The following is a 549,030-nucleotide window of genomic DNA, read 5'->3' on the forward strand; positions in this document are numbered from 1 at the left end:
CTCCGTTTGGAGGCGACGTGGAAACGGCACGCAAATCATCATCATAACATATACTCGCCGCCACTGAGAGCCGAAAGTCTCACCGCCTCGTGTATCAGAGAAGTGCAAGAAAGGATTACAGAAAGAGAGGAGGGGAAAAAGAGGGGGCCGAACAGAAATAGAGAAAAAGGGGAGGCGAGAAGAGCGCTTTCCGACCGCGCTCGGTATCCACATGAACGCCTTCGGAGGTAACCTGATGATCGAATGATAAAAAGTGTAGAGCATAATAAAAATGAGAGAGAACAGGTAAAACAAGAGACGGGGACAAGAAAATGAAGCGGTGGGTGTGCGTTCGTGTGAGCGCCGCCACCACGCTGCGTACAAGCGAACCTGTCTGCATACCTACTCGCGACGCCACTTCTCGGCACCCGCGCCATACAGGAGGGACGCACAGGACCAAACAAAACACTATCAGTAGCATTCTCTAAAGGCTCCGGATAGCTATGCACGCTTCTTGGCGCACGACAGAGACGGAGAACGGTCGTCATGCAAGCGCGATACGTCCCACCGCCGGAGAGGGCGGGGGTTATGGCAATGCAGACGCCCGGGCCCAGCGACACCGTCCTCGCTACGGCTTATCGCCCGATAGGCCTGAGGTCTGACGGCGCCGTACACAAAAATGGACGGCACCACAAAACCGGAGAAACACATCGGTGCGTGGGCGCAAAAGCGGAGTGAGCGACAACAACAGACCCTGTGGGCGTCAAACAGCTCAGCGCACCGCGCGTGTGGGGACAGGGGCGACGATTCGGCAGGAGCTCGTGCAGAGCAGGAAGGTGCTCCAACAGAGGAAGAGCACATCCACACACAGCACGGCACACAACACGTGCACCTCACCGCCCTCGCCTTCTCAGACACCACCGCTGCGCAGCATCGTGCGCACGCAACGCTCGCTGCGGGGCCCTCGTGAATACACGCACACAGCCGAGAAGCAAGGCGGCGGCCAAGTGCAACACAGCAAGCAGGCACGCGACATCCGCTACAAACGCGCTGCCATGGCGTAGCGCTAGGGGAGGCGCGCACCGCAGCCGCAAACTAACGCACGCAACTACACCAGCTGGTCAACACCCATACACCGGTGATGAACAAGCGCCCCTCACTGCGGGCGGCGCATCACCGGTCACCTTCTCCCCACGCGTATCCGGCACAGTCGAATGGAGATGGCGCCCAAGGTTCTCCGGCATTCGCACAACCACAACATCGTCGGACATGGTCGCACTACCACTCCTAGAGCTCCGCTCCTCTGACACGCGCCGCCACGGCTGACAGTCGAAGGGCACAACCGCGTCATCTGAGCCCCCCGCTGTGTCCATATCCCCGATTTCCCCTCGGCTTGACGGCCCCCTCGAGAGAGGCGACCTCCTCAACGCCGATCTCCGCAGCACGCTAGACTCACGCATCGCAGACCGCTCTACAACGCGGGGCAACGCGGTCATCAACGACTGCTGCGGCGTCACGTCCTCTGAAACACGGCCGCTCGCACCAGCGAGTGGGTTCGATGCTTCGCCAGGGCCCAGCTGCGGCACATCGGCAGCTGCCAATACACCGTCACTCTCCACCTGCTGACGCGCCTGCGACACAGCCGCGATCCGAGTCGCCAGCCGGTTCACCAGCCCCCGGCAGTAGTCCTCCTCACTCACATGTCGACTACGCGGCGGCGCACCAACGCTCCACTTCGTCAGCAGCGGCTGCAGCTCACGCACGCGCTGCGCTACGGGGTACGGCGCAAAGCAGCTCGACAGCACGAACGCAACGCCAGCTGCGGCGCCGGTCATCGTCCCAGCTGACGACAGCAGAGCCCCAGCTGCGCTCGACCCCGTCTCCGTCGCCGTCTCGTCCGGCAGGATCGCCTCGATCTCCGTGCGCAGCGCAGCGTGCCGGCGCCCGGGCACAGCGTCCAGCTGAATCATCTCCACAGCGAACGGCACTCCGCGCAGCCCCTGCGGGCCCATCGCAGTGTGCGCTATACTCGCGCGCTCGCCATCCGACAGCGCCCACCACGTCGACTCCGTCGCCACAACCTGCCCGCCATTCGCAACAGCCTCCGTGCGCGCAGCCATGTTCGACGTGTCCCCGTAGTAGTCGTACCCCTTCGTCACCTCGTCGTACCGGATGTCGCACAGACCGGTGTGGATCCCCATGCGCACCCGAAGCCCACGCCACAGCGCAGCGTACTCCTCATCGCCCAGCTGCGCAGTCGGCGGCACGTAGTCGTCCACAGTCTCTACCCTCGCAAGCTCGAAATCGCGGTACGCACCGTCGATGGACACAGTCCCCCAGTCGTACCTCAGCAGCTTCGCCTGGATCTCGCACGCAAGGAGCACAGCCACGTGCGCGTCCTTGCACGCAATCATGAACGAGTCGCCGATCGTCTTCACCTCGTAGCACTTGCACTCCCTGATCACCTGCCGGATCACAGCGTGGTGCGCAGCAATCGCGTCAGCCATCAGCTGCGGCAGCGCCGCCCACAGCGCAGTGCTGCTTTCGATGTCCGTGAAGACAAGTGTCACGGGCTCGTCGCTGTCCTTCGGTGCAGCGTCGTTGTCGCGGCTGTCTGTGCAGCAGTACACCATCAGCACACACGCAGCACCCAGCGCTACTGCAAACAGTGTGGCACCGGCAATAATACCGTTACGCTCTGCGGGTGTGAGCAAACCAGACTTCGTGCGCGGCCTGTACTCCATAGACGGCGTTATCGGAGGAGACACCTGCGGTGCCGTCAGGTCCAGCATCCGCTGCATCGACAGGATCGCGATGTCCGACGCACCGTAGTTCTGGTACACGCAAATATTACCGCTCGTCGTCACCGTACATTCCCATTGGAAATTGCCCAGGGGCACACTGTACACGTTGATGATTCCACTTCTGTAGGCGCTGTCCAATAATGTGCTACCGTTGACAACCCCACTCGTCGTTAACCTGAGAACGTTGATCAGCCCCAGGCACAACATCTCGCGAAGCATGGAGGGCGTGTGGGTTGTCGAATCCGGGGACATTTCGTGGAACATTCGTAGGAGCGGGCTGGCGGCGTGTGCCGCATCCGACGTGTCGCTCCACAGAGGCAAGTTGCTGAAGGTGATCAGGCGTGCCTGCACAGAGACAGGCATCTCGGCAAAGGCGTCCACAAGCCCTTCGTAGTTTAGGCCAAGGTCGCAGAACGACAGCACCACGATCGCCGATGGGTGAGAAGAGAGAAACCGGGCTAGGACCGGAACGTCGTCGTCCACGAGCCCAAGAACCAGGTTGATCCTCGAAGCTTCAAGTGACGTCCCCAGAGACGTCCCCGAACGGACGCTCGCCGTAGAGGGGTCGGGGAGATCAAACGTGGCGGCAGTCTTCTTCGCCAGCTCTGTTATTTTCGCAACCTCCTCGCCGCTGTACCCGTGAAGCACGAGGTGCACATCTGCGCTGATCGACGTCAGGGCCGTCACGGCCGCCATACTCGTGTACAGTATGTACATCTCCTGCTCCAGCGTTGGCGTGAGAAACAGGTAGTTCCGCTTCGGAACCAACAAGTTTGGACGCCGGAACACAGGGGAGACGACCAGCGCGCCGTGCACATCGACATTTCGTAGCAACGGACCGGTGATCACATCCACTAAGTAGTTTGGCAGCTCCCGGTCAAGAGCAGCCTGTACAGTGTCTTGCGTCACCCCCAGCGTCGCAGGGCTACAGCTTGAAAAGCCAAAGATGGTGGATTTAATTGCATTTGGGATCATCACATAGATCTCAGCAGCAACCCTCTGCAGCCTCGGGATGTCAGTGAAGCTCAGTGTCAGTAAGCTCACCGGCCGCAACACGTCAATCGTCTCCATGTAACATACACCACGAGCAGTAAACATACCTGAACCTGGCCTCCTTGACCACCACGCGTTCTTCACATAATGGAGAATCGCGCCGCTTCCACCTTGGTTACAAAAGCATGCGGCACCGAGAAACTGGGCAAAGGACGTACACGGGCCCCCGTAGTCGCCAAGCACGAAATCCTTGCCGATCACATACCGCGCTTGGTCAAAGAGCCCAGTCCTGTACGTCGTTCGATTGGTGATCCACGTCGACTGATCCAATGTCTGCATGATCAGCTTACCAGGCAGCCAACCCGCAACCATCACCTGCGCAGTGCTCGGGTGTTCGTTCAAGAACGTGCTAACAGACGCATTGACTGACAAATTCAGGTACTCCCCGGTCCCGTGCTTCTGGACAGCCCTCGCCTCGTCCGCCCACAAACTCGCGTTCACACGTCCGGTCTTCGCCATGTACTCCTCCATTTCAGCACGAAACGCCTTCATATGTTCTGTGCTAATGTGAGAGACGGGCAGCGAAGTTGCACTCGCCATGATCTGCCCATTCACAGGACGCAGCTTACCGGCCATCGCAAGGTTGTAGTACACCTGGAACACAAGCTGCTGCAGCACAAACGATGAGATGATGTACGCAGACGACGTGCGCGGGTCCGTCAGCACGGCCTGCAGGAATGCAGCGACCTGCTGCCCAGGCACACTCCACACAATGATCACCTGCGGGCGCGTGTCGGCCATCGCATCAAAGGCTGTCTTGTTCACACCAGAGTTGTTCGCCGAGTACAAAGATGAGTACACAGCCGGTGGGTTGAGCGAAAACGAATGGAGGAGCTCCCTCACCGCCTTGTACTCCGAGTCGCCTGAGTACGCCCCAGTCAGGTACATGAACGCAGTGCGGCGAGCGCGGAGAACGTACAGAACGTGCTTCACTGTCACAGCCAACTCCATACGCGGGTCAGCGCGCGTGAAGTACACTTGCTCGTTCCACTTCCGCACAGCAGCAGACCCGGTGAACGGGGCCAGGAACATCACCCCGCTGCTCTTGATGATAGGATCACTCAGCAAGGCAACAAGGGCTATGTCAGAGTACGGCCCGATCACGCCAAGCAGCGTCGGGTACTTCTCGAGTGCCTTCTTCACCACCGCTACACTGTCTGACCGGTCCACGCTCGGATCGGGCTCGATGATCTTAATGGGACGACCACCAGCCGCAGTGTAATTGGCGTGGTACAGCGCACAGTCGATGCCCAGCCACAGCGCATGTGCATGGTTCGCCATGTAGTCCATCGGAGAGTACATGGCGTTCAGCAGGTACACACTGTCATTCGCAGAACCGCCGTCGGGGCAGTCGGCAGCAAGAGCGGGCGACACACCGCCGAAAGCCGTGCTAACCACAACCGTGAGCAGGATGAAGACCACAAGCCGCAAACCGCAGCGCCACGCACTCGCGCCCAGTGCCCCGACGACGCATCCCCGGCCACGCCAAGCGGCGGTAATCATCATCCAGCACGCCATCAGCGCAAGGGGAAGCGGGAAGGGGCGAGTGGCGCCGGCGCCAGTGGGCAACGTAACCAGCTCGGTCCGCAACACAGAATAGAGACCAGAAGAGGGTGGAGGAGACGGTGAGAGAGAGACGGGGCGCAGACGTGCGCAGAACGGCGGGAAGCAAGGACGCGACAGACAGACAAGAACCGCCAAAGCAGGAAGAAAAAGTTAAAACGCGGTGGAGATAATGCACAACAGCAAGCAGCGGCAACAGCGTGTCCAGTGCTCGGGAAAGCAAACAGAGCACCGCGCGCACACGCACCGGCACACGGAGCAAGAGGCCCTGTGGAAAGGGAAGGGGTATAAAAGGAAACAAAGCGCGTTCAAGAGTGGAAAGCAACGGACAAATATGAGGATGGAGGAGAGATGACGAGGAAAGAAGATAAAAGGGGGGCAGAGGACGACGGATACACTAATGGCGCCGCTCCTCTTTTTTCCTCGTTTTGTTATTGCCAAACTCTTTTGAGCGGAGGGGGGAGCGGGGGTGTGGGGGAGTGGGGAAGGGAGCGGGGCACGAGATGACAAAACAACGAGTTGCAAAGGTGGTTATAAGCTGCAGTACAGCCGGAGACACACACACACAAAACACACACGACCCACGGATAGTGGAAGCCCTCAAAACAGATGTGTGCCGTGCACAAACAGACGTGGTGAAGCCCGCGGGGGCGCGATTGTGGGACGTGAGGTCAGCTGACGCGCGTGGGCCGCAACCCGTACAGTCGCCGCTGGCAGTCACCCAAGAGCTGAAACGTAACCCAAGCGGAGAGAGGAGGCGGTCGTGTCGACACGGTCTGGCAGCGGTGCCGCACAGTATGCCGTACGGTGTGTCTGTGCGCGTGCGGGTGACCTCCAGCGAGCTTCTCCTGGTCCCCTCACCTGTGGGTACTCGAGCCCGCGGCTTCACTGCTAGCACGCACAACCACACAGGCGTGTGAGGACAAACGGCAAGGAAACAAACGATTAAAAAAAGAAAAAATGCGCGTTGTATACGAGGCGCTGTCGAGGACTCCGAGTGCGTGCGCCCACGGCACAGGGAAGCAAAAACGTGGAGAGCCCCAAAAAGAAATTGACTGAGGAAGACGGATACAGATGTCCAGTGAGGCGGCACGCAAAGCCCAGTTGTTCACACCCCTTTTCTTCACACACTGCGGTGTGGATCACGCTCTTGACAGTGGCACTGGGGGCTGCTGGTGCTGCTTCGAGTCGGCTGGCCCAGCCTATCGCCCACAGCCCCACGTCACTTCGCTATGGACCTCGGCCTCTGCTGTCCACAAAAACAATACACGCGATATGGCAAGCAGTGGAGAGAGCCGCGTCGTGGCTCTGGACGTGCGGATGCGTCGGGCGCGGGGGGGAGAGGGAGGAGGAGGGGGGGGGGAAGGACGAAGAGGGCGTAGAGAGCGTAGAGGGCAACGGAATGGTGACCAGCTCAGCAGAAAGGCGTATATTTGACAATGCCGGGTTGATCACGGATACGGAAAAGGGGGTACGAGCCGGGAAACAAACGTGGAGCCGCGTAGGTGGGTGTGCCTTTTTGTTCAGCAGTGACTGTTGTGCAGAGCGGTGTGGGGGAGTATGAGAGAGTCAGGGACGAGCGGAGGGAGGGTGGGAGGGAGACAGAGGGGCACCCACCAAACGGTGTGTGTTGGCGTGCGCTCCAAAACAGACGCACACACCAGGAAGGAGCAGCGGAGGAGGAGAAGAGAGAGCGTGTTCACGCGCGGCGCCTCGATGCATAGAATTGGCACGGGGCGACGGGCGGGAGGAAGGAGAGGGGGGTGTGAGAGGGGAGAGGGAAGGCACACCACAGCAGTGCCGCGTTCGCCGACCACCCCCATAAGTGCAAGCACACACGAACAAGAAGTGCACGCTGGAGTGGAGTCATCGCGCCAGGCAATGGGAGTGAAGAGCCCGCGAGATACCCCCACAACACAGGGGATGCTCGCAGCGTCAGACAGAGGAACGCGTCTTCAGCAGAGTAGCGGAGAACCAGTGCCGCAGGGAGACCAGGGGACAGCAGGTCGCCGCGGCGTGCTTGTCGGTGGGTAGGCCGCTCGCCACAGAAACCCAGTGCGACGCGCGTCGAAAATACAAGTCAGACACACACACCACGCCAGCGCGTGCAAGAGCGCCCTCCCCTCTCTCCCCACGCCGGCAACTCGTCTCCGCCCTTGCATTGAACTCCCACATCGGACACGGGCTGCAACCCCTGCCGTTATTACAAACACACACACACACACACACACAACCCGGACAACCACAGAGAGCCAAGTGGCTACGCATCCAACCGACAGTGGCGCAGCCCCACCCACTATTTGCCTCGTTGAGGCCCCCCTCCCTCCCGAGGACAGCACAGGTGGATAAGGGAGAAAGCAGGGCCCTATGCCAGACATTCTTACCTGTTCGCGGAAAAGCCCGCAGGCGCCAGCAGCAGCAGAGTTAAACAGGACAAGGGGCGTGGATTGGGTGTGTGTGGGTGTGTGGGTGTGTGTGTAGAGGGGAAGGGAAAAGGGCAGCAACGAGGCCGTAGTGGAATTGTGGCGACAAAGCGTTGAGCTCACCCAAATAAAACAGTACATCATGGTGACACATGAGAAAAAAGTCAAACAATCGAAGCCAGAAAAACAAAATGATTTGGGAAGACGCAGAAGCCCCACGGCGTGACCGGTGAAGAGAAACAAGACAGGATGACGGCCGTGCGCACAGACACACGGGCACACACGCACACGGGCACTGGTCTTGGATCAAAAGAGAGCAAAAGACGCGGATGCATCGTGGATGAAAATATATACACCGTTTCCTCTTCCTCTTGTGTTGGCTTGTTGTTTTTTAACGTTTGAAGTTCCTGCACATCACAGACACACCAGAGATAAAAAAGGTCAACTGGAAAATAGAAAAGAAAGCACAACGGACAATGTCGAGATGAACAAAGAAGGGGAAAAGACACGAGAGAGAGGCGCGCAGCGAGAACGCAGGCGCTCAACAGACATGCGAGGGTGGGGGAGATGCAGCGGGTGCAGTGCTGGTGGCGGGTGAGTGCAAACTAAGGCACTGAGCGGCACTACACTGTCCGACACGGCAAACAAAACCCCCCTGCGGCACACGGACCGAGACAGAGGAGGAAGCGAAGGCATCGAAACAGTCATGAGTCCCGCAACGGCGGCAAACGGAGAAAAACGGAAGAAGTGTAAATGGCGCTACGGTTCACCGCCTCACTCATGCGGTCGCACGCAGTCGCACATGTACACGTCCATACATGCGCTCCGTGTCATCAGGTGCCAGTCCCAGCCATTACGGCAAAAGACAAACATACACGACGCGCACACAGTGCACCAGAACGGGAAGGGGGGAAGAGAACAAAAAAGAGCGCGAATGCGGCAACAATACACTCCCAGATACGCTTGCGCACACGTGTGTGTGTGTGTGTGTGTGTGTTTGTATAAAAGCTGCACTGCATCGCAACACCAACACACGCACACACACGGAAAACAGCAGACTCAGGCACGGGGACGCCAGACAGCCACACAGCGTACAACAAACACAGAGACGCGAACTTGAAAACAAAAGAAACCGCAAGACACCCGCACAGAGATGCCCAGACGAGAACAGGTCTGTGGTGAGCAGCAGAGCCACATCAGTCCGCCATCACACAGCCCCTCACAAGGCACGGGGAAGAAACCGCCACAGGAGCAAACAGCAGAAAGGTCGAGGCCTTCCCACGTGGATCCGCTCACCTCAGCTGATCGCGCGTCGACAACACTGTTGCAGGACCAAAACAGGGGCTGGCAGAGATGACGTGTGCTTCGTCGATCAAAAGGGGGAGAGGAGCTGTGACACTGGAGACGCATCACCCCGCAGCACAGATAAAGAACAAGTCGGAATCACCCTCCCCGGTCGCGGCACAGGCCGAGATGCTGCAGCACGCACACACTCGCACGCCTTCGCACCTACCCCCTCCCCTCCACCATCAGACGCCTGCCCGGCGCAGCTTGTCCAGGTACGCACCGGAAGGACGGGGGACGGGTGCCCTCGCGGCACGACGCAGGCTGCTTGGCGCACGACAGAGACGGAGAACGATCGTCATGCAAGCGCGATACGCCCCACCGCCGGAGAGGGCGGGGGTTATGGCAATGCAGACGCCCGGGCCCAGCGACACCGTCCTCGCTACGGCCCAGCGCCCGATAGGCCTGAGGTCTGACGGCGCTGTACACAAAAATGAACGGCACCACAAAACCGGAGAAACACATCGGTGTGTGGGCGCAAAAGCGGAGTGAGCGACAACAACAGACCCTGTGGGCGTCAAACACCTCAGCGCACCGCGCGTGTGGGGACAGGGGCGACGATTCGGCAGGAGCTGGTGCAGAGCAGGAAGGTGCTCCAACAGAGGAAGAGCACATCCACACACAGCACGGCACACAACACGTGCACCTCACCGCCCTTGCCTTCTCAAACACCACCGCTGCGCAGCATCGTGCGCACGCAACGCTCGCTGCGGGGCCCTCGTGGATACGCGCACACAGCCGAGATGCAAAGCGACGGCCAAGTGCCACACAGCAAGCAGGCACGCGACATCCGCTACAAACGCGCTGCCATGGCGTAGCGCTAGGGGAGGCGCGCACCGCAGCCGCAAACTAACGCACGCAGCTACACCAGCTGGTCACCACTCATACACCGGTGGAGGACAAGCGCCCCTCACTGCGGGCGGCGCATCACCACCCACCTTCTCCCCACGCGCATCCGGCACTTTGGAAGTGTGAAGGTAGCGGAGGTTCTCCGGCATTCGCACAACCACAACATCGTCAGACATGGTCGCACTACCACTCCTAGAGCTCCGCTCCTCTGACACGCGCCGCCACGGCTGACAGTCGAAGGGCACAACCGCGTCATCTGAGCACCCCGCTGTGTCCATATCCCCGCTTTCCCCTCGGCTTGACGGCGCCCTCAAGAGAGGGGGCCTCCTCAACGCCGATCTCCGCAGCACGTTAGACTCACGCATCGCAGACCGCTCTACAACGCGGGGCAACGCGGTCATCAACGACTGCTGCGGCGTCACGTCCTCTGAAACACGGCCGCTCGCACCAGCGAGTGGGTTCGATGCTCCGCCAGGGCCCAGCTGCGGCACATCGGCAGGTGCCAATACACCGTCACTCTCCACCTGCTGACGCGCCTGCGACACAGTCGCAATCCGAGTCGCCAGCCGGTTCACCAGCCCCCGGCAGTAGTCCTCCTCACTCACATGTCGACTACGCGGCGGCGCACCAACGCTCCACTTCGTCAGCAGCGGCTGCAGCTCACGCACGCGCTGCGCTACGGGGTACGGCGCAAAGCAGCTCGACAGCACGAACGCAACGCCAGCTGCGGCGCCGGTCATCGTATCCACGGACGACAGCAGCACCCCAGCTGCACTCGACCCCGTCTCCGTCGCCGTCTCGTCCGGCAGGATCGCCTCAATCTCCGTGCGCAGCGCAGCGTGCCGGCGCCCGGGCACAGCGTCCAGCTGAATCATCTCCACAGCGAACGGCACTCCGCGCAGCCCCTGCGGGCCCATCGCAGTGTGCGCTATACTCGCGCGCTCGCCATCCGACAGCGCCCACCACGTCGACTCCGTCGCCACAACCTGCCCGCCATTCGCAACAGCCTCCGTGCGCGCAGCCATGTTCGACGTGTCCCCGTAGTAGTCGTACCCCTTCGTCACCTCGTCGTACCGGATGTCGCACAGGCCGGTGTGGATCCCCATGCGCACCCGAAGCCCACGCCACAGCGCAGCGTACTCCTCATCGCACAGCTGCGCAGTCGGCGGCACGTAGTCGTCCACAGTCTTCGCCCTCGCAAGCTCGAAATCGCGGTACGCACCGTCGATGGACACAGTCCCCCAGTCGTACCTCAGCAGCTTCGCCTGGATCTCACACGCAAGGAGCACAGCCACGTGCGCGTCCTTGCACGCAATCATGAACGAGTCGCCGATCGTCTTCACCTCGTAGCACTTGCACTCCCTGATCACCTCCCGGATCACGCCGTGGTGCACAGCAATCGCGTCAGCCATCAGCTGCGGCAGCGCCGCCCACAGCGCAGTGCTGCTCTCGATGTCCGTGAAGACAAGTGTCACGGGCGCCCTGTGGTCCTTCGGTGCGGCGTCGTTGTCGCGGCTGTCTGTGCAGCAGTACACTATCAGCGCGCACAGGGCAATCAGCGCTGCCACACCGATAAAACTGCCAATAAGAGCGGCGTTGCGCTGCACAGGTGTCAGTGATGCCGACTTCGTGCGCGGTGCGTACATCATCGTGGGCGTCATCGGGGCCGTCACCGGCGGCACCCTCGGGTCCAGCATCCGCTGCACGGAAAGCATCTCAATGCTCTGTGCGCCGTAGTTGCGGTACACACACACATTCGAAGTCGCCGTTGCTTCGCACCCCCAATCGAAGGAGCCGAACGTCATGCCAAACGTCGACACACCACGGCTTCGGTAAACCGTGCTCACCAATTCGGTACTCGCCGCCATCTCTGCAAGGTGAAACACATGCATCACGAACAAATCCGTTACGACAGCCTTCAGCATTAACGGCGTGTGATGCTTGGGTGTTTCCGTAACTCTATGAAAAATCTCAAGCGCAGGAGATACAGCTGCTGCCGCAGGAGACGTGTCGCTCCAGAGCGGCAAGTTCGTGAACGAGATTACACGCGCCTGCACAGACGCCGGCTGTGACGACAGGGCATCGCACAGCGTGGTGTACTGAAGCATCAGGTCGTCGAAGACCACCACGACAATCGCGGACCCGTCAGCAGCAAGGAATCCAACAATGTCATCCACATCCGCAGCTGTCACGGCAAGCACAAAGTTGATGCTTCCGCGAACCAAGGCGCTCCGGACAGCCCCGCTGGAGGACAACACCGTCACGGACGGATCGTCGTAGTCGAACGTTGCGGCAGACCTCAGCAGCACATCCGTGATGCTCGCCGCCTCATCGCTGCAATAGCCGTGCAAAATCACATGCACGCGCGAGCCGATCGATGTCACGCTGCTCACAGTCGCAAGGTTCGCGTACAGCACAAACATCTGCTGCTCCAGCGTTGGCATCAGGTACACGTGGTTTTTCATCGGCTTCACCAAGTGCGGGTGGTGAAAAACAGGGGAAGGAACGAGATGGCTCTCGGGATCAAAGCCTTCGAAGAATACACCCGTCACGATGTCCACGGTGTAGTTTAGCAGGCGATTATGAGCATCCGCTTGCACTGTATCCTTGGTGACATTGAGGGGGAACACGTTCAACGGGCGCGCTGCGTAGTCCAAGTACTTCACCAATGCTGCACGGACAGCGATCGTGTCGAAACTCGCATTTGCGAGCAACGGATAATCCACATGAATAAGCGTCAGGTCGTTCAGTGGCCGCTTCAACTGCTCCTTGACGGAGTAGCAGTTGCTTTGTGGGTACGATGCGAAGGAACTCCTGATGATCGACCACGCGGCGCTATCCAAAGTCATAACCGAGGTGGCGTGACCCCCCTGGTTGCACGAGCACACAGCACCAAGAAGATCAGCCCTGCGATCGCAGGGAGCCCCGTAGTCGCCAAGCACGAAGTCCTCCCCGATAATGTAACGCTTCTGCTGGAACAACGCCGTGCGGTAACTTTCTACGCCCCTGATCCAGCTCTTATGTCTCAGAGTGTCCACGATCAGCGACCCAGAGAGCCAGCCGGCCAGCATCAGCTGCGCTGCGTTGGGGTGCTCATGGAAGAAATTGTTTGCATCTGCGGCAGGGCCCGAGGACTGGTCGTGCTTCCGCGTGCCGCACATCCTCACAGCCCTCGCCTCGTCCTCCCACAAACTCGCGTTCACGCGTCCGGTCTTCGCCATGTACTCCTGCATCTGCACCCTGAACATCGGAATGTGCGTCGTGTTAGGCTCCGTCAGCGGAGCTGATGTCGAACTCACCATGATCTTCCTGTTCTCAGGACACAGCTTACCGGCCATCGGAAGGTTGTAGTACACCTGGAACACAAGCTGCTGCAGTACAGACGATGAGATGATGTCCGCAGACGACGTGCGCGGGTCCGTCAGCACGGCCTGCAGGAATGCAGCGACCTGCTGCCCAGGCGCACCCCACACAATGATCACCTGCGGGTGCGTGTCCGCCATCGCATCGAAGGCCGTCTTGTTCACACCAGAGCCCGTCCTCGAGAACGGCGCAGCGTAAACAACCGGTGGGTCGAGCGACACCTGCTTCATGAGCTCCACGATGATCTTGTACTCCGAGTCGCCAAAGTTCGATCCCATCAGGTACATGAACGCAGTGCGGCGAGCACCTATGCTGTTCGAAACGTGCTTCACGACCGATAGGAGTTCCGCATGCGGCTCAGCACGCGTGAAGTACACTTGCTCGTTCCACTGCCGCACAGCAGCAGACCCGGTGAACGGGGCCAGGAACATCACCCCGCTGCTCTTGATGGAGTCATCATTCAGCACAGCTCCAAGGTGTGGGTCAGAGTACGGCCCGATCACGCCAAGCAGCGTCGGGTACTCATCGAGTGCCTTCTTCACCACCGCTACAATGTCTGACCGGTTCACACTCGGATCGGGCTCGATGATCTCAATGGGACGACCGCCAGCCGCAGTGTAATTGGCGTGGTACAGCGCACAGTCGATGCCCAGCCACAGCGCATGTGCATGGTTCTCCAGGAAGGCCGTCGGGAAGTACATGGCGTTCAGCAGGTACACAGGCTCGTCCGCCACGTCGCTGCCACCCGCAGCCCGCACCGTGGGCGCCATGGACACAACAAGCACCAGCGCGGCGGCAGTCAGCACAGTGGCGGCCAGCACCAGAAAGCACCGGCGCGAGCGCCTCGCGTCTGCGCACATCGCACAGTGCGCAGTGCACGAGCAGCCACGGTAGTAACGGGCAAAGGAAAGGCAGCAGGTGCGGTCTGGCAGCCCGTTAGAGTGACGGAGACCAAATGGCGGGACTCGGTGGTAGGGTAGGGTAGGGAGGTCGGAAGGGGAGGGGGGAGGGGGACGGAACTAATTACAAAGGACTCGAAACGGTATTCGGTTATCATGTAGTCTCTTCTACTCTCTTCTGTCTTCGTTTGCTATTTTACACATTAATGCCTCTTCGGCACCGTTAGGGTGTGCGTGCGTGTGTGTGTGTGTGTAGCGCTCCGTGCGCAAGTTATTTTAACAGGCAATTGTCGAAAAAAAAATTTTGCTCACGTATACACCTGAGAGAAGAAAAGGATGATCGAGTGTGCTTGTGTAGAGCTACGGAAATGTGATTGGGGGCTCCAGAAATCGCAGACGTACGGTTACGCATATACACAACCGCTCCGCATGTGGGGACATACAGTCACCGAGTGACACTCGCCGTCATCATCTCGTAGCAACAGACAGGTGCTCACTTGAAAGGACATAAATACTGCTTTCCTCCTCGTCCAGGAAGACGAGAGACGTGGGGCCACGTCACTCATCCTGGTCGTCAACAGTGATGAGGCGTCTCACTGCCACAACAAAAGAAAAGCACGCCCCCCACTGGGACGGGTGCACAAAAGCATCAAGGTACTCCCCCCCTGTTCTGAGGACGGTATCGCGGCGAGTGTTCTCTACTGAGAGACGACCAATACACTCGCCCGCAACAAGATCAACTGCAGCAGTACCACCGTCACTCATACTCGTCGACGCACCCTTCACCATAGGCGTGATGCTTCGCCTCTCATAGGTTATAGATGCGACTTCGAACTCCATCTCGGCTTCCTCTTTATCCAACACGGCATCCTCACCCAATTGGCTCAACGCGGGGGTGAACCCACCAAGACTCAAACCCTCGCGCGTTTCAGCATCGACCCAAACGGCGCCACTCAGTCGGCTGAACCCGAGGCACGAGCAGGAGCTCGGACCCTGCTGCAACGTGAGCCAGGATGGCGCGTCGCTCTGCACCAACCGTAACCCAAAGGCGCCTGGCGGTGTGGATCCGGCCAAGCTCGAGGAGGTTGCGAAACGCGCGCTCACCTCTGCCGGGCCACCGCAGCGCACGGTGAAGGCGGTGAGCCCACAGTCCTCCACGAGACAGGAAAGCAGCTTTGACATGAAGAAGGGCAGCACCACACAACACGACTGTGGCGACGCTGCCATCGGGGGCGATGTGGATTCTGCCACCAGGGAAGATGGCGGTGGTGGCGGAATAAGGCGCCAGACGTAGCGGTAAGCGATGACTGTCTGGCGTGTGACGCACCTCGCCGCTGTCGGAGGAAAACAAGATGCGGTGTCTGTGGCTGCGGCTGGCTCTGATAGAGAGTCGTACAACGAGTGATCTTCCTGAGCAAACACAGGTGTCTCTGCGACGATACGGCCCACTTGGTTGCAGCGCATAGCACCTTGGAACGGCATCGACGAGATGAGCGAGATATGGAAGCCAGAAAAAACTGTCCGAGATTGCTTCACCGTAGTCATGAACTCACGTGTCGCTGCTGTAACGTGGTCGAGGGCCTCCGCAGCGTGGCCAGCCGTACCCGCGAGTCCACCAGTGATGCCCTCCTGTTTGGCCCAGGAGGGCAAAAATAGAGGTAGGTGGACTAGTGCATCCCATGCCACCCAGACTGGATTGATATCCCCCGGATTTAGCGGAAGCGGCTCCTCCATGAGCGCTGCACCGCTGAGCCAATCGAGCTTCACCCCGGAATCGGCGCAAGCTGCCGTCAAGTGTTTCTGGGTCACCCGAGAAGAAGCAATGAGACAGACAAGCAGTCGCCCCTGCTCCACGCAGAGCAGAGCACTGAGGTCCTTCCATGACGGATGGCCCAGAAGGCGCAGATGAAACGTGTGGTGCGTGACAACACCATCGCCCCTTGTGGCAGGGGTGGAGTCCGATACAACTTCTGCGGCGGCAACGCACGTTTGCCGCAGCACGCTGAAGCGTCGATACACGTCGTGAAGCGCCTGCACGTATGCTCCGCACGTAAGCTGACCATTCAAAGACGAAGTCCAAGAAGTCCCTTGATTCACAGGCGGTGGTGCCATTACGCTATCTGAGAGGGTTGCGCAGGTACCGAGGTAGTAGATGGCGCCGAAGCGCTCGGTGGCACTGTGCAGACGACGCTGAACTTCTGCCATCCCAGCCAGCAACGTGACAGGATTGCGCAGATGAGCCCCGGTAGAGGAGACGGCTCGCGTGGGCGCACTGTCCGCCACTGAGACATCGATTTGCACTTCACAGCGGCTAAGAATACCGTAGTACGGAACGGATGGGAACGCACATCGATCGGATTTACCTGAGACGCGGCGCGTCTGCTGTGGAGCCCCCAGCACTTCTGGGAAGTCTGCCGCACTCTCCGGGGCTGCGCTGACGCCGACTGCAGACGCCTGCAATGGTCTAGTGCTGCCATCGCCCAAAACGGGGACTGGAACAGGGAGTCGCAACACCGATACATCGATGGTGTCGTCGGTGAGGCCCCTGCCCTGCCGAAACCCGACGGTTTTATTCTGGAAAATATTCATGGCCGCGGGTCCTTCCTCATGCGCGTATCAGCGCGACCTTGTTGCGTGGTGTTGTATGTGTATGTGTATGTGTGACTGGTTGCGTCTCTCTCTCTCTATGTATATATATGTATATGTATATGTATATGTGTGTCTATGCATGTACCCTGCAAGAGCACAGAGATAGTCGCGGGGTCTTCCTCGTGCGCGTGGGTATTTTGAGAGCAAGGAACTCGAGAAGGGGGAGGGGAAGGCTCGCATTCCGTGGAGAGGAAGGTTGGAGGGAAACGATGCGGCCAGCAGAACAGAGGGTGAGGTAGGGTAGACTGCCTTGGACACCCCTCCATCGGATATGAAAGTTTGGTCATGCGAACGGCTGTATCATCGCCTGCATGCAATGGACCTCTACTTCAAGTCCTTCGGAGCAGCGTCAAAGATCGAGCGCCACCAGTAGGCTGCACCTCACACCTTAAAGCCTCTGAAGCGGTGCATGGAGGGGGAGAGACATCACATGCTGTAAGACCCAAATAAACACACGCGTTGGGTGAAGAGGGAGGGTGCCAAGATAGTAGTATTAGTAGTGGGAAATAAGGAGGTACCGAGGACGGGGGGGGCGGGGGGGAATGACGAAGGGCTCCCATCTTTGACAGATATGCACGGGGCGGATGTCTGTCGGTGTATATATGTATATATACGTGTGTGTGTGTGTGTGTGTGTGTGTGCGTGTGTGCGTGAGATTCGGAGTATTATCGTCTTCATTTTTGCGTGGTTCATGCCAAAGAAACTGCAAAAATCAAAGAAGAAAAAAGGGAGGGAGGGAGGGGAGTGCGTAACCGACGTCAAAGAAAACACGACACCGACACGGCACCGACACACAAATGGGGGAGAAGCAACTTTGACAATCCGCTGTGGAGACGTAACGTTCAGCCTTTATACACTAAGAAAAGGGGAGAAGGGAGGGGAAAGCGTCATCCTGGCAGACCTCTCATTCTCTTTCTTGCACAATCCACTCCGGTCGCCTGGGACCAGATTCACGTCGTGCTTGTGACAGCAGAGAGCTGCTCTCGCAACTCTCGAATGCGCGCATCAATGCGTACAATCACCGTGTCTGTTTCCCGCAACGCCCCACTGCTCCCCTCCACCAACGACAACCGCTCCGACTCCAGGCGATGCAGCTCATGGCTGGTGCGCTCCACGAAGTCGTGAATAATAGCCAAACCGTTTGCCGGCTGAAGGAACGGAGTACTTGAAGGTCCGACAGCCGAGGGTGGGGTAGAGGATGGCGAAGCGGCAGCCCTATCACTAGAAACCCCCTCACTACCCGCCCGGCCTCCCCGAGGTGATTGGCGCTGGGAAACTGAAGTCGGTAGAGGCAATGGCAAGGCGTCCTCTACGCGGCGGCGCAGCTGCTCACGGCGACGTGCCAGCGCCACCGTCAGTCTTTTGTTCTGCTCCTCTAGCTCCTGGCAGCGCTGCTGAACTGCAGCCATGTCTGACGCATGCCGCTGTGCTTGCCTGTCAAGCTGCAACTGGTGTTCAGCCTCCCACTGCACACGCAACTGCACCATCTGGAGAGATGAGGCTGCAGCACCACCGGAAGCTGCAGTGATGCCTCCGCCCTCGGAGTTTGGGGAGATTAGCTGCTGCGTGCGGTACCGACTGAAGGCCTCGTAAAGAGACAAGTACTCCTGCTGAGCCTGCCGCTGTCGTTCGTCTGCATGTCGCGCCTGCGCCTCCGCCGCCTTCACCCTTTCCTCCAGCAGCCGCGCACGGTGGGCAATGGTATCGTTGGCCAGCCGCACCTGCGCTCGGACCTCATCCTCGACACGATGCTGAGCGTCGAGAAGCTGCTGCCGCATGCGCCGCAGGTCCTTCTCCATGTCAGCGACACGCCGCTCGTGCTCGGCCAGACGCGTCTCTTCTGCTTGCAGGACCTCCTCGCGACGTGCGAGCTCCGTGGTGCGTTGTTGCAGCGTCAACCGCGCCTCCCTCTCCCGTCGCTTCACGAGCTGATTGAGGTCTGCGAACGCAACGCCTCTTCGCTTCTCAAGCTCTTTGCGGAAGCGATCTGCCTGCACAGCCTTCCACAATTCCAAGTCCCACGCCGCTCGGTACTCGGCGGTGTCGCGAATGTCATGAGGCGCCGCTGCGACCGGTGTCGACGACTCTGCACAAAAGAGGGGGTGAGAACTCTCCGGGGAGGAAATGCGGGCGGCGGTGAGGCGGGAAGACTGGACTCCTGATGCCGCCGCCGCACCACCTCCTCCTCTTTCAAGTGAAGTCACTGTCGGCGATGCGACGCCTCTTGCTGCGGTTCGGGTAGGTTCTCGAGGTTGAGAGAGGGTGTGTGACGAGGAGGCAGGCCCGGAAACGTTGGCTACACGGTGCACGGCATGAAGCAAGGCACCTCGTTGCTGGGCATCAGCTCCGCCGCGTCCATCGTCGCTGTCACAGTTGCTGCCACCACCACAGCCCACCATCGCCGAGGAGGCCCGGCGGCTGTCGTTGGCATCACTTTTGGTGCTGCCACTCATCCCCCGCTCACGTCTAATGGCATGCCACGTAAAACGCTCTCTCTTCGGTTCGTAATGACGCTCTCGGTATACTGAGAACGGCTCTATGAAAAATGAATGGAAGTGAAAAGAAGCTCCGGGAGGCGAGGGGAGATGGCAGCAGAGTGGGCAGTGTTGGGAGGCAACGCAAGAGGCTGTAAGAGGTGTAACACAACGATAGGATATTAAAAGGGATGGGAAAACGGAGACGACGTACACACAAACGATATATATATATATATATATGTGTGTGTATATATATCAGGGAGAGAGGAGGGGAATAAGGAAGAAATATATGGGCACGAAACACTTTTGGATGTACAGCAAAAATGGTAGAACAGGTCTATGACGGCGAAAAAAAAAAAAGAAAACGTGTATATATAAATATATTCAAATATATGGGATACCCCTACTCCTATTCCCTGTCTTTTTCCCCCTCTCTCTCGCTCTCTTTCCGCCTTTTGTTTTTTTTTTCGAATCTGCAAAACGCACGCTTTTCGCAGCGTTGGGGGTAGAGACTTCGAGCGCCAAAAACGGAACGAAACGGTGCACATATATACAAATATATACATTATATATATGATTTTTTTTTTAGGGGGCAATAGGTGGAGATGGTGGTGGTGGAAGAAAAAGAAAGCGGAAGGAGAGAGCAGAGGGGGGGGGGGGAGGGGGGGGGGGCGATGTTGGCGAGGTAAGATGAGAAGAAGAGCAGCGCTCACGGCGCGCCAAGACAAAAGGCAAGGCAAGTGAGCCCCGAAAGCTCACCACAAGTGCGTCGTTGAAGAGTCCAAAATGACACGTCCCCAAAAAAAGGGAGTGCGGGAACCGTTATCTGCGGAGGACTTGTGAAGGTTTCTCACGGAGCTTTATACACACACACACACACACAAACACACAGAAAACAAAAAGGAAAAAAGCGGCTTTGTTTAGAAAAATCCGAGACGTGCCGAGAAATGTAGAGGAGTATGCGAAAAAAAAAAAAACAGAGCCGTTGCGCCGCCCCGCACTCATTTCTAGTGACTCGAACGTTATACAGTCAGCATCCCTTTCGTGCACACCCTCTGTGGATACGTGTGTGTCTGTGTCTGCGTGTGTGTGCCTATAATGCGCGCCCGCGTGTGTACACCTCGAGGACGAGGCGCTACAGCCGCAGGTCTTCAAATATTTCAACAGAATGTAAAAGCGAAGTTCCCTTTCCACACCCGCTTTGTGGTCGTCTGTACGGAAGCCCCAGAACTCTTGCCAGAAAGAAAGATTAGCAACGGCTGCGAGGCGTTTGAGATATGAGGTGAAGGTGTGCGAGGCGAAGGGAGGATAGCGTGTATTACGCTGGGAGGGGAGAGGAGGAAAGGAGGAAAAAAAAAAGAAGGGGAGAGAGATCTGCCCGGGACTCCCGGGCTGCGGATCCCTCTCCCCTTCTTTTTTCTTCTCCAGTGGCTTTATTTCCCCTTTCACGCTGTGTTACCTATTTAGTGTCATGTTCGCCTTTTTTTTTGGGGGGAGACGATGGCAGAGCCCTCCAACTCGAGTCGCGCCACACACACACACACACACCGCAGAAAGGCAGGCAGGCACCTCCGTTCATGCAACTCAGATCCAGTCAACGCAGGAGGGGGAGGGGGGAAGGGGGAGGGAGAGGGAGAGGGTCCTGTAAACAGCGAAACTCGTAAAAGACAGAAAGTGGAAAGGGGGGGATAAACGCAATATGTGAAATGTTTACTGTTGAAGGTCAGTGCGAGGCCTCCCGCTGCAAGTACGCGTCCAGAGCCGACAACATGGGAGTGCCAGCGTACATGCGGCGCAGGGTCTCGGCCGCGAACGTGCGCAGATCCTGCGTCTGCGTCAGCTCCGCCTCCTCCTCGATCTTCTTCAGGCCGGAGTGATGCTGTCGGAGCATCTCATTTGCTGCCTGCCACAAGCCATATGCCGCTCGCGAGTTGTTGTGCTGTGAGTTGAAGAGAAGCGACTGGGCGTACTCCACAACGCAGCGTGGTAGGTCGCGCTTGATGTAGTACAACTCACCAAGGCGCACGTGGGCAAAATAAGATTCGGTGTCGAACAGAAGGCACTCCTCCGCATAAAAGATGGCCTTCTCAATGCTGCCGAGGAGATAGTGGAGATTGCTCAGCTCTCGATACGTCAACAGGGCATCACCGCGATGCACCTCAAAATACGAGTGTTGCTTGCCATCCTCGTCGGTATACACAAGGTCTTCCTCGAGCACACGGATAGCCTCCTCGTAGTTGCCTTCGCTCTTGTACATGGCGCTCAGCCGCTTCACACAAAAATCGTTTGTCGGCATATCCTTCAGCACCTGCTCGTACAGCTTTTTCGCGTCTTGGATCTTTCCTTGAGCCTCGAGGCAGAGACCGCGCAAGTGGCTCACTCGGACGGACTTCTTGCCAAAGCGACTCTCTAGCAGGTTCAAATACATGGTAGCCTTCTCGATACGACCGCACTCGAGGGAGGCGATCAGTACCTGCTCGTACACGTCGTACAGCTCACTCGACGACAGCCCGCTCGAGCCGCCCGCCAACAAATCTGTGGCGAGGAACAGCATCTTGTTCGCATTTCGGGCCCCGCTGGCGCGATACGTTTGCAAAAGTTTTATCTTCTGCTCCCTTGACAACTGCTTGAGGTCGACAGGAGTCAACGACTGCAGGGACAAGAAAGACTCTGGAAAAGACATACTACTCAGAGGACAAAGAACAAGGGCTTCCTAAACGCTTTGCAGATACCTCAACAAACAGCTTGGTGAGCAGGTCAACAATAAAAGCTCGAAAACAAAACTCGACTTTGTGTTATGACTGAGACTTCCTCACACCGTCAGCGTGTACGTGCGTGTGTATATATGAATATATATATATATATATATATATGTGTGTGCGTGTGCGTGTGTGTGTGTGTGTGTGTGTGTGTGTGTGCATTTGTGCATGGCAGGAACGAGAGGGGGGGACAGCGGGCGAGGGGTAGAGATGGAAAGGTGAACAGGAACGGGGAACAGGGGGAGGAGTTGCACCGCGGGAAGTAGCGACCCCGTGTACTCGTCTCTGTCCAACCGGTGTCCGCGGGCGTGTGCGCCATACTGCAGGCCAGACCCAGGCCGTACACACAGTCGTACCAGGCACCCTCTACAAGTGCACACACGCGCGCAAATTGTGCCGTTGTCTGAGTGCTGCCGACACCGCGGGGCTACCGGTCCCCTCCCCTCTGCCCCCTGCCGGCCTGCCGTCACACCGGGTAGGGGCACATCGAGAGGGTCGCATGGGCGCCACTGAGTTAGGCGTCGCCGACGGCCGAAATGACGGCAGACAGAGGGGAAGGCACGACGTCGCTGGACCCCAACTCGCAGAGCACATGGGAAACGACAGGTGATACGGACGGGGGTGGCGCCCATATCGCCTCCGCGAGACCACAACGGAGACACTCGACCGACCCCCGCATCATTCCATCGCACCACTGCGTCCAGACAACTCCGTTTGGAGGCGACGTGGAAAAGGCACGCAAATCATCATCATAACATATACTCGCCGCCACTGAGAGCCGAAAGTCTCACCGCCTCGTGTATCAGAGAAGTGCAAGAAAGGATTACAGAAAGAGAGGAGGGAAAAAAGAGGGGGCCGAACAGAAATAGAGAAAAAGGGGAGGCGAGAAGAGCGCTTTCCGTCCGCACTCGGTATACACATGAACGCCTTCGGAGGTAACCTGATGATCGAATGATAAAAAGTGTAGAGCATAATAAAAATGAGAGAGAACAGGTAAAACAAGGGACGGGGACAAGAAAATGAAGCGGCGGGTGTGCGTTCGTGTGAGCGCCGCCACCACGCTGCGGACAAGCGAACCTGTCTGCATACCTACTCGCGACGCCACTTCTCGGCACCCGCGCCATACAGGAGGGACGCACAGGACCAAACAAAACACTATCAGTAGCATTCTCTAAAGGCTCCGGATAGCTATGCAAGCTGCGCACCTCATGACGATGTGCGATACCACTGCAATACCAACAAGCTGTGGCGGCTTCCCAGAAGACACGCTCGCTGTATGAACCTATCAAGCTTATTCGCAAGTCGGCACCACATCGCCCCTACATTATTCGCTCTTCACCACCAAGAGTCTCTGGCTTCCTTTTTTTCCCGTGTGCGCTCAATCTGCACGCTCCCCTGCATGGAAAATTTGAAGTATCCGCTATGTTTCGTTTTGCCTGAGGGGGGGAGGAACACGTGCCAGGGAGTCGCGCATACTAGCACGCTTTTTTCTCCCATACCGCCGATAAACTGAAACGTGGGTTAGCCGTAGATCCAAGAGGGCGTTTTGAGAGGCCCCTCCCTCCCTCCCCTCTCTCCCCCCCTGTTCTCCCAGCGGCACCCCGGTTGCTGCGATGGAAGGAGTGCCTGTTCTCGACACGGTGGTTTAATTATACCGATTTTTGGTGTTTTCTTATACCCCCAAGTGCTGCATTGCAGCGCGCCTCCTTTTTTTCTGAAACCGATATTTCCTTCAGATCGTCAGGCCCGAATAGTTCGGCGTGGATGCACCACTAGGCGTTGTGACTGAACTGCTTTTTACACTCGGCCTTCATCCACTCCCGCCCCCCCCCACACACTCTTTCTTCCGAAGGTGCTCGCCGCTGGACAGGTCAACAGGTGGCTCGAAGACTCCTCGCAGATCCTCTTCAGATGCTTATGGGCCACTGGTAGGCGCGGCGCAGAGCAGGCGTGATGGTGGAGATGCAAGCGGCTGCTGCCCAAAAATGTTTGACTCTCTGCCAAGACACGAGAGCAGTGTGGGGCAGGGGAGACTCGACACAGCGATCTCCTTGCTCTCTACTGCTCTGCAAGACATCTTGTGGTGAACTACTGTGGCCTCGGCATTGTGCGTACGGGGATGCCAAACGAGAATGGACCGCTCCCTATAGTGTTTGTCGCACCCAAGCACACTGAAGTGGCTTCTCATTCCCGTGCACTGGGGCGTTCGCCGCCGCACGCCGATGAGCTACCCTACTGAGCACCCACAGGGCCGGCCGCGCTTGATGTACTTCATTGCACTACGGGCATACCACTCTTTCTGAGGTCCGCCTTTCCAGGTCTTTTGCATCTGCCTGGGAGGGGGGGGGGTTGAACGTAGTCCCAAGTCATGATCCTGGTGTGGGCGGATCATGTGGGATATGATTCCTCTCGTTAGGCCGACGTAGTTGGACAGAGAGCCTGGAAAATCGACCGGCTGCACTAGTGGTGATGATGGTGAAGAAGGGGCGGCGCGCCCACGGTGAGGCTAAATGTGGGAAAGAGAGTTCGAATTTCTTTCGTGGCATGGTTCCCCGCCCCGCCCCCTTTTTTTTCGCTCCGTCTCGCATGGGTTTCGTGATCCTGGAAGTAAGGTCTGCTGGCGTGGGTTTTTAAAGGTGCCGCCCGGTTTGAGCGGCCTTTGGGTGACGCGATGGGGTGCGGCGGGCGGCGGCGCCGCGCCCCCTTTAGCATGCATGTGCCATTGGCGGGGGCTGGGTGCTCCTGCTTTTGTCATGCGCTGCCATCCAGCAGATCCTCTCCATTGGCCCCGCGTTGGATTCGCAGTGCCGTGTGCCACTTTGTGGCTGCGCCGAGCGTGGCTTTTCCCCTCGCTAGGGCCAGGTGGGTGGCTCTTAGGGTTTCCCTTGGCGGGCCACGTTCCGGGGAGGCCGCCGCCCGTAGCTATCCGAATCTCATCCTCGATGCTTTCATGAGAGCGAGGACCGGGGTGCCCACTCCCTTATTCGGGTGGGGCGTGGGGTCTGGCGCTGTTTGCGTCGAGGTTTTCACTATCGGCGCGCCGCCTGCTTGGGGGTCTGGGGGGTCTCGGTATCCTGCCCCAAGTGGGGTGTATTGGGTCTTGGGCCCAGGGAGCACCATGAAGAATTCCTTTGGCCATTTGGATATCCAGCGAAGACCCCACTGGAGGGTTAGCAGGGTGAGTGGTCGATTGGGGCGCTCGCGTATGTGATGGGCGGGTTATCTGCGACGAAGCCGTGGTGTGGGTTCGGAGTGGCACCAGGTCCCCCACTTAGCGCATCCATGGCGATGGTGAACGGTAGGGGTCCCGGCATGGACTTCTGTGGGGCCCCATGCGCCATGGCTGGCCGACCCCGGGGGTGTGTTGTTCACTCGGGCTCGGGCTGTGCGTCTCGTTCGGAATGCGCCGATCCATCCCCGCACATACGAGTGCAAACCGGGTCTTTCCAGGGCGATTATATTTTCCCCACCCTCAACGGGGCCAAGGGCTCTGGTGTTTTCGGTGGGGGGGGGGGGGGGGGGGCGTCTGCCGTCTTCGGGCCCGTCGTGGGTCGTTTTGGGGAAGGCCCTCCGTTTGAACCGGCGCGTCTTTTGTGGGTCTGCGAGGGCGGGGTCCAGCTTTCTGGGGCTGCGGCTTGGTTTCGATTGCGCCGCGAAGCCGTCTCGCCACCATTCCCTCGGGCGGCTTGCGGGGTGTACTGGTAAGCGTGGCTGGTCTGAAGGAACTGGGGTTCTCCAAAGGCTCACTTGGCTTTGGCTGGGGAATGGTGTCCACTTTCTTCCCTTGCTTTGGTGCTGCCCCTCTCTTTTGGCGGAGGCCGAGGGGTTTTGGCAGCTGTTCCAAGGCCTTCCTGCTAAGATTCTTTCGGGGGCTCACGGCATATGTTGTCCTCATCTGGGGCTCCGCCGCCGGACGGTTCCTTCGGGGCTTTTTCTAGCTGCGCGGCCCAAAGTGGTGTTGGCCTCCTCTTCGGTTTTGGGGGGGAAGTGCCATGGGGGGGCGCCAATGGGGCTTTGGCGGGCTTGCTCTTTTGCAGATTTGGCGGGGGCCGTCGCGTGTTGGTGTTTTGTGGGCGGGTGGCCGTCTACTGCCGCTGGCGGGTGTCGGTGTAGAGGGCGCGGTGCATACACACACCGATTCGAGCACTTCACAGCTCGGGCCATCCCGTGGCGGCGAGCTTACTGTCTCATTTCCTGCCATCGTTCGGCGGTGTGCGTGTGTGCGTGTGTGTGTGTGTGTGGTATGTGTGCTTTTCTTTCTTTCCCAGATCAGGCATCTCCCTCCTCCGTTTGTTTGGGCATTCTCCAATTTCTTTGTCCAGTTGGGTTTGTTCCTGGGGCCATGCTGGCGGGGCTTCTGTGTCACCTTTTGGGGCGCCCCATCCCGTGGTGATCCCAATTTGGCGGGGGATCCTGACATTCCCTGCATGCGACCCTTTGTGTTTACTGCCGGGTGCGGTGCTCATCAGTCCGTTCCGTGTCTTTCGGTGCTGGGGGCCAATGTGCTTGCTTTCAAAAAAAAAAAAAACAGTTTCCTGCGCGGTTTGGTCGGTGCGATGGCGTCCATTTTTGGCTCCCATCTGTGCCTGCTGAAGGGTGATCGCGTGGTGCTCCACTATCCAGGCTTAGCAGGGCCCTTCAGGCCCCCTAAACCACAGCCCCTGTGCAGTGGTGATGTGCGGTGTCGATCTGTGATCGGATCCCGGATCGCGCCTTTTTAGGGCCCGAAGTATTTGCGGCGCCCATGCCCCACCCCGCGCGTAATTGTATTGGTCTTTTTCTCGATGCATCAGCCGCTCGCTGCGGGTCCCATGCGGGGTGATGGGAGTTAACACCCGCCCCTCTAGCCAACGGGGTGTCGAAGTAGGCGTCGTCGAGTCGCTCTGCGGCCACGCCCGTTATTTTATCCTTCCTAGGAGAGTGGGCGGTAGTGATGGCCAAGTTGTTCCCGTCGCCCAGTGCCAGCGTAGCTGTGATGACTTTCTTTACTCCCCAGAGTTCCTTTGATAACTCAGATGCCTTTCTGGACAAGAGGTGAAACGGCGCTGCCGTGAGGCGATCCGGCCTTTCCAGAGTGTTGGTGCCCGTCTATCGTGAAAGGCTCGCTTTCCTTAGAAATGGAAGCTCCGCCAGTATGCAAAGCGTGGTCTTCTTCTTATCGAAGCATCTTGGCCAGGGTCAGGCGCCACGGCTGGGAGAGGTCCACTCACCCCCCCCGGCAGTGTCACTGCATCCCTTTCGAAATCGGATTCGGGTTCCGCTCGGCATCCCCCCCCCACCCTACCCCACCCCCGCTGCTAGTGACCAAGACAAGCTGGCATGTCCTCGGGCGGGGGCATGTCTGCACGTACACGGGGGGGGGGTCTCTCTTGTATGCCCTCACCCCAGTTTGTCGGTGGTGGTCATACAAAACCCCGATCTGGTTCCCGAATGCGCGATGCCCGTGCCCAGCCCTTGCGGGCCACGAGTAACTCGTGGCGCTTGCCTCCCCTCCCCGCCTCCCCGCCTCCTCGCCCCCCCTCCCCCCAACAACAACAACAGCGTACTGAACCCTGGCAGCACGTTCACGTGACTGGCATCGACAAGGCCCTTTTTCCTTGACATTGCCAGTTTTGTGACGCCACACATCAGTCAGCGACTCACCGACATCAGCAGACAACCGCAGGGCGAAAAACAGTGACACAAACTTCTCGCACTGTACTCCCACACCTTCCGTCGCAAAGACCACCCGCGCAGCACCAAGAGCCCTACAGAAACCAGCCCAGGCGCTCAAGAGGGCGTTCAGGTTCAGTTGAAGCAGCCCTCCCCCCCCCCGGACGTCCGAATCACACGCTTTGGTGACTCATTCGCTGCCGCGTCTGCGACACAGTCGCAATCCGAGTCGCCAGCCGGCTCACCAGCCCCCGGCAGTAGTCCTCCTCACTCACATGTCGACTACGCGGCGGCGCACCAACGCTCCACTTCGTCAGCAGCGGCTGCAGCTCACGCACGCGCTGCGCTACGGGGTACGGCGCAAAGCAGCTCGACAGCACGAACGCAACGCCAGCTGCTGTGCCGGTCTTCGTATCCACGGACGACAGCAGCGCCCCAGCTGCGCTCGAGCCCGTCTCCGACGCCGTCTCGTCCGGCAGGATCGCCTCAATCTCCGTGCGCAGCGCAGCGTGCCGGCGCCCGGGCACAGCGTCCAGCTGAAACATCTCCACAGCGAACGGCACTCCGCGCAGCCCCTGCGGGCCCATCGCAGTGTGCGCTATACTCGCGCGCTCGCCATCCGACAGCGCCCACCACGTCGACTCCGTCGCCACAACCTGCCCGCCATTCGCAACAGCCTCCGTGCGCGCAGCCATGTTCGGCGTGTCGCCGTAGTAGTCGTACCCCTTCGTCACCTCGTCGTACCGGATGTCGCACAGGCCGGTGTGGATCCCCATGCGCACCCGAAGCCCACGCCACAGCGCAGCGTACTCCTCATCGCACAGCTGCGCAGTCGGCGGCACGTAGTCGTCCACAGTCTTCGCCCTCGCAAGCTCGAAATCGCGGTACGCACCGTCGATGGACACAGTCCCCCAGTCGTACCTCAGCAGCTTCGCCTGGATCTCACACGCAAGGAGCACAGCCACGTGCGCGTCCTTGCACGCAATCATGAACGAGTCGCCGATCGTCTTCACCTCGTAGCACTTGCACTCCCTGATCACCTCCCGGATCACGCCGTGGTGCACAGCAATCGCGTCAGCCATCAGCTGCGGCAGCGCCGCCCACAGCGCAGTGCTGCTCTCGATGTCCGTGAAGACAAGTGTCACGGGCGCCCTGTGGTCCTTCGGTGCGGCGTCGTTGTCGCGGCTGTCTGTGCAGCAGTACACTATCAGCGCGCACAGGGCAATCAGCGCTGCCACACCGATAAAACTGCCAATAAGAGCGGCGTTGCGCTGCACAGGTGTCAGTGATGCCGACTTCGTGCGCGGTGCGTACATCATCGTGGGCGTCATCGGGGCCGTCACCGGCGGCACCCTCGGGTCCAGCATCCGCTGCACGGAAAGCATCTCAATGCTCTGTGCGCCGTAGTTGCGGTACACACACACATTCGAAGTCGCCGTTGCTTCGCACCCCCAATCGAAGGAGCCGAACGTCATGCCAAACGTCGACACACCACGGCTTCGGTAAACCGTGCTCACCAATTCGGTACTCGCCGCCATCTCTGCAAGGTGAAACACATGCATCACGAACAAATCCGTTACGACAGCCTTCAGCATTAACGGCGTGTGATGCTTGGGTGTTTCCGTAACTCTATGAAAAATCTCAAGCGCAGGAGACGCAGCTGCTGCCGCAGGAGACGTGTCGCTCCAGAGCGGCAAGTTTGTGAACGAGATTACACGCGCCTGCACAGACGCCGGCTGTGACGACAGGGCATCGCACAGCGTGGTGTACTGAAGCATCAGGTCGTCGAAGACCACCACGACAATCGCGGACCCGTCAGCAGCAAGGAATCCAACAATGTCATCCACATCCGCAGCTGTCACGGCAAGCACAAAGTTGATGCTTCCGCGAACCAAGGCGCTCCGGACAGCCCCGCTGGAGGACAACACCGTCACGGACGGATCGTCGTAGTCGAACGTTGCGGCAGACCTCAGCAGCACATCCGTGATGCTCGCCGCCTCATCGCTGCAATAGCCGTGCAAAATCACATGCACGCGCGAGCCGATCGATGTCACGCTGCTCACAGTCGCAAGGTTCGCGTACAGCACAAACATCTGCTGCTCCAGCGTTGGCATCAGGTACACGTGGTTTTTCATCGGCTTCACCAAGTGCGGGTGGTGAAAAACAGGGGAAGGAACGAGATGGCTCTCAGTATCAAAGCCTTCGAAGAATACACCCGTCACGATGTCCACAGTGTAGTTTAGCAGGCGATTATGAGCATCCGCTTGCACTGTATCCTTGGTGACATTGAGGGGGAACACGTTCAACGGGCGCGCTGCGTAGTCCAAGTACTTTACCAATGCTGCACGGACAGCGATCGTGTCGAAACTCGCATTTGCGAGCAACGGATAATCCACATGAATAAGCGTCAGGTCGTTCAGTGGCCGCTTCAACTGCTCCTTGACGGAGTAGCAGTTGCTTTGTGGGTACGATGCGAAGGAACTCCTGATGGTCGACCACGCGGCGCTATCCAAAGTCATAACCGAAGTGGCGTGACCCCCCTGGTTGCACGAGCACACAGCACCAAGAAGATCAGCCCTGCGATCGCAGGGAGCCCCGTAGTCGCCAAGCACGAAGTCCTCCCCGATAATGTAACGCTTCTGCTCAAATAACTGTTTTTGGTACGCACGCCTGTCAGTGATCTGGGTGTCCTCAACCAACGTTTGCACGATCAGCGACCCAGAGAGCCAGCCGGCCAGCATCAGCTGCGCTGCGTTGGGGTGCTCATGGAAGAAATTGTTTGCATCTGCGGCAGGGCCCGAGGACTGGTCGTGCTTCCGCTTGCCGTACGTCCTCACAGCCCTCGCCTCGTCCTCCCACAAACTCGCGTTCACGCGTCCGGTCTTCGCCATGTACTCCTGCATCTGCACCCTGAACATCGGAATGTGCGTCGTGTTAGGCTCCGTCAGCGGAGCTGATGTCGAACTCACCATGATCTTCCTGTTCTCAGGACACAGCTTACCGGCCATCGGAAGGTTGTAGTACACCTGGAACACAAGCTGCTGCAGTACAGACGATGAGATGATGTCCGCACACGACGTGCGCGGGTCCGTCAGCACGGCCTGCAGGAATGCAGCGACCTGCTGCCCAGGCGCACCCCACACAATGATCACCTGCGGGCGCGTGTCGGCCATCGCATCGAAGGCTGTCTTGTTCACACCAGAGCCCGTCCTCGAGAACGGCGCAACGTAAACAACCGGTGGGTCGAGCGACACCTGCTTCATGAGCTCCACGATGATCTTGTACTCCGAGTCGCCAAAGTTCGATCCCATCAGGTACATGAACGCAGTGCGGCGAGCACCTATGCTGTTCGAAACGTGCTTCACGACCGATAGGAGCTCCGCATGCGGCTCAGCACGCGTGAAGTACACTTGCTCGTTCCACTGCCGCACAGCAGCAGACCCGGTGAACGGGGCCAGGAACATCACCCCGCTGCTCTTGATGGAGTCATCATTCAGCACAGCTCCAAGGTGTGGGTCAGAGTACGGCCCGATCACGCCAAGCAGCGTCGGGTACTCATCGAGTGCCTTCTTCACCACCGCTACAATGTCTGACCGGTTCACACTCGGATCGGGCTCGATGATCTCAATGGGACGACCGCCAGCCGCAGTGTAGTTGGCGTGGTACAGCGCACAGTCGATGCCCAGCCACAGCGCCTTTGCATGGTTCTCCAGGAAGGCCGTCGGGAAGTACATGGCGTTCAGCAGGTACACAGGCTCCTCCGCCACGTCGCTGCCACCCGCAGCCCGCACCGTGGGCGCCATGGACACAACAAGCACCAGCGCGGCGGCAGTCAGCACAGTGGCGGCCAGCACCAGAAAGCACCGGCGCGAGCGCCTCGCGTCTGCGCACATCGCACAGTGCGCAGTGCACGAGCAGCCACGGTAGTAACGGGCAAAGGAAAGGCAGCAGGTGCGGTCTGGCAGCCCGTTAGAGTGACGGAGACCAAATGGCGGGACTCGGTGGTAGGGTAGGGTAGGGTAGGGTAGGGAGGTCGGAAGGGGAGGGGGAGGCGGAGGGGGAGGGGGAGGGGGAGGGGGAGGGGGACGGAACTAATTACAAAGGACTCGAAACGGTATTCGGTTATCGTGTAGTCTCTTCTACTCTCTTCTATCTTCGTTTGCTATTTTACATATTAATGCCTCTTCGGCACCGTTAGGGTGTGCGTGCGTGTGTGTGTGTGCGTGCGTATTTGGTTGGTACTTGTTAATCCGCATGATCATCATCACATACACACATAAATAGACAGAGAGAGGGGCATGTGGGAAGGGGAAAGGGGGAAGGGAAGGGGAGGGGGGACAAAGAGAAGCAAGTGGAAAAAGGGTGGCGGACGGGAACACGAGCTCAGTGATTGTATGTGTGTGGGGTACTTGGCCTTCCTTCAGTGGTGGATACAATGAGAAGACGTAAAAAAAAAACACGCATCCGAACGCGCACACACACAAATGCCTGCACACACATCCGTAATACTTGCTCAGTACGTCTCACCACCGAAGAATGACACGAGAGCACAGACGTGGATGCACTGTTGCCCGCGTGTGTAAGTGCCTTCAGGTTTGTGTGTCTATATACATATATATATATATATGTATATGCATTAGCCCATCACACGCCGCAGTTCGGGGAAGTCAAACTCAGGAAAGGGGGGGGGGCTATTCGAATACAGAAAACAATAAAAGAGTAAAAAAGGGAGGGGGCGCACATTACGAAAATACTAAACAGAGAAGCACAGGAGAGTTTGAGCTGCCTCGAGGGTTTTGGGGGGAGAAAGAGTTCGTCCATCCGCCATGTCTGACTCCCTCACCTCTTCACACACACACACACACACACGCGCGCGCAAAACAAAAAGAAGCGGGAGTGTTTGTGTGTAGAAAAAAAAAAGCTTAGGGGGAAAAAAAGAGCAGAGCTTGGCCGCGCCGCGTCTGTACATGTCTGACTGTCAATGCACGTGAGCGGCCAAACGATAAGTGAGCTCATCATGAAACGCCTAAGCTCAATCAAGACGAATGCCCATCCCCCCATCCCCCCCCACCCCAACCCAGCCCAACCCACCCCCATCCCCGGCTACAAAAACATGACCCAAACTATTTTCCTTTTCGAATCCACACATCAAACACGAGTTCATCACTCCCACTCGCTAATCACAGACAACTCATATGTTTCCGAGACCCTGACACATCGCTTCACCATGCGTTGACGATCGGCCCGCCACTCGCGATACTCCTGATGTCGACGCTGCTGACGACGACGCAAAGCGACATCCTCAGAGTCTTCTTGACCGGATGTGGCTCTCGACCTTACTGTACCACTTCCCTCCTGGGGCGTGCTCCCAGAGACAGAGTTCATGGTCGGGCGACGCACAAGAAGGCCGCCCTGCTGAAACACGGGCCGGGCGCTAACACCAGGACCAGCACTTGTGGCAACCTCCTCCTCCTCCTCCTCCCCAGCCTTTAGCGCGGCGTCCACCTCCTGCAGAAATACCCTCTGTTGCTCTGCCCGAACGGCTTCGTTCTCGGCAGCCTTGCGGCGCATTCGCCTCTCCTTCTCCTGTCGACGTTTGGCCAACTCCGCTTCCCACTCCGCCGCCTTCATCTTGAGATGCGCAGCTGCCTCGCGTTCGACTTTGTGTTGCGTCTGTTGATCTGCTTTGCTCGATGACGCGGTGGTAGTCCCCTGAAGACGTGTGGCACTCCACCCACTAGCATGGCGCTGCCCTGCCATCGCGTCTGAGTCGTCGTTGTCAAATGCCGGGAGCGGCGAGGAGCCGTTCAGGATCTGGCGCACATACGCCGGCCCCTCCACCGGCTCCTCCGCCGCCCGCAATGGGTAGTACCGATGGTCCAACTGGAGGTACCGCCGGTTGGAGATGCCGCTGCTCGCTGCGGAGGCGTGGAGAGCATCCCGCCACTCTGAGACCTTTTGTCTTAAAGCGCTCAATCGTGTCGAGCTCATGGTGTGCTGCACCGCACCGACAAACCCACTACTGGCCAAGAACCGCAAGATGGCGTCGCTGTCTCTAGGAAAAAGTGGCAGTGCGTCCTTTCCAGACACGGGATTTTGTGCCATCTGCGCGTCGTCCATGTATGCCGCTCTGAAGATGTCATTCCGATTGATGGTGTGAATGCCAATCAATGGATCGCGGCTGCGCAGGCCCTTCCCCTCTGACGCGCCGGCGTCAGACTGGCCGTCACCGGCGGTGTCACTGAGAACATCATTGTCCACAGCGTCACGGTTACGGAAGCGCGACTGCAAGGGGACTAGGATAAGAATGGATGGCACCTGCGACACATGCAAAGCGTCCGCCAACGCCGGCAGCTGCTCGCCGTCCAGCCAAAACACCTCATATCGCCTGGCAGGAGTCCAAGCGCGCTCGAGGCGAGTACGCACCTTCGACCCTTTTTCAAACTCTGTAGTGTTGTACCGAACCGTCGTGTACCGAAGCCGCTGTGATAAAGCTGCGGCAACGTCCAGGTGATGATGGAACCACATATCGTCACTCTCTCGTAGAACAAACACAACTTTTATGGCGCCCTGCAGTGCCGTCAGCTCGTGCAGGAGGTGCGCGGCTGACTCAATTTTGCGAAGCGGGTTCGTGTTGTTGAAAGCATTCATCGCTTCGCGCCACGCCTGCAGCTGAGAGACCCCCGCCTCATCGGAGGCGGCGAAAGCGGTGCGCCACGCTGCCGACGCAGCTGTCACCTCTGTCAACTCCGAAACCGTGCGGATGGGCTGCGGTGAAGATGCGTCCGAGATACGAGTCGGGATACCAGCGAATGCCACGCCGTCCACGTACGCCGAAAGAGCACTGGCCCAAGATGTCATCGCCAATGTATTCTCGGTGTGTAGACCCCACGCCGCAGCCACCTCGGTCGACTCTGTCACCAGCGTGAGGACCGCGTTACCAGCCTGTGTGGCGACGGAAGACAGAGCTGCGAGCACCTCCTCGGAGCCGTGTCGAGTGAGTCGAACGTACGCCATCGACACCAATCCTGGCAGAAGCGAGCGGGACGCATTCATCTGGACCGCGTCGCGCACCAACCTCAGCGTGTCGTGCACCTCGACATGTCGAAAGACGAACTGGAGACTCGGTATGAGGTGAAAGGTGACAGGGTCGATATAGCGCGCCGGCAGCTCACTCAGCGCCCACGAGCGCAGCTCAGAGTAGCTGGCGCTCGTCAGCGGCTTTGTTGAGTAGTGCACTGGTACCTGAAAAGGGTTCGCGGAGATGATGGCACCGGGCGCCACTTGCACCTTCGCAACTCTGCCAGGGAATAACACCAGTGCTGGCAAGCGGTCGACGCCTCTCAGCAGTAGCTCCATAAGGCGACGCTCTCTGGCACCTATCGGTATCTCGTACTCATGCACCCGCAGCACCGACAACGGCACGTCTGTCTTTATCTGTCTCACCTTTGCGCGCAGTGCGTCAAGAGTGAGAGAATTGGGAATGCTCTTATCTGAAAAAAGGATTAGGACCGGATGTGTAGGAAGCGGCAATGCTGATGAAGCACTCCTGCTTCCCTCCGCCTTCCCTTCAGCTCCGCAACAGCCACTGGCCAAAACGTCCAGCAGTGCTGAAGCCGTTGGAAGAGAAAAAGAGCACTCGGTACAAGCATCCGGGGCAGAGTGAAGCCCATCTTCGGCATCGACAGCGTGTCCAGGTATCGTAATCAAACTAAGAAAAAACATACTTGTAAGAAAAACAAGGAAGGCATGTTGCCGCGCCGGTCGAAGCTGCGACGGTACGCGCAGCTCCGGCGCTAGGCTTAACGTGGTCATGACACACAAAAGGAAGGCGTGGTAGGCTAATTCTCTACGGCGAGGCGGTGGCGTAAAGAGAGAGAGAGAGAGAGGGGTGGTGTAGATCGAAACGCTGCACCAGACGGCGCTACAACCGGTGTGTATGTGTGTATGTGCGTGTGTATGAATGTCTGTGTATGTGTGTGTGTGTATTTCGTGGCTTGTGACCAAGTGGGGGCGATAATCAATAGAGGGACGACTTTTCCTGTAAAGGGGCGTCACGTGGAGGAGGCGGGGGGGGGGGGGGGGTGAACGTGTTCAAGTGCATTGGAGTGCGAAAAGAAAAAAAGATATCGGAGATAAGTTGGGAAGTATAGGAAAGGCAAAGGAAAAGGAAAAGAACAGCGACTGGTGTGAAAGAAGAAGGAAATGCCACAACAGCAACGACCATCGGATGCAAAAAAAAAAAAAACGGAGGGGCGGGGGTACGCCTCCCAGGTAGATCAAATGAAATAGTACGAAGTAGCCCAATGAGCAGGTCGCGAGTGGCACTGCAATAAAGCGCGGCTGCCCTCTCACCCCGGACCCCCTCCCCCCCCCCCCCCTTTGGTGGATGGAGGGGGGGGGGGGTAAATGCCACCAATATAATAGCGACAACTTCACCACCTCTTTTTTTTTTGCCCCTTTCGGTGTGTGCCGTTTCTTCCATGTCGACTTGAGTAGGCGTGCGTGCGCGCACTCTCAACGTTGATCACACTCCCCCTCCTCTCCGTAAAACGTGTTATCACACACACACACACACACACACACCGTGAGACAAGCGTACACAAGATGAGGCACCGTAGAAGCACAGCGTAACATGGCTGAGCTGTCATATAAATATGAAATATATATGAAATATATATAAAATATATACGACATGACCGCATGTACGAAAAAAAAAAAAACACGCATCTGTTCGGGCCCTCCCCTCCCCTCTCACCAAAAAAACACAAAAAAAACTGGAAAATAGCAGAAAACAGCTGAAAAAGGGAAAAAAACAAATGAACACAAACGGCTCAGTGAATCGGTTCAGAAAGATGGGGAGGAGGGGGAGGAGGGGGGCGCACACACACCTACACATATATATTTGTACATGGGCGTGACAGAATAGCATACAGGATGGAGCAGGGAGGGGGGGACACGGAAGGGGGGAAGGAGAGAAAAGGGGGAAACCGAGTTTCAGACCTCCAGGCGTACGTTGGGGAAGGGGCATCTACCTCCTTTGAAACAGGCGCGACAATTCTGTAGTGTTCGAGAGTACGCGTGCGAGCAGAAGCTAGACCTTAGACTTGCTGCGAAGCATTCGAATCGCATGTAGGGGTGTTCGCCTCCCCCCCCCCTCCCATACCCCGCCCAGTGCTATTCTCTCCCCTCCCCCTTTTCTGCTGCTGGTGTGCTTGCGGCGCAACTTCATGTCTCCTCGACAGAGGCCCCATACACGTGATACACACCCACAGCCGCATCACACTCCCTCGATGACCATCACTACCAGTAGCACCAGCGCCATCTCTCGACCTCGTCAGCCCTGAACAACAGCACCAACAACAAAAAAAAAAACAGCAACCCAAAGGAGAAAAGAACAAAAATGTCAAAAATGACCAAGTGAAAAACAACAACAAAACAAATGTGACTGTGTTGACAAAAAAAAAAGAGGGAAGATCAAGAAAAATATTTAAAACGGAGGAGGAGAATGGAAAGCACGCAGCGACGCTGTGAGAGCCTTTACTATGCAAAAACACGACAACGCGCTCGGCAACGACGCGTCGGTGGCGTCGACGTGCACAATGTTCACGTAGCTTTGCACATCCTCTGCCTCTCCCTCGGTTGTCCATCCCCCCCACCCACCCACCCTCTCCCCTCCCCTACACACACACACACACACACACACACAGACACCCTCACAATTGCCTGCATGTAGTCGACACAGTTATCGACCACCCGAGAGGGGGAAGTCGCCGCTGACGTGAAGACTCATTATGTACACCCACGCATCCTTCCTTCCTCGTGAACGAGCTAAAACACGTCGAGGAACAGAGTGGAAGAGAGGGTAATGGGGGCGGGGGGGCATCGATATCAGTAAAAGAAAAGTTATCCAGCGCAGGGATCCCCGCACTTCATCAGCGCATACATCTCAGTGCCCGTGTTTGCGGCCTCCTGGTGTGTGTGGGTGTGGGTGTGTGTCTGCGGCAGGAACACAGCTAAAGCGAAGACGACATTTTTTTGCGCTTCTCGGCACCGAGCAAGACGATGTTTCTACACACCTCAAACGCTTTTACAAATGAGGGAATCGGCAGGAACTCAAATCGGGAGTGAAAATTGAGAGCACCAGTGAAAAAGTTCGGGGTGAGGAGGCCCTGTGCCGAGAGTGCCGCGCCGTCCGTGCCCCCGCGCATCGGGATAATGTTGGGCTTCACGCTCGCCTTCTCCATCGCTTCGAGTAGGAGATCAATGGCGGTGCGGTCGTCCTTCAGCGAGTTCGCAATGTTGGAGTACACGTCCTCAATCTCAATCTCCACCTTGCCAGTGGGGTACTTAGCCTGAACCTCCTTGGCCACATTTAGCAGTCGGGCCTTTCGGGCCTCGTACCTTGAGAGATCATGCTCGCGCACCATCGCCTCGAGCCTCGCCCGGGTGGGGTTCGCCTCGATCTTCGAAAACCACCAGTATCCCTCGCGCAGCTCCGTGCATTCCGGCGTCTCCTCACGGCTAAACTGAGAAATGAAGTCCGTGGCCATCAGCAGCGGGTTCACCATCACCCCTTTAGCCGACATCGGGTGCGCCGATACACCGGTGAACGTGATCGTGGCCTGAGCAGCGTTGAAGCACTCGTAAACTACCTCGCCAAGCTCACAGCAGTCAAGCGTGTACGCAAAGTCAACGTTGAAGCGTGTCTTCACGTCGAGGTGCTTCGCACCGACCAGACCAATCTCCTCATCCGGCACAAAGCAAATAACAATGTCGCCATGCCTCTCCTTGCTGGAATCGAGATGCGCAACCATCTCCATAACCGACGCAATGGCAGCCTTGTCATCTGCGCCAAGCACGCTGGTGCCGTCACTGAAGAGTATGTCCTGACCAACGTACTTGTTCAGTTCTGGGTGCTCCTTCAACCTCATCCAAATATTCTTCTCCGTGTTGAGGCAGACATCCCCACCGGTGTAGCAGATCTTCTGCGCCTTTACCTCCGGACACAGGCCGCTGTCAAAAGTATCCAGATGGCAAATAAAGCCGATGCGCGGGGCGCCCGGGACGTTACCTGGCTTCACCGCCGTCACCGTCGCATACCTGTCGCAGAGAATGTTCTGCAGACCCATCGCCTCCAACTCCTTGGCGAGCAGCTCCGCCAGTATCTGCTGCCCAGGGGTAGACGGGATGCACTTGCCGATGTTTCGCGGGTCGCTCTGGGTAGTAATGACGGAATAGCGACGGAAGCGCTCCTCCAGGCGATGCTCGATCGACTTGCAGGACATTGTTAGGGAAGCAAGCGTGACCGCAGTGAGTGTAGATCGAGGGAGAAGAGGAGGTAGACAAGTGGTAATCGCAAAACGTCGTAGAGGAACAGCAAGGCAAGGAGCAGAAGTAAGCTGAGCTGCGAAAAGAAACGATGATCAATCACCCCCCTGACGCGTGGCGAAGAGAAGGGGTATTATTGATTTTTTTTTGTGGAGGGGAGGAGGGGGGGGTGACGGGTTGCTGAAAGCGATTGAATGATTGAGGTCAGCAAACTAAATGCGGTGGATGGTGAGGTGGATGACTTGGTGGGGGCTCGAAAGAGGGGGGAAGGGGGAAGGGAAAAGGGGGAGGGGGACCACACACACTCCCATGCAGTTGGGCGAGCAGGGGTGGTTTGGCAAGCAGTAGGCAAAAGAAAAAAAAAAAGATGATAGAGATGCAAGTTGCTTCTTACTGTCTTTTTTTTTGCTGCTTCTGCTGCTGTTGTTAGTTGATATGCGTTTTGGGAGGGAGGAGGGAGGAGGGGGGCGAGGGGCGAGAAGTTCTCCAAAGATGAGCGCATCGCAATGTCCGGGAACTGTGCGTGCGAGAACGTGAAAAAAAAAGGGGGGGGCGAAGGCTGTGGTAACAACTGAAGCAAAGATATCGAAATGAAGCAATGGCTCGTGTTACACATCATCTCCCTCCATCTTCACACCTCCCCCCCCCCCCTCCCTCCTCCTCCTCTTACAGGCGTAATCACTGCCGATATCCCCCCACCCCTTTTTTTCCCATCACGCATCGACGGTGTCAACAACGCTTGACTTTAGCTGTGGCCGGAAAAGGGGGTGGGAGGGAACACCCGAACACACACACACACACAGGAGACTTCTCTCGAACGGCCCCCAGTGTTGCACTTTAAGACTCTCTCGATCGCTTATTTTCTTCGTGCATTCGTCCAATAAAGATGGGGGCGGGGTGGAGGGGTGGAGGGGGATGTCGCCCAACGATGTAGACAAGCGACCACCAAGAGAGATTCCTTCTTCTTTTTTTTTCCTGTGCATACAATCATAAAGGGGGAGACGTCGATAGGGCCATTGAAACAGTGTACCGTGGAAGGATATGCAACACATGAAGCAAAAAACACATCAACGCGAACACACACCCACACACACACACACACACGAGGGGGGGGGCATGATGATGATGCTCAAGGGGTGTACGCTCAAAAAAAAAAAAAAAACAGGGGAGAGAAAGAGGGGGGGGGGAGAGAAAGGCCCATGAAAAAGAAAAGCGGGAACGCGACTGACTTTTTCCCCGCGTTGGCCCTCTAAACCCCCCACGTCATCCACTACTTCACTTGCCTCTAGTTTACATGAATACATACATGCATAGAATAGTAACCACACAGTAAACACACACGTACATGTGTGTATGTACATATATATATATATATATATATACACCACAGCTCAACGACATCTATACACACACACACACACACACACAGAGCGAGACAGACAGACAGACATGTGAAGGGGGAGGGAAAAAATTCAAACGAAAGGTAATCAACACAGAACTAGCAAACCTCCACGCGCTCATTGCACATGTGCACATGAGACATACAACTTTAGAGGACTAAGGCATATTAGAGACTCCCCTCCCACTCACCCACCCACTCACAAGAAAAAAAAAAACGGGCGTCTACGTATGCAAGCCAGGCGCACAAACAGAGAATGCACTGTGTCCGCATCAATATTCAATGATTTTGCGTACCTGCTCAATGGCCGATGTAGTGGTTCCGCGAAGCCCCTTCAGATACTGCACCACATGCGGTGGCTGTGTGGCCGCGTCGTGTAGCGTCTGCGTACCGGAGTCCTTCGGCGGGTCTGCCTGCGTCGATGCCTCGCGGCGGTAGTGTAACGTGGCCGTTTGTGTGGAGTGCGTACGCATGTGCATGAGATTAGCGAGCTTAAGCGCGTGTCGACGGAGGTCCCACTCATTCCAGAAGTAGCGGTGATTAAAGTAGGAGTCGATCTGTCCTGTTTGTGTGCCGCAGCTCCGCGTTTTCTCCTGCGCGTCTTGAGAATTCTTTATGTCGCTCTTCAGGCGCTCCACGACACGCGCCCCTTCCAAGTAAAGCTCTCGCGGGAGTTCACCGACACTCCCCATCACGATATTCAGGCACGGGTCGGCGGGGTGAAAGACGTGCAAGCAGCCCTCCACATACCGCCATGGATCAGCCGCAAAGACGCGCATGGCAGCCGCATTGGCAAACACGAAGTAGAGTGGGCGTGACATAGTAGCACGACTGGCAGTGCCGCTCACTTCCACGCATCCGAGCGACACCTTCGACGACGAGAGCGATGAAGACTGCGAAGGCATCCTGCCAGGGATCAGGAGCCCATTCGTTGGACGCCCCGAAAGAAGTTGGACAGGGCAGTAGCCTCGCATTGCGCAAAGCGATTCGGGGTAAACCCTCGCCAAGATAGGGTCAACAGTGTGCAAGGGTAGGTTGGCGCAGTAGCGCACGTGAACACCAGCGGGGAGTCGCTGTCGCGTTGTATCAGACTCAAGCAAGGCAGCAATCTCGATCGCAAGGGCGCTGGCGGACGTGACCGGAGATGCCGGCGCCGCCTCCTCGAGTGCAAGGGCTTCCTCCGCGGCGATGGTGGGTAGCGTCGACTCGTACCCATCAGCAGACTCTTTTGCGGCCCGCAGGAGTGCGGCCCAAAGCTGGAGCTCACCGGCGCAGCGCATGCCCACCTCATACGCGTCCGCCATTTCCATGAACTTGGGGAATACTTGACTCTTGGGAGCGGCCTCTCGAGGCGCGGAAGGAGTGGCGACCGGTAGAGATGCAGAGGGATTGTCGGGGATGGACGCTGCCGCCGATGCAGCCGACTTGTTCGCTGGCATCAACAACTGCCGCAGCTGCGATAGAAGCGTCGTATATGGCTGCATCACACGGCTGTTCATGCACTCACGCAGCTGCTGAAGACCGCAATTCACATGACGGAACACATGTTGAACTAGAAGAAGGTGGTGATACTCTTCCTTGAGCCGCTGCTGGGCTGCAGCATCGAGTGGACAGGTTGGAGATAAGAGCAGCGCGCGCGTCAGTCGCAGGCGTGGCTCCAGTTCAGCGAGGGCCGCCTCCGTCTTCTTTTCGAGCTCTGCCAGAGGAGCGTCGGCGGTTTCAGGCAGCGACATCAAATCCGCACCCGCCATGCGGCCCGTCTCCTTCTGGTAGAGTCGCAGCCCCCAAGTGATGCGGCGGAGTTGCCGCAGCTGGCTGGTCTGCTCCACGCGGTCCTGACGCAAGAAAGCGGTCACTTGCGCACGAGGCAGCGCTGCTCTGACGGCAGAGAGAGTCTCGCTGTGGGCAGTGTCGTTGCTGCTGCTGCCCGCTGTCGCTGTGAGGGACCCCATAGAGCTGAAAGTGCTGTAGTGATGTACAACGCAAACTGCGATGGACCCCCAGACTTGCTCGGCGCTCACCACCCCAGGCTCCATGGCAAACAGTGACCCCTCCAGTTGCACTCGAATAGCCTCCTTCTTCACATCTGCTTTGTGTTGCTGCTCTTCGTTGGAGGTGCGCAGCGCGTCGCAGCGGACGTTCAAGGACAGCGTGGAGAGGCTAGAAAGGCTGCAGTGATTCAAGAGATAGTTGAGCATATCGTCGGTGAGGGCCTCAATGCGAGTAACACTCAACCCCACATCGCCGGCGTCGTCGAATCGGTCGCGCTCATTCAGCAACCAGAGACGCGTCAGTTGCGCAGTAAGCTCGACTGTGATGGCGGAACCCATGGGGCGGTCCCCTGCCTGCTTATGATAGCGGGAGACGATCTCTTGCGCCACCAGAGGGATGACGTCCATCGCGCCGACAGGGATGCAGCCTGCAGGAAGAGAATATGCTAAACGTTATAAAGTGGCCAAGGCAACGTATTGTATGTCGAGGAAGGGGGGGAGGGGAAGTTGAAAGGGGTAAAAAGTGAATAGAACATATTCGTGAGAAGAAACTGCTGAACAACAAATATGGAGAGGAGGAGGAGAAGGCACATGTACCGGGCTGCTTGAGAGCTCTGGTAGACTGGCCCGTCCAGGTAAGCGCCTGGGCTTTAACCATGTCGAAGCCCGTGTCCGCCGATAATGTCTTTTCTGCACGTTCTTTTTTTTTTCCTTCGGAAACTCGGAAAAAATAAATGCCCCACACACACACACCCTCCCCCCCCCCCAGTAACACTGAGGGAGATATCATGGCACATTGCCGCCGTCCAATCAACCCCCTTCCCCTCTCTACACACACAGAGAGAGAGAGAGAGAGAGTGTGTGTGTGTGTGGTTTACATAAATCCACATATAACTGCTCGAAAGCATGCAAATGTAATATTGGATACCAATCAACTAGGACTAAAGCCTGCCTTCATGTGCACGCTCCGTCACCGCCACTTTATTTTTGAAGTGTCTCTATCAAACCCCCTTTCCTCCCTTCCTCTCTCCGTCACACATACACACGTAGTACAAGCAGGGGGGAGGGGGGGGGAAGGGAGAATGAAGGCCGTACCACCCTCTCGCAAAGAAATATATGCAAATGAAAAGTGGAATAAAACGAAGAAGAAGACATCGTCATCAAATTGAAGTTACAACATCGGCAGAAAAGGCAAGAAAAAACAAAAAAGCAACACTAAAAAAAAAGAGCCAGCAAGGGGAGGAGGACGTGCGTGAGTGTGTGTGTGTGGTGGGGGAGGGGAGGGGGAGGTTGTACCGGGTGTGTATATCCGCTTCCCCTCCCCCCACCCACTCACCCCACCCACACTCCCAACCAGGAGAAGCGAGATGGGATACTTCGCATCACAGGTCAAGTCCAGTTCTGGAAAAGATAGACCCACCACCACTACCACAGTCAAGCATAGTGATGGTGGGCAGTAGGCGGGGCTTCGGTAGCGCTAAAAGCCGCGGACTACATGTTGAGCAGACCCGTCTCGTTCGACATCGTGCGGTTCAACAAAGCAAAACCGGAGCCTAGATGCGAAACCGACTCACAGCTACTCTGACTCTTATGGAAGCCATCAGCCCTCATGTAGTTGATGGTTCCCCCGCCCAGACGATCTGCAACACTACCATCGTCAGCACTCTCTGTACCTCCGATGGAGATCGGTCGCCGTAATCGTCGCCGCATAGTATCGAGTGTCCGTTGCTTCCAGTTCCCTGACGGATTTCTCGGCAAATGCGACGCAGCGCGATCAGTCCTAGTGATAGCGCTGTTCTCGGCAGCCGAACCTGCTTCATACCATGACTCCAATCTCCTCAGCAGATCCTCGCGCAGACATGCAAGCTGGCCCTCGAGGTGGCGGCATTCATTCTTCAGGGATATGTCGTTCTGCTTGCTACTATCCATAGTGTTCCACGCTAGACGGATTCGTAAACTGTCTAGTGCTTCCTCCACGCGCCGTATGCGTTGCACCTGCTGGATCCCTTCGTCTGTCGTGGTCGTGTAGAGATGATACACCGAGGATTCATGTCCACTCTCCAGCGGCACGAAAGCTGCGGACGGTGGTGGCGTGTCCAAGTGTGGTGGTGGCGGCATATGAGTCGCAGAATGAACCACCTTCGTGGAAGTAGGGCCGCCTGCTCGCAAGTCGGTCTGCGCCTGATCCCGCTGCGTCGACGACTGTTCTGTCGTAAAGACTTGACGCAATGATTTTTTTGTGTCCTTCGCCACCGGCAAAGAGTGAGACCGCGATTCCGGCGCACTGTGGTGAGAGAGCGGTGACATCTCATCGCGTGCGGAGGAAAAAACGACACCCTTGCCTGCGGTCTCGACACCCCTACTCAGCCGCTGCGCTTCAGTAGCAAGGTCGGGTGGGGCGTTGGTGGCGGTGCTAGTGGTGCTGGAGACAGCGTTAAGCCACGTCTGTGGAAAGTCGGACTTTCTCGGGGTTGAAGAGCACAAGGCTCGGGGTTTAAGCACATCTCGAGATGACCCCGCAGCCGACGGCGCGGTGCCGTACCCCTTTCCCGTGTTACTGACACCAGGCACCAGAATACTCGGACTTGGCTCGCGTAGCAGTGTGGTGTGTGAAGGGTTCAACTTAAGCAACTGCGTTGTCGCCGCTAACGGCACAGCGTACGCTGAAGGGCACTGCCCGCCCTCTGGAGCAGGGGTGTCCGTCGCTGAGCTCCCATTGAGCTTTGTCAAGCTTAGACTGCGCCTTCGGGTCCCTCCGCCGCTGGCAGCCCGATATGCTGCCGTAGATCGTCCTGAAAAACGCTCTAGGGCGGTGCTGTGTGAGTGGTTTCCCTCCGTAGCTGCTAACACAGCCGCTGTAGCGGCCTCTGCCGATTGCAGGTCAGCGAGTGCGGCAGCAAGCTGAATATCCCGCTCTACCACACATTGGCGCAGGAGTTCAAAACAGGTGTTCATCTCCAGAACGGTGCTGACGGGAAGCGTCGCGATGCGTCCGGCGACGAAGTCCATGACGCGCCCAGCCAATACGGCTGCAACTGGTGCAGCCGATGACGATGCAGCACAAAGCAGTCGAGAATGGCAGTCACCAACTGCCTCACCCGGTGTTTTCGATGGCGAGCAAGCCTGGTCACATGAACCCTCAGTGGGAGTGCTTAGCAACAGCTGCTGTGTGGCCTTGGGCGAGGCATCGCCACCTCGCCTTTTCACGCCTTTCCCGTTTGCGGACGTCGCCCTATCGCCCGATCCAATAGCGGCTGTACTCGCTGACGCAGTACTTGCCGCGAGCGCGCTCAACTCCATCTGGAGTCTTAGCCCCATCTGAAGCGCCGAGACCTGCTGCCGCAGCTTACTTACTTGGGTCAGGGGGTCTTCTGTGACCCGAGACACCGGCTGCTCCGGGACACAAAGGAATCGCCGCGCCAGCTGCAGCGTGGAAAGCGTTTCCTTTTTGTACGCCTCCTCCGAGCGGACGTGTGCGATGACGAGAGTGCGACAGCCACCGCCGAGGTGACCCTTCAGCAACATCGTCAGTCTGCTTTGCTTGTATAGTGACGACTTCTGTGACGCGGCACCGGCCGTCATCGACGAGAGTCTCGTGAGGACCTCCTGGAGCGCCGCAAGCGAGCGCCGGATCGCCGCACTCTCGGCGCGGCCATCTTGTGGTAAGCTGTCTGTGTCTGCAGACCGCTTTGAGGGGAAAACCGACGATGGCCGCGCCGGCGGCGGCGGCCGTGGAACATAGGGGGGCGACGTCAGCGACTCAACCGCTGCCAAGTCGACAAGGTGCAGCTGGGCTCTGAGCAGGGCATGGTGATCTGCGCTGCCCGCAAGGCCCTCTTCAGAGGTAACATCTACTACGACAATGGCGTGGCCAGGAACCGTACGCGAAGCTGCTGATGACTGCGTACGGCGACCTCTGCTTATCAACGCGAGGGCATCCTCAGCGCTCCGGCAGATCACCTTTGAAACGTTGCTCAGCATCACCTTCCCTCGTATATCCATGGTAATGGTGGGCGTCGCAGACGACGACGACGACGACGACGAAGCCAGTGGTGGTGGCGGCAGCGTTAGCCGTGTCGACGAGAACGTCCTGTTTGGGGGTGCGCCAGATGCGTCCTCGGCAAGCAGATCCACGAGCTTCTCTCCGTGGAGCGCCAAGAAAGAGAGCTGAACAGTGTGTCGCCTTCGACTGCCACCCTGTGGCTCCTCTCCTTCCTCCTGCTCCAGTGCTCTACTCCCGCACGGGGATGATTTTTTTAACATTGGGAATGCCGCCGTGACCACAGGTGAATGCGAACCGGAAGTGGAGGGCTCGGACTGACCCGCCAATTCTGCAAATAACGAGGCGAGGGTGCGCTGGCACAACCCATTCACGGCCGCGTCACCAAACATGGTCGTGCTTTTGCCCGTGCCTGCTGCGCCGCAACACACAATTGTGACACTCGTCCCCTTCAGCAGAGAGTCCACCACGCAGGAGCGGGCAGTGCCTTCGAGAAAATCATTCGTGGCGCTCGTGCAAATATCACCGACAACGCCGTCCAGTGTGAAAGTGGACGACTCAGCAACGAGCTCTCTACGCGGTGTGGACGTTAGCGGCGTCGCGCCTGCCTTCGGCGGCAGCACCTCCTCCATTTCCCCGCACTGCAGTGTAGAGGAGCCGCCATCTATTGTAATCCAGAGAGGTGTGTCGTGGGAGGCGGGCGGTCGCACACGTCCGTAGACGTGAATTCGCTCCGCCGCGGAAGACAGCATCCGCGCTGGGGCTTCGGAGAATGTGAAAGGTCTTTTTTTTTTGGGGGGGGGAGCGCCTTGCAAGGGGATACACCCACAAATTTTTTTTATTTCGAGTGAGTGAGTGAGTGGTGCGTAGAAAATAAACGTGTAAAGGGAACGGAGAAAAATAATCGTTTTTTTGTTGTTTGTGTGTGTGTACGTTTGTTTGTTTCTAATTGGGGGAGGGGAGAGAAGAGGAGCGGTCTTTTCCTTCTTTTTTTTTAAATAATGATGATGATGATGATGCTCCAGTGATGTTCTTGTGCCGGTGGGCTATATTGGAGAGAGAGAGGGGGAAGGGGGATGGAGGGGGGGAAGAGACTGCTGAGACGGTGTGTGCGATATCCCAGGGGTGTGCTTACTCCTCACTTGAAAGACGCAAGCAAGCAAAGAAAGCGAGCAATCCAAGACAGAAAATGAGTACGTGAAAAACAGTGAATTGATGAGGGACGAGAGACGAGGTGGTGGTGGTGGTGGTGGTTTGGAGGAGGAGGAGGGGCGGGGAAGAACCTGCTGAACTGTCAGACCCAAAACCATCACGATAAACATAAGCGTGAGCGCCCAAACACAACGAGGGACAAAGGAGGGGGACACGCTAAGTTGCTTGCGACGCCGGTGACGCACACCAAAGACACGCGCACAAAGAAATGTATTCGAAGAGGTGCATAGATGTATGTGTGCACATATATGCATCTAAATATAAATATATATATACACACATATATTGATGGCAAGTCGCAAAGAAAGAAGCAAAGGCAGCACGCACAGCTAGGCATAACGAGAGATGGGGAAAATGGAAATAATAATAAAGCGAGAATGCCTCGCGATAAACATACCCACACTCCACCCCACCCCACACACACGTGCGCCCAGGCGCTCCCCCCCCCCCCCGCGCCAAATTTTCACAATTTTTTATTTTCCTTTGTGGAGTGCTACACTTCATTAGACGGGGGGGGGGGCACTAATATATAATGTATAATATATATAATAGACACACTCAAAGACATACACTTGTACAGAAAAAAAAAGAGAGCGCGTGCGTGCCAACGAGAGGAACATGGGCATACATGGAAGGGGTTCCTGATGTTGTATGTGTATATGAATATATATATATATCACACTCTAAACACGCAAGGCGCGGTCACACACCCTACAATGGGGGAAAAACGCGATGTAAAGCCCATCGAATGCCGAACAGTTGCCAAGTCCAGGAAAAGGAAGCGAAAAAGAAAAAAAAAAGAGAGACATCGAGAAAAAAAGGGGAAAAGGGGGGAGTGGAGGTGTGGAGGTGGCAGGAGGGAGGAGCATGACAGACAACCTGAGAAGATGGAAACAACAAAGAAGTGCGTGAGAGACATCTGAAACTCCTTTGACAATACCTACAAAGTTACACAGAGAGAGAGATGTAAGTCTAGCGATCTATTTGATCCTCCACCACTTCCATCACCCACACACATGGGTGAGTGCAAAATAAAAAGCAGAAATGCAGAGCGAGTGCCACACCTACAGGAGAACGAGCCTCAACAAAAAATCATCACTGATAAAAAAATAGTAATAGAGCGCGCTCATGTTTGTTGTACACACACACCCAAAAAAAAAATGGAGGGGGAAGAGTGGAGTGGAGTGGCCATACGCCCAAGTACTTCAGTAGACGTCTGGCGAACGAGGCAAAAATGAAGTAGGAATAGTGGTGGTAGTGGTGTGCAACAACAAAAAAAAAAATAAGCCCAAACTTTGAAAGATGAGGTTGTAGGGAGGGGTGAGGGATAAGGGGTAAAAGAGAAAAAGAAACAGGAGCAGGAGCAGGAGCAGGGAACGACAGTTCAATGGACGCCCACCCATCATCATCACCACACACGCCCATACAGCCCATGCAACCCCCACACCACACCACCCCCACCCCCCACCCACGCACACAAAAAAAGATGCACTCGCAACGGCGACACAGCACGCCACGCAGACTTCTCCTCGATCGCCTTCCCTCTCCCTCCCACCCTTTGAATTAAAGTGAACGTTTACAGCAAGCTAAGCATGTAGATGTTTCCAAAGCTGTCGCCACACGCCACCTTCTCGTAGCTGCCCACAGTGAGACAATATACAGAAGCTTTACAAAAAAAGCTTGTCACCTCCCGCCCAGTCCTGATGTCGAGAAGGTAAACAAAGTGGTTGTTACAGGCTACTACGATCAGCTGCGTGAAGGAGCCGGGGGCAGCACTGGACAATGTCCAGCTTAGCCTGGGTACGCGGTGGTGCAATCGCGTGTAACCAGCGACATCAAGCGGTGAGACAGACAACGTGCAGCTCCCGTCCTCGGCAGACCACACCCGCAAGACCGACTCGTCGTTGCTAATAATGTACTGTCCATCAGAAGTGTAACTACAAGACAAGACGATACCAACATGGCCGATGAGCTGAAGCCTCGTCTTCGCCGTCGTCGTCGACCACACACGCAGTGACTTGTCCGCAGACGCACTACATAGATCGTTGCCGTTTGGGCTGAATGCCATGGCTATGATGATGCCCTTGTGCCCTGCGTAACGCAGCCACTCCCGTCCTCGCTTTGTGTCCCAGAGACGGCAAACACGATCTTGGCAGCCGCTCATTATATATTTGCTATCTGGGCTAAAGCAACAACAGATCACCACTTTGGGGTGCGCAAAAGTTAAGAGGCGCTTCGCCGTCATGACATCCCACAGGATCATCGTCTTGTCCTTGCTGGCCGTGGCGAGGTATTTGCCATCCGATGAGAAGATCGCATTGATGACCGCGTCCTGATGACCTGTGAAGATGCCCACTTCGCTGTTGAGTTGGAGGTTCTTTAGTGTGACGGAGGCATCCTCGTTGCTGCAGCTGACAAGGTCCGTCTCGGATGGGGAGAGGGCGAGGCACTTGATCCGAGTCGCGTGACCCAAGTATGGACTTGTGTGGAAGCCGCGCAGTGGCCGGTTCGCTTTGGGTTGTGCTAAGCGGCACTGTTCGAGGAAGTGCGCGACGGTGTTGGGCCTCTCGGCTACGGTACTCGTCACCGTGATGCACCTCAAGTTTTCGTTGGGTGACCCTACGGGAGAAGCCTCACGATGCGGTGTTGACGCACTCCCAGCGGTGGTCCCACTCATCGGTATGATGTCCATCTCATCCACGCACACATCAAAATCATTGAAGGAGAAAAACCTGTGGCCAACCCCATTCATTCTCTTACCGTACCCGCTGCACTCACTCGTCTCATTGTCTCTGCCCAACTCCGTGTTGGCAGATCGGGGCTTACGACCAGCCAGGTGCCAGTGCTTGATGCGCGCTTCGTTCTTTGATATGACGATGTCATCGTATATAAAGAGATCCGTTTCCATCTGCACAGAAGCCTGCAGCTGCTGAGCCTTTGAATTCTCATCTTTACAAAATGTGCGACTCATAAAACCGCAGGGGCCTTCGCTGGAGCAGGCGCAGCTTATAGAACTGCTGTGATGAGAGGTGTGCATCGGTGTGCTCACAATGCTGAGGGCAGCGGAGATGTCAGAGAGAGACTCCTGTGTGGGATACAGATCTGCCGAACGAGTGAAGGACATCGAAGACTGATGTAGAGCCTGCGGCAGCTGCGGGAGCAGCATGACATTAAGATCTGCCGATGCTGACGCCATAGATCCTGACCCCAAGCGCCTCCTCGTCGGAGACACCAAGGAACCGGATGCGGGGCTCCTGATCAGCGGTGGGAGAAAAAGCGGTGGCGCACTCCCAATACCAAACGCTGCACTGCTGGGAGTCGTCGACCGCGTTGGCAGCATCGAGTTAGATATGCCAGCCTCATTCAAGTCAGGCGTCCCTTTCTGTATCTGCGAAGAAGTCCCGCATGAAGGCAGCCCCAGTGTGTGCTCCACCTTTGGGAGGCCATTCTCCTTACTTATACCCAACCAGTCAGACCTGCCCGTGCCGACCACACCCTCTGAGCAGTTACCATCGGCGGCTGCAACCTTCGCTGTCAGCGACGAAGCCGGTTGACTGCCGCCGCGGTCGCCGCTTTCGATTGCAACCTCTGGCCGTTCCAAGGCGCAGTTGTTGGAGTTCGTCTTTCGCGGGGCGATAGTGGATGACGACGATGCGGGCCCAGTCACGAAGGAGCGGCTCAAGACGCACCCCATCCACAGGGACTCAACGACGGCGTGTTGCAGGACAAGGGCAAAGCAAAGTGGCGAGGGAATAATGGCGATGTCCCACTTGGAAAAAAAAAAGGGGGTGGGGGCGCAGGGGTAATGAAGGAAGGGGAAGGGGAAGGGGAGCGGAGCGGCGTGCGACTGAGACTTTATGGTGAGTACACCTGCCTGCGTGATAGTATGAAGGGTAAGGGCACTCCACACCCAAAATCAAGTACAGGATTGAGACTGAGAGGAAGGGGGCAAGGGAAGCGGGGGGGAGGGGGGGGGGGTATCCGCGATCGCGGTGATAGTGCACGGGATGCAGGGAGTAGGCAGCCTCCCAAAAAGGAAACGGAAAGAGTTCGATTTGAGATAATTCACGGCTATTAGGGGATAAGAATGAGAGTGTGGGAGTGGGTGAGGAGACAATGGATGTGGAGGAGGGGGGGGAGGGCGCCGATGGGTAGGCTGTGGAAGAACCAGGCGCTTGGCGTCCACGCTCCTTGATTTTTTGGAAAAGAAGGGTATGAAGAAAACAAAGCATCACAAGAGCGAAGAAAAACAAAACACGTAGAGGAGGATATTTGTGGGTGGTGGTGTTAGCAGAACCACGTTAACAAACGTACCCATACATATGCATACATACACACGAGCAGAAAAAAAAAAACGGCCCACCCAGCACCCCCCCCACACACACACACAGGCAATTTTTTTTTTTTTTTTGGGGGGGGGGGGGGGGGGGAGAAGAAGGAGAGCACAGTTCGGAGAGTCTGGCTGTGATGGCATTCTTCACGGGGCATCCGCCCCTCTCCTCTTCCTCCTCCCTTTTCTGGTTTTTTTTTTTCTGGCGCACTCCAAAGAGAGGCATCATTCAGAATAGGTGTCTCTGGAATTGTGGTGGTGGTGGTGGTACGGGAGGGGGGGCGGGGGGTACGATGGATCTAGCAATAAGCTCTCTTGATCCCTCCTTACTGGCGTTCATCCTAGCCTTCTCCCTTCTTCCCTCCCTCGCCGGATTGCGTAGCTACCAATGCAGCGGCAGCAGCAGCACCTTCACGTCCTACAGTCCAGAAGATAGACATGCACACCTGTGTACGATCCAAATCTAGTTGCACAGGATGTGAAGCACAACGAGTGTGGAAGCGGCACACCCCCACCAGTTGATGGAAGAGAGATTAGAGTGTGAACAGCCTTTCGCATCACTCAAAAGACGCGAGTGGGGCCACTAGCTTAACAGTAGCCGCTGCCACCGCCACCGCTGCGTCTGCTCCTCGAGTGCGTAGCATTCCTTCGACCTCCAATGGAACCACCCCTTACAGAAAAGGGCAGACACCCAGAGGCCATATTCATTTGTAAACCACTCAGAAAGCGGGCCCGCAACGTTGTCCGCTGTGGCTGACGGTTCCTGCGCAGCATCTCATGGTGACTGAGCATATCTTGCCTGAGGCTGTCGTAGGGACCGCCTGTCAATGCGTTCATGTGCATGGTGGGTGATCGCTCCGTCGCCGGTGTTGGAAACACTGACCGCCTCGTCAAGTTCAGGGTGGGGTCAGCCTCACCGCTGGTACTGCTTCTTAGTCCTGATCCAAAAGTTGCCGGCTCCGCGTAGCCTCCTGCCTCCCACGCAGTTCGGGGTGGCAGGAGGGCGTCTGGGTTGTGCATGTAGCTCAGTCGGTGGGCCCTGCCGCGTGTTACAGTGAACCCTTCTTCGCTCACGCTGCTGGTGCCCTGTGGGGTGTCGGCAGACAACTCCTCAACGCAGGCAAAAGCGTGGTGCAGCCCACTCACGACTACTCGAACATCAAAGGCTTGGAGATCGGGAACGAGCCTGTAGTGCGGGTGATGGTGGCCTTCCGTGGACGGCAGTGAAAAGGGCATAGTGTCACCCGCCACCCTGAGGGAACTAGGGCTCGGCGCGGGGGGCAGAGTACCTGCACTCATCGCCCTCGCAGAGATCCCCAGGTGACTAGATGCAACAGTGCCACGTGTCGCGCTGCCCACAGCAGTGGCAGTCGTTGTAGTAATAGTCGACCCGCTCGCACTGGCCGTGCGGGCTGACTCGCCGAAGCAGTAGGCCTGTGCGTGAGAGAAGCACATGCCATCGCCTACATCGACACGGCAGCACGGTTTCTGGCACCACGGCTGAGGGCCCTCCATTACCACGACGGTATGCTGCCGGCCGCAGGCAACGCTGCGCGCCACACCGCCGGCCACGAACTCGAGGCCCACCACCCGGTACGGCGCTGTGAAGGCATCAGGGCTACCGGCGGTGGTGCCGCACTGCCCGCTCGCATTGTCACCCCAGCAGAAGACGCAACCGGTGGTGGTGAGGGCGACGGTATGGAAAGAGCCGCATGCCACGTCTACAACGCGGTGGCCTTCGAGCGCGCCGCGCACCAACGTCGGCACGTAGGCAGGCGCCTTGGAACCTTGCCCTAGTCTACCCTGATACCCCACACCCCACGTAAAGAGTTCTCCGTGCTCGCTGATCGCGCCACTGTGCCACTGTCCAGCACGGACGCACACAATTCGCTCCGACACAACCAAGGCCCCCCCGCTAGAACCCACCGGACGCCTGCCCTTGACAGTCACAAGCTGCGGTGTCAGCACAACAGTGCGACGCTCATTGCTGAGGGACTCACCGAGCACATCGTGATAGCGAAGCTCCACCTCCTCTGGCGTGCCAAGGCCAACGCAGTCCACCAACCCCCAGCTGTACAAGGAGCCATCCTCGCTCAGCGCCAGTGCAAAGAAGCTTCCGCAGCTCAGCTGAACGATTTTTCTGCCCTCCAGAGTTTCCACCAGGACGGGGGACTCCACCTTCTTCGTGGGCAAGTCGAAGTAGCTGCGTCCTCGGCCGCTTTGACCATGGTTATTGTTGCCCCAAAAGTATACGTGATGACCCTCCACAATCGCCATTGCAAACGCGTACCCGGCCGCCACATGCACTGCGGGCAGCCGCTCAAACAGCGGTATCCGACGGGGAATAAGCATATCCACCGACACGTCGATGCCATCCGGACCGGCACCGTTGCCGCCGCCCTCGCCCCCGCCCCCGCTCCCACCGCGCACAGCATAGCCGCTTCCGCCTAGGCCCAGCTGCCCCCACTCCCCATTTCCAAAAGTATATACGCTGCCTGTGTCACTTAATACACAGGTGTAGTTCGCCCCCAATACTATGTCTTGCACCCGGACACCAAACGGCGCTACTTGCGCCATTGTTGGAGTGGGCTCGTCTCGCATGGAGTGTGTCCCCAGCTCCCCATTGCTGCCTGAACCCCAGCTGAACAACATCACGTGCCGAGGCACCGGTGGAGCACGCAGGAGCCGCACTAGCCCCATTACGTTTAGGTACTCCGCCATCGCCAGCACTCCGTCTACATCCAGGTAGGGCGGGATCATAGCGGCCCCATGCCGCAGGTAGTTCAAAACAGGTAGAAAGTAGTCGGCGTCTAGATCAAGCAATATAGCGTTGACACCGTCCGTGTCGAGGGGGATCGCAGAGACGATTTGCTGTGGGTTGACGGCCTCACCGTCTCCTTCCTCACCAAGGCCACTACCCAATGGGAGAGTGACTGGCGATTGTGTGTGGGCTGCCGCATAGGTGGGCCGCAACTCCCGCCTCACGAAGAGCGGAGTTGGCTGCTGTGACAGAGACTGTGGCAGTGATGGCGATGTCGACGTCGAAAGGTTGGGAGCGGTGGTAGAGTGGTGCACTGGGCGGTTGGTGGTACACGGGTCAGAGAATGGAGAAAAGCAGTCACCGTCGCGCTGCACACTATTGTCGACGTGGCGCGGCGTAGGTCTCGGTGCAACCTCAGCCGCCTGTGACACCTCTACGACCCGCCCTTTCACGGTTGGCAGTGTCTGCGCGTCGACGCCGCCGCTTTCGAATGCGTTGTTGCGCACGCCGCTAGCATCTCGGCTGTCAGCGAGGTCAGCAGTGTGACTTAGATTGTCACGCCCTCGTAGGTCACCCCAAATGCCGCCTATGGGTGCCTCATCCGCGGGGTGCGACATGCCGCTGACAGCTCCACAGCGTCCCGAAGTCTCTTGGTGGGTGAAACTCCCCCCACTAAGATGCGCACCACTCCTCTTCCCTACAACTGTGCCGCCACGGTCTGAAGGAGGTGAAAGGTACGCACACAGTGACGCCAAGACACTGTCTGGATCCGCCATGAGTGTGCCAACGGTTGTAGTGATGAGGCGGCCACCAACGTTCAGCACCACCCACTCTGAAGAAGACGCTGTAGTCGCGACGCAAACCGATTCTGCTGTACGCACCGGCTGAAAGAAAAAAGGGCGGGAGTGTAAAACACACGGCGGTGATCGGACCTCCTCTGCCTCCGTGTGTGACCGGCAAGGAGGAAAAGGACTCGATCGCTGAGATGCGGCGGTTACGGTGGCAGCGGCAGCGACGTTCCCGTCTGCGCGAGACAATCGAGAAGTCGGTTCCGGTCGAAGGTGATGGCTTGCAGTTGGGGTAGTGGCCGCGTTGTCGCGAACTTGAGCCGATGGACGTGTTGATGCCGCCTCTTGCTGCCGTTGGGTAGGCGAGGGCGAAAAACCGATCAAAGTGCTGGACTGCCTTGAGCAGTTAGCCACCAACTGCTGAGGTGGCGAGGAGGCCGTAACCGAAAACCTGCCGAGTTCTCCGTTCGACACGGTTGGGTGCACGGCGGACGTACTCCCCGGCGAAGGGGCTCCTCCGGTCAAGGCGGGGTAACTCGACATCACGACACCCGTTGTCAGAGTCGGAGCTGAAGCGGCAGCCGGCAACAACGTGGCTGGGCTGTGTATGCTGTGATAATCGGCGCTGTCCGCACGTGGGGTACCGCTCTGACCACCGGTGCTCGTGTTGTTACTTCGATTGACGTTCGTGCCGCCAGCCGAATCGAGACGACTAATGGTGCGTGCGTCTTCGGATGCCATAACAACACGCGACACACACACACACACACACACACGCCAGTTGCGTTCGATTTCCCCCTCTTTGCAAAACGGCTTTTGGCACCCACAGTTCAAAATCGAGCAACACAGGGGGACGCGAACACACACAGAGTAGAAATTTTTGAATGCGTGCGTACGTGCTTGGGGGAGGGAGGGAGGGAGGGAGGGAGGAAAGGGGGGGGGAGGGATGTCCAGCGGGTGAGAATCGAGCAGACAACAATGAAGAAGCGGGGAGTGATGGGAAAACGCGAGTGGGGGGAGGGGTGGGGTTGGAGGGTTTGAGGAGCCCCTTTTCTTAACCCCCCCCGAAGCGTGTGTGTGCACGTGGATGAGAGAGCACGACGAGTAGGAAGAGGAACAAGTGAATATGCACGTGCAATATTGTTGTGTACCTCAAGAGGGTAGTGAAGCGAGGGTGTCCCTCAATGTCAGAAACGAGCGCGACGTGGGAGGGGAGGGGACACACACTCCAAGACGGTTATTGTGTGCGTGAGCGCGTTCGTGCAAAAAAAAAAATGATGTGCTGTGCTGCAGTGAATCTCGTCCTTTGGAGGGGGAGGAGGTGTATGGGTTACTGTACTGCGCATATCCTTCAAAACTGTCAGCGAAGCGGACTTTTTTTTTTATCCTTTCCCTTGTTGTCAGGGCCCCCCTTTTTTTGTGGGTAGGGGGGAAGAGGGCCTCTCAACCGTATATATATATATATATATATGTGTGTTTATATGAGGGAGGGAGAAAGAAAAAAGTATTGGATCACGCACACACACACACACACATTTGAAAGAACTCCCAGCGAGATGATGAGCGAAAATTTCTTTAAAAAAGAAACGAAGCTGTTGTGCTTGTGGGGTGTATAAATGAAAGCGGCGACGAACACAAACGCGAGAGATGCAGCACACGGGAGGGGGAGAGAGAGAAGAAACGAATTTAGAAGTGTGAAGACTAAACAGCCACGCATGGAACGGCATTGGTGGATCTGATCATGTGCACTAGAGCCTATGCAACAACGTGAGGCCGCCATCCGTTGTTGGCGTAAGGAGAGGGCGAGGGTGATGGAGAGGCAATAGGTGTGTGTGTGTGTGTGTGGGGGGGGGGGGGGTAGATCAGTTACAAGTGCAGCAACTGAGTTGACGAGGCTTCCATTCGGGACCGCACAGTTAAAAAGAGGAAGGAGGTAAAAAAAAAAAAAGAGAGAAGGGAGCGTTTGTGGCATCACCCCTCACACACACACGCACGCACACATCGCGTATCGGTGCGGGTCTATATGTCTATACCTGTGTGTATGGGGGTGTGTGTGCGTGTGTGGGTGTGTGTGCGTATATATATGTATGGGAGTGGGGGGGGGGGGGGGGGGGGGGAGGGGGTTGATATGCGTGTTTAGCCCAACACATCGCTCTCGTCAAGTAGCAGCATAAAAAAAAAGCCCCACAAACACAGCAACTAATAGAAAAAAAAAAACATTATACGTGCGTCAATATATAAACATATATATATATACATATATATAGGCATATTTTTGATACTCGAATTGGTCGTTGTTATCAGCAAAGAAGACAAAAAAAAAGCAAGCAAAGGATTTGAGAACCGAAAAGACGTGCCCTCACACACACACACGCACACATCGCGTATCGGTGCGGGTCTATATGTCTATACCTGTGTGTGTGTGCGTGTGTGTATGGGGGTGAGGGAGGAGGGGGGGGAAGCAGGCGAACGTATTGCAGATAAACGCCGGAGTGTGGGTAGAGCTGTTGAAGAAGAGGAAGAGAAGGGGGGGGGAGGACGGAAGAGAGGGGAAAAGGGGAACAGAGCGACGCGTGTGTACGCCAACACGCACAACAATCACAAAAAAAAAGTCCTAGTTTTAGCGGTAGGGGGTGAAAGTGCTGCGGAGATGGTATGAACAACAAAAAAAAGGGCGTTCTTCTTGTAGCGAGGGAACAAACTCGTGAGAGGGGGGGGGGGCCACTAATATGAATATATGAAAGCGGGGCCGAGTGAGTAAAGACACCGCGGTGTTCAAGATTTTCGCATCCCGGGGCGAGGGGGGAGAGGTGAGGCGGTGGGATCGGGAAACGTGCTGAGAAAAAAGATTTGCTTTCATTTGCTTTTTTTTTGAGAGGGGGAGAGGGGGGAATGGAGCTTTATTGGGCACCTCTTGGGTGCGGCCACGTGATGATCCCCCCCCCCACACACCCATCCCCCAGCTCCACCCCCCATTCACACACACACACACACACACCTACTTCTCACGACCTCTGTTGCCCCTCCTTTCCCCCTCTTTCCCCCTCTTTCCCCCTCTGTGTGTGTGTGTGGGTGGACTCTACTGGTCTTTTTCATACTTGGCCAATTTTGCCTTAGCCTCCTCCAGTTGCTGCTGCAGTGCCTGGTAAGTGGGGCGGGTCACCTCACCCTGCATGAAGCCTTTTTCGATCATCCAGTTGACGTCTGCAAGCTTTGACATGTAGTTGCGGATGCCGTCCGCCAAAATCACAACGCAGCGCTGATCTGGACGAAGATCTTTGGCCGCCTCCAGCACGCCTGCCATTGCGGAGCCGCTGCTACCGCCGACCAGGAGACCCTCTTCACGGTGCAGCTCGCGAGCGAGTTTGAAGCTTTCCTGATCCCGAGTCTTCACCCAGCGGTCCACGTACTTGCGCTCGCATACGTCTGGTACGAACTCGTTGCCGATGCCCTCCACATAGTAGATGGTCGACTTTACCGGGTGCTCGGGATCTGCTAGATTACTGCCGACCGCGTCCACGCCGACGACAATGACGTTGGGGTTGAGCTCCTTCAGTCTCTTGGCCACGCCAGTAATCGTGCCTCCAGTTCCGGCGCAGATAACGACCATATCGACATTGCCGCCGCACTGGTCATAGATCTCTTGACCAGTGTACTCGTAGTGTGCAGCGGGGTTGCTGGGGTTCGTGTACTGGTCCAAAAACACGTAGCCTTTTTCATCGCGCAGGCGGCGAGCGACGCCAAAGAGACTTTCAGGGTGGTCGTGCGGCAGCGCCGTCTCCGTGCGGATGACCTCAGCGCCAAGGGCATTCAGGGTCGTCTCCTTCTCATGTGACATTTTCTTTGGCATCGTAATCACTATGCGGTATCCGCAGATCGCCGCTGCCATAGCGAGGCCAATGCCGGTGTTGCCACTTGTGGCCTCCACAATCACAGAACCCGGTTTGAGCCTCCCGCTCTTCTCAGCATCGAGCACCATCTGCTTGCCAATACGGTCCTTCACGCTGCCACCGGGGTTAAAAAACTCGCACTTGGCCACGACATCGCATTGAATACCGTATTTCTGCGGAAGACGGTTCAACCGGATGCAGGGGGTGTTGCCCACCGCTTCAAGGGCGTTGGCGAGGATGCGGTCTTTGTTGTTCATGGTACTCATATTATGGATTCGCGTAGGGCGGGTGGGGGATGGAGCAATGGGGGACAGACAAGAGTTAAAAAAAGAAAAAGAAAACGTTTTGCGCTCTTCTTTTGGTTCTTCCAGGAACCGAAAACTCACGAGCGGAAAAATGAAAAGGAAGAGGAGAGAGAGAACGAGAAGTATAAGGCGGCAGCTGTTGGAGTTGTGAGGCAAAGCGAGTGAGCAACGGGGCCGGGGGGATTGGGGGAGAGGGAAGGAGGGAAGGAGGTAAACAAGGGGGAGAAGAGAGAAACGAGCAGTAGGAAAGAGACGCAGTGAAAAGAGGTGACGCATAGAAATGGGTGTAGGCATGCCTGACTGTGCGGAGATGCTGAGATGGGAAGTAGCGGCGTAGGCCCACCTGACCTGTTGGTCAGCTCATATGGTCAGTGCATGTGGGTGTGGGAGGGGACCAGCTGGGGCAGAGAAAGTAGGGATGAGAGACGCGACAGCATTTAGCTGCCAATAGTGAGCGTGCTGTGCGCTTTCAAAAGAAGAACCGGTGGTGAGAAGCTCCAGGGGGTAGAAAGGAGGGTGTACAACCGAACACACACACACACACACACACACACAGAGATAAAAAAGGAGCATCAACAACGTCTTCCGTGTGATCAGAAGTTTCTGTGTGTGTGTATGTGTATGGGGGTGAGGGAGGAGGGGGGAGGAGGAGGGGTAAGAATGAAAGATCAACCACACGCACTCACAGACACACAAAAGAACAAACAGGGGTAAATAAAAAAAAAACATTTAGCGTTTCGCCTTTTTCTCGCATATATCGGCGACGCTGGACGAGTGAAGACAAAAACAGGGGCACGAGAAAACAGTGATGTAGCTCATATTCACAGCAAATGTGATGGCTTATGCCATCTCCACCGCAGGCCTTCACGAGGCACATCGACCAACAGGCGGCGTGCGTCCATGGGACAGGCGCAAAACAAAAAAAAAACAGCGACAAACTCAGGACGGGGCAATGGTTATGGGGGGAGCAAGGGACAGTCATGCAGATAAACGCAGGAGTGTGGGGTAGAGCTGTTGAAGAAGAGGAAGAGAGGGGGGGAGGAGGACGGAAGAGAGGGGAAAAGGGGAAACAGAGCGACGCGTGTATACGCCAACACGCACAACCATCACAAAAAAAAAGTCCTAGTTTTAGCGGTAGGGGGTGAAAGTGCTGCGGAGATGGTATGAACAACAAAAAAAAGGGCGTTCTTCTTGTAGCGAGGGAACAAACTCGTGAGAGGGGGGGGGGGCCACTAATATGAATATATGAAAGCGGGGCCGAGTGAGTAAAGACACCGCGGTGTTCAAGATTTTCGCATTCCGGGGCGAGGGGGAAGAGGTGAGGCGGTGGGATCTGGAAACGTGCTGAGAAAAAAGATTTGCTTTCATTTGCTTTTTTTTGAGGGGGGGAGAGGGGGGAATGGAGCTTTATTGGGCACCTCTTGGGTGCGGCCACGTGATGATCCCCCCCACACACACCCATCCCCCAGCTCCACCCCCCCCCCATTCACACACACACACACACCTACTTCTCACGACCTCTGTTGCCCCTCCTTTCCCCCTCTGTGTGTGTGTGGGTGGACTCTACTGGTCTTTTTCATACTTGGCCAATTTTGCCTTAGCCTCCTCCAGTTGCTGCTGCAGTGCCTGGTAAGTGGGGCGGGTCACCTCACCCTGCATGAAGCCTTTTTCGATCATCCAGTTGACGTCTGCAAACTTTGACATGTAGTTGCGGATGCCGTCCGCCAAAATCACAACGCAGCGCTGATCTGGACGAAGATCTTTGGCCGCCTCCAGCACGCCTGCCATTGCGGAGCCGCTGCTACCGCCGACCAGGAGACCCTCTTCACGGTGCAGCTCGCGAGCGAGTTTGAAGCTTTCCTGATCCCGAGTCTTCACCCAGCGGTCCACGTACTTGCGGTCGCATACGTCTGGTACGAAGTCGTAGCCGATTCCCTCCACATGGTACATGGTCGGCTCTACCGGGTGCTCGGGATCTGCTAGAATACTGCCGACCGGGTCCACGCCGACGACAATGACGTTGGGGTTGAGCTCCTTCAATCTCTTGGCCACGCCAGTAATCGTGCCTCCAGTTCCGGCGCAGATAACGACCATATCGACATTGCCGCCGCACTGGTCATAGATCTCTTGACCAGTGTACTCATAGTGTGCAGCGGGGTTGCTGGGGTTCGTGTACTGGTCCAACATCACGTAGCCTTTTTCATCGCGCAGGCGGCGAGCGACGCCAAGGAGACTTTCAGGGTGGTCGTGCGGCAGCGCCGTCTCCGTGCGGATGACCTCAGCGCCAAGGGCATTCAGGGTCGTCTCCTTCTCATGTGACATTTTCTTTGGCATCGTAATCACTATGCGGTATCCGCAGATCGCCGCTGCCATAGAGAGGCCAATGCCGGTGTTGCCACTTGTGGCCTCCACAATCACAGAACCCGGTTTGAGCCTCCCGCTCTTCTCAGCATCGAGCACCATCTGCTTGCCAATACGGTCCTTCACGCTGCCACCGGGGTTAAAAAACTCGCACTTGGCCACGACATCGCATTGAATACCGTATTTCTGCGGAAGACGGTTCAACCGGATGCAGGGGGTGTTGCCCACCGCTTCAAGGGCGTTGGCGAGGATGCGGTCTTTGTTGTTCATGGTACTCATATTATGGATTCGCGTAGGGCGGGTGGGGGATGGAGCAATGGGGGACAGACAAGAGTTAAAAAAAGAAAAAGAAAACGTTTTGCGCTCTTCTTTTGGTTCTTCCAGGAACCGAAAACTCACGAGCGGAAAAATGAAAAGGAAGAGGAGAGAGAGAACGAGAAGTATAAGGCGGCAGCTGTTGGAGTTGTGAGGCAAAGCGAGTGAGCAACGGGGCCGGGGGGATTGGGGGAGAGGGAAGGAGGGAAGGAGGTAAACAAGGGGGAGAAGAGAGAAACGAGCAGTAGGAAAGAGACGCAGTGAAAAGAGGTGACGCATAGAAATGGGTGTAGGCATGCCTGACTGTGCGGAGATGCTGAGATGGGAAGTAGCGGCGTAGGCCCACCTGACCTGTTGGTCAGCTCATATGGTCAGTGCATGTGGGTGTGGGAGGGGACCAGCTGGGGCAGAGAAAGTAGGGATGAGAGACGCGACAGCATTTAGCTGCCAATAGTGAGCGTGCTGTGCGCTTTCAAAAGAAGAACCGGTGGTGAGAAGCTCCAGGGGGTAGAAAGGAGGGTGTACAACCGAACACACACACACACGCACACACTCTCGCCGAGGGAAGGAGAAACAAGTCCAGATGGTGGTATCAGTCTCCCTCAAAAGATAGTTGTTGTTTTTTTTTTCCGAGGGGGAGGAAACAAAAAAAAAATTACATATACAAATTTGTTTTTTTCAAAAATGCGGTGAAAGTAAAAAAAAAGGTGTTGGTGTGTATAGGGTGTGTGTGTGTGTGTGTATTCAAGCTACGAGCCCATCGTCGGTCGTGGAGGGACGGAGAGACGGAAGGACACCTCTCCAGAGGTCAGAGGGTCAAAAATATATACAAAATTGAAGGAGGGACGGAGGGGATGGTCGTGGGGATAAAAAAAGGGGGCGTAGACACACTCACACACACACATAGGGCTGTGTGGGGGTAACATTTGTCTTGCTCTTCTCGCTGGTACTCGCGCTGTTCTGATGCTTCAACCCCCCCCCTCCCTCCTCCCTCCTCCTCCTTCCTCGCTCCTCCTCCTCCTCCCTTCCATTACAACGCCTTTATTCAAGTATGTTCAATGTGTTTAATCTCACCTCTTCTCGGCTAGTCCTCCGCCACCACACAATCAAACGATTCCACCAAAGAAAAAAAAGAGTAATAATGAAGTCAGGGGAATGATCGGTGTGTATGTCTGTGTGTATGTCTGTGTGTAGGAAAGAGGGGGAGGTGAATTCGTTGTTACAACTCTATACATCTGAACTCCTTCAATCCCACGCGCACAGGGGGTGTCTTGCCTGAGAGTGTGTGTGTATAACGCATAATTCCTTCACAAAGCTGAAAAAGAGAGAGAGAGACAAAGAGAAGTACATCGTTCCTATTTTTTGGACCTTTCCTATGTTTATATATTTGTGTGTGTGTGTGTGTGTGTGTGTGTGTGTATATATGGGAGGGGGAGGCCAAAGACCCTATAAATTCAACGCGACAACACACACACACACACCGGCTGGCCGATGCTCTAACTCGGCTTTTGTTTCTGCTGCTGCTGCTGCTGTTGTTGGTATTTGATATTGAAGTCCACAGCACGAGTGAGCAGTTCCTTGTAGCCCTGAACCTTCTCCTCCTGCGCAGCGATCTCGTTTTGCTGCTCGTCCAGGAGGGCGCGATAGCGGGCCTTGCTGTCCAAATGCTGAGTCCCGGCAGTGCTGTGACACAACTGCTGCACCGCAGCCTGACGTGCCCCCTGCTCATCTGGAAGAGTGAACTTCACTACTTGAATTCCAGCAGTGTTGGACGCCGTGGAGGCGCTGATGCTGTGCCCTAGCGGCGATCGTCGCGCTGGGGTTTCGGTGCCAGGCCCGAGGCGAGCTGCGGCAACTCTCTCCGCCGGCTCGGCAGCCGCGACGCTCGTCGATGACTCCTTCGGTGTGGCGGGCGCATTCGACTGTGAAGATGTTGAGAAGGGCAGCCCCTGTGCGGACGTGATGGCTTGAATGAGTTGCTTGTGATTCTCTATGCCGCGGCGACTTTCTTCCTGTAGCTGCTGCTGCTCCTGTAACATCGCACGCAGAGAAGGCCGAGAAGACGCGGTTAGTGTGGAAGAGGTCGACGGGCCAGGTGAAAGACGCAGAGACGATACTGAGGAGGGAGCATTGGCAGCGCGTGCTTGTGGATTGCCCATCGGAATCGTGCCCGCTGTCACAGGACGCTGCGGTGGGTCGAGCATCTCCGTCGAGCGCGAAAGACCCGACTGACTCTGCAGCTGTGCTGCGATACGCGCGTTGTCCCTGCTCTGCTCCGTCCACAGCTTCGGCAGGGCCTCTCCGATGATACCCTTGCCACTGGCACTCTCCAAAGGATGGGACTTCGGCGTGGCTGCACGGAGCTTGGTCGACACGAGAATGCTGCGCGTTCGGCTCGCCTCTTCTTTCGCCGCCGACCCAACGAGTGGCTCGTGCACCGGCGACGGTGGCGCGCGGTCATCCGCGAGTAGGGAAACGCTACTGAGGCGCGAGTGACGGCTATGAGCAATGCTGTTGTTGCTGCTGCTGTCGCTGCTGAGCTGATTGGCGTCCGTCACCGCACCTCCATTCGCGGCCGTCCCTGCGGTGGTTGCAGATGTGGCCCCCGATGATGGCGCTCCGGCCAGCGGTGTCCGCGGCGTTGCCACGGCGCCTCCCTGATCAAGCAGGCGGCTTCCATCCCTGTTGAGGATGCTGAAGACAGGTGTCTTGCCAGGCACCGCAGACTTCTTGGCCGATACGAGCGAAGGCAGGGAGCTGCTATCCAGCAGAACAGAGCCGCGGATGCCGATGCCGCTGCTGTCAACGGAAGTGTTCGGCGCCGGAGAAGTCAGGCGCACGACCCCCCGACGCTGAGGCTGTTGCGGCTCCGGCAAAGAAGGAGGTAATGAGGCGGACGAGAAAGTGTTTGCCACTGAGCCACTAAGACCCGCAGTGTCAGCGCTGATGGTACGTGCAGAAGGTTTCTTGGGTAGCATCGAAGTACCACCTCGGCCCGGTGAAGACATAGTAGTAGTAGTAGTAGCCACGGGCGCCTTGCGCGGCGCTGCGAGAGGTGATATGCCGCTTGAAGACAGCGTGGACGGTTGAGCCGCCTGCTTTGCCTCGCGCTGCCGCCTATAGTCGAGAATAGCGCTACGGCCCAAAAATGATTGCAGTATTTCCTTCCGCTTAGCTTGAGCCTCCGCCATCGCGACTTCGTGCGCAACACGTTCTGACATGCGTCGAACTTCTGTCGCTGCATCGCCCATTAAAGCTTCGGCGGCATCAACCGGCGTGGCAGTGTTGTCTGGGCGACCAGAAGATGCCTGACGCAGCTGGGTAGACGGCTGTGTGGGGGTCGCATTTGGCCGCTCCCTCGGCGCTATCGCCGTCGACGCCACTTGCTGCACGCTCTCACCGCCGGCAGCTGCGTCGGTCGCTGGACGCGCTGTCGAGTCGAGCACATCCACGGTGCTGTCCAGCAGTGCAGGAGAATTTGGCGGTTTGGTGAAGTCCAAGGGCATGTCTCGCTGGTAGAGAGACTGGGGGTTCTGAGAGACTGGAGAGCGATTTCGCGTTGAAGGAGACCGAGCTCGCGGCGGAGGTAACTGATGTTCAGGTGAACGGAGCGGGGCTGCAGCAGGAGTGGCCTGTATTTCCCTCAAGAGCGCAGTGCGTGTAGATTGTTCTCCAGTATTCGAAGCAGAAGAATCGAGTTTTTCAGTTATCGGAGACACTTTATCCGTATCGCAAGCCTCACGCACAGCGCCAAAGCGGGACGCAACGGCAGCGGTCGCAGCCGCAGCCGCATCCGCTGGCGGTAACTCGAGAATAAACCGAGCATCCGAAACGTTGTGCTCCGCCAGCACACGCTGGATGGCCGCCATGAGCTCAGAGACGTCACCTGTCTGCTTGGCTGCAGCAATCGCCGCAGCTCCCGCTCTGCCGGACAGCTGGGTCTCTGGTAAAGACGGCATCAGTTCGTAATTATTCTTTTTTTCTCCTTCCGTTTCCTTGCACTATCGTTTGGTGCTGCAGCGTGTACGTGTGTGTATGTGTGTGTGTGTGTGTAAATCTGTGGTGATTGAGAGGGTGGGTGTGGCAGCACGTATTCCCCTGGAAGAGGGAGACAGAGAGGGAGACAGAGGAGGAGAGAAGAAAAAAAAAGTATCGGGCGCTCAAACTCAACCGCTCAATCGTACATGCTATAACACACGCATTACACACAAACGAGGAGGGGAGGGAGGGGGGGAGGGGGAGGGGGAGGGGCACAGTGACCGTCTTAAGAGGAGCAATGAAAAAACGCTTGCATAAGCGGGCGATCCCTCCTATCACCCAATAGTTTGACGCGCGTAAAATTGAGTTTACTATTCTCAATGCTGCCCCACCAACCACGCCCCCTTTTTTTTCTTCTCTTTCGATTCACATGAAGGGTTTGACAGTTGTCGCAGCCCAACAGAAGGGAGGGCCAACAGCACACAGACACACACGCGCATGCATATAATATATATGTATATATATGTGTATATATTATTAACACAGACAAAACAAAAATGTCCGTGAAGATAATACGACTAAAAAAAAATTGAAAAATGAACGTCGAAACTTACTTCTTGGGTGGAGGGGCGTCTGCTTTCTTCTACTCCCCTCCCTGCTTGGCGTCGAAGTCACGGCAGTACGGACCCGGTGGATGCTTGAAGAGCAGCGACGTGCGACCACCGGCCGGCTCGGCGCACGTGCGATCTGGGCGCTGCGGGCCAATTTTGAAGGGCTTTCCGCCACGGAGGTTCTCCACAAGTGCCTTAATGCTGTCCCACGTCAAGTCCTCCACGTAGTCGTAGGAGAATCTCGGTGGTTTGCTGTAGTCACTCACTACCAACATCGGCGCGTTCACGCACGCGCCCAGGCACTCCATCTCCCCAATGGTGATGAGACCGTCACTGGTCGTACCGTGCATGCGCACGTTCAGGTAGTGCATAGTGCGCTCCATCAGCTCGTCGACGCCGCAGAGCATACATGGGGTGGTGCGGCAGAACTGGATGTGGTACTTGCCCACAGGGTGTCGGTTGAACATGGAGTAAAATGTGACCGTCTCGAAGACGTGCATCGGGGGGACTTCACATATCTTTGCTATCTTGTACATGGCCGTCACAGGAATGTAGCCACCCTGCTGCTGCTGCTGGGCAAGATGCAACAGCGGGATGGTGGCTGACATTCGCTTCCCGCGTGGGAACTTGGGCAGTATTTCGTTGTGAATCTTCTCGTAGCTGGCCGTGGTGAAATCCCATGGAATGCGGGTGTTGTCATAGTCCGTGTTATGATGACGCACCTCACCGTGGATAGCACGAGTGTTCGTGAGGTACGCCGTGTTGCCAAACGGGTAGCCTGCCATCGGCACCACAGCGGTCGCGGGGGCAGAGGCAGCCGCGCCGCAGCGCATCACCGTCAATGATCGTTGACTGAGGCGCAGCATTTGAAGGAGAAAAGCAGTACTGAGAGGGCGCAACGCTAAACACTGAGGGGAAAACAAAAATTTTCAAGGGGGGGAAGAGGAATAAGAAGAATGGGCGGCAGCGAGATGTCTAAGGTCCGACACGCGAGCACTTATACGAACTAAACCAAAGACGACTAGAGGGGACTCGAGGCCGAAAGCAGGGGGAGGGGGAGGGGGAGGGGAGGGGGAGGGGAGGGGAGGGGAGGGGGAGGAGAGGGGTGAGAGAAACTAAACTACTAAAAGACTAGCGAAGAGGGGCGGGGAGGGACACAGTCGACACAAGACAAAACACAAGACAGAGATTGTACTAGGCACTAGAAGATCCGGTGATTGAGATGGACGCCAGTGTAAAAGCGAAGGAAGCAGGGGAGAGAGGGGGGGGGGAGAGGAGACTCTAAAATAATACGAAGACTAGGAAAAGACAAGCTGTGTGTGGGGGGGAGAGAGCTCTAAAAACAAAGCGAAACTGGCCACACTGACTACAAAATAAAAAAGGACGGCACAGCAGCGGTGTGGCCCGGGGGAGGGGGAGGGGGAAAAAGAAATTTTGTGAGGTTGTTGTTTCCCGCTAGAGAGCGTGCGTTACAGTGTCGAAGAAAAATTAGTTGCTATCCGAGATGAAATATTTTGTTTATCCGTCAGTTGTGTCGGGGAAAAAAGGGGGGGCGAGTCGAATGTTGTTGTTGTCGGTGTCGAGTGCTGCTGTATCTGCACATATATATATATATATGTGTTTATATATATTGTCTGTTGGTTGGTTTCGTTTTGTGTGCGTGAACACACCCCCTTCTCTCTCTCACACACACACACACACACACAGACAGACAGAGAAAGAGAGAGACAGCGGGAAGGGGGAGGAGTTGATGTTTGATGTAGCGAGAAGAGAGATGTACGGTAAGCATTCAAGAGAGAATAGGAGAAAGAGAAAGAGCGCACATATCTATATATACATATATATATCTTGACACACACACACACACAGACAGACAGAGATACGCGAGGCGTTTTGTGCGCGCGTATATCACCACCACCACCATCTCACGGTGGGTGGGGGTGATGAAAGGGGGAGGGGAAGGGGAGGGAGGGAGGGGGAGTGGAGGGGAGGGAGGGGAGGGGGAAGGGGGAAGGGGGGGGGAGTGAAGATTCCGTGCAGAAAGGGCACCCCACCCCCCTCCACAGAAGAAAGAAGTCACACACGAAAATCGCTGCGAGATGTGCGAAAGACTCCAGAGGGATATAAAAGGGGGTCCTTCAAAGCCCACACCTCCCTCCTCTCCAACAGTTTGCCCGAGAAAACCATTCGTGATGGCACCGCCCCCCAACTTGCGAGGATGAAGGAAGGGAATAGTGGCGGCTCCACATAAAGTCGCCCTCCCCTCTCTACCCCCTGCGTCTCTTTTGTTGTCATGTGTACGTGTGCAAGACTCCATCATCGATGTACAACGACACAAAGCCCTCGTCTTCGCTGGGTGTACACGTACTGTTTTGTTTTTTTGCCGTCGTTGTTTGTTGTTGATTGCTTCGTTTTACCGTATACTGCATTCTGCGATTCTGGCCCCTGCACACACGCACACACACACACACACCTCAAGTCACTCTCCCGCACATGCGCCTTGATACACAAAAGAAAGACGTGCAAGACGCGCAACGTACCCCCTCCCTTGCCAAGGCCAACGGGTTTGTCTACTACTCTTTTTCTTACACATATACAGCCGCCTCTCGCACGGACTGCATGAAAGATAGCGCTTGTGTGTATGTGTGCGTGTTCATCTGTGTGCTCCAACTCCAAAAGTGGAACAAGAAGGTTTACTCAGCGGCGTGTGTGCTAAAGAAACGGAGTGTGGAGAATGAAGCGTCTATAATTTGTTGTTTGGGAGGGGAGGGGAGGAGGGGGGGAAGGGGGAGGGGGGAGGAGGAATGGGGACGCAAGCTAAACTACTTGGCCGGATGATTACCAGTCAATGTACTACTAAGCGTGTTGGTCCAAGTCTGGGCATGGGACCCACACTTGAGGGTCAGATGCAGCAACAACACATCCACCACAAAATCACAGCCACCCACCCACCCCGTACACAGCTCTAACATATGTGAACGCAGAAAAAGAAAAAAATGAAAAATATATAATAATAATGGGGAAGGGGGGCGGATACGCACACAAACAACCGCAAGACGAAATCAAGATGATAAACAACGGAAGATGGAACGGGGCTGGGAGGACGTAGGCAGCAACAGACTTGAGGGGGGGGGGAGATGAAGGCGTTTGCCTACGTCTGTGTGGACCTAGGCGTAACATCGCGCTTTTTGTGGGGGTGGGTGTGTCTGGACCGAACAAAGAGAGAAACTGCGAATATTCAAAAAAAAAGAGAGAGAGGTGGATTCTCCTCCACCCCTCCCCTCCCCCCTATTCCCCCGGATGCGGCCCAAGACACAAAAAATGATATAATCCCTTCGACACCCCCACATACACACACACACACACACTTACCGTATCACCAACCCCGCCCACACCAAAAGTATGTATATACATATAAGGTTGCTGCATCGGCCCGTATTGTTGTCTCGGGCCCTACCCCCTCCCCCGTTGCCATCACTCAAAACCGATCTCTCTCCCCCCTCCCTTCCTGCGTCCCCCTCCACACTGTGCATACACGCACAGTCATGCATCACAGAGAAAAATAACAACACAAAAACTGATCGACACAAAAAAAAAGAGAAAACGAAGCATCATCTATGTTCAACTGTTGTGGGGTAACTCTAAAGAGGCCGCACCAAACATCGTTGAGAGGTGGGCAACAGCGATGGAGACAGCGAGGGCGGGGTGTCAACGAGAGGAACTACACGAAAAATCGAAAAGAACGCGGTGCGCCAGAAAAAAAAGAGGGAATACGATAACCCCCACCCCACTACTCCCCCTCCCACTCCTCACGGCCTTTGCACGCGCGCCGTGGTGTCACCACACACACACACACACACACACAGTTCCAACAATCACACCATCTCGACAAGCATTACAGAAGGGAAGCAGCTACTTGCGGAACAATGGTGCGGTTGCACACCATCATCAGCCAATGTTCCTGTGCATTCCTTTTAGCTCGACCTACTTCTACATCCCCGCCTCTTCCCACCTCTCGCTCGCTCTCTCCTCGTCCTCCTCCCCCTCCCCCACTTCTCTCACTCGTATGACCACTCCTCTCATACAAAGCTGTCATTCGACTCACTGCCACGATGACAACACCACACGAGGGGGGGGGGGAGGGGCAAGAGGAGGAGCTAATATATAAATATATATATATAAATATATATACATATATTCGGTGCGATCTTGTCCATCTGTCTCTCTCTCTCATCTCCTCCACCACCACCATACACGCCAACACCATAGACACAGGAATGCATGCATGCCTACACCTGTGTATAGAAATAGAAGCGCACGGGCACATCCACCACTCCCTTCTATTTTCTTTATATCGTTGCTCGGGGAAGGGGAGAGACCAGCGGTTCCGCGTGGCAGCCGAGGGGGGGTGAGGGGGGTGAGGGGGACTTACGCGGTACGCTTGGCGCTTTTCTTCTTGGACTTCTTCTCCAGTGCTTTGTTCAGATTCGGCACTACACCGCCACGCGAGATGGTTGCCCTCACTACCTGATTCAGCTCCTCATCACCGCGGATGGCAAGCAAGAGGTGGCGTGGTTTGATGCGCTCCGTCTTTTGTACCTTCGCCGCGGCACCGGAGAGCTCGATCACCTCCGTCGTGAGGTATTCTAGCAGAGCGGCGCAGTATATAGCAGCAGAGGCACCGCAGCGCTGCTTTCGGAAGAGACCCTCCTTCAGGCGGGAGTGAATGCGACCGACAGGGAAGTTCAACTCTGCGCGCGCGGCACGCGACATGCGATCGCGACGACCAGCCTTTCCGCCAGTCTTGCCACCGCGCTTGCCCTTTCCCTTGCCCTTTCCTTTGCCCTTGCCGCCGAGCTTTCCACCCGAGACGATGCTGGTCTGATCGGCCGTCGCAGAGCCGGGCCCCATCATTGGCGGCTGCGGCGGCACGCCAGAAGATTCTTCGCCGGTGTAGGACATCGTATAGGTGGTCTTGGGATGTATATCGCTCCTAAAAGAGACGATATAGACTGGGGGGAGGAGTAAAAGAAGACAACGATATATCAGCTAAGCTGTAGTGTCTTCGTAGAAGCCGTGCGCGAGTTCAAGGGAAACCAGCAGCACACAGACTCAGCAAAAATGCAGAAGATGAAGGGAGAGAGGGAAGAGAAGGAAGGAAAAGAGGGGTGGCAGTAAAAAGGGGGTCTGTGCGTGGGCAGATGTATGTACAGCCCTGCTGGTAGGGGTGGTGCTGTTACGACGTAGTAGTGGGAATTACTGTGGATGCTTTATCTATAGTCGCACGTATGGAGATGAGGTTGTGTATGTGTGTGTGTGTGTGTGCGTGTGTGTGTGTGTGTGTGTGTGTGTGTGCGTGCGTGTGTGTGAGAAGGAATGAAAAAGGAAAAAAAGAAGGTGGACAGAGGGCCACGAATGAGTTGCACGACAAAACAAAGCGGGGGGAATGCAAAGGGAATCGCATAGACAGAAAGAGAGAGGCGAAGAGTGAAGAATGCAAACATGAGTCCACAATGTGCAAGCCAGTGAGTCTCCTGCCACTGTTAACCGTCCCCCGCCCCCATCCCACCACCTACATAAGAAAGGTGGGACTGTGCGCCCGCGTACGCTTCCGCTGACTTGTGAAGTCATGGCGGAGCGCGGCAGACTTTTACATGGGGTGTGTGTGCGTGGATATTCTATATGTGTGTGTGTGTGTGTGCGTAGCTCAACGCTCCTGTTATTCTTGGTGCTTCTCCTCTTCCTCTCCACACCGTTTGGCAATGCATAAGAGGAGAGAACTGAAAGCCCACTTCACATCCACTGTGTAGCAGCGGGGGACTTGGAGCGTGATTGTGGGACTAAAAAAGAAATAAAAGAGAAAGAGAGCGGCACACGCGCATCTGTACCGACAAACAGGTGCAGGAAAAACTCAACATCACCGGTGTAATCTCCTCTTGCATCTTCCCTCTCACTTACGCCGACGGCGAGCTTCGTGTCGCTCGTGGCAGACCCCGCACCAAACCTCTACTGGGAGCCCCAGGCTCCTGGGTGCACCACCAGTGTTGCGATCTCGGACACACGGGTCTGCACTAGCGGCCAGCACATTGCGCTCATCCTCCAAGCCGAATACGAGACAAGCCGAGGCACCAGCGAGGAGGGCGCACGGGTAGTGATACCGCTGGCCGCAACGACCCTCGCCACGCTCTGTTCCCTCACAGGTGCGCAGTCCGGCTCCAAGGGAGAACTGAAGGAAAGTAGAATCTACCAGTGACGCATCGCTTTCACACAGGGCACAATGCCGGGCTACGAGTGGCCCCTCAGTGCCGCCACCCCCTGAAAAAGTCCTGGGAGGTTGTCCCGGCTCATCTTCTGCATTCACCTCCCGCTTCTGGATGTCCCACAAGGTGGCGGCCAGCAGCTGCCAACGAGCCACACGGCCTAATGTGTGCGCTGCGACAACCTCCAGAGGATTCTGTAGGGGCACTGTCATGTGCAGGGACACAGTTGTTCCAGGAACAAGGTTGACCCCTGGAGCAGCAGTGGCACCAGAGAGGTTCTCCAGAGATGTATCGGTGAACACGTCTACAAGACCGGCCCACGCCAGGCAGTTGTGGTGGGCCACACCCGTACAGAGGTGTCCTGTCACCCCATTACGACCAAAGTGCGCCTCCTGAACCGAGTCGAGCTCCATTGTCGTGTACTCACCCTCTCCCGTCAACACGTGTGCGTGAGTGCCTTTAGAGTCACTGACCTGAATCTCGCAGCGAACACCCCACAACGGCCCTAGCAACAGCGAGAGGCTCTCCTCAGTCTGCAGCGCCAACTCCGTTGGATCGCAGTGCGCAGTCGGGGATCGCAGGAGTTGCTGCAGACGCTGTCGAACTGCCGTGCGCTGCACTACGTCGAGACCGCAGAGAGCGCAACAGCCGCTTCGATGCCAGGTTGGCGAGGCGGTGTCGGTGAAGGCGCGAGGCTGCGATGCGGCAGCTGTCAAGGGTGCCTCCGTGTTTGCTCCGCTGGCGTCGTCCGTGATACCGCCGCCCTGTTGTGCCAGAAGCAGTGCCAAGGGGGGGATGAGAGAACAGTGTATCACCCCATTGCCGCGTCCCCACAAGCCCCACGCAGTCGTCTTTTTCGAATCGGAAGTATCCTTAGCAACAACTGCCAGTGAAGATGCTCGATCACTGCGATCTGTTCCTCGTGACGCAGTGATGCTGCGCGTTGCCTCTACTACAGTAGGTAGTGGAGACGGTGACGAGCGGCGCAAGCGTGGAGTCGCGTCGAGCTCATCTGCAAGAGGTGCGAGGTGACTGCGTAAAAGCTGAAGGGTGGAGGGGAACGGCGCTGGGGAAGGTTGCCACGTCGGTGGTGGTGGCGGTGGTGTGTGTGTGTGCGGTTGATATTTCTGAGACCCAGATGGGCTGCTGTCCTCAGCACAACCGGTGCTGGCTGACGGAAAAGGTGTGGCGACCAGAGCAGTGGTCGAGTGGTGCGGTGCCTCGTCCCAGATAACATCACCCCCCTCCCGCACCACCAATGATGGCGGTGAAGGTGAATCACTGTGGAGCCGCTGCGTCTCACCGGCTGCGTCGCACAGAATCTCAGGGCAACACATTTTCTGAGATCTTTTTGTCACGCTGCACACAGACGCAGTGCCAACACTCGAGCTGCTGTTGGATGACTGACACCCGTTGAGTGTAAAGGGACGCTGTATCGGCCGCGGTGACGGTGACAACCGTCGCAGACCTCGTAAAGGAGGCCGCTCTTGGGTTTCCTCTAGAGCATCCTCTAAGGCGGCACCGCACTGCCGCTTCAGAGAGGAGATTCGCTCACTGTCGAGGAGCGGCAGTGCCGTCTTCTCCATGTATGTTCCCAGCTCACTCCTGCCGATACGCAGTCCCACCTCACGCGTTAGTATGCAAAACAGCGACAGCTGAGGCAAACGTACACTGTGGCGCATGTTCGGCACCGCTTGATTGCACAGCGGGCATCGCGGGCGTGCAGCAGTACAGCGTACAGCGCAGGCTCGACAGAAGATGTGCCCACACGAGAAGCACACTGGTTCCTTGAAAACGTCAAGGCAAATAGGGCACGCAGAGTTGGTATGCGTGATCTGCAGTAGCGGTATGGCGTCCGCCACGGTATCCAACGGCTCCATGCACAAGCCCACCTAGAAAAATGAACAGATGCAGCGCGATACAATGTTAAGGAAGAGGAAGAGGGCGGCCGCGCAAAAAAAAAAGGGAAGTGTACGAATCGATGCGTCGTCGAATCTATGATTATTCTATTCAGCGGATCCTCCTGATCGTCAGAGGGGGGATGAGAGAGGGGGATATGGAAGAGACAGCGAAGGTGCGCCAATGCAAAGATAGGGGAGGAGGATGCAGAGGGTCACGTGCGGAGGGGGGGAAGGGGGGGGGGAGACGTGACACGCCCCTCCTGTGGTTCCCTACTGTTTGGTGCTGCCTCCCTCCCTCCCTCCCTCTCTCTTTCTTCGCAGTAAAACAACCCCCCTTTTTTTATGTGCCTTTATGATTTCTGTGGTACCCGAAACACCGCACAGCACACACAACTGCAGAATCAACAGAGAATGTGAGTAGACTCCAACGGCACTCGAATACACTCAAGCGAAATGTGCGCGTGCAGGTGCCTGGGTGTGTGTGTGGGGGGAGGAGAGGAGAGGGGAGGAGGTAAGAGAATGAAGAGCAGTCGCACATCAGTACAAAACAGAGAAGCGACTCTCCCTCTGGTGGATTACGGCGAGAGAGGGGGGGGAGGGGGGAGGAGAAGCTGACACATGCGCTCGTATGAGCGCCATGAGCTTTTTGAACCCTTGTATTTAACGTTTTTCTGGTGATCTCTTTTTTTTCCGTACCCTTCCCCCCTTCCTCCCTGCCCCTCTTGCCCCGACGTATGCGCTGGGTCCACAGCCCAAGCGAGTGGCATACCACACACACACACACACACCACAGGGACGTCTCCTTCAAAATTAATTCATCATGACAAGAGAGAGACGCTCGCACATTTTCCAGCTGGGGTGTTTATTTTTGTTGTTTACTTGACTCTCGGGAACCTCTAGAAGGTGTGGACCCCTCCCCTCCCCTCCCCGCCCCCCCAATTCTCCCCCTCACACAAACACAAAAACACATAGCAGCGTGTATTGTGGAAGGGGAGGGGGGGGAGGCCAGAATTTCTTTGCAAACCCTGACACGACAACGTGTCTGTTACTCGCCTCTAATCACGAACATATATATATATATATGTGTGTGTGTGTGTAAACAAACAAACGTGACACTACATAGCGACGCCACTGGGAGCTCAGAGAGTGGAACAGCACACACACACACACATATATATATATATATATATATATACATATATATTTATAACAGCCCAAGTCTGTACTCAGCTAATTCTCGGGGGAGTTGAACCTGGTGCCCGTAAAGCCCGTCTGTGTATCTCGTGTGCGTGTGTGTGTGTGTGTGTGTGTGTGTGTGTAGTGTAATGCTGTCCTTTTATCCCCATCCCTCGCCCTCCCCCTCCCCTTTCAGCTCATAAAGGCTCTCTGTTATCGAGAGAAGAGTACGCATCTTCTCGTGTGCATTCATTTATTTGCCGCCACTGCCACCACCACCACCACCACCTCCCGCTGTCTTCTTGGCCTCGAGGCGCTTGCGGCGCGCGGCCCGGTTACGCATCTTCTCTCGCTTCAAGTGAGCCTTGATCGCGGCAGCCGTCGCTACAAAACTGCTCCTGAGCCGCCCAGACGTGGAGTTTGGCGAGGCTGAAGAAGCAGTCGCTGTACCGGTGTCAGCTTCTGCTTCAATGAAGCGCATGAGGAAAATATTGTTGCTGCGAAGGTACGTGGCACCGATGTAGTGAGGTCGTGGCATCAGCTCATTCGCGCTCTGTACCACGTCTCCCTCCTCTGATGTGGGGTCTTGGAGACTGCTAGCGATCAGTCGTGTCTCTCGCTGCTGCTTCTCACGCAGTAGCGCTCTCTCCACATCGAAGCTGCGGGCTCGTCGCACAAGCGCTTCATGGAGCATAACATTGTAGTGGTCATCAATGTGCACCAGCTTCCCTGTGTAGACGTACCCCTGGCTCGTCTCTACTTCCACCTCCATGCTGCGAGACGGATCGCAGTTGAGGCTGCTCGTCAGTAACGTGGAGCCGTTCCCATTCTCATCGCGAGTCCCGTCACCCGCTTCATCCAAGAGCCTGAGTGCTCGCATGAGTGCCGCGGCTGGCGCCGGCGCGTACTTCATTCCTTTCTTCAAGTCAGGTTTCGCGCTTGCGCCAGCCGTGGCCGCTTCAGAACCCAGGGCATTCCCGTCCGTCGAAGGCCGGTCTGCAGTGCCTCTCGAGGACGTCTTCGACTTACCAGAGACGGCAGCTCCAGCCGCCTTCGATCGTTGGTGTCGTTGTGCAGACGGCATTGTGGATAAATGACAGCAGCGGTCACTACTAAGCTCGGGGGGGGGGAAGGGAGGGGGGGGGCAATAAACCGAAGGACGAGGCCCTGTATTTGTGTGTGTGTGTGTGTGTCGTCTTCGTATGGAGAGCGAGGAGCGGAGTGATGGACACGCTCGTCCGCCACGTCGTCAGGGCCGTGGGAAGACAAACAAAAAAAGGGGGAGGAAAATCAGGGGACAGCGGGGGAAAGGAGGACATGAATACCAGTGATACATTTCGGTGTATGGTGTAAGAAAAAAAAAACTCCAAGGGCGAGGCGCAGGGACGCAGAGGAAGCGGGGGGGAGGAGGAGGAGGAGGAGGAGGAGGAGGAGGGGGTGCCTCGCACGCGCGTACCGATTTGGCATAGAATTGAGATATGGATGATGCCAAATGGGCTCTGGGACAGGGTACACACGTCAACGGGCCGGGGCGGGGGGGGGGGGGGGGCCAGCGAGCGGGGGCACGCACGCACGCACGCCGAAAGCGCCGCATCAAGCAGCATCTGCAAAACAGGCACTTCAAAGTGCCAACGCACGGAGACGAGAGAAGAGATGAGGGTGAGAGGGAGCTGCGATGCACACGAAAGCGCTCGTGAGTCGTTTAAAAAGTCGAAACGGCGACGCAGGCCGGATCCGCTTCATGATGCACGACATACGCACATACACACGGCCATCTACAGGAGATGGGATCAAAGGAGTGATCGATGTTCCTCAGGAACACTACCGCTGCGACGTCCAAAGGGACACACCGACAACAAATAACGCGCAGGAGCTCACATCACGTTCACGTAAACGTTCGTCTCCAGATCCAGGTAACACTTTAACACACAGTCGTACATGTACCGCTTCTCCGCCTCACCAAGTTCTTCGGGGAGCTGCGAATCGTCGTCAGGGTGAGCTTTATGGTGGGGAACAAAAACGTGTTGCGGCGGTCCACGAGTCAAAGCAGCAGCAGCAGCAGCAGTGGAGTGGAGTGTCTGCTGCTGCTGCTGCTGCTGCTGCTGCTCTTGATGTTGGACTAGCGGTGATAACAACGCCGCTGCCGCAGTACAGGAAATGGGCACTGCCACGTCAGCAGTGATCTGAGGCATGTGCACAACGGACGGATGCGGCATAGGGGGGCGTGAGGTGAGAGGCGTACTTGTTATGCCGAGTCGAGGCGGCGGCGCACTGCCAGTGCCGGAGGAGGAGTCCGATAAAGGGCCACCGTGTCGATCACCGCCCCCGCGAGGGGGGGTGACCGCAGAGGGGTAACGACCACGAGCTGCTGACAGTGTGAGTACGGAGGAAGACGGCAGCCACATACGAAAACTGCTGACAGTACTCAGGCTGCGGCCGCTCTGAGGCGGCGGAGGAACCAGCCCTCCTACGCAGACTGGTGCCGCCACCTCGGTGAAGGTCTGCGGGCCCCTCTGCTGTGAGGGTGCGCCTAGCCACCCAGCTAGAGCTGGAGTAAAGGGGGTCTGCATGCCCAAGGGGGTGGCGCCAGCGTTCTGCTTGGGGGGCAACGTCGTCATACGACGCGCATCACCGCGTTCTGCATCGGAAACACCCTCCTGCTTCGACAGCGGGGTGCCTGTAAGTCGCACTTCATCCTGGAATGTGTGCTGCGTATTCGCGTGGCGAAGGGATGGAAAAGGCCCAGGCACGGGAACGGGACGGCGCCACACAACCGCCCTCGTTGCTGCACCAGAAGACGATCCCAACGGCGGCTCAGCAACCGCCACTGCCTCTGGAGCCGCGGTCCGTAATTCGAACGAAGGCCGCTGCGGTAGGTCTCCATTGAACCCGCCTGCACTTGTCTCGTGGGTCGAGGAAGCACCACCACCACGCGACAACGCCTCGCCTGCAGTCCCGCTTTTATTTGACAGCTTTAGTATCGAAGGTGTCTGTGGGGTCAAGGGAGCCGAGTGGAACGTCCAGGAGGTAGCAGCGCTTGCCGGTGACGACATAGCGGCTGAACGAGCGTCACCGGCATGGGGCGAAGCCGCAGCCGACGAGGACAACGAAGGGGCCGCCTGGTGCTCATGTGGCCTCTCCGCCAGCGGGCCACGTTGAAGAGTGGCAGTAGCTGGTCGCGGCGATGGCACTTGCAAGTGCAGCGGCATCTCTACAGAGCTCCACAGCTTGAGAATGGCGTTCGTGTTGTCTGGGAAGGCTGAGGCGTTTGTCGTACAGTTGGCAGGAAAAACACGCGGAACGCTGTCTTTCGTGGCTGCTCCCATCGCAGTCGCTGTGGACTTTTGCGATGTGTTCGGTACAGCCGAGGTGGAAGCCGCCGCGCCGCACGACCTGCCACCCAGGACCGCATTCATGAGATCAGCGGGATTCGCTGCGGCAGGTGCAGAGGGCAGTGACGAGGAGAACCGATTTGGAGTAACGTCAGTGAGTCGTGGCGGTAGGGCCACAACCGGCAGCCCTGTCGCCCCCGATACGCTGGCGACAGATCGAATGCCTTGCGCCCTAGGGGGCGGCGTTACCTGACGCGACGGTGGGTTCCTAACCTGTGGCTGGGCCGCGATAGAAGCAAAGGTAGAAGCAGAGGCGGCCGCCTCCTCCTTGGCCCCTGCCAGCACCGTATGAATGCGACGCACCCGCTCGTTCATCTCTTCCATCAACTCCACAGCCGAAGAGTAGGACACAACAGATAGGACTGAGGCCTCTGGTGTTGTAACAGTAGTAGGTGTGGTTATGCTGGTTGTAGCGGAAAGGGAGAGGTCCGTTCTTTGGTGTGCACAAAAACCTTCATCACCCACGTCCTCTATAGCGACATCCTCTTCCACATGCTGCTGCGGCTGCTTCGGCGGCTCTTTCTTCACCACTACTACCTCGGCCATGGGCCCTGCATCCAGAGTGTGGTTCACAATTTTCGTAGTGATCAGCGGTTGCGGCTGCGTCACTCGCAGAGGGGGTTTGCCTGTCATGAGCTGATTCGCTGGATAGCGCGGCGGCGTGGCAGGGGCAAGCTGCTCGGCGTCCGACACCTCGCGAACAACGAACATCTCTGCATCGTCAGAGGCTGAGAGAGACGAACCGCTGACAGGAGACCGAGGATAAGCGGCGGATGGAGGGGGAGGAGGCGATAGCGGCGGGTCGACTGGAGTTGATACGTGCGCTGCAGCTTTCGCACCGGTGTGCTGGGGTGCCGGCTGAGGCTGGACGCGGTGCTGCTGATCGTGCATTCGTAAAAGCTCCAAAGCTGTGTAGTGCTGCCCCCTGGACGGCTCTATCTGGCCTTCGAACGCACGCGCTGCACCAGCCTCTGCCTCACGGTGGCGCCGGTGTGTATTTTCCAGGACGGGGCGCTGTTGCTGATGAGGGTGGTTGGGCTGCCAATACTGCGGCCGGTGAGACGGGAGTGCCGCAGACAATGACGAGGTGAGAGGCTTGGGGGCGGCCTCTGAAACTGCCTGGGTTGGCCGAAGGGCCGCGGAGTCCGGAGTCGCAGATCTTGCCCTCCTCTCACTCGTGTCTCTGTAGACGTCATTAGCAGAGCTGTCCGCCTTCCACCGCGCCTGCGTCGCCTCGGTGCCGTCGTTCCTGCCTCCCGCATGCACCTCGTCCTCTAGTGGCGGTGCCTCAGCGGGATTGGGTAGAGCAGGAGATTCGCTCAGGATGTACTCGTCACCGGTTCGCACAAACACACAGAGGGTCTCCCCCGCCTCGGCAGGAAGACGCAGAGCCTCCGGTGAGACCCAGCAGCTGCCGCTGTTGGTGCTGCACTGCTGCAACGTTGTTGAGCCCGGCACATAACTGGATCGCTCTCCGTGGAAGTCTCTAGCCCTCTCCTGCTCACTGTCCATCGGCATCCCCGTGACCGCCACCAGGCCCGGTACCCCATCCGCCGTGACGAGATGATCGATGGCAGGGGAAGGAAATGGGAGCCCATGGCCGGCGATGATGCGGCGCACGTAAACCCCTCCAGTGCTGGTGGCACTGCCACTTGAGCCGATACGCAGCTCCTGTAATCGACAATGCGCCCCGCGTGCGACCACAGCGCCGGCTTCGCGGCACGACTGCAAAAGTGCTTCGAGGTCCAAGAAGAGCTGCACCCACTGCGCTGTGCGCACACAGTGCAGTGATATTTTGGTGTGATGGGCGTGTCGCTGTACACCGTGACCGGTGTTGGTGAAGCGAAGTCGGTAACCTCCACTTCTGCCACTGCCGCCTCTGTCGGTGGTCCTGCTCCTCCCTCCAAAAGTCTCAGAGACAGTGCCGGTGCGGAGGAGGAGCTCTAGGTGAAAGCTGCCGGGTGGCGGGATGGGCGACACCGGTAGCTCTGGCCGTGATGTACCGGCCTGATGCCGAGCAGCCGTTGGCAGGGTCGGAGCGGCCACGCAAAACTGCACCGCAACAACAGTGTGTACGGGAGTAGCCGCGAACAGTGCAGGTGCAGGCGCCGCTCCTGTCGCCGATGCGGGTGTCACGGCGAGAGACGGAAGTCGCATGCAGGAAGAAAAGTCGACCTCTGTCCCCGGCGTGATGTGCAGCAACCGTGATCGAGTGTCGCGGTCGTAGACGCAGCGAATCCCGTTGGGAGGTTGGGGGGACGCACGAACAGCCGTAGACGCTGTTGCGCTTCTTGTAGCGCGATGCCCAGCTGCTGTACCGAGCACTACCGCTACAGGTGGAGATAAAGAAGCAGAGCCGTCCGCAGAGAGCCTCTTGAGAGACCCACCGCAAGTCTGCAGAGGTCCGCGGCGGGGCACCACCGCTGCAGAGCTTCCGGGATGCGCTAGTGTGACAGTCGTCAGACCATCCAACGGGCGGGGGCCTTGCGGGCTGTACAAGATGAGGCATGGCACGGGGCGGTGCGGCGGTGGAGCGATAGCAGTGGCTACAGGTGAAGTTGCGCGCGGACTCAATGGGGTGCGAGAGGCAATTGGGGGTTGTTTGGATACCATAGAAGTTGGCCCAAGACGCAATACAGCGGGCGGTATAGCAGAGCTGTCCAGCGCTGCATCGCGTACGCCGTTGAGCGATCGCGCCGCTGCCTTCCGATGTGCATCATCACGCTCTCCTCCTTGCCCGGAAACCCCTCGCCCATTTTGAGTGGAAGGTGTTCGTGCGTGCCCTTGCTCTGACTGGTGCAAGCCCTGACGATGTGCACCTGCAGCAATAGCGGCCTTCTGCGTCACCTGAGGCGGCGCAAGCAACGGGGGTGTATGGTGACTAAAGAAGTAGGCGTTCATCGTCTTTTCTCGTCCACCGTCCCCCCCCTCCCACCCCGGCCCCTCCTCCCCGCTGATGAAAGTGGAAATGAGGGTTGAGAGGCGACACTAAAAGAAAGAGAGAAGAAAAAAGGCGCGGAGAGCGGCAGCAAGGGGGAGGAGATGATAAGCGACGTGCATAACCGCGGCGAATGAATGAACGGCTGATGTGCACTACAGGGGGGGGGAGGGGCGCTCAAAACGATCCTCGAGGTCTACTCTAAGAAGGCGTGAATACACCCCCCAAAAAAAAAAAATAAAGTGAAAAGAGAGAGAGGGGGACACGCGTGCGCACAAAACGCCTCGCGTATCTGTTTGGGTGTGTGTGTGTGTGTGTGTGTGTGTGTGTGTGTGTGTACCTCATAGACACGGGAAAGGGGGGTTGTAACGAAGGGGTGGATGAGGCGGTGTTTGCAGAGCAATGACTGTCATACATGTGCGCCCTCGAACATCGAAAAGGAAGGAAGCGTCCGCATTCGGGGGGAGGGGGAGGAGGATCTGCACTCGCGGACGCCGCGTCGTCACATTGGCGGCGATTCGCTCGAGATGCACCTCTGCGTTCAGCATCGCTCTTCCGAGGGTTGGAGCGGGAAGTAGGGAGCGCCGACTCAGGCAACGCGACATGTACTCAACAAACGGATGGACTTTAGTAAAAAGAGGAAGTGGGATAGCAGCGGGGGGGAAGAGGGGAGAAGGGGGAAGGGGGAAGGGGGAGGGGGGGAGGGGAAACCTTCAAAAATACTGAGGATAGCACCTCACGAGCTCCTGTGCCAGATACGCAGATGAGCGGCGCCGCCGGCGCTGCTGGTGGTGGAAAGACAGGCAAAAATGGGACTCCTCATAGCCGTCGATACTACGCTCGTCGCGATACGTTGGCGGTGGCGGATCTGTCGTGTCATTATCACTGGAAACGGCACCAGCAGTCACCGACCCCCTGTTGAGTGTGGGCCACGCCTGCAAATCATCTGTCGGTATCGTCTTCTCACTCGCAAACGGCATCACTGATGAGCGACCGTCGTCGTGTGTGGCCCATAACATCGTGGCCGCGGCGGCGTGCAGAGGCGCCTGAGACGGCCGTGTTAACGCACACGGCTGTGCGTGGGCTGTGTACCCTCCCACGGTGCCTAAAGGGACACTGGAAAGCGGTATCTGCACGGAGGATGTCGTGGAGAGAGGGGGTGGCCTGGGACCACAGGAAGAGATGATGATGCAACCGCCAGCATCGAGTTCAGACTTATCACCGTCAGCGGCACCCGTTGCTATGGAAGCTACGTTCTCCTCGTACGGTATCAGGTGAAGCTCCATAACCTCCTCCACCAGGATGTCGAACCCGCAGAGGTTCAGCTCTGTTCCCACGACCCAATCTGCCCCACGGTGAGCGCGGTGCATACACGTGAAAACTTCGTTGGGCGCCTGCCCTGCTGATCTGCAGCGCAGCACACATTTGTTGTTGTCCCTGTCATAGAGATAAGAGACGTCGTAGGCGACGGAAAGCGCACCCTCGCGCTTAGCTCGCTGCTTGCGAGAGCCGCTGCAGCAATTAAAGATCACGTGAAACCGAGAGGCACCAGCGATCACGGGTGATGTAGCATGGCTGTTGCCTGCTGATAGACCCCATTTCGGCATTGGGGGGGGGGGTTCTCTGTGTATACACAGATGTCTGCGGCGTCACAAGAAGATGTCCCTTTAGCCTTACCACCGTCGAGTCCCAGGAAGCGAAGAAAAGAATACGTAATGTCTGTGTAATGTGCGTGCGTGTGCGTGACTGGATGTGTGTCTGGGAGAAAGATGGCAATAGAGGGGGATACATGTGTAGGGATTCTCAGCTCTCAAGAAATGACAATCCTAAACGAGCGGCGCGGTTTTCAGCGTTCAAAGTGGCAAGATTATACAATGCGTATGACTCGCAGGGCCTCTCCCCCCTCCCCTCAAATGGCAGCTCTCCATAGAGGATGCCCCATCCGTCGACCTCGGGCCACACGAGCTGTATTCGTCCAGTGGGTTTTGGAGACGTGGCGACAGGTGCGGGTGTGTGTGTGTGTGTGTGTGTGTGTCGAAGGACGTGGGTATGCATTTGTCTGCCTTCCTCCTTCCCCATTTTTACGATCTCACTTTTTCTTCTTTTCTTCTACCGCGCGCGGTTCGACTCCGCGCTTGCGCGCACACAAGTCACAACTGATTTGGGCACAAAGGTGGGCACAACTGCGCTCCACATTCATGAAAAGGCACCCACTGGAGTTCGGGGACGCCGATCGTAGCACAACTCATCCACTCGCTTTCATGACGACTACCGCCTCTCAGGGAGAGGAGGGGGAGAGGAGGATGGCTCTGTCGCCACCACGTCACGAAGAGCATCGCAGACGTGCTGATAAAGCTGCCAGGCGGCCCTGTCACTCGTGTGGCCGACCGCACGCGCTGCCACCCAAGGATATGCGGTAAACCTTCTCGTGCTCGCCTGTGACTCGAGACCATCGCATTCCTTCTGTAGTATCCGCAGGTTGCTGTATGTAGAGAAACCAGCATGCGAAGAAGATCGCGAGTCTGGGCACCGGCACTCTGCTTCAAGCTCCACTAGAGCCTCAGCCACCCATGCCGCCTGGTTCGCCAAGGACGAGGACGCGGCCGCACCGCTATTTACTCGGCGAATGCGCACCTGCGCGCGGCGTCCCAGCCACCACTTCAGCAACGCCTCAACCCGTTCCGCAGGTGACCATCGATAACTTTCTTGAATGCGCGCCACGTCACAGGAGCGGGCACACAAAAGTCCCTGCAGCTCCTCGCGCACGGCAAGCGGCAGCGCACACTGTTGGGTTGTGGCGCTCAGCCACCGCGTGATCTCCTGTAGGAGGCGCAAAGAGTGGTCACTGGGCAGTAGTGCTGCGGTGGTGATCGTGTCGGCTTGTGTGCGTTGTGCCCCTGTGCCCAGCGAGGACCAAGAGCGAGTAAGGAAAAAGGCTGCCGTATGCTCGAAAAGGATGCCTTCCGCAGCGTCACTGCCCCCGCTGCCGAGGGGACGGAGACGGGCAGAGGCAACAGGTGCTTCAAATGGAGTGATCCTGTCAAATGCGGCGAACTTCTGGTCGTTGAATCTCAAGGCAACGTTGCCAGCGCCCGTAGCGGCTCCCACACGCCAGCTCTGCATGCGAACCTGCACCTTTGACAACAACACCCGACGGCGACGCTTTCTTTCACCGCCCACTCCATGCGATGATGAGGCGAAGAAATCGGCTCGAGTGTCCTCTGCACCGACAAGGTGGACCATTACATCGCTCTCGAGGTAAGCACTCAGTGCCCCAGCATACGCGTGCCACACACTCTTGCCATAGTGTGTCGTCTCACGCCACGATGCGTACGAGCCATAGTGACGGCTGCCAGTAGGACCGTCGACAAAACCGGGAGCCGAGGGCCACGCAGCAGCCCATGCCGGCTGAGCCGGTGCTGTACTCATTGTGACCTTTGCTTCGTCCTTTGTCACCCCTTGCGCATCACTACGTACCGCACGGAGAACAGCGGCGACGGCAACTGTGTAAGCCTCTCCTGCAGATGCAGCAGTGGCAGTACTACCAGGGACGACGCAAACCTTGGAGCCGTCTGTCCGTACAGCGGTCACCTGGCACTTTGACTGACGTCGCGACTGCATCGACGCAGCTCCGGTTGCCCCCGCCGATGTGCTCTTCAAGGAGGAGTGAGAGAACTCCGAGCAGTCAAAGTTCAGCTTGTATACGACAGGAGCAACTCGATGCCGGGTGCCGTTCTGGCCCAGCCCACTGCTGCGCACGAGCCGGTTCAGATGCTCTGGACGTTGCAACAACTTCGACGCGTCACGGTACGCCTCCAGGTGTGCCAGCACCACGGGAAACTGGAGGCGCAGTGCCTGCCAAGCGGCCGAGCGCCATGCCTCTCGTTTCGTACGACCCACCCCGTGCCCCAAAACAAACGGGGCCGCAGTCGGAGCGGAGCAAGTTGGTGGGACGGCCAACACCGATAAAGATGCCGCGTTCCCGAAGAGGCTCTCAAGATACAAGGTACACGCCACAAAAGGTGGTTCGGTGAGGCAACTGCCACACTGCCCCCGCGTCGCTGCCCCGAGGGCAGACGCATCTACCTTGACAGGTTTTGATGTGTAGAAGATCGTCGACGGCTGTGCAGACGTCATAGCTGTCACCCCATCATCTTGCGCCGCATTCACATACCCTTCACCCCCGCCAGCGCCAGAGGCGGCGCTCGTGAGTGGATCAGGCAGGGGTAGAAGATTGTAGCTACACCTGTACTTGCCCGCAGCACCTTGCAGCAACTCACCGAGGAGTTTGGGAGCAGCGTAAAAGCGCGCGTCGTACGGAGGGTAGCCGGAACCTGGGCCTCCGAACATTGGCGCCGCGGCAGCGCACCACGCAAGAACGTCGCTCAATGGTGGGAGGATCGATGATAGCGGCGCACAGCGGGCTTCAGAATAGATGTATTCGAGTGCACGGCGACACAGCAACGCCAAGGCAGGAATGACACCGGAAGCCACGAGAGTCGTCGTCAAGATAACATTAGCAGAGCGACCCAGCGAGGGGGACTCTGTCAGGAGCTCCTCACACGACCACTCAGCCTCGGACACCTCCCTAACACTCCGCAATGCGTCTACGCGGCATCGTAGGACAACGACCTCCACAGTCGCCGTCTGCCTTTTAGCTGTCGCAGCAGCAGCAGCAGCAGCTACCAAAGAAGCCCCCACACACAGTTGCATCTCCATCACACCTGCGCGAGGTGGAACCGCCTCTTCGCCTAAAGCTTTGCAGTTCCACGTGACATCCTGCATGCCGAGCCACCACTCTCGATCTGATTCACTGCCTCCCTCTCTCGCTGACAGATCAGCAGCCTGAGCGCAGTCCGTCCAAAAGCGTGCAGACAGGGGCCGGTAAGCATACGGCCCCCCTTGATGGCCACAGTCGTTGTCCTCCGAAGCCGCACCTGTACGCGTGGTGGCGAGTTTCGCAACAACAGCCAGCACCGTCCACAACGCGCACGCTTCTGACGCGCAACTCCCGATGCACGCGCGCACCAGTTCAGCCACGATCGAGCGGTGATGCCGCCCATGACCTGAACATGTGCTGGTCATTGCCATGTCGTCAGCTCGCGTGCGGTCGGCGACTTCACATTGCAGCTGCAAGAAGCGTTCCAAGTGGTCACGGGCACGCTGCCACTGCTGCTGCTGCGACACAGACCGAAATGCCCTCTGGGCCGCTGCAGAGGATGACGCGAACATGTCTTGACCCATACAGTTCTGCTCCTCTGCGAGCAGACTCACTCGCCTCACAGCATCCACAGAGCTCGCGGCGTGTGTTTCTGCAAACAGCACGCGTTGCCCCAGTATGTCGTAAAAGAGCATTGCACGCGTCATCGAAGAACCAATCTCGTGGCGAGTCGACCCGTCAGGGATTGCGGTGACCTCGGACATCGACCGCTCCGCAGCGTTGAGTGAGGCGGTGCTGATTGTGAAGCAGCGAACCTGCGGCGACGCCTCAAACCACGAATATAGTAGGTAGTCCAGCCCGCCCTGTGAAAGGGAAGCCTTTACAGGAACCAGGGGATAACACCCCTCTGCGGCAGGGGTGGCACGGCCAAAGACCTGATCATACAAAGAGCAGACAGCAGCAATCAAAAGCAGAAGGGGGCCACGAGGGTAGCCAGTATCGGCGCACGAGAGCCGTGTACGAGGTGATACCCTGGCACCACATCGGATTGTATATCGGTGGTGCAGAGTCGGCTCACTCGCGGCACAAGCTGCGAAGCAGCCGCGAGGAGTCTCCCAGCGCACGTGCACCCTTGTCAGAACGTCCACGTCCCCGTACAGGCCCTGAGAAAGTGCCTGTGCACGGCGTGCTGGATCATGTAATGCCGTTTGTTCAAACATGATCTTCGGATAGCTTTTCAACGGAAGATGAAGGTCGGCACGCATCAACCCGATCATTGCGACCACGTCGGGGTAGTGCCAGTGGTTTTGTGCCGATAAATCGAGGGTGGTATCCGACTTCACGTCCCACGGGTCATGAGGAAAGAAAAAGTCTCGCTCCGGAAGTGCGGGGGCACAAAAGATAGAAAAGAATGGCACACAATGCCATTCAAATGCCGATACACCTGGCGATCTGCAGGGCGCTGAGGATATGGATGCCTCTTGAAGGAAAGCGTCGGTGCACGTGGATATAGAATCTCGGTACAGTGATGCCTTGATAGACGCCAAAAGCAGCAGAGTAGCCCCTGCTATGCACTGGCAGGGCCACAGCAACTCCTTGACTGCCGGCTGGCTTCTACAGAAGTGGCGATCGACGAAAGGGCGCTGGATATGAGCCGCTGTTACTGAAAAGGGCAAACGAATTTCATCGAATGTCACGGGACCCGATGCTACTAGTGAAACAGCTGAACTGGGAGCTGCAAAGAGGCCCAGCTCTGCAGTACCTCCCAGTGGGACGCAGGTTGGCTTAGTTTGGTGCCCTTTAGGTGTGCATCCAACGGATATCGCAGTGACGCTAACACTGTCAGAGAATGCGACACACCTAAAGCGCAAGAGCTGGTGTTCAGTCTGCGCAGCAGACAATGAGCTGCTCACCACATTTCCCGAGCGCAGAGCTGAATTGAGGACACCAACATCCATTTCGCTTGTGCAGCAACCGCCGTATGCCAACTCATTCAGCAGCAGCGCGCCCTCTCGACCGGCATCACGCCACTCAGCCACTGCGTGGGCTTGCAAGACATCAAGGGACTTGAAAAGAGCCACTTTTATTGCGTCACGTACGCTCGGTGCCCAGTCCCCTATTACGCCAACATCGTACTGGCGCGAGTGTTGCCAGTGCTGGAAAGGCTTCCCTCGAGGGTCTGAAGCACGGCCCCTCAAGGAGATATTATCAGCTGCATCTTCACATTTTTGAGTACCCAAGGCAGCGTCAGCATCGTCGACTGATGGCAAGTCCACGGCTACTGTGGCACGAAACTGTGGCTGAGTTTCCCGTGGTAGTGATTTGTGCCGCGGTGCGGATGTAGCTCGCGGAGACTGCGCACGCGTTACTCGGATAAGTGCATAAGCATTCAAGGTTGTCAAAAGTCTCAGAAATGAAATGAAGAGGTCAGAGTCGAGAACCCGCATGATTCTTGCCCACTCTGTAGAAGAGGAGGCTACAGCCAATGCTTCGACGATTGCGCCAAGCTCTGCCTCCTGTTGAGATGCAGCGCTCGACTCGCCAACGTTCAAGCTGCATCGATGATGAAGGGGTACGCGAACAGACGTCTGGAACAGAGAGTCACGTCCCATGCCTTTGCCGGTGAACAGATACTTGCGATTCTGAGGGAGCGGATCGACATGAAGGCCCGAGAAAGAAACAGTCACCCGCCGCGACGAGCTCTGCACTTCGATATTACTCAGCAACCGCGCGTACAAATGGCAGTTCTCGGAAGCTATGCGCTTCAGTTCACGGTACGCATTTACCTTGGAGGCAAAAGACATTGATCCATTGTCGCAAAAGGGATGCAATAGAGATCTTGAAGGGGGAAAAGGGGAGGATCAAATCGCTAACAGTCATCCCCAGTAGAGAACCAAGTAAGACACCGTTTTGCTCTCGGCATTGATCACTCGAGCACGGGGCGTAGAAAAGCTGCTCTGGAAGAGCACGAGCAGCACACTGACGCGTAGGGGACACGCGAAGAGTCCGCTGCGGTGTAGATTGAAGTTGCTGGTAGTATGAGTACGCAGGGACAAGTCTGAATTAGAAGTTGAGAACGTTTTCAATCGAAAGGGCTCTAGAAGGAAAAGGGGTTGCACAACACAAAATGCTGCAAGCCCTGCCGAGCACGTTTCGTGTGTTCCGTAGCCGATAGCGGCGCAGAAAGGTGAAAAAGGGACGAGAGAGGAGGTGGCCTTCGTTCAATGTAGAGCACTTTCAACGCGTAGCAACTAGCAAAAAGGCATGTTTGCTTTTGATTTCAATGGAATCCTGTTGAATGTAGTGGCCTTTGAAGTGAAAATTCAGCAAAGGGTGAGGCATTACCCTTATGGCGACATATACGAGTGCCTATGCACACATACCAGCTCTCAAGCTGTGATGGAGGTGGCTACATGCCATTCCCCCATCATGGAAAGCTTGACACTCGATTCTTTCCGCTACAGCATCACAAGCAACGGTCAATAGGAAAAAGAAAACAGCGTCCACCCGAATGGTGAAAAGAAAGAGTCGTCCTCGTGCACTCGGTTAAAGAATATGAGCTGCAAAAATAGGTGATAGAAGCAAAGAAAGTAGGCGAGGAAAAAAAACTTGCAAAGCGTTTCAAACATAAGAAGGCAAGGCGCACTTCTTGCAGGTGATCTTTACAATGCCGAAGTCAAGAAAGATTTCGTCCGTTCCGGGGGCATAAGTGATTTCCATAGTCAAATGGTTTTCGGTGAGGACTGAGCCGATGCAGTCATTGGGATCCGTGGCACCAACCACCACCGCGTGATGAGTTTTTGGATCGTACAGAAATTTCTCATTATTGCACTCGAGGTTCATGCCCAGACCCTTCACGTTGAAATCGAACAATTCGGCACCGGACTTTACGGTCACGTTACCCACAACAAGGCCGCTCGCGTAGTTGCCGCAGTATGTGCCTTCTGGCATCCTTTCTGTCACCGACATCGCAAGCGCGAATGTAGCTGCGAAGACAGCAACAGCCGCCACGACGCTGAGGGCATACTTCCCGTTGGGGGACATCTTCAGTGGAACGCTTCGCTGTAGACTCGGATTCGTGTATGATTGGGTACAAGGGAAGAGAAACCTATAAAAGCGAAATGGAGCTGAGTTGGGATTTCCGGAGAATTCAAAGCGAAATCTTGCAGAGAAAGAGGAGTGAGGAGTCGGAGGAGCAGACACGAGTAAAGGATACGAAGAGGATAGTGCAGGAAAGACTCGACAGACCTCCTGCCAGGTGTGGCACTGAAAAGCTCTACGCACTCTGACTAGGGCTAGATTGCCCTGAGAACAGCCACACCCTTTGCTCCTATCGTCATGGACTTGTGCCTCGGTGCCAGTGATGGAACAAAGGGGAAAGTGCAGAAAAAACGCCACCGCCATGCAGTTCGAGAAGTGCAAACACGTGGAGAACCAGGATACCCTGCAGACGATATCTTGCTTCGCTCCAGATATACGCAGATAGATGGTCGCGAGGTTAGCGGTGTAAAACCGACACGAACAAGCAAAGGAAAGTGGGATGAGGGAGAATGGAACCCCCTGAAAAACAACGGCAAGAAGACCATTCCTGCCCAAACATGGCGACACCGCGATCAGTTCGCATCCGTCGCAAAAACGGGCATCCACCACACGGCCTGCGCGTCAATGATAGACGCAGCTTTCTAGGGGCACGCTGCGTCACAGCAACAAAAAGATGCGCGTCAAATTGCATGGAAACGACTGAATCTACCCTCGAAAAGTGCACCGCAGAAGACGACAGGAGACACCAACGGCCATGTTTAAGTTTAACAAAAGCGAGAGGGAGAGCGGGAGACTATGCACCTGCGATTGGTTCAGCGACCCCAGCTTTGCCGCAGGTATGCGCTCGTCGCTGAAGATATCTTCAGCCGCCAACAACATTTTTCTGGTCGCATCCAGCTTCTTTACAGCTACATAACCAGCAACAGTGGTGTCTGTACCACGGTGGCGTCCTGCAACGGATACTCTTTCCTCGCGCGCTAGGGTCGTTCTTGGCCTTAGCTCTGACTCTCTGCCAGACGCAACCTCACAAGTCAGACGTGGGGTTCTAGAAACGTTAATTTCCTCGACGTCCAGTATATGGAGAAGGGTTTGCCAGGGTTGAAACCTTGCTGACAGAAGAGCGTCAAGGCGTGCAAAGGTGGTTGGGAACCTCGGCAGCAGAGAAGCTACTGGGAAACATTGCCGAAGAGCCAGATATACGTGCAAGGGGACACAAAGAAGTGCAAACATGAATGAGCGGCTGGGGGTGGAGAAAGTAGCCCTGGCGCGAACTCCCTGCCTCCTGAAGGTGAGAAGCGGAAGGGTAAGAAGCTGCGCTTTTGACGTGGGGGAGCATGGCGGAGTTTCTCCGCAGAGTCGCTTAACCGAGAGTGCCCCAATGAGGCGTGACCTCTTTTCGTGGCTTTCCGGTGTCACGCGGCGGTGTTTTTGGCGATATGCCGCTCGGCTTTCTTAGTGCGCTTGCGGGCTCAGCTCGTTATTTTTGGCGGCCGCGCTTTTCGCCAAGAGGGGGGTCGCCTCGGGCGCGCCCATGGCCGGCGGGGCCAGCCCGGCTGCCCCGGTCGCCGTTTTTTTTTGCGTGTGGGGGCTGGGCCGCGCTCGGGGGCTGGGGAGGGCGTTGGGGTTGGGGTAGGTGGGGGGTTGGGCCAGGTGTTGGGGTGGTGCTGGGCGTGAGGGTTGGGCCAGGTGGGGCGGGGGCGCCGCGGCACATGCTGCGGCGCGTGGACTAGACCCTGCGGGGCCCCGAGGCGCGCGGTGGTTGGCTTTTGGGAAAACACATGTTAGGGGGAGGGGAGGGGGGTCGTCGTGGCCATAGCGGCGCCGCCCCCTTTAGTGAAGAGATTAAAGCACACACAAGTGGCGAGGATGGTGGCGACGTGCGACTCACATCAACCCTCTGGCTCTATGCCGCCGTCCAGCTCCGCTACGTGTGTGTAACTGTTGCTCTTGTGCTTCGGGGTGAAGCGGAACTTCTCCTCGACAGGTCCAAGCAGCAGCTCACTTATGCGGATCCAGTCGGCCACACTGTCGCTGGCCATCAGCGTCTCCAGCTCGTCGCGACCTTTGTAGAAAGGTGGACGCTCGTTGATGCGCTGGGGCAGCCGCTCCAGTAACCCAGTCGGCACATAGCGGTGAAGAAACGATAGCCACTCACACAGGAAGCGCCGCGTTGTCATGACACCGCGCTCGTCCGCCCCCCAGTGAGCCATACCGCATCGGCAGAACTCCTTCAGCATGTCCAGTCGCTCCGAGCTGCTGATGTCTTTGACCTGGCCGCTCTTGATCTCTTCAAACAACCACGGCTTTATGAGGGCCCCGCGGCCGATCATGTGCGAAGTAATGTGTGGCCGCCGCTCCCGGTGCTCTAGCACGTCCTCCAGAGACATAATATCACCATTGCCAATCACAGGCAGTGGGGTGAGGTGCGCGCACTGTTCCACGTAGTCCCAGTTAGCCAGCTTGGTGTACCGCTGCTTGCTTGAGCGGCCGTGCACCGTCACCGCTGCGGCGCCCCAGGTGGAGTACTGATGAATTTGCTGGTGCAGCGTGGGCATCTCCTCGTTAAGGCCGGTGCGACACTTGATCGTCACAGGTCGGCCCTGGTGAACCGCCAGGCTCTCCACGACACTGCGCAGCCGCCCCGTCCGCGTCCAAAGCCCACACCCGCAGCCAGACTTCACAATCTTCTCCACCGGACAGCCGCAATTGATGTCAAGGAAGTCGTACGAAAAGCCGGATGCCTCCAACGCCTGTGCAAACGTCGCTGCTTCCTGTGGGCGAGAAACAGCCAGTTGGATGCCGAAGATGTCTTCGCTTTCATGCCGACGCAGCAGCGACCACTCAGTCTTCTGGAGCCGATTCAAGTTGAAGACTACCGCCATCTCGCTCAGCGTGACGTCCGCGCCGAACGACTTGCAGATGCGGCGAAAGGGCAGATTGCCAACCGTGGTCAGTGGCGCCAGTACAAGCTTGTCACAGAATATGCCACGCGAGCTTGCCTGGCGCCCAATCACCTCGCGCAGCCTCTCCTCCGTCTGAGTGGGGCGAGCTATCGGCTCCTCACTGCTCAACTTTGTAGTCGCGTCAGGTGGCGGTGCTTCTGTTGTCGGTACGGCCTCGCTTGATGGACTGCGGCCACGTTTCTGCCCAGCCGCAACAAAGTCATTTTTCACGGCGGCAGTCGTCGTTGCCGTCAACTCTGCTGCCTCGACCGTTGTAGCATCCACAGGGGAGAAAGCGCCGTCCTTGTCAACAGAGTTCTGCTGCTGCTTGAGCTGCTGTTTGGTTTCACGGACGGCTTTCTTGATCTTTTGTAGCGTTGCTCCAATGAAAAAATTCCGTTCTCCCTCCCATGTGGGGCGCTGCGTGCCCTGAACAAACTCTGAGTGCTCGCGAGCGGCACCCTTGTTCATGCCCCGTGTGCGACCCTCCGCGTCGAGACTGACACGCGCCTGGGCCGGACGCAAGTACTCAGCCTTCACAGGGCAGACACCCTTCTCTGTCGTGATAAGCGGGCGAGCGGCAGGTACCGAGACGGGCATCACCCCCTGTGCCAGTTGCTCTGGCAATGATGTTTCGACATCTGAAGTGGCGGCAGGCCCAGGCGCCCCCGGAGTGGCCGTAGCGATGGTCTCTGGCTGCATCGACTCGCTCATAGCTCGTTTCGCACTCAACGATGTCGTGGTTGCAGTGGACCGGCCAACGATGTGAGTGTGTATGTGTGTGTGTGTGTGTGTGTGTGTATCTGGGCGCGCACGGGCGGGTGACTTGTGTGCACGGCATCGTTAGGTCGGCGCGTGTGTGTTGGTGCGAAGTGGGCCGAAAGCAAAAGTGTGGTAAACGCAGACGACATTGTGGCAAGGCAAATGACGGGGGATGAGAGAAACAGAGAGACATCCTATACTAGATTGAAGATATCCGTACCCCCCCCCATGAAATCCAACGGGGAGTGGAGGAGGAGGAGAAGCCGAATCCGATTCCACTACGCGACCTGCTCCACGGAACAAGGAAGTACGCTTGTGTGTGTGTGTGTGTGTGTGTGAGAGGAGGGAGGGAGGGAGGAAAGGCGGGGGGGGCGGGGTGAACTACTGCGGTGGCAAAAAACAAACAAAATGATGTCGCTTGCTTCACTCCTCACAAATGCACCACTGCCGCTACGCAGGGGAGGTGGGGGGATTACCTAGCTGCGTCACATCCATGCCCATGTCCACCGGACCAAACTTTGCCGGCAGGAGGTCTGCCAGCCGCACCGCCTTCGCTTGCTGCGCGTCGAACGCCACGAGTATCACCGTGAACTCCTCGAAGTTCTGCGACAGGTCAGCGACCTCGGCCAGTAGCTGTCGGCACAGACCGCAGGGCGTGCAAAGAGTCTCAGCTGGAGGCGGGTGCGCCAGGGCGGCGGTGCTGTAGCTGCGGCCGTACACGGCCACAGCGTTGGCGCGCCGACGACCCTCCACATTGGCTCGCACAATGGCGCAGCGCTCCGCACAGCATGCCTGCAGCGTACAGTTCTCGTAGTTGCACCCGATCGTGACGTTGCCGTCATCGTGGAGAAGGGCGGCGCCAACAGAGAAGTTCGAGTATGGGGCGTAGGAGTTCTTATGCGCTGTGACAGCCGCCGCTGCGGCCAGCTGCATCTCCGCCGGCAGCCCTGCCACGGCCATCAGTTGATTGAACACCACCGGAGAGGACCACTTGATGGGAGGCATTTGCGTATTCACCTCGTTTTCTCCTTTTCGTACGTGAGTGTGTGAAACTGTGTTGATGTGTATTGCGTATAACACGCAGTTATGCACTCGCTTGTAGGTGTGGGGGCGTGTTGGTGAGCGGGGAGGGGGTGGGGGAGGGTAAGGGGGTCTGTGTCTGTCTGCTTTGTCTTTCCTCTCTGTTTATGGATGTCGGCCGGCGGGGGGGGGGGGGGGGAAGGGAGGGGGAGGGGACCGATCAAGGGAGTTACACCAAGAGGGGGAGGGGCGGGGGTCGAAATGAAGTGCCGTGGGTGCGATACGTGTGCGTGCACATATATATGAGAATGAGAGAGAGAGCTCTGTGGTGACTGGCATGAACTACATCTGTATATGCGTATACATGTCTCTCTCTCCGTGTGTGTGTGTGTGTGTGTGTGCTTTGCTGTTGTTCTTTGCTCGTTTGCCCTTGTATCGTGGGATCAGCTGACACCTCGAGACACAAACACACACAGACACACGCCAGTGCAAAGATGCCAAAGGACGCCGGGAGACGCAGCTGCTCCCCCGTGCTCGCCTGCAATGCCCTGCCTCGACCTTTTCGCTCCGCGACCCCCCTCCCCCTCCCCGTCCACACCGGCTCCCCCCATCTTTCTTGCAAGTCTTTCCTCTTGCTCTCTCTCTCCCTTAGCGTGCCCCACAACCAGCCGACGGGGAACGCGTCGGGGGCAACGAGATCGACTCCACCATCGCCGGCTGCATCGCGGGGTCGACACCCATGCTCTCCAGCATCGCCCAATAGGCGTGTATGAACGCAGTGACAAAGGCCACAAAGGTGTACTGCGAGACTACGAACAAGGGTATCACCTTCAGGCCACGCGCCCAGCTGCCACCGTGGAGACGGCTTTGGTGGTTGCTGCTGTTTCCATGCAGGCCATCGCGCTGCAGCGCGACGTGCCTCTGCAGCTGCCGGCGCGCTGCCGCTCGCCTATACTCTTCCACGGCCAGCGCGCTCGTGAGCACCGCCACAGCCTGGTCCGTTGGAAGCTCCAGCGCAGCCTGCACCTCGTCCGCGGACGCTTCGTTGAGCAGCCGGCAGAAGGACCAGAAGGGCATGCAGTACGACTCCTCTACTGCAAAATCCAAATAGACCTCCTCCACCGCCCCGATGGTGCACCACCTACTGGCCTCCAGCTCTGCGTAGAACGCCTCTGAATCCATCAGCAGTACATTCATCTGGTGTGCCGATAAAGACGCTGCAGGGATGCCGCTGCCCCGCGCAGTAGCGAAGGCCCCAGTTCCCGCAGAGGCTGCCGATGCAACTGGTGAGGAGCTGACCTTCCTCTTGAGGTTACTGAGGCCGCTTCCGCTCAGGTACTCTTCACCAGAGGCATCCACCCCACTCACACGTGCGCCGGCGCCGACAGACAAGTCTTCGGGCGTGATAGCCGCGGTCGAGTGGGCGACGTTGGGCTGTCCGCCGGGGGACACTGACCACGTGCTGGGTGCCACCACGGATTGACACAGCCGCCTCGGTTGATGCGGCGACAGGGTCTCCTGTGGGGGAAGCGTCGCCACCCGGGGTTCCTCTAGGTCCGCAGGGGAGGGAGGGCCCACTGCTCGTGTTTGGAGGGGCGTTCTAGCATCCGCTGCCAGCGAGGATGTCGACGCGGATGGAGGCGTGCCTTTGGAGGCCCCAACACCACCACCACTACTTGGATTCATCGGCACGCGAAGGGGCGTCGAACTGCGTGAGGGAAACGGCGGCGGCAGGGGCGCGTTTGCACACGTCTCCAGCGCGGCGGAGGGGGCAGCGCTCTCGGGGTGGTGTGGCCGTGCCGTCAGCCCTGCCATGGGACCCGCTTTGACGGAAAGCGCAGTCGTCTCTTCAGCCGGTGATGCCAGGCCCGCTACGCCCCGCTCCGGTGCGGTGTCCTCTGCGTGTGACGACTCTGCCACCACCCCAGCGTCCCTATTGGGGGTGGCATAAAGCATTGATGGGTTATGATATTGAATGCTGCCCTGTGACACAGAGACAACTGCATCGTCGCCGTCACCCGAAGCGTCGGCGCTGGCGGCCCCGGTGGAAAGAAACGTAGTCGACAGCCGCAGCCGCAGCGATTGATGGGCAGAGTAGGGGGAATGTCGCAGCCGGGCAGCGTTGCTGAGCCTCACGTCGGCAGTGGCCGCCATGCTGCGCACGCGACACTCGAACAGCCGCCGCTCGTCCCGACGGTCCCGCTCCTGGTGCTGCACAAGTCGTAGCATCCACTCCGCAAAGTGCACCGCCGCGGCGTGGCGAACACTGTCCGTCACAGGCTTCGTTACAACCGACCGAGGCGACGCAAACATCGGGGAGCTCTGTGTCGGCGAAACAGCGCCCTCACTGGACTCCGTGGCCGCGATACCCTTCGTACCCGGAAGCGGTGCTGGCCCACCCGCCGGCGCCTTCAGAAAGGCCCCACGGAAGTGCAATAACATGAAGGAGGACATGCCCGCGCTGTCGTGCTGTTGATGCCTCCGATGTGCTGACCAAGTGCTACCGCTCCAGCCGACAGCACTGGACGATGAAATACGCTGTCGATATGCGCTCCCGCTACTGCCGGCATCGGTGCCGTGGCCGGGCCGTGGCTGCGCTGTGGCTGCCGCCTTCCCACTCTCAATGCGCTCGCCGACGTGGAGGCAGCGGCGCCAGCAGTGCAGCGACGCGCATGTTTGCAGCACCTCCGCGAGCTGGTCCGGCAAGACATCCCGACCTACCGTCTTGATACCCCAATCCATGAAAAAACTAATGTCGGTGGCGTTGATGCGGCCATCGTGGTCGTTGTCCAGCATGTACAGGAGCGACACGCGGTGGAGACTCACCCACAGCGTATCTGGAAGGTAGCGCAGCGCGTCACGCAGCTCGTCGAGGGTGTAGTACTCGGGCGTCAGTGAGACCAACGGACCGAGAAAATCCGGCGGTGGCGGAAGGGGTGCGTCCGCTGAGCGATTCGCGAGAAGAGGAGAGGATCCGCGCTGCGGTGTGCCCCGCGGTGTCGGTGCAGCGGCGGCGGCAGTGGTGGTGCCATTTGCGCAAGACGCGGGTGTCGCTCGAGAATAGCCACACGCACACAAAATCTCGTCTTCATCCGCCTGCTCCTCCTCCTTCAGTCTCAGCAACGCCCGCTGCACGGAAGACTCCGCGTAGGAGGCGGCTTGGCCCATCCCTCAAAGGGGGCGCTGCGAATACAGTGGTTGAATGCTCTCAGGAACTGCCGCACGCCTTCTCGCCTCTCTCCTTCTCCCTCCCTACGCACTGAAGTGCAAAAAAAAAAGAAAAACAAAAATGTTTGGTGTACTGCGCTGCTCAACAGCAAAAAAAAAAACAGAAAATATAGAGTATATAATTTTACCCCCCAGTGTGAAAGATGAAAAGGTAAAGAAGGAGGAAAGGATGATGACGACGACGGTGGTGGTGTTCCAATTGCTGTAGGCCTCCCCCCTCCTCTCCCTTCCCCTACACGAGATCCGCCTATCGGGCCCCTCCGTTCGCTTGCTTTCGGTGGAGTAGCCTTGAAGCATGCGTCGGTGCCGCAGTGACAGCGAAGAAGAGAATCCCCCCCCCTCCTCTCCCCCTCTTATACTCAACCAACACGCTCCAAGCTGCCTCCTTTGATGCACACAAGGGGGGGGGGAAAGAGAGGACGAGATAAAACCAGTGTGGGTGTGTGTGGAGAGGGGCGGGGGAGGAGGCACACAAATGCCCTACCGTTGGCGCTGCGTGGCCACGCCGACTTCCACCACAGCCCCCCATGAGTGGCGAAGAGGGGGGGACAGGGGGACAGGGGAGGGAGGGGGGTGGAATGGAAGCATTCGCTTTGTGTGTGGGCGAGTGAGCTCGAAGAAGGCGCGCACCACGTGTGCCAACACAGCAGCCATATCCACATCAAACGGGGAAACGTATAGTCCAGCAGCGATCACAGCTTAGCCACTCTTCTCCCTGCTGGAGGCGGTAGAGGATAGGCTGGCATGGCATGCGCACAGGTGGCGTGGGTGGATCGAGAGGACAGCCCCATGCAGAAAAAAAAAGGGCGGAGCAGTGCGTTGCAGAGACATAAACAGATAACGAAACAAGCAGAAGTCCGAGAATCCCTGAGAGAAGTGTAGAAGAAAACCGGGCGGGGTGGGTGGGCCGCAGGTAGCACGCACACAGACACAGAAATATATATATATACATATACATATATACCTGTGCATGTGTTTGTTTTGATTTTTACTTCCCACCCCTCTCTCCATTTCTAACTCCACTTGCGCCTGAGGATCGCCAAAAAAAGTGTAATGATGAGACACACCACAATGGCGATCGAAAATACAATGATCAGCCGGTCACGAGCCATGCGGCGCATGAAACCCTTCAGTTCTCTGCTCGCGAGTCCGAGCTCCGAGTGAATCTCGTCTAGCTCGGCGTTGGTCCGCCTGATCTGCTCCGTCTGTGCTTGCAGCATGGTGGCTGCCCCGTTGCCGAGAGACTCAGTCTCGTTCAGCAGCTTCTCGGTATGCACCAAAGAATGCAGGGTGCTGTGTTGTATCTCGTTGATGCGTGTCGCTGCCTGACGAGCCTCCGCCCGGTTCGCGATCACAGGGCCGCTCCCTCTTTCCGCGGCATCGCAGTCGCCCTCGCTCGGTGCCCAGCGCACCCCAGCACCGCCCTGGACCGCTCTGAAGTTCGCACCCGAATCACGGGCGCTGCGATGAATTTGAAACGACGACGACGACGACGACGACGGGCCGGCGGCGGCGTGAGTGGTGCCCTGTGCGAAGCGCGTTTTGCCTTGTTGCACACGCGCTTGCAACGACGCGATCGTGCTTGCATGCTCGCGGGCGCGTGTTTCGTACAGCTCACGCTCCTCGCCATCCAACAGGCGGACCTCCACCTGAAGTTGCTGCAAGTGTCGGTGGAGTCGTCGCAGAACATCTTTCGATTTATGCACCGCCGCCGCATGTGCAGCGAAGGCGTTGACGTGACCACCTTCCCCACTGCTAATGCCGGTGACGGCTCCGCCAATGACAGCGCCTGTCTCCTGAAGTGGGGCGTTCGCGTCGAATGTGATTGCCTCCAGCTGCCGTTCTAGGTCGAGCAGCTCGTCATGATACAGAGCAGCGTCGGTCATGGCCCACACTGCAGTGGTGCGCTCTGAAATAGGGTCTATCGTTTGTGTGTGTGTGTGTGTGTGTGTGTGTGTGTGTATATAGAGAGATAAATAGAAACAAGCCGTGGTATTCGTTACTGGATCTCCACCGCCACGAGTCCAATTCGGTGATATGGCGGTCAGTGGTTGGAGGCAGGGCCGTGCGCGTGACGCAAAACACGAAACGAAACATAAGAAAAAAAAGGAGGGTACAGTGTTGGTGTTACTCAAACACGTTCAGGCAGCCCTTGCACAGACGGGTGGGGTGGGGATACGGTCTCCGAGAGACGGGACGGTGGGCGATGATCGCAGGCAGCGACGCCGCCCATGATGGTGGTGTTTTTTTCCGCCAGCGAGTACTTCACATCTCTTCAACCCCTTCGCTGCCGCCTCTCTGCTTCATCGCTGTTTGATCGCCTCTAAGGAGACCTGCGCGCGCTTCGCCGTCGTTGTACTAATGCCCCCAGTCACCACGGCTGTCGGTTTCTCTCTCTCCTTTTCTCCCTTGCAGGGGGGGGGGGGGCGGCGAGGGTAACACGCCAGGCCTTGATCCGGCACATGTGCATCGGCTGCAGACGGCACCGTGACAAGAACAAGAGCCGCTCAGCAACGAAAACATCGCATGACCAACGCCCAGGACTTCGGCGACCCTGACAAAAAGAAAAGCAGCGAGAATGATGGAGAATGGCTTGGAGACTGAGGTGGGCTCGCTGCGGCAAATGATGAAAAGCGGGCAGACGTAACGTGCCTATCGAGGCAATAAACTTAAGCGTCCACTAACCCATACGCGCACGTGTGCATGTGTATGTGTATGTGTGTGTGTGTGTGCACCAAGACACGCACGGTGGCTGAGGAGAGCGTAAAATTTGTCGTCGTAGCTGTATCTGCAGCGTCGCTGCCGCTACATGTGAGAGCGTTGGAAAGATGCTCCGCTGGAGAGTGTTCGCCGCTGCAGCCGTCGTCGTCGTGGGGTGCCGTCTTCCACGAAACTCTATTCGCTTCGAGTGCATCAGTATCTGTAGTGACGTGAGGATCGAGTGCACCGGCTGCATCAAGGCGTGGCTCGCCACCTGATAAAGTAAAATCGCATTGCGCAGCCGCGTCGTCGTCATGGTCATGTCAGTTGGACAGATTGAGATGCGCGGGTCGGTCGTTGCGATTGCCTTGATGAGCTCCAGTGTGTCATCAAGCAACTCCTTCCACGCTCCAGATGTGGTGTGATGCATCAGGGCACCAGCGTCCGAGCCTGTGGTGCCGCTGGCAGAGCAGTTGACCGAGTCGCATAGCATCGCGCCGCGCTCCACGTCCAGCGTTGGGTGACGGAAGCGGCACTCGCAGAGGGACTGCAATATATGCCGTGCTAGAAATGAAGAAGCCGATCCCTCCTCCACGAATACCAAGTGCGGGGGTCGATGTGTACGGGTTTGTCGTCGGTTTCCTTTGACAACAGTGACGTTCGACCTTCTTTGCACCTTCTTTTTTGATTCGGCAACCCCACAAAGCACAATGCCGGTGGCTGCACGGCCCCATCCCTGTCGCCGGTGCCGGCTGACCTCACCCGGTTGCATGCCGACTTCTGTCCTATCGCCTCCTGTTTGATGAGCTGCAGGGGGGATGGCAGCTACTTCCCGATGATGTTGATCGGTGGAGTGCGCTTGATTATATCAACGATGTGCGACGACTGGAAAAAAAACGAAAAGCCCCGAACGTGCACGCCCTCAACAAAGCTGCGCGAGTCACCGCCACAGCAGCACAAAGAGCAGATCGAATGTTTTGACGACCACCCAACACCTGCCCGCTCTCGATGCGGCCACACATCTGCGCCACCGACCCGTCACATATTTCCTCTTCCGTGCACAGTCCGTTCCGGAGGTGTGGTGAGACAGACACAACGGAGTCGATCAGTTTCGTGGATCGCCAGCGCGTCGCGTCCGACTTCGTTGCCGCCCCGAGAACGCCTCTTGGTGAACTGGAAGCGACGTACCCTCGAGTGTTATGCCCTTTCGCCGCCACAACAGCCCTGCTGGTGCCCCCTCCCCTTCTCCCTCTCTACTGTGAAAGGGGGGCTGGCAGATTTGGAGCGGGGCAGGGGCAGTGACTGCGCACTCAAGCGAACCGCTGGCGGTTTCCGAGGCGCTCGCGTCAAGCCCACAGCTGAGGACGTCATTCTCGCGACCCTCGCAAAGGTTGGTCAGGCCACCATGCCTGCCAGCACGCGTTTCTGTATTACTGCTGGCTGTTCACCCACAACCAACGGTGTTGCTGCTGTCATCTGCACTCGCCGCTGGTGCGACGGCAGCCTCCTCTAGGTGCCGCATCACAGCGCTCTTCTGCGCCTTTTCCGACGACGACGCGCATGCGTTTGACCCACAAGTGTTTATGTGGGGGGGGGGAGGGAGGGAGGGGCGCTGCAGAGCAGCAAGCGAATGTTTATGCTGTTGCTGTTTGTGTAGAGCATACAACGTAAGCACACACACCCACATGCACACATACACGCGTGGCTGTGCCTGAAACAGGAGACATGGTGATCGAGTTGAGGAGTTGGGGGGGGGGGTGCGAAGGGGCGGTGATGAGCGCTCACTGCACAAGTCACGGGAAGCGAGTGGTGATACGCCCTGTGCGAATGAGACATATGTTTAGTCGTGGATGTGTTCCCCGTGGTACATGATGACAGGGAAAAGAGAGAGAGAGACGCAATCACACGCGACACAACAAAGCAGCAGCGGCAACCGCTATATATATATATATATGTATACGTATGTTTATGAAAAGTCGAGGTGTGCGGGGGAGGGGAGGCCCTCTGATCCTGCTGCTGCTCGACACAAGTCATTACGATGATGTCGCGATTTAAAGATACTCAAAACTCCAGGTAGCACCAGCAGCGACGATGGGACCCCCCCCCCACGCGAGACAGACATTGAAGAACTGAGGGTAGCAGTTTGGATACATGCGCATCCTCATTCCCTTGTGTGTAGCCCTCAAAGAAAAAAAAAACAGGGAATGATAAGAAGACAACGCAACGAGGGGAATGCAATCAAATTGTTTGCATCGGTGCACCTTCGCTGTTGTTTATCTTCTCCCGAAGTTATCCTGGCTCACCATACACATCCCGCGTTTTTTTTTTTTCAACACTGCTACATATGCATTGCTTCTTACGGCGCCCCCTCGGCATTATGCCGGATCTCCAGGGAACGCTCGGACCGCCCACCCCCGTGCACACCCACAGAGAGAGAGGCCGCTCTCACTGCTGCCGCCACCTCCCCTCTCTCCCACGTAGATGAATAAAATTCACAAGAAGTCTGCAAATCCTCAAACTTCTTGCATCAAGCAGACGCAAAGGCCGGGTGAAACCCAGAAGGAGTCGACAACTGTAAACAGAGAAGCCGAAGAACAACACCTGCGAGACAACACATGCCAACAAAAGCACACACACACACACCTCATCCTTCCAATGTGTGCATGTGTGCATGTGTGTGTGTGTGTGTGTGCCAGCCTCTCAGTTCAGTGCGATAGACATGTTCGCACTCCAACCATCCCCATACATTTAAGCACGCTCGGTGGAAGCTCGCAGGCGCCACAGAAACAGACAACTGTTAAGCCAGGGCGGCGGGAGCAGCCGCCGTCGCCGCCTCCTCCTTTTCCGCGTCCGTAGTCGGCACTCTGTTGACGACGACACCCGGCCTCAAGCCGTAGAACGCCTCACAGGACGCAATATTCGTGGCGTTGTGGAACACGCCGTCCTCTGTCAATAAAGTCCCCACAGCGACGGCGCATCCGCCGCCCCACTCTAGTGCTCTTCGGCTGCGCCCCTGGGCCACCTCGTCAGCTGGAACCCGTATCGTGAGCCGGTACACGTTAAAACGCATGGTTGCGTCGGTGTCGGTGAGTGGAGGCATGTACGCGCTGTTTCGGCAGACGGGGCAGCCGTTGTTCTCGTTGACCTCGCCATCCACGACAGCTGGTTTGGAGTAGTAATGCGAACCGATGCATTCGACGTGAAACCAATGGCCACAGAGAGTGCGCAGCACAGGCAGCGGACTGCGCAGCAGCTGAAGGCAAATCGGGCACGTGTCGTCCTCACCCATCAGATAATTATGCGCTGCGTCAGCTGCAAGTCCCTGGCCACTGGCCGACGCCGCTGTGTCGCCGCACGCGTCCGTCTCCAACCACCGTTTGCCGATGTTGGTGACGGAGCAGTGCTGCTTCCAGTCGTGTGGCGGCGCAGGCAAGCTCGCGTGCATGCTGGCCGTCAGCTCCGTGTCCTCACCAAGCGTCGGGCACACAGTTCTCAGCTTGGACAGCTGATTCACAGGGAGGACCCAGCCGATCGGCATCACGGCGTATGGTGAGACACCCATCACAACCTCCACTGTCATGTCACCCTCGATCTCAGCGCAGGCGAACGCACGCACGGAGTGCACCTTCACGTTAGAGAACCGGCCAAACGAAAACGGCGCGCGCAGATGCGAGCTGGGGTACACGGCGCGCAGAAGCCTCATCTCGCTGCTCTTGTAGTAATAAAAGCTGCACGCCAGACACACATCGTACCCGTTGCAGCCCTCGTACTCTAGCACCACCTCACTCCGTACGCCGCTGTCAAGTACAGCTTGAAAGCTCACACGACGCCCCGCCACGCAGCACATGTCGCATTGAAATTCGCTGCCAAAGAACACGACAGGATTGCTGAGCTGCAGACGAAAAGCGTTTGTGGGGAGGACAAGCACCGTCAGCTCACCCCCACGCGGGTCGTAGGTGGGCGATGCGCAACGCTTCACGATCGCCTTCTCTGCCGCACGCAGTGCATGCCGATCGGGGTGTCCGTTGGCATCCTTCCAGACCCGGGGCATCTCTGAGAGCGGTAGCTGCAACAGCTCTCTGAGCAGGTTGCGCTCTTTCCGTGACAGATAGGGGGACAGGCGGCAGAATCCACCGTTCAAAAATTGTCGATCCGGCTGCTCGAGGCAGGGCAGCAGCGCATCCAACCCCTTCCCAGGTAAAGTGTCCGCTACCAACCGAGCGAGACTTGTGCTGCACGGCGTTCGGCTCATCATAAATGCCTTCGCCATTTCTGCCGCATCCGCACTGTCCGTTTTAGGCCCCCAAAACGCCCGCGGCGATGTCTCCGCGCCTTCGGTGAACGAAGCGGCCAGGCTGCTTTCGGGTTGAGTACTCTCAATGTCCTCTGACCAAAGACCTTCGTCACCTCGTGAGGTCTCCAGGGACGCAGTGTCCAGTAACGACTGTGCCCCTGTAGAATTGTGGATGCCCCCTTCGTCTGCTACACCGGTGTGGGCCACTGCTCTTGATGGTCTCCCAGTGGGCACCGCCATGAGCTTCTTGAGATGCCCATCTGCGTAATGGACCCACTTGTGCAGAAACTGCCTGAGCTGCTCTTCGCGGTCATTCGCCCATTGTTTCCTGAGATTCAGTGGGTGGTGCGGCCATGCCGTCAGGGTTCTGGTTACGTTCAGACATTCTTCACTCAACAGCTTGGTGTGCCTCACTGACACAAAGCCTTGAAGGACCGCAGATGCGTAGCGTGAAAAAAAGAAATCGCGGGCACGGTCCCACAATTGCGATATGCTGTCCGGCAGCTGCACATGTATGTCCCGCCTCACCTCTGTCGGGAGATGGAATCCCTCCAGCACCTCTCCCGCATCATCGTTGTCAGTGCTGTCATCATCTTTCGTGCACTTCGGCCTCCTCTCATGACCCGCGGGGGTAGCGGCGACGAGCTGCGGAGTGAGGACCTCTGGACCCTCGCGCGCCGCACAGTCGCGCAGGTACTCGCTGCGCTGCTCTACCCGCTTGCGTCGCACCGCCATGTCGTACATCGATTTCCGCAAGCAATCACAATAGTGCTCGATGTGCTCCTCAAGCAACTTGGATTCGAGGAGGATGAACTGCCGCAACCACTCGGCGGGGTTCTCGTCGTACAACTTGAGCTGCCGAACTCGCTCCATCCTCTCCTCGTGTTCCCTCTCCTCCGACAAGCGTGAAGACACTTTTTTTGACGTGGGGGACATGTCACAGCCGTCTCGTCGACTGCAATACCTTTGCTGCTGCTTTTCAGAGCTCATGCCGCGGTGCTGCTGCTGCTGCTGCGGCTGCCCATCTTCTTTCGATGACACATCGGATGCATCACATGAAAAAATGACTTCGGTGCGGTCCTTGGCGCTCCCGCTGTGCACCGGCACAGCACCGCTCCCCGAACGATCGCCACGTAAACCTCCGCTGTGGTGAACGTCACCGCTCCCGGGTGACGTGATTAGAGCGGGTTGAGCACCACCGTCATCACCGGCCCCCACCGCGACGACGGCAGACGGCTCTGCATACTGTGTGAAGGAATCTGATACCGAGAAGTGGTTTCCACTCACGGAAGAAGCTACATCTTCGCCAGATGTGGTCTCATCACTCAAGCGTATCAGGGAACCCCCGTCAGCGCCCACCGTGTCGCCGTCTGCGCCGACCGTGTCAAACGCAGGCGATGCCCGGTCTTCGCAGGGAATATCAATCATCTCACCCAATCCACGGCGCCTATGGCGCTCCATCCGCTGTGTGTGGTTGACGTTGTCGTCGTCTGGAAGGGATGCCAGAAGTGCCTGCCCGGCCATACTCGCCCTGATGAGACTCTCGCCTCTGAGCGAGACACTGCTCACGGCATTGCGGTACGCCTCCCCCAAACTCATTGATGGACAGCGGTGATACGAACAAAAAGAGCTACACAAAACCAACAATACGAGGCGCACATACACACTACAGGGGAGTGTGGAGATGTGCGTCTTGTGATGCCCTCAGTGTGACGGCGTGCTCTCTGCGGTGATTAGGCGAACGAGAGAGAGAGAGAGAGGTGGAACACACCAACCGGACGAGGAGGAGGAGACGGGAAGACCGTGCGCGTGCGCGCGTGTGTGTGTGTGTGTGAGGAGACAATCCAGAAGGAGCTGCGCGACGCCAGAGGACCCAACCTTGAAACACCCCCACAGCGTGGATGGGGGAAGGGGGGGAGGGGGGAGGGGGGAGGGGGGAGTAGGGAGAAGACATAAAAAGGGAGGAACACGCAAGTATTTGAAGTGTGCCCCCGTTGAGCTGGACATGTATAAGACACTAACGTGTTGCTTCCGTCGTATCGGCCTGTACGCACAGAGACGCGCGCATACACACACGCACTTGTGCATCCATACGTCCGCCCTCCGCCCCCCCCCCCTCCCCAGCTGTCAAAATATAATCCAAGTGGAGACAAGCAGCCATTGAGAAAACAACACACGGAAATTCGTGGCACAAGACATCCATACGACCGACGTGCGACAGAGAGGGGGGAGAGGGGGGAGAGGAGAGAGGAGAGAGAAGCAACAAAGGAGCGAGGGCGACTGAGCCAAAGACACGACTAAAAAAAAGAGAGGTGGTGGTGGTGGTCGTCGCCGCCGCCGCTGTGCAAACAACGAAGTGCTTCATCCTTCCAAATGTGTATCCGTCTACCACGAACAAGTCAACAGGTAAAAACACAACTACATATATATACACATCTATATATATGTATTCATCTCTATGAGCATCAGTATCACAGCCGTGGTTCATCAACCACTTTGTTCCAGCTGTCTCCTCCCCTCACTCTCACCCCAACTAAACACCCTCCAGTTGTCTAGGATGAGCCGACACCTGCCGTTGGATCAGACCATGTGTCCAAGCGGGCTCCTCTGGTCCTTCCTCATCCCCCTCCTTCAATGCGCGCCGCACAATCTCTGCCAAGCGGGCCAAAAGTACACGGCGTGCCTTTCACCCACTCGGACAGCGCTCGTCATCCTCTAGAAAGGATAGAGGTGGTGGTGATTGGTGAGTGTGTGTGTGTGTGGAGAAAGCCGGGGAGGAGTCTCAGATGCACGCCAAATGGGTTGGATAAGTGAAAACCACTGAGCTTCAAGTTAGTGCCTCCCCACCGACTCTGAATACTAGCCTCTCTCAGTGTGTATGTGTGTGTGTACGCCACCACCCCCCCCTCTCCCCCACATGTTTTCCTCCTTGCGTTGCCTTTCCCCGGCTGTTGGTTGGAGAATCAAGGCGACTTTGCAGAAAAGCCGCTACGCAGGTGCGTCGTCATAGCAGCGAGTCTCCTTGGCAGACTACACCAGCCCAAAATGTGTCCGTCAAGAGTCAAGAGTCTACAGCCGCCGTGTGCTCAAAGGCAGGGCCCAACAGGTTTTTGGCCTCTCAGCAGAGTTGGGTACGAGACGCTTTGACACACCACACCACCAGGTGGCTGACATCATCACCAGGAGGAGCGAAGTGGGGGTTCCCCCCCGCAGAAAAAGGAAGAGACAACAGGCATCGCACGAAGAGGACAAAAGAGACCCAACGACACGGACAGAGGAGGCGGAGGAAAGGGGGGGGAAGGGGGGGGGGGCTCACACATAGACACACACCGAACAATATCGCCAGGAAACGATTTTTAAACCCAGAAAAAAAAAAGAGAAGAAAAGGGAGGGGGGGGGAGGGGCAAGACGTGCAGAGAAAACGTAGACAAGGATTTGAAGCAAAAAAAAAAGTGAGAAGGGGGGGTCGAAGAGATCAACGTGCGCAGCAGCCGCGATGGCAGATACTGTCGACGTTTTCTTGGGGAGGAAGGGGAGATCGCATAAGCCATGATGAGAGGTACCTGCTCACTCCGCCTTAGCACAGATCAAAATAAAGACAGAGACGCGCACTCACGCACAAACACACACAAACACACACACACACACACACACGCAGCAGCAAACAGACACTTAATACGCAAAGCAAGGTGATTCATCAAAAAAAAAGTGGAAGCATGTGATGTAAAGATAATTCAGAAAAAAAGGCGACACAAAGCACATGTCGTGTGTATGGGGGGGGGGGGGGGATAAACAGATTCCACTGCTCAGTGTAGTATCGGTAGCAACCACAAAGAAAAAAAGAGTTTGACGAGAGAACCAGAAGAGTGATCACAACAACCCCCTCTTTCTCCCTCCACCTCCCACACCTTCGCCTTCGACTTCTGGCGTGTGAGAGCAGTGCGCGACACGAGCAAAAAATGATTAACAGACAAGAAAAAGCAAAAGATACCACAGCCACAGTCCTTTTCACTTTTTAAAAAGAGGGCTCACCTCCACACCGGGCTGCTGAACACCTAGGGCTCCGTGGAGGTGAGCTTCCCCCCCCCCTTAAGTGAGGGGCGGGCCACACTCACAAACACCCAGGCACACACACACACATACACACGAGCCACGCTCCATTGCCTCTGTCTGTGTCTTTGTGTGTGTGTGTGTGTGTGTCCCTGTGTTTTCCCCTCTTTTTCTCTCACTCGCGATACAGCAACCAACAGCGCGACCGCACCCCCTACCCCTCCTGCAAACACACAGGCTCCCGTGCATACAGAAACACACACACACACACACACGCAATAAAAAGAGGGGGGGAGGGAGGGGAGGCCGGATGCAGAGGCGACCCTCCATCCCTACCGGGGTTTGACCTACCGTGCTCAGCGATGGTGTCTCCTCCATCTGCGTTCCACTGTTTTACGAAACTGGGGCGCACAGCGATACTTTCCTCGTTAACTGCACACGCAGCAGGCACACTGTGTCTGGCCTCAGCCACTTCCACCAACAGCCACTACCGCAGACGCGGGCCGCCGGTTGTAGCGGTTGCCGCTCACAGCAGCTGGGGAGACAGGGCCCTTGTTGTGCGACTGATGCAGCCTAGAGACGGAGTTGGTGTGCGCCGTGCGGGTCGAAGCCGATGCACGCTTCGAGGCCGACGCCCGCAAACTTTTTGAAGGCGACGTCACAGGGATGGGTGCCGGTGCCGCGCGCAACTGTTTGTCGTCGTCTCCCTGAGTCCCCCGCGTCCTTGGTGCCCTGTCGGGGGCCGATGCAGGCGTGGTCAGCGAGTCTTTTCCCTCCTTGGGCCTCTCTTCCAAATTGATCGTTCCCTCAGCGAGGTTTTTCCTTTGAGTTGCTGATTCTGCCTCCTGAAGAGACGAGGGGCGAACATGAGTGTTGCTGGAACGCCTTGCCAAGCGGGCACGGACAACCGTCGGAGAGTCTGTGGCGAACTCAGGCTGCGGGGCAGCGGGGCGCATGCGCACCGTCGTGTTGGCTGTCGGGGTCGGCGCGGGCGTTTGCGAGGCCGGCGGGAGCGAGTCTGCGGGCTGGTGCTGCTGCTCCCGTTGCTGCGAGTGCTCCTGAGGCTTCTGTAACTGAGAGCCACTTTGGGTGTCGTTCCAGTCGTTCACCCACGGTGGCCGTGTCCTGGTGGAGAGGGGCTGCGATACGGCGCGGCTGCGAGACTTGGACGGCGACAGTGTGGAGAGACGGCGGCGGGATGGACAGGGCGAGGTGGAGGAGGCGCGTGGGGTGGAAGCCGCAGAAGCTGCCCCAGTGCCCGCGCGGCCCATTCCCGCAACGACGTCCTGTGTTGACAGGGGGTTCTCCTGAGTGTGACTCAAAGCGTCGAGTGACAGCATGGGTTCAGGGTTTCCATTAAGCTGCCGATGCTCGCGCTTTTCTTTTCTGCCGTGCCGGCCTGGTGCGGACATGAAAGCTGCAGCGGCTTGGTTGTCATTGACACCACCGTTGACGTTGGGCGCGGTGATGTGCTGGGCACCTCGTGGGGCGGCCGGTGCAGGAGATCTTGCTGATCGTGCCACACTACGCGGGGTCATGCTACGCGATGACCCCGCGCGTCGGCCGCTGATGCTTGCTACTCCAGAAGAGCGAAAACGGCGAGGCAAGGCAGCCTCCGGCATGCTCCTGTCCCAGCAGTGCAACAGGTGTTGTGCCTTTATGTCCATGTCTCTGCAGTCACGCCAGAAGCGGCGCAGCGCTTCCGTATACGCACCCTGGCACGCGGCATCGGCCAGTAGGTCATCCACACGCTCCATGAAGTCAACCGCCTCTGCCTTCACTTCAAGAGCGTACTCGATGGTGTCGTTGTCAAGAAAAAAGTTTTTGTGGTACACAGTGATGGCTGTGTCCAACTTGGGCTCCTCGCGCACCAAGAAAATGTAAATCCGAACACGCAGCGAATCAAAGTCGTCAAAAAAGCTGCGTAGCTGACCTGAGAAAACAGAGGGCATAAGGCGACGTCTCCCGTAGCGTCCGAATGACGTACTTCTGGCGGAGCCGTGCCCGCTGCAGGGATAGAGGGGGGTATCCATGACCTGTTCAAGTGCTTGTGCCGATCGGCAGCGGGCACGGTGGCGGCTCAAGGAGCGCATCTGGCTCCGCGACGGTGTGCGGGTCCTGGAGCGAGGCAGCAAAGTAGCGCGACGCTCACTTGCGCGGGAGGCGGAGCGGGCCGTGGCCGGTAGGCTACCGTTGATAGCATACTCGGACCGTGGCATCCGCGCGTTGGCGGTTTCTGCACTTACCTCGCCGCCGTCTGCTTGGAGGGCGTGCAATGGGCCCGTGGAGACATCTGCAGGGTCGTGGTGAGCGGCGTTGTATTCGGCACCGGCAGCGGATAGGGGTGTCGCCACGAGTGGCACGGGCTCCTCATTGAATTTGTTGCTGAGGAGGGCAGCGAAGAGGGCGTGATCACCCATCACCGGCAGGTGCGTGGCACCAGAGGAAGCGCATGCCTCCTCTATGAACGCCAGCAACTTCGGCGATTCGGACCTCAGCCCCAAGCTGAGAAGGGCAGCCTCCAACTTGTTGTCGATGATGATGTAAAAATTGTCAGGCAGGCGATCGGTCGAGACGCCGGCCTTGCGCTGCGACTCCACCAGCACTTGAACCGCCTCCTTTGCTGCCTCAACGTCGCCAGGGCCGTAGACGGCCCCGCCGCAGTCTTCGACCGCACGCCAGTAACGCGTCGCTGCCGCGTCAGTAAAGAAAAAAAACACGCGGTCAGTGAATAAATTGGCACGGGAGCGGTTGGCCACGGCGGTGAGCGGAATAGGAAAAAGTGAGAAGGGACAGATGTCCGACTCGGGGCGGAGGTATGTGGGGGATGTTGGGTACGTGGTGCAGCGCACCGCCAACTCGAAGCGCGACGGCGCCGGCAGCGTGCTGAGCGGTGCCGCCGCATTCTTCGCGACTGCCGCGAACCACTCAAACACATACGTCGGCTGCACGATAGAATAGCCGTAGGAAAGGGCAGCCAAGCAGTTCGGGCTGTCGTTGAGTTCGGCAGCACAGTACAACTGCCCAATGGGGATGAAGGGTATCTCATGCAAGGGAATCGGCTCATCGACGACAGTTGCGCCGAGCTGGTTGAACATGTGACGCAGGTCATTCACGTAGTTCTCTGGGTACGCATCAGCCTCAATGCCGACCATCAGCGGGCGGTAATGGAACGTCCCGCAGATGCCCTCGCCAAGATGAAGCACGTCACCGTCACAGACGATCGATGAGTCGCCGGGGTTCAAGACAGTATCCCCAAGGCGTATCTCAGCATCGCCCTTCGTGGAAAGAGCTGTCACGCGCACCACCAGCGCACTTTTGGTAATGCCAGCTGCGGCCGACACAGCACCAGCCCCATCGACATGGTCAACCGGTGTGCAATGGGCTGCACTCTCGCCGTCGTCCCCGGTTGCTACTGCCGCTGCACGCGTCGCCGCCGCCACTTCAAGAGCCGCCTCCTCCTTGTGCATCACTGTCATGGAGACGTGCTCAGCGGAGATGCCCCCGTACGCGAGGTTGATATCGGCCCCCACATTACGCCCGAGAATGTACGGTTTACGGATCACCAGAGAGTAGTACGGTGCCGACGGGCATGGAGAGGATGTCGAGATGTCCAATACGTACATCTTGTCGATAGACTGCGGCGTCCCTCCCTCCCTCCCTCCCCTCTGCTGGCGGGATGGGTTATACGACGCTAAAAAAAAAATGTGAGGAGAAGGGGAGATCCCTTCTGGCGATTTGGAGATGCGGATGCGACCTCACAGACTATAAGGAGTGCAGCACTTATATCTGCTGCTGTATCTCAATATATATTGATAGATGGGTGGGGGTCCCGTGATGTAATAGAGGGCGAATCGGGGACGTCCCCCTTTTTTTTATACTAAACAGAGCAAATGGAAGACGGCGCACACACTCTGAACACAGGGAGACCGGGAATACACACACACACACACAAAAAAAAGAAAGAGAGCAAGTGAGTGAGTGAAATATATATATATATATATATATGAAAGAGAGAGAGACCTCAATCGGTGATGGACGGGCAAGGGAACGAGAAGCAAAGAAACAAGAGTGATAGAGATACCAGGAAGAAACCGAAGAGGGTGTCCAAAAATCTCCTGCGGCATCGACTCGAAGAGGACACGGTAATCCAAATATATATATGTATATATGTGTGTACATGTATATATGTGTATATGTATATATATATATATATTTTTAGGAAGGAAGGGCGGGTGAATGAGAGAAGGCATGAATGCGATGTACAGCGAAACCAGGACAACAGCAGTGGCCATCGTGCCGCTAGCAGGACGAGATGCCATCCTCGTGTGAAGCGACATCACTTCCCTCCCCCAACAACTCTTTTCTTTCTGCGCTCGGCTGTGTGGAGGCATCTTTTTTTTCCGGCACAATACACAGTGCATGTCGGACGTCACGCATAGAGCGCGAAAGAGGGACACACACACACACACACACTCAAGAAGGGTGAACCACAACGTGTGTACATGGGTTCACCATTGCTTACGTTCATTCGCTGGAACATCTCTTTATGGCAGGAGGACACACCTCAGAGCCTCCTGGGAGGAGCGCATTGGCCTTCTAACTGATATGTTCTACGGCGAGCTGAACACGGTACAGGGAAAAAAAAAGAGGAGGCTTGCGGGCCACTCCCCCCTTACACACACGCACACAGAGACGTGCGCGATGATTGAAGAAAGGCGGTGCCAAAAGAGCGGAACGGTGCGCCTCCCCTGGCCGAAGAGAAGCTAGGGGAAATATATAGACGCACTCTGTACGTGTGCAATCAAGGCTGGACACACCGGCGTTCGTGAGCTCTTGTGACCCCCCCCCCTCGCCCTTACCGCCGCTGCTTCAGCTCCTTCATTCGCTGTAGTAGCTCTTTCATTCGCGCAAAAATAGGAAACTTGAAGCGACGCGTCGCATCCGCGGCGAGCTCCTGGAGCTCCACCTTTTTCGCCTCCACGGTCCGATACGCCTGAATGCATTCTGTCATGGCCGCTGCGTAGGGGACATGATGCGAGGTGGCAACGGACGGGGTTGTTTGACCGTCTGCACCGACTGTGGCGGAGGATGAGGGCGAGGGCTGCGTCCGTGCGAGCGCTGCAACAACCGCCTCGCCTTTTTCAATCTCCTGCGCCAGCTGTGTCATCTTCTCTAGCCGTTCAGCTCTTTCCCGCTCGTTCGCGTCGATGGCACCCGTGGCCTCAACGATTTGAGCCTCAACAGCGGATGGAGAAGAGCACACGGTGCCTGCCTCGGTGGCGGCAGCCAAATCGCTCTCAGTTGCACCGCCACACGGCCTCGATGCCTCCCTGAGTGACATCAACTGTTTATTCAACTTTACTCGATGATGGCGCAGCTTCATCTGCGCATCCATATGGCGCTGCATGGCGTCGATGGAGCTCTTGAAGGAATCGAGATTTGCGCGAAGGCGCTGACACGCTTCGTACTCCGCCCCAAAGCTCTCGGCAGCTGGGGGCGTCGCTTCGGTTGAATTATCAGGGTTGCCGGACACAGCCCCCTGCTGCACGTCAGCCGGTGGCACGTTGCCATTCGGATACATAGTGAGTCCCTCCGGGATGTGTCCCCACTCCATCTTCTCAATTGGAATCGTGTCCCAATCCATGGTTTTGCGCTCAAGCTCCGCACGCTCCCTTGCCTCCGGATTCCGTGCAAACTCGTTGTCACGTTCAAAAGCAATCGTGGGAAGCCGCTCCTCGCCCTCGCGCTTGCGCTGCGCCATTTGCAGCGCGAATTCTTTCTCCGAGGAACGCAAGTCGTTTGCCATGTGGATGGCTGCTACCACCTTCGCGTCCATCTCGGGCAGCTCCGCGTTCGGCTGTGCGAGGCAGGTGGGCTCGTAGGAGAGGAAGCACACGTACTGGTACGTGAGGTGCTCCACGTAAGGCAGGAAGGAGGCAATGAAGAGCGGGCGGTCGAGCAAGTTCTCTAGCATCGTGTGGTTCTCCAGAACTGTCGTGAAAAGCAGTTTTCCCCCCTCCTTGAGCAGCAGCTTTGCCGTCTTCACATACTGCGCCCACACATCCGCCGTGATGAACGGCGGATCAGCGACGACATAGTCGAAGGCTGCCATATACTGAATCGGCACCTGTTCTGGATAGTGAAAGTCGTAGTGTACGTAGCCCGGGTCGCTCGCCCACTGGGAATCGTATTCGAACACGCGACTGCTGCGCCGGAGTTGTGACAGCCGTGACTCGTCATCGGCCGACTCATCTCCGCAGCGCGCGTCCAGAGCAAAGAAGAGCGACGGTGTTGATAAGAAGGCGCAGGCAGTGGCATGATGACGCACCTCGCGCACGAGATGATGTATTGTACTCTGGGAGTACCAGTACTGGTTGAACTCGCTCTTGATGTGTGCAGCATTGAAGGTACCACGCGAGGCAACGGATGCACCAGGGACAACAACAGCGGCAGCGTCGCTGAGAATGGAACTCGTGTTATTCTTGGACATGGCGGACCTCGAGGACTCAGACAGCTGGAGGAGAGGCACCGCACACACACACGCACACACGCAAGCAAAAACAAACACACACACACGCGCGTGGTCGTAAATCGGAAGCGACGGCGCACAACAACAATAGGAGAAATAGTGGGAGCCACGTGGGGGAGAATATGGACCAGTGTGTGTTGGAGGAGGAGGAAGGGGGGGGGGGGCAAGCAGTGGTGTGCCTTACTGTGTATGCTTGAACGAGCAGTTTCCCTGTGTGTGTGTGTGCGTGCGTTTACAGCAATGAATATGCGTGCGTGAATTTCCAACTGTTAAAGGTGAGGAGAGATGTGCTCATGACGTCACGGGAAGGAACAGAAGTGGGTAGAGCAGTGGATGTGGTCAAGAAATCCGCGTCCACCCCTCCACCCCTCCCCCTCTACATGGCCGGTAGGGTGGTAAGAAGACAATCACCGAGGGGGGAGAGAAGCGAGGTGGACGCGTGTCGCCCGTATCGTCACGTGGGAGTTGTGGGGAGGAGGGAGAGGAGGGAGAGAGCATAGTAACCCCTTCCCCGCCCACCGCATCCCGAAAGCCTGAATGACCAACAGTACGCTGACTGGTATGTTAAAATGTAGACAAAAAAAAGATATGCGCGATCGAAGCAACGGAAATCGAGCGACCGAGGTACGGGAGAAAGTGGTGAGGAGGGGGAGGAGGGGGGGGGGAGGGGAGGGCATTTCTTCAGACCACAACTGTTGTTTGTGTTCGAATCACACAGCCGCCGCTTCGTCTCCATGTGCAATAAAGTTCACACGCTTGTTTCTAATCTATATCTATATGGCATGTATGGGGGGTGGAAGGGAGGGGGAGGGAGGGGGGAAGTAGAGATCTATAAATGAAAATAACGGTGTGCGCCATGACATCAACAGACACACACTCACTCACTCACTCACCGATGCGTTTGGCTATTCAAAACACAACAAAAGGAAAAAACATCTAGAAAATTAGTGCTAGAAACAGAACCCCCCCCCAAAAAAAAAGAAAAAAGGAGGGAGAGATATATACATATATGTGTGTTTGTGTGCATGTGTACTTGGGGGGAGGGGAGGGCATATGATAAAAGTAAGATACGTGCGCTTTATGAGGACGAAAACACACGCCAAATTTTCTACATATTATATATATATAGATGTGTGTGTGTGTGTGTAGAAATTTTTGAAAGCACACAAAGAGAGGATCGTCAGGTGGAGGGGGAGAGGGATGGGGCGAAGGGATGGGGCAAAGAAATTCCCTAGAGAATTTCTTCTTGAACAAAAAAAGGAAAAGAAAACAAAAAAAATGCAAACATGAACGACAACAACTAAAAACGAAAATGCATCCCCACACAACACAACATGGAAACCGAACGCATCGAGTGCACAAACAGATTACTCACACACCAAAACACAACACACTTCGAGCAAAAAAATATATAAATAAAACGAAATCATGCAGGCCGCAATACAGTGTGTCATATAGAGGTGTGTGTAAAACAGCGAAACAGAAAGAGGCACTGGCACGATCCACCTTCTCTCGCCAACTCTCTATCCCTTCGATCTCTCTCTCTCTCGTTCTCTATCCAAGGCGTGTGCGCGTATAGACCACTAGGTCCTCTGTCTTGCTCTTGCATCTGCCCGCTCAAAGATCCATGAGACTTTTTACAAACGTTCGGTAATAAACAAGCATGTCAAGAGGGGGAGGGCGATGGGCTAAGTCGGTTGCCCCTGCAGCTGCCTCACTGCGCAGGGGGTCAGCAGTGGCCGTAGGAACCTCCAAAATATCATCTGCGCTCCTCGTGAGTGAGGCCTTTGCCGTACCGTCAGCGTGACGCTTCTCCCGTTGAAGCGATGCGTACTGCTGGCGCAGTCTTGGAAAGAGTGTTTCCAGGGGCCCGGTCACATCGTTGAGCTCGTTCACCACGTCTAGATTCCTTTGCTCCGGAACGAACTCCTCTGTTTTCAAGGTCGCGTGGCCGCGGCGATCGTGAATTCCTGATATCATCCCGTCACCGATTCTTCGCCGCTTCTGTGCCGGATGACTGAGGTCGATGACGCATTCGTGACGGCTGGCGTTGGTGGCTCCGAGGTGGCGCCACGCATAGCGCTCCCCAAAGACCAGCTTGAATGCCTCCAGCACAGAAAAGTAGAACTCCAGGTACAACTCCTCCTCGGCGCGGCGTTGCTGCAGCAGCATGACACGCTCTAGCGTTCGACTAGGAGAGATGCATGTCGCCGGACGGCCACGGCAAGGGACCCTTGTAGGCACACCCTCCTCATCCGCGGCGGTTTCGTACGCACCGCTGACCCGAGGCCGGGTTCGATCGAGCGGGCAAGCGCATGAGAGAGGTGTGTCGATCGCGTGGAGCGGCGCCGTTACAATGCGTCGACGGGAGCCATCCTCGTCGCTAGCACTCAACTGAGCGCCAAGCGGCGTCCCCGACAACACCGCCGCATGACAGCCCTCAACGTTGAGGGAGATAAGTTGTGTGTTTTCAGAGCGACTCGTCACGGTACCGCCCGAGGCAAGCATGGAGGTACGCATCGGTGTGGCGGCCAAGGCGCCATCGGCTGTGCGCAGGGAACAGGTTGTGAAGGGCGCTTGCTGTCGTGTGATGACAAAGTACGTGACACGCATGATCGTTTCCATGGGCAGGACACCGTGATCCCTCACATCGTAGCCCTGAAGGCGGCGCAATATGGCATCGGCAGCGGCACGCAACTGTGGCCGCAGGAGAATGGCGGCAGACCGCCGCTCTCCTGAACTACGCGTAGCAGATGCTGATATCGTCGTCAGCGCAGCCGATGGTGAGGTAGACGGCTCCGCTGCCGTCATGGCGACAGTAGGGAGTACGAGGCTGCGCGTCGGCGTGGGGGGCGCGCTTGCTGATGCGCACATGGAGGTCAATACCTCGGTGGTCGACTGGGCAAGGGGTGTTTGAGCGGCGGCCGAGGGAGCGCACTTCGGTGTGGGTGACGTCTCGGACAGGTGGAAGCTGGAGCGATGACCACGCAGAGTTGAGAGAAGACTCTCCCGTGTGCGGCACACCTCAGCTCGTGCGCGCTTCACCAGGCCCTTCACCTCCTCGCTAACACGTCTAGACTCTGCTGAGGACGGCGAGGACATCCACGGCACCGTATCCACGGCACTACGCGGTGTCTGGGCGGCGACAGACGAGGGTGGGGGCGTCGCAGTGCTGTAGCCATACTCCGTGGTCGCCTCCTCAGGGGCGCGTGGTGAGCGTGGGACAAGAGGTTCAGCCATGTCGTCTTTCTTGAGCGGGAGAGGGTCCAGGTCGATGGAAACGGAAGCGACGGCGCGGGTTGCGGGGGGCGGTGATGACAGAGAGTGCACCCCAGCCTGAGGGCGTGCAGGCTCCGGGGAGAAGGACGGCGCTGAGACAGCGAGAATTGCGTCATGGTGTCCAGTGGTATATCGTGGGGGTGAGGAGCGGCAACGGTGATGCGACTCGCATGATCCGGGGATCCGTTGCAATGGCTCTATGGAGTTGCCAGCAGTAGTGGAGCTCTTATCGATATCCCTGTGCGATTCGGTGTTTAGTGGTGGTAAGACCACCGCTGTCGTATTGGCTTTCTCTACCAGCTTCAGCGAAGGCCCCAGTGGAGCTCGGGCGGCATCGCTGGTCGCATTCACTTTATCCCCCTCTCCAGCCTGGGCATCCAACGTGACAGACATCTCCTTGTCACGATCGCGCAATCGGCGAAGGGGAGTAGGCGTGGAGCCACTAACAAGCCACAGTGAGCTTGTCGCTGTCGTGGCAACCGTCAGCGACGGGCCAGACATGCTGTTGGGCATCATGAAGGAGTTGAGAGGCGTCACACTTGCCAGATCGCTGTCTGCGACAGGTGTGAGAGCTTCTGTCGCGTCCGGCTGCGCCGATATCGCCCGCGTCGTTTGAAGCTGGCCTTCGACGCTGCTGATTGCAGGCAGGGTGCTGGAGTACATGCTGAAGCTTACAGTATTCTCTGTAGTGCTGGTGACAGTCGTGGCGGTTGCCGTGGTCGTGCGCACAGGCACGTTCCCAGCTTTGCCCACCAGGACTGCGTTCATGTTGGTGCGCTGCTGCTCTGGCGCGCCCTCAGCCTCTTCACAAGCTGGGTGCACTGCCTCTACCTCGTCCTCGTCCTCTCTGGCATGCGCCGGCGATGATCTCTTCGATGTTGCTGTTGCGTGAGCCGAGTGCATTACAGGGCGCGGCATGGGGCTCATCATACTGCTACTACCACTGCGTCGGCAGCCGCTATGACTGCTCAGCGACCCACTTCCAGCCACCGTGACAGGGTACCTAGTGAGGTCAGCGCTGTGCAGGACATTTTCTTCCGTCTCCCTCACCACGATGCCGGGAAAAAGACAGTCAGCTGAATGCCTGGGGGACACTGCAAGCCGCGCATCCACGGAGGCCAGAGAGTCGTCGTGCATACGTGCAATGATGGCGTGTTCTGTGTGGTTATCCGTCAAGACACACGGCTCGTCCTCATCGCTCTTGTCCATGACGAGGACAGTGCTCTCGCGTGCTGCACCAGCGCCGAAACCCAGGGGTGGTGGCATTGTCGTGAAGGCGCACTCCTCCGCCTCTTCGGCAGCAAACTGTGGCAACGGAGCGTCGGCAGCGCACACGTCGCTCCCCCTATCAGCACTGCTGTGCCGACGAGAAAGTACAAATGCATGACGCGGCGGCGGTGTAACGCTTCGCCTGCTATTCCCATCATGACCATCGTCCTCCTCCTCCTCTCCCACTTTGGGATCGGAAGCCTCCCTCTCATAGCCAATGGCTCGCGCGGCATTGCGGCTTCCTCGGTCCCTTGACGCCTCCTCATCGCGCGGCTCTGCACCCACGCTGACCGGCATGCTGAAATCGCCCTCAAAGTCGTCAGACAGCGTCACAGCGTGCCGAGGCGCCGGCGACACTGTCACGCTCACCACGCGCTGGCTGCACACCATTGACTCGCCGTCTGTATCCTGGCCGTAGGGCTTCGGGTCGGAAGGCAGTGTAAGCACCGTGGCCTCGGATTCCAGCACGTCAAGTGCATCACAGCCCGCCCCCACCGCAAAAAAGTGTTTTTGATTCCCGCGTGGGGGCTCTCTGCGGGCACGATAGTTGTTGCTCACGGGTGGGGAAGTCGAGGATGAAGGGGGAGGAGGAAGAATCCGGTGAGGCTGGTGCAGCAACTGCTGCTGCTGTTGCGAGTAGGGCCGTGACGACGAGTGGTGGGCAGAGCGTGTATCCGAGACCGCTCGACTGTGGCTCACCTTGAGGGACTGGAGAGAGCGCTGTTGCTGAGATACCTCCACATTGAGATCCCGCGTCTGAAAGAGCGATGGCGGGGATGCGGGCGCGGCGCAGCTGCGGCACCTATCATTGCTGCTCTCACCAGTGAGTGCGGCAAGCAGCGGACTGGCTGGCCCACTCACCGTGCCTGGGAGCATGCTTGTCGTGCTTGTAAAAGAGAGGGATGTGTCAAGACGAATAGCGGGTCTGGCTCGCACCTGCGACATACTCTGTGAACTCTCCTCATCACAGTGAAAATCTGAATCACTGTGAATGTGCTCGAGTCGATGCATCGTGTTACTACACGGTGGTGGTGGTGGTGATGTCTGGGGGAGGGGGAGGGGGAGGGAATATGACTCGCTGGATGCCCACACTGTGAGGGGCTTCGTTTTAGGCGACACGCCTCCTGGTGGGTCCCCCCTGCTGGTGCGTGTCGACCTTTTCGTCCCCTCTCTAAAATCAGGCAGGGAAAAACAATGAAGACGCCCGCAAGAGATGGGGGAGGGGGAAAGGGGGGGGGGGCTGAATGTGTGGTGTATGTCGGCGCAGATGTGGCAGCACCAAAAACCACCAGGATCTGTGTGTGTGTGTGTGTGTGTGTGTACCTCTATGTATGTATGTGGAGCCCCCTTGCCTGTGGGTGTCAAAGAGCGTAGAGGGGGAGGGGGGGTGCAACGCCGCCGCCGCCTTCAAGCGTAGCGGATCAGGGAAATGAGTGGCGGAGGAAGGGCTCTCTCGGACCGACGCAAACAACGGGCAGGCAACTCAAAGAAAAAGAGGAGTAAAACGCTCTCTGTGGGCGGTGTGCGCTTCCCTGTGCGAGCGCGTGTGCATCGAGAAAGACAGAAAGAGTGGAGGGGGGGGGGGAGGGGGGAGGGGGGAGGAGTGGCGTATCGGATACAAAAACAAGATGCATAAACGTGAAAAGGGAGGGAGAGAGGAGAGAAAAAGGGAGTGCCGAGTTCATCCATCCCCCCCCCCCCCCCCGCAGCCAGTTTCGTGGCGTTGACTTGAAAGAGTCTACAGGACCAGAGGTGCATGTGTGTGTGTGTATGTGTGTGTTTATCAGTGTATTTTTCCCACTACAACTCCCGCCAGTCTTTTCGCCCTCCTCCTCCTCCGCCTCCGCCTCCATGGACTCCGGGAAGACTGCAGCTGCACACATCCCACGCATTAATCAACACGCGTTACGCATTCCTGCGTCTGTGCTCCACTTCCATACTTATACATGTGCGCTTGTGGTGGTTGTCGCACACATACCTGCGATGATGGAAGCAAGCATGAGAGTAGAGGGGAAACAACATGTGTAAAAAAAAAGGGCAAGGATGGCACCTGCCGTTCTGCCAACTCACCACACCACGCCACCCTCGCAATCCAAACCATGTCAGCAAACGGTGACTCGGGGTGCAGAATGAAGGAGATGAACCGCGGTAACTCTGCAGATAGGCGAGGGAGGAGGGGCAGGAAAAGGGGGGGGGCGCAGAAGAAGAAAGAAGATTTTTTTTTAAGGATCAGGCAACGCGAAGAGAGCCCATGCAACAGCGATTTATACAGCTTAGGGGAATGGTGGAGTCCAGGAGCACCGAAAGGGGGGACAAAAACACACACATTCGGCGACATAATCCATCTACAGACATGTAATGTATGTATGAGTGTATACATATAGGAGGCAACGCGGCAAATAAGCTACATGCAACATCGGTAGAGCAGAGATGGGGGATGGAGACACCTTCTCCTCATGACTATGCATGAAGGGCAAAAGAGGGGGAGGAGGAGAAAAGGGAGAGCCAATACACACACAAATTACATACATTTGTGTGCATCTACAAACATATATACAGATAGAGAGAAGCGAGAAGCCGCCCCCATTCCTCCACACCGACACACGTGCGAGAATAAGAGGGGGAAAAAGCGTAAGAGCCCACTTGTGAGCATGCATCAGCCACACAGACACACATGTGAGCCGGTATGTACATGGAAAAAATTAAAAGCGGAGCGAGCGGGGGGGGAGGGAGGGGGAGACACCTGCAGAGAACACAGAGACGGAGCAATGTCACAGACCTGTGCATCACAACAAATACCCCAATATACATCAAGAGAAGGGAGTGGAGGAGGGGAAAAGAAAAACAACTGTTTCAGGATGCACTTGAGAGCACGACTCCAGATCACCCTCTCCTATGTCCCCCTTGCTTCCCCTTGAAAAACAATGACGGTCGAGGCTGTAGAGGATGGTCTGTACCACTGGTGCATCGACGGCTCGTGATACAACGGCAGCGACATCGCTGCCCACATCCTATTGCTGAGCGTTATCAAGTACCTCTGATATCTCTTCTAGCGGGGGGCCGGTGGCGCTCACTGCGTACACCGTGCGCTTCACTGCTCGTTGCGTTGGGTCGCGCTTTGCCCACTGTCGCGCATGCTGAATGTGCCGGGGCTCCTTGCGCGGGTAAATCGTGAGAGGAGATATGATGAGGCTATCGAACGTCATGCTATCCGCAGGCTTGCCGGGGGAACCGGATATGAACAAAGAGTCGGTGTACTGGGGGGGCACCACCGGTGCGGGCGGACACATCTGCACGCAGCCGAAGACCGGCGAAGGCAAAACACACTCTGAGGCGGGTGCATGCAGAGGAAAAGTGAGCATGCTGGAATCGGGAGTTCTACACAACTGCCGCATGTTCCACTGCCGCTGCTGCCGCCATGTGCGAAGCACGTTCGGCCGCCGACGATGAGGCAGCGAGCTCTTTGTAGCTTCCGCGGAGAGGGCAGAAAGGCCTAAAGCGCTGCTACCACGACGAGTCGCCCCCCACCGGCGCCGCGTCTCATCTGGTGTCGCCAAATACATGAGCAGCGCTGGAAACGGGACATCGCGAAAGAGCTGCGGCCACTGTGGTGGCCTTTCATCGGATGTGCGCGCCACGAGACGTCCCGCGGCAATACAAGGCGCAGAGGTGTACGACGCGACATTGTGCTCTCCTCCGATGGCGTTGGAGCCAGAGCTTGTGCCATACGCACGCACATACATTGGTGACGCGACGATGGGAGTCTGACCGACATGACCACGCATCCACGCACCTCGCACCGGTCTCGTCATTAGGTGACACAGTCCACCTCTGGTACTCATGCGGCGTGTCGGGTCCCACCCACAGTCGCGCCGCCGTCTGGCCGCTTGTAGGTCACGAAGCATCTTCGCAGCCATAATCGTGCGCGTGCCGGCGCTGTTTATATACAGTGGCGAGGCACCCTGGGTGAAGAGAAGTCGGTGCTGCTGATAGGCGACCATTAGCTCTTGGCGCATCATCTGTGACATCGCCGCCTGAGAAGCATACGAGTCGTATGTAAATCTCTGTGGTAAATCACTAACCCCAGCACTGACCGCGGTAGTAATGGGGGATGTGCGCGCAGCCAACGATACCGGAGGCGATTCCATTGGCACAGACTCCTGCGGCACCGCCGAGGACCACGAGCTGATCTGATTTGAGGGATAAATGCTGGACCCCCACACCGTCATCCCGACCGCCGCCGCCGAACTCGTCGTGTAGGGAACAGACGCGACACAGCGGTGTGGGTATCGGTCTTCAGAGACGGCGATAGCGGGCAACGCCGGCGTCGGTATGGAGAAAAAACTGAAAGCCGGCTCCAGCGGGCCTCCACACGTGGGCGGCTGTGATAAAAGGTTGGTGATAGAGAGCGGCTGCAGCAATGTCGAGAAGCTACTGCGAGGACCACCAATGGATTGAGTCAATGACGTGGCGAGCGACTTGAAAGCCATGAGGCGTCCTCCTGGACGGCTCGCGTGGCTGTCGCCTCTCCCCTTGGTAATGGTGCTCGCATGAGCGCCAGCGGTGCCCGAATTGGTGGGCATCGTTGCCGGCGTTGATGTGCTATGGAGGGCGGTGATCGGAAAAGGGCTGGCGTGATGCGAGGCGGCTGCGGTGGTTGGGGGTATGTTCGAGGATGGGGTCTGCCTTTGCGCTTCCGGGCGATGGCTCTGCAGAGACGCAAAGGCTGTGCCCCGCAGTGCGGTCAGCGGCGCTGCATCGTCCTGCACCAATGGCATTGAAGATGAGGTGGTGTGATCGCTAAGCACCCACTTTGAGTGCTGAGAATGAGGCGTGGGAAACCGGGATGCCGATGGATCCCCAGGTCGTGGTGCACGGGTGTTGCTTGTGGAGGAGGGAGGGGCCACGCTAACGGTGCGGCTGCCAATGGAGAGGGAAATCGACACGGGTGACGGGGTGAATGCCTGGCGGCTGGGGGGATTGCCGCCCCTCCCCCTCGTGAAGCCGCCATGACCGCCAGCCGCTGCACCAAACGCTGAGGCGTTTGCGCAGCCCTCGCCGTTCGCCGGCGGGGATGGGCGCAGCAGCGTGTTCCTTCCAGTCGGGGTACTGCCGAGATACGGTTCGTGGTTGACAGCGGCGGCGCTTGGGTCAACCTCCACAAGCCCGCCGGGCGCAAGCATAACTTCCCTGTCTGTAGCAGCGTTTGCGTCGCTGGCGGCTCTGCGGTCGGAGTGGGTGCCACTTGACGCCGTCGGGCTCTGTGATGCGACCTTCTTTTGCACGCTGTAGCCAACGACATCACCCAGGGCTGTCGCTGAGCGTGTCGCCACCAGGGAGTTCTCGACACCCGCCGGTGGCGTCGCTGAATTCGCAGCGTGACCCACCGCGTTGGGGTCTCGGCCCGTGCTCTTGGCGTTTCCTGCGCCAGCGGACGTCAACGGCCCCGGTGTTGACGCCACCACTTCAGCAGCAGCAAGAGCTTCGGCCAGTTGAGCCTTCAGCGCGGCGTTCGCCATCTGCAAGTCCTGCAGCTCCTGCATCGTGCATAAGAGGCGTTCTTGGCAATCAGACAGAGCGAATTGAAGCTCTGCGGTGGAAGTCTCCGCGACCTCCAACGGCGCGCCACCAACGTCACCCTTCGAAGGGTCCGTAGGGATTTCCCGCTCATCGAGCACCGATACGGACGATGATCCCCCAGGCTTGGATATATTGAGCGAAGTCCTGGGGCCACGTGGACTTGCACGGCCTGTCAGAGGTGGCAGTGACGGCTTTGAAGGAGGAGCAGCAGCAGCAGCGCAAGGGCTGTCAATCGAGATGTTATGTTGGGACTTCTTGCCGCTCGCCTCGGCTACGCCGGCTTGGGCGCCGCGCTTCTTTTGCATTTTCGAGTTGGGCCGTGCCGTAGGCGAATAAGTATGCTGGATATCATCGTTCGGCGCAGGGGAGGCTGCAGCCGCATCACTGCCTTCCGCCTTACCGGCGTCTGTGGCAGCGATCTTGAACGCTTCGAGATCGCCCCGCCTGCCGCTGCGACCCCCAGTCACTCCACTCATCTCCTCATCGGCCACCTCTGCTGAGCCACTCGTGTTGTTTAGCTGGTCCCCGTAACCGTGTTGAGTAGTGGTACGCGGCGTATTAGGGTGTGCATCGGCACCTGGCACAGATGAGCTCTGGCTTACTGGACTGGACGCGTTATGGGGCATCGCCGTCGTCGAGGATATATCCGCATCTCCCCTCTGGTTGGTGCTGTCGGCGCTATTCCGCCCTTTGGCAGTGGATTGCGACGGGTCAACTGGCGTCGCTTCCGTGTGCGCAGCATGCGCGACCTCGGATGCGATAGGTGCAGCCCCCTGCCCCCTCTCTGAGCTACCGCCATCTCGCATGCCGGCAGTGGACAGCGAAGGAAGTGGCGCTTGGACAGAACCATCGCCTATAAGGGATTTACCTCTCGGCTTCCCATCGCCTGCAAAGAGCGTTGAAGAAAGCGAGTGACGTCCGCCTAGTCGAGAGGCAGAGGCGGACCTAGAGCTGACCAACCCCGACTTACTAAGAGTTCGTTTGCCCTGCCCTTGCTTGCGCTCTTTACTGCCGGTCGTCGACACGGCGACAGCGGCAGCGTCAGCATCATCGGTATGCTTTTCTGACATCGAACCCCGCGCTGTTTGTCGCTGTTCAGATGCCTTTACCCCCTCCAACTCCGTTACAAAGTTGTTCTCATTCTGCAGTAGATGGACCAGGGCTTTCCTAAACTGACCTGTGCTTTCCTGTAGTGACTGCGCGATGGTTTGTGCAAATTCTGGTACTCGAGCCTTGTGCCACTCCTCGCGCAACTCCTTCAGAGTCACGCGGTCCCGCAGCACCTCGTCCTCCATAGTGCTGAGAAACCCTACCAGGCCAGCGCTGGCCTTCAGCGCCATGTGCTGTGCGTCAACGCAAAGCAGGAGACCTGGCTGCAGCCGACTTGCGTCATCGATGTGCACCTTTGAGAGACGATCCATCACCCTGCGGATCTCGACGGAGAGGGCATTAAAGTTTGGTGGCGACGGCGGTTGTGACTTCCCAGTCACGGCCGCTGCGCTGCCTTTGCCGCCGCTGCCTTTGCCGCCGCTGCCTTCCGTATGCGGTGACCACAACTCTCCGGTCTGAAGATTGATCCGTTCTGCGTAGAATTCCTGCTGCTCGCCGGCGAAGTAGGGACTGTAGAAGCACTGGTGAGTTGCCATGGTGTCCTCGCGCAGCATAGCCTCGGCCTCGTAGGACTCCAAGGCGATCTGCACATGACGCCGATACTCTGTATGCTGAGCAAGAATAGAATCCCTCTCCTCGCTGAGGCGGGTCAATCGACCCTCGAGGTCTGTCATGCTCAGCTTCATACGTGCCTCCTGTGAGCGGCCCTCCACGTCGGCAGTGATGAGACTAAGCATATCAGCCGTGTAAAAGCCCTGGGCGTTGCCACCATCGCCACCGCCATCGCGTGCGCCGTCCCTTGGATGACCTGCGGATCCGTAACGTAACGGCCCACCCTTGCCCAATTCGCGCCGTAGCGTTGCTATGACAGCCTCCTTCTGTGAAAGAAGGACAAGGCCCTCGGCGACGCGGCTCTGGCTGAGTTGCAACTCTTCTTCTCTCTGGAGGAGTTTGCTGCGCAGTGCATCCAGTGCTGCACGACCCTGGCCCACCTCACGCCCCAGCTGTTCTACGGCCACCTCCAGCTTCGCCCGCTGCTGATGCAATTGTGTGTTGCGCTCCTCCGCCTCGGCGCTTCGCTTCTGTAGCACTGTGTACTCGTCCTGGAGGCGCGCCATGTCTTGCTTTAGGGTGGAATAGTGTTGATTTCGGGTGAGGAGCTCCGTCTTGGTGCGCTCCAGCACCTGCTTGGTGGCGGCAAAGCGGCCCTGCACAGCCTCGAAAAGCTCGAAGGAGACTTGAATCGCTGGCACAGTGCTGGCTGGAGGGACGCCGTTGCCCTCAAATAGCCGTTGAATCGTTTCGTAGTTGGGAGTGCCGACCACATCGAGCAGTTTGTGGTACTCCCTCCCTATTTCTGCAGCACTGGTGATGACAGGAGCGGCGGCAGCAGCAGCAGCAGCGGCAGCGGCAGCTGGCGCCACGGGGGAAAAGGGGCCAGAAACAGCCGCACCGGCGGCAGCACCAAGGACTCCCTGTACCGCCGTCACCCCCTGCACTGTGTTTACGGCGCTCCCTTGCTGATCTCTTCGGTCACTAAAGGACATGGTGATGCACAGAAGTGTGTCGATGTGGTGTGTGTGTGTGTGTGTGTGTGTGTAATTTTCTGAGAATAGAAAAAAAGCATAAAATTGAGAAAATTACAGAATTACACACCACCACTCACCTCAGGGGTACACTCAAGGCATACACACATGTACGAATATATATATATGTGTGTACAGAGAGAGAGAGTGGGGGGAGAGGGAGGGAGAAGATGCGCAACCAGACCTCCACACTGAACGAGTGCTACCTTGATGGGTGCGGGTGAAACCGGGGCTGCACCAGGACACTGAGCTTGCTAAAGATCAAAGGGGGCAAGATCAGGAGAAAGAGCGATAGTGTACACAAAACTACGATGATGTCGATGCTCACGCATCAAGGGCATTGGATGAGAGGCAGGTGCATCAATAACATCAGATATAGGACAGCCTTTGTCCATGGATAGAAGGGGGAGTTAGAGGGATGAGGATGCGCCTGAGGGCATCTATATTGGGGTTCGTGTGGGGGTCTCTATCCACCGTCTTAGTACGACCACCACCACCACCACCACCCCCGCTCCTGCCGACCCACATATTCTCGTGCAGTAAACCTCACTCTGGCACGCACAGCGCACTCCAAGAGAGGGGGGGGATCCTCTTGCGTGGCGTAAAGTCCACCCGGGAAGGCCTACAAACACCGCCAGATCGCCGCTGCTCAGCGACACTGTAACCTGGAGACAACCACAACGACTGTTGGGGCTGTAGCATTGGTGCGGAATATACGTTGCCCCCCCCCTCCCTTTGTCTGTTCTCTTGGCAGATCTTTTCTCTCTCCGTGATGGGATGCAAACGTAGAGAACATAAAAACGATAATGCAGGCTAGACGGGAGCGCAAAACAGAGCTCACATCACGTCTTACCCTCCTTTTCTTCTTTTACCTCCTCCGTCCCTTGTGGGTGTGTGGGTGTGTTGTGTGTTACTTCAACTTGCATGCGTAGAGAAGTGACCAGGCACATGAGTCTGTGCGGATATGTCCTCCCCCCCCCCCACACACACACACACACTCACATAGTCCTCGTGACATGTGATTGGCGTCCTCCAATCATCCACCCCGCCATCAGCGATGCTTGGCTCGTGCACGTGTTGCGACGCAAGCGCCTTTTTTTTCCTCGTCTTCACCTCTCCCCTATCAGCACCTGCGTTTTCCATCGGCACAGAGTTGGGGGGAGGGAAGGGGGGAGGAGGAGGGGTGCTGGGTTTGAGGGTTCCAATGCGAGCAATAACGCTGCGGCAACACAGATGCCCCCCCCCCCCGTCGCCATCATGTTTCACCTCGCAGGTGTAGCTCGTGCCAGCCCTGCTCCATGTGGCAACGCAGCTGCTCGTAGTGCACCTCGTGGGTGTGGAAACGACCATCGGCGTTGCCCAAAACGGTTTCGGTGAGAAAATCTCGACTGGGGGCTTCCGCCGCCCCACTCCCCGACGGGGGCAGACACAGACCGGCTGTCGGCCTCACCAGCAGTGCCCCTGCCACTGTGATGTAAACGCGTTGCGCTATTCGAGCCTGTCTCTCAAGTGAACGCAGTCGCCCAGACTTCGGTGGAGTGGAAGCGACCTCAGATGAGGAATGCTGCGGTGTCGGGGGGGATCTCAAGGAAAGACCACCGGTGTGTGAGAAGAGCTCCTCCTCCGCCAAGCACAACGACCGCCACGCGCCATCCAGTACAGAGAGAGCAATCGTGTCCCAGGACCGCACACGAGTCCGTCGGCAGGGCGACGGCGCTGATTCGGGTGTGACCCCAGGCACCTCGGCGAACGCGTTCTTCTCTCGAGCACACTGCAAGGCCGCCGCCGCCGCCGTGAAGTCAGAGCGCCAGCTGTGCGCCTCCGCAACCTCCAGCAAGAATCCTTCCACCTCAAGAATGCGAATTGCCTCCTCAAATAGGGTGTCCACCTCCTCTGCGCTGTCACCAGGGCCGCGGAGGCAAGGCGAAATATCCGTACCCTGGTGAAGCGTTGGCGCCGCCGCCACTGGGGATGCGAAAGCAGAGTCGACACCACCACCACCACCTGGTGGTAGTGGTGTACAGTACCCTGCCGGTGACCCTTTCGCGGTGAGGCAACAGAGACTCGAGACGGCCCTCTCCACATGACGAGTGGAAGCCTTGGCGTCCTGGTATGTGCGCCACCACCTCAGAAGCCAGCGTGCCGTAGTGGTGTTTGGCTCCAGTGCCCTCAGTCGCAGCAGCTCTCGCACACGACGCGCAGCACGGCAGAGCAATGTCGATTCGGGAGATCCTAGCCCATTTGCTGGCGCGCCCCCAGCAACGCCCATACTCACTTCCAAGAGTAAGCACTGGAGTTGCGGAGCCACTGGAATAGTGGCGGCGTGCAGCAGCTGCACATAGTCGCACATGAGTCCCTCCAGCAGGCTCCGCCTCCGCTGCCATTCTTGAGGATGCTGGAGGTAATGAGACGAAGAGGGTGACGCAAGGGCTGCCCAAGTAGATCTGAAAACATTCTCCAATATGAGCCGCTGCATCTCCGCAGAGCTCATGAGGAGTCTACCCGATGCCTCCGAGCTGGATGCGCACGCGCCATCGGTGCTACCAGCCCCCTCCTCCTCCTCCTCCTCCTCCATCTCCTCGAGTGCCAAGGCACGCCTTCTTTCCACAGCCGTGCATTGCGCAAGGAACGCAGTTTCGACTGTGAGGCTCCCTACCATTGACATCCACAAAGCGTAAAGCTGTCTGCTGGCGATGCACGGCGGCGACGCAGCCGCTGTGTATAAAAGATGTCGCAAGCCATCCAATTCTGTGCACGCAGCCAGCCCCGCACGAAGCACGCCGGCGGCATTGACACCGCCCTCATCACGCCTCAAATTCACAACCTGGAAGGTGAGCTCGCGTAAAACTTCGATTAAAGCGTGCACAATGCCGGTCTTGGAACCCCTACTTGGGTCATTAAAAAATGCCTCACGGCGCCGGCACAGGAAGCCCACATAGGAGCGGACATGCCTGGCGGCCGTGTCGGGATCCAGAATCTTCACATTGAGGCTTTGCTTCGGCTGACGCAGCCAAGGATCTTCGTCGGCGTGGTCGCTATCGATGCTCACCCCCGTGTCGTGTAGACGCCACTCCGCCACCTTTATGGGGTCTAAGCGACACACGCGCAAAGCGCCGTCCCTGGTGTCCATGACCAATGGTAACCGTGGAGACAGCAACCACTGATAGTCACTGTACACGATCGGCTCACTGCCGCCACTCGCAGAGCCCTCTTTATCACCTGTAGCAGCTATTTCACAAGCCTCAATCATTGCAGCGGCGCGGCAGATGTGCAGTGGGTACACCCACCGTGCCGCGGAGACGGCAGTGCAAACAGCGGATGCCTTTGTGCGATTCCTGTCCACCACCGCCAGCACGGAGGAGGTCAACACAAACATCATGGAAGTGAAGTCTGCAGATGGTGCTTGGCGTTGCAGTGTCACCCTCCCCCCACTCGAACGGTAACGCTGCTGCAGCCCAGATGCTACTGTGTCAGTGGCGGTGACTTGTAAAGTCTCAGGAACGGCAGCTGGTAAGTGGGAAACTGCCTCTGACAGTGATAGCGATGAGCGTGGCGCTGCTGTGGAAGCGTCGGCAGTGCTTCTAGTAGCTCCCCCGCCGCCGTTGTAGTGGAGGTGAGAGCCCTGGAACCCCCCAAATCTGCTCTCGGCCACCTCTCGAGACGCCGACGTCGCACATCTACAAGCTCTTGATGGAAGGATCGGTTCAGAAAAAGAGCGCATTAAAGGAGGGGTGTTGAGTGCTGCACTGGCAACGGCAGGGTCGAATGACTGCACCTGCGCACGAATGACATCCGACGCCACCGCCCCCGACAAGTAGTCCCGTACCGCCGTGTTCTCTCTCGCTCGGCACAGATCCGTAGCGGCGCTTGCTTGGAAGACATTGCTGCTGTCGCGATCGGCCAGGTCGTACACAGCCGATTGTGCGGTGTCTGGGGCGTGGACAACGATGAGATTGTCAATCACCTGTATGCAGAGGGGGACTAAGCTCGGTGAATGCGGCAACGGTACGGCAAGCCCATCAGCTCTTACAGGATCCAGCGAAGTCTCTTGTACAGCCGCTTGCGATACACGAGACGCAGGCGAGGTCACTGCAGCCAAGGAGAGCCGTGCAACATGAATGAAAGTGCCGTCACACATGCGGGGAAGTGGAGCAGATGCCGTCGCCTGCGCTGCCGCTGCCGTGAGGCGCCTCAAGAGAGAGCGGCGGCTGGATCCTTCGAGAGCTGATGCTGGCGCGCCAGCGCAGGAAACGCCGCGACTCAGCGTCCTCTCAGCCGGAGACACACCAGATGAGGGGCGGTCCCCATACCCCTTGGAGGGGCAGTGCATGTACAAATCCATCACCGGCGTATGTTGGCCAGCGACGGAGCCGCAGCAGGACGGCAAGTGGTACACAAAAGTCTGCCCGTAGACTGTCAACACGCCCAGCACTGAGAAAAATACCTGCGAAGTGTTCGGGGGGTGAAGTCGGAGCGACGGCGGCTCCGAGACAGCAGCAGCTGCAACTCTGCCGTGAGTACCGAGCTTTTCACCGCAGTTGAGATGTCGAGTGGTGCTTAAACCCTCTGTTAGTGTCAACTCGGCCCACGTGCGCAACTCAAGGGGCAAAGGAGCCGCCTCGCCGGACATGCCGAACTCTGCCGCGCGTTTTTGGTCCACAGCGGATACCCTTCGCCTTGCATGCACTTCGACAGGCTTCACTACCGATGGGCGAGCCCGATTGAGGCTCAGCAGCACATGGCTTCGCGCGTCGTAGGTACACCAATCCGAGTGTGTGACATAGCGCTGCAGGACGCTGACCGACACAATCACAGTCCCATGCCGTTCGCCGGTGGAAGTGGCCAGCGATGCCGTCAGTGATAAATGCGTGAGTGAAGTCGCTCTCAACGCACTCGCCGGGGAGTCGAACGGTGTTCGGGGTGCACATTGCACTGTATAACCCTCCTCACGCAGACTACCGGGGGTATTGGATAGCAGCGATGGGGGCTTCGCGGACGCCGGTTGAGGTGGAGACAGTTGTGGTGACAGCGCGGGGCCCATCCGGCAGCGCACTCGAATAAGATCGACAGCGATCGATGAAACACAGAGAAGGTGGCGATCCGTGTACGACAGCCGCGCTTGCATCGTTGAGGGAGAAGCGGCGGCGGCAACATCGTGATCACACCAGCAGAAGAATTGTATCGGGTACCACGCCTCGCGGAACCGCAGCGTGTTGGGGGCACACACGATCTTCGCGAGCGGGCGTGCAAACGGAATCGTAGTAGCTTCTATGTAGTCCACACCCTCAGGCAGCACGGGGCACTCCATGATGCAGATGGCCATCACAGGTGGGGGGACGGCGCATCCGTAATCTCCAGAGGCAGGCAACGACCCCGATGCTGGCCTTGGAGCCCCTTCACGCACGGTTGAAGGCGCAGACGACGACAGTGCTGCCAGTGACGTCAGCGGCACAGCCACCAGCACTGCCGGCGAGCAGCGGAGCTCCTTGTGAGACATGGGCAGGCGCCGCGGTAGACGGAGCCCGCTGGTGGATGCGGTGGTGCAGCCAGGGGAAGAGAGCGAGGATGTCCAGGCCTGCAAAGGATTTGTCATGCGCAGGCGCACCGCAGTTGCTGCAGTGCTGGTAGTGGAAGGAAAAGACTGAGGTGCTGCTGCGGCGGCGGCGGCGGCGGCAGCGGACGGAGGATGACAAGAGGGGGGGCCAAGCGTCACACCAGGCGCGGGTGGCGAACCAAGATCGCGCGTCGAAGGGGACGTCGATGCTGAGGCCTGGGGTGGATGTACGGTATTGTCATGAGCAGTTGACATATCGTTTTCCTCCGATTGTGATCGCTTTTCCGATCCGAATGGCGCTGGAGCAGAAACGTCATGAGCCAAGGGAACTATGAGGGTGATGCTGTCCTCGCACACGAGTATAACATCCTTGGCGACATCATCGAGGTGCATCGCCCGGACACGAAACGACGGTGACGCAGGGGACGCTTCCACCGGTGTTGACACTGTGGGGGTGACCGCATAATCAGCGAGGGAGAGCCCCAACTTCTTGAGAGAGGAGGGCAGAGGCTCGCTCAAGTAAATAGAGCGAGGGGAGGGGGGCGCGTCGACGTTGCCACTAACGTGACTGTATTTGACCGACATGAGCACCGATAGAATCAATTAACTTGCATAAGAGACACATCACTCTGAATGTACGAGCCGAGACCGGTGCCAGCTGGTGTGGCTTTGATGAGGGGATAAAAACAGAAATTTTATTCAACGACGTCAGGCAGCAGTGCAGATGACAAACAAACAAGACAGAGGAGCCGGCATTGAAGAGGTTTCAAATGGCATGACATCACTCTGAACAGAAGACATGACAGGTGTGCATGGCAAGGGAGTGGTTGCAGGAAGGATTGGTGGTAGTGGTAATGGCAATGATGGACGCGTGTCCGCGGGGAGACAGCGACACTCGGAAAAATGAGATGGGGCACCACCACCCTCGCGCTGCTTAGAAGCGTGCCTCACTGGGGGGGGGGGGGAGGGCTCCTCCTCCTTCTCCCCCCACAAGCTGTCTCAGTGAGTGGTGTGTGTGTATCTCTGTGAGCACACACAACACGGGTGAGGCATGAAATTCGCCTCCATGTCGTCGCATCATGAATTTTTTTGGGGGAGGGGAGGGAGGGGAGGGGCGGAGGGTCTTTCCCCTCCTCCCCCTCCCCCTGTGCCCCACCCGTTAATGTGATTCCCATCATCCTTTGTGAAGAAGTCCACCACTTTTTTTAAGGAACAAAAAAAGGAAAGGAGGAAAGGCGCGCTCACATACAGACCAACAACATGCAGGGAAAGAAGAAGGCATACACTCTGGGGTAGGCGAGCGGCCGGGAAGGGAGGGGGGGGGGGTTAGGGAAAATGAGGAGACCCACATCTCAACGTATACACCAGAGATGAGGGTCCCTCCCTCCGCACGCACTCCTATGGTGAGAGAGGCAGAAGCCCACACCGTCACCCCAGCACACTCACCCGCCCTCCTTCCATACACCTCATTTGTGATTGTGTAATGATCTTTTTTTAACCGCGTCGCATTGAGTGCGCATGCACACGCACACAAGCACCAAAGTCAGCTCATGGGAGAAAAGAAGGGAGTGGGACGTGGGGAACACGTGTGTGTGTGTGTGTGTGTGTGTGTGAGAAAGAGAGAGTATGAGTGGGAGGGAGGGACTGCCGGGCCTAAGAAATGAGGCGAGCTGTGCTGACTGGAAAAAAAGACATCACCGTTAATCATCTCCCAGCCTCACCCCCCCCCACCCCCTATTCTCCCCGCCAGTATCCCCTATCCGTTCACATATACACAACCCCACACATTCCGGCGCCAATGTCGACGCCATTCCTCGGCCGCCCCTCACACTCTTTGAAAGTCGCAAAACACAAGACTCCTCCCCCTCCCTCCCTCCCTCCCTCCCCCACCACCCCTCCGCCGTCAGCACGGATCTGCGGCTTTAGATTCAATACCTGTAGTGCCCAAGGGACGTTTTAAAGAGCGCACCGCAGCGCTGCCCAATGCGCTAATACCCCAATTCGCGGCGCAGGAAACCTTTTGGGCTCGTCAGCCACGCCATATCATAGCTCCGGTATGCCATGATCGAGTAGAGGAACAGCATGCACAGCGCCGCCGGGGCCAGCATCGTGTGCAGTAACACATCCAGCGCCACAGTGAGGAAGAAAATGGTCGTCAACAGGGGGAAGGCGGCGTAGAAGCGACCGAGTGCGTAGAAGCCGCAGAGCAACAAGACAATATGGAAGCCGCTGGGGATACGCCACTTGGCCCAACTCCAGTACCGCGGCATCTCGTCCACGTTGCGAGCCATCCATTCGGGCAGGAACTTGTAGTAGAAATATTGAGTGTCAGAGACGAGGTTGCGGTAGCGCCGGTCCAACGTTGGGCTCTTCGTTATCAGCTCGTAGGCCTTGTTGATCTGGTTAAGGCGTGGTATGTCGCCAGTGCCGTCAGCCGCCATGTCCGGGTGAACCTGCTTCATTAACTCATGGTAGCGCAGGCGGATCGTCTGGGCTGAGGCACCCGGTTTGAGCCCCAATACCTCCCATGGGTTGTAACCGCTTACATGAGTGCTAACAGCTTCCCTGTGGGCCTCCTCCGCATTTGCCGCTCGTCCGTGCCTGCGGCGACGCTCTTCGCGGTGCAGCTCTTCTTCAGTGGGCTTTACCGCCCCGCGTGGTGCGTCTATGTCGGCCGGCACGGACCCGTAGCCTGGGCCGCTGCTGGACTGCCAGCGGCGAGCCGTTGACCAGGCAAAAATGCCGTCTGTGGCAGACACGCAAAGCGGCATCGACACTGCGGAGCGCAGCAGCCCAAGGGAAGATGTTGGTTGGCACGACGAGGATAAAGCCACCGATGGGGTTGAGCAGCAGCAACGACTCGTGAAGCAAGTGGCGATGCCTGCAGACACTGGCCGCAATGAAAACCCCCCGCGGTGTAGAAGCGCTGAGGTCCCCGTCGACACAGCCGTGGATCGAAGCAGCATTGAAGAGAAGGGGATGGGAGAAGAGGGATGAAGTAAGGAAAAAAACGAGATTCTGTGAGACGTGGATGTGTGCGACATCGTTGGTAATGAGCAGTGATGCACAAGAGAGGATGTGGTGGAGGCGTAGAGACGAAGAGGCCGAGGAGGAGAACCCAGATGGGCGGAGGAGGGGACAGGTAGTGGCAGCAGCAGCGATGATCGTGAAGAGAACGCTGAAGGATACACTCTCAGACATGTAAGGACTCCACAGAAACGGTGTAGCTGTGGCATGAAGGCGACGCTGAGGGTAGCCGCTTTTTTTCCATTCCGGCTCAACCTCCGTCTGGCCTCAATGGTGGAAAGAGGGAGGGGGGTGACAGAGGTCGATGAGCCAGATAGGGAGAGGAGAAGCGATGGCGAGCTTTTTCTTTGCCGTATTAGCCCCGGCGAGGGGCAGAACGACAATCGCATTTGTAATCCTCGCCCCGCCCCTTCAATCACTCCCCTTCCTCCTCCCCTCGTCCTCGCCGTCTCGACAATGGTGGCTACCGGAGGAAAACAAAAAAAGACGAGAGAACCACACGGAGGAAGAGGCAGGCGTGGCCGGTGCCAGCATCCACCCATTCTGGCACATGCATGCATTTCCTGAAGAACATACATGCCCACCACCACCACCACCACCAGACACGACCACGGATGTAGCCACAAAGCGTTCGCGCTTGCGTTCAGATGTTCGCCCCCTCTCTTTCTATGTATCCATGTATATAACATATACATATATGTATGTGTTGTGAGAGCGCGCCAAACCACCACCACCACCACCACAAAAGGAGGAGTTCGATTATTCGGGCAGGAGTACTTACGCGCGCATGGAAAATAAAATCATCTCTACGTCGAAACAGACGGGGGAGGGGAGGGGAGTGGGGGGTGAAGAAAAAGAAAAACGGAATGGTGCCTTGAACTACCCCTCGCCGCCACCCGCCCGCCCCCCCCCCCTCTGCAGGCGCATCCACGGGGGAAGACGCATGGGGACCTCCTCAAGAAAAAGCGTGGACACAAACACACAGAGACCACCACTGCCGTTTGGTCCCCGAACAACAGAAACACCACACACACACACACACACACACACACACACCACCACCACACTCGAACACGAATATCTCCAGCCCCGCCCCGCCTCGCAGTCCTGTCACATGAGGTACCTCATATAGACCATGGAAGCAACAAACAGCAAAAATTGCCAAGAACGTGGGCTGGTATATATAGACACGGACCACACCACCAGACAGAGCCCTACCCATACCGACGGCGGCCCGTACGCATAGAGGAAAAAGAAGCTCAGGAAGGCCATCAGGGTGAAGGCAACGTGCGCACGGCGCTGATCCTCCAAGAGGGACTCTGACAGAGCGGGATCGGTGCCCGGTGGCGCGGTGACCACCACAACCCCCAGCAATGGCAGGAGCTCATGCACCACGAAGGTCATCAAGACGTGGTACACCAACACCACCAGTGACACCGGCGACGGCGAAGCATCATAGGAATCCTCGGATGCCCTACGGCCAGAGCCTCTGCCTCCACCATTGCCTCCGAGGAGCAGCCGCGTCCACGAGACCGATGGCATTACCACTCTTGGCGCCTCCAATGTGAGGAGCGCATCGCTGATGGAGACGACCACGCACGACGCTACACCGTCGATGACTTTGTCCCCATGGCGTGTACACACTTTCAGGAAGACGGACGCATTCACGACCAGCAGTCCTCCAGCGTCGCGGTCATCCCGGTGGTAGTCGAACACCGTGGGGGTCCGCCGGCGGCGTCGCAACGTGTCGTCGGCAAGCTGTGCGTAAGCCGAATATGCAACGGTCTGGTTCACGTTCAGCGTCAGCGGAGCAGCAAGCGTCGTCTGCCCGGTACCGGTGCCCGCACGGCGAGGGCGCGCGCGGTTTTGCCGGAGCACATCTGCAACTTCAACTGGGGAGCTCGAGAGCAGAACCATTGGCCGCTGCGCCACCGGCAGCTCCTTGCCGTCAACGCCACGAAGGCGGTACAATACCAGATCCATGACAATAGAAAGGGCTGCACCGTCACTACGGCCGCTGATCTCCAAGGCGAGGCGCTCGAGCGCGCGGTGGGCGGCGGCAGAGCAGACCCAGTCGAAATGCCAGTACCGCGGTACACTCGCGACGCTGTCCCATGGTATGACGAGCGGGCGCGTGTACCGTCGGTCGTCCCAGCCGAGCCGAGCTACGCTCGCCGCGCCCCCTGCCGTGCTGCCGGCGGCTGGGGTCCCAAGTATGGACGCAGCCGTGGTTGTCGCTCCAGGAGCAGCAGCGCTGGCACCAGGGCTAGACGATGCAGACCACACGCCGGTTAGGTCACCTGCCACATAGAAGGTGCGGTCAGCCAGCAGACACCCACGGCACTCAGTGGCGATGCCCGGGACGGCGAAGAGGATCTCCTCAATTTTGCAAAACTGGCGAAGAGCGGGAAAAGCGCCGGGAAATGTTTCGGTGGTCACCCTGCGACTGCTGGTCGCCGTCATTGTTGGGTCAACGTTGCCACCGTCAGTCGATTGTTGCCATGAGGCACTCTGCCGCACTTGGGCAGCGTAGAGGTCTGAAGCGCCCTCGCGCTCCGCGACCCCAGCATCGCGGCCTCGTCCTCTAAGCCCCACTCCACCACGGTAAGCATGACGCGACGCCGCTGCTGCGGATTTGGCAGTGAGTGGTGGTACAGTTATGCTGGCGAAGGTGTCGTTGTAGCGATGCACAAATCGATGGCCCTCCAAGACGGCTGGGTCGTTGAGCAGCTCAGAAAACAAGTAATTAATAAAATAAGATCGGTAAGCCCCGCCACCCTTCATGTATAGGTGATGACTGCTGTCGAGGCTGTGATGCTCCACTACGCTGAAGCCGTTGATAAGTGCCATGTCCGCTGGAGATCTCTGCCGAGGCAGGACTGTATACGGCCCGTGTCTGTCGTGGACAACGGCCCCGTCGTGGGCAGCACTTCTGGTGTGAGAACCGGCCCTGTCACCTTGCTCGCCGACCGGCGGTGTCCATGTGTCGCCAATGAGCTCAATACCCAGCTGGAAACCATATTGCCGCAGGTCCGCCTCACACAGCAGGAGCGATCGAGTAGGGGGTGCACTAAAAGACGGCCCAGCAGGCTGCACTGGGGTACCCGCCGCCGCCGCCGCCGTTGCAGTGACGGGCGCCGGCGATTTGGCACTTCTACCACCTAAGCCCCACCACCCGCCGCTCTCCCGCTGAGGGCGTCCGCGGTCGGCTCCACTTGTCGTGGTGGTAAGGGTGGCAGCAGCGTAGGTTGGCGTCATGCTGGCAGAAGAGTGCAGATGCAATCGTGCCAGCGTGGGACAGATCTCCACGACAAAGCTCGCGTCAGTGGAAGTGGCTGTGATATTTTTCGGTATCTCACTTCCCGGCACCCACCGCCACGCTGACGCGCCGCCGCCTGCCGATAGGGTGGACAGCGTCAAAAAGCTGTCGGGGTGAATCGCATCGCGCACCGTCACGCGAAGGTAACGCGGAAGCTGCAGACGCCGCAGTAGCGCTTCGCTCTCCTGGTTCTCGTTGTACTCCACAGGGCTTAGCACCTTGAACGCTGGGCATGCGTGCAGCTGGAGATAGAGCCTCTTCCGAGAGCTGGCTTCCACCACAGCCTTCAAGCCTCGCCGCATCTCTTCAATACACGCGGTGAGCCCGACATCGGGGTGATGCGACGCACCATCCCCTGCCAAGGCGGGGTTGGGTATTTCTTCCAGAGTCACTGAATCAGAAGAAAAAGTGGTCCGGGCGAAGTTGGCGCCAGTAAGCTCAATCGTCAGGACCGGCATGTCGCCCTCCACCTCGCACTGTCTCACTATCGCGGGGTATGTCGACAGCACCGGCGCCATATCACGCACCTCCAGACGGCCAAGCGGGACGAGCGAGTGGGGGTTTGTCACTGTCGGCTGGACCGCTGGATCGGTGATGGAAGGTGGCGGATCGATCGAGGTTCCACACAGAACGTCCTTATGAAGTGCTGCTCTCAAGAAGAGATCATACGGAACGGCAAAGGACTCCTGGAGGGGAAGGCGAATGCGCAGCACCGCCACCTCGCTATCCTGCGCGATCCCGTGATAGGCCCGAAGAGCGTTGGCGAGCCGCTCTGTTGGTGACAGGTGAGAGGGTGCGTACTGGAGCTCGTGCTGGCGCGGTTGCTGCTGACGCCGTGCCTCTTCCACTAGGGTGGCCGCCTCATCAGCCTCCTGTCGTGTCTTTCGTGCTGCCTCGATCGCGTGCAGCTGGGACCTTGTCACACGCCGGTTTCTCAAAGCGTGCTGCAAATTCGCCGAAAGCCCAGTCACGTCAATACCATCTGCTGTCCACTGTCTCTGGCGGCCGATGCTCTCCACCTGCAGCTCCAATTCTGCAAGTGATATGTACTGCTGCTGCTGTGGATGTGACGGAACTGCGCCTTGGCGCAGCTCATCCCGTTGCTGCCCGTGTGCGCCCCGGCTATACCGGCCCCCGCTAAAAGATGAAGGAGGAGGAGTGGATGTTGTTGTCGCGGGATCGTCACCGTGCGTCCGGGAGATGAGATGATCCAGAGAACTGAAGAGTACGTCGCACGGCACCGGGGCGTCGCGGACGGCGAAGGCGTAGTCTAACCATTCTTGCGCAGTGCGATCGACGTGGCCATCGGGGCGGTTTGTCTCTGTCCAGTACTGCAGCACGTCAGCACCCCGCAGAGTCCCATCTACGCACTTGTGAAGCAGGCTGTGGCGTCGAAGCTCCATTACCCGTGCACCTCCGCTGGTGGTGCTGTCAGCAGCGTGAATTTCGTTTTGGCTGGCGCCACGCACGGCCTCACTCGACATGCTCGCGGTCCCCGTCTTCCTCGTCGGCGTCGACTCCGTCGCCATGGCCGGAAAGAGAGCGAAACCACCGAGTTGTCTCGGGTGGCTAAGGTCAAGGCGCAGCAGCACTGTGGCCTCCGGTGCACTTTTCCCTGGGGCGTTAGCCGACGTGCCAAGGGCGGTAGTTCGGCCGCTAATGTTCACCTCATACGCCACGTCGTCCTGGATGCCGCGCAACCCCACCATCGGCCGCATCGTCGTGTTAGCGCGTCGTAGAGTCGCCGGCTGGAGCACCGGCAGATACCGAATGCCCCATGCGCCTCCACCACCACCGCTACTGTCATCCCCCCCCGCAGTGCCATCACGGCCCATGAACGCAGACGCAAAAGACGCAGCAGCGTCACCGAGGGTGTGCGGCAGCCCGATTTGAAACCGCTGAGATAGGCTCAAGCGTGATCGCACACCGGAGGCAGTGCCATGGCCTCCCCCCCTTGCATTGCCCTCACCTGCGCTAATGGCACTGGCGGCGACACCCGCCTCAGCGCCCGGGGTGCCATCAATGATCCGTGTGGAGATAAAGTCCCCATGAAAAGGACACGTGCGCGTGGTGTGAGTTGCTCCTCGTGCCGTGTCACCGCTGCCTACCCGGTCCGCGTAGAGGCCTGAGACTGCGCTCAACTTCGGTGTGGACGACGAAGGGGGTCGCGGCACTGACAGGAACAGCGGCTGAGACACCTCGCGCGCTGAGAGATGCCGGCCTGCCTTGACTTTAAAAGATATGCATCTCCCTGGAAGAGAGGCAGCACCTGCGGATGTGTAAGATGGATTGAACCACCGCGTCGTCGGCGACACCCACCACGGCGTCGCGCACTGACCACCGCTGAGCTGCTCCACCTCACGCGCACCACGCTTGATAGTGGCTTCCAGTGCCGCAGGGTCGATGAGGCGCACCTGACTCTGCCAAAACTGCATGTCTGCGCGAGACGAGTGCAACTTGCGCTCCTTTGACAGGGATGACGTTCGGTAATGCTTCGCATTGCCTTTCAAACCACCACTTCCCGTTTCTGGCGCACCATCCGTGTGCAGGCATAGCGTGATGCGCCCCTGGCCAGTGTAGCCGTCGCATTCGTGATCCATCGAGGTCGTTGCGGTCAGGTAGGCGGAAACACGCTCCACCTCGTAGTGGCCCTTCAGTGTGCATGTGTGCCCCTCCATCCGGCCAAAAATGCTGCGAGAAGGCACGAGGTCATAGTGTAGGTGCACCGTGCCAACAGGCAGCTGCTCCAGCACGAGGACCCCACTGCCAGGGCGAGGGTGCAACCCCAAGTAAGTGTGAAGCAACGCGTGTGCGGCGCCGGCTGATTCCTCGGAAGAAGAGTAGCGGCTTTGCCCTCCACTGCTGCTGTAGTTGTGGATGTCGCGGAGGCTCATGCGCACCATCGACTCAATACCCGAAGGAGCGGCAGCAGCAAGACCGGGGCTCGCCATCGCCGCGCCCAGGCGCCAGTTTTGTGTAGAGGACGTCGTAAGTATTGTTGCACGATCAGCCAAAGTCACGAGGCGATGCGATGGCAAATTTTCTGTCAGCACAAACACTTCCACTGTGTCGTAGTCGACGAGGACGCGATGCTTCTGCGTCGGGGATGTCTCTGAGGGCGCTTCGCGCCCCCGCATGCTCGCGCCCTCGAGATTCTCGCCCGAGGCCGTCGAATACAAAGGTGTAGAAGCGGCCTCTGCAAGCGATGGGAGAAGCCGGTAGACGGCCCAGCGTATTGTCACTACGCCGAACGGCAGGCCATGCACCAGCGTCTCCGCCCGTGTACCGCGATCAAAGTGGATGCCAGTGAAGTTTACTCCTGCCGTCAGCACCGTCCTCTCATCCGTCGCCAGCGACACCACCTCCCATTGGCCAACAAACTCGTGCGCGATCTCGCGCGGGATGGGCACCGCCTGCAGGACCGCGGTGTCCCCGCAGACAAACAGCTCCCTCGCTCTCACCTGCGCATGGAACACGTCAAGCATCTCCGTGAGAGTCACCCGCGGGCATACGTTCGGGTTTTGAGGATCCGGCAGCGTGTGCGTAATGGTGTAGAGCCCCGGGGTGTGCAACCCCTTGATGAGAGCCGTCGAGCCTCCCCTGCCGCGGGCCACAGCGGCTGGGTGGTGGGGCAGCAATTGAAACTCGACCTTGTCAATGAGCACTTGCAATCCGACGGTGGTGGGAGAAGCAGGAACTACGCTCGTGACAGCCCATCGCACTAGGGTTGGGTCTGATGGGGCATCCACGTGCAGGACGGCGCTCTTGCCGACAATGTGCCACGCCCTAATGAAGGGATACGTGTTGGGAGGTGCAGTGTACAGCCTTTCCATGGTGATAACGGTAGGGGATGCAGAGCCGGCCTGCGTTGGCGCAGAGCGTGTCGCAGACAAGGAACGTGCCGACTGCTGCTGCTGCTCTCGGCTCTGTTCTCCGCTGCTGCGCTGTGTACCAGCGGTGTTGCCTCCGCCCCTGGGCCGCAAATTGGACCTCGCCGCCGCCGCTGACGACGGCGGCACAACCTGCAGCGAGTCCGCTGCGTTACGGCTCAACACGACAAAGGCCGTGGCAGGCAGCGTGCTCGGATAAACCCGCTTCACAAGAAACCAGTCACGCTGCTCTGTGTGTGTAATGTGGTTGACTACAGACAGCTGGCAAAGTGTCTCGCTGGCCTTCTCTGACGGCACCGCCGCGGCCCTGTCGTTGCGCTCCGGCGTGTGATAGAGTGTTGAGAAAGTCTGGTGGTGTTTCTCCACAGTCATGACCGCCGCGTCGGGGCAACTCCACGTGAAGTCGTAGCCATACACAGAAAACAGCTCCGGGTAGCGAGAGAAGGCGTACTGCGGCGCACAGAAGGGCAACACGGCTACAGCAGGGGCTGGCGGTGGAGTCAATGCCGCGCCGTAGCTATCATCCCCACGGACAACACCGCGGGGATTGACAGCGAGAACAGCGACGTAGCCCGGCTGCTCAACGCACATGCCACGCCGCACGAACTCGGGCCCTTCAGCCTCCACCTCAGCCTTCAACACCACAGACGAAGCTTGCACGACGTAGTTCATCAAAAACAGCGATGCGTCCCCCAACCCTGAAACACGCAGCCGGCGCGCCTCAGCCTCGTGCAGAAGAGTGCAGTTCTGCGCCAGCTCGGTGTCGAGCTGCTCATCGTGCCAGTGTTTGCTGTACCCGCGGCGTGCTGGCTGCTCTGCACCCTCGGCCACACCCTCTGACGGCGACGCAGACTCCCTCGGCGAGTCGGGCACCCTGCTCGCGTGGTGCTCACCCCAAAAAGGATCCGTTTCCTTGCTTAAATTGCTGCCGCCTGCCGCCGCCGGAGCAGCAGCATCCCACTCATAGGTGTCGACACCGCCCACGGGGGTGTCCTCCTGCCGAAGCTGCTGCACATCCGTGCGGGTTCGCCTGCGCAGCACCATAGTCTCGCTATCGTTTGCGTTGTAGTGATGCCGTGTGACCCAGAGCTGATGGGAAACCGCATCCTCGACGGGAAGCAGATCCACCTCGAAGTAGTTCTGCTGGCCGGTGTAGTTGAACGAATATCCAATGTCGGCTGCGGAACCTGCAACAGGTATAATACGCCGATGACGGCGCTGGCGACTGACCACACCCACAGCGTCGGTCGACATGTATGGGGCATCGGGAGCCTCGAGGGCGGAGGCCTTGACGCGAGTGTACGCGATCTCTGACACAGCGGGCAGCTCAAATACCTTTTCTTGGGGGTACGATATACGCTGCTGATAACCATTCTCGTGGAAGACAAGGTCTGGTGGCCGCTGGCATCGCCGAAGCGAGTACGTCTTGTGCACTGCTGCGACAAAATTATGAGCAGACCAAACGACGTCGCAGTGATGGTACGCCTCCACGCCGCACGCCATCAGCGCCGTCACCGGTCGGCGAGCGGCATTATCAGCCTCCAGCACCAGAGGTCGTCCGCCATCCTCGGCGGTGGTAATGATGCGCATCTCCTCCTGCTCCTCAACTGAGATGGTGCGCTCTACCAGGTACGGCGGATTCTGCGCGGAGGCACACGGCGGCACGTGCCACTCCGCTACCTCATCCTTACGCACCTCCCGCGGCGCCACGAGCAGCACACACCCCTCCTCCGTGTAGATGGGAGAAAATGCCGGGACTACCGGTGGGGGCGGGAAAGCAACCACGTCGATCTGGTACTCCACGCGTGTTTCAGGGCACTTCGATGTGTAGGTGAGGACACGAGCCTCCCCGTCAATGACAACGGGCATCGAGAGTACGTCGCCCGGGTCCTGGGCGACAAACTCAAGGGTGCCGTTGGGCAGCGTACGCTGCACGTTCGGCACGTCGTTTGTGTCCAGCTCCGCCGTCAGCTGCTCATCCACCGAAAGCACACGCACTGGGAGGCGTGAACGCCAGTAGCCTGTGGGCGCATGGCCACTCAAAACATCTGTGACGCTGCCGTCGGCATGAGAAGCACCGTGTCGCGGCTGCGGTGCGGTGAGGGCGCGCGGCGCCGATACCACCCAGCGGCGCGCATGCATAGGAAGCGTCACCGCCACCATACGCGGGTAGCTTGCCAGGCGTCGTATCACCAGCAGCGGGCGGGAGCGCACCTCCACAACGAATAAGGCAGAAGATGTCGCCTCGGCGCTCGGGGTCACTGGGATGACCGTAGTGTACAGGGGATCCAAGTTTTCCTTTCGGATCAGCCGCTCATCGCGCACAACAACTCGTGCCACCCACACCACCTCGTACACGCCGCGACTACTCATGCGCAAAGACGCGTACACCTCGCTGGCGTCCCGCCGCACATCGGGGACCGCTACACACAGGGGCGGTGAGACAGTACTTTCACTCTTTGCTGCCCTCGACGTATCTGCCGCACTGCTGCGGGCCTCGCAGCGGTAGTAGCCCTCGCGGGCCGCCTCCGCAAGCCGCCCTCCGTCGGCAATCCACGTCGTGTTCGGAACGGTCACCCCCAGCTTTGGTTCCACTCGTATTCTCATTAATAGTTGCCTCAGCACGAGCGCTGACACATTTTGCTCCTCCCCGCACGCTGTCCTTGGGCCAGTGGTTGTGATGTGACTCTGCACTGCCCACAAGTCGCGTTCCTCGAGGACGACAGGGTCGCAGACATCATCCACGTCGCGCACTAGGTAGGCAAAGAGGTTGCGGCCAAGAAAAAGAGGCACCGGCACGCTGCCAACCTCCCCATCCCCGCCTGTGTTATCACCATCCTGGTCCACGGAAAAGTTGTGCATATACGGGTTGGCCAGAACACGGGTAGGCTGCTGTGGTAGTGGCTGATCGCGCAACGGAGTGTTCTCCCAGTAACCGTAGTAAGCTAAAGGCCGCCGGTGGCGAAGAGCGGTGTCGCTGCCACCACTATGACTACTACTACCGGGGCCACCACCGACCCAGCGACGTTCAATGTCACCAAGCCACCCAGCCTTGTTCGTCTCCGCCCTCGCACCTTCGTCAGACTCCGAGGACGAGAAAGCATGGAAGGAGGAATGAAGTGAGTAGTACGGGTCAAGAGCGGCCATCACGGCAGCCCGCGCCATCGTAACGTTTGTCAGCCGCATGGACCGCCGAAACCCGAAGTGCAGCGCAGGGCGGATGGGCGGCAACACCCACGAGCGATTCAACGGCAGCCGAAGAATGAAACCGCCGCGCGCCGTGCGCTCCGTCCATGCGGTGGCGGTGGTTGACCAGGAGACCGCCTCGACAGCGCTGGAACTCAGAGAAGGGACGCCCTGGACCTTCCTGCCCTCCGCAGCACCGACCCCGCTGACGAGAAGAGCTGACGCGAGCGGCCGGCGTGAGACGCGCACGGAAACTTCGTAGCGGACGTTTGGCTCGACAAGAAAGAACGGACTAGCAGCAGAGCCCCACGATGAGCTAGTGCCGCCTAGGGTGGGCGTCGCAGAAGTGCGACCGTCGCCGCGAGTGGTGCTACCCCAGTCACGCGGTACCGGCAGCAGCCGCGAGTGCCGCAAGAGGAGAGGGCCATATTTAGGCGAAGTGCTTGAATTCCCACGACCGCCTCGGCTGTAACTGCTGCCATCGCGTCTATCCGTCTGAGACCGCTGCCCCGACGGCACAGAGCTGCCAGACTCCTCCTCCACCTCCTCCACTACGCTCCTCACTGTCCAGGTTACCAGCGAGGCGGAAGCCACGGGCGGGGTGACTTCGAAGGAAACAGCAAAGCCGAGAGTGCCATCGGCGCCACGGACTTGGCGAATGCGCTGCTGCGAGGACAAGGTCGACCCCACCGGGTGGCGTGCATGAGTGCCGCGAGTGTTGTTTGACGATGTGGGCAGTCCGCAGTGGGAACCGAGTCCTACGATGCTAATCGGTGGCAGCACATCCCGTTGGAGGTGTAGGAGTGGCATCACGGTCACTATATGTGGACACTTGCACTTGAGCACGCGGCTTGTAATGCGAAGCTGCACGTCGGTGGTGGCTGTTAGTGCACCCGCCTCCACACCCTCACCCGTCTCCGCCTCCACCTCCCTGTGTGGCGCGATTGTGTCAGCGCCAGTCCACGGGCTAGAAACCGCATCTGCGGTGGTAACCCTTGTGTGTGACCCATAGCTGGTGCCTAGCCCACCCCTACCACCCCCACTGAGCGGTGCAGAAGAGTCAATCAACTTGAGCAGCGTCGCTGGAGCAAGAGCGCCGGTGGTCAAAATCAGAACGTCACCATCCCCGTCATTGTATTCTGCCACATCCGCATCTGTCGGGATGTAGCTCGTGTTATACACGCGCCGGCGTCCCCACGTATCGGCGATCAGCACTCCCTCCTGTGGGAAGAGTTCCCTCTTCTCAGCTGCGCTCAGCACTTGGAAAGGTGAGGCTTGGAGGAGTTCCTGGAGGAATACGTTGTACAGCTCCACGTCCCGCAGCAGCGTGCCATCGAACCTGTATTGACAGCAAAGGCTAATTTTCAGTGTCAAGCCGACCGGCAATGAAAGGGTGTACGGCGTGAGCAACTCTGGAAAAGTGAAGGAGCCACTAGCCCACGCCAAGGAGGACCGAGGGCACGCAAAGCCCACAGAACACGTGGAGGTTGTCCAATTGGCCTTCGCAGCATCCAGGGCAGGTGTTTCATCTAGTGTTGCACCTTGATCCTGGGTGGGGAGCCCTGTGCGGCGACCCTCATCGCGTGCATACTTCACTGCGACAGCAATCTCCTCGTCTGTCGGCAGAGTAACAGGCAAATTGCCGCGATCGTCGGCCACCGCTTCGAAAGAGTACGGTGCACCGAATACCTGCTCGTTTAACTCCTGCAGATTGGCGTACACGTGACTGAGGTCACCGGCAGCCTGGGATTTCCCGAGCTGTGAAGAGGTTTCCTGAGGAGCGGCGGCGTTCACGAGGAGAGGCCCCCATTCACTGCGGCTACTGCAAAAGTAAAGAAGCCCATACACAAAGAGGCTGAGAAGCAGCGATGGCAGGAGACGGTGTACCTGCCGTGCCGCTGCGGCACCACTCGCCGTAGACATCATTACAAATGCGTGCAGAAGATGACAATTGAGAAAGCCCAAGAGAGCAGCAGAAGCAGCAGAACGCCGAGGGGGAGGGTGGGGGGGGGGGAGGGAGGAGGGGCGTTGCGAAAAAAAACGTTTAAGCGTGCAGAGCTACAGACTAAGAGAAATTCAAATATATATGTGTAATATATGCATACACACATACACCGGCACACAACAAATGAGGTCGTCGTTCGCTCAAGACACCGTGCGGCAAAACGGCGAACAACACCGTACGAGACAACAACCACGACGATCAAACAAGAAAGAGGTGCACCTCCTTTGGGAGGGGGGGGGGGGAAGAAGTACGCGACGACAGGCGTCTGAGATATCGCCACAAATGAAGGGGAACCAAAATGCCCCCACCCTTCACACAAACACACGCACACACGATCGTGCAGAGAGAGAGAGAGAGAGAGATATGTGGGGGTGGGGAAAAGAAAAGGGGAATGCAGATCCGACGTGGATACGTGGATACGTGGTGTGTGTGTGTGTGGTGGGTAGGGCAAGACAGGGGTAAGGCACAGAGGGGGGGGACAAAAAAAAGAGGGCGTGTAGATAAAATCCCACCAACAACGAGAAAAGGGTCCCGAGACACAAACAAACAAAAATATTATGTCTTATAATGCAGCCAGCGAAGCTTGACACGCACACAAGGAGCACACAAATTAAAATTGAGAAAGAATGTGAGTGAGAAAAAAATGGAGACAACCGCAGCAATCGCGAGCGGCTGGGGGCCCTGCAGACTTTTGTGGTTGCACCTCCACCGTTTCTCTTCCTTCCAACGTAATGCGTGTCTGTCTGTGCGTGTGTAGGCCAGAAAAGCACAAAGAGGATTGGCGGTAAAAAAAAAACAGTAAGACGTGGCCTACATACCCTCCACATGCACCCCACACACTCACCCACACACACACTCACACACACACACACACTCTCCCCCCCCTTGGTAATGTGCACGTCTCTCACCCCCTTTTAATATGCTGCGCTCGTTCCACTTTTTTATACCACCCCTAAAGATTCTGTTTCTCAAAGATGTTTCCCACTAGGCGTTGCTTGGGATCTGGTTGAACGTTGTAGCGGAGAGGATCCAACGAGTTCACTTGTGTGCGCGAACGTGTGCGAAGTGAGAGATGAGAAATAGACGATGTTTGCAGGGACAAAAAAAAGGGAGAGGGGGGCACAGTTTTTTTGTTGTTGTTGCGTGTGAGGTGCGTGTGGTGCCGCGGCAGTGGAGAGTACACGGCGCCACCCACAGAGCCCCCCATATATATATATATTTATATATATACCAGTGTAATGAGAAAACACACAGATCATAAAATGATGGAAAGATGAGAGAGAGCAAAAAAAGGAAGCCGATAAAAGTTTGAACGTCGAACATTAATGGATACAACGCAGAAGCACGTGTTTGTTTGCTTGTTTTTCCGGGGGGAGGGTCCCTCATCTTGACCATCGCTACACGGGCCACCAACAGGGCCAGTCAGTCTCTCTCTCTCATCACCGCCCTCCAAGTAAGCCCCTCCCGCGCGCACGGGCACCTCCCATTTACCCCCCCCCGATGTCCATCCTTCCCTCCCGAGTGGATGAGTGAAGGGTGTGAAAAAAGTGATGGAGCGTGCCTGCGTGCCTGTGTGTGTGTGTGTGTGTGTCGCTTTGTTTTTTTTCCTTTTCTTTGAAAAAAATGAAAAAGTCAAAGAAGAAAATCGCAAATATATGTATAAATAAATATAAAACGACACTCACAGAGATGAGTGAAGACGGGGGGGGGGAGGGGGAGGGAGGGAGAGGGAGGGGGAGGGGGGGAACAACAAAGCACACACACGTGAACCTGGATAAAATATACAAAACTTCTTTCAGTATCATAAGCGCGATGAGTGCGTCATTGAGCGAACCGCTCGTATGGTTTGGTTTGTGTGCGCAGGCTAGTGTAATATACATATACACACATATATATATATACATACATACACATACGTGTATCTCTATGTATATATATACGTGTGTGTGTGTGTGTGTGTGGATATATACACTGTCAATATCAATATATAAATAGATTGGGTATGGCTCCGAGTCTCGATGTTTCCTTGTCTGCAGTAAATTCGACTAACAAGCAGAATGACAATACGCACAGCCTGCAGAGAAAAAGGAGGAGGAGGGGAGAAAAAGGCGATATAGAAGAAGTACACACACAGACCTATGTGAGTAAAACACAAATTGTTGTACCTTGGAGGGGGGGGAGGGGGATTGCAATGTAATACATGCGATGGCTGTACCCTTTTTTCCTCCTTCTCCTCCCTCCCCCTCCCTCCCTCCCTCCCTCCCTCCCTCTTTTCCCCCTCCCCCGTCTGTGCTCTCTCACCACCCAAATGCCTGCACACAACACAGAAGAGATAAAACCAATTCCCTGAAATCCATCGCGGCCCTCTCGAGTCCCTCTCCGGCGCATCCCATCCGGGATCACGTCTCTCCTCCCCCCCGCCCACAGACACACATACATACACGTACACGCACACGCACACACACAGACACCGTTTCCTTCACTGTCTCTCTCTCGTTATCGCTCACAGACGTGCTGGTTGCCCCACATACGCGTTCGTGCAATCAGAGCAGCTCTCCGTACACGATTCCCATGACAATAGAAAAAAAACGAGAACACACATGCGTGGAGCACTAAAAAAAGTTGGAGAAGACTGAGGAGTGAGAGTCGAGGGGGGGAAAGGGGGAGGAAGAGAGGGAATGTGCAACTGAAGCACCCAACCAAATTAATGGTGTCCATCATCGAAAGTGTGCCCCTATTCCTCACAGCCTTCATCGTATTCGCAGGCGTTGACAGCGAGAAGGCCGAAAGGAAAAAGTGAAAAGAAAAAAAAAATAGAAAAAATTTGTGTGGAGGAGCAACGGATTGAGAGAGAAGAACGCGTGTGGCGCCGATGGGAAGCAAAAGAGGGCGTGCATTCACTAAGAACAAAACTAAAAGAGACACTCGAAAAAAAAACACACACACAGTGTCGCACAAACCCTGCAGGACTACCAAACAAAACCAATACTTTTTTTTTTATAAAGGCGCGTCCGATGTAGGAAAACAAGCAGTACAATAAAAGCACGAGAAGCAAGAAAAAAAAACATGAGCTCGATACATCTTCAAACACTCTCAAGACGCTCGATATACTAAAAAAAAACAATTGAAAAAGATAAACGCTTTTTCACTGCGTATAAATACATATATGTATACATACATACATATGCATATATATATATATATGTGTTTTTATTGATGATAACTTTTGTTACGTGTGGGTGCATCTGTGTAGGGGAGGGGGGGGGGGGGGAGGAGGGGCTTGGTCACCAACGTTGCTTCGTGTATACACGTACTTCTTTTAGTGTTTGTGTAAGTTTTGTGATTCGACTCTCGAATCTGCAATCGCATCAATCCTCTACACAAGCACACCCAAAGGCCACGTATTCTCTACATCACCCCTCCTCTCCCCTCTCTGTTGTTGTTGCTGCAACTGCTCCCCAGCAAAACAAACACACACACACGCACGCAAGGGCCACTGGATACCCCCTCCTCCCTATTTCCCCTGAAGAAGCGAATAGAAAAAGGAAAAATAAAAATCTCAACATCAAAATAGCAAACACGCACACACACGCGCAGAAAACGACGACATCCACCACATAACGGCGTGAGGGCGAAGACGAGGAAGTGATGAACCGAAATGCTTTTCAAACAAAAAAAAAAATTTTTGAGGACGCTGAAAAGGAAGGGGGGGATAACAAAAGAAATGCCGATCAGCGAAGAAGAACACAGGGGGGGGGAGCCATACGAGACACACAGACACACACGCAAGAGCACCAAAACCAGAACAACAACAACAGCGAAAACCAAAAAGAAACGCACACGCGTTCATCGACACCAACAGTGAGAGGAAGACAAGATGTTAAGCAGCAGAAATTTCATAAAAGTGGGGCGCACACTCTCACGGAATGAAGAAGTATACACAGGACAGAGAGAGAAGCGTTGAGCCCCCCCCCTCCCCCTCCCCCGTTGAACGCTTGTGTCTTGAGGGAGGGGGAGCGAAGAGGGGGGCAGGTACTTGACAGCACAAATGTTTACAACGAAAACCAAGAAAAAAAAGGAGCCATCTAAAGTGCGTGGGATAGAGAGAGAGAGAGTTGGGAGGGAAGGGAGGGGCGGGTAGGCAGAGAAAAAAAGGGGGAAAACACAAAATCACAGGATGTCCAAATGAGCGATACACACACACACACGCAGTCAAAAGTGACACAGTTATGACCACCACCACCACGCAGTACTCCTTTGAAGTTGTTGTGCCCCCTCCCTCCATCCCCTCCCTGCCTCCCTCTCCCTCGTCGGCTAGAGGCGTGGAACGCGAAAAGCATGGCCGTCAGAGAAAGAACGAGGGAGGAAGAGGAGAAGCGGGCATTCCTTTTGCTATTATGGTGGTGGTGGTGGCACAGACATCGGTGATCTGTAGAGTACATGAATATGGTGTGTGTGTGTGTGTGTCTAACTAAAGTTAACGTGTACGTCGCAAACTTGCATCCCGTTTAACAGTCACGACGACGACGACGGCGGCGGCGGCGGAATCAGAAAGGCGCAGACAAATCGAGAGACGAAGAAAGACGTACCACAGAAGAATGTAGAAAAAAAAGGGGGAGCGGGGCAAGAAAGCAAGAGGAAGCAACCAATGCCAAAGACCAGCATAGAAAAAAAATAAAATACATAATGAACGAGTGAAGAAACGCATGAGAGGGGGGGGGGCCGGTCGCTCCCATCTCCCTCCCACCTACGCCCCCCCCTTTTCTCTGCCAAGTACTAATCCACCTTCTCGCTCTTCTCGAGTGTCTCGGCGCATCTCCCCTCCCCTCTTCCCTTCCTCTGATCCCCATCGTTCTCGTGTCTCGGCATCGCTTTCCCACTCTTCCCTTTTTTCTTCCCTTTGTCTAAAGCATAAAATATCCGGTGAGTCTCTCGCGCCTTTTCACTGTCGATCACCTCTCTCTCTGGTTGCAGACGCGGCCACTTGAGCTTTGTCAGAGACTCGGGCAAGCGTTGAAGCAGGGAGGAAGAGGGGAGGGAGAAGTCTTGGTAGCTGTCCAGACCTTTGGAAATACATATCACGTTATGGAAGCTGGCCAAGACTGGTTCCTGGGCTCGCTCCGCCTCGGCCTACATCATTACTGATAATATATGCGCTCGACATCTGCTATGCACTGTTGATGTCCATTAGCGCGCGCCCATGCAAACAACTCTATGTATCACATGATAAGGCTTCTCCCCCTTTTTCCCCCGGTCTCCAACATCTGCCAACCCGCTTCACCCTGTGCTAAGCTCTACGCCTACCCTTTTTCAACCTCCTCCGGCCCCCTCGCGTGAGGCGTGCACACACACAAACTTCACAGGCTACAGTATACACACTTCGAGCTTCTTCTCACGACGTGGTGGTCGATCCCTCCTTCGCTACTCCCCTCCCCTTCCCTCCCCACACCCACACTGCCCACATCGCAGGGGGTTCTTCCTCCTTGACTCATCATGTCACCCCTGCTCCTCGGCAGAGGTGGGGGGTACTGGCAATGACGGGAAAAGGGGGGGGGGGATTCGTGTATGCAGAGAGAGAGAGAGGGAGAGACACGCAGGTTAGCATAAAGGGCTGTGTGTCCCCAACCCCACATGTTCTACTGCTCTTCCACCTCATAGGTGCAGTTGCCGCGCAAGAAGGTGACAACAGAGCCGATCAGCGCCACGCGCTCCGCCTTTCGCCCAATGACGATACCAGTCATGGACCCGCCGCGCTTGATGCTGGCTTGGTAGAATCGCAGCTGGTCGCCCACTTTGAATTGATTATTTTGACGAATGCGCAGCCAATATGGAAGTATGGACGTGTGCAACGAGCCCGTCACCAAATCCTCTTCAACGCCTAACCACGGAGCGAAAAAGCGTGAGATCACGTCGGCCCCTCCAGCCGGACCCACCTTTATATGGCCATTGTTCTGAGCCGTTACACCGAGGCCTTTGATGGGACCCATCACGTCTGGGTTCCCCTTGAGAGCGAGCAAGAAATCGGGAGAGCTAAAGGCAGAACGAAGCGCCTCACAGTTGGGCTGGCATTCTTCCACGTTGTGCGGCGTGGACAGGCGCACAACGTAGTAGCCAGTCGCCTTGGAGTAGGCGATGTCCTCGACACACTCGACCCCGTGCGGCAGCCCGAGTGCCGCTGCTACATCGCTGTAAAGACTCCTGGGTACGCGCTCCTTCAGTGAACATGCCTCTGTCATGGGAAAGTGCACCTCATACGTGTCAGGGGAAGAAGTGTAGGTATGCCATGATAGGCTGCCCGGTTTGGCGACGGAGTCATTCCCACGGCGCACGCTGATGACACCGGACTCAGTCATGAAGCAGATGACGTCCGTCTTTAGAGGCACAAAAAACTCCATCGGGATGTGTGACACGAGGTGGCGCGTGCTCTCCGACTGTACGAGACGTGAAGCCTCAAAGATGGCGTGCGCCGCCGCGAAGGTGGCGTGGCCGCAGAGCGGCACCTCCTTCGTGGGGGTGAACCAGCGCAGGCCAAACCACTGCGTGTGCTGGCGGCGCGGGCGGCGGTCCGTCTCGCCGCCGGTCATCATAGAGATGGAGGTGCGGGCATAAAAGCTCGCACCGCAGTTCAGCGAAAAACTGGAGCAGGGCAGCAAGCCAGGCGAAGGGGGTGACACGTGGCTGCCCGCCCGCTTCGTCAACTGAACCGGTGTTCGGCTGCTCTCGATGGCGCTCAGCATGGAAGATCGCGGATGCTCTGGCGACACGATCACAGGTACCTCATCATCCTCCGTGACGGCGGCGCTTGTGCGGCGGCGTTCCGCTTTTTCCTGCTTCACCTTCTCCTCGTACTCATTCTCGAACTCGTCGCACTTGCGCATGATCTTTTCATGAAGGGTACGGATGCGCGAAGCGGGGAGGCGGTAGACAAAGGCGGTCTCTGATAAGTTCATCTCTCTCGCCACCTGCTGGAACGCACGGCCCATCTTGGCGTTGCGCTCCACCGCGTACTTCTCCGCCGCCTCCTGGCGATCCTTCTCTGACATGTTGGTCTCCTCGACCTCCGGCTTACCGCGGCCAAAGCTGGCCTCGAGACTGCTGAGGTTTGACCACTCCATACAATACACAGAAGTTGGGACAAAGCACACGGCGGCGGGGTTTCCGCTGAAGCGCTCCGTCGCGAAGGCATCGCACACGATGAGTGGCGTGGACACGGCAGTGGTATGGGGTTCCATTTTTCTTCTTTTTTTTTTGTGTGTGTGTGTGTGTATGTCTGAATAACAGTCGTCGTTACCGCAGTGGAGAGGAGAGAGGAGGGGGAGAAGAAAACTCGGCACAAGCAAAAAAAAATGAAAAAAAAAGAAAAGAGGCGAGGCTAGTGCGGGTGTAAACGTGTAAGCAAGCGAGAGAGCAGCACTGCGTGAGATAAGGCTTCAGTGCAAAGGTAGGGAAGGGAGGGGGTATGAGAGGGAAGGGGGGGGAGGAGGAGTATGGGAATGAGCCGAACAAGAAGGAAGCAGAGGGAAATGGGGTAAAGAGATGTCGCAGATGACGTGTTTTCGAGGTGCTGCGACGAAGGGAGGGAGGGAGGGAGTGCAGAGAGCCTCACTTCTCTGATTGCCGTTTTGGAAAAGAAAAAACCAAGAGAGAAGTAAATGCGTGAAAGGGAAGCAAAAATATATTCTTTTTTCTGTGGGGAGGAGGGGGAGGAGGGGGAAAAGGGGGGGGGGTAGGGAAAAGTGATGGTACCCTTCCCCAAATATATATGTTTATATATGCATATGTATATACATTTATATATGTATATACATACATCAACAAGCACAACAGGAAAGGTGAAGAATGTGCGCAGCACGGTTATGTTTGTTTGTTTTCGTCCCGGTTGTAAAGAAGGGCGTGTGTGCGTGTGTATCCCCCCCCAACCCGTAGTAGAAGGGGAGCAGGAGAAAGGGAGAACACAGGCGCCACAGGGGAGAGAGAGAAAATGGGGAGGGAGAGGGGTGTAGATGCAGAGGAAAGGAAGCAAGATGAAAACGGCAAACGTATACAAAAGAGAGAGGGGGGGAGAAAGAGAGAGAGACCAAGTGAGATGCACAGATGTCGCGTGTTTGCGTGTGGATGTGTGTGAGGGAGAGGGAGACGAGGCGGGAAGATTCGATGACCCCCCCCACCCCTTTGTTGCCTCTTGCTGATGAATGCGCAGCTTGTCTGTTCGCAAAACTGAATGGAGGATGTGCAAGCTATAGCAGTTCTGCAACAACAACAGCGGCGGCATCGGAGGAGAAGCGGGCATTATGACCTGTACCACACAAAAAAAAAATTATATATATATATAATGCCCCTAAAATGAGACCAACGCGACGATCGAGATGGGAGGGGAAGAGGGGGGAGAGGAGGTGGTGGTCCCAGATGCGCACCACACGTGCTCGTCCCTGCTCTCTTATGTTTTCCTCCTCTTTTTGTTTCTTGTTGTTGTTCTCTCAAAAGATGATATGCATGTGAACACACGTCAATGAAAAACTACAAAATTAAAATATACAAGAAATAAAAGAAAGGCGAAGTCGCGTGCGCATGGATATGACCCATAAACATTATATACACACATGTATATGGGACATACATCTAGATGACATATACATGTATATATATATATATATACATGTGTGTATATGTATATATGACATATGTGTGTATATGTGTACATATAGTACTTATATGAGGCATTTGGGGGGGGGGGTTCCATAGGAGGATATGAACACCCTCTCCACTTCCCTTCCCCCCTCGCCCCAAAAGAGAGGGAGAGAACCGTGTGGGGTTGCTTGACAAAAAATATATATAAAGTCAAAAGCAGAGGTGAGCGCCAGGTGTATGTGTGCGTGTTCAGAACTGCAGGAATGGGGATTTCGCCCTCAGGGGGGGGGGAGAGGGAGAGGGAGAGGGAGAGGGAGAGGCACGTTTACTACCCATAAAATAACGGCGATACAACGACTGAAGAAGAAGGGAAGGGGGCGTGAGTGAGTGAGTGAAGTCGAGGCAGTAAAAATAAAAGAAGGAGAGGGGAGGGGGGAGGGGGGGAAGGGGGGGGAGAGAAGATATACGCCAGTTAGCGAGGGAGGAGAAAAAAAAACAATTGAAGCAAACATAACGGTGTGTGTATGGTGCAAGAAGAAGCCAAGTGATTGCGTCTAATATGCACATATGTGTGTATATGTATATATGTGTGTATATATATGTATGCATCACTACTTTACCCCCCGACCAGTTAAGCGCCGTTGGTGAGACACACAAATGCTCAGACTGGCTTTTCCTCCCTCACACACACACACACACACTATCCCTAGCCATTCATCCCGCAACACGTCCGTGCCACACACCCCACCCTGACTGGGGAAGTCGCTGCGCTGTATGTAAGAAGCAGCAGCAGAGCGGCGCGCAATGGGAGCAGCAAAGAGAACAGGATGGGAACGCCAGGGGGGGAAAGGAAGAAAATGAATGAGACCTCCAAATTTTTAAAAAGTGAAAAGTGCGCGAGCGACAAACACACAATCCCACGCTCGTGTGCACGTGTGTGTGTGTGTGTGTGTGTATGTTCCAGTGATTCAAGCAACAGACAATGGTTATTCGCAGCAAAGCAATACATGGAGAACCAAAAAGAAGGGGAAGGAGAAAACAAACCGCACAGGAAAAGAGAGAGAGAGAAAAAAAAAACGATGAAAACGAGACTACAATTGACCGGCTGCGAGAGCGCAAGAACGATACTCGTCAGAGCGTGACTAAAAAAAAGGGGGGAGAGAGAGCAGCGAGCGCGTTTTGAGAAAATACGGGACGAAGCTCTGCTATGAATAGTGCGTCTCCCACATTCCAAGACATGCGCACACATACACACATACACAGAGAGAGAGAGAGAGACGGAGGCAGTGGTGAAACCGGGGGTATAAAACACAGGAGCACTCACTCTAAAGCAAAAACAGAAAGGGAAGGCAAGAATTAACACGGGGGGAAGAGGAGGGGGGAGGGGTAGGCCTTCGAGCCCACAGACACACACACACACACAGACACACACACACACACTGCGGATCGATGACAACACGCAGAAACGTGTACAGAGACCAACTGCACACAAACTAACAACTTGGGAAACACCGGTCGGTTTTTCCCCTTGCCCGGTCACTTTATCTACAGCCTCCACCACCTTCATCACGGCAACGGTGGCACCTCCTCGAGCTCTTTGTCGTGGCAAGTCAGCCACGCATGCGCCAGCAGCTCTGCCGCAGTGGCCCGTTGCTTGGGATCACGCTGAAAGCACCGCTGCAGAAAATCAAGCAGCACCTTTGGGCACGCCTTTGGCACCCCAGTGGGCATCCCCTTTTCTTTGCTAATTCGAAACATTATCTGAAAGATGTTCGTACCGGTGATGTCCCACGGCTCCCGGCCGAGGAGCTCCAGCACAAGGCAGCCCACCGACCAAATATCCGCCGCGCGGGTGTAACCGCCGTCCTCGCGCAGCACCTCCGGCGCCATGAAAAACGGCGATCCTACCACGGTCTGGTACATGGCGGCACGTGCTGCCGTCGCCTCTTGTGAATTGGGCACGGCGTCGGAAGGCAGTCTGTCTGACATGCTTTGTAGTGTTGCAGGCCCAACTCGCTTGCTGCACCCGAAGTCTGCAAGCTTCGCCTCACCCACGGCAGAGATGAGCACGTTGTCACTCTTGATGTCGCGATGCACAACGTTCTGGGCGTGCAGGTAGGCCAGCCCCTCCAGCACCTGCCGCGTGTACGAGCGCACGAGCGAGATGCTGAACGGCTCCTTCGCCTTCAAGAGCTTACGCCGCAAGGAAGCAAGACTACCGCCGTGGCATAACTCAAGGAATACCTCCATCTGTTGGTTACCTGTCGGCAGTACGCGTGTCTGGCACCCGTAGTAGGTGACAATGTTCTTATGCTTCAGCGAACGCATAAGATTGATCTCCATCTTGAGCGCCTTCACCGCCTCCGCGTCCCCGTCATCGTCGAGAGGCAACTCCTGTACCTTCACAGCTAACATCTTTCCATCCTGGGTGATGCCCTCGTACACTGTGCCGAAGGACCCCTTGCCGAGCACGCTCATACGCCGCCAGTCAACCAGCTCGCCCTCCTCAAACTTGAATGTGTGAGCCAGACTGCTGCGCAGTGTCTCGTTAAACGGAAGCGACACGCTACCCGATGAACCACAGGGAACCTCAGTAGCGTGTCCATGGATAACATCAAGCTCCTCAGGACTCGCAGGCCTGTCGATGCATCTCCCTCCCTCGTCAAGACTATCAGCCGTGCTCGACCGCAGTGTCCGCGTCAAGGGTGACCCGCTTGCCCCAAAAGAGAGACGGCTACTGATAAGCTGATCCGCTTGAAACCCTTGTTGGTTCGAAGAGGAGCCCAGTGAAAGCTGGTGCTGCTGCTGCTGCTGGTGGTGGTTTGAGGATGGCGACGCCATCCTCGGCGACATGCCTTGCCGAAGAGAAGCAGCGCTTCCATCGTCGCTAAATAAGCCTTGTGGATAGAGCGCCAGTTGCTGCATCCTCAGCTGCTGTTGCTGCTGCAAATCCTGACGATGCTCGGTGTAGTAGGCGTTCGAATAGCGTACATATAGCCGCAGCGCGCTGCCGCTGCTCTTGACGTCATCCTCCATGAGGCTGCTAGCGCTTATGGATGAGATGACCGTCGCGTCAAGCCCAGTAGATAAGGCGTGAGGCTTGGCGATGTGGGATAAAAATCCGTGGCTGTTGCTTGCGTTGGAGCTCCTGGCTCGCTCGCTGCCAGGTCCCGCCGTGTTCAAGCCCTCATCCAGTACAGACACCCCCAAGGTACTCGTGTGTTGGTTGCTGCCGTAAACGTGGGGGGGCAACCCCATGGATGACATCGGCGGTGGCCTAGGAGAAGTGCCTGGTTCTTGGGAGCGGCCCAAGAATTCTTTACCTGCTGTGATCGTTGCCGTGAAAGTGTCGAGCAGCTGGTCGAAGTCGTCCTCCATATCGATGTCGACACGATCGCCATACTGGTCAATGCAGTACATGTCGAAGTCGGTCGCCTTCTGGAAACCAAAGCGGTTCATCACCTCCTGGAGGTACCGGCGGAAGCAGTTGCGGTCGCGGACGGCGAAGATGACCTTCACATTCACATCGCCCTCTCTTGACACCTTCGTGCGTATCGACTGTGCAGTGGGATGGGCCCTGCGACCCGATTGCGCATTCCTTGACACCGATGAGAGAGTGGACGTCGTCGTCGTCGTCTCGATCACGCCAGGGCGCGGCTTTGGCCTGTTGTCGCACTTTTTTGGTCTGCATAAATTCTTCCCACCGTCAACTGTCCGTGTCGATGAGTTGCCCGAGGAACAACACGAGGTACGCGCCGACACACAATCGTCGTCACCGCCATCCTCCTCCTCCTCCTGCTCCTCCTCCTCCTCCTCCTCCTCCTCCTCCTCCTCGTCATCGTCATCGTCATCGTCATCGCTCTCATCACCGCTGCTGCTGTCAGTGCTCCCACTACCACTGTCATCCTCGTCTGATGCCTCGCCTTCGTCGAGGTCAGCCCCGTCGCCGCCGCCGCCGCTGTCCTCCTCCTCTCTGTGATCGTCAAGGGATTGGGCATCAGCCCTGCTGGCCGCGCTGTTCGTCTCATCCTTGAACAACATCGCGTCCCCTCCGTCTCCTCCTGCGCGATCTACGGCAACGCTATGCGAAGAGCTCTTTTGCGAAGGGTGGCGCGCTCGCCGGTTCCCATTCGCACCACCGTCGCGGAGGTTGGGGCCGTCGACGACTGTATTGTTCGATCCCAGCTCTGAAGGAGATGCGGCGATCATCGTGGGCAACGGTGGAGCCATGGGGGAGAGGTAAAACGAGGCGCGACTAGCCGAGGCCCTCATGTTGCATGCAGAGACACACCCAGAAGAACGGTGCGACCCTGGGTTGCTCAACGTCTTGCGCAGCGGCTGCCGGGATGGTGATTTTGTGCCACAGGGAGTCGCGTAGTCTGCGCTGGACAGCGGACGCAGAAGCGGAAGCGTGTCGTGAACTGCAGCCGGGAAAGCATCACTGCTGGCCCCACCCGAGGCAACAATAGCAGAATATGTGAGAGAAGCAACAGAAGTAGTGGCCGACTTAAGGTTTATCGGGGTCTTTTCAAACGGCCTGCCTTCATCGCTGGTGTGATCCTTGACAGCCGCTGCTAGAAGAATCTTGTCTTTGCGCATAACAGGGAGGTGAAGCGGGACACTGCCGCGTGTACTGCTCTTCCGCGTGGCGGACACGGTGTCACCTTTATTGCCTGGGGAAGTGCTCTTGAACGACGCCGCCCTAGTGCCGGGAGATGAAAACGCAGGAGCTGGTGCCACTCCTGAGAAGCAGGAACTAGTGCGCTTGCCCCGAGGACGGGTTAGGGTGGTTGAGGACTCCGTGTCGGCCCGTCCTGGCAACGCAACACCTCCGGCGCCACACGTCCCAGCGCCCTTCGTCATTGCCCGCGACGGAACATTTGAAGACGAGGTCGGCAGTGATGGTGATGTGTGTTCGGTCGTCATGTGAACAGGCTTCCTCCGCGCGTCCGACAGGGATGACACGGAATGATCCCTTCGTAGTGGAATCTCCACGGACGCCTTGACTGGATTCTTACATGGCACATGTGGGGGGGCGATGGTGCCGTCGCGTCCCTTTCCAGTAGTACTCTCAGGTACCGCTGCCTTGGTCGCCACCCCGACAGCAGCGAAGGTCGAGCCCCGCTTTGCCCCCTTGTTGGTGGAGGCTCTAGAGGGACGCGGCTCTGACGCTAAAGAGGTGGCCGCAGACACAGACTTCTTCTTTTTCTGCATATTACAGTTCGTTTCGCAGCAACAGCGATCCTCTTCCCCCCCCCCAAAAAAAAAGGGGGAAAAAGTCGGCGGAGAGGGGAAGGAGGGGGGGAGGAGGAGGAGGAGGGGGAGGGGGAGGAAAGAGTCCTCCGAGGGAATGTACTGCTGCTGTAACTTTGATTGATTGATTATTTCTTTTCTCGTCGTTGTAGATGATGATCAGAGATGCAGAAGAGTAACGAAAAGCGCTCGTCTAAGTGAAATGCAAACATACACATACGTATAAACGGGTGTGTCACTCTCTGTGTGTGTGGGGGGGGGGGGAGGTTGCTTACAATCGGCTGCGCAGAAGACAATACAAAAAGCTCTCAAGTTGCCCACATGTGCATATGTGCGTGCGTAAGGCAAACAACCGGGGATAGAGACCGCAGCAGTAAGAGAGAAACTGAGCGCGATGATCGGATGAAAGGTAAGGTCCACCCCCATGTAGATTGAAGAGATGGAAGAGCATGAACAAGGAGATGGCAAAAATGGTATTGATGACGGGTAGGGGGAGGGGAGCGCACTCGGGGAGTGAACGCCTGGCACTTCTTCTTCCACGCACTTGAACCAGTCCACGCATGCACGCACCCTAATTATTGTGGGACAGGCAGGAAAGAGGAGCCACAGCGTCAAATTTTTACTGTCCCGCGACGAGACACATGAGGCTCCGCATCCAAACACAAGCACGTTGGATGGGTTTGACTGTGCTTACTGAAGCGACAATGTCGTTTTTTTTTTGCCCTTTTTCTCCCCCTTTTTCTGTTTCTACGTTTTCGTACGTGGCGTATTTCCCAGTGGAGTTCACGCAAAGAAAGGGGGAGGAGTAATGGGAGAAGAAGAGAGGGTGAGCCCCAACGAGGTGGCGGTTCATCCCCTGGGCCCGGAAAGCCCAAGAATGAGTCACCCTACGCGTTGCGAGTTGAAAACCGAAAGAAAGGTAGAGTAGGGGAGGGGGGGCAGAAGGGAGGCGTGCTCATCACGTCTACGTATCCCTTTCACTCACCCAGTACTCTGACGACCTCCTCTCTCTCTCTCTCTCTCTCTCCACACACACACACACGCACACCCCAATCCCCTCCAGACTCTCTTTTGGTTTGCGAGGGGGGGAGGGAGGGGGGTGAAGAATAGAGCAAAGGATTGCGATCGGGTTGGACAGGGACGCACGTACAGACAAACAGGCAAAGAAAAGGGGAAGAGAGTTGCGTGGGTGAGTGAGGAAGCTTACAAACTCAAAAAAAAAAAGGAAGCGACGAAGGGCCGCATGTTTATGGTTGCTTGTTTTTACAGCACCACCGTGCTTCTCTGCATGTGCTACGTCCCCTCGATATAGCGAATGGTTTGGTGACGGGTGGGGCGACGTGGCGCGTAACGTGAGACAAACCAAGGCAGAGATTGGAAGGGAAGTGAAGAGGCATACAAGATGTGCACGACAGCCAAATATACATATAAACATATATATATATGGCCTAGAGAAGTAGTCAACAAAGGAGAACCGAAGAAAAGTTACGTTTGTATGCTTTGGTGACCGTTTCGTGTCAGCAAGCAAAAATCTTTCCCCAGCCCTTCCGTTCAGCCCCCCTCCTTTGCCCGTCCATTGGATGTATACGTGGGTCCACGTATCCGAAAAGCAAAGACTTTTGGCCGGCCCCAATGCGCCCCACCTAAAAAAAAGAAAAAAAGCGGGGAAGAAAGAAAAAAAAGATTGCGGAACACCCAAAAAAAAATACAAACAACGCCTCATAGGCATTACAAATAAATAATACAAACCGACAGTACACACAGACACACATACACTCACACACAGAGAAGGACACAGATATATGTATACACCCTGTGTGTGTATATACATATATATATATATATATGTATGCGCTGAGAAATCTAAGTCTAGTTGAATGTAAGAGGCGGGGAAACCCAGCACAGAGACCTCTCCAGGAACAGCGACAACAGAACACAAATGTTTGAATCGATAAATCCCATGGAAAGAAGAAAGCTTGTGGTGTATGTGCTACTGGTAGCCAAACCACGCCGACTCTCTCTACTGCGAGCGCGGCTGTCCAAGAAGAGAGGTGTCCTGTAGTGGTGCCGAGTGGGACGGCGACCGTGCCTTGCTGGGAAGTGGCACTGCGGCGTTCGCCGCGGAGCCTTCCCGACATACGAGGGACCTCAGCGCTCCGTCAGTAGGAAGCCCAGCGCCGATGGAGCTGAAGGTCCCCGGAAAGCATGTGGCTCGATTCTCCTTGTGTGCATCGTAGTCATGCCTGGACACTTGAGGGGAGGGGGGCACCGATGGTGTTGCCGAAGCCGTGCTTGGTGCGTGCGCATCCGGCTCTGTCTCAGTTTCTGCCGATGCGGGACGCAGAGAAGCCTCAAACTCGTTCATAGTCGCCTCCATCACAGCCGTTACGGCGACGTTGCTGTCGCACACGGTGGAGACGGTCTCGTGCAACGCGGTCGCCGTCGACACCCGAGAGACCGACGTACTCCTCGCCTGACCCATGGTGGTGGCAACAGATGCACTGTTCAGGCTGCGGACGACGCTTGTCGGCACCTGCGAAACGGCGTGCTGCAAAAATGAGGATGCAAACGTATCCCTGCTCCCGGCAGCGCTAGTCGGTGCTGGATGATAGGCCGCTGCAGTCCGGGGGGCGCTGCCGCCGCAACGGTGGTATTCAAAGTTTGCCAGCGTCACAGGGGAATGCGTTGAGTCACTGCCAGGAAGATCATTCGTGATCCGCTGCGCCGCCTGTGGTGTGCTCACCGTGTCAGAGGCAGTAGTGTTCGTAGTTGTCGTCGTCATCGCGCCTGCATCTGCGGAGCTGGTGAACGGCCTCAACGTAATCGGCGAGCAGTGCATAGACGCACCAGTGGACGCAGTAGTGCCGATGCCAGTGTCAGTCCCCTCACTACCGCCTAGGTTTAAAGAACCCTCCGGTGTGATGGTGAGTGGAGCCCAGGGAAGAAACACGGAGGTATCTGGCACTAGACGCACTGCTGCAAGTGCAGCGCGACGACTGTCAACTCTTCCCGACATGGCCCCCCCCACTCGAGGCGTGGCTTCAAACCGACGAATGAAATCTTGTTGCGGGCTGGTGTGGCGCTGGTGGTGCAAGGCGCTGTTTCGACTCACCGCCCCTGAGCGGAGGACTGTGCCGCTGACACTCATTGCTGCAACGTCGGCCACGTCTTTTTGCGCCTGAAAGCTGCCGGCGCTGCGTATGCGGGCCATACCAGCACGTTGTTGCCGGTAGCGGTGCTGATTACCTGCATACAGGTGAGTCCGCTCACCGCGCGGTCCTGCCGCCGTCACCATGCCCAGCGTACCGCGTGAGAGCGGGAGTCCCGCAGCGCTGACGCTGTTTGAGCTGGGACAATCACCACCGCCACTGCCGAGGATCGGGTCGGGCGAGACCGTCTCCATGCTCGTAACACTGGTCTGGTGGTTGCAGTAGGTTGTGCGAAAACTGCCGCCGTCGCCGTCGGTGGTCGAGGAGGAGGGCGGCGCGGCGCCAGTCGGCATACACGGAATGCGCTCACCAAAAGCGGGCATTGATACTGAGGAAGACGCGGTATCGTGAGAGAACCGGATCGCGGTCACGCGACGAGGGTGCGGGGCACGCAGCTGCTGGGGCGCCTGTTGTGGATGATGCTGCAATGCGACAGCCCCAAGTGCCCCGGCCCCGACGCCGAGTTGCAGAGCCCCTACCCTAAGCGACGCACTGGCAGACGAGGTCAACGGGAGACTTAAGGAGCCGTCGTTCGCGTACAACTCGCTTGCCATCGTCCCAACAGTGGACGGACGCTGATAGCTCATGCTTGTCAGCAGCGAGCCGCAGTCGACATTCACTGAATCACCAGTGTTGTCCTTCTCTGCGACTGGCGCATTGATGGGGCGGCCTTGTTGGCGTGGCGCCATCGAGGTGGCAACATCCGTACAGCGAGACGGGCTCGGCGCGCGCACTAGCGCCTCCGAGCACTCCGGTGCCACCGGCACAGGGGAATGGCTGCCGCTGAAGGCCTTTTCGGTGCCAAAGTGGGTCAAACTCTCCTCTCTCTGAATGCTGCCGCTGGTGTTGTGGTGCGGTTTATGAACATGCTCAACGACGGAGAGCGGTGTGGCGGGTGGCAACACAATGCAACCGGCAAAGTTGGGAACGCTTGCACCGTCAGCGCCGGACTGGGAAGCGGCACCGAAGCGCTGGTGTGTACTCGCCCACCCTGAAATGGAGTAGTTCAACCGACGATTGATGCACTCCAGCGTTGAGGCGGAGAGTGTGGACGCAGGACTGAGTATCGGTGAGGCGACACCACCGTTGCCGGAACACGGCTGACGCGAGAGGCTCTGCTCACGCTCAAACTCTTCGACGCGATTGCCCTGTGAGTCTACCCTCGCAGCGGAGGTAGGGGCGGGGGGGTTCTTAGGAAGCGGCGACTCGGCACCACCGCCAACAATGTACGAACGAAAGCGGCCATCGCCGTCAGCGGCCGTGAGGGCTGTAACCGCGGCAGACGGCAAGGCATCCACCATCTGCACCGGGATCCAGCCCTGACTCGTGATCTCCTCTGATGTCATCATCGCCGTGGTGGCATCGTCGGGAATCAAGTAGATGACGTCCTGGTCTGGACGCGTAATTCGTCGCTCACGAGTCGCGCGTGCCTGCTGATAGGCAACGTGCTCCGCCACGATGGGTGAATGAGGCACTGGAGAAGCCGGTGAAGCTGAGCATGAAGCAGCAGAGAGAGGACAGGATGGCGGCGGCGAGTGACGTGGTACACCGTGCTCGCGGCACCCATCCCCTGCCCGAAGAGCCTTGGAGACGACGGGGGGTGAGAACATCGGCGCCAACACCGTGGGTGAGGCGTTCGCATCCCAGCGCACTGGGACGGCTCTGCGGTAGCTTCGACTGCTGATGAGAGAGGCATCCGCTATCACAGCGGTGCGGCCTCCGTTGTAACTCGCATCCAGCGGTACCAGCAGTGTCTGGTCGAAAGCGAAGCTGTCGCTGAAGGTGCTCGAAAGCAAACGTGAGGCGTCGCACGACTGAGCAGCAGAGCGACGCACCACCGCGCGGGCAATGCTCGGAGACGTCGGAGAGCCGGCACAGTTCTGGGTGAGGTGGGGAGACGGCGAGGATGAGGATACGGACGCCCCAAGACGTGCCTGGGATGCCATCGTAAGACGCGCGCCGCGGAGTGGACGGTGCACCGCGTTGGCGCGCTGTTGTGGCAAGTCTGAGGAAAACTGCGGGGTCACCACCGGGGACTCGGTGCCGGCGGCGCCGCGGTGCAGCGTGGTTTTCGCTGAGGCCCCCGAGTAGGAGGAGCTCTGAGCGAGAAGGAGAGTTTGGCCGAGGGCGTAGGTGCCGTCAAGTTGAAGCGAGGCGTCGGCGAGGTAGGCAGTGCCATCAAGGTTGTCAATAAAGAAGTACTCGGTTGCTGCTGGGCTAGCCGCGGCGGCGGTAGTGGTGGCGGTGGCGGCTGCAGAAACGGAGGCGTGAGCATCGAGTCGGTCGCACTGCTGTGGCGTGTGGAACGAGGAGGGAGGCACCATTGGCGCGTGCACGTTCATTTTTGTAGTCGGTGACAAACGTATTGAGAGACTCGGCGAGGTTGTGGTGTCCGCAGCGGAGCGTTCTTTTGTCTCAGAAGAAAGCGCGCACGGCCCCACCTGACCCGGGCGACCAGTGGAGCCGTCCCCTCCTGGGATCTCGGAAACTGAGGGTGTCCTCTTCGCAGGGGTCACCAACTCCATTGAATGGAGTTTAAGAGGTGTGGTACTGACTGGACCCAGAACCCTCTCTTGACTCAGCTGCTGAGACGTCTTCGACGGTGTGCGCCGCGTACTGCCGAGTGACTGGAAGTCGTTGTTCATGAACAGAACCGTCTCCTGAAAGAAGCCATCCTCATCCTCGTCCTCGCTCTCCTCATCCTCGGCTTCCGCCGCGGTGGCGGTCCCAACTTGAGCAGTGTTGACTAGATATGTGCCGCAGCGCGTGGCGCGATCCGAACCATTTGGGGTCGTTTCGTGCGCCACTCCCTCTGCCGCATTGGTGGCCTCGTAGTGTGTTCGCTGATCGCGGTCCCCGTCATCCTCGTCTACGGCGCAGCCTTCCCGCCCCCCTGGTGATCGGACCGCCATCATCGCTGTCAGTTGCTCTACTGCTGCCGCCCCAGGCGCACCTGGAGACCGCGCTGTAGTGGTAGCAATGGGCAAGACCACGTTGTCGAGCGCGACATTATGGTGAAAGATGGTATGAGTGGCTGCCTCCGCAGCACCGCTGTTGCACACCACGTCCGTCTTTCCGTTAAGGAAGCAGTGATGCTCTTCCCCCCTATCGCGGGGCTTTCGAGATGAAGCGCGCTCCAACGACACGGCATCATCGCTATGCAGCGCATGCATTTGCTGAAGAAGAGCTGGTCGGCTGTTTGTGGTGGCTGTCCACTGAGTACCCTCTGCGTAACTCGTGTGACTGTAGGTATCCTCACTGCTGCTGCCGCTGCGCTTCGGCGGACGCGGCGGGGGCGAAGCAGCCTCATCACTCGGCAACGGTGTATCATGCGCCGACATCGCTGGTTCCGTGTATGGGGAGGGGGGGGGTAATGTTCTTCTCAAGTCTGTTCACCCTTCACAGAGGTAAACGGCAAAAAAAAACACTAAGTTGCACACCGAGAAGTCGGAGGCGCCTCCGTGATGATGACAGGGGCAACACGGTGGTGGTGGTGTCTGTGGGGGAGAGTGGAAAGGAGGCTAGAAGATCGATGGAAAAGAGAGCGGGAGAAGGGGGAAAAAAGATGAAGAACAAGAACAGCAACAAAAATAATAATATGTAAGACGCACTCACACAAACCCCGAAGGAGCTATTTATATATATACATATATATATATATATATATAAGTTTATGTTGACGGAGGTATGCCCTTGTGTGTGCGTGTATGTGTGTATGTGTGGGGGGGGTATATATTTTTTTCTTCAAGAAAAATAAAAAGACGAGAGTGCAGAGCCGTGAGATGTGATATACGTAATGAAAATGTGCAAACGCGTGTTGGACAGCGATTTGTGTGGGTAGGTGTGGGGGGAGGGGGGGGGGAGCTCCACCTCTGTGTCTAGGTGGCACCGCGCGCCACGACACCGCCACCACTCCCTCCTAGCCTGAATTGTCTTTCTACCTCTTCCTCTTTTTTGATGGGAGCCGAAGCTGAGAAAGGGAGAAGGTTGGGAGTAAAAGGGGGGATAAGGGAGGGGGTGTCGCTATCCTTTGACTTTACTTTTGCACTCCGCACTGCGGGCACGCGGGAGAACAGGCTTCCCCTCGCTACGACACAAGACAAGGAGAAGAGACAACAAGAAAAGAGAAAAAAAGGGGACAAACAACACCCAATGCAAACACGAATACCGAGGTGGAGACCAAGCGAATATCTCAACACACACACACACACACACACACACACACACGCGATTGGAAACGAAAAAAAAAATAGTCGATACTTCGAAAAGAAAAGCAAACGAAGAATTACAAGTTCACAGAGAGAAAGATAGAGAGAGTAGACAGACAGACAGAGAGATGCACACCGGCGCAAAAGCAGTAGCAGCTGTGAGAGAGAGAGAGGGGGCGGAGGGGAGGGGGGGGTCTCAGAAGAGACAAGGTGTGCCGCAAAGTGTATCTGTCTGTCTGTGTCTTCCTCTTTCCCCTTGGTATCCCTTCTCTCGGGTACGCACACAAGCATCCCCAGAGAGTGACGAAGCGGCAGATACTCAAGACGCTTGGCGTGTGTTCGTGATGATGCAGGTCGGTTTGGTGGTGGCAGTAAGTGCGGGGGGGAGGAGGGGGGGGAGGGGGAGGGGGGCGAATGGCAGCTGCAGGCGGGAGAAGGCAGGTGAAACACTCGTAAAAAAAAGAATATATAAATATCTATATTCCTCAAAGTCGGTCTGACAAAACTGAACGAGTACCTCTGCGTGTTGTCGGTCTTTTTGTTGCTGTTGTCTATATGGGGGGAGGGGGATCACCCCTTTTTTTTTGGGGGGTACCCAAGTATGTGATGTTGTTGTTTCTCTTTTCTGTGGCAGGCCCTTTGCTTTGTATTGGACGTGTTCGGCGGAGTTGGGGGTGTGGGCGTTCAACATTGTAGTTTGAACAGACAGGGGTGAGGTGAAAAGGAGAAGAGGAAGCGGAAGAGGAGAGGGGGGAGAGGGGGAGGGGGAGGGGGGGAGAGGGGGAGGGCCACCGGGGACAGAAAGCGAGAAAAAGTGGAGACGTGTACATCACGAGGTGAAGAAAGTGGCAAAGATAGAGAGTGCAGAAGGAGAGGAGAGGAGTGTGGGAAGGACAGGAGGTATCTATACAACTGAAAGGACAGACAGGCAGAACAGGCATATGCGCGTAAACGGCGCCTCTCCTCTTTTTTTTTCCGCCTTCAACACAAGTTTAGTGCCCCCGCTTTATCAACAATCATCGCGAAGTGTGCATGTGCATGTGTCTCGGCTCCCGATATTCGATCAGACATGTCATCCCCCCCCACCCCCACCGCACGGTCCGCATCGAGCGGTCGTGGTTCGGGAAAGCGAAGAACAGGATAAAGAGAGGGGAAAAGGAGTCACGGAGGCAGCGGCAGCAGCTGAGGGGGGGAAAAGGGGGGGGGCGGAAACCGATACATGAAGAGCTTGTGGAGCGTCTATCTGCATATGCATATATATATCTATGTATATATATGTATATATGTGTATATGTACGCACATCTAGATGAATCAGAGAGAAAGATGGAGACAAATATCAACGAAATTGAGAGTGAAGAAAGGTGGAAAAGGGGGGGGACAACGATTGACGACGTGCATCGGCCTGGCAGCGAAAAAACTCCTTGATGAATGCGGGACTTCACCCAATAAAAAATAAAAAATAAAAAATGTGTAACATTCAAAAAGACTGCCCCACCGCTGCTGCCACCACCAAAGGGGGTGCTAACCACTGTCGTGATGAGCCACTGGCTTCGTGGATGGATCGGGGGAGGGGGGGGCAGACAGCCACGGGAGAAAAGCGTGTCGGGGTGGTTTCGAGGAGGAGTTCAAAAACGACTAGGCGAAGGCAAGAAGTACTGGTACGAGGGCATACACACACAGAGAGAGAAAGAGAGGGGCTTACACGCGTGGCCTCAGTCATCACCACATTGTTGTCCTCCCATCAGCTAGTAGCCCTCACGCTCTTTACGAAGCTCCGCAGGAGCCATGCTGCGCTCCCGGATTGGCGGCGACACATCGCGCCGTGACTGTGATTCCGTCGTGGTGGCTACCGAGATCGGTGAGTATCCGCCCTCGCTCTCCTCTGGCTCGCTCCATCGCAGGCGCGTAATCGTGCCCGAGATGGGAGCACCTCTGTGCAGCGGTGTGCCAAAACTCTCCTCGCCACTCACCCGACTCGACACTAGAGGGGTGGCCGCAGGCGCAGTGGGAGTAGCGCGAAACACGGGCGAGCAAGGAGAAGCGGGCAGAGTGTGTGACTGGGGGAGGTACGCAGCAGTCGGGGATGATGAGACTCCAGCCTCTTCCTTTGCGGTTCCCCTGTCCTGCGATAAGGACGGACTGCCACATTCTTCCCATCGTGGCCGTGCCGCTCCGTTACCACGCTGTCCTGCAGAGCTGCTGCCTGAGGCCACTGGGAATCCTCTCGACCTGGCAAGCTGCCAACTAGGGGGCTTCCTCTCCCGCCCCTCTTTGCCCCCCTCCTCCGCCTCATCCTCCCCCTCCAGTTCCAGCTGCACTGGGTCGACGTGACCGCCGTGACGCTCCACATCCCGAGCGAACTGAGAAGTGGCGAGGAGGTACAGCTGATGCTGACGCATGCAAAGCGCGCTTGTGACCTCGGTGTCCGCGTCCTCCATCGCTGCTTGTGTCCGCTCAAGCGAATATGTGTCTACCTCAGGCTCGTCGTCACTCCCATTGGAACAGCACCTCGAGAGCGACGCGGCTAGTTGGTCATCCACCTCCACAACAAATCCCGATGCGTTCTTTGAATGCCCCAAGACGGTTGTGATATCATCGACAGATGGAACGTGAGGCGGGCCGCCGCCCATATCGTGTGGCTGAACGCACTCTCCGGTGAGCAACAGAGACGAAGAGAGGGGAGTGTCCAGCAGTTGTGGTGGTGAATGCATCGGGATCATAGATGGCGCCGTTGTGCGAATCGGTGAGGTCGGCGAAAAGGTGCAACGGGCGCGGTGGTGGGTCGAGGCAGACTTGCCCACATCGTTAAATGGGAGTTGCTCCTCGTCTGGGCGAGCCACTGACGGCGACACAGTCCTTTTGCGGCGCTGCTGCTGCTGCCACAGGCGCACCTCACTTTGCATCGCCACAGACGTCGGCTCGGCCGCCAGCGCATCGGCGAGGGAAAAAGCAAATGAATCGCTCTGCGGAGTCGCTCTCAGAGACGTCGGCAGTGGGGACACGCGTGGGCTCTCGACGCACTTGCGTTTGACGTCCCTCACCTCGATGTCGTCCATGCCGCTATCATCACCTTCACCGCCACACCCATGGTTGATGATGCTGTGAACCGGCGAGGTGGACGATGGCGATGACAACCTCGGGGAGGTGATAGGACTGGGGTATGGCATTCCGTGACGCACAAAGGACAGGCCTCCCTTCTCAGCGAGTGATACTGGAATCGGCGAGGATGCAGGACTGTAGTGCCCAGCCCTGCGCTGCTCAAGCGGGAAACCATCGATCGCCTGGTCCAGCTCACTTGTGCTCCAACCAGTTGGAGATGGACAGGTGCTGCCGTAGACCCCACCAGTATCCCCGCTAGTACCACCCTGCACCCACTCCAGCGGTGTTTGCACGACGCTAACCCCACCACCCCAGCGTCCGTCTGACAGCAAAGTACGCATGGACTCGCGAGATGGGCTCCCTGAGCGCCGACTTGCCAAGCCGTCGTTGTACCCCTCGGACGCGGATGGCCGTGGCGGCGGCAGAAAGGGAATGGACGCCGCTGCGGGGACATTTGCTCCTCGTTGAGCGTCTATGATGCTCCGCCACTCCCCCAGCTTTGCAAGCTCCCGTGCGGCCAAGGCAGGCGACGACGACAACGGAAGAGGGCCCGTGTTCATAGCGGAGCCGCTTGGTGCGGTGTGACGAGGACTCGGCAGCGGCGTGACAAAAGACGGCGAAGAAACCCGTGAGAGAGAGAGCTGATCTCCGCGGCTCTCGCCGCCGCCGTCACCCCCACCACCGCGTGTACCCGAGTCCTCTTGGCCTAGTAGCGTAGTGCCTGTTCTGTGGACCGTGGTGGAACACGTCGCGCGGCCCCTGACAACAAGACTGGAAGGACCTGAATCGTGCCAACTTCTGTGATCTGTAAAGAATGGAGACGCACTGCTGCCGAGCAGGGCAGCGGTGCCGTTGCTGCTGCCATGAGAACTGGGAACAGAGACGTCTGACGGGGTGATTGTGGTCGTCGTCGTCGGGTGAGAGCGGAGGTGACGCCACGACGGCGACCGCTGAGGACTCGTCGGCGTACAGACCCCCTCACGCACACCTAACTGCTGAACCGGAGCCTCGCTGATACTCAAGCTGACGCTCGCCCAGCGGCACCCACTGTTCGCAGCGCTGCTGCGGCTGCTACCAGACGGTTCAGTCCTCGATCCAGGCTCGGCGTGCCCCTCGCGCCCTTGACCGCTATCCCCGTCTGCATCACCCGTCCACGGATGCGACAGCTCCCATTGCCCCTCTCGCGGCACTAGCGACGAGGCAAATGAGGAGGCGAGGCTGTCTCTCCGTGAGGTGGACGCGCTGCGAGGTTGCTTCGACGGACTGCACCCGGCAGAGCGTACCCAATCCCGTAGCGTTGCCACAGAGCCCGCTACAGCGCCTCCACCGCCACTTGCAGAAACGCCGGAGTGCAGTGATCCGCGACGCGGCGTCCATCGCCGCCCGGGGCGCTGTGGCGGCGAATGATCAGGGAGAGCAGCATCGGCAAGTTGAGCCGGGGAGAGTGAAGAAGCAGGCCGCTCAGGTGACGTGACGAGCTGGCCAGTCACTCCAACTACGCTCTGCAGGGAGAACTCAGCTAGTCTGCTGGCGCTGGCAGGTAAAACGCCATCGCTGCCACCGACACCACCAAAAGAAGCGACTGGTGTCGCAAGTCTCGTGTCTGGATGCAGATGCATCTCGAGTGTTGGGCGATTCTCTCAACACAGTCGCGCGCCACGTCCCTCTACCACTGCGATGCTTTTCAGTGAGAACTGTTGAGTGTAGTCGAAGCGGGTGTGTCACAGTGCACAACGACTGCGTTGACGTTGACGTGTATCGCCCCTCCCCCCCCCCGTCAGGCGAGAACGAGAAAAAAAGGGGAGACGAAGACCTCGGCTGCCTGACCGGTAGATTTGGGACGTGGCAGACGGGAGACACACAAGGGCACGTGCGGCCCTGGAGGCTATCGACTTTCAGCCTGTGGAAAAGAAAAGTCGCAAATGAACTGAGAGAAAACAGGCGCGGGCACACACACAGACAGACAGACGTGTGGGGTAGTGAAGGAAGAAAGGAAGGAGGGGAGTTACAACCACATAGAGGGGGGGGGGAGAGGGGAAGGAGGGAGGGAGGGAGGGAGGGGGGGGAGGCCCACAGAGAAGAAGGGGGGCCCGTTTGTGCGTGTCCGCGTTTGCACCCCGAGCAGCCCCAAGGTGATCTCACTCGTTCCACTCAATTCCCACTTCCGCTCCCCCCCACCCACCCTTCCGCTCTTCTTTTTGTGTGAATGTGGGGTGTGGGGTGTGGATGTGTGTGTGTGTGTGAGTGGGGGGGGGTTCTTTATATAGATATATCGCGGCGACGTCGTCGCAACTTTTTCGCTGGTGAACAGACGGCGACACTGTGGCATTGAAAGGAAGAGATGCATTTATATGAGGGGAGGGGGAAGGGAGAGAAAGGGGGGAACCATAACAATTGAGTGAGTGTTTTAGAGGAAACACAATACATCAAAAACGGGAAGGAGGGGCAAAACCACGTCCACGCCCTACAAAGGTGTACCTTAGAGTGGGAGAAGTGGTGCATGGACGTGATGATGGGACAGGCCTCACCCCATTCGCTTCGTAAGACCAGAGAGAAGCAAACTATGTTGTTGAACAAACGTGTCAAGAGAGGGGGGAAAAAGAGAGAGACTCACAGAGAGCCACGTGAGGCAGCAGTGGAGTCAAAACCAATACGAGGATGGGGGGAAAGTGATACCCCCTCTCTTGTCCCCCTCACCTCACCTCCTCCCCCCCCCCACCCCCCCACCACCCACACACACACACACACACTTCCGTACACACGCGCACGCGCACGTGCGTTCCAATTCTCTGCTTTTTTTTGGTCGAAACTGATGAGTACACATTTCACTACACATGATCACGAACATACATGTACACATGAATATACACGCACCTCACGATCAACAGTGCTCGTGAGTATACAGAGCAAGAGAGCCCATAAAAAAAGACTGAGGAAAACCGAAGACTACATCGGATCACCTGTCAAGTGTGAGTCCCTAGCATCCTGGGTCCCCCCCACACACAGAACAATGAGCGTCCGTCTCTCTGTGTGCATCGCCGTGTGAGAGAGAGAAGCCGACAGAGACAGGCCCACATCCCTCTCCGCATATATGAACACTCACAACGCAGCCGAGAGAGACAGTGGGGGAAAAAAAGAGTCATCTTCTCCTTCCATGCCAATTGGCACACGAGCGTCTGCTACAGGAGCCACATCAGTATTTGAAATAAAAAGAGAACATACCGGCGTACGCATCCCTGGGCGGGGGGAGGGGGACCACACCCCTCTCTTCCCACCCCCCTACCCATCCTCCTCCACCGTACACCAACACATATGCATATGTACGCAAACAGACACACATGTAGACTTTGTTGATGCCTTGTCGTCTATGTGTGTGTGTGTGTGGTGGAAAACTGCCCAAACTATAAAAAAGGGGGAGACAAAAAAAAAAGAGGGAGAAGACACACAGTGTGGAGGCATAACCCCCATTTTGAAAAATGTTGTTTCTTTGCTCCTTTCATTCCCTTTTCCCCCAAAGAAAACGAAGTTATTCCACATACACACACACACACACACATGCACATGCACATATACACACAGGCGAAGCCCCTTATCCCCCCCCCCTTATCCCCCCCCCGCCCTTCTCCAGCTCAGCAAGTGTAGATTTTACCCTTTGAGCTTGACGCTACCACGGGAAAAAAAACGCGCACAAAAAGAGAGGAGAGAGAGAAAACAAAACAAAAGTGTAACAGGAAGAAAACACCAACCGTTGCGCAAGGGCCCACACACCCACAAAATCTCTCTTGAAACTCCACAGATAAACACACAGAAGCAAGACAAAACAAAAAAATATATAATTTTTTTTCAAAGCACACATCTACACGAATATATACATCTATACTTTTATGTAGACAGCCCGGGGGGGGGGGGAAGACCATGGACAAAATCTGCTTGGGACTTTATCGCCTCACTACCGAGATTCGCAGCATGGGCAGCGGCAGTGTGCATTATACACCACAACAAACAAACGCACATAGGTTACACACTCTGAATCCCAAAACACGTAAAGAAACATGCTGTCCCCTTCTGGGCAACTATCCCGCCTCAAATGCCAAGGACCAGAAACCGTGTGCTCTCGCCCCGTGCCTCGCCCCGTGCCTCCCCTCCCCCTTAATGCACCTGCTCCATTATGCAAGACGCACCGAAAGAGTCACACGACCACATGTACGCGCTTCCGTGGAGGGGAAGCAAGCATGATGTCAGGCGGTGGATCATCAGACGTGCACCATGTCATGGCGAGGGCCTCAGGTGTAAACGACGAGGACGGCTCCACTGCCGGCAGTGGCGACAGCACGGGCGTCATCCCATCGCCGACGCTGGCGCCGCCACCGCTGCTAGCGCCGGTCGAACAGTGCTGATGGGAACCGTTCGGCGAGAGGTGCACTTGTATAGGCGAGGAAAAGGATATCAGATGAGGAGACGCAGACGAGCGGAGCTCTTCGACAATGAGCGGTGTGCCGCCATCGCTTTGGACGCCGCTGCCGTGGACAGCATCTACCAAGGAATCGCTACCGTTGGTAGTGATCACGGTGTTGGCCTCGATGGGCTTCATCCAAGGCGCTGCCGGGGATCCATTGAGCATGAGCGAACGCATACCAGGGACCAACACAGGCGCAGCGGGAGGTGAGTTGCCACCGTTTATGCATTCCGCATTGCAGGTGGAGGAGGAGTGAAGCGCGATAAAGTCCCTCCGAAACGCGGGTTCGACCCTGATGGACGAAGGCCTCGAGATCCGCCCGTCGCCACCGCTGGCTGAGTCGCCACTGGACCGTGTGCAAGAGATAAAGTCGGCGTTCGTCCCGGAGCTGTAACGAGCACCGCCACCGTTGGCGGACAACAAGTGCACAGCGGATTGGTGCGTATTCATCATACCGCCATCTTTCACAGCTGTCGCGCTGTACGTCGTTCCTACGGTGCCCCCGGACTTGCGCAGGATTGACTTGACGTGTGTGGTGGGCTGACGTATCTGCTGAACGACTTCCCAGTTCGTCGGGGTTGGAAGGCTCGTGGAGATCCCGTCGTTGCCGCGCCCACACACCAAGAAGCCACCGCCGTCGGCACTGCTCATGCTGTTCAAAGGCCAGCTGTTGTTGCTCCTGGTATAGCGGTGCGCACTCATGTTACTGAAGTCCGAAGGTGAAGTGCGTGGCGGAGTGTAAATCGAAGCTCCCACAGATCCCGGCACTGTGGGCACGACATAAACGCTCTCGCTGTGTCCTTGAGTGGCACAGGCGCGTATGCTGGCGTAGTTGGGCATATGCAAGCGCGGAGTGCGTACCCCACCCCCCGCGCCCCCACGATCACCGTTGCTGGCATGCAGCTCATTGCAAAAATCGAAGTGCTGCGGCAGGGATACGTCGCCGGGCGCGTCGCCGCCGCCAGGAGTGGTGAAATCCGCTGGTGGCGTTACGGACGGTGCAGAAACACATGAGGAATTCGAACGCTGCGTGGTGGTGGTGGAAGGAGATACAAAGGTAAAGCCGTGAGAGAACTCCAATGGCATCTGTGCAGCAGTACGCTGGATCTGCTGCTCTGCAGTGAGGGGTTGCGAGGTAGAGGGAGAAGGGAGCTGTAATGTCACAGAACCTACCGATCGCTGCCTTGTCGACTGTGTTGCAAGGAGCTCCCTGTTCGTGCTGCTAGACCCTCCGCCTCTCGCTCCATCGGAAAGTAAGGCGTCAGCGTTGCTTCCGGGTATGGGGCGCGACCAAAGAGGTATTTGGGGTGAAATATGAACTGGCGCTGACGAGACGAGAACCTTTTGTGGCCTCGTGCTTGACATGGGATCGGGTGAGGGGCGCTCCGGTGACGGGAGGGCCGGACAGCAGCTATGCTCCACGGAACTAGCGTTGCCGGAGATGGAGCCTGTGCATCCCCGATTCGGATCGCAATGTGTTCCAGCGGTGCGTGTACCTGGGGGGCATGTAACTGACGCTGGAAGCCGCAATGGCGACGTTTCTTGCACTACATCTGAAAAGACGGGCCGTTGTTCCGGCGCCGGCCTGGTGTCGGCTGTGTGCGGGAGAGCTGTTCCCGTCGTGCTGATACCACCGAGTGTCTGTACAAGGACAGGCTGGACCCCGTTGATGCTATCGCCCTGATGCAGCTCACTTGATGATGTCGCGTGGGGCTTGTTGGGACGGTGTGGCGAAGTTGCTCTGGGCTGGTCAGCCGAATCGAGCGGACCCTTCACAGGACCTATTGAGCGCAGCATCGGAAGTGGAAAAGTATCAGGATGAACGACAGCGGTTGTGCTGTTCGTGGAAGCGAACGGGTGTGCGTGCTCCAGGGGTGGTGGGCCCCGAATGTCTTCACCATTGAAGTCATATGGCTCGTCTGAAGGTCCGATCTTTCCCGCAGACGTACCCTCCCCTAAGCCCACTCTCGAGGGCATACACTGAGTCAGTTGTGGTGACGCATGTGCGCTAGGCCGGGAGACCCCCGTAGTAGCCGCCGGTGGCGGGGGAGAAACACCACCGGCCGTGGGGGGGGACTTCGCTACCCACGCGCAGTAGCGATGGAGCGACTCCCGTGGTTGGCGATTCAGGCATATAGTCGTCGCGACGATGCCGGTCACGAGGCTGTGCCGACAGTGCCGTAACACCACTGCCACCAACGTCCTCATTGGCGACACGAAAGGGAGACGCGGCGAAGTCGATGGAGGCGCGGTTTCCCCCCTCACGCGGTTTATGTACAGCGTTCTCTTGCGTGCCGGTCTCGGCCGCCTTGGCCTCATGAGGCTTGGCCGACCTCGCCTTCGAGCCTTTGCACCCCATGGAGTGCAAACAGGGGAACGATGTACGTGACCTATGCTTTTTTTTCTGTGTGTGTGTGTGTGTGTGGGGGGGCGGCGCAATGCCTTAGACCTAGGAGGACTGTACCAAAAAAAGGATATGCACAGAAGCCACAGGGTAATGCTGACAAGCTAAAGCGCACGTAGCACCGGGGGAGAGAATGGAGGGGAGGGGAGGGAGGGAGGGAGGGAGGGAGGGAGGGAGGGCGGAGAGAGGCAAACAGAACTGAATTCAATCAAGAAGCCCACCCCCCTTCCCCCTTCCCCTACCCCCTTCCACTTCCCCAAAAAGGCTCCTCCCTCTCTTTTTCTTCTTTTCGTAGAGCGTCGGTAGTGTACTCGTGCGTGTACCGAGTGTTACGCTTCTGGCTCTTCCCTTTTTTTTCTTTCTACTGCTGACACCGTCTCTGCTCTTGCGCAGCCACGCTCTTTTTTGTTGTTTTTGTGGTTGTTGTTGTTTTGCGAAGGTTTTTTTTTCATGTGACTAAAGTGTGTCAACATGACTTATTTTGTAAAGGGGGCAGAAAGACACACCGACAACACACAAGCACACACAAAAAAAAGGGAAGAACCCCCCGTATGGCCAGCAGAAGGTGATCTATGTCGCTCTGTGCACAGACATCGACACCTAGAGCACACATAGATGCATGTCGGCGTATACACATCGCCAATAGGAGGGGGGAAAGGCAATGAGGAGGAACGAGAGAAGGCGAAGAGACGCAAGAGGGGTAAGCGCCACTACCAAGTTTTATAAATAACAACGATCCGAAGAGATGTGCTACAGGGTATCTGCAGCCTCCACCCCCTCCCCCTTCACCCCAAAACCGTCGTTGTCCTTTCAAAGAAATTGTCTCTCATGGTCGACACGCTCTTCAGCTTGGCCTACCGGCTCTTGTCTCCTCAGAGGTACGGCGAGGTGGAGCGATTTAGGGAGTGAATCAGCTGCTCTGTTGCCTGCCCTGAGGTGCGCAGGGCCTGAAGAGAATCGTAGGCGGCTACTGCGGAGTGGGACGGCGAAGGCTCTGTCTTGATGGCAGCAGCTGACGAGACCGGACTCCTTGAATCGATTCGATCGCCGAGGGTGTTGACGGACAGGTTGCCCTCTTCCTTCTTCCCATGGCGGGAGCGCCGTGTCTTGGTGTCACTGCCAACAGCAGAAAACAACGCAGCCGCCCCTGACCGCGACACCGCTGCAGCCAAGCGCACCCTTGCAGCCTCGTAGCGTATTTGCAGTTTTTCATGGCGCTTTGCCAGATCCATCATCTCGTTCTGGTGACGATCCCGCATCGCAGACGCCGCAGTTTTGTAGATGTCGATCTCCCTCTCGTAGTAGTCGCGTTGTGTGCTGAGCTCATTTTCGGCACTCAGAGCGCGTGCCTGCCACATTGCTGCCTCGTCAAGCTGTTCCTGCAGCGACGTGAGTTCGCCGGTGGCAATCCGGAGACGCTCCTCCATGGCATGCATGCACCCCTCAGACACACCAACAGACGCGCGCAGTCGCGCCACTTCTGCCTCCAGCTGGTCGATGCAGAGCTCTGCACCCTGCTTATCCCTGCACGAAGCCGCCAACAGCTCCCGTGAGCTCGCCAAGTCGCCCTCGAGGCGTGTCCGACACATCTGTACCTCCGCCTGCCAAGCATTATGCTCATCCTGCAGTGCCGTGTGTGTGGCGCGCAGCGCATGCAGCTCAGCCCGGAGACTTTCGATTGTGCGCTGCAGCTGCCCTGTCTCCTCTCGCAGCTGAACCACCTCGTGCGATGCGGCCGCCGACGATGCTGAGGCGGACGTGGTCGCCCCACCGGCGAGAATCTCTTGCAGGGTACATCGAAGAGCACCTACCTTTGCCATAGCCTCGTCGCGTGCAGCCATCAGCGCCGCACGACAGTTTGCCTCCAGCTCCACGAGGCGTGCCTGACTCAGCTCCTGTTGCCTTTTGGCCTGTTGCAGCACGTCTTCGAGGGTGTCCTTCAGCTCCGCGCACAGTGCTCTAGACTGCCTCACCTCTGACTCCAGTTGTTGTGATGACAACTCCCACTGCGCCGCACTGTGTCGCGACAGATCATGCTCCTGGGCGAGTCGCAGGCGCTGTTGTTCGCACCGGTTCGTATGGATTTCCTTCATCGCCTCCACGTATTCAACGCGGGCCTGCAAGGCATGGTTCTCCTCTCCAAGCCGTTGAAGCTCCTTGAGCATCCGCATCTCCTCCTGCAGAGCCTCGGCGGGTGTGCGTGGAAGCTGGTAGAGATACTGGAGACCCCATGACGAAGACGCGGTCGCTGTTGCGGTGGAGCCTGCGGAGAGCGTCATACCTGTTGTCAAGCTGGTGGCGGCATTGATGGGAAACCCCGCCGCAGCGGCCACCCCAGAAGACGACGGTGGCGGCATGTTCGCTGCCTCACTCGCAGCAGCCACCCCATCACCCCCCCTCTCTGCATTGCGACGGCTACCACGGCCGCTGTGACCACTCACAGGCTGCACAAGTCCCGGCATAAAACTGTCGCCAACCAGCATTGCGTGCATGGCCGCAGCTGGCGAGGACGACGTCGTCCTGCTGGACGTGGACGACACCTCCGTCACGCCGCGAGCGTAAGAGGGGCTAAAATCGCCCTCTCTGGCGATGCGGTCGCCTACATCTCCCTCACGACCGACACCGACCCGCGGTTTCCGCGGAGGCCGCTCCGACCTCCCAGAGCCGCGTCCGTCGTCGTCACTGCTGCTTACGACGCCCGCAGCAGCTGCTCCTACAGAGCGCGACGTCACAGCTTCACTGCTCGTGTAAAGCGAAGGGGTAATGAGGGAAGACATGTGCGGCCCCTCGTCGTGATCAGCACGACCGCGTGGAGGCCGTCGTGTGTGACCGTCCTCCTCCTGAGGCGATGGACTCGTATGGCTACCATCGCCATCGGGGAGACCTGTAGAGGTGATATTGCCAGCATCACTGGCAGATGAGCTCTGAGGTAGATTTGCATGCGGTGAATGCGCACCGGCGGTGCCGGCAGCAACGGTAGGCAAGATGGAGACTGTGGGCGCACACTGCCCAGAGATGGGTGGCGACAACGAAAGCAGTAGCGCCGCGGCCGCCGCCCTGCCGTCGCCGCCCTGGCGCTCGTTATCCTGTTGAGCTTGAGGAAGAGGCGGCGGCGACGACGCAGACGACAGAAACGTGTACGGTGACGTCGCCTCCTCCGGTGCCGTCTCAGCGCCGGCGGCCATCGCGGTGCTGAGGGGAGTGGATGAGATCTTCGAGTCCGGACCATCAAGTGACTGCGGAGAGGCCAAAGAACCAGTGGCGATGGTCGTTGTGGAGGTGGTGGTGGGTGCTAGAGGTGGCCAAGAGGAGATTAGAGACGGGGTGTCAGATGGCATCGCAGCAGCAGCAGCGGATTCCACGGCTTGGAGAGCTCCACGCACACGTTCTCGTTTTCCAGTTGCGCCGCCGCGCGCTGGCATGGGGTGGGCATGGGGCCGGTGTTTCTTGGCGATATAAACTTGCAGTCGCTGATTCTCCACCATGATCTTCTCCATCTGTACGTGCAGCAGCGCACGCTCCTCCACCCACTGCGCCTCCCGCTCCTTCGCCTTACCACACGCCTCGACGCCGTCCTGGTAGACCTGCTGCAGCTTCCGCACTTCACTACGCTCCCGCGCGTAGGCGGCGCACTCCTCCCGTGCCTTGGCCAGCTCGTTTTTCAAATACAGCACCTCACGCGTGTAGCGCGAGACTACGTCCTGGCAAGCCGCGCGCAGCTGCAGCACCTCTGACGGAGACGCCCATTCACTGCCGTGGCGCTCGCACGTCTCCGGCGGCAGCGGGGTGGCTGAGAAATTAGACGACGTCTCATCGTTGACGCTATTCGTAGAGGCGTACGTGGAAGTGGGCTCTGCAGCGGTAGCCTCCAGTCTTTGCCGCGTTTTCTGAGAAGCCGGTAATGCATTGTGCCGCTGGGTGCGATGGTGGTCGTGCTGCTGCTGCTGCTGCTCCCGTTGCTGATGTTGCTGCCGCATAGGATGGAAGCGGTTCCACTCCGACACGCCGTCATTACTCCCCTCTACCTTGGCCTGACGCATCGTTTGGGCAGCTGTCTGTACATCGGTCGACCAGCGATGCTCCTGCCTCTGTGGATGGCGTTGACAAGAAGAAAAGTACGCGGTGCTGTGGCCCGGTAATGAGGACGACGATCGAGGAGGTGTTTGTGGAAGCGATGCGGGCGAATGGCTCGTGACGCTGTCCAGCAAGTGTGCCATGGCCCTGCCGTACTCGGGCGTCGATGTGAAGACGGAGGCAGGGGGAGTAAAAGTCGCCGTGTCTATAGTCGATCCAAAAGTGCCGCCACCAGAGACGCCATGGCGAGCTGCCCCGCCCCTGTGGTGCAGCGGAGTGCGTGTGGAGGCAATAGGAGCAGCAGGAGTACTATCCAAGTGGCTCACGCCAGGACTCCTAGCAGCCGCACCGCTGTCACCCCTGGCAGGTGTGGCACTGCTTTCCGGTCCGCTTGAGTAGCTTGGTGACAAGGAGCTGTTCTCTGACGACGCCACACGCGGAGAGGGGCGGCGCTGCTTCTCCACCGTGAAGTGTGGTGTCTGTCGGTCATTCATTAGCTATGCGGGCACCTGTTCACGAGTCTATCTATGCATGAGTGTATGTAGGTGTCTCCGTGTGCGCGTGTCGCCCCAGACGTGGGTCAAGGATGTCTCGCCGGACTCCGTTCGTAAGTGAAACAGTCTATAGAGTTTGTATGTGTGTTTGTGTGTAAATTGGTGTGTGTCTCTTATGCGTGCGCGCGGTGATGGCCCGAACCACATGAGCTGGTCAACTACTACCACACCCCCTCCTGCTGCTCCTGACTTATCTTCGTGTCCTCCTCGACCCTCCGGTACAGCAGAGTGGGTGAGTGGGAGGGAGGGGGGACAAATACAGAGAAAGGAAGTCCGAGACAGCGAAGCGAGAATGAACGACACAGAGGAGAAGGCGAGATCGTGATCGGGAGGCGACAGAATAGGTGAGTGCAAGTGCAAGCCCGATTGTCGAAGGAGGGGGGGAAGAGAAGAGCAAGGGTATGAGCTGAACCGCCTCTGCCTCCCCTTTTTTCTTCCTCTTGTCAAATGAGCGTGTGGGTGATTAGAGAGACAGCAACATCAGCTGCAACACTCGTGATGGTGGCGATGTGATTGTACCCCACACCCCCAACCAAAGCCGCACACAACAGAAAAGACCAAGGCGAAGCAAATAGAGTGTGGGTGTGTGGTTGTGGGTTTGAGAGAGAAAGAGACACAGAAACGGATGCATGATTGAGAACTGATTTAACGTGTGTCGTTATTTATAGCACAGCGGCAGCGGCGGCAGTGGGTGACCACTTCTATCAAGGTTTGCGGCTGAGGTATAGCAAATGTTTTTTTTTTTTTTTGGGGGGGGGGGTGTCTGCGCTGCATCACAGTGCCCCTATTCTCGGATCCTGTATGTCCACTTGTTTGACTCTTTCAATGGCTTAAGGCGACCGCTATCGTGTGGAGCCACACAGCGAGAAACAACATCGTCCACGACATCGCGCATGTACACAGATTTGCCTAAAGTTTGTGTATGATGATATCCACACCTGCAACGGTGATGCTGAGTTGGCCTCTCGAGTATCCGTTTTGTGTTTGACTGCGCGTTACTCTATGATAGACATCGTATAACAAAAAAAAAAGCAAAGCAATGAGGAAACAATCATCAGACGCACGCAGAGGGTGGGGGAGGGGAGAAGGACACACAATGAGCCGAACATCCCTCTGCTATCTCCACGGCGTCCCCCCTTCCCCGTCCCTCATCTGACAAACCTGAACACTTTTTCATGCCCTCACCCACTCTGATTCGCTCCCATTGCCTTGCACGAGTATTTGTGTACGCCTTCATATGTATGTTTGTGTGTGTGTGTGTGCACATGCGCGTGCTGCGATCTATGACGATGTATATATTTTAGCTTGACCTCGGAATAACCGGCCTGATCATCAGGGGGAAAGCCGCGCCCATCACCGGCGCCACACGCTCCGCCCCCCCCCCCCTCCCCCCCCCCCCACCCACTCTCCGTGTCTTCACTCGCTGCGTTAAAAGTCTGCGAACGTCGCCGGCATCTTGACGGCATTTGTGGAGCCGTCCTGATACACGTAACGAACGCAAGCGTTCATCGTGGGGTGATGAGGAGTCTTCGGACGAGGCAACGAGCCCTGACCAGCGTCCTCAGATGACGGTGGTGCCCGGGAGGACAAGGCTGACGTAGCAGTGCTGGTAGTACGTGCTCTGCCACGGTCACCACGCGCGGCTCTGCCAGTCGATGATGTCGCGGTGAGTCCGGTATCCGTGCTTAGTATCGGCCGACCGAAGAAGTCGCGCCGCACAGTTGTGGCAGTGGTGGTAGGCGATGACTCGGCCGTGAGCGCGTCTGTCCGTGACCGCTTATCAGCGGGTGCGTCCACCTCCACGGTCGCATGCCTGACAGGGAACATGTCACGTGGCACTGCCGCGTCGCCTTTGTGGACGAGAGTCGACGAGACTGCCGCGGCCGAGGAGTCGCTGTCGGCGCGCTGCCGCTTCAGACCTCGCTCGAGCGCACTCGTTGAAGAATCGAGCACAGGCTGCTGCTCCATTCCCAACTGCTGCGACTGACGCTTCAGGCGCTCCATCGACTGCATGACGCGGTACTGAGAAATCTCGCCTGAAAGAATCTGCCGCACCTCATTCCGCATCGGCATCATCACGGATGCCAACGGCAGCGCTCTCGATAGCACACTAGTACTACTACTACTGCTGCTGCTGCCGCCACCACCACCACCACCACCCCTGGAGCTGGTTCCCGAGGCCGGAAAGCCGTGGCCGCTCCCTCCAATGCGCGACGAACGCGAAAAGAAAGAGCCGCGGTAACCACCGCCGCCCCTTCCAACAAGCGCGTGCTCCATCGGACGCACCACGCCTATCACGAGTTTGTCCAGCTCCGGGGTCAGACGCCACGGCGCCTCATCCCCAACATTCAGCGCGGCCAACAAGCCTGTTGAGCTGAGAGGCGCTTCAGCCGCAGCAACGGTGTCGGCAGCGGGCGACGGGGTGTACTGCCGGTCCCGCTGGTAGTCCAGCCCATACTCAACGTGGCGCACCACAGATGTCTGCAACAGTCGCTGATCCGTTGGCGGCAGTCGACTGAAAGAAGAGATGGCGTGTGCGGGCAGACGCAGCGACCGGTCAAACAAGCATCGAATGAGCATTGGTGCCACATCCGTGCTCGCCATCTCATCACCGCTGAGGAACGTGGCGATGTGTGGCCGACACCCTTCACGGAATCGCTGAAAAATATGCTGCGCCTCCGACTGCAAACGTCGCAGCGTCGCCTGCTCGCGTGGGAACTCAATGCGGCCCCCTCCGCGAGCCGCAGTGCTGCAATGAACAAAACACGTCAGCGCCGTGACCTGATACAGGCGCTCCGCCGTCCCCATCATCCCTGGCTGCCGAAAGGCGGCAGCAACCGTCACGTCTTGGTTCGAGAAACTGTCAGCCGTGGCGCTGGTGCGAGAAAAACCGTAGTCGGTGTAGGGACGGTCGAGATAGCTTTCCTGGAGGCCATCCACTAGACCGCTGTTGTCGGGGCAGCGAGACAGTTTCTGAGCCGTGTAGAGGTAGCCTGGATCGACACGAAAACCCCTGGCTATTGGCTGGGCCGCTGCGCGCGCCAATGCGACCTCCTCCTCTCTCCCCGTCACCGCCTGTGTGACGACGGATCCCCCGCCTCCCGGAACACCGATCCCCTTCCCCTGCCCAACCGGCCGACGCGTAGAGACAATGCTGCGAGTGTGCTGGGCCGCGGCTGCCTCAACAAAAGCATCGTAGTCGATTCCGCACTCCTGCTTCAGTAGCTGGACCGCCTTGTTACGGTCGGGCCGGGTGAACAGAAGCTGCCAGCAATCGCGCAGTGCGGCGCGGGTGTCCTTACCCTGCATGCGCCGAATGAGCTCTGTAATGGCGTGCCGCGACGCCACGGGGGCGGCAGGGACCGCAGCAGCAGAGGAAGACTCGCCTGCGCCTGCCTCGAGTCGCTGCTGGTGGTGCACAAAGCTGCTGATAAACTGCATTCCATTTAGGCAGCTCCGCACATCACCACCGCTGGATGTGATGAGCTCTGACAGGACCATCGAGTCAAACATGGTTGCGCCCTCGCGCCGCGCGATCTCCTCCAGCCGTGTGAGCAACCGCTGCGGACGAATGGGGGGCATGTGGTAGACGTGAGAGCAACGCTGCCGAAGCGGCCGCAGGGATGGCACGTACAAGTCGTTGCACAGACAAAACACAGGTCGGTGTAGTGACTGCTGGACGAGGTACGCGGCCACGCTGCTGCTCGCGATGCCATCCATCTCGTCAATGACAAGGCACTTGGGACGCAGCAGGTGGTGTACGAGGGAAAAAGAACTTTTCGGCGACGATGCCGCTGAGGTCATTGCGGTCACTGAGGCGGCACCGCTGCCGCCCTTCTTCTCGTCAAAAGCCTCACCGTGAGCGGGTGCAGAAACTGTCGTCCCAGCAAAGTCCGGGGAGGCGGTGGACCGACGAAGGCGGCCCCCGGGAGCCGGCCCAGCCGCGGACACAGCCGTCCTAATAAGCGCCTCCAGCCGCGATGCTGTCCGTTCAACACTCGCGTTTACCTCAATCACTTCGTAGCCGCAATGTGCGGCGAGAACGTGGACGAGTGTCGTCTTTCCTACTCCGGGCGGTCCGGTGAGGACAGCGATGCGCTCCGCTGGTGGCGAGGCTGTGGGTATGGAGCCCGCAGCTGCAGTCGGTGCCCCCTTGGCTGCAGATGGCGTGTCATCAGGGAACACATAAGCGTCCCACGATTTGAGCCACTGCAACAGCTGAAGATTGATGGTCTCATCACTGAGCACCTCGCGGAACAGCTTTGGACTGTACTTGGTGACCCAGAGCTCTCCATCAGAGAAGTTGACAGGTGATGGCCGGGGGCGCGCAGCAGCACCTGCGGCAGTGGCGCGGCACTGACGCGCCGGTCCGACGAGCCGGCGTCGCTCCTTTTCCTCGTCATCTATCACCTCATCGACAGCGCTGGGCGCCTCCCTCTCACTACAGCTCCGGTTTACTAATACTCGCTGTGCATCTCGCCCCCCCTCCTCGTGCTCCACCCGCTGCTGCCGCTGCCGCTTCTCCTTCATTTCCTCGGCGTAGATTTCCCGGAGCATCGATCGAACGTTAACACCGTCGCGGAAGAACCCCGTTGGGTCGTTGGCCCGACGTTCTCCATACGGCATCGCCGCCCTCGACATATCATCCTCGTCTTCATCACTCAGCTGCAAGACCACGCCGCTGCAACTCAACGGCGCGGTCCCCTTACCTTCGCCTAGATTGTCAAGGACATCCTCAGCATCTGTAGCCCCAACGCCCACCACCGCCACCTCATGCGAGCTTGGGTGATCTGGGGGTTGTGGGATTTTCCGCTCACCTGAGCTCTGCCCAAGGGGCGCAGCACGAGCATGAGCACCAGAGGTGGTCACCCAGCACACTTGTCCATTGTCGCCACGAAGCAGAAAGCTGGAAGCGCCGAGAGGAGGAAACTCGAGCACGCCCCGCAGTGCCGTCGAAGACAGAGCCGGGGAGGGCATATCCACAGGGGCTGCCAGTGCAGTAGCACGCGGCACGTTAGAGTTTGACATGGAAATAGTGGGAGTAGTAACGCCATCTACTACCGGTGCAAGCGGGTCCAAGTGGCCAACGGCTGGCATGACAGCAGCGTCGTTCGCAAAGGGAACGGACTGCAGAAGATCCTCGTCGCTGAATTCATTATACTCGTCATCACCAGCACCGCAATTGTGATGCCCACATCCCCCTGCGCCCGTCTGCTGCTGCTGCTGCTTGTCGTACGCGCGTGTGCCACAATCGATGGTACCCCCGACCTCAGGTGTCACAGAAGACGCATGAGAGAAAGAGAGAGAAGCTTGAACGTCACTATGCGTGGTTGCTGTTTTTGCTTGCTGTCGCTGTTGCTCCTCCTCCCTCACGGCCTCCTGCCAGGCTTCCTCGAAGTCCATCACTTTACAAAACACCCTTTTCCTTCTGGCCTCTCTTCACACGGCGAATACAGAAAGATGTGAGCAACGGTGCGTAGAATGGATGTAAGCGAACATATATAAATATATATATATATATATATATATGCACATACACGCGCGGGTTGGTGTGTATGCTAGTATACGATTGTCTGTACTCGGGCTTGCCGGCGCACGTGGTGTGCCTGGTCGATGAGGAGGAGGAGGAGGGCGGATCCACCAATGATGCGCTGACCCCACACCCTCACCCCCAAAAAACACTCAAACGAACACTTTTTTCTTCCGATTCCCGTCCCTCTCCCCCTTTCTCCCCCCCCCCTTTTTTGGTCTCTGGAGACTGAGATGTCCCGTGGTGCCATACAAGGGACGGTGGAACACCCCTCGATAAACACGCGCCCGTGTAGCAATGACAGCGGCAACAAAGCCCCACTCAGCGACCAAAAAGTGTGTAGAGGAGGGAAGGGGGGAGAGGGGGGAAGGGGGGAGGGAGCTTCACTTGAGAGAGGGAGAGAAAGCGACTAGACGGTCAGACGAAAAAATGGGGAGCCTGACAACGAGTGTGTGTGTGTGTGTGTGCACACGTGCTTGTGACGTCGAGAGAGAGAGAAACAAACAGAAGAACATATATATAAATATATAAATATATATTTTGAGCATAGAGAGACCTCAGCAAACATCCCCCTTCGTGGTGCATTTTAAACGAACGCTAAAGATGGGCGTGCGACAGAGAGACGCCCATGAGACCACACGCCGCCAAAAAAGGGCACCTGCACCTGCACTCAGCCTCCTCCTCCTCCTCCTCCTCCTTGCAAGCGGACATCACTACATCGCCACCCTCACCACACTATGAGTGAAGCGCGGATAGAAAGGGTGAGTGTGTATCAGGAGACGCAAGAGGCGAGCAACACTGCTAGCTGCCACGCAAGTGGTGAAGAAAAAAAAAAAACAGAGACCATAAACACGATCACCACCCTACGGCCATCACGTTGTGTGAAGATGTGCACGTGCGTGCATATAAAAGCCTATTACACTCATCGAAATGAGCACCAGTGCGCGAGAGGCGTTGTGTGCCCTTTGATGACATCATCTTTGCTTTCGAAATTGATGAAGACGTTATGCGCGTTATTTTTTTTGCTTCATTAAAGGGCAGAGAACAGAAAAGAACAAAAAAAAAGCGAGAGACAGAGAGAGAGAGAGAGACAAACCCAGACAGAAAGAAACGAACGCCTCTGGCATTTGTCGGAAAGATGGCGGAGAGAAAGTAAAGGAGGTGAGATCACAAGCGCAGAGAGATAGCGAGACACAGACGCGCGTGCGCACAAAAAAATATATATACAGAGAACAAATATACATGTATCCTCTGTATGTGCCCCCCTCCCCTCCCCCCTCTCACCGCTTACTCCCCCTCTCTTCCCCTCCTCCAACCAGTCCTCTACTAAGCCACTCCATGTGAAACGTCTCAGAGAGGCGCGCGTATGTACGTCGAGATGTTACGTGGAGCACCCGGTCATTGCAAGACAGCAGGCGGTGGTCTTCAATGGCAGCTTCCTGTGTGACAAAAAAATTGATTCTTTAGAACAGCATGCTCAGATGCAGAAGGGGGGTGGAGGAGCGTGAGGTGCAGTCAGAGAGAGTCGTGTGCGCTAATCCATTCTCCCAGAGCACGCTTTTACTCCCTACCTGCGCATTCCCTCCATCCATCTCAGCCCTCATCGACGCTGTCTGCGAATACTCCCCCGCCCCACCTGACGCGTCCGACCGTCTCTCCCTCCCTCCCTCCCTCCCTCCTCTCCCTCCCCCGCAGTGGATCTTCTTTTGCTAGTATCCCCTTGCCCTTTAACTTTCCTTCGACTTGCCTAGTGCTCAAATGCCCATCCTGATCGCTACACTGCCGGGGATGCGCACAGTGCCGCTGCTCACCGTGATAACGTTGTCATGGATCTTGGTGCCGTTCATGTGCTGGATACACTGCTGCACCGACTCTGGGTTGTCGAAGCAGATCATAACCATCACATCAAAACGGTTCACATCGAGGATGCGGCCGAAGGGAGAAAACCTTTCCATGAGATATTTGTTGGTGGTGCCGAATGGCACGTTGTCCACGAAGGCTACGTTCGCCTCGAAGGATGGCAAGCGCGGGGGAAGCTGGCTCGGCTGCGGAAGAAGCTGGCTCGGCTGCGGAAGAAGCTGACTCGGCTGCGGAAGAAACTGGTTCAGCTGCGGCTGGGGGAGAATCTGTGGCTCGTGGACACCCTGCAGCTGCTGCTGAGTGCAGCTTCGACCACGTATGCCCACGCGGCTGCCTCCAGCTCCGCGACCACTCTCGTTATGGTTGCCGCGGTTCTCACCACGCTTCTCGGGACGACCTCCACGGCCCCCACGGCCCCCACGGCCGCCACGACCGCCACGACCACCGCGACCTCTATGCACCGCATTCGCGTCCCCCTCCTCTGGTACACCGTTGCCCTGCTTACTCGGATGTGCCTCGCGCCGCTTCTGGTCCCCATACGACTCAAAGCTCAAGAACTCTGCAGCAAGGTTTTTCTTTTCGCTACCGGTGTTCCCCTTTTTCTGTGAACGCCTACCGCGACCCCTGCTGGTCACCGTCTTCTTCTGCTCCACAGAGGCCGACAGAGACGTAGCCGCCTCGACGACACCAGAAATAGCAGCGAGCTTTGCCTTTGCCGCCTTAGCCGCCTCCTCGTCGCGGAAGGTGACGAACACAGTTGTGATGTCTCTTTTGTTGTTTTTCTTCTCACGGAAGGAGCCGACCGCTTCCACCTCAGGCCATTCCCGCAGTGTCGCCTCTACAGCCGAAAACTGTGCGGTGTGGCACGACGTCTGTACAAGTCGGCCGTCCATCCCGGAGAGCGCTCTTCTTTTGTTGTATGTGTGTGTGTGTGTGTGTGTGTGTGTGTGTTTGTTTGTTTGTTTGGGGGAGGAGGGAGCCGAGGGAATGGTGCGTGTGTGTGCACGCGTGAGCCACGAAGGGTTTACACTGCCCGACACTCGCGGACAAAGAGAACACCGTGCGGAGAGGGCCAGCCGACCAGAAATGAAGAGAGGAGTTTGACGAGAGGGGGGGGGGCAGAGGAGGAGTAGAAGTTTGTGCGTATTTGTGGGTATCCATCTTGGTAATGCAGTGAGAGTCGCCCACTCACACACCCACTCTTGCAGTTATCCCACACGGGTCTGTGTTGAGCCAGCAAAGGTTCGGCTGCGTACTGTCGCAGAGAAGACCGTGAGAGACAGCAAGTCAGTGCAATTTGCTGAAGAGGGGGAAATGAAAATGCGCAGAAACGGATGCCTCCCCCCAGCCACTCTCCCCCACCCCCACCCCCGTCCGTGGGCCATCGGACGCCTCCGCACCCCTTTTTTTGTAGGCTACAGTGGATCCCCCCACTCCCTCCACTACTGTTCCCGCCGTCGAGACGAGATGTAATTCCTTTGTGTTGTCACAAGCGTACCCATGAATTACTTCATCTTACTCATCGCCGTTTTGTGAGGAAGAAAGACGTGCTTATTTTTGAGCGAGACACCGCTGCAAGACGGACGCGACACAGTGGCTGGTTACCGTGTCCTCACAGGAAAGGGGGGGAGAGAGCGGGATGCTCAGCACGTGCGCTATACAGGCTCTTTCAGGACACCTCCCCTCCCCTCCCCTCCCCTCCCCCCATCCCCTCAAAAAAAAAAAATCCAAGATCAAACAATAAAATCCTCCAGCGTTCTCAAGCACACAGTCCGTGCGCATGAATAGAACCTACTTCTCCAGCGGCATGGGGCGATCATCACCGAGGTGTCGCCAAATCACGCGCAGCTCCTCAAGCTCAGGCACGAAGTCAGTACTCCAGCGATCTTCGGCGATGAGCCCCTCCCGATAGTAAGCTATAATACGCTCGTAAACACTGAAAGCGGCATCAAGTTCCTCGACAGAAGGAGTGCCTTCCTCCGCCTGCACTCGCAGGGCGGCGCTCATGGCGCAAAGACCGTCGAAGAGGTGCGAGACAACGAGCTCCGTCTGCAGAGCGCCCTTCTCCTCTTGCGGAAGGGAGTCGTAGGCCTCCTGCGCAGACCTCAGTTTTTCTTTAGCGACTGCCTCAGCCTGGCTCCGACACTGTACCCCAGTGGCGTGCAGTGACTGCAACACAGCCTCACCGGACGACTGGGCGCGACGCTGCGCAAGGAGTGTAGATGCCCCTACCTGAGCTTCAGTAGCGGACATACCATCCGCATCGATGCGGATGCCAACGCGTCGCAGAAAGGTGGCGGGCACCCCGGACGTGGCAGGACCTGCCGCAACGATATCAGCGATACGAGGGATGTCAAATTGCTGAAGGGCTGCCAGGTAAGGGTCGCTGGGGTCATCCAGCAGTTTTTGCAACGAGCTCTGTGCCCGACGCGACACCGTGAGGGGTGCAGCGTGCACGCCAAAGAGTGATGCTGCCGGTCCATTGAGCATGATGGGACATGATGAGCAGACTCGTCGTGAAAGGCCAACACCACCTACGGTGCTGGCGCGACGACGCAGAGGGTTCGAAGCCATCGGCACTAGCGCACACCGGGGTGCACCTGTAAATAGGCGAAGAGACATCACTAGAGCAAAAAAAAAGCAGGGGATAACAGATTGAGCGCTGCTCTTTCAGATCGGAAACGCAAGCACACAAGTATATGACTACCGTAGGTGTGTGTGTGTGGAGTCAAGGGAAGATCGACTCAGCTGTGCGGAGGCGCCGATAAAAAAAAGGGGAGGGAAGTGAGAGAAGAATGCAGGTGCAACCAGTACACACATACATGCACGCATGTGTGTGTGGATGTGTGTGTGGATGTACGTACAGATACCGCACCCCCAACTGAAGTCTTTTTTTCTCGTCTTTCGGTTTATTGGCGCACATCACACACACACACACACACACCTTGGGTGGTCCGAGCTCAGATTGCTCCGGTTGATGAGGTACACTTTTTCCTACTTGAAGAAAGAGAGAAGTGAGGTGGGAGAAGATGAAAGAAGGGAGATAAAGAAGCCGTGATGTCTCCACCACTCTCTACTAATACGAGAGTGCGCACAGGGGACGTGCCCCTCTATTATGAACAGACGGGGGGGTATCGGGAGTGAGAAAAAGAGCTTCCACACGGAACCACAAAAAGAAGGGTGGGAGGGGGGCGGAGAGGCGACCCACCCTGACGACGAGAAAACGCAGGGAAGCGACATACTCAAGAACAGCTTTGCAAGAGATAGAGGTGAAGAGATGAAGATGGATAGAGACGGCAGCAAACGACAGAGAGAGAGACTACGAGGCAACGATCGCATGTTGCTCTCACTGCAGCGTCGAGCTTATCTACGCACGTCGCTCCCTCCACCGACAAGCACGAACACACATCTCCATGCACCTTTATCTCCCCAGCACCCCGTGTTTGCGGCCCCCCCCCCCTTCACATACACACCCATGCACCTCCGCGACCAATCCGCTCATCACGCGCTTGCTCGTTCTCCTCCATCGTCATCCTCCACGTACGCTACTTCCCTTGCCCCGCCCGGCCCGCCCCCCCCACCCCTCACTTTGCAGAGTTCTATGAAAAAAAAACTAGAGTGCACGCACACAAACTCAAAAACAGGTGGGGGGGAGAGGGAGGGAGAAGGGGGGCTGATCGCCGGGGCATGCCGCTCTATACCCAGCTGTCGCTGCTGCTCAACGTGAGCTCACATCGCGGGAGCGGCCACCTTGAGGTTCTCGCACAACTCGCCAAAAGCACCACGCACGTCAGCGCGCAGCGCAGAGAACTTAGCCCGCAGCTCCGCAACATTCTGAGACCACACATGCCGACTGCCCTCCACCGTGTGTTCAGCGCGTCGGCAACGATCCTCAACTGTCGCGTCCACCATCTCCTGATGTGCCACGAGCAGACGCCGCATGTGCTCCATGGTCGGCTGCACGATAGACAAGCGAAGCTCCTCTGCTGATGGCGCAGCTGCCACAGTAGCAAAGCTGGACGTGTGTATCGCGCTTAAATGCGGCGACACGGAAGCGGTTGGCCCGCTAACAGCGCTTCGCGGCACGGCCGCTGCCAGCCGCTGCTCCCGCAACGCATGGAATCGCACGCAGGCCGACTCGACCTCTCGCGGCAGTAACTGGCGCACACGCTGCTCCACACGCTCGGTTAGCTGCGTCTGCTCCTGCACTCGCATTTCGCGTTCTTGCCGGATACTTGTCGAGAGGCGTGTGGAGCACACCTCCTGCTGCTCTTGCAGGCGTGTTACATCACGCGTGAGTGCTTTTACGATTTCCTGAAGCACATCAGCGTGTTGCTGGAGCGGGGCGCGGGCACGGCGAATCCACACATTTTCCTCCTCCTCCAAAATAGTCTTGAGTTCTGCCTTCCATTGCGCTTGAGCAGTGCTGAGAGTCTCCTCCCAACCTTGCTGAAGCTGCCGCACGCGTCTCTCATGCCGCCGCTCGTTCTCACTCGCCAAACTGTACCGCCGATCATCCTCCTCGAGCAGCACTGCACGGGCGGTGGACCGAAGGTGTGCATCAAGCGCCTCGGCAGACGAAAAATGTGCCGATGCGGGGGCGGTGGAAATACCGTCACCGCCTCTTGTCTCGTCTACGCGCGCTTGGCGTTGATGCGACAGCGCTACCTCTGCAACACGAGCATGCAAACGCTGCTCGAGTGCGTGCAGTGCCTCCTGCTGGTCACTGCAGTGCTCTCGGAGCAAGCGCTGCACCTCCTCCTGGACCACCTCCGTAAGTAGCGGCCGCAAGTGAGGCAGGAAAAGCACAGCGAGGCGGCGCTGGTCCTCCGGGGTGCACTGTGAAACCGCGTCCAGAACAGATGACGGGTGAGGCTCCGCCTCCCGTCTTCTTGCGTCGACTGCACCCCCCGAAGGCGAGTTCGAGTGCAGTGTAGCCGTCAACGCCTGACGCATCTCCCTTCGAATGTCGTCGGCCTGGACATTGGCCTCGGCACGCGCCCTTTCCACCTCCTCTCGCACCTTGCGAAGGTCCTTGCGAACCGCCGCACAGAGAGACGACAAACCCTCGCGCAGCCTCTCAATGCGACGCTCCTGCATGGTGTGCCACCTTTCCTGCTGATGCTGGTCTGCATCAGTTCTCGCCTGAGTTACCGGCAACTCATTGCCGCTCCTCCGCTTCACCTCCTTCACAGCAGCCCCTGCAGCCCCATCCGGTGCATGCGCTCGCTGAGGCGTGCTTTGACTCTCCCGCGAGATCCCCGTGGGGATAGAAGCAGACGACGAGCGGCGAGGTGATACACGTGTCGCATGGGGTCGAAAGTGCAGGGAAGGGGCAGAATGGCCGCGATGCGCACGGCGGCCGTGCGACCCTCCGCGGCGCTTTCGGTGCCGTAAGCCGTGCGCAAGAATCTGCTGACGTAACCCAACAGCAGTGGCATCATCGGGAAGCGAGCTGCCCATGAGGCCCTTCGTTTTCTCCGCGAACGGCGATTGCGTACAACTGCCGTTGTGTCTATGTGGTCGTCTACTCTGCAGGTGGCGCAGGACAGTCTCAGCCTTCCTCACAGCGCTGTGAAGATCCACCGAAGACGATGACGGGGATAAAAAAAGCTGCTGCCTGGTTGGACCGCTGTCTTCTCTAGGGGTGCCGCGCCGTCGTGGCGATGGCGCGCTGCGATCCTGTGCACTCGCCTCTGGAGGGGCAGCAGGGGCTCGGTAGGCATGCGAGCCGCCCTTGGTATCAGCGCTAGTTGACCGTCGATGTGACACCACATGAGAGGGGGATGCCCCCTCTGCGCCAGTCGAAGTTGTGGGCGAAGACAGGCGCGTCGATGCCGTAGTGTGGGAGGTCGAGGTCTGCTCTGCATGCGATGTCATACCTGGACTGTAGCCTTGTCCCTGTGGCTTCTCTGGACGACTGCGCATTTTTGTATTTTCTTCTGTAGTCACCGGTCGCCTCACATCGGCGGGGTTGTGCATCACATCGGAGATTGGTGACCCTGTCGCACACGCAGTCGTCTCCTTGCTGATCTCTGCGCGTATCTTGGCGACAAGGTCTGCCAGAGAATCACGAGCGCGGGACGGCAGCGGTGCATTGTGGGCCAGAGGCTGCTGGGCCGAGTCACCGTGTGTGCTGTGATGCAGCGGCGCTTCGACGCTGGAGAATGTCTGAGAATGTGGGATGGCATTGGAGGAGGGACCGCCTACAAAAGACGCCAACGGCGTGGCCGATGCCACCGATGGCAACAGCGGCGGTCGATCCGAGGGAGAAGACTCCCCAGCGCCGCGGGCGTTGTGCCGCGGAGGCATGCGAGTACCATGACGACGATCCCCATCAACTGCCAGTGACCCTTTTTGAGAGTGATGATCGCTGCTGGTGCCGTGACGCGACCGTGTCTGTGGCACGTAATCGGATGGATGGTGAGGAACGTTGTCAAAGCTTGGTGACGATGCGCTCCTGGGACCGCCTGGTTGATGAGGCGGCGACAACGACGGCCGCTGAGAATTGCGCCTACCATGCTCGCCACCGCACCCCATGTCATTGCAGGGGTGAGGCGATGTTGTGCGACGCACGTGCGGCGATCTCCCGGTGCTGGTGTAGTGATGGTCGGGAACGCCTGCTCTCCGCGCGCTTCCCGCCGGAGCGCGTTTCGAAAATGATGCTGACAGAAAAGCGGCATCGCCGCTGTCGAACACCACCCCACTCTCCTCCCCATCACCACCTCGGCGGCCATTGTACGGGGAGACAGACGTGCAACCGCGCCCGGTCCCCCGGTGGAGGTAATCCAACTGAACCGAACTGCCATCGGCGCGGCGTTGACTAGAGTAGGTGTTCTCCAAGTACCGCTCTATGAGGGGAGAGCTCCCGCGCCCAGGTGACACAGCGGCAGGCAGTGAAACGGAGGAGTGTATCGGGCGGCAATGACAAGCGTCCTGCTGGCCACTGTCCTCCACATCGCCACAAATGCCGGGTGACAGGTGCCGTCCAAGATGATGGAATGTATTAAGAACGGCGCGTGTGCCGAGAGCATCGCATACGTCGGACACTGGTGGCATGGAGGTGCTTCGCCGCTGCTGACAAGGGCAAACATATGGAGAGAGAGAAAAGCGTGACTTGCGTGGAGTGGAATGCGAACGGCTGCCGAGGCGCGGCCACGACATGCCACGGCTAGTCCGGCCTCTGCCACCTCTTTTTTGCTCGGGTAGAGATGATGATGGGTACATCGGGTTCACGGTAACAGGCTTGTACAGCAGTGGCGAGCACTGGGGCAGCACGTGTGGGTGAGGAAGGTCATACTGCCCTTGACACACATCGCAGTACGACGCCATAATGCCGATTACAGCAAAAGAGGGGGGCCCCGCGCGCCACACGTAACAACCACAAAATAAGCAAAAGTGTGCCTTCATGGTGTGTGTGTGTGCAAAGGAAGAAGGGATGCGCAGGGGGGGGGGGGTTGTGAGTTTGAGGTGCATACGGCGTAGAGGTACACACATATATATATATATATATAAAGGGAGGAGTCCACGGAGAATAGTTGCGAGGGCGGGGGAGGGGGAGGAGGGAGGAGGGGGAGGGGGGATGGAAGAACACAGCGCCAGGGTAGTTTGCATGACGAGCAAATATGCAGGTGGACCCTTCTCCTACAGACACACACATACACAGGCACGTGCGTGAGAGTCCGTTCCCCCCCCCCCACCGCGCAGAAAACGGCCTCACATTCTCCTCTTCCCATCCACCTACTCTGTTTTTCGTCGCCCGTGTGGAGCGCTTAATGACCAAGCGCATGCAGCTAGCCAATATCAAGCTGAGAATGATACAAGATACACAAGACAGGAACACGGCACCCACACAAAGCCCCTTCTCGCCCCATCCCTCCCCCCCCCCTGCTCTTCACGGGCTCATGCGATCAAAAAAAGGGGGGGCTAAGTGAGCAGACAGGCGGAGATCTGGACAAGACGATGCTCACACAGAAGCCCAGAGACACCATGCAACACCCCCCCTCTCTCTCTCTAAGGAGCCCCCCCAAAAAAAAGAAAAAAAAAACAGACAAAACCGCAGGATGACAAGGGAAGGGACGTACAAAGAGGAGGAGGAGAAGGGGGGTGAGAAAGAGGAAGAGAGTAGAGCTCGACCACGCACACGCGCATAGAACTGAAAAAGGCACCAGTCAATATTCCTCCACCACCCCAACCTCCTTCACCATCTGCTGCAAACACACACACACACACACACACACACACACACACACAGTGACGAACATCCACAAGTCCTTTTTTTCTTTGTGTTGCCGCAATCCATGCACTTTAAACGTTGGACTTTCGACGAAGCGAGGAGCCCACCCACCCTGGGACAGACACCAACGTGCTTGGCCAGACCAGCCCCGTCAGCTGGCCACCGTAGGCGCAACCAGAATCAAGCCCATATGCGTAGGGGTGCACCTGCAGCCCCCGCTTGGCGTCGTGGCCAAACACAACTGTGAAGTCGGCAAAGTCTGGATGGATCTTCCTCGGCACTTTGGTGGTAATGGCTGTCACCCCTCCTCTCATTGACCCCTTCCTCTTGTCACGAGGGTGTGTGTCATCGCTGCTGTCACTTGCGCTGCTGTGGGAGTTGGCTCCACAACCACCGGTATCGCCCGCCTCGCCGTTGCTCTTCTCCGTGCCGGTGACTCGAGCGTGTAGTTTGCGGACCAACTTTGACCACGTCTTGCTCCAGCTCCCACCAAGCTGCCACCGCTCCATTGTTGCAAAAGCCGCGGATACGGAGAGGGCCACATGAGCGGGCTGCCCCGTTGCCGGATTGATCGGTTGCTTCCAGTACGTCTTTGCCCTTACTAAGTTGCGCATGTGAGTCACCGCCTCGGTGTCCTGCACGGCGAGCGAGAGGGAGGGGTCGATGCCGGCGTGAACAACAATAAGCTGATACGTGTGAAAACACATGATGTGGGGTATAGAAGCCATGAAGGCGAATACATCGTCAGGGCAGTTCACGGCCAACGGATAGAGACTGCTATTCATCTCCTTGTGTGACAACGGAGCACCTGCACGAAGTTTCTCGGAAATCTGCAGGAACACCACGTCGTGATTACCCAACACACCAATCGCGCCAATGCCTCGCAAGCACCGCACGACACCATACGAGTTGGGCCCCTTGTTCACAAGGTCGCCGACGAAGACGCAAAGGTCATCCGCCGTGCCGTCTCCTGCGGTGGGCGATCCCGATCCTTCCATGAGAGGTTCTGCCAGCGAATCGGGTATCAGCGCGCTCGGTATGCACATGCCTGCGCCGCCATTGTGGGAATTCAAAGGCGGGGCTTCTGCAAGAGATGACGACGTCAGAAGAGTCGGGCAGCGCCGAACTGCCGCATTAGTGAAGTTAACTTTTACTAGCAGCTCCTGCAGTTGGTCCAGGCACCCGTGTATATCTCCGACGAGGATCAGGCGGCCTGTGGCACGACCCCGCATGTTCACAACGCGGAGAGACATTACTGTTTACTTTCTTTCCTTTTCCTTTTTCTTTGGTGGGAAGGGGGAAGGGGGGAGGGGGAGATGCGTGCGTGTGTGTACTCCCCCTTTTTTCTCTGAGCGCATCACGGAGAGAGAGAGACCAGTATGGGAGAAAAGGAGAAGTTCAGAGCGTCCGGCACAGTGTCAATCATGGAGAGGGATCGAGTGCTCCTGCTGCAGCGAAGCACTTTGGCGTGTGTACTGCTCTCGATGGTGCTCGCCCCACCCTGTAAATCTCTGCTTTAAGTGTGTCGGCACATGCGTCTCACAGCACTTACACCAGTCTTTCTCCTCCCTGTGTCTTGTAGATCATGGCAGTCCATGCAAGTATTGAAAACCGGGGAGAAGCGGGGCATGATCCAGGGCGATGTAAAGGAACATCGTGGATTGTATTTTCGAGTGCGTAAAAGGGGGGCACCCTGAAACGGGGAGGAAGAAAGAATGCGAGCACGATGGCTCTAACAAGTTGCGGATCCGATATGTGTGTGTGTGTGTGTCGGGGGAGGGGGAGGGGGAGGTCATTCAACTCTGGTATCCGCAGGGGAGAAGAGTATCGCCGAGAGGTACGCCCTTTCGCGCTCAGCAGCGTCACGAGCCTCGCGCTGCACGTCCTGCGTTGCAGACCGAAGCCGCCCCATCGACTCGTGGAGGGATGAGAGCAAGGGGGGGTGCACTGCTCTAATATCATCATCCCTGCAAACGGGCACCTCATCGCCACCTCGAAATTGACCATGCTCCATTGCTGCACGGTGAAACACATCACCTGGCGTGGTTTCAGATGTGCGGTAACCAGCGTTGCACAGGCGCACCGCCTCCGCCTCAAGCTCAGTGGCAGCCCTCCCCAAAGACTCGAGTGCAGCACTGGGATACACCTCCACCTCCTTGCCGCTGGTAGCGCAGTACTGCGATGGCGCTAGGTGCAATGCAGGCACCAGTGCGCCTCCGCTTATTGGCGACGCTTCCGTACCGAAGGGATGCTGCGGCACGCTATCACCGCAGGTGCCTTCACCGATTTCGTGTACACTGCGGTGCGCCGTCGAAGGCGGTGTCGTCGTCAGCCTTACACGCCGGTCGTGCTGCGGTCGAGATGGCAGCTGAGGATGCTGCGTGCTTTCACGGTTCCCTAATTGGCTCATTCGATTTCTAGCACGCTCCCCCACCTTGGGGGCATCGCCACCAAGGGAGAGGCACACTGGAGAGGAAGAGCGCGAGACAGCAGAGCGGAAAGGCGAATCGGCACCTCTGCTTGAGGGGGTGCTGGACACACCGACATGTATATCGAACAAAGATAATGGGGCTACCGCTAACGTTGATGATGTCGCTACATGAGCGCTGTGGCAATCAACGGTGGCAGATGGAGTAGAAGCGTCGCCGCCCTGAACGGCGCGGGATAACAGGGCTGCCAGCTGAGGCGAAACCACGCCGATTGTTTTGGAGCTTGCGGTGCTACCTGCAATACCTGCCCTATGCGTGGCTCGCCGCTGCGCGCTTGCACGGCCCCACGAGGTTGCACTGTCGGCTTCGTGATCGAGACGGTGTTTCAAGATGTGAGATGCGGACCACGACGGAAGCGACAAAGCGGTATCGCTGGCGATGGGGCTCACGGGCGCGGCAATCAGCGAGGAGTGCTCCGTATTCGCGTTGTGAAACCTGCAATTCTCAGAACAGGCACCCAGCGCTGTCGGTGAAAGGGATGCTGCAGCAGAGCCCGCTGGGGGCGTGTGTGTGGGCAAGGGAGCTGCAGCACGTGTGAGCGCACCACAGACGCTTGGCTCCTCCATTGGTACAGGGGGGGAGTGACGATGCGGTGAAGCGGTGGCACTGCTGCGCTGGCGGCGCAACCCAGCCAGCTCCGCCTCCAGCTCCATCACACGGTCCTGTAGAACCGACTTAGCCACTTGCTCCTGCGCGAGCTGCGCGTGCCAGCGATCCCCTCGCTGCTGCGCCGCTGCGTAAGCTCGAGCACATCGTTGAAGAAGGCGCTCCAGTATCGTCTTGACCTCGCGCAGGTGCGGGGCTGTCGGGTCTTCTTCTCGCCCAGTCTCAGCACTCTGGACCACCGCTGAGCCGCTAGCCGCCACAGCAGAAAGCGAAGAAAACGGACCCCGATCACACCCGTCATCCTCCCCCTCCACAGTGAGAATCCCGCCATCGGCATTGGCGCTACCCGTGTCGAGTATGAACGCTTCGTGCGCGCGACGGCGCCAGTGCACGAGTTGCTGCTCCAGCCACGCCACCTTTTCCTCCGATTTCACGAGTTGCTTAAAAATGAGGGCGCTAGTAGATGCGAAGGTTGCGCTACGAGCCGCAGCGAGGCTATGGGCGCCGTCGCTCATCCCTTCCCGCACAAGAGCACCACCACCAGCCTCACCGCTGTGTCCACCGAGCAATGCTGAACCCTCTGGAGGTACTGGCGCGGTATCCAGCACGCCCAACGTGGTGTCGAGGCGACGCTGGAGCACAGTCAGCTCCTGCACATCGCGGGTGTGGCGCTCCGCTATTGCAGACAGTTGATCCAGCGTTACGGACTCATGCGTTCGCCACGCGCGTACCTCAGTGCGCATTCGATCGTATAGTCGTACAAACTCATCACAGTACGGCTCGAGAAAAGCAGCAAGGGCCTCTTCCGGAGGCGGCAGAGAGGACGCCGGGGTGTGTGTGCGATTTGTACAGGCATGAGGCGCTGCACCACAGGCCAGGGGGGACCCCGACTCCCTTGCAGACAGCACCGCCCCATGGGATGTGGAAGTGACGTCGTAGAGGAGCGCCTGGGCAGGGCAAACGGGCACACCGCTAATGTCAAGGTCCGCCATCGAATCGGATGCCAAAGAGTCCAAGCCGACGCGTGAGGGGGTTGACGGCAGCGGCGCTCGCGGCTTTACAAGCGAGACTGTTGTACGCGTGCGCGCCGCAGCACCGGGGCGCCAGCCGGTTCGAAGCACAGAAGGAGGAGAGCCGAACCCCTTTGCAGATGGTGTGTGCTGCGATAGGGACGTCTGTCGCTTGTGATACTCCTCATCTTCCATGACATCGCCTGTGCGCAATGTCGACGGGTCCCTGTCCAGTCTCACCACCTCCAATGAAGGGGTTGTGGCTGTCCTCCCACACATGCCAAAGGACTCGGACTCGAAGATACGGTGGAAGCGGTGCAGCCGTGCCTCCTCAGCGTGCGCTGCAGCGGTGGCGCACGTAGCAGCTACGCTAGCTGGCAGTGTCGCCTGAGTCTCTGTAGAAATCGCCACCTCACCTGTGCGCCTCAGTTGTGTTCCCGTGCGCAGGTCAGCAGGAGCGTGGTCGAGAACGTCTTGTAGGGGGTTCATGGGCGTCCTAGATCGCTCATCCGCCTTCACACGTGATCTAGGGCTCACGTCGGTAGGCTGCTCCATGTCCATGGTCTCATTGATGCTGAGGGGTATAGCCGCTTCTGCGTTCGCGATGGCACATGCAGCGCTCGCAGAGGGAGCTCTCACTGGGAAGAAGCCTACGTGTAGTGCACCAGCAGTCTTGATTGACGCTGGGGTGGGAGAACTGTCGACTGCCGCGATAGTCAGCGGTGATGATGAAGGTACCGGTGGATCTACAGGAGCGCGCGCCATCTCCGGACTGTTATTGGCCCCCTTATTATTGTGGTTCACCCGCGGTGGCGAGGCGAAAAACGACACGGATGGCGCTGTAGCACAAGGCGTGGAAGCGGTACCATTCCAAATCACCGCGCCGTATCGCTCCTCCAAATAACTCATCAAAGGCACAGCGTACTCGTGCAGCACTCGCCTCGCTGCGTCTGCGTTCTCCAGACCACGCACACGAGGTCCCCTCTGGTGACCTTGCCCCTGCCCTTTGCTCTGAGGATCTCGTCCAAGCGCGGCCCAGCCAGCCGCAGCAGCGAGCACCTCGCTGTTGATCTCGTCCACCATCACCTCCGCAACCACGGCACAAATCGGTACGACCAGGGAACAGGACGACACCGCACTAGATGCGATCTGGAGGGCGGCGCTGGTGTCATGGCGCAGGATAGGAATCGAGTTGTCCACCGAACCTCTAGACAAGGACCAGGCCGAGGTGCCCAGGGTAGAGCCCACCTTGGCGAGACAAGTGTGCGTAAGGGCAGCAAGACTGTACCGACTGCTCCACGGTAGTCGCGGCGTGGGCAGGTGGGCAGAGGCAGCGCACCTTCCTGGTGGCGAGGCCATCGTGTTGTGGCCTACGGCAAACCAGTCTCCCTCATTCGGTGCGCCATTTAGAGAAGAGGCCATAAGCGGAGAGTAGCCGCAGGAAGCGCTGGGACCGGCCAAGTCCCACAGCTTCCAGATGCCCACTGGGGCTGCTGCCGCTGACGCCTCTGAGAGCAGTGCGGCAAAGTCAGATGATCCATTCTTCTGAGAAGCAGTGCCATTGGAGCTGCGCACCACATGCTGCAACTCCGACGCCTGCTGTCGAGGCACCACCGAGTGCTGCAGCGGTGCGAGAGGCTCGCAGGATACAATAAGAGTCACGCACGTGTGGCACATTCTCTCCTCTAACGGTTCGCATGCCGGCTGCAAAAATGTGGAGGAGCTCGGAGCCGACGACCACGCCTTCGCCGCCGAACACCCCGCCTCACCTGCCTTGGAATCAGTGGACCGCCAGCCGAGGGAGGACGAGAGGGCCGCGTAGAGCACCGCCATGGCGTCGCGCACGGACTCCACACGCACATAGCAGGCCGCCGGTATGTCTGTCGGGTGATCAAGAGCGTCCTCTTGCTCCCTCGCCTCATCGATCTCGGTACGCAACACAGCGAGAGAGAGCAGGTCCACTGTGGATCGCGGTCGCTGCAACACAGAAGAATGGCACAGCGGAGCCGCGTCGCGCACCTCCGTAACACTCATGGCTGCAACGACACGCGTCTCAGCTGACACGTTGCCCGGCGTGAAAAGACGGTTCAACACAGCCTCCAACAATCCACTGGGCTCCTGGGGTGACGGCGGTACCGTCGACACCGGCGCTCGGCGCATTGACGGCCACGCCAGTGTGCCACCAAACAGAAAGGAAGTGTTGGCAGCACCCTGGGGCCCCATTGTGAAGGTCAGCACCTCACGGTTCTCCGATGCTGCTTCCGTAGCTGCCGAGCCGCTCCGGATTCCTCGGCGACACACGCCTTCGTCACGCAGCAGAGCGCGTCCGTGTAACAGCTCCCCGGCTATCACGTCGGCCAGCCTCGCTGTGAGGCATGCATCTGTGTAGGAGAGGCAAGTCGAGTCGGGCCTGTTGGGGAAGTCTTGTGGCCGAATCGGGGGTCGTTGCACATCGTCATCGGAATCAGTGGCTGCATCTAAACCTATGCCTTCGATGGCAATGAATGGTGTCTGCACAACAACCTCCATCGTGGCTGGTTGAGCCGACAGAGAAGGTGTAAATGAGGTGATCGAAAAACGATCACGAACTCTCATGCCCAAGCCAACGATCTCGCACTCCTCCTCAAGAGGCACCACTTCAGGTCCGCGAGAGTGCTGGTCTCGACTGAGGTGCAGCCCCTTCGATACTGACCGTGGTGAGCTAGTGATCGGATAGCGCCGCCGCAGGACGCAGAGCCGTGACGTCACATCGCTTGGAGTTGAGCCTGAAGGGCCTGTGGAGGGATCGGTCTGTCGGTGAACGCCATCAGTGGACGAGCCTACTTCGCTGACGCCGACATCGAATGCCGCTGGTCTCATTCCTTCTGGAGACTCGACGCACCGCTCATCATCTGCCACCCGCCAAGATCGAGCCTCTCGCCACCGCAGAGCCACGCACACTCGCGGCAGGGAGACCGTGGGCACGTGGGCGCATACGTCACGCTCCATCAAAATGAATTCTTTGCAAGGGGTGAGGGGAGGGGGAGTAGGTGTATGAGAGTGTGTGTTTCGGTGCTGCGGCAAATCTAAGTTTGTTTCTATCAACATCTATAAGCAGCGCACCTCTACATGTGTAGATGCATCCGCCTGCAACGTATGGACGACGTCCTCTCTCGCTCTCTCCGTCACCTCCTTTTCTTTTTCAGCCACACACACACACACACACCGCGCTTTTCTCAAACAGTTGAGCAGGGAAAAAAAGAAGAGGGAGTCGGGGAGCGTAAAGGAAAAGTATTATGGGTGTCATGCGAGGTATGAACGGCTGCATCGCCATCGTCCGTGAGTCGTGGGACACCCCACCCACCCCACCCACCCACTCCCCCCTCCGCACGTCCGTTTGGATGTGTGCGAAAGGGTGCGACAGCGATGGTACGTTGCAGGAGGGAACCCTGCCTGAAAAGAGACGCAGTCCTCAGTGAGTGCACACCTGTCGCCTTTCCCCTTCAACGCCATGAGGGCATGTGGAGGAACCTGGTAACAGAGAATTTTTCGGGTAACAGAAGCGAGACGACTCTCGAAGTGGCCGATGATTCTCTGCCAGCAATGCAGAAAAACAGGAATTCCAGGAGGGGAATGCAGAGAGGGGAGAGAAGGGGAGGGGAGATCGACAACGACTGCAAAGAGCTGTGCGCCCGCTATCTTTGTATGCTGATCCCCTGCCCCTTGAACGCCTCTGTTTTTTTTTTGTTCGGATGCGGACTCTCGTTGCTTGTTTCGCAAGAGAGCGAAGTCGTACACAGCCCAATCCTTTTTTTTTGTGTGTGTGCCACTTCCAACACGGTAAATAGACACACACAAAAAAAAACGAGGGGATGGGGGCGGGAAGAAAGTAGACGGCGTGGAAAGCGTAAAAGGGAAGAAAAAAAAGTCAACTATGGGCGTGGGGAGAGGGGGCGGGCGGGTTCAGGGAAGAAATTTTTTAAATATATATATATACAGTCCAAGCCACACAACGAAGCTCGCCCCCCCCCCCACTCATACACTCCGTGTGCCTCGGATTATTACGACCAATGTATTTTGTTTTTAAAAACGACACTTCGCAGATTAGGCAGAGAGGCAAACTACATGGACACACACACACACACAAACGCGCGCGCGCGGACACATCAACAGGTGCAACAGGGAATGGAAGCAGACGATGAAGATGACGGTGATGACGAGAAGGTGAATTCAAGGCCTGCAGTACTGTTACTACAGGCCTACGCGTACATGAGTACACCTGTAAACAGATGCGTACAGTTATCCGCCATCGGGGCACCAAACCACAACAAAAAAGGACGACAAAATATACAGCGTATACGAAGACAAACAGAAGAAGAAGATAGAGGAAGCGTACACGAAGTAAAAGCCCAGCCTGTCCGTAACGCCAAGCCCCCACCCCTCCCTCTGCAACTCCCTCTTCGCAAAAAAAAAAAAAACTGCTGCCTGACCCCTCGTGTGTGTGTGTGTGTGTGTGCATGTATGTATGTGTCCGCTCTGCTGTTCACTCGTTTCGAATCCTTTCGGCCTTCTGCTCATGTACCTGTTCACGGAGAGCCTGCAGCACCCGCAGTTGAAGTAGCACCTTCTCGACAACGCTGCGAAGTGTGGGGCGTTTGTGCTGCTTCAACATCAGCTGCAATGCAGCCTCCTCCTCGGCATCTACTACAGGCGGGGGAGGTGGAACGTCCTCCTCAGTGACTTGGATCCTCCGCAAGACGAAACCAATCAGAATCGGAACGATGCCGAGAGCGAAGGACGCCATCCAAGAAGCCAGCGAGAGAGGCACACAGTGCATGAAGGTACCACCATATTGCACGCTAAAGATTTGAATGACAAATGTTGTGCCGACAACGGCGATGAACATCGGGGCATGGCTTAGGTTGTGCCAGAAAGTCACGGAGTCGTCAAGGATACGCGCGTTGAACTCGTTGCTCAGCTGCATCAGAACAAAAACATTGAATATTAACGTGTGCAACTCGTCGGAACCCTGCACAGCGAGCCCCCACGATTTGGCGCCGCCCAAGAGGAGGTACTGCTGGACCAGAATCTGGTAGAGGGACTGACCGATGATGTTCAGCCACATGCGCCGGGTAATAAGTTGGGCTGCCTTCGGCTTCGGCGGCCGTAGGAGCACCTCGTCCGACGGTGCCTCCGTCGCAAGCGCCAAGGCGGCCAGCGTGTCCATGATTAGGTTTACCCACAGAAGCTGCACCGGCTTGAGAGGTGACTCGCCGTTGCGGTCCAGCAGTGCGCCAAAAAACGAGACAGCCACGGCGGCCACGTTCACAGTCATTTGAAATTGCAGGAACTTGCAGATGTTGTCGTTCACGTTGCGGCCCCACTTCATTGCCGTCACAATAGTGCTAAAGTTGTCGTCGAGGATGACGACGTCGGAGGCGAGCTTTGCCACCTCAGTGCCGGAGTTCATTGAGAACCCAACGTTGGCACCCTTCAGCGCCGGTGCATCGTTGGTGCCGTCGCCTGTGACTGCCACCACCTCCCCGCGAGCCATCAAGGCTGAGACGAGGATGCGCTTGTCCAACGGAGACGCACGGGAGACGACTTGCAGACGGGGCAAAATGGCATTCAGCTTTCTTGCACTCTTCGCCAGTTCCCGAAACTGCGACCCCTCCAGCGCCAGTCCCTGTTCTCCCTTCGCGGGCCCGGACCAGACCTTGCCGTAGATGCCCACCTCTTTGGCAATGCTCACAGCTGTGGCTTTGTTGTCGCCCGTGATCATGCGTACAACCACGCCGGCCCGACGGCACTGCGCCACAGCCCCACGCACCTCGACGCGCACAGGATCGCGAATTCCCACAATGCCCAACAGCGTCAACCCCGTCAGCCCTGCATCGTCCTGCGGAAAGGGAGAGAAGGAGACAGAGCCGCCCTCATCGCAGTCGCCGGTGCCACGTGGTCCGGCGCAGTCAGCCGACGTCAGCGGATTATCTGCGTAGGCAATGGCGAGGGTGCGTAGCTGCCGGCGCGCCATAGCCATGATCGCCTCCTCCAGCTGCAAGCGCTCTTCGTGGGAAAGAACCACGCGTTCGCTATGTGCGTTGTACGTGTGCGTGCATTCGGCCAGTATTAGCTCGCTTGCCCCCTTCACGTAGTAGCGTACGACATTCTCCGGCCGCAGCACCAGCGCTGTCGTCATCCGCTTGCGTGCTGAGGTGAAGGGGTAAATGTGGAGGTCTTTCGTGAAGGTTGCGGCGGCCTGCACCACATTTCTGCTCGTCTCTGCCTGCCCTGTAGGCCATGGCACCAACGCGAACGGAGATGACGGAGTGCACATTGCCTCTGCCTTCACCCTCGCGAGCACCTCACCGCGCAGCTGTATTGGATCCTCACCCAGTGCATCCACAAAGTTCAGCAGCGCCTGCTCCGTCTTGCTGCCAGTGTATCGCACCGTCGCGTGCCGACTGCTGGGCGACTCTACAAGGACCCTGTTACACTTCGTGTTCATGGAGATACACTCCATCAGCAGCCGGCGCACGCCGGCTGCTTGCGCGCTGCCAAGAACAGAAAACACGTTCGTGGGCGTGGAGGTCTGCGACGGTAGTGGTGGCATTGGTGGTGCCGACGTTCCCCTGGTGACCTTCTCACCCTCCCCGGTAGAGATGCACGACTTGGGTGGCACCACGTACGCAACGCCGTATGACGTCACGCCATCCGTTACCGACATATCGTTTTGAGTGATGGTGCCGGTCTTGTCGGTGCAGATATTGCTAGCACCTCCCATGGTCTCGCAGGCTGCCAGATGCCGGACGAGGTTATTCTCCTTGAACATCTGTTTCATGCTGTAGGCGAGGGCGATGGTGACGGAGAGGGGCAGCCCTTCCGGCACAGCCACCACCACAATCGTCACCGCCGTGGTCAAGTTGTCCAGGAACTTCTTGTAACCGAAAGGATGCCTACGGTAGACAACCGTGTCGAGCAACTCCTTGCCACTGAGTAACACAAACATTAGTCCAGCAGCGACCATGCCGACATAGCCGATGAGGTCCGCGAGCTCTTCAAGCTTCTGCTGGAGCGGCGTCTCCTCCTTCGCCTCCCGAACCTGCATTGCGATGTGCCCGGCAAAGGAGTGTACCCCAACCCCCATGACGAGGACGGTGCCCTCACCCTCCGTAACGTTCGACCCTGAGCGGAGCACAAAGTCTCCATGCGCCGACTTGGGCACGTCGTCGTTCTCGCCTGTCGCAGCAGACTCATCCACCTTCAGCGAGGTGCTCCGCAGGACAAGACCATCTACCGTCAGCACGTCACCCGCGGCAATGTTGAGCAGATCGCCTGAGAGCAGCTCCCTGTCTGTGATGTCCACTGTGGTGCCGGAACGAACCACCTGCACCTTCACAGGCGGCGTGGCTTTGCTGAGCTCCTTAAATTTCTGCTCCTTCTGATAGTTGTTGATGCTGCTGACGAGAGTCACGATAGCAACGGAGAGCAGGATCGCGGTGCCCTCGATCCAGCCGTGGGCGTAGTCGACGAGCCCCGTGTCCTGATCGGGCACTGTGAGGCCCAGCACCAACGAGACCACCGCACTGACCATGAGAATCTGAACCATGCGGTCCTCAAGGGACTCCCAGACCATGTCCATGAACGACCCTTCCTCTGCTTCTGGGAGTTCATTGGCAGAGAACCACTCCCGGCGCTTCGCCAGCTCGTCTTTGTTGGTGCTTTCGATACCACGCGCAAGGTCTGTCTTCAGCTGTGAGGCGAGCGCCTTGAGTCCGCCGAGGCTGGAGAGCCGCTCAGCCGCACCATGTCCGCCATCGTTGATGAACTCATGCAATGCCTCGGGACTAATCGCGAAGCCGCTCCCCAAGGATGCCTTGTCTGAGTCCACTGAAGAGGGCGAAGAGTGAAGAGCACTTCTCTGCACCAGGGACAGCTTCGCTACACTGCTCATCGAACCACCTTTGTGCTGCGAAGTCACTTGTGGATGCCTGTACCCGTGTTTGCAGGGAAGAGGTGAAGGGAAAGAAAAGGAAGGAAGTGGAGAGAGAAGAGGAGAGGAGAGGAGAGGGAGACGATCACGGCAAAAAGCGGCAAATACGCGTAAAAATAGGCTACAAGAGCGCCAGCATTAAAAATCGAGTAGCGGTCAGGAGAGCGGAACAGCACCGATCAAGTAAAAGAAATTCAAAGAGTGTGTGGGGAGGCTACGAATGTGAATACGTGTGTGTGTGTGTATATATATGTGTATATATGTGTGTGTATGTGTGTGCGTGTGTACCCACAAATTCGAAAATACAGAGAGAAAGAGAGATGGGAAGAAAAAAAAGGAGAAATAAAAACAAAGCAACTACAAAAAGAAAAAGAGAGAGAAGTAAAGAAGCGGACAAGATATACCCATCACCCTTGCACGGGCGTGTGCGTGTGCGTGTGCGCAGGTATTTCGCTGTACGTCGACAGTGAAACGCTACATCGAGGGGAGGGATACCCCAAAAGACCACGGGGGGGGGGGGGGAAGAGCCACGCGCATTTAGCGACGAGAACCCACACATCACCCCATCCCCTCCACATACCACTCCTCTCCCCCCGAGGAGGAGGGAAAGAGGAGGGGGGGGGCGCAGACACACAAACACATATGCAATGATGCGCATACACACGTCATGAGAAAAAGACAATACACAGCGCTCCCAGAAAAGGGGGAATGGCACTCCAGCCTCATATGTACGAAAACAAAACAAAGAGCGAGAGAGAGACACACACACACGCGAACGATGAGAGATGCAATGCATCGAAGTAACCGTAAGGCGGGGAGAGGAGAAGGGGGGGCGTGAAGGGGGGGGATGCGTACTATTACACGCAGACACATACGCTCTCTCTCCCATCCGCACCGCCAGGTCCAACAGAAGAGTCTGCACATGCACACTGTGCGCCTGCGGCAAACGATTGTTTTTGGCCCAGTTGGCAACTAAACCACAGGGACGACGACAATGAAGCGGGAGGGGGGAGGGGGGGGGGGGGACGAAAAAAATATATAATGATATCCGCTGTCCAGCGATCCATCACAATAACAACATGCACAGCAAACCTGTGTGTCTTTGAAGAAGAGAAGAGTAAACGGTTCAAAGGGGGGAGAAAAGAGGGGTACACGCACACGAAAAAAAAAAAGGTGTCCATGTGTGAAGGGGGAGGAGGGAGGAGGGAGGAGGACAAAAAAAAAGAAAGAAAAAAAGGGGGGAGAGGGGAGGCAGAGAGAGAGAGAAAAAAACAGAGAAAAAACGGCCAATTGACAGCAAATCAGGCCGTGTGGGTGAGGAGGATGACAACAGCCCGGACGACATCTCAGCGGTTGTGCAGGAACCAAAACGAGACCCCCACCACCACCACCACCAATTCCAAAACCAAGACGAAAACAAGGAGAGAGAATAGGGGGGGGATGAAAGAGGAGGAGAATATCGAGAAAACCGTGCCCCATAAAACCTCTCAGACACCCGAACAAAAAGGAAAAAAAAAGGTGCGCAGAACAAAAAAAAAGAGAATGGAGGGGTATAAGCGGCCAAAGTGCTCGCCAACAGGCGTGGGATGCAGCTACGAGAGTAAATCAAGAGAAAGTATACATATAAATATGCACATAAACACAAGAGTCCTTCCGCAGGATTTGAAAAAGAATAAACCCCTTTTTTTTTGTGTGTGTGTGTGCATGTCTTTAACTGATCTCTTCTCAGAGACACCTGTGCACATTTTTAGTCGCTTCACACATCACAACACATCCGAACGAGAGGCAGGGTAGCCCTCGGGGGAGGAGGAGGAGGAGGGGTGGGCAACAACTTCATGGTGATGAAAAAAAAAACACAGAAACAAACGCCACACACGGGCACAGGAGTGGGCGGGACGCGAGGGGGGAAGAGATTGAGCAAACACAATGTGAAGGGAAGAGAAAATATGCAGGTCGCGTAGCAATTGGCAAGCAACACAAAGATGCCGAGAAACTCGCCGACGGGGGTGGGGGCGAGAAAACAAAGAAAGTCCAAGTCCTGGAGGAGGATCACCGGCCTGTGCACGTGCAGTTAACCACTCCTGCACGGGCACGAGAAAGGGGGGGGGAAGGGGATCACAAAATTGTCTCACACGCGCAGGTGCGCACGAGACATACACGGGCCTTTATTTTCTCTGCACAGCAACACTGTTAACTCGGCTCTTCGCACGGCTGCGAGGTACAGTGCCGTTGGAGGTGTCCTTCATTACCAACTTCTTCGACGAAGGAGCCCTCGACGCCTCTTTCGACCTCGCAGAGGCCTCCGGCTTCGACATCGTTTGCCGGGGGACATCAACACAGCTGCGCCACCCCCTGGCGGCCAGAGTGGTTGACATCACTCTCTTTGTCATCCCCTCCCCACCCCACCCCGCATCACAGTGTCAAAAGAGCGGTACCCCTCCCCTTCACGAAGCCCCCGGAAAGGCTGCCCACGCCCCGAGAGTCGTTGTCCGTGTCTTCCGTCTCCATACTGCCCTCCTCCGTCAGGATCGCCCCCGTCAACGCCTCCGCCCTTGGGCTCGCATCAAGAATGCCCTTGTTCGGATCCGTGTGGGAATGAGCAGCGCCCCGGCGCCTCAGCTCTGCTGCTTTTTCAGTTGCTTTGCGATCGGCAGTCTGCCTTTTTTCTTCCTCCTTCAGGAAAGAGTGCATCGCCAGTCGCTCTAACACCGAGAGCTTCAGACCAGTAGTCTCCACGGATTCCTCTAGAGTGAGATGTGCTGCCCTCTCGATCCTCTCAGCATCCTTGCCGGCATCAGCGCGCTTCTTACACATCTTGGAAGAGGTCTGATCGCCGATCACCTCAAGGTGATCCTCTGTTCCCGGCGGCGCCCACACGTAGCCGCACATCACAGCGTTCTTGAACATTTCCTTGCAGTACATGCGCTTGGCCTCCTCGCAACTCACCCCTTTCAGCGCTGCCCACTTGTCGTAGCGCATCTGGTCAAACCCCACTTTGGATGGGCGAGCGCGTAGCCACTTGTACTTTTTTTCTTTGCGTGCCACGCAAGTCTTCTGGAAATCGCGAAGATCGCCGACGTGCGCTTGTTTGTAGAGGGCATAGAACTGTGCACGCAGCGATTCGGGGAGACAGTAGCCGCCCTTCGGGAGGTTCTGGATAAGCTTTACCCCGTCGTAGAAGGCGCCCCATCGATCCTCGCACACCGGGGCACCCCAAACGAACGTGCAGTGCTTGCGGATCTGCGTATCCAAGAGATCAATGTACATGTCTCGCGCCCTCTCACGGGTCATCCCGCGACACTTGCGCCAGCCGTACACCTTCCAGTAGCCCTCCCAGTCCCGTAACATGTTGGGTGGCTTCACATCCGTATTGATGTCGCCCTCTGTCGCCTGCTTGAAGAGGGAGTAGAACTGTAGCCTCAGCAGGTCAGAGACGGCGACAACGCCTTCCATGGGCAGCTTTCGCACGTACGCATCTGCCTCCTGAAAGGCCTGCTCATATGGGTAATCTGGGTCATGGAAGTCAACCGGGTACACGATAGAATCACTGTCGCACACAACCTTGAACTCCGGCTCCACACGCCTCCTGAAGACCTTCGTGAACATACTCCACACAACGAGTGCTACTACCGTGCGTGATGAGTGTTTTCTTTCTTTCTTTTTTTTTGGTGGGGGAACTTTATTTTGGATTGGGCGTTGATGTGAGCACCTTCCAGCTGCGCCAACGAGCCTCGTGCGGAGAGAGGGGGGGGAGGGGGAGACGACTCTCTGGACAAATTGTATCAGCCGAAGAAAGAGAGCGTGAGCACACGCACAGGTAATCAATGTGCCTCTTCACTGTGTGCAGTGGAGGGGGGGGGGATGGGGGAGGAGAAAAAATGGAAGGTGGTGAAACATCGCATGCGTTCATCCAAAACATGTCTACGCCTCCGGGCGGGTCACACTAAGGGAGGGAGGGGGGGCGGGGCGCTTTGTACACACGGACATACGAATGTCTGCCCCGCAACCCGGGGGCGGAGGGCGTTCATGGAACTGCCACATGCCCCCCCCCTGACGCTCAACGAGCAAAGAGAGAGAGGGGGGAAGATATGCGATCGATTGTACTAGGCTCCCCCCCCCCCGCTTGTTGTCGTCTGGGTAACTTGAAATTGTCGGCGTGCGAGTCACAACCACACTGCGCGCCGAGTATGAACACACATACACCACCACCACCACCACCTTTCACCCGCAACGTGACTCTTGCAGAGCTGCCGCGAACACACACAGAAAAGTGCGTAGACCACGAAAGCACCATCCAAGCAGCGAAATAGTGAGGAGGAGGAGGAGGAGAGGGTGATGCAATCCATCTCAAAGTACAAAAGATTACGTATATGCGGGGAGAGGTGGGTGGGTTGAGGCCTCTTGAGCGAGAAACATAGTCGACAAACGAAACCTGAGGGACTTCTACTTTTTTCGGTATGCTACAGCAGAGCGATGAGAGTCACTCTCAAGGGCCATCTGGCTCTCCTTCGACACTACCACACCCTTCTTTTCTCTCTCCCTCCCCTCCCCCCTTCCCTCCCCTCCCCTTCCACAGTGACACAAGAGTTCAGAGCTTGCTCGGCACCTTCGCGCCAAATTTCAACTGAATCCCTCGCGCCTTGAGCACAGCGACGAGGGTCTTCACGTACGCCGCCTTGGCATCATCGGAGCTCATGCCCTTGCAGCTGTTCCACGCATCCCACTTGGCGCGCGCCTCAACCTTGACGGCCCACGGACGAGGCCCCTTCACATCGCCCTCCGTCGCCTGCTTGTACAGAGAGTAAAACTTGAGCTTGGTGTTGTTGTCAATCTTTGCTGAGCGCTCCTTGGGCAGCGAGCGGACATACGCCAGTGCTGCGTTGAAGTCCGCGGCGGACATGATGCATATCTCAGAGCTTCTCTTATACCTGCCTCCCCCTTTTTTTTTGCTTGGAGGAGGGGGTTAGAAAACAAAGGAGAAGATATAACCCTTCACGGCTACCGGATTGGTGGTTTGGGGGGCGAAGCTTAGAGACCTGAGGAAGATGTTTGGTGGTGAACCAAGATTGTGCGCGATGGTGGTGGAGAGAGAGGGGGGGTTAAGGGGGAACGAAGAGGGAGGGCAAACAAAAGAAAGATGTGGTGTATAGTGCGACAAACGGATCATAGTAGTTGTTGAGAACCGAGGACAGGCGGTGCCTTCCCCCACCCCACCCCCTTCTCTCCTCTCCTCCTTCCTTTCCACACTGCCAGCGACACAGCCGACTAGGGGAATGGAAGAAAAAGAAAGTGGAATCCTCCGTCGAGAGTAGCCAAAGCGTTTCCTAAGCGGCGGGAGGAGGGGAGGAGGGGGAGGAGAAGGGGAGGGGAGGGGAGGAGAGGAGAGGAGAGGAGGGCATGTGCTTCGTTTTTTGTTGTATTCCCCCATTTTCCCTCTTTTTTATTACCGCTGTTAGTACGTACCCTACCAGTCAAGAGTCCTGTGAAGAAGCGCCTCGTGTGGGTGTAGTGGCGTGTACAGAAGATGTGAAGGGGGGAGGGAGGGGAATAGGATGACGCGTCAGCGCGCACCTCGAAATGCTCTGAGAAGTAGAAACGCTCAAGACAAGGTGTATGTGGCACAGAACAGTAAAAAAAAGGAATCGAGAGAATGTATGCACCTCCCGCTGAGACTTCGCTGACATGCGAATTCACTGACCACACACAATCTTTGTTGTTTTCCTTCGCTCCATCACACACACACACACCGAGAGAGAGAGAGAGAGAGGAGGGGGAATACATGGGCGTACTTCCCCCCAAACACACCACACAGAAAATGTATAAAAAATAAACGAGAAGACAATGTCAAGGGAAGAAACGGGGAGAAGAGAATGGCCCTATAAAACACAAGAAAAAAGAAGCGAGAGAGACTCTCTTCATGCATAAAAGGGGAAAAAATGAAATGGAAAGCGCTCAAACTGGAGTAAGAGAGAGACACGGAGAGAGGCAAACACATAAAATGATCGGAATCATTTAAAAAATCATCCGAGAACGAGAAGATAGAGCGAAAAAAAAAACGGGAGTAAAGACGTTTGTGTTGCCCCCTCGAGAAAAGACCGGAGGGGAACGAGGGAGGGTAGTTCATGGAAAGGAAAGAAGAGCAGAAGAAAACTTGAAAAAAAAAGGAAAGGGGAAGGGAGAAGGGAGAAGAAAAATAAGGGCAAGCACTTGCGCCATGTGAAATAAAGAAGAGAGAAGGAGTGGAAGCATCTGGGAAAATGAACTCCCGGGAAGCCCTCGGAGAACCCCATCTCACAAAAAAAAGTCAAACAAACACCTCTTGTGTGTGTTTTTGTATGAGCAGACGAATATTCAAGTTATATATACCTGTGCATATACGATAGAAGTCCAACGTGCTTCTGAACACGAGTGCCTAGGGTTCGGTCCAAGCCACCAAGAAAAAAAAACAGCAAAAGAGCGCCGGCGATAATCAAAAAAAAAGAGGAAAACGAAAATGCAACGAGTGATACAGGATGCTCTTTCCGTCTTGCTTTGGGAGCGTGTATTTGTGTGTGTGTGTGTGCTTGCCTGTGGGAGTTGTTGGCACGCCTAACAGTATGTTCATCTCCGCGACTCCCATACATCCAGCAGCGCACATGCTTTAATATATGTGCAGATATATACACACACACGCACACATTCACTTTCAGAAAGACACAGAAAAACGAGGGGAGGGGGGCACTCACACCCCGAGGCCGATTAAAAGGAAAAGGAGTTGAGAACCCCACCACACACACACACACACACACACACACACACAAAGCAACGTGAAACAATATAAACATGTCAGTACGTGAATACGTTAATGTGTGTGTGTGTGTGTGTGTGCATCTTATATGATCACAGGCATCCGTTCAAATCAAAAATGTATATATATGAGTACGTCGAATTTTTTAGAGCGCTTATTTTTCTTTCCCCCGCCTGAAACAGAGACAGGATACGTTTAATCTCACGAATGCGGGGAGGACAGAGGAGAGAGAGGGAGAGGGGGAGAGGGGGAGAGGGGGAGGAGGGGAGGAGGGGGGAGGGGGGTAAAAAGTGGGGCATCTGTCCATCCACCCTTTTTCCTTGTGTATCCGGTAGAAGTAGATTCGGCAAGATGGTGAGAAAAAGTATGGAGACTTGTCTTTCGACTCTTGTGAAAGTGAAGAAGCACTGAAAACGGCGCGGGGGACGGGGAGGGAAGGAGAGAAGGAGGAGGGGAGGGGGGGAGGCCGGACGTCACCCACTACGTAGGGAAGTCGAGCAGCCCCCCGTATCCCCCCCCCGTGTCAACACTGAGCCACAGCAGGTCTCACAGGAGGCGCGTATGCACAACGTGACAAAATCAGGTGATTCATCGACACGGATGGTGGCGGTCAGAACTGCGCATAGCGCTGCGTGGGAGCCACCTGCGACACTGAGCCGACCGATACGACCAGCATTGGTGGGCAAGGTGTCAGCACGGCTCGAACGCGACTCACACAGGTCCCACAACCCACTGGTTGGTGAGAGCCCGAACAACCTCGAGGGATGCGCGGCGTGGAGAGCGGGGGCTAGTGGGCACGGTTGAGAGTCGGCCTGCGGAGCGTGTGTGGACAGAGTTCAACGGCGCAGACCGTGCTGAAAGGACGGCGCCGGTGTTGCTGTGTAACCCCCCCCAGCCCACCTCTGTTTTGCACCACATGACGAGGCTCTGAGAGACGAGCTGGCAGGAGTTTGAGCGTGTGGGGCGCGACTGATGTTCCCTGGTAAGATGAAGGAGCGAGGGACAAAGATCGATGAAGCCTCCCACCGCCTACCTGCAAGCGAAACCCCCGTTTCCGTCTCACCCCCTCTCCTTTAGTGCGTACCACGCACACAGCCCGCATATAACATTCATGGATTCTACATACATTTGTAGTAAACATATGGCGGCTGGTGCTCCACAGCGAGGAGGAGAAAAGGGGGGAGTCACGAAGTACCAAGGGCGGTTCGACTTGGAGAGCGGCATCTCCAAAAGCATCAACGCACTAACGTGAACGGAAGAACGGACAGAAAGGAGGGGAGTAGGGAAAGGGTGCGAGTCTGCAGAAAAACGACGGGGGGGGGGCAGAAAAGAGGGTAGCACATACAAATGTTCGCCAATAAGCTCGAGACGTAAATAGGTCAGTCCTACCCTCGGGAGAACTCAGCAGACGAGCGGTCTGCCCAGAACAGAAGCGCCTCGCGGCCGATGAGACGAGGAAGCAAGGCCTTCACCCCTACCCCACATATATATCTGGTCAGAGCCCTCTCTCCCTACCCTCACCTCAATCGAAGCGCATAACCTCAACGCCAGTCACTGCACTGAGAGGGCCAGAGTTGTAAATCACCTCCTTTGTCCTCGCCCTCAAATCACAGCGCCACAGGTGTCCACAATCCGTCACGTACATGTAATGGCGCAGAGAATCCTTGTTGTCCTTGGGCAGCGACATGCGATCCTCAAGGCTGGCCGCCCACGCGAGTCCGATCGCCTCGTTGAACCCGCTGATCAGCAGCTCCTTCTCCCCAAGCCGCGGCTGATTGCCGCGGGAGTCGTAGGTGACGGAAGCGCGGTTCAGCGAGTTGCCGCCCACCGCGTCATCGCCGCGGTCAGTCCAGTAAAGGTGGTTCTCCTCCGTATCCAGCAGCAAGTCAATGGGCTCTGGCAATTTGTCGAGCAGCGTCACAACCGTCTTTGGGTCGATGACGCCCTCAATGTCTGACGTCTTCGCGGCCTCAATGGAGGGTAGGTTGCGGCGCTCAAAGTAGTACGGGGCTGCGAGAATACGACCCTTGCCTCCCTTCGAGGGCCCCTTGATGGTGAAAAAAATCTGATTGTGCTTCTCATCCAATGCGATGCCGACACAGAAGCGGCTCTGGTCCTCGTCGCTGTTCGGCTCCACCGGGGAAGCAAAAGCGTCCTCCTCCGAAATACCCTCGGCGAGGGCCGCCAACGCATCCGAGGACAAGAGAAGCACCACCTCCCTTGTGTCCACATTGTACTTCTTCACGCCGTGCCCCTCCCGGTCACAGAAGAAGACGGCGCGCCCGTTTCTGGAGAGCGCCATCTGCTTCATGGTGACAATGAGTGGGAGGTGCTCCGAGAGACGGAACGCTGCTGTGCCACGGATGAGGTTCTGTGGCGCCTTCACTTCCACCCGTTCCACCGCCGCGTTGCCACCAAACAGCGGGGCGCGTGCAATGAAACCATCAGCCTCGTGCCAGTCGGCGCCGTCTCTCTGCCCCGGGCACTTTTTCATGACGCCCATGTTGCCCCACCACAACAAGATGTCATTGGGGTTCTTGGACTTGTTGTACGCGTTGAAGTCGAGTCCGATACTGTCCGGGCAAACACATTCGGTGGTGAAGAGTGTTTTTTTCTCCGACCCATCACCGCGGATGGAACTGACGGTGTTGTGCGGGACTTCAAGAAAAACGATGATGTCTTCGCTGGCCATTCCCCCCCTCCCCTTCGTTTTTCGCACGTGTGCACGGTGTGTGTGTGTGTGTGTGTGTGTGTGTGCGTGTGAGGGAGAGAAGCAAGGGGGAAAAAAGAGAGAACAAAGCGATCCGTGATCTCTTGGCAACTTGAAACTTCGTGATTGCTTTATTACGAGGAGAGCAAATACGATAAAAAGTCTTTGGTGAAGGCTATGAGAACGCAGCCTGGTTTGGGTGTGTGTGCATGTGTGTGTGAGAGAGAGGCATATAAACACCACTCAGATAATTGAGAAAAAAAAGGTGCGACAATGGGTGGGGTGAAAAATTATGTTCAAAAAGAAGTGAAAAAAACGGGGAGATTCGAGAGGAGAAACCCGGGGATGATTGGAAGAGGGAGGCACCTCAAACAATTGGGAGTAGCGCCTCGGGGGGAAGTAAAATACACACGCCCACACGAGGAAAAACACGAACAATCGCTCCCTCTGCTGATCCGTGGTCCACAGATATCTTTGAAATCCCGCCCAGGGGAAACGTGAAGGGAGGGTACGACAGCGATGCAACATACGGGGGGGCTACACGTTGTTCTTTTTTACCCTCTGTTCCCCCTTTCACCGTACCCACTAATCACGGGGAGGGAAGAGGAGGCCGGACGTCACCCACTACGTGGGGAAGTCGAGCAGCCTCCCCCCCCCCCCGTATCCCCCCCCCCGTGTCAACACCGAGCCACAGCAGGTCTCACAGGAGGCGCGTATGCACAACGTGACAAAATCAAGGTGATTCATCGACACGGATGGTGGCGGTCAGAACTGCGCCTAGCGCTGCGTGGGAGCCACCTGCGACACTGAGCCGGCCGATACGACCAGCATTGGTGGGCAAGGTGTCAGCACGGCTCGAACGCGACTCACACAGGTCCCACAACCCACTGGTTGGTGAGAGCCCGAACAACCTCGAGGGATGCGCGGCGTGGAGAGCGGGGGCTAGTGGGCACGGTTGAGAGTCGGCCTGCGGAGCGTGTGTGGACAGAGTTCAACGGCGCAGACCGTGCTGAAAGGACGGCGCCGGTGTTGCTGTGTAACCCCCCCAGCCCACCTCTGTTTTGCACCACACGACGAGGCTCTGAGAGACGAGCCGGCATGAGTTTGAGCGCATGGCATTTTAACTGGTGTTGTACGACAGAAATATGAACAAGTGGAGGTACACAGATAGTAAATATGTATATATATATATATATGTGTGTGTGTGTATTTAGACTGCTGCGCGGTTATGTACTTCTTTGTACCAGCCATCCTTGCGCAGGAAAGGTCAGTCCAACTACAGAAACCACTATACACACACACAGAACGCACAGATATACTGCCACTCCGTGTACAGAAAAAAAAATGAAAAAAGATTCGTGTAATGCACCAAGGAGAAGGAAAGGGGGGGATATATATATATATATACACACACACATATATATATACATATACAGATGATGAGGCAAAAGGCGAGAAAAACAGGGGAAAGATGTAACGTGCAACAAAAAAACGCAACACACCACTTCGAAACCGCGTAGTGAAATAGAGAGAAGAGGTGTGTGATGAAAGGAGGTTTATTCGTGCATGCACTGAACGAGAGAAAGGGGGGAAGATAGTGAAAAGGATGAGGAAGGCGGAGAGCGGAGTTGGAAATGTATAATGGCGCTTGGCGGTGAAGAGAGACAAAGAGCTGACTACTAGACACCGAATCGAGCCGTGGGCATATGTCATTTTGAACACCTCTCCTCTGCCCCCTCCCCCTCCTCCTCTTCCCACTAAAGCATGCACCCACACACGAATACACGCCTTGACTGCCTGGCAGCAAACATTTCCCGGCATATGCGCCGTCGCAACCTCTCTTCAAATCGCACCTTTTTTGCTGTGGTTCATCCTCCTCCCTCCCCGTCTCAGTGTTGTATAGCAGCGCTGCCGACAAGTCTACCCACCACCGAAAAGCGCGCACACACACTCCACTCACTCAGTCGCTTGCACAGGCGCAGGCACGGTCTAGCTAGAGACCTCCTTGGCCAACATGGGGAACGCTTTTCGTCGACAGCACGTGTCTACTTCAGTGGGCGACGCCTCTGCCCCCCCCCCTCCGGTGCGCCCCCACACCCGAGCAGCAACTCCTTCATACGCCTCAGCCTCACGCGGGGTTCCACGGGTGCCCTTTCTCAGCCGTGACAGTCATCAGTCGCTTCACGTACGCCGCCTTGGCATCATCGGAGCTCATGCCCTTGCGTGAGCTCCACGCATCCCATTTGGCGCACGACTCAATCTGGATGGCCCAGGGCCGGGACCCCTTCACATCGCCCTCCGTCGCCTGCTTGTACAGAGAGTAGAATTCAAGCTTTGTGTTGTTGTCCAGCTGTACTGGACCATCCTTGGGCAGCGAGCGGACGTACTCCACGGCGAGTTCGAAGTGGGCAGCAGTCATGGCTCGGGTGTGTTGAGTTTATGGCGATATGAAGTGTGCGTTGCTCGGAGCTTTGATGCGATCGTCAAATGAGACTGGAGAGCAAAGGGAAAAAAAAATACTAATTTGTGTGTGTGTGTGTGTGTAAACGTGAGTGTTCTTTGAAAGGTTTTTATGTGCGAACACACGCAAACGTGTCGGCATCAACACACACACGCACACGTATTGATGCATGCACAGGATGGGTAGATGTGAGGGCAGAGGAAAGGGGGGAAAGTAGGCGCCAATACAAGTGATGACAACAAGTGGGGAAGAGGAGCAATGTGGGCGATGGTGAGAGAAAACCGGAGAGCAACAAACCGCATGCATTGAAGGAGAGGGCAAAAAAGAGAGAGGCGGTGATTAGGCAGATTCCAGATTTGGCGGCATAATATACATGTAATATCCGTGCAAAGCAACGATGGAAAGAGAGAAGCAGAACAAAAGGGGGTAAACAAAAACGAGGAGCGACGAGAAGTCGAGGGGCCCCACACGGCAGTACACACTGGCGTCCGTCAATTTTTGCTTGTGCACTTCTCGCCTCGGTGTGTGCGTGGGTCTCGGTGTGTGCGCCTCCACTTGTTCATATTTCTGTCGTACAACACCAGTTAAAATGCCATGCGCTCAAACTCCTGCCAGCTCGTCTCTCAGAGCCTCATCGTGTGGTGCAAAACAGAGGTGGACTGGGGGGGGGGGGGGGGGGGGTTACACAGCAACACCGGCGCCGTCCTCTCAGCACGGTCTGCGCCCTTGAACTCTGTCCACACACGCTCCGCAGGCCGACTCTCAACCGTGCCCACTAGCCCCCGCTCTCCACGCCGCGCATCCCTCGAGGTTGTTCGGGCTCTCACCAACCAGTGGGTTGTGGGACCTGTGTGAGTCGCGTTCGAGCCGTGCTGACACCTTGCCCACCAATGCTGGTCGTATCGGCCGGCTCAGTGTCGCAGGTGGCTCCCACGCAGCGCTAGGCGCAGTTCTGACCGCCACCATCCGTGTCGATGAATCACCTTGATTTTGTCACGTTGTGCATACGCGCCTCCTGTGAGACCTGCTGTGGCTCAGTGTTGACAAGGGGGGGGGGATACGGGGGGGATACGGGGGCTGCTCGACTTCCCCACGTAGTGGGTGACGTCCGGCCTCCCCCCCTCCCCCCTTCCCTCCCCGTGATTAGAGGGTATTGTATAAAAAGGAGAGCAAACCCTGGAATGATCCCAATGACGTTGCATAACGGTACATACGTGTGGTTCTGTGTTGTCTCAGCGAGTCCCTCCTTCCCCTCACACCCTTGCCGTCAGGCCTTGAAACACGCACACGCAAAAAAAAAGATGATCTGTGCGCACTTTATTGGTGGCAAGTCGTGCTTGACCGCAGTTGAGGTTGTGGTGTGGCTCCTTTCCTGAGGAGCTACCTTTACTGGAACGCGCTTTAGGGCGAACGAACGTCTCGGCCCGAGTCAACCACGGCCACACCGCTGGCGCTGCCGCTGGCGCCGGTGAGCCAAACCATACCAGCGGGGGATCCATGAATAGAGTCGCCAGCCCCCGAGATGAAAACATGTTCACCTCGGGTTGCATCCCCCCACCCCCCACCCCCTATTGCAATGGAAACGGAAAAAAACACACATTGTGTACAACGGCTTGAGGGGATCCCTTTGGTCACACAATGCCAAGCTGTTTTGCAATGAGAGTACTGAGCCTCATAACAGCAACTGCGACGGAAGATGCCGATCATCATGGCAGCCACCAGGGGAGAAGGCAGAGCATGCGACTGCCGCTATGCACTGATGATGAAGATCCGTCGGGTTTTCGTTTTTCTCATCGTCCGCATCCTGGCGCTCCAACGACGGTGCGTGCCACACCCGTATCACACAATGAAAACTATTTTCCCCCTTCTCTTTCCCCTCTCTCAAGATGGTGCAGGGCGCGTTCTTGAAGACATGGTGCGCTGCCGCGGTCTGTGGCTTGACCTTCGGCCAGGGTCTCCATAATCGATGCCAGTAAAGGCGCTGGCGGCTGCACACCAAGCACCAATGCACATCCTGACTGTTTGGGGGGGGGGGTAGGGGGAGGGGAGGGGGGTCTCCTCGACGGCAACGGCCCACAGAATGCAGACCTGATGCGGGACAGAGGAATGACGCAGAGCCAAGAGCGTAGGTGGCGGTAACTCCCCCCCCTCCCCCCCCCCTCCCGCCTTTTTGAGCTCTGCAGGGGCAGCTCCACACCACAGAGCGAGCCTGGCTATACCAAGTCTCTTGGAGGTCACAGCGCCGTCAGAAACTTGCTTAGTGGAGTGAGCAGTGCGTGTGTTGCGAGGCGAGCGCGCCAGCAAACCAGATTTGTGCAACGCAACGGCTGAGAAGATCTGCTAAGGCATAGTTAGTAACCCAGAAGTTAGGATTTCATTCGCAGCACACTGACGTACCGCAAACTGGGTAGGGAAGAGCCGCCAGGTCACGCCCTCGTGATCGGTGGAGTCTTATACTGGAGACAAGACTCGCGCCCTTAACAGATCCCCCCGAATGGCCGCTCTACAGCATTGTGCACTGCGCTTAGCATCACTAAGCCCCTCCCCCTCGGTGGTTAAAAGCGTCGTCTGCGCGGTGCGTGCGAAAGTGGATAGAGAAATGCGGTTGTGGTTCGGAGGCCTGTGACACAGCAAATGAAGCCAAATCGCTGAAATAAGCTGTGGTGGTGCGACATGCCCACACCCCAACAGTGTGTTCGCCCCAGAGTGCTGAGCACAACAACCCGCCTTTGCGGTGGACCCACATAAGTGGGCCCACCGCACTGATATTGTGTTGGCAGAGTACAAATCAGAGGGGGGGGGGGCAGAGACCAGCATCGAGGCTGGTAGCAGGGACGCTATCAGGTTCCGCTAGGGGCAGCCGGAATAGGGGGGTCCTGCCGCCGTGATGAGAAAAGTGTTGAAGGACTTCCCCTTTCATCCAGAACGTGGGCGGGAGAGTCCATACATCGGTAAGCATTTTTTTTTCACACACGGAAACTTCGACTCGCCTCAGTGCCTCGAACGTGCACATCGCCATTTCGAGGGGAGAATAAGCGACCCTTTACATTGAACCCGCGTGTGCCTCTGCTCTGAAGTCCCGAGAGAAGTGGAAGTCGGTCAAACGCCTGGGCAAGGAAAGGAAAAAGGAAAGCGAGGCGAAACACAGTTCCATGGGGGGGAGGGGGGGGGAGGCAACAAATAGTTTTCAAGGAGTGAAAGAGTCACACACAATGGTCCTGTCAAACGAGCCAAGTGAAGCCCAGCAGCGCCACATTCGGCAGCGGCGCACAGCCTGTGCTGCATTGTGCACAGAATCGTCTGCAGCTACGCACGCAAGGTCTACTCCTTTTCATGGTAACTCAGAAGTGTGTGCAAGATACCCGAGGACCTTCACCACATGAACCTCGGTGAATCCTCAGGCCCGAGATTCTGATCCAATACGTGTGTGGCTGTGCACTCTCCCTTCCCTTTTGCCATCTTTACCATCACAGCGGCGGCAACACCCCATATGTAGACGCGTCACCGCTGCCTCTGGAAGAGACCCAACTTTTTCTGTGTGATATCGCACCACCGAGACTTTAATGTCAGCGACAAGCTAAAGACACGAAAAACAAGAAAAGGGGGACGGAAAAAAAAATGGAACAAGCAAGAGGGAGAAAGTATTGACTGTGACACTGCAAGTGAATGTCCCTGCCTCGCTCCTCTGGTGGCGATACTGGCAAAGCCGAGCTCTGACGGTATTGCCTTGCCGTCGCCTCATCCCCACTCTTCCACCAGCACCACCACTCCTCCTCTTCCACCTCTTCTTTTCTGTCGCGTTTTTTTATTATTTTCCCCCTCAATATGTGATGAACCCACCCCCCCCCCGATGAAGTACCTCAGCCTCAACAAACAAACAAAGGAGAGCACAACACGTGATAAGGTAGGTGGGTCAGTGGATGGGGAGGGGGGGACAAAGATACACATTATCCTACAACATTCCCCATCCCCTCCCCCTGAAAAATCACAAACAGACCAGCAGAGGAAACCCAGAAAAAAAGGGGGGAAAACACGCTGACAAGAAGACGTGGACAGAAGGCAAGCAGAAGATATTCTCCGCCAGAAGAACGTCGATCGGCACATGTCCACACCCGCCCCTGTGGGTATGTGTATGTGCGTGTATGTACACACATACACACACACAAGTGCACATAACGCTTGGGGGCTGGTCGAGCTGCACAGATGTGCCCATGACTATTGTTTTCCCTTCTTCCTATCTTTCTTCTTTTCCGACCTCTTCTCGGAACCGCCCTCGCCCTTCGCAGTGATGGGCGTGCTGCTGCCCATGAGCTGTGTCAAGTCCTTCGCGGCCTTCTCGAAGCGCCGCTTCATGAGAATATCTGGTTCAAACCGCTGCATCCATCCGCGCACCACATCTGCCACCTCGTCTGCGCATTTTTCAGAGAACATATCCTCGTGACTGTCCGCTGTCTTGATCACAGCTGGCCTTCGCAGACCAAAAAACTCCTTGTGAATTGCGACGTCCGTAATGGGCCGCTTTCCCGGAACGAGGAGCTGAAGAGGGTGGTGCACCTCCGCGAGATGCCGTACGGGGACGTAACGGTGCTCATCACGAACCAACCCCCTTTCATGAAAAAGAGAGGCTGAGAAGAGATAGTCCTCGTAGAGAGACTTGTCCACTGCTGCCGGGTAGGGCAGAGACGTCTCCAATGAATTCCTCAGCGACTCGATGGCGAAAGAGAGCTCAGTGGGTGGTACGTTGACATCCTCTCTCGCCTTTGCAATCTCCTCCCGTTGCTTGGCGTTGCGCACGAGCTGCTCCGTCACCAGCGGGGTGTCGAGCAACAGCAGGGACCCAATGCGGTGAGGGTACGCAGTCGACGCAGCCATACGAGCCGCCACCAAGGCACCATAAGAGTGCGCCAGCACGTGACTCCACTGCACGCCTATCGCATCCAGCACAGCACACACGTGGCGGCACGACTGCTCCATCACACTGACCTCGCCGAGAGACACTGGCAGGGGGATGTACACGGCTCCGTAATCCCAGGCAAGAGAGGAGAGCATCGCCTTGTACTTCTCCGAGGCCTCCTGGCATACATCTAGTACAGCCGCAGCAGACTTTTCCACATGATCGACGCTGTGGTCAAGAATAATAATAGGGCGTGGGCCAAGTTGATCGCCGTGGTATAGCACCGTTGCTGGCATGCTCGATCGAGCCTCAGCATCTTCTACAACGTGCAGCTGCCAAGGCTTGAAGGTCAACGTGCGCCACGCCTTTGGCGACCTCGTCTCCCCCCCTGCACCGTTCGCTGGCGGTGGGGCCGGCGGTACTCCTCCTCCTCCGCCCATGCTTTCATTCATACTCGAACCACTGTCGGACGTGGATGCAGTTGGCGTTGGCTTGGGAACGCCAGCAGACGGCGCCGTTGCCACACCACGGGAAGCAGCTCCCGCAGCCGCACGTCCCATCCACCTCAACCGCTGCATTTATTCCCTTCTCGACTTTTTTTAGTTGAAAACAAAGAGAGTCTGACAACCCCTCACAACCTTTCTCCTCTCCCCCTCCTTCCTTTAAGCTTTTTAACACGGACTGATCCTGCAGACACGCGTTGCGTAGCGAAGAAGGAACAGAGTCACGCGGGTGTCAAATTCTTCTCGTGCCGGCGTTGCCTGGCGTCGAGAGATTGCAGTAGCCGTTATTGGGTACTGTGTGTGTATGTGTGTGTGTGAGAGAGTGCAGTGGTAGTACCGGAGGGGGGGGGGGGAAGAGCAGAAAAGGACGGGAAAAAAAGAGGGCGAGTGAAAAGGTCAATAAAAGTGTCCAGCTGTGTGGAAGAGATACCTGTGCTCCATTTTTAAGCCATTCAGCCGGGTGGATTAAAGAGGGAGAGGAAGAGGAAGAGGGGCACCCCCACACGACCCTCGTTAGTCTTACATCCTTGTCCTCACACACCTCCATGCACACTAATGAGTGTGTGGGTGTGTGTAGAACCCTGGGAGTGTTTCAAGATGTCACGGAATGCAAAATAAAACATTCCTTTGCTGCCCACGGTCTCTAGCACACCAGCCACTGCCAACACGCCTCCCGGTCCTCGGGTGATGAGGGTATAACAAGCATAGTCGAATATGTTGGTTGCTGGTCATGATTGCAGTATTTTTTCTTTCACAACGTTCTGTGCCTGCCCTCTGCAAGATGCTCACCACGCTAAACTCTCGACTCCTCCCTCCCTCCCTCCCCCCCCCTCACCGTTCCTGTCGGCATTGTCCTACACCACCACCACCCCCTTCCCTTTCCCCCTTCACTTCCTTTTTATTCAACACCGAAGGAGGAATCGGAGGTGAAGAGCGAAAAAAAAGAGGGGGGCAAGGTGGATTCGAGGAAAATAAAACAAATTGAAATAAACACCCTGTTGCCCCTTCCCCTCCCTCCCTCCCTCCCTCCCAGCAGGGAAATGAACGTAAAACAAAAGAGCCAACTCAGCTAAAAAGCTCACCAACGATCTACGACAAGGGCGACAACAAAACAAACGGAGGAGGCATGAAATAGGGAGAGAGAGAAAGCCAAGACATCCCAGACTATACACGATGACGCATGGGAACCTTATCGTGATTTCTCTCTTTTGACTCGGTTATTATTCGAGAAAACAGTATAAAAGACAAGCCCCCCTCCCTCCTCCTCCCTCCTCCCTCCTCCCCCCTCCCTAAAAAAAAAAAAGAAGCTTTCGATCTACCAAAAATCAAGAGAATTAGCACCACAGCCACCAAGTACATCCCAACGGATGTGTGCACGGATTGCGTAAGAAAGTGCTGGTGTTCGTGCTGGTGTGCGTGCGTGCGTGTGTATATTATATATATATATATATGTGTGTGTGTGTGTGTAAGTACACGTCGTTAATCTCCTACCCTCTTTTCTTTTTATAGACACATTTTTTCGCCACTCTATGAAAGATACTTTAAAAAAAAAACGGCCATACGTGCAGCAATGAGTACAGAAAAACGGGAGGAAAGAGGAGGAGGCTGTGGAACGACAATGTAGAACAACAAAAGACACAAAAAAAAAAGTAGATGCAGACAGGAAGAAAGACGCAATAGGTATCCACGCATATAGGGAAAGTCAAAAGGAAGAGAGGAAGGAAGCCGGTGTTAGTAGAGTGTTTCTAATGTTGTCATTGTTCTTTTTTTTTTGTGTGTGTGTGTGTGGGGGGACAAACGCCAAAACGCACCTGCTTCTACACCGCAACCCCCCCCCCTCATGGTGGGAGACGACAAAGAAACAAAAATGGAGAGAGGAGAGGCATAGCAAGAACGTGTGCGAGACCCTACTCAGCTGCCATCAAATCACATCAAAATGGTGGCACACAGTAGAAGGAAAAAAAAGGATAAAAGCGCAACAACTTACAATATAATAGAAAGGATTCACCTCCAACCACCTTCTAGATAAATCGCCTCCTATCGTAGGCGTTAGTGGCAAAGACGGTGGTCAGCCCAATCTATCAGCCTCCAACGCCATGCGGTCATACTCTACACGGGCAAAGTGGTCCCATGTCGACTGCTCTGGGCCCCCCAGCAAGCGCTCATGGTGCAATACGAAGGGGTCTCGTTGCTCGAATTGCAAAAACTTCACCACGTTTGTCAGCAGGTTCAGCGCTACTGCAGCCGCCTGCGGCTCCCGCAATAGATCTGAGAGAGAGAGCCCACGATACTCAGAACACCGCATCATGTCGAATACCTGACAGACCACATCCTCAAAAGAGACGAGCCCTTCCTGCACGTACTCGGCAATCTTACAACGCGTGGCGTCGTAAAACACCCGTAGCTCATAGAGAGAAAGAATCCCATCGCCGTCCAGGTCGAGAACGCGAAACCAGTAGCGAATTGCTTGTGGGGTGGACTTGTCCTCCTCTGAAAGGCAGAACCACACAAAGTCCTCGTAGCTGATCCGATACGGCACACTGCACCGGCGTCGCCGCCCAACCCCAGCAAAGATACGCTGCACAATGCACGGGTTCATGACATCCTCCGGTGCGTACCGCATGAGGTCCTCTGGCGCTAGTAGCATATCACGATCCTCATCAAGCTCCCAGAAACGGCAGTACAAGACGTAGAAGTGCTCGTAGGAAAAGAAGGGCAGCACTACATTGATGTCCTCGGCGGAGTCTACTTGACGAAATGCGTCAATCAGCCTCGATGCAGCGAGCTCTGAATAACGAATCCTGCCCCGGTCAAAGCGATCGAGCTCGTAGAAGATGCGGTAGATGACGGTGTCGAGGTACTTGAGTTGGAAGTCAGGTGTCTGACGTAGAAACGCAAGCCCTGGATGATAAGTGAGGAGAATATTGATGTAGGCAACGAAGTCCTGAGGTAGCAAGTAGGGCCGCAGCGGCAACGCGCTGAGCGAGGTTCCCGAGGGCGACGCGGACTGGTCATTCTCCTCTGGTGCTGCACTTATACCTGCCAGCGACCCCCCTGCTCTCGACGAGGTAGGAAGATAGGACGAGAGAATCAGGAGGTCGAAAATCCGCCTCACTGGGTCTTTGCTCTTGAGGTGGGCCTCGTAGAACTCCTTCATGTTCTGCGCCGTGATGAGGAACACGGAGGGTATACCAGTCGCACAACCGCTACCGTTAGTGGTGTGACTCAGTAGCGATGACGAGGATGCCAATCGACTGTGGCCCTGGCGTGTCTGAGGCAAATTGAGATCCCCTGGCACCTCAACATCGCCCTTGTGCAGCTCCCACTTTATCAAACGCATTATGAGAAAGGCAAAGTACCGCGGGATGCCAAAGCAGTGGCCGCACAGGCGCTGCATGCACTGAACAAACTGCTGCTTGTAAAGCAGCTCCTGCTTGGCAAAGGGTAAACTGCTGTGGTGGCGGCCACCACTGCGTAGACGTCCGCCCAGAAGCCGAACTCGCTGAGAATGTCGAGGAAAGGGCGGAAGTCGGCCAAACTCGCGCTGAATGTAATGTCCCACCTGGCGGTCGTCAAGCGCGTGGAGCTGTGACATCGCCGCAACCCTCTGAGCCTGTCGTGATTGCGAGAAAAGCAAGCTGTCATCGCCAGTTCCGACCAGCGCCTCAGCACTCGCACCCAAGCGGCTGCTCTCCCCACCGTCGTAGATGGGGGCCGACATGGCAACACCGTCAGCTATCTTCAAAAAGGGGTTCTCATGCTTGGCATACAACGGCCCGCTGATGATCTCCTCTCGCATAGTCAGGCGGCCAAGGGGGAAGTAGAACTGGGGAATTTCCTCGTACGTGGCCTCCCGCCGCGACAGCGCAGCCCTTGATTTGCTGCGGCGGTTCCTGTGATGCCTAGAGGCAGAGGTGCGGGTGGAATTCGTGGGCGGCACCTCCGACGGCGAGGGATGCAATGATAGCTGTCCTGTTTCGTGATGTTGGAAAGCCCTTGCGTCGTTTTCGACATCCGTCCGCTCACATGATGCTGCCTCATTTGACGAGATGCCCTGACCTCTCTGCATCACGGATGCTACATGCGCCTCGGGTGTCTGTGAGACCATGAAAGCATCCATGTGCTCCTTCACGTCCCGTGGGGGCAGCGAAATCGATTCACCTGGAGGCGACGCAAACCTTTCTTCTGCAGCAATGACACCTCTATTGCTTTTGGGTCTGTGCCGACGGGTACTGGCGGCTGAGAACACCCCAGCAGCTGCTGCCATAGGGTTCACCCCCCCCGGCGGCGGCGTTGAGCTTCGCTCTTCTGGTGCAGAGGAGGAAACCGCAAGTGAAACCGCAGGCGAAGTTGGAGCGGAAGCTGGGGCGACATGACTGGTCAATGGAGGGTGAACTTCGTCCACCACAGGAATCATGTCATTCCTGGTGCGCCCCGGCCTTCGCTTGTCCCCTTCGCTGTCAGCAGAGGGTGAGAGAGGGCCATTACCCCTCTCTAATGCTGCCATCTTTGCGGTCACTTTGCTCTTCGGGGACACCCTCACAGGAGGCTCCTCTATCGAAGGTGGACTAGCGCATGGGGCTACGAGCTGGCTGAATCCACCAGCTTGTTGTAGCGCATCAGAGGACGCACTGGGGCGTGACGCTGCAACGCGGGCATCGCCGCCGCCCCACGCCTCCTTCGCTTTTGCGATTCCCGCATCCACGAGCGCGTCTCGAATAACTGTGTCGAGGCAGCCGCGGGTGCTTGGCATGCTCATCCAGTACCGCATGAGCTCTAACATTTTCCAACGCGCGATTTCGCGTCCTGGTGGGCCGCGTCCTTGAAGACTCTCAAAGCGCTGCTGCTGCGACAAAGTAAACCCTACAAACTGTGGTGACAAAGACGGCGCCGCGGAGAACGCGGAGGCTCGGGTTAGTGACTCGACCGCTAGAGAGGTCGTAACTCCAGCATGACGAGAGCGGTGTCGGCGACCCTTTGCCTCCTCGCCATTCTCCTTCATATCGCTGGGGGTGGTGCCACGCTCTGGAGAAGCAGGGCGTCTAATTTCCGCAGAGGGAAGAGCTACCGGTGGCGTGGAGAAGTATTGCGAACGGGGAGAAAGCCGCTCGTGCTGGTAGCGCGAAGAGCTGCCCAGCTTCTCGATTAACATACAAGTAGGGCTGCTAATATCTGTCCGCCCAAGCATGGGATAATGATACCCGGTTCGTCGATCGAATTCCGTGACGGAGTGCCTCCCCTCTAGCGGAGTCACAGCTGCTTCGCTGTCATTTATCTGGAAAGTGTAGTCGACATTGCTATCGCGCAGCGTTGCGCAGCGGTCACCTGCAGCGCTGGCGCCTACCATTCCACCGGAAGCACCGGTGTACTGATACAGGTGCCCGTGGCTGTTAGGCAAAGTCATAGGTGCGGTGAAGCCCGTCCCTGCATCACCACCAACCTCGTTGGCGGAGCGTAGCCCACTGCGAGACGAGCGATCAAGATGATCGCCGTAGCGGCCCCAGTTGCTCCCCCTGTCTGCCGACCCATTCGCCGGGGCGCCGGATGTGTGGTTGGTGTTGCGAGGGCTCGGTAACAGGGCTTCTGCACTCCCGGACCACGATCCATGTGGAACACCCCGATCCCCAGAGACAACAGACGGTGCAGATGAGCTCCTGTGAGAGACACGGCGACCAGCTGCCATTATGTTAGCAGTGTTCCTACGGAAGCCGTAGTGTGGTGATGGAGTGGAGGGGGGCGCTAAAATGCCTGGCGAAGAGCTCGGTGCAAATGACCGATGCTTTGTCAACGCAGACTCTCCGCTGCAGCTATTGGAGAAGCCACTGCTACTCGCTGTTGTCGGAGACGTCGAGCCGCCACCATTGGCATTGCCGCCTCTCTGCAGACGGCTCTCCTCTTCAGGTCGCGACGGATGCATGCGCGGCGACAACTGTGCTAACGGCTTCTCATTTACCCCTTCAAATGAGCACTGCAGTTGACTGCCCATCTGGCCATCTTGACGCATTCACACTACGTGGCACAAAACACACGCACAGAGAGAAGGGAGGAAGGGTGTATACACCTGCTCAACGCGAGAGGTCAGCTGATTTCACTGTACAAAATAAAATTTGCTGGAGAGCGCCGCTAAAAGAACTGCAGGAAATGTGGGAAAGAATGTAGAAGATCTCAGGACAGGCTATAGAGGAAGGGAGGAAAACGCGGTCAGCTACAGCGCTACTCTTTTGCAAGCCTATTGAATAAAGAAATATATATTGATAACCAGGAGACGGGAGAAAGCGGGTGTGTCGCCCCCGAGTGTATGCTGCACCGTTGTCAGGGAGGGAGAAACAGGGCAAAAGGCAGGATGTAGCGAATCGAAAGGAAAAACAATTTATATACATACACGCATGTCATGTGCATAGCGCAACATACATGAGAACGCTTTTTCTCAGGGTTCGATGTGGTTTGGAATCACGTGGACAACACGAAACGACTGAGTTCAGAGCAACCCTCACGTCTAGCACAGTCGCTTCAGCCGCAGCCGAGGTGGCATCTGGGCGTGAGCTAGGGTGCACCATTGCTGGAAATGATCAAGGAGCCCATAGCTCCCTGACCCCAAAAGAAGCTCAGTTTTTTTTTATTTTCGGTGATGTTTTCTCTGGTATTGTCGATACTGTTATTGGTGGGTTCAAAGCTTCATTCATCCAACCTGAGCCCGGATACTAGCAGAGGAGCAAGACATGCATCACATAGGCGGAGGAAGCTTGCAACCGGAGTAAAAATAAAAGAGGACCCGTCCGGTAAAAACAGTTGATCAAACGAAGCGGCGATGTATGGGGTGCGTATGAGGAGTATCGAGCGGCAACAGAGCGTCGATATGGGCACGGGCGTCGTCAAGAATGTGCAACGTCCCCTCTCTCTGTGGGAAAGTGCAGTAAAGAGAACAGTAACACGCGATATTCAGTGCGGTGCTCATAGTGCTGGCGAGGTCGGGGGACTGGTGAGGGGGTGAGTCCAATGGATGGATAACAGAAAAACGTTGAGTAGAAGCCATCGAAAGGGCACGATCCCCCCAAAAAAAAATGTCTATGAGAGCGCAACGGCTTTGAACATCACTCCGCAGAAGAATGTGATGAGGAAGAGATAGGTGGTCACCAGCGCCGGACGCGCCACCGACAACACACCGTTCCACTCGGCTACCATCGTTTGGCAAAGGATGTCGAGATGATCCCGCTCACGCACGCTGGCTGCAGCGCAAAAATCTGACGACGAGACCTGGGATAGGAAAAGAGTTTGCAAAAGGCTTTTCATGCACACAACAAGAACCAAGGCAGTCAGAGATGTGGTACCGTAAGCCATGACCCTACGCTGCAGGGCTGACTGCGGCTTCAGATGCGGTGGCGGTCGTGAGGATTTTCCGGGTTTGATGGCCAGCTCCTCTGCTATAGATGCGGCAGAAACTACGGGACTAATACCTGATTGCTCAGCCACTTTTGCAGCAAGCATCTTCGCAAAAGCTCCGTACCCCTCGGGCAACTCTGTTTCCATCGTGGTCGACAAAATACGGCTCTTCGCCCACACGCTCTTCAGGAACTGCACGTGGCCGAATGCATGCATCGTCACCTCAGCTGACGCGCCGCTGCCAGCCTGCGTAAACGTCACAAGAGCCTCCACACGGAACGCCTCACCGAACGTCACGCCGGGAACCTGGCTTGAGAACTGCACCGCGAGCGTCGGCACACCGCTTACCTTGAATAGGGCGTAGCGCTGGTACTCGATCATTTTGTACGGCCTCCCAAACATCGCCTTCACTAGCGTCTTGCACGTGAACTGGCGCTGACCGCGGAACACCCCGCCGTCCTTTGTCGGCCGCCACGCCTCCCACTTCTGCTCCGTGTCCTTCCGCTCTGTATGGTAGTCTTCCAGTAAAGCGGTGCCGTCGTCGAAGCACACGCCGAACACGTCGAGGACCCCCTTCCCCGTGCACAGCTTCACGGGTGTGATCACCTCCCTCCCGAAGCACGAGAAGTCGCTGAACGCGCTGCCGTACTCCGTCTCCACCTCTGAAAACGCGTCCATCGACGCCACGGCGGGCATTTTGCCTTCGTCATTCTCACTCGTCGTTGTCTTGAAGGCCATTCTCGAGTGGAAGGGAAAGTACAAAGAAGAGTTGATGTGTCCTGGGAATAGGGGGGGAGGGTAGGCGATCACTGACCCCATCACCAAGATAGATGTGATAGAGGAAGTGACCCAGAAAAAGATTTTTTGTTGTTGATGGCACTGCGATTTTCCAGAACGCCGCTCTTGAAACAGAGAGACAGCAGCAAAGGAGACAAGACGATAAAGCAGGCGGGAAGAGATGAAAATGGGCATGACATGAAAAAAAAGTTTACTGGCAAGAGGAGTAGAACGATGCAACGACGGCGCTTTTTTTTTCTTCTTTCAAAGACGCTAACTCATATCGACTTCTGTCCGCACTCCGTGAACCAATGTTTCAAAAAGAAAGCTGCTGCTTCTCATACAACACACGCCGCGTCCGCAGTCCTTTACTCACGCCTGAGAATCATACTACATTTCTTCAGCGTATTGATGTATGGAAGGAAATCATAGCAGAAAATAAATGAGAGGAAGTACAGCAGCAAAAAAAAAGACACTGAAAAAAAAAGGGAGAAGCTCTTCCTGAGTGAATTATGGAGCCCACGGATTTGCGACAACAACCTGATGCAATCAAGAGAGCTTCTCAGCCAGACAGCACGTTTTGGTGAAAGTATGACATTCCTACGCAACACCACTGCCTCCGTTCGTTTTCGCAGCTGGGGGCGGGATTGAAAACTCCTGAGGGCTCCTCTGATTTCGGCAACAGCAGGCTCAGTCGTTGTGCGATTTGCGACATGCGCATCAGAGAAACACAAATGCAGTGATGCCCATCTGAAAACTCGCGAAGCACACTATCGCTGTTACCACCACTGACAGCGAGGACGTGAGAGACTGCAGCACCCCCCTCTGACTAAGGGTTCCGGTGGGTGAAAAACACGTGATAAGGCAGAATATAAGAGAAACAATAAAGCACGACGCAGTGAACGCGAGAACAATAACATTGCCAGCGACACCATCCAACGGCCATGTACTGTAGAGCATAGGGACATAAGGCCTAAGCTCAGTTGGTGCCGCAACAGATTCAATCCCATGAACCTCCGTTGTCGTGCTGTCAGTTTCTGGAATAGTCTCTTTCTCGTCACCGCTTCGATGCCTTTCAACACGCTCGCAAATCATCTTCGCAAAAGCTCCGTACCCCTCGGGCAACTCTGTTTCCATCGTGGTCGACAAAATACGGCTCTTCGCCCACACGCTCTTCAGGAACTGCACGTGGCCGAATGCATGCATCGTCACCTCAGCTGACGCGCCGCTGCCAGCCTGCGTAAACGTCACAAGAGCCTCCACACGGAACGCCTCACCGAACGTCACGCCGGGAACCTGGCTTGAGAACTGCACCGCGAGCGTCGGCACACCGCTTACCTTGAATAGGGCGTAGCGCTGGTACTCGATCATTTTGTACGGCCTCCCAAACATCGCCTTCACTAGCGTCTTGCACGTGAACTGGCGCTGACCGCGGAACACCCCGCCGTCCTTTGTCGGCCGCCACGCCTCCCACTTCTGCTCCGTGTCCTTCCGCTCTGTATGGTAGTCTTCCAGTAAAGCGGTGCCGTCGTCGAAGCACACGCCGAACACGTCGAGGACCCCCTTCCCCGTGCACAGCTTCACGGGTGTGATCACCTCCCTCCCGAAGCACGAGAAGTCGCTGAACGCGCTGCCGTACTCCGTCTCCACCTCTGAAAACGCGTCCATCGACGCCACGGCGGGCATTTTGCCTTCGTCGTTCTCACTCGTCGTTGTCTTGAAGAAAAGTGGGCCTGGAACCTTAGTGTCGTCTGATGTCTCCTCCTCGCGTGCTTTTGAGGCGTGGAATGCGGACTCGATCACATTCAAGGCGGCATCGCGGCTCGTAAAGTTTGAGAAGCTCATCGAGGCACCAGATTTAAGCCGCACGCAAAATCCATCCAGAAGGACAAGCTTTTGCTCTTTTTCGATTCTGGCAACTTCAGAGAACTTGATCTCTATTTTCGACGTCAACATTGGAGAAACAAAAAGAATAAAGTGCTGGGTAATCCACATCTTTCCCAGTCGGCTAGCGCCAAATTGGTAGCAGCACGTGAATGAGTCCGCAAGTGTTTCAGTGTGTGGAATCAACGGGAAAAAACGCCGGAATTCTGGAGTCGTCCAGGAAGAAACATCGTTGCAGCTCTCATTGTGCCTACGTTTCCGCTTTTCTGAAGATCCACTTCTCACCACAGAGGATTCGTGAGTGGTCTGTTTTTCTACCGTGGACGGAGATCCCATGTGCAATGGAAGTAAGGAGGCCGCACATCGGTCATGACTCTCAGACATATCGGGGTCTTGCTTATCACTCGTGTGCAGACGATCGCTGGATGACGGGTGCTGTGAGCTCTGGGGCTGACCGTCCTGTGGTTCAGAGCTACCGCTGTAGACGGCTGAGCTCTCTTTACTCATGGCACCTCGACTGACAGTGCTGGCTGAAGACAAAACGCCAGTTTCATGTTCAGGGAAAGTGGAGTTAGCCCTCCCCGCAGCGTATTTCTCGCGAACAGACCACAGAGTTTTCAATAAGCTGTGCATTTGAGTTACACCGGTGGATATAAACGCTGTGAAGTTGTACTCATCTCGGGCCTTGGTGAGAACAACAATGGTATCGCAGACAAAGCTTGATTTCCTTTCAAACGCAAGGACATCCTCCAAAGGAATTGCAATAGGTGCGTCAATAAACGACGATGTGAAGCATATGCGCAGAGGTGTTACGTACATCTTTCCCATGCGCACAATTTTCCGTCGCATTAAACCGCAATTGCATGATTGCACTAGTTTTTCGCACTGAGGTATCTCTGGAAATAGTTGATGGAAATTGTGATCTTCAGGACTGCTTGTCAGGACTGGCTGCGACCACATCTGTGGTGTCGCAAGCTTCGACATTCCTATGTCCTCTGCAGAGCTGCGAAGCAAGCAAAGATAGGTCTATATGTGAAACACCTTTGATGAAAACTTAGCGCTTCCATGTGGGGAAATAAGTGAAAAGGGGAGGAGGGGAAAGAGATTTAATTTGGGGCATCTCCGTGGAGAGGAAAGAATCCTCTCACGCAAACTGATTCAGGTTTGCCTTCGCGCGCCAAACCACGAAGCAAAGAGAGATTGGTGCTCGAAATCAGCTGCGTGCCCCAGCAGTTAGGCCATCGAAAATCATTCAATTCTAGATCAAGCATGCAGAAACAATGCCAAGGCTGAGAACAATTTTTTTCTCTAGCGTCCTCATTCTGACTAGAACGTGAGCTTAACCACGCACTCGAGCCGCTGTGTAACAGAACCGGCGCCTAGTACGAGGCAGCGATGGGTTAAGGGTTATAGAGGAATGCCTACCCAGTCATCTCAGCACGGTCTCTGCGTCAAACTCTGTCCGCACTTGCTCCGAAGGTCGACTACTAATCGTGCCCATTATGCTGGTGGCCAGGCCAAGCACCCCTCAGGGTGCCTCAGACCTCCGTAACCAGTGGGCCCTCGAGGCTGGGCGAGATGTGTTCGAGGTGCCTTGACATTTTTCCATCGTGTGGGCGGTACAAACAGGTTCACTGTGGCTGGTAGCTGCGACGCAGGGCGGTGCATGACAGGACCGCCAACATCAGTATCGATCAATCACTTTTGCTTGGTGACGTCGTAGGTGCCTCGACCTGTCACCCACTGCGCCCCGACATATACAAAGGGATAAAGGGCTGCTTGGCTTTCCCACAGGGAAGCCATTGCACCCTGATACAACGATAAGGTGTGTCCCCCCATCAGCAGAGTGAGAACAAAAAGACACAACAGTTGGACAAGCTTACTAATTAATCACCTAATGCTCTTTCACCTCCACCAAAGCAACATCATATACGTTCGACCCCGCTGGTTTCGAGTCCCTCAGTCTGTCAACGTAGCTTCGAAGATACCTTTTACCTTCTTCAGTTTTCCCCAGCACCGCATACCCGTGATGCATCGGTGTTGTCCAGAGGCAGCCGGACATCAGCTCTACGAGCTGTGCTGCGAGGTTTGGCTTGTCTAACCAAATATCGTAATGCGCGCCATCCGACTCATTCAAATGCAATGCTGTCACCTTTGCCTTGGTGATCTGCTCAATGACGTGCGCAACGCAGAGAGGCGGAACGTCCACGCTCACGTTTCGCATTGTCACATCCGGTTGACGTGACGAGAGTCGACCGTACAATGTCCTCAGTATACACCTTCCACAAGTGTAATTGAAAATTTCAAGCTCGACAGCTTTGAGGCCCTTTGGGTGGACGGAGAACGAGTGTGCAAACAGATTTGTGCTCGATTTCCTCGGCATCATTGGAGAAGGGGTTATAACTTGCTTTCCATCGACAGTCGTAGATGACCACGACCCTGGATGAATAGAAACTTCGTTCTCGGGTGCCACAATTGGAGTTACCGTAACCTCGGGATGCGGATTCCATGGTTTCGCATAGGCGGACAGCGAGTCCTTTCCGGCCGTTGTTTCCTTTTTGACTGTTGGCGCTGGTGCAGGTGTAGGTGGAACATACGCCATAGAACCAACATTAACAGGGGCTGTTGGAGAAACGTGTGGAATTGGAGTAAATGGTTGCGGGGTCCATTGACCAATTTTGATAGACAGTCCACTGGCTTCGTTTGCCAATGTCGCTTGTAGCGTCGGATCGCTAAGAGAAACAGGAGAAAATGGCTTTGCGTCAACATTGAATGAAGCCTTCTGTGGCTTGCGGGGAGTGGTGGGCGAAGTTGTTTCCGCCGTTGAGCTTGCGGCAGTCAATGCAGGCAAGTAGGTAGTTGCTTCCTTAGAATGCAGCTTCGTAGGAATATTTTCGGGTGCTTCCGCACCAGTCCCAAGAGCCTTTGGACTTTCTATGAGAAGCTGCTTCCCTCTCATCTCATCAACTGCAGCGGTGGTTTCACCCTCATCTGCGGAAGGGTTTTTTGCCTCAGAGTTTTCCTCACTCGCTCTTTTTACGAGGAAAATCTCCAGAGGGGCAGTTTTCGCACCAACATTCTCTTCGTTCCTTTCCCCTCTAGTGGTTTCTTCCGCAGAGGCGGTTTCAGCCCTTGCAGCTTCCATGAATCCCTCCTCCACTTTTTCAGCACCTGCCACAGAATCAGACATCTCCGTTCTAAAATAGGCTTCCTTTCAGCTGCTTGCGAGTGTGTGAGAATACTAGCTTGCGTGTATGTGTGTGTGTGTGTGCGTGTGTGCGTGCATCTTCAGTGAAGAATAAAGGATAATGGGGAGAAGAATGTGATGTGCACTTCAAGAATTACTGGCAGGCCGCAGAGAAACAGTACCATTACTACGAGACGTTAACTTTTAGCGCGTTCAGAAGTGTCCGTCACCCGCCACATATGAAAAGACTCCGCGGAGCTCTTTTAATTTACAATACCCAAAGGACTTCCAAGGCCTCCATTAATGCTAAGGCGCTCAAGGAGTGAGGCGGAAAAAAAAAGCAGTAAGTATCCTAATGAAAACGCCAGGTGACTTAAACGGCTACTGTTAGCAGATCAGCGCTAAAAATCGAAAACTAAACTACTGTAGAAACATGATCGCTGAAAGGTATACAATTTAACCTCGGCACGCACTCCTATCAGCACCCCTCTTTAGGCTTCAAGCTCCATTTCTCTACCAAGGGGTGGGTCTACACCGCCTTTTCCCGTTTCCCTTCCCCTAGCGCCGGATTCAGTGACCGATCTGTCTTAAAACGCCATGAAGCCGTCTTCCCTTCGCCCCTACACTGGTGTACAGTGCAGACGTGCCGCTAGAAGACTCAAAAAGGAAAACCATCCCTTGGCTTTACGAAAACCACCGACAAGAAGAAGGAATAATCCAGCCCTTGGAACTCATTTGATTAGACACAATAACAGCGCGGCATGAGCCTTAATATCAATCAGTTCTGTATCAGAGTGTAACTTCCCATGGACACACAGATTGTAGACCACCAAGAGCCCCTACACCCACGACTGTAAAGAAGCAGACGGGTGCCCCAGCCCGCCACCATCCAAGATCGAGCCAACCTTGCCAGACACTGAGTTCGCGACCCCTATTTCGACTCAACCGATTTTCCTCCAGCACATGACCTCGCCACTCAAATAACCAAGGGTACCCCTGCACGGAAGAGAGGTAATGCACCTTTTCTTTCAACGGGTCGTGCGGGTCCTGGTGCCTGTCGGTGCTGGTTCGCGGGTGTGGGGTGACGGGGGCCGGTGCCGGGGATTGGGGATTCGGGGGGGGGGGGGCAAGATGCGACCACCCGAGGCGACCGCTAGTCCGAATGGTTGGTCCCTTTCCCGTGTGTGTACGGGTCTTGGATGGTGCCGTGTCAGCGCAGCCTTCAACAGCGAGGACGTCTTCAACCACATGATAGACAAGCCGTTAATTTGACTTAAGGCATGCAGCTTGGACCCCACCGCCAAATTCCCAGGGGGAACCCCAACACCCCGAATGAAGCACCACACCGCCGCCGGCACACCAGCACCAAAGGCGATGGGCAGCCTTGGCGCAGTGGGGGTGCATGCGGCACGATGGTGTTCATTTGTCTGGTCAAGAAATGCCGATGCGCATGCCAGCCGTTATTTGGCACTACGTCTTGGGCCTAAGAATTATCCACGCGGAATGTTGAGGAGGGCCCGTGCGATAAGGGCGGGGGCAGTCGCACAATAAAAAACTTACACTTTCATGACCCGACCCCCCCACCACCACCAAAAAGAAAAATTTCCCCCCGTCAGCGCTATTATCACAATAGAGTGAACTGCTAAAACCTATGAAGGACCTGCGCATGTACTGACTACAAGCAGCTGTGCGCGTACCCTTCCTTCCATACTTGTGAAAAATACAACAATCTGGTATCATTTAAAACACGCACTTCTCGAAATTTTTTCTCATCAATTCCCCTTGTTTCTGAACCACTTTCTGCGCAAGATCAATGGAAGGAGGGGGACCCCCACCAGCCAGAACTGGCAACCGGATACCCTAAGCAAACGTAAGGTGTTTCAATATGTTTTACCTGGGAAAGAAGTTATTTCCTGTGTAAATTGCTTTTCGCATTGTTTTCCGCTTTCGGAAAACAGACAGACAACCACCAAGAAAAAAAAGACCCTTTATTTCCCACATCGCCCTGGCAACCATTCCATTGGTCAAGCAAGGCATCGAACGACGAAGAAGTTACGATATATCAAGACACCAGAACAGCTCGCGTATATCTATCCCCAGGTTCCGTAAATAGGTCATTGTGGGGCGGATCAACTACTCTGAATAGGGCCATGCGGCTCACGACCCCTTCCTCACGATCCCTGGTCATTGATTTGGCAAAAGACAAGGCATTGCCACCGGGCGGGGTTTGGTATACAGCGCATTTTCCCTACAACCGAACAACCATCTGTGTGCTGCTGCGTGTGAAAAAAAGTCACCCCCAACCATACAAATGATATTAAGTTCTCCAGGACAGGGTTTCTTTGGCAGCAGGGAGGTTCAATACAAAACGAATTGACCGTGAATTTCTCCATTTCACTCCCGGGGGCCTCCATCCCCCCCCCGCTTCCTACGCATCAACAAAAACCATCTATTCCAGGAGGCGGTGGACCACTGGAATTGTATTAAAAAAAAACTTGTTGGTCCATCCCTCCCCGCCGCACTTTCGCCCCACCCATGCGCCAAAGTGATGCGGGGCGTTTTTTATTCCCACAAAACGGGCCCCACCAAGGCCGCCGCGCTTTCATTTTTAGTTTTTCCCTAGCAAGCTTTGTGCCTCACCGTGCCCACCGCTCCCCGGAACAGTTTGTAATACAATTCACTGGATTTGCCACAAGCAAAGTGGCCACATTCCCTCGCGCCATGCGATCAGTAGATGGGTGACTTGTTCACAAACAAGTGTACCCTCCATATTGCAGATTCGGTGAAAAACGCGCTTTACAGTTCCCTGCTAGGAGGCGATGGGCTACGCGCTGGTTTCCCAGTATTCGCCCAATGGGCTTTCCAGCATTATTCCGTGTGCTCCCCGCCTCGCCAACCGCGGCCTTCTCCCCTGGAGGAATGCCCGGAAAGCGGAAAAAACGCCAGCGCGCCGCCGCCAGCCCTGGTCGGGTTCTCCCGCTGAAGGGGACCGCTAACACTAATTTCCCGGTAATCAAAGAATTTAAAGCAATATATTTCTGCGGGATGAGGGGGAGCCGTTTCATTCTGCCATTAAAAGTGTTTCTGAAAACATCGTGGACGGCCCCGGTTTAGATACACCAATAGAAAAGAAGGGGGATTTCTTTTTCAGAATGCCTAAAATCTCGTTTCAAGGAAGTGGTGGAAGGGAACCTACGGCACCCACACACCTCACGGCAAGTGGTTACTTGCCTTAAAACAAGTACTACGCACTGCGCCAAGGCTTTGGCGAGACCATTGGCAAGCACCCCCTTTTTTTCCTCTCCGTATATGCTCGCCCCCCGGGAACCCAGAATATGTAACCTTCGGCGCTGTTAGTCCTTACTTTTCGGCGCCATACCAAAGCAGCTTTCTAAAGTATTGTAGAGCAGGCGGGCTGTACGCAGCGTGCTGCACTATCTGGATCTTCGCGGTCTATACGGGTTTTTAAAGTTCCCCCCTCTCGCGTTCCCTCGGATTCGTTAGAAACCCCGGCGCGGCGGTGCGGTGCGGGGCCCGTCCTCGGGGGGCGCGCGGCGGGACCCTAACATTTTCAAAGAAGGGCTTTGGCACAAGGACTAATCGTAAATAACAGCAGTTCTCGGTGCAGGGCGGCCACTGCCTAGATACCCACCTCTGTCCTTGGCCACGGCTGGGTGGCGGCACACGCTCGCACACCCGTGTGTCAAAGAAAAAAAGACGCTTAGATGGCCTCTGGGCTCTGATGTGCGTAAGTTTCCTTAAACCTACTGCTGACCATTCGCTCATGTTTCATCACAGGTTTGATCAATTGTTATGGCTAACCAGTTTCCTGGTCACCCGCGCCGTCCTCGGAACCCTCCGCCTCCCACCCCTCACAGCACACGACCGTGGTCAAGGGCAAGCATGCAGGTAGCAGGAACAGCGAGTAATGCTTGGCAACGGCCCCACCACCTCGGTCAAATCCCGACCTATCTAGTTTCTGCCCCCCAAAAATTCCCGTTTTTCGCTGTCAAAAAATGTGTCGTGGTACTGCCGTATATTTTTCACTGATCGAATCCAAACCCTCACGAGAATTTATTCAACACACACCCGATCGCGAAGTTACCAGAGACAGCGCTGGTTGCAGAGTTAAAAACAAACAAGGCTGCGGCGCGCTCATCCGAGCTTCGGGGGTCGGCCTACCCGGGGTCTGAACCTACTCATGATATCTCATCCGGCGGTCCGCAACGCTAGCGTTTGCTTGTGCGCGCCAATGCCCTCCATTCTCATCAGAAGCACCCGTACTATGCAAAGTTTTCTATTGTTTTTGTTCTCATTTGCTAAAGAGGAAGCATGTTGTTTGGAGGTTCCCCGCCCTAACCAGTTTTTTTCTGTGTGCCAACCCTGTGTCTTCTACACGGCTAGTTTTGGGGTGGACTTGTCGTCAAAGTATGTAAATGGAAGGATGCGCTTCGAAGGATCCGGAAAGTAAGGTTTGAAGAGCGACCGGCTTGCTGAGTGCAACGAAAAGCCCCTAAGACACAAAGATGGGAATACTTGTAATGATGCCGGAAGTTCTTTGTATGATTACGTGTCTCCAACGGTTGCTTTTCTTCAAGCCAAATAATAGCGCAGCTTTTTATTTTCAGAAACGCCCATTTAAATTTTTGTGTTTTCGGGTTTTCGATTGTTAAATAAACAAGGATGTTCTTCAACCATGCAATCGACCATGTCACTTTCAACGGCTCCCTCCTGCGCCTTTCAGCCTGTTCGGGGTGGGGGCTGTTGCCGCCGGTGGTCTTCTCGTGGCCCCCGCCTGGCTGTGGGTAGATCTTTTTAGGTGATCTTCAGCGATAAAAGGATAACGCTGCAGAATGATGCGTCACTGGAGGCTCTCCATCTAGCGCGCCTGTTCGAATGCAGGGTGGCGGTGGTGAGGGCAGGGTGTCTTTCTCTGCGCGGGGGTCTGGTGAAATTCCTTGGCGCCGGCGGGGTTATGCGGCCCCGTGGCTGGTTGTGGGCGGGTGGCTCCTGGGGCGCTGGTGGCGCAGGTGGGAGGGGGTCGCGGCGGGGGCCGGGGCCTATCGGCCACGCCAAAGCGCGCGACCCCCCGGGCCTCTTCATTTCAAGGGTGTTTTCAAGATGCGCAAAACTGTTTTTTTGTAGAAGACTATATCATTTTGCTCCCCTCACAGCCACCAAAATGCGAGGACAGCAGTCACATTTTGAGATGATAAATATACGTGCGCCTTTTGAAAAAAACGCCGATAATTCTAATGAGGGAAAGGAATCGAGGGAGCTCCAAAAACAAAAAAACAATACCACAGCGGATGGCCAAATCGATTTGCTAGCCACTGCCCCATCATGCTTTTTTTACCCCAATTCTCCTGTCAGTTGGTTTTGGCTTTTTTTCCCAAGTTGCGCGGCCTCACTTTTGGGTGTTCATTGAGCTTCCTATTCCAGATCAACTTGCTTTCGTATGCTTTCGCGCGGGTGCGTGGAAGAACCGATCGTTATGCTTTTGGCTTCGTCTTCCGCAATCGAAGCGTTTTAATCACTGGTAAAAACTGTTTTGTGGTGATGGGAAGGTGGCGCGGCCGGCGGGCCATAGCGCGCGTCTGCTTGTTTGCGTTAGCGCGACGTAGTTGAGAAACGGTCTGGTAGGGAATAATCCTGCCCGCCCCCTGCGTTTCTGATGGGCGTTTTTTTTGCGTTTTCGCTGCTGCAGGCGGCGGGCGCCCGGGGCGCCGGCAGGGGGGGGGGCACTAGGCCATTGATGCGCGGTGTTTGTTCCTTGCGCCCTGCTTTGATTCTGGGTTGCGCTTTGTTGGGGGGTTGTGGGCGGGTCGGGGGCGCGTGACGTGCTTATTTCTATCGGGGGCGCCCCGGGGACGTTCCGCCGCGGGGGCGGGGTGGGGCGGCGTCTCCGGGTTTCTGTGGGCTCAGGGGCGGCCCTCCCGCCCGGCGCTGGGGGCGATTGTTGGTAGACATGTTTTGCGTTACGCTGGGTCTCGGCGCCTTTTTGTACGCCCGGGGCGGGTTTTGGAAGCCGTGCGGGCCTGCTTTGGAGGCGCCCTGGGGGACCACTGTCGCCGGGGCTGGCGGCGGGCTTTGGGAGAGACGGGGGCGTATTTGCGTCCCTTTCGCGTGAAAAACCCCCTTTGTGAACACAGTCATTGCTCCCACGTGAAATCGGAAAAAAAAACGTTGAATGTGCGTGCCTTTGCCCCGCCAATGTGCTTATTTGTCTGCGAAGAAAAACAAAAAGCTAGCACCACCAGAAACCACCACAGCGAGCGCATCGCAGGTTTGAGCGCCACGAGGAAGGGTGGGTAGAAAAAGACAAACTACCCCGTACCTTTTCAAAAGCAGCACGCGCAGGAAACGCCACGTCCCGAAAAAGCTTCCCGGCCGGGAATTGAACCCGGGTCACCCGCGTGACAGGCGGGTATACTAACCACTATACTACCGAGAACTCAACACAACTCAGGTGGAAAGTAAGAGAAGGTTCATATATCTTGCAGTGAAGAAGTTAGGCGGCGATTGCCCTCAAGCAAACGTGGCCGAGTGGTTAAGGCGCCTGCCTGCTAAGCAGGTGTGATCTCACGCGAAGGTTCGAACCCTTCCGTTTGCGGATTTTCAGGCTTTCGCGAGAACAACGCGTGTCAAGAACAAAATATGGACGGGCACCGAAGGGGATGTAGCTCAGATGGTAGAGCGACCGCTTAGCATGCGGTAGGTATTGGGATCGATACCCAACTTCTCCAACTTTTCCCGCGCAGGGTGGATGGGAGTGGTTTTTTTCCGTCAAAAAGAGGGTTAATGAGGAGGGGAGGGAGTCGAGTGCCGTGGAGTTCAGGATCGCATTTCACCGTTGTGGTGTGTTCACTGGTGCTGCTTTGCAGGTATCTGCTTTTAGCGCCTTACACTTTAGTCATGGGGTGCTTTGTTGTGTTGGGTCATGGTGTGCAGTTTTCTCTGAGTGTGTACCAAAACAGAATCATCATCTAATGCTTTTGTCAGAATTCATTCTTGCCGCTGAACCTCAGTTGCGCCTCTCCCCCCCCCGCCGCCGCCGCCCGGCTCGTCTCTCAGAGCCTCGTCGTGTGGTGCAAAACAGAGGTGGACTGGGGGGGGGGTTACACAGCAACACCGGCGCCGTCCTTTCAGCACGGTCTGCGCCGTTGAATTCTGTCCACACACGCTCCGCAGGCCGACTCTCAACCGTGCCCACTAGCCCCCGCTCTCCACGCCGCGCATCCCTCGAGGTTGTTCGGGCTCTCACCAACCAGTGGGTTGTGGGACCTGTGTGAGTCGCGTTCGAGCCGTGCTGACACCTTGCCCACCAATGCTGGTCGTATCGGCCGGCTCAGTGTCGCAGGTGGCTCCCACGCAGCGCTAGGCGCAGTTCTGACCGCCACCATCCGTGTCGATGAATCACCTTGATTTTGTCACGTTGTGCATACGCGCCTCCTGTGAGACCTGCTGTGGCTCAGTGTTGACACGGGGGGGGGATACGGGGGCTGCTCGGTTTTCCCGAAAGTACTGCAGCGTGATACACGCTGAAAAGTCACCCTTTAGAAGGGTTCTAATAAAATCTATCGAAAACATCGAGTGGGTGTATTGGTAACCCAGCCATCCGACGAAGACACACATACACACACAAAAACACGTGGACTGCAGGATGTCTACAGGCAATGGTCTCTAATGACCTTGTACAGCACGCTCTTGGTGTTGCGAAGTCGCTCCGCCGCCTCCTCCCACTCTGTAGCCACCGACTTCAACGGTAGGGTGCGGCGCCAGCCCAAGGGGGTCGTGTAGGTCACCACGCGCCACTCGGAGCTCAGGATGATCTCCGCACCGTCCTCGAAGCACACCTGCACCGTTTTGTTTGAGAGCCGGAATACGAGTGCACCGTCTACACGCAGCCAGCGCTTGACGTACACGAAGTCGTTGGATGCGTGAGGGTCGCTGGAGCGCGGCGGCGCCGACGGCAAAAAGGGCGAGCACGTCACCACCGGCACCTTGTCTGGCGAGCTCTGCACCCGGCCAAGATAAGTCTTGAAGTACTTTGTGAGTGTCACCTTCTTCTCCAGCTCCGGCGGGTAGCTGTGCATGCTGAACACCTGCCGCTCGTCCTTCGCGAAGAGCCCGGTGCCGCCGTCGCGCGCCGGCATCTCAATCTTGATGCGTGCGTAGTACTCTACACGATCTGTAATGGGCTCCCAAACAATCTTAGTGGAGTCGTTGAAGTGCGCGCCGGTTTGGCCTGTGCTGAGGCGGTACGCCATGCCGTACTTGGACGAGAAGTCAGCACACTGCGTTACCCACACCGCCGGCGGCGGCGCCTCGCTGTAGGCCGCGTCGTCGGCGCCGGTGTCACCGCTGAGGGTCTGGTGCAGGCGGTCGTGCAGCGCTGTTAGTTGATGTTTTTCCTCCTCGTCGGTGTTCTCGTCGTCACGGTGCCGCTCCAGTGGCGGTGTGGGGCGGTGGGTCGAGACCGGAACGGCTGCGGTGGCAGGCGCACTGCGCCCATGCGCGATGATGCCGGGGAGGGTCGTTGTCGGCGTTGAGTGCTGCTGCTTGAGGCTCGTCAGGTACCGCGGCGACGTCGGTGCACCGTGTGGCGGCGGTGCGTTGGCATTGAGGGGCCGCAGCACCTCGCGCTGCGTATGGACGCCCAGCAGATCCTCACCACACAGTGCCGGTGGTGGATGCTGCACGTCCATTACCAGCCCGCGGCGCGCGCTTCGCATGGTGGCGGTGGCTGGTGCCACAGCTGTAGCCGTCATTGCTGGCACGTTCGCTGCGGTGCTCGGTACTGGAAGACCGAAAGACGCGAATGACTGCGGTGGCGTACGTGGTGGCAGCGGCGACGAGAAGAAGGAGTGCTGACGGATATCCATCAGCGTGGGGCGGTGGGCTGGGCTGCTCTGCAGGATCTGCGTGATGAGATCGCGTGCATTTTCTGGGACACTAGTGGGGAAGTCGTAGCGGCACTGGCGAATACGCTTATAGGTTGACTCTACATCTTCCATCTGGAACGGCGGCTGGCCTACCAGAAGTGTGTACAGGATTACGCCAAGCGACCACGTGTCCACCTCGTAGCTGTGGCCGCGGTTCTTGTGGTCGATGATCTCGGGAGCGATGTAGTTTGGCGTGCCGCAGATGGTGCGCTTGCGCTCGCCGTCGTACTGCAGTTCTGCGGCGAGGCCAAAGTCGCCGATCTTGACATTGAGATCTCTGTCCAGCATGATGTTTCCGGGCTTCAGGTCACGGTGGATGACACACTCGCTGTGCATGTACTGCATCGCCGAGAGGCATTGCAGCATCACATACTGTGTCTCCGCCACACTAAAGCGGCGTATTTTAAGCAGATCCATCAGTGTGCCGTGATCGCACTTCTCCAGCAGCATGTACACATAGTAGCGGTCGCGGAACGTGCGCAGGAACTCCACAACGTGCTTGTGTTTCATGCGGCGGTGGATGCTGATCTCACTGTGCAGCTTCTGGAGTGTCTTGGGCTTCTCTAGCGACGCGCGGTTGACGGTTTTTAGCGCGTAGGTTCCTGTTTCGTCCGACACCTCGTAGCACTTGGCGAAGCCGCCGCGGCCGAGGACGCGACCGCACTGGAGGCGATGCAGGCGACCACTGGCGTCCATCTCGTAGATGTAGCTGCCAGGCTGGAACGTCGGCTTCGGCAGCTCTGACGCGGACGCGGGTGCGTCGGCGACCACGGTGGGGCCGGCACGGACACCGGCGCGCTGCATGCGCTCCATGGAGACGACGTGCGGCTGCAGAATTCAAGGGAGAGGCGAAGAGGTCTCTAGGGTGCAAGGGGGTGGGGGTGTCCGTGTTTGCGCGTGTCGATCTTCACGAGGTAGTTGGAGTGAACGAGTGCGCTCCTGCCCAGGGTGAGGTGGGTGGCAGTGGGGAAAGGAGGAGAGGGCGTGGCGAGAAGGCAAAATGCGGAAGCAAAGAGCGAATATCTAGGAATGGGTCTCGCGCACTGCGGTTTGGGAGGTGCAAAGGAGGGAGGGTGTGTTGCTGTGGTGGTGGTGAAACAACAGGGAAAGGTGGCGAGGCAAACCCCTTTAACAAGAGAGAAAAAGCTGTATAGGTAGAGAATCTATAGGGGTCAACGAGAGTGCGTATGGAATAGGGGGAGGCAAGGGCGTTTCGGATGGGACGTGGGAACCTGAGGTAGTCGGTAAGTGTATATCTCTATATGGGTGCGCTTGCCTCCCTCTTCGTGTTATCTGTGGTTTGTGAGTTTCGGGGGTGGGGAGTGGGAAGGGGGTGAGGGCGAGGGTTGTGTGTGCGTGCGTGTGTACGAGATCTATAAAAGATGTAGTTGTGGTGGGGATGTGGAGGGGGAGGGAAAGGACAACACTCAAGCGGACAAAAACCAATCCGAGCAAAAGGAAAAAAAACACGCTAGAGGTCCCTTCTACATACACACGTATATATATGTAATATATATATATATATGTATATAAAGGTGTTCGCGTTTTGCGCACATGTTTGATGGGAAGAGGGAGCAGCACCCACGGATAGAGAGAGAGGGGAGGGGAGATGGGGTAGATGAGTGCGCTATGACTAAGGGAGTGAGAGAACACCAGTCTGTGTCTGTGCATGGATGCGGTGGCATTAGGGAACCGCACCGGTGTTGGACTTCCTGTTGGCCAGCTACAGGGAAGAGAGTGCAGCACATCTGTTGCCTTTCTTTTCGCCTTATCGCACAAATTCGTGCATGTATCAACTCCGAGTACGTGCGAGTGCATCTGTGCATGCATGCATATGTGTGTGGGGTGGGGAATGGGGAATGCCTACTTCGCGGACATGGACGGTGAACGTCGTGAGAGAGAGGACGCCGTAGGATCACACGGGGACCTTTGCTCCGAGGAGAACGGCAATCCCAAACCGTACGGGCATGTAGTGCAGAGGAGAGGGAGGGGGTCTCAATCCTATTGGGCAGAAAGAAAAGTAAAAAAACTTCGTTGTGCCCGATGTCACCGCACTGTCGGACCCCGAAGAAAAAAGGTGCGAGCATCAAAAATACAAAGGACAGACAGAGGGGGGGGGGACAGATGCACACACACACACAGACATAAAAGATGCACATACATGCGTTTCTATACCCCATGCAGGTGGTGGTGCACTTGTTTGCGGTCATGGAGGAGGGGGTGGTGAGGGAGGGGGCCGAGAGCGAAGGCTGGTCGCCAGCATTCACACTGTCCCAGGCACGCGTCCGGCGTAGGGATATATGTGAGGAGCTTTGTGTGTCCGTGTGTGCGTGGAGGGTAGCAGAGGGGAGTCAGGGATGTGAGTAGCACAGCGGGAGGGGGCGGGGTCCATTCACGCATGTGCATAGTGCAACGCCTCAGCCGTCGCCTGCAGCCTTTTTGGTTCCCCAGGTCCAGGGCCTGCTCACCTCCTTTCTCCCTTCATGCACAGGCAAGACGCCGACATCGCTTTCGGTGAGGAAGCTGATGTGCGAGGCACGGTTCGCTGCAGTCGACAGCACGGTCTGCCCTATCTTCAGGTCGGAGTTCACCAAAGCGCGACCGCTCTGCCTCGACAACGCGATCGCGCGCAGCGACCACGTTAGAAGGTAGTCCCCGCAGCTGGCGACAACACACATTTCTTTGGTTCCTGGAGAACGGTCGAACTTCGCGCCTTGGAACCGCACCATGTCTGCACCGCCCATGCGCAGTGTTTGCTCCGGTGAGGGCTGAAGAATAATCGGCTGGGGCTTTTTCGCACCCATCCGAGTCTGAAACCCAGTCGACTCGCTGTCGTCGACGCACTTCGTCTCGATGAAGAGCAGATACGTGGTGGTGGTCGCAACGATGTACTGCCCGTCGGCTGTTACGTCGATATCCACGATCGGGACCTTGGTGTCGAGCAGCGTCTTGGCGGCTTTTGGAAAGTAGCCACCAGATGGCTTGCGCGCGCCGGGCGGCCCCGTGTAGAGCCGGATGTTCCCACACGCATCACCGGTGACGAGGTGGCCGCACTCCGAGGTGGCGTGGCAGGTGAGGTCCCTGCGGAGTGATTTCAGCTCGTAGTCGCCTATTTGCTTCCCATCCTCCATGACGACACAATTGCGTGGGTCCATGCGGAGGTCGATGTTGAAGGCAACGTTGCGGCCCAGGCACGTCATGATTGTTCCCGAGTCCGCCGCCGTGTGGTTTGCGTAAGTCACACTGCGCACCGGCAGATCCGCTGGCTGGTACTCATTCACCACGACGCCGCGTGTGAGATCCAATCGTTGCACCGCCGCGTCGCTGCCGCCAAAGAGCAGCATTTTAGCGTCGCCGTTCTCCAGAAGGGCACCGGTGGAGGTGTCGTCGACGCCGTGCACGACGAGCTTTTCCATCGCCTCTCGGTCGAAGCCTCTCTCTTTCTGCGGTACTGTTTGCATCTCCAGACTGGCCTTCTCGTTGCTTTTCTTGACAACGAGGAAGCGGTCAAACTGCAGCGACTCCACGGCACAGATATTGCCGGTGCCGGTGTTCGTCCGTGCCAGGTGGCCCGCATCGAACTCGAGAACGACATTAGTGGCGTCTTCGTTCAGAACCTCGCGCGTGGTGGCGCCACCGAGGTACTGGTACCACTCGTCCTCCGGGTCGAGCTCTTCGTGGCCAGTGAGGAGGCTGTAGGTGCAGCGGTTGTAAAGCTCTACAAACTGTTGCAGGCGCATCCGTGCCGTCACCTGAGCCTCGTGCGTCTCCGGGGCGGCGAAGCGGAATGCAACCTTCTCAACGTTTCCATCGATGATCGCTGGCCAGTGCACCGACGCTGCTGGGTCGGAGTAGGAAAGCTCATTGTTGATGCCGATGGGCTGCTCGAAAATCTTCTCTTCATCCTCTGAAACTTCGATGATGTACTCCACACGGCTCGTGCCACTGCCCGCGGCGTCGGGGGTCCCTTCGCGCCTCAAGACGGATATGGTGAAGCTGTCCGCGTCACCGAGAGGTTCGTAGTAGGGGCGATCCTCTTCCTCTCCAGTGTACTGGTAGAAGGTACCCGGGTTGGTGAACAGCACCTTGGTGGACACCGGCTTCGCTGGCATCGCTGGGATAGGTGGACAGTAAAAGAAGGACGGTGGAGAGTCGTAGAGAGGTAAAAACACACGTCAGGGCATAATGGCGACGAGAAGGTCAAATGCACCAATGTGAAGAATGGCCCCCCCAAAAAAACCAAAAAGGAGTTTTGAGTACAACGGGAGCGAGAAATGTCAAAAAAAGGGGTGGGGGTGCGTGTGGACTGCAGGACGTGTGTGTGTGGGGGAGGGGAGGAGGAGGGGAGGGGGGATTGTGGTGTGTTGGTACAGTGAGAGTCGAGTCGCAATGCCAAATGAGGGGATGATGCTACAGATGCACAGAGAAAGGGATACCGAATACAGATGCGGATGTGGACAGGGGGAGCGGCCCCGCGCCATCACACAGACGCACACGAACACACCCATGTGCCAACAACTATTCCGAGTACTTGCCGGCACGCAAACCGTACAGAGGACAGAGGGCGGACGACTGCGTGCACAAAATCGTAGCACGTCCGCGCAGTTCAGGAAGGTGAGGGGTGTGCGGGTAACCCCCCCAAAAGCTCCTGCCGTATTAAAGTGAGCCGCAGTTATGTTTTTTTTTTATCACCTGGAAACCCCCCCTTCCCTTTCCTCCTGAACAGGTTACACCTCGCCATCGCTGCTGCGTACGAGCGCCACGTCCGTCATGCGAACCGGCGTCGCTGTGAGGGAGCTCAGCGCCATCTCCTTCACGACTGCCCGCAGCGTGCGCCAGGGCCCCTCACTGTCGAGTTCGGATGATGGTACACAGCTTTGGTCTTGCGCCGCGCCCATGGTGGCTTCTGCGGTCTGGAGGTGGCGCCAGAGTACAACGGCTTGCCGCACAGTTCGGGGTAGCACCTCAAGTTGATGAAGTCGGCGACCGGCCGCACCGGCGCGGCGCGGTGACGACGGGCGTGCAGGCACGTTGGCGCTCCCATCTGCGCTCACTGTGGCGACGAGGCGTCTCCACGTCGCCTCTAGCTCGGTGCGCGCCGTCTCCTCGTTGGACATTGCCGGCCACCAGCCGCACCCCTCAACCCTGTCCCCCGAGGCCGACGCGTAAGCAGATTCGTGGTCCTCCCTCACAGAGGTCGACGAAGAAAGAGTGATGGGGAGCCAGAGGTGGGTGAGTTGGTCTGCCGGCGTCACCACCTCCGCCTCTGAGATGACAGCGAACAGCACCGGGGCAGCGGCAGTACCGGTGCAGGAGTCGCCGTGGCTGGTTCTCGTCGCGCTATTCGCAGCCACCCACGCGGCGGCCACCTTGCCACATGCGATCACCACATCGGCCTCGTCCTGCAAGGCGCCGAGCTGCGTGGTGGCCTCGTCACAAAAAAGGAGGAGGAGGCCGCCACGTTGGTGCCACAGCACCGGCGCCGCATAGCTGGCGGCTACGGAGGCGGCCTCGTGTACCGCCCAGGGCGAAAAGAAGGCCCGGAGTGTGCGCAGGTATTGCTGTGTGCCGAGGTTGGGGTGGTGGGTGGGGTTGCCGCGCGGGAGCACTAGTGCGATGCGGGGGATGTCGCCGAAGTGCGCCCCCAGTCGGCAGCGAGGGAGTCGACTAGCAGAGAGCGGCACCATCGATTGCATCTGCGCCGTGTCCAAGGCTCGCGTCTCTACAGCGCGCTCAAGTGACGGGTCAGCCGCCGGTGGATTGGAGCAGCGCTGCCGCGGCTGGTTGTCGCATATGCCGGCTTCCCACCCACCAGCGCTGCGTGATCTGCCGGATCGGAACCGGCTCACGTCGGCGAAGACGTCCGCCACCAGCGCGTACACCACGGCGAAAACAGGAAATGCCTCACCGAACCGCGACGGGTCAACGCACCACTTCTTGTAAACATCCTCGATGCTGCTCAGCACCTCTGCAGCGCCTCTACCATCCCCGCTGCTGCGGTGCGCATCGCCGACAGTGGCGGGCACATCCGCGGGGGAGGGGTCCAGTGCCTTCACCACCACTGCGGTGGCGTCTGCAAACACATCGAGTAGCGTCGCTGCCGCAACGTCTGTGAAACTGCCGAGGGAAATCCGCTCTAGCAGGGATGGAGTCAGTGCCTGCGCCTGCGCCCCCGCAGCGGCTGTCGGTGCAGAGGAGTCTGTCGTCTCTGCCGCTCGGGGACGTTTCCGGGCACCTTTCGTGGTATGGGGGCCTTGGCGCTGCGCTGCAGTTTCACTGTTGCCTTCAGCACCGCCACCGTTACTCGTTATCGCACTCACCGGTGCAGGGCCGCTCGCCCACACAGTGGAGAGGAGCGTCAGCTGCTCGGGGCTGCACGGCACGAGAATTTTGTTGGCGCCAAAGACGGCGCCGGATACCTTGACAACGGTGGCGGCGGCTGCAGTGGGGGCCGTGGATGGCGGTGCGGGGACGTCCTGCAGCACACAGACCAGGGGGTCCATCGCGAGGTGTGGCATGAGCCGTTGCAGCACCACCTCCGCTGTGACCCGCTGCTGGCGCAGCGTGGCTGGCTGATAGTGCTCCTCGACTTCCTGCCGCTGCTTCTGGGTGACGTGTTCCTTGAAGCTGACAAGCGCGTCGACGGGTGGGGCGGCTGCGAGTAAGCGGCGCAGCTGCGCTTCCATGAGCGCCTCTGCTTGCGCTACACCTGTGTTACAGTCGTCAGCACCGGCCCCAGTGACCGAGAAACCGTCCTTCCTTGCTTCCTCCTCGGCATCATCTTCCCCGGTGTCATCGCGCAACATGCAAAGCCAGACCTTGCACTGCGCCCCGAACGCGTGCGACGTGTGCGGCAACGGGGGAGCCCCGCATGCGTCGGTGCCGTCAAGCAGCTGCACGACGTGGCCGCGCACCGTCATGAAGACGTGAAAGCGACGCAGCGTGGCGTAGCAGTCGAAGATGGCCAGGACACGCGGTGGTGGCGGTACGGCGTTCGCGGCGGCGCCGCCCCGACACGGGTGCTGACCTCGGCAAAGGGGCGCTGTCGTGGGGTCCGCGAGCGAGCGGCGACGATGACGGCTGCAGCGCTGTTCCATGTACGCGTTCACCTGCTGGAAGATGCCGGAGAAAAAGACGTGCACGCTAGTTGGCGCGACGTACCGCGCCGATATGGTGGCGGCTGACGCGGCAAGAGTTGCTGTCCCCGCGCTGCTGCCCAATAAGACCGCCTTGTCAGCCGTGGCGGTTGAGGGTGCCAGCGGGACACGCATCGCTGCCATATCTCGCTCTGATGCACCGTGCGCCACACCGCTGCAGTTGCGTGCCGTCGTCATGTGCCCGCGCCCGTCATCGTCGCTGAGGCAGCATAGCTGATGGAGCCGCGCCACACAGCGCTCTCGTTGCCGCTGCTGGTACGCTAGCAGCGGTGATGCACCTGGTGCAGAGTCAAGCGTGGGGTATGCTGCTTGAAGAGCTTGGTAAATGTCTTTCACGGGGAGTGGTCCCTCCTGTGGTGGCACATGCAGCACACGCTCTAGCAGGGAGCAGCGTGATGCGGCAGGGTTCCCTTCCTCGCGAAGCCATCGCAAGAGACACGCTGGCGGGCACGGCACGCACTCGTACATCGATACGGTCTCGTCATCGATGCCTGGATCGGTGAAGAGGAAGGACACAGCGACAGTGCCGGCCATCGACTGAATGCCTGTCACCTCGGCGAGCGCGTAGTGCAATCGGTAGGGTGGTGGTGGTGGTGGTGGAGAGGTCAGCTGGTGCGCCGCCGCTGCGGTGATTGGGGATCCACCGGCAGTCCCGCCGCTCACACACGCCGACGAGCCACTGCGGACGCGGTGGGGAGCAAAGACTACGGAGCCGATGGACAGAGTGCCGATGCACGCGTTGGGGGCGTGCGTCTGTACGGCGAGTGTAGACGACGAGGAGGACTGGGCCCCTTTCACTTCCTCTGCATCTTTCGCGTTGGTGGGCGCGGCCGTGTGCCGAGATGGCGTCACGGCAGTGCGTCGCCACAGCGCGACAAAGTCCAACACGGACGGCGAGGGGCCGACGTCTTGGTGGCGAGACAACTTATGCAGCTGCTGCGCACATTCGCCCTCGGTGCTCGGTTCGGCTTTCACAGCATCACAGAGCTGTGGGGATGGGCCTTCAGCGGTGGTGGGGTCCATATGCTTGTCTGTGGGTGTGCAGAGAGGGAAGGAGGTCGGCGCACCCGCGCACCCGCTCCGAACGTAGGCCGTGGCGTTAACTGTGCAGGTGTTGAAATGGTTCAACGAGTACAATGCAGATCGGGTGAGGAGGAGGCAGTTGTGTGAAGAGGTGTATTGGATGGAGCCCACCGAGATGGCATCTACAGAGGAGGGGGAGGGGAGGGGCACTCTCTATTGGGGGTGGTGCCCTTTACCGTATATATGCATATATATATATATATATATGTATTGCGTTTTTTCTATAATGTGTGTGTGTGTGTTTCACATCCTCCTCCCGAACTTCGCTCCGTCTCTCCCTCTTCTCATTCTCTCGTGTTCCCAGAGAGAGGTGGGGGGGGGAGGAGGAAGAGGAGGGGGCTCCCCTTGTCCTCGTGCGCTTCAGCCTGTGTGTGTGTGTGTGTGGGTGTCACACCGTGGCACGCGTCATAAGAGCAGTGGTGGGAGAATAGAGGATCGTAAAGAAGGGCGGGGGGAGGTGGGGGGCAGCGTTCAATAAGCGCTGTTGATGAGCACAGAATCGAATGTGACGCGTCGAGGTGGATGAGGTAACGGCGAGCAAGGCACGTGCGCGGCCTGCCTCTTGCATTCTTTCATCAGGCCCAGACGCTGCGCCCTCGTGATTTGTTCATACACGTGAGGGGGCGCCAAAGAACTGTGGTGGTGCAGTCCTTGCATTATAAACGCCAACGTTTTTTTTTCCTATTTCTTTTGAATAGACATTCGAAGCGGATATAGCAGACAGGATTAGAGGAGAAGCCACAAGTGGGCGGAGAGGAGGACAAGCGTGAGCAGCTAAGCACCACTCTCCACTACTATGTTGGGGTGAGGTGAGTGAAGGAGGGGCGACCGTGCGAACAAACATAGAACTGCTCAACACAGTCCAACGCAGCTACTATAGAACGTGCTGCTGTGGGCCGAAGAACGTCGCCAAACATGATGGCTCCACGACAGGAGCGGGAGACGAAGAAGTCCAGAAATATCGAAGGAATGAGCAGCGGGGTCGGCGACGATGGGCGCGGTACCCGTGGGGACACAGGACAGCGGCGGTCGAAGACGGGTTCGGTCAGAGACATCGGTGGAGGCATCAAAGTACTGTCGAGTTCTACATTCGATGCGGCACCCACTGCTTCTAGCTCCTCAACCGTATGTTGCAGTGCTTGCATGGAAGTGAAGTGGTGCACGACCCCTTCCACGCTCAAGCACGGCCATGCCAGAACAGCCGTTGCTTGTCTAAGATGCCCAGATTTGGCCAAGGTAGCGGTTTTTCTGCACTGCACCTCTCCACGGTGCACGTCGACCGGATTTTCGTGATAAAACCGCCACCCCCATTGACGCAGATGTGCCTCCACGGCAGTCACGCGCAGACGCCACTCATCTGGCAAGGTGACAGGGAATGAAGACGCCACCGATGATTTCTTCTGCGGACATGCAGAGTCAGTGGCCGTGAGCGACCACAGCAGCTGCGCAATACGATGCCGATGCTCCAGTGATTGTTGTGCTTGGGGACTAAGCGGTAACCAAGTACCGGCTGCGCATTCCGAACCAGCAAACGACTCGGGAAGCACGCACTCAGTCTTAGTGTGATTCATGACGTGCTGCAGCTCTGGATGACACACGTAGGTGTCAGCAAAGCAAAGAAAGAACTCCAGCCGCACCCGCTCGTGCACCGCATGCTGATCTGCGATCCACCACTGCAATGCGTGTGGATGGGGGCGGTGTGCTGGATGTTGAGGGATCGCTACTGCAGAGCCGCCAGGTGGCTCGGGCGCATGCTGCATAGAGGTGGTGGTGGAGGCAACAATCAGGAACTTGCGCGCCCACTGGAGCACCGAGACATCTGCTGAGAAGACTGTGGTGATCGGTGGCATGCCGTTTGCCGAGGCAGCAGCTGCGTTGGTTCCTTCCAACAGACCGGCTTCGCTTTCGACACTTTTGTTGACTTCCCTCATTGGCATCCATGGACACGGCAGCGCAAAGGCGCGGGGCAGGCGACGTAGCGCATTCCCCCGGCCCGTGTCCAGTAAGTGCCGGATTCGGGTTAGCCGTTCCACCGTATTGGGGGATCGATCAAGCGGTGACGGATGCGCAGCACCAAGCGATTTCATACAGGTTGATGCCGTCTTTATCGTGGCGTGAGTGCGCAGTGCTGCTTGTACTTTCTCTTCTTCCTTGGCGATACGGTCCAGGTTAGGATCGAGGGTGACGGGTGTACGACGCGGTACAGGTGTTGAGGAGTTCAAAGTGTGTCCCGAGGCGCCTAAACACAGCAGTGAGTCCGAGTGTATTCGCACGTGATGGAGCGCTGCGGTGCGAGCGGCTACACTCGCCGAAGGGGAGGTTGCAGCACTGTTTTCTGTGGAGGGCAGTGGCGGCATGCACAACGGCGTTCCAGGAACAGCAGCGGCCTCCAGGACCCGCTGGCAGAGGTATCGCATGCGCAGCTCCACCTCTGCATTTTCTTGTTTCAGAAGTGCATGGTGTGTGGCGAGAGAGGACTGCTGTTTGTGATTCGGCATGGTCGCGTGCGGAGGATTTATGGAGTACTGCAGGTGCTTCACGTCCCCAAGAGGAGTAGGACCAATCTCGCACCCCCGCAAACTGCGTGTGAGGCGCTGCAGTGCTTCGTCGTAGAGCTGTACAAAGGTTTCCAGCGGCGAATCGGCGCGTCGAGCCTCAGAGATCCGGGAAGGGACGTATGCGCTGTCCACGAACACAAAGATTGGCACTGCCGTCGCTGCTGCAGGGGAGATCGACCCTGTCGATATCGCATGTGCGTCACGGCGACGTCGATGCGTGTTGGCAGCGATAATGTCGTAGGCCCAATGCGTGGTTTCCAGCACACGGCAATAAGCCAGCCGCAACGCTGAAGACGGTGGGTGTCGGTGCCCGCGATGGGCATCGTCTTCTGGAGTGTGCACTTGACTCTCTCGCACGACTATCATAGAGAGGGTCCTCTGGAGCCCAAGAAAAGGCACAGCAGGGAGAGAGTCTACGGTGGGCGGGTCCTGAGAGGTATGCAAGGCAGTGATACCCAGCGGAGGAGGGGTGGCGAAGAGAACTGAGAAAAGACCATGCCGCACGACTACTTCTGTTAACACGCCATCTTCTGTCGCCCCCTCCGAAGAGCATGCAGTACCTGGGCAACTCGTGCTTGTCGCGGGAAGTGGACATGATTGTCCTACACGCAGTTCCGCACGGGTAGGGGACAACGGTGGGGCAGATGATGGGTTTGGGGGGAAGATGCCGAATGCGCGACACAGACGACACGCCGTCTCCTCACCGGGTGTGGGTCGGGGCCCTGGTCTTTTGCCAGCGTGTGCTTCTCTTGATGTCGCCTGACGGGCCCAGAGGGTGCCCTTGTACAAGCCGTAGCGATCCACACGCAGCCCCACCGTCGTCATGGGGTCAGCGTGCATGCCATTGCCACCATGGCCGGTGCAAGGTGCAGAGGAGCAGCGAGGAGCCTTGGAGAGCGAGAGAGGACGCAACAGGCGCGCTTCAGCTGGCGCACATTGGGTAACACTCATGTTCTCGCTCAAGTCACATTCAGTCATCAGCTGCGCAGAGAACACTGAAGCCCTATGCACTGGCACCGAGTACCACGCGAGCGGTGTGTCTCTCTCTCTGCTTGCGTCGAGAGACGCGTCGGCCAGATACAAGGGCGCCAGCAGCGTACACACTGCAGTTTGGAACACCACTGCCATGAGGCGGTGCTGCTCCTCTCGCCGTGCGCGCATGGCAGACGCCGACTTGCGGGCCCACAGGGTGCGGCGGCGAAGGAGTTCCTCTCCATCACACACACACGCAGGCTTGCAGGCGCTACCAGCACCACCCTTCTTGGTGGTGGTGAGGACATCAAAGCTACACCTGCCGACAAGTGCCACAAAAGGAGTCTGGCGCACTGGCAGGTTGTAGAAAAGTCCGCGCACTCGACATACGGTGATAAGGCGCAGAAAGGAGCCGCGTTTCCTGGGATGACCACGAATGCCGAGGAGGTGGCCGTGGGAAGAACTTTCATTATCACCACCACCAGGGCATGAAGGACTGTGATGGGCGCTCCCATGTCTGCGCGCGATTTTTTCGGTGAGGTGCGTCGGCTGGCCACAGTGCCACCGTGTTTCCGGCACAAGGGTCCGCACCAGAAGGGAGGGCTGTGATGAGGAGTGTGCAGCTACACCATTTCTCCTACCAGCAGCTGCCTCCCTCCCGTTGGTGAGCTCGCCGGTGTGAGAGACGTCGCGTACCGCCGCGGTGTTCTCCTCCAAGACCAGCGAGACACTCACCGACACATCGGTACTGATAGCCGCCAGGCGGCTAAAGAGCTCAAGTGCACCAATTTGTAATGTGGTGTGGTTTATGTTTTCTGTGCTGGCGGGTGTACCCGAGGGTTCACCGTCACTCCTCATTGCCAACTCTATCCTTTGGCGCACCCTGTCTGTAACGGCCAGAACGCGGGTTCGTGTGATGTCCCACGCGAGTGCTGAGAGACAGAGTGACACCGCCACGTCGTGTGAGGCATCTTCATCGTTGTCGAATAGAGGAATCTCTTGCGTTTCAGCCTCAAGCGTTGGCAATCCCACCTGTGCAACGCGGGCGAAGGCGTCTGTGAAGGTTGGGAACTCGTGACTGGCGCGCAGCACAGCGGTATCATGTGGAGTCAACCGCTGGATGTGCTCTTGGTGCATTGCGTGGGTGTCTGAGGCTACAACGACGCAGAGTCGAGGGGTGTCGAGAAAGGGGAGGCCGTAACAGTCAAGATACGTTTTTTTTTTGGTGTAGTTTAGGTGACCGATCGTGCCAGAGGTGGAGAGCGCAATGAGCGGAAGAAGTTGAAAACACCGTGCAGCACAGTGGCATGGAAGATGTGACGGCTGTGTGTGTGTGTGTGTGTGTGTCCCCACGAAAGAGAAGGATCAGAAGGATCCGGGGTACACTAAGGCGGCAGTTGCTGGATCTCTTTGCTTCTTCATTTTATCGCCGTATCATCTTTTTCCTCCTGGTTAGTGTGCGTGTGTACGCTAACTTTTCCACAGATGAACAGAAAAAAAAAAGAGGCATGGAGGGGCGGGGAGGGAGGAGTAGGTCGGTGAGTACACAATCACAACGAATCTGTCTCGGGTAAAAAAAAAGGATATATATATATATATATTTCTTCCTTGCGTTAGCCTCCTCCCTCCCCAGCACCCACCACAGACAGGCAAATGCATCCACACATGTGTATGGATCACTTTTTTTTTGCTATACATGTATTACCATGCATGTCACATTTCGCAGACAGACAGACAGACAGACACACACACACACAGAAATATACAGACACACCACCGCGACTATGACCCCATAGGGCTTTTATACAAAGGCTTTCCAGAAGATGACGTAAAAGGAGAACATGACTATCCTTGTCTGTGTGTGTGTGTGTGTGTGTGTTCTGCTTTCTCTCTGTCTGTCGTGCCAATGTGTGAGTATTCCAGAGTGCAAAAGCATCACACACACACAGGCAGGCTCCATACAAAGATAAACACAAGAGATCGGACGTGACCGCACCGCACCCCTGTTCTCACCCAAAAGACAACAAGTGAAGCATCCCATGTCAGAATCAACACTACTCTCTCAACCCACCCCTCCTCACCACAAAACACACGCGCACAGACACACAGGAGAAATGGGGGGAGTGAGAGAGGCGCAGGGATATTCGCTGTGTGGGCGGGGTTGTCGACAGGCGAGGCGAGGGGGCTCGATATATCGATTGAACGGATCACAGACAACCACATGTATGTACTCTTACATCAATAGACAGAATATATTTGCAGACAAAGAGAATGACGCACTCCAGCATATATGCGTAGTTCAGAGCCCCCTCCCCGATATTCGTTTTTTTTTCTTCGAGTGGGGTGGCGGGTAGGGGCGCTGGGTGGAAGAGAAAGAGAACCCCCCCTCTCCTTTCCCATTTCTTTCTATTCTTCCCGCCCCGCCGCTGAATCTGTGATTTATTTGATTTGTCGAAAAAATAATAATAAAAAGGAGGACTGGTTGTTGTCACAGTTTATCGACAGGTGTGTGTGTGGGTGGTGTGTGTGTGTGTGCGCCATCGGCTCAAGGCTCCTCACCGTTGCTGAGTGGGATTTGCGTTTCTGAAAGGGTGTCGTACACGGGCGAGTTGGTGCGGCTCACGATGTTACTCACTGACTGTTGGTCACCTTTGGAAAAGAGGAGCAACGGGTAGCTCTCTCTGTCGTCGTCGTCGTCGTCGAAGGGGTTGGGGCGGTGATGAGGGCTATAGTGCGGTGATAGCGAGAGTCGGCCGGCCGGTGTCTGTAACGTGGAGTCAAAATCTATGGCAGAGTCGTAGCAGAGCACCCGCTGCAGATGTATTGTCTTCACTTCCTGCTGCTGCTCACGTTCCTCCCACAGGCGCGCCGACGGTGCTGTGCGCTTGCTAGAGGGGAGCTTGAAGGGCACAATGGCAGAGGAGAGCATCCGTAGCGGTGCCAGGAGCAACCTTGCGTTGTCGCTGGCGGTAAAGCAAGTGCCGTGTGGGCTGCTCAGCGGACTATTAGTTGTCTCTGGGGCTGACTGGAAGAGGCGAGACGTGAAGGGGTGGCAGCTCAGATAATGGAGGCCCGAGCAGTGCGTGGTACGTATTGTGGCCGGCTCTTCCCCTACCGACACTCCGCGACTGGTGGAGGCAAGCGGTCCAGAGGCACTCGTTGCCGCGTCTCCGGCTGCACCCATTTTGTCTGCCACCGACGACGCAGCACTGACGTTGGCGGTTACCGTGTTCGCGGCTGTTCGATCAGGGGTGAAGTTAGACGCGAGATACGGATGGACTCGCGCCTCTGTTGCCGTCAGCCGCTCCTCGGCGTCCCAATAGAGGCACCCCAGCAAGAAGTCCACCCACGCGAATTGTTCCCTGTCAGAGTTGTTTGTCAAAGAAAAAGACTGATCAAGCCTGTGAACGTGTCCATCGGGGAACATGACCTGCAATAGTGCCAGCTGCTCCGGCGTTTCCCACGTAGTCGTGCCACCGCCGCTGTTTGCAAGATGTGATGCTGCGCCCCTCTGGCATTGCGGGGATCTCTCTGTGACTGATGGAGTACTTGACTGGTTTTGGCCCTCGAGACGCCGGTCGTGCTCTCGTCGATGTCCAGCCGCATTGTTGAGTACGTGTATAAACTGGCGCCAGCACCGCTCTACAGCAAGTGTTTCATCGTTTTGCTCCGCATCTTCACTCCCTTCAGCTAGTCGCGGCTTGTGTAGTTGTGGCGGATCCATAGACATCTGCAACGACTTTGGGCTGGTGCCCGGCGATGCCGCTTGGTTCTGCACCCTAGCCGCCGTTTCCACCGTGCTTGCTTTGTGCTGCTTGTACTTCTTCCAGCAGCTTTTCACCGTAGCGAGAAAGAATGTGTCTGGCATCCCAAGTACCTGCACTGCTGACTGCAGCATCGTTGTGTCGTCACAGGTGTTGGGGAAGAGAGCGTGCCCTACACGGAGCTCGTAGAGAACACATCCGACTGACCACATGTCGATGGCGGTTGTGTACGGCAGCCGCAGAGCCATCTCGGGACAGCGGTAGGACGGTGACTGAAGAGGGAAGGCGGAACCGGTGGTGCCAGGGGGAATAGTGTGGGCGTGGCCAAAGTCGATGAGGGCGCTCCGCGACGAGGTCATGGTGGCAGTGGATGCAGCCATCACATAAGGCAGGGAGTATGTCAGCCGGAGACGTATCGAGGATGTGACAGCGCTGGTTGCTTCACCACCACCACCACCACCACACGCACCACTGCGACTGTCTTGACCTGAGCGAGCTGCGAGAGTAGCACTTCCGCCTCGGCCGCCACCACCACCGTGGGGTGGTGCCTCTCCAAAGCCTGTGTCTATTGCCTCCCCTCCCTCCGGCCCCTCGATGGGTCCCGCGTCTGTTGGTGTGGAGAGGGGAGAGGTGGACAGGGCACCAGTGCGACTGCCTGTCATACAGAGCGAACGACCTGCAAGTGAAGCCAGGGCACCGCTGGTTGCACACTGATCGAGAAGATCACCACCAGAAGGATGCCGCTGGGAACTGCTCACTAGCTTGTTCCCAGGGTGCTGCAGGTTTTGGCTACAGCACCCTGTCGTGACGCCTCTGTCAGGACCGCCAGCGCTTTCATTGTCCCGGGGAGGGGGACGCATAGCCATTAACCACGGCATGGCTGAGGAAGAGGTCGATATGCTGCTGCCGCCGCCGCCGCCGCCCTCAGTGGTGGTGCGTCTTTCAACGCATTCGAACGCATTGGGGCGACGGGTGGCAACTGTGCTGAGCGAGAGGGGTGGGTGGTGCGCAGCCGTGTTCGGGCGCAAGAGCGATGGGACGCCTAAGCTCTGTCGAGGGGATTGGTTTGTGTTGGGAGGGGTCGCAAAAGCATCGGCCGTACTGGTCCACGAGAACGAGGTCTGGTAGCGCGGCGGCAGTTGTGGTGGCAGCGAGGGCGGGTGGTGCGGGGGCTGTGAATTTACCGCTTCACTGCATTCGGCAGGGTGGCCGCTGGTGCTGAGGCTGTTGTCCCTAGTTACAGAGCGATCCACAAATACAATGTTTTCTGGCTTGATGTCCCCGTGCACGATGTGTGCGCAGTGATGCATGAAATGAAGGGCGCGTACGAGCTGGGCAAGTAGGCTGGTGACCACTTCGGTTGGCAGCGTCGCCGCTGCTCGGTTGCCGGCCTGCGCAGGTGACGCATCAGCGGGCGGTGTGGAGGAGAGCGCACTTACGGCAGGGTGAGCATTCGCTTCTTTCACCTCGCACCGTAGCTCCATCACATCTCGCACGCTGAAGCCGAGGAGAGGGAAGACCATCACATGGTAGCCACGGTACTCGAAGCGGCTGCGTGGGGTTAACACCGAGGCAGTGTAGAGCGGGCGTTGGTCTGTTGTTGAGAGCTGCGGAAGCGTTGGTGGCACCCCTACGGAGGAGTTGCAATGTAGAGATGCTTTGATCAGGTGATCGGCGGGGGTACTGCCTGCGCCCTCCTCAGAGCCGCTTGCACTACTCGGGCTTATCGCTGCACAGCATTCTTTGAGTTGCTCGAAGATGGCCCACTCCGCCTTTGCTGCGTTCTGGTAGAGCACCTCGAGCCGAATCAGCTTCAACGCACAGTGCCGCTCAGCGGAGAAGGGTGAGGCTGCGTGGTCGACGGCGCTCACCACAACACTGAAAGTACCGAACCCTAGTACCTCTCGAACCTCGTAGCGAAAGCCTATGTGCATGCCGGGTGTTATCGGGAAGTACGAGGAGGAGAAGGAGGGAGCGGTGAGCGATACGGTTTCTTCTCCGTTTGTTGGGAGACTGCTGATGCTGGCAACTTCTTCCTCCGCGCGGTGTGTTGGGGGCGGAGGTGTTGAGCTGTCGTTTACCCCCCAGTAGTACACCAAGTCGTACGTCAAGATTTCCTCTTGCTCCCGCACTGAGAGGCGATTTCGTATCCAGTGCAAGGCCTCCCTTGGTGGCCATGGCAGCGGTGGCGGCAACATGGTTAGCTTTCGTGGCATCGACAGCTCCAAGTTTGTATGCGCGGGTGCCGAAGGGGAGTAGCTGGTTCGCCTGCTCAAATCACTGCTGCTGCTGTTGCTGCTGCTGCGAACTGTAGGGATGAAGGTGTTGGCTGGCGATCCGCGGAGGCTGGTGCGGTTACCGAAAGAGCCCCGCTCCTCTGTACCGGTGGTGCTGTGCTTTGTGGAGTGGCGCATCCTCGGGGCCAACGAAGACTGCTCTTGCTCTTCAACAACAAAGGGCGACAGGGTACAGCAGCGAGGGCTGACTAGCATCTCCTCACTCTTTCCCTTCTCCGGTGATTGCGGAATCACTGTCGGGGTTGGCTCCAGCGTTGAGAGAGGATGGGTCGCGTGGTCGCGCATGATGCTTGCCATTGGAGTTATGGTGCGAGGCGACATGGAGAGCGGTTGCTGCTGCTGCTGCTGATGTGGTTTGTGCAGAAGGGTGGAAGGGCTGTGTGTGGCTGCGTCATCTAAGCGGTGAGGGAGCTCCTCGCGTGAAGTGATCCCGATTACAGTCGGGGGGAGGGTGGAGGGAGTCGACCAGCTGCGTCGGTCTGCGGTGTAGCTGCTACTGCTACAGGATGAGCCTCGGTGAGTTGTGTTGACGAGCGAGGCGCTGCCAAGACGGTCGTCAGTGCTATCGGAGGACCAGAGCTCAGGGGGTCGACGAGGAAGCTCCGGTGACACACGCGGCTTTGCTGACGTTGCCGAAGTGTTGTGGATGTGATCTTCGCCGTGCGCCGTGCTCGTGCTGGCATTGTAGCGGCGACGACTTAACCTCTGAGGGGACTGGACGCAGTGCCCCGACGACTTGGCTGCTTCGCCAATGATTCTCGCAGCGCCGTGATCGAGAACGAATGGCTTCTTGTAGCGCACCGGTGTGCTCTCTTGCGAGCTTAAAAAATGATATGCAGGACCTGATGCGTGAAGCGGCGCGCTATAGTTGGCACGGCGCGGATCGCTCATCCGCACTGACGACAGCGGCTTTGTAGAGGAGACAGTGTAGCTGTGTGGCAGCCTCTCGTTGGACGGTGCGGAGGGTGTTTTCGACAAGGGATTGAAGACGACATCGGTGTCACGAAGAGGCGTAGCAGTGGCAGCTACAGATCGAGAGCGCGCCACGTGGCCTGTGTGCCCACCGCTTTCGCGGCCAGGGGACCAGCTGGCGCAGTTGCCTGATGCTGCAGGAGTGTGAGTGCGTGAGGTCGCGCCATGCTTATGCGCGCGCCCCGGAGCAAGGGATGGGACAGGGGTGAGGCCGTCCATCTTGTGTCGCGGAAACCATTCGTCCTGGAGTCTGCACGCATTCCACATGCGTTCTCCATCGTCTAAACTCGGCAGGTCTGTCGCGGGAGGGGTGGGTGGCGATGGTGGGGTGTGAGGGCGTAGTTGCGTCCGCGAAACGGGAGATTCCTTCGCCGTGCATTCTTGCTGTCGGCGCGACAGAGGCACAGAAAGTAAAGGCGCCGGAGGCGAGACAGCCAGGCAAGTAGCAGCGGGGATTTCGCTGCGCTGCCTTGACACACTAAAAAGCATCGAAGGCGGCTGATTGGTGGTGTTTCCGCTTCCAACCCCCCCTGCCATGGACAAGTGCGCTGCGGTTCGACCCTCCAGTTCGACGGCGCCGGGGCTCTTGTTTTGACACGTGGGGGAGGAGGGCTCACGTACTGGGGCCTGCTTCCAGAGCCGCTGTGTCAACAACGGCAGGGTGGGGGTCGGCTGCTGAGGAGCGTCTCCTTCTGACATTCGGTACGCCACAGGGGTGCCTGGGGCGAGCAGCGAAGAAGGGGCGCTGAGCGGCAGTGAGTGCTGCTGATGCCACACGTCTGCTCCATTAGAGTACGCCCCACTGCTAATGCTGCTGCAGTTGAGCTGGCTTGGCGACGTCACACCTTCATGCGTTGGGGGAATGTCGCTGGGATGTGTGATTGGCGTGACAGAAAGCTTGTGGAGCGTCAGGGGCGTGGTGTTACGCACATTGGGGTCATCATGCTCATCACACCTCTCCATCGGAGGCAGATGTCCCAGCGACGAGTCGACTGAGGACTGCATTCAGACGAATACGAAAGGAAGATCAACAAAACAACAACACACAGGCGAGATGGGCAAAGTCACGCACTAAACGGCAAAGTTTAGTGACAGCAACAACGAATCGAGGAGGGAGGAAGGGTGTGTGTGTGTGTGTGTGCAGTGTGTGGGTGAGGGGCTCCCTGAGGGAGACACACCGACACAAACAAACAAAACTGCGACACGATAGGAGAGCAAAAGAAAGGGATGGAGACACACCGACGCCGTGTGTGTGTTGTTTTTACACCGGCTAGGAATCGTCCGTCCAAACAAGCAAAAAAGGAAACACCGGAGACTGAGAGAGCGGAGGAGGAGGAGGAAGGGAGGGAGGGAGGGAGGGAGAGCCTGTTGCACACACGCACAGATTGAGAGAGGTTGGGAGACGCGGGTGGAGACGTACGCGGTTGTTGGCAACACAAGAAAAACAAAAAATAAAATAGGAGCTGTAAAGTGAGAAACAAAGCACGAAAAAAAGGGGGAGGGAGGGAGGAGGAGGGGGGGGGAGCGGCGGCGAGGGTGTCTTATTTTTGATGGCTTTGGAGGGACGCGCAGGGTGTTGAGTGTCCCCCCTCTTCCCTCTCGTTGCCCAGTGAGTGTGTGTGTATGTGTGTATGATGTGGAGTCTCTCTCCGTTCTCGAGACGGATACAGAAGACGCGGAGAGTACAGGGGCAGAACGGCACTGCGCGCGCGCGGGGAGCTTGTGCTTGTGTGTAACTAGGGGCTATATACACAGGCTTGATTGGTGGGCCAATACGAATGAGTTAGACAGAGATGCCCAGCGATTAGGATTGCCCGGCCGAACGTGAGGCTTCAGCATTCACACCGCTGCTTTTATTGCGCCGTCTTTTCCCTGTAGCTCACTCGTTTGCTGTGCTCACAATCACTTGCCCCTAATCGAACACCAACAAACGCTCTCAAGTGCCCACTAAGCGTTCAAAGGTGACACACATACATATATAGATATATATAGATATATATATATGTATGGATGTGTGTGTGTCTCTGTCGTACAAGGAGCGCACCTCCTCCCCCTTTAAGCGCACCCATCCACCAAAAGCACACCCACACCTTGTGCTCGAGTCCACCACCCGTATGCCGTCGTGGTCGACAGAAAAGTTTAATATCGTACTCAATCGAAGGAGGAAAAAAAACCGATTTTAGTCAGATGTTCCAACCCTCCCCCTGAAGTGTGATGTGATGTTATGTGATGGGGGGGGGAGAGAGTGGCCGTTGCCGAGTTCGATGAGAAAAAAAAAGAGGCAAGGAGAAAGAAGAGGGATGTCGTGACAGCTCACAACGTTGCTGCCCGCGATGCGCAACGTTCCACTCTTACTGCACCACTAAAGCAGCTTTTGCCGGGAGGAGGAGGGTGTGTCTGTTGGCTCGCGTGACCCGCCGCCCCTGACGGACTTTTCTTTTTGACCCCGTTCACATGACGTGCCGCAACGCAGTAGGGTAGGTGAGTAGACACCTGTGGTCACTGGGGGGAAGAGAGGGTGGGGGGCAGGTGCCGAAGCACAGCGCCCCCCTTTCTCTCTCTCTCTCTCTCTTTCGACCCCATTGAAACAAAACCAATGAGAGGGGTGGGTGGGAGGGGGGAGAGGAGGCGGAAGTCCCCCCCCCCCCCACGGAGTCTTGACTGCTCTGCACCTCTCCGCTCTTTCCGCATCCTTTACAATCAACACTTCGAACCTCTACCGAGAAGCCAACGTTGATCCAGCTCTCGCTTCACCACTTGATCTGAACACCCCCCAAAAAGAAAATACGGCATGACGTCGCATCGCTAATGACGCCGCTTCCACGCGGCTTCACGTGCCGCTTGTCGGGCTTGCCGGTCTTGAAGTTCCCTCAACTGGGCGCGCTCCATCTGCGTCGCCACCACCTCGCTGTAGGGGGTACCACCGCACTCGTCAGCCTCCTGGGGTGTTCCCACACTGTTGTTACGCATCGCGTGACGGTGTTTGGAAGCTGCCGTCATGTGGGGCATATCTTTATTCACCAGAGTACTAGCGATACGCCGCTCACGTGCTACCGCTCGCTTGCGCTCGAGCTTGTCCGCCTCGTACTCGAGCTCATCCACGTCACTGAAAAACCCAATCTGCTTCAAAAAGCGATGGAGACGGACATCGCATTCGTAGTCGAGAATCCGCTTCTGTGTTCGCCAGATGCTTCGGGTTTCTTCCACGTCTACACCCGTGAAGGCGAGCCGATACTCGTGTCCCGCTGCCGTGCTCTCTCCGCCGTATGTGCCGTGCTGTGGCGGGTACGGGGACAGCCGGAACATGGCCTGACCGGGTTCAGTGCCGTTGACGAGAATTGTTTTCAGTGCGGTGGTCGTACTCATGCCGAGCCACACAGGTGCTACGTAGGGAGGAAAGAAGTGGGGAGTTGGCAGCGCCAACGCATACGCGAGCGGGCTGACCAGCAGCGAGCTTACTGCAACGAGTCCTAGACTAAGACATATAGCCCGCTGTAGGTTCTTGATCCATTCATCAAGCCTATCGTTGAAGCCGAGTCGCTGGTTGAGGTGCCGATACGCGTTGAAGCACGTAATCCCTGCTGCTAAGGCAAGGGTCGGATCGACAGTGAAGAGGATGGCAGGGACTGTCGAGGCTGCGCTCGCCAGGGTGAACTGGCCGCCGGCCGTACATGACACAGCAAGGGGGCTCACAATCGCCATGCCGGCATCTTGAATAAAAAATGTTCCGATCTGCTGCGCCGGCACACCGAGGCAATACAAAGACAGCACCGCACCGACCACGTACGGCGCCGTCATCTTTAAGTTGTTGGTGCGAAAGCTGCGAAAGATGCGGTCTCGATCGTCCTTCAGTTTCTGCGCCGCCACGCGCTTCTCCCACGCGATGGCGCGCGGGTGATCAGCTATGTCCGAGTATTCTTTGTGCGCATCCTGGAGCTCTGGGAGGGCACAGGCTACGCGGTGCAGGCACTGATCGCCATAGATGGTAAAGGGCATAGTGAGACAGCGGAAGATGCAGCCGGATAGCATTAAGGCCCCAGCAGGGGTCTGCACCGAGGCGATGTGTGCTGCATAGAGAGCGCCATTGGCAATGAAGGTGGAGAGGAGGCCGGCGCGATGCAGGGATGTCGGCGACAACATGCTGGTTTACCTTATATTACCCTCCCCTCTCACACATACACACACACACATATATATATAATATGTGCGTGTGTGTGGGTGTGTGAGGCTAAATAGGCGAAAGACGTCGAATTCACCCAACAACAACAAAAAACTCAACCAGAAGAGGTGCGATGTCCACCCATTTTCCCATGAGAAGAGAAAAAACACACGTGCGCCCGTCCTCTCTGCACACCTTGGACACACACACACACACAGAGAGGGAGACACAGAGGGGTCTTACCCACTGTCACACTCAGAGGACGCAGGGAGGAGACACACGCTGCATAGGAGACAAATGGGGAGTGCAGGGGAGGGGAGAGAGAAGTCGAGTAGGGTCTAGTGAGGGAGGAGAGAGAGAGAGGTGGGGTGGGGGGGGGGGGGAAGAGGAGGCGACATGGTGGGTATGAGGTACTGGTTGACGCGCGTGTCCGTGTGACGGCATTCTTCATATATGTGGTACATGGAAGGGGGGGGGGAGAGGGTGGTGATGGTGTTTGGTTTATCGAGGATGTAAAGTGGGCTACTCTAGTTGCCGAACAGCACAAAGAAGGGCTCAAAGGAGGCAACATCACCATCGTCCTCGTTACTCGCCGGGGCATAGGGCGCGCGCAGACGTAAAAGAGGCGATGAAGTGGGTAGTAGAGGCAAGAAGAAGAAACAGTGTGTGTGTGTGTGTGTGTGTGTGTGGAGTCGATGTGCAGTGCAGTTACTCCGCTGGTATGCTGGTGCACATAGCGCGAGCAGTTGATATGCCGGCATCATTGGCAATGCCCACGCTGTCACACTCCCTCGATCATGGGGACGAAGATATGGTCACGTTACCCTGGAGGAGTTGATTGAGAGAGTCTTTCATCTCCTTCTCACGGGCTTGCAGGGACTGCCACCACAAGCGTCGCTGAGCCTCCGTTGTGTCAGACACTGCTTCTTCCTTGACTGCTTCAGTTGGGGCCGGGGGCGTTATGGCATCGACACATCGCGGCTGAGGGGAGGTCTCTCCTTGCGGCTCCCTCAGAAACGGATTGGTGTAGGAGGGGGCTGCATCGCAGTGGGGGTCACCAGGGAGCCTTTCTGAGGGGCTCGTCGCGCAATGCGGCACGAACGAGTCAGCAGCATCGCCGCTGCTGCCCGCACTTTTCATAAATTCCTGCATGCTGCGCAGCGGCGTTGCATCTGGTAGCGGTGGAAGACCCGATATAGTGAGGCCTGTCGCCATCGCGTCTTCGCTGAATGCGTGGCGGCTTGTCGGCTGCGATCGTGAGGAAGAAGAAGAACACAGGGACACCGCCGCGGCGTTCAGGAGTCGTTGCCGAAGCGTACTGTTGATTGTATAGAGCGCATGCTGCAGAAGCACCACCTCAGCGTCGGACGGATGTCGTGGATAATGAGCCGGTAGGGCGGCGTCGGCCCCTTGGGATGGGGGAGGGAAAGACGTTTGCAGCTGTTGCTGCCGTTCTGGGGCACCTGTCGTGTTTGTGCATGGCGCGTTGGCCGCCACAGCCTCACAGACATGCCAGGGCTCCGAGTAGTTGCGGTGGGGCTGAGAAGGCGGTTGATTCAGAGGTGTATGCATCATTCCTACAGAGCTTCCGCTTTGTGTTGCTGCAGGCGGTCTGGCAGGTTGGATAGCAGCGTTTTCACCTCTAGTGGTGTTTGGTGTACATCCGAGGCCGGTGCTCGCATCGCCGTCCCATGGCACCTCGCTTAGCAGCCGATGCCACGCTTCCAGGCGCTGCGCCGACGCCTGTTCCTCTCCTTCCAGATCGGCAAGTTGCACCTCCAGCATTTGACGTACTTGGCCGAGCTCCTTTTGGGCTACGCGCTGCGTGTGCGACCACAATGGGCATGCTGTGCCATCACCTGGCGGGGAGGAAGATGCTTCCGAGAAGCAGGCGGCGAGCGCCGTTGCACCGCGGTGTAGCTTCGTCATTTTGTGGTGCAGTCCACGGTGTTGGTACCTCCAGTTGGCGAGGTCCAGCGCCTTGGTCTCTGTGAGATGCAGGAGCCGATGATCCACTTGTTGCAGCTCTGCCATGAGCTGCGCCACAGCTGCGAGTTTGCGCCGGCGCAGCTCAATCAAGTGGAGGAGAGTAGTCTCGCGTTGCTGGTCATGCACTCGCCACGGCTTGGTAAAGCTTTCCTCCACCTCTCGCATGACTTCTCGCGTCTCTCGCATCATAGCAGCTGGCATGTACAGCAGTGCATCGGAGAGTGGCAGGTAGTCGTGGTTTGTGTGCGGCCCCACCAAAAGCCCCAGGCCACTACACCGGGCGTTGCAACCGAGACAAAAGTACTCTTCAGACTCGGAAGGGAAGATGGCGCAGGGACTTGGCTTGGTGGTGGCCAATGAAGTGCCTGCTGGGTCCGAAGTTGTGAAGGCCGCCATGGCGGCGATGAAGCGCCTTGCGCGGTGATATTGAGGAAGAGCGCGCAGACGTGAGGGATCACAGAGAGGTGCGTGGCTGTGCAAGACACCACTCTGCTGTATTCCTTCGTTTCTAGTTTTATGTTCTCTTTCTGTATGGCTGTAATACGTGTCTATCTATGCTATGTTGTGAGGGATGCGCGTGAGAGCGAGGCTGGGACTCGCGCGTGTATTTATGTGTATGTGACTCAGCTTCTGAGGGTTCCTGTGCTCCACCTTAACAGTGGATTGATGCTGCAAAAGTGGGGGGGGGTGTCAGCGGAAGGCCTAACGGAGGAAGATGATTAAAGCTTACACTCCTGTGCAAGCATGTAGAGTTGAGTGTGTGTGAGTGAGTGAGTGGGTGGGTGGGTGGGTGGGCCGGCCAGCTGCACGAAAAGGAAACCACACGGCTACATTGCAGGTCTAACCCTACATTAGGATGACGGTTGCAGAGCGAGGAAGGAAGAGGGAGACAGGGTAGGGAGTAATGGCGGCAGGGATGAGGGGAGGGCTGGGTGTCTGCCAAACACACCACTGAGGACGCCAGTGGTGCGACGGGAGCGCGTCAGTTGCATTGGTGCAGTCCCGTAGACATCTGGGAAGCGGGAGGGGGGGGGGCGGAGGCAACTGCCACCACAGGTCGGACTGGCGCGTACTCTGCAGACTTATCCACCACTGCAGAGGTCGCCCAATATGAGGAAAGGGAAAAAGCAGAGACGGTGTGTGTGTGTGTGTCGAGGGATGCGTGTGCCCAACAGAGATGGCTAGTGATCAGACAGGCAGCAGAAACCTGCAAGGACACACACACGCACAGACCGAGGGTGAGAGGGGGTTTAGGGAGTGGGGTGGTCATTACTCACTCACAAGGAGTTTTTTTTTCTTTTATGCGCTCGAGGATCAGTGAAGTCAGAGACAAAGCCGCGAAAACAGGGCCCATACCCGAACACCAAAAACAAAAGTCGCGCATTCCTCGGTTAATCCGAACTTAAAGGAGGAGTGGAAGGGGAGTCCTTTCCCCGCCGTTTCGATGTCTCCTTGACAGCCCGCCCCCTCTGGCGTTGCCTGGGTGTCGATAGCAGTGTGAGGGGATTGAACCTCATCACCAATCGCCATCCCTGCGAGGTCGACGTCGACGCGGCATTTCTGACACACCGGAACTCGGTCTCGATTTTTTCGCATGATAACTGACGCCGCCACTGAGGCACTGCTTAGGCTTTTCTTCCTTCGCAACCGCCGCACGTGTCCACCGCACATGCGTGGCGCGTATGACCATGTTTAGCTCACTTTGCTCGTCCTGTAGCACTTTCGTTGTGTACGTCCAACGGTATGGACCGCGACGTTGGACAAGGACGTAGCTCAACAGCGCATTTGCTGCGTCCTCGCGCAGCTTGTGCTGGTCCGCCGCTGGAGTGGATGCTGATTGGTCACACTGGGTCGCATAGTCGACGAGACTAGTCCACATAGGATCGCCATCGCGCTGCCTGTGCGCCATCGGCACAAACGTCTTCGCGTTTTCTGCATCCAGCAGTTTGAGGAAGTCCCCCTCTACTTCATTGACACGCTGCTCACAGAAGTTGACGACTTCGCATTCGTCCGGGTTCGTTGCCATTATCTCAGTCAGCGTGTACAGCAACGCTGGCCAGTCCTTTGGGTTTCCGTAGAGCGCATCACAAAGTACGACGTAGTGAAAGGGCATTCTCTGCGACGTGGCGGTGGCGACCGCGGCCGTTGATGGTGACTCCCCCCCTGTGGCTGAGAGCAGTGCTTCTTCGCAGCCCAGCAGAGACGCGGACGGCGCTAAGAGTGACGTCACCATAGAGGACACGACGCGGTCCACAGAGCTATGGAGCGTAGACGATGTGGATGATGTCACATGTCCGGGTGGCGGGTGCTGCTGCTTCTCTGTGTTTTTTGCCACTGCCAAATTTTTCTTCTGCAACTGCTTGTGTACCATTGTGCTCACAGTGGGGCCCCACTTCCAGTGGAGAGCGACGCAGTGGCCGACGCCGCGGCTGCGAACCTGCACGCGATTCTCGTTCAGGCGCACATTGTGTTCCATCAACGGTAGGAGCTCCTTCAAGTCGGTGATGGCGACACGTGCGCCCGCCATGGCGAGGGCGATACCCAGGCAACCCACCCCTGCACCAAGTTCTACTACGTTCTTCCCTGCTAGCGGAGTCGTTAGGGGCGACTGGGCTTCGGACGACACGGATGAGGAGGGGGGCGGCGGCGGTGGTGGCAGTAGTGCGAGGATGTGCTTGTGGAGGTAGCGGAGAGACGCGCTGTTGCTATTCCACAGGACGGACCCAAGTTGGTCCTCCGCGCTTTCCAGTTTCACCTGCAGCGCGGCAGGGTTCAGCGCGTCAGCATCGGTATCGGGCACCGCCCAGTGCAGCGTTGCGACGTCGCCGTACGGGCTCTCCACCTCTTTCAGAAGCCACGCCAGCATTGTTCGGAATGCCGAGGATGCACAGCGAGGGCCGTGCGAGGTGCGGTTGGTGCGACTGGCAATCGCGTTGCAGTGCCCTTGTCTCCAGTATCAACGACTGGAACACGTCTTGAGCAAAAGACCAAGAAAGGGTGAAGAGGGGGCAGGTAGTGTGGTCGTTGTCAGTGTAGGAGGAGGAGAGGTACACGTTCACAGATCTGCGATCGTCTACGCAATGCACATGGCTGATACACCGCATACGTGGTGGGTCGTATGTAGGTACGACCCGGTGAGAACGCACCGAGACGATCCACCGCTGCACAGCGGAGGGGTTGGGTGCCATTCAGATCCAAACAAGGGGGGTAATTCTTTCTCTCTCTCACTCTCTTTCCCAACTTCGTAGAGCGCGACTGAGGGGAGGAGGGGGGGGGGCGGAGGGTCAGTGGACCGGGAGGAGGACTCCTCTCGGCGACTTCCTTCCTCCTTTAGTTACTCCCCAAGTACGTGCAAAATGCCGACCAACACGGGGGAGGAGGGGAGCGGGAGGGTGTGCGTTTGTGCGTGGGGATGGTGCTTAGCGGACGTTACAGAGAATGTACACACAAGAAGAGGTTGTGTGTGTGTGTGTGTGTATTTTTGGTGGGGGGGGGTCAGTAACATCCCTCGACTTTTTAGACCTCTTTTTTCTCCTCCCCCTCTCTCCCCCTTTTTCTCCTTCATAGATGAGTGTGTAGGTGCACCTGCTTCATCTACGAATCACACGACTGCTGCGCACGTTTCTGACGGTACAACTCCTGCAGCGTCTTTTCACGAGTTTGCAGCTGCTGCAAGTCGTGTTCAACCTCATCTAAAACGCGGCGCATCTTGACGATTTCGCGGTCCCGAAGCTCTTGAGTGAAGCGCGACGCCAGGCGCGCACGCTGCAACTGATGAACAAGGCGCTCGCACACGTAAGCTGCGACGGAGGGCGTCGTGGTCAGACCTTCCTCGTCATCCTCTGAGCTGTCATCCAGAGTCGCCGAACCCTTCAATTGTCCATCGTTACCAACATACCCGTAAAGCGCATGCGTATCTTGTGGGCTGAGCATCGCTGTCGACATCACCTGCTCCCATTCTTGTCGAAGAGGTCGCAGAATCGCGTTGGCCTCCCGCACTTGCGCAGCAACTCGCTGACTCAGTTGGTGCAGTGCGTGCTGCACGCTTACGTCAGCACCGTAAGCATGAGAGCCGTCGAAGGAAGCGTAGGCGCGCATAGTCGCTCTCATCGATGAGGGGTGGAACGGCGTCGTTCCCCCGTTCGTGTCTGCCCCCTTCGTTTCGCTGGGGTCTTCTGTGGCTGTGCGATCAACGGAAGACAGTTCCTCTTCAACAAGGCTTTGTGCAGCGTGGATCTCCGCTGCTGTGGGTTGTTTGTATTCAGGCGTTGTGCTTGTCTCCATAGCAGCCATCCCTCGTTCGCACTCCACGGCCACCAGGCGGCGCGCATCTTGCACACGCATCTCTGCCTCACCTTTTGCAAAGGTGCGGCAGAGATGCGGGTCGGCGACGCTGGTGCTGGTCGCAATGGCGTCTGGGAGGTACGCGTCCGCGTTAATGGGGGTGCGGGGCTCGTCACCCCGAGAGGCCCCATTGCTCCTGTCGTGTGGTACCGTCGCCGCGGTGTCATCTGTCTTGTGCACCTTCCGGGGTGCGGGGAGGTCTAGCGTGCTGAAGAGGTCTGCCGACACACCGTTGTCACTGCGTTTCACTTCATTGGTGCGGCCGCCTTCTGAATAACGCGAAGGCGACTCAGGTTGTCGTTGCTGTGCAGCTCTACTGGGGAGGCTGCTCATGCCGCCCCCATCCCCTTCTTCTTCTTCCGCCTTCGGCACCGGTTTCAGTGCTTCGCGAGGACGCTTCAGCGGTGGCAGGGGAAGCAGTGGAGGGATGTCCGTGCTGAGACTTGTCGAGGCGCCTGCGGGCGTGGGTGGCGCCCGGGCGGATGAGGGCAGAGTGGCGAAGAGGTCCGCCAAGGTGTTTTTGAGCTCCTCTTTCACCTCTGCTGCTGCAGCCGACGCGATCGAATCAGGGGCGCTAACAGGCCTGCCAGCGAAGGTGACGGCACGAATGCCAGACGTGTTGCCATCCGGCCGGGACAGTGACGCAGCTGTCAGTTGCTTCAAGAGATCGTCGTTCACACCTGTCAGTGCTGCCCGAGCACGGCTTCTACCGCTGGAGGATTCCGTTTCTTCCTCGTTGCTGTTGCCGTCTGCGGCGCTGCCCATCTGCCGCTGTTGGATGAGGCGCTGCTGTCCCGTCAAGTCCTTCATGAGGACCCGTTGCTTCTTCACGAGGCCGGCCTGCTGCTGGTCTTCGTACATGTCAATGGCTTCAAATTTTCCTTGCTCATCGTCACCGTCGTCGTCGTCGTCGTCCTCGCCAAACACGCGCCCCTCATCGCTCGCAGCGTTTTCTTCGGTGACCTCTTCAATCTCGTCTATCAGACCAGATGTCTCCCTGTCCTCCTCCAAGGCCTTCTTCATCTTGCGGGCTTGGCGCAGCGAGAGAGTGCCAGACTCGATGCCCTCGCGATTGCTCTCTAATTTAGCAAGGAAAGCTGCCTCTGCCAGCTGCTGCTGCCGCTCCTTGCGGAGGCCCTTTTTTTGGTCCTGGTTGGCGAGGCGGCTAGTGGCCATGTCAATCATCTCTCTTTCACAGCGCTCGCCACTGACGGTATCGGCCCTGGAGGCGCGCTCTTCGTGCGTCTTGCGGGCGATGCGCCGTCGACGCCGCTCCGCCATGAAGGACTCCAGGCTCTGCTTTTCACCAGGAGCGCCCCCGGGTGCGTCTTTCAGCTGCTGCTGCTGCTCCTTTAGGTAATACTCTTGTTCATCTTTGAGTTCCAGGTAGCGCTGCTCGCACAACCATGCTGGTCGGATGTAGTGGTTTGGTGTGCGCCGCGTCAGCTGTTCCGCAATGAGGCGCCACTTGTGCGGGAAGAGGGCCTGTAATTCGACCAACTTCTCCTCCTCGTCGAGGCTCCACGCTTCATGAATGTTCAACCTCGGATCCAGGTAGTTCTCCCACCGCTCACGGCACTGCGTGGCGGTCTTTTTTGTCAGCATCGAGGCCACTCGCTCCCAATCCCGCAGACCGTACTGGGCCAGCGCCGCCTTCATCACCTCATCCTCGGCGTTCGTCCAGGCCCCGCCTTTGAAGTGCAGTCGAGACATCTCTGAAAAGAGTACAGGGAGTGGGGGGGGGAGTAAATATACGGGGAAGTGTGTCCCGTCCCCCTTATAGGGTGGTGGTGGTGGTGTGTGTGCGTATGTGCGTAGGTGTAGGTGTAGAGTGGGTGATCAACAGATCAAAGGACTTCACGGTTGTGTGTACACACACACACACACACGCAAAGCTGTTATCACGGGCTAAGGAGAAAAAAAAACGAGCAGTCTCAACGATCCTCCCGTTGGTAAGTAGCGCACACGCTTCCTTTGGAGACCTCTACTGTAAGGGGCAGCGAGCAACGAACGCACCGTGAAGGTCAACGTAGGGTTCATGAGGACGCGTGTGTGTGTGAAGCAGGGGAGGAGATGAGAGGATGGGGGATGGACAGAGAGGAGACACGAGAGAGAGAGATTGTGTGCGGGCGTGTGTGTGTGTGTATGGCGCAGGAGCCCGTTTCAGTGCTTTGTTTTGTTATGGTGCGGTACGAAATTCCACGAATGCCCGGTCCTTTTTAATTGAAATTATTTTTTTACAGCCTTCAATCTCTCTCTCTCCCCGGTCCCTTGCATGATGAATCAAGAGAGATTACCCACGTACGGGCATATATATATATATATAGTGTATATATACATATATATACATATGCACATCGATATGGATACGTTTATGTGTGAATATTTCAAAGTGGGCACACACATGCGTGGCGGTCTCGTCAGACCACTATGCACAGTGAGAAACGTCCAAAAGACGCAGCTGGATGTGAAGAAAATGGGGGGGGGGGTGAAGGAGGGGGGGGGACCCTGCGGTTACATATCGCTTGTTTCATTGTGTCAGATCGTCACAGCAAACGGCCTCCACAAGAGAGACCATGTCGTAGGGCAGTTGCAGACTTCTGTCCCGTACGAGTGCCATCATGCGCTGCACATCTTCCTCGGCCAACCACGACAGGGCTTTTTCCCGGCTGGGCTCTGGCTCGCCGCCAGCCTCTTGCTGTCGCTGTTGCCGCCAACGGCGGCGGCGGTGCAGTTCACGACGCCACTCGTGCATGATGCGCTCGTGGTAATGGTACAGCACCGACTGCTGCCCAACCCCAAGGCGCATGCACAGCTCGTAGAGTTCGTAGTCCACTGGTGGCAGTGTGGGCATGTGGCTATGCGTGCGGGGGTAGCGGGCCAGCTTGTCTGCGCTCAGAAGGACGGCGCTGCTCTGCAGCGTGGGCGCTTCGTGACGGCCGACAAAAGACGGGGCAAGTTGACGGGGACGACCCTCCTCTTCATCCTGCAGGATTGGTGACTGCATACGGATGCTGCGAGCCGCGCTGGCGGCCTCTGTCAGAGTTTCCATGGGGCGCACAACAACGGACCTGTCGGCGTTTGGCTGAGATGATAGTGACGTGGTGGTGTTACGCTGGGTTGTCTGAGCGACCGCGCCAGCAGTAGGTGTATCACGGTTGCCTACATGCGGCGTCGTACTACCCTCCTTTATTCCGAGCTCTTGCAAGAAGTTTTCATCATCCGTGTGCATGGTAGAGATCTCGCATGTCTGCTGCTCGGTCGTCGTGTCAGCTGCAGAGGCTTGTCTCAGTTGCTCTGGCGTCATCCAGCGGAATTCGTGCTCAGAAAGCCACACTTTCATCCGCCCCCCACTCCCGGAGTCGACATCCGCGTGATTGGGAGTCGTTCCGTCCAGGGGCACTTCTGCAGCAGCCCCACTGGCCGTGTTGAGCTTGCGGGAATAGTGGGCAATAGCATCCTCCAACAGCGACACGTACTCCACGCAGAGCTGCGCCTTGGCAAAGAGATCGGCGCGCAGCTGCTCTGAAAGATTTACAGAGAGGTCAATGGTCACATCGTCCTCCTCATGTTGGCAGGGTTCGCTGCGCGTTACACCGCGATCGCAGATGTCCATCGAAGATTTGAGGAGAGAATCGCTTCGTGCAGCAGTTGCGCGCAGTCGATCGTTATGAATGCTGTGGCTCTCTTCTAGTGCCGCTGCCACGGCACGTCGCAACGTGTGACGTGGAACCTCGAAGACATACCGTGGTGCCTCCTCTGAGGTGTTGTATGGCGCGTCTGGCGCCACGGTGAAGGACATCCCCCGGTACAGCTCTTTTTTATCGTCGATGCCGAGTCGGGATGGGTGGAGCGAGGGGGGCAGTGGGTCCAGGTGCCCGAAAGAATGAACCCGAAAGGTGGCACACGAGGCCGACGGCGACGAAGGGGGTCTTATTTCTTGCAAGGGGAAGAAGCGATCCAGTAAAGTGTTGGAGATTTTGTTGTCTGTCACCATCGCCAAGCCGTCCTGCTGGCGCAGCTGCTGAAACGACACGGAGTCTCTGCCGATGGAGCTCGGCAGTGTCGGCCCAACAAAGAGAACGTCGATGGCTTGGCGGATTGCCCCGCTCCAGAAGCCAATGCCATAGGCTTTAGTGGACCGCATATCAGAAAGAAACAACATGGCGGGTGCGGGGGGTGCGACGGATAAAGACGAGGTCGCAGCAGCGGCACCGAAGGGGGTGCGAGCCCCTGCCGTGGTCAGATTGGCACTGCTGCTCTCAAAGGAGGCGATGGGCGATGTCACCACCCCGTACGGATCCTCTTCTTGAGCATTCTCCGCTGATTCCCCCTGTCGCAAATATGGCGGCTGCACTGCCATGTCGGATATCGCGGGCAGCTCAGTCGCTGTGGCTGTCACTGTTGCACTACTTCGGTCGCGTTCGGCTGTTTCCGCCGCTGTCTTGGAGGAGGACGTAGCCACACGTGACCCGGTGCAACACGACGACACATCCGTGGGCAGCCGCAGGTCGCTGAAAGAAAGTCCCCGTTGCATCTCCCACGGCAGCACCGCTGTCCAGACCTGCAGAGGCACAACTTTGCGGTACACAAAAGGGGGGTTGCTGCGTGAAGCTGACGAAGGTGCCGTGGTCACTTTTTTGATCAAGGCAGAGTCACTAGCGCCCTTGACGCTTCGTCGGTTGCCCCAGGGTGCCCACTGACGTGTGCTTGACGTTGAGCGCGTCGGACCGAGCGTGGATCCGCTGATGCCACCTTGGCGTTGTGCCACAGGGCTCAGAGGCGCGGGCGCGATGCGCGTGACAGTGATGACGAGCTCAGCTGCAAAAGTCGGTATATCCTGCAACGGCGTGTGATTGCTGTACCCCAGCCAATCGCGCAGTACACGCTTCAGGGCATTGTAGTCACGGTTGATTGGAAGCTGGATGTGAGTCTTCACAATATCGAAGACTGTCCGCTGTAACGGTGTCGGTGGTTTTGGCAGTGGCATTGTCGCCGTCAAACACGGGAGCTGCAGTAAAAAAAAAGGCAGAAAAAAGCGACGTGATACAGCCAAGCACATGTGTGTATGTGTGTGTAATGTAAATGATGTGTAATGGAAGGGCGGGCGGGGATAGCGGTGGTGAGAGAGTTACATCGAGGCGAGGCCGGCGAACAAAGGCAGCAGGTGCCGCAGGAGCAGAGAGGCGCGCATACGTGACGTGTTTGTGCGCACTGAGGAGAGTACAGAGCCATCGGGTTTACTGACGAACCGTGGCGCTCAGGGTGTGGGGTGGGGAATGGGGAATGTTTACTTCGCGGACATGGACGGTGAACGTCGTGAGAGAGAGGACGCCGTAGGATCACACGGGGACCTTTGCTCCGAGGAGAACGGCAATCTCAAACCGTACGGGCATGTAGTGCAGAGGAGAGGGAGGGGGTCTCAATCCTATTGGGCAGAAAGAAAAGTAAAAAAACTTCGTTGTGCCCGATGTCACCGCACTGTCGGACTCCGAAGAAAAAAGGTGCGAGCATCAAAAATACAAAGGACAGACAGAGGGGGGGGGACAGATGCACACACACACACAGACATAAAAGATGCACATACATGCGTTTCTATACCCCATGCAGGTGGTGGTGCACTTCTTTGCGGTCATGGAGGAGGGGGTGGTGGGGGAGGGGGCCGAGAGCGAAGGCTGGTCGCCAGCATTCACACTGTCCCAGGCACGCGTCCGGCGTAGGGATATATGTGAGGCGCTTTGTGTGTCCGTGTGTGCGTGGAGGGTAGCAGAGGGGAGTCCGGGATGTGAGTAGCACAGCGGGAGGGGGCGGGGTCCATTCACGCATGTGCATAGTGCAACGCCTCAGCCGTCGCCTGCACCCTTTTTGGTTCCCCAGGTCCAGGGCCTGCTCACCTCCTTTCTCCCTTCATGCACAGGCAAGACGCCGACATCGCTTTCGGTGAGGAAGCTGATGTGCGAGGCACGGTTCGCTGCGGTCGACAGCACGGTCTGCCCTATCTTCAGGTCGGAGTTCACCAAAGCGCGACCGCTCTGCCTCGACAACGCGATCGCGCGCAGCGACCACGTTAGAAGGTAGTCCCCGCAGCTGGCGACAACACACATTTCTTTGGTTCCTGGAGAACGGTCGAACTTCGCGCCTTGGAACCGCACCATGTCTGCACCGCCCATGCGCAGTGTTTGCTCCGGTGAGGGCTGAAGAATAATCGGCTGGGGCTTTTTCGCACCCATCCGAGTCTGAAACCCAGTCGACTCGCTGTCGTCGACGCACTTCGTCTCGATGAAGAGCAGATACGTGGTGGTGGTCGCAACGATGTACTGCCCGTCGGCTGTTACGTCGATATCCACGATCGGGACCTTGGTGTCGAGCAGCGTCTTGGCGGCTTTTGGAAAGTAGCCACCAGATGGCTTGCGCGCGCCGGGCGGCCCCGTGTAGAGCCGGATGTTCCCACACGCATCACCGGTGACGAGGTGGCCGCACTCCGAGGTGGCGTGGCAGGTGAGGTCCCTGCGGAGTGATTTCAGCTCGTAGTCGCCTATTTGCTTCCCATCCTCCATGACGACACAACTGCGTGGGTCCATGCGGAGGTCGATGTTGAAGGCAACGTTGCGGGCCAGGCACGTCATGATTGTTCCCGAGTCCGCCGCCGTGTGGTTTGCGTAAGTCACACTGCGCACCGGCAGATCCGCTGGCTGGTACTCATTCACCACGACGCCGCGTGTGAGATCCAATCGTTGCACCGCCGCGTCGCTGCCGCCAAAGAGCAGCATTTTAGCGTCGCCGTTCTCCAGAAGGGCACCGGTGGAGGTGTCGTCGACGCCGTGCACGACGAGCTTTTCCATCGCCTCTCGGTCGAAGCCTCTCTCTTCTGCGGTACTGTTTGCATCTCCAGACTGGCCTTCTCGTTGCTTTTCTTGACAACGAGGAAGCGGTCAAACTGCAGCGACTCCACGGCACAGATATTGCCGGTGCCGGTGTTCGTCCGTGCCAGGTGGCCCGCATCGAACTCGAGAACGACATTAGTGGCGTCTTCGTTCAGAACCTCGCGCGTGGTGGCGCCACCGAGGTACTGGTACCACTCGTCCTCCGGGTCGAGCTCTTCGTGGCCAGTGAGGAGGCTGTAGGTGCAGCGGTTGTAAAGCTCTACAAACTGTTGCAGGCGCATCCGTGCCGTCACCTGAGCCTCGTGCGTCTCCGGGGCGGCGAAGCGGAATGCAACCTTCTCAACGTTTCCATCGATGATCGCTGGCCAGTGCACCGACGCTGCTGGGTCGGAGTAGGAAAGCTCATTGTTGATGCCGATGGCCTGCTCGAAAATCTTCTCTTCATCCTCTGAAACTTCGATGATGTACTCCACACGGCTCGTGCCACTGCCCGCAGCGTCGGGGGTCCCTTCACGCCTCAAGACGGATATGGTGAAGCTGTCCGCGTCACCGAGAGGTTCGTAGTAGGGGCGATCCTCTTCCTCTCCAGTGTACTGGTAGAAGGTACCCGGGTTGGTGAACAGCACCTTGGTGGACACCGGCTTCGCTGGCATCGCTGGGATAGGTGGACAGTGAAAGAAGGACGGTGGAGAGTCGTAGAGAGGTAAAAACACACGTCAGGGCATAATGGCGACGAGAAGGTCAAATGCACCAATGTGAAGAATGGCCCCTCCCCAAAACAAAAAAAAGATTTTGAGTACAACGGGAGCGAGAAATGTCAAAAAAGGGGTGGGGGTGCGTGTGGACTGCAGGACGTGTGTGTGTGTGGGTGGAGGGAGGAGGAGGGGAGGGGGGATTGTGGTGTGTTGGTACAGTGAGAGTCGAGTCGCAATGCCAAATGAGGGGATGATGCTACAGATGCACAGAGAAAGGGATACCGAATACAGATGCGGATGTGGACAGGGGGAGCGGCCCCGCGCCATCACACAGACGCACACGAACACACCCATGTGCCAACAACTATTCCGAGTACTTGCCGGCACGCAAACCGTACAGAGGACAGAGGGCGGACGACTGCGTGCACAAAATCGTAGCACGTCCGCGCAGTTCAGGAAGGTGAGGGGTGTGCGGGTAACCCCCCCAAAAGCTCCTGCCGTATTAAAGTGAGCCGCAGTTATGTTTTTTTTTTTATCACCTGGAACCCCCTTCCCTTTCCTCCTGAACAGGTTACACCTCGCCATCGCTGCTGCGTACGAGCGCCACGTCCGTCATGCGAACCGGCGTCGCTGTGAGGGAGCTCAGCGCCATCTCCTTCACGACTGCCCGCAGCGTGCGCCAGGGCCCCTCATTGTCGAGTTGGGATGATGGTACACAGCTTTGGTCTTGCGCCGCGCCCATGGTGGCTTCTGCGGTCTGGAGGTGGCGCCAGAGTACAACGGCTTGCCGCACAGTTCGGGGTAGCACCTCAAGTTGATGAAGTCGGCGACCGGCCGCACCGCCGCGGCGCGGCGACGACGGGCGTGCAGGCACGTTGGCGCTCCCATCTGCGCTCACTGTGGCGACGAGGCGTCTCCACGTCGCCTCTAGCTCGGTGCGCGCCGTCTCCTCGTTGGACATTGCCGGCCACCAGCCGCACCCCTCAACCCTGTCCCCCGAGGCCGGCGCGTAAGCAGATTCGTGGTCCTCCCTCACAGAGGTCGACGAAGAAAGAGTGATGGGGAGCCAGAGGTGGGTGAGTTGGTCTGCCGGCGTCACCACCTCCGCCTCTGAGATGACAGCGAACAGCACCGGGGCAGCGGCAGCGCCGGTGCAGGAGTCGCCGTGGCTGGTTCTCGTCGCGCTATTCGCAGCCACCCACGCGGCGGCCACCTTGCCACATGCGATCACCACATCGGCCTCGTCCTGCAAGGCGCCGAGCTGCGTGGTGGCCTCGTCACAAAAAAGGAGGAGGAGGCCGCCACGTTGGTGCCACAGCACCGGCGCCGCATAGCTGGTGGCTACGGAGGCGGCCTCGTGTACCGCCCAGGGCGAAAAGAAGGCCCGGAGTGTGCGCAGGTATTGCTGTGTGCCGAGGTTGGGGTGGTGGGTGGGGTTGCCGCGCGGGAGCACTAGTGCGATGCGGGGGATGTCGCCGAAGTGCGCCCCCAGTCGGCAGCGAGGGAGTCGATTAGCAGAGAGCGGCACCATCGATTGCATCTGCGCCGTGTCCAAGGCTCGCGTCTCTACAGCGCGCTCAAGTGACGGGTCAGCCGCCGGTGGATTGGAGCAGCGCTGCCGCGGCTGGTTGTCGCATATGCCGGCTTCCCACCCACCAGCGCTGCGTGATCTGCCGGATCGGAACCGGCTCACGTCGGCGAAGACGTCCGCCACCAGCGCGTACACCACGGCGAAAACAGGAAATGCCTCACCGAACCGCGACGGGTCAACGCACCACTTCTTGTAAACATCCTCGATGCTGCTCAGCACCTCTGCAGCGCCTCTACCATCCCCGCTGCTGCGGTGCGCATCGCCGACAGTGGCGGGCACATCCGCGGGGGAGGGGTCCAGTGCCTTCACCACCACTGCGGTGGCGTCTGCAAACACATCGAGTAGCGTCGCTGCCGCAACGTCTGTGAAACTGCCGAGGGAAATCCGCTCTAGCAGGGATGGAGTCAGTGCCTGCGCCTGCGCCCCCGCGGCGGCTGTCGGTGCAGAGGAGTCTGTCGTCTCTGCCACTCGGGGACGTTTCCGGGCACCTTTCGTGGTATGGGGGCCTTGGCGCTGCGCTGCAGTTTCACTGTTGCCTTCAGCACCGCCACCGTTACTCGTTATCGCACTCACCGGTGCAGGGCCGCTCGCCCACACAGTGGAGAGGAGCGTCAGCTGCTCGGGGCTGCACGGCACGAGAATTTTGTTGGCGCCAAAGACGGCGCCGGATACCTTGACAACGGTGGCGGCGGCTGCAGTGGGGGCCGTGGATGGCGGTGCGGGGACGTCCTGCAGCACACAGACCAGGGGGTCCATCGCGAGGTGTGGCATGAGCCGTTGCAGCACCACCTCCGCTGTGACCCGCTGCTGGTGCAGCGTGGCTGGCTGATAGTGCTCCTCGACTTCCTGCCGCTGCTTCTGGGTGACGTGTTCCTTGAAGCTGACAAGCGCGTCGACGGGTGGGGCGGCTGCGAGTAAGCGGCGCAGCTGCGCTTCCATGAGCGCCTCTGCTTGCGCTACACCTGTGTTACAGTCGTCAGCACCGGCCCCAGTGACCGAGAAACCGTCCTTCCTTGCTTCCTCCTCGGCATCATCTTCCCCGGTGTCATCGCGCAACATGCAAAGCCAGACCTTGCACTGCGCCCCGAACGCGTGCGACGTGTGCGGCAACGGGGGAGCCCCGCATGCGTCGGTGCCGTCAAGCAGCTGCACGACGTGGCCGCGCACCGTCATGAAGACGTGAAAGCGACGCAGCGTGGCGTAGCAGTCGAAGATGGCCAGGACACGCGGTGGTGGCGGTACGGCGTTCGCGGCGGCGCCGCCCCGACACGGGTGCTGACCTCGGCAAAGGGGCGCTGTCGTGGGGTCCGCGAGCGAGCGGCGACGATGACGGCTGCAGCGCTGTTCCATGTACGCGTTCACCTGCTGGAAGATGCCGGAGAAAAAGACGTGCACGCTAGTTGGCGCGACGTACCGCGCCGATATGGTGGCGGCTGACGCGGCAAGAGTTGCTGTCCCCGCGCTGCTGCCCAATAAGACCGCCTTGTCAGCCGTGGCGGTTGAGGGTGCCAGCGGGACACGCATCGCTGCCATATCTCGCTCTGATGCACCGTGCGCCACACCGCTGCAGTTGCGTGCCGTCGTCATGTGCCCGCGCCCGTCATCGTCGCTGAGGCAGCATAGCTGATGGAGCCGCGCCACACAGCGCTCTCGTTGCCGCTGCTGGTACGCTAGCAGCGGTGATGCACCTGGTGCAGAGTCAAGCGTGGGGGATGCTGCTTGAAGAGCTTGGTAAATGTCTTTCACGGGGAGTGCTCCCTCCTGTGGTGGCACATGCAGCACACGCTCTAGCAGGGAGCAGCGTGATGCGGCAGGGTTCCCTTCCTCGCGAAGCCATCGCAAGAGACACGCTGGCGGGCACGGCACGCACTCGTACATCGATACGGTCTCGTCATCGATGCCTGGATCGGTGAAGAGGAAGGACACAGCGACAGTGCCGGCCATCGACTGAATGCCTGTCACCTCGGCGAGCGCGTAGTGCAATCGGTAGGGTGGTGGTGGTGGTGGTGGAGAGGTCAGCTGGTGCGCCGCCGCTGCGGTGATTGGGGATCCACCGGCAGTCCCGCCGCTCACACACGCCGACGAGCCACTGCGGACGCGGTGGGGAGCAAAGACTACGGAGCCGATGGACAGAGTGCCGATGCACGCGTTGGGGGCGTGCGTCTGTACGGCGAGTGTAGACGACGAGGAGGACTGGGCCCCTTTCACTTCCTCTGCATCTTTCGCGTTGGTGGGCGCGGCCGTGTGCCGAGATGGCGTCACGGCAGTGCGTCGCCACAGCGCGACAAAGTCCAACACGGACGGCGAGGGGCCGACGTCTTGGTGGCGAGACAACTTATGCAGCTGCTGCGCACATTCGCCCTCGGTGCTCGGTTCGGCTTTCACAGCATCACAGAGCTGTGGGGATGGGCCTTCAGCGGTGGTGGTGGTGGTGGTGGTGTCCATATGCTCGTCTGTGGGTGTGCAGAGAGGGAAGGAGGTCGGCGCACCCGCGCACCCGCTCCGAACGTAGGCCGTGGCGTTAACTGTGCAGGTGTTGAAATGGTTCAACGAGTACAATGCAGATCGGGTGAGGAGGAGGCAGTTGTGTGAAGAGGTGTATTGGATGGAGCCCACTGAGATGGCATCTACAGAGGAGAGGGAGGGGAGGGGCACTCTCTATTGGGGGTGGCGTCCTTTACCGTATATATGCATATATATATATATGTATTGCGTTTTTTCTATAATGCGTGTGTGTGTGTGTGTGTGTGTTTCACATCCTCCTCCCGAACTTCGCTCCGTCTCTCCCTCTTCTCATTCTCTCGTGTTCCCAGAGAGAGGTGGGGGGGGAGGAGGAAGAGGAGGGGGCTCCCCTTGTCCTCGTGCGCTTCAGCCTGTGTGTGTGTGTGTGTGTGTCACACCGTGGCACGCGTCATAAGAGCGGTGGTGGGGGAATAGAGGATCGTAAAGAAGGGCGGGGGGAGGTGGGGGGCAGCGTTCAATACGCGTTCTTTGGCGTATGTGTGTAATGTAAATGATGTGTAATGGAAGGGCGGGCGGGGATAGCGGTGGTGAGAGAGTTACATCGAGGCGAGGCCGGCGAACAAAGGCAGCAGGTGCCGCAGGAGCAGAGAGGCGCGCATACGTGACGTGTTTGTGCGCACTGAGGAGAGTACAGAGCCATCGGGTTTACTGACGAACCGTGGCGCTCAGGGTGTGGGGTGTGGGGTGGGGAATGGGGAATGTTTACTTCGCGGACATGGACGGTGAACGTCGTGAGAGAGAGGACGCCGTAGGATCACACGGGGACCTTTGCTCCGAGGAGAACGGCAATCCCAAACCGTACGGGCATGTAGTGCAGAGGAGAGGGAGGGGGTCTCAATCCTATTGGGCAGAAAGAAAAGTAAAAAAACTTCGTTGTGCCCGATGTCACCGCACTGTCGGACTCCGAAGAAAAAAGGTGCGAGCATCAAAAATACAAAGGACAGACAGAGGGGGGGGGGACAGATGCACACACACACACAGACATAAAAGATGCACATACATGCGTTTCTATACCCCATGCAGGTGGTGGTGCACTTCTTTGCGGGGGACGATATTGGGATAGAAAGGTGTATTGTGTGTGCGTATATATCGAGGGTGGGAGGAGGGGGACGAGTGCGTGGGCGGGTGTCGTTGGCGTTCACACTGTGCGAGTCACAATCTGGAGAATAGTTTTACACAGATATAAATATATATATATATTTACAGATCGACGTGTCAAAAATAAAGGAGAGTTATCAGAGGAAACTATACTGTGGAAAGAAACGGAGGTGGGGGGTGAGTGAGTGGTGGTGGTGGTGGTGGTGGGGGGGGGGGCCAGTATTGACGAGGAGCAAGTGAGTGAGTGTGTGTGTGTGTGTGCCTGTACGTATGAAAGGATGCGTAAGGCTTCTCTCTCTTTTTCTGAACTCCCTTCTCATGCCGTGGTGTTTGTGCAAGCACTCCAAGGTTCTCTCCTCCCACATCCTACCCAAGAAGGGAGGGACTATATGTAGACAAGCACACACACACACACACACAGGAAAGACAAACATGAAAGAAAAAATCGACGCAGCATTTAAAATATTATCAACGTGCGGTATTTCCACGTGTATGAGTGTACGTGGAGAGGGGAAGGGAGGGGAGGGGGGAGGTATACGCTGCGGCCACGTCAACTGTTGCGCAGTAAATCCTTCACGTCCCCACACTATTTTCACACCTTCTTCCCTCTCCATCCGCCAACGAGCAGACAAGAGACACAGCCCAGGAAGGGGGGCACCGGTGTTTTATGGAGGATGCGAATGCGTCTTTTCATCCCCCACCCCCACTAGTCGCGGTCCATATATATATATATACATATATATGTATATATATGTATATACACACATATAACCGCATCTTTTTACAGCTTCGAGATATCGTGGCTGCCACTTTCCCGCAGTCCAGCCCCTGACATGCGCACAAACCGCGCGCGTTGCTGCATTTCAAGAATGTTATGCGCACCGCAGTACGAGATACCAGAGCGCAAGCCGCCAACAAGCTGCTTTAGAATCGGTTGAAGGGGCCCCTTGCACGGCACGCTGCCTTCAACACCCTCCGGCACGAGATCATTGAAGACGTCCTCGTCAATGCGCTGGTCGCGCTCCGCCTTGCTGAGGTTCGCGCCAAATCCGGCCATGCCACGGATGATCTTCACTTTCTTGCCGTCCTTTACCAGCACACGGCCCGGCGCTTCATCGGTGCCGGCCAGCATGTTGCCCAGCATCACCGTATCCGCGCCCGCAGCGATCGCCTTGCAGATGTCCCCGGCCGTCTTGACACCACCGTCAGCGATGCACGGCACGCCGTGTTTTTTCGCAACGCGTGCGCAGTCCATCACAGCAGACAACTGTGGAACGCCGGAGCCGGCCACGAGCCGGGTAATGCAGATGCTGCCCGGACCCACGCCAATCTTCAAGCCATCTGCGCCCGCATTGATCAGATCCTCCGCGGCTTCCGCTGTGGCGATGTTACCAGCGATAATGTCGACCATTCTGGTGCGCGGATTCGACTTGAGTGCCTTCACCATGTCGATGCAAAGGTCGCTGTGGCCGTGCGCGATATCCACGACAAGCACATCCGCTCCAGCATCCACCAAGGCAGCGGCTCGGTCGTGATCCTCCTCCTTCACGCCGATGGCGGCACCAACCACTAGGCGACCCCGCGAGTCGAGCGTGGCGTTCCGGTTGCCAGTCAGTTTCAAAATGTCCGACTGGGTGATGAGGAAGAGCAGTTCTCCTTCAGGTCCCAATATCGGGATGTTGTTGGTCCGCTTCGCGCGCATCAGCTCACGAGCTTCCTTCAGTGTGATGGCGGTGTTCGTCGAGACGACCATGTTGCTCACGGGAGTCATGATGGTCCTGACGGTGGCGGAGTCGTTCGCAAAGACAAGGTCACTCTTGCTAAGTACGCCACATAGGCGGCGACTGGTGAAGTCCTCGACCACCATCAAGCAACTGACACCCCCCTTTCGGCCAGACCAGTTCAGTTCCTCGAGGGCTTCGACCTTCGTCGCCGATGGCAGGATCATGCGCGGGTCATCAATCAGGAAAGACTGCGCGCGCTTCACCTTGCGCACCATCGCGCACTGCTCCTCAACACTACAGAAGCGGTGGAGAATACCAATACCGCCTTCACGCGCCATCTCCACAGCTGTCTTGTCTTCGCACACCGTGTCCATGTTACTGGCAACGATGGGAATCTTGAGGTTAATATTTCGGCTAAGGCGGGTGCTCGTGCTGACCGCCTTGCGAGAGCGCACAGGGCTGCGCTGCGGGATTAGCAGAACGTCATCGTACGTAAGGCCCTGGGGAATAGTGGGAAGATTGACAAGGGATGCCATTTGCTAACCCGAGAAAAGGAGCAAGGGGGAAGGGGGATGGGAGGAGGAGGAAGAGGAGGGGAGGGGGTGGGAGGAGGGGGAGGGGGCAGAAATAAAAGGGGTGTAGTAGATCGTCTGAGGAAAATAGAAAAACTGTGAGGTCGGTACGCGTGCTTATGTAAAGTCCATGTCCAGGAAGGGAAAAGAGGGGAATAAAGACGGAGTTCAGTTTCAAGGCTGAGGCATGCGGTGTAGGAGGGAGGCAAAGCCGGCGGTGTTTCTTTTTATTGTTGTTCACCTCTTCGCTTCATTTGATCTGTAGTACGAGGCCGCTTCTTTTTTAAACATTGATATATCTATATCTATATATATATATATATATATTCATGTGCCCAGAACCAACCAATTGTACACCGAACATGGTTTCGAGAGGGGGGGGTGAGGTGAGTGAGAGTTTTCACAGGCAGATCCCCCCCCCACTCCTCCTCCTTTTCCCCTGGTAACTAAACCGGATAAACAGTGTAGCTGAGTTTGCTGCATGAGAATACCATGCTTACGTATGCATATATATAGAGAGAGAGGAGGTGGTGTGGGGGGAAGATGTGTGTGTGTGTGTGTGGGGGGGTCACATTAGACGGAATACACGGGTGAGAAGAAAAAAATATATGCGACACACTCTACTCGTGATGACGGCCGTTGCCGACATCTACGGCCGACTCGTCCAGGTCAACGTAAAGGCTGGACTCGGCGGCGGCGCAAAGGATTTGAGCGCCTCCATCACCTCCACCGCAGTCGGCTTGATCACCAGGAAGTCGAAGACCTTCTCTTCCAAGAAGCCTTCGCCAATGAGATGCTTCAGCAACGCTATAAACGGCTCGAAGAAGCCTTCAACGTTCACGATGCCAATCTTGGGGCGATAGGCGTTGAGCTGGAATAGCGTGATCACCTCCAGTAGTTCATCAAAGGTTCCGACGCCACCCGGCAGCGCGACCACTGTGTTGGCGTGGGCAAACATGATGCTTTTTCTCTCTGACATGGTGGCCGTCGTGTAGATACGGTCACCGATCATCGCCCCCGACACCTCGCGCTCAGACAGGGACTCGGGGATGATGGAGATGACCTTGCCATTCAGCATGCGTGCCTCCTTCGCCACTTCGCCCATCACACCGACTGTGCCACCACCGTAGACTACGGGCTGCTTCATTTCTTCGACAATATACTTGGCGAGAGCCTTGGCTTCCTGCGTGTAGGCAGGCTTGCTGCCGCTACGCGCACCAGCAAAAACGAGTACACCCTTCTGTAGGAGTGGGTCGTCGATGCCCTTATCAGACCACACCTGTGGTCTGCTGTCCATTGCCGGTTTTGAGGTTTGATCGCTGCACAGTGTCAGCGTCTGCTTCTCGACAGCAATCCCCGCTATGGCGGTGCAGAAATTCTGAAAGGGGCCACTTTTCAGGTGAATTTCTTGAAAGTCGCGCATGCTGCTGTAGCGCTCCAGTACAATGTACTGGTGTGGTACAGGCTGGCCGTTCTCGAACACCTGATGCAACTCATAGGTGAGCGTGCCAGGCTCATTACGTACGGAGTGCTGTTGCAGGGGGGCCAACGAGTCGAGAAACTGCTGTTCCGCTTCGTCGTCTCGTAGCTTGACGGTGAACACAGCCGCCACAACCATTTTCTTCTTTTCGCGTTAAGGGTATGTATGTATATTCTATTCAACGACGGGGTGATGAGCCCTTCTGTGAGTGATAATGTGACAGGCGGTCGTGCGGACACTGATCGTAGAAGTGGGGGTGGTGGGGGGGGGAGATGGGAATGGGCGTGAGAGGGTTTGAGGTACGCACGCTTGAAGGTGATTATCCATCAGCCGTGCAATCGCAAAAAACAAAATGCGAACGACGACTCCGCTCTCAAGATGCAGATGCGTACACACACAGACACACGCATCAAGGAAAGAGTGTGTAGTCATACATATAATGTGTGTGCACGTGTGAGAAGGCAGTGGTTGAGACGGTTGTGGAATATATCCAATCGAGGGAGAGGGGGGATATCGACTCCTAATTGAACACAGAGGGGTAAGCGCTGGTTCTTTTCACCGTCCCCCCCCTCCCCTCCCACCACCAATCAGAGATCGAACAGAGAGGCGGGGTGGGGTGGGGTGGGGTGGGGGGTAAAGGGGGAGATATCTAGATGGGAATATGGCGAATACAAGGACGAGCACGGGGTTAGGGTCAGGGTGCAAGCACAACCCACTCCTCCTGCGACTTGTTGAATCGCACAGCCACAAATGCCATGTCCTGTCACCAATGGTCTTCATTCACCCCGTACACTGTCTCCCCTCCCTCCCTCTGCCATCATACTGGGCATGTCTCCTTTCCTTCTTTTTTTTTTCGCGCCACCTTGATATGTATACTTGTATACACATTTATGTTGAACGAGACGCTCCTCCATTCCTTATTTCACTTGGCGATACATGGACACGCGCAGACACACAACACTGGAGGAAAAAGTGGATGGAGAGGGAATGAAGGGTGCATACATGCCGTCTTCCTGTCTTCCCCTGTCAACAAAACAAGAGGAGGGGGGCTGAAGGCCCAAAGGGGTGAGGGGATGTGGCGATGTACAGGCCACGACGGGCAGCGGTGACAACAGCTTCACAATTGTTCACCACTTTATCTCTCCGTCACTTCTCCAGCTTTCCCTTCCCACATCCCCTCTTCAACTCACAGAAGCGGGGGACACACACACACACACACACACACACACACACGTGCGATGGCGGGATTTGGGTTGAATGCAAAAAGGAGCACCCAGGATAAACATGAAGAGGAAGGAGAGGGAATAAAAGGAGGGAGCAAACACACACACACACACACAAAAAAAGAAAACCCACTGAACACACCACGGCGGAGACGTGGGAGAACAGAGAGAGGGGGGAGGGGAGGGGAGGGGTCGAAAAATAAAAGTTCCAATATGAAGAAAGATAGACACACACACACACACACACACACACACACACACACACAACCCCCCTTAATATACACACGCATTACATCACACAGAGGATGTGCAGCCCCAACACCACTTCAAGAATCCTATAGGAAAAAAAAGAGGATGCGGAAGCTGAAAGGAGATTTTGAGGTGAAGAGAGGAGGGAGATAATGGAGACAACGATGTGGGGGGAGAGGGGAGAAGCGAGGCAAGATCCTAGTGGACCTGTGCGTGTGTACCCCTCTCTTTCTTTCTTTCCTCTCTCCCCCGTCTCCTCGTTGTCGACAAATCCTTCCGCAGATATTTGATTGGTCTCATTTTCCCTCTCCGTCTGCTCTTGGCTCCCCCCTTTCCTTCGAGTAGTGGATGGAGGAAGCAAAACAAACAATGGACAAATGCACACACACACACACACACACACACACACAAATATATTTATAAGGTTCAGAGAGTTGCCGCAACTCGGCTGGCCAACATCACAAGCCTGCGCACTTCAATGCCTATGCGTGGTACGGGTCTTTTTTTTTTGCTTGTTATTGCGTTCTTCTTTCGCATTACAGCTCCTCCCTCTCTTCCCTCATGAGAACATCCATGTCAACATAACATGATGGTCACTGGAAATGAGGTGGGAAGCACAGGGGGTGTGTGGGTGTGTGTGTGGGTGTAGGCGGCGGGGGCGGGGGGTGAGGTGGGGTGGGGAGCTGCAACTGCTTGTTGCGGTACTTCCGGGAAAAAAGCAAAAAAAAGACAAACCAAGAGAAAAGTGCGTAAAAGGTGTGCGTGAGAAGGGGGTGGCGACTGAGATACATGAAAGACGCGCACAACCAGAGCAACGTCTGAGATGAGATGCGGGGTGGGGAGCAGAAAAAAAAAAGAGAAAGGCTTGGTAATGAAGAGCAACGCACACGGAAGAGGGAGGGGGAGGGGGAGGGGGGGGGGGGAAGGTGACAAAACAAACAAACAGTGTCTAAGCTTCCATATATTCACCTCCACCTCCACCTCCACCTCCACACACATACACACACACACACATACAGGGACAACCAAAATGGGGCAGCAGAGGGAAGAGGAGGAGACATTCGATCACAAAGTACTCAGCTCCTTCCCTCTTGTTTCTCTTTCACATGTAAACCCCTATCCACACCTACACATATATATGTATGTATTTCGGTAACTCTGTGTGTGTGTGTGTGTGGAGGTGGAGGTGTGAGTGGGGGAGGGAGGGAGGGAGGGAGGGGGGGGGGGATGCAACCCCATACGCCTCCCCTTCTCCTCCACACAAGGGGACACACCAAGGGAAACCGAAGAGGATGTATGTGCCCTCTTTCCTCTCCCCTTTCCAGACACAGAGGCAGATCAGTGGAAGGAAGGAAGTGGGGGAAGGGGGAGGAGAGGGTGGTACTCTGAAGAGCAGAGGAGACGCGGAGGAGGGGGAAGAAGAAGAGAGGCCCACAAAGGGGCAAGAGAAGGGGAGTAACCCTGAAGGGTGCATGCGTGTAGAGATGCCCGGCGATAGGGAGGATTACTGGAGGAGGAGGAGGAGGGAGGAGGATGATGAGGATGATGAGGAGGGTGAGGAGGAGGGTGACCGCCTGAGCATCAATGCACGTATGCGTTGTACACTTTTTACTTGTAGTCGGTTTCGTCTGATGGATCGGCTATAGGACGCCTTGCCACCGACTTTGCACTGCGTACCTCACCCATGTCAAAAAGATCATCTTTTCGGCGCCGCTGCAGTTTGGCTCGTTGGAGGGAGTTCTGGATTTGCTCCTTCTGCTCCACTGCTTCCGCCTCGTCATCAGAGAGCTCGATTCGGCGCAGCATGCGCAGCTGCTCCACTTTTTTCTCTTCGAGTGCGTTGCGCAAATCTTCGCACTCGCACACCTTCACATCGAAGCGTTCCTGCCATTCCTTCAGTTCTTCTTGCAGCTTCTGCATCTTCTTCTTGAGCTTCTTTTGACGACGCGCTTTCTCCTGCAGCTCAACGTTGCGCTGCTCCGAAAATTCGGCGACGCGCTTGTTGATGAGCTGTTGCATCTGCGCATCCTTCCTCTCGAGCTGCTCACGGAATTGCTGCTCCAGCGCCACAAGGGCCTCGGTCTTGTCTCGTAGCGATACTTGGAAATACTCAGCCTTCTCGTTGTTCTTTACAATGATTGCCTTTTGTTTCTCCAGCAATGTGCGCAGCTGCTCCAGCTGATCGGAGCGCTCGTGCAGGCGCATCTCCAGCTGTGCCACCTCGTCCGCAGAGCGGGTTGCAGCTGTCAGCGTCGCTTCGTAGTCGTGCTGCAACTTGGCGATGCGTCGGTCCTGCTGTGCCATGGTGTGCTCCACCTTGGCCAGCTCAGTGCGCTGGGCCTCCATCTCGGTGTAGAGCTCTTCACGGGAGGCAGTCACGTGCTCCACCTTGGCCCGCGCCTCTTTCAGCTCCGCCTGGAGGTTGCTAATCGTTGTGGAACTTTGGGTTGAGACCCTCGCGACCTGCGGAGGTTCCAGTGCTGCAGCCGAGTTCGCCGTCGCGTCCGGGTTGATGGAAGCCGTCTTCTGCGGAGGTACCGCTACCGCGGCCACCGAGCCAGAGACTGAGGACGTCGCAGCCATCAACTGATGTCGCAGCTTCTCGTTTTCTTCACGCAAGAGCTGTATGGCCTTCGCACCGTTGTCATCGAGTCTCATCGCCGCCAACAGTTTCTCTTGTTGTGGTGGTAAAATCGTCACTGGAACTTGACCATCGCTGCTGCTACTGCCGAGCACAATCGACGAACCCTTCCACTGGGCCAGCTCTTCCTTCAGCTCTGCTAGATGCTTCTCCAGTTGTGCCTTGCTAGACTTGAGTTCCTTCTTGGTTGCTTTGTGCTCTGCATGCGATGCGTTGAGGTCATCCGTCAGTGACTGAATCTTTTCCAACAGAGCCGCCTCGCCACCTTCTTGAACCTTCTTCTTGACGTCTCGCAGCACTTCTTCGAGTGACTTGGTGGCCTGCAGCTGCTCCAATGTCAGCGCCGCTTTCTCCGCTGGTGTCAGGAAGTAGTTGTAGCACTGCGTCCAGATATCGTTCAACTGGGATTGCATCGCTGCCCCATTACTCTCAGAGATCTGCAGCTGATTTTGAAGTTGACTGATCTCGTCCTCCATAGATACGAGGCGCGTGTTGAATGCCTGTCGCTCTGCTGTGAGTGTGGCCTTCGTCATTTCGTAGTCGACCAGATCCGCCTCGCGGCTCTTCGTGACACTGTCCAGCTGCACGTTCAGTTGACCTACCTTCTCCGTCAGCTGCGTCACCTCCTCCTCTAACCCAGCAGTGCCCTCCTTTTCGTATTTGGCTAGTTTCTCACGCAGCTCTTTCACGATATCCGTCAGTTCTGCAATCTTTTGATCTTTGGAGTCCATGTTCACGACAGGTTTGTTCTTGATCTGCTTGGCGCGATCGGCGAAGCGCAACGTCGACACCGTCTCCGATAAGTTGCGCTCGCTAGGGTTGATGTTGGCAAACATGACGGTCTTGCTGTTGCCACCAAGAGAGTCCTTCAGCAGCATTGTCAGAGGGCTGCTGCGGAACGGCACGTGTGCGCCACCCTTGACAATGGTGTCGATGACCGTGCCTAGTGCGCTAAGCGAGAGGTTGATGTTGCACCCTTCCTTCAGCGTGTCACCCGAGGCGCCGGTTTTTCCCTGACGCTCTGAGCCGGCCAGATCGACCAGGTTCAGTTTGCTCGACACCGCCCGGGTGCTGCCGTCTTCGAGAGTCTCAGTGCACTCCAGAATGAGGGAGAAAACGGAGTGTGAGCGGCTGCTGTCGGAGTTCAGCTCTGTGGAAGCAACGCGGCGACGGTCTGTGCCGTCCTCCAGGTGTCGGATAACGTCCTCGGGAAATTTGACCTGCGCCACAACGGCGCCCTGCACGAAAAATGTGTGATCTTTGCTCTCCCGGATATCCAGCGACACTTGCTGCTTCGCCAGCAGATCACGCACCTTGCCATTGTAGAGCTCCATGAACGACACGTACATGCTGATGGTATTGCTAGGCGCCTCTTCCTTCATCTTCTTGACAGAGCTGAAGATGTGCTTGACACAACGGGGGATGACACCCTCGAGTTTATTGTCACCCATCACACCCGTCATGGTGTGCGTCTTACCGGATCCAGACTGACCGTAGGCGAACACAGTCGCATTGAAGCCACCAAGCACCGACTCCGTCAGTGGCATAATGAATTGGGTGAAGATATCTTCCTGTGAAAAGCTGTTGTTGATGACCGCGTCAAATGTCCAGCGATCCGGTTCACCGATGATACTCTTGACAGTCACGCTATTCTGCACCATGTCAAGGTCGACGCAGGTCTTGTGACCCACCGACTTCTCCTTTTCGCTAAGAGGGCGGCATCGGACGAGCACTTTGATGTTCTCCGCCGCAGCGGATTGGTCCTTCTTGCCCATTGAAGATCAATCTACAGATGTATATATATGTATATATATATTTGGGATGTGTGTGGGGGGGGGAGGGGAGGGGGAGAGATGAGAGGTAAGACGGCAGCTTCACGCGCAGTAACAGTACTGCAGAAAGAGGTGAATGTGGGGTGGAGAGGAGGAGGAGGTTCTTTAGCGTGTGCACGGCACCCTTGCCGCGTGTGTGTGTGTGTGTCAGCGCCAACTCTCTCTCCCTAATGAGTGGAAGAGAGGGGGGGGGGTTACAAATACAAATAAGTAGCGGTAGTGTGAGAGAGAACACTGAACGAGCAATCCAAGGGAGAGGGGAGGAGGGGGGTGGTGGGGAGGGTGGAGAGGAGCAAGTACGGAGTCGAGTGGGGGATAATAAAGACAGCTTCTTCCCTCTTTTTTTCCCCCTACACTCTGGACAGAGCAGAAAAACGACGCCAGATGCCACAGAATACACATACATACACACCACACACACACACACACAATATATATATATATATTCCACACCTATAGTTTGGGGTGTTTGCTTCGGAGGGTGTTTCAATGTACATCGGGGGTACTGTCATGTTGTGAAACGGGGATATGCATGTTAATAATAGGGTCCGTAGGGGTAAAGAGAGAGAGGGGGGGGGGAGGGAGGGTGAACAGAGGGCACTACGACTATACACCTGCGAAAGAGAGGCAAGGGAAACCTTCGAAGTATCCCAAGAGGGTTTTCGGAAACCACTCTGAGCGACATGGCTCACTTCCACTACTTTCCGCTTGCCTCTTTTTTTCCCTGTCTTTTTTTATTCATCAATGAGACACATTCGATCGCTTGTCGCGTGCAGATCCCCTCCCCCTCCTCCCTCCCCCGAGGGAAAGGGAGCCTTCAAATTTTACTCATCCTTCCAACGACATGAGTGTAGTGGGAGGACGAGGGGGAGGGGGGGGGGCAGGGAATGGCGGAGATCAAACACAGTACGTACTGCTGTCGTCTCGAACAGACACGAGACGGATCTCAATAAAAAAAAGTAAGGTAGGCGCAGGCGCCGATCAACTGACTGGCAGAGGTAGAGACTTGACCATCACATCTCAGACTTGGACTCATGCACTAGTGCCTTCGCAGGTGAAGCATTACGGGCGATGACCACGGATGCGAGGAGCACATCTTTTATTTTTTTCTATTTAGAGCATCTGATTAGTGGTGTTGAAGTGGTGGCTTCATCTTCCCACGCCTTCAGCGCCGCCAGCACATCCGCTGATATCACGGGTTCAACCACCAGTGGCAGAGGCGTGTCATGGATTGTCGGACGCAGGTGCATCCCGTTCAGCACTTGCAGGGCCCGCACCGCGGCGGCGGTCGAGGTGAAGACGACTTCAAGCGTCTTCGTGTTCGGGCGTATCGTGGCTACGGTGTCGCCCCGGGGAAGAGCACCCAGCGCGGCGTCGGCTGTAGAGGCAGGGAGCTGTGAAGCACATTTAGACGCCAACTCTCTTGACAGGTACCGAGAAGGTGTCGCAGCATTCGGTGGGCCCGCGCCTTCATGAACCGGTTGGCTTGTTTGTCCATCTGCTGTGGCGGCGGCAGGTATGCTGTCCGAGCTTCGGTGCACCATGCAGCTCACTAGTTCATGGGCGTTGTTCCCCTTGCAGACGTGCTGGACGCAGAGTTCTCGAACCTCCATTGCGCCCATGTTCAGAGGCACGTTGTGCACACGAACGACTTGGCTCGAAAGACGAGTGACGCCGGCTGCGTCAGTGAAGATGCTGAGCGCGTACCGACGCTGCAGCTGTTGAAGCAGACTAGCGCGACTCAATGGGTTTTCTGCAGGGAGAAGACTTGCTGCGACCTTCTCTGTGTCAATTCCAGATGCCGCCATGTGACCCACAACGGTGCCACAGCGATCCGCAGCGAATAGGTTGGTGGTAAGCTGATCTAGCCGCGCCTGTAGTGTGCTCACTTGCTCTGCCAGCTGTGCGTTTGATGGGGATGTCACCGGCGCGACTGTCGTAGTCGTGGGCGATACATCCACGTGGGAGGCACCACCGTCACCGCTTGAAAAGGATGGGGCACATCTATCGGAGTAGGGAAACACTGTTGATAGAGCAGCCGTCTCTCCCTCACCACTGCCCGATGTCGCTACTTTGTCAGAACACTCGCCAAGTTGCCGGCGTTCCATCTGCTGCACGAGTAGGTCCGTGTTTCGCTGGCCCAACACCACTTCGCCCATTGCCCGGTGCACCTCGTTGAGCTTCCCATGGAGACCGTCGGCGGTGCTCTCGAGATGCGCCAGACGCCGTGCCAAAAGCGACAACTCTTGCTGCAACAACTGCATCGTCTCCTCCTGTGTTCGTAATGTATGCTGGGTTCTCCGTGTGAGCTCGCGAAGCTGGTCGACGGCGTGTGTGACGGTCAAGAGCGTTGATGATGGAGGTGACGAAGCGAGTGCCGGTGACGCAGACGATGCCGCGACCGTGGGTGTAGGCTCCACAGCAGGACTAGATACGTTTGCTGCCCCTCCAGTACGAGGGGCGCTGCCATGAGAATTCCCTTTGCGTTTATCTTCCCCAACGGCGTGGGGCGTCCCGCGAAGGCAAAGCGGTGAGCGCGTCAGCCACAGTCGGCACAGTGTTTTCTTCCACATGTTTGTGCCGTTTTATTTTTTTTTGGTGTGGGAAAACGCCGCAGCAGAGCGCCACCAGCACGAACAACAACAAAAGAGGGGTGACGATGGTGGTGTGGGGGCTCTGTTGCCCTTGCGTGGAATCGACAGGGAGGGAAGCGGGGGGGGTGGTGGAGAGAGAAAAGAAATACACCATTGTGCTCTTCATCGAGCACGAGGCCCCTCGCCCCTGCCTCCTCCTTGTTTTTTATTCTGTTTGTCCTGAGAGCGTGACTGGCTGACTGACAGTGTAGGCAGGGAGAGGGGGGTGGGGGCAGCGTGTTGCGCCCAAATCGATAGCGGCTTTCTCTACAAGGGAATGACACGTCTTCTCCCACGTCTCCCTCCGATCTTCTGGAGGGAATGGAAACACGTTCTTTTTAAACGATCGGTGCAGGGCTGGTGGGGGATGGAGATGACGTGTGCCACCGCCCCAAGTCGTCTGCAACACACTGGAAGCACAATATTAAGTGCAAAGAACAATTCACGATGACGAGAAGCATGCGCTCACCCACACTCCCCCCCTCTCTCTGTCAATGTCCCGCTTTCTCAGCAAGACCTCTCAGTGACATCTACGTTTTCACTTGCTGGTTAAGGGACCTCGGCATGCCGTACATGTAGCACATCAAGAGGAGATCCTTCATGACGCTATGCATTGTGCTCACAAAAGGGAGGCACGCCGAGGAGAGGAAGAGGACGCACTGCAGAGAGAGGTGAGAGGCCATGCACGTGCCCTCGCGCATGTAGGATTTGTATTCCTACTAGTATCTCCCCCCTCCCCATGCGCTTTAGACACATGAGAGTACACACAAGAGATTGGTTAGACGAGTTCACGCTTTATTTAAACGCGGGCAATGCTGCCATACACGGCGAAGGTGTGCACACCCGACCCTCTATCCCCCCCTCCTCTCCGGGAGCCGTCTCACAGCCCAGTCGTGTGGTGCAGCGCAGCAGCGCCTCGCAGGTCGCCCAGTGGTGCATCCCTCCTCGGGGTGTCTCAGACTTCCCCACCAGCGAGCCAGTGAGGTAGGGAGGAGACACATTCGTGCCGCTAATGACACCCTGCCCATCGTACGGGGAGGTGCAAGCAGATTCGCTGTCGTGGGTCACATCGATGCAACACCACCCACGACTTAATCGCTGACATCCGCTAGCGATGACTCGCTTTCACCTCTTCGCACCGTGGGTACCACGAACCCTTCACTAGCTGTGGTGCCGCATTGGCACGAGGGCACAAGGGTGTGCAGTGGCTTAGCCACAGAGTAAGCACTGGGCTACCCATCTCCCTCCCCGCACCGCCCCCCCACCACCTCAGGCTCAGGGGTTCTCCCTTGTCGGGATGCAAGATACGAGAGAAGGGAAAAAGGGGGGAACGGATGGCTTCATAGTGGGTTCACAGTTGAGACGATGGTTGTGGTGGTGATGAGGGGAGGGGGGGGGAGCAACGGTGGCGAGGATGACAGCGGCGATCATAGATAGCTCACTTCCTCACCCCCATCCCCCTTTTTTTTCACGGCATGCACACACACACCAGTGCCTGGTGGCCGAGGATGGACTTCAAGGACACTCCCCTCCACACTTACCGGTCAACGCTGCTACCCTCTTTTTTCTTCTGCAGCACTCAGCTGGAGTTGTGTATGCGCTTGAGCTTTCCATCAAAGTACCGATGGCGACCTGCGCGACCGAGTCGTACCCCACCACAGCGCTGGAGGAGCTCTTCGTCAGTCATGCGAGTGACATCACCGACACGCCCATTCTTGGAGCACTTACGGCCGTCGCCGTCACTGTCAGAGGAAGAGGATGCTGGGACGTGGCGCTGCCGCTTCAGTTGTGCTCGAGCGGCAAATGGCACTTTCTCCCCTTCTGAGTAGTTATCTGCGATGGTGCTGCTGGTGCTGCTGCTGGCTCCGCGGCTGTTGGAGCTCACATCACTCAACTGATCCTCATCATCCACCTCTGTAGAGGTTTCTTTTCGCTGGGGATGCGCCTTGCTCAGCTGCTCCTTTCGATTTTTTGTCTCTTTGTGGAGTTGGCCATAGATGGCGTCCAGCTCGACGGCGTGCGTCGAAGCCAAGCTGCCGCCGTTCGAAGGGTCAGCGGCGTGGCCGAGGCCGGTGGCGGTGTGAGGGTCGCGGCGCGTCACCTTTACATACGATTTCATGCCAGTGCGTTCCTTTCCAAGTCCCTCACCCTCTTTCCACCCGTACTTCTCCATCATTTTCTTTGCTAAAGCAGACATGATTGACTGCCTTTGGTTCGAAGTTCTTTTCTGACTGCCCCTCTTCACTCTATCGCTTTCTCCCCCCTCTCTTGTTTGAGATCGTTCGGTGCGATGGGGGACTGAGAATGACGGAGGGGGGGGGGCGGTAGCACTGCGATGCCTCACTGAAAAAGACTCCTCTGTGTGTACACTCCGATACTGTGTGTGTGTGTGTGTCACGATATTATGTGTGCACGTGAAGATATTCTTCGTTTGTGTGTGTGTGTGTGTGTGTAGGGGGGGGGGTGAGTGGAGGTCGGGGCCGGAAGCACCCATTGCCCACACGAGAGGGACGTCAAACAAGAGCGGATTTGGGAGTTTCGCCAAAAAATAGAGAGAGACCGAGTGTGGGGGAGAGAGTGAAGTACAAACACACGTGAAAAGAAACTGGCGGAGGTCACAACAATGGTGGTGGTGGTGGTGGTGGTGGTGGTGGGGGGAGGAGGGCAGCACTGTCACGCATGCTGCTGGGGTCCTCCCTCTCCACGCCCCCCTTCCCGCGCAACACCCGCTACCGAAAGCCACACAACGTCGTACACGTTGTCGGGGTCCTGAGGAGAGTATGAGCGGGGGTGGAGGGGATAGGCGGCGAAACCCCGCTGCAGTTCGTAGGCGAGTTACACACACACACACACACACACACACACGGCGCGATACCGAAGACATTGAGGCGTTTCGTTGCTCATCAGCAAAGAAATGAGCAAAGCACTGAGAAAGTGGAGACAGGAAAACAAATGGAACAAAGAAAAAGAGAAGCACACACGCGCCCAAACACTCACATACGCGCACACCGGTGCAGAAATCACGAAAGAATGCAAACACAAACACACAGATGAAAGCGAGCAAACATCAGCGAAAAGGGTCCCGTGGCATCTCCAGCATGCACACAAACAGGAGTACACATAGGCATGCCCACGTAGAAAATACACCGCAGCACTTGTTCGTGACGAAGTCCCTGTTACAGCAGCAGCTACTGCTGGCGGGGGGGGGGGGAGGGAGGGGGGGGATGGCGACAAGAGACAATCCGACCAGAAATTCAATGCATAGGAAAAGCAACAACAAGACCACGTACACGTGCACACCAACATCGGTGTCACTCACACTCACTGAGCGAGTATCCCACCATGTCCACCAAAGTAGTACAGGCATATATATATATATATACACATGATACAGATATGTATCGCATTCAGCGAGGGAGGAACACGAAGAATCAAGACAAAAACAAAACGCTCAGGTGCGGAGGAAACATCGGAGGAGAGGGAGGGGGGATAAAAGGAGGACGACCCCTCCCCCTCCCCGCACGGAAACACGACAAACTAACAACAAAAACACGCGAGAGGTGTGAGCAGAGGAGTAACGGTGAGTCAGGCGTACTTGTTTACGTGTTGTGTTGACGGTGACGGTGGTGGAAGGACTGTTAGACGGACAACGACAGCAGGGAAAAAAAAGGGGGTACACACTCCTACGAAGACACAGACGCGCGCTACAAACAGAAACAAACAAAAAGCACTCACACCCATCGATACACTATCACACAGTCAAGCAGTGACTCCCTCCCCCCCTCTCTCCTCCTCCTTCAGCCACCCTTTTTAACAACACACATGCGCACTAATGAGAGCACCATACGAGCCGCAGAGGAACACAGTAGTATTACTTTTCCCAGAGAACAGGTGGGATCCACGACAGACAGATATGGGCAATTGGCACTTCAGAGTGTGGTCAAGCGCATATCGCGGTGGTGTATTTCTGCATATGATGTATGTGTATGCATGGGGAGGAGGGGGGAAGCCATGAATGGATAGACCAGGAAAGCGAACATGAAGGGACATCGGAGGTGAAGAAAAAAAAACGAGGTAAAGGGGAAGGGGGTGGGGGGTGGGAGGGAGTAATCGAAACGTCAAAGGGGGGGGGGGGCGGACAAGCATACAGGGCACCAATTATACAGGGGGGACAGAGAAGACGCTACTGCCTTCCCCTCAACCCTTTTCCGCCCCCCTTCCCCTCCCTCTCCCCTCCCCACGCGTTTCAACGAAGGTGAATAAAAAAAAAAGCACCCCCCTATACACACCGGAGGAAAAAAGATGAACAGCAAGAGAAAACAGCAACAATAAAAAACGATGCTTTACCCCCCCCCCTCCCCTCTTCTACCCTGGTCCCTCTACCTCCCTTCTCCTCCTCCTCTTCCCCTTTTCAGCATTTTTTTTCGTTTCCCTAAATAGTCTTTGAACATGCAGGTCCCCCTCCCACCACCACCACCACCACCCCCAAAAAAAAAGAGTCGTAAAGGACTCGACGTACGCGTTGTAGGGGCAACCTCCCTTTTTTGTATATTTCTTCTTCTGTGCTGCATGGCACCCCCCCCACTTCCTACACCCCCATCCCCATTGTACTTTCTCACGTTTCTCTACGCACACCATTTTATATATTTGTGTCCAATAAATGTATTGCGATCCGTGAGCGTTTTTTTTCCCCATAGTCATCGCTAGCATTTTTTTTGGGGGGGGTGGGGGGGGGGGGTGGGAGGACAACAACCAGGAGCGTGCCTGAGTGAGTTGGATGCAACAACAAAAATGAGGGGGTATTCACAGGTGCATGCGTCAAAAAAGGGGGCGAGGGGGGGGGGGGAGGACGACAGCGAGGCGGGGAGAAGGCAGAGAATAGGGGTGTGAGAAAAAGAAGCGAATCGGTGATTGTGGTGGGGATAATGGGAAAAGAAAAAAATGCTGCCGATTGACTCGGATGAACCGGTGTGGTGTCGTGTGTGTGTGTGTGTGTGTGTGTGCGTGAAGAGGGGGGGGGGCGCTTGAGAAAGGCGTGCAGGAGACCTGTCATGCAAAAACATACGACACGTCAGTGTTACTTTTCCTGTCCCTGCCCCTGCTCCCCACTCCCCCTCTTTTCTCTGGAGGCATGTAGTTGGTCCTGGACTTCGGCCCTACACTTTACTTCTATTCTTTTCATCTCCCTCTCCCTATTCGCTTTGCCACTCACCTCTTGTCTCCCTCCATCTACCCCACTTTACCTGCGAGCAAGTGCTCACAAAGAGCTCCATCCTAGATGCAGTACATGTCGGATGGAGGCGGAGGTCGCAACAATGGTGGTGGTGGTGGGGTAGAGAACGGACGGGGGAAGGTGAAGGCATACTCCTGTATGAGCACTATAAGAAGAAGAGTGGGAGGTGTGTGGTGGTGGGGTGGGGGAGGGCAGCACTGTCACGCATGCTGCTGGGGTCCTCCCTCTCCACGCCCCCCTTCCCGCGCAACACCCGCTACCGAAAGCCACACAACGTCGTACACGTTGTCGGGGTCCTGAGGAGAGTATGAGCGGGGGTGGAGGGGATAGGCGGCGAAACCCCGCTGCAGTTCGTAGGCGAGTTACACACACACACACACACACACGGCGCGATACCGAAGACATTGAGGCGTTTCGTTGCTCATCAGCAAAGAAATGAGCAAAGCACTGAGAAAGTGGAGACAGGAAAACAAATGGAACAAAGAAAAAGAGAAGCACACACGCGCCCAAACACTCACATACGCGCACACCGGTGCAGAAATCACGAAAGAATGCAAACACAAACACACAGATGAAAGCGAGCAAACATCAGCGAAAAGGGTCCCGTGGCATCTCCAGCATGCACACAAACAGGAGTACACATAGGCATGCCCACGTAGAAAATACACCGCAGCACTTGTTCGTGACGAAGTCCCTGTTACAGCAGCAGCTACTGCTGGCGGGGGGGGAGGGGGGAGGGGGGGGTGGCGACAAGAGACAATCCGACCAGAAATTCAATGCATAGGAAAAGCAACAACAAGACCACGTACACGTGCACACCAACATCGGTGTCACTCACACTCACTGAGCGAGTATCCCACCATGTCCACCAAAGTAGTACAGACATATATATATATATATATATATACACATGATACAGATATGTATCGCATTCAGCGAGGGAGGAACACGAAGAATCAAGACAAAAACAAAACGCTCAGGTGCGGAGGAAACATCGGAGGAGAGGGAGGGGGGATAAAAGGAGGACGACCCCTCCCCCTCCCCGCACGGAAACACGACAAACTAACAACAAAAACACGCGAGAGGTGTGAGCAGAGGAGTAACGGTGAGTCAGGCGTACTTGTTTACGTGTTGTGTTGACGGTGACGGTGGTGGAAGGACTGTTAGACGGACAACGACAGCAGGGAAAAAAAAGGGGGTACACACTCCTACGAAGACACAGACGCGCGCTACAAACAGAAACAAACAAAAAGCACTCACACCCATCGATACACCATCACACAGTCAAGCAGTGACTCCACCCCCCCCTCTCTCCTCCTCCTTCAGCCACCTTTTCACAACATACGGTCACAGCAGGCATATTTAAAGGGGAAGGGAAAAGGCGATGAGGCGGGGTACGCGCAGTCTTTCCCTGGCTTATGTCACCTGTTGATTAGTTGTCTATGCCCCCATTTTTTTGTTGTTTCTACTATTTTCAGCAGTAATACATCGGTCTATACATATACCCATACATATATTTTGGATGTACATTCTACTGCTGTCTTTCGACTCATTTGTTTAGGCTACAATCAAGTTGTGTGCGAGCCCCTTCTCTTTCCCCCCACCCCATCCCATTTTTTTTGTGTTTTCCCTCTCCACCCGGCTGCCTCTCTCTATGAATGTCGAGGAAGGCCCCTGTTGCTTCACTCTGGAGGTTATACAAGTATATATATATATATATTAATCCAGCGTCTTACATTCTCTGCTCCACTTCGTTCTTCCCTCTCTCTACACACCCACACACCCGCACAAACACGTGGAGCTGTTTCTTTTCTTCCAGTGCTCCGCCGGCATCTGAGCGTGTGAGTATGTATGTATGTATGTGTGTGTGGGGGGGGGGGTGGAGTGGGAGGAGACAGGAAGACGGGGAAAGGGGGGGGGGCAAGCTGCACACACTTTTTTTTTTCATACAGTGTTGGGGTGGCTGTTACCTCCGCTCAGGGTGATCCCGTGCTCTACCTGAATTTGATGAAACACGCTGCTGGACAAGGACGTGTTGGTTGTTATGTTCGCTGAGGAGCAAAGCACGCGATGTGCACCAGTCAGAGTGGAGCGGCAACTCCGCGTTTCGCCCCCCGAGCACTCGGAGAAGGCAGAGTGATTGCTGGGCGCCACGTTCTTGCCTGTGCGACTACGCGGCCCACGGATGCGGCCACTGTCGCTACTCACTTCCGGTTTCACCGCACGCGGGTGTTTGACGGTGGCACTGGTGCTACGTACCGCGCTGCCACTTAGTCGCCGAGAGGTCTGACTACTAAGGTTAGCGATTGCTGCACGATCAAGGTGCCCGGGATTGCTAGCACTTTCGTGCGCAAGCGCCGTCCAGGCTTGCTGATGCTGTTGCAGCTGCGATATGCTCCGAACACTTCTGGATGTGCTACTGGGCTGCGGCGCTGTGCCCTGACAGGGATTCATAGGGCGAACGTCATGTTCCATTGTGTAGTGGTGGTGATGCGAGCCGCCTCCGCCTCCGAGGTGAGAGATGCGACCCAGCGAGTCGCTCACCTCGGTGTCGATCGTTGAGCGGCCGTCAGCATTTATGTTGATTGCTGTGGCGCTAGTCAAGTAGTTTGACGCGAGGTGCGCCCCGGGTACACCGTTGGCTGGAGAGCCGCGTGAATGGGAGCGGGCGGCCCCACTGGCACTTGCGCCGAGAAGACTAATTGCGGTTGCTGCTGCTTGTGCTGTTGTTAGGGGATGAATGCTGCCACCACCACTGCGTGGTGAGGCCCGTAGGAGGCCGTGTGGTGGCGAGACGTAGCCACTGTTGCTGTTGATGCTGGCATGTTGGCTACTGCGGTGTGCAAACTGGGGTTGCCACTGGGGGTTGTGGGCCATGTTGGCTTCCAGTATGATGCCAGTGAGCAGACTGAGCTCTTCTTCAAATATGTGCGGATCGAGCCCGGAAGTGACAGCCGCGGTGGACGGTTGTTGTGCAGCTGGCGAGCTTGTCGCTCGCGGATCTCCGCCGGGGGAAGCTACAGTAGTGCTGATGCCACCACCACTGGCGCTGTGCCCGTGCAGGTGCAGTTCGCCACGACATGCAGAGGCCATTTGGTGAATGAGCCGGGCGCATTGGTCTCTATCTTGCGTGAGGGCAGATGCCTGGCATGCACCAGCCACAGAGGGCAGTCTTCTCGCGGCTCCTTGGAAGAGGACACTGGGACTGCAACGCGGATTGCTTCCCGAGCCACCACTGTAGTGGGCAGTCGAGGAGACAACGAGACCGCTGCTGCCGGTGCTAGCTGCATAGCCGCCCACAGTGAAAGGAGGCGTGGTCCCAGAAGGCGAGTGTGTGCCACCGTTCGACGGGCTTTGGTTTCGGAAGGGTACTTGCGCGTTCCCACTGTTGGAGGCTGCATCCTGCTGAAGAACAATGTCGAATTGATCCAGCTCACCCTCCTCTGGCACAGCGCTGGGGGTCAACACAGCATGAGCATTGGCTACGTTATGTAGCATAGATTCCTCTGCGGCGACCAGCGAAGACGTTGCCACATGAGCTGATCCGAGGAGCCGCGGAGACGCCATCAGACGTGACGCATTAGCGCTAAGGCCGCCGCTGCAATTCATGCTTGCCCCCCCAGTGAAGTGACGCGCGTACACGTTGTCGGTGTTGAACTCGATGGGCGAGGAGGGGTGCGCAGCAGTGCTGCGGTGCAGTGTCGCATCAGCGCCCTCCATCTCTGGCGCTCTTTAGTTTCCCGTGATGCACGTGTGGTCTGTCTCACGTATTTCGATTGGTCACCACACACACACACACACACACACAAAGCGGACTGGATGAAGTGTGGGCGTCTGTACGTGTGGTGTATCGTGCGCTCGTTTATAGCTCTGACCCGGGGTGGGGGAGAGTAGGTGGCAGTGGGGAGGTCGAAGGGAGGAGAGTGGCGCGGTGCGCACATGAACACGTGAAAGGGTGAAAACACTTTTTTTTTTCAGAACTACGAGTGATGTATGCCTGAGACTTTCGCTGTGCAGGAGGAAGAGGAGAGGAGGGGGGGGGTGCTGGGAGGAAATGCCGAGGCTGAAAGCGTTTAACAAGTGTGCCCAGAAAAGCATACACAGTGGAGGTGTGCCAGTAAAAAAAAAAGGGGGAAGGGGTGGGGGAGAGAGAGGAGAGGTTGAGCCAAGGGGTAAGAGGTCAGCCCAGCCCAGCCTTTTAAGGAATCACGCAAGGAGAACAGACGACGAAGCTGACAGAGCAGAAAACACCAGCGCTAGCAACCAGCGAAAGGAATTGCACGCTAATAGAATCACGAACACGCACAGAAGAAGAGGGGCGAGGAACAAAGGGGCGGTGAGAAAAGAGGGCGTACAAAAAAAAGGAAGATGTAGTAGTGGTAGTGATAGTAGTAGCAACAGGCGAAAAAAAACGAAAATGGAAACGGGAGGAGGGATGAAGAGAGGTAGAGAGAGAGAGAGCGGTACAACGTTTTCATACACATACACACATACAGAGATACACCCGGGTCACGCTAGAAAAAAGGAGGAGGAAAAAAAAGAGGGGGAGTACAGATAAAGAGATACACAGTACAACCAGTGTGGTTACGCATAGATATAGAGAAAGCGAAGTGCGCCCTGTGTGTGTGTGTGTGTGTGTGTGTGTGCCTGTATGTATGAAGGCTGTCGCTTTGAAAGATCGAAGAAGAACAAAGGTAAAAGAGTATGAGCCCGGAATCGACGCAAAATTACAGATGGAAGAGAGAAAAAGGGTTGGGGGTGGGGTGGAGAGAGGGGGGGGGGGTGGGGCGGGTTATAGGTCTGTGCGAACTTTCGTGTAGAGAGAGAGAGCGCAAAATAGTAGTGGTTGGTGGGAGAAGAACAGTGACGAAAACACCAGTTAAAGTGAGGAAAAAATGGAGGGGTTGGGTGTGTACATGCTCATATACGCAGAGGCTCCCAAAACGTGTAGGTTTGTTTGTGTGTATGTGCGGGTGCGTTGTCTGTCTGCCTGTGTATGTGTGTGTGTGTGTGTATGCTCAGAGCCTCCCACGTAGCCCTCTCTTGATTTTCAGATATCTGCCCCCCTTTTTTCCCTCGACTCTTCCTCTTTTCAGTCCCTTGTTAGAATTTATTTTTGCCTCTTTTTTCTTTTTTTTTTGGGGGGGAGGGGTTGGTTGGTTGGTTGAGGGATGGACAAAGTGGGTGGTGGTGGTGGTGCTAGTTTACAACAACACACGCACGCAGAAACAAACAAAAAACGAAAATGTGAATGGGGGACTCTGAGGTGCTCGAGTTTGTCTGTGCCCGAACGTTGTGAGCGTGTACACGTGTACGTATGTCCAACGCGCACGATGAACCTAGTGCGGCGACCCCTCCTTTCAGAGATACGCTCACACACTGGTGCTCTACGCCACACCACGGCTCAAGGCAGATACCAAAGAGAAGAAAAAAAGAGCTTGTTAGAGGGCTGCGTGTTTCCCTCTGTTCTTTTTTTTTTTTTTGGGGGGGGGGGGGGGGGAGATAGAGGGATTTGTGTGTGTGTGTGTGTGTGTGTGGCGGAGGGTGGGCGAAGTGTGAGCGAGTGAAAGACTCCAAAAGAACACACAGATAGGCAAGGGGTGAGGGAGATGAAAAAGCAAACGTGTTCGTGTAAGATACGTTGGGAACAACAAAACGCTGGCAGGCGCAATACAGGAGCAAATCGCAATAGCAAGGAGTGTATGTGTGAGCGACGGGCTGCTTTTGACCTCTTTTTTTTTTCCCTGTAGTTACTCCCACGGTGGGGGGGGGGGGGGAGGGGGAGGAGGGAGGAGGGGTGCGGGTTTGGGGGCGGAAGGGGGGAGAGAATAATTTCTGCTGGCTGTTTGTCTTCCGTAAGCTGGCCCAACCGTTTCTTTTGTGTACAGTACTGTATAGCCAACTCCCACGGGCAGAAAGTGAATCGTGTGGGAGTGCAAAAAAACAAGGAGATGCATGAAGAAAAGGGAGGGGCTCATTCATGTGGGAGGGTGTAGAGGTGGGTGGGGTGCGCAAGGTGCGACATGGTCAAGGCAGCACCACGCGGATGTCCATTCCATTCGACGCACACACTCGCAGATATTTATGAATGTAAGTGGGAACATGGAACAAGGGGGAGGGGGGGGGATGAGGGAGGGGGGACTTTTTACCCTACCAACACGTGATGTGACACGTGTGATGTTGACACACATCACTCCTACGTGAGCCCAAGCACTTCATTATACGTGCATGTTCTCTCTTTTTGTATTTTCTTTTTTTTTCAGCGAGGGGAGGGCTTTTCTTATTCGGTCGCCCAAGTCGATCACACTTGACGCTGAGGGTGAGGGGGGGGGGAGTGGGAGGGAACACCAGGTGAGATTGGGGCAGGAATGTGGATGTGATAGATGTGAACCTCTGATAGCAATGAGCTGTCAGTGGCGTCCTCTTCCAGAGCGTCCACCCTCATTGGTATAGCGAAAGGTAAAACACACACACACACACAGACGTACATCCACAGACCATTATGTACTCATCCGCATTCATCAGACGTCCTGTATCGACGACTAACTTTCTACTGAGTTGTGTCCTCAAACCAACTTAGTGTAGTTGCTGCCGGTTCACGGTGCTGTGCGTCGCTGTCACGCTCCGTGTAAGCAGGCAATGCCGAGGCATGAGTAGATGTCATACCTGATATCGAAGAGGGAGCTGAGGCGCTGCCGGTTGGTTTCACATCTTCGAAAAGGCTCAGCGCGCTCGTTGGCGGGTGCTGCGAGGGCTGTATATGTGCCCCGTAACACAATGGGGTGCTTGACGCAGGTGCTACGGTGGAGACGGAAGGCACTATCATGGTTTCTGTGCGCGGCCGTGGATGGTGCGGCTGCAGAACTCTACCATGAACTTGGGTATTCTCTCGGTTTTGCGAGGAGGTATCATCGCGCCAGGTCACCGATGGGGATGTCTTGTCATCGGCTCCTTTCGAGGCATACGCAGGTGACACGGCTGCAGGTGCCATCTGTTGAAGGGGAAGTGCCGGGGAGAGTTGTAGCGCACTCAGCAGCGTCTCCGTCGTCGGTGCAAAAAGTGCGGCAGCGGATATCCTCGTGGGGCTCCAGCGACTCGCGACGACCACCTTTACGGCCTCGTTTACGTCAAAACCGCCGCCGCCACGTGTGCCAGTCGCGCGGTTCGCTGCAACAAACGGGTGAGACGCACAAATCACCTCAAGCCACACGGGGTCTCGTCGAATGCGCGAGGCGCCCAGCACAGCAGGGGGACCTTGTGGCTGGTTTTCCGACGACAACGATGCTGCTGCTGCTGCTGCTACACTGCCTGTGGATGCTACCGACGCACCAGAGCTGCCGCGACACACACGTGGGACGTCGATGAAGGTGAGAAACCCATGCCCCTTCGCACATTTGTCCAGGGCAACAAACTTCGTAGATTCCGCCGCCCCGGCCGCGCTCTCACTTGGATGTGGTACGGTGGCTTCGAAATGGCAGTGGAGGTGCGCAGCGAACCAGTAGGGTGCCTTCGCCTCTTGAAGCAGACGCATGGTGTGCGGGTTTCCCAGGGCACCACGGCGGATGTCCTCCTTGAAGTAGGGCTTGAAGCGCAGCAGTTGCGCTTCGTCACCGTAACTGGTGATGCCAAGGGGCCAGTCGTGTGAGAGAAAAAGGTCCACCTTCGGTGGCATCACGGCAGGTGACGTGGTTGCCGTGGCCTCTCTGGTCTCAGTGTTAAAGCTGTGGCTGCGCAGCTTCTGTGTTGCGCGCAGGTAGGCCTGCAGCTTCGCAATTTCGATCCGCCGCACATGATAGGCGGCCTTTTTGGCCATTGGATTTGCTGCGTATGGCCGAGGGGGGTACGGGCGGTCGTAGTCCAGCTCTTTGAAGATACCGCTTAGCCCTGCGATGGTGAGACAGTTGTCAACCGTGACAACAGAGGAATGTCCTAGATAAAAAATATTCGGTGCTACAAAACCACCGTAGCTCTCCTGCGCCAGAAGGTCGGAGTTCTCGTGGTTGCCGCCTACAAATATAGTCAAGTACGGTGCCGTAGTTTGCGTTTTGTGCCCGGCGGGTGCATTCGATACATCAGTGCAGTACTTATGGAAGTCACCGAGCACCTTGTACTTGTCCGGCACGGCCATGCTGTCCATGTCTGCAGCACTCCGCACGGCTTGGAAGTCACCGCAGCAGAGCAATACATCGATTTGCTTTCCAGTTTTCCTCTCATGCTCACGGCAGGCATCATAGATGCGGTCAAGTTCTCCATGGCAGCACCCCTGGACTGCAACATGGTAGAAGCGCTCATTCCATGAGCCTGATGGAGAAGCGGACGTGGCTGTAGCTGTGCTCGATCGGTCTGGACTCGGCGCTGCAGGATTGGGCAGGGTCCCGGTTCCACCCGCCTTAAGCGTGGCAAAGATTTTGTGCGCTAGCGACATATTGCCCCTCGCATCCCCCCCTCCCACCCGACATAAAAAAGGAGGCAGCAGAGGTGTCACTCAGTGAGAACAGCGTTACTTTATCGCCGTGGGTGTCTCCTGTGGTTTATTTTATAGTTTTAATTTCGTCACGACTGAAAACACAAAGGGGGGAGGGGGCGGAGGCAACGTAGTGCGTAGGGAAAGGGGGGAGGGGTTTGCCGCTAAAGCATGAGCGGCTCCTCGTGGCAAACCACTGTTTTGTCTACTATAAATGCCTGCGTCCCTGCATCCAGTGAGCGAAAGTGGAGAGGCAAATATCGCCAACGAAGGCAGAATTCTTGGTGCCCCTGTCCGTTACAGTTAGACAGAAATCCAGAGGATGTGTGAGGGAGAGCGCGTGATACCCACGCGTTGGCGCACGCTAGACTGACTACGGACTCACGTCCTTCCGTGCGCTACTTGTTTTTTTTTCTTCCCGCTGCAACGTGCGCTCCAGCAGCTCTTCGTTTCCAGCCCTATCCGGTTACTTAGTCATGTGAACGACGGCTTAAAAAGGAGCAGAGCAAAACAGCCCCCTCCCTCCCTCTCTCAGAACAGTAACAACGACAACGACAACAACAACAACAACGACGACAACAACAACAGAGACTCCACCAGAAGCACGCGGTGCTCTTCTTCCCTCAAATCAACTCGATAACCACAACATGAGACGCAACGGGGATGGGATGGGATGGGGGGGGGGGAGGGGGGAGCGAGCAAGGCACAGCGTGACCGAGGGGAGTAATTGTTATCACACCCAATATCATGTGTACTTTACGGCAGCCCTTCAAGTCATTCCTAAAGACGCGATGGTTGAATGCAACACTAACAAGGTAGAATGAATGTCAAGAGGGGGGAACCTCAGAAACACATACGGTAGTACAACACACACTTGCAGGCATACAAACATATATACACACGCGTGCGCGCACACACAAGAGATAGAGACATGGGAAAAAAGAGAGACGTGATCTACTTGGATGCCTTGAGATACTCTGATTCCAGCTGTTGTAAAAGCGAGGGAAAGACAGCCTTCTCGTCTGGATCAGGAAGACCGCCACTGAGCCAGCGAACGACACCCTCATGGTCTACCAGCATTACATGCGGTGAGAGATAGTTGCGCAAGCCCAGTGTAGAGTAGAACGGCGCCAGCAGCTGGCTGCCGACAAATGTGGAGGAGGCGACCAGGGCATTCTGAACTTCGTTGACGGAGGTCCCCTCACCCCAATTGGAAACGCTTCCTTGAGAAAGCGATTTGGCGAATCGGCTAACATACAGACGTTGAACCCAGCTGAATTTGTAGACGTCAGCGCTACGCAGTGAAACCACGTCGATTGACATCGACCGCGGCGATGAGGGAGCATGAGCACCACTGCCCCTCCTCCCTGTGATGCCTGATCTGGGAATGCTGTAAGGCGAGTGCGTGTCTGTGGGGCCAACCTTCACCGTGCTCGACTCTTGAGCTGAAGGGGATATGTATGGCAAGAGTCCTGGGCAGATTGTGGTGTAGGCAAGCCGGCGCCAATCTGTGTCGGCTTGTGAGCCGAACTTTTGCCCGAGTTGAGAGAAAATGACCACAGCTGGTCGACGAAACGTCGAGGGTGTTATCGTAGTGAACAACTCACTGTTCTTCGCGTTGTACGACTTACCGCCACAGCTCCTCGTCTCTTGCACTGTCACTGATGGGAAGTATGAGGAGAAGGACGATGAATTGCGGCTAAGAGAAAGGAGTGCTTCCAATTTCGACGCCGTGGCCGCGCTGAACGCATCGGGGGTACAGAACTGGTGTGTGTTTGCACAACGAACACAGGGAAATGAGGAGCTGATTTGGAACTGCGGGCCATGTTGGTGCGATGATGCCGACGATTCCCCTTGTTCTGCTAGATCGCTTTTTGAAGACAATCCGACAGTAGGTGCCCATTTAATGAAAGATGACGAAGACTTTTGTCGTGAGGCGTTGCGCCTCTTGCGTGACAGAAGCGGTGGACCACGCATCAGCTTGCTGTCTTGGATGATCTTGAGCTCGTTGGTGGCGTGCTCATTGAAATAACGCAGCATCCGCTCAAGCTCATTGTCTACAGCAAAATCTGTTCCGTAGCGGAAGTACTTGAAAACCAAAAAAACGTCGCGAGACAAAATGGGCTTATCAAGATCCATTCCAACATCTCGAAATATCAGCATCTTGGAGCGCTCTGCTTTGATTCGACCCTCAATCTTTTTGCGCCGTTCCTCAGCCGCCGCGTTGTAGGTGGGAAACGACGGCAGGTGCGAGTCGGACTCCATCTTGGACAATTTCTGAAGAAACGCGTTCGAGGCTCCTTTCTTCTGGTCATCTTCATTGTCAAAGCTGATCAGATCGGACATATTGGGCACAGCGTTGGCCTTTTTCTCTGCAGGAACGGCGATGCTTGCGGCTCCGTCGTCCTGTTTTTCCGTATTGTTACTAGAAAGCTTTGGTCCCGCAAAAAAGTTGACTTTACCAGAGCGGCGTGGCAATGCTGGTGGGGTTTCTTTGACCTCTGCAGCCGCTCGCTTTCGCATATCCTTTTGCAACTGTCGTAGTACTGCTGCAGGGTCCTCGTCCTCCATACATCCTCCGTTGCCGCTGGGGCACTGGGTGCCTGCTTTCCGAAGCGCCAGTAATGTGACTGTGGCGTAGCACGCACCACGTCGCCCCGCGTCAAACAAGGAATGAAGACGCCGCTGCATCTGTGCAGTTTCTCGAGATTTCTGATACGCGTGTGGGTTAAAAAGAGCAAGAAGAGGAAAAGGGAAACTCGGGTAGAGCAGTGAAGGGAGGAGGAGGCTACTGCGGTCAAGGAGGCAGCAGAGCAACCTCTGCGGTTCAAAAGATTCGTCATCAACCAGAGTTGCTGGAATGAGGTGGGGTTTGGGAAGATACCAGATCAAGACGCCCCCCAAAATCTCTATATTGGGTGCCGGCCGGCATGTAGGTGTATTCCCATGAGTTACATGTGGCGCTCCACTTATAGTTGCAGGAGCACGATGCTTTTCATACATAGAGCCGTCATCTCAAAGGGTGCAGAGATTTTTTTTTCTGACCAGCTGCTGTTGACCTTCACCTTTGCTAGACAAACAGGAAGAGAAAATTAGCGTAGGGGAGGGGAGGGGTTGACCCACATCTTTAAAGGGCACAGGGCGTCTCTTTTTTTTCCTCCAGAAATCAAGCAGAACGTGCCAAGGAAATGATGACTAGGGTGTATATTAGAATCATGCGTTACGGCTAAGGGGGAGTTGACAGGCTTCACTTTTTTCTTTTTTTGCGCGTTGTATCAGAGTGGCGGCGGCGAATATCTTTCACAGCACCCATAATTTGCTTTCTAAGGTGCTTTAGACCTTTTTCGCGCTTATTAACTACGTGTGCAATCTGGATTGTAGCAATCTCCTGAGCAAGATTCTTCGGCGTGTTCTTCTCAGGCTTCGTAAGCCCTAGCGACTTCTCCAGTTGAGTCTGCTCTGCATTTCGATCGAGGAACTTCTGGCGCTTGCGTTGACGAGTCCCCCGGAGGCCTTTTGGTGTTTTCTTGCCAGCCTTGCCAGCCTGTGCGTGCGTGACGATAGCAACGCTCTTAGCTCCGCGTCCGAAGCCTCGACCCATCGCAGACGAGTGAAGAACTAGTAGATCTCCCCTAATCGGTGATACAAAAAGGAGTGAGATGATAAGGGTCGACGATAGCATTAGGAGAGTTGAATCATTAAATCCAAAGGTGGATGGGATGTGGCATAGTCGTGTTTTTTTTTTAACAGGGTTCTCATCATCGATTTCAACGGGCATCCATGAACTTTCATAGACACACACAATTCTTCACTGGGAGTGGAGAGCACCAGCAAAACTGGTGGTCGGTGAACGTATTTCAATGATCTTAGTTCATGTGTTGTCCTTATTGAAGCAATAGGCACATATTGGATATTTTCGCCCATCTCAACCAAGTTGAGACAGACATTGAAAGAAGTAAAAGAGAGTTGGAAGTAAATATATACATGTGCATGGGGATCAGGAAAAAAACATGCTCAGTATCTCATGGTTAATTGTCATAGCCATCAGCGTAGTGGATACCGTGTTGCTTTGCACATAGAGTACAGGTTATCCAAGTCCCTCCATCCTCGATCGCTGCCGGTGATACGAGCTAGGTAGCATCACTCATGTCGTGCATAGCAGCACCAATCGACTTTCCTTACTGATCTCGCTTAGGCAGCATCAAGAATGGGCAGAGGTGCAAAAAAAAAAAAGACAATATAACGAAGCAAAAACAATAAGAATAGTGAAAAGAGTCACAATATATGCCCATGAGACTTTCACAGTGGAGAGACAATAGGTGTGTGTGCAATTGATACGAAAAGGAGGGGGACAGGGGAAACGACCCCCCCCTCTCCTAGCAAAACGGGAAATGAAACAGCTGATGAAGCAATCTCAAGTGATCACAAGTAGTCACACCCAAGGCAGCCCCCATACCAGGCGCATATCCGGCACCAGCAAGGAGATCCAAAGGCTGAGGTGGTATCTGACGTGCAACAGACCATTGCAGAAGCGTAGGTAGGTTGCCTTTCCCGTGAGTACGCACAACGCATTACTAGACTTGAGGTTTCATTTGACCTGGACGGCCTTGGTACTGATGCGTGCCGTTGTGGTTTTGTGCATACGGGCGCTGTTGAGCGTTGTGGTTGCCCCAAACGTTGTCATTTGCCAACTGCTGTAATGTCATCTTCGATCTGGTCTTCTTGCTGCCAGCGAGACGACTTCGAGGAGTTCCCGTCACTATTGGAATGTTGTGAGCTGCGGGCGCTTTCTGCTGTCCGCATGCTGCCCCGGATCGAGTGCAGGCTCTTCGGTCGAGTGGTCCTCGGGTTCGGATTGTCATAGTACTCGTGAGTCACAAGTCGTTGCTTTTCCTTGTTGAAGAGCTGTTCGGTCTTGGCGGTAACACTTCCCCACCACATTGAAAGCTTTGTACTGAATGACATCGCAAACTCAGTTGGTTTTGCTTGTAGCGGTAGGAATGGATGAGGCGAGCTTCTGAATAGAGACGGGAATGAGAGGACGAGAAAGAGCAATATAAGCATACAGGTAGATCTGATAGAGAAATTCACATGGAGGGCGAAAAGGTACTAAAAGTATACAGTGTGAACGAATAGTAGAAGTGACACCGTGGTATTCGATGCTGCGTGACCCAGTCACCTTTGCGGAGCTCCACCCCCTAGCATTTCCTCCGATATCCAGACCCGTCGTTGGGGCATTCACATTGCATTTTTTTTTTAGGTGCGATGTCTGAGAGGAAACACATCATCAGGTTGAGTCCGTAGGTTGAGCAACTGCACATTGCACAAAAGCTGTGACATTGGTAACCTGCCTCAGAATGCCCTTTTTTATTGGGGGGGGTCAAGAACAAAAGTTTTGTCATCTTGTTCTGCTGGTCAGCGCCGAGCCAGCCAGGAACTTGTACTACGAAGCGAGATAAAAAAAAACATTTTTTGTTTCACTGAGGAGTTACGGAGGCCAAAACGTGCGTTTGTCTCACCCACGCTCTGAAGCAGACCAGTTGCGTAAAGGCTGCGCTTTTGAGAGTGAGCATTTCTGAGGTAGGGAGCAGACGTTCTGAGAAGCGGGAATCGGAGACGGAGTCCGTGAGGGATGCAGGGGGGGGGGTGATGTAAGTGAATTTCAAAAAGGCTGGAGGCGCTGAGTGGACGCAGTGACGAGATAATGTGTTACACGGGGGGGGGGGGGTTCCTTGCAGATTGAGCCTGAGTGTGTGCAGGTGCTGATAAACTAGGTTCTCACAGCACGCATGCTTGAATAGATTGAATGAAGCTGACGGGGCGGTGAAAACCGTCTGTGGCAGAGAGCAAGTGTGCGAAAAGAGCACTTGATGTTTTCACACGCAACGGTGACGCTGGCACTCATTTGAGAGAAGCGACAAGCTTGTGTATGGTTCGAGAACCCAAACCCTTTCCTCAGTCACTTTCTCGAGTGTGGAAGTGGGCGTGGAGGAGGCGTGACATTCTTCATCTGCTCATTTTTTTCGCCGGTGGAGGGGAGGAAGAATTCTATGCTCAGCGTTTTTTTTTCCTACCCCATCTACAGTCTTGCACATGTCTTGAGGTTGATCACAAGGATCTCAACAAATGACGCTTCGTCAGAACGAGAGCTTTCGACACGCCAAGCCTGGAAGAGACTACAATCTCTATGTGGTGCGATCGCAACTTGGGGGACGACAATCATGCAGTTTCATCAGGTACCTTACTCTCTCCCTCTCCACACCGTTACCCTCGTCACACTTTCTCAATGGATACCATTACTATCGCGTATGAAAGAAAGTTTTTTTCTTCGCATGACATTGTACGTATTTCAACCGCCACCTTTTTTTTTTTGATTCGCTGACCTCCTAGCAGCTGGAATCGACAACCACAAAAAAAAAATTACTTCACACCCGCACCCCTCGCCTACAGCACTAGACGAAAACTCCGAACAAAAAGAAACTGAAACAGCCATGACCACCGCTGACGAAATTTGCGGCCTCTACTCTCTCTCCCACTGTGACGGAAAGGTGGCACAGAAAAATGTGAATCTGACAATTCACCGCAACGGGGAGGCGTTGACAGCACATGTCACCGCTGCAACTGATCTGCGCGGTGCTGTTGTGTATAAAGATAGACACATCGTTGGATCTTTTTCCTTGACTGACGAAAACGCTTCCCTCGCTGAGGAGTCGCTGGAGAAGACACTGTGCGAGGGATTTGGTGACGGATTCGATGTGACGATTGAAGGCGACAAAGTTCTTCTCAAGAACATGCAAACCAATTTTGTTTTTCTGCGTTCGTCAAAACTGTCGGATATGAATGGTGAGCATGCAATTATTGCGATTAATGACCAGCCGCCGATTCATGAGATGGTTATGAGCTTCATTCCCGACGGGAATGGTGGGAGCTTTTTCATTGTAAACATTACGAACTCACTTCGTGGCAACTGCCAGATCGAAGCTGGTCTTCTGCGCGGTGAGGTTGCAACCTCACATACCGAGGCAGAAAACAGCCTGGTGGACGTGGAGAGATTGATTGCGGAGGGATTCCAGGAAGGCTTCCATATTCGTACTAATGAGCCTGGGATACTGCTGCAGTCCTCCAAGGTTAGTATCCAACTGTGCCGCATTCTTCGACCGTGTGACCTTGAGGGGGAGTATGTGCTGAAGTCATTCAACGACCAGATTATTTCCTCACGTAATCAGGCGGTCGTTGTTTTCAAGTCTAACGAAGGAAACGAGATTGATATCGGCATTACTGTGGCGAATCGCATTCGCGGCACTGCTACCCTGAATCAGAATGTTTTGTCCTCTGAAGAGCCTCTCATGTCGACTTGCATGGAGGGCACTGAGGAGGAGTCGCATCTGGAGAGTGCCTTCAACGTTGGTTTTCAGTACGGTCTTGAGGCAATCTCGTACGGCAATGAAATAACTCTAAAGAACCAGGATGGTAAGTTTGTATTGCTGAGAGCGGCGGCGGTGGATGCCAAGAACGGCGAGCCTACCTACAAGGGAACATACTCCAGCAAGTGCTTCAAGGCTGAGGGTAACGGACTACTGTTTCGCATTGTCAACGAACATGAGAAGAGGTGGGCGTTTTATAACGACACTACAGATTACCGCATGCACGTGCGTGCCACGTTTGGCGCCCGCTCCAAGATTGAGACCCTTGAAAAGGCAAGCATGTCCCAGGATGACGAGGGCCGTTACGTTGTCGAGGTCACCGTAGAGCCTCAGACTACGGAAATGTTCATTCAAGGTGAAGTGAACGGATTCAAATTGCAGTACGGCGCGCAGCCCGTTTAGAGGCTCTGTTGAACACATTTTCCTCGAGTCTGAAGTCTATTCCCCTTTTTTCTGCAGAGAGAAGGAAAAAATTGTGACAAGGCTTCGGTTTTATGTGGACGCTTCTCTGCGTACTCATTGGGCTCCTCTAGTCGTCAGGGACAGATTTTTCAGGCTTTCTTTCATTTACTTTCTTCCACACTTCCACCTATACACCTGTAATTCTCGATTGCTATTGGTGGTTGTGCTTCTGCTCCTGCCCTCTTCATACACTGGCTTATTGGGGCATTTGATGTGTTTCCTGCATTCATTGTTTTGCTTGTTTATGGATTCCATTTCTTTTTTGTTTTCCCCGAGATTTTGTGTTCTATGCTCTGTTATAATTGGTAGACTCCATTTTTCAAAGACTCATTGCATATTGTGTTATTATACAGGTTACTTCGAAACAGTGATATCAGTTGACAGGATGTCCTCTGAGAATCTGAAACGCTTTTTTTTCCAAGTCAAAGCAACTCACTTTGTCATATGATGTAGAGCTGATAGGGAAATTTTTTGTCTCCTTGACTTTTTTTCTGAATGCTCATTTTATTTCGTTCTCCCGGTGGGATTGCCAAGAAAAGCGAGTTTGAAATGCTTTCAGAGTGTTTGCGCTAGCACACCTCTTGAGCATGCTGATTCTGCGGCACAGCTTGGCTGACGGATGTGACTACTCTGAATACATTCCCTCGGTGTTGTAATCGCGTTGGCACGCCCAAACTGCACGGCGAAATGCCGCTCAAGTACTGTGTTACGGTTCTCATTTCTCTTTTTTTTTTGTGCATGCCCCTGGTTGGCGAGTTGACAGAGCCATGCCTAGTGTGCTCAACTAATGCAGCATTTTTTTTCTCTCTTTTGGTGCACCACTCTTAGGATTTCTTGACTGTACTGTCATTACTTTCATCCAGGTTTTTAGTGAAGTGCTGTAAATGGATATACTAGGCGCGACGTTTTTTCTCCTTGCTTCACCCAAACGCTCAACGGTGATAGGGGAAGAAACCGCTGCGTTCACTCTCGTCGACAACAGGACTACCAGGAAAAATGTCTTAACTTGCTTAGTATCAAAACGCTGATGCAGGAAAGCACGAGTAATCACTTGCAGTCGCAGCTTCTCCACTAGCCGAGGAGCTATTGATGTCTCGCTCTAGATCTCAGTAATGGTAAAACAACTTAACCTCGCACCTCCCCTACTTGAGAAATTGCTGTGCACCATGGCTGACAGTTGCATTTTTTTTTACCACTAAGGAGGACGACGTCCGTGCGGTGCATGAGGAGAACACTTCTGAGGTGGCACGGACGCTGTGCATCTGGAGGTGAATAGTGACATGCCAAATACACAGGAGCTAGCGCAGATGGTCATATTTTTTTCACTATCTCTTGCACGCTCGTTACATAGTCATTTTTCCCTAGGATTTGTGTCCACCCTGACAACACTCAGCCGCTTCATGGTGGTTTTTAGGATCCGGTAACCCACTCCCTTGGGAAGTGGGGAGCCTGCAACTTGCCCTTTGGTTACAGCTGCAGATTATTGGTTTTGGCGGAGATCTCTGCACGGACGCTGTTTCGAGGGGACTTGCTATCAAGGCAGCAGTTCTACGAGCCTACTGCACGTTGTTTTCACGATCCAACACGCATCGAGAGCGATGGGATTTGCATGCACTGAAGCATGTCTGTACACGGACAGCTTCCTCTCCACATGTGCACACACACACACACACACATACACAGAAAGCACACAGAGCTGGGAGGGGGGCGGTAACGAGTTGGCAAGGGGAGATACTTGACTATTGGTCCCAAAGTGTACATGCGTGTGGAGTGTGCAGCGGATCCTGCATATGACCAGCATGGGCTGATGAGCCACAGGCGCTGGAGGACATGACGTCATGACTCCGAGCCACACCAGGGCGTTCACCAGACGGCAGTGTGAGGGATAACCAGACGTTCTAATAGAGTGCGGCGGCCCTGAGGCGATTCTGGGAGAAGGATTACATACCGGCCGGGTACAGGGGGCTCAAGGCGACATGGCCCTAAGTCTGCCCAACTTTTTCCTCAAACCCACTAGGCATCCAGGTAGGGCCGCCCATGTTCTCTGCACAATAGCCGCCACCGCCTCTGCCCTTGAGCAGCACTCCAAAGGAGGCTCGCCTATATCGCAGCGCGCTGTCGATCCCCACGCCTGTCCGGCGCCGGCTGCGCAGCGGGTGTGCGGCGAATGGACGAAGAGAGACAAGAAGAGCCCATTAGACGCATGGCTTCGATATTCTGCGAGCAGCCACAGTGCTCGACTCTAGACACGATGGGGTTAGCAGTTGCTGCGCGCCAGAGGTGGTGGGTGAACTGTGGTGCGTTGCTTACATCGTTGTCCGCTTGTCCGTGGCTCAACATTGGCACACGTGAAAAAAAAAATCATCTCGTACTTTTAATCTTCGCACTGCTAAACAGCGATGCTGGGTAGTTACTAGGTCGTTTTTTTTGTTTTGCTTCTATTGCGGTCGGCTGCATGATGATTACAAAGTCCGATGCTGGTTTGCAATCAAAAAGAGAGAACATTATCAGGCTTCTTCCGTTTTCCTCCATGTTTACCGCCTGCCACTGCAAAGCCTTTTTTTTTTATCCGGCATCAAGAACAACGCTTTCCCCATCCTCTCTTTCTATTGCTTTTCTTACTCCCGCGTCCGTTGAGGAGTTGTGCGATATGTAGTTGATCGATGACAACATTGCCCAGTGATAACATCAATGGCGCACCGTCGCCGTGTAAGAAGAGGGCAGTAGAGGCGTTTGTTGCAGACGCAATCGATATTCGTGATCTTCTTTACAAGTACCGTGGCCAATTAGATCTCTTGAAAGATGATGTAGGCCGTTGTGTGTGTCGTGAACTTGATGAGCAGGACAAATTCTCGCGTTTGCGCGAGTGTGTTGAGCAGGTGGAGATGACCTCTCTGCGTGACCTCAGATTTCTCGAGTATTTGGCGCGGCGTCAAGCGGAAGAGAAGAGCACAATTTCGCGTGCCGTCTCTGCTGGTCCTCAAACGGTCACTTCCTGCAGTGGGTGTGTAGAAGCCCCAAATGCCTCTGCCGACTTCCAATGGTGGGCTCAGCGCATGAAGGCAGACGGCTCTTCATGGCTTCTTTCCTGGGCACCCGATGCGGCGCTGCCCCTGGTGTCCTTCAGGAGCGTATCGGATGTGTGGCATGGGTGGAAGCATGAGAGTGCAACATATAAGGAGACGTTTAAGAGGATGCTCGCGGATGTGTACTCCACAACAGCGTCTCCCAGCTGTTCCCATGTGAGGTACTGTTGCTTTGGAAACGGGGCCCTTTGCGTTTTCCCCCTCGAAGACACCGCGATTATGGATGACTTTGAAAGAAGCGTATCGCAGATGTCCAGGGCGTCTTGTGATTCATTTTCGGAAGCACCTCCTCCGCTGTGCTACTGCAGCAGCAGCAGCAGCAACGCAGGCCACGCAATAATAGTCGCCGCACTCATAAATCGATACTGTGCTGCGTTGACCCGCGCTGTGGCCATGACGTGCCATGAATTTCACGAAAGGGTTTTCACACTGTTGCAGGGAGAAAAGTTGGGCAGTGACGGGGGCCACCACACCACCGTGGCAGAGCATTTTCGACTCATTAACGATACCTGGGACACGTTGACCTTTGTTCACCCCAATAGACTAGAGAACACAGTGATGATGCGCGGCTTCTTTTTCAAAGGTGAACTTGCCTTGGTGGAGCAGTTAGGCGCAGAAGCGGATGTTGTACCACTTTTCTTTGCTCAGGAGAACGGCTCTGACGAGCTTGATGAGCGTGGGCGGCGCGTTCAGCGTTTTTTATCACACACATTCACTACTCTCTACACTGAGCTGAAACGCGTGTGCGAGGGCTTCGAGATGATGGATGAAGCAGCTCTTCCACCAAACGCAGCGCTCACGGTTGCTGTGATGATTCCACTTTTGGAGTGCGACGTGGCCCACGGTGTACTGCTCGACGTGCGCCCAGTGGGCCCTCAGATGCCTTTGGATGGTCGTGTCGCCTGGATAGACGTGTGCGCGGTCGGGCGGCAGTGTGCGGCTGCCACACCAGGGAAAACACACAAGCCACTTGGTGCTGCTGCCGCCGTTTCCAGTGGCAGCGTCGACGAAAAGAGCAGTGTTCTCTTCCACCTCACTCGTCTACCTGTGGCGTCGCTGCAGCCGTACGATACCGTAAGTTGTCGTGTCTTCCCGCTGATTAACAGACAACTCACTTCGCTCCAGCGGTGTACACACCAAGGGATAGACAAGAGTGTCGAAGTGCCAAAGAGAGGTGTACTTGATATTTTTCACTCCGCTATGACGATGCCCGCACCCGTTTGTGCGGGTGTTGTGGTACTTGGCACGGCTGTGGCAATCGGCGTGGTCCGTTGGGTCCGTCGATAGTCGAACCCCCCCCTCTTCCCCCAATCCCCTGCGGCCCTTATCTTCCTCCTTCCTCCTTCCACTGCTCATATTTCTGAGCTCTCCGTCTACTGATACACATATATTTTATGGGCAGCCTCCTTTATGTTTACCCAGACACCGCGCAAGGCCCCCTTCTTTAAAAAATTTCTGTGTGTGTTTGATGACGTCGTTAGGCCTGTAGGGGCTTCTCTCTACACAAAATCACCCCTTCTTCAAATGACCTTTGTTTTCTTACTTTTTCTTCCGCCAGTTTCACTCATCTGTTTTTTTCTCTTTTCTCTTTTCAAGCACCTTGCTGTCTTTTTCTGTCCTTGTGCCAGATGGAACACCGATGTACCAACGCACACATCAAGTAAATACACACACACACACATATATATATATATGTTTCGAGATGGGCTTGGTCTTCTTGAGAACAGTTTTTTTTGTTTCAATTCTTTACCGCTGCCGGGTTGGTGCTAATGACTCACAACACGCGAAATATTTAACATCGTAGCTGTGGAAGGGGCACCTCCCTCACCTCTGTCTCCACGCTCATTCGTGTTGCTTTGTGTCTTCATGCGCACACACTTTTGTATGCTCCCTTTTCAAAAGTCATTCCATTTCGAGTTCTTTTATTACTCGGGTGACACTATATATGTTTTCTCTGTTATTCCTCCCCCTTTATCTTTTGCACATACCCCCCTCCCTCCCCCTACACACACAGACACCACCACTACCCCATATCCATCTGCATTTTCACTCCTCCCTCCCTCCCTCCCTCTATATTGCCTCATAATCACATCCGTGTGTATGTTCACTGCCCATTCTTCATCCCTCGTATCATTCATCGAGTTTTATCTTTATTCAATTCACCAGTTCAATCAAACTCGTTACCCCCCCCCCCCCCGCTCCACTCCCTCTTCACGCCTACACCCGTTTTTTCGTGCCTTTTTTTTGTAGGGAGACACGCATTTTCACTACTACCACTTGACTGTGTTGTTCAGCGTACAGCTGACCATGAGAGGGGGGGGGAGGCAGCAGTGATGCGGGAGTACCAACACCGAGCAACACGGGTGATCGACATGAACCCCGAGCAGCCAGGAGAGGGCGTGTATGCACACGCACATGCGTGAATGGCATGAAGGAACTCTATCAGGGTGACGCATGAGAGGCTGAAAGGGGCATCGTCCGCGAGATACCGATGGGGGACCACCATCGTTCATGATGGCAGTGATGTTCTAAGACGTGCGACAATATCGACGCCTCCTAGGCGGCGGCAAATCTCTGAGGACGTCCACTTCCCTTGGCGGCGCGCTCAAGCGAGCGGTAATTACCCCTTTAGGCGATATTGCATACTAGACTTAGCCAGGAGACCCCCCCCCCCCACTCGACCTTTTCCCACCTACGCACACACCCCGAACATCGGTGGTAACGACGACCCATGGCCGTTGCTGGTCTTGCTTCAAAGTTCATTCTTGTGTGTTCTCCCCCCAACTCGTTTTCTTCTCTTCTTGCATCTCCATCGATTACACCTCTATTCTTTTTATTTTCAGGTGTTAAATTCATCTTTCTCGCTCTTCTTTCTCCCCCCGCTAACCCACATCCACACCAGGTGAGATTCTTCGCCGGTAGAGCCCATGACTGTGTACTCTCGTCAGTGCGCGCAAACGTCACAAATGCGCGCATTTGTGTTCCCGTGGCACCTACTGCCTCCATACGCTGGCCTCGCCTCGATGTAACTCACTCAACACCGCTATCCCCACGTGTCCCTCTCTCTCACTTGCACACCATTGAAACACGCGTGCAGTCTTCCTGCATACGACTGCGATCAGTGTGCCACACGCCAACGTGCACTCACTCACTCCACAACGCCATCAGGGAAAGAAAGAATCACTACCACAGCAAAGGGGAACCACATCACTGCTGTCTCACTGTTCTCTCCACCGCGAGCCGTTGCACATCCCCCACTCCCCTCCACTCCCCTCCCCTTCTCTTTCTCTCAGCTGCTCCTCCCCCTCCCCCATCATCCTCCACCTGTTGCAGGCCCGGAAAATGAGTGTGGAGAAGCTGTACGGCAATTACTACCTCAAGACGGTTGATGGGAAGCCTGCGCCGGTGGATGCAACTATCCGAATAGTTCCCGCCTGGAGCGATAACATTGTGCGGTTTCATGGAATTGTATCGAATTACATAACCGGCGAATTGAAGGCCTCAGGCAAAAAACTGTATGGTTACCTTGCCTCCACAGATAGGGTGAGCAGTGCGTCCCAACAGTTAATAGAAACAACGTTGATCAACGGCTTTGTGAAGGGTATTAGGTACACGGTAAGCAACAAAGGTGAGCTCCACCTGAAATCAGGTTCACACACAATGACGTTTCGCACTCACTAGCCGCGCGTCCCTCTTTGCCGGGCTCTTTTTTTTTTCTCAGCCTTTGTTGTGCTCGCTTTCCTTTTAATGCACTTCGTCCCCTCCAGTCATCTACACTCGTCAACTAGTCTCGCCTCGCCGCTCTACAATTCCACGCCCTCCCCCCCCCCCATTCAGCTCGCCTGTTGCCCTTTGCCTGCCCTGTCTGTTGCACCACCAGTTCTATTCCCCTCCTCTCTCCCTCTTTTTTTATTTACTTGGGCGTTTGTGTGCGTTTCTCTGAGAACCCATCTCTACCCCACCCTTCATGTGTGTGTGTCTCATGTGCGCCTCTCCCCTCGTGCCTGTGTTCATGGCTTCTCTACCCGGCGGTGCCACTTTGTCGTGCAGGGGGGAGCTCGACGGCAGTGCGCACGATCCCCTCAGGCGCCTAGGAGAGGAGGACGGTGAGGTGCCGCAAAGAAGAAGCCCCCACCCGGCGACACGTAGGTACACACGCGCACACGCACGCGGCTTGTGTGCCGGAGTGCGTGCGGCTGGGGGTCACCCTGCGAGGCCAACACACACACACACACACACACAGCCACCCGCAGCAGAGCTCTCTGTGTCGGAGTGCACTCTCCTCCGCCCTCCCTCTCTCCCCCCCTCCGCCTCGATGCGTGTGCTGCGCGTCTGCGCCGCTGCATCGGTTCTCTCCTTTGCTCTCTGTGCGCCGTGACGGGTCTGCGCTGCGCTGTCTGCCGGCCACACCCCACGGGACGCCTTGGCGTGCAACTGGCTGACGTGCTGACGTGCTCACTCGGTTACCTGGTCATCTCCCCCCTTTCCCCCACCTGTCCCTCTCTCTCACTTGCACACCATTGAAACACGCGCGCAGTCTTCCTGCATACGACTGCGATCAGTGTGCCACACGCCAACGTGCATTCACTCACTCCACAACGCCATCAGGGAAAGAAAGAATCACTACCACAGCAAAGGGGAACCACATCACTGCTGTCTCACTGTTCTCTCCACCGCGAGCCGTTGCACATCCCCCACTCCCCTCCACTCCCCTCCCCTTCTCTTTCTCTCAGCTGCTCCTCCCCCTCCCCCATCATCCTCCACCTGTTGCAGGCCCGGAAAATGAGTGTGGAGAAGCTGTACGGCAATTACAACCTCAAGACGGTTGATGGGAAGCCTGCGTTTGTGGATGTGCTCATCACTTTCAGCCCAGGCACAAAGAGGGGAACTGTTCGGTTCACAATGAAATTCCGGAAGGTGGTGAGTGGTGAGTTGTTTGTCACGGGTAACCGACTTTCGGGTACTCTGAAGTCGACAGGATTAAGAGGGAGAAATCAGAGGGGGTTCGAGCACACCCTTTACCGGGCGTTCAAGCGCGGCATGACGTACGATCTGACCAATGAGCGTGTGTTGGTGCTGCAGGGTGTCACTGTCAAGATGCAGTTTGAGCGTCTCTAGACGCGCGTCCGTGTGTGTCGGGCTGTTCCGTTTCTTTTACTTCTTGTGTTTTGTTTGTGGTCTTCCTCACTTCTTTTCCACCTGCGTCAACGAGTTCCGCCTCGCTGCTCTTCGTTTCAATGCGCACGGACGCACATGTACCCGCGGAGGACGCCTCCGAACAAAGACACAGACGCGGCCGTAGCGCCGCCGTTGGGTGGCCTGTGCTGTAGTGTGTTGTTGTGTTGCGGGCGGAGACTCGTAGATGTCGCTGTGCTACTTTTTTTTTCTTACCGGTCTTATTTTGCTCCCGTTTTGTTTTCCCCTGTATGAGCGTCGGCATGTCCATATACAAACAGCCGCCTCTACACGCTCTGTATCCTATAAGTGTGTGCGTGCAGTCATGTGAAATGAGGCGGTGCGTGAGCGTGTGTGTGCGCAGGGGGTGACGCGCGGTGTCGTGAGGTGTCTGTCTGTGTCTGTGTGTGTGTGTGTGCTGCTCTCACCTCTGATTTCGTGCCCCCTCCCCCATTCAGCTCGCCTGTTGCCCTTTGCCTGCCCTGTCTGTTGCACCACCAGTTCTATTCCCCTCCTCTCTCCCTCTTTTTTATTTACTTGGGCGTTTGTGTGCGTTTCTCTGAGAACCCATCTCTACCCCACCCTTCATGTGTGTGTGTCTCATGTGCGCCTCTCCCCTCGTGCCTGTGTTCATGGCTTCTCTACCCGGCGGTGCCACTTTGTCGTGCAGGGGGAAGCTCGACGGCAGTGCGCACGATCCCCTCAGGCGCCTAGGAGAGGAGGACGGTGAGGTGCCGCAAAGAAGAAGCCCCCACCCGGCGACACGTAGGTACACACGCGCACACGCACGCGGCTTGTGTGCCGGAGTGCGTGCGGCTGGGGGTCACCCTGCGAGGCCAACACACACACACACACACACACACAGCCACCCGCAGCAGAGCTCTCTGTGTCGGAGTGCACTCTCCTCCGCCCTCCCTCTCTCCCCCCCTCCGCCTCGATGCGTGTGCTGCGCGTCTGCGCCGCTGCATCGGTTCTCTCCTTTGCTCTCTGTGCGCCGTGACGGGTCTGCGCTGCGCTGTCTGCCGGCCACACCCCACGGGACGCCTTGGCGTGCAACTGGCTGACGTGCTCACTCGGTTACCTGGTCATCTCCCCCCCTTCCCCCACCTGTCCCTCTCTCTCACTTGCACACCATTGAAACACGCGCGCAGTCTTCCTGCATACGACTGCGATCAGTGTGCCACACGCCAACGTGCATTCACTCACTCCACAACGCCATCAGGGAAAGAAAGAATCACTACCACAGCAAAGGGGAACCACATCACTGCTGTCTCACTGTTCTCTCCACCGCGAGCCGTTGCACATCCCCCACTCCCCTCCACTCCCCTCCCCTTCTCTTTCTCTCAGCTGCTCCTCCCCCTCCCCCATCATCCTCCACCTGTTGCAGGCCCGGAAAATGAGTGTGGAGAAGCTGTACGGCAATTACAACCTCAAGACGGTTGATGGGAAGCCTGCGTTTGTGGATGTGCTCATCACTTTCAGCCCAGGCACAAAGAGGGGAACTGTTCGGTTCACAATGAAATTCCGGAAGGTGGTGAGTGGTGAGTTGTTTGTCACGGGTAACCGACTTTCGGGTACTCTGAAGTCGACAGGATTAAGAGGGAGAAATCAGAGGGGGTTCGAGCACACCCTTTACCGGGCGTTCAAGCGCGGCATGACGTACGATCTGACCAATGAGCGTGTGTTGGTGCTGCAGGGTGTCACTGTCAAGATGCAGTTTGAGCGTCTCTAGACGCGCGTCCGTGTGTGTCGGGCTGTTCCGTTTCTTTTACTTCTTGTGTTTTGTTTGTGGTCTTCCTCACTTCTTTTCCACCTGCGTCAACGAGTTCCGCCTCGCTGCTCTTCGTTTCAATGCGCACGGACGCACATGTACCCGCGGAGGACGCCTCCGAACAAAGACACAGACGCGGCCGTAGCGCCGCCGTTGGGTGGCCTGTGCTGTAGTGTGTTGTTGTGTTGCGGGCGGAGACTCGTAGATGTCGCTGTGCTACTTTTTTTTTCTTACCGGTCTTATTTTGCTCCCGTTTTGTTTTCCCCTGTATGAGCGTCGGCATGTCCATATACAAACAGCCGCCTCTACACGCTCTGTATCCTATAAGTGTGTGCGTGCAGTCATGTGAAATGAGGCGGTGCGTGAGCGTGTGTGTGCGCAGGGGGTGACGCGCGGTGTCGTGAGGTGTCTGTGTCTGTGTGTGTGTGTGTGTGTGCTGCTCTCACCTCTGATTTCGTGCCCCCCTCCCCCATTCAGCTCGCCTGTTGCCCTTTGCCTGCCCTGTCTGTTGCACCACCAGTTCTATTCCCCTCCTCTCTCCCTCTTTTTTTATTTACTTGGGCGTTTGTGTGCGTTTCTCTGAGAACCCATCTCTACCCCACCCTTCATGTGTGTGTGTCTCATGTGCGCCTCTCCCCTCGTGCCTGTGTTCATGGCTTCTCTACCCGGCGGTGCCACTTTGTCGTGCAGGGGGAAGCTCGACGGCAGTGCGCACGATCCCCTCAGGCGCCTAGGAGAGGAGGACGGTGAGGTGCCGCAAAGAAGAAGCCCCCACCCGGCGACACGTAGGTACACACGCGCACACGCACGCGGCTTGTGTGCCGGAGTGCGTGCGGCTGGGGGTCACCCTGCGAGGCCAACACACACACACACACACACACAGCCACCCGCAGCAGAGCTCTCTGTGTCGGAGTGCACTCTCCTCCGCCCTCCCTCTCTCCCCCCCTCCGCCTCGATGCGTGTGCTGCGCGTCTGCGCCGCTGCATCGGTTCTCTCCTTTGCTCTCGGTGCGCCGTGACGGGTCTGCGCTGCGCTGTCTGCCGGCCACACCCCACGGGACGCCTTGGCGTGCAACTGGCTGACGTGCTCACTCGGTTACCTGGTCATCTCCCCCCCTTCCCCCACCTGTCCCTCTCTCTCACTTGCACACCATTGAAACACGCGCGCAGTCTTCCTGCATACGACTGCGATCAGTGTGCCACACGCCAACGTGCATTCACTCACTCCACAACGCCATCAGGGAAAGAAAGAATCACTACCACAGCAAAGGGGAACCACATCACTGCTGTCTCACTGTTCTCTCCACCGCGAGCCGTTGCACATCCCCCACTCCCCTCCACTCCCCTCCCCTTCTCTTTCTCTCAGCTGCTCCTCCCCCTCCCCCATCATCCTCCACCTGTTGCAGGCCCGGAAAATGAGTGTGGAGAAGCTGTACGGCAATTACAACCTCAAGACGGTTGATGGGAAGCCTGCGTTTGTGGATGTGCTCATCACTTTCAGCCCAGGCACAAAGAGGGGAACTGTTCGGTTCACAATGAAATTCCGGAAGGTGGTGAGTGGTGAGTTGTTTGTCACGGGTAACCGACTTTCGGGTACTCTGAAGTCGACAGGATTAAGAGGGAGAAATCAGAGGGGGTTCGAGCACACCCTTTACCGGGCGTTCAAGCGCGGCATGACGTACGATCTGACCAATGAGCGTGTGTTGGTGCTGCAGGGTGTCACTGTCAAGATGCAGTTTGAGCGTCTCTAGACGCGCGTCCGTGTGTGTCGGGCTGTTCCGTTTCTTTTACTTCTTGTGTTTTGTTTGTGGTCTTCCTCACTTCTTTTCCACCTGCGTCAACGAGTTCCGCCTCGCTGCTCTTCGTTTCAATGCGCACGGACGCACATGTACCCGCGGAGGACGCCTCCGAACAAAGACACAGACGCGGCCGTAGCGCCGCCGTTGGGTGGCCTGTGCTGTAGTGTGTTGTTGTGTTGCGGGCGGAGACTCGTAGATGTCGCTGTGCTACTTTTTTTTTCTTACCGGTCTTATTTTGCTCCCGTTTTGTTTTCCCTGTATGAGCGTCGGCATGTCCATATACAAACAGCCGCCTCTACACGCTCTGTATCCTATAAGTGTGTGCGTGCAGTCATGTGAAATGAGGCGGTGCGTGAGCGTGTGTGTGCGCAGGGGTGACGCGCGGTGTCGTGAGGTGTCTGTGTCTGTGTGTGTGTGTGTGTGCTGCTCTCACCTCTGATTTCGTGCCCCCCCCCCCCATTCAGCTCGCCTGTTGCCCTTTGCCTGCCCTGTCTGTTGCACCACCAGTTCTATTCCCCTCCTCTCTCCCTCTTTTTTTATTTACTTGGGCGTTTGTGTGCGTTTCTGAGAACCCATCTCTACCCCACCCTTCATGTGTGTGTGTCTCATGTGCGCCTCTCCCCTCGTGCCTGTGTTCATGGCTTCTCTACCCGGCGGTGCCACTTTGTCGTGCAGGGGGAAGCTCGACGGCAGTGCGCACGATCCCCTCAGGCGCCTAGGAGAGGAGGACGGTGAGGTGCCGCAAAGAAGAAGCCCCCACCCGGCGACACGTAGGTACACACGCGCACACGCACGCGGCTTGTGTGCCGGAGTGCGTGCGGCTGGGGGTCACCCTGCGAGGCCAACACACACACACACACACACACAGCCACCCGCAGCAGAGCTCTCTGTGTCGGAGTGCACTCTCCTCCGCCCTCCCTCTCTCCCCCCCTCCGCCTCGATGCGTGTGCTGCGCGTCTGCGCCGCTGCATCGGTTCTCTCCTTTGCTCTCTGTGCGCCGTGACGGGTCTGCGCTGCGCTGTCTGCCGGCCACACCCCACGGGACGCCTTGGCGTGCAACTGGCTGACGTGCTGACGTGCTCACTCGGTTACCTGGTCATCTCCCCCCCTTCCCCCACCTGTCCCTCTCTCTCACTTGCACACCATTGAAACACGCGCGCAGTCTTCCTGCATACGACTGCGATCAGTGTGCCACACGCCAACGTGCATTCACTCACTCCACAACGCCATCAGGGAAAGAAAGAATCACTACCACAGCAAAGGGGAACCACATCACTGCTGTCTCACTGTTCTCTCCACCGCGAGCCGTTGCACATCCCCCACTCCCCTCCACTCCCCTCCCCTTCTCTTTCTCTCAGCTGCTCCTCCCCCTCCCCCATCATCCTCCACCTGTTGCAGGCCCGGAAAATGAGTGTGGAGAAGCTGTACGGCAATTACAACCTCAAGACGGTTGATGGGAAGCCTGCGTTTGTGGATGTGCTCATCACTTTCAGCCCAGGCACAAAGAGGGGAACTGTTCGGTTCACAATGAAATTCCGGAAGGTGGTGAGTGGTGAGTTGTTTGTCACGGGTAACCGACTTTCGGGTACTCTGAAGTCGACAGGATTAAGAGGGAGAAATCAGAGGGGGTTCGAGCACACCCTTTACCGGGCGTTCAAGCGCGGCATGACGTACGATCTGACCAATGAGCGTGTGTTGGTGCTGCAGGGTGTCACTGTCAAGATGCAGTTTGAGCGTCTCTAGACGCGCGTCCGTGTGTGTCGGGCTGTTCCGTTTCTTTTACTTCTTGTGTTTTGTTTGTGGTCTTCCTCACTTCTTTTCCACCTGCGTCAACGAGTTCCGCCTCGCTGCTCTTCGTTTCAATGCGCACGGACGCACATGTACCCGCGGAGGACGCCTCCGAACAAAGACACAGACGCGGCCGTAGCGCCGCCGTTGGGTGGCCTGTGCTGTAGTGTGTTGTTGTGTTGCGGGCGGAGACTCGTAGATGTCGCTGTGCTACTTTTTTTTTCTTACCGGTCTTATTTTGCTCCCGTTTTGTTTTCCCCCTGTATGAGCGTCGGCATGTCCATATACAAACAGCCGCCTCTACACGCTCTGTATCCTATAAGTGTGTGCGTGCAGTCATGTGAAATGAGGCGGTGCGTGAGCGTGTGTGTGCGCAGGGGGTGACGCGCGGTGTCGTGAGGTGTCTGTCTGTGTCTGTGTGTGTGTGTGTGTGCTGCTCTCACCTCTGATTTCGTGCCCCCCTCCCCCATTCAGCTCGCCTGTTGCCCTTTGCCTGCCCTGTCTGTTGCACCACCAGTTCTATTCCCCTCCTCTCTCCCTCTTTTTTTATTTACTTGGGCGTTTGTGTGCGTTTCTCTGAGAACCCATCTCTACCCCACCCTTCATGTGTGTGTGTCTCATGTGCGCCTCTCCCCTCGTGCCTGTGTTCATGGCTTCTCTACCCGGCGGTGCCACTTTGTCGTGCAGGGGGAAGCTCGACGGCAGTGCGCACGATCCCCTCAGGCGCCTAGGAGAGGAGGACGGTGAGGTGCCGCAAAGAAGAAGCCCCCACCCGGCGACACGTAGGTACACACGCGCACACGCACGCGGCTTGTGTGCCGGAGTGCGTGCGGCTGGGGGTCACCCTGCGAGGCCAACACACACACACACACACACACACACAGCCACCCGCAGCAGAGCTCTCTGTGTCGGAGTGCACTCTCCTCCGCCCTCCCTCTCTCCCCCCCTCCGCCTCGATGCGTGTGCTGCGCGTCTGCGCCGCTGCATCGGTTCTCTCCTTTGCTCTCTGTGCGCCGTGACGGGTCTGCGCTGCGCTGTCTGCCGGCCACACCCCACGGGACGCCTTGGCGTGCAACTGGCTGACGTGCTGACGTGCTCACTCGGTTACCTGGTCATCTCCCCCCCTTCCCCCACCTGTCCCTCTCTCTCACTTGCACACCATTGAAACACGCGCGCAGTCTTCCTGCATACGACTGCGATCAGTGTGCCACACGCCAACGTGCACTCACTCACTCCACAACGCCATCAGGGAAAGAAAGAATCACTACCACAGCAAAGGGGAACCACATCACTGCTGTCTCACTGTTCTCTCCACCGCGAGCCGTTGCACATCCCCCACTCCCCTCCACTCCCCTCCCCTTCTCTTTCTCTCAGCTGCTCCTCCCCCTCCCCCATCATCCTCCACCTGTTGCAGGCCCGGAAAATGAGTGTGGAGAAGCTGTACGGCAATTACAACCTCAAGACGGTTGATGGGAAGCCTGCGTTTGTGGATGTGCTCATCACTTTCAGCCCAGGCACAAAGAGGGGAACTGTTCGGTTCACAATGAAATTCCGGAAGGTGGTGAGTGGTGAGTTGTTTGTCACGGGTAACCGACTTTCGGGTACTCTGAAGTCGACAGGATTAAGAGGGAGAAATCAGAGGGGGTTCGAGCACACCCTTTACCGGGCGTTCAAGCGCGGCATGACGTACGATCTGACCAATGAGCGTGTGTTGGTGCTGCAGGGTGTCACTGTCAAGATGCAGTTTGAGCGTCTCTAGACGCGCGTCCGTGTGTGTCGGGCTGTTCCGTTTCTTTTACTTCTTGTGTTTTGTTTGTGGTCTTCCTCACTTCTTTTCCACCTGCGTCAACGAGTTCCGCCTCGCTGCTCTTCGTTTCAATGCGCACGGACGCACATGTACCCGCGGAGGACGCCTCCGAACAAAGACACAGACGCGGCCGTAGCGCCGCCGTTGGGTGGCCTGTGCTGTAGTGTGTTGTTGTGTTGCGGGCGGAGACTCGTAGATGTCGCTGTGCTACTTTTTTTTTCTTACCGGTCTTATTTTGCTCCCGTTTTGTTTTCCCCTGTATGAGCGTCGGCATGTCCATATACAAACAGCCGCCTCTACACGCTCTGTATCCTATAAGTGTGTGCGTGCAGTCATGTGAAATGAGGCGGTGCGTGAGCGTGTGTGTGCGCAGGGGGTGACGCGCGGTGTCGTGAGGTGTCTGTGTCTGTGTGTGTGTGTGTGTGTGCTGCTCTCACCTCTGATTTCGTGCCCCCCTCCCCCCCCATTCAGCTCGCCTGTTGCCCTTTGCCTGCCCTGTCTGTTGCACCACCAGTTCTATTCCCCTCCTCTCTCCCTTTTTTTTTATTTACTTGGGCGTTTGTGTGCGTTTCTCTGAGAACCCATCTCTACCCCACCCTTCATGTGTGTGTGTCTCATGTGCGCCTCTCCCCTCGTGCCTGTGTTCATGGCTTCTCTACCCGGCGGTGCCACTTTGTCGTGCAGGGGGGAGCTCGACGGCCGTGCGCACGATCCCCTCAGGCGCCTAGGAGAGGAGGACGGTGAGGTGCCGCAAAGAAGAAGCCCCCACCCGGCGACACGTAGGTACACACGCGCACACGCACGCGGCTTGTGTGCCGGAGTGCGTGCGGCTGGGGGTCACCCTGCGAGGCCAACACACACACACACACACACAGCCACCCGCAGCAGAGCTCTCTGTGTGGGAGTGCACTCTCCTCCGCCCTCCCTCTCTCCCCCCTCCGCCTCGATGCGTGTGCTGCGCGTCTGCGCCGCTGCATCGGTTCTCTCCTTTGCTCTCTGTGCGCCGTGACGGGTCTGCGCTGCGCTGTCTGCCGGCCACACCCCACGGGACGCCTTGGCGTGCAACTGGCTGACGTGCTGACGTGCTCACTCGGTTACCTGGTCATCTCCCCCCTTCCCCCTTCCCCCACCTGTCCCTCTCTCTCACTTGCACACCATTGAAACACGCGCGCAGTCTTCCTGCATACGACTGCGATCAGTGTGCCACACGCCAACGTGCATTCACTCACTCCACAACGCCATCAGGGAAAGAAAGAATCACTACCACAGCAAAGGGGAACCACATCACTGCTGTCTCACTGTTCTCTCCACCGCGAGCCGTTGCACATCCCCCACTCCCCTCCACTCCCCTCCCCTTCTCTTTCTCTCAGCTGCTCCTCCCCCTCCCCCATCATCCTCCACCTGTTGCAGGCCCGGAAAATGAGTGTGGAGAAGCTGTACGGCAGTTACTACCTCAAGACGGTTGATGGGAAGCCTGCGTTTGTGGATGTGCTCATCACTTTCAGCCCAGGCACAAAGAGGGAACTGTTCGGTTCACAATGAAATTCCGGAAGGTGGTGAGTGGTGAGTTGTTTGTCACGGGTAACCGACTTTCGGGTACTCTGAAGTCGACAGGATTAAGAGGGAGAAATCAGAGGGGTTCGAGCACACCCTTTACCGGGCGTTCAAGCGCGGCATGACGTACGATCTGACCAATGAGCGTGTGTTGGTGCTGCAGGGTGTCACTGTCAAGATGCAGTTTGAGCGTCTCTAGACGCGCGTCCGTGTGTGTCGGGCTGTTCCGTTTCTTTTACTTCTTGTGTTTTGTTTGTGGTCTTCCTCACTTCTTTTCCACCTGCGTCAACGAGTTCCGCCTCGCTGCTCTTCGTTTCAATGCGCACGGACGCACATGTACCCGCGGAGGACGCCTCCGAACAAAGACACAGACGCGGCCGTAGCGCCGCCGTTGGGTGGCCTGTGCTGTAGTGTGTTGTTGTGTTGCGGGCGGAGACTCGTAGATGTCGCTGTGCTACTTTTTTTTTCTTACCGGTCTTATTTTGCTCCCGTTTTGTTTTCCCCTGTATGAGCGTCGGCATGTCCATATACAAACAGCCGCCTCTACACGCTCTGTATCCTATAAGTGTGTGCGTGCAGTCATGTGAAATGAGGCGGTGCGTGAGCGTGTGTGTGCGCAGGGGGTGACGCGCGGTGTCGTGAGGTGTCTGTCTGTGTGTCTGTGTGTGTGTGTGTGCTGCTCTCACCTCTGATTTCGTGCCCCCCTCCCCCCCCATTCAGCTCGCCTGTTGCCCTTTGCCTGCCCTGTCTGTTGCACCACCAGTTCTATTCCCCTCCTCTCTCCCTTTTTTTTATTTACTTGGGCGTTTGTGTGCGTTTCTCTGAGAACCCATCTCTACCCCACCCTTCATGTGTGTGTGTCTCATGTGCGCCTCTCCCCTCGTGCCTGTGTTCATGGCTTCTCTACCCGGCGGTGCCCCTTTGTCGTGCAGGGGGAAGCTCGACGGCCGTGCGCACGATCCCCTCAGGCGCCTAGGAGAGGAGGACGGTGAGGTGCCGCAAAGAAGAAGCCCCCACCCGGCGACACGTAGGTACACACGCGCACACGCACGCGGCTTGTGTGCCGGAGTGCGTGCGGCTGGGGGTCACCCTGCGAGGCCAACACACACACACACACACACAGCCACCCGCAGCAGAGCTCTCTGTGTGGGAGTGCACTCTCCTCCGCCCTCCCTCTCTCCCCCCCTCCGCCTCGATGCGTGTGCTGCGCGTCTGCGCCGCTGCATCGGTTCTCTCCTTTGCTCTCTGTGCGCCGTGACGGGTCTGCGCTGCGCTGTCTGCCGGCCACACCCCACGGGACGCCTTGGCGTGCAACTGGCTGACGTGCTGACGTGCTCACTCGGTTACCTGGTCATCTCCCCCCCTTCCCCCCCTTCCCCCACCTGTCCCTCTCTCTCACTTGCACACCATTGAAACACGCGCGCAGTCTTCCTGCATACGACTGCGATCAGTGTGCCACACGCCAACGTGCATTCACTCACTCCACAACGCCATCAGGGAAAGAAAGAATCACTACCACAGCAAAGGGGAACCACATCACTGCTGTCTCACTGTTCTCTCCACCGCGAGCCGTTGCACATCCCCCACTCCCCTCCACTCCCCTCCCCTTCTCTTTCTCTCAGCTGCTCCTCCCCCTCCCCCATCATCCTCCACCTGTTGCAGGCCCGGAAAATGAATGTGGAGAAGCTGTACGGCAATTACTACCTCAAGAGGGTTGATGGGAAGCCTGCGCCGGTGGATGCGTTCATCACTTTCAGCCCAGGCACAAAGAGGGGAACTGTTCGGTTCACAGGGCACGTAAGTAACCTGCTGAGTGGTGAGTTGCGTGTCACGGGTAACCGACTTTCGGGTATTCTGAAGTCGACAGGATTAAGAGGGATAAAAGAGATGAGGTTCGAGCGCACCCTTTACCAGGGGTTCAAGCGCGGCATGACGTACGAGCTGACCAATGAGCGTGTGTTGGTGCTGCAGGGTGGCGCTGTCAAGATGCAGTTTGAGCGTCCCTAGGCGCGCGTCCGTGTGTATCGGGCTGTTCCGTTTCTTCTACTTCCTGTGTTTTGATTGTGCTCTTCCTCACTCCTTTTCCACCTGCGTCAACGAGTTCCGCCTCGCTGCTCTTCGTTTCAATGCGCACGGACGCACATGTACCCGCGGAGGACGCCTCCGAACAAAGACACAGACGCGGCCGTAGCGCCGCCGTTGGGTGGCCTGTGCTGTAGTGTGTTGTTGTGTTGCGGGCGGAGACTCGTAGATGTCGCTGTGCTACTTTTTTTTTCTTACCGGTCTTATTTTGCTCCCGTTTTGTTTTCCCCTGTATGAGCGTCGGCATGTCCATATACAAACAGCCGCCTCTACACGCTCTGTATCCTATAAGTGTGTGCGTGCAGTCATGTGAAATGAGGCGGTGCGTGAGCGTGTGTGTGCGCAGGGGGTGACGCGCGGTGTCGTGAGGTGTCTGTGTCTGTGTGTGTGTGTGTGCTGCTCTCACCTCTGATTTCGTGCCCCCCTCCCCCCCATTCAGCTCGCCTGTTGCCCTTTGCCTGCCCTGTCTGTTGCACCACCAGTTCTATTCCCCTCCTCTCTCCCTTTTTTTTTATTTACTTGGGCGTTTGTGTGCGTTTCTCTGAGAACCCATCTCTACCCCACCCTTCATGTGTGTGTGTCTCATGTGCGCCTCTCCCCTCGTGCCTGTGTTCATGGCTTCTCTACCCGGCGGTGCCACTTTGTCGTGCAGGGGGGAGCTCGACGGCCGTGCGCACGATCCCCTCAGGCGCCTAGGAGAGGAGGACGGTGAGGTGCCGCAAAGAAGAAGCCCCCACCCGGCGACACGTAGGTACACACGCGCACACGCACGCGGCTTGTGTGCCGGAGTGCGTGCGGCTGGGGGTCACCCTGCGAGGCCAACACACACACACACACAGCCACCCGCAGCAGAGCTCTCTGTGTGGGAGTGCACTCTCCTCCGCCCTCCCTCTCTCCCCCCTCCGCCTCGATGCGTGTGCTGCGCGTCTGCGCCGCTGCATCGGTTCTCTCCTTTGCTCTCTGTGCGCCGTGACGGGTCTGCGCTGCGCTGTCTGCCGGCCACACCCCACGGGACGCCTTGGCGTGCAACTGGCTGACGTGCTGACGTGCTCACTCGGTTACCTGGTCATCTCCCCCCCTTCCCCCACCTGTCCCTCTCTCTCACTTGCACACCATTGAAACACGCGCGCAGTCTTCCTGCATACGACTGCGATCAGTGTGCCACACGCCAACGTGCATTCACTCACTCCACAACGCCATCAGGGAAAGAAAGAATCACTACCACAGCAAAGGGGAACCACATCACTGCTGTCTCACTGTTCTCTCCACCGCGAGCCGTTGCACATCCCCACTCCCCTCCACTCCCCTCCACTCCCCTCCCCTTCTCTTTCTCTCAGCTGCTCCTCCCCCTCCCCCATCATCCTCCACCTGTTGCAGGCCCGGAAAATGAGTGTGGAGAAGCTGTACGGCAATTACAACCTCAAGACGGTTGATGGGAAGCCTGCGCCGGTGGATGCGTTCATCACTTTCAGATCAGGCACAAAGAGGGGAACTGTTCGGTTCACAGGGCACGTAAGTAACCTGCTGAGTGGTGAGTTGCGTGTCACGGGTAACCGACTTTCGGGTATTCTGAAGTCGACAGGATTAAGAGGGAGAAATCAGATGGCGCTCGAGCGCACCCTTTACCAGGAGTTCAAGCGCGGCATGACGTACGAGCTGACCAATGAGCGTGTGTTGGTGCTGCAGGGTGGCGCTGTCAAGATGCAGTTTGAGCGTCCCTAGGCGCGCGTCCGTGTGTATCGGGCTGTTCCGTTTCTTCTACTTCCTGTGTTTTGATTGTGCTCTTCCTCACTCCTTTTCCACCTGCGTCAACGAGTTCCGCCTCGCTGCTCTTCGTTTCAATGCGCACGGACGCACATGTACCCGCGGAGGACGCCTCCGAACAAAGACACAGACGCGGCCGTAGCGCCGCCGTTGGGTGGCCTGTGCTGTAGTGTGTTGTTGTGTTGCGGGCGGAGACTCGTAGATGTCGCTGTGCTACTTTTTTTTTCTTACCGGTCTTATTTTGCTCCCGTTTTGTTTTCCCCTGTATGAGCGTCGGCATGTCCATATACAAACAGCCGCCTCTACACGCTCTGTATCCTATAAGTGTGTGCGTGCAGTCATGTGAAATGAGGCGGTGCGTGAGCGTGTGTGTGCGCAGGGGGTGACGCGCGGTGTCGTGAGGTGTCTGTCTGTGTGTCTGTGTGTGTGTGTGTGCTGCTCTCACCTCTGATTTCGTGCCCCCCTCCCCCCCCATTCAGCTCGCCTGTTGCCCTTTGCCTGCCCTGTCTGTTGCACCACCAGTTCTATTCCCCTCCTCTCTCCCTTTTTTTTATTTACTTGGGCGTTTGTGTGCGTTTCTCTGAGAACCCATCTCTACCCCACCCTTCATGTGTGTGTGTCTCATGTGCGCCTCTCCCCTCGTGCCTGTGTTCATGGCTTCTCTACCCGGCGGTGCCCCTTTGTCGTGCAGGGGGGAGCTCGACGGCCGTGCGCACGATCCCCTCAGGCGCCTAGGAGAGGAGGACGGTGAGGTGCCGCAAAGAAGAAGCCCCCACCCGGCGACACGTAGGTACACACGCGCACACGCACGCGGCTTGTGTGCCGGAGTGCGTGCGGCTGGGGGTCACCCTGCGAGGCCAACACACACACACACACACACAGCCACCCGCAGCAGAGCTCTCTGTGTGGGAGTGCACTCTCCTCCGCCCTCCCTCTCTCCCCCCCTCCGCCTCGATGCGTGTGCTGCGCGTCTGCGCCGCTGCATCGGTTCTCTCCTTTGCTCTCTGTGCGCCGTGACGGGTCTGCGCTGCGCTGTCTGCCGGCCACACCCCACGGGACGCCTTGGCGTGCAACTGGCTGACGTGCTGACGTGCTCACTCGGTTACCTGGTCATCTCCCCCTTCCCCCTTCCCCACCTGTCCCTCTCTCTCACTTGCACACCATTGAAACACGCGCGCAGTCTTCCTGCATACGACTGCGATCAGTGTGCCACACGCCAACGTGCATTCACTCACTCCACAACGCCATCAGGGAAAGAAAGAATCACTACCACAGCAAAGGGGAACCACATCACTGCTGTCTCACTGTTCTCTCCACCGCGAGCCGTTGCACATCCCCCACTCCCCTCCACTCCCCTCCACTCCCCTCCCCTTCTCTTTCTCTCAGCTGCTCCTCCCCCTCCCCCCATCATCCTCCACCTGTTGCAGGCCCGGAAAATGAGTGTGGAGAAGCTGTACGGCAATTACAACCTCAAGACGGTTGATGGGAAGCCTGCGCCGGTGGATGCGTTCATCACTTTCAGATCAGGCACAAAGAGGGGAACTGTTCGGTTCACAGGGCACGTAAGTAACCTGCTGAGTGGTGAGTTGCGTGTCACGGGTAACCGACTTTCGGGTATTCTGAAGTCGACAGGATTAAGAGGGAGAAATCAGATGGCGCTCGAGCGCACCCTTTACCAGGAGTTCAAGCGCGGCATGACGTACGAGCTGACCAATGAGCGTGTGTTGGTGCTGCAGGGTGGCGCTGTCAAGATGCAGTTTGAGCGTCCCTAGGCGCGCGTCCGTGTGTATCGGGCTGTTCCGTTTCTTCTACTTCCTGTGTTTTGATTGTGCTCTTCCTCACTCCTTTTCCACCTGCGTCAACGAGTTCCGCCTCGCTGCTCTTCGTTTCAATGCGCACGGACGCACATGTACCCGCGGAGGACGCCTCCGAACAAAGACACAGACGCGGCCGTAGCGCCGCCGTTGGGTGGCCTGTGCTGTAGTGTGTTGTTGTGTTGCGGGCGGAGACTCGTAGATGTCGCTGTGCTACTTTTTTTTTCTTACCGGTCTTATTTTGCTCCCGTTTTGTTTTCCCCTGTATGAGCGTCGGCATGTCCATATACAAACAGCCGCCTCTACACGCTCTGTATCCTATAAGTGTGTGCGTGCAGTCATGTGAAATGAGGCGGTGCGTGAGCGTGTGTGTGCGCAGGGGGTGACGCGCGGTGTCGTGAGGTGTCTGTCTGTGTGTCTGTGTGTGTGTGTGTGCTGCTCTCACCTCTGATTTCGTGCCCCCCTCCCCCCCCATTCAGCTCGCCTGTTGCCCTTTGCCTGCCCTGTCTGTTGCACCACCAGTTCTATTCCCCTCCTCTCTCCCTTTTTTTTTATTTACTTGGGCGTTTGTGTGCGTTTCTCTGAGAACCCATCTCTACCCCACCCTTCATGTGTGTGTGTCTCATGTGCGCCTCTCCCCTCGTGCCTGTGTTCATGGCTTCTCTACCCGGCGGTGCCCCTTTGTCGTGCAGGGGGGAGCTCGACGGCCGTGCGCACGATCCCCTCAGGCGCCTAGGAGAGGAGGACGGTGAGGTGCCGCAAAGAAGAAGCCCCCACCCGGCGACACGTAGGTACACACGCGCACACGCACGCGGCTTGTGTGCCGGAGTGCGTGCGGCTGGGGGTCACCCTGCGAGGCCAACACACACACACACACACACAGCCACCCGCAGCAGAGCTCTCTGTGTGGGAGTGCACTCTCCTCCGCCCTCCCTCTCTCCCCCCCTCCGCCTCGATGCGTGTGCTGCGCGTCTGCGCCGCTGCATCGGTTCTCTCCTTTGCTCTCTGTGCGCCGTGACGGGTCTGCGCTGCGCTGTCTGCCGGCCACACCCCACGGGACGCCTTGGCGTGCAACTGGCTGACGTGCTGACGTGCTCACTCGGTTACCTGGTCATCTCCCCCCCTTCCCCCACCTGTCCCTCTCTCTCACTTGCACACCATTGAAACACGCGCGCAGTCTTCCTGCATACGACTGCGATCAGTGTGCCACACGCCAACGTGCATTCACTCACTCCACAACGCCATCAGGGAAAGAAAGAATCACTACCACAGCAAGGGGAACCACATCACTGCTGTCTCACTGTTCTCTCCACCGCGAGCCGTTGCACATCCCCCACTCCCCTCCACTCCCCTCCCCTTCTCTTTCTCTCAGCTGCTCCTCCCCCTCCCCCATCATCCTCCACCTGTTGCAGGCCCGGAAAATGAGTGTGGAGAAGCTGTACGGCAATTACAACCTCAAGACGGTTGATGGGAAGCCTGCGCCGGTGGATGCGTTCATCACTTTCAGCCCAGGCACAAAGAGGGGAACTGTTCGGTTCACAGGGCACGTAAGTAACCTGCTGAGTGGTGAGTTGCGTGTCACGGGTAACCGACTTTCGGGTATTCTGAAGTCGACAGGATTAAGAGGGAGAAATCAGATGGCGCTCGAGCGCACCCTTTACCAGGAGTTCAAGCGCGGCATGACGTACGAGCTGACCAATGAGCGTGTGTTGGTGCTGCAGGGTGGCGCTGTCAAGATGCAGTTTGAGCGTCCCTAGGCGCGCGTCCGTGTGTATCGGGCTGTTCCGTTTCTTCTACTTCCTGTGTTTTGTTTGTGCTCTTCCTCATTCCTTTTCCACCTGCGTCAACGAGTTCCGCCTCGCTGCTCTTCGTTTCAATGCGCACGGACGCACATGTACCCGCGGAGGACGCCTCCGAACAAAGACACAGACGCGGCCGTAGCGCCGCCGTTGGGTGGCCTGTGCTGTAGTGTGTTGTTGTGTTGCGGGCGGAGACTCGTAGATGTCGCTGTGCTACTTTTTTTTTCTTACCGGTCTTATTTTGCTCCCGTTTTGTTTTCCCCTGTATGAGCGTCGGCATGTCCATATACAAACAGCCGCCTCTACACGCTCTGTATCCTATAAGTGTGTGCGTGCAGTCATGTGAAATGAGGCGGTGCGTGAGCGTGTGTGTGCGCAGGGGTGACGCGCGGTGTCGTGAGGTGTCTGTCTGTGTGTCTGTGTGTGTGTGTGTGCTGCTCTCACCTCTGATTTCGTGCCCCCCTCCCCCCCCATTCAGCTCGCCTGTTGCCCTTTGCCTGCCCTGTCTGTTGCACCACCAGTTCTATTCCCCTCCTCTCTCCCTTTTTTTTTATTTACTTGGGCGTTTGTGTGCGTTTCTCTGAGAACCCATCTCTACCCCACCCTTCATGTGTGTGTGTCTCATGTGCGCCTCTCCCCTCGTGCCTGTGTTCATGGCTTCTCTACCCGGCGGTGCCCCTTTGTCGTGCAGGGGGAAGCTCGACGGCCGTGCGCACGATCCCCTCAGGCGCCTAGGAGAGGAGGACGGTGAGGTGCCGCAAAGAAGAAGCCCCCACCCGGCGACACGTAGGTACACACGCGCACACGCACGCGGCTTGTGTGCCGGAGTGCGTGCGGCTGGGGGTCACCCTGCGAGGCCAACACACACACACACACACACAGCCACCCGCAGCAGAGCTCTCTGTGTGGGAGTGCACTCTCCTCCGCCCTCCCTCTCTCCCCCTCCGCCTCGATGCGTGTGCTGCGCGTCTGCGCCGCTGCATCGGTTCTCTCCTTTGCTCTCTGTGCGCCGTGACGGGTCTGCGCTGCGCTGTCTGCCGGCCACACCCCACGGGACGCCTTGGCGTGCAACTGGCTGACGTGCTGACGTGCTCACTCGGTTACCTGGTCATCTCCCCCTTCCCCCCTTCCCCCACCTGTCCCTCTCTCTCACTTGCACACCATTGAAACACGCGCGCAGTCTTCCTGCATACGACTGCGATCAGTGTGCCACACGCCAACGTGCATTCACTCACTCCACAACGCCATCAGGGAAAGAAAGAATCACTACCACAGCAAAGGGGAACCACATCACTGCTGTCTCACTGTTCTCTCCACCGCGAGCCGTTGCACATCCCCCACTCCCCTCCACTCCCCCCCCCTTCTCTTTCTCTCAGCTGCTCCTCCCCCTCCCCCATCATCCTCCACCTGTTGCAGGCCCGGAAAATGAGTGTGGAGAAGCTGTACGGCAATTACAACCTCAAGACGGTTGATGGGAAGCCTGCGCCGGTGGATGCGTTCATCACTTTCAGCCCAGGCACAAAGAGGGGAACTGTTCGGTTCACAGGGCACGTAAGTAACCTGCTGAGTGGTGAGTTGCGTGTCACGGGTAACCGACTTTCGGGTATTCTGAAGTCGACAGGATTAAGAGGGAGAAATCAGATGGCGCTCGAGCGCACCCTTTACCAGGAGTTCAAGCGCGGCATGACGTACGAGCTGACCAATGAGCGTGTGTTGGTGCTGCAGGGTGGCGCTGTCAAGATGCAGTTTGAGCGTCCCTAGGCGCGCGTCCGTGTGTATCGGGCTGTTCCGTTTCTTCTACTTCCTGTGTTTTGATTGTGCTCTTCCTCACTCCTTTTCCACCTGCGTCAACGAGTTCCGCCTCGCTGCTCTTCGTTTCAATGCGCACGGACGCACATGTACCCGCGGAGGACGCCTCCGAACAAAGACACAGACGCGGCCGTAGCGCCGCCGTTGGGTGGCCTGTGCTGTAGTGTGTTGTTGTGTTGCGGGCGGAGACTCGTAGATGTCGCTGTGCTACTTTTTTTTTCTTACCGGTCTTATTTTGCTCCCGTTTTGTTTTCCCCTGTATGAGCGTCGGCATGTCCATATACAAACAGCCGCCTCTACACGCTCTGTATCCTATAAGTGTGTGCGTGCAGTCATGTGAAATGAGGCGGTGCGTGAGCGTGTGTGTGCGCAGGGGTGACGCGCGGTGTCGTGAGGTGTCTGTCTGTGTGTCTGTGTGTGTGTGTGTGCTGCTCTCACCTCTGATTTCGTGCCCCCTCCCCCCATTCAGCTCGCCTGTTGCCCTTTGCCTGCCCTGTCTGTTGCACCACCAGTTCTATTCCCCTCCTCTCTCCCTTTTTTTTTATTTACTTGGGCGTTTGTGTGCGTTTCTCTGAGAACCCATCTCTACCCCACCCTTCATGTGTGTGTGTCTCATGTGCGCCTCTCCCCTCGTGCCTGTGTTCATGGCTTCTCTACCCGGCGGTGCCCCTTTGTCGTGCAGGGGGAAGCTCGACGGCCGTGCGCACGATCCCCTCAGGCGCCTAGGAGAGGAGGACGGTGAGGTGCCGCAAAGAAGAAGCCCCCACCCGGCGACACGTAGGTACACACGCGCACACGCACGCGGCTTGTGTGCCGGAGTGCGTGCGGCTGGGGGTCACCCTGCGAGGCCAACACACACACACACACACACAGCCACCCGCAGCAGAGCTCTCTGTGTGGGAGTGCACTCTCCTCCGCCCTCCCTCTCTCCCCCTCCGCCTCGATGCGTGTGCTGCGCGTCTGCGCCGCTGCATCGGTTCTCTCCTTTGCTCTCTGTGCGCCGTGACGGGTCTGCGCTGCGCTGTCTGCCGGCCACACCCCACGGGACGCCTTGGCGTGCAACTGGCTGACGTGCTGACGTGCTCACTCGGTTACCTGGTCATCTCCCCCTTCCCCCCTTCCCCCACCTGTCCCTCTCTCTCACTTGCACACCATTGAAACACGCGCGCAGTCTTCCTGCATACGACTGCGATCAGTGTGCCACACGCCAACGTGCATTCACTCACTCCACAACGCCATCAGGGAAAGAAAGAATCACTACCACAGCAAAGGGGAACCACATCACTGCTGTCTCACTGTTCTCTCCACCGCGAGCCGTTGCACATCCCCCACTCCCCTCCACTCCCCTCCCCTTCTCTTTCTCTCAGCTGCTCCTCCCCCTCCCCCATCATCCTCCACCTGTTGCAGGCCCGGAAAATGAGTGTGGAGAAGCTGTACGGCAATTACAACCTCAAGACGGTTGATGGGAAGCCTGCGCCGGTGGATGCGTTCATCACTTTCAGCCCAGGCACAAAGAGGGGAACTGTTCGGTTCACAGGGCACGTAAGTAACCTGCTGAGTGGTGAGTTGCGTGTCACGGGTAACCGACTTTCGGGTATTCTGAAGTCGACAGGATTAAGAGGGAGAAATCAGATGGCGCTCGAGCGCACCCTTTACCAGGAGTTCAAGCGCGGCATGACGTACGAGCTGACCAATGAGCGTGTGTTGGTGCTGCAGGGTGGCGCTGTCAAGATGCAGTTTGAGCGTCCCTAGGCGCGCGTCCGTGTGTATCGGGCTGTTCCGTTTCTTCTACTTCCTGTGTTTTGTTTGTGCTCTTCCTCACTCCTTTTCCACCTGCGTCAACGAGTTCCGCCTCGCTGCTCTTCGTTTCAATGCGCACGGACGCACATGTACCCGCGGAGGACGCCTCCGAACAAAGACACAGACGCGGCCGTAGCGCCGCCGTTGGGTGGCCTGTGCTGTAGTGTGTTGTTGTGTTGCGGGCGGAGACTCGTAGATGTCGCTGTGCTACTTTTTTTTTCTTACCGGTCTTATTTTGCTCCCGTTTTGTTTTCCCCTGTATGAGCGTCGGCATGTCCATATACAAACAGCCGCCTCTACACGCTCTGTATCCTATAAGTGTGTGCGTGCAGTCATGTGAAATGAGGCGGTGCGTGAGCGTGTGTGTGCGCAGGGGGTGACGCGCGGTGTCGTGAGGTGTCTGTGTCTGTGTGTGTGTGTGTGCTGCTCTCACCTCTGATTTCGTGCCCCCCCCCCCCATTCAGCTCGCCTGTTGCCCTTTGCCTGCCCTGTCTGTTGCACCACCAGTTCTATTCCCCTCCTCTCTCCCTTTTTTTTTATTTACTTGGGCGTTTGTGTGCGTTTCTCTGAGAACCCATCTCTACCCCACCCTTCATGTGTGTGTGTCTCATGTGCGCCTCTCCCCTCGTGCCTGTGTTCATGGCTTCTCTACCCGGCGGTGCCCCTTTGTCGTGCAGGGGGGAGCTCGACGGCCGTGCGCACGATCCCCTCAGGCGCCTAGGAGAGGAGGACGGTGAGGTGCCGCAAAGAAGAAGCCCCCACCCGGCGACACGTAGGTACACACGCGCACACGCACGCGGCTTGTGTGCCGGAGTGCGTGCGGCTGGGGGTCACCCTGCGAGGCCAACACACACACACACACACAGCCACCCGCAGCAGAGCTCTCTGTGTGGGAGTGCACTCTCCTCCGCCCTCCCTCTCTCCCCCTCCGCCTCGATGCGTGTGCTGCGCGTCTGCGCCGCTGCATCGGTTCTCTCCTTTGCTCTCTGTGCGCCGTGACGGGTCTGCGCTGCGCTGTCTGCCGGCCACACCCCACGGGACGCCTTGGCGTGCAACTGGCTGACGTGCTGACGTGCTCACTCGGTTACCTGGTCATCTCCCCCCCTTCCCCCACCTGTCCCTCTCTCTCACTTGCACACCATTGAAACACGCGCGCAGTCTTCCTGCATACGACTGCGATCAGTGTGCCACACGCCAACGTGCATTCACTCACTCCACAACGCCATCAGGGAAAGAAAGAATCACTACCACAGCAAAGGGGAACCACATCACTGCTGTCTCACTGTTCTCTCCACCGCGAGCCGTTGCACATCCCCCACTCCCCTCCACTCCCCTCCCCTTCTCTTTCTCTCAGCTGCTCCTCCCCCTCCCCCATCATCCTCCACCTGTTGCAGGCCCGGAAAATGAGTGTGGAGAAGCTGTACGGCAATTACAACCTCAAGACGGTTGATGGGAAGCCTGCGCCGGTGGATGCGTTCATCACTTTCAGCCCAGGCACAAAGAGGGGAACTGTTCGGTTCACAGGGCACGTAAGTAACCTGCTGAGTGGTGAGTTGCGTGTCACGGGTAACCGACTTTCGGGTATTCTGAAGTCGACAGGATTAAGAGGGAGAAATCAGATGGCGCTCGAGCGCACCCTTTACCAGGAGTTCAAGCGCGGCATGACGTACGAGCTGACCAATGAGCGTGTGTTGGTGCTGCAGGGTGGCGCTGTCAAGATGCAGTTTGAGCGTCCCTAGGCGCGCGTCCGTGTGTATCGGGCTGTTCCGTTTCTTCTACTTCCTGTGTTTTGATTGTGCTCTTCCTCACTCCTTTTCCACCTGCGTCAACGAGTTCCGCCTCGCTGCTCTTCGTTTCAATGCGCACGGACGCACATGTACCCGCGGAGGACGCCTCCGAACAAAGACACAGACGCGGCCGTAGCGCCGCCGTTGGGTGGCCTGTGCTGTAGTGTGTTGTTGTGTTGCGGGCGGAGACTCGTAGATGTCGCTGTGCTACTTTTTTTTTCTTACCGGTCTTATTTTGCTCCCGTTTTGTTTTCCCCTGTATGAGCGTCGGCATGTCCATATACAAACAGCCGCCTCTACACGCTCTGTATCCTATAAGTGTGTGCGTGCAGTCATGTGAAATGAGGCGGTGCGTGAGCGTGTGTGTGCGCAGGGGTGACGCGCGGTGTCGTGAGGTGTCTGTCTGTGTGTCTGTGTGTGTGTGTGTGCTGCTCTCACCTCTGATTTCGTGCCCCCCTCCCCCCCCATTCAGCTCGCCTGTTGCCCTTTGCCTGCCCTGTCTGTTGCACCACCAGTTCTATTCCCCTCCTCTCTCCCTTTTTTTTATTTACTTGGGCGTTTGTGTGCGTTTCTCTGAGAACCCATCTCTACCCCACCCTTCATGTGTGTGTGTCTCATGTGCGCCTCTCCCCTCGTGCCTGTGTTCATGGCTTCTCTACCCGGCGGTGCCCCTTTGTCGTGCAGGGGGGAAGCTCGACGGCCGTGCGCACGATCCCCTCAGGCGCCTAGGAGAGGAGGACGGTGAGGTGCCGCAAAGAAGAAGCCCCCACCCGGCGACACGTAGGTACACACGCGCACACGCACGCGGCTTGTGTGCCGGAGTGCGTGCGGCTGGGGGTCACCCTGCGAGGCCAACACACACACACACACACACAGCCACCCGCAGCAGAGCTCTCTGTGTGGGAGTGCACTCTCCTCCGCCCTCCCTCTCTCCCCCCTCCGCCTCGATGCGTGTGCTGCGCGTCTGCGCCGCTGCATCGGTTCTCTCCTTTGCTCTCTGTGCGCCGTGACGGGTCTGCGCTGCGCTGTCTGCCGGCCACACCCCACGGGACGCCTTGGCGTGCAACTGGCTGACGTGCTGACGTGCTCACTCGGTTACCTGGTCATCTCCCCCCCTTCCCCCACCTGTCCCTCTCTCTCACTTGCACACCATTGAAACACGCGCGCAGTCTTCCTGCATACGACTGCGATCAGTGTGCCACACGCCAACGTGCATTCACTCACTCCACAACGCCATCAGGGAAAGAAAGAATCACTACCACAGCAAAGGGGAACCACATCACTGCTGTCTCACTGTTCTCTCCACCGCGAGCCGTTGCACATCCCCCACTCCCCTCCACTCCCCTCCACTCCCCTCCCCTTCTCTTTCTCTCAGCTGCTCCTCCCCCTCCCCCCATCATCCTCCACCTGTTGCAGGCCCGGAAAATGAGTGTGGAGAAGCTGTACGGCAATTACAACCTCAAGACGGTTGATGGGAAGCCTGCGCCGGTGGATGCGTTCATCACTTTCAGATCAGGCACAAAGAGGGGAACTGTTCGGTTCACAGGGCACGTAAGTAACCTGCTGAGTGGTGAGTTGCGTGTCACGGGTAACCGACTTTCGGGTATTCTGAAGTCGACAGGATTAAGAGGGAGAAATCAGATGGCGCTCGAGCGCACCCTTTACCAGGAGTTCAAGCGCGGCATGACGTACGAGCTGACCAATGAGCGTGTGTTGGTGCTGCAGGGTGGCGCTGTCAAGATGCAGTTTGAGCGTCCCTAGGCGCGCGTCCGTGTGTATCGGGCTGTTCCGTTTCTTCTACTTCCTGTGTTTTGTTTGTGCTCTTCCTCACTCCTTTTCCACCTGCGTCAACGAGTTCCGCCTCGCTGCTCTTCGTTTCAATGCGCACGGACGCACATGTACCCGCGGAGGACGCCTCCGAACAAAGACACAGACGCGGCCGTAGCGCCGCCGTTGGGTGGCCTGTGCTGTAGTGTGTTGTTGTGTTGCGGGCGGAGACTCGTAGATGTCGCTGTGCTACTTTTTTTTTCTTACCGGTCTTATTTTGCTCCCGTTTTGTTTTCCCCTGTATGAGCGTCGGCATGTCCATATACAAACAGCCGCCTCTACACGCTCTGTATCCTATAAGTGTGTGCGTGCAGTCATGTGAAATGAGGCGGTGCGTGAGCGTGTGTGTGCGCAGGGGTGACGCGCGGTGTCGTGAGGTGTCTGTCTGTGTGTCTGTGTGTGTGTGTGTGCTGCTCTCACCTCTGATTTCGTGCCCCCCTCCCCCATTCAGCTCGCCTGTTGCCCTTTGCCTGCCCTGTCTGTTGCACCACCAGTTCTATTCCCCTCCTCTCTCCCTTTTTTTTATTTACTTGGGCGTTTGTGTGCGTTTCTCTGAGAACCCATCTCTACCCCACCCTTCATGTGTGTGTGTCTCATGTGCGCCTCTCCCCTCGTGCCTGTGTTCATGGCTTCTCTACCCGGCGGTGCCCCTTTGTCGTGCAGGGGGGAGCTCGACGGCCGTGCGCACGATCCCCTCAGGCGCCTAGGAGAGGAGGACGGTGAGGTGCCGCAAAGAAGAAGCCCCCACCCGGCGACACGTAGGTACACACGCGCACACGCACGCGGCTTGTGTGCCGGAGTGCGTGCGGCTGGGGGTCACCCTGCGAGGCCAACACACACACACACACACACAGCCACCCGCAGCAGAGCTCTCTGTGTGGGAGTGCACTCTCCTCCGCCCTCCCTCTCTCCCCCCCTCCGCCTCGATGCGTGTGCTGCGCGTCTGCGCCGCTGCATCGGTTCTCTCCTTTGCTCTCTGTGCGCCGTGACGGGTCTGCGCTGCGCTGTCTGCCGGCCACACCCCACGGGACGCCTTGGCGTGCAACTGGCTGACGTGCTGACGTGCTCACTCGGTTACCTGGTCATCTCCCCCCCTTCCCCCCCTTCCCCCACCTGTCCCTCTCTCTCACTTGCACACCATTGAAACACGCGCGCAGTCTTCCTGCATACGACTGCGATCAGTGTGCCACACGCCAACGTGCATTCACTCACTCCACAACGCCATCAGGGAAAGAAAGAATCACTACCACAGCAAGGGGAACCACATCACTGCTGTCTCACTGTTCTCTCCACCGCGAGCCGTTGCACATCCCCACTCCCCTCCCCTCCACTCCCCTCCACTCCCTCCTTCTCTTTCTCTCAGCTGCTCCTCCCCCTCCCCCATCATCCTCCACCTGTTGCAGGCCCGGAAAATGAGTGTGGAGAAGCTGTACGGCAATTACAACCTCAAGACGGTTGATGGGAAGCCTGCGCCGGTGGATGCGTTCATCACTTTCAGATCAGGCACAAAGAGGGGAACTGTTCGGTTCACAGGGCACGTAAGTAACCTGCTGAGTGGTGAGTTGCGTGTCACGGGTAACCGACTTTCGGGTATTCTGAAGTCGACAGGATTAAGAGGGAGAAATCAGATGGCGCTCGAGCGCACCCTTTACCAGGAGTTCAAGCGCGGCATGACGTACGAGCTGACCAATGAGCGTGTGTTGGTGCTGCAGGGTGGCGCTGTCAAGATGCAGTTTGAGCGTCCCTAGGCGCGCGTCCGTGTGTATCGGGCTGTTCCGTTTCTTCTACTTCCTGTGTTTTGATTGTGCTCTTCCTCACTCCTTTTCCACCTGCGTCAACGAGTTCCGCCTCGCTGCTCTTCGTTTCAATGCGCACGGACGCACATGTACCCGCGGAGGACGCCTCCGAACAAAGACACAGACGCGGCCGTAGCGCCGCCGTTGGGTGGCCTGTGCTGTAGTGTGTTGTTGTGTTGCGGGCGGAGACTCGTAGATGTCGCTGTGCTACTTTTTTTTTCTTACCGGTCTTATTTTGCTCCCGTTTTGTTTTCCCCTGTATGAGCGTCGGCATGTCCATATACAAACAGCCGCCTCTACACGCTCTGTATCCTATAAGTGTGTGCGTGCAGTCATGTGAAATGAGGCGGTGCGTGAGCGTGTGTGTGCGCAGGGGTGACGCGCGGTGTCGTGAGGTGTCTGTCTGTGTGTCTGTGTGTGTGTGTGTGCTGCTCTCACCTCTGATTTCGTGCCCCCCTCCCCCATTCAGCTCGCCTGTTGCCCTTTGCCTGCCCTGTCTGTTGCACCACCAGTTCTATTCCCCTCCTCTCTCCCTTTTTTTTATTTACTTGGGCGTTTGTGTGCGTTTCTCTGAGAACCCATCTCTACCCCACCCTTCATGTGTGTGTGTCTCATGTGCGCCTCTCCCCTCGTGCCTGTGTTCATGGCTTCTCTACCCGGCGGTGCCCCTTTGTCGTGCAGGGGGAAGCTCGACGGCCGTGCGCACGATCCCCTCAGGCGCCTAGGAGAGGAGGACGGTGAGGTGCCGCAAAGAAGAAGCCCCCACCCGGCGACACGTAGGTACACACGCGCACACGCACGCGGCTTGTGTGCCGGAGTGCGTGCGGCTGGGGGTCACCCTGCGAGGCCAACACACACACACACACACACACAGCCACCCGCAGCAGAGCTCTCTGTGTGGGAGTGCACTCTCCTCCGCCCTCCCTCTCTCCCCCCCTCCGCCTCGATGCGTGTGCTGCGCGTCTGCGCCGCTGCATCGGTTCTCTCCTTTGCTCTCTGTGCGCCGTGACGGGTCTGCGCTGCGCTGTCTGCCGGCCACACCCCACGGGACGCCTTGGCGTGCAACTGGCTGACGTGCTGACGTGCTCACTCGGTTACCTGGTCATCTCCCCCCCTTCCCCCACCTGTCCCTCTCTCTCACTTGCACACCATTGAAACACGCGCGCAGTCTTCCTGCATACGACTGCGATCAGTGTGCCACACGCCAACGTGCATTCACTCACTCCACAACGCCATCAGGGAAAGAAAGAATCACTACCACAGCAAGGGGAACCACATCACTGCTGTCTCACTGTTCTCTCCACCGCGAGCCGTTGCACATCCCCCACTCCCCTCCACTCCCCTCCCCTTCTCTTTCTCTCAGCTGCTCCTCCCCCTCCCCCATCATCCTCCACCTGTTGCAGGCCCGGAAAATGAGTGTGGAGAAGCTGTACGGCAATTACAACCTCAAGACGGTTGATGGGAAGCCTGCGCCGGTGGATGCGTTCATCACTTTCAGCCCAGGCACAAAGAGGGGAACTGTTCGGTTCACAGGGCACGTAAGTAACCTGCTGAGTGGTGAGTTGCGTGTCACGGGTAACCGACTTTCGGGTATTCTGAAGTCGACAGGATTAAGAGGGAGAAATCAGATGGCGCTCGAGCGCACCCTTTACCAGGAGTTCAAGCGCGGCATGACGTACGAGCTGACCAATGAGCGTGTGTTGGTGCTGCAGGGTGGCGCTGTCAAGATGCAGTTTGAGCGTCCCTAGGCGCGCGTCCGTGTGTATCGGGCTGTTCCGTTTCTTCTACTTCCTGTGTTTTGTTTGTGCTCTTCCTCATTCCTTTTCCACCTGCGTCAACGAGTTCCGCCTCGCTGCTCTTCGTTTCAATGCGCACGGACGCACATGTACCCGCGGAGGACGCCTCCGAACAAAGACACAGACGCGGCCGTAGCGCCGCCGTTGGGTGGCCTGTGCTGTAGTGTGTTGTTGTGTTGCGGGCGGAGACTCGTAGATGTCGCTGTGCTACTTTTTTTTTCTTACCGGTCTTATTTTGCTCCCGTTTTGTTTTCCCCTGTATGAGCGTCGGCATGTCCATATACAAACAGCCGCCTCTACACGCTCTGTATCCTATAAGTGTGTGCGTGCAGTCATGTGAAATGAGGCGGTGCGTGAGCGTGTGTGTGCGCAGGGGTGACGCGCGGTGTCGTGAGGTGTCTGTCTGTGTGTCTGTGTGTGTGTGTGTGCTGCTCTCACCTCTGATTTCGTGCCCCCCTCCCCCATTCAGCTCGCCTGTTGCCCTTTGCCTGCCCTGTCTGTTGCACCACCAGTTCTATTCCCCTCCTCTCTCCCTTTTTTTTATTTACTTGGGCGTTTGTGTGCGTTTCTCTGAGAACCCATCTCTACCCCACCCTTCATGTGTGTGTGTCTCATGTGCGCCTCTCCCCTCGTGCCTGTGTTCATGGCTTCTCTACCCGGCGGTGCCCCTTTGTCGTGCAGGGGGGAGCTCGACGGCCGTGCGCACGATCCCCTCAGGCGCCTAGGAGAGGAGGACGGTGAGGTGCCGCAAAGAAGAAGCCCCCACCCGGCGACACGTAGGTACACACGCGCACACGCACGCGGCTTGTGTGCCGGAGTGCGTGCGGCTGGGGGTCACCCTGCGAGGCCAACACACACACACACACACACAGCCACCCGCAGCAGAGCTCTCTGTGTGGGAGTGCACTCTCCTCCGCCCTCCCTCTCTCCCCCTCCGCCTCGATGCGTGTGCTGCGCGTCTGCGCCGCTGCATCGGTTCTCTCCTTTGCTCTCTGTGCGCCGTGACGGGTCTGCGCTGCGCTGTCTGCCGGCCACACCCCACGGGACGCCTTGGCGTGCAACTGGCTGACGTGCTGACGTGCTCACTCGGTTACCTGGTCATCTCCCCCCCTTCCCCCACCTGTCCCTCTCTCTCACTTGCACACCATTGAAACACGCGCGCAGTCTTCCTGCATACGACTGCGATCAGTGTGCCACACGCCAACGTGCATTCACTCACTCCACAACGCCATCAGGGAAAGAAAGAATCACTACCACAGCAAAGGGGAACCACATCACTGCTGTCTCACTGTTCTCTCCACCGCGAGCCGTTGCACATCCCCCACTCCCCTCCACTCCCCTCCCCTTCTCTTTCTCTCAGCTGCTCCTCCCCCTCCCCCCATCATCCTCCACCTGTTGCAGGCCCGGAAAATGAGTGTGGAGAAGCTGTACGGCAATTACTACCTCAAGACGGTTGATGGGAAGCCTGCGCCGGTGGATGCGTTCATCACTTTCAGATCAGGCACAAAGAGGGGAACTGTTCGGTTCACAGGGCACGTAAGTAACCTGCTGAGTGGTGAGTTGCGTGTCACGGGTAACCGACTTTCGGGTATTCTGAAGTCGACAGGATTAAGAGGGAGAAATCAGATGGCGCTCGAGCGCACCCTTTACCAGGAGTTCAAGCGCGGCATGACGTACGAGCTGACCAATGAGCGTGTGTTGGTGCTGCAGGGTGGCGCTGTCAAGATGCAGTTTGAGCGTCCCTAGGCGCGCGTCCGTGTGTATCGGGCTGTTCCGTTTCTTCTACTTCCTGTGTTTTGTTTGTGCTCTTCCTCATTCCTTTTCCACCTGCGTCAACGAGTTCCGCCTCGCTGCTCTTCGTTTCAATGCGCACGGACGCACATGTACCCGCGGAGGACGCCTCCGAACAAAGACACAGACGCGGCCGTAGCGCCGCCGTTGGGTGGCCTGTGCTGTAGTGTGTTGTTGTGTTGCGGGCGGAGACTCGTAGATGTCGCTGTGCTACTTTTTTTTTCTTACCGGTCTTATTTTGCTCCCGTTTTGTTTTCCCCTGTATGAGCGTCGGCATGTCCATATACAAACAGCCGCCTCTACACGCTCTGTATCCTATAAGTGTGTGCGTGCAGTCATGTGAAATGAGGCGGTGCGTGAGCGTGTGTGTGCGCAGGGGTGACGCGCGGTGTCGTGAGGTGTCTGTCTGTGTCTGTGTGTGTGTGTGTGCTGCTCTCACCTCTGATTTCGTGCCCCCCCCCCCCATTCAGCTCGCCTGTTGCCCTTTGCCTGCCCTGTCTGTTGCACCACCAGTTCTATTCCCCTCCTCTCTCCCTTTTTTTTATTTACTTGGGCGTTTGTGTGCGTTTCTCTGAGAACCCATCTCTACCCCACCCTTCATGTGTGTGTGTCTCATGTGCGCCTCTCCCCTCGTGCCTGTGTTCATGGCTTCTCTACCCGGCGGTGCCCCTTTGTCGTGCAGGGGGGAGCTCGACGGCCGTGCGCACGATCCCCTCAGGCGCCTAGGAGAGGAGGACGGTGAGGTGCCGCAAAGAAGAAGCCCCCACCCGGCGACACGTAGGTACACACGCGCACACGCACGCGGCTTGTGTGCCGGAGTGCGTGCGGCTGGGGGTCACCCTGCGAGGCCAACACACACACACACACACACAGCCACCCGCAGCAGAGCTCTCTGTGTGGGAGTGCACTCTCCTCCGCCCTCCCTCTCTCCCCCCCTCCGCCTCGATGCGTGTGCTGCGCGTCTGCGCCGCTGCATCGGTTCTCTCCTTTGCTCTCTGTGCGCCGTGACGGGTCTGCGCTGCGCTGTCTGCCGGCCACACCCCACGGGACGCCTTGGCGTGCAACTGGCTGACGTGCTGACGTGCTCACTCGGTTACCTGGTCATCTCCCCCCCTTCCCCCCCTTCCCCCACCTGTCCCTCTCTCTCACTTGCACACCATTGAAACACGCGCGCAGTCTTCCTGCATACGACTGCGATCAGTGTGCCACACGCCAACGTGCATTCACTCACTCCACAACGCCATCAGGGAAAGAAAGAATCACTACCACAGCAAAGGGGAACCACATCACTGCTGTCTCACTGTTCTCTCCACCGCGAGCCGTTGCACATCCCCCACTCCCCTCCACTCCCCTCCACTCCCCTCCACTCCCCTCCCCTTCTCTTTCTCTCAGCTGCTCCTCCCCCTCCCCCCATCATCCTCCACCTGTTGCAGGCCCGGAAAATGAGTGTGGAGAAGCTGTACGGCAATTACAACCTCAAGACGGTTGATGGGAAGCCTGCGCCGGTGGATGCGTTCATCACTTTCAGATCAGGCACAAAGAGGGGAACTGTTCGGTTCACAGGGCACGTAAGTAACCTGCTGAGTGGTGAGTTGCGTGTCACGGGTAACCGACTTTCGGGTATTCTGAAGTCGACAGGATTAAGAGGGAGAAATCAGATGGCGCTCGAGCGCACCCTTTACCAGGAGTTCAAGCGCGGCATGACGTACGAGCTGACCAATGAGCGTGTGTTGGTGCTGCAGGGTGGCGCTGTCAAGATGCAGTTTGAGCGTCCCTAGGCGCGCGTCCGTGTGTATCGGGCTGTTCCGTTTCTTCTACTTCCTGTGTTTTGATTGTGCTCTTCCTCACTCCTTTTCCACCTGCGTCAACGAGTTCCGCCTCGCTGCTCTTCGTTTCAATGCGCACGGACGCACATGTACCCGCGGAGGACGCCTCCGAACAAAGACACAGACGCGGCCGTAGCGCCGCCGTTGGGTGGCCTGTGCTGTAGTGTGTTGTTGTGTTGCGGGCGGAGACTCGTAGATGTCGCTGTGCTACTTTTTTTTTCTTACCGGTCTTATTTTGCTCCCGTTTTGTTTTCCCCTGTATGAGCGTCGGCATGTCCATATACAAACAGCCGCCTCTACACGCTCTGTATCCTATAAGTGTGTGCGTGCAGTCATGTGAAATGAGGCGGTGCGTGAGCGTGTGTGTGCGCAGGGGGTGACGCGCGGTGTCGTGAGGTGTCTGTCTGTGTCTGTGTGTGTGTGTGTGCTGCTCTCACCTCTGATTTCGTGCCCCCCCCCCCCATTCAGCTCGCCTGTTGCCCTTTGCCTGCCCTGTCTGTTGCACCACCAGTTCTATTCCCCTCCTCTCTCCCTTTTTTTTTATTTACTTGGGCGTTTGTGTGCGTTTCTCTGAGAACCCATCTCTACCCCACCCTTCATGTGTGTGTGTCTCATGTGCGCCTCTCCCCTCGTGCCTGTGTTCATGGCTTCTCTACCCGGCGGTGCCCCTTTGTCGTGCAGGGGGGAGCTCGACGGCCGTGCGCACGATCCCCTCAGGCGCCTAGGAGAGGAGGACGGTGAGGTGCCGCAAAGAAGAAGCCCCCACCCGGCGACACGTAGGTACACACGCGCACACGCACGCGGCTTGTGTGCCGGAGTGCGTGCGGCTGGGGTCACCCTGCGAGGCCAACACACACACACACACACACAGCCACCCGCAGCAGAGCTCTCTGTGTGGGAGTGCACTCTCCTCCGCCCTCCCTCTCTCCCCCTCCGCCTCGATGCGTGTGCTGCGCGTCTGCGCCGCTGCATCGGTTCTCTCCTTTGCTCTCTGTGCGCCGTGACGGGTCTGCGCTGCGCTGTCTGCCGGCCACACCCCACGGGACGCCTTGGCGTGCAACTGGCTGACGTGCTGACGTGCTCACTCGGTTACCTGGTCATCTCCCCCTTCCCCCTTCCCCCACCTGTCCCTCTCTCTCACTTGCACACCATTGAAACACGCGCGCAGTCTTCCTGCATACGACTGCGATCAGTGTGCCACACGCCAACGTGCATTCACTCACTCCACAACGCCATCAGGGAAAGAAAGAATCACTACCACAGCAAAGGGGAACCACATCACTGCTGTCTCACTGTTCTCTCCACCGCGAGCCGTTGCACATCCCCCACCCCTCCACTCCCTCCACTCCCCTCCCCTTCTCTTTCTCTCAGCTGCTCCTCCCCCTCCCCCATCATCCTCCACCTGTTGCAGGCCCGGAAAATGAGTGTGGAGAAGCTGTACGGCAATTACAACCTCAAGACGGTTGATGGGAAGCCTGCGCCGGTGGATGCGTTCATCACTTTCAGCCCAGGCACAAAGAGGGGAACTGTTCGGTTCACAGGGCACGTAAGTAACCTGCTGAGTGGTGAGTTGCGTGTCACGGGTAACCGACTTTCGGGTATTCTGAAGTCGACAGGATTAAGAGGGAGAAATCAGATGGCGCTCGAGCGCACCCTTTACCAGGAGTTCAAGCGCGGCATGACGTACGAGCTGACCAATGAGCGTGTGTTGGTGCTGCAGGGTGGCGCTGTCAAGATGCAGTTTGAGCGTCCCTAGGCGCGCGTCCGTGTGTATCGGGCTGTTCCGTTTCTTCTACTTCCTGTGTTTTGTTTGTGCTCTTCCTCACTCCTTTTCCACCTGCGTCAACGAGTTCCGCCTCGCTGCTCTTCGTTTCAATGCGCACGGACGCACATGTACCCGCGGAGGACGCCTCCGAACAAAGACACAGACGCGGCCGTAGCGCCGCCGTTGGGTGGCCTGTGCTGTAGTGTGTTGTTGTGTTGCGGGCGGAGACTCGTAGATGTCGCTGTGCTACTTTTTTTTTCTTACCGGTCTTATTTTGCTCCCGTTTTGTTTTCCCCTGTATGAGCGTCGGCATGTCCATATACAAACAGCCGCCTCTACACGCTCTGTATCCTATAAGTGTGTGCGTGCAGTCATGTGAAATGAGGCGGTGCGTGAGCGTGTGTGTGCGCAGGGGTGACGCGCGGTGTCGTGAGGTGTCTGTCTGTGTGTCTGTGTGTGTGTGTGCTGCTCTCACCTCTGATTTCGTGCCCCCTCCCCCCATTCAGCTCGCCTGTTGCCCTTTGCCTGCCCTGTCTGTTGCACCACCAGTTCTATTCCCCTCCTCTCTCCCTTTTTTTTTATTTACTTGGGCGTTTGTGTGCGTTTCTCTGAGAACCCATCTCTACCCCACCCTTCATGTGTGTGTGTCTCATGTGCGCCTCTCCCCTCGTGCCTGTGTTCATGGCTTCTCTACCCGGCGGTGCCCCTTTGTCGTGCAGGGGGGAGCTCGACGGCCGTGCGCACGATCCCCTCAGGCGCCTAGGAGAGGAGGACGGTGAGGTGCCGCAAAGAAGAAGCCCCCACCCGGCGACACGTAGGTACACACGCGCACACGCACGCGGCTTGTGTGCCGGAGTGCGTGCGGCTGGGGGTCACCCTGCGAGGCCAACACACACACACACACACACAGCCACCCGCAGCAGAGCTCTCTGTGTGGGAGTGCACTCTCCTCCGCCCTCCCTCTCTCCCCCCCTCCGCCTCGATGCGTGTGCTGCGCGTCTGCGCCGCTGCATCGGCTCTCTCCTTTGCTCTCTGTGCGCCGTGACGGGTCTGCGCTGCGCTGTCTGCCGGCCACACCCCACGGGACGCCTTGGCGTGCAACTGGCTGACGTGCTGACGTGCTCACTCGGTTACCTGGTCATCTCCCCCCCTTCCTCCCCTTCCCCCACCTGTCCCTCTCTCTCACTTGCACACCATTGAAACACGCGCGCAGTCTTCCTGCATACGACTGCGATCAGTGTGCCACACGCCAACGTGCATTCACTCACTCCACAACGCCATCAGGGAAAGAAAGAATCACTACCACAGCAAAGGGGAACCACATCACTGCTGTCTCACTGTTCTCTCCACCGCGAGCCGTTGCACATCCCCCACTCCCCTCCACTCCCCTCCACTCCCCTCCCCTTCTCTTTCTCTCAGCTGCTCCTCCCCCTCCCCCATCATCCTCCACCTGTTGCAGGCCCGGAAAATGAATGTGGAGAAGCTGTACGGCAATTACTACCTCAAGAGGGTTGATGGGAAGCCTGCGCCGGTGGATGCGTTCATCACTTTCAGCCCAGGCACAAAGAGGGGAACTGTTCGGTTCACAGGGCACGTAAGTAACCTGCTGAGTGGTGAGTTGCGTGTCACGGGTAACCGACTTTCGGGTATTCTGAAGTCGACAGGATTAAGAGGGAGAAATCAGATGGCGCTCGAGCGCACCCTTTACCAGGAGTTCAAGCGCGGCATGACGTACGAGCTGACCAATGAGCGTGTGTTGGTGCTGCAGGGTGGCGCTGTCAAGATGCAGTTTGAGCGTCCCTAGGCGCGCGTCCGTGTGTATCGGGCTGTTCCGTTTCTTCTACTTCCTGTGTTTTGATTGTGCTCTTCCTCACTCCTTTTCCACCTGCGTCAACGAGTTCCGCCTCGCTGCTCTTCGTTTCAATGCGCACGGACGCACATGTACCCGCGGAGGACGCCTCCGAACAAAGACACAGACGCGGCCGTAGCGCCGCCGTTGGGTGGCCTGTGCTGTAGTGTGTTGTTGTGTTGCGGGCGGAGACTCGTAGATGTCGCTGTGCTACTTTTTTTTTCTTACCGGTCTTATTTTGCTCCCGTTTTGTTTTCCCCTGTATGAGCGTCGGCATGTCCATATACAAACAGCCGCCTCTACACGCTCTGTATCCTATAAGTGTGTGCGTGCAGTCATGTGAAATGAGGCGGTGCGTGAGCGTGTGTGTGCGCAGGGGTGACGCGCGGTGTCGTGAGGTGTCTGTCTGTGTGTCTGTGTGTGTGTGTGTGCTGCTCTCACCTCTGATTTCGTGCCCCCCTCCCCCATTCAGCTCGCCTGTTGCCCTTTGCCTGCCCTGTCTGTTGCACCACCAGTTCTATTCCCCTCCTCTCTCCCTTTTTTTTATTTACTTGGGCGTTTGTGTGCGTTTCTCTGAGAACCCATCTCTACCCCACCCTTCATGTGTGTGTGTCTCATGTGCGCCTCTCCCCTCGTGCCTGTGTTCATGGCTTCTCTACCCGGCGGTGCCCCTTTGTCGTGCAGGGGGGAGCTCGACGGCCGTGCGCACGATCCCCTCAGGCGCCTAGGAGAGGAGGACGGTGAGGTGCCGCAAAGAAGAAGCCCCCACCCGGCGACACGTAGGTACACACGCGCACACGCACGCGGCTTGTGTGCCGGAGTGCGTGCGGCTGGGGGTCACCCTGCGAGGCCAACACACACACACACACACACAGCCACCCGCAGCAGAGCTCTCTGTGTGGGAGTGCACTCTCCTCCGCCCTCCCTCTCTCCCCCTCCGCCTCGATGCGTGTGCTGCGCGTCTGCGCCGCTGCATCGGTTCTCTCCTTTGCTCTCTGTGCGCCGTGACGGGTCTGCGCTGCGCTGTCTGCCGGCCACACCCCACGGGACGCCTTGGCGTGCAACTGGCTGACGTGCTGACGTGCTCACTCGGTTACCTGGTCATCTCCCCCCCTTCCCCCACCTGTCTCTCTCTCTCACTTGCACACCATTGAAACACGCGCGCAGTCTTCCTGCATACGACTGCGATCAGTGTGCCACACGCCAACGTGCATTCACTCACTCCACAACGCCATCAGGGAAAGAAAGAATCACTACCACAGCAAAGGGGAACCACATCACTGCTGTCTCACTGTTCTCTCCACCGCGAGCCGTTGCACATCCCCCACTCCCCTCCACTCCCCTCCACTCCCCTCCCCTTCTCTTTCTCTCAGCTGCTCCTCCCCCTCCCCCCATCATCCTCCACCTGTTGCAGGCCCGGAAAATGAGTGTGGAGAAGCTGTACGGCAATTACAACCTCAAGACGGTTGATGGGAAGCCTGCGCCGGTGGATGCGTTCATCACTTTCAGATCAGGCACAAAGAGGGGAACTGTTCGGTTCACAGGGCACGTAAGTAACCTGCTGAGTGGTGAGTTGCGTGTCACGGGTAACCGACTTTCGGGTATTCTGAAGTCGACAGGATTAAGAGGGAGAAATCAGATGGCGCTCGAGCGCACCCTTTACCAGGAGTTCAAGCGCGGCATGACGTACGAGCTGACCAATGAGCGTGTGTTGGTGCTGCAGGGTGGCGCTGTCAAGATGCAGTTTGAGCGTCCCTAGGCGCGCGTCCGTGTGTATCGGGCTGTTCCGTTTCTTCTACTTCCTGTGTTTTGATTGTGCTCTTCCTCACTCCTTTTCCACCTGCGTCAACGAGTTCCGCCTCGCTGCTCTTCGTTTCAATGCGCACGGACGCACATGTACCCGCGGAGGACGCCTCCGAACAAAGACACAGACGCGGCCGTAGCGCCGCCGTTGGGTGGCCTGTGCTGTAGTGTGTTGTTGTGTTGCGGGCGGAGACTCGTAGATGTCGCTGTGCTACTTTTTTTTTCTTACCGGTCTTATTTTGCTCCCGTTTTGTTTTCCCCTGTATGAGCGTCGGCATGTCCATATACAAACAGCCGCCTCTACACGCTCTGTATCCTATAAGTGTGTGCGTGCAGTCATGTGAAATGAGGCGGTGCGTGAGCGTGTGTGTGCGCAGGGGTGACGCGCGGTGTCGTGAGGTGTCTGTCTGTGTGTCTGTGTGTGTGTGTGCTGCTCTCACCTCTGATTTCGTGCCCCCCTCCCCCCCCATTCAGCTCGCCTGTTGCCCTTTGCCTGCCCTGTCTGTTGCACCACCAGTTCTATTCCCCTCCTCTCTCCCTTTTTTTTATTTACTTGGGCGTTTGTGTGCGTTTCTCTGAGAACCCATCTCTACCCCACCCTTCATGTGTGTGTGTCTCATGTGCGCCTCTCCCCTCGTGCCTGTGTTCATGGCTTCTCTACCCGGCGGTGCCCCTTTGTCGTGCAGGGGGGAGCTCGACGGCCGTGCGCACGATCCCCTCAGGCGCCTAGGAGAGGAGGACGGTGAGGTGCCGCAAAGAAGAAGCCCCCACCCGGCGACACGTAGGTACACACGCGCACACGCACGCGGCTTGTGTGCCGGAGTGCGTGCGGCTGGGGGTCACCCTGCGAGGCCAACACACACACACACACACACAGCCACCCGCAGCAGAGCTCTCTGTGTGGGAGTGCACTCTCCTCCGCCCTCCCTCTCTCCCCCTCCGCCTCGATGCGTGTGCTGCGCGTCTGCGCCGCTGCATCGGTTCTCTCCTTTGCTCTCTGTGCGCCGTGACGGGTCTGCGCTGCGCTGTCTGCCGGCCACACCCCACGGGACGCCTTGGCGTGCAACTGGCTGACGTGCTGACGTGCTCACTCGGTTACCTGGTCATCTCCCCCTTCCCCCCTTCCCCCACCTGTCCCTCTCTCTCACTTGCACACCATTGAAACACGCGCGCAGTCTTCCTGCATACGACTGCGATCAGTGTGCCACACGCCAACGTGCATTCACTCACTCCACAACGCCATCAGGGAAAGAAAGAATCACTACCACAGCAAAGGGGAACCACATCACTGCTGTCTCACTGTTCTCTCCACCGCGAGCCGTTGCACATCCCCACTCCCCTCCACTCCCCTCCACTCCCCTCCCCTTCTCTTTCTCTCAGCTGCTCCTCCCCCTCCCCCATCATCCTCCACCTGTTGCAGGCCCGGAAAATGAGTGTGGAGAAGCTGTACGGCAATTACAACCTCAAGACGGTTGATGGGAAGCCTGCGCCGGTGGATGCGTTCATCACTTTCAGCCCAGGCACAAAGAGGGGAACTGTTCGGTTCACAGGGCACGTAAGTAACCTGCTGAGTGGTGAGTTGCGTGTCACGGGTAACCGACTTTCGGGTATTCTGAAGTCGACAGGATTAAGAGGGAGAAATCAGATGGCGCTCGAGCGCACCCTTTACCAGGAGTTCAAGCGCGGCATGACGTACGAGCTGACCAATGAGCGTGTGTTGGTGCTGCAGGGTGGCGCTGTCAAGATGCAGTTTGAGCGTCCCTAGGCGCGCGTCCGTGTGTATCGGGCTGTTCCGTTTCTTCTACTTCCTGTGTTTTGATTGTGCTCTTCCTCACTCCTTTTCCACCTGCGTCAACGAGTTCCGCCTCGCTGCTCTTCGTTTCAATGCGCACGGACGCACATGTACCCGCGGAGGACGCCTCCGAACAAAGACACAGACGCGGCCGTAGCGCCGCCGTTGGGTGGCCTGTGCTGTAGTGTGTTGTTGTGTTGCGGGCGGAGACTCGTAGATGTCGCTGTGCTACTTTTTTTTTCTTACCGGTCTTATTTTGCTCCCGTTTTGTTTTCCCCTGTATGAGCGTCGGCATGTCCATATACAAACAGCCGCCTCTACACGCTCTGTATCCTATAAGTGTGTGCGTGCAGTCATGTGAAATGAGGCGGTGCGTGAGCGTGTGTGTGCGCAGGGGGTGACGCGCGGTGTCGTGAGGTGTCTGTCTGTGTGTCTGTGTGTGTGTGTGTGCTGCTCTCACCTCTGATTTCGTGCCCCCCTCCCCCCCCATTCAGCTCGCCTGTTGCCCTTTGCCTGCCCTGTCTGTTGCACCACCAGTTCTATTCCCCTCCTCTCTCCCTTTTTTTTATTTACTTGGGCGTTTGTGTGCGTTTCTCTGAGAACCCATCTCTACCCCACCCTTCATGTGTGTGTGTCTCATGTGCGCCTCTCCCCTCGTGCCTGTGTTCATGGCTTCTCTACCCGGCGGTGCCCCTTTGTCGTGCAGGGGGAAGCTCGACGGCCGTGCGCACGATCCCCTCAGGCGCCTAGGAGAGGAGGACGGTGAGGTGCCGCAAAGAAGAAGCCCCCACCCGGCGACACGTAGGTACACACGCGCACACGCACGCGGCTTGTGTGCCGGAGTGCGTGCGGCTGGGGGTCACCCTGCGAGGCCAACACACACACACACACACACAGCCACCCGCAGCAGAGCTCTCTGTGTGGGAGTGCACTCTCCTCCGCCCTCCCTCTCTCCCCCCCCCTCCGCCTCGATGCGTGTGCTGCGCGTCTGCGCCGCTGCATCGGTTCTCTCCTTTGCTCTCTGTGCGCCGTGACGGGTCTGCGCTGCGCTGTCTGCCGGCCACACCCCACGGGACGCCTTGGCGTGCAACTGGCTGACGTGCTGACGTGCTCACTCGGTTACCTGGTCATCTCCCCCCCTTCCCCCCCTTCCCCCACCTGTCCCTCTCTCTCACTTGCACACCATTGAAACACGCGCGCAGTCTTCCTGCATACGACTGCGATCAGTGTGCCACACGCCAACGTGCATTCACTCACTCCACAACGCCATCAGGGAAAGAAAGAATCACTACCACAGCAAAGGGGAACCACATCACTGCTGTCTCACTGTTCTCTCCACCGCGAGCCGTTGCACATCCCCCACTCCCCTCCACTCCCCTCCACTCCCCTCCCCTTCTCTTTCTCTCAGCTGCTCCTCCCCCTCCCCCCATCATCCTCCACCTGTTGCAGGCCCGGAAAATGAGTGTGGAGAAGCTGTACGGCAATTACAACCTCAAGACGGTTGATGGGAAGCCTGCGCCGGTGGATGCGTTCATCACTTTCAGATCAGGCACAAAGAGGGGAACTGTTCGGTTCACAGGGCACGTAAGTAACCTGCTGAGTGGTGAGTTGCGTGTCACGGGTAACCGACTTTCGGGTATTCTGAAGTCGACAGGATTAAGAGGGAGAAATCAGATGGCGCTCGAGCGCACCCTTTACCAGGAGTTCAAGCGCGGCATGACGTACGAGCTGACCAATGAGCGTGTGTTGGTGCTGCAGGGTGGCGCTGTCAAGATGCAGTTTGAGCGTCCCTAGGCGCGCGTCCGTGTGTATCGGGCTGTTCCGTTTCTTCTACTTCCTGTGTTTTGTTTGTGCTCTTCCTCACTCCTTTTCCACCTGCGTCAACGAGTTCCGCCTCGCTGCTCTTCGTTTCAATGCGCACGGACGCACATGTACCCGCGGAGGACGCCTCCGAACAAAGACACAGACGCGGCCGTAGCGCCGCCGTTGGGTGGCCTGTGCTGTAGTGTGTTGTTGTGTTGCGGGCGGAGACTCGTAGATGTCGCTGTGCTACTTTTTTTTTCTTACCGGTCTTATTTTGCTCCCGTTTTGTTTTCCCCTGTATGAGCGTCGGCATGTCCATATACAAACAGCCGCCTCTACACGCTCTGTATCCTATAAGTGTGTGCGTGCAGTCATGTGAAATGAGGCGGTGCGTGAGCGTGTGTGTGCGCAGGGGGTGACGCGCGGTGTCGTGAGGTGTCTGTCTGTGTGTCTGTGTGTGTGTGTGTGCTGCTCTCACCTCTGATTTCGTGCCCCCCTCCCCCCCCATTCAGCTCGCCTGTTGCCCTTTGCCTGCCCTGTCTGTTGCACCACCAGTTCTATTCCCCTCCTCTCTCCCTTTTTTTTTATTTACTTGGGCGTTTGTGTGCGTTTCTCTGAGAACCCATCTCTAGCCCACCCTTCATGTGTGTGTGTCTCATGTGCGCCTCTCCCCTCGTGCCTGTGTTCATGGCTTCTCTACCCGGCGGTGCCCCTTTGTCGTGCAGGGGGAAGCTCGACGGCCGTGCGCACGATCCCCTCAGGCGCCTAGGAGAGGAGGACGGTGAGGTGCCGCAAAGAAGAAGCCCCCACCCGGCGACACGTAGGTACACACGCGCACACGCACGCGGCTTGTGTGCCGGAGTGCGTGCGGCTGGGGGTCACCCTGCGAGGCCAACACACACACACACACACACAGCCACCCGCAGCAGAGCTCTCTGTGTGGGAGTGCACTCTCCTCCGCCCTCCCTCTCTCCCCCCCTCCGCCTCGATGCGTGTGCTGCGCGTCTGCGCCGCTGCATCGGTTCTCTCCTTTGCTCTCTGTGCGCCGTGACGGGTCTGCGCTGCGCTGTCTGCCGGCCACACCCCACGGGACGCCTTGGCGTGCAACTGGCTGACGTGCTGACGTGCTCACTCGGTTACCTGGTCATCTCCCCCCCTTCCCCCCCTTCCCCCACCTGTCCCTCTCTCTCACTTGCACACCATTGAAACACGCGCGCAGTCTTCCTGCATACGACTGCGATCAGTGTGCCACACGCCAACGTGCATTCACTCACTCCACAACGCCATCAGGGAAAGAAAGAATCACTACCACAGCAAAGGGGAACCACATCACTGCTGTCTCACTGTTCTCTCCACCGCGAGCCGTTGCACATCCCCCACTCCCCTCCACTCCCCTCCCCTTCTCTTTCTCTCAGCTGCTCCTCCCCCTCCCCCATCATCCTCCACCTGTTGCAGGCCCGGAAAATGAGTGTGGAGAAGCTGTACGGCAATTACAACCTCAAGACGGTTGATGGGAAGCCTGCGCCGGTGGATGCGTTCATCACTTTCAGCCCAGGCACAAAGAGGGGAACTGTTCGGTTCACAGGGCACGTAAGTAACCTGCTGAGTGGTGAGTTGCGTGTCACGGGTAACCGACTTTCGGGTATTCTGAAGTCGACAGGATTAAGAGGGAGAAATCAGATGGCGCTCGAGCGCACCCTTTACCAGGAGTTCAAGCGCGGCATGACGTACGAGCTGACCAATGAGCGTGTGTTGGTGCTGCAGGGTGGCGCTGTCAAGATGCAGTTTGAGCGTCCCTAGGCGCGCGTCCGTGTGTATCGGGCTGTTCCGTTTCTTCTACTTCCTGTGTTTTGTTTGTGCTCTTCCTCATTCCTTTTCCACCTGCGTCAACGAGTTCCGCCTCGCTGCTCTTCGTTTCAATGCGCACGGACGCACATGTACCCGCGGAGGACGCCTCCGAACAAAGACACAGACGCGGCCGTAGCGCCGCCGTTGGGTGGCCTGTGCTGTAGTGTGTTGTTGTGTTGCGGGCGGAGACTCGTAGATGTCGCTGTGCTACTTTTTTTTTCTTACCGGTCTTATTTTGCTCCCGTTTTGTTTTCCCCTGTATGAGCGTCGGCATGTCCATATACAAACAGCCGCCTCTACACGCTCTGTATCCTATAAGTGTGTGCGTGCAGTCATGTGAAATGAGGCGGTGCGTGAGCGTGTGTGTGCGCAGGGGGTGACGCGCGGTGTCGTGAGGTGTCTGTCTGTGTCTGTGTGTGTGTGTGTGCTGCTCTCACCTCTGATTTCGTGCCCCCCCCCCCATTCAGCTCGCCTGTTGCCCTTTGCCTGCCCTGTCTGTTGCACCACCAGTTCTATTCCCCTCCTCTCTCCCTTTTTTCTATTTACTTGGGCGTTTGTGTGCGTTTCTCTGAGAACCCATCTCTACCCCACCCTTCATGTGTGTGTGTCTCATGTGCGCCTCTCCCCTCGTGCCTGTGTTCATGGCTTCTCTACCCGGCGGTGCCCCTTTGTCGTGCAGGGGGGAGCTCGACGGCCGTGCGCACGATCCCCTCAGGCGCCTAGGAGAGGAGGACGGTGAGGTGCCGCAAAGAAGAAGCCCCCACCCGGCGACACGTAGGTACACACGCGCACACGCACGCGGCTTGTGTGCCGGAGTGCGTGCGGCTGGGGGTCACCCTGCGAGGCCAACACACACACACACACACACAGCCACCCGCAGCAGAGCTCTCTGTGTGGGAGTGCACTCTCCTCCGCCCTCCCTCTCTCCCCCCCTCCGCCTCGATGCGTGTGCTGCGCGTCTGCGCCGCTGCATCGGTTCTCTCCTTTGCTCTCTGTGCGCCGTGACGGGTCTGCGCTGCGCTGTCTGCCGGCCACACCCCACGGGACGCCTTGGCGTGCAACTGGCTGACGTGCTGACGTGCTCACTCGGTTACCTGGTCATCTCCCCCTTCCCCCCTTCCCCCACCTGTCCCTCTCTCTCACTTGCACACCATTGAAACACGCGCGCAGTCTTCCTGCATACGACTGCGATCAGTGTGCCACACGCCAACGTGCATTCACTCACTCCACAACGCCATCAGGGAAAGAAAGAATCACTACCACAGCAAAGGGGAACCACATCACTGCTGTCTCACTGTTCTCTCCACCGCGAGCCGTTGCACATCCCCCACTCCCCTCCACTCCCCTCCCCTTCTCTTTCTCTCAGCTGCTCCTCCCCCTCCCCCATCATCCTCCACCTGTTGCAGGCCCGGAAAATGAGTGTGGAGAAGCTGTACGGCAATTACAACCTCAAGACGGTTGATGGGAAGCCTGCGCCGGTGGATGCGTTCATCACTTTCAGACCAGGCACAAAGAGGGGAACTGTTCGGTTCACAGGGCACGTAAGTAACCTGCTGAGTGGTGAGTTGCGTGTCACGGGTAACCGACTTTCGGGTATTCTGAAGTCGACAGGATTAAGAGGGAGAAATCAGATGGCGCTCGAGCGCACCCTTTACCAGGAGTTCAAGCGCGGCATGACGTACGAGCTGACCAATGAGCGTGTGTTGGTGCTGCAGGGTGGCGCTGTCAAGATGCAGTTTGAGCGTCCCTAGGCGCGCGTCCGTGTGTATCGGGCTGTTCCGTTTCTTCTACTTCCTGTGTTTTGATTGTGCTCTTCCTCACTCCTTTTCCACCTGCGTCAACGAGTTCCGCCTCGCTGCTCTTCGTTTCAATGCGCACGGACGCACATGTACCCGCGGAGGACGCCTCCGAACAAAGACACAGACGCGGCCGTAGCGCCGCCGTTGGGTGGCCTGTGCTGTAGTGTGTTGTTGTGTTGCGGGCGGAGACTCGTAGATGTCGCTGTGCTACTTTTTTTTTCTTACCGGTCTTATTTTGCTCCCGTTTTGTTTTCCCCTGTATGAGCGTCGGCATGTCCATATACAAACAGCCGCCTCTACACGCTCTGTATCCTATAAGTGTGTGCGTGCAGTCATGTGAAATGAGGCGGTGCGTGAGCGTGTGTGTGCGCAGGGGTGACGCGCGGTGTCGTGAGGTGTCTGTCTGTGTGCTGTGTGTGTGTGTGTGCTGCTCTCACCTCTGATTTCGTGCCCCCTCCCCCACCATTCAGCTCGCCTGTTGCCCTTTGCCTGCCCTGTCTGTTGCACCACCAGTTCTATTCCCCTCCTCTCTCCCTTTTTTTTTATTTACTTGGGCGTTTGTGTGCGTTTCTCTGAGAACCCATCTCTACCCCACCCTTCATGTGTGTGTGTCTCATGTGCGCCTCTCCCCTCGTGCCTGTGTTCATGGCTTCTCTACCCGGCGGTGCCCCTTTGTCGTGCAGGGGGGAGCTCGACGGCCGTGCGCACGATCCCCTCAGGCGCCTAGGAGAGGAGGACGGTGAGGTGCCGCAAAGAAGAAGCCCCCACCCGGCGACACGTAGGTACACACGCGCACACGCACGCGGCTTGTGTGCCGGAGTGCGTGCGGCTGGGGGTCACCCTGCGAGGCCAACACACACACACACACACACACAGCCACCCGCAGCAGAGCTCTCTGTGTGGGAGTGCACTCTCCTCCGCCCTCCCTCTCTCCCCCCCTCCGCCTCGATGCGTGTGCTGCGCGTCTGCGCCGCTGCATCGGTTCTCTCCTTTGCTCTCTGTGCGCCGTGACGGGTCTGCGCTGCGCTGTCTGCCGGCCACACCCCACGGGACGCCTTGGCGTGCAACTGGCTGACGTGCTCACTCGGTTACCTGGTCATCTCCCCCCCTTCCTCCCCTTCCCCCACCTGTCCCTCTCTCTCACTTGCACACCATTGAAACACGCGCGCAGTCTTCCTGCATACGACTGCGATCAGTGTGCCACACGCCAACGTGCATTCACTCACTCCACAACGCCATCAGGGAAAGAAAGAATCACTACCACAGCAAAGGGGAACCACATCACTGCTGTCTCACTGTTCTCTCCACCGCGAGCCGTTGCACATCCCCCACTCCCCTCCACTCCCCTCCCCTTCTCTTTCTCTCAGCTGCTCCTCCCCCTCCCCCCATCATCCTCCACCTGTTGCAGGCCCGGAAAATGAGTGTGGAGAAGCTGTACGGCAATTACAACCTCAAGACGGTTGATGGGAAGCCTGCGCCGGTGGATGCGTTCATCACTTTCAGATCAGGCACAAAGAGGGGAACTGTTCGGTTCACAGGGCACGTAAGTAACCTGCTGAGTGGTGAGTTGCGTGTCACGGGTAACCGACTTTCGGGTATTCTGAAGTCGACAGGATTAAGAGGGAGAAATCAGATGGCGCTCGAGCGCACCCTTTACCAGGAGTTCAAGCGCGGCATGACGTACGAGCTGACCAATGAGCGTGTGTTGGTGCTGCAGGGTGGCGCTGTCAAGATGCAGTTTGAGCGTCCCTAGGCGCGCGTCCGTGTGTATCGGGCTGTTCCGTTTCTTCTACTTCCTGTGTTTTGTTTGTGCTCTTCCTCACTCCTTTTCCACCTGCGTCAACGAGTTCCGCCTCGCTGCTCTTCGTTTCAATGCGCACGGACGCACATGTACCCGCGGAGGACGCCTCCGAACAAAGACACAGACGCGGCCGTAGCGCCGCCGTTGGGTGGCCTGTGCTGTAGTGTGTTGTTGTGTTGCGGGCGGAGACTCGTAGATGTCGCTGTGCTACTTTTTTTTTCTTACCGGTCTTATTTAGCTCCCGTTTTGTTTTCCCCTGTATGAGCGTCGGCATGTCCATATACAAACAGCCGCCTCTACACGCTCTGTATCCTATAAGTGTGTGCGTGCAGTCATGTGAAATGAGGCGGTGCGTGAGCGTGTGTGTGCGCAGGGGGTGACGCGCGGTGTCGTGAGGTGTCTGTCTGTGTCTGTGTGTGTGTGTGTGCTGCTCTCACCTCTGATTTCGTGCCCCCCTCCCCCCCCATTCAGCTCGCCTGTTGCCCTTTGCCTGCCCTGTCTGTTGCACCACCAGTTCTATTCCCCTCCTCTCTCCCTCTTTTTTTATTTACTTGGGCGTTTGTGTACGTTTCTCTGAGAACCCATCTCTACCCCACCCTTCATGTGTGTGTGTCTCATGTGCGCCTCTCCCCTCGTGCCTGTGTTCATGGCTTCTCTACCCGGCGGTGCCCCCTTTGTTTTCATTAGTAAAAAAACCCGACTTATGTGTGTATGCATGTAAACGTGATGTATAGTAGAACGGGGTCTGTGGAAAGGGGCGAGGTGCAAGTAGCGTAGGTGCGGGGGCGGGCTGCGACGCGCCCACACTGTGTGTGTGGATTACGAGGCTCTCGCGCACGTTACTTCTGATCAACTTTCTCTTTTTTTGGTTCGCAAATCTCTTTTTTTCTGTTCCTTTGTGAACACTGGAATGTACGGCCCTTTTCCCCATCTTGTTTTCTCCTCGCCCGATCGGGCTGAAGACTTTCGGTTGCACTTCGCTCTTACCCTTTCCTCCTGTCACTCTCCAACCCCTCTGTCTGTTGCGTGGCACCATTCCGGAATTTGTTCTCCCATACGCTCCACTCCTTCTCTCCGCCACACACACACACACACACACACGCATCCTCCGACATGCACGGGAGGACTGTGTTCGTCTCAGAGTGTAAGACGGCGCCAATAGCGCTTCACACGTACCTCTTCCTCTTCCCCTTCCCCTTCACACACACGCGCACACCAAACAATACGCGGGTGTTCGCAAGCGTGGTTTCTTGGTGGCAACAGTACAACCCCTGCTGGATACAAGCAACATACCCTTCCTACCCCTTCTACTGTCCCCCCCCCCCCATACATACACACACTTGCCATCGAGGGAAAGAAAAAAAAAGGGAAGCATGCTCAATACATCCCTGCGTAGAAAACGAAGCGGTCCGGCATCTGCGATGCCGATGCCACTCGAAAGCGAGTTCCATCAAACACGCATGCAGGAGCAGATGCGTACGCACGTTATGAAGGACTTCGGTGCTAACGAGCAACAAGTGACACCAGCATACTTTACCAAATCTTTGCAGGAGCTCTCTGCACAGCGTTTGGCGGACAGCTTTGCAGAGTGCGAGGAGGTGGATGCTTTGCGGGAGGAGCAGCCAGAGCTCTACGCGATGGTGCTGGAGCGGTTGCCCGTGGAGCCCGATTCCATGCCTCCCCTGCGCATCACTGTCCCGCGCATCATCGATGAGAAGTACTGGCAGCGGTGCTGCAAGGCCCGCTGGTCCCTGGGGCAGCTGTCTCGCATGACGAAGGGGCAACAACTGCGTGAGAAGGAGTACGGGTGGAAACGTTTGTTCCTTGAACAAGTATTGAATGACTTTCTCATGGGTCTTGGAAGCGGCAGTGCTGCAGAGAGCGGCGACGGCAGTCTGCTGCCACCCGGTGGCGTTCCGGTCGTATACGGTGTGCCCCCTGTCTCACAAAAGCGAGTCCTGCCACAGGCCTCCGCTGCCGTAACGTGCACTCCATATGACGCCGACGCCAGCCGCTTCGACTTGAGCCTGGACAAGGAGGCTATCGCGGCGCTGCGCGAGCTGTGCGCCATTTGCCGCGACTACGTCCACACAGTCGATCTCCCCTGCCAATTGGTTCACTTTTGCTTCTACGAGCACCTCTTTGCCTACTTGCCAGGCATCCGTTCGTTCCGCCTGACGTTCGGGGTGGCAAACCGCGGGGTTCGTGTTGGTGTGACGGATATGATTGGCTTTCGCGACGAAGACGCGGAGCGGGTACACCAGCTTCTCCGGCACTACAGCTCCCTTGAATCCCTGCGACTCCCGCTGAACCGGCTAGCAGATCGTCATGTTCAGTTGATATCGGCGGGGTTGATGAACTCGACTGGGCTGCGCGTCCTCGATTTCTCGCAGAATTCGCTGACGGACGCTGCTATTGTGGAAGCGGTGTCGCTGCTGCTCTGCAGACCCGACTTCCCGTTGGAGGAGTTGTACCTTGCCGATAATCAACTCGCGGATGCGGCAGCGGCGGCCTTGGCTGAGACCTTGCGATATAATAAAACACTACGCATTCTGCATTTGCAGCAGAACCGCATTGGCGATGCCGCAGGCGGGGCTCTACTGATGCGTGCCCTGGCAATACATCCAACATTGGCGAACGTGAACTTGGGTAGCAACCGTCTCGGGCCGAGCACTGCGATGGCGCTGTCGGAGGTTCTTCCGCAACTCACGCAGCTGCGCGTGCTCCATCTCTCAGGAAACCCGCGCCTGGTCGGTGACAGTGTCGTCCAGCACGGCGTATCTTCATCTCCTCCGTCTACTGACGGTGATGCAACAGCAGCGACGACTGCGGGTTCAACCGACTCTTCCATCTCTCACTCTTCGAGGCCTTCTGTTCAACAATGTGCGGTGCTTGCCGAGGACAGTGATGCGGAGGCTTCTGGCTCCGATGGCGCCCATCAAACAGAAGCGGTAGACGAACAGGGGAATGGCGAGGCGGATGCCTCGCTCACGCCTTCGAGGATGGCGCAAGGGGAGGCATACATGGCTACCGCCACGGCGCGGCCATCCATGACGACGATTCCCGGAGAGGATGTGCCCGCACCGCTACACGGAGGTCCGCCTTTGCAGGAAAAACACGGTGGCACGTCCGAGACTCTGCCCGCTGCGGCGCAGCATGCACCGTTAGTCCAGACAACTGGTGGCATGATGATCGCTGCCGCTGTTCAAGCGAATACGTCGCTTGTGGAGTTGGACGTGCGCTTTTGCGGTCTGACGGCAGCCGAGGAGCAAGCTATTATGCATGAGGTGCAGGAGCGCGTCTATAGGCACCGGATAGACACGTCAGTGGCCTCTCAGGAGGCCAAGCAGCGGAGTGTGTTGCTGCGCCGCGCAGCTGAACGGGTCGCACTTATGACCGGTCAATGTATCTATATGGAGTAGGTGGAAGCGCATCAACGTGCAGGATCGGAGGAGGAGCGTGGGGGCGGGGCGGGGCGGGGCGGGGGGGGGTGATTCGTAGACGAACACCACTGCGTACGACAGCGCTTTGCTCTTGGAGGGGGGGGGAGTACATCGGGTCTCATATTGTGTGGCTCTGTTGTTTTCGCCCTCCCCCCCTTCTCTTCCCTCTGCATCGCTTTTTTTTTGTTCAGTTTATCATGTAAATGTCATGCGCATATATTTTTTCGTTCTTTCACGATGTAAGCTGCAACCCTCCTCCACTTCCAACTTCTGCTGGAGAGGGGGGGGTGGGGGTGGGGTGAACCCCCTTTTCAGACCCTCTCCGTGTCTTAACGTCTCGGACATTTATGTATTCCCCTTACCCCCACCGCTCTCGCTTCTTTGAGCTCAAAGGTCTTCGTGAGGGGTAGGGGGGAAGGTGAGAGGGTTGGGCAGGGCTGGCGTTTGTGTGTGTGTGTGTGTGTGTCCGCGTGTACGAATGTGGAACCCCCCAGCCTCAAAGAAAGTGATGCCGTTTCCACCTCTACTCATTGTGCTGCAGGTAGCGCTGTATTTTGTCTTTGATCTGATCGACGGCGTCGGTGGTAGCGAGCGCTATCAGGACACGGGTCCGGTTACCTGCAGCAATCCATAGCTTCACTGTCCCCCCATCCTCATTCCTACTTTACTCGCCTCTTCCCGCTTTCTCCACTGTGTGTCTTCTGTGACCACACCACGGCCGTTACACCCACGCAAACACCCTTCCCTGCCTATATATATGGTGCGTGTACATGTGCGGATAGGTCTTTCCACCTCCCCCCCATCGACTAGGGGGTAGCCTTCCGGTGTCACCTCCGTTCCATTCGTCTCTTCTCCCCTCTGTTCCGAACTTGTCTCGAGCGGCTTGCCCGCTGCACCCCCCCCCCCCCCCCCGCTTCTGGTGCTGTTTTGTGGTGGTTCCCCTTTATTTTTGCGGGTTGCGTGTGTGAGCCAAATACTCGCTCTCCTTCTGTAGTGCCTCTTTTTTTTTTTTTTCTGTGAGTGCTGTGCTCCTGAGAGTGATTTGTGTGCGCGTCTCTCTTTATATGGGTGCGCTTGCGCCCTTGGCCGAGGCGACACGGTTGACTAACGGGTCTAGTGGAGGGCGCAGTTCACGTCAGCTTGCGCGCGCCCGCACACGCACATAATTGACAGGGCGGCGGCGATTCAAGAGCGGTGAGGACTTCCTGTATCTGTAGAAGTGCGAGGAGAGCGGGAGTTTGCCGTTTGTGATAAGGCAGCAGTCACTGATGTGCGCGGCACAGACGTAGAGGAGGACATAAGACACGAGCGACTCGCCCCACCCTAGTCACTGGAAAGCGGGGTGTGTGGAGTGCAGGTGAGGAAGGGAGTAGGGGCGGGGAAGGAAGGCGAAGCAGCAGATTTAGAAAGTAAAAAGCCCTCCTCCACCTCCTCCTCCCTTTCCCCCAAGGAAGAAAACGGAAGTGAACTCATGAAGTTGACAATGCGCGGCGGCATCGCCTTGGCGGGCAGCCTGTTGGTCGCGATAACTTTCTTCTCTTTTTGTGAGATATGGGTGGTGCTGCTGCTGTACGTGGTTAAATATGTCTTTGGCGATGGGGTTTTGGTACCACTGTGCCGGTTCATTAACCTGCACCACAACATGATGCAGCGGGCATACCTGTGCTGGGTAGGTGGCTTGCTGGAGCTTGTCTTGGGGACCCGGGTTGCATACACCGTTGTGGATGGGGATGGCCAAGCGCATCTGGAGCAGCACTACATGACGTCTGTGTGCACTGAGGAGGGTGCAGTGGAGAATCACCTCGACTTGGACAAGGTACTGCGACCGCCCTCAAAGCCCGGCAACACGAAGATCATCATAATGAACCATCACTGCCGAGTTGATTGGCTCTACACGTTTATCTACTTTGCTCGTACTCAAGGCATGATTCGCAACATCCGCTACGTCATGAAAGGGGGCCTGAAGCGGCTCCCGGTGCTCGGGTGGTCTATGGAGCTCTTCCGTTACCTCTTCTTGTCGCGTAACTGGGAGAGCGACAAGGTGTACCTCCAGCGCATGGTAGATTTTTATCATGCCACCAGCGATACACCGGTCATCTTTATCTACCCCGAAGGCACCGACTTGTCGCTGAGCAACATTGAACGGTCGCAGGCGTACGCCGCCAGTGTCGGGCTCCCCAAGTTCTACCACGTGTTGAACCCACGTACAACCGGCACTGTGGCACTCATGAAAATGCTGGGCGGTGCCGACAAGGTGGAGGAGGTGGTGGACCTTACGATTGGCTACACGCCTAGCATCTCAGGGGAGCGCCCGGACGAGCCATCGCTCGTCAATGGCCATCACCCCCGGAAGGTGCACCTGCTAGTCCGCACCTACCCTGTTGTAGGTACGGCGGCCGCGGCAGCAAAGAAACCGAAAGACGTCTGCCCAACCGAGGAGGCTGCTCTCACCGCGTGGATCCACGAGCGCTTTGCGGAGAAGGAGCTGTTGCTCTCACGGTTCCTTGGGTCCAATCCAGTTGGCTTCGACGCCGCTGATGTGCGCGCGGTGTTCGGCAAAGACGTCGGTGTCGCCAGCTACGATGACGACGAGGAGCGCTTGAGCCATCCCAACCGAAAGTGGTGGAGGCGTTACTACCAGCAGGTTGGGGTCTTTGGGGCAGTGATCACACCCATTTATTTGCTCGCTCCTCCCGTCTTCTTCTTCTCCTGTACCCGCTGGTGGCTCGCCACACTGTGGATGATCGCCGTGGTTTTCATTGGTATGAAGGGGTTTCATGCGATTGGCGGGGTTCAGCAGTCACTCTACTTGAAAGCGGTGGCGCCGGAGGCCACGTTGATGCAGCGGCTGCGTCGCGTGCTGGACGGTCGAAGGACCACACAAGACAGGAAGAAGGACTGAGCCAGGAGAGCCTCTTCATAATTCGCTCTCACTTGTGTTTTTAGTCCCTCCCTGCCAAACGTCTCCCCTTCCCTCCCTTTCCCTTTACTCTTTCTCTCCTCGCACTTCCCCCATTTTTTTTTGAAATTTGTATGTGCTCGGATCTTTTTGTGCATGTGTGGTAGTGGTGGTGGTGGTGGTGGTGGTGGTGCGCTTGGGGCAGACCTCAATCGGCTCTGCGGGGTCCCTCGCTTCCTCTCTTCTCTTCCTGATCTATGTGTTTATGCTTCTCTGTGTGGTGCCCCCTTTTCAATCAGTATATTTCTCTCTCAAAAATGTCACAATGTTCGTCTCTCTGTGTGCGTATGTGTGCGTGTGGTTATGAATTCTTAACTGCCCCTCCCCCCCCCTCTCCCCACTACCGACCGTTCCCACTCTGCAGGTTGCGATCTCTCGCGCTCGTCCCCGTGTTATGGCACGGTAGGGCTTCCCATAACAGTCGGATGGTATGCGTCGATTGCGCATCCTTGCATTCGCGTGTCCACGTATTCTCTACACGTTGATTGATCATCATTATGCGGTCATCACCCCCCTCCGCCACCCACCTCGCTACATCCCCTCTTGGCCCTCTCTCTCCATTTATTTATTGTCCCTCTCCTCTCCCTCTCCTCTATTTCATTCCCGTGAATGCCTTGGATGCCCGGCACTTCAGTAGGGACCCCTCAACGAGTCTTTGGCATACGCACAACCCCCTCCTCCTCCCCGCCCCCCTCCTCCCCGCCCCCCTCCCTCCCCCGCCACTTCACCACGATTCCTCCCCCCTGGTAGAAGGAAAGAGCCGCAGATCGAAAAACACAACATAAGGAGAGGGTGTTGCGTGTGTGTGTGTGTGTGTGTTGTGTGTGTGTTGTGATGTCGCTCATGAATCATCTGGGACGGCCTTCGTCCGTGAACCACTATGTGCCTCATTCGGATCTGACAAAGTCGTACTATGAGCGCCTCCTCCTCGACGTGCGCCGGTACCTCCCGCCGGGTGTGGAGGACGATGTGGAGGAAATCGCTGAGCAGGTGCTGAACATCGTCTGCTCGGCTGCGTCCGGCACATCCACGTCTGCAGCAACGGTCAGCGAGCAGCAGCAGAGTCTTGAACGGTTGCTGGACACCCGCCTCAGCCGCGAGGTTCGCGACCACCTGTTGCAGTATGGGAAGCTGATCACAGACTACGTGGCCAGCGATGGGGCGGCGGCAGCGGTGCAGAACGGCGGCACCGTGTTGCCATTGTCGTCCTCTGGTGCACTGGGAGTACAGGACTTGAACTTTGCGGGCTCTAGTAGCAGCGATAGTGAAAGCGATGACAGCAATGATGCTGTACGTGGTAACGCAGAGGAGCGACATAATTTGGATCTTCTGACCAGCGGTGCGTCATACTCGGCGGCGGAGAGGAGAGAACGGCGCAACAAGCGCAAGTCTCTCATGAAAGCTGACCAGAATTTGATGCAATACGCTTTCGCTGAGGAAGGCGGCATTACCGATACACTTGAGGAGGCAGAGTCGTGGGGTGCGCCCGCGGCGCTTGGGGGAGGCGGGGTGCCCGCGGGGGAGTTGAAGGACGATGAGTATGACGAGGATGGTGCGCTGGCAGCCGGGGCCGCGAACGCGCAGCGGATTTCCTTTGACGAGGTCGCGTGCAACGCACAATACCTTAAAGACGCTGTGCGGCGTCTCTTTCCAGCCCACGACGCTGATACCTGCCACAAACTGGCTCAGCGGGTGTTGAACTTCTTGGGCGAGAGGGAGGAGGACGACTTCACATTGGAGACCCAACTCACCACGTGTTTGGGGGGTTACGAGGACGAGGCGGTTATGGACTGGATCGGTGACGTGGTGCAGTCGCGCTGGAGTATTGTGTACGGCCTCCGCTACGCTCAATGTGCGGCGCAAAAGGAGCGACACGCAGTCATGGATGAGATGCGGCGACACGCTCTCGATGACTCGCGTGTCGAGCATCTCTACCAGAGTATCACCGGCAAGGAAGTGGATCCACTGAACGCGGAGCAGCAACAGCAGCAACGCCACGATTCCGCTGCCGCGGGGGGCAGCGAGGAGGCCGCATCAACGTCGGCAGCACGGCAACCCCCGTTGCGACGAGTGGACCTTCAGGCCTGCGCCTTTCAGGATGAGCGAGCGCCGCACCTGCATGTGCGTGCCACGGTGCCGCAGGGTACACAGCGACTGACCTACGAGACCCATGATGAGGTGATCCTTCCGCCGTCGTCGTCGTACAACACGTCGGAGCCTCTTATTCAAGTCTCCACAGCGTTTCCAGACTGGGCGGTAGAAGTGTTCCCCGGAGTCACAGAGCTTAACGCCATGCAGTCGAAGGTGTACGACTGCGCCTTTCACTCGGACGAGAACATGCTGGTGAGCGCGCCGACCGGGGCTGGTAAGACGAATGTGGCGATGATGGCGATGCTACGCGCCATTGCGGCGGCTCGAAGCCCCACGACGGGTGTGATTGACGGTCATGATCTGAAGATGGTGTACGTGGCCCCCATGAAGGCGCTCGTGCAGGAGGTGGTGCGCGCTTTCTCGAAGCGACTGGAGCCGCTCGGCCTCACTGTGGCTGAGCTTTCAGGTGACGCGGCCATGACGCAGCAGCAGATGGCCACCACGCAGCTTATCGTGACGACGCCGGAGAAGTGGGACGTTGTCACGCGAAAGTCCGTCGAACTCGGTGTGGCGTCACTTCTGAAGCTGCTGATTATTGATGAGGTGCATCTCCTCCACAATGAGCGCGGCCCGGTGGTGGAGGCGATTGTGGCACGCACGATGCTTCAGCAGCAGCTCCGTGGCGAGGGCGGCATTCGACTGGTCGGGCTTAGCGCTACTCTTCCCAACTACACGGACGTCGCGACATTTTTGCAGGTAAACCGTCAGCGCGGTCTCTTTGTGTTTGACAGCAGCTACCGCCCCATCCCACTGGAGCAGACCTACTGCGCCATCAAGAAGATGCGTGGTGTGGCGCAGAGTGCTGTCATGAATCTGGTGGCCTACGACAAGGTGCTTCAGGCGGTGCAGGCCGAGGAGCAGGTCATGATCTTTGTGCACTCGAGGCGGGAGACCGAGCATACGGCGCGCTACCTGCAGAAGCGTGCTGCCGAGGAACGCCGCGGCTACTACTTTGTTCGCCCCGACAGCGACAGCCACGCAGCGTTGCTGAGGGCCAGCAGCGGGGCTGAGGGTGCCGTTCTGCGCCACAGTCTGCAACAGCTTTTGCCAGAAGGTTTTGGCATCCACCATGCTGGTCTTAGTCGAGACGAGCGCAGGACTGTAGAGGCGCTCTTTGCGGATGGCCTCATCAAGGTTCTGGTTTGTACCTCGACGCTCGCGTGGGGAGTGAACCTCCCGGCCAATCGCGTTATCATCAAGGGCACTCGGGTCTTCAACGGTGCCAAAGGACAGTCGGAGCTGCTGAGCGCACTGGATGTCATGCAGATGTTTGGGCGAGCCGGTCGAGTTGGTTATGGCGCGGCGGTGGGCAGGGCCACAATCATTACATCGCCGGACGACCTTCACTACTACCTGAGCGTGTTGAACCAGCAACTGTCTATCGAGTCGCAGATGATGAAGCGTGTGGTCGACATGCTCAATGCTGAAATCACACTCGGCCACGTGGAGACGGTTGAGGAGGGCGTGCAGTGGCTGCAGCGCTCCTACCTGTACGTGCGGATGCGGCAGGCACCGGAGGTCTACGGTATACGCGCAAGCGCCAGTGATCCGCTGCTGCTGCAACACCTCGCCAACATTATTCACACCGCGTGTGAGGAGCTGAGGGGATCGAAGATGTCGGAATACGACGCCCGCACCAGGAAGGTGACCGGCACCGCATATGGCCGTATCGCTTCCCACTGCTATGTCACGACGACGTCCATGGCCACTTATCTGAGGCTGATGAGCAATGCCATGCAGGACGTTGAATTGTTCCGTGTTTTCGCCTCCTCTAGTGAATTCGTAAACATCGGCGTGCGAGCAGAGGAGCAGGCGCAGCTTAAGGAGCTCCTGGAAAGTGCACCGGTAGCGGTGCGGGAGTCGCGCTACACGCCGCTGGCGAAGATAAACATTCTTCTCCAGTGTTATATAAGCCAGAAAAGCCTGGAAGGGTTGCCGCTGATGAGCGAGATGGTGTATGTGAAAGACTCCGCGCAGCGTATTCTGCGAGCTCTGTTCGAAATATGTCTCGTTCGCGAGTACGGCCGCACAGCGCGGCAGTTTCTGGAACTGTACTTGATGACGGTGCATCGGCAATGGGCTGTCCAGTCGCCGCTGCGGCAGGTGCGCAGGTATTTGCCGGGGAAGCACTTCGACGCAATCTTGCCCGCGCTGGAGCGCGTACGCGTCCCATGGGAGGAGGTGCGGCGCTGGTCTGTTGAAGACCTGGCCGAGAAACTCAGCGACGACCGGCGCTCGCAGTCTGCGTATGAAGCGATTCATGTCGTGCCGCACTACGCCGTCGATGCTGCGGTGCGTCCTCTGACGCGTGGGATGCTTTACGTGGACGTGGACATCCTGCCAGACTTTCACTATGTTGAGTCCTTGCATGGCCGCTCGGTCTGTGAAGTGCTGCTCATGATTGAGCACACAGACGGTCGCCTGTTGCACCACGAGACCGTTATGATTCCCGTGACAAATGTGCAAGAGAAAGCCTCCTACGCCTGCCCCCCGGTGGTGGTGCCAATGGTGGAGCCGGCGCCAACGCACCTGTTCGTGCGCGTCGCCTCCCCACACTGGCTGGCTGCAACGGCGTTTACTTCAGTGTGCCTTCTGAACACCTTGTTGCCGCCAGTGGCGCCACCGCTGCGCGAGGTGGATCAGCGGCCGCCGTTGCAAGACGCCAACAGTACGTCTGTGGGGGAGCGTCTCGCCCCATACGAGCTCCACACCGTCGCCGAGACTCTCTTCCCTTTCCAATCCTTCACGGCATTGCAATCGGACTTGATCGACCCCATCTTTCAGGATCACCCACACAACCTCCTCGTCGGTGTCCCACCGGGTGCTGGCAAAACAGTGATCGCGGAGCTTTTCGTGCTGCATTTTTTACTGGAGGAAGCGCTGAAAGAGACAGAGCGCACAAAGAGGGTCCAGCAGCAAGAGGAAAAAGGGGAGGGGTCGGACACCAATTCACAGCACCTACTGCCTGGGAAGTTGCTCTACCTCACGAGCCACCCTGACGTTGTGCACCGACGTGCACTAGACTGGCGCTACAAGTTTGGCGAGGTATTGAAGCAGCGTGTTGTGGAGCTTGTCGGCGCCGGTGGAGCTGGTTCGGTCATCAACGGCAGCGAAGTGCTGGACGCCACCATCGTGCTGGCCACCGGCGAGAACCTTATTCGCCTTGTGCGTCGCGGCGACCCGGTGCTGGCCGGTGTGACGCACATCATCGTTGACCACCTGCACCTCCTGAGGGCCCCCGAGGGCCAGGCAATGGAGGAATGCATCGCTCGACTCAACAGCGAGCCTTTCCTTCTGCGCCAAGGTTCGGGGCGTGCACGTGTGCTGGGACTGACGTACCCACTGATCAGTACAGCGGAGCTTGGCCGTTGGCTAAAGGTTTCGGTGAGCCACCAGTATAACTACGGCGCCTCCTACCGACAGCTCCGAGTGCGCATGGTGGGCATGGAGTTGCCCGGCCCCCGAAGCCGTTACGAAAGCGGCGTTCTCGCTGCCCTGAAGTTGCTGCGCCGGCCCTCGTACGCTGCAGCTCCCACTGTGATTTTTGTTCCAACCGCACGTCAGGCGCGAGAGGTGGCACAGCGCGTACTGTTGCGGTGCCGAGACAACTACATTCCTGAATCTACTGAGCACGCCACCGACGACGCGCGACTCGCCGTTTTCCTTGCGGCTGGTGTCGCCTACATGCACATGGGCACCAGCGAACTCGACGCTCTCACGATACAGGAGCTTGTCGACGCACCAGCCGTTAACCCCACCACGCAGACCTTACTGCCGTTATGCCTCGTCTGCACCTTTGACGCTGCCTGGCGATTGCCGGCGGCTCTCTTCACAAACGCCATCGTCTGCTGTGGGGAGCGGCTGACCGCCTTCGATGGCGACGACAGCGTGCGTGGCACGCGCTATCAGGACTGCTCTGCTGTGGAGCTGATGCAGATGGCGTCGCGGGCCATGAATGAAGCGGTGTTGTGCACTCGCACGTCGCGGGTGTGGGTCTGGGGTAAGTTACTCAACGAGCCGCTGCCTCTGGAGTCAAGCTTGCGGTACGCGGACGACTTTCGTGACACGGTGAATGCGGCGCTCGCGCAGGGGCGAGCGCGCAACCGCGTTGATGTGCTGCGTGTGCTGTCCTCACACTACTTCCTCTACCACGTGAAGTCAAACCTGCACTTCTACGGTGTGCCAACCGCGGCCGATGTGTCTCTGTACGCTTCCAGCTTTGCTTCGCACGTGGTGAACGCGTTGAAGGAGCTGAAGTGCATCGAAGAGCTCAAAGTACGGCCTCGCCACGCGGGCGTTGATAATAATGGTGCGTGCGAAGATGACCGAAGCAACGGTAACACAGAGCTTGAGGAGGCGGAGGAGGACGAGGACCCGCACGCCCCTCTACGGCCGACGGCGCGCGGCATGGCCCTCGCCTACCACTGCATCGCAGTTAGCACTGCAGAGGATCTTGTCCGTGTTCTGCCGAGGTCACTCGAGTCTAAGAAGGCTGCGCTCCACGACTCTACACCGTACCTTTGGCAGATCCTGGCGCACCACTGCGAGGAGTTCAAGCCAGCGCACCTTGGCGACGCCGCGAGAGTGATGGAGGCGGCGGAGTACCGGGCGTTGCACTCCATTGCACGTGCGTTGCCTGAACCTCTCGGTGTGCGCTATATCGACCTGGACTTCAGCGCTCCAGGCACAAAGATCTACCTGCTGGTGCTGGCGTACTGCAGTCGCCTCTTCCCTGCCACTCACTTCCATGGTGCTGACACCGCTTTGTTAGCCGATGAGGACACCGCTGCTGCTGCCGCCTTCGACGCACACTTTGGCCACAGCCTCTACTACGCCGCTGTATCTCCTGCGGCTCGCGACGCTCTCTGCAGCGCTGTCCCAGATGACATTGCCCAGCGCCTCATCCAAGACGCGCGCTTCCTTCTTCCAACAGTCCTTCGTGTTGTGACGGCGGTGGTGGAGCTGCTGGACGGCGACACACAGGCCTGGGCGGTGAGTCGTTTGGTTAATTTTGTTGCATGTCTGCACCAGCAAGGATGGGACAACGAGCTGCCACTGGTGCACTTGCCGTGCTGGCGCGCCTCGAGGTGGGCATCCGCTGCTGCCCGTCTGGCCATTCAAAACTGCTGCACGCTGCAGGAGCTTCAGACCTGCCCGGCGGAGTCTGCATTGAAACTGCAGACTGCTCTCCAAGGCTTTGTGACTGCCGATGACGCTGCAGTCGTGGTGCCACGCGTACTTGCGTGTGCCGCACAGGATGCCGCTAGAGTACCGCGGGTTGTGTCAATGAGTGCCAACGGGCGTATCGAGGAAATGAATGGCGTGTTAGCCATGGTGGTGCGTGTTGTTGCTCAGCTCTGCTGGAACTCACCGACAGCGCTGGAACCGGGCGACAATAGCGGCACGGGTGACTGTACACTAAAGGACAGCTTCGCCGGGCTTGCAGAGGGTGCCGCGTCAGCGTCGCAGTGGTGGGTTCGGTGTGTCGTTTCGCATCGGTCTTCAGTCGCCTCCACACCTGGGACATCAGCGGACACGCGTCAGTTGGCGCTGGTGCGTGTTCGAACGGTGAAAAGCGTCGCGAAAGCGGAGCCAATGTCGCTCCATGAAGTCTCTGCTGACCTCTTCTTTCCCCTGGCACGGCTCGAGTCAGAGGACTTGGACGCTGTGGAGATGCGGGCGATTTTGACGAGCGTGGCGTACTACGGCGTCGAGGCCACGGAAACAGTGCGGTTTGAAGTGGACGACGAGGATAGCGGGGAGGGCTCGTAGCAAGTGTTTCTGTGTTTCTGTGTTTCTGTTTCTGTGTGTGTGTGTGTGTGTGTGTGTGCTCTAGCAGGCCTGTGAGGGGGAAAACCGCGAGGAGTACGTTAGGATGAAAAGGCCCAGCGGGGGGAGGAGATGCGCTTTTCACTGTGTAAGTTGCGGTGGCGACTTGGTGACGCCACCCGATAATGCACTCGATTATGGTGACAATGATGGCTGTGGTACACTGGGGAGGGGAGAGGGGGGCCATGATGGCTAGTTGTGATGGGCAGCGGATAGATGGGTGGGGTTCATAGGTGTGTTTTAGTGAGGGAGTGCTGCACTCTCACATCTCGTCTTCGCCGCCGCCGCCGCCGCCTCTGTGCCGTATTGCTGACGTTTCCTTTCCATCACTGTAGCGTTCTCTTTGGATACCACTAAGCAACAACAACAAAAAACCAAATAAGCTCAGACAGGAATGGATGTGATGCTGACGTCAACTATTGTGGCACACACCCACACACAGTGTGAGTGAGTTCAATAATCATACCGGAACAGGCGTGTGTGAGGAGGGCAGGGACAGGGATAGATAGGCTTGATTGGCTGGGTATCCCATCAATGCAAAAAAAAAACAGGGGAAGGGGGAGGGGGAGGGCGAAGGAGCATTGAGAGCTTGTTTCTCCTCTCTCCGCTGACTACTTCATCTCCGCCATGGACGATGTTGACGCCCCCCCCCCTCTCCTCCGCGCTCAACGCATTCCTGGCCCATTTCCCTCCTCCATTCTTTTCCCTTCAAATTTTCGTCTGCAACCACCAGTTTATCTCTTGTGCACCTCCTCCTTTACCTCTTCGCCCCCTCCTCCTCTCCTGCCTATGAGCTTGTGCGTGCGTGAAGTGTCTGCCGTTTTCTTGAACTAACAGCACAGCATATCATCGTTGTTTTTTTCTTTTTTTCTCATCAGCCAAGCGTCCACACACACACACACGCAGAGGCGCCAGAGCATTTCGAGATCTCAGCCACATACCTGCCCTTTCGCCCTTTCACATCCAGAGTTTTCGAGCGACGTGAAGGCACACAAAACACCCTACAATTAGCGCCGACTGCCATTCTCTCTCTCTCTCTGTGCGTGCAAGTCTGTGTGTTCTTTCACTCTCTTTCACGCGGTTGTGGGTTCTTCACAACTTTTTGTTTTCCCTGCTGTCTTCGGCTTGAGGTGCACATCCTCGACATTCCCCTGCCTTTGACGTAGCTGCCGTGCCCCCCCCCCCCCCTTCCTTTCACACACCCACGCAGTCTCACTCACACACCTCGTCTTTCTCATTCGGCTCGGTGCACGTCGTATATATATATATATTTGTCGTTCCTTTCTTTCCCTCATTTTTATTTCTGCTTGTCTTTTTCCATTGTGTGTGTGTGTGTGTGTGTGTCTGTGGCCCCCCTTCCTTCTCTCCCCTCGGTGGGGGTGGCGCATGTGTTGAGCGCGTAATTGTGCCTACTTTTTTTCCCTTTAAAATTTATTTATTTCTGGACACACACACATATTTTCTCTCTCGCACCCGCTCCATCCTTCTTTTTTTCCAACTCTCTATCAGGAGGAGAACAAAAAAATATATACTCCCCCCCCCTCCCCTCCCCCCCCCCCAGCGGGGGTAATACGCACACGTGTGTTGTTCTGTTATCGGTATCTTTAGTTCTTCCATCCCCTCCCTCCCTCCTTCTTGTGTATTTGTGTGTCGTCGCCAAACACATTTTCTGTCTGTGTCTGCATGTGTTTCTTTTTTGGATTGCTGTAGATTTTTTTTTGCTTGCTCCCCTCTCTTTTTTCTTTTGATCCCCCCTCCCTCTCCCCATATCATCCTCTATCATCAATCATTTTCATCATCCTCTCTCTCTTTTCCCCATTCTCCCCTCCTCCCATCCCTCGACTGTGCTTACACACCATCACATCTTTTTTTTTGAGTTGCCCCCACTCACTCCCCTTCTACACACACACTCCCTTTAGTTCATCCCTTGTGTGTGTGTGTGTTTTATTTTTTCTCCCCCCTCCCCCCACACCCCCACACCCACCCCCACACACACACCTCTGTCTCCCCCCTTTTCCTTTCAGTTCTTTGTTTCACTTTCCAGCCTTGTGTGTTTTCTAGGTTGTGTGTTTATTCTCTCCCTCCCTTTGGTTTTTTTTGTCAGGCAGCCTACCTTCCCCCTCCCTCCCTTCTCCCCTCTCCCCCTCTCCCCCTCTCCCCTCTCCCCCATATCGTCCAGATCGACTGTTACTGGCGTTTTGAGTTCTCTCTCTCTCTCTCTGTGTAGCGCTCTCCAAGAGTCTTTGTCACCCTCACATACCCTCAGGGTTTATGTAAGCCCCATACGAGTTGACGTTGGTAGGGAGGAGGAGGCAGCGCACACCACGGCTTCTGTTTTAGGGTAGAAGAAAACAAAACGGAAGGGGAAGCGAAGCCAAATACCACGGCGGCACCTGCACGTGGTTGGTGAGGTAAGGAAACCAAGTGAGACCCACCTTGAAGCAACACAGGCACGCGCAACCATGTCCTGCCGTCGGCTACCCTCTATGCGGCGGTCGACTACGTATGCTGAGTTTGCGCAGGTCGGAGAGCATGTGCCCCCCGAGAACCACTTTATAGTTCCGGATGTGGCAGATGGCGACACCGTGATCGTTGATGCAGAGGGCCCGGTTGCTTCACCTAGTACTCCCGCACGCGTACCCTCACCGGATCGTCCCCGGCGACGCAGTACCGTACGCACTGACGGCGCGACCTTTCAGCCTTCGAGCACCTCCTTATCTTCGCCGAAACTCCGCGGTCCTTCAGTGAGTGAGCGACGCCGAAGCGGTTCGTTGTCTTTGAGTGGAACGAATATGCCTGTCCGTCGCCTATCGCGACCGAACATGGTCGAGGTGTCGAGGGATTATTTACACTCCGTGGCGGAGGCGCATGGTGTCACCTCAGAGCATGTGCGCGACGTCATGATCGCTGCCCAGGGCGACACGGACCTCATGCTGGCAATACTTCAGAGCGAGGCAGATGTGCAGCTAGCCTCACCGTCGAACATTGATGTGCTGCATTTTGGGACACACGAGACTGTACACCGACTACTACTATTTCTCGAGCTCCCGAAGGAGTGGGAGGGTGAGGTGGTGCGGACGCTGAACGTCACCAATGGCGACGCGCAGGAGGCGGCCGCCATCCTCGCCCAGAAATCTGGCCAGCGGTCCATGTTGCTACCCAACGACACCAACGCGTCGCGTCAGCAGGTGCTCACACGCAGAGAAGCTGAGGAGCTGCCACTATTGCTGCAGCGTCTCGGCCGAAGCCCCAATGGTGAGACACACCAGTTACAGGCTGAGTTCCCGGATCGCACTGCCGACGAGATCCGCACAGCATTGCAGCTGACAGATAGCAACATTGAAAACGCACGCGTCTTCTTGCGGGAAGACCATACAGCATTGAAGAACACAAACAAGGCCGCCATGAACAACATCTTTGCTCGTGTCGCTGCAACTGGTGGGTCACGGCCGCGGCCAGACCACCGCAAGGAGATCGAGGCTGCGTACAACAAACTCCACAGCGCCGCCGGCGTCCGCAGCAGTATAGTGGAGGTCCTCGATACAGCCCCTGCCGAGGATATCGTGACGACCAGTTTGTCGCCACAGGAGCTCCACCTCTACCGCAGCAGTGGTCGCTCCGGTGGCGGTGGGGAGGGGGCTGATAGCACAAGCCGACTGCAGCGCATGTCCCAGAGCGAGGGTTCCATGCCGATCGTATCTGCCTCGTGCATCTTTCCTTCTACCAAAACTGGTTTAGCGCCGTTTTCTCACACCGCCAGCGCGCCGCGTGTCTCGCGTAAGACTCTCGACTCGCGTTGCCCGCAGCCACCACCGCTGTCCCCTACGGTGTCCCTGTCGGCGCCATCGGTCTGCAACGGTGGAACGAGCGGAACTCGTCATTTATCGAACGCGACTCGTCAAAATCTCCAGCGGGCCTCCACGCAAGTCTCATCGGCGGGGGCAACCGTCTCGGACACGGTTCCACCCCTGACATCGCATGTCCAGCGTTCGCGTCGGCCCTCGCTCTCACGAGAGGCAACGAATGCGTCGTCGCGTCTCGCAAACCGCCTTGAGCTGCAGCCGCTGCGTTCAGTGCGATCTGGTGCCGGCGCTGCCACCGCTGGCAGTGGCACCGACAACCTCAACGACATCGCTAGCGCCTCCGCCACCTACAAGAGTCCCAGGGATCCGTCTCGCGGACGCTCGCAACCACTCATGAACTCCGCAAAAGTGGTCGCCCCTCGCCGCTCAAGCGTTGCAGCGGTGAACTTGAGCGACCATCTTTGCTCAGGTGCCGCTGGGGATGCGGGTAGAGCGGACCACTTGTGGTCCGGCGCAGGCGGCGGCACGGCAAGCAGTAGTGGCATGTACTTTGCATCTGTGGCGCCTGGGTCTGCTCTCAACGCATCGCGGCGGGTTTCTGGAGAGCTGCGGCACTCACCGCACACTGAAAGCCTGCTGAACACGGTCCTTGGTCAGTTTACGAAGGGTGCAGAGAGTCTGCAGGACAGAAGGCAGCAGCAGCGTCGGGTGTCCTCGGATTTGGTAGACGCGGCCCCTCTGCGGGTATCTGCGCTGATCGGGAGCGCTGAAAATGAGAGCCCGGTCGCGTCCCCTAGCGCCATCTTGACTCCAACACCGACGGCACCGCCACTGATGCTTCCGCGCGAGACCTCCACCACGACACCAGCTGCGCCAAGCTCTGCTCCTCCATGCGGCTTGCCTCCACCCCCCCCACCTCCAGGGTACCGAGGGGTTGGCCCTGCTGGTTCAGCGCCGCCGCCGCCACCTCCCGCACCGGCGTCACTACGCAGAAACAGCTTCACACCGAATCCTCCTGCGGGTTTGCCTCCACCGCCGCCTGGGATCCCTCCACCGGCAGGAGGAAGTCTACCACCCCCCTCGCCGCAGTTTTCTGGCTCCAATGGCATCCCACCACCACCACCACCGCCACCACCGCCGCCACGCGCGGGGAATGGGCAACCGGCGCCGCCGCCACCGCCGCCGTCGCGGAAGAGTGGGAGCGTTCTCACAGCCCCAGTGCCGAACTCCAGCACCACGCGCAACGTGCCGATTGACGGCGCCGTCGGCAACCTCGATGACGCCATCTTCAAGGCTGCCCGACCAACTGGACTGCCGGCCGGTGCGCGTGATAGGCTGCTCGCCCTTTTCCCGAAGGCAGAGCCAAAGCGCGTGGCGGAGGAGGGCGCGGGGGGGCGCGAGCAGCAGATTCTCGAGCCGAACCGAGACCGCAACGTCGGCATTGTTTTGAAATATATTCGCTTGCCGATTCAACAGATCGAGGCAAGCGTGCGAACATTCGATACACTCACACTCGGCGAGGAACGTATCTCCGGTCTTCTCAAGATCATCCCCACCGCCGAAGACTTCGAGGCGATTGCACGGGCACAGAAGGAGCACGGCGCCCCGTGGAAGCGTGTAGAGGAGCAGCAACTGCCCACAACTGTTCGATTTTTCCTCATGACGCGGCGTATTGACCACTATGCCGAGCGAATCCATGCTTGGAGTCTGCGGCACGAGCTAAGTGGACGGCTCGAATACCTGGAGCAGAAGCTCGAAAAGGCGGACAAGGCCATCGACGCCATCTTCGCCTCCCCGTCGTTGCCGGATCTGCTGTATTTACTCCTCGAGGTGAGTAATTTTCTGAACGCTGGCAGCCGTTTCCAGGGTGCCAAGGGGTTCCCCATCACGCAGTTGCCGCAAATCATAAACTTCAAGACGACAGATGGCACTGGTACTTTGCTGCAGTACGTCGCTGAGATGTTGACCACTGTGAGCCCGCATCTACAGGAGATCTCCAGCGAGCTGATGCCAGCCGTGGACGAGGGCCGCGACATCGACATTCCCAGTATTGCACAGGAACTGAAGAAGTTACGGGGCCGTCTGCAGAAGTGCAAACTTCTCATTGAGCACTTGAAGAACGACGTACGCTGGACGAACGTCTTGGGCAAATTCATCTACCGCTCGTTGCCGGTGTTGGAGCGCAATGAAAAGTTTGTGGAGTCAATCAACTGCAAGGCGGAGCGCCTGCGGGATTTTCTCTGTGAAAAGAAGGAAACCTTCTCACTCAATGAGGTGCTTCGGGTTTTGGCCAGTTTCTGCAAGCGGTACGACCAAGAGCGCGAGAAGCAGCGGCTGCGGCAGGAGCGTCAGGACCGCATGGCCGAGAACAAGCAGCGACGGGAGAGTATCGCGCAGAAGGCCGGGGTGAGCGAGGTCGACTTGCCATCGCAGGCGTAGCGGCGACTCACATCCAAAGCCGCGACCGCTCATCTAGAAGCCGCCGCCGCGGCCGAAGTCACATCGTTCCCTGGGGGGGGGGGGGGATGTCCGCCGCCTCAGTATGCCAGTGCGAACGACGAGAGCGTTGATGGGGCGGATTCCTGGCGTTGCCTCGCGGGTGTTTTGTGATCCTTGCAGCCCCACAAATGATGTGGTAAACGTCATGTCGTGTACGGTCTGCTCCGGTAGGCGAGCGGCCGAACAGTTTACCGAGCCTGACTTTGGTGGCTGTTTCGGTGAACCCCCTTCCCGCTTCCCCCCGCCTATTCTCTACTTTTTCGCTTTCCAGGCCATAAGCTTTGGAAGTCGGTGTATCCGTCGCTGACTACCCCGCCCTTTACCCCCCCCCTATCTTGCTTCTATTCCCTCTCTCTCGTCACCATTCTTATTCGTCATACTGTTGCATGTGTGTGTGTGTGTGTGTGTGTGTGTGCCATATCTTTGCTGGGCCCGCCCAGCCTGTTTTCAGTGTTCTTACTTTAAACTTGGCCACATCTGCCCTTCGTGCTTTCATTTGATTCACCACCACTACTTTCTTTTTTTTTCTCAGCCCTCTTCCACGCATATCAACCACCGCTCTCCTTCTACCCTCCTTTTTTTTTACAGGAGCGGGGGTCTGGAGTAGTGTGGTGGTGTGGTGGAAGTGTAGGAGAGGGATGTGGGCGGGGCAACTTCATCGTTCTTTTTGTCTTTTGATGCATATATATATATTTCTTCTCGCAGTGTTCTTCCTGCTGTTTTATATATTTACTTTTCTAGACCCCCCCCTTCTCTTGTACGGCATTGTTGTGGTCATGGCACCCCACCCGCCTGTTGTTTAGTGGCTGTCGCGCGCTTTCTCTAAAGGTCCACGTTGTTGCTAACATCTCATGTGGTCGGTAGATGTCGACGTGGTCGCACGCACGCTGCAAAATATGTGTTACACACACACACACACACACACAGTGTATATATATATATATATACTGTGTGTGTGTGCGGGCATATTATTTGGCTTCCGAGTTTGTCTGTCTGTGTCTCAGTCTGCGCTTCTCGAGTGTACATATATATATATATATTTATATTTATATATACACATTTATATGCATGCATTGCATATACTCTTCCATTCCTCCTCCCTCCCTTTTTTTCTCTCCCCCCCCTTTATTTATGGTGCCACGATTTTCTCTCCTTTCTTCCTCTTCTTCGACTACTCAAGGATCAAGAATCGACGACGGCAGCAGTCATGGCACGAGGAGTGGGGGAGAGGCGAAGGGGAACGCAAGAAAAAAAGGCTGGGGTGGTTGTGTTTTTGTTGGGGCGACAAGAGGACGACGACGACGTCCATCGTGTGCGCAGGTAAACTAATGCATAATGAAACGTGGAGGGGAGAGGAGGGTCATACGCTGAAGGAAGATCCCTCCCCTCCCCTCTCCCCAGCGGCCTCACTCTTCCTCTTCCCCCCCCCCCCCTTGAAAAGAAAAAAAACGGATTCGATTGGCCTCACTTTGATCATAATGATGGAAGGGAGGCTTTAGAGGGAGGGGCGGGGGGTATTGAGGGCCACCGGGGTGTTCGAGAAGGATACATCGAGCGAATGGGAGGAGGGAGAGAGGGGAGGGAGTAGCGAGATGAGGAGACAACCCAAGACGAAGTCTTTATAGACTATTTCTTGTTGGCGATCCTCCTACCCTTCTTGTTTGACCTGATTTTCCTCAACTTGTTCAGCTCGTTCCCCCTCCACCCTGTCTGCCTATCTGCGCGACAAGTGCAGTGTTCTCGGCGTTTTCCTGTCCTGTCGTTGTTCAGTCACCTAATACCGATTCTTTTCTCCTTCCTCTCTTGTCTTTGGCTCACATTTCTTTATTGGCTGCCATCTGCATTGCCTACCCCCCCTCCCCCTACACACACACACACACATGCACACCGAAGAACTTGACAGCCTCCACATATCTACCTCCTTCACACGAGTTCCCCTCTCCCCCCGCGGTTCACATGGATGTTCGAATAACACGCGACGGCGTACCGGAGGTGTTTGAGCGTGATCGGGTGACATTGGTCATGCAACAGGCTCTCACCCATCGCTACGCTGACCCGTTGTCGTCGCCTGTCTCTAACGGGGTGTGTAACGGCTGCCTTGTTGGGACCGAGCGCGGCAGCATTGCCACGTCGGACATGAGCATCCTCTCACCTTCCTTTAAGCCTCGCTTGACATGGCCGCTACACTACACACTCCGCCCATGTTCCCGCACGGAGTATTTTTTTCGCTTCATCTCATCGCATCTTGACACCTGTGCAGATTCCGTGAGGCAGAGCGCTGCGCGAGGGCTTCCCGCGGTGTCGACTCCTTGGCAGTCGTGGGACGACGAGGTTTCTGTGGCGATTGCCGTGGCCGCTGAATGTTGGCGTCACACCGCCTTCACGGAACTTACACAGACAGATCTGCACCAACTGTGTAGGCTTCCCGAAGATGCTGCCGCCAGCACTAGCGGGCGCAGACAAGACACCTCGTCGTCACCGCCACCTCTTTCTGCTACCTCGGCGACATCGCCTCGGTGCTGCACTTCTCCACTCCTCGTGTCTCGCCAAGAATTCTGCGAGATGCCGCCACGGTGGGTCATGCAGAGCCTCGGCGAGGTGGATCAGCACAGGTTCCAGAGTTTCGATGAGTGGCTTCACCGGCGCCGCGTCACACCTCTCGATGTGGGGGCCACCATTGTAATGCAAAAAACTGGTGCAGTGGAAGCCGCTCTTCCAGCGACTTTCTCCACGTCTGGCACTGCTGCTCAGAAAGCTGCTGCGGCGCGAATGTACTTTCCAGAGCAGAGAGTAACAGACAGAGGCGGTGATGCGCCACAATCTTCCTCGTCCCCGAGCTGCATGTCCGCATCCTCGTCAGAGGTGAGGCACGTGCTTCATCTTCAAGAGCGTTTCCGTGTGCTAGCAACGGGTGGTATGGCTCACGGGGCGTACTGGGTGAACGTCGCGCCGCTCCCAACGGAGGAGGAAAGGGTGACGGAAAGCCCAGGCACTGCGACTACTGACGTGGCAAAAATCGTGAGCGACAACGTCTTCTGTGAACGCGTCGACCGCGATGCGGTGCAGCTGCATCCTCCTGCGGAACTTCATGTGGACCCACTTTTGCCATGTGATGAGCTCTACAGCGAACGCGGTGTCAACACCGGAGTTTATGTCTTTTTCCTGCGCGCACTTCAGAGGCAGCAACGTGGGCTCGGAAGTGGTCGAAGATACTGCCGTACCGCGGCCTCTGACCGCGACATCGGTGGTAGTGGTAGGCTTCCTGGAGGGGTAGAGGATGGCTCAAGTCAATTCGAGACTGCAGCAGCGTTGGCCGTGCAGCTTTCGTTGTGCGCACGACGGCGGCGTTCGGAGTTGGCGCAGCGTATTGATCGAGTGATTACCGCCGCAAAGTCCTCAAGTTTGCTGCAGTGCGCGCGATCGAGAGAAGCCGCCACGTTGTCTGGCGCAGAAGACACAGCTTTCATCTCTCCGAAGTGCTCAAGGCTTACCACACCAACGGTGTTGTTGCACGTGCGCGTGGACTTTGCCCGTGGCTCGCTGCAGTTTCGAGCGCTGGCGGACGAGGGGGCGGCGGACAGTACCATCGATAGGCCAAATAGTAAGTTTGACGCAAGCGCACATGCTGCAGTATCAACCTTGTCAACGCCACCACGATGCTGTATGCAAGACACGGGAGTCTCCCGTACTCCTCACACAAAGCGCCAGAGGGAGGATGTGGAGGGGGAGGACAACAGCGCTGGGCGAGGCATGCACCGTACTGCCACCAATCCGGTGACACAATCACCAACGGTGGAGGTGCTGCTCCGCACTGCTTGGAAGCTGGCTGCTCTTTACGACATGACGCGTTGTCCGGTGCCGGCGCAGCGAAAGGCAGACCAGAGCACCAGTGAAGGATACACTGTGTCGAGCGCGCACGACCGCGAAGGGGCAGAGACGCTAGCGTCTCCGCCGATGTCGCCGTCCACGCGGATGGCGGTGTCGCTCTTGACACGCCTCGCGGGCACCTCACAAGCGCTTTCAGGTCTAGCAGCGTTAGGGGGCTATGGTCCACCCAGTGAGGCGTCGTGCGGCTCTGAGTGGAGCACGGTGGTACTTCTTCAAGGGGATGCAAACCTGCCGTCTACAGTACAGGTTGCCAATGAAATAGTCTCTAGCGCAGACCCGTCTGCTCGACTGAGCGACTGTCCGATTGTCGCTTCTGCTCCTTCGTCGTTCAGCGATGGCGATCCGCCAGCTGGTGTTCCGGGAACGACAGCTCTCGTGAGCACCGCTCCTCTGACCGCCATCACTACAACCGCGGCGGAGCGGATCTTCCTTGCGCGGCTCTTCCGACTTCTTCTTCGGTATCGTACGCTCTTCGGAGAGCATGGTTACAACCAGGGCCCTCAGGCCGCTGTCCCGCCACCGGTCATGGAGCAGCTCGCCGCCACCTTCGAGATCAGTGCTGAGGCGTTCGCGTCCCCGTTGAATGCGCAGCTGCCCCAGTTTTGCTCTCTCTTCCCTGATACAGACGTATATTTTGGCAGCCTGGGGTCCTTCTTCGACCTTCAGTTCGGCGGTGCTGGGGGTGACACGCACGTCCTGCGCTCGCCAACTTCAACGGGCTGCACTGCTACACCGTTGCCTGGGTGCCACTTCGAAGTCAATCCGCCTTTCGACACGACCCTCCTTAGGCACATGGCGACGCATCTGCTGTCAGGCTTGGAAAGAGCGCAGGAATCGTCTCAGAGTCTGCTGTTTTTAATTGTGTTGCCTACTCATGACATGACAGATGCGGAGAGGGCGGCAGCAGCGATGGGAACGCAACTGACGGCGACACGAAAACCAGCGCGGTCGAGGGCTGCGATGCGCCTCAGTAATGATGCGCTGCGTGGGGGCGATACTGTTGCTGCTTCTACACCGGTGACACCGAGTACTGAACGTGTCCTGCGCGAGTCGTCATACTGCCTCGCTCACGTCCTCTGCGCGGCGTCGGAGTCGGCTTATGTGGATGGCCACCAGCATCTCCTGCAGTGTCCCTTCTTTCGTATCGAGACACCAACGCGGCTGATTCTTCTGGGCAACGCTGCCGCCCGTGCGCGCTTCCCGCACGCAGCCGCGCAGCTGGCGTCTGTGCGTGAGGCTTGGAAGACGTTGACGGAGAGCGTGCTGCGGTAACGGTGCCGATGATGAGCGGTGCACACGTTTTTTCTTCTGTGTTTATGCACACAGAGCTGTTATGGTTAGGGGTCCCCGAGGGCAGTGTGCGTGTGTGTTGGCCCCCTCCTCCTCCTCCTCCTCCTCCTCCTCCTCCTCCTCCTCCCCCCCCCTCCGAGCGCATCTGTTGTTGTGTCGGGCGGTGCAGAGGTAACTGTATAAAGATACGTCCACTGCACGCCCACTAGTACACAGACAAAACTGCAATGGGGGTGATAGTCTATACGGGCTTCTCTTTGGCACCGCAAGGAGGATCTCTGAGAGAAGTCCGCCCCGCACCCAGTCGTTGGGGGAGGGGGAGGGCGATGAGATTTGCATGCACTGAGGCATGTCTGTACACGGACAGCTTCCTCTCCACATGTGCACACACACACACACACACACACACACACACACACATGCACACACATGCACACGTCTGTGAACGTTATGCAGGCTCAGGAAAAAGGTCAGAATGCCCCTGCTCTCTCAGACTGGTGGGTGGGTGGGGGGGGGGGAGGGCATCCCGCCTGTCGCCTAAGCGTGCAGGCAAGCCGCCCAGACATGGCCCCGTTCATAGGGTTGGCGGGTCCAGGGAAAGATGTGAGGGTCGGGAGTCTTCTACAAGACAATAAACTTGTCCCGAAAAGTGCTCCGGTGCTCACAAATTGCAAACACGGTGTGCGCCCGCGCGCTCAAGTGTTGGCAGTATGCTGTATCACACACACACACACACACACACCCACACACACACACACAGAAAGCACACAGAGCTGGGAGGGGGGCGGTAACGAGTTGGCAAGGGGAGATACTTGACTATTGGTCCCAAAGTGTACATGCGTGTGGAGTGTGCAGCGCATCCTGCATATGACCAGCATGGGCTGATGAGCCACAGGCGCTGGAGGACATGACGTCATGACTCCGAGCCACACCAGGGCGTTCACCAGACGGCAGTGTGAGGGATAACCAGACGTTCTAATAGAGTGCGGCGGCCCTGAGGCGATTCTGGGAGAAGGATTACATACCGGCCGGGTACAGGGGGCTCAAGGCGACATGGCCCTGAGTCTGCCCAACTTTTTCCTCAAACCCACTTGGCATCCAGGTAGGGCCGCCCATGTTCTCTGCACAATAGCCGCCACCGCCTCTGCCCTTGAGCAGCACTCCAAAGGAGGCTCGCCTATATCGCAGCGCGCTGTCGATCCCCAGGTCTGTCCGGCGCCGGCTGCGCAGCGGGTGTGCGGCGAATGGACGAAGAGAGACAAGAAGAGCCCATTAGACGCATGGCTCCGATATTCTGCGAGCAGCCACACTGCTCGACTCTAGACACGATGGGGTTAGCAGTTGCTGCGCGCCAGAGGTGGTGGGTGAGCTGTGATGCGTTGCTTACATCGTTGTCCGCTTGTCCGTGGCCCAACATTGGCACACAAAGTTAATAAAAAGAAAACTCCATTGTTCAGGAGATCGCGTTGCTCGCCACTGCGCACCCCTCTTCCCGTAACGTTCTGTCGTATGTGTGTATATGTGGGTGTGGGAGTAGGCATTTGGAGTCGTCTCCCTGTTTAACCGTGTTGCAAGGAGCATAGACCCCTGCCGCATGATAGCAGGCCGCTCTGCCCTAGGCTCCGTCCTTCATGGGGCAGCAATGATCTTACAACTCTTCCCCCTGCCTCCACGAAGCACCACCACCCTCGCCATCTCCCCCTTCTCCTCTTCACAGCCAAGAACGAAAAAGGGGCAAAATATCGAATCCAAGACACAGAAGCGAAATACAACCCCCCCCCCCCCCCAAACACACACATCCCCTCTTTCCCACTCCGCATCCCCATCATCTCTCTACGTGCGGTTCATAACACACACACAAAAAAAACGCGCACGCGCGCGAGGCGTGACGTGGGGAATATCGGAACAGGAAGGAGTCCATCTTGCATAGCCTTGTTCTTCTCTGTGTGCGGCCCCTTCTTCGCTCATTCCGCTTAGGTGGTCTCTCGTGTCATCACTGCTTCCGCCGTAGCGTTTTCCTTTTTTTTGTGTGTTTCTTTGTTTTGATTGTTGTGTGTTTTGTTGTTGTTTCGTTTTCGCAGTCATCGGGTATACATTTTTTGTTTGGCAGGTACACGAGGCCCCCCCCCCCTCTTCCCCTCCCCCACCTCTTCCCCTCCCTCCCCGCCCACTTCTCTGTCCCCCCACCTCTTCCCCTCCCCCTCCCCATTTATTCACTTTTGACTTACATACTAGTCATATATATATATATATAACATACAAGGTAGGTCACTCGAATACCAAGTGTATACACGCACACATATATATATATATTACATATATATGTGTATCTAGATATATATGTATATATACTTGCGTCTGTGTGTGTGTGGATTCCGTGAAACCGTTCACTCTCTCACACTTCGTACCCGCGTTCCCGTCTTTGGTCTTCCTCTATTTTGCTTTGGTGATCTCCTGCGGCCACCCACCCACTCATTCCTTTCATTTTTATTTTTTGAATAAAATACTACACCTCAGACCCCATTTTTTCAACGTGTCTGTGCCCAGTAGCGTTGCGTGTGTGTGTGGGGTGTTAGCTCCCCCCTTTGTTTGGTACTTTGCTGTTTTTTTCTTTCTTCCTGTGCATCCTCTCATTTTTGCTCTCTGTTCCCCCCCCCTCCCCTCCCCCCCAAACCGCTTACTGTGTGCCCCCCCCCCTTGGTGGTTACATCCGTGTATTTCTGTGTGCGCGGGAGGAGGAGGAGGGGGCGGCGGCGGGGGAGGGGGCCTCGTTTCTGCCCCTTTTTCTATTTATTCATTTTGTTTTGTGCTCCTTATTGATCCCCCCCCTTCTCTCCTTCCCGTCCCTCTTTTTTTTTTCTGTGTGTGTGTGCGCGCGTAGGTCCACTTGAAAAATATTTTGTTGCTTCTCATTTTTTTTTCGCTCAGTTCTTTTTCTGGTTGCCCCACCCTCTGCTGCTTCAATTGCAAGTCTGTCACACCACCACGCTCCGCTCGGGTCCCAGGGTAACACTGCGGCAATCGTTCAAGTGTGTCTGTGTGGCTTCTTTGGTTCTTCACCCTAGAGTCTTGTCGTTTGCCCTCCCTCCCCTTTCTCGTTGAGCCTCGATGCTGCCAGTGATCCAGATGCGTGGTCGTGCACCGAGAGCGATCGACGCTGATGCCCCGGCTCCTATGCCTCGGCGTCCAGACGGTGTCGGCAGTGAAGCGGGCGGCATCACTTCCCTTGTCGAGCTGACAGCCCCCCCCGATATCCGATGCGCCACTGTGCATACATCCTCGCACAAGCGAAGTGATTCCCCACATTTAAGTCACCAGTTAACTTGTATGACCGGCGACGCTGTCGAAGACCGCGGCCCACTCGCGTCAATATATTCTGGCGGGATTCTTCAAGCAGGCCGCGACTGGGAATCCCATCAGAGTAGCCTCTTCACCCTCATGGACCCGTCAACAGCTGGGACGGCTGCTGCTGGGGTATCCCCCCCCGACATGTTGCTCGCTTCTCCACAGGCAGCGGATTTGGTGACGGGTACGTCGATGCACAGTAGCATCCCCATACCCAATCATTCAACCGTTGTTATTGACACACAGTCTATTCAGCTCCTTCAGGAGTTGCAGCAGCTGCTTCAGAGCGGTGTATCAACGGCGGCTCTGCAACAGTGGGTGTCTCGCCAACTTCTCCAGGCTACATCTGGGGTGACGTCCACCTCATCTACGGCCGCCGTAGTTGCTTCCACACCATCTGCGAGACCGCTCGCCGCCACCACCCTCTCAGGTGCGGTGCCGGGGCAGCCGGTAAGCCCCCCCCCAATTCCCATCGGCAGTCGACCACTGCGCCGGCCCGTGCCGGCCGTCTCCTTCTCTCTCTCTACCGACTCACATCCCCATGCACAGCAGCAGCAGTCCGAGACACAGGAGAGGCCTACGAATGACGGCAAGGCTCTTCCCCACCCCGTTTCCATCACGTCAGCCATCGAATCTGTGTGCACCGCAAACACCAGCAGTCCTTCCAGTATGGTGACCTCAGCTGGTGACGGCAGCGCAGCCTCGCTCGTGCCTGTGATAGGCAGGCCGACACCGTTGGTTGTTGCAGCGCAGTTGGAGGCCGATTTAAGAGCACCTCTGCACACCGTATCGCAGCCGTTCTCGACCGGGTTGGCAGCGACAGCATCACTGGAAAGGGGGCTCTGCCCAAGCGTCGATGACCCACTCGCCATCAGTGGTAGCGCCGACGTCGACCCAGCGCCGACTCAACGTGGTGCGTGCGGTGGTTTACTGAAGGCCTCGCGACCGCTCGTACAGCACCCGCCCTGGCGTTCGTTTCGCAGCAAGGGCCACAACGCCGGCAGCAGCTCTTCGGCCCCCCCGCCTGGTGGGGCACGGTTGGCGGCGGTGCCTGGCATTGGTGCCAACCCCCTCTCCCCCACCACCGCTGCGTTCCCACCTCCTGGGAGCCCTGTAGACACCCCGACGAAGTGCCACATCGCTTCCGCACTGCACTCGGTCACCAAGGCAGTGATTCACGCGACAACATCCCAGCTCATGACAGAGGATCAGCAGAGCATCGCGTTGTTGATCGGAGAGCGATTCTCGCGCCACCCCCAAAGTTACGTCCGCTGCGGCGGGGCCACACCACTTCCGCTTGGCAGTGGAGGGCCCCCTGGGACACCGGCGTCGGCTGGCGCGACTTCAGGAGCTGCCCCTTTCCAGGGGAGGTCGTGCGGTGTGAGCAACAACGTCAGTGCAGGCGGCGACGGCAACTCTGGAGTCGCTGCTGAGGCCACTGCACTGGAGCAGCTCAGCGCGTTGGCCCCCTCGCTGGACGTTCCGAAGACACGGTCGCCATCCGTGGCAAGCGCTCCACGCAATATGCCAGAGAGCGCTGCCGTGCCCGTGGTGGTGTACCCAGTTCACCACGTTCCCTTGATATCTACGAACACGGTGTCTTGCAGAAGTGGTTCTGCACGCGACATGGTTTCCAGGCACTCACCGGCCCCCGCCGCGGCCCTCAGCATTTCTGCTTCGTCCATGGAGACGACCGGGGACGAAGCTTCTGGAGTATCAGCGCGCCAAGACCATTATGGCGTTGCTAAGGACTACGACGCCATGTCGACTGCGTCGTGCGACAGCAGCGATGCCGTCCTTGCTACTCGGCCCCTGTCGTGTGCAGAGACGGATTCTTCACCACACCAGCGGCACACTCATGGCGGTTCTCCAGAGCAGCCCACCGAATCCGATGCAGAGGCCGAGCGCAAGCTGCTGCTGCACCGCCGTCGGCATAGCAGCAGCCTGTCCGCTGTGGTGGCCGCCCGCTTTCCTGCAGCTGCCGCCGAGGGTCCTGCTGGTGATGCTGCAGAGCTCGCGGCAGCTGCTGACGGATCGGGTGTCGTCTGCCTCATTGAACTCCACACAGAGGACGCGAGTGCGTCGTGTACCCCTGCTCGGGGATCGTCACCCCCAAATACCTCATCTATTTCCAGCTCCAGCGACTGCCATGAGTTGCCACGTTCGTGGGGGGACACCGCCAACCAGGCTGGTGAGCGTCACCACCATCACCCTCACCGCGCCCCCACCACGACCCTGCCGCCCGTGAGCACCATCTCTGCTCCGTACGCACTGGCACAGCCCTCACTGAATGCTGTATCCCCCGCGGCTACCTTGGCTAACTCCCTCTCGCAGTACTTAATGTCGCCTTCCGTGGCGCCTCATCGCGGACGCCCTGCGTCCGTGCCGCCGCGGCGGACGACCAGCTTTGCCTCCACCACCAGCAGCCACCTCGGTTCTGGCGGGGCGGCCGTGGGGACCGGGTTCTCTGCGCTGCTCAACCTCGCCGGTCGCAGCGGTTTTTCGTATGACGAGATACCGAACGTCGAGTGCAGTCGCACTGCAGGCGTGTCGCCCTCCGTTGGCGACCATGTCGTTGGCAAATGCCGGCGTCGCTCATCTGCGCTTCACCTGAACCGCTCATTGGTGAACGGCGGTGATGGTCACACAGAGGGCGTCATGGCGAGCTTTGTCTTGGATGAGATCAACGGTGCGCAGCACCGTTCGGGTCCGCGCTTCCTGCGCTCCTTCTGTCGTCACACACCTGTGCGAGTCACGGAGAGCGTGACACACGAAGCACTCGATGGGCTGGGGGTGCCGTTCTTTGAAGGCATCGACAGCGCCTCGGTCCCGACAAACGTCTTCAGGCTGATGGATACCTACGGGTTCATGGACAGCTGCGCCTTCTACGTGGCGGTGTGCCTCAATGTGTGTCTGCGGTACGAGTTCGTGCAGCGCTTTGGGTGGAACCTGCAAAAACTGAAGAGGTTCTTTGAGGTGGCGGCAACTTACTTTTGCGAAGGCAACCCTTTCCACAATCCCGTGCACGCCGTCGACGTCGTCATGGCAGCTCACCAGTGGCTCAACGAGGGGAGTACCGGTGCCGCACTTTCAGATGACGAGGCGATGACATTTTTATTCACTGCAATGGTGCAACAGCTAGCTCACACCGGTGCAGACAATCGCCTGCTTGCACATCTAAAGCACCCGTACGCGATGCTCTGCAGCTACGCGTCGCCGCAGCAGGGCGCCACAGTCGCGCTTTTGATGGCACTGCTTAGTCGACCGGAGCTTCACTTTTTCCCTGACCCCCTCCTCGTTACAAGTGGTTCCACCAGCGTCGTCGGCGGTGCGGAGCCGACTGTTGTGCATGAGTGGACCACCAATCGGGAGTTGCAGATGTACGACATGTTGGCTGACCTCATCATGGCGACGGACGAGCGCAATCATGTGATTCTGAAGCAGGGCATCGTGCACATGGGTGAGGAGAATGCACGACGTCACGGTTGTTTGTGTTCTTCCACACGCGTCGACCGCTCCTTTTTTGTTTCGCCCAGCCTCAGTCGCCTCGTTGCGCAGTCGGACACCGCCATGCGGATGCAGTACCCGTCTCAGCAGGGTAACTTCTGTCTCAACTGCTGCGCCTACATCACCGATGCTCACGTGCCCGACGTCCTGAAGGCGGTGCTGCTCTTCATTGACTACGCATACCTGTTCCGCCCCTACCAGGTGTACCGGGTGCAAAACGTGGCCTACATCGCAGAGCTTTACCGGCAGAGCGAGCGGGAGTACAAGCTGCTTCAAGCCCTGCAGCAGGGGCAGTTGCAGAAGGCCATGGCGGACAAGGCCGATGAGGGGGGGCTTGGTGAGACTGCGTCGCCGCATCTGTCGGGTGTAGGTCGTCGCGGCACCACCTTCTCGGTGCCAGCGACGGACGCGTACACGTTCGCCACGGCTTTCCTGTCAGAGCAGCAGCCTTGGCGGCAAGGCGTCGCTCAAGTCTCCACCATGACGTCGCTGCAGCGCAGTAACGAAGAAGGCATGATAGGTCTCTCAACACCGCCAAAGTCGCGCCGTGGGACGGACGTGGCGCAGTCGAGCGAGAAAAAGACTCATAGCAACCCTGTGCGTCAGTTGCAACTGGAGCTCGACGAGAGGCTGGAGCCACCGTTGGCGAATGCGTCACGTGGTGAGGGTATGGCTTCATCGAATATCCCGGGTAGCGCAAAGCGCGCGCAGCTCCTCAAAGGATTCGGCCGTGACATTGTGCTCATATGCATAGAGGACTTGTGCCTCCCATTCCTTGAGCAGCTATCCCCCTACATGCCGGAAGCATGGGTGGCGGCGTGTTACAGGAACCATCAGTTGCTCATGAAGTCGCTGCCTACACCGGAAGAGTTTGACGAGGTGGTGAATCGGTTCCTTGATATGGGCGAGATGACCGAGGCGGAGAGAATGGAGGAGGACATCAAGAAGGAGGGTGAGTTCGAGGATGGGGACTCTGACTCGCGCGTTGCTGAGCGTCCTTTCACGTTACCGTGGCGGCTGTTGCGCCCGCTGCGTCCTGTCGCAGCGGAGTGGACAGCGAGCAAGGACACGCTCGTTCGGCGTGTATTGCAGGAGATCATGAAGGGGTCCGAGAAGCTGCTAAAGAAAAGCGACGAACCCTGAGAGAGACGCAGTACAAAGTGGAATGGCGGGCTAGTGTGGCCGGAGAGGGGCTTCGTTTCTGTGTTGCAATCACCCCCCCCCCTTCTCTCTCTCTCTCTGTACTGACATCTGGCTCACGCACGCTCTCACGAACACATGTAGAATACGGTTGCATACGTACATGCACCTAAAGGCGAGACACACGCCTGGCTGTAATCGACATGCTTTATACGTGAGCGCAACCTTCGTGTGCGCATTTCTATTCACTTCCCTCTCATATATATTTTTGGTGAGCGTGTATGCATGTGTGTGTGTGTGTGTGTGTGTCTTCTTTTCTATCTTCCCCCTTTTTTTTCCTCCGACTTTGTCCCCCCCCCCCCTTCCCCCCGACCTTCTCTCACGTTCTCCATCTCGACTTTCACGACTGTGGACACCATCCTGGTGGGCTTTTGGGGTAATGTGTCTATGTTATGTGTGTATATATATATTACATGTATATGCACGTCTACATCATATATGTATACACCGTATACGTGCAAATGTTTCTGGTGTGTTTTGTTTTATCCATCACTTCAACATGTGCTCTTTCTCTCATAGCTGTTTTTTTCTCTTTTTTTTTTGTTCTACCTTACATTTTTCTCCTTTCTTTCCCTTCCCTTCCCTTCCCTTCCGAGATGGTGTTGAACTGCGTCTGTGCGCCTCTTCCCTGCCTCCAGTCTCCAGTCGTCCTGTTCTTTGCGAAATATCTCACTGCCATGTCCCGCATACCCCCCCCACTCCCTTTTTTTTCCATCTTGCCTGAATGTTTTTCTCATGCTTTTACAGTTTGATGTCTCATCCGTTTGTCTCCTGTCCTGTCCTGTCCTGCCCGCATGTGTGTGTGTGTGTGTGTTGTGTGTGTGTGGGGGATGCTCCTTCCCCCCCCCCCCTTTCTTTATATACATACACATATGTATTTATATATATCAACACACAATATAAAAAGGAGGAGAGGAGAGGAGAGGAGAGGGGGGGGGGGGGGGGGGAGGAAATGTGGAAGCCATACCACACAGACACACACCCGAAGCAAAAAAAAAGGAAACGCCAGTTTACCGCCCCCGTGTCCATACAAAAAAAAATATTCGACAGATGCGAATCGGAGAAGAAAAAAAGGGAGGGCTGAATTCTACAAGAATGTATGGTGGTGGGAGGTCCCCCCCGTAGTGCAAGAGAGGTGCGACCCACCGCGAAGAACACCGAAGCACGATGCCCATCAATGGCGTGTTTCCGCGTTCAATTTTTTCAACAGGACAGCTCGTTGATCATGCCGGCATGTCAACATTTTTTTTTCTCTCTCTCGTGGTTGTTCTCTTACTCATCACACCATTTCTTCCTTTTCTTATCCCACTTCCTGTCCCGTCTTCACTTTCTTTGGAGGGTCTGCAGTGACGTTCTGTACAGCTGCGTCGCGAGGGGGTGTGAGCAAGCTCACCTCTCTATTCCCCCCCTCCCCCCCCCCTCCCAAGCGTCTCACCGGCCCTCCTCTCCTCCCCCTTGCGCAGTAGAGTAGTGAGTGACCCCACGGATACACCGATGCGTTACTCCGTTGTCACAACGTTGCCGACGACGCCGTGGTATTATAAACTTCATTCCTCGCTTCACCACCGCTGCTGTCCTTGACTGTCCCCCAGTCTCCACTTCACTGCGTCCACGCAACGGCACCATCGCGGCTTACTGCTCTACCGCGCCGTCCTTCATGCACACCATCGCAGCTCAAGGAGCTCCAGATAGTGTCCTCGGCTGTGTGCAGGATATCAATCTCAGCTCGTCCTCGCCTCCAGTGGGGACTTCTGGCGATGCCGGCGCTGCATCTCGGGTTTCACCCCGCCGCGTAGCAGCGGCGGGGTTCCGAGTGGCTCCGCGGCTACTGCGGTGCCATGCGATGACGCCCATGTTTTTCACCTCCGGCGAACTCATGGCTTGCGAACAGTCACGCTCGCTTGGAGTGCCGTTCCTGCCTGATGCATCGGGCATGACGGCGACACCGAGCGCCACATCCCATCCACCCAGCTCTGCTCCTCCTGTGAGTTTATTTCACCGTGCGCCTTCGCCAAGGTCCCCATCACCCGGGTTTCTGCACCAAGGTCAGCAGCGTGAGCGAAGGCACTCGCAATGCGTCTGCCACGCCCGCCTGCCGTACATCGAGCAGATGCGGCAGCGCTGCCGTACAGCCGTGCGACTCACGCAGTGTCCTGTGCAGTCATCACGTTCGCCACGTGCTCACGGCGCCTCTTCGAATACACCATCGCAGGTCTCGGTAGTCGCGAGGCGGCAGCCGTGCAGCTCGCTCTCGGCTCCTTTGTCACCGGCTTCCCTTCCTTATGGAGATCACTCAGGGCTGGCCTCGACGCTGGCGCTGCAGTCGTCCGTCCGGTCGGTGTCCCCGGTGACGTGTCAGCAGCACTGGTCGATGCAAAGGCGCGCGCCTGGGGCTTTCGGCGACGGCAGCGACATGGATGGCTGGCGACGCCCTAATGACGAGGTTGGGTTGCCCAGCCACGCCGGTGGCCTTACGCAAGGGTACAATCACCGTAGTACTCCTGTAGCCCGCATGGGTCTTGGCGAGCGCAGTGATGGCAGCGATCTTGGCGGGGCCGGCAATGGCGCAGACTTGGGTGCTGAGCATCGTGTAGTGCATCGCTCAATCATTCCAACACCACTTCGCACTCCGGCCCCGTTTTCTCCCCCTGTGGTTGCCGACTCTCCCACCTTGTCGGCGGCGACCGTAAGCCGAAGCGTATGGGTGGACTCGGCTGCCGAACCGCTCCACGACTCGTACGGGCTCTTCTCTGATTCACAACCCTCAGCCACCCGCTACTCTCCCCACATTCCTCGACAGCAGGAGGAGGGTTCTGGCATACATTTTCAACACTGGGTAGGGCACCCATCCGTGTGTCACCCCCTGTCTGTAGCGTCGACTGTGTCCGTACAGCGTGTGATCTGCCCAGCCGCCGGTACCGGGGGCGTTCTTTCGACTGCCGCTGCTACACCGCATGGTTGGGTCCATGACCCTCTCACTTTTCACAGCTACGAGGGAGGCGTATCAAGGGCGTCGCCGCCGCGAAGCTGTTTTGTGTTGCGAACATACTTCTCTCTCTCGTCGCCCTTCACGACGGCAGGAGCAGGGGCAGCGCAACTGCTGGCCCGCGCACGGCCAGGCGCTTCTCTGACCTCTTCACGCCAACCGCATCACCCGCTCTTGTTCACTGTTCCCACTTCCACAACAAGGGTCTCAGACTCAAGCATCGTGGCTCCAACTACTAGGGCGCCTGCAGCTGGTGGAGGCAGTGCTTCTACGCCAGCGCTCGTGTTCACCGCGATGGAGCCCGCTTCGGTGGGCATTGATGCCACAGGCGGTGTAGACCACTACTCCGACTGCACCCCTCCGGAGTTCCAGGTGTCCTCTGCATGCCGCACATTCCCAGATATAATGCACGGTGATGGTTGCGGTGGAGGCTTGGCTCGTGCGTCTATGTTCCATCAGCACCCTTTTCTGGTGCCCAGGGTACACTCGTCCGTGATCACCACGTCGCTGCCATCGTCTCACGTCGACACAGCGCGATCCGTAGAGGGTTATTCACACGGCCGCATAGCGCACGCCGGTTCAGCTGTCACGAAAGGTTGTGCGGTTGCGGAGGCCGTTGTAGTGGACAGCAACGACAGGCACCACTGCCCCCACCATCCATATAGTCACCCACCCGAAAGGGCAGGGGCGGGGGCGGCGGCTTTAGGCTCTACACCGGCATCGCCGCCTCGCACCTTTGTTTTGCAGCATCGGCAAGCGTCTCTTCGTCTGCCAGAAGCAGCAGATGAGTTGGCACCGTTGTCCCCTCTTTCAGCGCCGTCCATTGCGTGTGAAACACCGTCATATCGCCAAGCAGGGCCACATACAGACGGGCGCTATGGGACGGGTGATGCGCAGGCCAGAGAGCGAAGTGCGGCGTGGAACAGGACAACGAAGGCTGCGAAAGAGGAGATAATCATGCCGTCCACGAACACAGCAGTGCTGCTCGTGGTGCCAGGGGGCGTCTCCTCAGTGCCGGCTGCTGCAATCTCTGCTATGATCAGCTTCGCTGGCGACGCGCTCAGCTGGGGCAGTGATACCCCTGCCGACGCTGCTTTTGCCCTGATGGAAGACGTTGTGGAACGGGGTTCTGGTGAGGAAAGTCGGATTGTAGGGACTGGCAGTGGGGCGTGCAGCAGTGATGGCGGTGCAGGCTCGGCCGAACCGGTCATGGGGCGGCGGACGGTTACGTACTTCCCTGTGCGAAAGTCAGTGGTGGCACAGCGCAGCGCCTACTTTGCTGCCCTTCTCAACCAGGACACTGGCTGTTGTGGCCCTTATGTGCGCAGCCACCCCGACGAGTACGTCGATCTGACGGATCTGTCCGCCGTGGCACCAGCGGGCGCACCCACGGGGGTGCCAAGTACGCCTTTGCGCAGGGCTGGCGGTGCAGGCATGACGTACCCCATGGCAAGAAAGACTTCGCATATGGCTTGGCGACCAGCTCACCTGCGCCGAGACTCTGCTGCCGTCAACGACGCCTTGGTGGCCCCGCGCGATGTCGAGCCGATGCACGCCGCAGCGGCGGCTCACCGCCAGCGCGTTCCCGTCTACTACATTCCCTCCCCGGCGACGGTGGCGTGCTTCGCCGACAGCAGTGATGGCTCCTGCTTCAAGGACGATAACGCACACTCTCGCAGCGGCGCTGGCGACCCTGCGGTGTCGTCGTCTCCAACCCCCTCCCCAGCCAGTGTGTGTCAGTTTCTCCACTACCTAGACACGGGTGTGCTCCCGATCTCCCTGCAGCTGACAGAGAGGACAGGTCTCGGTGAGCAAGGGCTGACCGCTGTCACCGGGCTCGATAGTCTTCAACCCGAGTCGCTTTGCCAGCACGTTGCCTACGACTACGCGGCAGTCCTCTGGATGGGCCGGTACACCGGTCTCTCTTCCTTGACCTCATCGATGCTGAAGCTGCTGTGGTTTTTCTTGGCGGTGTCGCGTGACGTCTGGCCGTACTGGATGGCGGCAGTGCGGTGGCGTGTGCCCGAGATGCAATCCATCTGCGAGGCTTGGATGAAGCAGCATCTGTGTGCAATGTTGCGAGCAACAACGGCGCAGGGGCTGTGGCGAGGTATGCGTCTCGATCAAGTCCAAGTGCTCGTGGGCCTCCGCAGGGAGGCGCTCGAGGCCCAGTTGCTTGTGACCCAGACGAGAGCGATGCCAAGCGACCCCTCGCCTGGGTGCATCACCACCGTGGGTGGCACTGTTATTGAGACGTCAATGACGAGCACTACTACCACTGCAACACCGTTCTTCGGGCGAGAGCACACGGACAACAGCAGAGCCGCTAGCCGCCTTGAGGGTGGCTGGCTCCGAAGCGAGAGAGCGCCAGCAGAGCGCCAGGCACAGTTAGCCCTGCGACCCCCCGTGTCTCGTGCAGCCGCCATCGGGCTGTCAGCTGAGATGCTGGGGTACCCCCAGGCAAACCCTCAGCTTTTCTGCGGGGACAGCAGTGCCAATCACAGGGGCGTTGGCGTGCCGAGTCTCTCATGCCTGTGGTCTGCTGCTGCTGTTCCTCCTCCTCGAGTTTCTTGCTTTGACGATCGGCGAGTTCGGCCAGCCGCCGTGGCCTTCCCGGGCCCAAACCAGGCTGCTGTCGCATCTTTCCCCTTCCGAACTCAGGAGCCACACTCCCCCTTTTCCTCCCAAACGCCGCTGTCGCCGCTCGAAGGCGTCTCGTCTCCTGTAGCGACGGCCGTGGATGCCAGCATCCCTCTTAGCCACTATGGGAGCCGCACCGGCCCGCTTTTTGTTCCCTCCTCCTCTTCTTCGCCTGTGCTGCACTTCTGGGGCTTCAGTGGTCGCACCACCATGCCCAGGTCGGCCACAGCGACGACCACGCGTGGAAGCCCATCGCCTGTGGCACTCACATGCAACAACTTGAGAAACATGGACGGTGCGTCGGCAACCGGCGACACGAATCACCTAGCGTCAACCGCATCGTGTGCTCAAATGCATCGAACGTTCTTCGGATACCGAGGGGAGGGTGGGCTGAGGGCTCTCCCGGCAACTCACTCCTCGCTTAGCACTGTCGATCTCCGGCAGGCGACCGCCAACGAGCAGACGTTTCCTCAGATTGACATGACTGCCCGCGACAACCCTAATTTGCTGCACATCACACTCCACCAATCCAGGCTAACCGCCCAGGACTTCCCCAGCGTATTTGATGGCGCCCACGCTCAGCTGCGCAGTCCGTTACCCCAGTTGGATGGTGCCTCCCCAACAGCCACCGCATCTGCCGCGTACACCACCACTTCACCGATATGGGCGACAGTCCGGCCTACTTTGCAGTTACTCGCAGACGGGGCCTGGGACATCGATGGCTGCAGTCGGCTCTATACAGCCGCAACACGCGACGAGCTGGAGCAGCTACAGGCCTACTGGGACCGCGCAGAGCGATGGCAGCAACATCAGCATCTTTCCGCGATGCTCTTGACAGAGAATGAGATGCTGGAGCGCCTGTGGACGTGGTGGCACGCTCGCACTGACGACGCCTTGCATCAGCCGACAGAAGCGGGGGCGCAGGCGATGGCGGAGATGCTGCAGAATGTCTACCTCGACGACGCTCAATCCGCGCACCTGTTTGCTTCCTACACCCGATGGCGGGGCGTATGAGGAACAGCCCGGCTCTTGTTGAAAGAAGAGTAATGCTTTCAAAGCAAAAAAAAAGCGGTGCTGTTCTGCACAAGGCGGTCGCTACTCTGTGTGTTCATGTCCGTGCGTGTGCCTACCCAGAGGCCTTCCTTTTTTTTTTGCAAGACTGCAGTCTGTCGCACGTGCGTAAATATTATATACCGTCCTATTTGTAGATGAGTTTCTCCTCCCTCCTCCTCCTCCCCCTCCTCCTCCCCCTCCTCCTCCTCCTCCTCCTCCTCCTCCCCTCCCCTTCCCCCTTCGTTCATTTCCCTTGTTATTTCTCTCGCAAATGGGTACTCCGGCCTCTCGCCTTGACACCGTTCGAGGATGTGTATCCCTCTCCTCCATCCTCCCTGGTTCATCATGCACACTGGCACAAGAAGATGCACGAGCCCCCCATCCCCAATCGCATTTGTTCTTTCCCCCCCCTCCCCCCTTCTGGCTCTTGTGTATATATATAAACATATTTTTTGATGTCCACACACGCACATATGCATACATATACGTTGTACGTACGTATGTTGTTCCCTTTTTTGTTTTTTTTTTCGTTTTGTGGGGCGCTGACTCAACCTCTCTCCTCCGTTTCTGTGTCTCGTCACTCCCCGCCCATCGGTGTCGATGCACATCTCCACCGACATCTCTCCCCCCTTCCATCTCCATATACGTTTTTCACGCGTGGGATATGCCCCATTCTCTCTTTTTTGTTTTTATTTTGTTATTCACGGTCATGGTGGAAGGCCTGCCATCTGTGTATATGTCCGTATGTACATGGGTATGTACGTATGTGACGGAGGAGTCTCCCACGAAACACGTAATCGTCTGTAAGGAGAGAGGGGAGGGGCCGGGGGCTAAAGAGAAGACGTAGATGAAAAAAAAAAATGGCCCGTCAGTCCAGGGCGGACATGCAGGCACACACCCACACACACACACAGAGGCAGAGCAGGCGACGCATGTATGCATGCGCTATGAATATATATGTTAAAAAACACACACGCACTTATAAACTTTTCTACATATATTAAAGCAACAAGTGAGGGTGGGTGGGTGGGTGGGTGGGGGGGGCGGGGAGCACCCACAAAAAATAAAAAATGGGGCACTAAAAAGCCCAACAAAAACTGCAGTTGTCTCCCACACTGATGATCACCACAAAACCTTTTCAGGCAGTGTGGTGCCATTGGCTGGATGATATATACTTATATATGGCTATATTTCAAGGCGTGCAATCCTGCAATACACCGCATGGGTGTGCACATCCTACCCTCTCTCTCCCCCCCCCCCCCCATGCGCAGGGGCTCCTTGTTCTCGGGGAGCGGCGGAGGGCGAGCAAGTGGAAAGAAAAGCGTAAGAGGTGTTTTCTCTGTGCGCTTTAATTAGCGCTTGAGCTCATTCGCGCGAGCGCGAACGTTGTGTGTGCGTGTGTAGCGCTGCTCCCGTTGGGCCTGTCACCTGAGGTATCCCCCTGACAGAGGGTTGGACAGGAAGAGGGGGGGGAGTTGCGCAAACCTAATCGACAGACCCGGTGGGTGCACGGAGTGTGTTTGGAGGTGGGGGAGGGGGGTGCGTCGTTCACGCAGTTTTGGCGAAGACGTTAAACCATCAGCGTTGTTTCTATTTTACACGGGAATCGCGCTTACTATCAGCGTAGCGCTTCCGGGGTGGTGGTACTTTTTGAAAAGCGGGGGGGGGGGAGGGCGAGGCACTGCGTACGTGTCTGTGTCTGTGCGCACAACTCGTGTACTCGCCCCTCCCCCCCCCCCTCACTGTTTTTTTTTTCCCTCGTGGCTCCATTCCGTCTCCCTTTCTCTTCCTTCTTTTCCCTCCTTACGGAATCGCGTATCTTTCAACCCGAAAACGCTCCTCTTTTTGTATCGGTTGGCGGAGGGAGGGGGGAAGGTGTTGGGGGGGGGGAGGGTGAGGAGAAAAGCGCGCGTTCTGGAACAAGAAATACAGTCACATATGGCCCATTACACCGATCTATTCTGCTTCTCTTTTCGACCCTCTCTCCTCGCCGCTCATTCTCTCTCTCTCATCGCCGTTGTTCATCGGTTGTTGCGTTGGGCCTCATCTTTCTAGTGCATTGCCTCGTCATCTCTTCCCCCCTGCCTTCCTTTATTCGGCACTCCTAACAGAACCCTTGCATACAGCACCATCAACACCACTTCAACAGTCGCTGCCTCTCCTCTCCTCTCCTCTCCTCTCTCCTCTCTCCTCTCTCCTCTTATTCCCCCACCCCCTCCCCCCTCTCCATCCCCCAATAAGGATTTAAAGACGGTAATTCCTCAAGTACATTTTTCTTTTTTTAAATATTAACGGGGTTACGTACAACGGGAATCGTCGTGTGGAGGAGTGTATTTCGAGTCCTTCCTTCGTCTCCTGTTTTCCTCTTGGCGTCGTCGTTGTCGCCATGCAGCCTATGCAGAAACCCCTCTGCAACCTGGATGACTCCTGGAAGGATGTCCTGACCACCTTCAAAGACTCCTTGAAGGGGGAGTCGACGTGGAGCTGCCATTGCCTCGATGGCGTGGACAAGGAGGTGATCTTGTCGGCACCCGAGATCATGGACCCGAAGACGGACTCTGGTTTTGGTTGCGAGAGTATATACTCCCTCTCCTACTTCCTGAAGACTCAAGAGGTGCCCTCCGCGGCAACGGTGTCAACAGAGGAGGCGTTGCTTGACCTGATGGACTACATCCATGTCAAGGAGCTGGCGTACCTTCAGGGGTATTCGCTCACTCAGGGCTACCTGGACTTCCCCTACTTTTTGCGTATGGACTTGCTGAGAGAGCAGAATAGCACCCTGTACGCATACTGCCGCGGTGTGCTGCGCTCTCTCGACTGTGTGCTGAGCGCCGTCTTATCCACAACAAACCGTAGCGATGAGGAGTTCATGCTGGTGCCCCCGGAGCTAGACCGTCAGTGCGACTGCAGCGTGGACGAGATTCTGAAGGAGCTCGAGACAGCCGCGGTGAGGGCCTCGAGCTCTGCTGTGGCTGCCCGACTGCGTTTCCGCAAGCACTTCCTTGCAGCGCTCTCGCAGCTTCTGGAGGCAAGGAAGAGGATCAATGTGGAGGCAGCGTGCGACACGTTCCAGGAGGCTCTCACGTTGCTGGAAAGTGATATTTATACCCGCGCCACAGAGCCGGCGCCGGAGGCGAAGTTGCTGCGCGCGAGGGAGGTGGCGTTCTGGGTCAGCGTCATCACGCCGACCAAGGAGCTGCCTGTTACACCCTTTGTCGATGCCATGGCCGCCTACAAGTGCATGCTGCAGCAGCTGATTTCTTTCAAGACGCTTGTGAACATCAAGTCACTTGCCTGCGTCTCAGACTTCATCGAGAGCCTCGGCGCGTTGCAGCCGCTTCTGCCGGTGCGCTCCCTGTGTGCTGTTGTTTTGTTTAGCCGAGACCCCAACGAGTCCTTCCTTCACGGCGCTCCCCTGCAGCGCCGCGTGCTGGAGACGTTAGCGACGAGGTACGGTGCCCCTCTCTATGAGAAGATATTCGATGGTGATGATGCGATGATTGATGGCGTCGTTGAGTATCGCATAAAGCACACGATGAACCGACTGAAGGTGACCCCCGAGCAGCGCATGTTCTTGCGCCAGCAGACGATCGACTCGGTGCGGCGCTGGACGACAGAGGTGTCCAGGCTGTATCTGGTCTTATTGGAGACGATGTTGTGCAACCGCGGGTTGGCGCACCGGCGAATGATGAACTCCATGGCGGACCTCACCCGCTTTCAAGAGTTTTCATACACGACGGACCTTTCCGTCTTCCTCGCCAACGTTCCCGGTGTTTCCAAGGAGCTGGAGGCGGAATGCGTTCGGTGCAGCACGGTTCTGACGCTCTTTTCGAACGACTACGTCCTGCGTGCAATGGAACTCATTATGAGTTTCGAGATTGAGCTCGACTTGTTGACGCAGGCGGAGTTGGTGCCAGCGATGTGGTACATCAACTTTGCGCAGCGTGCCCAGAGGGAAAACATGACTGCACTGTGTCTGCAGAATACACATTTTATACCAGCGACGCTGATTAACAAGCGCACTCATGTTCCAGTGCACAATCTCGCCCTCACCACGCGTACAACGGGTCAGATGGACCTCGCCCGCGACGGTGTGCTTGACGCATGCTGCTCCCTTTCCGATGCCACCTATCTCGCGGCATGCCTTATGGAGAAGAAGAAGCTCATCGACCTCCACAGTGCACCGAGGCAGTCTCTCATCAGCGTGGAGAACATCTTCAACCACCGCCTGCTCCACTGTTACGGCCAGCTGCAAAATCCCCCACTGCGCTCGTACAAGCGGTGTTTGAGCGCGAAACCGTCCTTTGACGACGTGAGCAAGATTCCCATCTACGCCCAGAAGGCGGCTGAGGTCGCCAGCAACGCCGCCGAGAAGCTGAGGGCGGTCATGTCGAGCAGCGCCATCGACGACGTGCGAAAGGCTGCTATACGGCGCAACATCGAGGGTCTAGAGAAGACGGCACACATGGTGGCCGCCTCCCTTCGAGTCTTCTCTGCCATCTGCGAGAACGACGAACGACTGAAGGACTACTGCGGCGCAGTTGAACGGCCTGGTATCCCCGGTGCACTGGCCTTCGCGTTCCGCAAGAAGAAGGAAACCGCAGCTACATAGCCGCGAGATGGAGGGGGTATCTGAGTGAGTGGGTGTGTGAGTTCATGCCGATGTGTATGTCTTGTTTGTACGTGTACGTGTGTTTGTCAAGTTCTCCCGCTTTCGTACCTTTATCCCACTCCCGTCGCCCAATACCCTTCTTCTACACCCTTCGTTTTTTTGAAGCACACTCCACGCCATGTAATTTCACGTTTGGCGCGTGTGCGCGTGCGCCTGTTTCTGCTTCTTAGCTACGCGTCTCATCAATCTTCACCTCTGTCATTTGTCTCTTTCTTCCCCCTCTTTTTTTTGGATGTCTTCACTTTTTTTTTCCGTGTCGCGTGTGGTGTTTGTGTGTTTCATGTGTGTCTAGTAATAATCGGACTTATATATATACATATGTACATCTATACATATATATATATGTGTGTGTGTATATGTATATGTGTATATGTATATATATATATGTATACGCGCTTCCTCCCTCCCCATGTCTTGTCTGTGCATCCGCACCATGCGAAGAAGAAGGGGGAGAGGAGGGTGGGGGAGGGGAGAGCGAGAAAGCAAAGGTGTACTGCGCTTCTATTTGGCCTGTGGTGGCCAAGGAGGATCAGCTGTCCGCGCATGTTAAACGAAAAAGAACTCAAGTGTTTCCTATATGGCCTTCTAAAATGCTGGTGGATGGTTAAACGCTCGACAGAGGGAGAGGGGGAGAAGGGATGAGGGGGGAGGGGGAGAAGGGAGGGGGGCGGGCATGTCTTCTGCCCCCCCCCCTCCTTCCCGCCCCCTCCTTTCTCCCCCTCCGTTGAACCGCTGAAGCACGACAAAACAATTTTAATTTTCCCCTCTGTTTTAATTTTTGATTTGTGTGCGTGGTGCCTCTTTTCTGCACTCTCTTCACTTGGCTCTGTCGTCTTGCATTATTGTATGGCACACCAGCGCACGGCAAAGTGGGGGGGGAGGAAGTGGAGAGGTTGTGCATCTGCACACCCTCTACTAGTCCTCGCTCTTTGTCGCATTCCGCGCTGAGGGAGGAAAAAGGCAAAAAAAAACGTCCGAAACCAAAGGTCAAGAGAAGAAGGCAAAGAAAGGCAACCCCAGAATACGGAAGCGAAGAGGTCCTCTCCCCCTTTCAAAAGAGGGGGAAAGAGCGACACCCACTTGTAGAGAGAGAGGGGGGGGGGAGAGAGGGAGGAGGGGATGCATATGCCAGCTGTGGTGTCACGCATTTATCCACGCAGTGACCTTGACGCCCTCCCCCCCCTCCCTCTCCCTCCCTCCCCCCCCTTCCCCCTAGGGTGAAAGGACAGGCGTGTTTGCAAGCATGCCGATGGCGTCTGTGTGCTGGGCCGGCAACACCGCATCTTTGCGATCCCTTCCTGGCTCGTCGCTTCTTTTACTATCTTCACCGCTTCTTTACACTGTTACACTCATCTTCCCCGCACGCACTCTGCATTTATCGGACGCGTACCAGCAGACACACACACACGCGCATTACATTATATATATATATATATATGGAGAGACAGAGTGCGAGTGCTTTTCGATTTTTTATTCTTGGAAACTTAAAAACGAATGAGTAGGCAGAGATGAGCGGCGTTCAAATTGCGGCATTCAGCAAATACTTCGCCATAGGCGGACTTTGCGCCGTGCTCTGCTGTGCGCGGCACAGCGCCTTTCTCATTGCGGACGATTCTCAGCGTTTCCAAGGTCTCTGCTCGAGTGTGGCGCGCTACGCAGATGCGGCAACTGCTCTTGAGGAGTACGTGGAGTCGAAGGGGCTCTCTATCGCCAAGATCCAGTCAAGCATGAGCCTCCCGTTGCCGACCAAGGTCAAATAAGATGGGGTCGGTAGGCATGTGTGCGTGTGTGTGTGTGTGTGTGTGCAGAGGAATCGATTGGTATGATCAGGACTGTGTTCTCGTGTAATCTCTTCTTCTTCGCCCCCCCCCCCTTGAAACCAAACATTGGCGATGCGTCTATCAATTTTCACACCGCCACACAGGGGAGGGCACGTCGATCTGCAGTACGCTGACCAAAGTATACACACACACATCTATATGTGTATGCGTACACTTTTTTTTTCCCGGCTACCCAGAGCTTCAGAGATGGAGAGAGTGAGTGGCAGCAAGAGAGGGAAGAGAGCACAACCCAAAGGTAAAGGATGTGGGCGGAGGCTCGAGCGCTGGAAATCTTTTCGAAAATGTCCATCGACAAAGGGGAGGGGGTACCTCCCTCGTTTATATATGTGCGGATCAGAGAGGGTGAGGTGTTATTGGCACCGCAGCGATGCTGGTCCCGTCCCCCCCCCGACATGTCTCTTTTTCTTCACAGAACATCTCGCTTTTCTTCTGAGGGTGTGCGGGATATGGCGAGACAGGCAAATATGTAATTAAAAAGGTCGCGAGGCGGTCGCTGTGGTGGGTGAACCGGCGGATCAAAACGTTGGTGCTGCGGTGCCCCGCACCCCTACACACACACACACACTTCATCCACCTTTCCTCTCTCCGCAGTGTCAAAAAGCAAAAACCATGTAAATACGTGCTCGCCGCTATTATTTTTTTTTCGTTCTCACCTCTTTACGTGTCTCTTCCACTCTCTTCTTCGTCTCTGCGTCTACTCCGGCGCGATCCCTTTGCTCTTCACCATCTTTTCCCTCCCCGACACGCACACTCACCACATTGTCGTCGTTGTCGATGCCACATGCCCGTACATTTTTTGCGCTTACGTCGAGTAAAGCGCTCGTTGCGTTTAGCTGTGATTTTTCCCCCAACTTCGATTTCCCCCCCCCCCTCTCCCCCTTTACCCCCTCCCCCCCTTTACCCTCTCCATCCCCCTCTCCATCCCCTATTACTGCTGTCTCTCTCTCTGTGTGTGTCTTTCTCTCTCGCACATGGTGTGATTTGCGACGGGACGTTTTCTACAGCACCGGCGGCTGCCGATCTCTCCTCACGATCATGTCGTCGAGCCTAGCGCACATTACGACTCACTTTTTCAGCATTCCAGTAGCACAAGATGAGTCGCCGTATGTCAGCGCGCGGCCAGCGCAGGAACTGACGAGCTCCTCCGCGCTTGCAGTGGGGGCAGCATCTTCTCATCGCAGCACCGGCGGCCCACTGGACGGATCCAGGCGGCTGATGTCTCTGCGCCGCGGCGGCGGCGGAGTGAGTGGTGGTGGTGGTCATGTGCACTCGACGGCCGCAGCCCAGCGACCATCTTCTGCCGCTTCCTCCACAGTAGCTTTGACCCCGATTCTGTCGCCTACGTCACCGATCGCCTTGCGACGACCGACTTTTTCCGTTTCGCCGTGCAGCAGCAGCGGTGGGCCCCGAAGTTGGGCGGCCCTGACGAGGACGAGACGAGCGCTGGAGGACAGCAGCTTCGCCTTCCCGTCCTCACCCCGGATGTTGGGCTTGGGCATCGGGGCAGATGCCTTTGTCAGCGAAGTGGCAATGCACTCGTATCAAGCGCCGGGTACCGAATCACGATCTTGGCTTATGAGCGCAGGGGCGGGTGTCACCGGAAGGGAGGCGGCATGCGGGACCGCAACCATGGTGAGCTCGCAGTACCCCTCTCCGTCCACTGCCGCTGTCAGCCATTATGGCGTTCCGTGCAACGCGTCTGGACCTATGTCACCGACAGGGAGGGTCCTGTCCAACCGCTTTGCTTCTACTGGCACCGCTGTGGGCCCCGACCCTCACAAGGACGGCGTCTCGACTGCGGCGAGCGGGAAACGTGGCGGTGACAGCGTCGGCGGGCGAGGCGGTGGTCCGCACTGCACTTTCACCGACCCAATCGCCACACTGGTAACTGAGGCGGACGGGGACTTCCTTGTGCAGCCGTTGATTCACTTTCTCGAAGGTGAAGAGACGCTGCGCTACGTTGCTGGGCTGCTGGATCGTTCTCGCCTCAGCGAAGTTGCGTCCGCTGCCGACGCTGTCAAGCACAATGCGGCAGCGGGCGGCCCCTCTGTCGTCCCTTCCGAGAGGCCAAATCAGGCGGTTGCTGTTCAAGGCGATTACGTGCTTCATGCGCAGCAAAGCAAATTTCTCCACGCGCTCATGAGATCCAGCAGTGGTACTCCGGACATGCCAAGACATCGCGGCGCACCGGCTCCCAAGTTCAGTTCTCCAAGTAGTGCCAGTTGGGGTGCGATGGACAGCGTGGTGGCCGGCAACGGAATGAGGATGTCTGCGCAGAGCCTTAGCGCCTTTCCTGCACCGCCTCTTGTCTCGCATCTTCGCTCAAGCAGCAATGAAGAGGCCGCTGCAACAAGAAAATTTAGCTTGACGAACACAGGAAGCGTTGTCACAGACTCGCAGGTCTCTACAGCGGCAGCAGCAGCCCCCTCGTTGTATCAAATGGCGTCGGCGAGCTCACTTATCGACACCGATGTTAAGGCCGGGAACGACCAGTCTGCCGCGCGGCAGTCGAGTAAAGTGTCGCGTCGATCTCTTGAGGGCATTGGGTCAGGCGCCTCCGTCGCGACCAAGGGCGTATCCCGGGTTACCCCTGAGGTATCGAAACTGGAGGAAAAGAGCTCAGAGGTCCACCACGCTGCCGATGCCGGTGCCAACGATACCGCGGTGGCCTCCGCGTCGCCCCCAATCGACGTGGAGGGCCTCCATCTCGCTCTGCGCCACAACGTCTTCGCGAACTACCGTACCGTCCCTGTGCACTATGCGAAGCGGTCTTATGAGCAGCTGCCAGTGCGGTATCGCGCTGGGTTTGACGCTATTGCGGCCGAAGTGCGTGCGCAGCAGCAACAGCGTGACCACCAGCAGGGAGGCACCGGCGCAACCAATTCCAGCGCTGAGGTTACAAATGGTCAGGCGGTGACGAGTGTTGGCGGTGGTGGCGCCAGTGACACCGGAGGCGGCGCGACTGTGGGTCACCCTTGCCGCCGACTTTCCGAGGGATCCTCGGTGGGCATAGCCGCAGCCACTCCAAGGGCTCCAGGAAGCGTTGCAGACAGTTATCGTGATCCCATTACACACACCGGCATGAGCTTTTATGGCACCGGGGGTTGCTGCAGCATGTTGCCCGTCACCACGAGTCTCTCCGGGAGCATCGCTGCAGCATCGGCGGCGGCCACGCCGGCTGTGAGCCCTACTTGGTTAACTGGCGGCGGAGGCATGCGCCGTGACATGCCAGCCTTTCCCTCGTTTTTCTCGCGTGCGATGGAAGAACGAGGGGTAGCGGCGATGGCGTCAGCAGCGACCGTGACCACCAGTCCCACAGAACGAGGCGCTGCTGCGGGGGCGCGGGTCTCTTCTCTGCGGTCTTCGTCACCGGCGTCAGCTGTGACTCCCACGTCGGCTGCAATGTACGACACAGCTCCAGGCACAGGGCTTTCCACTAGGGTGGCGCTGCTGCAGCACGTGCATCATACCATACAAGCGTTTATCGCGCGTGGTGAGCGGGAGGTGGCGCTGCACTTCATTATGGCCACCGCCCCCTACCGTTTCTCTGGCATAGCAGACGGCGACCGCGTATTGGCGTTTTTCAACCAGATTCGCTTGTTTTTACCGTCCCCGCGCTTCGGCATCGTCATGCTGGCAATGGAGGCGTGGCGCTCTCTGTACAGACCGTGCGTCGGGGCGGGGGCAGCAGACTGCACTCACATGACGGAAGAGCTTCTGGCGTTGATGGAGACATACCTCTGTCATGGGCGGACCTACGCCGAGTATGTGTCTGGGTTGCTCATGCTGAGAGCGGTGTTGGCATTTGCTATGGAGAATAGTGCTATGGGCAGTACCACAGCCGCGGTGCTCTTGCAGCATCAATCTCTTCTGCGAAGCCGCCTGCCCACCTTCCTGCTTGCGGTCTGGTTGATATTAATGGAGCTCTACACCATCGACGACACCGTGCGGCCACCACGACGGGTATTGCGGGACCTCGCCGCCAATGCTATGCAGGACCTCTTCACAGTCGCACTGGAGCTGCACATGACGCTGCCAGTGCAGAACATTGTTGCCAACGCGGTGAACGTCTTTTTTGCAGGTCCGCAGCCACAACCACAGCTTATGCTCTGTTCACCCTCCATTACTCTCCACGATGGTGCCATGGCCTCGATGGAGGTGGGCCATCGTGGAGGTCTTGAGGCAAGCCGTCAAAGTCCTCGCGGTGTCGCTAACGCAGCTGCTACAGGTGCATCCTTCACGCCCTCCATCTACCCCCCCGCCACTGACACCATCGGCAAGAGCGCGAATGGGGACGCAGCAACGTTGCATCTCCGCACTTCTGAGGTGGTTGCTGGTGCCACTGCCGGTGTCGGCGGGACGGGTGACGGGGCGGCCAGAGCAGAAACTCCTCGAAGTCCATCTCCGTGTAGGCCGACCCGAACCGTGGCAAAAGAATCTTTGATGGACACAGCGAACACGGCGGCGTCTGTCCCCCTTTTTTGTGACTCAACCGAGAACAAGTCTTTAGCACCGCCCACGAGAGCCTCCACATCCGCATCACCGGCACCACAGTTGCCAACGGTCTCTTACCGCGCCCTCACAAAGTCGGTCTGGGGCTCGGTGAAGCGCGCTGCACGGCGCCTGGTCGATAGGGAATTGGTGTCGTCACGGTCGTCAGCGCTGGATACCCCTGCCACCGCTGCCAATCGCTGCAGTGCGGCCAAGGCTGTTGACACTGCCCGAGATGCTTTCAGTGGTGCGCCTGGGAGGTCTTTAGGGCCGTCCGCTTCGGAACCCCCGGGGGGCGCAGTGTCGGCGCGCCGCTTGGCAGCCAACCGACGCCCCTCGCCGCCACTGTTAATTGAAGTTCTAGACGACGTTTTCTGTGAGTCCATTGGCGCCGACTCGTCTGAACAGACAAGCACGGTCATGCGATGTACGGGCGGTGGGCCACCACCAGCACCGTCCTTCACGGCCGTCACAGGTGCAGACAGTCACTGGTTTATGCAGAGCAGTCACCCCCGCTCTCCCCAGGCTCTACTGCGGGCTGCTGTCATGAGCGCTAGGGCAGGCGTCGGTCGCGGTACCATCCCGTCCCCGCTCCACGGCCTCAGGCAGTCTCCTGCAGCCCTTTCACCACTGTTACGTCATGGGTCATGGGCGCAGCGTCGACAGCAGCAACGCAGCTTCAACCTCTCGGCTGCCGCGGCAACAACACTCGGCCCTGAGTCGGTCTCTGCGTTCAGCGACGCGCTGTGGGGAAACGTTCCTCTCGATGGCGCTGTGTTCAGCCGATGCGCGCTCTGGACTTTATCGCTGACGCGCGCTCTCCAAGCTGCTGGCCGGCCGCAGACATTGGAGGCCACCGTCGCAGCCTCGACACTCACGCTGGGTGCGTTCTTGTGTGCGTGGCGCATTGCCGGTCATTCAGACGAGACTGCCTGTGACGAGGTGAGGCAGCCGGTGTCGCAAAATTTGACAGCGCCGGCTACGACGGATCAACGCGCTCGTGCTGCCAACTCCGCGGAAGCCTCAACCATACCATTGGGCCAGGGACCCCTGCCACTGCATTTTGTTCGTGCGTCAAAGGGAGCGGCCGTGGGGAACGCTGACCCGCTCACCGAGGGTGTCATCCTTCCACTTTTGACACCGGAGAGCATCCGTGACGCTGAGGGCTTGGGCCTTTCAGCTTGCCGTGGAGATTCTCCTGCCGAGGCGTTCCCGCTGCCGCACTCGTCATTAGCGACAGGTGCCTCAACGGCGATGTCAAATGGTGTCGGTGCTGCCAGCAGGGTCACTGGGGGGCACCCGAGAGGGGAGTCGAAGGCATCATCGTCGTTGACATCAACGCCGATGACTACGTTTGCCCGTTGCACAGAGGTGCCGCCCCGCCGGGCAAGGCTGTTGGCATCCACAACCGTTGATGTGGACCCTGAGTGGCACAGTGTGGAGAGCGCTGCGACAAACATGTACATTCCCCTGGTAACTGGTGCGACATCACCCATCGTGACGGCTGCAGGTGCAGCGACTCAGGTGACAGGGAACGAAGTACCGGCCGCCGCGCCGGCTCTGGTCTCCGAGACAGCTACACAAATTTCGTTGTCGCCATTGCTGAGGCCAAGGACAACATCGTCGACGCCAGTGGAGCAGGGGACCGTGGTGAACGCCGCAGTGCACGACAACGATTGTGGCTCTACACGTGAGGCTTGTGCCATACCACATACCGCATCACGGGCCGCAGTGACAGCTGCATCACTGCCGGATGGAACCCATCAGCAGCGTATGAGTTCCACGTGCGGGAATACGCGGGGCAAAATGGGAGTGACAGCACAAGCAGCGGCGTCAAGACCCCAAGGTGAGCGTCTCGCTGCCATCCCAACGTCGAGGGCGGAGTCGTGTGAGGTGCGCGCCCCTGGTACCGCGACAGCTGGTGTAGTTGAGACGCCGACTTCCCACCTCGATTTTTTCCTGCCTTCGTGGGTTGCGTCGCGGGTGATGGAGCGTTGCGTTCATCCGTGCTGGGACGCTATCAGCCTTCCCACCCCGTCTCCCATGCCAGGCCACGTGAATGCGGCAGCGAGGCCCACGAGCAGCGTAGCAGTGACCAAGGAAGTTGAGGTCCTCCTCACGAGCTTGGTGCCACTATTGTCACAGTACTACTTGGACGCATTCTCTGCCAGCACCGTGACGGCGGCGACGCAAGTTCTCGTGAACCGTGCCATTCAAGCAGTAAAATCGGTATCGCGGGGCGTGTGTGATTGCAGCAGCATCAGCAGCAGCAGCAGCCTCGGTGCCCACGGTCGTGGTGGCGTACGGGCAGACGTAACGGTACCTCCCCCCTCAGCTACCCCGGTGCCTTCCTCGACCACGCCGCTCCATCCTCACATGGACGATCTCCTCAACGGCGCTGTGTCACTTGCAGCGTCGCCACGTGCGGCAGCGCCCGCCGCCACCGCCACCAACGCCGCCACCGCCACCACCGCCGCCACCGCCACTGCCGCCCCCTCCTCGGCTCCATTCACTCCACCTTTGCCCGCCTGCGAGGAGGAGAAGGATAACCCCCATGTGGACGGCACAGAGCTGCTAAACGCGATTCTTTTTATAATTACTCTGGCGAAGCGCTATCCCGCTGTGTACGAGACCATCGTACGCGAGAAACTATATCCTCTCCTCCACTTCACATTGTTGCTGCACAACTCCGCCATCGAGGAGCCTCAGCTGTGGCTTTCCGTACCTCTCTCCTCTGCGACGGCGGCTGCGTGCTGTAGCATCGGTACCCAAGCAACCGCAGTGAAGTCGCTGGCGCCGCCGCCGCCGCAGCAGCAGCAGTATAAGCCGTTGTCTGTATCCCCGGCCAATGCCGCTGCCGTGGAGAGTGAAGCGGTTATCCAGCGAATGCGTTTGTTTACGTCTCGAACCATGTATCAGCGCATTGCGTTGCCAGCGTTGGTCCTCCTCTCACAGAATATGCCAGATGACGCGTGCGCGCAGCGGTGCTACCCACTGGTGGCGCGACTAGCGCAGCTAGGATTGCGGCGGCCTTTTTCGATGGCATCCGTCACCACCGCATTGTGCATAGGTGCCGTGTACCCGTCCCTCTCCCGCGTCTGCCAGTCCAAACTAATACGTGCGATGGCTGTTGTGTTGTCAACTCCGGACGACGGGCTCATTCATGAAGATGACGAAGGCGACTACGGCGCCGTCGATGCTCCTGTTACGACGGCGCTGCGAAAGACAGTCGAGAAGAGAGTGAGGCCGTCGCGCCATTCCCGTAAAGGGCCTCCGCCGAGGCTGCCCGAGGAGGAGCGACGGAATACTCGCGGGGAGGAGGCCATCGCTGGCAAGCCTATCGGGCCCACTGGGGGTGTAGTGGCATCGCCTACGTATTCCTCAACGCCCGCTGCGGTAGGGGCGGCGTCCCATGGGTCGTTACCATGGTCGCCTTTGCGGGGCGCCACGCTAACCACCGCTGCCGCGGCCGCAGGGAGCTCAGCCTATCCGATGTGGAGGAGCCAGCTAAATCTTCAGCTCTTCCTCCCCTTTTTTCCAACTGACCTAGGGCCCCTGCACCTCTGTACCCCAGCGCTGCGGGCCGCGCAGCAACGGCAGGCGGTGCAGACGCGTCTCATCAAGCACCAATGCTTCCGTGCTATGAGTCTCTTCAACAGCACTTGGGAGGGTGCCACCTCGTTCTTCCTTGAAGTGTGTCTTCCGTACTTCCGGCATCCGGATGCGCAAATGCGGCTGGAGTGTGTGCAATGCTGTATGCACTGGTTGCTGTCGGACTGCTGGCACACGACAGGACAGACTCCCTCGCATCGACAGGCCGTCGCACCGGCTGTCAGCGGAGGTGGAATGGCTGCAGCCTCGTCGACAGCACTAGCCTCTTTCCGAGGTAGCGTGACGGCTGCTGTGACTCGTGCACCCGTGCGAGATCCGCGCACAACCGCACACAGTGAGAACGACACCGAGGGTGGCGCATGCAGGACGGCTGTGTCGCAGTGCCCCATTACCCTTAGTGCTCCACCGACAACACAGGCTGGGCGAGTCTGCATGTCGTCTCATGGGTCGTCCTCTCGGGTATCAGAGGGCTTTCGCAGTCGTTGTTGCTCGGTCTTCGGACTGAGAGCAGCACCAGCAGCAGCGACGGCACCGGCGGTGGTGGCAGTGCCAGCGGCACTGTCTTCTGCCACAACGTCGTCGTCAGCGATGTCGATACCTACCGTACAGCATCACGGGTGCACGCACGTGAACGCCCTGCGGGAGGTGGTGCACCACTTGGTGGAGTTGGCTGTCTGTGACCCAGAGCCACTCGTTCGGAAGTGTGCGCTTGAGAGTCTATCACCGGCGACGTATCCTTTCTTGTACCCACATGAGCCGGCCGTGCACCAGCTCTTCACGGTGCTGTGGGACAGCCACATGCCAAACCGTAGCAAGGCGGCTCAGTTGCTCTGCGATTTGGCTCCTCTGAACCCGTCCTTCATCTTCCCCCGTCTCCGCCAGGTCTTGGCTCAATACACAGATGACTTGATGAGTAGCATCGAGCGCTTCGAAGTACCGTCCGCGGGTGGTAAGTCGGCGTCAGCGCCCCTGCTCATATCATCTCCAAGGTGCATTCACGAGGACGCGCTCTTTGTTTTGTCCCAGGTCGCATCTCGGTTAAAGCACTCCACCTATCTCTACTTGCCACAGCTGCTGGCGATTGTGTCAGCGGTGCTGCGTAGCACGTCGTCGGCGCGGGGGTCGGTGTTGCAGGCGTTGCACTTCCTTGTTGCGTTGCGTGAGGACAGCACCGAGGAGCAGTCGACGCTCTTCGCACCCTTTTTCGACCTCGTTGCGCAGCAGCTGATCGACGATGACGGCGACACCTCACGCCTGCTAGCGACGGTAGAAGCGCTGCAAAGCTTGCTGCGGCAGTTCACTGGGTCCCCGCACTCTTCGCCACAGACCCTGCCGATGGTGGAGGAGTGCTTGCACTCGTTACTCTACCGTAAACCGTCTGTTCGGGCGGAGTTTGCGATGGCTGTGCTGCAGTTGTTGGCCACGATCAGCAGCATTGAACCGTTGGACGCAGAGGCGGCGCCGCGCCCACCGGCGCTACTACGACGTCCACGAAATCGATACGCGTTGCCGCTGCTATCCTCCTTGGCTGGCGTGCTGGGTCGGGGCAGGGCAGCGCGTTCGCGATGGCTCGAACGAGACGAGAAGGCCGACAGCGCGGCACAGGCACTCGCGCAATTGCAGAAGGCTGATCGTTTTACACCCTTCATGGCGCGTACGTGGTGCGATGCGGTCTTGCGCGCATTAATGCGTACCGCCTCCGAATACATGAATGGAACGATGAGCCAGACACAGGGGGGGCTGTGCGCGTGTCTGGACGCCATCATGAACATCTTGACCAACACCGTGGCAGTGTATCATCTAGAGATCTACTTGCCAACGGTGCTGACGCTCGTGATTGACCTCCTTGAGAAGGGGCAGACGCGGTCTCGCTCCATTGCGACAACGTATAGGACATCTGCGCGCAAGTCGCACTCTAGAACCACCACCACCACCACCACCGCTGCTGCTGCTGCTGCTGCGGGGCCCACAGAGAGATCTCAAACCAACGACTCCACAGAGGCAATACGGCAGCTCTTCCTGGGGAGATTACTTGACCTCGTCTCTGTGGCCGGTCGCCGTATCGGATCGATGTACCCACTGCTGAACGTATTTCTGCGCCGCAGCTGGAAGACGCTGCAGTCACGCGGTCTTGTACAGTGCTGCAAGGTGCTCGATGCCCTCTGTTGGGCGGTACCGGATTTGCTGCAGAAAGACTGCGACGTGTGGGTGTCGTCCTTGTTGGAGGCGCTGATGGAGTACGATACACTGGTGGTGACGCACCGCCGTGCGCACGAAGGAGCGCCAGGTAGCGTGCCCGTTGTTGCCAACGCATCAATGGGTGCTACGGCAACCAGCACAGCCGCCGGCGTAAGTGTTGTCCTTGCAGGGGGGCGAGGGGACGCCCCGGCAGCGTCGCACAGCACATTGAAGAATTTATCCGCGCCGGCGGACCGTGCGAGTCTGGCGCAACATGGGAGCGTCACCGCCGATGCAGGTGACAACATCAGCGGCGGGCCGGAGAAAACGCACACACCGGTGGTATCGTTGCCCCATGCGGCAGGTGCTGACCGCGACGAGGTGGCGTCCTGGGAGCAGCAACTGAAGCTTGTTTATCAAGCTTTGACTCTGTGCTTGACATCGTTGCAGCCGCTTGTATCTCATCTGGGGAAGCGGTTGGTGGCACTAAGCTTGTCTGAGTGCCTCAAGTCGTCACATGTGCCTCGCAGCGAGACCGCGCGACGCGGTGTACTGCCGACGGCAACGGCCGCACCACCAGACGGTCGTGCAAAGCACGGCGGTGGGTTAGATAAGGAGTCTGGCGCCACGTTGGACGCATCAACGCGCTTGCTGCTGCGCAGTTCTAAGCCAGCCACGGTCTCCCCCACGACGCTGGCTGTCTTTGATCTCATGGCTGACCCACACGAGGAGCTGATCTCTTTCTTGAACGCGTGTGTCTGCACTCCGCTCTTGGAATACATGGTGCACTGCAACCTCTCGACCATCTCAATGAGGCTAGTAAAGAACCTCCTGTCACGTTTAGAGTCCCTGAGTGCTGTGCACGAGGAGGCGCTGCAGCGTTTGCTGGGTGCCATGGGCGAGCACTCTGCGTCGCTGCAGTCGCAATCAAAAGTCAGCACTGACCAATTCTGCTTAACGGGCACGGCGAGCAGCAGCGCCACCCCACCGCCTGGCAGTGTGTGCTCACTGGCTGCACCGGCGCGCGCGCAGCTGGAGGCGAGGCTATGTGAGGTACGGGAGAAGCTGTATGTGCAGCAGGCGCAGCAATGCGATGAGGGGAACGGCGTGGCCCACGTCAGCGGCTGTGTGTCTAGTGCTTCTCCTTCTCTGGCCATCTTCAACGCGTCACCACGATCGGCGAATGAAGCGCTGTGGTTCAGAAACGCTGCGATCAGTCGCATGTGGGTGCAGAGCGCCGACAGCGCCACAACGGTGCGGCGCTTCTTCCCGTTTCATGCGGTGCAGACTTCTTGGGAAACAGAAGGTGAAATGCATCTGCTCGGGTGTTTGCTCGTCTCTGCCGCGTGGCGTCATCCACCCTCGACGCCCGCGTTCGCGGCGACGCTACACACGTACGTTGCACATCGTTTTGGCCCTGATAGCGTCGCGGTGGCGTACGTGCGCTGTGTCTGCTCCAGCTTTTACGACCTCTGTATGCCGCTCGGCTCTGCGCACGACGGAGAGGGGGCGGCTCAGGGGGCTGCACAGCAGCAGCAGGAGCAGCAACAGCAACAGCAGGAGCAGCAGCAGCAGCGTTGTCATCGCCAAGGAGTCGGCCCCACAAGCTCGTACAGCGATATCGCCACCGAGAGCGATACTTCACCCACTGCTGCGGCGCGCTCGGTCACGATGTCTGGCAGCGGCGTATGTGATGCCGCTGTGCCTTTGGCACAAGAGAGCAGTGCGGACGTCATTCTCCGCAACAGCAGTTCTTTTCTCACTCAAACACCTCCCGTGATGACACCTGGGGAGAGGAACACCACTGCCTCGCTCAAGGGCACTGGCGTGGTGTCGAGATCGTCTGGCATGGGCAGTCGCGTCGTCAGTTGGGAAGACGACCCATCGGCGCCTACCATCGTGGGAGCAGAGGGCGCATCTGTGGCCTCTTCTGCCGCTGCGATTGCCTTTGCTGGTTCATTGGGTGCACGCGCATCGAGACGAAGGGCTCCCCGAAACAGCACAGCGGCCTCGTCTAGCTCGGTCCTGACCGCCGCCGCCGCCACTGTCTGCAGAACCAACAAGGGCGGTATGTCATTTGCGCGTCCCTTGGCGGTATACCCCAGCACGGAGCACCTCGACAGCAGCAGTGACGGTCGGCGGTCGGCTGATGTGAACACGGCAGTGCGGGGCTCAGACAATGAAGAGGATCAAGACTCTGGCGGGCGCATCTGGACAAATTCCTACAACCCACGCTTCACGAGGACCACCACCAGCAGCAATAGTAGTGCTCTGCCGCAACCACCCCCAACCGGCTATCAACAGCCGTATTCCCACCAGGCGCAGCAGCAGGGGTACCCATTGTTGACCCGGACAGCCACCTCAATACCATTCTGCAACCCCAACTCCCTCACACACACCATCACGGCACCCAGCACAAATGGCGCAGACACGCCCCCGTTGACGGCGCATCACTACATCGCCACGGCGGCGACCCGACCCATTCCTGTTGTCGCGGGGGCTGACATCGGCGGAGGTAGTGGTGGGGTGCGTGGTGTCGTGTTCGGTAGCGACCCCGAAAACTACGTGAGTGCTTCGGCTGTCTTGGTTTTCTCTGGCCCCCGGAGCACAAGCACTAGCGGCTCTTCGTTCTATCCTGGTAGTCTCTTCGGAGACGCCGTTGTCGCAGAGGGACGGGCCAGCGGCGATGGCCGTATACGCAAGGGTGTCGTGTACAACTGCTCTCAGGGCCAATATTTGCACACTTTGCCCAGAGCTGGCTCTAGAGGGACGCCAGGAGACGTGGAGCCTATGAACGGGGGCGGCAGAGGCGATGTGGTGCAGCGGGCGAACGCCACGGCAGGCAGCGGTGCTGAGGTGGCTTTGACGCCACCCACAAGCCCGAATTTCCAACCTCGTCACACTCTGCCATTTTCAGGAGAGCAGTCGCACTGCCTCTATCCCATCAGCAGCACTGCCCTACCGAGTGTCATTCGTACCCAGCAGCCCGACGCCATACATACAATCGCGGCGGAGGTGCCTGCGGTGGGCTCTTTCACCAATGGCCCACTTTACCGCCGTCCGGGCCTCCTCGGACTTCCTCCTGCTCTATTGACTCCTGCCAGTGGCGATGAGGGGGGTGCAGCTGAGACGGCGCATAGGGGGCCTGGCGGGATGCCTTTCCGGGGGCGCTTTTCCCCCATTGCAGCCTCCGACAGTGCCGACGGTATGGCGTCGTTGAGCATTTCTACGATGCCGCCATCTGTTGTTGGTGAGGGTTGCTGCGGCCCTGTCTTCCCTTTCGCTGGGGATGCCCTCCAGGATACTGAAGTGGTGCGACTGCCGCATCCGCAGAAGACGAGCCCACCGCTCCTTTCCGAGACGAGCTTCAGTCCGGGCGGGACCGTGTTCGATGCACGCGGCCAAGTCCGCTTTATCACGAGAAGTCCAGCATACCCGTCACTGAAAACAGAAACGCGCACCGACGCAGGAGCCGTTCCGGCATCATCTTTGATGATTGGGCACATGCACCACGAATGCCCAATGCGGTTGTCCGGGGGAACTGGTTCCGCAGCGGCTGCCAATGAGAAGGTGGGTGAAGCAGTAGCAGATCCCGATTCGACGTCGCCGTGGGTGGCGGGAGAGGTGTCAGAAGCATGCGCAGCTGTCGCGTCAGCACATGAGGCCGGCGGGGTTGCACACGAAAACTCACTTATCGCGTACTTCGAGCTTCATCGATCTCTCGCAGGGCACGGCTGGCGCTCGTGGTGGGAGCAATTCTGCTTGTTTTTGCTCCAATGCAGTCAAGACTATTCTGTTCAAGCGTGCGAACCGTTTGCGCGTCAGCACAACATCGCCTTTTCCTACTCGGAGTTACTGCCCTTAGCCCTCCTGTCAGCGCTCCCGTCCTGTACTGTGGCGGGGCTCGTCGCATGGCTTCAGGCGCTGCGCGACTTCTACACCTACCACACGGACCCGCACGCTCCTGTGCCACAGCAGGTGGCCTCCGGAGTGGCTTGCATGGCACATGGCCTCCGCCTCTACCGCCACCAGTTCTTCCCGCCCGAGGTGGTGTCACGAGTCGTAGACGTCTGGCTGCCAGATCGTGTTGTGGCTGACCTAGCGAATCGATCACTCAACCCCCCACTGCGCATCCTGTACCTGGAACAAGACATGGCCCGCTCTTTTTCCTGGGAGTGTACGGCGCTGCTCATGGCGGCTGCTGACGATGTAGCGAGTGCGGTGGAGCGGATGCTATTTGTGCAAGACCCACGCTTCCAGCGGTGGCTCCGTGCAGTAGCGGCACCGGCGTCAGGGATACCTCCCAGGGACACGGCGGCAGACGATTCGCCAGTGCGCTGGCGTCACAGCAGCAAGGCTACGCGCTCAGCGGCAGCGGTCCCCGAGTCATCATCGCCGATGGCCACGGAGGTTTTACCTCCGTCGGCGCTGGAGTTGCTTGGCTTCTACCGTGCGGCTGCGCTTGAGTATGTGCGGTTGTACGCGGCGCAGCAGATGAACGAGCGCGGTGACGACTCCGGCGGTGCGACGACGGAAGAGGGCGATTGTGTGCAGGGAGGGTCATCGCCTCCATTCAAGGGCATGCCGACACGCCACTGCTCCAGCGCCGCGGCTTCAGAGTTTATTGTCGGGGCAATGCGTTGTTACATATGCCTGTACGACTTCGAGTCAGTGCTTCAGCTCTGGGAATCCGTGAAGGGAAACGGCATCGCTGACGCGACCGCATCAATGGAAAGCGCACTTCTACCAGGAGCCGCTTGCGGTGTGCCGTCCACAGGCAACGGTAACTCTGCTGCGGTGCGCCGGGACGCCCCAGGGGTTTACTCGCGCGCATTGAGTTCCGACACCGCCCGCTATGTGATGATGTCGGCCCAAGCGCTCGCTCGCTGGGACTACGTTCAGGAAGCCGTCCACTACGCCCTTGGTTGCGACAGCGCTGATGGGCTGCACTGGACTTCCGGCGTGCCACGAGTCGTCGCACAGACGCCAATGTCCAAGTCAGGTGAGACTCTGACCGATTCCCACGAGTCGCCACATCCGTCAGAAAGCCTTCGATCGTGGGCTGCAGACGTGGAACAGGAAGGGTGCCCGCAGCAATACCCGGAGGGTGTCTTCTCATCTAATTGCGCGTCCGCTACGGCGAACGCGTCCGCGCACGGGGCGATGGATCACACGCGCAAGTCGCTCCTGCATTGGCAGATGGAGGTATTTGCTGGCGCCGCGCTCGTGGCGGCGCACGATTACAGCGGCGCGAGGCGAGCCTTGACTGCTCTTCGCAGCGGTCTGCGTGACTCCTACGCTGTTTTTCACACGAATAACGATCGGGTAAAACTGGAGTGGAGCAGCATATTTCAGCAGCTGTCCGAGCTGGAGGAGGGCATGCACGCACTCGAGCAGCTGCCCACCTCCCAGGAGGAGGCGGCCGCCCTGTCGACAGGTTTAGAGAGCGGTGGGGCATCGGTGGGATGGTCCGGCCCGGGGTCGCTAGCCCTGGATCGAGAGATCAACGGCAAGCTCTTCTCTGAGGCGACGGTGCGGCGTCTGCGCAACATTGCTTGCCGACCCGTATCAGCCACCACCACCATTCTGCAGCGCTTCATGATCATCGCCGTCCGCAGTGCCATAGCGCCTGTCGCCTGGCAGCTGGACAATGTCCTTGCTGTGGGGGAGATGCTTGAGAAGGCAGGGCAGCCCATGCGCGCTGTGCAGGTGTTGCACCATTACGCTCACCTGCCTGCCGTTGCGAGCTCTTTTACGACGGTGGCGGTGGAGTTCAAGCAGCAGCTCGACTTGGATATGCTGCGTCGGCTCATTCGAAATTTGCCCAGCAAAGGGGACCTGTGCGAGGTGCACGCTTGTGTGCAAACAGCGCTCAGGCACGACTTGTGGCTGACACGCCGTGACGCGACGCGCCCGGTGACAGCGGTGCCGCCAATATCTTCGCTCACGGCGTCTATCTATGCCGAGGCGACCTTGTTGCCCCCGTTGGGAAATGAGCAGGCGATGAGCGGTGCGGCGCCACTAGGTGCCATGCTCACCACCCAGGAGCTCGGTTCATCGCTGACACAGTACCAAGTGGATCTATTGCTCCTAATTCTGGCCTGCCGGCGTCGCCTGGCGGACGTGTTGTTGCATCATACACCGCCTGAAACCCAGCGCTCACCGGGGAGGACTGTAGTGGTGTCTGGTCCGGAGCGGTCGTTGATGTCGAACACTGTACAGCACCCGGCCAACGCGCGCGCCTCCGCTATCGGTGCCGAGAAGCCACTTCACGGTGGAGAAGCGGATGCCGTGGAGACTGAAAAAGCCTTTGACACGGAGCCCTCTTCACCGCTGAGTTTATCCATGACGCGCGAGCTGCGTGGCTCTCCCACCACGGCTGCATTTCCATTGTACCCAACCCGGCCCGGCCCGGCATCGGCAGCCGCGAAGCACAACTCGGGTGTTCGGGAGCGCCTCTGTCGCGACTCCACGGAGAGCCGCTGCCTCAGGGGAAATCGCCTTTCACCGCCGCAGGAGCAGCCCGCCAAGCGTGACGGGGCAGGGACGGCAACGAAGGAGGAAGTGGATGTTGGTAGCGAGGGCAACGAATCGATGGAGAGCCTGACGGGAAAGACGGCGATGTTTGCGGAGTACTACCTTCTTGAGCACGCTGTCGCGGTCACCAGCTACGTGCCATCTGTGTGGAGAGAGTTTGGCCTAGTTTTGTTCGACGTTTGCTTGGCCATCCACGCCGAGTGGAAGTCGACAGATGATGATGAAACAAAGAATAACTTTCTTGCACAGTCAGCCAAGGCGATTCAAGGCTTACAGCTTGCAGGACAGCTGTGGCGGAGTCGATCAGAATCGGTCTTTAGCCGCGGTATCGGGCCCTTCCCCGCCACCATGCTGCGTCGCACGGCGCACGCTCGAACGGTGTTGCCATCTGCTCACATGGTCTTGAAGGCACTGCACCTGGCAACAATGTGCGAGGTTGTTGTCGAAGATGACGCACGTGCTGCTCTAGCCCGCTCAACAGCGACGGCGACAGCATCAGGAGCGGCGGGGGGGCTTCCAGGTTTACCGTCTTTCCCCCTGTCTCCATTGGCCCCGGAGTCGTCTTCGTTGGGCGTTGGCATCAAAATTGCGGAGGACGCAGCAGAGGTGGCGGTGGAGGTGGCAAGGGGCGCAGAGGATTGTAATAGTGGTGGTGGCAGCGGAGGCAGCACCGGTAGCAGGCTCACTACATCCCGGTCCTCAGATGTGAGTCAATGCACACAGAAGCCTCAAGCGGGCGCGCACGACACGCAGTTGACAGAGGGGACGGGGGAAGAGAATGCCACGGACCCGCTGACTGCCAAGGGCAGCACCAACACACCAGTGCGACCTTTATACTCAACCTCGCCGCCGAAGCTGACCACTACAGTCACCGTTACCGAACAGAAGGGTGGGCTTGCCTGCCTCGACTTTTCTGCTGCCTCGTACGTGCAGTGGGCAGCCGTCGCACCTTTCCTGCTCGCCGCTGCTACCCGTCATCGGAGCCTCTACACGGCAGTCCGCGATATGTGCGTGCGGTCACGCGACATGCTGCGCCAGCTGATTTTTCCCCTTGTTGCCATGTTTGAGCATGAATACGAGACTATGTTTATACAGCGAGCCGGCTACTCCCAATATAACAGAGCCGCCGAAAGCGCGGAGGCGAGTGGAAAAACGGCTGCTGCTGCTGCTGCGGCGGCGGCGGCGGCGGCGGGGGCAGCCGTAACAGTCTCGCGCCCATCTCCCCGCACCTTTTCTGGCGCTCTGTGCGAAGGAAAGGACGGTGGTGGGCAGCGACAGCCGCCGAGGAACTCCCACGCCTCTGCGCAAGCGTGGGGAAACGAGGGCGCTGTTGATGGAGTCAGCTGTCTCAGCAGCATGCCGTCCACCGAGGCACCGTCGCCGTCGGAGTACCAGGGGGAGCCGGGGCAAGCCGCTAGCGATGCCGGTCTGATTGCGTTGCGTGCGGCGTCGGTGTCAGCCACGGATTTCGCAGATGTGCGACACAGAGAGAGGCGCAGACACTCCAGCACGACGTTGGAGACTCCATCGCTGTCCGCCCGCTCCAGCATCTTCGACAGAGAGGCTGCGCCGCTTGCTGGCGCCACTGGGCCGTACACGGGGCCGGTGTCGCAGCGCTTTGCTTCTCCGCTAGAGCCTCCACCTGGTGAGGTGTTGCGGGGGGTGCGCTCATCGCTGCTTGCCGACGTGGCAGCCGCTAGTCCTGCTCATCGGCGACTCATCCAGGAGGCCATGCAGGTGCGTGACTTTGTAGAGGGGCTGTGGCAGGTTCCAGTGACAGCGCGACAGGGGCCTGAATCCCTGGGGACAAGGATGATGAGGGAGAGCAGCGACCCCCCATCCCTTGCGCCGTCGGGGGGAGCTGAGGGAGCACCGACGTCACGGCCACGCCGTGACGTGGCGCCAAAAGGACCGAGGCTACGTGGGATCGCCGGCGACAAGAGGGTTGCCTCTGGTTTCGTGGACACGGATGACGCCGCTGTGATGCATGGAGAGACGGAGCTTTGTTTGGACGGGTTCTGCCCGTTGCCTGCGCCGCTGTGGCTGCTTCCTAGCGTGTTCGGAGCGGGTGTGGCACCCGTGGATGACGGTGGCAAAGGTGGGCGTGTCAGCACTGGTAATCGCGAGGGGGCGAGGGTCGGGAAAGCTCATGTTAGAGGTGGCGTTGCCGACTCGGAGAGGGCGGCTGGAGGCCGCCATGAGGGCATTCAACCTCCCGGGGCGGCTTCATCCTCCTTTGCATCCGTGACAGGAGCGACCGGACGCCGCGTTACCCAAGTGGAGGGAGACGGCGGGGGAGTGCCAGGGCAGCCTCGAACCTCCGAGATTCACTTGCGAGCCTCGGCAGCAACTGCCGAGAGCCACAGCAACATGCGCGGCACCCCCGCGTCAGTCGATTGTTTTGCGCGTGCCACGGTGCCCACAATAATGCACGTTCGGAGGTATGCAGTTCCCAACCCGGCTCCGCATCACCGGTGCGAGGAGGTCATAGTGGTTATGCTGTCGGATGGTTTGATGTGTCGCTTCCGTCACGCAGCCCCGGTGCCGAGTACGACGTCCAGGGAAGCTGTTGGCGAGTGTGATCCCCTCCACGACGCGGTGGCGTTGTTGGACGTGCCGCAGAGTGGGCTGCAGAAGCGCGCTAGTGCTTCGACTGGGGCCGGTGCAACAAATACCACCGCAACATCCGAGGGCCGCACCGCTCCATACCGGCACGTGATTCCGTACGCCTTGATGGAGCAGGTCACATCTCTACTGATTGGTTACATCCCTTTAGGGCATCTCCAGCGACCCTTTGTGCTGCCTCTTTCCTTGGAGACATATATGACGATGTTGCCGGAGCACGGATCGTCATCGCCTCTGGGTGCGGCAATAGCGGCGACGGTGCAGCCGAGCTACTCGCAGGGGCAGAGGCACGGCGTCGAGCTGGTGGCTGATACATCAAGTAGCAGCTCTGCGGCGGCGCTCCGCACTGCAGCACAACTGCTGTCAACGTCTTCTAACGTCACTAGCGCGCCGCCGTCGCTGTATCACCTCATGGACGACTACACGGTGCACCTCCGCACGCTGGAAATGGCGCTAGCGGCGCAAGAGGCGGTGACGACCTACCCCACGCTTGATCTCGACGCCTTGCAGATCGCCGCAGTGACGGGCCGTCGCCCGGGCTTATCGGCGGACAGCACCTATCCGTTCAACTGGGCCTACGGGTATCCAGTGAGTGCACCACCAACCGACGAGGCCGCCGCTGCGTTGACGAACTCACGCAAGTACCGCGATCTCGTCCTGCGGCGCCGCGCGAATGAGGAGCGCTTTGACAAACTAGCCGCTGCAGCCTACGATGACGGCAGCATAGGGCCACTGATTGCCTTCCTTGAAGCCTTACTCGCTGCACGACCACGACCACCGCCGCCGCCGCCGGCAGCAGCAGCGGCGGCTCCACTCGCGCAAACTGACGCTTCAGAAATACACACCTCGGCGACCAAGTCGCCCGCTCCGTCCTCGTTTTTGCCAGCGCCACAGCCTTTCCGCTCACCAGAAGAGACGTTTGCCCTACAGCAGGATCTCTACGCGTATGCGGCCACGTTGCCTCGCACAGAGGCACACTTGCGCCGTGTCCTGGAGGCTCTCTCATCAGCTGTCGCAGAGGCCAGTGATGAGACCCCGGCAAAGGAGTCGTCGACGTCTTCCTCTTTGTCGCCTTTGGCGCCCGGAGCGACCCCTGTTCTCAACTCGAAGAATGGATGCCACGGTCGCCGACTGCCCATCACTGCAGCGCGTTCTCCTAACCTCTCAGCGCGCGAGTTGCAGGCTTGTCGGCTGGCTCTTTTCCGCCAGGAGAGCGCTCGCTTCAGGCTCGCTTTGAGCGATGCCTTCAACGCCGACAGCGGCAACGCCAGTCATTGGTTTGACGCGCGTCGCACGTATGCGAAGGAGCTCTCCGAGTGGAGCGTGGTGGAGTACCTCCTCGACATACCAAAGCGTGAGTGTGGCACGGTGCTTGTAAATACCTACGACGGGCACGTGGCAGTGCACGCGCTGGGGCGGTACTGCCTTCAGCCACCACCGCAGTTCAGCGGCGAGGTGCGTGCGAAGGAAACGGCTTCCTGCCCGGCGGACATCGCCTCCCTCACCACGACCCCCTTCCCGACACGTGATGCAACGCTGTTCCGCTTGACCCCTGTGCTGGTGGCTGGCCTCCCAAACCAAAGTCCTCACGCCGCTTTCCAGTACCACGCCAGTTCTGTACTCCACGACATATTCCAGTACGCGCGGGATTTGACGGGCATCTCCACCTATGGTGTGGACTCCTTGGCGGCGTTTGCGTCCCATGCGGTCGTACCTAACCCCGCTTCACCCTCGTCGCGCACTCCCTCGATAGAGGCACCGCTGTCGGCGTGGCCGTGTACGGATATCTCGGGAGCGGCGAGCGTCGTTGCCATCGCCGAAGGAACTGTGGAGCTGGGCGCTGCAGTTGCTTCACCACATGCCAGTGAGAAAACCGCCGTTGCAGCGACAAGGAGGGTGCGCCAGACATCACAACCGATAGGTTCTTCTGTCGATGTCCCTAGGGCTTGGGTCCCCACCGCTCTTTGCTCGGCGTTCCGTGTTCTCCCTGGGCGTCGAAGTGCGCAGCGCCCCACAGCCTCACCCCTGGGCAATGCTGTTGACGTTGCCACAATGCCTCCGCCGCCACGCTGTTTCGACTCTACCTCCCTCCGATTTAAGCTATCGTACGACGCGCTGCTTGTCCTGCGCGACGAGGTTGAACGGAGTGGGCGGGAATCCATTTTGCGTTTGCTACGCCGTCAGCGGGAGGATACGCAGAGGCAGTGGCTGCACATGACACCAGGGGGCCCGTCCCACAAGGATGATGAACACTTTAGTGTGAGGACAGCGGAGTCCGCCACGGGCCACGGCGCAGCAGAGAAGAAAACGCATAGGAATGTTGCGTCGGCCGCCTTTGACAGCGCGGATGATAGTGACAGATGCCATAAGGGTGTCCCGCGTTTGTTGTCAGCGTTTGACTTGGTTGCCTCCATGATTGCCGCAGCTACAGATGAGGAGCGCCTCCTCGGAGTCGATGGTGTATGTCCGCACACGTGGAGGCGATGGGCACCACACTGGTAGCGTGCTTCGCATGCACGACGTCCACGAGACTTCTCGGGTTTGTTTTTGGTTGTGTGTGTCTTTGTGTCTGTGTGTCTATCTGTACTTGGGTCTGTGTGAAGATGTTTTGAAAACCCAGCGCTCTTCCCTTTTCTACGCTCTCGTGCTCAACCTGCTCTGCACCGCATTGGCGTCAATGCACGACGTCAGGACATTTTTGGCAGTCGACGGCTCTGCTGCTCGCACACAGAAGTGTCCCCCCTTTCCTTTCCCTCCCCTCCGCTCCCTCCCAATTGGACAGCATTCTTTGAGTTTTCACACTGCGGGGTGAGGTGGTCATCATGATCTTTTTTTTTGTCGTTCCAGTCTCGCGTCTCTTCCACGCCTCCACCCCCCACCCCCCCCTCTCCCCCTTCCCCTTCCCTCGCTGTTGGCTTCGTCTTGGACTTTGTGTGTGTGTGTGTGTGCATCGGTCGAGTATATTTATACATATATGTTCGTGTGCCTACGGTTGTTCTTCCGCCTTCACCCCCATTTTTCTCTTGCGGTGGGTGGTGTGCGTGGGCAAGAGAGCGTCGTCACCATTCTCTGAGCAAATTTTACCCCCCCCTCTACCCCTCTCGCCCTTCTGTTCCGCAAACACACCAACTCTCGCAACGATATCCAGGCGCATTGAGTTCATCCTCCCCTCCCCCCCCATTATGAGCTCCGTGACTACTTCCGCAGCCCAGCGTGTCTCACGCAATAGCGCACGCTACATGGTGCGTCAGCTGCACAACCACATTGCCGATCAGCGGCAAGCTGTCATGGAGTGTCGCAACCGTGCCGAAGCCATGTCCGCCAGTGGCGTTGCGCGTGACTCCAATGCGGGTGCGGTGGAGTCGCCGTCGCCGGTGTGCTTTGCCGAGGTGACCTCGGAAAAGGACGTGGTGCAGAGTTTCATTCCCTATGGTCTGCTGAGTGGTATTACTGTCGCCGTCTCAGACGCGCTGGATGTGCTGGAGTTGAACACCCGCTCTGGGCTGCACCCACCAACGCTCCGTGACACCGCACGCAGGGAGTTCCCCCTGATTTCCTGGGTCCGTTCTCAGGGTGCACAGATCATCGGCAAGCTGAGCTGCCGCACTCCTTTTGCGCTGAGCGAAGGCACCATCTTTGGCCCCGAGGAGTTCACCTCTCTCGCTGTCACCGAGCGGGCCTGTGACTACGCAATTAGCTGCTCACTCAACGGCCCTTCGTCGGTATTGTGTGCGGTGAACCAGGATATGGTCGGCTTCAAGCCAACCTCGCAGACCTTTGGCACCTTCACAGAGCGGTTTGAGTTGTGGTTGCCGTCGATGACCGTCGGGCTGTCTGCACGCCGTATAGATGATCTAATGTTTCTTTGGCAGGTGTACACCGCCTCGATCGACCCCGAGGTGTACTTCCAGTCCACAACAACCAAGCACACACAGTCCAGCACGTTTTGTACTTCGCCGAGATCGAGCACCTCCTCGCCACCCTCAGGGTCGACGGACAGCGGCGCATCGTCCTCGTCCACGACGGCCAGCGAGTTGAACACTGCTCATCAACCTACAAACCCTTCTGGGGATGCGCTGCCGGCTTCCGCTCCGAGCACAACCGCGGATCTTCATGCCGGTGGTTCCAGTCACCAGCAAGACTCTAGCCCAGCAGTGCGTTCAGGCCAGTCTATCAGCCGATGGTGGAGCGGCAAGGTGGCTCCAGAGGTTCAGCACCCGGATGACATGCCCAAATACGCTCGCCCTGGGATACCCGACCACAACCCATACAACTACACGGTGCGTGATCGCCGCGGCCACATCGCCGACATTGACGTTGGCTGGCGCGACTACAACGCCGCGGCAGCGATGATAGACGACCTGGACCAGCCGTCGCGGCCCGGATTTCTTCGACGACTCTTTACTGGGGATAAGGCGTATGAGACACCGCGGGTTGAGCTTGCTGTTGGCTACCCGGCGGAGTGGATCGACCGGTACTGCAAGGGCAAGTACAAGTCATCGGCCGAGTTCCACCAACGTATCACGGACGCCGTGTACATGCACAGCGCACTGCACTACAACCAAAAACTGGAAATAGTACCACTGGCGTTTGACTTCTCCATAGAAGAAGTGATGGAGGCTGTGACGACCATCTCACATTACGAACTCGCCAAGGCGTTCGAACGATCGCTCGCGCCTGTCGCGGCGTCAGCGTCTATTGTGGGTTCACAGGTCGGATCAACTGCTCACGTCACCGAGGATGCGAAATACGACTCGGCACGCGGGCTGAGCGGCAACCGCCATCGCGAAGAGAACAGCTCGACTGTGTCCTCCCCAGAGGCTGTAGTGAAGCATCACGTTGTCCCTGATAAGCAACCGATTGAAGAGCCTCAGGACAGCCATGATGCGGCGCCGGATGGGCCAAACGCGTTTCGGGGAGTCCCTGGTGTGTTGTGGGATGAGTTGCCCAAGTCGATCCTGGACTCCGTTGAGGCTGGCCAGAGGCTGTCCTTTCGGGACTATCATCATGCACTCCGCGTACGGGATGACGTGGTGCGGTCCACTGAGGAGCAGTTTACTGACGTGGATTGCCTTGTTACGCCTCTTCTATCGGACCCGTACACGAGCGGCGATCTGCGCAGTGTGCGCCTGACGTTGCCATTCCAACTTGCCGGCAATCCCATTCTCTCTATGCAGGTAGACCCACAGACGCCAGTGGCGATAGTCGGTGAGCTCGGCCGCGATGCTGCGCTCATGGAAGATGCGTTTTGTTTCCTACAGTTTGTACGCGGCGCCTCCCCATCGTGGTGGCGTCAAAGGGTCTTTGGTGAGGGTGCGGCGTCAGCGCCAGGTGTTGGACAGGAGGACGTCTGTGGTGCAGCTGAGCCTGCAACCCTCACCCTTTCTACAAAATGAGCCAGCCGCGCTCGTCGCGACGCAGACTCCCACGCCTCTGCCCGTCATCACCTACCGAGGCAGAGCAGCCTGGTAAGGTGGTGGAGACCTGAAGCAAATGCCAGATAAAGTGCGTGATGCGTAGTGGGTGTGAGGCGGCAGCGGCTGCTCCAAGCCCTGCGTGTGTCCGTGCTCATCCCGTGTGTCACCCGCACATTTTGACACCAGGGTCACGCTTGTGTGGGGGCCACAATTGCGATGTACATCGTGGCCGGCAAAGGAGGGGGGGGGGGGGGGGGCGGGGACAGACTCCCTCCACTCGACGTATATCTATATATGTATACATACATATGTGTGTATGTATTTATCCCCTCCCCTCTGTGAGTACAAACCTGTGCCAAAGTATCTGGTAGAGAGAGAAGTGGTGGTGGTGGTGCGTGTGTGTCTGTCTGTGTGCATGTGATGTGCCCCCCCCCTCCCTTTTACGCTGTCAAGGCTTATGGGGTGACGCACATCAACACACACACACATATGTTTCCGTGATGAGTGGTGCATCACCAGAACGAATCATCGATTCATTTTTCTCGTTTATCTTACCCACCAGCGCTTCTTCACACCCACACATACAAATATGGACACAGAGCACCGTAAGGAAGAGGGCGCAGTATGCAACCCTCAAGCACCAGCGCGAGTTGCTGTGTGTGTTTGTGTGTGTATATGCGTGCCTGAAGAGTGGGGGGAGTGCTCTTGCCCGCCGTTTGCGTTACCAAGTTTGAGGACGGCACGATACCCGTGACACACACATGCACGGCTATGACGTCACCTCACGTCTGGGAGCTGTATGCGAGGATCGGCGAATTCCAAGGAGGAGGCAGAAGAAAGAGAGGCTGGCTGAGCCCAGGCTGACACTGACGCTTACACGAATACAAAAAGGGGGGAGTTGACAGGGTGAAGGGTTCCGGCGTGTGCGTGTGTGTGTGTGTGTGTGTGGAGGGAGGGGGGAAGTGGGGGGGGGGGGCGAAGCGGCCTTGCCATATGCACCCGGCATGGCTGTTGTATTCTGCTCGACCCCTTTCCCGCGTGCGCCCATTGCGTCCTCCTCCCCCCTCTTCTGATGTCGTCTTGTCGTTCTGTGCGGTCTGGTGTACACGGCTGAGATGCATCCCCAACCACGGCCCACCCATCCCTTCCCGTCAATGCGCGCCTGTCTCTGCCACGCCCTCCAGTGAACCTCTGCAATCCGTTTTATTATTTATATATATTTGCTTCTCGTACGTCTCTCTCTCTCTTCCTCTTCCACTGCCTTTCTTGGTGCCACACGTTGTTCCATCCGGCAAGATGAGAGGGACACATCAACCTGCGCAAGCACCCCTCTTTTGCTTGGTCGCCTTTTATATATAAGTTTTTTTTTCTCCACCTCTACGCGCACAATCGTGGGTGTTTCGGGCGTATTTGTCCCGTTTTTCTCTTTTATATTACGCGACTGTCATGCGCACAACGGTTCAACGAGTCTGCCAGCACCTCCAAGGAAGCCACTTGCAGTCGATCGCCCTTTATATATGTGTTTACGGTATCACTTTTGCCCACAGGAGAGCCGTCTCGCCCGACCTCCATCATCACCGTCTGTGATTACGGGCGCCTTGTGCAACTGCTGCAGGGAGAGCTAGACGCGGTTTCCCTCCACATCCCCTCCCCCCTGCTTTCTCTCCATTGTTGTGCTTGCCAGGGCACTGTGACACAGGCTGTGGGCACGTGCTCATGAGAAACCAGACCGGTACTGAATCGGACGCGGCGGCGAAGTCGCTGCACGGGTACGGCAATGAAGGCGTTCCGATGGCGTTCGACAAGTTCGTGAAGGTCGGGAAGTGCGCTAGCACCGGGGAGGAGATCCGTCTGTGCTACAATACCTTCGGTAACCCCCTTGACCCTTGCTTGTTGCTCGTCATGGGCCTCGGCGGCACCGCCCTCTTCTGGAGGGAAGCCTTCGTGAAGAAGCTTGTCGGCGCTGGTTTTTACGTTATCCGCTACGACAACCGCGACGTGGGTCTCTCGACCCACCTCGACGGCTATCCGACCCCGTTTATCGCCCGAATGATACTGCCGTCGTGGGCCTCCATTGGCGAAGGCAAGCCGCCCTACACGCTTTATGACATGGCGGACGATGCCTGGGGCTTACTGACAGCGCTGAACATCACACGCGCGCACATCATGGGCACTTCCATGGGTGGCATGATTGTCCAGTGCATGGCCCTTCGACACCCGGAGCGAGTGAAGAGTCTCACGATTGTCTTCTCGCACAGCAGTGGCCCGAGGGTGAGGCCGCAAACGTGGGGCATGACGAGGGCGATGCTCAAGAAGCCTGCTAGCCAGTCTCTCGAGGATCGCGTGGATTTCAAAGTCTACATGAGCTCCTTCTTCAGAGGCGACTACCCACTGGATGAGCAGGAGGTGCGCGCGCTCGCCTACCTCAACTGTTCTCGATGCCTCGAGGACGGAGCCGGCCTATTGCGACAGATATGGGCGATTCGGCGCGCGGAGAGTCGCGAAGCGGGCCTCCGCCAGCTGAGTGGCATACCGACGCTAATTCTGCACGGCATGGTGGACACGATGGTTCCCTTTGAAAACGGCCTGCAACTGGCTCAGCTGATCAACGGCTCAAAGCTTGTCGCTTTTGCCCGCATGGGGCACTCGATCCCAAAGGAGCTCTACGAGGAGATCGTGGCAGAGATGCAGCTGCAGAAGGCGCGCGGTGAGAGGGCCAGTGCGCTGCAGGAGGAGCAGCTCTCTCCTACAGGGAAGACGGATACCGTTCCCACGACTATTGATGACCCGGGCTTGAAGTGACCCCTCCCCCTCCTCCTCCGGGCAAAAAAGGACAATTGAGTGGGTTTTATACGTGTGAAAAGTAAGGAGGCGGTCAGCTGTTTTTTTTTCCACGCTGCGGCTTATCGATATTCACATGAGCGTCTCTAGAGATTGTTGACACGGAGGCCGATATGCGTGTGGTGCACTGTCGCGGATCGCATTCCCTTTTTTTTTTCGTAGGGGGTGGGGGTCTAATGCTGGCGGTCAGGTGCTCTGCCTCTCTTTTGAGAGGAAGGAGGAGGAGGAGGAGGAGGATGGGAGGAGGATGGGAGGGAGGGAGCCGCTGTCGCCCACGCTTGCTATTTTAGTCCCACATTCGTGTTGGGTGCTTCCTTGCATACAATGTACTTTATCCGTCCCTGTACTGCTTTCTCTCTCCCCCTCCCCCACACACACACACACTGCAGTCCTCGGTGCCCTCATATACAAGGGTGACCCACCCCACCCCATCCCCCTTCCTCCCAAAGAGAGGCCCCACATGATCTACGTGACTCGCTCTCCCAGCTGCCTCTTGGCGTTCATATCTCCCCCCTCCTCCCCGTCTTGGAGTACTCGACTCTGCCCTTCCTGGTTAGCATCCACTTCTGATGGAGATTGCTGCATTTGTGTGTATCTGCTGTGGGCTGCTGTGCTAAGCTTCCCTCGGTGCCGCGGCGAAGAGAAATATTGTGTAAGCGGCGCGAGACACAGGGAAGCGAAGAGGCAGGAGGGGGGAGGGGCGCATGCATCGCGCCTTCTGAAGCTGTGCGTGTTTCGTTGCCTTTTGAAGCGCCTTCCCGCTACCACCCCGCCCAACCCCCCCCTTTTCTCCTTGATTGCAATCGTATATATATATTTTCATCATCGCGTTTCGCATTGGGCCGGACGGCAGCTCCACGTTACAATCCTCTTCGCTCTCACTCCCCCTTCCGAAAAAAAAAAGCAATCAGAGAACACACACAACTGTGCGCCGCCGCCCTCTGGAAGCTTCGCTTTCTCTTGTTGGCTTGCTGGCGATCTTCTGCGGTACCTGGCCGGAGTGGGGGTTGGACAGTCCATCGCCTCCCCCCTCTCTCACACACACACACACATTTTCCCCCTCCCCCTTTTTCTATATATTTTTATTTTACGTACTCGTTTTTTTTGTGCGAGTCTAGTATTGGAGTGTGCTTTGTGTCTCACTTCTTTCCCCCTACCCGTCATACACGAATATAAACCAAAGGGATAACAACATCAACAACAACAGAGAGGGATGCGAGGCTGCGGTCCGACACATATTTTACTCAGGCGGCTCCGCGGCATGCCGCGACGCCGCTGGTGTCATCGTTGGCAACCGATCGTTCTTGCTTTCTTCGTTCTATTTTTGTGTCTCGGTGCTTTGCGTCTTATGTATTCTCCGACTCCGCCGGAGGTCTACAGTATGCCAACTAAGCTGTGGATCACTTCTGATATGGATCCCGAGCTCTTCTCATACATCGTGCGAGGCCGCACTCCGGGGACGGCTTGGCGGGAGCCGAGTTCCAATGCGATTGTTTCCCTCTCCAAGTCGGGCACCGTTGTTCACCCAACGCCCCCCAAGTACCTTCGCCACCGTCGCGGCACTGATGGCGGCCCTGGGACATTCCGCAAGTGGAATTCCATTTATCAGCCGAGCGAGAAATACAGAATTCCTGCCTGGGCCACACCAGAGGACACTAGCACCCTGCGGCATGCGAGCATCTTCACCTCTCTCGCCGCGTTCCGCGACCACGAGTGCGCGTCGACGCTGCGAAACCTGTTCGAGATGGCTGTTGCACCTCACCGTCTGTACGTTGGGATTAGCGAGGAGCGCGAATCATCAGATACGAGCTGCCTCGCGAGCATGGGTCTCGCAAACCTGGAAAGCGGTGATACGCGGCGTGTGCTTTATGGTGCGGAGGCTCCAGCCGGGTTCGGTGTGGAGGTGCGGAATCTGTCGTGGGACGATGTGATCCAACGGCGGACGCTGCTCGATGTAGACGCTGAGCTTACGGTGCCCCTCGGCGGGGATAGGCAAACGGGCGAGAGCCCTCGTGGCGTGTTCGTGCACCCAGAGCACGCTCTGGAGCGCTTGTTGTGCATCGCCGGAGAGCTGGAGACATTGCGTGACACACTCCTTCTAGCGGAGGACGACGCGCAGCGTGCTGCGACGGGTAGATCTGTGTTCCGGAGCGGGCGCGGAGGGCCGCAGCAGCAGCCGTCGCGCTCGTTGGCTGGGTGCCGCGTAACGACGCGTGTAGCGGGTGTGACGTTTGCGCGCGGGCCGACGTTTGGGCGGTACATCACAAGTCTTTTTTATTTCGATCAGGACTACTTTATGGTGGTCGACAGCCACACCCGGTTTTCTGTGGATTGGGACATGAAGCTCATCACGCGCGTGTTCCAGCTGCCCTCGCGTGGCGTACTGTCGTACTACCCGAACGGATACAGCGAGGGGGACGAAAATGCGGAGTTCGACAAGAAGGATTTCATGCTCATGTGTACAGCACAGATACTCGCGAACGGTATGCCGAAGCTTGGGGCTCACTGGATGCCCGTCGCACCGCACCCGGTACCACAGGGGTTTGCTGCTGCCGGCTTCATGTTTGGTGACGCGCAGTTCATGTTGGACGTCCCGTTCGACCCGTTTCTGCCGTACCTGTTCGACGGCGAGGAAGTGCTGTACTCGGCGCGGCTGTGGACTTCTGGGTGGGACCTGTACGGGCCCGGGCAGTCGGTCGTATTTCACAACTACTATAGACCGAAGACACCCAAATATTTTGGTATTATGGAGCAGAAGGAAGACCTGCGGCGTGTGCTATCTGAACAGCGGGCACTGTACATGCTCCGGCGTGCGCAGCCGTGGGTCGAGGAGCTTGTGCGTCGTGGCTACATGAGCACTGACGGGCAGTCAACGTTGAAGCCGCTTCCACCGGTAGAGGCGCCAGAGACGCGGCTGATTGTGACGGACGCGGCTGCTTCGGCCAAGCGCGAGATCAGCGTGTGGGCAACGTACTACGGGATGGGAGCAGAGCGGTCCCTATCTGATTACTGGCAGTTTACGGAGCTGACGGACGAGTTTGTGAAGACAAGAGACAACGAGCAGCGGTGGATGGGCGGCGCCGGGTTATGCGAAAAAGCCCTCACTTCGGCTCACCCATGAGGTGTGATAACGGACATATCATTGCGTGGAGGTTGTGTGAGGATGTCAGTTTAGGGAGGAGGATGGAGGAGGAGGTGGTGGTGGTGGAAGAAGAGGGCGGAGTGGGTCGAGTGAGTCCCGAGAAAAAAAAGCGGGAGACAGGGGCGAGCTCAACCATGAATGCACTGCCAGGGAGTGTAGACCATATGGACGCGGTGGTTGCATTCGTTTTTTTGCCCCCTTTCACATCTTGTTGACTTGTTTTTGGTTTCTACATTCATCTCTCTCTCTCTCTCTCTGTGTTTCTCCGTCTTTCTCCTTTGCGTCTCTCTCTGTTACCAGAGGGGGGGGGGGAGGGGAGGGGGGAGAGTGGATTGCAGAGGAGGCAATGCGAGAAGGAGGTGAGGAGGGCTGTCAACCGACGCACCGAGGGCAGCGGGTCAAGGCGAATAAAAGGTGGTGCGCAATGTGCATCCACAAACGCACGCGCAGACAGACACAGACGCACACCGACAAAGCGTATATATATATATATATCAACCCATTAAGCCGCTGGTAAAAAATAACGACGAGGACGGTGAGAGATCCTCTTTCATTCCTCTGCGTCCTCTGCTCACTCCGTCCGAAAAACGGCTCGTGTGTGTGTGTGTGTGTGTGTGTTGAGGGGGGGTCTCCCCACCACTTGTACACTTTCAATGTTCTTGTTGGGCATCCTGGGCTTTTTTTTTGCTTGCTTCTTATTCTTTCACTTATCGAATGCTGGTACGTGCACCATCACGCAGCAGCGCCACACCTACACATCCCCATACTCCTAGCTACCTCGCTCTTCTTCACACCTCCCTTTCCAACCACCTAGGTGCGCATGAAAACACAATTCGCTCTCTTTCCTTACCCCCCCCCCCCCCCCCCCCCCAAACAGGAGGAAAGGGGTGGGGGGCGTGGGTCGAGCGTATTATATGGTATCCGCCTCGTGTGCCACACACGGCTGTGTTTCTGCGCTCTCCTACCCCCTCTTCTCTCCTCCCTCTCCTCGTGTGGCTATCTGTTGCTAGATTCACTGCTTTCCCCCCATTTGTTTTTAAATGACGCATATCACGTGTGTCTGTGAAGGAGGAGCGCCTTCGCAGGGCGGCTTCGGATGTGACACGAACGTGTACCGGCTCCTGACTGCCTTCTAGAGGCATGGGTGCTTTGTTTCTTCGCATATTTTTTAACCCCCCCCCTCCTTGTGCGACAACAACAACAACACACACACACACACACACACACACACACACACACACACAAACGTACAAGAAACGCAGGACCGTTACAGCAGAATCCGCACATATTCTCGTTTTTTTTCTTTTGTATACATAAGTCGTGCGCCATGAGTCGGCGCATCATTTTGTTTCCGCTTCCTGTCTATTGTTTTGAGGTTGTCTCTTCGCCCCACTCACGGCCCACCACACCCATATGATTGGCGTGAGTGGTTCTGGTCTCTTTGTCTCTCCTGGAAGGATGAAGGGGATTCGTACCTGTCGCGACGTGTTATCAACTGGGGCAAAAAAAAAGCATATGTGATATATATAGGATGGTGATGATGGCGCGGCACTCAGCATGCATTGAACCTGTCTGCTCACCTTTCTCCCTTTTCCCCTGCCTCCCCGCCTTGTTCATGCAGGTGCTAGTGGACAGCTCGTGCAGCACTCCCGAGAGGTGGCAGAGCGAACATCCTCTCCTCCTTAGTCTCTCTTTCCTCGAAAAACATACAGGCACACCTGCGCTTCCCCCCTCCCCCCACGGCCAACACTCTGAGTTTTAGGGGATGTGGAAGGGGGAGAGGGGGGCTGAGAAGAGTTGGGTCGTATCCCATCTGCATCTTGACCCACTCGAACAGTCACTGCGGATGTGTGGGTGTGTGGAGAAATCGGGAACCGCTTTTCTCGGTCTTTCTTTTCTTCCCCCCCGCCCCCTCCACTCCCGTGACTCTGGGTTTTTCTCTTCCTTTTCCTTCGTTTGTCATTTGATTCACGGATTATGTGCCGTTATACTCTTCCACTCTCTTCTTTCTCCTCTCTCATCACTCATCACTCCCCCCCCATTCCTGTGGTGCGAAGTGTTCCAGCGAGAGCGGAGACACACACATACACACGAGAGAAGGAAAAGCGAGATCCTTGCACACAAACACCTGCGAAAAAAAAACGGATTCTCTTTTTTTTCTCTCTCTATATATACATAACTTCATTCATCCCATCTACCCCTCTCTTTCCCTGTCCCGTGTGCGATCGTGTGTGTTTGGAGTATTGCGCATCTCGCGGGAATCAGCGTCTTTGTGTAACTCTCAGTGCCCCCTTTCTCCTCTTCTCCCCTCCCCTCTCCTCTCCGTCTTTTCTATTTCTTGTAGATCTTTCTTACTCACAGGTGTCCTCCTCCTCCCCCTTCATCCCCCTCCTCCCCCTTCATCCCCCTCCTCCCCCTTCATCCCCCTCCTCCCCCTTCATCCCCCTCCTCCCCCTCCTCCTCCTCCTCCTCCACCACTTCTCCCCGTTTTCATTCGCTGGCATCTTTCGCACTTCGTGGCTGGGAGCGTTTTGTTGTCGCTCTGTGCGGTTGTACTCACTTTGCTCGTGTTTTCTTCTCCCTTTGTGTTGGGGAGGGGGGTACAACGCTTGTACGTTTGTGTGTGTGTGTGCGTGTCTGTGTGCGTGTTCGCGGTTTCGGGTAGTGTGTGGCCATCTACTCGCCATAGTTGAGTTTTGATGCGTCATCATATATATGCCTCAAGGAACAGGCTGTCTGCAACCCCCCCCCCCCGCTGCTCACTGCTTCACACGTTAGCCATGTATGGAGGGTTTTATGTGATGGGCTCTGGTACGCACCAGGGCGTCGGTTACGGCGCCGGCCCTACGCTACAGCCGCCGCCGCCGCCGCAGCGGCGCTATGGTCCGCAACAACCACCACTGCGTATGCAGGCGTGCCTGCGAGGCCCTGGGACATATGCCTCACCAGGCTACCTACGCCAGGCAGTCGGCGACAGCGTCTCCGATCGGTTAAGTCGAAACCCAAGTTTTGTGCTGATGGAGGACCAGAGCAGCTTTGGTCAGCCGAGTGCCATGATGCAGCGCGTGGGTTCCTTCAACTCGATGGGATCGATGGGCATGATCTCCCACTGGAACAGCTTTAGGCCGCCCAGTGGCAACAGCGGCCCAGCCGAGCGCCGCGAGAGCTTTTCTTCTTTTGGCAGCGGTGCAGGCAGCCTCCACCGCGTCCGCAGCGGCATGAATTTTTCCTACCCGACCGGCTCACAGCTCGGCTGGGGCGGCTCGCTCATGCGCCGAAACAGCTATGGCAGTGTGCGCCAGGGTGGTCCCAGTTTCTTCGCCGGCAGCGCCCCTGCTCGCGGGGGTGGTGACCAGCCCTCCCCGCCGCAGCTGAACCGCAAGAACAGTTCCGTGAGCCCGTACAGCTATGGTAGCTATCGACAGCCAAGTTTCACCCACGGGAGTGTACACAACGGCGCCACCGGTGTTGGCCCAGAGCTATCGTTGAACAGCATTAACGGCATGTTCCAGCACACCAACTCTGGTCACAACAACGCTGGTGGCTCCTCTGTGGTTGCCGCCGTCCCTGAAGGAATCAGGCCGGACGGTGGCGTGGAGGATCCCCTGGAGTCGTCCACACTGAGAGTTGCTCGTCATAACAGCAGCAACTCGTTACAGCGGAGCTATTCTATTGCCGGCCAGTTTTTTAACTACGGCAGCGGCAACAGCAGCGTTGTGGGCGACAACCCGTCCGCCTCGTTTCCGCCGTTCCAGCGGCGTCTCTCGCAGCATATGCCGGGAGGTGGCCCGGTGGTGGGCGGTGGTGCTGGCATGGTGACGCTGAGCGCGCTGACGGCTACGGTTGGGTATCCAAGTGGAGCGGGTGCCATGACGCCTCAGATGCATCGCCACGCGGTGCTGCAGCAACAGCAGCGTGTAAGTGGGGTCGGCTACAGCGGTGGCAGCACTGCTTCGCACGCGCAGCCGTCGAGGGGGACATCAGAGGTCCCGGCAGTGACGGAGGGTCAGCTGCAAACGTTAGGGCGTAAGAGCAGTATGCAGAACTTGCCACGTAAAAATAGCGAGAAGCGCGTTGGCATGTACTTCAAGAACAAAGAGGCGACAGAGCAGGACGGTCTGCAGTACAAGAAGGACGGCGACCCGGGTACCTCCGGTAAGAGCGGCTCCAACACGCGAGACCCTTCACTCTCAAGCACGCTCAAGGCATCTCTCTTGCTGGACATGTCCGCAGGCCCAAACTCGGCTATTGAGGTGGATGGCCGCACGATCCGCGCTGACAAGCCGGGCGCCGAGGAGGTCCAGAAGTACGACATGCGCGATATCATATACGTGAACCGCAACACCGATATTGAGCTTTCGAGCGACTCGACAGAGGAGATTCGAGACAATTTTGTTTATGGGTGCAACGTCGGGATGATCATGGCCGACGCCGGCTGCCCCGCCGCGCGGCCCACGGAGTGGTTCACGTGGCTGCTTTTGAAGTCTGTGGTGAAGGGCACCTTCGGCAAGCTGGCCTCTGTGCAGTTTGAGTTCACCATGTCCATGTGCCTCCTTCAGGATGATCAGGTGATGGACCTGCTCTCTGATTCGCCGCAACACTTTGTGACGTTGACCGTCGCGGAAAGTCCATTATTCGGCAATGTGGCCAACGGCATGGTGTACGTCTGCGTCGAGGATGCGGGAGAGTTTAACGACGTACTTGACGCGAGTTTGTTGAGGGCGCAGGAGCAGTGCTCCCCCTCCGCCGAGGAGCAGGGCATCGTGCTGTGCACGTGCGTCTTGAAACAGATCAAAACTTCGCCCTCCAGCGGTAAGGCGGACATCATGATCTCCTCCATCTTCGCGAGCGGCGTCGGCGATGGCGTCATTCACTACAATCGCATTTTGGACAAAAACCCTGCGGAGCCGCGTGCGCTCTTCTACTCTGTTCTCCACCGCTCAGTGCACTCGACCGCATTCTTCTCGTGCGCCATGAATGACGATGAGATTTTTAATTACCTCGCGACGCTGCAGCGCTTCTCCAAGGTCGAGACGCGCCGCCCGAAGGTGGGTAGCGTGCGCGCCTTTGTCGCCTACGGCACTAGCACAATCCCGAAGATCCGTGAAGACCTCAAGAAGACCAGAGACTGTCGCCATCGCATTATGCTGGGGCGGCAACTAGAAAAACTAGAGCTGATGGTGGCGGATGCAAAGGACATGCTCGAATCACCCGCCGATTGCGTTCCCAAGACGTACATTTGAGAGCTTGAGTAGTGGTGCGCAGTGGATGATGCACTCGCTCCCGAGTCAGAAGAGAGGCGTGTTGAAGCTGCACGATCAAGGTGGTAGTTCTCTTCTGCCTTCGTCTTTATCCACGTTTTTGTGTGGCGCGAGTGCGTGTATGAGTGTTCCAGTGCGTGGTGCATGTTTCTGTGACACCCCCATTCCTGTGTTTCTTTTTTTTTTTTGTAGGCGTTCATCTGCGCCTTTTGCCGCTGGCCCACCTATCGATGCACGGACGTGTTGAGCCGCCGTCGCCATTTATCACATCCGTTGTTTCGGATTTGATTTTCGCGTGTGTATGTGTGTGTGTGTGTGTGTGTGGGGGGGGGGGGGTTCGCCGTCCCCTCCTTCCCGACACAGGATATCTGTGGTTGATATGTGACAGTTCTTTGCGTTCGTATGTGTCATTCTCTTTGTTGTTGTTGCTGCCCCTTCACACGCCTCTGCCTTCTTTTGTGTTTGTATTTTATCATCCGTATTTATGTTGCATATATATATGATGATGATGATGATAATATTGATTGGATATATCTTATTTTACTGAGACATATACTCTTTTTTTTTCTGTCCTGCGTCTTGTTCCCTTCGCTTTCTTCCGGTGTGATTAAACCCAAGTCTGATGGCACACCGTTACCCCCCCCCCCCTCCCTCTCTCTCTCTCCCTATCTCCCGGGTTTTGTTCCATTCGTTTGTGTGTGTGTGTGTGTTCAAAACAGGAACTAAATGAATAAGTGGTGGTGGAGTTGGGTGATGGTGTCCTGAATTCGATGTTGGGAGCCGGCTGGATTTCCTGTCCTGGTGTCACACCCTTCGTAGAAGAGGCCCGTCCCCCCCACCCCACCCCACGCACGCACGCACGCACACACACAGGAATTCAACACCAACAGTTTTTTTTACTGATTTTTCACGAACATGTATATTTTTTCTTGCGTGCTGCTTGAGCCCCTTCCCCTCCCTTCCCCAAAGGAGAAAAAAAAACCGCCTTGAACTTTCGTACAGAGGGGCTTTTTTCCTTTTTTTTGCAGCTCTCCCCGTATGACTCGTTTCATTGTTGTCGGTCTTCTCGCCCTCGTCTCCCTCCTCCCCCTCCCCCCCCTCTCTCTCTCCTCCCCCAACTCTAGTGGCATGATATTGTGCACAAGTTTGTCTCTCTCTCTTTCTGTATACATATCTTGGTTTCGTGTGAGTCATGCTCGATGCTTTTGGTGTGTCTTTGGTGACGGCGTGTGTGACCGTTCCGTCCCAATTGAGCTCTTTTTTTTTCCCTCTACGTGTTCAAAGTTGTCTTCTCTTCCCATTCCTCGTCCTCCTCCTCCCCTCCCCTCTCTGCGCTCCTTTTTTCTTGGTCTTCGCTCCCCCGTGACATGTGTATTCATTTATCCCACCCTTCCATCGGGGGGGGGGTGGGGGGCGAGAAGCCTGAGATTTGTTTTTCGCGTTGTTCATGAAATGTGCACCCTCTCACTCGTCGCGTGTTTTTTTATACTTCCCCCCTCCTTTCTTTTTCGTTGTGCCGCACGCGCTCGTGCCCATGTGCGGTTGTTGGCGCGCCTCGGCTCCTCCTCATCTCCCCCCCCCCTTAACCCCCACCCACCCACCCACTCGTTCCTTCCCTCTTTCTCAGATCAATCCAAGCTTCCTTCCAGAATGAATAGGCGCGCCTTTGCTCTAAATTTCTACACTATTTTTTTCTGTGTGTGCTGTTGCTCACGTGGGAGACACCTCGACCTCACCCCTCCCATTTCTGTCCTACTCATTTCTCTTGCTATGCAAATCCAAGGTGGCCGCAGCCACCACTTTCTCCCCCTCCTCCACACGGACTGACACAGTTGCCTCGTTTATGTGCATTGAAAACCGTTCGACTTCAACTGGCCCACTTCACTTTCTCTTTTCTCTCTCACGTGACTTGAGCTCTCTATTTGTTTTTCTACATATAAGCTTGCCTTTCATACTCCCACAGGTCTGTTGTTGTACCTCCTCCCCTCCCCTCCCCTCTCCTCCCCTCTCCTCCCCCCGCCTCACGTCGACAGCAGTGAGGAAGGCCTTCTCGCCTATCTCCTCTTTTCGTCCTCCCTTTTTTTTGGTATTTAGTGTGCATCGGTTCTCTGCTTCAAATGTGCGAGATGTCGCTATCCTTTGGTTGCTATGCGTTTTTTTTTGTTAGCCCTCCCTCCCCCCCCTCTCTCTCTCCCCTCATCTCTTCAGTGTTTGGTGGTGTAGGTAGTGCCCATGCGTTCTCACCGCGTGTGGAGACCACGGGTCGGACCAATTCCTTTATTCACTCGTTGGTCTTCTCTCTCTCCCCCATTCTGTTGAAGGGTTTTTACAAGCGGAGGTTGATGACCCCATAGCCGAGCGACGAGGTCGGTGGTAGACTGAATCGCTTTTGTGAGCAGGAGGGCGATCCACGAAGGAATACGTGAGGACTCTCGTCTGTGTATGTATCCGGGGGGAGGGGGGGGGGTGGAGGGGGGGACCCTCTCCATCCCAGTGCGCATGGTCGGCATTCGCCCTCCACGACTCCGACTCGAGTCCCAACTTTTGAAATGTTTTTCCTCCTTTTTTCTGTGTGTGTGTGTGTGTGTGTGTCTCTTCTCGCTCTTTAGGGTCTCCCTTTCCTCCCTTTCCCTTACCTGTCCCCGTCCCCGGCCCCGGCCCTTCCACAGACGGCATATTAAACGATTTCCGAAGTCGTTGTGGTGCGCCCCTCCGGCTCTATCCTTCCACAATCCTGTACTTCTCTGGGAAGCAGAAACAGAAACCCCCAAAAGGAGCCAGATGTCAGATTACAGCGTCGCTCGCAGATGATTTTGGCCTACACACTCGGATGACAGCGGAAGTTCCGTACACACATGAGCACACATGTATATATATGTTTGTGCGTATCAGTTCATTTTTTCCTTTTTTTGCCTTCATTTTTCCGTGCTGTGTGCACCCTGATCGGACTTTTTTTTTGAGGGGGGGGGGAGAGGGGAGGGGTTTCCTCATGACTTTCTTTGCGTGTGTGTGTGTGTGTGTGTCTGAGTCTGTTTTTTATTTCCTGTAACAGAGCGCAGTGCTTTCTTAGTAGTCATGCCAGTACTTCGGTGGATGGCCTCTGTGTGGGGATGACGCTAAGGGAGCTCTTCTCTGTCTGTTTTTCCTCCACTTCCCATCCTGTATCGCTCGCTGTTCCTCGTATCACCTGGTAGCTGCCCCTTTTATATCGATATGTATTTTTTACTCTTCTGTGTTTCTTTTCTTTCTCCCTTGTGGGGTATCCACGAGGTAGCTGAAGGGGTGTTGGATATGCCGCACCCCTTGCACTCAGAAGGCGCGCGGGGTGTGTGGTTTTGTTTGTGTGTGTGAACCATTTTTTATTATGTCTCTGGCAGCTCAACGGCCCCGTCCGTGTCTCTGCATCTTTATTTTTTTACTTGAGTATGAGCGGCGGGGGGGAGGAGGAGGAGGAGGAGGAGGAGACGTACACTCGGACAAACATGCAAAAAAGAAACGCGTCTTGGATGCACAGACACAACTGTCGTCAAACAAACATAACGCAAAAAAAGAGAGAGATGAAGCCATTATCGACTCCACCGTACGAGGCGACTTGAGCCATTTCCCCACCTCCCACATCCCTGAAGGAAAGGCAGGGCAGAAGGAGGGAAGAGTGTGACCCCCTCCCCCTCCCTTCCCCCCCCCCCCCGGTCGTCGTGCACAAACGGAGTCTGAAGGACGGCACTGTGTGAAGCGCGCGCGTGTGTGTGGGTAGGTGTGTACGCTGGCACTAAGTCAGCAAAAAGGGGAGAAAAAAATGCGGTCATTTTTTTTTTGGTGCAACCCCCCCCCCCCCTCCCACTGCCGCCGCTGCTCGTATCCGGAGGAGGGGTGGAGGGGGTTACATATTCGCATGGCTGTGCCTTTAATTTTCTCTTGGACTACGCGCAGCCTGTTCCCCTCCTTTCTTGGACTTTCCACCTTCATTTTTTTCCTTCTCTGTGTGCATTGCCGTTGTGCTGTTGTGTGTTTGCACTTGGATGAGTCTGTGGCTCTGTGTGCTTGGCATGCCATCAAGTGCTTCACATCCATATTGATCCTTGCCACCTTCAAATCCTCTTCGCCCCCCCCCTCTCCCTTCCCTCCCTCCCTTTCCCCCAAACCAACCCATACACCTACACATACATGCACACATATCCATTTTTTTTTCGCATCACATAAATCACTCAGGCTGCTGTATGACTAGTTCTGCTACCCCATCACAGGCGCACCCGCTTCAGCGGGTTTCCGTGCAGCGCCCACGAGACCTTTTCGCTGACGTGGGTCGCTGCCGTAGCACCGGTCGTGTAATTCGACTCTGCTACAACACCTTCGGCTCAGCAAAGGACCCGTGCGTACTGCTCGTTATGGGTCTTGTCTCCCCAGGCCTCTTCTGGGATGACTCCTTCTGTACGGCCTTGGCGCACTCCGGCCCATACTACGTAATCCGCTTCGACAACCGCGATGTTGGCTGCAGCACCCACCTCGACAACGGGGGAGGAGGTTGCAAGGACGCAATGCCGAAAGGGTCAATCAGTTATGTGCGCTACGCTTATGCAGTGCTGCGCCCCGGAACGAGAACGATCCCTGAGGTTTATACTCTCAACGATATGGCAGCCGATGCCTTTGGTTTGCTTGACGTTCTGCGCATCTCTTTCGTCCACCTCGTCGGATCGTCTCTGGGCGGCACCATTGTCCAGTGCATGGCGCTAGCGCACCCAGAGCGTGTCCTTTCACTGACGCTCATGTCGACCCACTCAAACTCACCACACACACAGTGGCCGTCGCTGCGGGAGATGATGAGCTTCATCTCTTTCATACCCAAATCGACGTCGGCCAAGTACACAAACCGGATCGCCCATGCCACGAGCCCAGAGGAGCGGCGGCGGCTCTGCGCGGAGAGGGATGCGGAGCGTGTTACCGCATACGCGTCCAGCTTCGTTCAGTTACTGGAAAGGCTGTCAGGTGATCAGGCTAAGTACCCCTTCGATCGTGTTGCGGCACAGCAACAGATGAGACGTATCTTCAAGCGTAGTCTCTGCGTAAGCGGTGGCCCACGTCAGTTCCTGGCGCTGCTAAACGCGCCGTGCCGCGAAGAAGCACTGCGGCGACGCATCACCAGCGCACCGCCGTCGAGCGGCAAGGCAATCGGTGACGGCAGCAGCCGCATTCAAAAAAACACCACTGTCGCTGCAGCGCCTTATTATGTGCCTACCGTAATTATTCAAGGAGACCGCGATCCCCTCGTGCCTGCCGTTAACGCGCGTCGCCTAGCCTCCACGATACCCCACAGTCGCCTCTACATGATCGAGGGCATGGGCCACACCCTCATTCCTGTCCTCAGAGACACCTACATTCGAATTATCGGTGAGAACGTGCGTGCGGGGGAAGCCGCGGCGCTGTTGCCAGAGCGGAAGTCACAGCTGGGCGCTGCCGCTGGCGCATCCGCTGAGAAGCAAGTAATGAACACCGCTTCTCGGCTCTAAGATATTGTCGACTTGAGAGCAAGAGAGATGAGGGGAGCCACACAAGACTGTGGGGTCGCGCTTTTTTTTTCTCCTCCCCACGCCACCTCTTCGCGCACACCATTGCACATGTTCAGTTTGAAAAAAAAGAGTTTTGTTTCTCGTCGCTCCTCACGCGATGGTGGCGTACTTCTGTCGCACGTGCACACGCACGCATCTCCACCACCACCACCACCACCGCTTTTATTTATTCATCCATGCGCACACACACACACACACACACACACACACCCGCATGCACACGTATCGAAGCAAGCGTCTTTTTTTTTTCGTATGGGGAAGGGGGGGGGAGGGGCACTCGCGGCCTTCTTCCCCCTCCTCCTCCTCCCCCTTTCCTCTCTCTCTCTCCTCTGACTGTTCATTCTGTTTTTTTATTTAAGTTTCTGACGACTTTCTTTTCCCTTTTTTTTTATCGCACGCCTTCGCAGTGACCGATGTGCGCGTGTTCGCGGCAGGAGGCGGAGGACGATTTGAAGAGGGCGGGGAAAGAGAAGAGTCCGCCCCAAAGTGGGTGGCCAACTGATCTGCTCTCGTTGCGCTGTCTGTACCGCTTTACTTCTCTCCTTCTGTTTGCTCTCGGGGGAACTCCTCCTTTCCCCCAAAGTTTTCTCGACCTCATCTCGGTTTTCACTGGGTGCAGCGGTCATGAAAGCGGCTGCGTGCTCACCTGTGCCCGTTATTACAGGGGCATCTCTCGCAGAGCTTTTACTTTGCTCTGAGGGCCTGGGGGGGGGGAGGGGGGGGGGGCGACCGGCCAGCCGCTGTACACTTTTTTTCTAAATTGTTTCTCCTCTTCCTCGATCTCCTCTTTTGTTCTTTTCCCTCCTTTCAGCATGCGTCTCTCGCTCACTAGCTGTGATGGTGAATCGGTCTCTCTCCCTCACAAGCAGTTCGCATTATATCGTGCCTGTATCGCATGTGCATGCTCACATTAGGCTCCTAGTTTAGCTGGGAAGGAAAAAAACAGATTACTGGGAAACACATTACCTAGGGGTTAGCGGTTTTTTGTTTTTTCGCGGCAGCGACTCTTTGCTTCTCCCACGCCCCACGCTCCTCTCATATCGATTTTCCGCGCACACCAAACAGGCACACCTATATATATATATATTCCTCACATCGTGCGCTCGCTCCACCTCGACTTCACTGCGGAGGGCCTCTTCAGGGGGGATAAGGAATTTTTTCTGGGGGGAGGGAAGAGGGGAAAGCAGCAATAAAAAAGGCGACAAAGGCGAAAAGGGGGGGGCCGACTATAGCCTCACCGTTCCTGCAAGGCGCGATGACGTCATGGGACACTTTGGAATACGAGGGTTTGCCACAGGCCGTTATAGACGAGCTGCGCCTCATCTTCCCGCCCTCACCTGATGACGCATTCGTGCAGGTTGGGCGCTGCGCCAACACTGGGAAAGACATCACTCTATGTTACAGCGCGTTCGGCGATCCGGCAGATCCTTGCATTCTTCTTATCATGGGCATGAACGCGACGTCGATCATGTGGGATATTCGCTTCTGCCTCTACCTGGCTCAAGCTGGATTCTACGTGGTTCGCTACGATAACCGTGATGTGGGCCTCTCCACACACCTTGATGATTGTGGGTCTCCCTTTATTCTTCGACTGGCACTGCCTGCCTGGGCCTCCATTGGGGAAGGCGGTGTATCGTATACGCTGGAGGACATGTCCGAAGACGCCGCAGGCCTGCTGAGGGCACTGAAGATCAACAAAGCACATATTGTTGGATGCTCAATGGGGGGCATGATTGCGCAGCTGCTGATGTTGCGACATCCAGAGATGGTGGCGAGCATGTGCCTGCTTTCCACCTCTGCCGGCGTTCCCTCGCCCAAGCCTTTGCTATTGCTGAATATACTCGATCAGCCGGAGTGCCCTACGGATGTGCAGTCCGTCATCGATTATCGCGTGCGCTTCTTCAAGGCAATCGCAGGGGAGATGCCTTTTGATGAACATGAGTTTCGCCTCGGTATGTGGTACGACTTCACGCGGGCGCCGTATCTGAGAGGCGCGCGCCGGCATCTGGCTGCAATTGCACGCGCCAAGGACCGCAGCGCTGCGCTTAAGGCCCACGTTAACCAAGGAGTCGACACAAGGATCGACCGCAGCAGCGGCACCGATCATAGCAGTACATCACCGGGAGCAGCCGGTACGGCGAAGCCAGGATACTTTCCTGTGGTGGTGCTCCACGGTGGGAAGGATCCACTGATCCCGCTCTCTCACGGTCAGCATCTCGCCGACTGCATTGAGGGTGCTCGACTGGTCGTTTTTCCGAAGATGGGTCACTACTTCCCCAAGGAGCTCTTCCGACCCATCGGAGATGAGATAATACTGAACGCGCGCAGCGCTGCGGTGACTGTCACAAAGACCCCGCCATTGTGAGCTCTCATTACAGATGTCGCGTCGACACATTTTTGTTCACAGCGAGGAAAGCATATCCGTCAGAATAAAAAAGTGTTATGGGCTGATGTTGCGTGTGTGCGTGGATGGGTGAGTGGGGGGGGGCGTCGTGTGTTCTTGTTTAGCACACAGGCAGGGCAGGGTTTGTTATACGTACACAAATGTGTCGATGTCCCTCCACGCCTAGGCCCCCCTCCCCCCCTACTCTCCCCTCCCCTACTCTTTTTTGTTTCGAAGGCTCAATATTCAGTGACTGGGTTTGACGCCGCCTCTGAACAACGCTGTCGAGTCCATTTGGATTCCCACATGTAAGGGGTGGGGTGGGGGGCCCGGACAGAATACAAGGTTTAACCGTAACATGACGCGATCTAGGGAGAGGCATGCTGCGTAGATGCGGAGCGGAGGGCCTGAGAGGGATGTTCACCTACCCTGGAGGCTTATCCGGCGTACTCCTTGAGCACATCGGGCATGCGTCACTAGTACTAGTTATTGCCCGCATGGCATGTGCTGATTGCTTCCGCCCCCTTAGACCAGGACGCTGAAGGCACTCTGCTTGTGTGTGAAGTCGTCGCACCCCTCCTCAGATCTCTCTGTTACGGTAGCATGCAGCGCAAACCACGAGAGAAGGGCGAGGGACACGACGACCCATGCTTGGATGCGTGTGGGGCTCCATTCGACATCAGGCAACGGATCGTCTCAGCGGACTCGGCTGTTCGCCGCGCGTTTTGCTTTTAGGGGGGTGGCTGGTAGATCAACAGTAGCTGCATATATACATGTTTAAGCGAATGTACACATATATATATATAATGTACGCCTGCTCCTCCTCCTTCGTTTTATGCCATTTTATGTATTCTGGAGTCCGTCTGTGGAGGAGGAAGGCGCAAGCGATGTGCTCACAGGGTTGTGTATTTCATTCTTGCCCCACCCCCTTTGTGTTGCACCATCCCTTTCCTCTTTTTTTTTTAGTTCATTCACGCAAATCGCACGTCGGCTTACCCACGAACGTGTCTTTGGGCAGGCTAGCGTAGATGTGCTCTCCCTCTTCTCTGCTTTGACACCGCTTAATCGATCTCGCTGCGCACGAATCCTCCCCTCCCCTCCCCCCCATCTCCCCGCTGCCCCAGGAAACAAAAATTTGAAAAGAAAAATGAAAAGAGCAATGCACCTACTTTTGAGAGTGTGTGCCTGTCTGTGTGTGTGGGCGCGCGGATGTGTATATATGTCTCCCGTGTCCCATGCCTCCAGCCGGCTCCTCTTCACGGTGTGCGTACCCCCCCTCCTTTCTCCCGGCTCATCGAGCTTCTATTTTGTGCGTCTCTTACCGCACCTCTCTTTTTCTTGCACGTCTTCCTGTCTGTCCCCTTTTTCGCTGACCGACTCGTTCCTTGCTCTCTCTGTGTGTGTGTGTGTGTGTCCGCTTTGTCGCCACGTCTTTGTTTTCGTGTGTATCTCTTCCTCCTCCTCCTCCTCCTCCCCCTCCTCCTCCCCTTGTCTCTCTTTTCCCCTCCCTCTGGATTACGTGTATGTGGACTATCCACTCCTGCTTACTCTGCTTACTTCCCCTCCCTTTTTCTTCCCCTTCCGCCAGTGTCTGCACTGGATCCAGCAGAAAGTGAATCCAACACAGAAGACAACCTCTCCCTCCTTTTCTCACACATAGACAGACAGAGAAGTCACCTCTGCGCCTTCCATCCTCTAGTTGCAAGCACGCAATGTCCTGAATAGGCGCGCGACACTCTTCCTTATCCACACACAAATCCGTGTGCCACACATGATGAACCACAGATATGCTTGAGATACAATCAGCAGTTTGCAGGCTCTGCGCCACCCCGCGTAAAAAAAAAAGGACGCTCTTGAATATGTCCCTAGAATCTACAGGTGCAATGGTATCCCCTCCCTCCCTCCCTCCCTCCTTACCGAGCATGTCGCCTGCAGTCGCCACGCGACGACACTCAGAAGCGCTGTCGTGAGCTCGGACCCCCGCACGAACTGCCGGCGCCGCCTCCAATGAAGCTCCTCGGGTGCTGGGAGGAGCTACAGCGAGTGGGGGCTCTGGGATATGCTGCACAATGCGTCCGACAGGGTGTTGCAGCACTTCGGGGCGGAGGTCACGGCTAGCCGGACTAGACCCCATTCCCCCGATCTCGTCTGCGTCGTGCGTGGGAACAGAGCTGCGGGCCAGGGTGCGTTGACAGTGGATGACACAGGGGTGGGGATGTATGGGGGAAGTGGCGACGCAGGGACGAGTGGCGGTGGTCGCACTTTGAGCTCTTCTTTTCTTCTACAAGTAAGTGTTGATATGTTCGGGTGGCCTCCTGGTTCTGGGAAGCGTAGTCTCATCATCCCCACATTGGAGCAATAGTTGCAGCATAAGAATTGGCTGATACTCTCGCCTTGGGTGTGACACGATCGCTGGTGCCAACCGAAAAATTGGTTCAGCAAGCGATGTGATCTTCTGTGACAGGATCACTTGGAGGTATGCGGGGAAGCGGCGCCGTTGGGCTTGTCTCACAAAGATGCACAGGATTGCAGAGTTGCTTGCGCTAAAGTATTCGGACTCACGCATCCGTCTTGATGTACGCTCTTGAGCCTCCTCTGGCTCTCTCAATGTCCTTGTTTTTTTTTTATCTATCACTCCCCCTGTTCCTCATCGCTTCTTCCACTGACTTGTACACTACATATTCCCCCCCCATACACACACACACACACAAATGTGCGAATATATACATCTACACACACACACATACACAAATCTCTTCAGTCATTTGTAGAGATACGGCCAAGGGATAGAGGTCCCTCCCTCTCTCTCCTCCTTCTCCCTTCCTCTCTCCTCCTCCTCCCCCCTCCCTTCCTACACAGTTTTTCGATATATATCTATATATATATCTGCTCTGCTTTCCCCCTTTTTTTTTTGTTCTCGGATCACCACTACTCCCTTGTAATTATATTGTTGCTATTATTGTTTGAAGTATATTTCATCCGCCCGCTTGCCGACACCCGTCGTGTCTTTTTTTTTCTCCCCCCCTTGTATATTCGCTCGCAAAAGAACGCGCATGTAGCGCATTTATTTTCACATTTCTTTTTCAATTTTCGTCTCGTGTTTGCTTTTTTTATGCGTGAGTTGTTGTTGCCGCACTCCACCAACATTCCCCTCATCCCTGCGTAACACACACGCCTCGAGTGAAAGTGGTGTTATCACTTTCCTTTCTATAATTTTGCTTCTGCTCTGGTTGTTGTTTGTGGTACGGCCTCTATCACGTGTTTCCCCCCTCCCCCTCCCCATCAAACGTGCCGCAGTGTTGCTTCTTCGTGCGGTGTGTGTTCGCAGGCTTCTGTTCGCTTCAGGCCCCGTCCGCTGCGCGCGTTCTTTTTTTTTCTGCTTGCCACTGGCTTTGGCGAGCCGCGTCACTGCGCGTAGGGTGGCTCGAATGTGTGTTTGATGCTTCTGTGTTGGACTAGGCATGCCCACCACCACAGTGTACCGTTCAGGAGTGGCTGCGCCATCTGAGGGCGCGGCAGATACGGAGGATTCGGTCTCCTCACCCGCTCCGCAGAGTGATGTGTTTCGCTTGAGCGGTGCCGCCACGTCGATCAACACCGCGAGGGTCAGCAATCTCTGCCCAGGAGAAAAGACACCGAGGCAGAGGCTGCCGCGCGTGCCTCGCACACCAGAGATGGTGGTGAGGGTGCGCCACTGTCCTACCGCTCGCATGCCGATCGACATATGCTATCAGTGCTTTGGCAAACCAGAGGACGGTCTGCCGGCCGTACTTCTTATAGGCGGCCTTAACATGCAAATGACCGCGTGGGACGAAGTCTTTTGCGAATCCCTGGTGCACGCCGGTTTTTATGTTATTCGCTACGACAACCGCGACATTGGCCATTCCACCAAGGTTGAGAACTGTGGAACCATAAAGGTGCCGATGCTGCTGTTGCCTGGCCGCGCCGCCAAGTGGCTTGGTGAGGATCTCCCCTATCAACTGGAGGATATGGCGGCCGATGCCTGGGCACTTCTTGATGCACTGCACATCCCATCGGCACACTTATTTGGTATCAGTATGGGCGGCATGATCGCGCAGAGGGCTGCGCTGCAGGCGCCAGAGCGGACGATGAGTCTTACAAGCCTGATGTCTTCCACGAATGCACCGGATCTGCCGCAACCAGAGTTGTGGGTGAAGCTCTGGATGATGCGTCGACCACCGCGCAACTGCACTGTCGAGGAGTTGTTGGAGTTCCGCGTGGACTCACTGTGCCACCTTCTCCGTTACACCCTACCCCCAGACGGTGCCTACCTGAAGAAACGGTTCTTGATGTCACTGCGGCGCAGCTCCTATGCGGCCGGTCTATTGCGGCAGGCCGCCGCGATCCGCCGCGCCAGCGGACGTGACGTCCTGCTGCAGCGACTGCACGTGCCCGCCCTTGTCGTACATGGTGCGCAGGATATTGTGGTGCCACCGATGCACGGCTACCGGACAGCAACGATGCTACCCTATGCGCGAATGCTCGTGCTGAAGAGCATGGGTCACTATCTCCACCCCGCCTTTTTCTCCACGATCATCGCTGCCTTCGCGGACATGGCAGCCTCGACTGATCCGGCGAAGAGACGCCTCGTCTCAGCGCTTCCGTCCGTGAGCTCGACACAACTGCTGCCGACAAACAGCTATGACGACCACGGCGGGTGTGCAGGAGGGAAGTGTGAGGCTCCATCAGAGCTCGGTGCTGGCGATCTCGAGGCTGAGCTGTCTGACAAGCCAGGCGACAGCGTGGACCCGACGACTCTCATGATGGCGTCGCTAGGCGAGTACATAGTCCCAGTCGTCGCAGACGCAGAGTCTCCAATAGGTAAGGCAGTCTGCCGATCAGTCATGGTGGCCGTGCCGGGCGGCAACAGCAGTCCAGCCGTCCCCGAGGCTGTTATAGTGGAGAACTTGTTCCAGCGCGATCCCCACGCGACACCAAGTGTGCCCACACCAAGCATTGTGAAGCGGCCTGTTCGGTCATCGTCGGGGCCGCCTATCAAACAGACGACCGCACGTCCAGTATCTCATGACCACAGGATGATCATCCCCCCTTTGGTGGACACGGAAAAAAACGCAGTGCCGCCGCCCCCGAATGACAGACCTTCTTCCCCCGCTACAGAGGTTCAGATGAAGCCCTCGTCTTGTGCTGAGAAGCTGTGCTCACTCACTCCGCCGTTGCTGACCCCTTCTGTGCCAGTCGGCATGGATGGGGGCGCAATGCCGTTCGTGCTTTGCAGTCCCTCGTGCTGGCATCTGCTGAGCCCGTTTCCTCGGCGCAACTCCCCTGCCGCCAGTGCTGGCATGGCAGATGTAAGCGGAAACGGTGGTCCATTGATTGAGAAGGCCGTGTCAGGATACAGCGCTTCTTTGTTGCCATCTCCCTCGGGTGCAGCCGTGGGGACCGAGACGCTCGGCCGCTGCTCGTCCAAGGAAGGTAACGACTCGACAGGGTTGCCCTCACACGAGCGTCTGCCCTCTTTTCACCCAGTCGTAGTAGGCGTAGCAGTTGAGGAGTACCTGCGAACGCACCAGAAGGCGGGGAAAAGCAGTGCTGTTGTCCCTGCTACTGTTGCGGGTTCTGCCGGAATGTCTGAGACTCAAAGCGTGGGCAAGGCAGCGGCAGCTGACAAGGCTAGCATTGATGCGAGACCGCCCACTTCCGCAGCGAATGCGATAGTGACGCCCCTCGATGCAACTCTGGCGTCTTCCCGCACGGTGCATGTGGCTGCAATCACTGGAGGTGTCGATAAGAGGAGTACATCGGCTCACGACGCGACGGCTCCTCCTTCCACATCGCTGTGTGTCCAAACGGAGGAGCGGCTGACCGATGAAGCCTTTCTGCACTCTGAGGCACCGCCAAATGTTGTGGATGCCTCACGCTTCGCTGCCCTCTGAGATCAAGCGAGATTGTGGTGAAGGACCGGGAAAGCAGAGGAAGAGGTGACTTGATGGTGAAAGATGCGCGCGTGTGCGTACTTGAAGTCCCTGCACGCACAGCTGTGAAGGTTTGGTTGGCGAGACACACAACAGACTAAGGGATCCCTACGGCTTTGTATTGGTGGGTCGAAGAAGAAAACAAGAGGTGAACGTAGGCCTCATGGCCGCATTTTTTTATTTATTTATTGACCTTGTTGCTACCTCGTTCATCTTCCTCTCTCCACTTCTGTTCTCCGTAGACGCGGGTGCGCTCTCCGTCCTTCCCTGCCTATAGAACACACTATATATAATATATAAACAAATGTATATCTATATGTGTGTGTGTGTGTGTGTGTATGTGTGTGTCTTATGGGTCAGTGAATCACACATTTAAAGATCGCTGCGACAGTCACGGGGAAGAGAGGGATCGGGAGGGGGGGGAGGGGGAAGGGCGCGGAAAAGAGGGTTGATGCCAGAGATAAGATTGGGAAAAATAAAGCAACCATTGCACAAGCTAGTCACAAAGGGGAGAGGGGGGGGGGCTGGCGGCACCAAGGGCAGCAGCGGCAACACTCCATCCCCATACTGTGTATAAATCCAGACGACATTCAGGCTCAGCAAAGCCAGGGTGCACACGGTGCATCACACAGATATTCATCAGGAGAACAGAAAAGGCGCGTGAGGAGTCAAATCGCCGACATGTGCGCTTGGGTTTTGTTTGTGCGCGTTGAGACGCATCACTCGATTACTCGACAAGCACCACGCTGCGTACAGCAGTGCACTTCGATGTTTTTTTTTTCCACAACTCCTGTTTCTATTCCCGCTCTTCTTAATCCACAGATGGATGTTGACATCTACTCGTCAAAGATACGCCGGTGCGTGAGTCAGTTTTTTTTTTTTGTGCACTGCTGTACTCTCGGGGTGTAGCGTGTGTGCATTAGCAGCGGGGTGCCCTGCGTCTTTTATTCGGCATCTCCCACCAGCCTCCACTCTGCATGCTTTCGCTTTTCCCGTCATCACACGTCATCTAGGGTGCACACCGTGGGAGTAGGCTGGACGAGGGGGGAGAACCGAGGGAGGGGGAGGGGGGGTGGGGAGTGGGGAGTGGGAGGAGCGGAATCGACACGGCAAAAGCAAAACTTTGTGGGTCATTATCAGCGTAAAAAACCAATCAAACACACGCACACACGCACACACGCAGAAAAATGAACCCATATGGTGGGTGTGATAACGATGCTGAGCAGCCCAGTCAAGGTCCGTCTAATAGCGATGCGGAACATCCTCTGTATCGTATGCCGTCGACCAGAGGACGATGGAGCCCTTCCGTAGCGTTGCCCGTATCTATAGGAGCTGCGCTGACCCGATCATCGCCTTTGGCATCGTCAATTACAGTCCCCACTCCTAGTGCGCTAGAACTGAGTCCCGCTTCAAACATGTTGGCTGTGTCGACAGCGTCCGGAGTTTCCTCGGACTGGGACAGCGTAACGTATGACAGTGACGAGGGCAGCGAAGTCCACGACCTCTTGGAGCTGCAGGGCAGGCGATGGAGCGTGGGGGACTCCGTGTGCAATACGCACAACATCCACCGCTGCGTGAGCCCGTCGCACCGGGGACCTCGCGCCATATCCGCTGACAAGACGCCACCGAGAGGCTCCCATAGCCCAACGGCCGTCGGGCGTCGCTTGCCCGGGCCAGCTGGATCTACTGTCATTGCAACTTTCAAAGCCCGCCCAGGCACGGCTGTGTACACTTCAAATAGATCCGCTGGGCCGCCGATGATCCCGTCTGAATCGACTACTCTGACAAACCTGCCAACAGCTCCAACATCCGTTGTCGCAGCGAGCTCGCTTTTTTCCGCGCTGTACACCCCGAACGCCTCGGCGACGCGCGTTATCTTATCCAGTGACACACTCGCCCGTCGTGACTCGCATGAGCAGTTCACGTCACTCACGGTGTCATCCGTTGAATTCCCAAAACCACCACAAGCACCGCGGTACGATCGGGGGCAACAACGACAGTACTCGCGCAGCATTTTAACACAGCGTATGGCACAGGAAGAGGACGTGGAAGCAGAGGCGGTGCCTGCCATGCCAACCCAACTAACGCTATCGAGATCGCTCTCTCTGTTGCGGAGTCCGCACCAAGGGCAGTCCACGGGTGGGTCCCCTACGGAGTCTCCGAGAGCCGACCCTGCCGTGGCCGCGACGACAGATAGCATCTTGATAGGCGACGTGGGGGGTTCTCATTTGAGATTTCCGTCGCGCCGAGGAACCGAGTCATCGACCCCTCCAGCTGTGTCAGGCAGTGACGTTTATCACCGCACCGGCGCCAGCGTAGACACACCGCACCAGACGGGGGGCCGCAGTGCGATATCGGTGGAGGAAATCGCCTGGCGAGGCGTTGCCGACCTGGCGTCTTTTTCCAGCGGTGTTCCATCCACCGGGGACACCGTGTCGACAAGACCGACGTTCCTGCTGCCGGCCCACACCGCGACCACCGAGGAGCGCCGCGTGCGTCTTTTATTTCACGGTCGGCCGCGCGTTCTGCTGACAGAGCGTCCGAGGGTGGTGACAAACCCCGTGCTAGACCGCCCGGGATGGACAAGGCCGTTGTGCGATCCTCTTCTTTTCATTCCGTGTATGCGCAACAAAGTCTACTCGCTGCCGCCGCGCATGGTGACCCCGACGTCATGGGAGCCGGAACTCTTCGGGCACTTGCTACCAAGCCTGGCCTCCACTTCTGATGCGCCGGCGCGGTCCAGAGACCCGCAGCCGCGGCACTTCAGCAGCTCTGTTCACCGCGGATCGCACGTATCAAGTGCCCCGATCAGGACTCCCCCCTCGACTACACCTCTCATCTACGATGTGCCGGTCACCGCGCAGCAGCTAGGTCCTAGATCGGCGGGTGACCTCCGTCCCCACAATGCATCTCTCCACCACACGCCAGCCGCGTGGTGGCCCAACCCGCTGGACCGCACTCCTGCTCGCTTAGGAGAAGACTCGCACAGGGCGGTGTTTATCCCTGACGTTGGAATAATCGATTCGCTGGGGTACATATCCCATAATTGTCGTCATCTCCTGTACCGCTGTTTCTGTGTGCGGTGCGCCATCGCATCTCAGGCGCAGGCTTTGCAGGCCGATGCGAATATGCGTAGCGCCAAAACGTCACCGTTTCCCTCCTGCAGCTGCCTGGGGGTGGAGTCGGCATCTTACGCCAACATCTTGTGCTTTCTGAGCCTCCTGGACTTTGTCACGCTTGGCATGCCCTTTGGCTGTTGCTGCTATCATGGCCTTGGCACCACCTTGTACGGGTGGCACCTGCGCTATATGCTGCGTGCGCGTTATCACATTTTCTCCTGGACCTCGATTGACCTCCTCATCATGTGCTGCATCCCTGGTCTTGCGGTGGAACAGCAAGGGGCGGAGCTGCTGCTTAACGGCACCCCGGAGGCGACCGTTGGGCTGCACTTCATGTCTTAGGTAGGGGAAGGGGAAGGGGAAGGGGGGGGGGTAGAATGGGCAGAGGGAGGGAGGGAGGAAGGAAGGAAGGGGCGCGGCCACAACCGTGTTCAATTATTGCCTTGTTTCTGATGCTAGACAGCCACCCACGTGTAAATATGGCAGACATTTATATCTGCGTGCGTGTACGTGTGTGTCCGCCGTTCCACTAGAGCTCTGGTTTTTTTTCCTTCTCTTCCCGTCTCTCGAGTCAGTCGATTAGTTCATCTTGCTCGCTCGCTCGCTCTATTTGTATTTGTGCCCATTATCATTTTTTATTTTTCGTTCTGCGTGAACGCGATGCCCTTTCTGTACATCTTTTGTCCCAATTCTTCTCTCTCCCCCTTTTTTATGTGTGTATCTGCGCCTGCTGGTCTCTTTTTTTTCCTTTTTTTTCCCTGTTGCTCTATCTTTGTGCTCTTGTATGCATCTTTCTGTGTTCGTCTCTTCGACTGCTGAGTTTGCAAGCCAAGGAAAGAATGGGGGGGGGGGGGGTTTGTGTACTGTCGTTGCGTTTTTTTGTCCCCCTCCCCTCCCTCCCCCCCTCCCTCCCCCCTCCCTCTGCCCCATCCTCCACACACAAACACAGACATGCGTAGGAGGAGGGAAAAGGGTGGTGGTGGAGGTGTTCCAGTGCGTTGTATACATTGGCATTTCACATACAAATAAATACATACGCGGGTACCCATGTGTGTCTATATAGATGATATGGACGTGTGATATCCTTGCATATGTGGATAAGCGTGTCTGCAGTACTCCCACGTACACTCATGCGTGGAGGTACTGCCGCGCTTGCTGACGTGTTCCCACTGGTAGGACTTTCACAGATGGGAAGCACAAACAAACAAACACACACAAACAGTGATGCTGATTGGCTACAACCACGGTCGCACACATTTGCGCGCGCGCGCGCGCGCGTGTGTGTGTGTATGTGTGTATGTGTGCGTCTGTGCCACACCAAAAAATATGGGACGGAGAGGGGGGGAGGGGGGGGAGGAGGGATGGCGGCGTGCACACGCGCCTGCTGATGCGCGTCCTGTTCTCCATCATATCTTTTCACTGTTTATTTGTTCCTCTCTTGTTTTCTCCCACCCTCCACCTCAACGTTCATCGACACATGAAACGTCGACACTCGCAGACAACTGTCATGCATAAAATCTCAGCCACCTCAACAGTTGACCCAAGTATCGGATGCTTTCGTCCGCAACGCATCAGCTGCGTGCCCTGCGTGTCATGCAGCACACAAAACGGGCAGTAGTGGAGGAACACATGACGGCATATGACGCTGCGAAGCACGCATACGAAATGGCTCAGCGGCAGGAGGCGGAGCTTCGAGCTAATTTGCACGCCGCGGAGGCCCGCACGGCGCAACTGCGGCTGCACTTCGACGCCGCGGAGGCCGAGTTGCGCAACGCAACAACTCATCTCAGTCACACTCAGCTTCTTTGTCATTCGTTAGAGAGTCGCATCGCAGAGCACGTCAGGTGCCAACGCTCCGCCGTGCTGCTGGCGGCGCTGCCATCATCGTCCATCTCGCCGCCATCACGGCCGCAGCCACTGTGCCTCATGGATCCGTATAGTCTTTTTCACACAGCCATGGGTGAAGCATACACGTACGATCTTGTCGAGCTCGGGCGCCGTGCAGCGTCGTGCCATCCAGCGGGAATGTACACCGGTGAAGGGGGCGATAATCTTTCTGAGATAGGTGGCAGGGAGGGCTCAGCGGATGTGGAGACCGATCGTGGCACCCACGAGGGTCATGCTCCTGACACAGCAGCAGATGACCCCCCCAATAGCCCAACTATCGAGTCTCTGCTGACCGATGCCGTCCAGGACGTGTTGCGTGGTTATCATTATACATTCTTCTGCACGTCGGTGCATGGCTGCTCTTTGTGCAGCTCCCAAGGTAGTCCGACGAGAGGAGTATGTTTAGCCGCGATGTCGTCAATCAAGAGTGCAGCAGATGGAGTGTGCGGGCACCCGTCCAGGCATCACTCGTCCCTTCACCCAGGGGACTTGTGTCTGCGCCTACTTCAACTTCTTCAGCGTGAAGCGTTGCGCAGTAGCACTCGCGCGCTCAACGTCACTCTCGCTGCAGGCAGCGTAGGTAGAGATGAAGCAGCACGCACGCCGAGAGGAGAATTCACAACAATGGCAGGGTCAGCCGCAGCATCACCTCGCGGCGCTGCAGAGTATGGCTGGACGGATCTGCTGCATCCGATAGCTGCGCGGCACCAACAGGAGACTGTTGCCATGGAGGCAGCACCGTTGGACGAGCGCTTTGAGAGGGAGCTGCCGTCGATGTCATTGGACCCTAGTAGTATGCGGCGAAGGAGCGTCAGCAGCATCGGAGCTGTTTCTTCACTCGACGGCGGCAGTATGCCTAGTGGTGTCAACTGTGGAAGGCAGTTGTCAAGGCCTTCTCTGGGGTCAACCGACGAGCGTGCGATGGCGATGCACGTACCCACCCTTGAAGGAGTGCCTTTAGGCTCCATTGAAGATGCCGCTTTCTGGCTTCAGGAGGCCGGTCTTCTCGCAGCGGTCGACACATTCAACTGCCGCCTGAACACAGCAGCGCTCAAATCTTCTACTCCCCCTTCAAGTGGAAATCTTGGCTCAAAAGCGACGACTTCTGTTGTCGTGGTCCTCGTGGGCGTGGATACGCAGGACGCCACGGGCAAACTACACAAAAGCCTGTTTCGAATCGTCGGCGATAGTCACTTCGATCCAGAAGGCTTTGACGGCTCCCGCGTGTTGCGCAAGGGCGGCAGTCGGGGCAGAAGCGTAGATGCCGCGGCGTGCTGCGCACCTTCGACGTTCAGTCTGTACATGTCTCACGTCTTGGGGGCTCTTGCGCGCACCGCCGCCTCAAATTCAAGCGGTTCCGCAGACTTGGAGCTCAGCACCGCACAGCTGAGAAATAACCATCCCCGTGCCTCAGCCGCCAGTTTTCTGACGGAGATGTTGGTGCTACAAAGAGCGGAGATCGCCCCTCTCTCTGTCCAAGAGGTACGCACTGTCGCGCACAGAATGTCTTTGCGATACCCAGAAGGCACGTGTGCATTCTCAAGGGCATCTGACAACTATGCTTCCATGCCTCCTCCCCACATCCGCGCCGCTTGGTCTCTGTGGGCGACGCTGCTGCGATCGGTGTTCGGAGGCAATAGCAAGGCACTGTGGATCCATTGCACGAGTACGGGCGACTCTTGTAGCAACGCTGAGGACAGGGGCAGCGACATAGATGCTCATGACGCCGCGAAAGCCGCCTCTTTCCTTGGCGGCTGTCATTCTTCGCGGGTTCAACGGAATGATACAGCCGCTCTTCGTCTCAGCGCGCTTTTTTGTCGACTAGTGCGTCATGACGCCGTCGCCTCTGAGATGTCACCCGACTTGGCGCGGTTTACGCGCATCCGTGCGTGAGGTGATGGCCCGCTCAAAAGAACAGCAACAACAAAAAAGGGGGATTCACGTCACATCTGCCGCAGTAAATCCCCTCTCGTAATGGGCGGGAACAGTCGCAGCCACATCCATGACGTTGCGCACCGTGGCCTCTGATGTTTGTCGCTGTGTTGCACGACAGCTGCGCAGTCTTTCTATTGGCTCCCTTGTTCCCTCCCCTCTCCACCACCACCACCACCACCACCCACCCTCCTCGCTGCTGGAGTGGGCGTGGCTCTCATCTCGTTTTTGCTGCGTGTAACCCCCCCGCGTTTGCGAGTGTTGCCGTTTTCTTTCATCTAAACTACCACTGCATAGATGCCCGCTCTTGTAAGTCTCCATTTGTTTTCTACGAACAAACTAACAAAAGCGATAGACGCCACGCATCGGAAGAGGATCATCGTGATGTGGGTGTGTCAACAGGTGAGCACCCACCTTTTCGTGATGAGAGGGGACGGGAGGGGGGAGGGGATTGGCGGGAAAGGCGAGTGTGCCTTTTTTTTTCAGCCCAGCGAGTCAAATGGAGTGCAGGAGTGCACACCTTACCCACTTGACCAGCCTCTCTCTCTCCCCCGGCTCAGTTTGCAGCACAGGAGGCTGTCGTATTGAAGTCGACGGCTGCGATTACACAATGTTTTTCGACTTTCCGCCTCACCGACAACCCCTCCCAGGGGAAGGGCCGACTTTAACCCTCCTATTTTTTTTCTCTCCTCAATCTCTACCGACTCGGGCTTGCCCTCCCCCCTCCCCCGTGGAAACAATCGCTTTTTCCAAAGGTACGCTGCTCATTTGTCAGGGTTGTGACCAGCAGCAGCTGCAGCCCCCTCTTCCACTTTTTTTTCTTACTTTCCGTTTCTGTCGCGAACAACCACGACTGTCACCTTCTTCACGCGGTGTAGCGGTTCGTGGCGCTGTCATACAGCCGCATACGCGCACCCGCACTCGTACAAAGCAGGTGGCGCGTCCGTGTGCCTGCATTGAGGTCGCTCGTTCTCCAGCATTTCCACACTCTTCTCTCCCACGAGGCGGAGGGGGGAGGGGCAGGCAGGCAGGCAGCATGGGAGGGAGGAGGAGGACCCCTCGGTCATTCATTCCATCATCAATTGTATTCTCTCTCTTAATATCTGCTCACTGATCCACGGAAGAGAACGGGTGTGCGAGGCTACGCAAGAGAAAAGGAGAGGCAGCGCACTGTCCTTGGAGACCCTTCCTCTGTAACACACACACACACGATTATAGACGTCAGTGAGGCGACATACTGCCTCTCCGAGGTTCAGTTGCTGGGGCTGATAGGGCAGGAGAGAGCAGAGGAGGGAGTGCCGTTGGAGCCGGGGGACGGCTGTCGTTGTGGCAGCTTCAAAGGTGACAACTATTCCGAGCGTGTTCTTCTCGCTGTTTTTTTTTTTGCCACCCCTTTTGTTGGCTGTTGGGCTACGTCACTGCGGGTCTGCATTGGGCATCGATTGGGGAAGCCACTGCATACTTCGCGTTACCCCCTCCCCCCCCTCTCCCCCTCCACCCATCATAACCCCCCTTTTCATTCGTATGAGTCATGGGCGACGCATGCTGGAGGCGCAGGCGCAGAAGGAGCGTAGGTCTGGTACCTGTGATGATGGTCGCATAGATGACGGACACCTACGCAACAACACTCGTGCTTTAAATGACGACGGGACGCCGGTGCGCCCCTCACGCGGTAGCGCGCGTCCAAGCGTTGGCGACCGTGGTGAGGATGACAGACACGAAGATCCTTTGCTTCTCTCCCCACTCCCTCGTCCAAACGTGCTGCTTAGATTCTCGCGCTCTGTCGATGGTAGTAGCAGCGTAGGCAGCGCTACCACTGGAGCGGGAAGTGTGCGCGGGGATGTACGTGCGGAGATCCCTCATCACCAACCGCGCATCAGCGGTATCGGACTTTATGGCGCTGCACCCCTCGTTAGTGGCCCTGTGGCTGTATCGCGTCGACGACACTCATCGGAGGTGACGGACGGCACGCGTGTCAGCGCCGCTCGGCACATGGACGTGGACGGCGAGGAGCGTTATGGTGATGGGATCGACAGAGGGACGCGCGCTACTGTCGCGGAGGCGATGACGAGAAGTTCGACGGGGAGAAGCACAGGAGACACTCGCAACAACTCACGTGCCGGCGTTAACTCGGGCCAACAGCGCGGGTCTCCCGAGGTTCGTAGCCGCAGCCGCGCCGGCAGTGGCGGCAACTCCGCTGCGGGGTGCCTGCGCTATCCGGCGTCGCGAGTGAACGTTTCTGCTCCTGTCGAGACCTCGTCAGGAATATCACTTTGCGCTTCCAATTGTTTGGCCCGCGGCCGCACTGAGAGTCGCTCGCCGCCTTTGGTGACGTCAGGACGAGCGACTTCGTGTGTTTCGCAATTGCACCCGTCTCGTGCGGCGCCACTGCCGCCGGCTCCGATTACTGCTGCCCTTTGCCGCTCAAGCGACGCCGGATATGAAGCAGCTCCCGATCCACGAACCACCACAGCCGCCGGAATGGCACACTCTGCTCATCGGCCGCCGTCGCAAAGACGTGAGCCATCGATGTCGACGGCGGGGAGCTCAGGCCTGACTTCAGCGATGGCATCCACGGCAAAAGCTTCACTGATAACAATGTCCATGCCCATGCCACCGGCGTCTCCTCCGCTACGAGCCGGGGTGTCACCCCGTATGCTTCCGCTGCACCCCACCAGGGTGGATGCCAGCAATGCATCAGTGTTTGTCTCTCGTGCGGCCAGCGCGAATACAGTCACCACAACGGTGGTTACGACTCCTTCATCTTCACAGGCGCCACTGCCACTTCAGGCCGGCTCGCAAGTGTCACCCTGTGAGCTTCAGCAGCACCAGCAGCCACTGTACTCGATACCGTCAACGCCGCCGGCAACACCGCCTTCATCTTGTCATGTTGCCAGCGTGCCCTCTCGTTCAGTGCGACGCCATGACATGAGCGATTTGGCTGGAGATGCAGTCGAGGAGGACTGTGGCGGATCTGGAGCGGCGCTACACAGTCTCCCCCGATCGTCTCCCCCCCCTCTTCCCCAGAAAGGCGAGTCCGCCAGGGTCGCGGCTGGACCCGATTGGCGGTCCCCGCTATCCTCGCCCCAAGCCACTAGCGCTGAGGCACCCGTCCGGCCATACCTCCCGGACCTCTCTGAGGCGACAGGGCCATTCGACGAGTTCGACATGACTCCTTTGACGAAGAGCCTCGATCGTCGACATTACCCCTTTATGGCCGACTTTAGCGGCTTCCACAATACCGGCAACGATTGCTACGGCTGCAGCTTGTTGACCATGTTGCTGCGTAGTTCAGTGTTCCGTCGCGCGTTGCTGGCCTCGCCGCTCGTGTTCGCGGTGCGGCGCTACGAGGCACTCTTGACGGGTCGGACGGAGCGGCGTGTACTGTGGTCTAGCGGGTACACGGACGCTGCAGAGGACGCGGGTACGAGGACGACAGCGAGCGGGCGGAAGCGCACTCGAGGCCCCGTTCGGCCTACCGAGGACATTGATAACGGTGTACAGTCGGAGGGGGTTTCTGTAGCTGCTGCCTGTGGTCGGTCAGACACCGCGCCAAAAGTCCAAGCCGAACCCCCGGCGTCATCGCACTACGTGTGGCGCCCTACTGCAGCTGTCCAGCACACGCTCAACGTTCTCGACACTTTCTCTCTGGTCGAGCTGGAGGACGCGCTGGACGTGGATCTGGAGACACAGCGCGTTCCCGCTACGCTGCACAGTGCCCTCGCCGCACTGGCACGGGCGCAGCGCTGGCGTGAGCACATGACAACCCTCGTGAACACTCCCCGTACACAGTCATCGGAGCGGCAGCGTATTCTGGAAACGAGGATCTACCACGACAATGACCGCGACTTTGACGGTCAGGTGTACACGTATGGCATTCGCCTCAACGCCATCGCAAAATTGTTTGATGGCGAATTCTTTTTGGGTGACCAGGAGGATGCACATGAGCTGTTTGTGTCGGTGATAGCAAAGTTGGAGATGGAGGCGCTCAGGTTCCAGCAACGATGCAACGAGATATTGGAGCATCGCACCACTGCCAGCTCAACAGTGGGGAGCGACAAAGGGGAGGAAGGGAATGATGAGGTACAGTCGGAGGACAGGAGCAGCAACGGCGGAAAAGGGGTGGACGTCGCCGAGACACCTCTGTCGCATACGGCTTACACACACCGCGCCTCCTTTATGGGTCCGCCGGACGTGGTGGCTTCACCTGCTTGTGCTGGTGCTGCTAGCAGTCGGACACAGCATCGTCTCTCTGTTTCCCAGGCGTCAGCGGAGGTGTGGATCAACCCACTTGTACAAACGAGCCTCCTCAACATCATTCGTTGTCGGGCTGGCGAGTGCCACCACGAAATCATCACCGATGAAATCTGTGTGAACCTTTCCGTGAACATCCCAGAGGTGCCCTTGACATCGCCACCGCCAGCGTTGCCTCTGCCGGCGGCGCCGTCGTGCTTCCCCGAGTTACCGCCACCGCTTCCCTCGCCACCCATGTTTTCCCTCCCATCGATTCCCACCGCGGCGGCTGTTGAAACCTCGCTTCCAGTTGTTGATGGATGTGATGGTGGCCGGTGCCGCTCTCTTGCAGATCTTCTGCATGACTCCATGGCGTACGAAGAGCTGAACGAGTACCGATGCGATAGTTGCGGCTCCAGGACATCGCAGTTCCAAGGCGGCTGCTTCTACTCGTGTCCGCCACCACTACTGGTGCTGCAGCTGAAGCGGTTCGCGACGCAGTTCCTGAACGGCACCGTCATCATCCATAAGAATAGTAGTCGCGTTGCAGTGGAGGATACGCTGATGATCCACGCGCTGCCCAGTGCAGCAGAGTTGCGTGCCTGGCAGCGGCGACCAAAGCCGGATCATTGCCGCATTCCAGATTGCGTGGTGCCCACAGAGGCCACCGAGACGGAGCAGGGCACGCGGGTGGAGCACTGCGCTGCACCCACGAATGTGACCAAGACGGCATCGTCTGCATGTGTGAGGGACGCATTTTGCTCCTCCTACTACGATTCCGATGAAAAACGGTTTTCTGCAGCCCTGCGAGAGGCCTACGATGTGAGCGGAGGCGATGGGGCCGCAGGGCAGCATGGGGTGCAGGACATGCATGACTATAGAAAGCACGACCACTCGGCCACAACCCTTTCCTCAGCGACTCCCTCCTCTTCGCTTGTGTGGGCAATTCGGTGCGTTTATCGTCTACGGAGTTGTGTCCTGCACCTTGGCCCAAGCCTTCACTACGGCCACTACGTGTCTGATTTTGCTGTCGACGGCGAAGAGAGTTGCGAGGATAAGCCGAATGCCGGTGAGCGTGGCACCATAGAGAGGAAGGAGGAGGAGGAGGAGGAGAATAACAAGAACAATAGAGGGATCCAATCTCAAACGCCGTTGCCTTCTCCCCAAACCACGCGACGACGCTGGCGCCGCGCGAACGATGAACGGGTCGAGGTGCTCAGCGAGAAGGTGGTGCAGACTCACCGCGAGGGCTCTTCCGACACGTACCTCCTCTTGTACGAGAAGATCGCAGAGGAGTATGTGCGATGCCCTGCCGAGGCGGTATTGCCGATGCGCGTCTACTCCAGTGGTAAAGGCGGCGATGTGTAAAACGGACGAGCGGAGTCGTCACCACAGCAGCGAGAGCAGCTGAAGTAGTGCCTCGTCCGTGGTGGTCGGGGGCGGGGGTTCGCGGCACCCCCCCCCCCAAAGCCGATTGCCACGTGGTATGAGTAGTGATGTGCAGTGTATGTCGGTGGAGGGGGAGGGGGGGGGGGAAAGAGAGAGGAGATGCTGTATTCCCTTGTCGTCTCCGGTTGCCGTAACACCCCCTCCTCATGATCGCGGGCCAGCCGGCGTACCCAAAGACAGGCACTGGCAGACACCACTGTTGCTGGGCCCTTTCTCCGCTCCGTATTCTAGGCCTTCTCTCTTTCACTTGTATTTCCAGTGCATCTTTAACTTTATAGTGCGAGTCACTACAGGAAGGTACTCAAGCGAGCCGACAAGACCAGGTGCAAGGATCGATGCTGCCCATTTCGTTACATTGTGTGTGTGTGTGTGTGTAACTCACAACGTCCCTCGATCGCGAATTCTTGAACACTGCCGACGCATTTCAATGAATTCACCCAGGGTGCGCCTTTTCGGTATCCGCTCAAGTGTTTGTTTTTGGTTGCACGCATCCATGTTCAGGTCTTCTTTTCATCTCTCTCTCTCTCTGTCCCTCCCAATGCTTTTAAGCTCTCTGCACCGGTCATCACCACCATCGCTTCCTCCTCCTCTGCTGCTGCTCTCTCGGCATCGCGATACATTACGTTGCCCCCCCCCCCCTTCTTCCCTCTTCTCCGTCCTCCGGGGGCAGATACAAGCAACCTAGCCCAGGACGTGCTGGGCTCTCTCCCGAATTTTTTTTAGTGTATCGTCTTGTTTTCGTCTCTTTGACAGGAGAGGTGGTTGCGAGGCAAGTGTCTGCTCCGTTTCTCTTTCTCCAAGTCCCTTTTTCTTTTTTTTCGCCGTCTGTCTGCCCCGCATTGGCGGTCTGTTGTGTACTCCATTAGAGGGGGGATATGCTCGGCCTCCATGCGAGTAGGCAGACCTACCTGCCTTGAGCACCTTTTCGGTCAGTCGGTTGGATCTCTCCCCCCCTCCCCCCCTCCCTCCCCCTCCCCCCCCCTCCAGCGCCCGCTACTGCCACGGCGTCACATCTAAAGGATTTCGGCACCCCTTCCAGTCATGTACGGTTACGCGCGTACGGCCACTGTAGTGGTGGTGCACCTCGCCTTCACATGTGTACTGCTGGGCTACATTGCAGATACGGCCATGCCTTTTTATGTGCACCGCAAACATAGTAATTACCCCCCTGGCGTCAACGACGCCTCCTCTTTCACGACAGCGGTGCACAGGTGGGATCGCTGGCCGCTATTCCTCGTGTCGAACAAAGAGGCCTATGCTGCACAGCTCGCCCAGCATCATCACGCGACGTCGGCTTCCGATGTTGTGGCTCTCAACGCTCGTGTGGTGTGGCGCAGCAGCGTGTTCCATTTGACACTCGCCGTCATTACCTATGTGTTGTTGACATACTGCATTACGGCCCCTTATGGCCGCCATGCCGGCTTCACTGGCGGTCGACTTCGCCTCCCCTCGCGCGTCAGCTGGATGCTCCAGGAGAGCCCAACCATCTTTCAAGTGCTGTACCACGTCTTGCTGGAGTACCCACGCGTTATGGGTCACAGTCCGTCGCTGTCATCGCCGTGGTTTTCCTTCTCCGCCAACCTCCGCGCTGCTGGGGTGGCGGACACCAATCCCTCAATGGGCGTATGTCAGTCTTACTGGGGCTGTGTGCGGGTGGCATGCACACAGCAGCACCTCGGACTACTCCTCTTTGTGATTCATTACATCCACCGCAGCTGGTTCTATCCACTCTCGATCCCGGCCAGCGCACATCGCGTGCCGCTTCTTGTGACGTCCACCGCGACCCTGTATTGTCTTTTCAATGGCCGTCTACAGGTCCTGGCGAGCGCAGGGGCGGCGGTCGACGTTTGTGCGACTGGCGCGACAGCTCAGTCTCCAGCATGCAGCGCTGCACACGTACCCTCGATGAGCTTTCTGCGGTGCTGGCGCCAGCGTTATGAGCTGGAGTCTCCCAGGGCTTCCTCCCTTGAAGCCATCGCTGTTGATGTTGGCTGGTGTCTCCTTTTGGGCTTCTACGTGGTTGGTGTCTGTGGGGGATTAGCGCTGTTTTTTTTTGGAGCAAGGGTGAACATGCAGTCGGACTACTACCTGGTAGGGCTTCGCGGCGATGGCAAGAAGAAGAGCAACGACGACGTCAAGGAGCCAGTGGCGAGTAGTAGTGAAGCGAGGCTCGTCGGAGGTGCACCACTTCCGTCATGGACCAAGTTTTCTGGGATCGTCAAGAATCACACCAGCGGGTCCGGCTATCGCATTCCCGTCGGTGGCTGGTTTGACTCGGTCAGCTGCGCAAACTTTTTCGGCGAGCTCATTGAGTGGACTGGCTACGCCATGGTCGTCACGGCGACGTCTGCTACCTGCGATGGAAATTGCCGCTCTGTGACAACGGCCCTCGATGAGGAAGTACTGCGGTCACTCTCGTCGTCGTCGTCTTTTTGGTCGCTCATGAACGTGATGATGTGGATACGTCTCACCGCGCGCGTGTTTTTCAGCGCGGCCGCGTCGCGCTCGGCTGCTCTGGCAGCGTTCAGCTTCCTTGTTTACGTGTTCAGCAACTTGGCCCCTCGCGCTGCGGCGCATCATGCTTGGTACGCCAAGACGTTCGGCGAGCGCTACACAAAGCTCCGCCGCAAGGCACTTCTACCAGGTGTGTACTAGACAGATGAGTCCAGTATCTACATCTGTGGTTGTAGCGGTGTTCTCTCTCCCTCTATCTGAAGAGCACACAGGATGGCGCGAGGACGATGCGCGCGCGACTCTCTCTCTCTCTCACCATAGCCGCACATGCACACATACAGGCACACACCCACGGACATACGGCCCACATTCCAGTCACCCTGCTCGTCTTTTTTGGCCCTGCCAATTGAGTGTATCTATTCTTCCTCAAAAGGTGGAACGGCGGGAGGAGAGAGAGTGTGTGTGTGTGTGGGTGTGTGTGCATATCTGTCAAAGCTGGTTGCCACAGCCTCACTTGAGTTTACTTGATCCCCCGGCTGCCCTCTCTCTCTTCATTCCCACGCCCCTCCACCATGGTCCCCAGCTCGAGGCTACCATGCTTTGGGTAGTGGTTCTGCAACTGCTGATCTCCTCGCGGCGATTTGGAAGAGGACCGATTACGTGTTGTCCATCCCCCCCCCCCCTGGATATGGTTGTTTCGGTTATGTCGCTAGCCCAGTCTGGGTTTCATCTGTTACCTAGCCCGTAGGCCTCTTCTGCTGCCTCCGCTTCGCTAGTTCTTCGAGGCCGTGCATCCATCGAATGCCTCTCTATGTCCTCGCTCCCTCCATGGTTTTTTTTTTTTTTTGTTCACAGCTGCAGAGGGGTGGTCATGCGGGGTCGTGCCCTATCGGTTTCTCTCTCCGTCTCTCTTCCACACACACAAACACACACACACACACACACACGCTGAGCGACACAGAGCTGTGTGCTGTTTATTTTGCAGTTGCACCCACTACACTCGCGTGCTCTTGTTCGGTATACGCAAGTTGAATCCCTCCCCGTCTTTCCTTCTTCCCCTCTCTCTTTTCTTCTTCTTTCCTTCGCTCATTTATTCTTTTCGGCTTTCCAATCATCAAGGTCCGGGGTGTGCATCGCCGCTGCAACAGCCCTCTCACTCCTTCTTCCTCCCTTCTCTATTCTCATCCATCACACCATCATCCGTATCTTGAGCGAACGCACAGATCGGACATACACATATACCTATACCTATACCTATACCTATACATATATACCTGTGTGTGTGTGCGTGTGTGTGTATGTATATATATATATGTATGTGTGTACCTATGTAGATCTTATGTGTATAGAGAAATAAAAAAAGGGGGGATAGTCAATTCCACACGTTTGAGGCGTCAACGTCTGGGGGCGCTGCACGACCGACCAGCCACTCATCACAGCGACAGAGGGAACATACAGAACCGTCATAATGAGCAAGGCCGCTGTGTCAAGGCCGCGCGTATATGTGCGCATTCGCCCGCTTAACGACCGCGAACTGCGTGAGGGAAAAGGTGAGCTCGCCTGTCACGGCGATCCGCATCAGCCGGATGTCTTGTTTCTGAAAAAGGATGAAACACTGGAGAAGCAAGTGCGATTTGATAAGGTGTTCGGCCAGGATTCGAATCAGCAGGCCATCTTCGACCAAATCGGGCCCGAGATCCTGCGCACCCTCTTTAGTGGCTACAATGCGTCCATCTTTGCGTATGGGCAGACTGGCAGTGGTAAGACGTACACTATGGAGGGCGACAAGAGCGGTGGGTCCCCCTCGGAAGACCAGGAGGGCCTCATGCCTCGACTCATTCGCGGCATCTTTGCCTCTTTCCGGTCGAACGCCGACATCACCGACGCGTTGGTTGAGGTCAGCCTTGTTCAGATATATCAAGAGCACATCCAGGACCTCTTGAACCACCGCAAGCAAGTAGAAATACACATGGACCGCACCAGTCAGTACGTCGCGCGTGACGCGACATGGCGAACTGTGCGCAGCCTCGAGGAGTGCATGAAGCTTTATGGCGAGGCCTCCAAAATGCGCGCGACGTCGTCTACAGAGATGAACTTGGTGTCCTCGCGTAGCCATATGATTCTCATGTTGCGCATGCAATGGGACGAGCCAACGCTCCCCGGGTCTCATGCGCAGTTAAACATGATCGACTTGGCCGGTTCTGAGCGGTTGAACGAATCCGGTGCGACTGGTGAAACCCTGAAGGAGACCATCACGATCAACAAATCCCTTAGTGCGCTTGGCAATGTCGTGGTGAGGCTCGTGGAGCAGGCGAAGAGACCGAACAGACGTATTCACATTCCGTACAAGGACAGCAAGATCACATACCTGCTGCAATCCAGTCTGGGTGGCGCGAACCTCGTCCACTTTGTGCTCGCCGTATCGAGCAGCGCCATGTGGCGCAATGAGACAACGTCCACGATTGAGTTCGGTAAGCGTGCCCTACAGCTCGTTCTGCGTCCGGTGCGTAACGCCATTGACTACACGCGTCTTGCTGAGATGGAGGCGATGATTGAGCGCATGCGTTCGCACATCGAGTCGCTCGAGGAGGAGCTGCAGCTCAAGCGCAATACGGAGGCGGCTGGGTTTTTACAGCTGCGTCAGATCTCGCAAAGCGACGACGACGCCACGCAGCGCCGGCTATGGAAGGATAAGGGTGCGACTCACAGGCACCTCAAGCGGCAGACGGAGCTCACTCGCATCATGGAGAATATGCCAGAGACCTTCGACGACTTGACCTCGCACTGCGTTCTCTTCCCCGAGTCGAAATCGACTTTCCGAGAGCTGGGTGGGCTACAGAGGCTGATTCACTTCGTGGAGAAGTCCGCTTCAAACTACTACCGTGCCAGTGCTGCGCACACTATCACCAGTGTAATCGACGAGCCCGGGCGGGCGCTCTTCGCTAGCCTCGGCGGGCTCGACGCTTTGGCGATGCTTCTGCAGGTTCAGGAGGAGCGGTGTAAGGAGGCGGCTTGCGTAGCGCTGGAAGCTGTGTGCCGCGGCTGCCTGGCAAACAAGATGAGCCTGTCCGCCGACGTCTATGCAGAGCTGGTGAACCTGGTCTATGGGTACTCAAACCAACAGGTGCAGGAGGCGGCATGCGCGGCCATTGCGACCATAGTCGACGGCTACGCTGAGGCGACGCGACGCTTCGAGAAACTAGATGTCGCTCCGAAGCTGCTTGAGACAATTCGAACGTGCCCAGCCGAAGTGGTGAATCTCACCAAGGCGGCGACAAACTGCATTGGCCGCTTGGCGCATGGCGATAAGGAGATGCAGCAGACCATCGCCAGCCTTGGCGGCGTGGACTTGCTCATCGATGTGCTGTTCAGCTCCTCTGGCGACCGCGACCACCAAGTGCCAATCCTCGCCTCCTACGCTCTGGTCAACCTGTGTTGCAGCAGCGAGGAGAACCTCGAAATAGCGAAGGAGCACACGCGCTACGCGGAGGTGAAGTTTCGCCTCCTCGAGGGCCTCGCGCGCGCTTTTGGCACGAACACGTCTCGTGAGGGTTTCGGCCGTGCCACGGCGCAGGAGGCGGTGGGGCCGTTTCCCTACTACGGCGTCACCATCCAAGATGAGTGGACGTACGCGTCGTCCGGCGGGCGGCCTATTTTCTCGTCCTTCATGGATAACCCACAGTTTTATCTCTACGTGCGCGAGGAGACGGACATTGCCTTCATCATCCAGGACACGCTTTACGAGGCTCGCATGCGCAAGAAGCGGCGCAACAATTCTGTTTACATGGGCATCGCCCTCTTCGAGGGTGACCCTACCCTGGCAAAATTGGGACTAAAGCAGCTCGACTTCCACGGAAGGATGATTGAGATTGGACGCTACACATCCAACTGCGAGAATGTGTTGCACTGCACGCTACCAGCGTCTGACACGCCGTATATGGTGGTCCCCTTCACGAGTCAAAAGGGTCGCCGCACACGGTTCGCTCTCTCCGCCTTTGCCAATCAGCCGATTGAGCTGACGTCGGTGCCGGCTCAGGTGGGGTGGGTGCACACGGTACTCCAGGGGAAGTGGACGGAGTTCACAGGCCACGGCGGCGATTTCTTCGACTGGCGCTGCAACCCACAAATTCGGCTGAGGACGAAGGAAGCGTGCCGAGTCGTGTTTGTCCTTTCGTACCTCTCGCTGGATGAGCAGCGGGCGCAGTTTCTGCAGGACGAGGAGGAGGGAGAGGGGCAGAATACTCGTCCGCGCCTACACGGCCGCCTCTTCTCCAACACCTTCGCCCCAGACAAGCGCTACCTCAAGGCCATTGTGCCCCTCCCCCAAGGCTCCACCTTCGTGGCCAGCAACACATTTGCTAGCAACAGTTATATCACCACCTCAGCCACACTCGAAAAGGACACGGACTACGTCTATATTCCCTTCACGGAGTTCCCCTTTCAGGACACCTACCGTGTCTCCGTATACTGCGATTCGGACGAGGTGGAGATAGAGCCGATGCAGGGGCAGTCGAGCGAGTGGATGTGCGCAACACTCTCCGGTGTGTGGGAAGGCAAGCCAATCTCTGTCACCCTCAAAACGACAGGTAGGATGATTGCAGTCATGTATAGCCCCGGCGCCTTTGTGCGACCGCGTCTCTTCGGCAACACGAAGAACTACCTTGCTGGCAACGAGTCCTACTGGAACGCCGAGGCGGCAGTGGAGTACAACAGCCAGGGGGAGCTCACACTGCAGGTGGAGGCAATGATGCGTACGGGCGTGGTGCCGGCCGCACCACCGTGTAGCCCGATCCGCTCTAGCTCAAAGCATGCCACGCAGGTGCCTGCGAGAGATGTCAAGTTCGATCTATTCATCTTCACCGATCACAAGTGCACAGTGACGCAGATCAGCTTCCACGCCTCGCCGAGTTCGTGGCCGTGCCCGACCCAATCCACCTCTCTCGACTTCTTGGCCTACCCACAGCTTGTCGAGGACGTTGAGCCCGTCGACGGGGATGACGAAGACAACTCCGGCGACTTTTTGAGCCAGATCTCAGCCGACGAGCCGCCCACGCAAGAGACTCGTGAGGGGGAGTTGCTGCGATCATTGGAGAAGCAAGAGTCGGCGAATCGCGTGCTCAAGCTGCAGCTCGAACAGCAGGCGCGTGAACTCGACGCCCTGCGGAGCGGCAGCGTCTGTACGCTCACCAAAACGAATGGCGATGGGAGGTGTGAGGGCGGTGCGAGGCCACCGGTGCCTAAAACGTTGAGGAGGACCTCATCTGTAGAAAAGAACGGCGGAGACCCCTCCGGAGGAGTCCCGCGATCAAACAAAGGGGTTGTGAGCGATATGAGTGAGTCGGCACTTATGTCGACCGCGTATCGCAACCCAGCCTCTGGCAGCTCTTCGGGCTTGGAGACTGTCAAGGGTGCAGCAGTTGGGAAGCAACTTGCCTCTGAGCTGACCCGGCGGGGCTCCATTGGGAACAACCTGGACTCCTCGCAACGGAGGACTGCGAGCACTTCAGTAAAGCTGATGCCCACAAACAACTCAGGCAAGGTTGACAATAGCGCTCCAGCTGCGCCATTGCCCCAAGCGAGGGAGTCGGTGGAGTACACGCTGGCAAAGCTCAGCAGAATGAGCAAGCGTGCGGCTATTGCTGTTCACTCGGCCGGTTACAAGGAGAACACCGAATGGAGGGAGATGCTGAAAGACATAGAAGAGGTTCAACAAAGATTATTCAATACGCTGCATTTGCTTTGAGCCCTCTCACGGGTGGAGAAGGGTGCTGGGGGGGTGGGAGAGTGGAGTAGGAGGGAAAGTGAAGCATACCAAAGCTAAAGAGCAGCAAACACACACAGTAGGCAGTGCGAGGCGGATAGCCAAGGAGGGGAGGGGGGACTGTGCGGTACGCTTCCGTGGCTTATCTAGTTCTCCCCCCGCCCACCTCTATCGGTGTGAGCGTGCTTCATCAACCTTCATGGAGAGGGGAGGGGGATTTCGGTGCAAGGCGGCGCAGGCGCGTTACTTTCATATTTTCACGTGCTTTTAGCGTTGTTGCATCTAGTTTGTGTGGCTTTTGTGTCGATTGTCCTTGGTATTGCTATTATTTGGGCTGAGTCCAGCCGCTGAGAGCCCCTGCAACTTTTTGCGGCGGGGAGGGGGAGGGGCCCTGTGCCGGGCGGGGGAACACCATCATTTTCGCGCGTTATACATCCCGTGCGTACAGCTGCAGATGGCCGAGTCGCCCACTTTTATTCACGTGTGCGTAATTTTCCCGTGTTTGTCTTCCCCCCCTTCTCTCTTTTTTTTTTGGTTTGTGTGTGTGTGTCTGTGCCGGGTGTGATCCTTTTTTGGCCCAAAACACAAAGGGGAACGTCGTACATCTTCTTTGAACGAGTTTACTTTCCTTACATTCTTTTTTTTTCGTTTGCGTTTTTTTTTTCTCTTCATTTGCTATTGCTGGTGTCGGTGAGGTCCTTCCGCAACCGGAACGTGTCTTCTGCCGGTTTTGCGCTTGTGCGCGCATACACGGATGTCTCCTCCGCATTTTTTCAGGTTTATTCGTGGCACATTTTTCCCCGCACTCCTCTTCAATTTATCCCCCCCCCCCCCCCAACTCAAAAAAAAAACTTTCACCTCCTCCACTCAACAGGGAGCGATAACAGTTTACGTTTGCTCTGTTCCTGGATTTATGCACTCTTGTCGTTTTGATCGTGTCCTCTCTCTCTCTCTCTGTGTATGTGTGGGGTGAGGGTGAGGGTGAGGGGTAAGCGATCTCGTTGGTTGCCTTGTGGTATTCATATGTATATATGTGTGTGCGTGTGTGCACGTCTTCGTGTTTCCATTGATATATCTTGACTTATTTCGCTTTAGGAAGTTCACAGCGCGCGGCGCGTGGTGTTTTTGCCGGTGGCGGCGACGGAAAGGGGCAGAGAGATGGTGTGTGTGTATGTGTGTGTGTCGGAGGGGAGGTACAGTTAGTGGGCGCATCAGACTTCCACACGGGTAGCATGGACGGAGGAGAGGACTAATGGGAGCGGTGTTTCAAGGTGGACAGTGCGATGAGTTGAAGTCTGTTTTGCAATGCAATCGAATGTGTGGGCTCATCTGCACCTCCAGCGCTGTGTGAAACGGTTCTCTTTTTAGTTTTCTTTTTTTTTCCCAGTAGGGAAGTCCACGACAGCGCTTCTTCCTCCGACGCGCTCTCAGCACAACGTCGACTCGCTCCCCACGTGTTTTCTCTTCTGATATACAGCAACAAACGCAGCGTCGTTTCAAATCGAAGGGCTTCCCCCTCCCTCACTGCGATCACTTCCCATATACTCATGTCCCAGTGAAGAGTGCGACTCTCGCGGATCTGTCTGGCAGCGTCAAAACAGGGGTGCCCGCGCTGCCCTTCAACTACACGAGTCTCTCCAGCAGTGTTTCGCATGCCACATGAGGTAACCCTCCCTTAAATATTCCTCATTCCTCCCTCCCCTCCCTCCCTCCCCATGCCCCTGGTGACGACTGCTGGTGGTGGTGTTGGTCATGTCAAACCCTGCACCCATTCACGTCCAAGTCACATACACACACACACACACAGGCACACGCAGGCACACGCCCCATACACCCGATTTTACTCCATGAGGCGACCTCTCCATGAACGAAAACGATTCTCTGTGGATCATCACTTCCGTGAACAGCGTTGACATCCCCCCCCCTCTCCCTCCTCCCCAACTGTCCCGTTGTTGTCTTCCCTTCGCAGCTTTGGGCACACGCGGGGGAGCAAGCCCCATCTAGCACTGCTCCGTCTCTAGGACGTCCTGTGGACGCGTTGGTACTTGGCATTATTAGTAGTTATTTCTTTAGTTTGTAGTAGAGTCAAGGCTCAGTGGCATCGTGCTCCCCCTGTCCCCCCTGTCAAGACACTATTCGAGTAGGGGGAAGCTCATTCGACGGCCACACGGTAGACCATTGGAGAGAAAAATTTTTTTTTGAGTGCTTCTGCTACTACTGCTTTCATTTTCGCTTTAGACTGCTCCTCCTCCTCCGTTGTAGTGCACTACCCACCTGCGGCATTCATCAGCGCCCTGTGCCAAGAAGGATGCTTCGCTCAGCGCACCGTGCTGCACCGTTGCCTGTAACGGCCACGACGACGGAGTTGTCCGCCTGCTGTTTCTCCTTTGCTCTCCAGACGACTCAGCGGACAAAGTACGTGCGGCTGCCCAGTGCTCAATGGGACCCCGTTCACGAGGATATCAACGCGCACGTGAAGCGCCGCATCCCCGGCGAGACACGGGTTGATCGGGTGAAGCGCTTCGCGCGTGAGTGGCGTAACGTAGAGCTGGAGCTGGGCGTGTACAAGGACTCCCGCGGTCGTGAAATCAAGTACCGAAAAACGTTCGTGTACCGCTACACATACCCGAACGCGTTTGACGAGTTCTGGTGGCCATGCAAGTAGAGATTTACGGGGTAGCGCACACCGAGGTGCTCACTGGGGAACGAAAGGAATTCGTGGTGGCAGGAAAGGCAAATGAGTGTGGGCATTCTCTGGTGGCCGTTGGCCTCTCTGGGTGTGGGTGTAGGTGCGGTGGGAGAGAGTAACGCGCAGGTGGTGAGGGGGGGTGTCAAACCGCTCTCCTCGCTTACCCCCCCACACACACACACACAGCGTGTGTGTTGCTGCAGCCCTGCTTGTGGTATTTGATGGCGCTCTTGTGCTTTGTCCGCATCGTTTCGCACGGGCCACCTTTCCTTTATATTCTTTGACAGACGCACACGTACGCACAGACACACATATATTTATACTATCGATCCATCAATCTCTCTGGTCGCTCTCCGCTGTGATGTGAGGTGCCTGTGTGTGTGTGTGCGTGTGTGTAGGCGAGTGCTTGCCGTCTATTAGGCGCACGAAAACATGCGTGACAAAAACAAAAGGTTGGAGGCGCAGAGCCCACCCCTGCCGCCGCAAAGCAGCGACGTCCAAACTGTTTTTTTTTTTTTGTGGGGGGGGAGGCGGCCATGGTACTTGAGTGCACCGCTTTTCTTTGCCTGGGTGCCACTTCTCTTCCGCGCGCACCTACCACAACCGATGTCGTGTTGAGCCCAAAGCACACGCTCTCCAACCCTTCGCCTACCTCCTAATTGCCCCCCCCCCCTCCCTCCCATCCCAACACCATTATCCCACTATATTTTTGTGTGTCGCAGCACCGACAGCTCAATGGTGCGTGCCACGCGACGCGTCTTGTTTGACTCCTTCCGGGCCGCCCGTGGTGAGCTGGACCATATTTTTTCTTCTACCAAATCAGAACATCACATACGCAACGCGGTGCGGCAGTACGTCATCCCCTCTCTCTCCCGCCAGCGGCACCGTTCTGTTGAGGAGCGACTGGGACGCTCGCAGGAGCGCAGCCTCTTCCGCACCAACGCCTCTCTTCTCTTGCAGGAGGCTCGGAGACGGGGAAACCACCGCGTCGCAGCGGCTGCATTGGATATCGTCCTCACCGAGATACAATGGCTGCCCTCCACGCAGCTGCTTGAGCCCACGTGGATTAAAGACGCCGTCTCCTCTTGCCAAAGTGCGGAGGAGCTGCGGGTTATTGAGGGCGTGCTGCAGCGGCATGAGCAACGGTTGCTTGCCAGTGGATCTGTCGTCTCCTCCGAGGGGTTTCTGTTGGCCGCAGCCTTTGGCCGCTCGCGGGCTACAGAGCGCGCGGTGCGTCTTGGAGACGACGATGGTGCTCTTGAGGACAGTCTGCAGAGTGTCGGGCATGCTCCCACAACCACCACCTCCCTACATGCGACCAGTGACAGCCTCGTTCGAAGTGGGGCTGCTGAGGGCGGCAGCGGCGGCGTTGGGGTAACGCTGTCCAAACAGGCGCGCGTCTCGGCTGCGCTGGCACAACCGCCGTCGCTCACCGACTTGGCCACAACGGGGGGTTCCGCGAGCGAGGCGCTCTGGTCTTCATCTGAAGAGCGAGCCGCCGCCGCTTTGCGACGGCTACAACACCAACAACGCAACTTGACGGCCGGCCCAAACGTGTCCTTCACCCGCTATTTTCTTCATCAAGGACTTGTACGCGACGAGGCGGAGCTCATCGAGCTTTATCGAGCCATGCGGTCTCGCCCGCTCGACGTGGGTTTCCGCGTTGTTGGCGGCGGCGGCGATGCTGCCAGCGGCACTTCACAGCCTCACCGACTGTGCTCGCCGCACACGATTGCAGTGCATGCTCTGCTGCAGCGCCGCCGTGGGTTGCACCGCGTGCCATGGCTGCCACCAGCAATGGGTGCGTACACCCTCGACACCCGTGACAGTACCCCAGCCGACACGCTGTTGGCCAACCGGCAGCTGCTGCGGTCCCTCTCCCGTGAGCGTCTCATTGTGTTTCAGAGCTTGTCAAGTATGCTGCCCATCTACTGTCTTGATCCGCAGCCGGGGGAGTGCGTCTTGGATATGTGCGCGTCCCCTGGCAACAAGACCGAACTGATACTCGACTGCATGCACGCCGGTGACTGCAAGGGTACGTCCTTGTCGTCTACCTCCGTACCCAGAGCCGGTGCAGCGACGTCCGACAGGGGCATTGACTCTCTTCTCGGCAGCGGATGCGTTGTCGCCAACGAGGCTCAGGCCTCGCGAATCGGTGCTCTCCAGGAGCGCCTGCGTGACGCATCTCCCGAGGTGGTGGTGACTCGCGGACGCGGGGAGACGTTCGGGCAGGCTGGGCCGAGCGAGGGCGGCGGGAACAACGGCGTTGGTGGGCGTGGAGGCTTCTTGGGCGAAGGTATGTATGATCGTGTGCTGGTCGACGCCCCGTGCTCCGGCGAGGGGCGCATGGGTCGCGACAGCCTCTCGTGGCGGCTGTGGCACCCAGGCCGCGGCATCGAATTTTTCCCGCTGCAGTGCGCGCTTTTGCATCAGGCAGTGCGGCTGTGTAAGGTGGGCGGTCGGATTGTCTACGCGACGTGCACTCTGAACCCCCTGGAGAACGAGGCGGTTGTGGCGGCGGTGCTGCGGGCGTGCGGCAAGACTGTGGAGCTGGTACCTCCTCCGCGACTTTTGCCACACCGAAGCGATGGGCAAACTGAAGAAAGCAGCGGGGGCAGTCTGCCACCACTCCGCCTCACGGCCGGACTCCGGAGCTGGGATGTTCCATCCAGCGCCGGTGGTTTTTTGCGCAGTGTCGCAGATGCCCACGCCCAAGGTGAGAGCTCAACGCGGCTGCTACCGGACATGTTTGCGCCGGGATCCGTGGATGCGGGAGACAGCGACATCAGCGAAGCACTGCATCGTTGCTGCCGACGTGTCATGCCGCACCTCAACAGCAACACAGACGGCTTCTTCGTCGCGGTTCTCGAGAAGCAAGCGGAGGTACCGGAGCGGCTAGACGCTTCCCAGGCCCAAGCTGTAACAGCGGGATCATTGCGCCTCGGCTCCTCACTGTCCGGTGCGGTGGGAGGAAACGGAACTGCTGCTGCGTCGCTGGCGGTATCGCTTGCCGGTGGCAGCAACATCTTCAACGACCGTGGTTTTGTGCGGCTGCCTCCGTCGCATCACCTCGTGCTCAAACATCTGGGAGGTTTCTTCGCCGCTGCGCCATCGCGCCATGCGTCAGCATCAACCAACGCTTCCGCTTTGATGACTCAACAGCCGCGGGAGAGCGAGTGCAACAGCGCTCAAGACTTCCTTCAGAAGCAAGGCTGGGCGGCCGTCTGGTGCGAGAGGGAGGGCCTGCGTCTTCTCACGCAGTCTAGCGTGCAACTCCTGCGGCGTCACCCTGCTGTGCCGGTGACCTCGCCCAAGAGCAGGCCAAACAGTTTTGGGCTTGGCTTCGCTCGCCGCCCTGATGAGGCTCCCGCAGTGTCCGCAGGACCGCCGGCCATGGGTACCGAGTTACTCAACGCCGGTGTTCTAGTGGTGACTGCGCAGGGGGCACTGACGGAGCGCGGGGCGGCGCTGATCCGCCCAAGCGCGAGGAGTCGCGTCGTTTCACTGCCGCTCCCTTTTGCCCAACTCCTGCTAGCGAATCGCACGCTCGACATCGGAGCCGCGTTGCATCTCATGCCAGACTACATACAAGAGGCGGAGCGCGCTCTGGGTCCACAACGCGGTTTCCTAACAACGTCTTTGGGTACTGCACCGGGGGGAGACGGTCCGACGGCCAAAGGGGCACACACCTCGACATGGTATAGCGAAGCTCTTATGGCCCTCAGCTCGACACTCGGCAAAGAGGTGGGGGTGGCTGGTAACGCTATTGTCGTCGTAAGCCTGTTGTCCTCCGGCCCGTCAACCTCGCCTTCATGGGCGACACCGCTGGCGCATTGGGCGTGGCCCGTGCACGTTGAAGTCCTCCAGCCATGGTCTCCGCACGACATTGGCGAGGTGCCACGTGGGCTGGTGCGGCTTCACTTGACCCTCCCCGAAGCCTCACGGCACCGCACGCGGGCCCTCATTGGCCGTCTTCAAGGTTGTGCTCATCTCCAGCGGAGTACACGAGATCGGCTACATACCGCTTCGGCCCATGACCCGTCGCTTACGATGACACAGCGAGACTTGCACGGCACCACAATGCGGGCGAACCAAAGGAATAGACTCCTCCTCCGCCCTGGTGTGCCGACAGCGGCTTCGCCACAACAGCCGCCCCCCGTCCCGTCTGCACGCAGTCCAAAGACGGTGACCACTGAAGTAGCGTCGCCGTCAAACGTGTTTGAGCTGTGAAGAAGCATGAAGGAACAGGCAGCACTCCCGAGGAAGATATTTTATCTAACCCCCATGCCTTTTTTTGCTTATATAATCCCTTCCTCCGCCTCCCGCAGTGCTCCACATCCTCATTCTCCTGTGCCCCTAAAGTTTTTATTTTGATGTGCGCATGTGCCTCCTCCTTCCCCTCCTGTGGCTTCACGGAGAAGGAGCCCCCTCCCCATTCTTCCTTCCTCGCGAATGCAGTGGACTCTCGCTACGTTTGCGACATTGCGACCCGCGGGGAATTCATAAAAAAATGTCGGACCGGATCCCCTCCCTCCCACACTCCCTCCCCCCAACTGAACTGCTGCAATCCAACTTTGCATCCCTTCGTCTCTGTCCCTGCCACTGCCTCTGTCTCTCCCCCCACTCTCACTATCTCACATACACGTTAGCAAGCGCAGAAAGTCTTCATATCCACCAACTCCTCCCCTCCCCTTCCCCCCTCTGCGCCCCCCACCCCCACCCCCCTCCCCAAGACGTACGCACGCCATGAGCAGGGGGAGGGAGGGAGGGAGGGAGAACAAACAGACGCCGTGTTTTTTTTTTTTTTGATCTGGATGAGGCGAAAGCATGACCGATATTCCGTCCGCAGGTGAGGTGTTTCGCAGCGATGACGGCACCGTTTCCACCATTCTCCCCACCAACTACGGGGAGGACTATGAGCCGTCTGAGGAGGAGCTGAAGGAGTACGCCGAGTACATCGGTATCGACCCTGCCAAGGAGCCGGCATTGATGTGGATTGCAAAAGACGGGCTACGAGCGGCACTGCCGGACGGATGGCGTGCCTGCCAGACAGACGATAACGAGGTGTACTACTTCAACTTCCAGACGGGTGAGAGTCTTTGGGACCACCCAATGGATGCACATTACAAGAGTCTGGTCGAGAAGGAGCGCGCGAAACGCAGTGGTAGCGGTGGCGGTACTCGTGCGGAGCCCGCCACAAGCGCTGCCCCCCTCTCCAGCCCGACAAGCACGGCAACTGGGTCCACCAAGGCCATCGCCGACACCTTTTTCCTCAAGCCTGTCACAACGGGTCCGTTGGGCCACACGCGCGGCTCCCTCACCGACGTTAGTGGTGCAGGCGTGGCAGCGGCAATGACAGGCACTACGCAGGCTAAGAGCCTTCGGGTACCAGGCAGTTTCATGAACGACGGCATCAGCGCACCCCGCGCCCCTCCGGATGTCTCGGACATCTTGGGACTGTCCTCGGCCACCTCGCGTCACCCTGCTCCCGGCTTGAGCCGCACAACCGCAAATGCCGGACTGTCTCGTGTAAAAGAGTGGGAGGCCTCTTTGAGGAAGCGGTTGGAGAGCGAAAACGAAGCGCAGCTTCGAACACTGCGCATCGAGCTCGATAAGAAGGCAGATGAGGAGCGCCAAAGGCTGTCTGAGGCCCGGACGAGGCTTCAGAAGGAGCTGGATGCCGCCTGGGAGCAGGAAACGTCGGGTGAAGCCGCCCATAGCGCGGACGCTTCCATCGCGACTAGTTCCACTGCCCAGCGAAGTATGCAGCTTGCCCGTGAGGTGAAGCAAATCGAGGAAAGTTGGAAAGCTCGTCTGCACGATGTTGGTACTCGGGTGCGACAGCTGCAGCAACAGGTTGAGGAGAAGCAGCAGGCACTGTTAAGGACTGTCCAGCAGTCTCCAGAAGAGCTGAGGGGGTTACTTGAGGCAAGCAACGCCGCTGAGGTGGCGCAGCTTCGGGAAACAAAGAGGAAAGAGGCGGACGTTCTTCTGGCCGAGGTCAAGAAAGAGCAGGGGTCGGAGCTGACAAAGGCGCGACTCCAAGCAAACAAGACGGTCGCCGCGACTGAGGAGGAGGTGGGGATGGAGTTTGAGAAGAAGATGCAGCAGTGCCGCGATAGGAACACCGCGATGCTTGCCGCGCTCCAAGAGGCAGTGGCGACAAAGCAGGCAATTTTTGCAGAGAAGGAGAAGGCTGCTGCTGCTGGTGCTGCTGCTTCAGGAGCGTCGTCGGCAGCCACGATGCCGAGTGCCCCCGCGGAGTCAACCGCCCAGGGCACGTCTTCAGACGGTGTCGAAGCTGTGATCGCAGAAGCCCAGGCAGCCGCCGATGCGGAGGTGGCCAAGGCAAGAGAGGCGAGCGCCGCTGCCACTGCGCGGCTGCGAGAAGAGTACGCCTCGAGAAAGAGGGAGAAGGAGTTGGCGCTGGAAGCCGCTCAGGTGCAGCGGAATCGGTTGAGTTCTTCATTGGTGGCACAGGAACCTAACTCTGGGACTTCCATCGGCCTATCCAACCCTGGTGGCAGTTCGGGTGTGCCTGGCATTAGCGCAGAGAACCAAGCAAAGTTGGATGAGGAGGTCCGAAAGCTGCGGGACGAGGCCGACCGGGCAGCAAGAATCTTCGAGGAAGAGACGAAGCTTATGGTGGAGAACAAGAGGTCTGGCCGACCTCTCACGGCGACTCCCTTGGGGGATGTCGCGGCATCGGTGTCTGCAGAGGCTATTGCTGCTCTTAGCCGTACGGCTAACCAGGAGCAGCGCGTACGCGAGGCTGAGAACACCCGACACTTCATGGCGGTGAAGCAGCTAGAGGCAAAACACGATCAGGCTGTACGGGCGATGAAGGCCCAACTCGAGAAGAACTTGGCTTCTTCCTCCTCGTCGTCTGCGCCGGCTGCCTTCAATCCCCGGCAGCAGCCTTCTTTTAACGCTCAGCTTACGGCTCGCAAGCGTGCGTGGCTGCGCGACCACCCGGCACCGTCGGCGGAGATGCCGAAGCTTCCCCCCGTCCCGGCTCTACCCGCCGCCACTTTGGAGTCCGAGATGACGGCGTTATGTATGCCGAGTGAAGATGAGCAAGCGAGGCTCATCAATTCCCGCCTTGCTGAAGTCCGCGAGGAGGTGCAGGAGGAGTATGACATGGAGGCGCAGAGCCTTCAACAGACCCGAGAGAAGGAACTCGAGACATGGAAGGACACGTACCGGTCGTCTCGAGTGGCGGAGGTGCAGAAAGCATTAGATGGACTGAGACGGGCTGCCGCTGCAAAGGCGAAAGCCGGAGCCGAAGCTGAAGCGGAAGCGGCTATTGCAGGTGAAGAGCGGCGGCTTGAAAAGTTGCAGTCGGAGTTGCAACAACTAGAGGCTGCTATAGTGACGGCAGATGATGAACATGAGAGCCAGATGCGTGGGTTGGAGCAGAGCATTTCTGTCCTTGAGACGTCACTGGCCCAGCTGCGTGCACAGTCGCGCCGCGAGGAGGAGGCGAAGGCAGAGCAGCTTCACCTTCGGCAGCAGCAGCGCCTCATGGCAGAGTATATAGGCAAGTCTCCCACCGCTAGTCAAGCTCCAGCACCATCGAGTGTGCTGTATATCTCCGAGGAGGAGGCAGCAGGCGAGGTGGCCGCGCTACACGCGCGGTGGACATCGCTTATTCGAGCGCTGCGCGCCGCTGTACAACAAGAGATGGAGGCGTACGGGCGAGCGCTGGAGGAGTCCTCGTCTAAAAGAAACTCCGCCAGCAGCGCTGGCGCTACCGCCACGCGGCCGCCGGGTTTCGCAGCGGCGAGCGCGTGTCCACGGAGCAGCGCTCCAGTGAGTTCCACGAGTACCTCGTGTGAGGGGGGCACTCTGACACACGCGACTTCCTCTCTACCACCCCCTGCACCGTTCTCGTCCGTAGAGACAGGTCACGTATCCCTGGGGCAACCTCCTGCACTGCATCGGCCACCAAAGCACCAGCCAACGTCGTCGTATGCTTTCGGCACTAACTCCGCAATCTTATTGGGCTGTTCTACACCACTTCCGCGGCACCTACTAGACCAAGACGACAGCGTGGCGTGTTCGACATCGATGGGCGGCGCTGTACCACGTGTATCGGTCTCTTCACCGACACCGCGGCCGTACCGGGACGCCCGTTCTACCGGGGCCGGCGCTCACGGCACCCTCTCCGTGCAGCATCTAGGCCCCTCCCGTTCCCCGCATTCTCAGCCGGATCTCCTATGGCCTGAAGGAAGGCCCCTGTCGTGTGCAGATGACCCGTTGAAGGCGTGCAGTCAACACCGTGACCCGTCCCAGAGCGCCGGCACATCCTCTGCAGCGCGGCCCGCTGGCGTTCCCCCTGGACCATCGGCACAGCAGATCACGCCGGCCTTTGCTGACCGCGTCAGCTACACTGGTGGGTCGGTGATGGACAACGTCTGCGACAATGCAGCTGCTACGCAGGTTCACTGTCACGCGGCGCGGCTTTTCGCACTGCAACAGCTGGTACGGACACGCCGGCACGCTCTCCAGGCCCGGCGGCTGGAAATCGAGGCGCTGCGAGAGGAATGGCGCGCTGACATGCATGCCTGTAAGAAACGCGGTGATCGCGCGCAAGCTGCTCTGTTGCGCGAGGCAAAGGTCGAGTTAGAGGTGCGGGCCCGCCAGCTCAACGAGGAGGTTCTGCGCCTGAGGGGAATGCATGACGTCGTACAGGGGGAGATCCGCCAGCTATTTAGGCTTCATGCCACCTGCACGCATCCGGAGGACCAGGTGGCTCGCAGAGGGGAAGCCTGCCGGTCACCGACTTCTTCATCGAAGAAGATCGGTGACGTCGTTGAGTTGCTGCAGAGCATGGTGAATCGAACGGAGCGGTTGGAGGAGCTGCTCCTGATGAGGCGCCTAGAAACCCACTCGCCTTCATTGCCTCCAAGTTAACCGAGAGTCATTGACTCCTGGCGGGGGAGGGGGGGGGGGGGGACGGCGCACTGAGTCACAGGCGGTGCGGGTCGCCTTTTCATGTGGCGATGATTGGAGTGAAACGGAGGAAGAGCCACATGGACGGACGATGGGACACCGTGTATGGCCTAAACCCCCCCCCCTCTCTCCCCCCTGCTTTTCTACGACCTTCGTCCCTTCCCTTCCCCCTTCCGCCCTCACATGGCGGTATGATTAGATGAGCACCGACCTCGATGGTCAGGAATCCTGCACGCTGTGCGTGCGTGTGTATGTACGCGTGTGCATTTTTGAGCCGCATCCACTCCCTGGCGGAGGAGGGGGGGGGGCTATACACATACACACATACGAGTTTTCGTATAGACCCCCTACGATGACGCGCGTTTGCCTCAAAAAACAAAATTCTCCCGTGTTATACGACGGGAGATGTCCGCGAGGCCGATTCAATGCGGATTTTTTTTTTCGTGCCCCCTCAGTGGCTCCGATGTTTTATCTCGCTTCGTCCTCTGCGCAAATAATAACATTTCCTTGCACAGCACACCACTGCGCACAGAGGTATGTCACCGGAGGAGGACATGTTTTTTTTTTTTTGCGGGGTAGGGTAGGGGAGGGGGGCGTTGGTCGCAGGAGAAGGCATGGGCGTTCCCTTTCTCAACCCCCAGCTCCCCATTCACACACACACGCACACACACACACACACACACAGGGATCTGTGGGTGTAGCTAGGCAGGAGTGCGTGTCCTTCGATTCTCCCCGCCTGCACGTGTTCGCATAGCATGTTTATGATTGCTCAACCTTCCTGCATCATCCGCACCCTACATGAAACTCGTCTTGTCCGTCTCTCTCTCTTTCTCTCTCTGTACCCCCTCGGGACTTCAATTTGTTGCAGGCCAGTGAGCGCCGAATCACAGAGGGCTGACCAGAGACACTGTCGCGATATTTCTCCATCCCTCATCGCAGTGGGCTTTCACCTTGTTCATAGTGAACCAACGTGCAGGTTTTGATTCTCCTCGCCATCGATCTACTGTTCAACTGCACCACTCACGGTTGTGGCACTGCTCACGTCTCGAGCTGTAAATCGATTCTCCGGCAGTTCGTTACACACACACACACACACACACACACAGACACCTCCCCTGAGCTGTGCAACGCGCTGGCCGCGCCGCATCTTGTCGCTTTTCCACTCACCACAGAGATTTTACCGCCTGTCTTTGGTGTATGTGTATTTGATTTCCTGTAAACAGTTCACACTAAAGGGTGAGCGCGCTCCGCCTCCACCTCCCCACATGTGTCCAGAAGATCTCTCGAGAGCGACCTCTTCTTCACCAACAGACGGGTGCGGTGGTGCAGAGATACGCCGCCACAACCGCCTTCCATTTTAAATTTGTTCATTGAGACACAGAACATACGTGTCCTCGACAGTGAACCACGTGCCAGCGATGGGGGTCCCGAAGTTCGCGGCGTGGCTGACGAAGAAGTACCCGTCCATGGTGGTGGAGAGCTGCCCGAACGACGTCCACGGACTCTACATTGATCTCAACGGTTTAATCCATCCCTGTTGCCACAGTGAACATGACCCATCCGTAGCTCTCCGAACGCAGGAGGAGAAGCTGCGCAGCATCTGCCTAGCCATTGAAACACTTGTTGTGACGGTGCGGCCAAAGCATGTGGTCTACATCGCCATCGACGGCGTAGCACCCCGCGCCAAGATGAACCAGCAGCGCGCGAGGCGGTACATGCGCACTGCGGTGCCGCTCACAGAGACACACAAGCCGATCCCCGACAGCAGTCATGACGTTGGCGCGGCGGTGGTGGCGGAGATTCAAAATGAGTTCACGCATGCGGAGTGTGACAAGGCGGAGCAGGAATTGGAGGAGGTGAGGCAGGCGCTCATGGAGGATGTCTTATACGGCGGCAACGTTTCGATGGGACCAGATGATGAGACATCCGAGGGGGCGGGGCTTGTGATGCAGTCCTTCGCAAGTGGCGAGATGGGCCAGGGGCGGCACCGTGCCGCCTTGCAAGTCGGCAGCCAACCGGGAGCGGTGCGCCTCCCGACCAAATTTGACAGCAACTGTATATCCCCCGGCACGGCCTTCATGGATGCTGTGGCGGCTGCCGTGCGTGATTACATCCGTCGCAAGTTGGCGCCAAGGAGGAGCGAATCCCGCGGAGATACGGAAGTCGAGGCCGGAGACTCAGCTTCGCTCGTGGATGTCGCCAGCCCCCTTTCCGCACACTGGGCCGGCCGCACCGTCGTGTTCTCGGACGCGAACACTGCCGGTGAGGGAGAGCACAAGCTCATAGACTTTCTGCGCACGCAGTCGTCGTTCTCCGGATTCAACGGTCGCGGCTGCCATGTCATCGCCGGGCTAGACGCGGATCTCGTCTTCCTTTCCCTTTCCCTGCATATCCCGCATGTTTTCATTTTGCGTGACCACAAGCGATCCAGCTACAGTCAGGCATTGCTGTCCCGCAGTGCTGGGGGCACGCTTGTCGAGAAGAGCATAACCGTGGAGGAGAAGCAGCAGCAGTTTCAAGACATGCCTGTCGCAAGCTGGTCGATGATCTCGCTGGACTCGGCTGCAGTCCCGGCTGCTGTCCCGGCGAGCACAGGAGGGGACGATCTCACAGCTGTGGATGGCCCAGTTTGCACGATGACGACGACGACGACGACGTGTGACAACCAAGCCAATCGCATGTGTTCCCGGCGCTCTGCAGCGCCCTCAAGTCCCGTGATGCCAGGGGCGACAACCCCAGCGACGACATCACCCTACTCGATTGCTGACGTGGTAGTGGAGCCTTGCACCAGTTACGAGTACTTTGACGTGGATGTTGTCGGGGCGTCTGTCGTCTCCGAGGTTTACGAGTTGTGCTTGGAGAAGGGAATGCGCATCCGAGGCAATCCCCTCGAAGACGCTGCTAACTGCGTGGCGGCAAACGGCTTCCGCTTCCACCACTGCAGTGGCGTTGGCCCTAGTGAGGGCGGTGGTGTGGCCGACATCGACGGTGGTGACAGTGATGCAAAGGGGGCAGGCTTCGCGGCGTCCAAGAGAGACCTACAGCGCGGGGGGAAGGACGACGCCAAACGCAAGGCTCAGTCCACGCCGCTTCACCCGTGCACTTCGACCAGTAACTCAAAGATAATCGACGACTTTATCGTGCTCGGCATCCTGCTCGGGAACGACTTCCTGCCGCACCTGCCAAGCGTCTACTGCGGGGAAAGCGCAATGGACACACTATTAGATGTATATGTCGGTGCTGTGTTGCCGCACGGTTACCTGACTGGCGGCACGCACGAGATCCAGTTGGTGCAGCTGGAGCGTCTCTTCCGCGCATACGCCGCGGTGGAAGCGGCTCGCTTCCGCCAGTTTGCCATTCAGTCAGGTGTCATGACGCCACAGGAGGCCGCAACGCCGGTGTTGTGCTCCGCTGCGGACCGGCGCTGCTGGCGAGACACCTATGTGCGAACTACCTCGCTGCGCGATGAAGCGGGTGTTCAAGCAGCGTGCAGGTCGTATGTGGAGGGGATGCGGTTTGTATGGCGTTACTACAGCGCTGTCTCCCTGGAGGTGAGTTGGGGCTGGTACTATGGCTTCCACCACGCTCCGCTGGCCCTCGATATCGCGGATTTCTTACGAGCCCAAGGACCGCAGGTGCAAAACACACTGGCGGCACCCAAACTCGAGCAGCGGCCGCCGTCGCCCTTCTCTCAGCTGCTCTGCATATTGCCGCCGCAAAGTTCTGATCTCGTGCCGGAGGCTCTGCGTGATGTAATGGTCTCGCCCCCCACCGAACTTGCGGACTGTTTCCCGCGCTGCTGGGAGGTGGATAGCACCGGCGCGTACGGCATGGAGCACTTGGCGGCGGTGCTCTTGCCCTTTGCAAACTTACCGCAGCTGCAGGAGTTGGTGGCCGCTGCCAGCGGGACGTATACGGCAGCGGAACAAACGCGGAACGCCCTACGATCGGGTCATCTTGTCTTCGAAGGGCACCCGGCACACCTCGGCGAGTATCCAAGAACCGCATCCAATAGCATCACGCCAGCCGTTGCAACGGCAAAAAACTTCGTCGACTGTGTAGTGCATGAAGGGACTGGTTTGGGGCCTACTTGTGAAGCACAGAGGGCCTCTACCCGCGGCTTTCGCATTCAGGGCAATGGCCTGACGGTGCTACCAACAAGGGAGGTGCCGCCGGACATGAGAACCAGTACCGACATTGTTTGTTCATTACTTGTGGACACTGAGCCGCATTTGTCCCGGCCGCGTACTTACTCGTACACCGTCCCTATCCCGGGTTTGACCGCACTTCCAGACGGCAGCCGTCGTAAAGCGGAAAAGCGGCGCTGGCCGCGCAAGAGAGGCACTGTTGCCAGGCCACCCAACAGTCGGATTGCCAGCGCAGCCGCGGACGAAGCGGTCGAGGGCGAATCAGCGCAGCCCGCAATGCTGTTTGGCGAGTTCGTCATCTGTGTTGCTGCCATGGGTGTATTAACCGCGGGTGTGACCGTGTGGAACCCCTCCTCCATGTTGTCCTTGCTGCGGAGTGCACAGATCCTGCTGCAGTTGTGCGGTATTGCTGTCGCCGTTGTTTGGCTTGCTTTTGCATTGGGCCTCGCTGTTGTTCCCAAGAGCCGCACCGCCGGTGTCAGCTTGAACCGCCACAACATTTTCACAGCCTTCGCGGACTGGCAGTGTTCGTTGTGTCTCTCACTGAACTTCCAGAGGAACACGCGCTGCTTTATCTGTCGTGCTCCGTACGACCCACACCGGTGTGTGGCACTCTACAGCAGCCGTTGTCCACCAGCGCCACCTCTCATGGACCCAGATCACTTGGCTTACACTACACGCTACGGGACCACTGCAGTGTGTAGTTATGACTGATGGGGGTGAGAAGAGATCTCGCTCCCTCCCCCTCCCCTCCCCCTGCGGGTGTGTGTGTATGTGTTGTTGAAGGCGGGAAGGCTGGCATTGGGAGATAGAATCCGAGAGAGACGCACGCGCATACGGAGGGGAGGAGGGGGAGGGGGCGAAGGTTTACAGAGAGATCGCATCTATAACAGGCAGGGCATCTTTTGTGTGGGGCTGTTGCTGATTGGCGTGTGCGAGTAACGGGAGGGAGAGAGCGAGACGACGAAGGTTGAGAGCTGGCCCTGCTCACCTGTTCTCAACGTATTTGGTTGGGGAGATTGTTCGTTGCTGTTGTTTTATATATACGTGTGTCTGTGTCCCCTGGCGTCAGGTCCATCGCTCCGTTGGGTTTCCATCTTGCCCGCCCCCCTCCTCTTCCCTCATCAAGAATATTCCTTAATATGCCTGTGCTCGGCTTTCACTGTGGTTGATTCCAAAAAGTGTACGCCGCGTCCCTCCCCCCCTCCCCCCTCCCTGCGACGACTGGCAGGGGGGGGGGGCCCTGCTGCGTACTGTGTGCGTGTGTACGCATGCATGTAGGTGTTCCATGTGCTGTTGCTCCCTTTTCTGATGCAATGCCACTGTACTGTACATCAGAGAGGTGGTTTTTTTTTTCGCTAACTCCCCCCTTCATTCCTTCCGCCCACATGACTCATCAACCTTCGATCCAGCGCACTGGAAAAAACAAGAGGGGCGGGCGCTGTACACCGCTCGCACGCAAAGCATCACAGAAGTCGCTCAAAAACGTGAAACTTTTTCTTTATGCGCGGGTCGCACTGATACGCGTACATCCTCTCTCCCCTCTAAAAAAGGAGGAACACGGTACATCCGACGAACCCAAAAGTGAAATCGGGATCAGAGCGACGAGACTCGTGCTGAAGCAGAGCTTGCCACCCCTACCCGCTCTCTCTCACACACACACACACACAGCTGCAGATTAGTGACAGAGCTCACCAAAGTGTGACGCTACACACCTCTTGTTTTTTGTTTGGCTTTGTTTTGCTTGTTTAAGCTCATCTCGTGCGTATTCCTTTCTCCATTTTTCTTTTTTTTTTCATTATGGATAGTCTAGAGTCTTTGCGTGCGTGCGTGCCATCACTCTTAGCCTCCTCCCACCCCCACCATCACAACTCCACTCTCCACCATTACTCCCTATCGAGACGTGTACACCCGCACGAACTGTGAGCACATGAGAAAAGCGTACATCGAAGCGGAGCGCACGCACGCACACACGCACGCACACGGCAAAAAAAAAAGAGTCACTCCTTTTTCCCATCAAAATCCCCACGAACGATCAGCGCTTTCTTTTTGTAAAAGGCTCCAACGGCATCTTCTCCGCAACACGGCGTTGTCACGTTTTCTCTTTTTTTTTTTTTTGAGCTCCTCCACCCTGTCTCTCTCTATCTCTTCACGGCCCCATGTCGACTCCATCGCATTCGCTGCTGCAGGCGCTGCGTGAGGAGCTTTGCGGGCCTGGCCTGGATCAGGGACACCTCTTCAAGGGATGGCCCGATACCGTGAGTGCGTGCAATGAGAAGCAGGTGGCTCTTCTAAGAGATCTATACATGTTCTCAAATGATTACCATGGAGGTATTGTCAATTACATCCGGAAGGGGCGCGCGTTGCTGGCAGGCGAAGGTGATGAGGTCGATTTCGCAGCGCTGGAGATGCCGCGTCTTATTTTCGAGGCGCCAGCGCTGCACTGTCGCACGGCGGAGCTCACGGCGCTGGAGAGCGCCGGCACTTCGATGCTGCGCAAGACGGTGTTTGTCCTCGTCGCAGGTGGCCTGGGTGAACGGCTGGGAAGTTCGAAGATCAAGGTAAGCCTGCCAGTGGAGACGGCAACCAACACTCCGTACCTTGCCCACTATCTGCGATGGGCACAGCGAGTCGGGGGGGAGGAGGCGCCGTTTGTCATCATGACCTCTGATGACACACACGAGGAAACACGGCATCTCTTGCACGCGTTGTCTATCGAGATGCCGAACCTGTATTTATTGAAACAAAGCCCAGTTTTCTGCTTCGCTGACAGCGCCGCACACCTCGCCGTTGACGCAGAGGGGAGGCTGTTGCGGAAACCACACGGTCACGGCGACGTGCACTCGCTCATCTACAACGCGACTGCAAGGAGCAACGTGGATTCCAATGTCGGCAATGATACTAAAACCGCACTCCCGCTTGTCGACGCTTGGCTGGCTGCAGGCTACGAGTCCATCGTCTTTATCCAGGACACCAACGCTGGTGCATTGGTCACCATCCCCATCAGCCTTGCTCTGAGCGCCAAGCATTCACTCGACATGAACTTTACGTGCATTCCTCGTCTTCCACGAGAGTCGATCGGGCTGCTTTGTCGATTCAGAAAGGAGAGCGGCGGCCCGTGGGTGGTGGCGAACGTTGAGTACAACGTCTTCGCCAAAGCGTCACGCACGCGTGCTCAGGAGGGCGGCGATGAGGTCACTGGGCCTACAGGCTTTTCCCCGTTTCCCGGCAGCATCAACACCCTCGTTTTCAAGCTCTCAAGCTACGCGGACCGACTGCGGCAGTCGCACGGTACGGTACCGGAGTTCATCAACCCCAAATACGCGGACGAGACCCGGCGCGCTTTCAAGAAACCGGCCCGCATCGAGTCGCTGATGCAGGACATGGCCTTTCTCTTCCCAGAGAAGGAATACCGCGTCGGCGGCACCATCTTTGAGAGATTTTATTACCAGCCGGTGAAGAACTCTCTCGAAGAAGCGGCGGCGCTGGTGGCCCAGGGTAACCGCCCCTACTGCCCGACCACCGGCGAGGCGGAGTTCTATGAGCTGCAGCGGCGCCGTCTCAGGGCCATCGGGATGTCGATCCCGAACAGCTCGCAAACGGACGTGACCGTGGCGAAGGGCACCATCCCCGTGCAGATCTTCCCGCAAATTGTGTTAGATGCGATATGCACCGCGAGCGGCTCCCTCGAGGATCTCGCAAGAGTCTTTCCCAGCCCGGGGAGGGTACGCATCGATCAGCGCAGCACTTTGATTGTCAAGGGCCGTGTTATTATTGAGAGTCTAGAGCTGTATGGTGCCCTCATGATTAGCGGCCCGACAGACCCAGCGACTCCGCCGTTCGTGGTACGCAACGCCGTAGTGCGCAACGCTGGTTGGTCTGTGCACCCGATTACCTCTCTCGGCGACCGGGACGAGTCCCAATTATCGGAGGTGGACCGCATTCGGGGGTTTGTCCTGGAGCAGAACACGTTATCAGTAATGGATTACAATGCTGGCGGTGTTGTGTCGAGGAGTGCAACACCTGGTACGGCTGACCCGGCAAAGCTATAGCTGGGCTGTCGTCGAAGAGAAGAGGGTTTCTGTGTTTTTTTTTTGTGTAGCTACACTTTTGGTGGTGAGGGAAATGAACGTGTCGGCGTAGTGGACTCACCTTGTTCATGGCGGCGGGTGCAGGTGTACACACCTACGCACACACACACACGCGGGTGAAGAAAACATTGTGCATGAGTTCACTCCCTGCGTGAAACTGTTAGCCGTCTTTCCTTCCTTCTCTCCCCCCAAAAAAAATTCAACTGCCGCAATCCTACTTTGAATTCCCCCGTCTCCGTCTCCGTCACTGTCCCCCTCTCTCTCTCTTTCCCTCTCCTCTTTCTTGGACTACGCTCAGCACACGTCTGTTGCCCACCGCCCTTAGTGCTCGTCTCTGACTTTCTTTCTCTTTGCACGCGTGGGGTTGTAGTCTTTCTTGCAGTCAAACAGAGTTTCATTACTTGAACTCCTCTCTCTTCTGTTTGTTGCCACCACCTCCCATCTTGCTTCTGACGTTGGTGTTGGCGCTTGATGGCCACTACTTCTACTTCACGGACCGACACGCTACGGGTATTCGTTTAAGCTTTCACTCCCGATCATTTTTTCTTTTTTTTGGGGGGCGGGAAGGGGGGAGGTTGTCCTCCTCTTTCTTTGGCGCTCAGCGTGGGTGTCTCCCCGTCTTGAAACGTGGTGGTGGTGGTGGTGGTGCCTCTCCTCTGCGGAGGTGTGTGCTCGTGTGTAGTATTGGTTTTCTTTTCTTGGACCAGTACCAGAGTTTCTCAGTGCGCGTACACACATACCTACAGCCACGGTCAGACTCATTCTCGATGTCTGACACCCGTATCGCTGCGATGATGGCGACAGAGATGTCGAGACTGTCGCCAATCAGTCCACTGAGGCGCGAAGTGACTGCCTCAATGCATGACACCTGTGAAGATGCTCGGCTGAACGCTGCACCGCTTCCGCATAGCATGAGCAGTTGGGTGTGTCTGGACATGGACGTGCGCGAGGATCCCGTGCCTTGTACGGAGTACCCGCGCAACAAGGCAGACGATGTCACCCCCTATGACCAAGTTGCTGTAGATGACAAGGAGTGCGAGAGTTCTGCTCGGCAAGCGACAGGAACGACCGGGGAGGTGGATACTCTCTCCCTGGAAGAGCCCCTGGTGGCTGTGCAGCTCTGCGACTCGGAGAACCGTAACGCCTCAGACAACGCCGCAACGCAGCGGACGCTCAACAACGTCACCGTTCCGAAAGCTGGCTGTCACCCCCGTCCTGGTGCCCCGACTTTTCCCGACAGGATTTTGTTCGCACACCGCGGAACACCAACGATGTGGCCCCTGCTCACCACTTCCTTCCAGATCCAAGTGCCTGTACCCACCCCGGGGCCCGGCTCGGTGCCAGACCCCCCAGCGACAACAGCAGCCACCGGTCTCACAGACGACTACTTTCTCGTCACTGCCCTCGCGGAAAGCGCTTCCACTGGCCATACGGGTTTCCATGAACCTCTCGATACCACCGTGGATTCCATGTGCGCGAGCACCGGAATACAAAGCGGGTGGAGAGTGGAGTCTCTGCCGAACTCGTTGCCCCTGGCGACACCCCAGAGTGACGTTCCGCAGTCTTCCTACGAGGTGTCGATAGACGAGAGAGACCACGGAACTGGTGCGACAAGCTACGCCACATTGTTGGATGCCGCCACCAACAGCCTCCTCACCCCTCACGTCATCAGTGTCGCCACCATGTCCTTGGCCAGCGACGGGGAGCCGTGCTTGGGAGAGTGTCGATGCGCAGGTATTTGGACTCCAACCTTTACCGACGTTGCCACCCACGGTGAGCACGTCGGGCCTGCCTCAAGCTCGTCCACCCTTCCGTCACCGTCTCACGGCGCGCCTTCGCTGTCTGATGACGGTACTCGACGATTTGGTGAGGTGGTAGGGAATGGGATGCAAGATACTCCTGCAGGACGGGTGTCGGAAAGCTTGGCTGAGTTCGACGGTCTGGGCTCCAACACCTCACCACTCTCCCACAGTGCGGATGCTGGTGCGGAGCCAAGGCGCGCATACCAGCGGCCAGTAGCGCTCTTTTCGTGGCGTCCGAAGCCTTTGATGTTTCCGCATGATCATCGGCGGCACCCCTGGATTTCCCAGACTGCCGTCCAAGAAAGAGGGAAGTCGCAGGCCGCAGAAGTGGGCTGCGCTGCAAGCGCTCCGGAGCCGAACGGGTGGCAAAGGGCAGCGCTGTGGATCTCGCGGCGCATGTCCTTCATCTCCTCCTCGTCCCTCGCCCCATCGCCCCTGCCGTCGGCGGTGGCAGGTTCTACCCTCTCTTCAGCAGCAGCGGGAGCAGCAGCAGCAGCTGCCATGCCGTCTTCTGAAACGGCACCACCGGCGGCGTCACCTATATTCATTCTGGAGTCTTCACGTCTGTGGTCCCAGGCCTGTATCTTGTGCCTTAGCAACTCGCAGCGCGCGAAGAAACGGTTGCACCAGCTGTGCGACTACGTGTGGCAAGACTTGAAAAATCATTGGTATCCACAACTGCGTCTCGTACTCGGGGACCACTCATCGGTCCGGAAGCTTCATTGCAACCGTCGCACGCATCGCCGTGTTAAATCCACGCGCTCGCCGCAGGTCGTCGAGAGCACCACAGCGACAAGTCTTGCCAATACCTCCGCCACCGCCGAGGTCTCCTCCGCTGTCCCTGAAGGCGTCCCCATTGTACCCCAAAGTGCAATGCGACAACGCAGCGTGTCGTCACCTTGTTTCTTCAATAGTGACTGGCACAACCCATGTGATTGGGCGGGGTATCAGCGCATGTCAGTGGGGGAGAGAAGCGCTACCGCAGCGACTCGACATCACTATGCCAGCAGCAGCAACAGCACCTGCAGCAGCGGTCCCAGCAGTCCTCCTCCACCTCATTCCGCCAAAGAGGGCATGCACCTTTACGCGATCATGACTGCCGAGGCCGTCGTCTCCGCCGCACAGGGTCTTCTGGTGTTTCTGCTGTAGGGGGAAAGACACATGCGTGTGCGTGTGTGTGATATATATATATTTACTTGGCGCCTCGCATAGGGTCATCTCTTCTACTCGCAAATGATTGTAGCGGGATAGCGTGGGGGTGATGGTGGTGGGGGCTGTGAAATGATGTTGCGCCCACACACGCACACACACACACACGTGCAACACACATACAAACTCGTCCGTGTATATGTGAATTCATCCATATAGTTTCTCTCTCTATGTGTGTGTGTGTGGGGGGGGGTGTTGCGCACGCGCACGCATTTGAATACACGTGTGGCCCCGTAGGGCTTTCCCCTTCCCACGCTTCTTTTGTTTTTCCGGGAGGAGGAGGGGGTTTCGTGTCGACCTTCGCTCCTCACTGAGTCTCTGCTTTATCAGGGCACGCACGCGATGTGCATATCCCTCTATCTGTGTTTTTCTGTCTCAGTATCGGTGTGGATATGTGTCGGTCGTCACCCCCCTCCCCCCAATAATCTCTCCTCCATTGATCATTCTTCTGTTTCTACGAATCTACCCAATCCCAAAGTTACACCACACAAAAAAAGGGGGGACTCAGGGCGATGACGGCGTAGGTGAGCTTCGTACGGAAGGATCGTGTTGGACTGCATGCGTGAATGTGCGTGCGTTCTCCCACCTCCCTCTGCTCCCCTTCTCCACATCCTTCACAGTTTGTCTTCGTCTTTTTGCTGTTGCTGTTGTTCCCGTTTTCTTTGCCTTTTTCTCTCTGCTTCCCCCCCCCCAACCCCCGCCCTCTCCCCACTCCCTCCCCTTCTCGCCCTCCTTTCGGATTTCCTGAATCTCTCTTCTTTTTCATCAGCCTCCAGGGTTGCTTGACCATCTCCTGTGTGATACAAATATATTTTTTCATCTTTCTGACCGCGTGACTACTGGCGTTTGCTGTGGTCCTTGCAGTTGGGCGCATCGTGGCATGTTAATCACGACGTCGTCAGGGGTGGTGGTGGGGGGTGACTGTCAAACGAAATGGTGGTGTGCTGTTCACAACGATCGGCTGGCCTGGCCTGGCGCTGGTGTATTTGTGTTGCTTCTTCCGTCACCCCCCCTCCCCCCTCCGTCACCTTACCCCTCCCCTGGAGTGGTTTCTTTTTTTTTCTCTGCTTGGCTTCCAACGCACGGTCTGGCTGCTTTTCCATTCACCCGCCTCCCTTTCTCCTCCTTTTCGTGTGTGCAGCTGGATACTTTTTTCATTGTGGACGTGGTCTAACCGGTTTTCGCTTTGCGTGCGCGTACTTATGGGCACGTGTCGTCTCGTGGTGAGCGTTGATGTATTTAGTTTTAACGAAAGCGTCGCCCATCGCCTCCCCTCACCACACACACACACACACACACACACACCTTACCCTTCCTGGTGCCTGGGGTGATTCGTTCTTTTTCTAGCCCCTAACTGTTTCTTTCTTTGAACACCAACCTGCCTCCGTTAGCTAGCGCGTGGCACCACTCTTTGCATAACATGACTGCTACACTCTTCATTTGCTGACCTTTTTTTTTTGAAGAGTTTTGTTTTATAAACAAACAAGGCGCCGCAGGTGCAACGGCGGCCGAGGCAAGATTGAGGGGGCGGGGAGGGGAGGGGAGGGGAGACAATCAAATATGCCCGTGTGTTTTTTGCTTTTTTTTTCTTCACGAGGAGGTGGGAGGTTTTAACTTCACACTGCAAGTCAGTCTGAGTTTTGTTCCCCACCCCCAAAACTTTATCTTCGAGCAAGGCCCGATGGTGGCCTCATGATTTCCCTTTTCTCTCCAAGTGCTTTATCTTTCTCTACTACTCTCCTCAGCTCCCCCGAGTCCCAAGGAAGGCTCATCCCCCACCCCTCCCTCCCTCCTCCTCCATCTGTACACCTCTCTCTCTCCAGGTAGACACTGGCGGCTGGAAAAGCGACTGGATCAGTGCGCTGGTCAATGTCGAGGCAGCAACCTTATATTTGCGCATCTAATCCCCCTGCAGAGGTCGCTCATCATTGCTGTTAGTGTGGCCTCAGAGTGGGTGGCATCATTGCCCCCCTCTGTTGTGCCCTCTTATTCGACATTTCTTTTATCATTTAAAGGTTGTGAGATCATCACACACCTCTTGTATTTTTTCTTTTTGTGATGCTTGGTCTATGTGTATGTGCTCTCTTCCCTCTCCCATTTTTATTTCTGTATTGCCGGGGGAAAGTCATGTTGACATTTTTTTTTGGGGTGTGTGTGTATTTACCTTGGGTCTGTCGAACCACTTGGCCGCCAACTCTCCCCTCACCACCACCCACCACGTCCTTCTTGTCCTAACCCGCTTTCCATACACAATGTGTTGGGACGCTTTGACCTGAAGCCGTATTCCCTCACTCCCTTCAAAACAAAAAAACCCCACTGAGCCACGCCTCGGGGCTCCACGGTAAAGTAGACCTACGGCGTTGGAGCTGCACGACCGTGCCTTGATTGCTGCGGATGTCAGCGCTGAAGTCCTTGAGTCTGTTGCGTCAAAAAGATCTGCGTGTGCTGCGGGGCACGCTCGCGCTCTCTACGGGGTCGTGCGCGCACATAACCTTGAGGTACTCTTCCCCTTTCCTTCCCCCCCTCCCCTCATTTTAAATGTCCGCACGTCTTGCCTTTTTCGATGATTGCATTCGATTTGTTGTACATTTTTCTTGTAATTATTTTACTACGCAACTCCCTCTCCATGTGTGTGTCTCGTCCTCTCGTCGTCCCCCTTTTTCCTTTTTTTTCCGATTCCACCCCCCTCGAGAAGGGGGGGGGTTCACCGCCGCCATTTTTTGGTGTCGGCCGCTGCTGTCGTTTGATTGTTTTGCTTTTCGCCGAAGTGCATGACATAGAACAGAGGGACCCCAAGACGGGGGCATGCAGTCAGTCTGGTCCGGGGTAAGGGAAAAGAAGAGGGACATCGATTTTTTTTTTTGCGCTTATATTGGACTGTGTATGTATATGTTTATATATATATATATATATATGTCCGCCCGTGTGTGTATGTGCTGTGGGCCTATGTCACTATCATTGTTTTTTTTCTCTTTTCCCGGTGTACTGGCGCCCCCCTTTCCCTCTGTCCTCCCTCCCGCCCTTCTGTTCTGCTCCCTGAGATCGTTTGTAGCCAAATCGTGTGTATGTGCATTCTTTCCATTCTTCCCCCCCACCCCCCACCACCCCTCCACTCCGCTTACCTCCGCGTACTGCTCGCTGCCCAGATTTTTTTTTCTCGCAGAGGAGGGGGGGGTACTCAAGTGTGTCGACTGAGATTATACAATTTGACACAGGCATATATACTCAGGAAAGTTGCACCCGACCCAAAACACACACGCACGACCCACATCGCGAGTGAGGAAGAAAAAAACAGTCGCACGTACATTGGCGTGAGGTCTCCTGTTTATTGTGGTGAATGGCTATGTGCATGCGCACGGCAAGCTGTTGATAGGATGAGTGCCCCTTCCCCCCCACCCCGCGTAATCCTCGCTTCTTCTTTCTATTTTTAGAGCATAATCATCATCTGTCTCTTGTGACACTCCGTTTTTTTTTTTTCTCGTGGCTATAGCCGCAGTGGGTGTACCCACCGTCTTTTACTGGTGCTGTTTATGGACGATTTATTTTTTCCTTTACGGAACACAATGAGGGGAGACGCGCTTGTCTTTTCGAAAAGGGCAGTGTAGCTCAGCAAGAAAAAAAACCCAAGCTATAATAGCACGTCGCCTCGTGCCGCACCTATCATGTGTGTGCTTGCGAAACTCTTCAGCCTCCCTTTTATTCCCTGGATTTTATCAGGGTGCGCTCATTCTTTGCTGTTGCCCTGCCTCTCACGAGCCGGGTGATGGCGGGGGGGGGGGAATAGAGAGATTGCATCGCCACGACTGTACGTCGGGCAACGAAAACGGTGACCCTCTTTATCCACCTGCGCACCCGTTCGCGCTTCCCACTTCTCTGCGCCCCGGAATGTTGGTCAGTGACTCCCCATTCCTGACAGTTATCGGGTCCACACTCCCTCCCCCCCCTCCTCCACTTACTCTCGTTTCTGGGGTTCACTTGGCTGTTGTGTGGTGACCCTGCACAGCCGTGATCATCCAGGGCATCTACACATACACATACTGGGCTTTCGTTGATACAACACGACTGTGCACACTCTCTACCTCCTCACCCTACCCTCAGCGCTCCGCGCAGTAGCGGCACGCTTGCTTCGCTGACACCCCTCCCTCCTTCCCCCCAAAACCCTTTTTTGTTCGCGGGGGTATTTTAGCCCCCCCCCCCCTCTTCCCCTTCTTCCCCTTCCTCACCGCTCCAAATAAAAAAAAAACATCAAAAAAATCGAATGTCTCGGCGCATACTTCTAGAGAGTATGCGCCAAGGGGCTCGTGAGCGTATCGGGCATGACAGCCGGAGCCGCAGCAGCAGCCGCAGCATTGGGGATCTCGCCGATCCAATAGAGGCAGGGGCAGCAGGTGCTTCTACAGGGACTATGCAGTGCGCCGATATCACGGAAATGTCCCGCAACCCGGTGCACTCTCCTGTCACCGCTGGCCGTGTAGCTGAGGACGCGGCGCTACACTCGCCCTCTATCCCACCTCCCAGTGACTCACCCAGTGGTGCTGCAGAGAGCGATAACGGCGAGGCATTGCATGCCTGGGATCAAAGGCCGCAGCGGCACAACGGTGCTGCAACGGGGAACCCAGGCTACTCTGGCGTCTCAGAACATTTATCAGCATCCGCGGCTACTCTTGTTGCACCCAATAAACACCTCAAGCAGCAGCACCCTCGGCAGACTTTTGGAGAGAGGCACAAGGACAGCGCTTGCAGTGGCAGCAGTGGGGACAGCGGTCGTCCTCATTTGAGTCAACGCTACATGGCCAGCGAGTATAAAATATCTCTCCAGCCCACGCGCTCGCCCCTGTCCCACGAGCCTGTGTTGAAGTGTGCTCACGATGATGCGTTGCTCAGTAGCAACTGTTCCTCCACGACGGCCGCCGCTGCCTCTTCAGGTAGTCGGCACTCAGTCAAAGGCTCAGTGCGCCGTAATAGTCTGTCCACCACTAGTACCACCGACATCCACGGAAACACAGAAAGCACCGCGAATCTCTCGCAGCGGCTCTCACAAAGGCGGTCCAGCGCCACGAAGCATCGCAAATCTTTACGCTCCATGTCACTCTCGTCCCCTCGTGCGGGGGCGGCGGCGCGTAAGAGCAGGTGTGGTAGCATGACTCGCATGGAGGCTTCGCTGGTAGCGCTGCAATTGGAGCTGGCGACCGAGAAGCGCAACAATATTGAGGCGGAGCACCGTATTACTACCGTGAACAACGAGGCCAGTCGTCTCCGGGAGGAGAACGCGCGGCTATCGAGGGAGTTGGCGCTGGCCTCGACCACCGCTCACCACTCGGCCGGCTCCCACGCTTCGGGCGCCTTTTCCAACAACGCTGCAGCCGTCTCCTCGTCTGCGACACCCCAAGGGGATGCGGGTGCGTTGGAAGCGGCAAAGCGTATTGATGCGCTCGAGGCACGCCTCAGCGAGTTGGCGCGTAACATGGAGACGAAGCAACGTGAGCTGGACATGAAGGATGAGCGAATCCGGTTGCTGGAGCACAAGCTTGCGGACCAACTTTTGTTGTCCTCGGGGACGGGTTACAAGGGAATGGTGCCGGCAGGCTATTCCCAGGCGCCTCATCCGACTGCGGTGGCGGGTAGTGATGCAGCAATGATGCTTTTTGAACAGGTGCAGCGCCCCCCGAGCCGCACGAGGCGCAGCAGCGTTGACAACAAGGTTGGCATCAGAGTCCACAGGGCGCCCTCTCCGCTCTACTGGCAAGCGGAGGCACCGCTCACAACTGTGGTGGGCTCCAAAGCAAAAAAAGCTCGATCTGTAAACATGCACACCGTGCACGCCAGTCCGAGCAGGGACACCGACTGCGCTGCTTCGCGCTCTGATTCGGCGCTGCGAGCTCGCACCTCCTCCAACCTTTTGACACAGAGCAATGCCGCTGGCTCATGGCTCCAAGCGACTGCCACCAGTGAAAGGCCTCTACTCTTCACTTCGCCGCTACGGGCGTCCCAGCCGGATGTCCTAGTGAACCGCCCTCGAAGCGCTGTGGGAGTTCTCCGTCAGCCATCGCCGAGCAGCTGCATTGTGGGTCACCGCCGTATCTCGTCTTCCCCTGCACCGGGCGACACCGACTCCACCAAGAACGATGAAAGACCAGCTAGACCTCGGACGGGTGGTGGCTCTGGACGGACACGACTAACCGCCGACACCCAGAGCTCTTGCAGACGGCGCAACAGCACTACCCCGGCTACCGGCAGCGATCGGACCACCGGTAGTGTCGCCCTCGCTCAAATCACCACTGGCACGAAAGACGGGCACTCCCCTGCCCGCTTGGGCTCGGTAAGGGGCCCTCGGCGCCCGTCTGCCCCCGTAGCGTATTCGATGACTACCGCGGCTCGAGAGGACAGCCAGCGTGCGACCTCGCGTCGTTCCTCGGTATTTTCACCGATGCGTCGCAGTCTCAGCACCACTGGCACCGCCGGCCACCCGATGCGTCTAGACGTTAGTTCTCAAGGTTTCGGGGATCAATGTCCTTTGTCGCCTCCTCGCTTTCTCCACGGTGGGGCACATGGTGTTCTCCTGTCGTGCAACTCCGCTGAGCGCCACAGCTCGACGACGCGCTCCGTGGCGCAGCAAAGCGTGCGCTCCTCCACCTCGACGCGATCTCGTCCGCAGATCACGTACAGTGCGGAGAGCGAGGCGCTAACAATGAAGGGAACGACAACAACGGTGATGTTCAGGAGCAGGAACACCGCTTCCAACCACTACCGAAATAACTCCTACGCTCGTGATGGGGCACCACTGCTTCCTTCTCGCACAAGCACGTCTGCCGCGCTTGAGACACCAACCGTCGTGGGAATCTCGACCGCTGTAGACGGTCCCTGAGAGAGACCCGTCCACCATTGGCGGACATGCAGCCCAGAGCAGAGTCTCGGTAATCGTCTCGTTGACGCTCCTTTTTGTTTTTGCTTTTTTTTTACGGAGCGCTTTGTCAGCTGCGGGGGGGGGGTGGGCGAGCCTCTCGAGGCAAGTGGAGAGCAGGGAAGGGGGCGAAAGGTTGGCGTCGGGAGGGGGGAGAGGGGGGGGGGCACCGCTCGAGTTGTGGCGTAGAGCCCACGAGCGACATGTTCATATTTTGTATACTTTGAGATTTCGGCTGCTCTCATGTCCTTCCCCCCCTCCCCTCCCCCCTATCGGTGATGGGCACCACAGGAGTGTGGGCCACCCCACGGGGTGAGTCCAAGTAACCGCTCTTAGGAGGTATCTAAGCACGCCCGCTTATATGGTTTCTTTGTGTATGCCCACCAGCATCTGACCACAGAGTCAATGTGCAGACAGAGGTAGGTGGTTATAGCTGTGAACCACAGCGTGTGTGTGTCGGCTGGCACCGGTCGCGACGGTGCGTCCGATGACGCTGAAGCCGTTTGTATCACTCATAAGGGCAGAAATATGTGATGGTCTCACCTGAAGCGTCATTCATCCCACCGCGATGGTGTCGAGGGATGGTGGTGGTGGTGATGGGGGGGGGGTGGCGCGAGGCTCACGTGTTGTCGCATGATGGAGTGGTCGCCCTGGGAGGTGAGAATGATTCACGTCTACAGTAGTTGGGCGGGGGGCGGGGCATTTGTGGGTCGTTTCTCTGAACATCATTACCACGACTTTTTGCCTTTTTCCCCCAGAGGTCATTACGCGTGTGTTCTTGATGGAGAACAGAGACCGTCCTGCGTCTGTTTGTCGTGTTTCCGCCGCTGTTTGCACACCTCAGGCTCTTTCCCTACATTCCCTCTCCCCCCACCCCTCTCAGCAGCAGCATCTCTCAACTCTTCTTTCCTGCTGTCCACAGCGCAGACTTTGTGTGCCATTTGTCCAACCGACTCCCTTTGATGCCCCCCCGCCCCACCCCGCCCTTCGGCGCTCACCACCTTCACCTGGACATCAGCGTTGCCCTACCTCCCCCTCCGGTCCACTCATTTTTCTCAGCACCACTATTGCGACCGAAATAGCGGTGACTCACACTCCCACACACCTATGTGCAACCGTGGTAGAGCAGCAGTTGTTTGTGTGTCTTGTTGTGCTTCTTTTTGAGTGACGGCCCGGCGGCCACCGCTTTTCAAATATTGTCCCGGGTAGAGCCGAGGGAAACACAATATTGCTCTTGCTTTCTAGCAGTCTCGGCTATCCGCACCATCGCCGCCTGTCTTCCCTCGCCTTGTTGGCGCTGCTGCACAGCTGCGATCGGTGTCCGCGCGCACAATCGTGTCTGGGCGATTTCCTCATAGTTCTGCAGAAGTCTAAGTCCCTGTTCCTCATTACCCATCGTCGTCTTCCTTCGGCTGCCTCGTCTCCCTCTCTCCCTCCCCCCCCCCCCCCCGCAGCCTAGGTAAGCGATTGTGCTATGTCACACAAGGAGTCTATCCAGTCGTCGCATAATAGGTGCCTCACCGGGGATCGTTCAACGCCCACCCCTTCTAGCGCGCACCACTCGCCGCTACGAGGGCAACAGCAGCACCGCTTCCCCACGACACACCCAAAGATCAAGATAGAACCCAACAGTCTAGTCTTCCCACCGCCCCACTTTGGGCGGTGCATCCAGAATGCAATCTCCATCTACAATGTGTCGAAGCGGCCGTGCGTATTCAAGATGCGCAGCCAAAACCCAGAGCGATACGTGGTGAAGCCGCACGTCGCCATTGTGGCCCCCGAGTCCGCCACGCGCAGTTTCGTAACTCTTCGCGACATGAATACGCTGGGATTGAAGAATTTGCCGGAGGACACGGAAGACCGCTTCCGCCTCTCACTGAAGCTTTACGATCCCGACACAGTGGACCCGTCGCTTTCGCCGAAGGATTTATGGAATGTGTTGATGGCGCGTGGGGCCCAGGTTGACCATGAGCAAGATCTGATCGCGTACTTCACAAAGATGGAGACACCCGTGGGAGGCCTGGTTATTTTTTTCCCACCCACGTACATCCCCGTAATATCGCCCCCTGTCTCAACAACACCGTCAGCACAGTCCTCGCTTACAAGAGCAGCAGGTTCACCCGGTGACAATAGCGACGGCGACGCCATTGGAAAGAAAAGTAAAGCGGGCGGCGTTGCTGGCGACGACGCTGCGGCGTCGTCATCGGTCGGTTCCAGGTTAGTCAAGCAGTTCGTTGAAGGTGTCACTCGGCGCAGTGACCTCTGGATATGTGTAATCGTGGTCGGCGTGGCTGTGCTCTATGCATCCGTTATTGCGAGTCGCATCTGGGGCTCGGGTGACGAAGCTACGAGTTAATTCAAAGCTGCAGCGGTATCCACCCGACCGGCTCCACGTCATCTTCCCAGCCAAGACATAGGGTCAATCTCACTGCCTCAGCTGAGGGGACTGCGGCATCAGGCGGAGGAGGGTACAGCACAAGGCTGTGACTTTAACGTGTACAGCCGCAGAAGTATCAGAAATAGGACGAGGAACACCATAGCGACCACGAGGTAGGCTGCCTTGAAGTAGAGTCAAACAGCCAGCTTATATTCGATCTCCCACACCTGCAGGGTGAGGCTCCCTACTGCCATCTCCCCCCCATCCCCCCCCCCCATCTCCCTCCCCCCGCAGCATTAACAGCGGGAGTAGAAGTCACCTTTGTATGATGACAAGGTATTGCTACTGCAGCCTTTCCTCCTCCTCTTCTGCACTAGTGCAGCAGGCAGCTCCGTCTGAGCGGCACTACTTTTCGAAAGACCGTGCACTTTTTCGTAGTTTTTTTCTTTCACAGTGGTGATTGACCCCACCAAGGCGGGGTAGGAGAGGGGGGGGGGGTTAGTCGCTTCCAAGCACAGGCCCACTAGGGGCAAGTGAGGCACTAGCAGCTACAGCACACACACACACACACGCTCTCACACATTTGGGTCGAGACGTCTTGCGCCGATGCGCATGCCAACGTCGATGGGGTGTGGCACCCCCCTCCCTATGGGACCATCTCTTGTGCGTATGTATGGTTGTGCGGAGGCGATTTTATTGGATACGTGAGTGCTGTGGGGGTGCGGAGAAAGTCGTTCGTGCACACCTACTTGGTTTCCAATGGCAGGTCTCCTACAGTGGAAGTACTGCCTCTCACGTGGTCCTGCTGCGGACGCCTAACGGAGAGTTCTGGTCCCACGTGGTGTGTGTGTGTGTGTGGTGGTGGGGGGGATGGAGGGGGTGGCGCGAGGCTCACGTGTTGCCGCATGATGGAGTGGTCGCCCTGGGAGGTGAGAATGATTCACGTCTACAGCAGTTGGGGGGGGGGGCGGGGCGGGGCATTTGTGGGTCGTTTCTCTGAAGATCATCACCACGACCCTCAGAAAAATGTAAAAAGAAGGTGAATTGTGGCAGCCGCACCTCTATCGCGGCTGCCAGAGTCTTCGAGGCCGATGAGTGGCGCCTCTGCCTGCTGTGAACCCCCACCCCCTTTCTCCCCCCCCCCCCTCAACCACCACCACCACCGTTGCCTGAGCAAAGCAGTGCACTCTCGACGAGTGTGGAGGTGGAGGGATCTGCGTTTCCGCTCGATGGCGGTGTGGGAGGACTCACCGCCCGTCCTGAATAGAAATCCCTTGTGTCGAACTATTCACGTTGCTGAGGGGACCTACTCACGCCTTCGGTGAACCACACAGTGCGGCTCAGCGTAACCACGGAGCCTCAGCAGATGGGTAATGAGGAGGGGGGGGGGCTGGGCCACAGTGTAAGCGGGGGGTGGGTGACGTGCGGTCACTCTGTCGAGGCTATTGTTTTTCGGGTGTGTCTTTTTTTTCCCTCACTCTGCACCTCCCAAACCTTCACCGGCGAAAGCGATGGTGACGTGCACACACAGAATCAGATATACACACACTGTTGCCGTGTTTAGACGACCTCACTGCAACTACATCGAGATACTGTCACGCAGGCCAAACGTTTACACAGTAGCAGATTAAGGCCACCGCGGCGCCCGTGTCGGGTGAGAAAATCGGAGGGGTGCGGCACTGCCGTCGCCTGTGGCATTCTGCATCTGTGTGTCGTGTCGTGTACACGCGATGATGGGAGCCACCACTGTGGCAAATATACAGCGCCTCTCATACCGAGAGGAGTACAACGGTATCAGCAGCAGATATACGAGGTTCGTTTCGCCGAAGGGCTGTGCCTCGAATCCCACTTCCCTCCCCCCCCCCCCTTCCCCTCCTTCCACGTTGCCCCGTGCGCAGGGGGCGGTGCCAATTTTTGCTCCTCGTATCCCCTCTTTTTGTGCAGCTTTCTTTTTTTTTTCTCTGTGCGTTTCCTGTCCCGCTCTCTGTCCTCGCGTTTTCTTGGGCTTAAAGCCAATTGTGTAAAAAAAAGTTGCCGGCCCCGCTTTCTCTTCCCCCCTCCCCGAGAAATTTGTGTGGTTCAGCGCGTAGTTGTTCAATTTGCACTTACTCGATGCACCAAAAGAGGGCGGGGTGAGGGGGTGGGGGTGGTGTGGGGTGGTGGTATGATGAGACATGAAAGGCTGTGCACGTCACCGTTCTGTTTGAAGTACTCCGCTTGGCTTCAGCGAAGGAGGACCAAAAAAAAAATCAAAAGGTGAAAAACAGCACCGAATGCAATCTTCATAGTTACACAGTCGACGTGCTCTGCGGTGCTACGCGGAGATCTCGGCGGCGGCAGGTAGGGCTGACGTCACATGTGTAAGCCTGCATCCCACCCCCTACATTTGTGAGTATTAGTCAACACTTGTAGAAGTGATTTGTGCCTTTGCTGCTGACATCTTTGTGGAGTTTTTTTTTTGGGGGGGTGCCAGCGCCAAGGCTTCCCCCAAAAGAGTCTCTCTTTTTTCTCTGTCTTGACAGAATTACTCGGCACTTGAGCTCAAACGTTTTGTCTCTCTCTCTCGTTCTCACCGCGCAGCAGCGCTCATGGATTATACGGGCCCTGTATTTGCGTCACGGCCACACACCACCCATATATGTATACGTATATATATATATATATGTATTTACACACACACACACACACGGTGATGATTGTCTTCTCACATCCTCGCATTGGTTACCCTTTTCTGTTACCCGTGCCTCACATGTGTGTGGACGACAATTCAAAGCGCCTTCGGCTTTCTTGAGTTTATGTGCCCACTTGTGCACCTTACTCCTATTCCTAATCTCTGGGGTGGTCTCTGAGGTACGCCAGCCACTTACATTGCCATAGATCGATGCACACCGGATGCCCACGGCCGGCTCCTTCACTGCCCCCTTCTTACCCCCCCCCCTTCCTCCCCTTCCCCCATATCGCGCTGCATTGAATCGCCTTTCCGCCTCTACAGTAGCGACAACAGAAGGGGAGCTCCTCCCATCCCCCACCCCTCCAGTGTGGGCAGCATCACCGAGCTGTGACACCACACACCAAGCTCGTTGAACTCGACTTGATTTTTCATTTGTGTGTGTCTATTTGCTTCGGGTGCTTCTCCGTGCCCTATCTTTTTCTCCCGCAAGCCCCTCTATGTGTGGAGGTGCGCGTCAGGGTGAAGAGGCCCTGGTGTTGAACAAACGCAGCGAAGGAGGGATAATACGCGCGTGTGTCCCCCCCCTCCCTCCCTCCCTCCCTCCCTCCCTCCCTCCCTCCCCATCAAGGGTGTATGCTTAGCGCCCTTATTAACCAAAAGGCGTGAGCAAGTAAGAAGAGAGAAGAAACACCAATCCATAAATACAGTCGTTGAGTAATGAAGGCACATCACGTGGTTGTAACCGCCGTTGACAGTGAGGGCGACAGAGAGTCTTCAGGCCTCGTGGTGAATGCCGAGGTGGCGCCATTCCGCAGTGGTGACGCTGCTGTGGCGAGACATGCCACTGTTACTAGTAATAATGGGAAACCTGCTGTGGAGTCTTCGGCGTTGTTGTCGAACTCGTCGTTTGCCAACGGTTTGCGGTATGATATCTTTAGCGGCAGCGGCGGCTCCCCCCGCGCGGCGCTGGCCTCGGCAGCCGTAACACAGGCCACAGTTGACACCCCGAGCAGCACCTACGAGGGAGTTGTCTGTGCGGAGCTGCAGCGGCTGCTCGAGCATTGCGAAGAGGCTTGGGGTCGCACTATGCACATCTCACGCGTTCTCTTGCGAAGCGTAGTACTCGACCAAAACTATGCCATCACCGTGACGTGCGTGATGCTCATCACCTCCTGTGTCCTCCACCCGAGGACGCAGACGATTTTGTGCACGTCGCTGTTCTTTGTCCTCTACAGTCTCTGTGTTCTGCTGCAGGCATACCATTTTTGGGCACGTGTTACGGAGATGAAGTATCGCACCGCGTCGGTGACCAGGGAGGTGCTGACGAGGTGGTGGCGCCGCGTGCAGGAGATGCCACTGCGTTGCAGCCAAACTGCCGAGGAGCGGCGTCGCGTCTTCGTTGAATCATGTTCCCAGCTGCCGTCGAACGCGTTTCGCATCGTGGCCGTTGTAGACGAGCGTACAGGTAAACTAAAGCACATCCATAAGAGCCTCATGGTCAAGATGTCGAAGCGACTGGACGAGGTGACGCTAAAGGTGCGCACTTATATCGAACCCACCAGCATATGCAAGCTGGTCGATGTCATGCGCATCACTCTCGAACGTGACGCGATTGTGCTGAAGCCGCTGACAGATCGCGCACGCCCGCCGCGGCTGCGTAATTTGCTGCTCGCCACCCCGCCCCTCGTGGAGGAAGAAGAAACTACAGACGACAGCGATAACGAACAAGAGTCGCGCACGGTGCTAGGCGGTGGCAACACCATCTCCGTGTCGAATCACATGGAATACTTTGTGCATCATGTAAGCTTGCTTATTTGGGCAGCGGTGGTGGTGTTGGCCGCCGGCACCGGCGTTCTGTTTTACAAACTCGTTGGGGCACCCCTTGGCGAGGGCGTATTTTTGAACCCCGCAGTGGCGGCGCTGGGCCTGCTGCCCCTCAACGCCATCGTACTCAACCGCGTACTCATCCTCTACGCGAACGTGTACCTGGATAAACTGTTTCACTTCATGGTATCGCGACGGTCCTATGCGCTGGAGGATCGATTGCCTCGCTTTTCTTTCTGGTCTACGCTGGAGACGATGATGCGGGTCGTGTGTCACAGGCCCCCTCCAAATGGGGGTCGCAACCCCCTTGTATTCTCGACTTCTCTCGTCGACGTTTTCGGGATGGCGACGGTGGTGGCGATGCTGGACCAGACAGGTATCGTGACCGACATGGTGCTCGTCCCTAAACAGATCCTCTTCCTCAAGTCGGATCCGCAGCATCACCCGCATCAGCAGACCTCTGCCAGTGGGGAAAGCGGCGACGACGCCGATCAGAGTGGCGCGGTGAGAAGCGAGCGAGACGCTCGTGAGCGCCGTCGTGACATGCACAGGCAAATCGAACGTAAGAAGTATCAGGAGCGACGGTTCCTGGAGCTGCGACTGACCCAGTCAGCGAAGCAGGACTTGGCCGTGGAGTTCGCGGAGGCAGAGACACGCCAAAAACACAGCAGCCACCTCAACCCTCTTTGCCTTGCCATCCTCGTTCACGCCCTAGCCCGGGAGCCAACGCAGCTGGCAACCTGGACAGAGTCGTTCCGGTTCTGCGACCGCTCGCTCTTGTGGGCGCGGGCAATGCACTGGATTCCACGGGCCTGCGGATTCCATGACAGTGTGGCACGCAACTTTTTGATAGTGGCGCGCATCTTTGAGATCACCACCACAACCGACAGTGGGTATCGCAGAACCTATCCAGAGCAGGCGTGCTCGTACCTCGTTGAGGGCAGTGATGGCGCCATGCATCTCTTCACCATCGGTACGCCATACCTTGTGTGCCGCCACTCGACATCACACTGGACTGGAACAACGATTGAAGAGTTCGATGCACACGACAAAGCGGAAGTGCTGTACATGTGTAAGCACCAGTGGGAGGAGGGGGCGACACTCGAAACGGTGGCGCTGTCGCACCGCATCTTGCCTGAGAGATATCGCAGCCATGTCGCATCGCTGCCTCGCCATGCACACCGCTACAGCGAATTCTTCTTCCGAAACGGTGTAGAGGTGAACAGCGTTACCGCGAAGAAGGCACAGATAGACCGACAGCGGCGATGTCAGCAGCGCGCCGCTGCGAAGGCGGCCCGTAGTGGGATCTCTGCCCCACAGACACACAGCGCAACGCCGGCCGCCCATTCAAGGCCGCAGCTCTTCGAGGACGGCAGCACGAGTGGGTGTGGTGAGGCCGCTCGTTACAGCGGAGCTGAGTCCGATCTTGATGGCGACGTGTTCGTCTCGCACATCGACCGTGGGGGCTTCGGCACAAATGTGTGCGCAGGCAACAGGGAGGTGCGGGGGGAGGTGAAGGCAGTGGACGTCAGCGTTGGTAACATAGACGGTGGCGGCGGGATCATGGGCGACCTCCACAGCGATGATCGCAAAGTGTGGGCCACGGATGAGGGTGCGGCGGTTCAGAGTCCTAGCACTCGAAACACCGCTAGCGATGGACGACGCCGCCGGGAAAGTACGTCGCAGCGTCGCGGCCAATCGGTACCGCCGGTGCGCAGCACTCGACCTGCAAATGTGAAATTGCCGCGCAATCACTCGTTCGGCGCTGTTCCGTCCAACGCGGTTGGTGACATCGAGGAGGATGATTGTCTCACCCCCAGCACGTTCATCCGCTTCATGGCGACCACCTCCCACACCTTCCTTGGGCTAGTGGGATTGCAGGACTCTGTGCGGCCCAATGTGCAGAGCACCATGAGCTTGCTGGATGAGTCCGGTGTGCGGTGCATGTACTTCTGCGCTGGCACAGAGCGCCAGACGAAGAGTTTTGGCAGTCGGGTTGGCTTGGACACCGACTGGAACTGCTGCATTTCACTTAAAGAAGACGCGGTTGCGCTGGACCCACACAGTATTCGAGCCCAGCTGCCGTTTGGCATAAAATCGATCCGCAAGCACATTTTACATGTTGATCCTATCCCGCTGCAGGTTAGTCTCTTCTCCCACGCCCTCGGCGTCTCGAAGCGGTCGATGCTGTCTGTTTTACAGGACAACCACGAGGTTGTCATCGCGGTCGGCTCAGTGTTCAACCACAGCAACGTTCGCAGCTTTGTGCAGGCGGACTTGTCGATCGGGGTCCTCCCAACCCGACGTGGCACCAACGCGGACAAGGATTGCATGCTGAAGCACAGCCGAATCGTGGAGATTTCCGACTTCGCGGCAACGAACAGCTTCAACCGTGATATCCCGCTTTATCGTAATGTCGCAGAGCTGATCGGTTGCAGTTGCTCTCTCCGGGCGCCGCCGACGACGTCCATCTTACCGATTGTCGCGATGATGATCCGTCAAGCTCGCCTGCGTCTCAGCGGCATCGGCAACGGCGCTGAGTTTGTAATGCACGCAAACTTTTTCATTGTAATGGTGAACACCGTCTCGCTGATCGTCGGGGCACCGCTGCTGCTGACGCCGTCGGTGACGGTGTTTGAGCTGTACGTACTTATCCCAATCTTGGCCCTGTGCTGCACGTACACGGCGTACGCCGGCATGGATGCGATGCGAGTGATGCCATCGCGTCACAACCACTTTGTCCGCCGTGCCATCTTTCGGCATAGCGCGGTCGTCTGGTGCTTGCGGTATGCCGTTTCTCTGGTGGCGCTGGTGGCGCTCGGCATCACGGCTTCCACAAACCTCTGCAAAGTTGGGATGCTGCAACTGATTCACATGGAGGAGCACACGTGTATGTCGTCCGGCCAGGGCTACGTCGCACTCACCTTCAACTATTGGCTGATGGTGCACTGCTGGACCCACATTAGTCGTCACCACCCTATCTCTTTGACGTTCTCGCTGAAGCTAGGCCATGGGCGCCGCTCCACCTACCTCTTCCGCTCCTTCCGCTGGGTCTCTGCTAGCGCACTCGTCACGTTGTTGAGCGTTGTAGCCGTGGTTCTCGATACACCGACGAGTGCTCTCCGAGACGCATTCTTCCCCTCTATCCCGCACTTCGTTGTTGCATTGCTGTTCCCCGCCGTGATTCTTGTACTGGACTGGCCCATCAAGCGGTGGCGCGGGCAGCGCTTCACGAACATGCAAAAATTTCGCAAGCTGTCCTACGGCACGCGACTGGGCATGCATTCGCCCCGTGGCGACTACGAGCCGGAAGGCATTACATACCCACACGGCAACACCAGCGGTGGCGCTGGGCGGGGAGACGACGCGGCCTCGACTGAGAGCGCCAGCCTCCTCAAACGCACCAGCGAGTGGTTCTACCGTTTTAGCAGCATGCGTGGCGGGAAGTTGGAGCTCAATTGTGTGTGCTGCGATCACATTGGCGGCAACTACGCCACTTACCACACTACAACCAACCTATAAGGCCCGCCGTTTGCCGCACAGCAGCACCTGCGCTGGTGGTGTGTGTGTGTGTGTGTGTGTGAGTGTGAGTGGGTGAGTGGGTGAGTGGGTGGTTGTGTTCTGGACGAGAATACTCTGTCGCATGCTTGTTGTTGTTGTTGACGCTGTGTCCCGTATCTACACTGAGGGGAGGGAGGGGGAGGGGAGGGGAGGGAAGGAATACATCGGTACCTACACGTGCTCGATATCCGGGTGGCTGTCTTTTAACGTTTCGGCTGCTCTTGTGATTCACCCATCCCCTCTCCTGCTCCGTTGTCGTGTTCGTGTTTTTCACTTGTGTTTTCATTTCTTCCTCATTATAGCCGCTTTTGGGCAGCACCAGACGCAGGGGGGGGGGGGAGAGGAGGGCGCCCCTTCCCTTTACCCTTTCACACACATACACATGCGTTCTCACGCGCCCAGTCGTTGGCAGACTCCCACCGCGTAAGGGGTACGTCGGGCACATCCTGTTAAAATAGCAACACTCTCTTTCTTTTTTTTTCACTGCCTGCGTTGCTTCTCGTCACAATGTGAACGGTTATGCGGAGGTTTCCATTGATTCGCGTCCTCCGCCCTTCCTCTGCCCTGCCGATCCTGGAGGGCGCGAGCTCACGTGTGTGCGGGCACCCGTTGTTCATGTAAAGCCGGGGGATTATCCCCCTTCTCCACCTTTGCTAGAGTGGAATCTTGTGGAGCAGAGCTCAACTCCCTCCACTCTCCTCTCCTCCCCTCTCCCTCCCCCTCTCTGTCTGTCTGTCTGTCGAGGTTTTCGTTGCTACTACGCATGGCGGACATGGACGACGCGCAACACACACACACACACACACACGTTCAACTCAATTTTTACACCATGTGGTGATCAATTAAGAAATCACGTCCGTTGTCTGTAAGTCTCACAGCTAAATCTGTTTCCTTCCCCGCAAGCTTCCAAGGGAGTTTGACGTGCCGGTGACTCCTCTCCCCCCTTTCCCCCCCCCCCCTTCCCCCCAACCTCTCGCATACATACACCCACGACACGCACCATCCTAGGCAAGAGGCTTCCGATTGTCCACTCTGTGGCGGGCCTCGAGAAAAAAGAAATGGAGCTTCTACTGACCTTCCCCTCTCCCTTGGAGGGAATTGAGCGACACATAGTGCGTGATACACTGCAGTTGACGGTGGAGGAGGCCAGCGAGCTCGCCAGTCGCTACTATGCGGCGGTGGAGCTGCATATTCGCAGCGGCGGCCATCTGTCGGCCAGAGGCGATGAGGCAGAGGGGGACATCACATCAGCCCTCGCCTTCGCACTGCGCCTCTTCAACGCCGAGAATTTTTCTGGGGAGTTGACCCCGGTAGAGAGAGACCGCTATGGTGCCGTCTTGAGCCGCTTTGGAGGTGTTGTGGCTAAGGGCCGCTATGCCACCGATGTGAAGGATAGTGAGAAGGAGGAAGAGGCAGCGGCGGCTGTTGATGTGCCCTCTGCCGCGCCGTTCTCGTCTACTGCCCTGACTTCTGCGCAAGGCGAGGGGCTGAGAGACTTGTTTCTTCAAAGACTGCTTACAACGGATGGTGAAATGCCGGTTGCGCCGATGCGCCTTCCTGGACTACTCCTTTGTATCGTCGGCATTGCCAAGGCAGAGATGGAGCCGGGTGTGCCGTTCCTGCCGCTGACGTCGCTCTGGCGACTGCGCGCCCACTTTCGCCACCAGCTATGCCTTACGCACCGTTGTAATACACTTTTTCTGGCGTTGGCGGACTGCGTCGATGCGATGCTGCGGTTACCCTGCGAGGAACAGACAGTGGAGATGTTGCTGGAGGTGGGACATGTCCAGAGTTACTACCATCGCCGCGACCTGGCAAAAGACGCGTTCGATGCGGCGATGCGCATCAGTGGACTGCGTCTGGAGGAGACATCGATGATGGGGGTGCGGACACGGTGGCAGCAACACCAGCGTGTTCAGATGGTGCTAAACGCGACGAGTAGCCGCCCTGTTCCACCCGAGTCCACGGGGGAGGAGCAGCCAAGGACGATCATGGGAGAAAAAGATGGCCACGACCTGCTCGACCGACCCCGCGAGACCCCCGAGGCGCTCCTGGAGCCCCCCAACCCACTCCATCCAGAGGACAAGGCGATTCTCCTCGCACTCTGCATGGATATTCGCAACAATAACCCCCACCACGGACTCACACAGCATCACATGATGACCTACATCGAGCGACTCCTGACAGACCCTGCCCCGTCACCTTTCATGGTACGATGCCAAACGCTGCTGATGCGCGCGCGCCTCGAATCGCGGCGTAACCGTGTCCAGGAGCGGGCGTTCATGCAGTTTACCGAGTTGGTGGATCAGTACTCGGCTTCCCGCGACCCCACTCACGAGGTGTTTGGGCGAACAGCAGGCGACTACTTTTACAGCGTCCATTTCCCGCCTGTCTGGGCACTGAAGCGCGAGTACGCAGACTTCTGTTTCGAGGAGACGCTCTACAAGACGGCGCTGGATGTCTACGAGCAGATCCTTGACTGGGAACGTATCATCGAGTGCTGCAAGAAACTCGACAAGCGATGCCGCGCCGCAAACCTGGCGCGAGAGCTGTTGGAGAAGGATCCGCAGAATCCCATGCTATGGGTGGCGCTTGGTGAGGCGACGCGCGACGACGCGTACCTGTGGAAGGCGTGGGACTTGTGCGGGCACAAGATGGCCGCGCCGATGCGAGCGCTGGCTCGCCTGGCGTTAGACCGAGAGCACTACGACAAGGTAGTCGAGTACTTTGACGAGGCAGTGCGCATCAACCCTGTTTTTGGAGGGGACTGGTTTACCCTCGGCTACGCCTCGCTGCGGCTCAAGAAGTTCGAGCGCAGCGGCGAAGCATTCACGCGCGTGTGCCAGATCGACCCAAGCGACGCCTTCGGGTGGAATAACTTGGCTTCCATTATGCTGCGGAAGCGAAAGCTTCGTCCAGCTTTCAATGCCATGAGCCAAGCCATCCGCAACAATCGACGTGACTGGCGCATGTGGCAAAACTACTTTCGCATTGGCTGCGAACTCAAGGAGGTTACGGAGACGACCAACGCGCTTGGCATAGCTCTCGACATTGCGCAGCGGCAGATCCATCTGGAGCGTGACACGCTGGAGTTGTTTGTTGACAACACGATCGCCTACTTGAAGGGCGAGGTCGCCGGCTCGTCCGTCGATGTCGCGGAGGCGGATGGCGCCAAGGCGGCAGACGCGCTCGTCTACCGTAGCCTGAGCATTTTGCCAGACGAGAATGACATCCACCACGCTCCAGTGGCACAAACGGTGGTGGCAGCCGAGGAGGAGGAGGAGGAGATGGCGGACCTGGCACCATTCGGAGCGGATGTGGAACTGCCAGAGTTCCCCACGGCTGCAGGATCTGTGCAATGGACGGCGGAGCACGCGGCTACTCTTGAGGGTATCCGCAGGCGCCACGCCACCCGCGTCCGTGCGTTGTTTGCTCGTATTTTGGACCTCTTTGTCAGTGACCCAGACATCTACGCTTGCGCAGCGAAGCTGATGCGATTTTTGGATGGCCCCATGGCGTCCTTCCGCTACCGTCAGAAGGAGCTGCGTGCGTGTCAGCAAAAGGATCAGTGGAGCCGTGAGGAGGCACTCTTCACCAGAACTGTGGATTGCCTGGAGGTAATGTTATCGGACGTCCTCGAAGCCTTCGGTGAAGCTCAGGAGAACGGCGCGGCTGCGGTGACGGCCCCCTACGCGCAAGTGCCTCCAGCAGGCGAGGAGGGGTCGTCCCACCCGTCAGTCACCGCACCAGCGGAGCCGGCTCCGCTTGTCGGCGAGGCACTGCAGCAGGCCATCGTCGACGCTTTCAAAGAGGTGCAGACAAACATCAAGGGTGCACTTGACGCCGCGGAGGAGCACATGGAGGAACGTCTAGTGTACAGACGACTGCGCGAGCTTTTGGTGCGCGCGCGCCACGGCGTTCAGGAAGCGAAGGCGGTGTTCGCGTGAAGCAGGACAGGGTCAGCGTGGAGGGCCAAAGCGGCCGTGCGGCGTATCGAGGAGCCGAGGCGGGTGTGCAGGGCTCGCACGCGACCCTCAAAGGACAGACCGCAAACATTCCCCCGTTGTGACTAGACTAATCTGTCGTTCACTTGGGATTCACACACACCACATGACTAACTTAATTTGGCCCGGAGGGGGGCTCCTTACGCAAACACAACATATTCCACACGCTCCATGCTTTTCTTTCTTTTTTTTTGCTGCTGTGGGGGGAGGGGGGCGGTGCAGTGGCATACTGGCTAGATGAAGGGGGAGGGGAGGCGCATTATTGAGAGAAAGCAAAAGGCTGCCCGCCTACGCGAAATGCCGTCGACGGGGTACTCCACTCTCAGTTCACCGTGTCGATCCGCTTAGAAGCCCACCGCATTCACATCAACCCACCTCGGCACATGCGCACCATTTGGGCTCTCATTCTCGTCTTACTCCCTTCCCTCTCCTCCTTCCCCCCCCCCCTCTCCACACGCCCACACACGCACACCTCCGAAAACTCCATCTCTTTTCGCCTCTTCATTGACGTGTGCTCACGTCCACCCACGCCAACTTCACGGCGGCATGATAAATCTTCCTCACTTGTTCGCTGCAGAGCCCCCTCCCCCCTCTCTCCCATTCACCCCTGCTAGACACAGCCAGACACACACACACACACACACACGCACGGACGCACCGCTCACATAGGAATGTCATCGTCGGCATCTGTCGCAGGTTCGGTCAAGAGTGCGGGCGCCTTCATGGTGAAGCGGAAGGTGGACGACCGTATCAAGACCTTAATCGACGACGTCGCCCACCACAAGCATCGAGGCCTGATCCTGCTCGTTGGCGACCGGGCTAAGGATCAGGTAGTCAATCTGCACCTCATGATCTCCCGCGCGAACCACAATGCAAAGGTGAACGTCCTGTGGTGCATGCGCGAGGACCCCGACTTTGGGTCGACGGGCAAGAAACAGCAGGAGAAGCGGGCCCGGCTCGAGGTGAAGGGCGGCCTCTCCACCGAAGCCTCTAAGGAGGCCTTCCAGACGTTTCTAGCGCAGACGAACATACGATTCTGCAAGTACAAGGAGACACACAAGATCCTCGGCCAAACGTTCGGCATGGCTGTCCTGCAGGACTTCGAGGCAGTCAACCCCAACACGCTGGCACGCACAATGGAGACAGTGATGGGCGGCGGCCTCGTCGTGATTGTATTCCGTGCGATGCGATCACTGCGACAGCTCTACACGATTGCCATGGACGTGCACGCGCGCTATCGTACTGATGCACGGAAAGATGTGGTCCCCCGCTTCAACGAGCGCTTCCTGCTCTCGTTAACAGACTGCGACACGGCCATGTGCGTTGACGATGACTTGAATGTACTCCCCATAACCCAAAAAATGAAGACCTACGGAAAAAACCGCAAGGGCGACGTGTACGACTCCGATCTCGCTGTGCAGGGCCGGCTGCAACACGAAGTGGACTTGGCGAGCGTCAAGGAAAAGCTAAGGCCGAGCTCGGATGTCGGGCCCCTGGTGCAGCTTTGCCAGACGATGGACCAGGCCAAGACGGTGCTCTCCCTCATGCAGACGGTCATGGACAAGCGACTGGACTCGACGTGCGTTGTAACAGCAGGGCGCGGACGTGGCAAGTCTGCTGCACTCGGCATGACGGTCGCGGGCGCGATTGCACAGGGATACAGTAACGTCATGTGTACTGCCCCGACGCCAGAGAATGTGCAGACCCTCTTCGAGTTCGTGATACGCGGGCTCAAGGTGCTCGGGTACCGAGAGCGGACAGATTTCGAGGCACTTCAGGGCGCCAGCGAGGAGTTTGCCAAGTGCTTCATCCGCATCAACGTGTTCCGAGAGCATCGCCAGACGGTGCAGTTCGTGTCCGCGACAGACACGGCGAAGTTTGCTCAGGCAGAACTCTGCGTGATCGATGAGGCCGCGGCGCTGCCGCTTACTCTGGTGAAGCGCATCTTGGGCCCCTACTTGGTCATCCTTAGTTCCACCGTCTCTGGCTATGAGGGTACTGGCCGTAGCCTTTCCATGAAGCTTGTAGCTGACATGCGTCGCAACACAAGCAGCGGTGCCGCCGACGCACGCCAGCTGAAGGAGTTGTCAATGAGTGATCCCATCCGTTACGGCCCGGGGGACTCGCTCGAAAAGTGGCTGAACAAACTCCTCTGCCTCGATGCAACGGCTGACAGCTGGCAGCTGACCACGTCTCCGCACCCGAGCGCATGCGAGCTTTTCTACGTCAACCGAGACGCTCTGTTCTCGTATCATCCTTTGGCAGAGGAACTGCTCCAGCGTATCCAGTCGCTTCTTGTTGCTGCTCACTACAAGAACCAGCCAAATGACCTGCAGCTGCTGTCCGACGCGCCGGGGCATCACTTGTTTGTGCTGTGTGCCGCCAGCGTTGAGGCTTCCGCAGATACGGCATCAAACTCGCCCGCCTCGGCGATGCCACGTCAGCGTGTGCCCGACATCTTTTGTGTTATACACGCATGCGAGGAGGGTCAAGTAAGCCCTCAGAGCGTCAAGAGCCACCTCAGCCATGGTCTACGACCGTCTGGAGACCTGATCCCTTACACACTGTCCCAGTACTACCTGGAGGAGGGCTTCGCAAAGTTGGCGGGGCTGCGTGTCGTGCGTATTGCCACGAACCCAGCGCTGCCGCGTGCTGGCTACGGATCACGTGCCCTCTCCCTGTTGCATCAGTACTACAGCGGCTCTATCTCATTGACAGCGGCCAAGCCCAAAGAGGCGCCGACGAAGGGCAAGAACGGCGACGCAGAGACCGGCACGTGCGAGGAGGTCGGTAAAGATCCCTGTGTTGACGACGGCGAGTTCTCTGCGACAACCGCAATGCTCGCGCCGCGTGCGCACGTGACCAACCTTCTCACTCCCCTTGTGGAGCGCCCCTACGAGGTGGTGGACTATCTCGGTGTTAGCTTCGGGCTCACGATGGAGCTGTTCAACTTCTGGAAGAAGGCTATGTACGTACCTCTTTATGTGCGACAGGCCCCAAATGAGCTGACCGGGGAGCACAGCTGTGTCATGGTGCGTCCGATGGACTTCGACCTACGCCCGCTTCAGCAGGAGTTCCGGCACCGCCTGCTGTCCCTCCTGGCCATGCCGTTCCGCCACTTGCCCACAGACCTTGCGCTGAGCCTGGTGAGTGACCTGGAGGTGCATGATCCGCACCGGCTGAGCTCGGCGACAGACCTTTCGGAGGTGGATCACCACCTTGTACGTGTCGATGGTGTCGTGCAGGCGACGAGCGAGGACATCGCATCCACGTTTTCTCCCGGTGATGTGCAGCGGCTGCGTCTTGTCTCAACGACGTTTATTGAAAGCGGCAACGTGCTCGATCTGGTCCCGGCCTTGGCGAGGCTTTACTTTTCGAAGCGGCTCTTCCGATGCCCGGATGGTACCGACGGCGTTGTTCTTTCGCACGCGCAGGCGGCTGTGCTACTCGCGGTGGGCCTGCAGTGTCAAACAATAGAGGAGCTGGGCGCCCAGGCGGCGTTCTCTGGCGTTTCGACGCAGCAGCTGCGCGCGCTTTTTCTGAAGGGCATGTCACGCCTCTCTGAACACATCACAGCCCTGCAGAAGATCGCAAA

The 549,030-nt window shown here is 57.2% G+C and overlaps 108 protein-coding genes across 108 annotated transcripts in view; 35 read left to right on the top strand and 73 right to left on the bottom strand.

Moving 5' to 3' along the window:
• Nucleotides 1-14,835: 14,835 nt before the first annotated feature.
• JKF63_05402 (uncharacterized protein) lies at nucleotides 14,836-16,866 on the bottom strand (the record flags this gene model as incomplete). The annotated part of the gene is made up of 1 exon (XM_067901362.1): nucleotides 14,836-16,866. The coding sequence occupies one exon, from the start codon at nucleotides 16,864-16,866 to the stop codon at nucleotides 14,836-14,838; it is 2,031 nt and encodes a 676-aa protein (XP_067758037.1).
• Nucleotides 16,867-17,876: 1,010 nt separating this feature from the next.
• JKF63_05403 (uncharacterized protein) lies at nucleotides 17,877-19,379 on the bottom strand (the record flags this gene model as incomplete). Its single annotated transcript, XM_067901363.1, has 1 exon — nucleotides 17,877-19,379. The coding sequence occupies one exon, from the start codon at nucleotides 19,377-19,379 to the stop codon at nucleotides 17,877-17,879; it is 1,503 nt and encodes a 500-aa protein (XP_067758038.1).
• Nucleotides 19,380-21,126: 1,747 nt separating this feature from the next.
• Nucleotides 21,127-22,086, bottom strand: JKF63_05404 (uncharacterized protein; the record flags this gene model as incomplete). The annotated part of the gene is made up of 1 exon (XM_067901364.1): nucleotides 21,127-22,086. One exon carries the CDS (start codon nucleotides 22,084-22,086, stop codon nucleotides 21,127-21,129), a length of 960 nt encoding a protein of 319 aa, XP_067758039.1.
• A 10,891-nt stretch (nucleotides 22,087-32,977) lies between these two features.
• JKF63_05405 (uncharacterized protein) lies at nucleotides 32,978-35,629 on the bottom strand (the record flags this gene model as incomplete). Its single annotated transcript, XM_067901365.1, has 1 exon — nucleotides 32,978-35,629. One exon carries the CDS (start codon nucleotides 35,627-35,629, stop codon nucleotides 32,978-32,980), a length of 2,652 nt encoding a protein of 883 aa, XP_067758040.1.
• A 2,201-nt stretch (nucleotides 35,630-37,830) lies between these two features.
• On the bottom strand, nucleotides 37,831-39,102 carry JKF63_05406 (uncharacterized protein; the record flags this gene model as incomplete). Its single annotated transcript, XM_067901366.1, has 1 exon — nucleotides 37,831-39,102. One exon carries the CDS (start codon nucleotides 39,100-39,102, stop codon nucleotides 37,831-37,833), a length of 1,272 nt encoding a protein of 423 aa, XP_067758041.1.
• A 1,714-nt stretch (nucleotides 39,103-40,816) lies between these two features.
• Nucleotides 40,817-42,943, bottom strand: JKF63_05407 (uncharacterized protein; the record flags this gene model as incomplete). Its single annotated transcript, XM_067901367.1, has 1 exon — nucleotides 40,817-42,943. One exon carries the CDS (start codon nucleotides 42,941-42,943, stop codon nucleotides 40,817-40,819), a length of 2,127 nt encoding a protein of 708 aa, XP_067758042.1.
• Nucleotides 42,944-44,026: 1,083 nt separating this feature from the next.
• On the bottom strand, nucleotides 44,027-47,287 carry JKF63_05408 (uncharacterized protein; the record flags this gene model as incomplete). Its single annotated transcript, XM_067901368.1, has 1 exon — nucleotides 44,027-47,287. The coding sequence occupies one exon, from the start codon at nucleotides 47,285-47,287 to the stop codon at nucleotides 44,027-44,029; it is 3,261 nt and encodes a 1,086-aa protein (XP_067758043.1).
• A 2,036-nt stretch (nucleotides 47,288-49,323) lies between these two features.
• JKF63_05409 (uncharacterized protein) lies at nucleotides 49,324-50,943 on the bottom strand (the record flags this gene model as incomplete). The annotated part of the gene is made up of 1 exon (XM_067901369.1): nucleotides 49,324-50,943. The coding sequence occupies one exon, from the start codon at nucleotides 50,941-50,943 to the stop codon at nucleotides 49,324-49,326; it is 1,620 nt and encodes a 539-aa protein (XP_067758044.1).
• A 1,722-nt stretch (nucleotides 50,944-52,665) lies between these two features.
• JKF63_05410 (uncharacterized protein) lies at nucleotides 52,666-56,367 on the bottom strand (the record flags this gene model as incomplete). Its single annotated transcript, XM_067901370.1, has 1 exon — nucleotides 52,666-56,367. The coding sequence occupies one exon, from the start codon at nucleotides 56,365-56,367 to the stop codon at nucleotides 52,666-52,668; it is 3,702 nt and encodes a 1,233-aa protein (XP_067758045.1).
• A 2,338-nt stretch (nucleotides 56,368-58,705) lies between these two features.
• On the bottom strand, nucleotides 58,706-59,782 carry JKF63_05411 (uncharacterized protein; the record flags this gene model as incomplete). Its single annotated transcript, XM_067901371.1, has 1 exon — nucleotides 58,706-59,782. One exon carries the CDS (start codon nucleotides 59,780-59,782, stop codon nucleotides 58,706-58,708), a length of 1,077 nt encoding a protein of 358 aa, XP_067758046.1.
• A 1,602-nt stretch (nucleotides 59,783-61,384) lies between these two features.
• On the bottom strand, nucleotides 61,385-62,461 carry JKF63_05412 (uncharacterized protein; the record flags this gene model as incomplete). The annotated part of the gene is made up of 1 exon (XM_067901372.1): nucleotides 61,385-62,461. The coding sequence occupies one exon, from the start codon at nucleotides 62,459-62,461 to the stop codon at nucleotides 61,385-61,387; it is 1,077 nt and encodes a 358-aa protein (XP_067758047.1).
• A 1,532-nt stretch (nucleotides 62,462-63,993) lies between these two features.
• JKF63_05413 (uncharacterized protein) lies at nucleotides 63,994-66,366 on the bottom strand (the record flags this gene model as incomplete). The annotated part of the gene is made up of 1 exon (XM_067901373.1): nucleotides 63,994-66,366. One exon carries the CDS (start codon nucleotides 66,364-66,366, stop codon nucleotides 63,994-63,996), a length of 2,373 nt encoding a protein of 790 aa, XP_067758048.1.
• A 752-nt stretch (nucleotides 66,367-67,118) lies between these two features.
• On the bottom strand, nucleotides 67,119-67,952 carry JKF63_05414 (uncharacterized protein; the record flags this gene model as incomplete). Its single annotated transcript, XM_067901374.1, has 1 exon — nucleotides 67,119-67,952. The coding sequence occupies one exon, from the start codon at nucleotides 67,950-67,952 to the stop codon at nucleotides 67,119-67,121; it is 834 nt and encodes a 277-aa protein (XP_067758049.1).
• A 3,562-nt stretch (nucleotides 67,953-71,514) lies between these two features.
• On the bottom strand, nucleotides 71,515-72,048 carry JKF63_05415 (uncharacterized protein; the record flags this gene model as incomplete). Its single annotated transcript, XM_067901375.1, has 1 exon — nucleotides 71,515-72,048. One exon carries the CDS (start codon nucleotides 72,046-72,048, stop codon nucleotides 71,515-71,517), a length of 534 nt encoding a protein of 177 aa, XP_067758050.1.
• Nucleotides 72,049-73,036: 988 nt separating this feature from the next.
• Nucleotides 73,037-75,226, bottom strand: JKF63_05416 (uncharacterized protein; the record flags this gene model as incomplete). The annotated part of the gene is made up of 1 exon (XM_067901376.1): nucleotides 73,037-75,226. The coding sequence occupies one exon, from the start codon at nucleotides 75,224-75,226 to the stop codon at nucleotides 73,037-73,039; it is 2,190 nt and encodes a 729-aa protein (XP_067758051.1).
• Nucleotides 75,227-76,676: 1,450 nt separating this feature from the next.
• Nucleotides 76,677-77,507, bottom strand: JKF63_05417 (uncharacterized protein; the record flags this gene model as incomplete). The annotated part of the gene is made up of 1 exon (XM_067901377.1): nucleotides 76,677-77,507. One exon carries the CDS (start codon nucleotides 77,505-77,507, stop codon nucleotides 76,677-76,679), a length of 831 nt encoding a protein of 276 aa, XP_067758052.1.
• Nucleotides 77,508-78,297: 790 nt separating this feature from the next.
• JKF63_05418 (uncharacterized protein) lies at nucleotides 78,298-82,716 on the bottom strand (the record flags this gene model as incomplete). Its single annotated transcript, XM_067901378.1, has 2 exons — nucleotides 78,298-80,313; nucleotides 80,344-82,716. 2 exons carry the CDS (start codon nucleotides 82,714-82,716, stop codon nucleotides 78,298-78,300), a joined length of 4,389 nt encoding a protein of 1,462 aa, XP_067758053.1.
• Nucleotides 82,717-83,466: 750 nt separating this feature from the next.
• JKF63_05419 (uncharacterized protein) lies at nucleotides 83,467-84,360 on the bottom strand (the record flags this gene model as incomplete). The annotated part of the gene is made up of 1 exon (XM_067901379.1): nucleotides 83,467-84,360. One exon carries the CDS (start codon nucleotides 84,358-84,360, stop codon nucleotides 83,467-83,469), a length of 894 nt encoding a protein of 297 aa, XP_067758054.1.
• A 661-nt stretch (nucleotides 84,361-85,021) lies between these two features.
• JKF63_05420 (uncharacterized protein) lies at nucleotides 85,022-90,217 on the bottom strand (the record flags this gene model as incomplete). Its single annotated transcript, XM_067901380.1, has 1 exon — nucleotides 85,022-90,217. The coding sequence occupies one exon, from the start codon at nucleotides 90,215-90,217 to the stop codon at nucleotides 85,022-85,024; it is 5,196 nt and encodes a 1,731-aa protein (XP_067758055.1).
• An 817-nt stretch (nucleotides 90,218-91,034) lies between these two features.
• On the bottom strand, nucleotides 91,035-91,817 carry JKF63_05421 (uncharacterized protein; the record flags this gene model as incomplete). Its single annotated transcript, XM_067901381.1, has 1 exon — nucleotides 91,035-91,817. The coding sequence occupies one exon, from the start codon at nucleotides 91,815-91,817 to the stop codon at nucleotides 91,035-91,037; it is 783 nt and encodes a 260-aa protein (XP_067758056.1).
• A 3,791-nt stretch (nucleotides 91,818-95,608) lies between these two features.
• Nucleotides 95,609-96,163, bottom strand: JKF63_05423 (uncharacterized protein; the record flags this gene model as incomplete). Its single annotated transcript, XM_067901382.1, has 1 exon — nucleotides 95,609-96,163. The coding sequence occupies one exon, from the start codon at nucleotides 96,161-96,163 to the stop codon at nucleotides 95,609-95,611; it is 555 nt and encodes a 184-aa protein (XP_067758057.1).
• Nucleotides 96,164-96,826: 663 nt separating this feature from the next.
• On the bottom strand, nucleotides 96,827-99,346 carry JKF63_05424 (uncharacterized protein; the record flags this gene model as incomplete). The annotated part of the gene is made up of 1 exon (XM_067901383.1): nucleotides 96,827-99,346. The coding sequence occupies one exon, from the start codon at nucleotides 99,344-99,346 to the stop codon at nucleotides 96,827-96,829; it is 2,520 nt and encodes an 839-aa protein (XP_067758058.1).
• A 1,073-nt stretch (nucleotides 99,347-100,419) lies between these two features.
• JKF63_05425 (uncharacterized protein) lies at nucleotides 100,420-101,292 on the bottom strand (the record flags this gene model as incomplete). The annotated part of the gene is made up of 1 exon (XM_067901384.1): nucleotides 100,420-101,292. One exon carries the CDS (start codon nucleotides 101,290-101,292, stop codon nucleotides 100,420-100,422), a length of 873 nt encoding a protein of 290 aa, XP_067758059.1.
• A 3,611-nt stretch (nucleotides 101,293-104,903) lies between these two features.
• JKF63_05426 (uncharacterized protein) lies at nucleotides 104,904-107,924 on the bottom strand (the record flags this gene model as incomplete). Its single annotated transcript, XM_067901385.1, has 1 exon — nucleotides 104,904-107,924. One exon carries the CDS (start codon nucleotides 107,922-107,924, stop codon nucleotides 104,904-104,906), a length of 3,021 nt encoding a protein of 1,006 aa, XP_067758060.1.
• A 2,990-nt stretch (nucleotides 107,925-110,914) lies between these two features.
• On the bottom strand, nucleotides 110,915-114,076 carry JKF63_05427 (uncharacterized protein; the record flags this gene model as incomplete). The annotated part of the gene is made up of 1 exon (XM_067901386.1): nucleotides 110,915-114,076. The coding sequence occupies one exon, from the start codon at nucleotides 114,074-114,076 to the stop codon at nucleotides 110,915-110,917; it is 3,162 nt and encodes a 1,053-aa protein (XP_067758061.1).
• A 1,232-nt stretch (nucleotides 114,077-115,308) lies between these two features.
• On the bottom strand, nucleotides 115,309-116,943 carry JKF63_05428 (uncharacterized protein; the record flags this gene model as incomplete). Its single annotated transcript, XM_067901387.1, has 1 exon — nucleotides 115,309-116,943. One exon carries the CDS (start codon nucleotides 116,941-116,943, stop codon nucleotides 115,309-115,311), a length of 1,635 nt encoding a protein of 544 aa, XP_067758062.1.
• Nucleotides 116,944-118,599: 1,656 nt separating this feature from the next.
• Nucleotides 118,600-122,541, bottom strand: JKF63_05429 (uncharacterized protein; the record flags this gene model as incomplete). Its single annotated transcript, XM_067901388.1, has 1 exon — nucleotides 118,600-122,541. The coding sequence occupies one exon, from the start codon at nucleotides 122,539-122,541 to the stop codon at nucleotides 118,600-118,602; it is 3,942 nt and encodes a 1,313-aa protein (XP_067758063.1).
• Nucleotides 122,542-124,541: 2,000 nt separating this feature from the next.
• JKF63_05430 (uncharacterized protein) lies at nucleotides 124,542-129,767 on the bottom strand (the record flags this gene model as incomplete). Its single annotated transcript, XM_067901389.1, has 1 exon — nucleotides 124,542-129,767. The coding sequence occupies one exon, from the start codon at nucleotides 129,765-129,767 to the stop codon at nucleotides 124,542-124,544; it is 5,226 nt and encodes a 1,741-aa protein (XP_067758064.1).
• A 1,294-nt stretch (nucleotides 129,768-131,061) lies between these two features.
• Nucleotides 131,062-135,945, bottom strand: JKF63_05431 (uncharacterized protein; the record flags this gene model as incomplete). The annotated part of the gene is made up of 1 exon (XM_067901390.1): nucleotides 131,062-135,945. The coding sequence occupies one exon, from the start codon at nucleotides 135,943-135,945 to the stop codon at nucleotides 131,062-131,064; it is 4,884 nt and encodes a 1,627-aa protein (XP_067758065.1).
• Nucleotides 135,946-137,348: 1,403 nt separating this feature from the next.
• JKF63_05432 (uncharacterized protein) lies at nucleotides 137,349-138,326 on the bottom strand (the record flags this gene model as incomplete). The annotated part of the gene is made up of 1 exon (XM_067901391.1): nucleotides 137,349-138,326. One exon carries the CDS (start codon nucleotides 138,324-138,326, stop codon nucleotides 137,349-137,351), a length of 978 nt encoding a protein of 325 aa, XP_067758066.1.
• Nucleotides 138,327-139,497: 1,171 nt separating this feature from the next.
• On the bottom strand, nucleotides 139,498-150,708 carry JKF63_05433 (uncharacterized protein; the record flags this gene model as incomplete). Its single annotated transcript, XM_067901392.1, has 1 exon — nucleotides 139,498-150,708. One exon carries the CDS (start codon nucleotides 150,706-150,708, stop codon nucleotides 139,498-139,500), a length of 11,211 nt encoding a protein of 3,736 aa, XP_067758067.1.
• A 5,715-nt stretch (nucleotides 150,709-156,423) lies between these two features.
• Nucleotides 156,424-158,019, bottom strand: JKF63_05434 (uncharacterized protein; the record flags this gene model as incomplete). The annotated part of the gene is made up of 1 exon (XM_067901393.1): nucleotides 156,424-158,019. One exon carries the CDS (start codon nucleotides 158,017-158,019, stop codon nucleotides 156,424-156,426), a length of 1,596 nt encoding a protein of 531 aa, XP_067758068.1.
• A 2,962-nt stretch (nucleotides 158,020-160,981) lies between these two features.
• JKF63_05435 (uncharacterized protein) lies at nucleotides 160,982-164,629 on the bottom strand (the record flags this gene model as incomplete). The annotated part of the gene is made up of 4 exons (XM_067901394.1): nucleotides 160,982-162,236; nucleotides 162,276-163,171; nucleotides 163,202-163,770; nucleotides 163,813-164,629. 4 exons carry the CDS (start codon nucleotides 164,627-164,629, stop codon nucleotides 160,982-160,984), a joined length of 3,537 nt encoding a protein of 1,178 aa, XP_067758069.1.
• Nucleotides 164,630-166,688: 2,059 nt separating this feature from the next.
• Nucleotides 166,689-171,218, bottom strand: JKF63_05436 (uncharacterized protein; the record flags this gene model as incomplete). The annotated part of the gene is made up of 1 exon (XM_067901395.1): nucleotides 166,689-171,218. One exon carries the CDS (start codon nucleotides 171,216-171,218, stop codon nucleotides 166,689-166,691), a length of 4,530 nt encoding a protein of 1,509 aa, XP_067758070.1.
• A 2,613-nt stretch (nucleotides 171,219-173,831) lies between these two features.
• On the bottom strand, nucleotides 173,832-176,804 carry JKF63_05437 (uncharacterized protein; the record flags this gene model as incomplete). The annotated part of the gene is made up of 2 exons (XM_067901396.1): nucleotides 173,832-174,323; nucleotides 174,354-176,804. 2 exons carry the CDS (start codon nucleotides 176,802-176,804, stop codon nucleotides 173,832-173,834), a joined length of 2,943 nt encoding a protein of 980 aa, XP_067758071.1.
• Nucleotides 176,805-182,917: 6,113 nt separating this feature from the next.
• JKF63_05438 (uncharacterized protein) lies at nucleotides 182,918-186,613 on the bottom strand (the record flags this gene model as incomplete). The annotated part of the gene is made up of 1 exon (XM_067901397.1): nucleotides 182,918-186,613. The coding sequence occupies one exon, from the start codon at nucleotides 186,611-186,613 to the stop codon at nucleotides 182,918-182,920; it is 3,696 nt and encodes a 1,231-aa protein (XP_067758072.1).
• A 1,488-nt stretch (nucleotides 186,614-188,101) lies between these two features.
• JKF63_05439 (uncharacterized protein) lies at nucleotides 188,102-192,076 on the bottom strand (the record flags this gene model as incomplete). The annotated part of the gene is made up of 1 exon (XM_067901398.1): nucleotides 188,102-192,076. One exon carries the CDS (start codon nucleotides 192,074-192,076, stop codon nucleotides 188,102-188,104), a length of 3,975 nt encoding a protein of 1,324 aa, XP_067758073.1.
• Nucleotides 192,077-193,957: 1,881 nt separating this feature from the next.
• Nucleotides 193,958-194,956, bottom strand: JKF63_05440 (uncharacterized protein; the record flags this gene model as incomplete). The annotated part of the gene is made up of 1 exon (XM_067901399.1): nucleotides 193,958-194,956. The coding sequence occupies one exon, from the start codon at nucleotides 194,954-194,956 to the stop codon at nucleotides 193,958-193,960; it is 999 nt and encodes a 332-aa protein (XP_067758074.1).
• Nucleotides 194,957-195,854: 898 nt separating this feature from the next.
• On the bottom strand, nucleotides 195,855-196,685 carry JKF63_05441 (uncharacterized protein; the record flags this gene model as incomplete). The annotated part of the gene is made up of 1 exon (XM_067901400.1): nucleotides 195,855-196,685. The coding sequence occupies one exon, from the start codon at nucleotides 196,683-196,685 to the stop codon at nucleotides 195,855-195,857; it is 831 nt and encodes a 276-aa protein (XP_067758075.1).
• A 1,107-nt stretch (nucleotides 196,686-197,792) lies between these two features.
• Nucleotides 197,793-201,122, bottom strand: JKF63_05442 (uncharacterized protein; the record flags this gene model as incomplete). The annotated part of the gene is made up of 2 exons (XM_067901401.1): nucleotides 197,793-200,523; nucleotides 200,563-201,122. The coding sequence occupies 2 exons, from the start codon at nucleotides 201,120-201,122 to the stop codon at nucleotides 197,793-197,795; spliced, it is 3,291 nt and encodes a 1,096-aa protein (XP_067758076.1).
• A 1,248-nt stretch (nucleotides 201,123-202,370) lies between these two features.
• Nucleotides 202,371-203,552, bottom strand: JKF63_05443 (uncharacterized protein; the record flags this gene model as incomplete). The annotated part of the gene is made up of 1 exon (XM_067901402.1): nucleotides 202,371-203,552. One exon carries the CDS (start codon nucleotides 203,550-203,552, stop codon nucleotides 202,371-202,373), a length of 1,182 nt encoding a protein of 393 aa, XP_067758077.1.
• A 539-nt stretch (nucleotides 203,553-204,091) lies between these two features.
• JKF63_05444 (uncharacterized protein) lies at nucleotides 204,092-209,392 on the bottom strand (the record flags this gene model as incomplete). Its single annotated transcript, XM_067901403.1, has 1 exon — nucleotides 204,092-209,392. One exon carries the CDS (start codon nucleotides 209,390-209,392, stop codon nucleotides 204,092-204,094), a length of 5,301 nt encoding a protein of 1,766 aa, XP_067758078.1.
• A 1,534-nt stretch (nucleotides 209,393-210,926) lies between these two features.
• On the bottom strand, nucleotides 210,927-214,337 carry JKF63_05445 (uncharacterized protein; the record flags this gene model as incomplete). Its single annotated transcript, XM_067901404.1, has 1 exon — nucleotides 210,927-214,337. One exon carries the CDS (start codon nucleotides 214,335-214,337, stop codon nucleotides 210,927-210,929), a length of 3,411 nt encoding a protein of 1,136 aa, XP_067758079.1.
• Nucleotides 214,338-216,788: 2,451 nt separating this feature from the next.
• Nucleotides 216,789-217,982, bottom strand: JKF63_05446 (uncharacterized protein; the record flags this gene model as incomplete). Its single annotated transcript, XM_067901405.1, has 1 exon — nucleotides 216,789-217,982. One exon carries the CDS (start codon nucleotides 217,980-217,982, stop codon nucleotides 216,789-216,791), a length of 1,194 nt encoding a protein of 397 aa, XP_067758080.1.
• A 982-nt stretch (nucleotides 217,983-218,964) lies between these two features.
• Nucleotides 218,965-219,276, bottom strand: JKF63_05447 (uncharacterized protein; the record flags this gene model as incomplete). The annotated part of the gene is made up of 1 exon (XM_067901406.1): nucleotides 218,965-219,276. The coding sequence occupies one exon, from the start codon at nucleotides 219,274-219,276 to the stop codon at nucleotides 218,965-218,967; it is 312 nt and encodes a 103-aa protein (XP_067758081.1).
• Nucleotides 219,277-222,685: 3,409 nt separating this feature from the next.
• Nucleotides 222,686-223,855, bottom strand: JKF63_05448 (uncharacterized protein; the record flags this gene model as incomplete). Its single annotated transcript, XM_067901407.1, has 1 exon — nucleotides 222,686-223,855. One exon carries the CDS (start codon nucleotides 223,853-223,855, stop codon nucleotides 222,686-222,688), a length of 1,170 nt encoding a protein of 389 aa, XP_067758082.1.
• Nucleotides 223,856-226,001: 2,146 nt separating this feature from the next.
• On the bottom strand, nucleotides 226,002-226,292 carry JKF63_05449 (uncharacterized protein; the record flags this gene model as incomplete). Its single annotated transcript, XM_067901408.1, has 1 exon — nucleotides 226,002-226,292. The coding sequence occupies one exon, from the start codon at nucleotides 226,290-226,292 to the stop codon at nucleotides 226,002-226,004; it is 291 nt and encodes a 96-aa protein (XP_067758083.1).
• Nucleotides 226,293-230,549: 4,257 nt separating this feature from the next.
• Nucleotides 230,550-231,806, bottom strand: JKF63_05450 (uncharacterized protein; the record flags this gene model as incomplete). Its single annotated transcript, XM_067901409.1, has 1 exon — nucleotides 230,550-231,806. One exon carries the CDS (start codon nucleotides 231,804-231,806, stop codon nucleotides 230,550-230,552), a length of 1,257 nt encoding a protein of 418 aa, XP_067758084.1.
• A 1,993-nt stretch (nucleotides 231,807-233,799) lies between these two features.
• JKF63_05451 (uncharacterized protein) lies at nucleotides 233,800-237,735 on the bottom strand (the record flags this gene model as incomplete). Its single annotated transcript, XM_067901410.1, has 1 exon — nucleotides 233,800-237,735. One exon carries the CDS (start codon nucleotides 237,733-237,735, stop codon nucleotides 233,800-233,802), a length of 3,936 nt encoding a protein of 1,311 aa, XP_067758085.1.
• A 1,061-nt stretch (nucleotides 237,736-238,796) lies between these two features.
• On the bottom strand, nucleotides 238,797-242,591 carry JKF63_05452 (uncharacterized protein; the record flags this gene model as incomplete). Its single annotated transcript, XM_067901411.1, has 2 exons — nucleotides 238,797-239,824; nucleotides 241,166-242,591. The coding sequence occupies 2 exons, from the start codon at nucleotides 242,589-242,591 to the stop codon at nucleotides 238,797-238,799; spliced, it is 2,454 nt and encodes an 817-aa protein (XP_067758086.1).
• Nucleotides 242,592-243,666: 1,075 nt separating this feature from the next.
• On the bottom strand, nucleotides 243,667-244,962 carry JKF63_05453 (uncharacterized protein; the record flags this gene model as incomplete). The annotated part of the gene is made up of 1 exon (XM_067901412.1): nucleotides 243,667-244,962. One exon carries the CDS (start codon nucleotides 244,960-244,962, stop codon nucleotides 243,667-243,669), a length of 1,296 nt encoding a protein of 431 aa, XP_067758087.1.
• Nucleotides 244,963-252,626: 7,664 nt separating this feature from the next.
• Nucleotides 252,627-254,717, bottom strand: JKF63_05454 (uncharacterized protein; the record flags this gene model as incomplete). The annotated part of the gene is made up of 1 exon (XM_067901413.1): nucleotides 252,627-254,717. The coding sequence occupies one exon, from the start codon at nucleotides 254,715-254,717 to the stop codon at nucleotides 252,627-252,629; it is 2,091 nt and encodes a 696-aa protein (XP_067758088.1).
• Nucleotides 254,718-256,321: 1,604 nt separating this feature from the next.
• On the bottom strand, nucleotides 256,322-258,016 carry JKF63_05455 (uncharacterized protein; the record flags this gene model as incomplete). The annotated part of the gene is made up of 1 exon (XM_067901414.1): nucleotides 256,322-258,016. The coding sequence occupies one exon, from the start codon at nucleotides 258,014-258,016 to the stop codon at nucleotides 256,322-256,324; it is 1,695 nt and encodes a 564-aa protein (XP_067758089.1).
• Nucleotides 258,017-258,631: 615 nt separating this feature from the next.
• On the bottom strand, nucleotides 258,632-262,084 carry JKF63_05456 (uncharacterized protein; the record flags this gene model as incomplete). The annotated part of the gene is made up of 1 exon (XM_067901415.1): nucleotides 258,632-262,084. One exon carries the CDS (start codon nucleotides 262,082-262,084, stop codon nucleotides 258,632-258,634), a length of 3,453 nt encoding a protein of 1,150 aa, XP_067758090.1.
• A 6,135-nt stretch (nucleotides 262,085-268,219) lies between these two features.
• JKF63_05458 (uncharacterized protein) lies at nucleotides 268,220-272,926 on the bottom strand (the record flags this gene model as incomplete). The annotated part of the gene is made up of 1 exon (XM_067901416.1): nucleotides 268,220-272,926. One exon carries the CDS (start codon nucleotides 272,924-272,926, stop codon nucleotides 268,220-268,222), a length of 4,707 nt encoding a protein of 1,568 aa, XP_067758091.1.
• Nucleotides 272,927-275,512: 2,586 nt separating this feature from the next.
• On the bottom strand, nucleotides 275,513-276,847 carry JKF63_05459 (uncharacterized protein; the record flags this gene model as incomplete). The annotated part of the gene is made up of 1 exon (XM_067901417.1): nucleotides 275,513-276,847. The coding sequence occupies one exon, from the start codon at nucleotides 276,845-276,847 to the stop codon at nucleotides 275,513-275,515; it is 1,335 nt and encodes a 444-aa protein (XP_067758092.1).
• An 814-nt stretch (nucleotides 276,848-277,661) lies between these two features.
• On the bottom strand, nucleotides 277,662-279,251 carry JKF63_05460 (uncharacterized protein; the record flags this gene model as incomplete). The annotated part of the gene is made up of 1 exon (XM_067901418.1): nucleotides 277,662-279,251. The coding sequence occupies one exon, from the start codon at nucleotides 279,249-279,251 to the stop codon at nucleotides 277,662-277,664; it is 1,590 nt and encodes a 529-aa protein (XP_067758093.1).
• A 1,120-nt stretch (nucleotides 279,252-280,371) lies between these two features.
• Nucleotides 280,372-281,721, bottom strand: JKF63_05461 (uncharacterized protein; the record flags this gene model as incomplete). Its single annotated transcript, XM_067901419.1, has 1 exon — nucleotides 280,372-281,721. The coding sequence occupies one exon, from the start codon at nucleotides 281,719-281,721 to the stop codon at nucleotides 280,372-280,374; it is 1,350 nt and encodes a 449-aa protein (XP_067758094.1).
• A 728-nt stretch (nucleotides 281,722-282,449) lies between these two features.
• JKF63_05462 (uncharacterized protein) lies at nucleotides 282,450-284,912 on the bottom strand (the record flags this gene model as incomplete). Its single annotated transcript, XM_067901420.1, has 1 exon — nucleotides 282,450-284,912. The coding sequence occupies one exon, from the start codon at nucleotides 284,910-284,912 to the stop codon at nucleotides 282,450-282,452; it is 2,463 nt and encodes an 820-aa protein (XP_067758095.1).
• An 817-nt stretch (nucleotides 284,913-285,729) lies between these two features.
• JKF63_05463 (uncharacterized protein) lies at nucleotides 285,730-288,189 on the bottom strand (the record flags this gene model as incomplete). Its single annotated transcript, XM_067901421.1, has 1 exon — nucleotides 285,730-288,189. One exon carries the CDS (start codon nucleotides 288,187-288,189, stop codon nucleotides 285,730-285,732), a length of 2,460 nt encoding a protein of 819 aa, XP_067758096.1.
• Nucleotides 288,190-289,042: 853 nt separating this feature from the next.
• JKF63_05464 (uncharacterized protein) lies at nucleotides 289,043-289,825 on the bottom strand (the record flags this gene model as incomplete). The annotated part of the gene is made up of 1 exon (XM_067901422.1): nucleotides 289,043-289,825. The coding sequence occupies one exon, from the start codon at nucleotides 289,823-289,825 to the stop codon at nucleotides 289,043-289,045; it is 783 nt and encodes a 260-aa protein (XP_067758097.1).
• Nucleotides 289,826-289,902: 77 nt separating this feature from the next.
• On the bottom strand, nucleotides 289,903-290,736 carry JKF63_05465 (uncharacterized protein; the record flags this gene model as incomplete). Its single annotated transcript, XM_067901423.1, has 1 exon — nucleotides 289,903-290,736. One exon carries the CDS (start codon nucleotides 290,734-290,736, stop codon nucleotides 289,903-289,905), a length of 834 nt encoding a protein of 277 aa, XP_067758098.1.
• A 613-nt stretch (nucleotides 290,737-291,349) lies between these two features.
• On the bottom strand, nucleotides 291,350-294,814 carry JKF63_05466 (uncharacterized protein; the record flags this gene model as incomplete). Its single annotated transcript, XM_067901424.1, has 1 exon — nucleotides 291,350-294,814. The coding sequence occupies one exon, from the start codon at nucleotides 294,812-294,814 to the stop codon at nucleotides 291,350-291,352; it is 3,465 nt and encodes a 1,154-aa protein (XP_067758099.1).
• A 1,957-nt stretch (nucleotides 294,815-296,771) lies between these two features.
• On the bottom strand, nucleotides 296,772-298,250 carry JKF63_05467 (uncharacterized protein; the record flags this gene model as incomplete). Its single annotated transcript, XM_067901425.1, has 1 exon — nucleotides 296,772-298,250. The coding sequence occupies one exon, from the start codon at nucleotides 298,248-298,250 to the stop codon at nucleotides 296,772-296,774; it is 1,479 nt and encodes a 492-aa protein (XP_067758100.1).
• A 685-nt stretch (nucleotides 298,251-298,935) lies between these two features.
• Nucleotides 298,936-299,904, bottom strand: JKF63_05468 (uncharacterized protein; the record flags this gene model as incomplete). Its single annotated transcript, XM_067901426.1, has 1 exon — nucleotides 298,936-299,904. The coding sequence occupies one exon, from the start codon at nucleotides 299,902-299,904 to the stop codon at nucleotides 298,936-298,938; it is 969 nt and encodes a 322-aa protein (XP_067758101.1).
• A 2,942-nt stretch (nucleotides 299,905-302,846) lies between these two features.
• Nucleotides 302,847-305,654, bottom strand: JKF63_05469 (uncharacterized protein; the record flags this gene model as incomplete). Its single annotated transcript, XM_067901427.1, has 1 exon — nucleotides 302,847-305,654. The coding sequence occupies one exon, from the start codon at nucleotides 305,652-305,654 to the stop codon at nucleotides 302,847-302,849; it is 2,808 nt and encodes a 935-aa protein (XP_067758102.1).
• Nucleotides 305,655-306,820: 1,166 nt separating this feature from the next.
• On the bottom strand, nucleotides 306,821-308,284 carry JKF63_05470 (uncharacterized protein; the record flags this gene model as incomplete). The annotated part of the gene is made up of 1 exon (XM_067901428.1): nucleotides 306,821-308,284. The coding sequence occupies one exon, from the start codon at nucleotides 308,282-308,284 to the stop codon at nucleotides 306,821-306,823; it is 1,464 nt and encodes a 487-aa protein (XP_067758103.1).
• A 1,639-nt stretch (nucleotides 308,285-309,923) lies between these two features.
• On the bottom strand, nucleotides 309,924-310,541 carry JKF63_05471 (uncharacterized protein; the record flags this gene model as incomplete). The annotated part of the gene is made up of 1 exon (XM_067901429.1): nucleotides 309,924-310,541. The coding sequence occupies one exon, from the start codon at nucleotides 310,539-310,541 to the stop codon at nucleotides 309,924-309,926; it is 618 nt and encodes a 205-aa protein (XP_067758104.1).
• Nucleotides 310,542-315,521: 4,980 nt separating this feature from the next.
• Nucleotides 315,522-317,297, bottom strand: JKF63_05472 (uncharacterized protein; the record flags this gene model as incomplete). The annotated part of the gene is made up of 1 exon (XM_067901430.1): nucleotides 315,522-317,297. The coding sequence occupies one exon, from the start codon at nucleotides 317,295-317,297 to the stop codon at nucleotides 315,522-315,524; it is 1,776 nt and encodes a 591-aa protein (XP_067758105.1).
• A 2,830-nt stretch (nucleotides 317,298-320,127) lies between these two features.
• Nucleotides 320,128-322,002, bottom strand: JKF63_05473 (uncharacterized protein; the record flags this gene model as incomplete). Its single annotated transcript, XM_067901431.1, has 1 exon — nucleotides 320,128-322,002. One exon carries the CDS (start codon nucleotides 322,000-322,002, stop codon nucleotides 320,128-320,130), a length of 1,875 nt encoding a protein of 624 aa, XP_067758106.1.
• Nucleotides 322,003-322,995: 993 nt separating this feature from the next.
• JKF63_05474 (uncharacterized protein) lies at nucleotides 322,996-324,732 on the bottom strand (the record flags this gene model as incomplete). The annotated part of the gene is made up of 1 exon (XM_067901432.1): nucleotides 322,996-324,732. One exon carries the CDS (start codon nucleotides 324,730-324,732, stop codon nucleotides 322,996-322,998), a length of 1,737 nt encoding a protein of 578 aa, XP_067758107.1.
• A 556-nt stretch (nucleotides 324,733-325,288) lies between these two features.
• On the bottom strand, nucleotides 325,289-325,642 carry JKF63_05475 (uncharacterized protein; the record flags this gene model as incomplete). Its single annotated transcript, XM_067901433.1, has 1 exon — nucleotides 325,289-325,642. The coding sequence occupies one exon, from the start codon at nucleotides 325,640-325,642 to the stop codon at nucleotides 325,289-325,291; it is 354 nt and encodes a 117-aa protein (XP_067758108.1).
• A 1,079-nt stretch (nucleotides 325,643-326,721) lies between these two features.
• Nucleotides 326,722-327,105, bottom strand: JKF63_05476 (uncharacterized protein; the record flags this gene model as incomplete). Its single annotated transcript, XM_067901434.1, has 1 exon — nucleotides 326,722-327,105. The coding sequence occupies one exon, from the start codon at nucleotides 327,103-327,105 to the stop codon at nucleotides 326,722-326,724; it is 384 nt and encodes a 127-aa protein (XP_067758109.1).
• A 1,427-nt stretch (nucleotides 327,106-328,532) lies between these two features.
• JKF63_05477 (uncharacterized protein) lies at nucleotides 328,533-329,867 on the top strand (the record flags this gene model as incomplete). Its single annotated transcript, XM_067901435.1, has 1 exon — nucleotides 328,533-329,867. One exon carries the CDS (start codon nucleotides 328,533-328,535, stop codon nucleotides 329,865-329,867), a length of 1,335 nt encoding a protein of 444 aa, XP_067758110.1.
• Nucleotides 329,868-332,590: 2,723 nt separating this feature from the next.
• Nucleotides 332,591-334,300, top strand: JKF63_05478 (uncharacterized protein; the record flags this gene model as incomplete). Its single annotated transcript, XM_067901436.1, has 1 exon — nucleotides 332,591-334,300. The coding sequence occupies one exon, from the start codon at nucleotides 332,591-332,593 to the stop codon at nucleotides 334,298-334,300; it is 1,710 nt and encodes a 569-aa protein (XP_067758111.1).
• A 50,330-nt stretch (nucleotides 334,301-384,630) lies between these two features.
• Nucleotides 384,631-386,679, top strand: JKF63_05479 (uncharacterized protein; the record flags this gene model as incomplete). The annotated part of the gene is made up of 1 exon (XM_067901437.1): nucleotides 384,631-386,679. One exon carries the CDS (start codon nucleotides 384,631-384,633, stop codon nucleotides 386,677-386,679), a length of 2,049 nt encoding a protein of 682 aa, XP_067758112.1.
• Nucleotides 386,680-388,171: 1,492 nt separating this feature from the next.
• On the top strand, nucleotides 388,172-389,602 carry JKF63_05480 (uncharacterized protein; the record flags this gene model as incomplete). The annotated part of the gene is made up of 1 exon (XM_067901438.1): nucleotides 388,172-389,602. The coding sequence occupies one exon, from the start codon at nucleotides 388,172-388,174 to the stop codon at nucleotides 389,600-389,602; it is 1,431 nt and encodes a 476-aa protein (XP_067758113.1).
• An 891-nt stretch (nucleotides 389,603-390,493) lies between these two features.
• JKF63_05481 (uncharacterized protein) lies at nucleotides 390,494-397,582 on the top strand (the record flags this gene model as incomplete). The annotated part of the gene is made up of 1 exon (XM_067901439.1): nucleotides 390,494-397,582. One exon carries the CDS (start codon nucleotides 390,494-390,496, stop codon nucleotides 397,580-397,582), a length of 7,089 nt encoding a protein of 2,362 aa, XP_067758114.1.
• A 2,519-nt stretch (nucleotides 397,583-400,101) lies between these two features.
• JKF63_05482 (uncharacterized protein) lies at nucleotides 400,102-403,881 on the top strand (the record flags this gene model as incomplete). The annotated part of the gene is made up of 1 exon (XM_067901440.1): nucleotides 400,102-403,881. The coding sequence occupies one exon, from the start codon at nucleotides 400,102-400,104 to the stop codon at nucleotides 403,879-403,881; it is 3,780 nt and encodes a 1,259-aa protein (XP_067758115.1).
• A 2,016-nt stretch (nucleotides 403,882-405,897) lies between these two features.
• Nucleotides 405,898-409,101, top strand: JKF63_05483 (uncharacterized protein; the record flags this gene model as incomplete). The annotated part of the gene is made up of 1 exon (XM_067901441.1): nucleotides 405,898-409,101. The coding sequence occupies one exon, from the start codon at nucleotides 405,898-405,900 to the stop codon at nucleotides 409,099-409,101; it is 3,204 nt and encodes a 1,067-aa protein (XP_067758116.1).
• A 3,192-nt stretch (nucleotides 409,102-412,293) lies between these two features.
• JKF63_05484 (uncharacterized protein) lies at nucleotides 412,294-417,114 on the top strand (the record flags this gene model as incomplete). The annotated part of the gene is made up of 2 exons (XM_067901442.1): nucleotides 412,294-415,970; nucleotides 416,001-417,114. The coding sequence occupies 2 exons, from the start codon at nucleotides 412,294-412,296 to the stop codon at nucleotides 417,112-417,114; spliced, it is 4,791 nt and encodes a 1,596-aa protein (XP_067758117.1).
• A 1,714-nt stretch (nucleotides 417,115-418,828) lies between these two features.
• JKF63_05485 (uncharacterized protein) lies at nucleotides 418,829-423,811 on the top strand (the record flags this gene model as incomplete). The annotated part of the gene is made up of 1 exon (XM_067901443.1): nucleotides 418,829-423,811. One exon carries the CDS (start codon nucleotides 418,829-418,831, stop codon nucleotides 423,809-423,811), a length of 4,983 nt encoding a protein of 1,660 aa, XP_067758118.1.
• Nucleotides 423,812-426,236: 2,425 nt separating this feature from the next.
• JKF63_05486 (uncharacterized protein) lies at nucleotides 426,237-428,462 on the top strand (the record flags this gene model as incomplete). Its single annotated transcript, XM_067901444.1, has 1 exon — nucleotides 426,237-428,462. The coding sequence occupies one exon, from the start codon at nucleotides 426,237-426,239 to the stop codon at nucleotides 428,460-428,462; it is 2,226 nt and encodes a 741-aa protein (XP_067758119.1).
• A 1,568-nt stretch (nucleotides 428,463-430,030) lies between these two features.
• On the top strand, nucleotides 430,031-430,282 carry JKF63_05487 (uncharacterized protein; the record flags this gene model as incomplete). Its single annotated transcript, XM_067901445.1, has 1 exon — nucleotides 430,031-430,282. One exon carries the CDS (start codon nucleotides 430,031-430,033, stop codon nucleotides 430,280-430,282), a length of 252 nt encoding a protein of 83 aa, XP_067758120.1.
• A 1,116-nt stretch (nucleotides 430,283-431,398) lies between these two features.
• On the top strand, nucleotides 431,399-452,308 carry JKF63_05488 (uncharacterized protein; the record flags this gene model as incomplete). The annotated part of the gene is made up of 4 exons (XM_067901446.1): nucleotides 431,399-432,958; nucleotides 432,989-433,327; nucleotides 433,358-434,627; nucleotides 434,811-452,308. The coding sequence occupies 4 exons, from the start codon at nucleotides 431,399-431,401 to the stop codon at nucleotides 452,306-452,308; spliced, it is 20,667 nt and encodes a 6,888-aa protein (XP_067758121.1).
• A 680-nt stretch (nucleotides 452,309-452,988) lies between these two features.
• JKF63_05489 (uncharacterized protein) lies at nucleotides 452,989-455,202 on the top strand (the record flags this gene model as incomplete). The annotated part of the gene is made up of 1 exon (XM_067901447.1): nucleotides 452,989-455,202. The coding sequence occupies one exon, from the start codon at nucleotides 452,989-452,991 to the stop codon at nucleotides 455,200-455,202; it is 2,214 nt and encodes a 737-aa protein (XP_067758122.1).
• Nucleotides 455,203-456,939: 1,737 nt separating this feature from the next.
• JKF63_05490 (uncharacterized protein) lies at nucleotides 456,940-458,025 on the top strand (the record flags this gene model as incomplete). The annotated part of the gene is made up of 1 exon (XM_067901448.1): nucleotides 456,940-458,025. One exon carries the CDS (start codon nucleotides 456,940-456,942, stop codon nucleotides 458,023-458,025), a length of 1,086 nt encoding a protein of 361 aa, XP_067758123.1.
• Nucleotides 458,026-459,277: 1,252 nt separating this feature from the next.
• JKF63_05491 (uncharacterized protein) lies at nucleotides 459,278-461,185 on the top strand (the record flags this gene model as incomplete). Its single annotated transcript, XM_067901449.1, has 1 exon — nucleotides 459,278-461,185. The coding sequence occupies one exon, from the start codon at nucleotides 459,278-459,280 to the stop codon at nucleotides 461,183-461,185; it is 1,908 nt and encodes a 635-aa protein (XP_067758124.1).
• A 2,801-nt stretch (nucleotides 461,186-463,986) lies between these two features.
• JKF63_05492 (uncharacterized protein) lies at nucleotides 463,987-466,449 on the top strand (the record flags this gene model as incomplete). The annotated part of the gene is made up of 1 exon (XM_067901450.1): nucleotides 463,987-466,449. The coding sequence occupies one exon, from the start codon at nucleotides 463,987-463,989 to the stop codon at nucleotides 466,447-466,449; it is 2,463 nt and encodes an 820-aa protein (XP_067758125.1).
• A 4,235-nt stretch (nucleotides 466,450-470,684) lies between these two features.
• On the top strand, nucleotides 470,685-471,971 carry JKF63_05493 (uncharacterized protein; the record flags this gene model as incomplete). Its single annotated transcript, XM_067901451.1, has 1 exon — nucleotides 470,685-471,971. The coding sequence occupies one exon, from the start codon at nucleotides 470,685-470,687 to the stop codon at nucleotides 471,969-471,971; it is 1,287 nt and encodes a 428-aa protein (XP_067758126.1).
• A 1,315-nt stretch (nucleotides 471,972-473,286) lies between these two features.
• JKF63_05494 (uncharacterized protein) lies at nucleotides 473,287-474,396 on the top strand (the record flags this gene model as incomplete). The annotated part of the gene is made up of 1 exon (XM_067901452.1): nucleotides 473,287-474,396. One exon carries the CDS (start codon nucleotides 473,287-473,289, stop codon nucleotides 474,394-474,396), a length of 1,110 nt encoding a protein of 369 aa, XP_067758127.1.
• Nucleotides 474,397-477,875: 3,479 nt separating this feature from the next.
• On the top strand, nucleotides 477,876-480,329 carry JKF63_05495 (uncharacterized protein; the record flags this gene model as incomplete). Its single annotated transcript, XM_067901453.1, has 1 exon — nucleotides 477,876-480,329. One exon carries the CDS (start codon nucleotides 477,876-477,878, stop codon nucleotides 480,327-480,329), a length of 2,454 nt encoding a protein of 817 aa, XP_067758128.1.
• Nucleotides 480,330-481,642: 1,313 nt separating this feature from the next.
• JKF63_05496 (uncharacterized protein) lies at nucleotides 481,643-483,829 on the top strand (the record flags this gene model as incomplete). The annotated part of the gene is made up of 1 exon (XM_067901454.1): nucleotides 481,643-483,829. The coding sequence occupies one exon, from the start codon at nucleotides 481,643-481,645 to the stop codon at nucleotides 483,827-483,829; it is 2,187 nt and encodes a 728-aa protein (XP_067758129.1).
• A 1,209-nt stretch (nucleotides 483,830-485,038) lies between these two features.
• On the top strand, nucleotides 485,039-487,267 carry JKF63_05497 (uncharacterized protein; the record flags this gene model as incomplete). Its single annotated transcript, XM_067901455.1, has 1 exon — nucleotides 485,039-487,267. The coding sequence occupies one exon, from the start codon at nucleotides 485,039-485,041 to the stop codon at nucleotides 487,265-487,267; it is 2,229 nt and encodes a 742-aa protein (XP_067758130.1).
• A 1,563-nt stretch (nucleotides 487,268-488,830) lies between these two features.
• Nucleotides 488,831-492,907, top strand: JKF63_05498 (uncharacterized protein; the record flags this gene model as incomplete). Its single annotated transcript, XM_067901456.1, has 1 exon — nucleotides 488,831-492,907. One exon carries the CDS (start codon nucleotides 488,831-488,833, stop codon nucleotides 492,905-492,907), a length of 4,077 nt encoding a protein of 1,358 aa, XP_067758131.1.
• A 1,122-nt stretch (nucleotides 492,908-494,029) lies between these two features.
• On the top strand, nucleotides 494,030-495,643 carry JKF63_05499 (uncharacterized protein; the record flags this gene model as incomplete). Its single annotated transcript, XM_067901457.1, has 1 exon — nucleotides 494,030-495,643. The coding sequence occupies one exon, from the start codon at nucleotides 494,030-494,032 to the stop codon at nucleotides 495,641-495,643; it is 1,614 nt and encodes a 537-aa protein (XP_067758132.1).
• Nucleotides 495,644-496,910: 1,267 nt separating this feature from the next.
• Nucleotides 496,911-501,185, top strand: JKF63_05500 (uncharacterized protein; the record flags this gene model as incomplete). The annotated part of the gene is made up of 1 exon (XM_067901458.1): nucleotides 496,911-501,185. The coding sequence occupies one exon, from the start codon at nucleotides 496,911-496,913 to the stop codon at nucleotides 501,183-501,185; it is 4,275 nt and encodes a 1,424-aa protein (XP_067758133.1).
• A 2,326-nt stretch (nucleotides 501,186-503,511) lies between these two features.
• Nucleotides 503,512-503,868, top strand: JKF63_05501 (uncharacterized protein; the record flags this gene model as incomplete). The annotated part of the gene is made up of 1 exon (XM_067901459.1): nucleotides 503,512-503,868. The coding sequence occupies one exon, from the start codon at nucleotides 503,512-503,514 to the stop codon at nucleotides 503,866-503,868; it is 357 nt and encodes a 118-aa protein (XP_067758134.1).
• A 759-nt stretch (nucleotides 503,869-504,627) lies between these two features.
• JKF63_05502 (uncharacterized protein) lies at nucleotides 504,628-508,122 on the top strand (the record flags this gene model as incomplete). The annotated part of the gene is made up of 1 exon (XM_067901460.1): nucleotides 504,628-508,122. One exon carries the CDS (start codon nucleotides 504,628-504,630, stop codon nucleotides 508,120-508,122), a length of 3,495 nt encoding a protein of 1,164 aa, XP_067758135.1.
• Nucleotides 508,123-508,719: 597 nt separating this feature from the next.
• Nucleotides 508,720-512,808, top strand: JKF63_05503 (uncharacterized protein; the record flags this gene model as incomplete). Its single annotated transcript, XM_067901461.1, has 1 exon — nucleotides 508,720-512,808. One exon carries the CDS (start codon nucleotides 508,720-508,722, stop codon nucleotides 512,806-512,808), a length of 4,089 nt encoding a protein of 1,362 aa, XP_067758136.1.
• A 1,457-nt stretch (nucleotides 512,809-514,265) lies between these two features.
• On the top strand, nucleotides 514,266-517,709 carry JKF63_05504 (uncharacterized protein; the record flags this gene model as incomplete). Its single annotated transcript, XM_067901462.1, has 1 exon — nucleotides 514,266-517,709. One exon carries the CDS (start codon nucleotides 514,266-514,268, stop codon nucleotides 517,707-517,709), a length of 3,444 nt encoding a protein of 1,147 aa, XP_067758137.1.
• A 1,445-nt stretch (nucleotides 517,710-519,154) lies between these two features.
• JKF63_05505 (uncharacterized protein) lies at nucleotides 519,155-521,047 on the top strand (the record flags this gene model as incomplete). Its single annotated transcript, XM_067901463.1, has 1 exon — nucleotides 519,155-521,047. One exon carries the CDS (start codon nucleotides 519,155-519,157, stop codon nucleotides 521,045-521,047), a length of 1,893 nt encoding a protein of 630 aa, XP_067758138.1.
• An 806-nt stretch (nucleotides 521,048-521,853) lies between these two features.
• Nucleotides 521,854-524,037, top strand: JKF63_05506 (uncharacterized protein; the record flags this gene model as incomplete). Its single annotated transcript, XM_067901464.1, has 1 exon — nucleotides 521,854-524,037. One exon carries the CDS (start codon nucleotides 521,854-521,856, stop codon nucleotides 524,035-524,037), a length of 2,184 nt encoding a protein of 727 aa, XP_067758139.1.
• A 4,318-nt stretch (nucleotides 524,038-528,355) lies between these two features.
• JKF63_05507 (uncharacterized protein) lies at nucleotides 528,356-530,962 on the top strand (the record flags this gene model as incomplete). Its single annotated transcript, XM_067901465.1, has 1 exon — nucleotides 528,356-530,962. The coding sequence occupies one exon, from the start codon at nucleotides 528,356-528,358 to the stop codon at nucleotides 530,960-530,962; it is 2,607 nt and encodes an 868-aa protein (XP_067758140.1).
• A 1,510-nt stretch (nucleotides 530,963-532,472) lies between these two features.
• On the top strand, nucleotides 532,473-533,354 carry JKF63_05508 (uncharacterized protein; the record flags this gene model as incomplete). Its single annotated transcript, XM_067901466.1, has 1 exon — nucleotides 532,473-533,354. One exon carries the CDS (start codon nucleotides 532,473-532,475, stop codon nucleotides 533,352-533,354), a length of 882 nt encoding a protein of 293 aa, XP_067758141.1.
• A 3,409-nt stretch (nucleotides 533,355-536,763) lies between these two features.
• Nucleotides 536,764-541,392, top strand: JKF63_05509 (uncharacterized protein; the record flags this gene model as incomplete). The annotated part of the gene is made up of 1 exon (XM_067901467.1): nucleotides 536,764-541,392. The coding sequence occupies one exon, from the start codon at nucleotides 536,764-536,766 to the stop codon at nucleotides 541,390-541,392; it is 4,629 nt and encodes a 1,542-aa protein (XP_067758142.1).
• Nucleotides 541,393-542,489: 1,097 nt separating this feature from the next.
• JKF63_05510 (uncharacterized protein) lies at nucleotides 542,490-545,378 on the top strand (the record flags this gene model as incomplete). Its single annotated transcript, XM_067901468.1, has 1 exon — nucleotides 542,490-545,378. The coding sequence occupies one exon, from the start codon at nucleotides 542,490-542,492 to the stop codon at nucleotides 545,376-545,378; it is 2,889 nt and encodes a 962-aa protein (XP_067758143.1).
• Nucleotides 545,379-546,106: 728 nt separating this feature from the next.
• Nucleotides 546,107-549,030, top strand: part of JKF63_05511 (uncharacterized protein) — a gene marked incomplete at both ends in the record, with an annotated part of 3,246 nt that continues 322 nt past the window's right edge. The window contains one exon of the mRNA XM_067901469.1: nucleotides 546,107-549,030. This exon is cut by the window's right edge and continues 322 nt beyond it. Coding sequence (XP_067758144.1) covers nucleotides 546,107-549,030 — 2,924 coding nt within the window.

This window comes from Porcisia hertigi, chromosome 17, assembly GCF_017918235.1.
Source record: "Porcisia hertigi strain C119 chromosome 17, whole genome shotgun sequence".
Lineage (NCBI taxonomy): Eukaryota > Euglenozoa > Kinetoplastea > Trypanosomatida > Trypanosomatidae > Porcisia > Porcisia hertigi.